Below are 576,716 nucleotides of genomic sequence, written 5' to 3'. Positions count from 1 at the left end.
AGTAGTTCCTGAGAAAATTGCAGTTAAAAGCACATACATATCTATAGCCACACACCGTGCGCGCACCCTAACGTGCGCGAGCGTAATTCTGATTGGTTGTTACATGTCAGTCAACGTTCGAATCGGTCGAAATCAGGAAGTGTCGGCCGCCTTTTTGTTTGTTTTCAGTGCGAGAGTGGAAAAGGAAGGTGGCGAACGTGAAAAGGGGGCAGGGTAGAGAGTTCCTGACCCCCTAGCCTTTGTCAGGGGGTCCCTGAAGGACCCCGAAGGCAGAAAAAACCATTAACATTTTTTTTTTTTTTAAAGTCGTGGGGGTGCGCGCACCGTAAAAAACCATAAAAAAAATAACAAAAATGTTAATACGTAGTTTATTGAAAAATAAATATAATATAAAAAAAATAATAATACATACATAACTTAGCATTTAAAAAACCGTACAAATTCACTGAAAAAACCATAGGTTTCACACACGTTATAGTTAGGAATTAGCATTTAAAAAACCTTGCAAATTCACTTAAGAAACCATAGGTTTCACACATGTTATAGTTAGGTGGATATTTCACTTGTAAAAAACCAATGAAATTCCCCCGTTATAGTTAGTTCAGATAACTATAACTCGCGCGACCGCCACTCTATCACAAGGATGATGTCATCAGTGATGTCAAGAGTGATGTCACTGACCATGTCATGAGTGATGTAATATGTGACGTCATGAGCAGAGGATTGCGGGCGCGCGAGTTATAGTTATCTGAACTAACTATAACGGGGGAATTTCATTGGTTTTTTACGAGTGAAATATCCACCTAACTATAACATGTGTGAAACCTATGGTTTTTTAAGTGAATATATATATACACAAATACATATATACATACACATACATATATACACATATATATACATACACATACATATATATATACACAAATATACATACAAATATATACACACATATATATATATACAGGAATAATAAAAAAAGGAAAGGAATAGCTTCCCGTAAAGGGGAAATTCAAAGAACAGTGGAGAGAATACACAAGGATGGTGGTGTCATAGTCAAACCGTCTGACAAAGGCGGTAATGTTGTTTTGTGGGGACGAGATCTGTATAAGAAAGAAGCCTTTAACCAATTAAATAATATGGAATGCTATAAGAGAATGGAAATGAAAGATTTTATTTTGGTCAAAGAACAATATCATGAAAGGTTAGATGTGTGGAAACAGGAAGAATTAATTAATTGGGATGAATTTAAATTCTTAAAACAACACAATCCTGTTTTACCTGTATTTTATATGCTTCCCAAAGTCCACAAAAATGCCACCACACCACCAGGGAGACCTATTATTTCCTCGTGTGGTAGTTTATTCGAAAATACATCCAAATATGTAGATTATTTTTTAAATCCTATTGTCAAGACCCTAGCCTCATATATTAAGGATTCAACAGATTTTTTGAAATATATATATGATGTGAATTGGGAGGAGAATAATATGCTATTACTGACACTAGATATTACAACCCTTTACACCAGCATAAGACATGAGGATGGTCTTAGAGCTACGGAATTTTATCTAAATCAGAGACCTTTGAGATTTGCGAGGCATAACTGCATGCTTTTGGAAATGATGCAATGGTGTCTTACTAAGAATATGTTTTTATTTGGTGAAGAGCTGTTCCAACAGGAGAGGGGGACTGCAATGGGTACCTGCTTCGCCCTCAGTTATGCTAATTTACATCTAGGCTGGTGGGAGGAGCAGGTACTCAAAGGGCCAAATTTGGAACATTGGCTGGAACATGTTTTGCTATGGGTACGGTTCATAGACGACATCTTCGTGCTGTGGCAGGGCACGGAGATTGAAGTCGAGCAATTTATGAAAGATATAAATGATAACACGTTGAACCTAGCATTCACCGGAAATTACAGCAAAACATGTATAGACTTTCTGGATATTAGGGTAAAAGTGAACAAAGTGAATAACAATTTTCCGGAAGACTACCGCAGGAAATACAATCCTACACGCAGATAGTGCCCATCCAGCCCCACTTATTAGAAGTATTCCTTTTGGTGAGTTTTACCGAGCTCGCCGAGCATGCAGTAATGAGGAAGAATATCTGATCATTGAAGGAGAGATGACTGAAAGATTTGTACAAAGAGGGTACTTATCGAGTGTGATTAAGAAGGCCGCTCTGAAAGCTAGAAAAATAAATAGGAGAAACGCATTATTTGAAGCCTCAAAAACAAGCAGGAGAATGAACAGTAAAGATGGCACAAATAATTGTAGGTTTATAACCACTTTTAATACAAGCCATGTAGAAGTGCGGAAAATCCTGAGTAAACATTGGCATTTGATTAAATGTGACTCCGTACTAGGCCCTATGATGAAGAAACATCCAGATATTACATTTCGCAAGTCCAAGTCATTGAGGGACAGAATAGTCAGCAGTGAATTCACAGAACAAAAGAAACAAGGGCAAATAAGCTGGTTAAGTAAAGTGGGATTCTTTAAATGCTTTAAATGTAAGGCGTGTCAACACGGAGTGAATTGCACGCAATTTAAAACTAGCTTTGATAAAATTATAAAAATCAAAGGGCATTTAACTTGTCGATCAAGCTTTGTAGTGTATCAACTACAGTGCCCCTGTAAGAAGATTTATATAGGGAGCACCACTCTACCAGTTTTCAAACGAGTCCTTCAGCATAGAAGAGCAATAGTGAATAAGGATAGAACGTATCCTATTGCTAGACACTTTGAGAGATACCATCAGAGCAATCCTGAAGGGCTGAAGTACAGTTGTATAGCAGAAATCCCTAAAAAGAAACTAGGAGGAGACAGGGAGAAAGAACTTAGAAAATTAGAAACCTACTATATACTGGAATTTGATTGCAAAGAGCCCTATGGACTTAATGTGGATGAGGATCTGTTTACTTGTCTCTGAGAAAGAAAAATGGAAAATGACAAATGAAGAATGATAAATGAATAATGTATTGACATTTAGTGCAGTTAGAAGTCAGTCATTGCCCATTGAAGAAAGTGCCGTCAAAATAAGATTCGTTTTTTAAAAAATTTAAAGTAAGCCTAATGAGGGACTGTGGAAAAGGAGTGGAACAAGTTTAAAGATTTTTAAAAAAATTTTAAACAAAAAACTCCCCTCTTTTTTTAAAGATAAGTAAGGCGTGAGTGTCAAATATTTTATGAATTTAAAAATTGTTTACAAAAGTACTTGTACTTTGTAAAGATTAATGGATGTTGGTTTACATGAGCACTAGCACTTTGTTACCAAAAGAAATATAAACAGTCACGTGATTAGAACGAAGACTGTTTGAGTACTGTTTGAATTCAGAAATTGTTTACATAAGCACTTGCACTTTGTAACGATTACTGAATGTTGGTTTACAGTAGCACTTGCACTTTATTACCAAAGTAAATATAAACGGTCATGTGATTAAAACGAAGGCTGTTGGTAGTACTGTTTAAATTCAGAAATTGTTTGCATAAGCACTTGCACTTTGTAAGGATTATTGAATGTTAAGTTACAAAAGCACTTGCACTTTGAAACGTTTTACTTGTGTAGTAAATGATTGTTTTTTAGCACTAGCATAAAACAAAACACAATAATGAAGCCACTCCAAAATGGCGCCGCATTTGAATACAAATGAAACAGAGGTGAATGTATATGCCATTTCAAGCAGTCCCTTGTTGCTGTTTAAATGTTTTTTAAACCAATTACAAACGAAAAAGCAATGTCGTGAGCAAGGTAGCGTGAAGCTATCGAAACGCGTTGACAAAGCGTCTCGTTCGAATCAAGGAGACCCATTTGAAAAGAATCCTTTGGTGTGCAGCGTGATTTTTCTGGAGAGAAATAATCAGATATTTTATATATATATATATATATATATACACACACATACATACACACATATATATATATACACACATACATACACACATTATCTACTGGCGGTCGCCAGTAGATAGTTATAGTTAGGACCGTGTTTCCATAGGAAATCCGCAACATTCTATTTGGAATAACTTTGGCGCCGGTCGACGAATCCTCGCGAAATTTTCAAAACTAATGGGGCGCTACGCTCCGCTCCTACCCTGAAACTCTCGGGGGGATTCGTCAAGCAGGGGCTGAGAAAAAAGGGGGGTCCCAAAACGCGTTTTCCCCATGCATTTTCCCATGGGACCTTTAGTCCGAGCTACAGCCCGAACGGCTGAACAGAATTACTTGAAATTTGGCAGAGAGGTAGTCCTCAGGTCAAGGATGTGCCTTTTGTAGGTCTGGTGTAAATCTGTTCAGTAGGTCCTGAGAAAATAGCATTTAAATCAATATATATATCTGTAAGCGCGCTCCGTGCGCTTACCGTAAGCTTACCGTACGCGTACGGTGCCGTGCGCGAGCTCAATTCTGATTGGTGGTTACATGACTGTAAACATTCGAATCGGTCGAAATCAGGAAGTGTCGGCCGCCATTTTCTGTCTCTCGCACTGACAAACAAAGGTGGGGAACGTGAAAAGGGGGCAACAAAGAGAGTTGCAGACCCCCTAGTGTTTGTCAGGGGGTCCAAGAAGGACCCAAAAGTATGAAAAATACATTTAATAATTTTTAAAAAAAATCGCGGAGTGCGCGTACGGGAAGCTTACCGTACGCGCACGGGAAAAAAAAATAAAAAAAAAAATAAAGAAGTAACAAAAACATTTATTAAATAAATTAAAGAATCCACATGGGAGGAAAAAAACAAATGTTACTGTGTAAAAAAAGGGGACGCGCGCACGGCATGGACTGCGCAACGTGGGTGCTCGGTGCGCGAAGCGCACCGTGCGCCCACAGCGCGTGCACCGTGCGCGAAGCGCACCGTGCGCGCAGGGTGTGCGCACAGTGAAAAACCAGAAAAAAAAAAAAAAAAATACATAACTTAGCATTTAAAAAACCGTACAAATTCACTGAAAAAACCATAGGTTTCACACACGTTATCGTTAGGAATTATCATTTACAAAACCTTGCAAATTCACTAAAAAACCATAGGTTTCACACATGTTATAGTTAGCTGTACATTTCACTCGTAAAAATAGAACGTATCCTATTGCTAGACACTTTGAGAGATACCATCAAAGCAATCCTGAAGGGCTGAAGTACAGTTGTATAGCAGAAATCCCTAAAAAGAAACGAGGAGGAGACAGGGAGAAAGAACTTAGAAAATTAGAAACCTACTATATACTGGAATTTGATTGCAAAGAGCCCTATGGACTTAATGTGGATGAGGATCTGTTTACTTGTCTCTGAGAAAGAAAAATGGAAAATGACAAATGAAGAATGATAAATGAATAATGTATTGACATTTAGTGCAGTTAGAAGTCAGTCATTGCCCATTGAAGAAAGTGCCGTCAAAATAAGATTCGTTTTAAAAAAAATTTAAAGTAAGCCTAATGAGGGACTGTGGAAAAGGAGTGGAACAAGTTTAAAGATTTTTAAAAAACATTTTAAACAAAAAACTCCCCTCTTTTTTTAAAGATAAGTAAGGCGTGAGTGTCAAATATTTTATGAATTTAAAAATTGTTTACAAAAGTACTTGTACTTTGTAAAGATTAATGGATGTTGGTTTACATGAGCACTAGCACTTTGTTACCAAAAGAAATATAAACAGTCACGTGATTAGAACGAAGACTGTTTGAGTACTGTTTGAATTCAGAAATTGTTTACATAAGCACTTGCACTTTGTAACGATTACTGAATGTTGGTTTACAGTAGCACTTGCACTTTATTACCAAAGTAAATATAAACGGTCATGTGATTAAAACGAAGGCTGTTGGTAGTACTGTTTAAATTCAGAAATTGTTTGCATAAGCACTTGCACTTTGTAAGGATTATTGAATGTTAAGTTACAAAAGCACTTGCACTTTGAAACGTTTTACTTGTGTAGTAAATGATTGTTTTTTAGCACTAGCATAAAACAAAACACAATAATGAAGCCACTCCAAAATGGCGCCGCATTTGAATACAAATGAAACAAAGGTGAATGTATATGCCATTTCAAGCAGTCCCTTGTTGCTGTTTAAATGTTTTTTAAACAATTACAAACGAAAAAGCAATGTCGTGAGCAAGGTAGCGTGAAGCTATCGAAACGCGTTGACAAAGCGTCTCGTTCGAATCAAGGAGACCCGTTTGAAAAGAATCCTTTGGTGTGCAGCGTGATTTTTCTGGAGAGAAATAATCGGATATTTAATATATATATATATATATACACACACATACATACACACATATATATATATACATACATACATACACACATTATCTACTGGCGGTCGCCAGTAGATAGTTATAGTTAGGACCGTGTTTCCATAGGAAATCCGCAACATTCTATTTGGAATAACTTTGGCGCCGGTCGACAAATCCTCGCGAAATTTTCAAAACTAATGGGGCGCTACGCTCCGCTCCTACCCTGAAACTCTCGGGGGGATTCGTCAAGCGGGGGCTGAGAAAAAAGGGGGGTCCCAAAACGCGTTTTCCCCATGCATTTTCCCATGGGACCTTTAGTCCGAGCTACAGCCCGAACGGCTGAACAGAATTACTTGAAATTTGGCAGAGAGGTAGTCCTCAGGTCAAGGATGTGCCTTTTGTAGGTCTGGTGTAAATCTGTTCAGTAGGTCCTGAGAAAATAGCATTTAAATCAATATATATATCTGTAAGCGCGCTCCGTGCACTTACCGTAAGCTTACCGTACGCGTACGGTGCCGTGCGTGACCTCAATTCTGATTGGTGGTTACATGACTGTAAACATTCGAATCGGTCGAAATCAGGAAGTGTCGGCCGCCATTTTCTGTCTCTCGCACTGACAAACAAAGGTGGGGAACGTGAAAAGGGGGCAACAAAGAGAGTTGCAGACCCCCTAGTGTTTGTCAGGGGGTCCAAGAAGAACCCAAAAGTACGAAAAATACATTTAATAATTTTTTTAAAAAATCGCGGAGTGCGCGTACGGGAAGCTTACCGTACGCGCACGGGGAAAAAAAATAAAAAAATAAAATAAAGAAGTAACAAAAACATTTATTAAATAAATTAAAGAATCCACATGGGAGGAAAAAAACAAATGTTACTGTGTAAAAAAAGGGGACGCGCGCACGGCATGGACTGCGCAACGTGGGTGCTCGGTGCGCGAAGCGCACCGTGCGCCCACAGCGCGTGCACCGTGCGCGAAGCGCACCGTGCGCGCAGGGTGTGCGCACAGTGAAAAACCAGAAAAAAAATAAAAAATAAATACATAACTTAGCATTTAAAAAACCGTACAAATTCACTGAAAAAACCATAGGTTTCACACACGTTATAGTTAGGAATTATCATTTACAAAACCTTGCAAATTCACTTAAAAAACCATAGGTTTCACACATGTTATAGTTAGCTGTACATTTCACTCGTAAAAAACCAATGAAATTCCACGTTATAGTTAGATCAGGTAACTATAACTTGCGCGACCGCAATCCACAATGTGTAATTTCAGATGTCATCATTGATGTCATGAGTGATGTCACTGACCATGTCATGAGTGATGTAATATGTGACGTCATCAGCAGTTTATTGTGGGCGCGCAAGTTATAGTTACCTGATCTAACTATAACGTGGAATTTCATTGGTTTTTTACGACTGAAATGTACAGCTAACTATAACATGTGTGAAACCTATGGTTTTTTAAGTGAATATATATATATACACACATACATATATACACATATATATATTCACTTAAAAAACCATAGGTTTCACACATGTTATAGTTAGGTGGATATTTCACTCGTAAAAAACCAATGAAATTCCCCCGTTATAGTTAGTTCAGATAACTACAACTCGCGCGCCCGCAATCCACTGCTCATGACGTCACATATAACATCACTCATGACATGGTCAGTGGCATCACTCATGACATCACTGATGACATCATCCTTGTGATAGAGTGGCGGTCGCACGAGTTATAGTTATCTGAACTAACTATAACGGGGGAATTTCATTGTTTTTTTACGAGTGAAATATCCACCTAACTATAACATGTGTGAAACCTATGGTTTTTTAAGTGAATTTGCAAGGTTTTTTAAATGCTAATTCCTAACTATAACGTGTGTGAAACCTATGGTTTTTTCAGTGAATTTGTACGGTTTTTTAAATGCTAATTTATTTATGTATTATTATTTTTTTTATATATTTATTTTACAATAAACTACGTATTACATTTTTAAAAAATAATTTGGGGGGTTTTTCACCGTGCGCGCACCCCGCGTTTTTTTAATTAAATTTTTTTTTCTGCCTTCGGGGTCCTTCAGGGACCCCCTGACAAAGGCTAGGGGGTCAGGAACTCTCTACCCTGCCCCCTTTTTACGTTCGCCACCTTCCTTTTTCACTTTCGCACTGAAAACAAACAAAATGGCGGCCGACACTTCCTGATTTCGACCGATTCGAATGTTGACTAACATGTAACCACCAATCAGAATTACGCTTGCGCACGTTAGGGTGCTCGCACGGTGCGCGCTTATAGATATTTATAAGCGTTTAAATGCTATTTTCTCAGGAACTACTGAACAGATTGACACCAGACCTGCAAAAGGCACTTCCCTGACCTGAGGACTACCTCTCTGCCAAATTTCAAGTAATTCTGTTCAGCAGTTCGGGCTGTACCCTTGACTAAAGGTCCTATGGAAAAATGCATGGGGAAAACGCGCTTTTTTCTCGGCCCCCGCTTGACGAATCACCCCGAGACTTTTAGGGTAGGAGCTGAACGGAGTGCCCCATTAGTTTTGAAAATTTCGCGAGGATTCGTCAACCGGCGCCAAAGTTATTCAAAATAGAATTTTCAAATTTCCTATGGAAACTCGGTCCTAACTATAACTATCTACTGGCGACCGCCAGTAGATAATAAACATACATACATATATATATATATATATATATAGAATCCAATCCCACTTTTCACTGAAAAACGAGTCCTACACATGCTCAGTGCTGACAGCTAGATTTATTTCCAGAATTCAAGCGCTCAGGGTGAAAATGTTGATTGAAACGCTAGGCAGACGCGTTTCAGCCTGATGGCTTTCTTCAGTGCCTGTTCCATCAAGCGATGTGATTTCACCTGGGGGCTGGTTTAAAAAAGGTTCACAGTTCACTCTGATTGGAGAAAAATGTTAGCCCAGCCTCTGCAGTCACTGTTGCGCTGCCCCCATTCCTTGCCAGGTTTTCGTGCACTCAACAGAGAGTGAAAAATACAGTGATTTCCAACTCGAGGCCAAGTGCCTTCCCAGTCCTGCTGGCTGCGTTTTGCACAATGTCCCATTGAGGGAAAAAACTAAGGAAAAATCGTGCTGCCAGCACCTTAACGCAGCAAAATGCTGCATCCTCTCTCCCCATATGGTGTACAGACTCAGGTGAGTGTTCTTCCCATACAGGGGGGCGCCGCGCTGTAGTTTCATACAAAAACCAAAGGTGCAAGCCATGCAAGGAGCTCCAGAACGGGAGGGCGTGCGGAAAACTGTGCCTGCTGTACCGGTCAAAACATAGAATCCAATCCCACTTTTCACTGAAAAACGGGTCCGACACCTGCTCAGTGCTGACAGCTAGATTTATATATACATACAGTATCTACTGGCAGTCGCCAGTAGGTAGATATAGTTAGGACCTATTTTCCATAGGAAATCCGCAACATTCTATTTGGAATAACGTTGGCGCCGATTGACAAATCTTCACAAAATTTTCCAAACTTTTGGCCAGCTCCGGTCCACTCCTATCCTGAAAATTTCACGTTGATTCGTCAAGCGGGGGCCGAGAAAAAAGGGGGGTCCCAAAACGCGTTTTCCCCATGCATTTTCCCATAGGAACTTTAGCCGCAGCTACAGCCCGAACTGCTGAACGGAATTACACCAAATTTGGCAAAGAGTTAGTCCTCAGTTCAGACTCGTGCCTTTTCCTTAAAGGGTGTAAATCCGTTCTGTAGTTCCTGAGAAAATTACAGTTAAAAGTACATATATATCTATGGCCTCAGAGGATTCGTGCACCTTCCCGATCACGAACTGAATTTTAATTGGCTGCCAATACTCGGAATCAGGAAGTGTTGGCAGCCATCTTGTGCCTCGGTAGAACCGAGGCACAAGAAACCCCCCAAAAAACGATGCAATACGCGAAAGGGGAGCAGGGTAGAAACACCCTGACCCCCTAGGCCTGCTCAGGGGGTCCCACAAAGACCCCCAAGGCCAACATTTTGGTTTTTTTTTTTAAACAGGAGGATGCGCGCTGGATGCGCGCATCCTGTCGATAGAAAAAAAAATTCAGCGAGGCCTCCCGCGCTGAATATGCTAATGTGCCCCCGGGGGGGCCGAATCATGGGGGCATAATAAAAAAATACGTGTGGGGGGTCCCAATCCCCCCACACAGCCCCGGGGAACGCCACCTCCGGGGCTCTAACATAGTATAGGCAGGGGGGCTCACGCCCCCCCCGCAGCCCCAGGGACCGCCACCCCCGGGGCTTCTTTAAAATGGGTGGGGGGGCTCTCAGGCCCCCCAACCTGTGGACAGCCACCCCCCGGGGCAACTTGAAAATGTGGGAGGGGGGCCACGTGGCCCCCCTCCTGCGGCCTTGTATAGGCCCTGGGGACCGCCACCCCCCAAGGCCGGCTCCTGCAGTGTCCCGGGGTGCCCACCCTGGGACACTGCTGTTTGCAATGGCAGGGCGGGATCAGTGATGTCATTTGAGATGTCATCAGTGATGTCACTGACCATGTCATGAATGATGTAATATGTGACATCGTCAGCAGTGGATTGCGGACGCGCACGATGTAGTTAGTACAACAAACTATATCGGAAGAATTTCAATGGTTTTGTTCGAGTGAAATGTCCAGATAACTATAACACCCCTAAAACCTATTGTTTTTTCAGTGAATTTTAAGGTTTTTTAAATGCTAATTCCTAACTATATCAGGCCCGAAACCTATGGTTTTTTCAGTGAATTTCAAAGGTTTTTTAAATGCTAGTTCCTAACTATATCAGGCCTGAAACCTATGGTTTTTTCAGTGAATATATATATATATATATATATATATATATATATATATATATATATATATATATATTCACTGAAAAAAACAGTGAATATATATATATATATATATATATATATATTCGTCCAAAGTTGCTCTGCATTGAAAGCGCACTCGTGCCACAGCCGACTTCAGGCAAAGTCTTTATTTCCAGAATGGCAAAGTAAGCATTTGACATCATAACAGCCACCTGACGCGTTTCGGAATTGCTCCCTTAATCATAGGTTTTGCTGGCTGACTCGCACTGCTACTGCACACAATTTAAATATTAGCCCTCCAATGAGCTTGCGTGTAGCGTCCCAATGCCTGCTGGGAAAGTGAGTGTGTCCATAGCCTACATGAATTAATACAATAACGACCCTGTATGGGCCGCAAAGTGCTTCTTTACCAGATATTCAAAACAAAGCTGTGACTCCAAATCAGGGCATCCATGAATATCGTGCCCCTTGGCCCCACTGCAATCCTCGGGTGGTGCGCTTTCCACGACCGTAGCCGCCGTGAATAAATTCGTCCAAAGTTGCTCTGCATTGAAAGCGCACTCGTGCCACAGCCGACTTCAGGCAAAGTCTTTATTTCCAGAATGGCAAAGTAAGCATTTGACATCATAACAGCCACCTGACGCGTTTCGGAATTGCTCCCTGTTGGAAACAGCCCCACTCCCACTCCGCAGGGTGGTGGCGGACCTTCCCAACACAATGGGGTAGCTTGGCTCGAGTGGTCAGGAAACAGGCGCCGTGCTAAGCATACAATATACCCATACAATAACCATGCGTGCATCCGTTCCAAAAACGACTCTACACCGTAAAAATTATGAAAATATTCTTTCTTTATCTTTTTCTCTTAGTTGCTGATTGGAAAAATAAATAGGTCAATCACAATATACAAGTTTCAATTAGTGCAGGTCAAATAAATATTGGCTGTTTGATGAAATAAATAGGGGTGATCATAAATAACAGGGCATAAATACAAGTGCAATATATACAGACAATTAAATACTTTGAGGCAATAAATACTGTACCAATAAATATTGTACACCATCAAGTCCTGTGGACCTATAAATATAGTGCAGCAATAAATAGGTCAAAATTCAATAAATACAGTACCCCCAATAAATAATTAAAAGTATACAGCAACCCTCATATAATCAGATGACACTTCAATTCTTATGGGCTGATTTGGCCTAGGCACAGCTTGTAGGGTTGTGGAAGGCTTGAGGGGGGCTACTCCCTGGCTGGGACAAGGCTGAGGCCTAAACTGAGGTAGATCAAAGGGGGGAATACCAGTGCCCTGGCTTTCTCTCTCCACACAACCTCTCTAGGTTAGTCCCAGTTCACCCCAGGCACAGTCAGGTTGGTTTCAGCACCTCCCTAGCCCCTTAGAGTAGTCTCTCAGGTCTCCACAGGGCCTTAGGCGCCCTCTACTCCACTTACTGCCCTTTTTCTGATGTTCCGACGCCGCTGGAGTCGTGTCGACGCCGTGAGGCGGTTCCGGTTCGGTCTCGGCGGCCTCGGCACAATGTCAGTTCTTTGGCGACGCCGGTAGGCGGTTCCGGTCCGATGTCGGTGGCCTCGGTTCGATCTCGACCTCCGATTCGACGGCGTCGGGCAGTCTCTTCACGATGTCGACTTCGGGCGGCTCCGGTCCGATGGCGCTCTCGGCTCCGATGACGTCGGCCGGCCTGGCCTCGATGTCGACTTCCGGCGACTCCGGGGTGCGATCCTCACCCCCGACCTCCGGTGCTCCTCCACACAGGTTCCGGGCGACTCCGGAGTGCGATCCTCACTCCCGACCTCCGGTGCTCCTCTTCCTCGGTCTCCGACGACTCCGGAGGGCGGACTTCACTCCTCCGATGACGCCGCTCGCTCGACCTCGGTTCACTCCCTCCTCGACCTCTGGTATTCCTCACGACCTCCGTCGGCGCCCTCTCACGACCTCAGGCGGCTCCGGGTACGACGTCTGCTACTTCAGTCAGCGCCGCTTCTCCACCTCGGGCTCCAGGTCTCAGGCTACTCGACGCCGGACTCCAGGGAAACCAGTTTCCAGGTCAGGATCTTGCTGCTTTCTTGGTTCTAAGGCCTGTTCCTGCTGTCCAGGTCCTTAGGATAAGTTTCTTCTGTCTTCTTCCCACACAGGGCTATAGGCTGGGATCCATCAGTAGGGACAAGTATCAAGGGTGGGTTTATGGACCCCACTCCAGGCACAAGTTTCCACCCCTGCTGCTTCACTCCTTCCTCCTTCACTGTTGTGCTCCTCTCTCTTCACCAGTCAGGTGCCAACTGCCAGCTCCAACTGCCAACTGCCTCTCTTATCCTCCCAACATTCTAAACCGCCTCCAACGGTCACAGGGTTCTGGAAGCTCCTGGAATGTTCTGGAAGGTGCTGGTAGGTTCCAGTGGATGCTGGTGATGTCACAGGTGGCCACCATTTTGTGCTTCAGGCCCTCAGACAGAAGTTTCAGGGGTAGCTAAAATGGTTCCCTGAATCTGTAGCAACACGAAAAAGTCTGGTGGTTCCCAAAAAGGAAAAATTCAAACAGGGTTTGGAGGCAAAAGTGGGACAAAATAAATAATGATGAGGAGGGACCACCCAAAGGGCTGACAGGTCTAACACGCGTCCCCCCCAGCTGAAAGTGGGGAGAGCTACCCAACCCCTTGGGAGTTCTCATCACTAAGGCGGAAGTACCTTGAGAGACCGTCTGCATTGGCGTGGTCCACTCCAGGCCGATGTTCCACCTGAAAGTCCATCCCCTGTAGGGAAATAGACCACCTCAACAACTTGGGATTCTCCCCCTTCATTTGCATCAGCCAACGAAGGGGTCTGTGGTCGGTCTGAACGAGGAAGTGCGATCCAAACAGGTATGGCCGCAACTTCTTCAGAGCCCATACCACTGCAAAGGCTTCGCGCTCTATTGCACTCCACTTCTGTTCCCTGGGAAGTAGTCTCCGGGATAGGAAGACCACGGGTTGATCCAGACCCTCTTCGTTGAGTTGCGATAACACTGCCCCAATGCCATGTTCTGATGCATCTGTCTGGACAATGAACTTCTTGGAAAAGTCTGGGGCCCTTAAGACCGGGGCCTCGCACATGGCTTTCTTCAATTTCTCAAAGGCTTGCTGACAAGCCTCCGTCCAGACTACCCGTCGAGGTTGTTTCTTGGACGTGAGCTCCGTGAGAGGGGCTACGATGGTACCGTACCCCTTCACGAAGCGGCGATAGTATCCCGTGAGGCCCAAAAATGCTCGGACCTCAGTCTGTGTCTTGGGGGGTTCCCAGGCCATGATGGCCTCGATCTTCGCCTGGAGGGGTTGCACCGTTCCCCTACCCACCAAGTGTCCAAGGTACACTACCGACCCCTGCCCGATCTGGCACTTGCTGGCCTTGATCGTCAATCCAGCTTGTCTCAGGGCCTGGAGAACAGCTTGCAGGTGATGCAAGTGATCCTCCCAGCTGCTACTGAAGACGGCTATGTCATCCAGATAAGCAGCAGAGAAACTCTCCATTCCGGTGAGGATCTGGTTTACCAGGCGCTGAAACGTGGCAGGTGCGTTCTTGAGCCCAAAGGGCATCACACAGAACTGGTAGTGGCCATTGGGCGTGGAGAAGGCTGACCTTTCCCTTGCTCCATCAGTCAAAGAGATCTGCCAGTACCCCGAAGTAAGGTCAAAGGTACTCAGATATTGGGCAGCTCCCAGCCGGTCAATTAATTCATCCGCCCTAGGGATCGGATGTGCATCAGTCTTTGTCACTGAATTCAGTCCCCGGTAGTCCACACAGAACCTCAGTTCTGGTTGGGCACCCGGTGGTGCAGCTTTCGGTACTAACACCACCGGACTAGACCAGGGGCTGCTAGAAGGTTCAATCACTCCTAGCTCCAGCATCTTAGTGACTTCACTATGAATGCTGGCCTTCACCTTGTCTGACATCCGGTAGATCTTGGACTTCACAGGTGGGCTGTCTCCTGTGTCCACGTCATGGACGCACAGGTGAGTCCTACCCGGGACAAGGGAGAACAATGAAGAGTACTGCCCCAGGACCTGGCGACAGTCCTCCTGCTGTTCAGGAGTTAGAGATGGGGAGAGAATCACTCCCTCCACCGACCCATCCTTCTCTTGAGACGCAAACAGATCAGGGAGAGGCTCGCTTTCCACGTCCTCTCCTCCGTCAGTCACCATCATCAAGATGACTTCGGGCCTCTCGTGGTGGGGTTTGAGGCGGTTGGCATGCAGCACCCGCAGGGGCTGACGAGGGGTCTTCAGGTCCACCAAGTAGGTAGCCTTACCCTTCTTCTCCAACACCTCAAAGGGTCCTGACCAGCGATCCTGGAGGGCACTAAGCTCTCCGGGTTCGATCACCCACACCTTCTGGCCAGGCTCCAACTCCACCGGGTGAGCGTTGTGGTCATACCACGCCTTCATTACTGCTTGGCTGGCTTCCAGGTTGTCAGAAGCTTGCTTCCACAACTTAGCCATTTGGCTCCGGAAGGCCAGCATGTAGCTCACCACATCCTGGGGGAGCTTCCTGGAAGTTCTTTCCCATCCGTCTCTCACCAGGTTAAGAGGTCCACGTACAGGGTGCCCATACAGAAGCTCGAAGGGGCTGAAGCCCACTCCCTTCTGTGGCACTTCCCTGTAGGAAAAAAGTAAACAGGGTAGGAGGACGTCCCATTTCCTCCGCAGGCTTTCAGGCAGACTTCTGATCATGCCCTTCAAGGTTTTGTTAAACCTCTCCACCAGACCATTGGTCTGGGGGTGGTAAGGAGTGGTGAACCGGTATGTCACTCCACACTCCTTCCACATTGCCCGCATATACGCTGACATGAAGTTGGTCCCCCTGTCGGACACAACTTCCTTGGGAAAACCCACTCGGGTAAAGATTCCCATCAGGGCCCTAGCCACAACAGGTGCTGTTATGGTCCTCAGAGGTATTGCCTCTGGGTACCGTGTGGCATGATCCACCAGAACTAGGATAAACCTGTGACCAGCTGATGTTGGTGGATCTAACGGACCCACAACGTCGATGCCCACCCTTTCAAAGGGGGTGCTAACGACAGGAAGTGGTTCCAGGGGAGCTTTCAGCTTCACCCCTGTTTTCCCACTGGCTTGGCAAGACACACATGTCCGGCAGTAGGTATCGGACGACACTTTCATCTGAGGCCAATAAAAGTGTGGGACAAGACGGGCGAAGGTCTTGTCTTGCCCCAGGTGTCCTGCCAAGGGGATCTCGTGAGCCAACTCTAAAAGGAAGGCTCGATAACGTTGAGGAACTACCAAGGCTCGTGACGATCCATGTAGGGGTGCCTTGGGTTCACTGTAGAGGAGGCCATCCTCCCAGTAAACACTGTAGTTCCCTTCAACGTTCCCTGCTGCCTGGGCTTCGGCCTGTCGCCTCAGCCCCTCAAGGGTAGGGCACTCCCTCTGGCCCTGGCAGAATTCCTCCCTGGACGGGCCTCCCTCCACGTGCCACTCGGCCGGGATGGGTAAGTCCTCCAGGTTGGTAACGTCCCCCTCCGCAGACTCCTGGCCCACCACCTCCGGTGGCCTATCCGTCCTACGGGGTGGAGACGCCGAGGCAGGCTCCTCCTGTCCTCGGTTCTTCCCTTGACTGGCAGCTGGCTGGGCCTTTGTTCCAGGCTCCAGCCGGAATGAACTCCCTCTTCGGGTAGTCGCGGACCTTGTGCTAACACAGGCCCAGTCAGGTGTACCCAGCATCTCGGTGTGAGTCCGGTATTCCACCTCCTTCCAAGCGTTGTGCTCCATGTCATTGCCCAGCAGACAATCGACTGGCACGGCAGGGCTTACGGCAACTCGAAGTGAACCTGCAACCCCCCCCCATTCAAAGGGAACCTCGGCCACGGGATAGTGACCTGTTCTGCCGTCAGCCATCGCGGCTGGGTGGAGTACATCGGGAATTACCTGCTCTGGAGACACCAGCTGGCTACGCACCATAGTCATACTGGCTCCTGTGTCTCTCAGAGCCTCCCCTCTTTGGCCGTTGATGGTGATCCACTGCCCATACTTTGCGGTATTTGCGGGCACCTGGATCTTAGGAACCATCTCCCGTTCTCCCAGGGACACTAAAGTGACACCCGCCCACTCCCTTCCCTTAGTTAAGGGCATCTCCTCCCCGAGCACTACACTAGCTACTCCGGGGGGCTTTCCTCCAGTGGGAGGGGGTGATCGTTTCTGACACTTCGGATCTCCTTTATAGTGTCCAACGCCACCGCACTCGTAGCAATGGACAACCCTTGGCTGCTGACTCTGGCCAGGATTAGGGTTTCTGGGTGGGTTAGCCTTAGAGGTGAATCCTGTTCCCTTCCCTTGGAAGTTATTTTGGGGGCCTTTGGAGAACTCCTTTTTCTTTTCCCCTCCTTCTTTCTTCTGGGGGGCGCCCTGTCCGGCCTTTTGAGTATCCCCTCCAGTCCCCCTTGTGGACACCCGGGTACTAGCCCAAATGTCCGCCTCCTCAGCAAGCTTCCGGGGGCTGGTCAGCTTGCTATCCACCAGGTGTTGCCGCAGTTCAGGGAAACATTTCTCGAGTAGGTGTTCCTTCAGTACTAGGTCAAACAGCTCCTCGTAGTTCCTTACTTCACTGCCCTGAATCCAACCTTCCAGTGCCTTCTTTGCATAGTCCAGGAAGTCCACCCAATTCTGTGTGCCCAGTTTGTGACTACCCCTGAACTTCTGTCTGTACTTTTCAGGTGTTAGTCCAAACTTTCTGATGAGCGCCAGTTTCATGGTGGGGTAGTGGGTCTGCTCATCCTCTTCGAGGGCCAATAAAGCATCCCTACCAGCTGGAGGCATGTACCTATACAATCCTCCTCCCCAATACTTCACTGGAACCCCATGGGCCCTCAACGAGACCTCATAGGCTGCTAGCCACTTGGCGATGTCGTCACCCGCCCCATAGCTAGCTACTATGTCCTTTGGCAGGTAAGGTTTGGATTCCCTGGTGATTTCTTGGTCTTTGCTGCCACCATTAGGAACAGTTGGTGCCCCAATTCTTAAGATCTGAAGCTCTATCTCTTTCAGTCTTATCTCATGAGCCATCCTCTCTTTCTCCGTCTCATGAGCCAACCTCTGTTCCTCCTTCTCCTTCTCCAGCTTTGCTAAATCCCATGTGAGCTGTCTTTTCTCTCTCCGATCTGCTAACTCCACGCTGGATAAGCCCCCGCTAGAGACAGTGCTGCCCTTCCTAGAAAGTGTCCTGGGCCCTGCTGACAGGTTCCCCACCTCAGGTTGGTACATCTCAGCCCCCTCGGGGTCAGGCTCTCCATCCCTGTCTTCCTCCTCAGCCTTGCTTTCTCGGCGTGCCTCCCCCCAAGCCCTTAAGCTGGTTTGGAGTGCACCCTTCTTTGCTCCTGGGGGACAGTACACCCCCTCCCGCTGGCAAAACTCCCTGAGTTGGGCCACAGTGTACGTTTCTAAATCTTCCAGTACAAACTCCATCTTGCCCACTCAGGTTAGAGGACAGGTTTTGTGCAGTAACAATGTAGGGTGGTACCTTTAGTAATACCTCCTCCCACCACCAGAGTAAATTTGGAAAAAACAAAAACCCACAATTAGGAAGGCCGCTGTGAGAAAACTCCCGGTGTAGGCCTATGGACTACCCACAGTTATTGTTGAGTATATGTAGGCACAGCTCTATCCCACCACTGAACACCAATTTATGTTGGAAACAGCCCCACTCCCACTCCGCAGGGTGGTGGCGGACCTTCCCAACACAATGGGGTAGCTTGGCTCGAGTGGTCAGGAAACAGGCGCCGTGCTAAGCATACAATATACCCATACAATAACCATGCGTGCATCCGTTCCAAAAACGACTCTACACCGTAAAAATTATGAAAATATTCTTTCTTTATCTTTTTCTCTTAGTTGCTGATTGGAAAAATAAATAGGTCAATCACAATATACAAGTTTCAATTAGTGCAGGTCAAATAAATATTGGCTGTTTGATGAAATAAATAGGGGTGATCATAAATAACAGGGCATAAATACAAGTGCAATATATACAGACAATTAAATACTTTGAGGCAATAAATACTGTACCAATAAATATTGTACACCATCAAGTCCTGTGGACCTATAAATATAGTGCAGCAATAAATAGGTCAAAATTCAATAAATACAGTACCCCCAATAAATAATTAAAAGTATACAGCAACCCTCATATAATCAGATGACACTTCAATTCTTATGGGCTGATTTGGCCTAGGCACAGCTTGTAGGGTTGTGGAAGGCTTGAGGGGGGCTACTCCCTGGCTGGGACAAGGCTGAGGCCTAAACTGAGGTAGATCAAAGGGGGGAATACCAGTGCCCTGGCTTTCTCTCTCCACACAACCTCTCTAGGTTAGTCCCAGTTCACCCCAGGCACAGTCAGGTTGGTTTCAGCACCTCCCTAGCCCCTTAGAGTAGTCTCTCAGGTCTCCACAGGGCCTTAGGCGACCTCTACTCCACTTACTGCCCTTTTTCTGATGTTCCGACGCCGCTGGAGTCGTGTCGACGCCGTGAGGCGGTTCCGGTTCGGTCTCGGCGGCCTCGGCACAATGTCAGTTCTTTGGCGACGCCGGTAGGCGGTTCCGGTCCGATGTCGGTGGCCTCGGTTCGATCTCGACCTCCGATTCGACGGCGTCGGGCAGTCTCTTCACGATGTCGACTTCGGGCGGCTCCGGTCCGATGGCGCTCTCGGCTCCGATGACGTCGGCCGGCCTGGCCTCGATGTCGACTTCCGGCGACTCCGGGGTGCGATCCTCACCCCCGACCTCCGGTGCTCCTCCACACAGGTTCCGGGCGACTCCGGAGTGCGATCCTCACTCCCGACCTCCGGTGCTCCTCTTCCTCGGTCTCCGACGACTCCGGAGGGCGGACTTCACTCCTCCGATGACGCCGCTCGCTCGACCTCGGTTCACTCCCTCCTCGACCTCTGGTATTCCTCACGACCTCCGTCGGCGCCCTCTCACGACCTCAGGCGGCTCCGGGTACGACGTCTGCTACTTCAGTCAGCGCCGCTTCTCCACCTCGGGCTCCAGGTCTCAGGCTACTCGACGCCGGACTCCAGGGAAACCAGTTTCCAGGTCAGGATCTTGCTGCTTTCTTGGTTCTAAGGCCTGTTCCTGCTGTCCAGGTCCTTAGGATAAGTTTCTTCTGTCTTCTTCCCACACAGGGCTATAGGCTGGGATCCATCAGTAGGGACAAGTATCAAGGGTGGGTTTATGGACCCCACTCCAGGCACAAGTTTCCACCCCTGCTGCTTCACTCCTTCCTCCTTCACTGTTGTGCTCCTCTCTCTTCACCAGTCAGGTGCCAACTGCCAGCTCCAACTGCCAACTGCCTCTCTTATCCTCCCAACATTCTAAACCGCCTCCAACGGTCACAGGGTTCTGGAAGCTCCTGGAATGTTCTGGAAGGTGCTGGTAGGTTCCAGTGGATGCTGGTGATGTCACAGGTGGCCACCATTTTGTGCTTCAGGCCCTCAGACAGAAGTTTCAGGGGTAGCTAAAATGGTTCCCTGAATCTGTAGCAACACGAAAAAGTCTGGTGGTTCCCAAAAAGGAAAAATTCAAACAGGGTTTGGAGGCAAAAGTGGGACAAAATAAATAATGATGAGGAGGGACCACCCAAAGGGCTGACAGGTCTAACACTCCCTTAATCATAGGTTTTGCTGGCTGACTCGCACTGCTACTGCACACAATTTAAATATTAGCCCTCCAATGAGCTTGCGTGTAGCGTCCCAATGCCTGCTGGGAAAGTGAGTGTGTCCATAGCCTACATGAATTAATACAATAACGACCCTGTATGGGCCGCAAAGTGCTTCTTTACCAAATATTCAAAACAAAGCTGTGACTCCAAATCAGGGCATCCATGAATATCGTGCCCCTTGGCCCCACTGCAATCCTCGGGTGGTGCGCTTTCCACGACCGTAGCCGCCGTGAATAAATTCGTCCAAAGTTGCTCTGCATTGAAAGCGCACTCGTGCCACAGCCGACTTCAGGCAAAGTCTTTATTTCCAGAATGGCAAAGTAAGCATTTGACATCATAACAGCCACCTGACGCGTTTCGGAATTGCTCCCTTAATCATAGGTTTTGCTGGCTGACTCGCACTGCTACTGCACACAATTTAAATATTAGCCCTCCAATGAGCTTGCGTGTAGCGTCCCAATGCCTGCTGGGAAAGTGAGTGTGTCCATAGCCTACATGAATTAATACAATAACGACCCTGTATGGGCCGCAAAGTGCTTCTTTACCAGATATTCAAAACAAAGCTGTGACTCCAAATCAGGGCATCCATGAATATCGTGCCCCTTGGCCCCACTGCAATCCTCGGGTGGTGCGCTTTCCACGACCGTAGCCGCCGTGAATAAATTCGTCCAAAGTTGCTCTGCATTGAAAGCGCACTCGTGCCACAGCCGACTTCAGGCAAAGTCTTTATTTCCAGAATGGCAAAGTAAGCATTTGACATCATAACAGCCACCTGACGCGTTTCGGAATTGCTCCCTTAATCATAGGTTTTGCTGGCTGACTCGCACTGCTACTGCACACAATTTAAATATTAGCCCTCCAATGAGCTTGCGTGTAGCGTCCCAATGCCTGCTGGGAAAGTGAGTGTGTCCATAGCCTACATGAATTAATACAATAACGACCCTGTATGGGCCGCAAAGTGCTTCTTTACCAGATATTCAAAACAAAGCTGTGACTCCAAATCAGGGCATCCATGAATATCGTGCCCCTTGGCCCCACTGCAATCCTCGGGTGGTGCGCTTTCCACGACCGTAGCCGCCGTGAATAAATTCGTCCAAAGTTGCTCTGCATTGAAAGCGCACTCGTGCCACAGCCGACTTCAGGCAAAGTCTTTATTTCCAGAATGGCAAAGTAAGCATTTGACATCATAACAGCCACCTGACGCGTTTCGGAATTGCTCCCTTAATCATAGGTTTTGCTGGCTGACTCGCACTGCTACTGCACACAATTTAAATATTAGCCCTCCAATGAGCTTGCGTGTAGCGTCCCAATGCCTGCTGGGAAAGTGAGTGTGTCCATAGCCTACATGAATTAATACAATAACGACCCTGTATGGGCCGCAAAGTGCTTCTTTACCAGATATTCAAAACAAAGCTGTGACTCCAAATCAGGGCATCCATGAATATCGTGCCCCTTGGCCCCACTGCAATCCTCGGGTGGTGCGCTTTCCACGACCGTAGCCGCCGTGAATAAATTCGTCCAAAGTTGCTCTGCATTGAAAGCGCACTCGTGCCACAGCCGACTTCAGGCAAAGTCTTTATTTCCAGAATGGCAAAGTAAGCATTTGACATCATAACAGCCACCTGACGCGTTTCGGAATTGCTCCCTTAATCATAGGTTTTGCTGGCTGACTCGCACTGCTACTGCACACAATTTAAATATTAGCCCTCCAATGAGCTTGCGTGTAGCGTCCCAATGCCTGCTGGGAAAGTGAGTGTGTCCATAGCCTACATGAATTAATACAATAACGACCCTGTATGGGCCGCAAAGTGCTTCTTTACCAGATATTCAAAACAAAGCTGTGACTCCAAATCAGGGCATCCATGAATATCGTGCCCCTTGGCCCCACTGCAATCCTCGGGTGGTGCGCTTTCCACGACCGTAGCCGCCGTGAATAAATTCGTCCAAAGTTGCTCTGCATTGAAAGCGCACTCGTGCCACAGCCGACTTCAGGCAAAGTCTTTATTTCCAGAATGGCAAAGTAAGCATTTGACATCATAACAGCCACCTGACGCGTTTCGGAATTGCTCCCTTAATCATAGGTTTTGCTGGCTGACTCGCACTGCTACTGTACACAATTTAAATATTAGCCCTCCAATGAGCTTGCGTGTAGCGTCCCAATGCCTGCTGGGAAAGTGAGTGTGTCCATAGCCTACATGAATTAATACAATAACGACCCTGTATGGGCCGCAAAGTGCTTCTTTACCAGATATTCAAAACAAAGCTGTGACTCCAAATCAGGGCATCCATGAATATCGTGCCCCTTGGCCCCACTGCAATCCTCGGGTGGTGCGCTTTCCACGACCGTAGCCGCCGTGAATAAATTCGTCCAAAGTTGCTCTGCATTGAAAGCGCACTCGTGCCACAGCCGACTTCAGGCAAAGTCTTTATTTCCAGAATGGCAAAGTAAGCATTTGACATCATAACAGCCACCTGACGCGTTTCGGAATTGCTCCCTTAATCATAGGTTTTGCTGGCTGACTCGCACTGCTACTGCACACAATTTAAATACAGGGTCGTTATTGTATTAATTCATGTAGGCTATGATTAAGGGAGCAATTCCGAAACCCTCCCACTGCCCTCCATAGTCTGTTGTGCTGCCACGGCCCTTCCTGCCTGCTCAGTGTGGTTAAATTGTTGCCTTTGCACCCACCTACCTGCCTTCAATTTTCAGAGTCCGTGCCCCTGGCCTCTGCCTCTCAACAGTATCCTAATGAACAACTAGATTGCTAACATTGTATATTTATTACAAAAGTGTGAAACGCCTGACGTCATCTTGATGTAATCAAAACTGTAATACCTAGAGCATTTCCTTTAGAAATTACATATATGAGAGGGTCTTATTGGCATCAAAATTATGGTTAGTGCTCTAAAAGACTAAAATAAGGACATATTTTCTGAGTTTTCAAATAGTGACAAAGCACTTTTAAATTATTTGTTATCTTTATGTTTTTCTATCCAGTTGACCACTTGATTAAATGTTGCACTTAGGGGAGAGGATGTGGTGTTACTTCCAGAACTGCAGACTTTGCAACTGGGGAACCAGGTTGGAATTTCTGCTTCAGCTCGACATTCTGTGATTCTGGTCAAATCACTTAATCTCCCTATGTCTACAACCAAAATGAATTTGATCTTGAGTGATGTAACCAATGCTCATGTAAAGCACTCCAATACCTGACAAGTCTGTACTATATAAAACTGCAAATACACAAAAAATAAGTGTTTTGCACACTTCTGTCATTGGGCTACATGTGGGCTACATCTGGGTGATATTTGTGCTGCATTTGGGCTCTTTTGTCTCTGGTGGCCATCTTGGGAGATTTATTTGTTATGAAGTTTCCTAATTTCCTCATTTACTGCAGTCTCCTCAGTAGGAAATACTTTCAGTTTTTACTTTGGTTCCATCAAGAAGGCATTCAGATGTGTCACACATTTGCCATAAATTCTGAATGTTAGCACTCTAGTTGCTCTTTAGATCACTGTAGTAAAGCTACTGCTCACCAGGGAAGTCTGCTGCTGGTATCCAAAGTGCATATTTCAGTCTGCATGTCAGAATTTTTTTATGAAATAGAAGAGGATTTGAGAAGTCAAAATGTGCCCTAATTTTTCTTTCTGCAGCACTAATCATACTTTCTATGGCAAAATGAACCCCCTCATTTTGTTCCTTTTTAAATTAAATGTTTTGAGAGTTACCACTTTATTCCAATGAAGATGGCTTCAGGTGTGCAATACGTTTGTCATAAGTAGGACTGTTAGCGCTCTAGTTGTTCTTTAGAACACTCTGGGACGCTGCAGTAGAACACAAAGGAATCAACTGACAGTCTCTGCCCTTGCTGGATGTACATGTTTTACTGAGAATGTCAGACTTCATTCTCACATGACTGAGAAAGATAATGTGAATTTACAGAAAATATGCTCTCAGTTTAGCTTATAGATCACTTTCCAAACCTCTGTGGGAAAAGCATGAGAAAATTGTTTTCTCTCAAACATGATTCATGATATCACAGCAGAAGGCTTTTTCACATGGTAAAATCACCTTAGAACACACCACAATTCCTAAAATGGGTATGGTACCATCAACAAATGATTTATAATGGAACTAAAGTCTTAAAACCTTCTATTAACTGCAATGCTTTTTAATGAGGTGCTATCATGTATATTGGTCCCAAGATGGCTGCCAACACTTCTTGGATGAAGTGCTGACAGCCAATCAGATCTCAGGATGAGATGTGTGGTTAGGCTCCGCCCACATATATATATGATTTTACTTTTGATTTTCTCAGGAACTACTGAACAGATTGACACGAGACCTGCAATAGGCACATCCCTGACCTGACCTCTCTGCCAAATTTCAAGTAATTCTGTTCAGCCGTTCGGGCTGTACCTTGGACTAAAGGTCCCTATGGAAAATTGCATGGGGAAAACGCGTTTTGGGACCCCCTTTTTAGGTCTCGCCTAGACAGCGCTTGCGCTGTCTCTCCGAGACATGCAGTATACACTTTAGTGTAGAAGCTTCATGGAAGCTCCACCCACTCTCCGCCCATCGATTCCATTGGTTTAGGTCAGTAAATGCTGCCTTCCCATTGGTATAAGGCTGGTTAGTCCCGCCTCGTGACGATTATGTCGTCATTTGTATCCTTCCAAGGCTACCGGCCCCTTTACTCACGGCACTTTTTTCTGGCCTGCAGCCTAATTACAACAGCGTGCACGCAATGACGTGCTCTCTTCCTGGACGGCTTTACGGAATGCAGAGGGCGAGCCTAACTGGAGCAGAGTAGAATTTGCATTTGCAATGCGTCGGTCTCGCGTTTGTGATCTGCATTAACCCTGCCTGGCAGCAAGTCGCCATGTCTGCCAGCGAGTCACCATATTCGGGGCTACTTTCCTCCGTCTTCTAAAGTTGTTTTGCGCTCACCTCCCTGAGAAGCAGCTTCTTGAAAATCGCTCTGCGCGGCCAGACTTGGGTTGCGGGCGGCCCCTCCGCGCCAGCACAGACTCCCCAAGTCCTGCCTGGTGCCCCCTCCCTCACCTGTGCTCCTCATCCAGGGGTAGATGCGTAGGCTGCTGCCTCCCTTCAGCTCCTGCTCCCGGCTCGGGTGCTCCTTGGCGCTGCCGCCCTGCTTCGAGGGGTCACCTGCCGGGCACATCATGGGCAGGTTCTGGTCAAAAGGAGAGCACTGCATGTTGAAGGATGCCTCCTCCAGGTCGTAGCTGGCCGGGTAGAGCCCCGGGGTGCTGTGGGGTTGCAGGCTGTTCCCATTGCTTTAAAGTCCCGAGATGTAAGCGCCCTACGAGGCCGGCGCATAAGCCCCCGGCCGCTGGGGGTTAGAGGCAAAGGCGCAAGAAGTTGCTCGGGGAAGACCCCGGACGGGAAGACAGACCCGGTAGCCTGGTATTTGGAGAACAGGACATTGGCATAATACAGGCATAATACAGTTAACTCATAATCCAGCCGGATGATTTGTGGGCCGGGACGTGTTGGTGTCAGTTTTACGAGGTACCGTGATATATTACGGAATTAAGAGTTCAGATTTACACCAAAAAGGACCCCCTTTTTCCTTCCGGACCATGTAACTCTGGGGCACGTGACCGGCCCGGGTCCAATCAGGGCTCAGCTTCCCACTGCTCCTGTAATGTTTTTTAGTTGCAGGCAAGCGCGTGAGCGTAACATTGACACAGTTGAAATGTCTTTTTTTCACTTTAAGGCAAACACGCATTTCGAAAAACTTCTAACGTTTGAGCTTATGCAGAGTGGGTTTCCAGGCACGTAATCTTGCATCCGGGAACACTAGGAGCCATGTAGGGATCCGGCATAGAATTAGCTTTTTTGTTCGCTGCCAGATGCACGTAGACACACTCACTGGCGACTCTGCAGACTGCAGTGCCGGATTGTTTTAAGCCTGACCCAAAGATGCCCGTCGTTAGCAATGTGGATCCTCCCTGATGCGGGACTGCACAGGCGCAGTGTACTGTGTGCTGCCTCCTCCCCCGCCAGCCCCACCTCCCCCTCCCAGGTGGCTATCAGAGGGATACACTCCGCCAATTAGAACGCGGCTTGTTTTGGCGCCGGCCTTGAAGGTGGTCAGTGCAAGAGCAGGCTGATACTGGTGTTCCCTCACAGCCACACAGACAGTCATGCCCCCCTCCCCCTTTACAGTTAAAGTGATCACAGTGGAGGTGTCTAGGAAGTCAAGGGGACGCAGCTGTTGACCGAAGGTGAGTAGATATCTGGGACAATGGAGACGAGAGCCGTGACGTAGATAGGCATACCTGGATGGCCGATCGGCAGTGCTGTGATGGGGTCCCTTAAAGCTTGCATCCGACTGTGAAGGTGAGAGGACTATGCGAGAGCTACGGCTCCTGATGCTTGATCCCGGCTGGGGGTTAGTAGTCTGAGATGCGCAGCTCCCCACGAGAAGCTGGGGGCCGCAGACGCTGCTCCGGACCGGGGTTGTTTCACTGTATTCCCCTCTGGCGGTGCAACCGTCATGTCGAGACAATCAACAAGTGGCACTGCTCGCTTTTGGTCATGCCCGAGGAAACCTATTGCTGCAGCCTCGAGGAGCTGCTACTGGATACCAACCAGCTGCGGGAGCTGCTGAAGGTGAGGGGGTGAGGAGGGCCTCCGGACCCAGGGTCAGTCACCTGGGGAGGCGTGCGAGTTGTCACCTGTATCCCGTCGTGGGCACACTGCATCAGGAACCCATGGGGGGGAGGGAATCACGGGCTGCACCCGGGAACTCGATGCTGGCAATGGAATGACTGCATACTGCAGCGTGTTCCCCACTTTCCTCCTGCACTGTGGGCTGTGGCACAAATGCAGCCTTTTGTGGACAGCTGTGACATGTTAAGCCAGCTCCAAGCAGGCTTTTATTCTTCCCGATGGACAGAAACTGCTCTAGAGCTCTTCATGAGTGAATCATGAAGAGCAGCACACTCTGGTCGCGGCTGTGCTCAGCAGTGCAGCAGTAGACCGCTGGCGGGGAGTGGTGCAGAGTAAATATTTTGACTTGTTCAATTACGTGGGAAAAGAGCCAAAAGGTATTGACTCGCAGCTTCATGTCGTCTTTTAAATATGTTGATATGCGTTGCTGCTTTTGTTCTAAAACATGAGCACAGTTTGGATTCAAATTTAGTATTAATACGTGTTAACCAGAAATAGATTCCCACGCGCATAATCATAAACTGCTTACTGGGTGAAGAGAATTTGTTAATGACCAAGTGTGCACCAAAAGTACAACTTTTAGTTGCATTTTCCATTGTGGTTAGTTTTAATGTAACCAGGTATGTTTTTTTAGCGTGAAAAAATATTTTTGCAATAAGGTCTTTCAAGCTCTGTTATAGTTTATAAGTCCCTTACTTTCTTTTCAGTGATCTACTTTTATTTTGGAAGAAGTTGAAACCTATTTATTTTTTAAGTAGCACTATTGCCAGTTTTATTCCAACATACAACTGTTTTGGGCAGCTGTCCCTGTTTGATATGTTGGTTTCGGCTGGCACAATTCTGAGCTACACTTCTTGTGGTTTGTGACAAGTTTTGCAAACTGAGTAAAGTACGGAAGGTACTGGAGATTGAAAAACACTCTGAAGTCCCCGGACTGGCTTATGACAGATGTTACGTTCTTCAGAGAAAGTTACAATGCTAGGCCTTCTTCACTAGATTGCTTTTTGGTATTAGATCATCATGGTTTCATATGGACAAATTACATCTGCTGTACGTAATCTATTTAAGGCATTATCACATTTTTGCTTTCAAATCTTGTATTTTCAATGAACTAACCACCCGAAGGCCCTGATTTTATAGCAAAAACAGAGCTTTGGACTATACCATTTCCCGTTGAAAGGCAATACTTCTCTCCATGTGTTCCCATACCTGGCTTGTCACCCAATTTGGTGCTTACTTTCCCTCCATATTAAACACTAGTAGATGTTTCAGCACCCAGGCTAACGTGCTGCGTAGCTAAATGCATATAAGGTTCCAAAGGCGAGACCGATGCATTGCAAATGCTTGTTTTCTCAGCCCCCGCTTGACGAATCCCCCCGAGACTTTCAGGGTAGGAGCGGAGCGGAGCGCCCCACCTATTTTGAAAATTTCGCGAGGATTCGTCAACCGGCGCCAAAGTTATTCCAAATGAATGTTGCGGATTTCCTATGGAAACACGGTCCTAACTATAACTATCTACTGGCGACCGCCAGTAGATAATATACACACACATAGATACATATATATATATATATATATATATACACACACACATACATATATGAATGCGAATCGCCGCCTGCAGCTGCCTCGCTTAGACAGAAATGACGAAGAGCGGACTCAGAAGATGGTGCTAATCAAGGTGTTTTATTTACTCGCCCAGCCAGACCGCCATTACGCGTTTCGACCCCCACTCGGGTCTTGATCACATGACGCATTGCTATGGAAAAAAGCGGCATTTAAAGGTATCGTGCCAGGAAATGACATCATTATATTGCAACATTGGGCATAGAAAGCAACAAGTTACTAGCAGCCTGAAAAAGAGCACTGTGCAAAATATCATGCGTAATAATTTAAGCTTCATTCAATAAATATAAACATAAATTATCTACTGGCGGTCGCCAGTAGATAGTTATAGTTAGGACCGTGTTTCCATAGGAAATCTGAAAATTCTATTTTGAATAACTTTGGCGCCGGTTGACGAATCCTCGCGAAATTTTCAAAACTAATGGGGCGCTCCGCTCAGCTCCTACTCTGAAAGTCTCGGGGTGATTCGTCAAGCGGGGGCTGAGAAAAAAGGGGGGTCCCAAAACGCGTTTTCCCCATGCATTTTCCCGTAGGACCTTTAGTCGAAGGTACAGCCCGAACGGCTGAACAGAATTACTTGAAATTTGGCAAAGAGGTAGTCCTCAGGTCAGGGATGTGCCTTTTGCATATATGGAGTCAATCTGTTCAGTAGTTCCTGAGAAAATTGCAGTTAAAAGTACATAAATATCTATAGGTGCGCACCATGCGCACACGGTGCCGTGCGCGAGCGTTATTCTGATTGGTGGTTTCATGTCAGTCAACATTCGAATCGGTCGAAATCAGGAAGTGTCGGCCGCCATTTTGTGTGTTTTGTGTGTGACAGTGAAAAAGAAAGGTGGAGAACGTGAAAAGGGGGCAGGGTAGAGAGTTCCTGACCCCCTAGCCTTTGTCAGGGGATCCCTGAAGGACCCCGAAGGGTGAAAAAAACATGTTATTTTTTTTCAAAAAATCACGTGGTGCGCGCACCGTGCGCGCACGGTGAAAAACCTTAAGAAAAAAAAATATATATAAAAAATATAATAAAACATACATAACTTAGCATTTAAAAAACCTTACAAATTCACTTAAAAAACCATAGGTTTCACACACGTTATATTTAGGAATTAGCATTTAAAAAACCTTGCAAATTCACTTAAAAAACCATAGGTTTCACACATGTTATAGTTAGCTGGACATTTCACCATTGAAATTCCCCCGTTATAGTTAGTTCAGATAACTATAACTCGCGCGACCGCCACTCTATCACAAGGATGATGTCATCAGTGATGCCACTGACCATGTCATGAGTGATGTAATATGTGACGTCATGAGCAGTGGATTGCGGGCACGTGAGTTATAGTTATCTGAACTAACTATAACGGGGGAATTTCAATGGTTTTTTACGAGTGAAATGTCCAGCTAACTATAACATGTGTGAAACCTATGGTTTTTTTAAGTGAATATAAATATGAATAAATATACATGCCTATACTAATTAAAAAGTGATACTTTCCTTAAAGCACATAAATAAATAATGATATAGGCTGGAAACAGTGCCATGCATGACTATACACCTGCAGGATTTCTAAACAGAATTTCCTCAATTCAGCACATTCATATATGTTGAAGGTCAACTGTTCCAACCACGCGCACAGTAATCGAATGATTGCTTTTTCATTAGCGCTCTCAGTGCTGCTCATGTTTGTGCAGACAATTATGCCCAAATGGGCCGTTTTCAACCTGTGCCCGTCATAAATAATGTCCTGTAATTATACCTGAAAAATTAAGCCTGGGCGTTGAACTCCGCTCCGCTCGCGGAGCTTGCAAAGTTTAGGTAACTTCGCGATTCGGGTAGAGCGAAGTTGCAGATTGCTACGCAATCTACAGCGTAGTGTAGTAGTTTTGCTTCCTCGCGCACTCAATATTCATTCTCGCGCACGCGGTAATGTCTTACCGTGATTCTGCGTTCGCCAACTCGCTTTTTCTGTCCGTTCGCGTGCGCCTCGAGATTTATAATATGGGCGCCCGAGCCCGCGAGAGTGTGCGAACGCGAACACGTCATTCGGGTGCGCAAGCTGACTTCCGGCGGCTGTCTTGGTAAGATCGCGATCCCGAACATGCAAAAACTACAATCTGGCGAAGAATATCTCTCGAGCTTCATAAAACCTTCTCTAAAATGATCATTTTGCTCAGAAAAACTCCTCAGATTGTGATTTTGCTGTAGTCTTTTGTGTAAGGAGTCCTTTAATTTTTTTTACTCTTTTTTTCAAGAGGAAGGAAGTGCCCCTGAGTCTCCAACTTCCTGTTCCTGTCCAGCAGGCTCCTCCCAGTGCTTTGTCCATGTGCTGTTCACTTTCATTTAGATTTGGAGCTGGAAGGATCACTTTTTGTGTCTGCGTGCTACATCATACCATTGGATTGGATTTATTTGAGGACTTTTTGATTTGAGATTTAATTTACTACAAGTAAGTTGGAGAATTGGTGTGTTTGTTTCACCGGGGCTTGTTTGTACCTACATTTTTCTGGGATTTTCATTGTTTTTATAAATTATTGTTGTGGGTGGCCTGTACTTTTAATAGGGGCCTAGTTGTTTTTCTTTGCAATTTCAGCCAGTAGGGTACCCATGGGTCCATGTTTCTGTGGTGTCTGTTGAATTTAAACATCATGTAGGGCATGGATGGCATAGGATTGAAATGCTAAATGTATCTGTGGTGTATTTCACTGTTTGTGTGTGTGTGTGTTTGTGTGTGTGTGAAATACCTTTATTGGATGTGTGTGCTTGATGTGTAACTTCTTTCCAATCCTTTCGTAGCCCTGTTGATTTTCATTTTTGTATTAAAGCTGTGTTGTTTAGCAGGCCTGCTTTGTCCGGTTATATATAGGCCTGCTTCAGTTCATTGTTTTCCATGGCCTGTTGTGAGTGGCCATGTGGCTTGTGGCAATTTTGTGGTGGTAGTTTAGTAGTGTGTGCTTCTTTTTCCATAAAGGCCTGCATTTCTTTTCTTTGTTCCCTTGGCTTATGCTTGTTGTTGTTGTTGTTGTATCCTGGCCATGTGTGTGGCGGCCATTTTGTGAAGGCAGGCATTGTGCTTTTGCCATTGGCTTAAATTGTATGTCTTCCGTTTCTTGTTGTTGTGGGTGGGTAGCGGCCATTTTGTGGAGCCATCCAAGCAGTGTGCTTGCTTTTGCCATTCTGTTCCAAGCTTGTGGCCTAGTCTGCCAGTAGTAGTCCCAGAGGTAGTCATCCTCAAATCATGGGTGCATAAAACAGTTTGTGATGTCTATTGAATTTTTACACAATGGATGGCTTTGGAATGAATTGCAAAAGGTGTTTTTTGGGGTGGAAATGCAGTTTTTGGGTGTGTGTTAAATAAATAGGGCTTTTCAGCCAGTAGGTAACCCTAGGGAATCAGCTCGTGTACTTTTGGTAACTCTGCACAGCACGACAAAGCGGACTAACAGTTTTTGTCATTTTCGTGCTCTCAATATGCGTGTTTGCGCACGCGATAATTACTTTTTGTACAGTTCGCGATGCCGAACATGCAGAATTTGCAATCTGGCAAACAATATCTCGCGAGCAACATAAAACCTTCTCGAAAACGCTGATTTTGTGCATTTTGCTAAAAAAACTTTTATTTTTTTAGGAGAGGAAGTAAGTTCCACAGAGACTACAACTTCCTGTTCCTGTCCTTTGTAATCACTTTTTTGTTATTATTGAGGTGGGTGGCCTGAGCATGTGGGTGGCGTTCATTTTGTGGAGGCAGGCATTGTGCTTTTGCACTAGGCCTGCATTGTCTGTCTTGTATTCTTGACCTTTTCTTGTTTTTGTGAGTGGCCTGGCCATGTGGTGGCAGCCATTTTGAGGGACCAGCCACTGTGCTTTCTCCATAGGCCTCCAAGCTTGTGGCCTAGTCGGACAGTAGGCCCAGGGGTACTACTCATCAATCATCACGGGTGCATGGAAGTTAAACAACTGTTTTTGTGTTGTGCGTTAAATTTCAACATCATGTATTGCTTTGGATTGAATTGTAAAATGTGGGCTTTACTTTTTTTCTGGGGTATATTTCACTTTTTTGGTGTTGTAAATAAATGCCTTTAGTTTTATGTGTATATGTTCGTTGTTGTTGCTCCCTAATGCTGCATCCATCCCATAAGATGCACAAATGTTTATTTAGGACAAACAGGCTACACTACATTTATGTTTTTGTTCTTTGCTATTCTTATTCTTCCTGAGTGTACACAGTACAGTACAAGTACACCAGGATCCCTGGCCTTGTCAGTGTCATAAATGGCTATAGTGTTGTTGTTCACTGACTTAATAACATTTAATAATTGTGACCACCCACCACAAACTAAGAAGTTATATATTATATTATTGATCTTTTGACTGATGTTCTTCTGGCTTTTTTGCTTTTAGGTGCACAAAAGGCGGAGGAGGTGTGTCATCATCATCGACCGTTGTGGTGCCAGACCGACGTCCTGCTGCTGTACACGACGTGACGTGTGAGTGACCTGACCAGCAATCTCTGCAACTGAGTGCTGTTTTGACATCTGAAGAAGATGCCCCCAAAGAAAGCAGGTAGCAGGTCCTCCGGTACCAAGAAAGTTGCCATGGAGAAGAAGTAACAGAAGAAGAAGGAAGTGTCACTTAAGTCTGGTGTGCCTCCCAAAACCTTTTTTGGGACACCAAAAATGACGCCTGCAGCAGCGGTGTCCGTGGGCCAAGCTGTGGGCAGCACCCCCACATCAGTGGGCCCAACCCACCAACCCAGGCCCAAGCAGATGAGTGTGGAAGAGGTAGCCAGCCTAATGGTGGAAAGCAGTGATGCTGAGCCTGAACTAAACTTATCGCTATCTCAAAGTAGTACACAATCAACGCAGGAGGGAACACAGCAGATAAGTGGTCAACAACAGCCGCAACCACCGCCCGCAATAGTAGCTGTAGTTCCTCCCGAAGTAGGGGCAGTTCAGGAAATTGAGCCTCATGCAGAGGAAGAAGAGGAAGCCACTTCTTCAGAAGTTCCATTGTCCCTAAATCCCCAGCAAGGAAAAGGAGGGTTAGTACATCAAGTTCTTCACCAAGCCCCCCTTCTCATGATCTAGATGCCACTTGGAAGCCACAAACTGAGTCTGAGAGGGAGACACGTCACAAGAGCAGGCATGGGAAAAGGAAGGTTCCAGAAAGCCTTACACTTATGGAGGTTGATGTAGAAGAGCAGGATGATGATGATGATGATGAGCCAGTCATCACGAACATCACTTCCGGGCCTGAGGAGATGGAGACCAACATTTTTACACTATCCAAAATGGCTGCGAGGGATGTAGCACGCATACCTCCAACACAGGTAACACCAACACGACCTCCAGCTTCCATATTTACATTAGCAAAGGGCCGGCAGCGTCCTACATCCAGCACAAGCACCACCTCAGCAGAAGTAGGTAGTGGTACTGCACAGAGTCAAATTCAACATACACCCTCCAGTTCATCCGGCATTGGAAGTGGCACCTCCAGCAGGAGACAAAAGTTAAGCTCCCCAGTGTGAGACTTCTTTACGGTTAGCGGAAAGGAGGAGAACATTGCTATATGCTCCGTTTGTCATACCTCTGTTAGTCGTGGTAAGCTTGGTACAAACTATGGTACCGGAGGTCAAATGACCCATCTGAAAAAACACCACGCAATCCAGTGGGAGGAGCACCTTCGTCGCATAAAAACTGAAACCATTGCTGTTGGGGATAAACAAGTAGAAAGTCCGCTCACGGTGGAACAGGAAGAAGAAGAGGGAGACATTCTCTGTGGTAGTGGTACACAGAGTAGCCCTGTCCCCAGCACTGCAGTGGTAACGCCCACATCCTCAGCAACATCTCAGTGGCACAAGAGTAAGAGTCAGCCTGAGACACCAAGGAGTACTGCATTTTAAAAAAGTGCGACGTTGAGCACAGGAAGGAATACCACGCAGCCTACCATTCTTAGCATGTTTACTAGGCCGGAGGATCAGTACGAACGCAACCACCCAATAGCACGTTTGTACAATGCGAAGCTGGCTAAAATGTTAGCACTGGACCTTCTCCCTTTTTCTTTTGTTGAAGGGGTTGGTTCTCTTGAATTTGTGACCACCATCTGCCCAAAATGGAAGGTTCCCAGCCGCTACTATTTCGCAAGAGTTGCTGTTCCAGCACTACATCACGACGTGCTGGAATTGCTTGGAAAAGCCTTAAAACAGAGTGCTGTTCAGAGTATCCACCTGACAACAGACATGTGGACCAGTTGCAAGCCACTGATTACATGTGCATCACTGCACACTGGGTCTCTTTTTCGGGTGTTAAAGATAAGATATCTGAAGGTGTTGTTGACACCGCTGAGATTTTTAAAGACACTCGCAAACATGCAACTGTAGCCATGTTTGCTATGGAGAAATCTCATACTGCTGCAAACATTTTGGATGAGTTTAACAGCAAGGTGTTTGAGTGGCTGCGACCAAGAGGGCCTAACAATGGTTTTGTTGCCACGGACAATGGCAGTAATGTAGTTAGGGCCATGAAAGATGGTGGCCATTTCAGGGTCCCGTGTTTGGCACACTGCATTAACATTGTTGTTCAAGACTTTCTGAAAAATGAAAGCAAAGTCAACAACTTACTGACCACCTGCAGAAGAATATGCACACATTTCAACCATTCTTTTAAAGCCCGGAAGCAGCTGAGGGTCATTCAACGTGAGCATAAAATGCCAGTCAAAGGTACCAACACGTTGGAACTCAACTTATTACATGCTTGAGCGTCTGTTTGAGCAGTACATACCACTCAATGCTTATGTCATGAAAAGGTCAGGAGATCCTACTGTGAAAGGCATGACCGTTGAGATGGCCCAATGGGACCTCATTAAATGCCTGACAGAGATGCTACTTCCTTTTGAGGTCTTCACACGTGAAGTCAAGAGGGAGGACTGTACTATGGGCCAAGCTATCCCATTGTTGTACATGCTAGAGCAAGAGCTGAAGGAGGTGTCAGAAATGTACGCAGGTGTGGATGACAAAGTAGACACATGTTATTTGGCGGACACCTTAGCCACTCGCTTATCTGACAATACAGGGATTCAAAATAACATTGTGTCACATCGGCATTACATTACTGCCTCAATTTTGGATCCACGTTACAAATTATTGCTGAGCAGTAATGAAGTAATTCCTTTTTCAGAAGTGGATGTTGCCAAGTACAAAACTTTGATAGCTGAGGAAGCCACTGACTTTGAAAACGAACGGATCTTAATTAGAGGCCCGCCACCCCAGGGTAGAAAAAGTACTACAGGGCACCCAGAGTCAAGTTCTACTTCAGAGGCCGAGAGCAGTGCGTTTGCCTCCCAGCAGTCAACAACACTGCCAGCAATAACATCAACAACCGCACCAACAGGATCATCAGCCACATTAAAAAAAAACGGCAGGTGATTGGTTTGTACAGAAAGGGTTTTGTACGTCCATTACTGATGCGAAGGCAAAAGAGGCCAAGCAAATCGGAGCACCCCTGAACATTGAGCGGATGGTTCAGGCCTATCTAGATGACACAACAGAGGTCTTTATGGAGCAAAGCCCATTGGTGTATTGGTATGGGAAAAGAAGCCAATGGCCAGTGCTCAGCAAGCTGGCGATAAAGTATGTGGCTTGCCCTGTCGCAAGTGTCTCTTCAGAGCGCATTTTCAGTGCTGCTGGTGCCAATGTTACTGTGAAAAGGACCAGTCTCTCGCCCAAAAGCGTGGAGAGGTTAACCATGATCAAAATGAATCAGCACTTTATACCACCGGAGTACAAAATACGTGAATCACAGCAGGAAGAGGAGAGCGACTTCGATGACATAAGTAGTGGGTTCTTACATGACGCACTTTTGTCCGAACCACCAGAGTTTAAGGACGAGCTCCTCTTCCCTGACAACTAGGCTTTCAAATTGTTCTTCCTACCGTTATTTGTGTGTGTATCTGTTTTTCTGGTTCAAATCTAATCACAACAAATCCATCAACCGTCTCCTCTTTTTATTTCCCTATTGGAGTTGCACGTCAGTGCATAACTGTCCACACTCCACTCAGAGTCCTGCTCCATCTTCCTTATCCTCCCTAAATACATTTCAAGCAAGCCAGACATTGGATGGAGATGGAGAATAGTACAATACATGTTGCCTCTAACAGTCCCTCCATAAGAAGTGAAACGTGACTACAGCTATATTCCGTTTTGTTTCCAAGCTGTACGAAACTCATCACTGACTGTCAGAAGGCTAGGCAGGCATCTGATCTGACAGCCAAAGACAACAGCAAGACCAGTAATGAGTGATTATTTTGATTGATGGCATGCATTGCATTGGATGATTGGTGACTACGAGTGAATGTGCATGAAGTCGAACTATACTAGTTTATCTCTAAAGTAAAAGTGACTCAGGTGACAGTCAATGTTTCCTTGTTGTTTAATAACCACATTGTACTCCTACCACTGCAGGTGCCGGCCAATATCCGTTGCAATTTTGTAATATGGAATATATTATAAACTTAATCAGTCACTACAGACTGAGTTGGTGTTGGAGAACACGTACCACACCGTCATGATGCTGAGCATACTATCTTTGCACACAGTCAGTCAGTTGGATCGGAGATAATTGATGGAATAACTGTGTTTCATGGACTGCCTTAAAAGGTAAACAGTTTCAACAAGAACCACAGCAGACCCAGGCTACATTTCCATGTAGTGGTGAGGACTGGAGTAGAGTGTAGTGGTATGAGTGGCGTATTGATTTAGTCACTTCATTTGGAAAATGCTAGGTTGCTGCAGTGCATATGCCTTTTGTCTGGCTCGGTCAAAATTTAAGGTAAATGGGGGTAGGGTGCCTGGCCTGTGCCATGGTTGGCCTGTTCTGTGGCTGTGCTGGCTCCTGTCCCGTTGTTGTAGCTTAATGCTGTAGAGTAGACACTATGTATCCTATCCAAGCCGCCTCAGTCTGAAAGTGTTCCCTCAAGAGTCATGTCTTCTCTTCTTGCACTCCAATGCAATTTAGTTTATTTTTAATTCAGCTATTTTTCAATACCCCTTTTATTTTTCCATCTACACTTACAGGCCGGCCTTTAACCTGTGCTATAGTGGGAGAAACAACTCACACTTACCTTACCAATCCGCATCAGGCAGGCTGTGGTACCCAAGATTGATGTGCGGAGTGTCCATGGAAGGGAGGACAAAGAGGAATGACGAGAATGATGCAGCTCCACATTTGGACCAGGATAATACAGTAACTTTAGTATCATTCATCATTCGTCTTTAAATTTATTTGATTCCTTTTTTCTCTTCAATCATTACGACTGTGTGTTGTGGTTTGTTTGGTAATTGATCCCTACAACTATTTTTTCATTTCCTTTGCTAGCTTGAAAAATAAAAGTAAGCCCGGTACAGCATGTAATGTGGTTCGGTCTGAGGGCGGCAGACAGGCAAGGCAAATTTCATATTAATAATTTCTGCCCTGTACGGTCTAATTGTGTAGTAGTAGTTAGTAAGTACAACTCATTATCATTAACCATCAAGTTCTCTTCATCAGCATGCATGCATTTCCTTTTTCTCACTTTATAGATTTCTTTGATAATGGATCATGGTCGTCTTACAAGATTGTGTTTTACTTTTGTTGTGTCCATGCATACTGTCTGTTTTTCTTTGTCAAACCTTTCCCAAAAACCCCCTTCCCATCCATTCATCAATCCCTAACCCTCTTCCCCCGGGCTGTGTGATTTATATTGAGGTGTGATGTGACTACATTAAATGTACACCAACAATTGATCACACGCTTGCTGGGGCAGATGTGGTGAAAGCAACACTAATTGAATTTCAACTAAGGCAGGGCAAGGATCTTCTTCTGCTTGCCCACCCATGCTGTACTTTACTTTGTTCTACTACTCCTCCCACAGTCTGTCTCAGTCAAGTGACTTTCTCTTTCTTTTTTCAAATGCTATTACCAGTGTCTACTACTACCACCACAATAATGGCATCTTCTCCATTCATTTGGGAAACCAACCATGCAGCCATCAGTGTGCCGAACTTCATCAGCATCAATCATAGGTAAGATACGTTTGGTGGGAGGTATAATGGACTAGGAGGAGAGACTGGCAGTACTAGTATGACAATTTAAAATAACTCAGTGAGGGGTACTGCATCTATCTGTTTGTGTGTTACAAAATCGGCAGATCTTTTAAATCAAACACTGGCTGCGGGCATGCAGCAGCAAGGAAACAAAGTAACAAACCATGTGACTTAAATTGAATTCGGAAAACAGTAACCCACCACAAAACATTAACATCGTATGTTTAAGTAAATAATATAAAATGTAATTTACCCTAACAAAAATAAACTATCCCACTCTGACCTAACCCACCCCCCTCCCTAACCCCAACCAATGTCCAAAACGAAAGTGAAAGTCCCAAATGTCCGTAAGTGAAACCCCAACGCCCAAAACCCACCCACCAACAAAAGGAATTAAAAAAGGGGCAAATGACAAGGTCCTATAGTCGGCGGGCCTTCAGGTGTTTATCCACCAGGATTTTTACACGCTCCTCTAGGTGCTCCTCCAAGCAGGCCATCCGGCGGAGCAGCTGGCGGCGAAATGCCCTGCAGTTACATGCAGGGTAGGGGGCAGCAGTGGTAGAGATCGAGGCACGGCGGCGGGCGGCTGCCGGACCACGCCGCCGTAAAGCTGGAGGCAGGGCCTGACTGGGGCCCGGGGCATTGGAGGAGGCTGCAGCTGCGGCCGCCTCCTCCTCCTCCTCCTCCGCCTGAGCCACCAGCCGGCGATATTCATCGCAAATGGCCTCCAGTTTACGGCGCCGGGCCCTGGCTGCCAATTCCTTCCTCGTTGGCTTAGGTGTGGAAGGAGTATCTATATCAAGAAAGAAAAAGAAAATGTTGTAACCAATACTCATAGCAAAACAGAAACACTAAATTCATTCAACAGTGTCACAGTATCACTAGCAAGCACAGTACATAACATTTGTGATTTGGTGGTAAGTATCTATACTCCTACTTCCTCGGACTCTAACATTTGTGGGAGTTTCCGACATTATACTCGTACTATGTACTCCGGTACACACCAGTCGTGTTGTTCTTATCTCTAGTTTAGCGCAATTACATAACCTTGTTGTAGCCGGCATCCCAGCTCAGTCAGCTAAGCTTGCACCCAAGAGAAACAGATATGAGTCACATGATGCAGACTCACGTTAGTTTTATTTACTACTACTGTCTGCAGGTGGGGAAGCTCATTTTTTTGTATTACGGCCGGTGGCACTGGCCATACTCTGTCTGTTACATGAGGGCAAATGATCAATTGCACTTTCACCCTGCCCTGGGTACTACAAAAAGGCTGATTATTTATCGGATCCAATGATCATTGCTTATATTATAGATGGTAATACGACATCAGGTCAGTAGCGGTCAGTGGTGGGAGTGCTGCCGGGTGGTGACGTGGGAAGGTGCAGGGTGGGGGTAGTAAACTATGGAATACGGACAATCACAGGTAATTAAACAATACATATAAATAAATAAAACAAATTTTGTTGCACGCACTGAATCGCATTTGGCGGTGCAGTGCGCACAATGAAAATCATTTTATTTATTTTTATGTTTACTTACCTGTATTTGGCCGTAATACATAGTTTACTTGCCACCCACCCTGCCCCTCCCCATGTCACCGCCCGCCAGCACTCCCACCACCGACAGCTACTGCATAGGGTACTTTGCTTTCATTGATTGTGTTTCCAACAGACAGGCCACCCTTTGCAGGCTGGCTGACCCAATCGAAAATACATTAACATAGGTAGGGAGTGGTCCTCGGAGTCGGAGGAAGGTGCTTCGGCTTGATAATATATATATATACACACATATATATATATATTTTCACTGAAAAAACCATAGGTTTCACACACGTTATAGTTAGGAATTAGCATTTAAAAAACCTTGCAAATTCACTGAAAAAACCAGAGGTTTCACACACGTTATAGTTAGCTGGACATTTTACTCGTAAAAAAACAATGAAATTCCCCCGTTATAGTTAGTTCAGCTAACTATAACTCGCGCGCCCGCAATCCACTGCTGATGACGTCACATATTACATCACTCATGACATGGTCAGTGACATCACTGATGACACCTCAAATGACATCACTGATGACATCACTGATGACATCATCTAGTGAGTATGTGTTTTTGAAAAAAAATTCAATATATTTAATATATATAGGGAAAGGCCTGTTTAAGAATGAGGGGGTGTACAAGTGTGTAAATGGATGATTTTCTGTGGTGCATAACATGATTCTTTAAGTTAGTCATTAAATGTATCTTACTGCAGAAGAGTAAACTGTGTAAATGTATGTATGTGTGTGTATGTTGGTGTATAAGTGGCTGCATGGTTTTGAGAACAGCTATATGAGTGTCTATATGAGTTATTGATTGCTTGTGTGAGTATCTGTATGGGTTCATGAGTGTTTGTGTGGGTAGGGTGTGTGTTACTCTGTGCATAGATGTGTGAGTGGGTGATTCTATGGGTGCATGGTTTTAAGAGTGCATCTGTGAGGGACTGTATGGTTGGATGAGTGTATGTATAGGTGTGTTAGGGATTGAATGTATATCTCAGTGGCACATGTGTGACTAACTACATATGTGAAAGGCAGTATATATGCGTGTAAGAGTATACAAGTGGGTAGATGTGAGAGTGTGTGATTGTGAGAGTGACTGTATGGATGAGTGTATGCTTGTATCAGTGAATCTCTAAGAGCGTAAGAATGTGATACTATTTTTATGAGTAAGTGAACTTGAGTGTGTTTCACTGCCTAGGTGAGTAAATGGGAGTGTGATTATTTGCATGATTGAGTAAGTGTGAGAGCACCTCTATGGATGATTGGTAGTGTGTGAGTGTCTATATATGTGTGTGTATAAATTCATACGATACTTTTGTATGAAGTGACTGTAAGTATGAGTGACTGTACAGGTGAGTGTGTGGAGGTGTATGTAGACCTAAGAGTTAATAATTGGGTATGTAGTTATTGGTATTGCAGTATGTATGGTTTTGAGAATGGAACTCTTAAATTTTTAGTCGGTGTATCAAAGGTTATATTAGAGTGTGAGAAGATGTGCTACTCTATCACAAGGATGATGTCATCAGTGATGTCATTTGAGATGTCATCAGTGATGTCATCAGTGATGTCACTGACCATGTCATGAGTGATGTAATATGTGACGTCATCAGCAGTGGATTGCGGGCGCGCAATTTATAGTTAGCTGAACTAACTATAACGGGGGAATTTCATTGGTTTTTTACGAGTAAAATGTCCAGCTAACTATAACGTGTGTGAAACCTCTGGTTTTTTCAGTGAATTTGCAAGGTTTTTTAAATGCTAATTCCTAACTATAACGTGTGTGAAACCTCTGTTTTTTTCAGTGAATTTGCAAGGTTTTTTAAATGCTAATTCCTAACTATAACGTGTGTGAAACCTATGGTTTTTTCAGTGAATTTCAAAGGTTTTTTAAATGCTAATTTTTTAATTTTTTTATTATATTTTTTAAATATTTCTTTTTTAAAAACTTCTCTATGTATACATTTATATATTATCTGTATCCTTTAATTTGGTGTGGCTCATTTTTTTTAAAGTTTTATTTATTTTAAAGTTGAACAGCATAGTTAATATCTTCTATTAAGTTATGTCCACTTTTTTTTTAATATATAAATTCTTGGGGTGCGCGCTCAGAGCGCGCACCTAGTACGTTTGCGTACATTTTTCATGAATTCCGGCGTACGTTATTTACGTACGCATACATACGTTTTACTGCGCGCTCGGAGCGCGCACCTAGTATGCATGCGTATGTACACATGCTTACGTGCGTCGTACGTACTCCACGCGGTACACTTACGTATACGCGTAGAGTACGCGCGCTGACGTTTACGCATACGCGCGTGCTGCGTATGCGCGTTACGTACGCGCATAGTACGTAAGCGCATGCGCGCATACGCGTTCGCGCATGCGTAATTGTACCGTGCGCGCAGGGAGCTTGCTCGGTGCGCACACCTCCGGGTATGTGATGAATAAAACAACACTTCTAATTGGTTTTCATTACTTTCAGTTTCAGATTGTTTCAACACCACACCCAATCCCCTCATGGCAAGTCATGTGATCCAGAAACATCACTTTTCATTGGTTCAAAGTACTTTCATTTCCAGATTCTTCCAAAATCACACCCACCCCCCTCATTGTTAGTTCTGATTCCCTAGGAGAAGGAGCTAATCTGTGTGTTGAGATACAATGGCAGAGCAGCAGCCATCTTCTGAGAATGAGCAGGACACTCGAGAGACAGAGGCAGAGGAAGCAGAGAGACTCCTTTATATGGCAGTTTTTCACTTTTCCAGAGGGACAAAAGAAGGTGAATGCACCAAAGGTCACCTGCAAACTGTGTCAGCGCGTCTTGTCACGTGGGAATCCTAACAAGAAGTATTCTTTTAGTATTCATACTATGACGAGGCACGTTGAGAAAATGCATCCAGTGACTTTTCGTCGAGCTTCTGGAGCAAACCCTCCACCTGCTCAACCGACGACATCTGCAGCAGCTCAGCCGAGCACATCTTCGGCAGCTCAGGCAAGCACTTCTTCTGCAGTGGTGCCTTCACATTCTACCACACCTCTGGATATTCGTCCTTGTTTTTTGAGGATGAGTACTCACTGCATGGATTGTGGTCGTCTTATTACTTTGGGTGAGAGCAGTATTGATCTCATTCAAAGAAAATTTGAGGAGCATCCTTGCGAGAGGCCATAATTTTCTTATTTTTTTTTTCGTTTTTCTCTTCCTCTGTGCCTACATTAACTCAAGGGCTCTTTTTAGAGCCACCTAAAATCAAAACACCACAACTTGTTTTTTACAATCTATTTCTTCTTTTTTTTTTTTTAGAGTGCGCGCACCCAGCGCGCACCCAATGGGTTTTTTTTTTAAAAAAAAACAACATTTTTTTTTCACCTTTAGTAAACCTTCAGGAACTCCCTGAGAAAGAGAGGGGAGTGGTAAAGTAATTAAAAAAGAGATGGTGTACATTTCACAGATGAACGGAAGACAGTCTTCCTATTAAACTTTAAACTCTGCATCAGTATTTATGTATAGGTACCCAAAAAACATAATAGCTCATTTTAGTGCTGCATTTGAATTGGCTGTATTTACAAGGAGAGGAAAAGACACACAGAGAGGCTTATCCTCTCCTTGTAAATATGGAGGAGCACCCTGCGCCACTAGTTCGTCAAGAAAATTGACGTAGTGGTGGCGCAGGTGGCTTGTAAATGTGCCCCAGAGATGTTAAGGAAATTAAGGGTGAAACAGACAAACCAAGAGTGACAGATACAGACACAGAGAGCAAACAACTGACAAGGAGTAAGGCAGTTAAAAAGACTAAGACATATGGATACAGAAAAAGAAACATGGATGAAAAATTAGTGATGGAGGTAGTAAAGGTAGGGGAGTAGTATAGAAGGAGTGAGGAAGTTACAAAAGAGTAGTAAAGCAGGAAGAGAGAGTGAGAAGAGAAATGAGAAAAGTAGAGTAAGGAGAGGTGAAGAAAAGAAAGCATGAAACGAAACCAGTGACACATACAGATATGTTAAACTTACCTGACCATCAAAATAAATAATTTAGATTTAAATGTTTTTATTTAATTGCAAAGATAACTGAATAACATCTTCTAAATTTTCTTTCTAGTTCTGAAAAAAAGTATTAATATTCAACAATACATTGTATTAAACAGTACATGTTTTTTCATATTTAGCAAAGCAATTTTTTGCCCTTTTTTTGCTGTTTTCAGAATGTTTTGATTTTCACTGAAAATAGTGAAATCAATTGTATTCATCATTTAACAGCGGGCAAAAAAAAAAAACAATCTGAAAGATTGTTTCAAAAAGGCCCAAATGTATCCTCACTAAAACATACTTTAATAGAAATGTTAAAAATACCTTTTAAGAAGAATAACAATTTCCAAAAAATAACGTCTGTAAACCTTGTTGCAAAAGAACATTTTCCAAAATAATATCTGTCAAAGAAGTCCACAATTGTTTGTTTTACCTTTCCTTACGGCCAAATGATAAGTTTAAAATCTCTTTTGAGCGAAATATCCAATTTAAATCCTTTTAAATTTTAATAATGCTTTCTTCCAATGATGATGTTAGTATTTAAAATTTGGGTTTCAGAAAAATTAGGTAACAATTGGGTAAATCATAAGGCAAACGTTGCTTGAAAATCAATTGAGAATCATTACACAGTGTCCATCCTTTTTCACATTTAAGATAAACTGTGTAATGACCAGAAGTTATAGAAGGTCCATCATGAAAAATTATTGCAACTGCAACAAAAGTTTTTCAAGATATTGATAATTGTTGTCCTGTAAACTTCTTTATTAAAGTGTCCAATTTTGAACCATCAGCTCTACAACGTTGCATCATTAAAATTACATACTGTCCATATTTCTTTAAAAATAACGTTGACAACATGTCTGATTTACATTGAGAACATTCCATGTTGTGATTAGCATCTTTAACTAATTTACTAAAAGTCACTGTTTTACTCTCTGGTAATGGTAATGGTAAATATATGAACCTTTCAGAATCAACATTACTACTGCTTGTGTTCATACAGTTATCACAACAATGTTCCCATTTATAAGAGACACCAAATACATTTTCTACTTCTACCCCTTCATCTTCCAGTACCATCAGGATATACATCAAGAATTCCTGTGCATCTTGCTGGACATTTTGTGTAAACTGTGTACGTCCAGAACATACATCTAAAAGATTTCTAACATCAGAAGCACTTTCTATTTTAGTTTTATCATTACTCAGCTTCTCATAGAGGAGACTCAGCAAAGAACAGAATCTTTTTTCATGATTTAGTGTTATCTGCTCTTGCAAAAATTCAAGATAAAATACAACATTCAGCACTACATTTGCGTAGCAGTTGACACCGGAGCTATTTTCAAAATGACAACCAACAACCTCTTCAGCATTGTCCTTTTTCTTTTTGCTTGCAGTCACATCACTATCTTTTTGTTTTCTCTTCTGTACACCCTCATTACAGATATCCTCAAATCTCCTTTTCCGACAAACACGTTTTTCAAACACAGGATACTGACCTAAATGAGGAGCATAGCTTCTTCTTAATCTATTATACTCCTTTACACAGTTTGCATCAGCACTTACTTTTGAGTCATCAAAGTCTATCATGAATAAACCAGATAATTTTTTCACGCATGACAAAGCAACATATGCCATACCTTCTTTAAACACACTAGATCCAATGTTTACAAAAGCACTATCAACAGTTAATCCTTGAGACTTGTGAATAGTTACAGCATATGCTAGAGAAAACGGAAACTGCTTCCTACGCACATATAAGTCTTTCACAAGCAAGAAACGAACTGAACAACGACAAATGTCTTTAACCTCTTGTATCTGATCAAATGTTATTTTTAAACATTCAATTCCAACTTTTTTCTGGTAATTAATAAAACCCACAACTCTTCCCATAGCTCCATTCACTAAACCTTTCTCTACATCCAAATTCCGTCTTAAAATTACTCTACAGTTCATACACACAAAGATTCTTTTCCAAACCAGCTGTTTTTGAAATGTTTTTCTCCAGAGAATCCAATTTAGTACCCAATTTGCCTGTCAATATAACAGTTATTCGTTCATGTTCTATTTTATCCACAGCTTCCAGTTTTATGATCTCTTCATTTTCCAATTTCAAAAGTTCTTGATTGAATACAGAGCATTCATGTAGTGTTGGCATTAAGCAGATTACAGTATTTTTTTCTGCAATTTCCTTGTATATTTTCTCTGGAACTATTTGTTCTGTTGGAAACAAATTACTCAGCAATCGACTCTGTAATGCTTTTCTGCTATGTTCTGTGAGTAGTCCAATTCTTATATCTTTCAGAATACTTGCATAGTCCTCATCATTGGCTTGCCTCATATTGTTAATGAGTTCCTTATACTCAAAATATGTCCAAATATTTACATTGCCTATACTTCCTAATGACTTTTTTGTGTCTTCATGTGTAAGTGTATGGAATACCGGTTGTCCTTTAACTGGAGTAAGTTGCAAAAGATCTCCAAAAACTATGACGTGTTTTCCTCCAAATAGGACGTCAAAGTCTGTCTTCAGAATTTGCTGCATTCTTAAATGCACAAAGGCAAGCATTAAGTTTGATACCATGCTTACCTCATCAATAATCAGTACTTTCATTTTCTTCAATACTCTTGAAACTTCCAAGCATGCTTCTCCTGCTAGTTTGTGGTACTGTATTTTGTTCTCATGCTCTACTGGTAACATTAGCAAACGATGTAAGGTAACTCCTTTGATGTTATACGCTGCTAACCCAGTTGGAGCAGTAACAACACAAGACAAAATGGAATCCATTTTCTTCTGTAGGTAGCTTCTAATTACAATAATTAAGAAACTTTTTCCAGTTCCTGCTTGTCCACTTACATACATTCTCATTGGTTCAAAAGATGTGCATGAGCACTCTTTATTTTCATGTAGTAATACGTGATCAATTTTTTCTCTGACTTCTTCATAAATTTGTTTTTGTTCTCCATTCAGTTGCTCCTCCAAATATGTTAAGTCTACTAAATCTTCCTGTGCTTGATTCATAGCTGTTTCCACTTCGTTCATAGCTATTGCTGCTTCATTTTCGATGATCGGTTGTCCTAGAGGATCTTGACTGAATGTCCCAGAACTTTGACTGTCTTGAGAACTGTCTCTAGCTACGTCAGCTGCAATTGTTGCTTCTTGTTCAATTTCTTCATTTAACATTTGAACATAAGTTGTGAAAGTACTGCATTCGACGCTGTCTTTGCTAGCATTGAAGGAATCTTCATAGCTCTGAAATTCTCCAAGTAGTTCGTCCTCTGAACGCCATGGTTTAAACAGCTGCAAAAGTGCCAAGTAGTAAAATTCCTTTTTATCAGGAGTGTCGCAACTCAGCTTCCGATGATTTATCAAACTTCCTTTTGTTTGCTTCACCAAACATCCTTCCTCACCAATGACTTTATATTTTCCATTGTGGATATCTTCTGTGACATTCCGTTTAAAAATAAAGTTTTGCAGCACTTCATAGAGACACATGTTCTTAAGGTGATGACTTCTTTGTGGATAATATGTGTCCAACATGTTTGTTCTTAAAATATCTGTACTTTCTGGTTCGAACTCTGCTAAATATTCAATTTCTCGAATAGATTTCAGTACCCGATTTCGCATTCCTGCAAGGCCTAAACTTGCCCAAATTATTCTTCTGGATTTTGAGTACATACTTGCAGATGATAACCTATCTGAGCATTCATAGGATCCAATTTCTCGATGCGATAACATCTTTAAACTGAAACTGTATAGCTTCTTACTGACAGTCTTTTCGTGAGAAATCTCTTCCCACATTTCCTTCAATTCCATTTTCTCAGATTTAGTGATGTAAGATGTGACATATCGAGCAACAGCAATAGAATTGTCAGCTACATACTGAATATCCATGTTAGCATTCCACATGGATAAAATGACTGGGTTGTAGTCATTTATATATTTTGACTCTTCTTTTCTTCTTAGGTTGTAGGTATTTTTAGGCGATTTTCTTGTAATGGTATGTCGCACAGCTGACATAAAACGGTTTACTCTTCCTTTTGAAAGAACAGGTCGTGGAAATCCAAATCGACATTTTTTGTAGAATTTATCTTCACTCTTGTACTTCCGTCGACAGTATTTTCCACACCGATGACTTTGGAAACGTAAAACTTGCTCTTTTAAATTTTTCTCTTCTGTGCTTTTAGGTATAGCACATGTTGCATATCCTTCGATGAAACTTAAAACTGCATCATCAGAATCTGTTCCAAATTTTGGAGCATCCTTGATCCACAACAGCATATGAATATGAGGAGCACCTCTTGCTTGGTACTGTTTTCCCCAAAAGAAATCCTCAACTTCTCCAAGAGGTGGATTTTTTTTATTGCAGATGAAGGACATCATAGCCTCAAATCTATGATTGAAATATCTGCAAACATTAACCGGATCCAATGAGCACAATTCTCCTGCTGTCTTGTATTGGATGTTTTCAATATTTGAATTTGCCTCTCGAAGAAAATCCAGAAGATCATCCCAAGCGTACTCAGCACAGCTTAGGGTAAGGAACCATGTAGGAGTTCCTAAATTCCGTAACATACATTTCAATTCTCCATGGTGTCGGTACCAATATTCATTCGTCCCACGCTGACAAGCCATCAAATTGATCAATTGAGATTCCAAATGATAATCTCGCTGTTGCACTTTGTTCATAAAATCCTTTGCAGTCACATTACGTAGATGTACTCCAGTTTTCAAAATGTGATTTACTGCAAAAGATAGTGCTGACAAGTCACTTTCAAATAAAAGATGGAACAAATAAGGAATACTTTGACGAAATCTCGGATCTTCTGCATATAGTCTTGTAGTCCGATACTCAGAAGCAGGAATCTGTACTGGACGTTCATCATATCGTCCTCCTTTTCCTGTAGGAAACAGCTGGGGAAAACAACGAGCTTCCAAGCTCTCCTCCCATACACTCACGGGAGTTCCTTGTGCTTTCTTCATCTGAAACAGATCAATAGCGTTTCCCATAACTTCTTTAGAATGTAGAGGATGTATGCTGAAATGTTAATACATTTCTTCTTCTTTTGACTTATCCACTTTTTCAAGTTGCCCAGTTGGTATTCCTGTGTCTTCTAGTATTTCTTCTTCATCTTCATCCATATAAATGGCTTCATACCATTTATTATTTTTTTTCAAATACAAATTTGCTCTTTGTATTTTGCGTACATCCACCAGCTCCTGCCAAATTTTCTTATTCTTCGTAGGTACACCATTAACCAGAATAACTAATGGTTCAGTTTCCAAAGTATCTGCATCAATTGTTTCCATATTTTTTTTCAAATCCAATGGCAAATACACAACTCTTCCTTTTAAACCTCTTTGTAAATCCGAAGGAGGTAATTTACCAGTTTTTGGCTCCATACGCACTATGGTCTGAAACGGATGGACACATTGAATGAGTATAGACTCATACGTATTTAAATCAGAAAGTTCTGGAGGAATATCAACCAATTCTAAATTATTATGTACAGCTCTAGCTGGCATTCTATTTTCTTCTAACTTGTTATAACAGTATTTACAAATACGCTGATCTTCACCCAAATCAAAACAATTTTCCAGAAATATATATGTGGCAAAATCTTTCCACTTATAATTATCTTCATTTTCACTTTTTTTATACAGATCAACATTCCTTGTTTGATTTTTGTAATGGCTTCTCCGGCAACATATACAAGTAATATTTGGTCTTTCATTAGAGATGATAGCAAATTTTGTCATTTCATCATCAAAATTTTTACTAACAGTGAGTTCTACATTCTCTTCCACATTTTCATCAATAACTGTGTCATTTTCTGCACTTTCTTGTTCTGGACCAAAGTAACAAAACTGAATCTCATCAGTAACCTTCACTACATCTGATACAGATCCACGGAACAGAGCATTATTCAACTCATTTAACTTTAGTGCTGGACTTTTAGCAAAATACAATGTTCTCACAAACTTTCTCATTTCAGTATGATGAACAGCCAGCATCCTAAAATGGTGAAAAACACTTTGACACACTTTCCTAGATAGACAAGCCAGAGAATGTCCTTGCAAACCAGTATTCTCTCTCACTCTGCATGGATCTAGTCTTTGAAGCACCTTAATTTTCTGTTTAACACTCTTTTTACTATATTCTCTTAGAAAGTCACGTAATTTATCAATAGATTCCTGACGCACAGTACAAATACTACTACAATTCCAAGTGTACACTGGGGCTTTAGGACGTCTTCCCATAACCTCATCAGCCATCACTTGTTCCTCATTTCTTGGAACCATTTTCTCCTTTTCCATTACACAACCATCCTTAACTTCATAAGCTCTACCATTGGTGTCAACTGCATGCAACAAACTATTACTTTGAAAATAACTCTCTTCATTAAAAAATGGTTCAGTACTTGAACTATGTTTCCATTCTCCTAAGAACACTTTACAAAAGTTTTTTTTTGACTTCTCTTTTCCTTTTGCTTTGTGACTTCATTGCATTCACTAATTTATCTAATCTACGCATCCTGTTCAAAATTAAAATGAATAGTTTTTTTTTATTTCTAATGCCTTGGTAGCAATACTTTCAATAAATTTCTTTTTCTTATAAAATTTTGATTTTTCTTATATTTTTTCACATCCTTCAGCAAATTTAACATCACTCTTCTCTGAAACATTTTTCGACGAATGTTTTTAAAATCTATTTTCCGTGTTAAGTCACTCTTCCTAACTTCTGAGTCTATATTAGCATTTTGTTTTTACAGTCAGTCGACTGTGTTGTAGTTTTGTACTTGTAACACTGTTTTGAATGTATCTTTCGATCATTTTTTTTTTGGAAGATATTTTTTAAAAATTCTTTAGTTTGCTTAACAGAAGACTTTTTCTGTTTTCCAACACGTGCTTCGCCTCCTATTTTTTTTTTTATCAGTCGTCTTCAAATATAGTTGTTGTTTCTTTTCTTTTCTTTTTCTTGACTTTATAGGCATCTTTATATTTTTTCACTGTTGCTCACCAATACCTGCAAAAAACTAAAAAAAAATACCTTTATGTAATTTAAATTCATTACATTTTCTTTTTAAAAACTTTTCAAATCCTATCACATGAGCTGATCCTTTCCTACGAGTCAAACTCTTACAAAATAGAAGAAACATCAATTAAATCTCTGACAACAATTCCTGAGTGCACACAGACTCATGGTCTGATTCTAGGCAGAAAGCGATTTTTCTTTTGGCAATTTGAAAGCACATTTACTACTGGGGTAGACCAAGTGATCATTACTGTAACAGCCTGACACATGTTCCTTCTAGTTTAGACAGGCAGAAAAGAGCACATGTCCTAACAGCTCCTTGAGACCATGACCATGTGTTATAGGGTGACTGATTAGACTAGAGCAAAGGAAGTGAGCCCTGGTGATTTAGAATCTGTTTGCGTTACACACTGCTATCTGAAACACCACACTGAGCTGACTATTACACATGGGAGTGTAGCAGAAGCTGCTGCGTGTGTGCAAAGAGTGTGTTTCTGGAGACAGTGTATTGTCAACTGCAAGAGAGATCTGCATGGAGACTCCCACAACTGCATGAAGAGTACAGACATGTGTGTAAGAGTACATGTGTGATAAGGGTTAATTGGAGTTTTCAACATGTAGGAACCACCTCAGCCATTGCAAGAATTGATGAAAACTCTACCATGCTATTTTTAAATGTATTTGCATTTGCCTCACATTTTTGAGATACTGATTTCTGCTGAGTGCTAACCAACACATTGGAAGAAAACAAGCTGGGCCTTTCCTGAATGTGCAAGTTTTACAGAACAACAGCAACACAAATTAAAACGCTAACAACAATTCCTGTATGCACACAGACTCATGGTCTCATTCTAGGCAGAAAGCAATATTTCCTTTGGCAATTTGAAAGCACATTTACTACTGGGGTAGAGCAAGTGATAATGACTGTAACAGACTGACACATGTTCATTCTAGTTTAGACAGGCAGAAAGGAGCACATGTCCTAACAGCTCCTTGAGACCATGACCATGTGTTAGAGGGTGACTGATTAGACTAGAGCAAACGAAATGAGCCTTGGTGATTTAGAATCTGTTTGCGTTACACACTGCTATCTGAAACAGCACACAGAGCTGACTAATACACATGGGAGTGTAGCAGAAGCTGCTGCATGTGTGCAAAGAGTGTGTTTCTAGAGACTGTGTATTGTCAGCTGCAAGAGAGATCTGCATGGAGACTCCCACAACTGCATGAAGAGTACAGACATGTGTGTAAGAGTACATGTGTGGTAAGGGTTAATTGGAGTTTTCAACATGTAGGAACCACCTCAGCCATTGCAAGAATTGATGCAAAATCTACCATGCTATTTTTAAATGTATTTGCATTTGCCTCACATTTTTGAGATACTGATTTCTGCTGAGTGCTAACCAACACATTGGAAGAAAACAAGCTGGGCCTTTCCTGAATGTGCAAGTTTTACAGAACAACAGCAACACAAATTAAAACGCTAACAACAATTCCTGTATGCACACATACTCATGGTCTCATTCTAGGCAGAAAACAATATTTCCTTTGGCAATTTGAAAGCACATTTACTACTGGGGTAGAGCAAGTGATAATTACTGTAACAGACTGACACATGTTCATTCTAGTTTAGACAGGCAGAAAGGAGCACATGTCCTAACAGCTCCTTGAGACCATGACCATGTGTTAGAGGGTGACTGATTAGACTAGAGCAAAGGAAATGAGCCTTGGTGATGTAGAATCTGTTTGCGTTACACACTGCTATCTGAAACAGCACACAGAGCTGACTAATACACATGGGAGTGTAGCAGAAGCTGCTGCGTGTGTGCAAAGAGTGTGTTTCTGGAGACTGTGTATTGTTAGCTGCAAGAGACATCTGCATGGAGACTCCCACAACTGCATGAAGAGTACAGACATGTGTGTAAGAGTACATGTGTGATAAGGGTTAATTGGAGTTTTCAACATGTAGGAACCACCTCAGCCATTGGAAGAATTGATGAAAAATCTACCATGCTATTTTCAAATGTGTTTGCATTTGCATCACATTTTTGAGATACTGATTTCTGCTGATTGCTAACCAACACATTGGAAGAAAACAAGCTGAGCCTTTCCTGAATGTGCAAGTTTTACAGAACAACAGCAACACAAATTAAAACGCTAACAACAATTCCTGTATGCACACAGACTCATGGTCTCATTCTAGGCAGAAAGCAATATTTCCTTTGGCAATTTGAAAGCACATTTACTACTGGGGTAGAGCAAGTGATAATTACTGTAACAGCCTGACACATGTTCCTTCTAGTTTAGACAGGCAGAAAGGAGCACATGTCCTAACAGCTCCTTGAGACCATGACTATGTGTTAGAGGGTGACTGATTAGACTAGAGCAAAGGAAATGAGCCTTGGTGATTTAGAATCTGTTTGCGTTACACACTGCTATCTGAAACAGCACACAGAGCTGACTAATACACATGTGAGTGTAGCAGAAGCTACTGCGTGTGTGCAAAGAGTGTTTCTGGAGACTGTGTATTGTCAGCTGCAAGAGACATCTGCATGGAGACTCCCACAACTGCATGAAGAGTACAGACATGTGTGTAAGAGTACATGTGTGGTAAGGGTTAATTGGAGTTTTCAACATGTAGGAACCACCTCAGCCATTGCAAGAATTGATGAAAACTCTACCATGCTATTTTCAAATGTGTTTGCATTTGCATCACATTTTTGAGATACTGATTTCTGCTGATTGCTAACCAACACATTGGAAGAAAACAAGCTGAGCCTTTCCTGAATGTGCAAGTTTTACAGAACAACAGCAACACAAATTAAAACGCTAACAACAATTCCTGTATGCACACAGACTCATGGTCTCATTCTAGGCAGAAAGCAATATTTCCTTTGGCAATTTGAAAGCACATTTACTACTGGGGTAGAGCAAGTGATAATTACTGTAACAGACTAACACATGTTCCTTCTAGTTTAGACAAGCACAAAGGAGCACATGTCCTAACAGCTCCTTGAGTCCATGACCATGTGTTAGAGGGTGACTGATTAGACTAGAGTGTTACAAAAAACAAGCTGCCCCTTTCTTGCGAGTGCAAGGGTAATAGAGCAAGACCAACCGGAATGAAATCTCTCTTTACATTTCCTATGTGCTCACTGTCTCATGGTATGATTCTAGGTAGAAAACAGTATTCCTGAGTGATACCAGTACACATTAACTTATAATGAAGACATACTCCATAATATATAACATGTTCAAGCCACTTAAATATCTTCCTTAACATAAAATGTAAAACACAACTTTTTAAGTGGTAGGAAAATGTACCATACTATTTTCAAATGTGTTTGCATTTGCCTCTCACTGATCAGTAAATGATTTCTGCTGAATGCTAACCATCACACTTTAACATAACAAACTACCCCTTTTCTGCGAGTGCAAGGCTAACAGAACAAAAGCAACACCAATTAAATCTCTGACAACAAATCCTGTGTGCAGACAGACTCATGATGTAATTCTAGTCACAAAACAATATTCCTCACTAATACCACTACACCTTACATTGAAGACATACTCCATAATATCTTACTAGTTCAAGACAGTTAAATTTCTCCTAAATCACAAAATGTAAAACACAACTTTAAAACAAGAATGACAATTCTATTATTTATATCAAAATACACCACATACTTCCCCTCTCAAACTCATAACTCACCTTTAAAATTAATTAGTTGAGAAAGGAATGTGGGACTCAAACAGCAGATTATCAGAGCCAGAATCTCAGAGCTGTACACCTCTCTCCTCTCTCCACAACCAGTAAATGGCAATTTTTCCCTCTCCTTTTTCCCACATATACATGTTAATGTAAAATCATAGTCCTTCCCACATTTTTTCAAATGGAATCACACATTTCTATTGGTTGCAACTTTCAACCCCTTTGCAAATCATCCCTTCCCCCAACATGACTTCTGCCTGCTACCATAGCAACAGCTCATGGAACACAGGTGTGAGCAGAGAGGGCAGAAGTTCAGCAGACATTGTTTCAAATCAAAAGAGCAAGAGTGCTTGACTTTTCAAACCTAACAGCAAATCCAAAGTAATGTTCAGTGGGAACACATTTTTCTGTACCAATACAAAACATGCTTTTAAAAATTTAAACATACAGCCTAGTTTTAACTGTAAAATGGTTTGAATCTGCCAATGAGTTCTTTTTATCAAAAAAAAGTATGTATGCCTCCATTTTTCAACTGTGTTTCTTTTCATATTGCCATTCTACTGAAAGACACCTTCTGAGTACATCCAGATCTCCTTGAAAGATGTTCACAGTGTGGATTGTAGGTCATAGCTATGTCTTCTGGAGTGAAAAATTTGCAGAAAAAAGAGGTATGGTGAGAGACCTTGCTTTGCCAAATGTAGACATTAAATGGATTGGTCAGAGAGGGTTAAAGTGGCACCAATTAATGCCTTTGGTGAAAACCTTTCTACATCTCCCACAGCCTAACCTTATTATTGTGCACTGTGGTGGAAATTATCTAGGCACTTTAACTGGGGTAGGTCTGGAAATGCTTATTAAGGACACCTTTGTGCAATTGATGTCGCTTTTTCCTCAATCTGCCTTTGTATAATGTAACATATGCCAAAGGCAAAAGTGGAACTGGTCCAACCAATTTTGTCCACAGAGTGACAAAGCAAGAAAGCACGTCAATAAGTCTGTTTCTGCTTTCCTCAGAGACTATGGTATGGGTTCTATATACCACAACAACTTGCGTTACAACATGCAAGACATTTATAGAGGAGACGGTGTACATTTCAATGATGAAGGGAACAGAGTCTTCCTCTTGAACTTTAGACTCTGCATCGGTACTTACTTGTAGGTACCGAAAAACACTCAATGAACACAAGGGCTCTTTTTAGAGCCACCTAATATCTAAACACTTAAACGTGATTTTTATTTCTATTTTTTTTATTTATTTTTTTCGGGTGCGCACCTCGTGATGTTTTTAAGGTTTTTTCGGGTACGCGTAGAGTGCGAGCACCTCGCGATGTTTTTAAAAAAATTTAATTTTTTTTTTGCCCTTCGTGGTCCTACTGTGCCCCCCTGACAATGACTAGGGGGTCTAGAACTCCCTACCCTGCCCCCTGTTCACGGTCTCCACCTTTCCTTTTTAGTGCGACAGACAAAATGGCGGCCGACTCTTCCTGATTTCGACCTATTCGAATGTTTACTGACATCTAACAACCAATCAGAATTACGCTCGCGCACGGCAAGGTGCGCGCACAGGGCTTGCTCAGTGCGTGCACGGTACGCGCGTATAGATATTGATATGCTTTTAAATGCTATTTTCTCAGGAAATACTGAACAGATTTACACCAGACCTGCAAAAGGCACTTCCTTGACCTTATGGCGACCTCTCTGCCAAATTTCAAGTAATTCTGTTCAGCCGTTCGGGCTGTAGCTGTGTCTAAAGGTCCTATGGAAAAATGCATGGGGAAAACGCGTTTTGGGACCCCCCTTTTTTCTCGGCCCCCGCTTGACAAATCACCCCGAGACTTTCAGGGTAGGAGCTGAACGGAGCGCCCCATTAGTTTTGAAAATTTCACGAGGATTCGTCAACCGGCGCCAAAGTTATTCAAAATAGAATTTTCAGATTTCCTATGGAAACACGGTCCTAACTATAACTATCTACTGGCGACCGCCAGTAGATAATATATATATATATATATATGACGTGCTTGCAAACTACTGCGAGTCAACTGTATTCTGAAAATACTACTTCTATTCCCCTCCGCTTTGCTACTCTGGCGCAGTTTCTTTTACATTTTCTTCAAAGTAAGACTCTCCAGTGACACTCTCCACCTATGCTGTTTATTGATGATAGTACATCCAGGCATGCATCCATTAAAGTAAACATCTATCCTTCTTTTTTATATATCTCTTAACAAACCTTAGTTGGTTTCACCAACAACCACCCATGCGTCCGCTCCTTCCTTGCTTGCCTTGGTTTTGAGTTTGAACCAAACACCGCTGATTCTTGCTATCTAGTACTATCCACCCATACTGTGTCACCCACCCAGGCAGGCATCCTCTTTCACCTTCCACCCATCCTTCAACAACCCATGCATCTGATCTGATTACTATCAGCCACCTATGCATGCTTCCAACATATCCTTCTCTGCCAGTCAGTCATATTATTTATCTCACCCGTCCTTCCACCCTTCTTTCCCTCTTTGTTCAACACATCCATCAAGGTCATCTGATCTGAGTTTGTCTTCTCCATAAAACCTTCACAGCTGATTTGGAGTCAAATAGAAGAGGCCATTGGTTACTCAACTCATGCTGCTAATGCTAAGTAAAGGGTGTCTTCTTCAACCGTTGTATAATGTTCACTGCAACTTAATAAGTCGCACAGTACAGTTAAGTAGTGAACACACTTCCATCTAGTAGTAATGTCAAGAAGTAATGAATATAACTAACCACCACCGGCCACTGCTGCTGGCTCCCCCCCTGTTGCTACTGCAGGTGCTGCCAGTTCTCCCGCCCCCCTCCGGGATGGCCGCATCGCAATCGCCGCTGTCCCCGCCGGCACTGTGGTTGGTAGTGTGCCTAGAAAAGACATTACACATTTTTAGATGCCTGGAAACCTCCCCCTATTTTATTAGTGTTCACTTGGCACATTGAAAAAAAAGTTAATACAACATACATCAGCACTAGAGTAGTACAGCTGGTAGACAGACACTAGTAGTGATATGGTTCCTAGGGTCATCTAGTCCTACTCTACGCTTTTGAAAGTTAGCCTGAGCCATGTGTAACCCTTTTAGATTCATCATTCATGTCGCCTTTGAGGCCACATGACGGTTGCGTATAAGTGAAGAGGTTGAAAAACAAGCCACTTTGTTATTGAGTTTGGTTAGTCCGTATTGCTTAGCCATCACATACATGTTACACTTTTTGCCATGACTGCGAAATGCTTGCATTCAGCAGTATACTATCTAACGGCTAACGCGCAGCATTTTTCTCATATATAATAGGCGGAAGATTCCCTTCTGCAAACCAGAGATTTACAGAGCTTATGATGCATGATATAACCAGTATTTCTACGTTCTACGGTGAGGGGTCTTCCAGAATTCAACAGATCTGTTGTCTTGTTCTTGTCGTCATGTACTTGTAAATGTTTACTGTTTTAATCTTATGCTTTTTGCTGGCTTCTTGACGATGGCTGTAGTAAATTAAATTTCATATAACGACGTACAGAGCTTGTTACTTGTTTCAAATAAACCTTTTGAACTTACACATAAACTCGGTGGTATTTGGTGTGGTGGGGTGGACTTACACAAGTGAGTGAGCAAAATGGTGTTATGTTCTGGGTTGTCTGTCTCAGTCATCATCATTGTGTATCTTCTTCGTGGGGGGTCAGGAGTGGGACCATAATGTGAGACACTATAGCTAGTCGGTCAGGGGATCGTGGGTTCTTCGGACTGAGGTGTGATCAGTAAGGTCCAACCTCCCATCACCAACATCCTATTTTGTTGTGCATAGTTCTATATGTGGCTCTGCAGAATCACTACAACAATAGTAGTATCATGTACTATCCGATCCAAAATACTAGTCAAATATCTGGTAGGGCATTTTGTTTGTGGGAATTGTCAAAGCCTCAACATTGAGAAGACTAGAAGAGGACAACCCAAAGGACAGGACACAGTGGCTAGAGCTATTGGTCAATCAGAGTTTTATTATTCCAAAGAAAACCTTCAATAAAGAGTGGGCAACTGTGCAAGCTTCGCTACAGACAGAATAATAGTAGAAGTAGTAGTAGTACAGAGAGTCATAGCAGAGGCAGTTAGAAGGAACTTAGAGGCAGGGATAAACAGAATTTGGAAACAGATAGTCAAGGTCAAAGAAGCTTTTGTAAAAAATAGAATTAGAAAGTGGAACCATAATTTATAGTTCGGAAAAAAAAATGCAGTAAAAGTTAGGAAATATAACTGTTAATATAACCACTGGAGGACTTACTGGGGCCAGCAGCAGGAACCTCGGTAGAGGAGCGGTCCTGTGGTTCTCCCGCCGACTCCGACCCCGTCTTCTTGCCCCTGGGTGGTGCTGATGATCATATAAAATATAATAAAGAAAGAGACAAACATTAAGGAGTGCTGTGAAACAAATAATAATAAATCATTTGGAAAAATAAGTCAAAAAACATTTTAGGAAACAACAATTGCAATAAAATTGACCTATCTAATCAGATGGATCGACTACTGGCTGCTTGCTGGATTCACGGATCGTCTACTTATTTATGAACACTCCAGTGTTCCATAATCATTCTGATTACAAATACTAATGGAGCCTAGTAAGTACCACCTGACCTACACCACATATTCCAGACGGGCCAATTGTTCACCAAGTCTGCACTTCCATTTTTTTTTAGCCATCAAATGCATAGATGAGATGGAGGACACATGCATAAATTTGTGCATACATACAACAAATTGTGGGTTGGTTGCATGATTCTGATCTACTTCTGCTACTGACTGACCATGCTAAGCCTACCACTCACTAAACAAAGTACAAAAGGTTCTACGGAGGACTGGGGTAAGCAGCACTCAGTGACAGAGGAGGCGTCACGCAGACCGCGTAAAACAATTATTGACTAATCCTAGTATCCAATATCCATCCACCACTATTTCACAGTAGGACAATGGAAGGACTAGAGTCTAGCAAATCGCATTACCTAACTTCAGTTCTCTAAAATAAACTCTTACATAATCAGCACAAGCTAGCGCAAAGTTGCAAACAAGTAAGAGTAGCACCGAGCACCTGGGTCCTACAATCACAGAAGATTTAGATTTTTGGAACGTAGTTTACCAGCAACGCGTAGCATGCAGCAGTAATCTTGTTATTCGTCAAAAATGTAATTTATACACAATAAGTTACTCACCAAGCCCAACAACCTCGACACCTAGCAGGTCCAACAGGTCCTGCTCCCGGTCCAGGATGTCGGACAACCGGTGGGCCAGCTGATTATGGGTGCGCCGGACCCCTGAGCACCGGAACACTGCCCAGCGCACCTTCGCCCACCGACGGTGACGCTCCTGGGTCGTGTACCCAGAGTCGGGCCTGCCGCCTGCTGCCAAGGTCAAGGGGAGGTGGCGCTGAATGAAAAAACACAAGGGCGGCCACCTCCGCCTCCCAAAAAAGGTGCCGGGCCTGCAACCCTGCAGGACGCATTCTGCCGTAAGGCAGGCGGCTCTTGTGCGCAGGTCCCTTGCCCTTTGCACTAGATGTGCCCTTGGCCATGGTTCTGGGGTGGGTGGGAGGCGGAAAAGAAAAGTTAGAAGGGGAAAAAAAGTTAGGGGGAAGAAGTAAGAAAGAAGTAATAAAAGTAAAAAAAACACAGTAAAAGTAGAAATAAAATGCACAATATAAACTTAGGGAAATAGAGAGACAGATGATAACTAAAAAAAGTCAGAAAAAATGTTTTAAATACAAAGGATTCCGGATCAGGACTGAGGGACTAATAGTAGGCCTCGCTCTGGACTACATTATCGTCACTTTTGACTGTTCGTGTAAGTTCCCCTCCTGTGGAGGTGGTACGGGGTCTCTTGGGGGCTCTCCCTCCTCCTCTGGGGGACTAGTTAGTTTAATCATTCATGGGGCGACAGGCACACTGCACTTTGGGGGGGCTGTTTGGGCTCATGCAGGGGTGCAGGGAGGGGGGAGTTCTGTTGGGATGGGTGGGTTGGGGTGGGGTGTTGTTCGTTTTTACCGCAAGGCAAACCCTTTATTGTATTGGTGTTTTTAAGGTGCTCTCGGGGGGACGAATGATGGCTTCTGTATGTGATGGGGGGTAGGGACCTGACTTTATTGTCCTGGAACGTTAATGGACTGGGGGATAGGATCAAGCGAGGTGTGGTCCTGCAGTATTTGAAACGACTTTCGCCAGATGTGGTCTTTCTGCAGGAGACACACCTTATTGGTAATTCCTTTTGTGCCATGAATCGGCGTGGCTATCGCTTGGTGGCCCACTCGGGCTTCACGTCGGGCTCACGGGGGGTGGGCATCATGGTGAAGAACTCGCTCCCGTTGGAAATAGACGAGGTGCGCCAAGATGAGAGGGGACGCTACACTGTCTTAGTGGGGAGAATGGAGGGCAAAGTAGTTGTCTTTGTATCAGTGTACGTCCCACCGGGGTTACAGTCTACCACTTTTGCAGACCTGGGGCGCCTCCTCCTTGACCTTCCGGGGGGGCTTCTGGTGGTTGGGGGGGACTTCAATGCGGTGGTTTCTGGGACCGTGGATCGTCACCCCCCTAGGGACCTCCCCCGGGCGCAGGCGTGGCTGTCCGGCTTCTTAGATACACTGGGATTGGTGGACTGCTGGCGCTTAAAACATCCCACGCAGCTGCAGTACACTTTCCACTCGGGTGCCCATGGTAGCCTCTCACGGCTTGATTATGTCCTTGTCCCTGCGGCCTATGTTGGGAGGGTAGGAGAGGTGCGCCATTTGGCGCGGGGTATTTCAGATCACTCCCCGCTCCTGTTGCACGTTGATGTCTTCCCGAGGGGGGAGGGCAGGGTAGCTCCAATCAATGCCTGGTACCTGCGCGACCCCACCGTTCGCGCTGATTTGATTAAATCCTTGCAGCGGTATTTCGATGAGAATGTGGGGTCCGTCCCATCAGCTATCTCCCTGTGGGAAGCCTTCAAGACGGTTCTTAGAGGGGAGGCCCTCTCCTTTATCTCCCATGCCCGGAGGCGCGAGCAGGAGGAGGTGACCCGGGTGGAGGCCGAAATCGCTGAATTGGAGGGTGATCTAGAGGGTGGGGTGACGGATGCTGCACTACATGTCCTACAACTTAAGCAGGCGGCCTACAGGGCCCTCGTCACGGAGGCGGCCAGGGGCCTCTGTAGAGAGCAACAGGGGCGATTGTATGATGTGGGTGATAAGGCTGGTAAACTGCTTGCATGGTTGGATAAAAAGGAGAGAGCGAGTCGTGTGGTCCCGCTGATTGAGAAGAGGGATGGTGTGCGTGTCACCGAGCCAGAAGACATTGTCTCTTGTTTCGCGGATTACTTCCGCGAGGTGTATTCCCCGGTTTCTCCCTGCTCGGAGGAGGATTCCCATGCCCTGCTTAGGGATATCGCGCTGCCTTCCCTTTCGGTGGAGGACAGGGTGTCGTTAGATGCCGCTCCTACCTCCGACGAAATTGCCCTCGCCATACGCTCGGTCGCATCCGGCAAGGCCATGGGCCCGAACGGCATCCCTATCGAGTTGTATAAGCTGCGACCGGATGTATTGGCACCCCACCTCCGCGCGATGTTCCTGGCGGCCCACTCGCTGGGCTCCCTCCCGCCGGACCAGCGTCTGGCTACAATCGTGGTGATCCACAAGGAAGGGAGACCCCGAGACCGGGTTACATCCTATCGGCCTATCTCGCTCTTGAATGCGGAGCCCAAAATCCTCGCCAAGGTGCTAGCCAACCGGCTGGTCGGCGTGGTGGGCGATCTGGTCCACCAAGACCAGTCCGGCTTTATTCCCCATCGCAACACGGCCCTTAATCTGCGGCGCTTGCACGGGGTGCTCGCGCGTGTCCCGTTTGTGCGGGAGCCGGCCATATTGGCGTCCTTAGACGCCACCATGGCGTTTGACACGCTCGAGTGGCCATACATCTGGGCGATGCTGGCGAAGTTTGGATTTGGCCCGGGGTTCATCAGCTGGGTCAAATTGTTGTATTCGGGCCCATTGGCGCAGGTGGTGGTGAATGGAAGAGTATCGGTCCCATTCGAGCTGGGACGGGGCACGCGACAGGGCTGCCCCTTGTCGCCGCTCCTGTTCGCGCTGGCCTTGGAACCCCTGGCGGAGTGGCTGCGGTGGCACCCTTCCATCCGTGGTCTCCGTTGGACCCCCGAGTATGAGGACCGCGTGTCCCTATACGCTGACGATATCCTTTTGTACCTAGCCTCCCCGCGTAAATCACCGATTGTCCTGGTTGATGTTTTGCGCTCATTCGGCCGCAACTCAGGCCTTGTCATCAACTGGGCTAAATCATGTGTGTATGTGCTTTCCGGGGAGGCTCCCGTCCTCCCGCGGGGCTGCCCGATCCAGATTGCCTCTCAGGGTTTTCGGTACCTGGGTGTTTATATTACTCTGGACCCGGAGGCCCGCTACGAGCGGAATTTGCTTCCCCCCCTCCAGCGCTTGAAGGAGGACGTCGCGCGCTGGCGGCGCCTGCCGCTTTCGCCGCTCGGCCGGGCGGCATTGTTTAAGATGGTGTCGTTGCCACGCTTCCTGTACGCTCTCCAGAACACTATGGATTTAGTCCCGGCGCGCTACTTCCGTGAGGTGGAGAGTCTACAGCGCCGCCTGTTCTGGGACGGGAGGCCGCGTATTGCCCTGGCGAAGTTGACGCTCCCATGGTACGACGGGGGGATTGCCCTCCCGGATATTAAACGGTATTACTGGGCCTCCCAGCTAGCTGCAATTAATCATGGCCTTTACGGGCCCGCCTTAAACCCGGCATTTGAAATGGACAAGATGCTCCTGCCTGGTGGCGACTATAATCGAGCGCTCTACTCTGGCGCGCCCGACCCCCGCCTGACGGGACCTACGCGTGTCATGGTGCGAGTATGGCACGCGGCTAATGCAGCTATGGGGTGGAAGGACCGTTTGACCCGGGCATCACCGTTGTACGCGTCTGAGAGATTGGGCTCCCTGTGGACCTCGAAGGGCTTCGAGAAGTGGGACACGATAGGCATCAGTAAAGTGGGGGATCTCTGGACGAGGGGGGGCTTTAAAACATTCGAGACGCTGCAGACGGAGTTTCAGCTGCAGGGCAGTGAATACTTTCGGTACTTGCAGGTCCGCCACGCACTGGGCTCCGTCTTCCCAGACGTCGCCTCCATCCCGGAGTCTTCCCCCCTGGAGGATAGAGTGCTGGATGGCCACGTTCCGGACAGCACGATCTCCCTTATTTACAAAAAATTGATTAATGACCGCTCGGGCTTGCTGACTGGCCTCCGCGAGGCTTGCGTTGCCGATGGGCTGGAGTTGGACGACGAGGACTGGATTTCCGCGGTGGCCTCTCCGAAGGAGGTGGCCATACCGGCTCGCCTTCGCTTCGTCCAGCTTAAGATACTCCACTGGGTTTACATGACGGGGCCAAGGCTTCTGCGTATGGGCTATGCTGAGGATGGGTTGTGTAAGCGTGGGTGTGGTGCTTTGGCGACTTTTTTGCATATTTTGTGGGAATGCCCGAAGGTGGAGCGATTCTGGCGTGGTGTGCATGAGGTCCTGCGAGTGGTTACGCATGTCGCGCTGCTGCCTGAAGCGAGGAGATGCCTGCTGAATGTGTGGGAACCAACTGACTACTCGGTTCCGCAGACGCGATGGGTGACTCTGGGATATATGATAGCCAAGCGTGACATTGCTCAACTGTGGGGATCCCAGAGGCCCCCGGCGGTGTCGGCCTGGAAAGAACACATGGATTGGTGCATGTTCCGAGAAAAGGTGGTGTATGTGGCGAGGGGTAAGCCTGGGGCATGGGTGAAAGTATGGGGCCCCTGGAACGCCTACCGCGGGGGTATCTGCGCGCCACCACTGCTGCCTGCTGCCTCACCAGCCCCGTCCCCTTAGTTGACTCCTTTCCCTAGCCCCGGGCACAGAGTTCCCCCAGTCCTCGATCTGTTCCCCTTCCCCTCTTTAGACTCCTGTGGATGGCTGGGGTCCCCCATTCGGGGAGCACGTGCTGTTACTTTCGATTGCGGGTTGCCTTGCGGGTGTGGTTTTTCGTGTTGTTTGTATAAAATGAAACCGTATTGTGGGGTCAGAGTGATGTGGCCCACGACGTTGATACCTCCTGATTTTGCTTCTCTGCAACGCCAAGTGTTTTTGAACGTATGTCATATGCTCCTGTCATTCTAGCGGCCGGCCGGAAGGTTGTAGGCCCATACTTGTATATTCTTGAGATTGCAATAAACGGTTTCAAAAAAAAAAAAAATACAAAGGATTACAAAGATTCAGGGAGGATAGAAAAGTAGGCCCAGAACCATAGCATAGAGTGAAAAACAAGATGGCCGCGCCCATTCGCGACCGCGTGGGTAAGTTTGCGCGATATTTCTCGCAAACATGCAATAATCGTCGCGAACAAGTAAAATGCGTTCCCGAACACGACATGCGCATCGCGAACACGCTATCCGCGACCCGGAACAGGAAATAAGGCATCGCGAGCGGGACAATTGAAAAACAAGATGGCCGCGCCCATTGGCGACCGCATGGGTAAGATCGCGAGATATTATCCCCTGAGCAAGCAAACAGCTCCCCGAACACGCTCACCGCGCTCCCGAACAAGAAAAAGGCATCGCGAACGGGCGCCCCAAGCAACTACGCAAGCTTGCGTAGTGCAAGAACATCTTCGCGTAGCTTCACGAAGCGCGACTACGTGAACTACGCCCAGGCTTATGAAAAATACTGCTACAAAAATTATGTGCAAAACTGCAAAATTATATAAAAAAACAGTAAACAGAGAGACCTATTACAGGTACTCCTTTTTCCAATTAGTTATCCGCAAAGAGAGTGTACCAGATATCATCTTAAATAATCGTTTCTTAATTCTTCAAAAATATATATCAAGTTTTTCATATTATTTTCTTCTTAACCCCTTCAGTGCCCATGACGAGCTGGACTCGTCATGGGCTGCGGTGGCGCTGTGCCCATGACGAGTCCAGCTCGTCATGAACTCCGCCCGCTAATGGAAGGCGCGGAACTGGGCGGGGAAAGGGGCGGGCATGCAAGGGGTTAAATATACATGACCAGATTATTTACAAAGCAGCTGTATTTCTTGTCCAAATCGTAATGTGAGCCCACATTAAAATTCTTCTGATAACACTGAATGGGAGACTATAAACAGGTATGGAATTCCTCACTAGCATTTAATCCAGCCGGATTTTTAATGTCGAGCTCGAAGATGTATTGTGTCTCCAGGAGGCGCAATTTCGCCTCACGATTACCGCCACGTTTCATTGGTAACACCGTATCTATCAAATAATAGTGAAGAAAATTCAGGTTACTATCATGTTTCTGCTCGAAATGTCTAGCGACAGGATAAGCCTGATCTTTGCCTGTAATGGCCCTAATGTGCTGGAGTATCCTCTTGTGGGCCGGTAACTTGGTGCTACCAACGTACCTGAGCCCACACGGACACTCCAGCACATATACAACAAACTCAGTTTTGCACGTCAATCTCTTATTAATCAGGATTGGTTTAGATTTGAAAGGACTGAGAAAATGGGTCTTGCTACATCCAAATTTGCATGCCTTAAAACTAGAGCACTTTCTAAATCCCTTAACTTAAGCCATACAAGTTGTTGGAATGGCTACCTCAGGACTGCTGCTCACCAAATTATTACTCATGGAGAATGACTTTCTAAACGTTAATGCTGGTTTCTTTGCAACTAAGCCACCAAGAACCGGATCCCCCTGTACCAGGTTCCAGTTTCGGTTGAAAATCTTCCTGAGTTCCTGATGTTGTCTGCTAAAAGTTAAAATGACTCTAGATTGAATACTAGAAGCAGTGTTTACTTAACGCACACTGCTTGAGTTTAGGGATCAAAGTATCACTTCTAGACAGATTTCTCGTTTTCTTAATGGCACTATCAATCATATTTATTGAGTAGCCCCTTGCCAAAAAACCAAGATTGCTGGCTTCCTGTGCGATCCCACATTCCACATCCGAGCTGCATATTCGCCTGATACGCAGCATCTCACCATATGGGATGTTGCGTATCAGATGATGCGGATGATGACTCGACGCGATGATAATTGTGTTACCTGCAGTAGGGTTTCTATATAATCTCGTTGCTAATGAATTATTGTCCACATACACCTCCACATCCAAAAAACAGACTGCCTTGTCATTTATGGTGGATGTAAAGTGTAGATTCAAGCAATTTACATTAAGCATGTCCACAAATTCATGTGCGCTTTGCTCTGTGCCCCTCCAAATAAAGAACAAGTCATCAATGTATCTTAAATAGATAATAGCATGTTCCTCCATAGTCACCTTGAATCTTCCCATCAGGACCTGCTCCTCCCACAGCCCCATGTGCAAACATGAGTAGCTAGGTGAGAAGCAGGCCCCCCATCGCGACTTCCCTGACTTGATGGTAAATCTGATTAAAAAGGAAGAAATTCTGTTCAAGACATGCAGATACCATTGAGATCAACATTTTGTTATGAGCCGCACAATTCATTGGTCGCAGATTCAAATAGTGCTCTACTGCCGTTAAACCATCACAGTGTCTAATTAAGGTGTAGAGTGATGCTACATCAAGAGTCATTAGTAGCATATCTGGACTCCACACTACATGTTCTATTTTACGTAGAAAATCAGATGTATCTTGTACAAAGGATGTCAATCCCCGGACCCAATCCTGAAGAAAAAAATCTATATATTTGGAAGTGTTTTTCCATTGCGCTGTTTATGGCAGAAATGATGGGTCTACCGGGCGGTGTTACAATACTCTTATGTACCTTTGGTACTAGGTAGAAAGTGGGGATAACTGGATGTTCTTTCTTTAGAAACCGATATTCTGCATCTGTTAGCAGCCCCCCACTTTTCCAAGCAAGTAGTTTAAGATAATGTTCGTTCCATGCCGTTTTTACAGTGTGGATGTTGCTTTTTCTGTATCAAGCAATGTCAGCTGGCGTGGCCATAAGACCACGTTGCCCCCCTTGTCCGCCTGTCTTATAATGATGTTGGTATCAGATTCCAATTTTCTCATAAGTTGCTGATAGCAGAGATTTTGTTTATTTATCCCATGGCGGACTTTATGGTGGCGATATACAATTTTTCAAATCTTGGGTGACAAGCTCGTGATAAACATCCAAATTGTTATGCAGCATGATTGGCTGGAAGACTGATTTAGGTTTGAAGGGCGTTCCATAAGCCCCTCTGCCTCCCAACTGCACTCGTTCACTGTCAAGTATTCCTCCTTCTTGTTCGTTTTGCAGAGACCAAGCATCCTCAAATAAATCCAAATCCCCAGCTGTCAACAGGGAAGGGCTAATAGGGTTCTTATCTGCAGACAAAGCCATTTTCTTTTTGGGTTGCAACATATGGAACTTATTCAGCTTGAGCTTCCTCACAAACCGATAGGTATCCATTCTCACATCCGCGTAACTAAAGTTGCAAGGTGGGCAATATGACAGTCCTAAGCCCAGGACTGTTATTTCCGCTGATGTCAATTGCACATTAGTTAGATTGATTACTGCGTTTGAGTTTGTGCTTGTGTCTGGTTCCTGTTCTGGAATTGGTTCCATCTTCCCCTTGTTGCTTTTTTGCCCATACTTTTGGTTTCTTTTGTAGCATTTGTCGTCTCTGGCTGCGCTTGAAGTTGAGTCTTTGCTTTTGGCTCCAGGAGGCCCGCGAGACCTCAGCATATCTCGTCTGTCTTGGCACAGGCAGTCGACCTCCTGTGCTAGGGATAACTTGGTTAACCCCAGTTTTTGCGCCCTGGTAACATCGCCCTCTGGGTCACTTTCAGCAGCCGAACTCAACTCCGAGGCTGAAGTTGACATCACAGTTGCCTCGTTTGATTTTCTCTGAAACGGTCTATTAGCTCGTGCCTTTACCGCATCATATCTGTGGGCATACATAAATATTTGACCATTTTGATAATCTGCCTGATCCCTTTCGAACTTAAAAGCCTTCCTTCTTTTGATAACTTCCTTATCCTTGCTCAAGCGGGCCTGCATATCATCCCTTAGTTTCTTTGTCTGATCGTTTTTTTCCATTTTGTCAATTTCCACTTCCAATAGATCTATCTGCACTTGTAATTTAGCGCGGTCACTTTCTGCGTATTTGATCAATATAGTCATGAGTTTGCAAGACGATTCAAGATTGGATTCTGCCCATTTTGCGAGCATTGCCGGGTCGGGGTTCTCGTAACTGGGCGCCAAGGTAATCCGCAACCCTCTCGGCACTCTTCCGACCTCCAAGTAGCGGGATAATGACCTGTGTTCCCACCACTTGGACTGTTCTGAGCGTATTAGTTTCTCCAATCTTTTATACATCTCCCTGGTGTTTGGGCTTCCTGGTATGTTAATAAAATTTTCAACATCCGCCGACCCCCCAGCCGGGGAGTCGTGAAACATAGAACTGGCTGCCTCCTCTCGATGCCGCAACGCGTCGGCGGACATAGTGGCTGTAGTTTTTAAACCCGATTGGAAAATACAGCTGTTAGTGGTTTGAAACAGTGTCCAAACCAAACGCCGCACACACTCACCACTGGAAATGCTGCCAGATCCTACCTTAACAGACTGCCTGGCGCTCTCTCCGGTCAGCCGACACGGGATGCACCGACTTCCGTGATGAAGGTAGGTCAGTTCGCAGCTACCAGGGGCTCCTCCAGCTTCCTCCACGCGGGAGTATCCAAATCAGTTCTGGGTAACCAGAGCCGGCTGCTTCCTGCTGCTGTGCCCAAAGAGGGGAGGGGTTCCGCTCGTACCGCTGAAGCCTCTCGGTACTCAGATGAATGCAAATCGCCACCTGCAGCTGAATGCTTAGACAGAAATGACGAAGAGTGGGCCCAGAAGATGGTGCCAATCAAAGTGTTTTATTTACTCGCCCAGCCAGACCGCCATTACGCGTTTCGACCCCCACTCGGGTCTTGATCACATGACGCGTTGCTATGGAAAAAAGCAGCATTTAAAGGTATTGTGCCAGGAAATGACATCATTATATTGCAACATTGGGCATAGAAAGCAACAAGTTACTACTAGCAGCCTGAAAAAGAGCACTGTGCAAAACATCATGCGTAATAATTTAAGCATCATTCAATAAATATATAAAAATAAACATAAATATAAATATGAATAAATATACATGCCTATACTAATTAAAAAGTGATACTTTCCTTAAAGCACAAAAATAAATAATGTTATAGGCTGGAAACAGAGCCATGCATGACTATACACCTGCAGGATTTCTAAACAGAATTTCCTCAATTCAGCACATTCATTTATGTTGAAGGTACTGGTTCATGTGTCAACTGTTCCAACCACGCGCACAGTAATTAAATAATTGCTTTTTCATTAGCGCTGCTCATGTTTGTGCAGACAATTATGCCACATACATATATATACACACATACATATATACACACATACATTTAATTTATATATACACACATACATACACACATACACACATACATATATATATATATATATATATATATATATATATATATATACACACACACATACTTGTATTACCTACTGGCGGTCGCCAATAGGTAGTTATAGTTAGAACCTAGTTTCCATAGGTAACGCATTTTTTTATTTGCTAATAACTTTGGCGTCGTTTGACGAATCTTCGTGAATTTCTCCCCCAAAAAAACGTCTATCCAGGTCAGCTCCTATCCTGAACGTTTGGGGGTGATTCGTCAAGCGGGGGCTGAGGAAAAAGGGGTGTCCCAAACTGAGTTTTCTCCATGTTAAGTTCCATGGGAAATTTTGAGACGGGCTACAGCCCGAACTGCTGAACGGAATTACCCTAAATTTGGCAAAAAGGTAGAGCTTGGTTCAGAAAGCAACTTTTTTTTTTTTTAAATGGGGTAAATCCGTTCAGTAGTTTGAGAAATTAAAAAAAAAATAAGAGTCCAAAAATCAATTTCCCATAGGGAACTTTGGGCAAGGCTACAGCCGAAACTGCTGAAAGGAATTAACCCAAATTTGGCAAAAAGGTAGTGCTTGCTTTAGAAAGCGACCTTTTTTTTTAAATGGTGTAAATTGGTAGTTGCTGAGAAATTCAAAATATAAAAGTTTTGATATCTAGGGCAGCGGTGGAGTCACGAACCCTCCCGACCACGCGCTTCATTCTAATTGGCTGTCAACACTCCAAACCAGGAAGTGTTGGCAGCCATCTTGTGGCTCGGTAGAAGTGAGTCACCAGAAAACAGAGAAACAAAGATATAAAACAAGAGAAGGAGGCAGGGTAGAAACCCCCGGACCACCTAGGCTTGCTCAGGGATTCCCAGAAAGACTCCGAGGGCCAAAAAAAGCATTACAAAAAAAAATAATTATGCCGCAATTCGTGCTGGGGTCGCGAATTCTGCCGAAATTGTGAAAAAACAATGAAGCTCGGATTCCCGGGGGCATTTCTCAAAAAATAAAAGCAGGGGCCCGCGGGGGCCCCTGCAGCCCTGAGGACCACCATGTCCGCGGGGCTTCACTTATGTTGGAAGGGGAGGGGGGGCGCGGCCCTCCTCCTGGAGCTCGTGATGGTTCTGGGGGACCACCACCCACCAGGGCCGGCTCCTGCAGTGTCCCGGGGTGCCCACCCCGGGACACTGCTGTTTGCTATGACAGGGCGGGAGCCGCGCCCTGTCATAGCAAACTTGCTTTGGATTTTGGAAGCGAGAGCTGGGAAACCTGCTCTTGCTTCCAAAATCCAAAGCTGATTGCTTTTCAACATGGGGAGGTGCATGTCAGCAGCACCCCGTGTGGAAAAGCACTGCCGGCTCCCGCAGGACGCGGGGAGCCGGCGGGACCGAAGGGCACTGTGGCTCCCCCCACTGTCTCCAACGGTGAGGCCAGGCCCTAGGGGATGGGTCCTCGGGCCTTAATTGGCCACGGGAGGGGGGCCGACGCGGCCCTCTTCTCGTTTTTGCGCAGCTCTAAGTGAGGCACTCGAGTACTGCTTAAGTCTTTCAAACACCGAGGGGTATATTCTGAAGAACACATCGCCGAGTTAACGGCACTTTATCCAACCAAAATGGTGATAAATTTAACGCACCATTCACAAGCTGGAGCAAACAGCCCACATCACCAGTTTACCAGCGATAGCAGCCTCAAAAAGCATTGTCACGAATGAGCCTGGCAAATATTGCGAATGAGATGTAGAGTAGGCGTACCCGTGCAAAAAGCAGCGAACACATCACTTTGCAAGTTTCTCAACCACCAGCAAGATCGTCGAAGAGTACAAAACAGGCGATAAGGTGCGTTAGTGGTAGGAAGTTTACACTAGCTCTGAGCTGGTGTAAAGTCGGACTACAACTTGCAACATGAAAGGGAGCCCAGCCTAGAACAACACCTGAATGACAACAGATGCAATGGAGCCAACGATCATGCAGCTCGGACACCCAACACTGCCCCGACACCCCCCGCCACCAGCCCCTTGTCCGCCATCCCCCCCTCACCACCACCCAAATGCGAGAGCAACCTTAGGAAATCTGGAACGTAACAAATTGGGTGATGCTGCACAATTAGAATTAAGAACATGCATGTGCGGTTGGACAAATAAGAATCTCAGTCATCTATGGATTCACATATAAAACATTTTATTTAAACAAAACAACAAAATAAAAGTAGGTATAGGCAAGGGCTTTCATCCCTCGACAATTTGTGAATCACAGCCTGCAAGGCAAAAAGAAAGATAAGATTGTGCGTCATGCGTCCATCGAAGGTGAGAGAGAGAGAGAAAGAGTGAGAGGAAGAGAGAGAGAAAGAAAGAGGGAGAGAGAGAGAGAAAGGAAGAGATAGAGGGTGAGAGAGAGAGAGAAAGAGTGTGAGTGACAGAAAGGAAGAGATGGAGAGGGAGAGTGAGTGTTGATACTGTGGAGAAAATCTTCACAGCTCACCTTTCTGCCACCGGCGTGTCTCCAACCACGTGCCGGGACATAGTGCAGCCCTCAAGTTTAGTCATCTGAAATATAGTATAGAATCAGTAATGCAGAGTACATACAACTGCACACGCGTACTTCTCTGTTACGCCCCTGCAAACCCAGGCTGCTGCACCCCATCAACTCTCGCCGCCCAGAGGTGTCTGTCCACCCTGCGCACTCAGGGTGCTGCACCCCATCGACTCCTGCCACCCAGAGGTGTCTGCCGGCCTCTGTGCACCCAGGCTGCTGTACCCCATCCACTCCCACTGCCCAGAGGTGTCTGCCCGCTGCAGTGCACCCAGGCTGCTGCACCCCATCCACTCCCCGTGCCCGGAGGTGACTGCCCGTTCCTGCGCACCCACACTGCTGCACCCCATCCACTCCCACTGCCTAGAGGTATCTGCCCGTTCCTGTGCACCCAGGCTGCTGCACCCCATCCACTCCCACTGCTCGGAGGTGTCTGCCCGCTCTCGTGCACCCAGGCTACTGCACACTATCCACTCCCACCGCCCAGAGGTGACTGCCCGCTGCTGTGGAAACAAGCCTCTCTGCTCACCTTCTGCCACAGGCGTTTGTGTAAGAGGGTCCACCACGTGCCGAAGCAACCTCCACAGCCGTTGCGTACACACGGTCAAGCCGAGCTCATAATTCAGGGTGGGTGTTGATTGCAAATGGTCACGCATCATAAGCGCAGGCCTGCTAGACAAAAAGCAAGATAAGATTGTGCGTCATGAGTCCTTCAAAGGAGAGAGAGAAAGAGTGAGAGAGAAGAAGAGAGAGAGAAAGAAAGAGTGAGAGGAAGACAGAGAGAAACAGTGAGAGAGTGAGAGAAAGAGAGAGAGAGAAACAGTGAGAGAGGAAGAGAGAGAGAAACATTGTGAGAAAGAGGAAGAGAGGAAGAGTGAAAGAGAGAGAAAGAGAGAGGGAGAGAGGAAGAGAGGACGAGAGAGAGAAAGAAAGAGTGTGAGAGAGGGTGAGAGAGAAAGAGAGAGAGAGAGAGAGAAAGAGTGAGAGAGAGGAAGGAAGAGATGGAGAGGGACAGAGAGTGCCCACACTGTGGACAAAACCCTCACAGCTCACCTTTCCGCCACCGGTGTGTCTCCAACCACGTGCCTGGACATAGTGGAGCCCTCAAGCTCACTCATCTGAAACATAGTAGAGAATCAGTAATGGCAGAATACATATGACTGCGCATGCCTAAATGGCTGTTTCGCCATTGTGCATCCAGGCTGCTGCACCCCATCCACTTCCACTGCTCAGAGGTATCTGCCCACCGCTGCCCACCCAGGCTGCTGCACCCCATCCACTCCCTCCGCCCAGGTGTTTGCCCGCCCCTGCGCACCCAGGTCTCACTCCTCACCTTTCCGCGGACAGGGCACCCTTCACATCATGCAGCCCCGCTCCGCAGGCCACCAGGTCTCACATTTGGTGCTGCGTCTTGATTTTACCATGGCAGAGGACATACCAGTGCACCCGCCATCATCGCAGGCTGCACACCAGCTCAGCCCTTGCAGTGCCACTAACTCTGACCAGTGTGGCCACGCCACATGGTGGTAGGCCCCCGCTGGTCGATGGCTAGGGCCTACACTGCGGTCCAGCAGGACACACAAAACCGGACCTGTCCGGACCAACAGGACATCATCGCAGGCTGCACACCCGCTCAGCAGTTACAGTGCCCCTACCTCAGCGCACCGAAAGTCACCGTCCTGTGGTGGTGTGCCTGTGCCGGCCGCAGTGCATCGGTGCACCAAGTCTGAAATGGAAATGGCATGGAGCACGTGCGTCCGGTCCTTTTTTTTTGGCAGGGTTACGTGTCCTGTAACGCATGTGCTTGATGGGTGTGGTGTGGGTGTAAACCAGCCGTCAGGGAGTGGCTGTGGCGTATTGAGAACTAGACCTGTGAGCAGCAGATCACTACAATGAAAATCTGGGCCATGTAGCGTTGTTGTCCCTCCCTGTATGCGTAAGCGGTGTGGGCTGGCCCGGCGTATGCCAGTCCTGCGTGAGGCTGAACAAGGACTCCGGAGCTCTGGCCGTGGTTCCGTCTGTATGAGGAATCAACTGATGCGGGTGTCCCTGTTGTAGTGCTGCCACCACATGGGCCGCAAGCGCCAATGTGTCACCCTGTGACCCAAGTCCTAAAACATGGCCAGCATGAAAGGTAGGGGAAATCACTGACCCTACATTCATCCATACTTCCACACATGAAAGATCGTGCACATGTCATATCTGTGTGGATATGAATGTTTATTGCACAGTCAGTGGAGTGTTGCAGCTGTAGCAATACAGGGCCATGCAAAGCACACATTTCCGTTTTTGGCACATGGAGGGCAGCCAATTACAGCCAAGCTCGTGCTCGGGGGTTAGGCTCCATTAACATATGTACTTGTCCAATCACTCCGGCAATTCCGAAGCACTTTATTATAAATTCACTATACACTTGCAGTTCTCTAATGATCCACTCTCTACCTATGTACTTATACAATGACCGAGACAAAGTTACATAACCAAAGATTTCCCCACTGCCAGAGGTAACATGGTTGCGAGCGCTGTCCACAGCAGAATGTAATGTGGTAGGGCCCAGGGGCAGCATCATGCATACATAATGAACACACAGACACAGTCAGAGAGATAGTGGAACTGGGTATGGGCACGTGCGCTCGGCCCCTTTTTATTACCAAGGTCACATGTCCAGTGACGTCTGTGCTGGATGCGTGTGGGGTGAGTGTAAGCCAGCCCTCAGGGAATGGTTGGTGTTGGCAACAAGCACAATAGTAATCATCGGATCACACACAGAGATTCAATCATAAACGGTCCATGACTTGTGCTGCACTAAGGTAGGGGCACCAGATGTGAAAAAATACACAAAAGATTCTATCTTTAAAGGTTCATGACTTATGGTACACTGAGGTAGGGGCAGCAGATCTGAAATCATACACAAAAGAGTCTATCATAAAGGGTCCATGAGTTGTGGTGCACTGAGGTAGGGGCATCAGAAGCGTTCTGCATGTGCACAGCTAGCGATGATGCTTGGTCCAGGAGGGCTGCACTGGTAGCCATGTCTGTTGCCTACTGGACTGCGTCATCTGCAATCGCAACTCGATCTGAATTGTGAACCCTGCAGTCCGCAATGTAGATGGAAGGCAGAAGTCAGCACAGACATCGAGGAATGCTTTTTGTCACTTCCTCTTGACAAAATCCGAGGACATAGAGTACAATTCTGTCTGCAATTAATAAATCATGTCTCAATGTAAATTGTGAGCTCTGCTGACCACAGTGCAGGTAACAAAAGATGAAATATGTATGGAATACATTGTCGAAATGTGTAGGTTTCGGGGACGTAATAGTTAGTTATCTCCTGGACTCTGCAATTAATGAATCAAGACTGAATTTGAACTGTGAGCTCTGCTGGCCGCAGTGTAGACTGCCATTCAGTGTTCCTCTGGACTTGCAAGATGAATTTGGTCATTGTACTAAATCTATAATTGATATCAAAAAAGTTCCTGAAGCAAGGATACTAAAAGCATATTGTGTAGGTTTCGAAGACGATGTAGTGAGTTGCCTACTGGACTCTGAAATTAATGAATCAAGACTCAATTTTAATTGTGAGCCTTGCTGACCACAGTGTGGGCCAGAGGTAGCGGTCAGCAAGGGCCCACAGCCACGTGGCACTGAGTTGAGCTGCACTGTTAGTGGCACCTGAAGCAACCAGCATGTGCGGAGCCTGTGATGATGCATGGTCCGGGCAGGCCGCACTGGAAGCAATGTCTTTTGTCTAATGAACTGTGCCTTAATAAGGCTACGTGGCGATGACTTGTGGTGCAGTGAGTTAGTAGCACCTGAAGCAACCAGCATGTGCGCACCCTGCGATGATGCGTGGTCCAGGCGGGCCGCACTGGTAGAAATGTTTTTTGTCTAATGAATTCAGCCTCAGTAAGGCCACGTGGCGGTGACTTGTGGTGCACTGAGTTAGTGGCACCTGAAGCAATCAGCGTATGCGCACCCTGCAATGATGCGTGGTCCGGGCAGTCTACACTGGTAGCAATGTCTTTTGTCTAATCAATTCTGCCTTAATAAGGCCTCGTGGTGTTGACTTGTGGTGCACTGAGTTAGTGGTACCTCTGGCCCTCAGCGTGTACACATCCTGCGATGATGCGTGGTCCGGGCGGGCAGCACTGGGAGCAATGTGTCTTGCCTACTGGAGTGCATCATCTGCAATCGCGACTCCATCTGAATTGTGAGCCCTGCTGTCTGCAGTGTTGATCGAAGGCAGTAGTGTGTACAGAAATAACTCTGCGGTGCTGTGCCTCTGTGTTCACAGGGGGCCTGTGTCGAGGAGGCCCGCGGTCATGGCGGCAGCCACATAGCAGGGTGAGGGCTAAACTGGAGTGGTGTAGTAGGCAAAAGAACGATGGATTTAACCCAGATCTCTTGACTGGGGGAGAATGTCTGCATTGTCAGCATTCCGTCCATCATTTGTTTGTTGTAACGCTTTTCGCCCTAAGTGGGATGGGTATTCCCAGACGTGGGACCCGTGCTCACTACGCCACTGGAGTCAAGCTATCCTGGCTGATGACGGCTGATAGCCAGAAACCGGTCCTAGGATGCTTGATTCCGGTCCAGGGAAGACATGGCTTGGCAGTTCGGGCTGGACTGTTCCCATGAGGCACAGGGTCAAGACTGATTTGCATATGGCCATGTCTAAACTGGAGTGGTGTAGTGGGCAAAAGAACGATGGATTTAACCCAGATCTCTTGACTGGGGGAGAATGTCTGCATTGTCAGCATTCCGTCCATCATTTGTTTGTTGTAACGCTTTTCGCCCTAAGTAGGATGGGTATTCCCAGACGTGGGACCCGTGCTCTCTACGCCACTGGAGTCAAGCTATCCTTGCTGATGACGGCTGATAGCCAGAAACCGGTCCTAGGATGCTTGATTCCGGTCCAGGGAAGACATGGCTTGGCAGTTCGGGCTGGACTGTTCCCATGAGGCACAGGATCAAGACTGATTTGCATATGGCCATGTCTAAACTGGAGTGGTGTAGTGGGCAAAAGAACGATGGATTTAACCCAGATCTCTTGACTGGGGGAGAATGTCTGCATTGTCAGCATTCCGTCCATCATTTGTTTGTTGTAACGCTTTTCGCCCTAAGTGGGATGGGTATTCCCAGACGTGGGACCCGTGCTCACTACGCCACTGGAGTCAAGCTATCCTGGCTGATGACGGCTGATAGCCAGAAACCGGTCCTAGGATGCTTGATTCCGGTCCAGGGAAAACATGGCTTGGCAGTTCGGGCTGGACTGTTCCCATGAGGCACAGGGTCAAGACTGATTTGCATATGGCCATGTCTAAACTGGAGTGGTGTAGTGGGCAAAAGAACGATGGATTTAACCCAGATCTCTTGACTGGGGGAGAATGTCTGCATTGTCAGCATTCCGTCCATCATTTGTTTGTTGTAACGCTTTTCGCCCTAAGTGGGATGGGTATTCCCAGACGTGGGACCCGTGCTCACTACGCCACTGGAGTCAAGCTATCCTGGCTGATGACGGCTGATAGCCAGAAACCGGTCCTAGGATGCTTGATTCCGGTCCAGGGAAGACATGGCTTGGCAGTTCGGGCTGGACTGTTCCCATGAGGCACAGGGTCAAGACTGATTTGCATATGGCCATGTCTAAACTGGAGTGGTGTAGTGGGCAAAAGAACGATGGATTTAACCCAGATCTCTTGACTGGGGGAGAATGTCTGCATTGTCAGCATTCCGTCCATCATTTGTTTGTTGTAACGCTTTTCGCCCTAAGTAGGATGGGTATTCCCAGACGTGGGACCCGTGCTCACTACGCCACTGGAGTCAAGCTATCCTTGCTGATGACGGCTGATAGCCAGAAACCGGTCCTAGGATGCTTGATTCCGGTCCAGGGAAGACATGGCTTGGCAGTTCGGGCTGGACTGTTCCCATGAGGCACAGGGTCAAGACTGATTTGCATATGGCCATGTCTAAACTGGAGTGGTGTAGTGGGCAAAAGAACGATGGATTTAACCCAGATCTCTTGACTGGGGGAGAATGTCTGCATTGTCAGCATTCCGTCCATCATTTGTTTGTTGTAATGCTTTTCGCCCTAAGTGGGATGGGTATTCCCAGACGTGGGACCCGTGCTCACTACGCCACTGGAGTCAAGCTATCCTGGCTGATGACGGCTGATAGCCAGAAACCGGTCCTAGGATGCTTGATTCCGGTCCAGGGAAGACATGGCTTGGCAGTTCGGGCTGGACTGTTCCCATGAGGCACAGGGTCAAGACTGATTTGCATATGGCCATGTCTAAACTGGAGTGGTGTAGTGGGCAAAAGAACGATGGATTTAACCCAGATCTCTTGACTGGGGGAGAATGTCTGCATTGTCAGCATTCCGTCCATCATTTGTTTGTTGTAACGCTTTTCGCCCTAAGTAGGATGGGTATTCCCAGACGTGGGACCCGTGCTCTCTACGCCACTGGAGTCAAGCTATCCTTGCTGATGACGGCTGATAGCCAGAAACCGGTCCTAGGATGCTTGATTCCGGTCCAGGGAAGACATGGCTTGGCAGTTCGGGCTGGACTGTTCCCATGAGGCACAGGGTCAAGACTGATTTGCATATGGCCATGTCTAAACTGGAGTGGTGTAGTGGGCAAAAGAACGATGGATTTAACCCAGATCTCTTGACTGGGGGAGAATGTCTGCATTGTCAGCATTCCGTCCATCATTTGTTTGTTGTAACGAGGGCTGCAGCTCTGGCAAACGCGTTGGCCTTCACTAAAGTGAACCACGCCCATAGCCCCAGACTATTTATTCACACTTCTACGCTGGAGTGGCGTACATTGGAGCAGCCCACTGCGCTTCCACTAACCGAGGACGACGACACAGGTACATGACCGAGGTTTTTCCCACTGCCTGAGGTAACATGGTTACGTCCACTGTCCACAACACTACAAGCACCAGCAGTATATGTACACATGGAGAGGTTTGTGCTCTGCATAGTGAGGTCTGTCTAGCACATCACCGCTACACTTGGTATTGTGTGCATTAATATTGGTGGGTGACTTGCGTCCTTCACACGTTTGGTTGCCACATCTCGCAACATTCAGCTATTGTGTGGCTGAGGGGCCATGCCGTTTTTGGAAGGTTCGCTGTCCTGCTGTGCGTTGCCTCGGTGGTAGTAGGGGAGGATGGTCTTGGGGGAGGGGGTACGGAGGGTGGTGGCAGTGGGTTTTTTGGCCTTCTTGGGTGTAGGAGGTGCATGATCAGTAGCTCTATGACATTGTTGGTCTTAAGATGTGATTCTGGGTTGGGCTCCCTTTCACACTGTAGGTAGTCGTCCTACTTTACACCAGTAATTTTACACCAGTAAAAGGCAGATGTTACATTCCTACTGCTAACGCAGCTTACTGTCTGCTTTTGGATCGCACAGCAGATTTGGCTGCTCGTTGAAAATATCGGGAAGTGGCGTTTTCGTGTTATTTTTGCATAGGAACGCCTACTCTGCATATTATTAGCGGTAGTTGTTGCTCTCATTTGTGGCGATTTTTTTTGGCGGAAGCTATTGCTGGAAAACTGGCAATATCTGCTGTTTTCACCAGGTTGAGAATAGAATGATAATTTAAAAATCACTGAAAAAACTATAGGTTTAATGAACATTATAATAGGAAATTATCATTTAAAAACCTTTGAAATTCACTGAAAAAAAACATAGGTTTCAGGGACGTTATAGTTAGAAATTAGCATTTAAAAAACCTTGGAAATTCACTGAAAAAAATCATAGGTTTCAGGGACGTTGTAGTTAGTTGGACATTTCACTCGTACAAAACCAGAGAAATTCGAACGTTATAGTTAGTAGAGCTAACTATAACTCGCGCCCCCGCAATGCACTGCTGATGACGTCACATATTACATCACTCATGACATGGTCAGTGACATCAATGAAGACATCACTGATGACATCTCAAATGACATCACTCATGACATCATCCATGTGATAATCTGATTCACCTCCTCATACCCTAATATAACCTTTGATACACCCAGTCTAAAATACAGACTACCATTTTCGAAACCATAGACAAATCAATAGCAGTTACTATATACCCACTGACTAATTCCTAGCTATACACACATGTTCATTCATTCACCCATACAGTTACTCATACATGCAGTCACTCATCAATACAGCACTAGTATATGTACTCATACACCTATATAAACACTCATACACTGTCACTCATCCATAGAGTTATTGACACACCTTGTAGTCATGTAAATAATCAATAACACTGCCATATACTAACCTATACAGTTATACATTCACCATCTAACCTATTCGTACAGATACTAACATATACTTACTCTCTTATACAATCACTGACACAAGCACACTCATTTATATAGCCACTCTCACATATAGTCATTTATTTACTCCAACACTCACATATACTGCCTTTCACATATGTAGTTACTCACACATATACCAATAAGACATACATTCACTCACCAACACACTTAAATACAGCTATTTCCACATGCACTATTGAACCCATACACCCAGTAAATTATCCACTCACACATGTAGGCAGAAAGTCACACACCGCCCACCCACCCACACACACACACACAAACACTGAGGAACCCATACAGATACCCATGCAACTAATAAGTAACCCATATAGACACTCATGTACCTAATCATCAACCCATGCAGCAGCTTACATAACAACTGAGAGACTGATACAGACATTCACAGTTTAGTCACTAACCCATGCATTAAGTAAGACACATTTAATCACTAACTTATACAGTCAGTCACACACCTATTAAATCCTCCACCCACACACTTATACACCAACTCATTCTTCAATACACCTTGGCATTAACATATATAAAATATATTTAAACTTTACAGAAACACACATTCACTGGATGATGTCATCAGTGATGTCATTTGAGATGTCATCAGTGATGTCACTGACCAAGTCATGAGTGATGTAATATGTGGCGTCATCAGCAGTGCATTGCAGGGGCGCGAGTTATAGTTAGCTCTACTAACTATAACGTTCAAATTTCTGTACGAGTGAAATGTCCAACTTATTATAACGTCCCTGAAACCTATGGTTTTTTCAGTGAATATATATATATATATATATATATATATATATATATATATATATTTATATATTATCTACTGGCGGTCGCCAGTAGATAGTTATAGTTAGGACCGTGTTTCCATAGGAAATCTGAAAATTCTATTTTGAATAACTTTGGCGCCGGTTGACAAATCCTCACGGAATTTTCAAAACTAATGGGGCGCTCCGCTCAGCTCCTACCCTGAAAGTCTCGGGGTGATTCGTCAAGCGGGGGCTGAGAAAAAAGGGGGGTCCCAAAACGCGTTTTCCCCATGCATTTTCCCATAGGACCTTTAGTCGAAGGTACAGCCCGAACGGCTGAACAGAATTACTTGAAATTTGGCAAAGAGGTAGTCCTCAGGTCAGGCATGTGCCTTTTGCATATATGGTGTCAATCTGTTCAGTAGTTCCTGAGAAAATTGCATTTAAAAGCACATAAATATCTATAAGCGCGCACCGTGCGCGCACCATAACGTGCGCAAGCGTAATTCTGATTGGTGGTTACATGTCAGTCAGCATTCGAATCGGTCGAAATCAGGAAGTGTCGGCCGCCATTTGGTGTGTTTTGTGTGTGACAGTGAAAAAGAAAGGTGGAGAACGTGAACAGGGGGCAGGGTAGAGAGTTCCTGACCCCCTAGCCTTTGTCAGGGGGTCTCTGAAGGACCCCGAAGGGTGAAAAAAACATTTTATTTTTTTTTCAAAAAAAAAAAAAATCGCACGGTGTGCGCGCACGGTGAAAAACCTTAAGAAAAAAAATATATAAGAAAACATACATTTTTTTAAAAACTCGCGCGACCGCCACTCTATCACAAGGATGATGTCATCAGTGATGTCATGAGTGATGCCACTGACCATGTCATAAGTGATGTAATATGTGACGTCATCAGCAGTGGATTGCGGGCACGCGAGTTATAGTTATCTGAACTAATTATAACAAAGGAATTTCAATGTTTTTTTTACGAGTGAAATGTCCATCTAACTATAACATGTGTGAAACCTATGTTTTTTTAAGTGAAAAAAAAAAAAATATATATATATATTCACTTAAAAAACCATAGGTTTCACACATGTTATAGTTAGCTGGGCATTTTCCTCATGAAAAACCAATGAAATTCCCCCGTTATAGTTAGTGCAGGCAACTATAACTCACGCGACCGTAATCCGCTGCTGATGACGTCAGATATTACATCACTGTATTTACACATTTATATACCCATGTCTTCTTCCTTTTTTTTTTAGCTATACATATATTTTTTTTTTTTTTTTCAGAAAGACACATATGTCATCAGTGATGTAATATCTGACGTCATCAGCAGCGGATTACGGTCGCGTGAGTTATAGTTGCCTGCACTAACAATAACGGGGGAATTTCATTGGTTTTTCATGAGGAAAATGCCCAGCTAACTATAACATGTGTGAAACCTATGGTTTTTTAAGTGAATTTGCAAGGTTTTTTAAATGCTAATTCCTAACTATAACGTGTGTGAAACCTATGGTTTTTTCAGTGAATTTGTACTTTTTTTAAATGCTAAGTTACTTTATGCCGTTCATGCCGTGCACGCACGGTGCGCTTTGCGCACGGTGCGCGCACGGTGGGCACGCGGTGCGCTTTGCGCACCGCGCGCCCACTTCACGCAGTTCGTTCCGTGCGCGCACGGTGAGCACGCGGTGCGCTTTGCGCACCTCGCGCCCACTTTACGCAGTTAGTGCCGTGCGCGCACGGTGCACTTTGCGCACCGTGCACGCACGGTGGGCACGCAGTGCGCTACGCGCACCGCGCGCCCACGTTACGCTTAATGGGCCATGTACGCACGGTGCGCTTCGCGCACCGTCCGCACAAGGAGGACACATGATGCGCTTTGTTGTTAAGGGTTTTGGCATAAACTGTTACGATATAATAAGCCATGCACGAACGCTACGCTGAGCGCAGCCTGCGCACACGGGGGGGATTGACATTGCGATTTTATTTTAAAGTATTTATGCCGTGCGCGCACGCTGCGCGAGCATCGCGGAATTGTTTTCATTTCTATAGTGCGCGCACGCTTCGCGCACTCGGCGATTTACCGAAAAAAAAATAATAATTTAATTGCCCTTGGGGGACCTCCTGGGACCCCTTGACCCCTGCTAGGGGGTCAGGAACTGTCCAGCGTGCCCCCTTTACATGTTTTTCTCCTTTGTGTTTCACCCCCCTCTCAGTGCGAGAGACAAAATGGCGGCCGACACTTCCTGGTTTCGACCAATTCGAATGTTTACTAAGATGTAACAACCAATCAGAAGTGCGCTCGTGGACGGCCGAGTGCGCGCACCCTGCGCGCACGCTGCGCGCGTATAGAAATATATATTGATTTAAATGCTATTTTCTCAGAAAATACTGAACAGATTTACACCAAACCTGCAAAAGGCACCAAACGGACCTTATGGCTACCTCTCTGCCAAATTTCACGTAATTCTGTTCAGCCGTTCGGGCTGTACCTTGGACTAAAGGTCCCTATGGACAAATGCATGGGGAAAACGCGTTTTGGGACCCCCCTTTTTTCTCGGCCCCCGCTTGACGAATCACCCCGAGACTTTCAGGGTAGGAGCGGAGCGGAGCGCCCCATTAGTTTTGAAAATTTCGCGAAGATTCGTCAATCGGCGCCAAAGTTATTCAAAATAGAATTTTGAGATTTCCTATGGAAACTCGGTCCTAACTATAACTATCTACTGGCGACCGCCAGTAGATAATTAATATATATATATATATATATATATATTTATATATATACACACACATACACACACACACCCCTACATATACACACACATACATATATATATATATACACACACACATATATATACACACACACATACATATATACACATACATGCACACATACATATACACATACATATATAGACGAATACATAAATATACACATTACACACATACATATACATAAATACACACACATATACACATATATATATACACATACATTTATTCACTGAAAAAACCATAGGTTTCAGGGGCGTTATAGTTAGCTGGACATTTCTCTCGTACAAAACCCTAGAAATTCCCCTGTTATAGTTAGTTCAGCTAACTATAACTCGCGCCCCCGCAATGCACTGCTGATGATGTCACATATTACATCACTCATGACATGGTCAGTGACATCACTGATGACATCACTGATGACATCTGAAATGACATCACTGATGACGTCATCCAGCGAGTCTGTGTTTCTGTAAAGTTTTAATATGTTTAATATATATATTGAAAGGCCTGTTGAAGAATGAGTGGGTGTACAAGTGTGTGAATGGATGATTTTCTAGGTGCGCAACTGACTCTATAAGTGAGTCATTAAATGTATCTTACTGCAGACTAGTGACTAAACTGTGTGAATGTCTGTATGTGTCTGTGTGTTGGTGTATAAGTGGCTGCATGGTTTTGTGAATAGCTATATGAGTGTCTATATGGGTTATTGATTGGTTGTCTGAGTATCTGTATGGGTGCCTGAGTGTTTGTGTGCGTAGGCTGTGTGTGACTCTGTGCATAGATGTGTGAGTGGGTGATTCTATGGGTGCATGGTTTTAAGAGTGCATCTGTGATGAACTGTATAGTTGAGTGAGTGTATGTATGGGTGTGTTAGGGATTGAATGTATATCTCAGTGGTACATTTGTGACTAACTACATATGTTAAAGGCAGTATATATGCGTGTAAGAGTATATAAGTGGGTATATGTAAGAGTGTGTGATTTTGAGAGTGGCTGTATGTTATGTTATGTTATGTTAAATTAAATTTATTAAGCGCACGTACGCCCGTAGGCTTCATGGCGCTGTGGAAGACTAGCAAAACATAACATGTGACAGAAAGAAAGAAAATTTAACTAAAGATAAGCTTGCTTAAAGAGCCAAGTCTTAAAAGCCTGTCTAAAGGCTAACAGATCTTCGTGGAGTCTTAGTGGCAGTGGCAAGGAGTTCCACAGGGAGGAAGCTAGGAAGTGGAAAGATCCTCCTCCCTGGCGTTGTTTCCTGATCCGGGGCACGACTAACAAATTCTTTTGGCCAGAACGGAGAGCACGGGAGGGAGTGTAACTGACCAGCAGGCAGCTAATGAATCCAGGGCCCTTACCTTGTAGAGCCCTGAAGATAATGCATCCCGCTTTAAATGCTGCTCTCTGCGCTACAGGCAGCCAGTGGAGACTGGCCAGTCCAGGTCTAATAGACTGCCACTTAGGAATTTTACAGATCAACCTGGCCGCTTGGTTCTGAACCAGTTGGAGTCTCTTGAGCTGCCCCGCCGGTAGGCCCAGATATAAACTATTGGAATAATCCAAACGGGACAGCACAAGAGCAATGATGACCTGAATCAGAGCAGGGTGGATTAAAAGGTGGGCGATCTTCTTAATCTTGCGAAGTTGGAAGAAACTTGCAGATACCACAGTCCCTACCTGGCTTTTGAGCGAAAGATCTTCATTAAAAGTGATACCTAAGCTCTTAACTGTTTGGGATTTAGCTGGAGGATCTCCCATTTCTGGAGGCCAGAAGTGTGGTCCCCAATGCAGTTCACTCTTCCCAGGCAAAATCAGTTCAGTTTTGCCTGGGTTGAGTTTCAGATGATTTAGGCCCATCCATCTCTGAATGTGAACCATGACCTCCCGAAATTCGGTGGCAGCGCCAGGGGAGTCCAGACAGAAGATCAGTTGCAGATCATCTGCATAGTTAAAAATTAAGGCGCTAAACTTTTTTAATGAAAATAACAAGGGTCGTAAGTACAAATTAAACAAAAGTGGGGACAGGGACGAGCCCTGGGGGACTCCACATTCATTTTTGATTTTGGGCGCTGTAAAAGTTCCCAATCTCACTGCCTGGGTACGCTCCGAGATAAATGACTTCAGCCATCTAAGTGCCGAGCCTCTCAGGCCAGCCTGTTCGACACGGTCGACCAAGATGGTGTGGTCGACCGTGTCGAATGCGGCCGATAGGTCGAGAAGTACCAATGCTTGGTGAATGTCCCTATCTGCATTGCTTCTTAGTACATTCTGGACCGCCAGTGTCACCATCTCGGTTGAGTGCCCTGGTCGAAACCCAGCTTGGTTATGCTCCAGATATCCAGTGGTTTCAACGAAGCTAGAAAGGCAGCTAGCAACGTGTGCCTCCAGGATTTTTGATAGGAATGGCAGCAGGGATATCGGGCGGTAATTAGATGGATCGTGAGAATCAAGACTGGGTTTTTTGATCAGGGGAATCAATAGAGCATGCTTAAATCCTGCCGGTACCTTTCCCTGGTTAAGTGAGTCGTTAAGCAGAGAGAGGATCCCGTGAGGGATAGAGTGCCCAATCTCTGTAAAAATGTGGGGTGGGCAGATGTCATCGGGTGATCCAGACTTAACCCGTGCCAGGAGAGTTGAAAAGGTTTTAGCATCTATAGCAGGAAGGGTGTCTAATGTAGTGGGGTTATTAAAAATATCATCTAAAGGAGACGATTTAGGAGAGCTAGCAATGTTGCGTTTTATATTTACAATTTTCTCTCTGAAAAAATCATTCAGAGAGTCACACAACTTCTGGGTAGGGGCTATTGATGGGGCTGTCCTATCATCGTCACAGAGCTCGTTGACTATGTTAAAAATATCTTTAGTTTTATTTGAGGAATTTAAAATTTTTTGAGAAAAATAGTCAGATTTATGTTGGAGCAAGATTTTTTGGAACTCCTTTCTTGCGGTACAGAACACTGTCCTGGCTTGAGGGGAGTAGCTTTGGCTCCATTTCCGTTCCTTCTGTCGAACTCCCAGTTTAAGATCTTTCAGTTCTTGGGAGAACCATTTGTGTGCTTCATTTCCTCTAACATTAGGGACCCGTACTAAGGGGGCTGAGAGGTCAGCTGCGTTAAGTAACCAGTTAGACAGCGCTCTCTCGCTAGTGTCCAGATCATCGTACGGTGGTGGTACGGTTTTGTTTAAAATGTCAATAAATCCCGGAAGGTCCATAGATTTCCATTTGCGGAATTCTTTGCTCTTGCATGGCTTGGGTTTGACATTTCCGCCTACTTCTAGTGTGAAATAGATGATGAAATGATCCGACCAGATACATGGGCTGATGACTGGATTGGATAAAGATAGATTATGCGTCCATATCTGGTCCAAGCTGTGACCTTTCTGGTGAGTGGGTACATGGATGTGCTGATTTAGATTCAGGTCTGTTAGCAAATCTATCAATTCAGCAGCTTGAGTATCTGTGCCTATGCTATCAAACCAGTAATTTAGGTCCCCAATAAGGATGATTTTAGAGTAGCTGACTACATATGAAGCCAGCTGCTCTGCCAGAATGGATGGATATTTGGCCATGTATTGGGGGGGTCGGTAAATCAGGACCAGAATGAGGGACCCACTTTCAGTGTCGAGATTAATCACCAAGTTCTCAGTGTCCGGAAGGATCAAAGAAGGCAGTTGCCTGACCTGAAGGGATTTCAAGATTATAGCTGCTACTCCACCTCCGGCCTTCCCAGGTGTACGGTTGGCCGTCAGAATATAGTATTCTGCAGGAAGAGCCACGAGTACGTCGGGGAGGGAGTGAGGGGTTAGCCAAGTTTCAGCTAATAAGAAGATGTCAGGTTTTACCTCCTTCAGGAAAAGAAAAATGTCTATCTGGTTTTTGACCAGGGACCGAGTATTGAGGTAGTAGCAGCGCAAGCTGTGTTTTACAGAGGGTGCAGTTTGAGGCTCAGGAAAAGGTTGTTTTAAAGGCTGAGCATGAGGCACAGCATTGATGGAAGAGGAAAGCCCTAGGCTTTGAATGCAAGTCAATGTGCGTGGGGCTAGGGAGTGCTTACAGGGACCATCAGGATTGTGAGGGCGTAAAAGCAGGAGTTCCTGAGATGAGTATTTATAAAAATGGCCAGGAGGAGTGGGCTCGGGTCCCGGTCGGCCGCGGACGGGCGCAGACGGGCTTAACTCAGGCGCAACTCCGGCGCGCCTCCGTCGCGCCCGCTGCGCTCGTCCGCTGCGCTGACACATGATGGCCCGTTTAAGTAGGGGCGGTACTCGTGGGGGTGTGGCCAAGATGACCGTGGCCTCGCCTCACCCGAGCAGCCCAATCCAAGATGTCGGCCCCAGCTGCTGCGAGCCGCCGCTGTGTTCAGCGCTGTGCCGTGCCGGTGCACTCAGAAGGAGTGGAAGGTGAGCGTCAGGATTTCCGTGGGGGAAGAGATGAGCAGAGAAGATTAAAAGCGCGCCTCTGCGCTTTATACAGGAGCGCTAGTTAAAACAGCGTCTCTTCCTGGGAAACAAGTCAGGTAGTGCAGCTTCCTTTAGCTACAGGCGCGGACCCCCTGCCACAGGGTCAGCCGCCTGCTAGTGCCAAAGGATTGCAATGAACAGTGCTCCTAAGTAGGGGCGGTACTCGTGGGGGTGTGGCCAAGATGACCGTGGCCTCGCCTCACCCGAGCAGCCCAATCCAAGATGTCGGCCCCAGCTGCTGCGAGCCGCCGCTGTGTTCAGCGCTGTGCCGTGCCGGTGCACTCAGAAGGAGTGGAAGGTGAGCGTCAGGATTTCCGTGGGGGAAGAGATGAGCAGAGAAGATTAAAAGCGCGCCTCTGCGCTTTATACAGGAGCGCTAGTTAAAACAGCGTCTCTTCCTGGGAAACAAGTCAGGTAGTGCAGCTTCCTTTAGCTTCCTTTAGCTACAGGCGCGGACCCCCTGCCACAGGGTCAGCCGCCTGCTAGTGCTAGTGCTAGTATGGATAAGTGTGTGCTTGTATCAATGATTGTATAAGAGCGTAAGAATGTGGTACTATTTTTATGAGTAAGTGAACTTGAGTGTGTATAACTGCATAGGTGATTAATGGGAGTGTAATTAATTATTTGCATGACTGACTAGGTGTGAGAGTACCTCTATGGATGATTGGTGGTGTGTGAGTGTCTATGTAGGTGTATAAATGCATATGATAGTCTTGTACGGAGTGACTGTAAGTATGACTGATTGTACAGGTGAATGAGTGGGGGTGTATGTAGACCTAAGAGTTAATGAGTGGGTATGTAGATACTGGTTTTTGAGTAACTATGGTTTTGAGAATGGAAGTCTGGAATTTTGAGTCGGTGTATCAAAGGTTATATTAGGGTGTGAGAAGATGCGGTAATTTATCACATGGATGATGTCATCAGTGATGTCATTTGAGATGTCATTGACCATGTCATGAGTGATGTAATATGTGACGTCATCAGCAGTGCATTGCGGGGGCGCGAGTTATAGTTAGCTGAACTAACTATAACAGGGGAATTTCTAGGGTTTTGTACGAGGGAAATGTCCAGCTAACTATAACGCCCCTGAAACCTATGTTTTTTTCAGTGAATTTCTAAGGTTTTTTTAAATGCCAATTCCTAATTATAACGCCCCTGAAACCTATGGTTTTTTCACTGAATTTCAAAGGTTTTTTAAATGCCAATTCCTAACTATAACGCCCCTGAAACCTATGGTTTTTTCAGTGAATTTCAAAGGTTTTTTAAATGCTAATTCCTATCTATAACTTATCTCTAAAGATATCATGAAAAGCATTCTTTTTTAAAAGTAGGGTGCACATAAGTTTTGTGGAAAAGCATCTTTGTGATTCGTTAAGAAAAAGCAGTTTCAACGTGGAGTACATATCATAGGATAAAATTTGCTCAGACCAACCACACCTGCTACTTGCATTTGGAAGGCACTGTTGGAACTTAAAACAATCATCAACTTTTAATCTGCACGTGTCGTTAAATATTCAAGAAAAAGTTACAAAAAAAATCGTTAAGTTTTAAAAAATTGATGAACTTTTAACCTGCACGTGTTGTAGAATGTTCTAGAAAGTGTGTTGATAGAATATGTTGCACTTCTGACTTCTATGTGTTGTTGAATATTAAAAAAACGGTTCATAGGGAAAATTAAAAAGAAACCAATAGAGAAGTTTTCAAACCTAAAAGAATAAAGGAACTATTCTAATTTATTGTTTACATGTATTTATGTGTGCAGCAACAAAATTATAGGCACAACAGCACTAGGAAGAGGAAGAAGCAGGGAGTGGGGGGAGGGGGGGACGGGCAGAATGGCACACATGCACAATTAAGTACAACAAACATATAGACTAACAATGTCCAAAATGAAACACACCAACAAGGAGCACAAGTCACACAACCTGCCAACATCACACCACTGAACGAGCATAGAAGTGAAAACCACGCTGCATTCATACAGGATGTGTACAAAGGCCAGTCGTTGGTGTTGTGGGATGTCTGCAACCGTAGTCATCATGGATGAGATGCCCAGCATGTGGCACATGGTCGAGTTCACTGTGTGTTATGTTGCCAAACGTCTGCTCCTCCCTCCCACGACCCCCCCCACTTTTGTACGGTGAGCTGTTGTATCTCGTGCACTCGTACGGCACGCCATTGTAATGCCTATTTGCGCATGTCCTGCTACATTCCAACTACACCATCACAGTGCCGTTTGGAGGTGGTGCATGCCACTTTACAACATCGAAAGCTGCGGCTCTTGTAGCAGGCCACACCAGAACACAGAGACACACTTACCGCACTTCCTGTACACGGACATGTCCGAGACACCCCGTTCCCCTTGCCGGATAGGCACACCCCTGCACTGACCTGTGAACCCCAGACCAGCACACGCCAGTTGTGCATGCAGGAGGATGCGTACGTAGCTACACATCGAGGCTCACTGCCAACGCTGAGGTGACAGCACACTGTGATGTTGCAGGGCTCGTGCCTATCATGCTAAGACAATGACCACAGGGACACACTTACTAAGATATGGGTTTGGGGGGTATTGGTGGTCCTGGAGTTGTTGCGATGAGTCTTCTGGCCCTCATGGGTATCCCTGTATCATGCTCATTGACTCTATGGCACCTGTGGGTGTTCTGGTGTGGCTCTTGGCTGTGTTCCCTTTCATGGTGCAGGTAGTTGTCCGGCTTAACACCAGCAGAAAGCAGGTGTAAAATCCCTGGTGCTAACGTGTCTTATCGCCGGAATTTGTTTCACATTGCAATTGCTGTGAAAGCTGTGATGTGATTTTTTTCGTGTGCAGAACAATATACGAACTGAGCAGTGTATCTCGTCAAGATCCAGCACCTGACGCACTATTCCCAATCAATATAAATACAATGAGATTTCTTAATAGATTTTGTGTGTACACTGTAAGTGCAGCCAATACCTCAGTGCAATACAATACAGGATTTTAGTATTTAGAATAAATCGCAAACGTGCACCTCATGTCTTTTTGCACGGGAACGGCTACTCTCTATTTCATTATCAGCAATTTAACGGAAGTAAAGTTCAGAAAAATCTAACACACTATTCAGAAGTTGGTGCAAACTGAAGATATCACTAGTATTCCAGCGATAAGTGCCCCAAAATTTAACACCATGGTGGACTTCATCAAATAACAGTAATAAGAACAAGAAAGAGTCACACAGCACTTAAGAGAACAACCAAAAACATTATTTAAAAAAAAAATCAAACTTTCTTTTTTATAATAATAAATATATAAACGTTAAACTATTTTCAAACTTTATATTTTTATTAACATAAATATAAACAATAAACTAATAAACAAAATGTAACAACCATAATACAAAAAAACAAAGCGGAACATTCCTGTGGGAACCACGGATGTCGATGACAGACCTGCAAAATCAAAAAGATTGTTTAAAAAAAAAACAACAACATGGTATTCTTAACAAAATACCACAAGAAACAAATCACAGATATATAAAATGTATACAGCTGACAAAATTTTATAAGTTTAACTTACAAAAACTGTAATTGTTGCCGCTTTAAAATATTTACCGAATCTGAGGATTTTTTTTACAGAAGGCACCACGCCCACAACGTTTTCCTTCAGTGGTGTGGACATTTTTTACTTTTCCCAAGGGGCAAACAAAGATCAATGCCACCTTGGTCACGTGCAAGATTTGCAAAAGAGTTCTGTTGCGAGGAGATCCTAACAAGAAATACTCGTACGGCACGGCAAGTATGATGAAACACCGAAGGACCCTTCATCCAAACAAACAATCTTGCACGAGAAGAGTGCAAACGGATGAGAAACACTCCTATTCTGTATCTGTAAAAAAGAAACACAAATAAATGTATATTAATAACTTTCAAATTTATACTATTCATTACTGTACAAACACATTTTATATAAAAACTGACTAAGAAACTATAGCCCTGAACCACAAGTGTGACGATCGTTAAAACACTACATGCATAGTGCATACTACTTTGAAGCAGTTCATGCCCTAAAGCCTACCTCACTAAAAGACTACATGCTAACTGACTAAATGATTACAGTACTATAAGGAGACACACTGGGTGAGTGACAGGGTGTTTGCTAGAAGAGTATAAATACTAACTAGGGAATTCAAGGTGTGAAACACAACTGTGTAGGTGATTAGAGGACTGCATCAATACTGCATATGCATTTAAAGCAGTCCATGTGCTAAAGCCTGGCTCACTGCATGACTACTTGGGTACTGACTGAATGATTAGACTACAACAAAGAGAGTGCCTAGGTGAATTTATTAGTGCTAGGCTTTTCGCACAGGGAATGGATTAGTACTTGGTACTGAATGACTCACTAGAGGAGTGCAAAGGCAGTCACAAGTGCTGGACTGTATGGATACTGACTAAGAAATTGAAAGTGTGAAAGACAAGTATCTAGGTGGTTAGAAGACTGCGTGCATAGGGGTTTGATCAGTCCATGTGCTAAGGCCTGGCTCAGTGTATGAATACTTAGGCACTGACTGAATGATTAGAGTACTGCAAAGATAGTATCTTGGTGAATTTATAAGTGTTTGTGTTTTAGCACAGTGAATGGATTAGTACATGATGCTGAATGGGTCAGTAGAGGACTGCAAAGGGAGTGACAGGGTATTTCCTGAAAGTGTATGGATACTGACTAGGGAATTGAAGGTGGGAAAGACAATTGTGTAGGTGGTTAGAGGACTGCATGTATAGTGGATAACGGTTTGAAGCAGTCCATATCCTAAGGCCTGGGTCACTGAATGAGTACTTGGGTACTGACTGAATGATTAGAGTACTGCAAGGAGAGTGCCTGGGTGAATTTATTAGGGTTTGGCGCAGTGAATGGATTAGTACATTATGCTGAATGGGTCACTAGAGGAGTGCAAATGGAGTGACAGGGTGTTTGCTGGAAGTGAACGGATACTGACTGGGGAATTGAAGGAGTGAAAGACATGTGTATAGGTGCTTAGAGGACTGCATGCATAGTGGATATGGGTTTGAAGAAGTCCATATGCAAAGACCTGGCTCTGTGCATGAATACTTAGGCAGTGACTGAATCATTAGAGTACTGGAAAGAGAGCGTCTGGGTGAATTTATAAGTGTTTGGGTTTTGGCACAGTGAATGGATTAGTACATGCTGTTGAATGGGTCTCTAGAGGACTGCAAAGGAAGTGACAGGATGTTTCCTGGAAGTGTATGGATACTGACTAGGGAATTGAAGGTGTAAAAGACAAGTGTATAGTATGTTAGAACACTACATGCATACTGCATAGACATTTGAAGCAGTCAATTTGGTACTTAGATTCTGACTAAATAATCAGACTACTTCTAAGACAGTGCTTAGGTAAAACTTTTAAATTTTCAGTTCTGCCAGTGAACAGAATAGTACATGGTACTACACCTTAGTGTCAAACCCTGACTCATTTTATCAATGCATAAGCAAAGACTAGCTTCTAATGCTACTAAAACTTGACAACATGAGAGGTTTTAAATTAGTTATCTGTTAGCAAATACACGATGTTACCAAATGCCTCTCTCACAGTGGTTCTCAAATGCACACAGACTCACAGTGTGATTCTAAACAACAACCACTATACCTAGAAGTTTACCAAAAATCATTCACTACTGTGGAAGTGGTAAGCGAACTGCACACAATCTTCATATTTCAGGACTGCACTTTTATGTCAAAGCCTGACTCATATAATCAAAGCATAAGCAAAGACTGGATTCTAATTCTACTAAAACTTCACAACATGACAGGTTTTAAAACAGGTATATGTCAGCAAATACACGATGTTACCAAATGCTTCTCTCACAATCCTTACCCAAATGCACACAGACTCACAGTGTGATTTTAGACAAGCAACACTATCCTAGGAGTTTACCAAAACTTATTCACTACAGTGCAAGTGGTAAGGGAACTGCACACAATCTACATATTTCACAATTGCAATTTACTGTCAATGCCTGACTCATATAATGAAAGCATAAGCCATAACTGTCTTCTAATGCTACTAAAACTTGACAACATAACATTACAACACTTATCTGTCAGCAAATACACAATGTTACCAAACACTTCTCTCACAGTGGTTCCCAAATGCACACAGACTCACAGTGTGATTCTAGACAAACAACACTATCCCTAGGAGTTTACTAAAACTCATTCACTACAGTGGAAGTGGTAAAGGAACTGCATACAATCTACATATTTCACGACTACACTTTAAGGTCAATGCCTGACTAATTTAATCAACGCATAAGCAAAGACTGGCTTCTAATGTTACTAAAACTTCACAACAATACAGGTTTTAAAACAGTTATCTGTCAGCAAATACACGATGTTACCAAATGCTTTTCTCACAATCCTTACCCAAATGCACACAGACTCAGTGTTATTTTAGACAAGCAACACTATCCTAGCACTTTACCAAAACTCATTCACTACTGTGGAAGGGGTAAGGGGACTGCACACAATCTATATATTTAAGTACAGCACATCAGTGTCAAGGCATGACTCATTTAATCAACGTATAAGCAAAGAGTGGATTCTAATGCTACTAAAACTTCACAACATGACAGATTTTAAAACAGTTATCTGTCAACAAATACATGATGTTACCAAATGATTCTCTCACAGTGGTTCCCAAATGCACACAGACTCACAGTGTGATTCTAGATAAGCACCACTATCCCTATGAGTTTACCAAAACTCATTCACTACTCTGGAAGAGTTAATGGTACTGCACACAATCTACATATTTAAGTACACCACATCAGTGTCAAAGCATGACTCATTTAATCAATGCATAAGCAAAGACTGGATTCTAATCCTACTAAAACTTCACAACATGACAGGTTTTAAAACAGGTATATGTCAGCAAATACACGATGTTACCAAATGCTTCTCTCACAATCCTTACCCAAATGCACACAGACTCACAGTGTGATTTTAGACACGCAACACTATCCCTAGTTTACCAAAACTCATTACTATGTCAGTAAATACACGATGTTACCAAATGCTTCTCTCACAATCCTTACCCAAATGCACACAGAACCACAGTGTGATTTTAGACAATCCACACTATCCTAGGACTTTACCAAAAATCATTCACTACTGTGGAAGGGGGAAGGGGACTGCACACAATCTACATATTTAAGTACAGCACATCAGTGTCAAGGCATGACTCATTTAATCAACATATAAGCAAAGACTGGATTCTAATGCTACTAAAACTTCACAACATGACAGATTTTAAAACAGTTATCTGTCAGCAAATACAAGATTTTACCAAATGATTCTCTCACACTGATCCCAAATACACACTAACTCACAGTGTGATTCTAGACAAGCACCACTATCCTTATCAGTTTACCAAAACTCATCCACTACAGTGCAAGTGGTAAGGGAACTGCACACAATCTACATATTTCAGGACTGCACTTTTATGTCAAAGCCTGACTCATTTGATGAAAGCATAAGCCAGAACGGTCTTCTAATGCTACTAAAACTTGACAACATAACATGTTTTAAAACAGTTATCTGTCAGCAAATACACGATGTTACCAAATGCTTCTCTCACAGTGGTTCCCAAATGCACACAGACTCACTGTGTGATTCTAGACAAACAACACTATCCCTTGCACTATATCAAAACACATTTCTTCATCTAGAAGTAGTACTACATTTTAGTATAGAAATATAACAGAACTCATTTCACAAATTCATAAACAATGACTGGTTTCTAATTCTACCAAAATATAAAAACTGCAGTTATCTGTCTACAAACACATGAAAAATACAAATGCCTATCACAGAATGGTTTCTAAATGCACGCACATTGTAGAGAAAAAAAGTACTCCCTACACTTTAGCAGGAAAAATACATTAGTCTGATTAAAATAGTCTACATACATCCCCTCACAATTAAATAAGTCATCTTTCAAGTTCTTTTGTAGATTAAGGAGTATATCAATCACTCACCATATTTTCTTGTACAGAATCTCTGCACTGTGCACCTCTCAGCAAAAGCAAAGAATGAAAACGTTTCCCTTTCATTTTCCACACATATACATGTAAACATCAAATCACAATCCTTCGCACATAAACTCAAAAGCAAACACACATTTCTATTGGTTAAACATTTCAACCCTTTCCAACTGAAATACATTTCAACCCTTCCCCCAATCTGCCTTCTGAATGTTACCATAGAAACAGGTCATGGAACACTGCACTGAGCTCACAGGTCACAAGTTCAGCACACAATGTTCCTACACAAGACAGGAAGTGTGCTTGACTTTTCAACATAGCTTATCATATATAATGTTCCTTACAATCTGTTTTTGTTAACCAATAACAATCATACCTTTAAAAAACAAAAATATACACCCTACCTTTCAGTGTAGAAAGTTGTTATACAACCAATGATTTCTTGTCGTTTTTCAAAAAACGTTGCCGTGGGTCCGCGCACCCACCGCGAGAGAATCCGTGCATCCAACGCGATAGGATGCGCGCACCATGCTCGCTTTTCGCCGCTTTTTTTTTTTTAAAAGGGGGGACCCCCTAAGCACCTCTAGAGGGTCAGAGTATTTCCACTCTGCCCCCTTTATATGTTTTACGCACTTATTCCCCTTGCTTCTTCAGCCTCGCTTCTACCGAGGCAGAAAATAGCCGCCAACAGTTCCAGGTTTCGAATGTAGAGAGACGCTCGACAGCCAATTAGCATTTAGGGCGCGATCGGGAGGGTGCGCGCTCTGTTCGGGGAGGGTTCGCTTACGGTGCGGGTAGGGTCCGCGGATCCTCCCCGGCCATAGATATCACTAACTTTTTTACCCTCATTTTCTCAGGAACTACTGAACAGATTCACATCAAATATGCAAAAGGCACGAGTCCGAACTAAGGACTACCTCTTTGCCAAATTTGGTGTCATTCCGTTCAGCGGTTCGGGCTGTAGCTGCGACAACAGATCCTATGGGAAATTGCATGGGAAAAACGCGTTTTGGGACCCCCCTTTTTTCTCGGCCCCCGCTTGACGAATCACCACGAAACTTTCAGGGTAGGAGCGGAGCGGAGCTGGCCAAAAGTTGAGAATTTCGCGAAGATTCGTCAATCGGCACCAAAGAAATTCCCAATAGAATGTTGCGGATTTCCTATGGAAAATAGGTCCTAACTATAACTATCTACTGGCGACCGCCAGTAGATAATATATATATATATATATATATATATATATATATATATCAACCCAACTGTGCCCTGCAATTGAGCCCGCACTCACCGCCGGTATTGTTGAGACATCAACTTTTATTCAATTCAAAGCGAGCATTTTTGTCAGACACTTTTCCCATACTGCTTACATTCTGCTTGCCTGACGCATTTCAGAGAACTTTCTCCTTTCTCAAAGGCGCAATTGTTGCAGTGTTCAGGCTCCCACAAACACTACTTCTTGCTCAAATCCTTTTAAACCCTTTTACGAGTCTCAGGTGTGCTCAAGTCTCTGGTATGCTTTTGTTTCCTCTCCATGGCATTACGGTATTTGTAGTTCCTAAAAAAATGTAATCCTCGATTTTAGAAACAGGGAAAACACCAACTGAAAGTCCCGCTTTCCTTTAACTTTTGTGCGGGCTCAATTGCAGGGCAAAGTTGAGTTGATTTATACGCGGCAGGTCCAGCCGCGGAGCCTACGCACCGCCCGAAAATAGGGATTGTGTTTGTTGGTAATTGTGCCAGGAAAAAACGACCGCTGGTATTTCAAAAGTTAAAGGAAAGCGGGACTTTCAGTTGGTGTTTTCCCTGTTTCTAAAATCGAGGATTTAATTTTTTCAGGAACTACAAATACCGTAATGCCATGGAGAGGAAACAAAAGCATACCAGAGACTTGAGCACACCTGAGACTCGTAAAAGGGTTTAAAAGGATTTGAGCAGGAGGTAGTGTTTGTGGGAGCCTGAACACTGCAACAATTGCGCCTTTGAGAAAGGAGAAAGTTCTCTGAAACGCGTCAGGCAAGCAGAATGTAAGCAGTATGGGAAAAGTGTCTGACAAAAATGCTCGCTTTGAATTGAATAAAAGTTGATGTCTCAACAATACCGGCGGTGAGTGCGGGCTCAATTGCAGGGCAAAGTTGGGTTGATTTATACGCGGCAGGTCCAGCCGCGGAGCCTACGCACCGCCCGAAAATAGGGATTGTGTTTGTTGGTAATTGTGCCAGGAAAAAACGACTGCTGGTATTTCAAAAGTTAAAGGAAAGCGGGACTTTCAGTTGGTGTTTTCCCTGTTTCTAAAATCGAGGATTTAATTTTTTCAGGAACTACAAATACCGTAATGCCATGGAGAGGAAACAAAAGCATACCAGAGACTTGAGCACACCTGAGACTCGTAAAAGGGTTCAAAAGGATTTGAGCAGGAAGTAGTGTTTGTGGGAGCCTGAACACTGCAACAATTGCGCCTTTGAGAAAGGAGAAAGTTCTCTGAAATGCGTCAGGCAAGCAGAATGTAAGCAGTATGGGAAAAGTGTCTGACAAAAATGCTCGCTTTGAATTGAATAAAAGTTGATGTCTCAACAATACCGGCGGTGAGTGCAGGCTCAATTGCAGGGCAAAGTTGGGTTGATTTATACGCGGCAGGTCCAGCCGCGGAGCCTACGCACCGCCCGAAAATAGGGATTGTGTTTGTTGGTAATTGTGCCAGGAAAAAACGACCGCTGGTATTTCAAAAGTTAAAGGAAAGCGGGACTTTCAGTTGGTGTTTTCCCTGTTTCTAAAATCGAGGATTTAATTTTTTCAGGAACTACAAATACCGTAATGCCATGGAGAGGAAACAAAAGCATACCAGAGACTTGAGCACACCTGAGACTCGTAAAAGGGTTCAAAAGGATTTGAGCAGGAAGTAGTGTTTGTGGGAGCCTGAACACTGCAACAATTGCGCCTTTGAGAAAGGAGAAAGTTCTCTGAAATGCGTCAGGCAAGCAGAATGTAAGCAGTATGGGAAAAGTGTCTGACAAAAATGCTCGCTTTGAATTGAATAAAAGTTGATGTCTCAACAATACCGGCGGTGAGTGCAGGCTCAATTGCAGGGCAAAGTTGGGTTGATTTATACGCGGCAGGTCCAGCCGCGGAGCCTACGCACCGCCCGAAAATAGGGATTGTGTTTGTTGGTAATTGTGCCAGGAAAAAACGACCGCTGGTATTTCAAAAGTTAAAGGAAAGCGGGACTTTCAGTTGGTGTTTTCCCTGTTTCTAAAATCGAGGATTTAATTTTTTCAGGAACTACAAATACCGTAATGCCATGGAGAGGAAACAAAAGCATACCAGAGACTTGAGCACACCTGAGACTCGTAAAAGGGTTTAAAAGGATTTGAGCAGGAAGTAGTGTTTGTGGGAGCCTGAACACTGCAACAATTGCGCCTTTGAGAAAGGAGAAAGTTCTCTGAAACGCGTCAGGCAAGCAGAATGTAAGCAGTATGGGAAAAGTGTCTGACAAAAATGCTCGCTTTGAATTGAATAAAAGTTGATGTCTCAACAATACCGGCGGTGAGTGCGGGCTCAATTGCAGGGCAAAGTTGGGTATATATATATATATATATATATATATATATATCAAAAATCCATCAAGTAATAGACCCACTCTCGGAGGTCAAGGGGTCGGGCTGCGCCTTTCTCGTGTGTAAGGGCAGAATTACAAACAACAAGCTACTCGAGTGTTTGCCACATGTCGCCAATTGGTGATTAATTCGCTGCCTCACTCTAATCAATAGTAGCGATTCTCCACGTAGCCTCATCCGCATATACAATGGCATCAGGAACTGCCTAATAATAGGCGGGGGGGTCAAGAGCTTACCAAGTAGCGAAGAGGAACAGCGGGAGGAATCAATACCGCTGTGTGGTTTCCTCGCGTTTCAATAGAAAGTGTATGCGTGCAGCAGCACGCATTACTTAGAACTACCTGAACACAGTCACAACACAATGTCGGAGGAAAGCGAAAGACGGAAGGAAGCGCAAGTCCTTTTTGCCCGTGCTCCAGGGAAGGGCACTACGACAATATCATTGACAGAGAAACCTAAAGACAATGCCTTGTATGTTATTCTCAGAAGATACGAAAAGTTGAAAAAACAAGAGTCATCAAAATGGTGGGAGGCGATCTCCCTCCAGGACTATGTAGATAAGGACATGGTACCGAGGGGTTTAAGAATCTATGTGACCCCATCACACGAATCCCCCAACCCACGCATGCTCGAAGAATGGGCGGCGAATTCAGCATCTAGTTCCAAGAATATGCTGGGCATACTGATAAAATACGCGTGGGAGGACAGAGATAAAATAATTAAAGAACTGGAGGAGATAGAGGAAGATTTCAAAAAGGGCAATGAACAGGACAGTATCAAAAAGTTCAAGGATGAACTGAAAGGAAGACTAAAGAAATACGAAGAGGACATAAAATTACGGAAACAAAGGAAATTGCATAGAGACTGTGCAGACTACGAGTCTGGTCGCATTCTCACTTACAGTCCTAAATACGATCACCTGTATAACCAAGCAACTATCACAACGAACAGACCTGAAGATATTGTGAATGCAAGTGGAATGACCGTTAATACAGTAACCAGTGACTCTGATACTGACATCTCAGTTAAAACCACCAGTACTTCCTCTGACGTGGAAATAATCACCAAACAAGCAACTTTTTTAGACGAGTTCCGAGTTCTTCGAACTCGCCGCCAACCGGAGCAATCATCGGGAATAACACCACAGAGAGGCCGGGGCCAGAAACGGGGGCGAGAAAGAGGAAGAGGCAGAGCCGCTCCAAGCAAAGAAGACTCAAATACAAACAAAGGAGGAAGCAGAGGGCCCATGGGAACCAGACGAGGTGGCTACAGAAACATGAAGTAATCATGGATGACGAAATGGTAAACAAAACTATCATTAATTTATCATCAAGAACATTGTCGAAAGCAGAGAAAACCACCTTATGTCTAGGTCTCACGTTTTGCCCCACAGAAATGTTCAACTACGCTAATACCAGGGTGGACATCTTCAAATTTGTGCGTAAACTAAAACTACAGAAATGGCACACTTTGATGAGCAACAGACCCCCTGATAATACCAATATTAGTGCAGAACACAATACACAATCTATGGTTACCATGAGAGATGCTAATCTACTACAGACATTGTACACATTGGGTGGGATAGCCACAGAAGATGATGACATTAGGTCTATGGCTAATCAAGCTAATATTCCAACGGATAGAGCGGCTTGTACGCAATTTAAACCGAAATCTATTTTCTGTCCTGTTCTTCCCCACGACTCCATTGACACTTTTCACGAAGTAGTGACTAAAGAGCTTACCCAGTACAAGCATAGAATATCAAGAGCTAACAAAGTACAATTTAATCTGTCTAAAAAACAAAGGGATTTTATTGTGTCTTTAGCCAATGATGAAAATGTCATAATACGCCCTTCAGACAAAGGTGGTAATGTGGTGCTATGGGGGAGGGACTTGTACATAGAGGAAGCAAACAGACAACTGAGTGATGGTGAATTTTATTGTAAAAGCAACACCACAGAATACAACCAGAGCATAACTACAACCTGGGAAAAGTTATCCACATGGCAGGAAACAGGTCTCATCACGTGGCAGTACTGTTTTCTTAAAAAAGATTACCCTAAACTCCCTATACTCTATTTACTTCCCAAAGTCCACAAAAATAGTAACCAACCACCTGGGAGACCCATTGTCTCATCAATAGGGAATGTCAATGAAAACTTGTCCAAATATGTGGATCACTTTCTTAGAGACTATGTGACCCAGCTACCATCGCACATAGAGGACACTAAAGATTTCCTTAATAGGATTGATAAAATCAAGTGGGAAAATAATTTCATCATGATCACATTAGATGTTTGCTCACTATATACTATCATAGATCATGAACAAGGAATTAGAGCTTGTCAACATTTTTTGGAAGACAGAAACATGAGCCTTTTTGACCACACACAGATGCTCTTGGAAATGATAAGGATTTGTCTTGTTAATAACATTTTTATGTTCAACGGTGACCTCTTTAAACAAACACGAGGTACCGCGATGGGTTCGTGCTTCGCGCCGAGTTTCGTGCCGAGTTTCGCGAATCTTTTTCTTGGCAAATTCAAAGCAATACTTTGCTTCAATCTGAACTTGTGTAGGTTAAAGTCTGGATGAGGTACATCGACGACCTTTTTATTGTATGGGGTGGCACAGAAAATGAAGCCATTGATTTCATTGGCAAACTTAATAACAACCTGTACAATATCAAATTGACTTACTACATAAGCAGGACTACAACTGAATTTCTAGATGTACTCATAACCGTGCACAATAATACTCTGATCACCAGCTTTCACCGTAAGGAAACAGCTGGTAACAGCCTCCTCCATGCCCTTAGCGCCCATCCTGAATCGTTGAAAGCAAGCATTCCTTATGGGGAACTTTTGAGAGCACGGAGAAACTGTGGTACTGATGAAATCTTTGACAATGAACAGACTAAGATACTTGCAAGATTCCGGGCACGAGGTTACCCTGAGGGAGTATTGACTCGAGCTTTGAATAAAATCAAGGAAGTTACGAGGCCCATGAGTCTAGATTACACTAGGAAGGATCAGGACGAAGAAGCCTGCTTAAGGGTTATTACAACCTTTACACATGATTCCAAAAAAATCAACAAGGTCTTAGCGGATAATTGGAAAATTCTCCAATCAGATAACATCATAGGAGAAAAAATAAGCGATAGACCTCTTATTACATACAGAAGGGGCAGAAACCTTAGGGACATGTTAGTTATGGGCGACATAACTGTAAACAGCAACAGAAATATTCACAATCTCAAAGGATTCTATCCTTGTGGACACTGCCGGGCCTGTAGGTCTAGTCATATGGTTAAAGAGTTTGAAGTACCTGGGTGCCCTAAAAGAACTATCTCACAGTTCCTTACTTGTAGCTCTAACTATGTGATATATGTTTTGGAATGCCCATGCAGGCTTAGGTATGTTGGGAGCACCATCTGCATGGTAAAAAAACGTGTTCAGGAACATCTTAGAGCGATTACTCATGTAGATCTTCACTATCCCATTGCCAGACATTTCCAAGAAAAACACCAATCTAACAACCTTCTTTTGAGATTTTTTGCAATCGAGCAAATTGTCCTAGGCAGACGGGGTGGAAACAGAGAACTCGAGTTGAGGAAAAAAGAATCCAAATGGATTATGGATCTCGAGACCCGAATGCCGGGAGGACACAACTTGGATGAAGAACTGGCCACACATCTGCATAATGATTAATTCACTTTGTCTTTCCATTTAGCTTTTCTCCTGAGAGTTGTGACTGTGTTGATATACTAATTGAATTCATTTTTTCTAGTATATCTGTTTCATGTTTTTTTTAAAAATTGTAAATACCTTTCTCTTTTCATTTTATCACAGGAGAAAAGGAAGGGACCCTTCATGTTCCAGGACTCTGCACGGGTTCCCCACCCTTTTCTTCAACATGATCCTCTGCACTCACTGTGAGATAAGGATAAAATTAATCCTTTTTATTTTATAAAAAAAATATATATAAAAATCTTTTCCTATTTACAATGGTTTTCACATGCTAACTGTCGGTAGTTTTTTCTGTATGATATATCACTTTTTGAATGAACTTGGAGATAACCAAAGTAATAAGCAATTAATGTTTTCAGGCCATGGACACTTGTCGATTAGATGGACTTATTATATTTTTGAACATTTTTTTCTCATTTCACAGTAGCGTATTATTGATTAATGTGCCTAAGAGTTGCCACTGTTGCATTTTTTGATGGGCTGTATACACTATACTTATGGTGTACCATTACATGAGCTCCTCTTCATTTTATGAAGTTAGTCAACTGATTTGGAATTAGATGAATTTAGGAGTGTCTTATATTATGTCCACTTGGAGAATTGAAATGCCATTTTTTGCTTTAAATTGATTTAAATTGTTTTTGTCACGCGTTTACAATACGTGAGTCTTAAAATTCCCGAAATGAATTTTCTGGTGTCTTTGACAATAATTCGCTATGAAACACACTAAGTGATAACATTTACGAATTGGTGAAATTTAACCTCTTACAAAATGGCCGCTACTTTTACCTTGCATACTTGTGTATTTGTTGGTCCTTCTTCTATGTTCAATGCTTATTTATGCACTTTCTTTGAAACTGTATTGTCGTGTGATCAAGACACATTGTTGGTGTCGAAACGCGTAGCGGTTAAACAAGAATTAAACTTGGTGTAGCAACTTGACCTCCGAGAGTGCGTCTATTACTTGATGGATTTTTGGATTACTCTCTTATGGCTTAGGGCTTTTGCCGGTTGACGCTCCACCTGACTCGGGACTGGTCCCAGGAAAACCCACTTCATTTTACATACATATATATATATATATATATATTCAATGAAAAAACCATAGGTTTCACACATGTTATAGTTAGCTGGAAATTTTACTGATAAAAAACCAATGAAATTCCCCCGTTATAGTTACTGTAGGCAACTATAACTCACGCGACCGTAATCCTCTGCTGATGCTAATACTGTATTTAGACACTTATTTGCCCATGTCTTCTTCCATTAAATTTTAGCTATACATATTTTACAAATTTTTTTTTTTCATAAAGACACATATGTCATCAGCAGAGGATTACGGTCGCGTGAGTTATAGTTGCCTACAGTAACTATAACGGGGGAATTTCATTGGTTTTTTATCAGTAAAATTTCCAGCTAACTATAACATGTGTGAAACCTATGGTTTTTTCATTGAATTAGCAAGGTTTTTTAAATGCTAATTCCTAACTATAACGTGTGTGAAACCTATGTTTTTTTCAGTGAATTTGTACGGTTTTTTAAATGCTAAGTTACTTTACGCCATTCGTGGCGTGCACGCCCACTTAACGCAGTTCGTTCCGTGCGCGCACTTTACGCAGTTAGTGCCGTACACGCAAGGTGGGCACGCAGTGCGCTACGCGCACCGCGTGCCCACGTTACGCACCGTGCGCACATGGAGGACATATTATGCGCTTCCTTGTGATAGGTAATCTGTTAAATTTAATTTGTAAGTGATGACAATAATATGCCATGCACAGAGAGTGTTTTTTTTTTTTATTAAAATTTTTTGCGTAAGCGCACCGTACGCGTACGGTAAGCGTAATCGGCGAAATTTTCAAAAAATAAAAATGTACCGTTTTTGGCCTTGGGGGATCTTTGAGGACTCAACTAACATGGCTATGTGCATGGGCGCTGTCTAAACAGCCCCTTTATATGTTTTTTGCCTTTGTTTACCGCCCCCCCCTCAGAGTGCGAGAGAGAAAATGGCGGCCGCCGCTTCCTGGTTTCGACCGATTCGAATGTTTACTTAGATGTAACAGCCAATCAGAATCGCGCTCGCGCACGCCACCGTACGCGTACGGTAAGCGTACCGTAAGCGCACCGTAAGCTGGCTCAGATATATATATTGATTTAAAGGCTATTTTCTCAGAATCTACTGAACAGATTTACACCAAACCTACAAAAGGCACTTCCTTGACCTGAGGACTACCTCTCTGCCAAATTTCTAGTAATTCTGTTCAGCCGTTCGGGCTGTAGCCCTGTCTAAAGGTCCTATGGAAAAATGCATGGGAAAAACGCGTTTTGGGACCCCCCTTTTATCTCAGCCCCCGCTTGACGAATCACCCCGAGACTTTCAGGGTAGGAGCGGAGCGTAGCGCCCCACCTATTTTGAAAAATTCGCGAGGATTCGTCGACCGGCGCCAAAGTTATTCAAAATAGAATGTTGCGGATTTCCTATGGAAACGTGGTCCTAACTATAACTACCTACTGGCGACCGCCAGTAGGTAATATACATATATACATATACACATATACACATATACATATACATACACATATACATACACACACACACACACATATATAAACAGGGCTCGAAAAATCCGAAAAATGGTACTAGTCCTGCAGGTCTAGTGCCTTGGAAAATCCCCTCGACCTCACTTCAACCTACTTGACCTCTGTCTCCGAAAAGGGAGCAAAAGTGACAAGATAACAAGATTTAAAGGCATCTTTATTGCTCATTCCCTTTGTGAGCAATAAAAATGCCTTTAAATCTTGTTATCTTGTCACTTTTGCTTCGTTTTCACAGACAGAGGACAAAAGTTAGTTTCTCTTCCCAGTGGAGCATACCCATATCACAGCTGTTCCATACTGCCAAGAATGCTCACTTTCAGGCCTTTTATACCCTAGAGTTTGCTTTTCGAGGCTCCCTGGGAGACGTGTCACTCCTTTACCGGGACTTTGGCCTCCTTTACACATTTCCACCTTTACCACAGATTCCATGGATACTGAAGAAAGTCAGGAGGGACTGAGCACAGTTCATCCCGATAACCTTGGACTGTGTTTGGAGAGTCTAGTACAGACTTCTCCAACAAGAAGCTCATCGGGTACTGGTAGCATTCCAGCTACCTATAAGTAGTTCTCCTGTGAGCAGCTAAGCCAACTAAATTAAAATCTTTTGTTTGGTTGAATTATTGTATGTATTAAAATTAAATGCCTGTATTTGAGTGTTGGCATGCTCCTTCCCAATCTCAGCAGACAGGCTGACTTCTTGTCTTGGCACTTCATGGCAGGTAATCAGCGCTTGCAGCAAGAGGTGGACTCAGGTTATGCCACCTCACCTCTGAAAAGCTGGCTACCAGGCTGACATCAGCTCTGGTAGCACTGTAGTCTACCGAGTACTCTGCAGAGCACACCCTTTCTTGCTCAGGTCATAGAAAACTTGATCTGGAACAAGTGGGTCAGAGGTGCCCACGTTAACATAAAGCAGTTAAGAGATGTAGATTCGGGAGGAGCCAAGATGGCGACCGGAGCAGACGCTTGAGCGCCCGGCTCCGTCGGTCCGTGGCCTCGGACTACTATCCTGATGCCCATCCTCGCCGATTCTCGAGGTGCACCGTGTGCGAAGACGCGCTGACCGCGCTGCTGCTTTCCCGGAGTCTTAACCCGCCCGGATGCCCGAGTTCTGGGTGCTTTTGTCCTCGGCACTGAAACCCTGCGCCCTTACGGCCTTTGCCTGCCTCCTGGAAGCTCCGCAGTTACCGGACCAGCTAGCGCTAACCTGAGCCCCGCGGTCCCGATCTCGCCTCGCACCATGGATCGTTGCCTGATGAGCCCGGGGAGAGACGGCCGGACACCTTCTGCACCCTGTGCCTGACGGGCTGGAGCTGTGGGGTGGGCCCCGGTGCGGTGAGTCTCCTGCCCCGCTCTGAGGACCGAGCTGTGGGGGGCTGCTGCCCCCTTTGCCTATTGCCTAGCCGGCGGCGAGGGGGACCGGCGAGAAGATAAGCGACTGTCGGCCTTTCCTGTTGCGGCGTGGACCTGAGGGGAATTGACCCCTTGCCACGACCCCCCCCCCCTGGCCATTGCACCGTATAGCGGCAAAACATGGCGTTGAGTGCCTGCTCGCGGCTGGGGGGTGACACTCCGGTCTCGCCCGCTGCTCACTTCGCCCTCCCTCTTCCGGACACCAGCTCCACAGTGCCGTCCCGGATTGCTGCCGATGTTGGGGCCCGGCTTCCGCTGACATGCGGCTCCGTTCTGGCTGTCCTGCGGGACTTTCAACTACAGATGTGCGCTGGCCTGCAGGCGCTGAGTGAGAGGTTTGACCCCATACTGTCGGCTGCGGGCCGTGGGCGCGCTGTTTGTCATCGACAGGGCGTGGGTCCTTCGGTGCTCTTGTCCGCTTGCGGGGAAGCAGCGGCGGTGTATGACTGTGCTACACTGGTGCCTTCATCTAGCGCTCCCGGCGCCCAGGGTCCACCGCTCTCCACCTCAACCGCGGATATTTTGTCCCCCTGGTCATGGCTGCCTGCTTTATTGTTCCCTGCCTCACCGCGTCCGCGAGGCTATCCTGCTGAGCGATACCTAACGGCCTCGAGGGACCGTCCGCGGTGGCCCACTGCTGCCTTTTTGTGGAACTCCTGTACCTTACTTGCCAGGTTTGGATTTTATGTGGTGCAACGAGGGACCTCAATCGATGGTCGGCGGCCATTTCGTGATCCTACTTCACCATCCTCTCACAAGCGGCCATCTTGTCTTTGTCTGCTCGGGACACGGGGCCTTCACGCAGGAGCTGGTTTAATCCCAAGCCCGCGATCGGGCCAGGGCTAGACTGACTTCTATCGCTATGGTTTATGGACGGGCTGGCCTGGGACTGGGACTGTATGTAGGTTTTGCGCGCACTCGTCGCGACTTGTATCCCTTGCTTAAACTGTGGTGCCATGGTATCTTTGCATGCCGTTTTTTGGCGTAGAGGGCTCTCAGTGTGTGGGGGCCATAACTGGCTGATGGTTCGGGGCGCTCTGGTGTCCAGTGGGCTCCTCCCCACCTTCTTTTTTGTTTTCTTCCCTTCTTTACTCTGTTCCTACTTTCTCTCTTCTCTATATTTCGGGTTCCTTGGGCGACAGGCACTATGCTGGGGGGGGGGTAGGCCGTAGCCTCCGCATTGGTGTAGGGTGGGGGGGTAATACTCTGTTCTCAATTAGTTCTATGGGCCTTTTTTCTTTTATGTCTCTGTGCTCTACTTTCTTCGATTCGGGGTCCGGGTGTGGGGTGGATCGAGTGGGGGCGGCTCTGGAGGGGTGCGTACTTGCTCATGTGACTATCCTGATATATCTCTGCACCGCCTCACTGATTGAGATTTTACTCCCATTGTTGTTCTTACTGATGTTGCTGCTCGCCCGTGTGGTGAAGCTATCTTGCGGACTCGAATCTACTTTGCTCTTATCCTTCATTGACTTTTTTTTTCTCTGAGAAAATTATCAAAAAACTTAAAATTAACCTTCACCTCTCCTTCCCCGGGTTTCAAAGATATCTCCAGTATGTGACTCATAACCGGTTGTTAATCCTGACCGTTGATGCACGGGGGCTGTAATGTGGGTATCAGTGCTTTACTGTATCGTGGCCGGCCTGACGGTTGTAGGCCCGTATTTGTTCTTTTAAGATGCACGAATAAAGGTTTTTAAAAAAAAAAAAAAAAAAAAAAAAAGAGATGTAGATTCACTGTCTACGCCATCAAAACTGGTTTGGAGTGGTTCTCCTTTCAAGTATCCTCTCCAGACGCAGCGTATGAGGGCAGTGATGCCCCTCACAGCAGGGTAGTCTCCACCCTACAGCACTCACAACAGACACACAAAGAGGTCTAAGGTTCCTGCACTTGGTTGTCATACATCACACTGAACAGTGATCAGGGAAAATATAAAAGGCTGGCCTCACGCAAGAGGTCCCTTTTGCCTTTAACAAAAGAGACTGCAGTTTCACCCTTGTTCCCTACCAACTACCAAATGGCAGTGCTTCAGGAAGACTAATCAGCAGTGTCTCTCAACAAAAGACTGAATCACATTTTAAAAGAACCCTTGTCATTTCTTTCCACACTTCAGTGCATAGGTCTTTTCCCCTCTAGCTAGGTCAGCAATACACTTCCATTGTCTGGGAAAATAATCTTACCTCTACTTTGTGCATGAGGCCAAACATGTCCAAAATGGAACCCACAGACCTCCATTAATCTGGTTCAGTTAATACACACCGTGCATGTACCACGGACGCCATCTGGTGCAGAGGCAATGGGTGCAAGTGCCATTGCCGTCTCAGAGACTGCCCTGATCCACTTACCACATTGTTCTCAGTGAATGCAACAGGGCCCTCTTGGACCCTTTCGCACATAGTAAACATACTCAATATCACGGGTGCAGTTGGTAAAGGGTCTTTCATATGGCAGTCTTGCTTGTAATGCCCCTACTTGTAACACCTATAATAAGTAATCACCTTGGACTTGCAAGAACCACCCTTTCATCACTTCTCCATATAATGTTCCGGTCTTGAAACTGAATTTCCTTTCTGCTTGTGTCTTTCCCAAGAACCTTGAGAATTGCTGTGGCCCTTACCTGCTGGTTTGGTTTTGAACAGGTCCGTTGAGAGTTCCCCTTTCCCTTTAGCTTACAGTCATGCTGCTTCAGACCTTTGTTAACCCTGCTAGCTAACCACTTGTCAGTCAACACTGAAAGTATCTCTGTGTCTTTCTCAAATCTGAGGGGTATTATCTAAGAGGGGTAGAGGTGCTCTGTCACCACCAACTAGTTAAGGACATTAAAATTGTTGGCCTCCACCCCTTTCACCTTTTGTTCCAATTATACAACATACCATGAATCAAGGTTTCAAACAGAACACCATGTGCTTTATTACGGTCTTTAAATCCCCGTACAGTACTGAGTTGGCTTCAGCCCAAACCATCTAAACACAGCTTCCTTTGTTTGCTCATAATTCATTTGCTTAGCCACAGACATCCTTTCAATGACTGCTGTCCCGTTTATGGGCAGGCAACTCAAAGACACATCATTCAAACTCTGCATACTAAAGTAATCTCAAAGCTCACAAAGCATGCTAAAATATCTAGTCTCTTGTCCACAGATGCAGAAGCACTTTTGGATTCTTGGCAGGTATCCCAGTAGAATTAGAAGTGAGATCACTTTTCCCAGAGGTCTCTGCTGCCATCAAGACCTTCTATTTCTCTAAAGCCATCCTCCGTCTCCGTTTGCTACCTTTCCATTCCACACTCCTCATGCTCCCATTTTCTCTTCTCATAACCTATTCTTCCTGTTGCTTCCTCTCACATTCCTCCTGTTCTTAGCAAGCTACTCGCATTTTCTCCCTCTCAAACGCCACGGTCTTTTTCACAGTTTTTGGGAAAGCCAAATGCAAATTCAGGGTTTCAGCGAGACTTAGCCTATGCAAAGGAATAACTCCTAGAGTCGGTGACAATGCTATCCTAGAAATCAGTGTCAGTGACTACCTTCTGGAAATATTGGAAAGCAAACTTGGGGATACACACTGGGTGTGCTTGGGGAAAAAACTGTACTAAGGAGCTTTGAGAACCCGAGTTCCTATTATGATACCTGCCCCAAAGTGAATAACTGTTTCTTTCCTCCCCTCCAGTTTCTCTACCTGGTCTTTAATCCAACTCACAAGGACCTTCCTAACCCAGTTCCTAGGACCTCTCTTCTATCCATCCAAACACTGATCCCACAACAGTTGCCAAGGTCTGCCCCCATTAACTTTGTATCAGTAATTTCCGTACTCAGGTTCTAATGTATACAAGTTAAACTTATTACACTATTGAAAAAGTAAGACTGACTTTAGTAGGATCTTTCACAGCTTGCTGCCAATTTTAAGACCCGTTTCAGGGGTCATGGGCTAAGCAGGGACTACTGAGCCTCAACCACTGGGCATGAGTTTGTTTGTCTCTGAACTAACAGAATCTGTCCTACTATGGTTCTGCAAACTGGGCTAAGTACAACTACTTCAGAAATATAATAACTAATTGTGCCACATAATGCTTGACTGTCAAAAAGAAAAGTACATTAATGCACACTAGAAGTAAATGCTACACAATGTAATTTAGGGTTTGTTTCTAGCTTGCTTAGGCTAAGGAGAATATTACCCCGGTATACGCTTGTGATAGCACACAGTGTTTTAACTCAATTAATTGGTTATCACCCAGCGAATCACAGCGAATCACTTTCAATCTGTGAACGGGCTGATGCTTCTTGGGCAGCCAACTTGGCTCCTCAGATGTTTGACTGTTCACCCTCTTCTGGGCTGAATGCGAGTTTGCAATTCCTCTCAGCCTCCTCAGTGGTCATTTCTGGGAGATGAACTTGTGGTCAGGGGTGGCTGTTCAGGGAAATGTGTGATCATCTCAAAAATGATCTGGTGGGGAGCCCAGTGCAGCCTGCTCAGGCTGTTTGTGTTTGAAATGTTTTGACAACGCGCGTGTGGGCTCGGGCACACTGAAATTCCAGGTTGTACGGAAGCTCTGGGTGACGCTTTAGAATAGATGCAGGGGTGTAGTGTCTTCAGGCCATGCTGTGGTATCACAATTTGGGCACAGAGGCTCAGGTCGCTGCAACACTTCACAGATTGGGCTCGACAGACCAGGTCAGGCCAAAACTTCACAGATTGGGCTCTACAGTGAAGGTCATGCAGCAGCATCACAAATCAGACGCAGCAGAATCACAAATCAGACAAAGCAGCTCCAGTCATGCCGTATCACTATTCTTTCCACAAACTGCAATGGAAAGTCTGGAGTCCACAACACCAGGGCACACAGATCAATAACCACAGCCCTCCTGCTCTGCAGATGCACTGCACCAGGGTCACACTGCATCTTGCTCCTCCTCCTTCAGGGTTGGCAGTCTCTCCACCTTTCTTTCTGCGGTGGCCTGGCTACTAGGCACTTCAGGACAGGTAATCAACTCTTGCTGAAAGGGGTAGACTCGGGTAATGTTCCTTCACCTCAGGAAAGCTGGGTGTCAGGCAGGCGCTAGCTCTGGTTGCACAGGAGTTTTAAGAGTACCCTATGGAGCACTCCCTTCCTTGGTCATAGAGTACTTGGAACTGGAACAACAAGTATGTTCCACTTTTATACAGTCAAAGCAGACATGACTTTTGGGTTAGTTGTCCTTTCAAGTGTTCTCTCCAGGCTGCTTCCAAGACACTTTCAGTCGATAGAGTGATGCTCCTCACAGCAGAGTAGCCTCCACTGTGGAGTACCCACAACAGAGGCATAAAGAGAAGTGGGATTTTTGCAACTGGTTGTCATCAGCCACACTTAAATGTGATCATAGAAATACAAAAGGCTGGCCTCACCTAATGGGTCCAATTTGCTTTGAACAAACAAGACTACAATACCACCCTTCACCCCCACCATCTACCAAAGGGCAGTGGTTCCATAAGACTAGTCAGCTGCTCCTCTCCGCAAAGGGCCCAATCAAATTTCTAAACAACTCTTGCCTTCTCTTTCCCCACTTCAGTGTCTAGGTCTGCTTCCTCCATCTTTAGGATTGCCAGTAATTAACTTCCACTGTCTGCAAAGAAAAACTTTACATCCATCTTGTGAACAAGTTCAAGCTTGAGGTATCCAAAATGGATCAAATAGGCCTCCATTACTCTGCTTCACTCATACAATGCAGGCATGTACCATGCATGCTACATACACAAACATGCATAACATACACTTGCGATGTTGGTGCTAGAGTCTGGGTTAGCAAACACAACAAAAAGATGGACTCACCACTCACCCCCAGTCACAGATCTGGGTTTAATCCATTGTTCTTTTGCTCACTATGCCACCCCAGTTTGGACCCAACCATATGCAAATCAGTCTTGACCCTGTTCTTTATGGGAACAGTCCAGCCTGAACTGCCAAGCCAGGTCTTACCTGGACCGGAAACAAGCATCCTGGGACTGGTTTCATGGTATTACCTCTCATAAGCCAGGCTTGCTTGAATCCTGTGGCACAGTGAGCAAGGGAGTTTTGCATTTATCGGGTGTGCCCAGACGTGGGTCCTGTGCTCTCCATTCCTCATGGAGATATCATGACTGACAGCCAAATACTGCTGCCATAAAACAACTGATGGCTGAAGGGAAGGGGCCCAAAGCGTGTCTTGATGACATGAGCTCTGGCAAACAGATGTCTGTTGCCAAAGAAGCAGTCTGAAGCCAAAATTCAAAATGGGGAGGTGGACCCAACTAAATAGTGATTAAATAAGTTTTCAGAGGACAGCAATTATGTTGCAAAATATTTACTCCAGTGCTTACGTAATTGAGCCAATATGAACACCATATTTCCTTGGTAACAGATGAGTTATTGATCCATATTTCTGACAACAGACACATCATGGGCTTGTCGAACATTGTATCAAAAGTACTGGAACATAATGTATATGCCTCTATTTTTACTTTACTTCACTCATTTTAGCACCACATTAAAAAAAATAGATTGGAGAATTTTAAGAGAAAACTGTCTGCACACAGCACTGACTAGAGTGTCTTATGATTTAAGTTCAAATATGGTTTTCATAAGGACACGGGGAGAGAGTTCAGCTCAATAAAGGTGGTGTGGGTAGTAGTGACATTTTAAAAAAATTGCGTTTTGCCTTTTTAATCTTTATATAGCAGACGTGTTTGTTTAAATAAAGTGCACCACCAAAATTAGGAAGCATTCCCAAGCCTATTTTACCCTATTATGATGACACTTACTCAGAGCCGTGGATGGCTGCAAGAAAACCAATCAGCTTGCAATAAATGTTAATAATACAAGTGTAGGGCGGGGGTAGTTCCCTTTTCGACATTGCAGCAGACATACGAAATGGCGGACTCAGAGCGTTTCCGCTACGCCCAGATTAAGCACTCACTGCAGGCTAATATTCCCGCTGGCACGACATTGCCTCAGTCGTCCCCGCTTGAGGACCGGCTGCTTGACGGACACCTACCTGATAAGTCCATATCGCTCACATACAAGAAGCTCATTAACAACGTCCCTGATCCACTCACTGCGTTACGGGAGAAATGGGTGCGAGATGGCCTCGAAATGGATGATGAGGACTGGCAGGTGGCAGTCTCATCACCAAAGGAAGTGGCCATATCCGCCAAACTCAGCCTAGTCCAACTAAAAATCCTCCACAGGGCATACCTCTCAGAGACACATTTGCTGAAGGTGGGCAGGAGCGCTGATGGGCACTGTAGGAGACGGTGTGGGATGGAAGGCGGATTCATGCACATCCTATGGGAATGCCCGCAAATTCAATCTTACTGGGGGAAAGTCTTGAATTGCATGAGTGGGGTTTGGGAGGTTCCACTGCGGCCTGAGGCCAAGAGATGCCTACTGAACGTCTGGGAGCCCACTGACCTGGGTGTGAGAGGGAGATTGTGAGTCACCTTAGGGCAGATGATTGCTAAACGTAACATTGCACAGGCATGGGGTGCCACCGTGCCACCCACACTAAAGAAGTGGAAGGAGGACATGGACTGGTGCATGTTGAGGGAGAAAACTGTCTATGTTGCTCGGGGATGCCCTCAAAAATGGATTGCATTGTGGACTAAATGGAATGATTACCGGGGAGGACTATGCGAGCCACCGACGGTCCCCACACCCGAAGAACACTGTATGATATAGATACCATTGCATGGCTCCCGAGAGAGTCGGGGAAAATTGTGTTATCCTCTGAGCCCTTGTGTACCTTTGTGCCGTATGAAGTAATTATTTGTAAGTATGACAGACTTGTTATCATTTCAATAAACAGAGTTAAAAAAAAATAATAATAAATAAATAAATAATGCAAGTGTAATAAGTATAAGGAAGGCGAATAGGCAACTATTTTGGTATGTTAAGGAGCTACAATTGAAAAAGTCCCTAAATAAGCCTAATTTGGTGTAAACCCGCTTTGTGGAGGCCCTCAGATGGAAACGTTAGTAATGGAATGCAGAAACTGATATAGGTAAATTTTAAAGAATGTGTGGCGTTCTTTCACCTATCGCAATTATTAAGACATTCTATGCTAATATTTACTTGAGAAGAATAAAATTAGGAGGATTTATCAGGGGTGAAAAAGTCTAAAGTGGCCTTAACGGTGCATAGTATTCATGAGACAGTGCTGAATTATGCCTGTGTTCTTATTTATTAGAACAATGGTCCCAGTACACAATTGTATAAAAGAACCACAAAATTACATTGAGTTAAACAAAAATGAAACAAAACATCTTATTCTTGATGTACAGTGTTGTTTAATCACACTGAACAACCAGTAGTTCATTACATTCGCTGACACTTTTAAAGCAGTACTCCAGGGAGGAAGGGTGAGGGTATAGTGAATGAAGCGAGGATAAGGAAGTGAGTGAAACAGTGTACGTAATCGATTACTACAAAACACAAAAAGCGGCTCATACAAGAGCCAAGTAATTCACATTGGGTACAAATCTTGAATAGCCACGGTTGCAGACAGAGTCACAGTGATGAATCGCTGTTGGTCAAACTGGCTAGTGTGGTAGATGTCGACGTTGATGTACTCAGTCATTCCGTAACTCCAGGAAACGACTGAGTACGGAGAATCAGTGGCCTATGCATTGACTTCACAAGTAATTTTTGCCAGGCTCAGCAGATTAACCCTGTGTGGCCCACCCATAATTCAGGAATTGTTGAGTACCCGCAGAAGTGACTGCTCTCGCCTACTACAGTTTGGAGTTCACGCGCCCTCCTGGCCATCAGGCCCAACGAAGGGGCCACTGATGATAACTCTCCCCCACTCCCTCTCCTACACTCCTGTCCTGAGAAAGACACCGACGTAAGGGACACACATACCTACCACTATCAAGGGGTTGAAACGTCGACATCTACCACACTAGCCAGTTTGACCAACAGCGATTCATCACTGTGACTCTGTCTGCAACCACGGCTAGCTAACATTTGTACCCAATGTGATTTACTTGGCTCTTGTATGAGCCGCTTTTTGTGTTTTGTAGTAATTGATTACGTGAATTGTAGTAATTGATTACGTGAATTGTACATTGTTTCACTCACTTCCTTATCCTCACTTCATTCACTAAACCCTCACCCTTCCTCCCTGGGGCACTGCTTTAAAAGTGTCAGCGAAGGTAATGAACTACTAGTTGTTCAGTGTGATTAAACAACACTGTACATCAAGAATAAGATGTTTTGTTTAATTTTTGGTTAAGTCAATGTCATTTTGTGGTTCTTTTATACAATCGTTTACTGGGACCATTGTTCTAATGTACTGCTCTATACCCAGGTCCCAGTGACGTTTTTGGGTTTACCCTTCTAAGTAACTGTGTTCTTATTTAAGCTAATATCGTCTGGTCCACTGACAATCTAGTGAATTTTGAGGAATTAGATGAGTTTAAAGGCTATGTTCCTTTTCTAGCACTACTGCCAACACTGTATTTCTTGGATATTCGACTTCACTTCTACCTATCCAATGAAATTAGTTTGTGAGTCTTACTCACTCTGTCTACTGCATTTATTGATGCTTTCAAGCTGCTGAGTACGCCATCAGCACCACCTTGCGTGCTGTTTAATTGTGTCATTTGTCCCATTGAACACGTTTCTTACCTTTAGGCAGGTTAGCAGAGGAAACATTCTTCATTTTCTGTGGTATTAAATTTTTCGGAACTGGGAATTGCTCCAATGTTCTGGGACTCCGATAGGACTCTGCAAGGTCCTTATGGCCAGAATCTACAGAATCTTCAGAGAAGGAACTTTTGCTGTCAGATCTTCTGCTACTGCTATCCCGAGTTTTACTCTCTCTGTGTTCTGGTGAGGTACTACAACTGTGGCGACTGCTTGTCTTGCTAATACTTGTCCTTTGAGAATCAATGGATTCTCTCTTTTTCATGCACTGCACCGAAGTGTTATCCCCCTGGTCTCCAGCACAGAGGAAGCCATCGTCCTCTGGACTCTCCGAATTCAGGTCACCACTGGACATTGTTGTTCCAAAGCCAAAACTTACTGCATGATTGATGGTGTGTCCAGTTATGAACAAGTGTTCATTTGCATAAACGTTGATCAAAGTTTTCAAGGTGCGCCTCTAGCAAGTCACATCTGCTTTCATCCCGCAGGAACCGAAAACTCTATGTAAAAAAAAAAAAACACAGAACAGTTTGCACCGTGTTTGCATTGAACATGTATTTTGAAACTTAGTGAAGCGAGAAAATGCAGGTGCTCCACATGTTCTTCTCATACAACACTTGTCATGGTCATTAGTACAAAATATATTTTTACCGTTCAAACGTGCAGTCAACCAAGCATTTTATGTATTGCTCGGGTTCTTCAAAGATGCAACTCAATATTGGGCATGAAAAGAAAGCCTTCATTCTCCTCTCAAAAATATGCCCTCCTCGGACCGAACTTGTCGAGCTAAGAGAACTGCAGATGGCAAAAAGTGAAACCTCAATTCTAAAATGTAAATATATGATTTTGTGATTGGGCACACAGTGGCAATTAAAAGTACACAAATGTATTGAGAACTGTCTCACTTCTGCTGACTTGTTTTCTCCTCTGCTTACTCTGATATTTTAGAAATTTTGTTGAAAGATCCTACAAGTTAATGACTATACTACAAGTAGACCGCAGTACCACAGAAAAATTAATATTTAATACATGCATCGGTAACTAAATCTAAATTTTGGAAACTAAGGGGCATATTTACAAGGGCTTTATCTACGCTTTTTTGGCTTACAAAGCCAAAAAAGGGGAGATAAAACCAGCGCCCTTATTTACAAGAGGGTGCTAACATTCATAATTGCATATTAGCACCCTTTTCCCAACGCCTCCCTTTGCATCTCCAATGAGATGCAAAGTGGGCGTTACTGGGCATAACCCGGATGGACTACCTTGCAAATATCGCTGATGTGTACATTGCGATATTTACAAGGCAGCCCACATGATTTTAGCAGACGTTAGATTTTGGCGAAAACTGCAGTTTTTGCCAAAATCTAACGTCTGTTAAAAAAAACTTACTTGGCCATCCCTAACATAGGGGGTGTATTATGCTGATACAACCCTGTGGGTCATATCACCAAGGGTATCGCCGTTTTGCAGGGAACGTCCCTGGAAAACCAGCGATGTTCTCTGCAAAAGGGCGATAACCTCGCTATCTCTGGAATTTTTATCGCCCTGGAGAAACGCATTGTTAATAACGCGCTACCAGGGCGATAAATTCCAGAGATAGCCTGCGATAATATTATTATCGCTAAGCACGGCCAGCGATAATTATCGCTGGCCGTTGTTAATATGCCCCACAATGTGGATTGTGTAATGCAGTGCTTTCTTTTGTGATTTGTGCACACGACTAGTAAAAATATAGCAACAGCTAGTTAAAGAAGTACATGCTTATTTATATAGATTTTGTTTTACTAGCAAAAAGATCAGTTAGAGTTGTGGCTCAGTGAAAAAATAAGACGTGGGAGGAGCAACGATAGGTACTTGAACGTTTAAAACTGAAAATCACCGGGAGCCTAGCCCTACTAATGCAGACGAAAGACAATCTGGTTCATTAAATAATTAGTCTCCAGTAACCAGCTGGGGAAGATGTTATTTCTAACTATCAAACCATAGAACTCGTATTAAATTTGCAAAAATGTTGCACTGGCAATCTCACGCCGTTTTACTAATGTATATAACCCATCCTTTTATCATGTTTTGATAATGTTGTATGTAAACTCATTTTATGAATATTTTTTTTAAACAATGGTTGTTCACACTCTCTTTTAAAAATTGTAAGTCATATTGCAAATGGTTTTAAGTAACTGCAATACAAAATAAAAAATTCATACTAATTCAGATGGCAACTACTGTAAAGAAAAATTCAAATTGAACTGAATTTGTTGCTTAAGCATTGCACATATTGAAAGCAGGCCAGTGACATGGTCGTACCTCAGTGTTCTGACATGCAAAAGACTGAAATGGGAATTTCTTGCAGAGATTAAAGCGTTTGGGTTAGCTCGTTTATGTAGTGTGTACAATTCTTACAATAGGGACATTTAGTTCAATTACTATATCAACTGTTGGTATTAAACATATTTTTAGCTAAATCTTTACCACGCACATACACTCTCTCTAACTCACGCCTCTCGCACTATGGTTTATTGCTAACAACTAAAGTATATTTGGCTCTGTTCGAAGGCAGTTATGTTATATACTATGTGCGTTGCATCAAGTGTACTGCCTGATTTCTACTGCGGTATCAGTTACAGATAAGCAGACCACACACAGAAATTGATACGAAACAATTTCGAGCAAACACAGAGGACCTGAGCACATTTTGATGTACATGGAACGTAGGGGAGAGAGCTGGGTAAAAAGGCGGTTGAGGAGCTGCAAAGACGGCTGTTCCTTTACGCTGTCCCAGACTATGTTGGAGCCTTTATTGGACACTAAATCATCTTTGAAATTTTACAGAGGCTCATGTCTATCCCTACAATTGTGACGACGAGCGGCCGTTACAAGAATCTACGCATAGGTCGAAATGATATGCTCGTGGCAGCATCGAAAATGAACTACTCTACATCGCGACTACGCTGAGGATGATGATACTGTGAACGGAAATCCACCCAATTACTGTTGTGGTGAGAACCGGTGCTAAACGGTCAGAGCGATATTTAAACTACTCTTACCATTCCACGTGCATCAAGGGTTTTCGAGCACCTCCGCTTCCTCGCTTTCAGCCCGCTCTAGACGCAGCGTCACAGTTTGCATGTGCGCCCCGCGTCTCTCCTGTTGTCAGCGCGAATCAAGGCAACAACGTAGCGAGGTCACGCTTACGTGCAGCGCGATTCCGCCATGGTGGATCTCTACAACGTCCCATGGGCGAATACCGGAATTCGCGGCGTTTTTTCAAACTCCACGAACAGCCGGCGGAGCGAAGGTTACCTGCACACACGCCGCTAAATTAGTAGCTTCATCGCGCTTAACTTGTCTGGGACGCTTTCAAAGCTGATCAGCTTGTTGTCACCTGCATTACCTTAGCCAGAGCCTATACTGCGGCCTTGGAGCAGCTGTGATGAGCGGAGATAGTGGGTTTGTTGTGAGTGGAGGCAGCCTTTGGAGAGCAATAGCGAAGTGTGGGGCCGGGATTGCTCAATTTGTGGAATATTATACCCTCATTTGAGAGTGCAGAGTTCCACCCTCTGACATACGATATAATACATTTGTGGGGTTTAGTACCCCTTATGAGGTATTCTTGGTGTTGTTAACTCTATGGGAATTTCAGTGTATGTGAGTTCTGATTTGCCTTTTGTTGAGAGTGTTTATTTGCCATTATCCTCTTATTAATCCTGGTCATCATTAGGGCGATGTGCCATTGCTGGCCTTCTTCAGCGCTGAGGGTGTTGGCCCAACATTCCTTCTGGTGACTTGTAGCCTGCATAATTAGTTTAGGTGCGTTTTGCTTTTACCCCTGGCATTGGCCTATGTTTAGGCGCTAGGTGACATTCCTTATGATTGATAGTAAAAGTTCTCTACATTTGCTACATTGTAAACCAAAAAGTTACATCTTGTAAGCCTTAAACTATGGGCCTAAGTACGACGATAGAGTAAAGAGGTGGACCGCTCAGCTGAAGGTCGTAGCCGCCAGCACGCCAGATTACTACTTTCCAGTGGTCTGGCGGTGCCCTTTAAAAGGCGGGTGTGCCTTTTAAAAAGGCACCGCAATGAGAGCACCTCACAAGATACACACAGCTGGCGGTCACACTAAGTGGGGACTCAGCTTTGGACGCCCTCAACTTCTGTGAGGGGTTGCGCTCGGTGGCCAATTGGATGAACCAGAATTGTCTCCAATTGAACACAAAGAAGACAGAGGTGATGGTGTTTGGGAAGCAACCTGGATGTTGGAATGACAGCTGGTGGCCCCCCGAGTTAGGAATGATCCCCTCTCCTGCTATGGAGTTAAAAAACCTCGGGGTCTGGCTGGACCCTTCACTTAGTTTTATTTGCCATACTAAGAAGGTGGCTGCGTCTTGCTTTGGCATTATTAGGAGCATCAGGCCGGTGCTTAAATTTTTTGATGCCAACACTAGACAGCTCGTGGTCCAGGCATCGGCACTATCCAGGATAGACTATGCCAGTGCTCTGCTTGCAGGCACGAACAAGGCTGAACTTTTGCGGTTACAACGAGTGCAGAATGCCGCCGCAAGAGCGATATTTGGGTTGCCCAAACGTTGCTCAGTGTCTGGAACACTGCAAACACTCCATTGGTTGCCTGTTGCGCGGCGGATCGAGTTTAAGGTGCTTTGCCTGGCCTTTAAAATTTTGAAAGGCCTGGCTCCACCTATTCTCATGAATCTCCTGACTCCATATATCCCCTCTCGCTCTTTGAGATCGATGGGCCAGAATTTAGCTGTTGTTCCCCGTTTTCTGTTGAGCAGGACTGGAGGCCGCTCCTTTTGAGTAGTAGCCGCCAAGCTCTGGAACTCCCTCCCTAATGACATCCGTGCTTTGGAAGACTTAACCAGGTTCAGACGTGTCATCAAAACGCTCCTTTTTAATAACATTAACTGACTTTGCTGCATTTTGTGATGTTGTGTTCACCTTTCTTGGCGCCAGGACGCCCCTTTGCTGGGGCAGCTGTGCGCGGTACAAAAACCATTAACATAACATAACATAACAGCATGGATTCGTAAGTCCATGCAGTGCAGGAACCTATGTGCATGCACACTGGAGGGCACATGTTATGCCCCCCTGTGTGCATCCACATATGTCTGAAGCACAGGGGGGCCCAGTAGGGCCCTATTTGTTTCCTCTCAGCTAGGCTTTTCATGGCGGTGAGGAAACTCGTAATATGCTTGTCGGGACCGTGGTGGTCCAGCCAAGCATATTGCAGCCTCTGACTGCCGCTCCTACACCAGGCGGTTCCTTGGTAGAGACTGCGGTCCGACTGCTGAGTCGTAATCAGGCGGTCAGACCGCCGGTGTGGTGGTGGCTGGATTCACCACTGCAGTGCCACCACAATTCTGGTGGTCCAAGGACGACAAGCCTCATATCTGGCCCTAAATGTTTTGCTCTTCAGGTTCTGTTCCATAGCCAGTTTCCATGGCTTTTCTACACTTTTGTGTAGACATTTTTGGTTCATATATGTTTTTGTACATTATTGTATTGCTTTCCTTTGATTATGTCATAGGTCTTCAGGGAGATGTAGTCTTTTAGTTGATTTTATCACTTTATTGTAAGGAGTTCTTCATATTCTTGACTCTTTTGGAGTTGTTATGCCGCTTTGCGTTATTACTTAATATTTTCTTCTGTTCTGAAGGAAATTTCCCTCAAATGCGTTACCTTTTCTCTATGCATGTTTTCATATTCATTGATATGTCGGGAAAAAATCCTTTATGTAGCTTAAATCAGTAATCACCACATCTGCAACAAAGGGGGGACAAGCACGTTTATTGCATATCACAAATTAAAACAGCTGGGAGAGTGACTGAACTATAAGAGAAGCACAAGTCAGTCTCAAATTACACACGCTGCAAGTCCATTCTTATAATACTATTTTTGTCAAACAACCATAACTCCAATACAGTATTAACAATAGAAAAAGCTTTGTGTTTTTCCGTTCATTCCCACCGAGTCTTCTACTTCATAATCACACGTTTCGTCAGAGCGCAGCTTTCCTGTTTTCGTGACTCTAGTAGTCCCGCTACCTATACAAACCTAAGTTTGGAACATCCTCTGCTGCTCTGAGTTTCCTGCAAAATATCCAAGTCACGAAGGTTCTCAGAAACACACATTGTGCAGGAGGAAAAAACACTTAAAAGTCAGAACGCATTTAAACCTTTTTTCAAAGCAGGCTGTAGATTATTTACCAGATAAATATGAAACCTATACATGCACTTTAACCACACATTTAAACAGCATCATACAAAATGTCCTTCTTTGCACCATAATAATGCTTTGCAGTTTCTGTGTGAGAAATAGCTAAAACAGAATAATCAACAGAATGATTAGGGACTAAAGCTAAATTTAGGGTATTGATTCCTTTAATTCGCCTCTCTAGTCGATTCTACAACTACTTCACTACCCCTGTACATTTCACCTACTTCTGTATTGCGCATCTCTTTATTTCTTATTATAGGAAACTTACCTCCCACTTTAGCTGTAACCCTCTTGCATAATGCTAAAATAATCTGAAATACTAGTCACATCAATAGCAAAAGAAATATTATAGGCAACAACGCCTTAAACAACCCTGACATCCATGACGACACCGAGTCGAACCAACCAGTGAACCACTCATCCCGAGCACCCCCTCTTTCTTCATTTGTATATGCAAGTTATGCAAAGTCGATATGGCCTGAGTCAGGTTTTCTTCATCTGAAGGATTTGCTGGAATAAAAGTGCAGCATACGGAACCAATCTTCTTACACACCCCACATTTGATCGCTGTCATCAAGTCCAATATATATCGATGCTCCATCTCCATAAGTCTGATTGAACGCAGTTCCTCTTTAATGGCATTAAAGCCATCTTCAGTCGCATTTATTGTCTTCTCAACTCCCACCGGGTTATCTGGACCCAGCGAGCAGTTGCTTTCACTTGAAACATGGGTAACAGACTCCCAAAAAATGTTTAGGCGTCATTGAACAGCCTACACTCTTTGGGCACATCCTGCCACACTGAAGTTCCAAAGTATTCAGCCATTCGTTTTCTTCTGTGATGATGCAACAAAGTTGATGCTTTACTCATAGAATGCAAATCTTTTATTCCTTTTGCTGGTATTTCCATAGATGGGGTGTGCAGAGTCACCAAGGAGCAGATTCCACTCTAGTCGGGGGGTAGTTGAGTGTATATTCGAACACCACACTTCCAGACTAAATTCATAAGGCTAGAGGTACTGCCCTGCATATCGGCATTGTATAGTTAAGCCACAATTGACATTCTTTCCCACTTTAACAATCCCATTTCCCTGAAAGCAAAGAGAGAATCTCATTAATTTCATCGCTATTTTAGGATGACGTTTAGGTCTGGTCTATCTATATCTCTGTATGTTTTCATCCCATACTTGCTGACATGATCCTTTTACATCAGCAAATCTCAAATGACTATTTGTTTCTGTGCCATTCCATAAAGATATGGCCCTACTTGTGAAACTAGCTCCAGTAAACCATTTTTTATCAAAAACTGATGCTTCAATACTTAATACTGGCCTGGCTGCACAATTTGGGGGCAGTGGCTTGGCAGAATAATTACTAGAGGTGGATGATGGATTAGCTCTCCCTAGAATACCTCGTTCCAATACTGCTTCCTCCCAATTTACATAACTATATTTATGCCCTGCTCCCTTCCTTCTGGATCTCTCTTTCATTATCTCTGTTTTATCTGTCTTAATTTGTAAAAGATACGGGGTTATATCAAATCTAGTTGTATTAACTTGGGGAGTCACAGGACTAACATGAGTTGGCTGTAACTGTGCTTTTATCCTACCCAAGAAAAGATGCAATAAACAGCTTGTTATAGTAACAGGCACTTCTTTAGGATACACTAAAGGTGGTATATCTATGTCATGGGAAATAAGAGAACATATATAATAACTATAATTCTGGGTATTGTTACCTATATTATGCATGTCTTTATACTACCTATTATCAATTAAAGAATCATGCAAAGGATGTATATCTGTTTAATCAAAAACAGCTCTGCGAAAGAGTAATATTTCTTCCTTTAGTGTGGGGTATTTTGCGTCTACATAACACATAGTACAATTGCAAATTGGCAGAGTAATATTCATTAGCACTGAACTCATTATTATAATATGAAAAATATAATTTAACTGTCTCTTCATTGTGTCATCTACTCTTGGACCATTGCCTCCTCTCCTCTCTGCTGGAGTGAGGCTGAAAATGGAATAAGGTCCGTTAGGTGCACCCAGTTCCGCATCCCCTCCACGTTTACTGCTGTTGGCATGCTCTGTGTTACTTGGTAGGGGCCTGGAAACTTGAGGTCTTTCCATTTCCTCACGAAGTTTCGCACGAAGACCCTGGAAAGGATGCATCATGCTGAAGACAACGACAGGGGTGGTGCAGTACTGTCGGCATGTTGCAGCTGAACCTGTTTAGAATAAAATTGTACAGCATTTGTTAAGGCAGACTTATGCATTCATTTCTTGCCAAACACTTTCTGATGCAGACTTAGTATCAGAACAAATCATTTGATTTTGTTTAAAGGAAAAATCACACTACCTACCTGTTGGGACCTGGTGAGGGGTCAAATGATGATCCTTTGAAGGGGCATTTCTCAGCGTTTCCAGAGCGATGGAAAGGCAGTAAAAACAATTATTTTTCAATGTCTCACAAATCTTTGACATTTTACTTTTTAATAGGCCATTCATACTCTCAACTATTCCGTTACTCTCTTGATGGTAAACTGGTGTTCCACTTCTAGTAGTTTAGTAATTTGCTGAAATACTGTGTTAGCAAAGTGTATGCCATTATCGCTATGTATTGCCGCTAGAACCCTCCACCTCGGTATGACCTCTCTCACCAGGAATTTGGCTGCCTGGTCAGCATAACATCTGGAGCATGGTCCAACTTCAATCCATCGTGAAAAAGGACACACCACCACTAACATGTACCTATATCCGTTGCATGTTTGTATCATAGCTACAAAGTCTATGTGTAACTCTTATGAACTGACCTATTTTTTGATTATTTTTTTAGAGTTTTATATAGCGCGAACTCGACTAGAAGATATCAGGTATCAGAGCGCTTTATATGAGCATCAGTTTCATTGCAGATGGACACATTAATTTTTGTTAGGCACGGGGAGATTACGTGATTTGGCCAGAATCACAGGATGTTGAGCGTCCCTGTCGAGACTCGTACCGGGTTACCCAGCTTCGAGGTCGACCACTCTAGCCATAAGGGTACACCTATTGGTCTTGGAATGGAGGATGAAGGGATTTTGGGTGATATCTTATTAGAGTACTGATAACACACAACATGAAGCTAAGAATACGTCAACTAATGGTCCTAAATTAGGGATAAACCAGCTTTTATTCAATTCATCAATCATTACTCTTTTAGAATTGTGTGTTGGTAAATTAAGTTGTTGATGGGTTCTTATAAGTAGAGACGGGAACATTATAATTTTACCTGAAGTTGCTGATTTATAAAGGAGATCTGGAAATCAAGTCACCCCCCTCGATTTCCAGAGATCTTTCTCATCTTGTGGTGCTGCATTTTGAATGTCTAATAATGCCTCTGTAGAAATAATCTTATAGTGTTTGATTACAACTTCATCACCTGCATCTAAAGTGTGCATTCTGCATGTTTTCATTGCATATAAACTAATTTTCTTCACTGCTGTATCAGCAGCTTAATTTCCCTTAGACACCAAATCTGTTCCTTTTGTATGTGTCTGGCACTTAACCACTGTTATTTGACATGGTATTTGTAATGCAGCAATAAGATCAGCTAAGAGATGGTGTGTTACTGGTGTCCCACAATATCCGAGAATTCCTCGTCGTTACCATCTCTTCAGTCCTGAGTGAACTGTGGAAGCTACATATGCTGAATCAGTGTATATCATTACTGGCTGACCCTGACAAGCCTGTAGGGCTGTTATCGATGCTTTTAACTCAGCCACTTGGGCTTAGTCTTGGGATGACAAGGGTAAGAGGTGCAATGTCTGTAAGGTATAATCAGTGGATGTACCAATAGCCTCAACAACAGCTGCACCTGTATGTCTTGCACCTGTCTCCTGGTCTGTCCATGAGGAACCATCAATTAACAATGTCGGCCATCAGACAAGGTGTCCTCCTGTGCCCGGTGATCGTCCCCCTCCAATGTTACACTACAGTCATGATCATTGGGCTCTAGTGGGTGCACTAAAGAAGTTGCAGGATTGACTGAGTGTACTTGCTCAATGCAGGTAGAAGGATTTGCCAGCATTACTTCATAATCTGTCGCTCTTTGAGTGGTCAGCCTCCTTTTACTTTTCTGCAGCAAATGGAGAGCGCTCAACGTACAGCATTACTGGGCATCCTGTAGTAATAGTACTACTCTTTTCTACAACAAAAGCTTCTGCTGCAAGCACTCCTCACAAGGAAAGTGACAGTTAATTACTGGATCTAGTAGTCCACTAAAATAGGCGACGGGTATGTGACCCATCGGATATTTTTAAGTAAGGACTGATATCATGGCAGCGGAGAACACAAAAAAATCTCTTTGTATAGAATGGATTTGCTAGCACTAGGGCTAAAGCAATTGCTTCTTTCAGTGTCTGAAATGCACCTACATTGTCATCAGTCCACTGTATGTCTGTGTTGTCAGTTTTAGCTTGCTTCATTGCATATAATAGTGGTTATATGATGGTAGCGTAATCAAATACCCACTGACGAACAAAATTACGAAGACCTAGAAATGTTTGCATGTCTTTTACTGTGTTGGGCTGAGGTTGATCACGTATAGTTGGTATTCTAGAACCTGCTATCTTTTTGCCTTCTGCAGACAACACTTGGCCCATATGCAGCACTTCCTGTTGCACAAACTATTTTTTTCCTGTTCACTTTGTATCCCTTAGCAGCAAGCAGCGCTAAGAGATTGACAGTGTCCAAAACATATTCATATTCTGTTTACTACATACTAGTAAATCGTCTACATATTGCATGGCTATACTGTCTTACTGGAAATTTAACAAATCATCTCTCAATATTCTATTAAACACAGATGGAAACTCACAATAGCCTTGTGGAAGTCGAGAGTAGACAAGTTGTTCACCATCAAAACTGAAAATAGTGACTGTCAGGATGTAAAGGTATGCTAAAAAAAGCATTCTTTAGATCCACCACAGAAAACCATTTGCTGTTACTTGGTATATTAGTAAATATCACAAATGGGTCTAGCACTGTGGGGTACTCTGCTAATACTATGGCATTAAGGGGGTGAAAATCCTGTACCATCCTCCAAGTATTACCTGTAGCTTTTTTCACAGGAAAAATTGTGATGTTACATGGTCATGGACAGGAATACAGGACTCCCTGATCCTTCAGTCTTTGTATTGTCCCTTTAATACCTTCTTTTTCTTCTTTGGATACTGTTTTACAATGGGGCAATTGAGCACCTGACTTCAACTTTATCTTAAATGGTTCTGCAGATAGTATCAGTCCTACCTCGTATGGAGCTGATGTCTGGAGACAAAGCGATAGCCTTGCAATCATTTCAATATCATGGGAAGGGGATGGCACATCTGGTAACATGATCTGTGCACGGTAAACATGCATTAGCGAGGGTGCGGTGTGTGTGTAAACTATCTCAGGCTTGGTGGATAGTCTGAAAAGAGTTCTGAGTCTGAAATGTCCCGTTGTCTCAGACCAGGCATAAGAAAAATCAGGACCTTCTAAATCCCTCCATCATTATCTGATGCCACCAGGGTGCCCTACCTACTTGTTATTTCCATGCACTCAAAGTAAAGGGTGTTCACCTGTCCCAATTCATCAACTAACTTGCCACAGGAAAATTAATATAGGTGGCAGTTCTATCCGTCTCCCTAAAAGTATTTCCTCAGTCTTCAGAACCTTAAGTACTGCATCTCCTAGTAATTAATAATACACTGGCTCTGCCCTTCCAACCACATTTTTCTCTGGTATTCTTATCAGATGTATCGCACATTTCACGGGACTTGATATTTCACATGTCATAGACCCATCAGCAGAAAATCTTGCTGCCATGTTTAATTTAGACATAATATCCCTTCCTATAACTTTGCTGGTGAGTTTGGAGAATAAAGGAGAAGCTCCTGCGTATGCACTCATGCCACCTCTATGGGCACATATGTCGTGTATGGAATGTGCTGTACTTCACCAGAGAAGCGCTGCGTATCCATGGTAGCCATTATAAACAATGGGGTATTCCCAAATGGTCCCTGGACCTGGGTATCGGTTATTATAAAGAAACAATGGTCCTGGACCAGTTATTCAAGGAAAAGTTAGTTTAGCAGAATTATCAACTTATTTGAGCTTACATTAATCAGCTCACAAACATCTGTAAATCGTGAAAATAATTAAAACAAACAAATGTGCAGAAAAACCACTAGGTATTATTACAATATTTTATTTAGTCATTTAAAGGAACAATCACTAGAGCGTCAAGAAGGTAGGAGAATGTTCTAGGGAACGTGTAAGAAAGAGTGCTCAAGTGTATATAAAGGAGTTGAGAGCTCAAAGTGTGTAGAAAAGTAAAGGGCATATATTAAGACTGTACAGAACTGATATCCAATAAACAGATGCAACCTGGCCACATGCAAATTATTCATTTGAATTATATTTTGTAAAGTTGGAAGGAGAGTTTGCTTAAGGCTGTAAACGGGGGTAATGGGGAAGGGGAAAATGGTCCAGGTGCGGTGGGGGATAGCGCCGACGTTTCGATCCGGCTTATCGGCAACCGAGGGACTTTAATACCTCAGCCATGCGGATCTTCCTCAGGACAAGGGTACAGGTGAAGTGACCCTCATCAATCTTGCAATGCTCTATTGGAGTCCAAAACCTGGTTACACCAATGCCCGTAAAGTGGCAAGGGCCAACTATGGACAATTCCTGTTATTCAGTAGATATAAACCATGATGGTGGTGCCCAGACCATCCATGGAATGTAATATTCAGGCCCGTATGCGTGGCAAAAGTTGCCTGAATGAATCGGGCAATCCGGGGCACAGCATAATTTATACGACTGGAGACGATCTGATCGACGTCCTTACTCCATCACGGTATCCATGGTGGCAGAGGACGATGGAACATTTCCTATCTCCTTCCCATTATAATCATATCTAGCATTGATTCCTCCTTTAGGTCAAGATTCCTAGCTACCACAGAACAATTGGGATTCAATGGTGCGTCCCATCATGCTGTATGATAAAAGGGGTTTCCACCTTGAACAATCACTTCTTCATGCTCTTGACTCCCAGTGCTCACTACTGATGTAGTCTGCCCCTGGGGTTGGCCTCCTGTCTGTACTACAGGTTCTGGCGTGCCTTGGACAGGTATGTTAGCAAATTGCTGTTGTGACATATAAAACTGTTGTAGTGGAGTTATTTGTTGTTGAGGTTAGGGGACGTACTGGTAAGGACCACTTAGAGGCGTTTGCCCCGACATGTTGACGTTTTGCTGTCCCCTTCCTCTCCCGCTTCATCACTCTTCTTAAAGGGCATTCAGCAATAAAATACCCAATGTAGCAGCACTACACACTTTGTTTTCACAATGACAGAGGGATCACCCTAATAAATAGTACCCACTCTCCCTCCAGTCATTTTTTAACACGCCACTTTAGACTTCACTGCCACTTACACCCATGCACCCAAACAGCTTCTCATCAAAAGATCTCCGTTAAAGAAACCCTTTGGGGGACTTGTAGGGCATTGCACCGCCACCACGACACGGAGCAATGCCCAAATGATGAAGCATGACATCCTTCGGGGTGTGTGACGGCATTATGATGAGAACACACTGTCCCCCACAGATAGAGTAGCACACGAAAAAAAAAATCTTCCTCTTTCATCCTCTACAAGGAACAGTGCTCCCTTTGTGTACTAAGTCCATTCTTAGTCATTGCAAGTGTATTTAATTTATAAATAGTATATGGTCTGGGAGTTGGTCATTACGAACTCCACAGCTCCATAATGGCTTTACTAATACCTTCGAAGTTTGGTAGCAAGCGTCTCAGCACATTAAACCCACACTGATGCCAGTGTGGTATTTAATGTAAAATGCACTCAGAGGGCATCTTAGAGATGCACCCAGAAAAATGACAAGCCCTGGTGTGGTTCCTGGATGGCTGCCCGCCATTTAACACCACCAGTTTCTGGACCCCTGGGTATAGAGCCTCTGTTCTCAGAGTCCAGAAACAAAGCCCATCCTGGGCAGAGGTGTCATGCCTCCTCACCCAGAATGGGCTGGGCCCACGAAGAGGAAGCTTCAAAGGCCTGTCGCCTTTTGAAGCTGTCCCTGCATTTTGCTGCCCCCAGCAGCTGGCTCCCACCGGTTCTGCCCCCCCCCCACTTTAGGCAGGATAATCAGCAGGAAAACCAAACTAGGAAGAGAGGTGTGCCTACCTTTGCCAGCCCTCAGGTGGGGGAGGCGAGGTGAAGCACACATCTCAGTCCCCTACATCTTGAAGATGAGGGGACTCAGACAATTAGTGAGAGGCTCATGCCCCCTCCCATTGGAGGGTGGCATAATAGGGGGTGTACGCACCCCAAGGAAGTGAGCCATTAGTCCCGACCTCCACACCCCTTTTAACGCCACTAATTCTAGTATTTCGGGGCCACCGGGAACCTTGCCTCCTCAGATTTGAGGAAGGAAGAAGAAGGACAGAAGAGCCTTGCTGACCCAGAAAGAAGAAGACACCAACTGCTTTGTCCCCAACCCTACCAGCCTGTCTCATCTTCGACCTGGCTAGAGCGAGTACAGCAGCCAGCAACCTCCACAGCCCAGAGGACCTGCCATGCAACAATCTTACAGACTCTGTTGCCGGAGAGCACCGGATTTGCTCAAGCAATGACTCCCCCACAGAATCCGGATCCATGCGGCTTGGCGATTCTGCACCACTCTGCACTGACGCCCACGGCCCAAGTTCGAGTGGCCCGACACCACGAGGCGGTCTTCGCAGTGATCCTGACCTGGGATCTGTCGATCCCGACCTCCCTCAACCTTCGAGATGATGCCTGCAGCCTCAACTTGAAGAGTCCCCCCGATAGTGACCAGAGCTGGTAAGAAAACCCAACAACAGAAGACACTCCTCCATCTGACTCCCCACGGCCTTGAGTGTCCCAACCGGCGGTGTCTAGGCATCCCCAAAAAAACCACCTTTCCTCTCTAGCTGGTGGTCACCTTCAAGACGCTTCCCTGCCTGTGCCTGCAGCAACTTTACCACCCTAAGGAAGGGACCCATTGGTCCTGACCTGCATACCCCTTTTAACGTCCCTAAATGTAGTATTTAGGGGCGACCCTGAACCTCGCCTCCTGAGATTCAAGGAAGAAATAAGAAGGTCTGAAGACCCATGCTGACCTAGGAAGAAGAACACTCCAACTGCTTCCGCGCCAGCCCTACCGGCCTGTCCTGTCTACAAACTGCCTACAGCAAGAACCCCGGCACAAGATCTGCTCAAGCAAAGACGCACCCACAGAATCTGGCTCCAGGCGGCTCTGCAACTCTGCACCCGACCCCCACAGCCCAAGTACAGGTGGTCCAACACCATTAGGAGGTCTCCCCAGCAATCCTGACTTGGGATATTGTGGTCCCCGACCTCCTTCAAGCTTTGAGACGACAACTTCAGCCTCAAACTGAAGGGTCCCTCCCGACCACGACCTGAGCTGGTAAGAGAACCAGATGCCAGAAGACACCCCTCCACCTGACGCCCCACCACATTGGATGGCACAACCCACGGTGTTCAGGCATCCCTCACAAAGCCAACTTATTGCTCATGCCAGTGGTCGCCTTCAGGACGTCTCCCTGCCAGAGCCTTCAGCAACTTTACCGAACAGAAGCTCCCTATTGAAAACCACAAAGTCTCCACTGTCTCCTTGGTACCCTGCACCCAGACGCCCCTGTGCCACTGGTGGTGCAGCTCCTGTGCTAATTGTTGGCCCCTGCAGTGCTGACCTTAACCTCAGGAGCTTTGCACCCACATTTGAGTGGCCTGCTCGTAAGCAGCCCCTAACTGGAGGCCCCCTTAGCCCCACTGTCTAACATAGGGCCTCTGCACTCTGCACCCGCCCGCCCCAGTACAGCTGGTGGTGCAACTCGAGTGCCTATCTAGACCTTGGGTAACCTTGGTCTTGACCTCCAAAACTCCCACTAAGGCACTTACTTACCTGTGAAACTGATAACCACTTTTCCCATAGGAACCCATGTTATAAGACTTTGGGCCTAAATTGTTCTGCCGGTTCTGGTGGCTCAGTGGACTAATACATCCAATGCAGGGGCCTGTGTTCGACCTCCTGGCCACAGGTTGGAATCCTGGCGGGTCCACTCAGCCTTTCATCAATCTGAGGTCGATAAAATGAGTAACATTGAGTTGGGTAAGAATAAACATCTGTTATTCAGCGCCAAGATACCCAAGGGTGAACGTGCGCTTTACAAATCCACGTTATGTTGAACTGTTGTTTTGTATGGGGAAAACAGTAACTTAAACTCAAACCAAGAGAAGTCTTCCCTACCTTGTATTGTGAGATCCTTAGGTGTGTTATCTAGGCATACCATCCCAGTACTAAATGTAATCTAAAAGTAGTCACAAAGTACCCTAAAACTAATTACTGTGTAAATTCACGTGCTTTTTGAAACCACATCAACCTGTAACTGTTCCAAATCCATTCCTAATTGCATTTCTATGTAAAGGTTTACATTTGAAAGTATATTTTACTTACCTGAACCAAGTTCTGCTTGGTTCTAGAAATAAAATATAAGTATATTTTTTTATATTTACCCAATTGGTCTGGAATTTGTCTCTCAGTGTGTGTGATCAGTCTTTCTTGAGCGAGTGAATACAATAAATGCTTAACACGCTCTCTGGATAAGCCTAACTACTCACCCATTCTACCACAAAGGGAGCGGTTACTACTTACCTAATTTAGCCTCTGCTAAACCTCTGGGGACTCCATAGACTTTGTGCACACTATATCTTTCTTTGGTATAGTATATACAGAGCCAGCTTCCTATATTGGTGGATCAGCGAGGGGATGTAAAGCCTTGCATTTATTGGACTAACTTTGTCAACCTCTGATCACATGACAAGAATCCCAAAAATGGACTTTAGTCCAACTCATTTTTTTTATTGACTATTGTTTCCCCCAAAATTTCTGAACGTCGTGGTGGGCTTTGTGTTAAGTACCTGAAGCCTTTTTTTGTTGAAAAGGCAGGGGGTAAGTATTTAGAACTGCTTGTGTAGATCTTCTAAAAAGGACCACACTTTACAAACATAATGAGCAACACAGGGAATATGGATGAGGAGCTCAACCTCACTCCTTACTCCAACCTACAGGTTAGAGAGTTAAAGCTTCTCTGTAAGGCTAAGCAAATACAAATTTACAACTCAAGAAGTTCCTGGTAGGGTATGCAAGGGGTCACCCCACAGAAGACGGTGAAGACCTTCAGGAGAATGGGGAAAGGAGTGAGGATGATTAATTCCTAGACCAACTGCCTGAACGATTTAGGAAGGAAGGGAACTTTGTGTCCTGCCCTTCACACCCAGAGGTACAGGGTCTGGCTCCTACAGAGGTAGGGACAACTCCATACCAGACAGTGAGGACAACTTCACTGCCATGCTGCTACACATGGTCCTATATTCAGGACCGACGCTTAGAGGACTGCTGCGACCAGGACAGTTTTTCTGATTTGGAAACGAATATTATGCACAATGAGATGGTGTGGTAAATTGACCAAAGAAACCCCTCTGTGGCATAAGGGTTTGTTGGCGCAGCTGCCCGGGTTTCGGGGCTGGGAGATTATTGGGATCAACACTGTGGTGGCGGTTATGCATGGTCAGAACCTAAAGTCATTTCAAGAACTTAAGACAGAATATCCCATTCCCCATTCACAATTCTACAGCTACCTCCAATTCTGTCACGCCTTCTCCCCGTATCTAGCACAGAAAGCAGACATACCTGACTTTAACCCAGTAGAAGCTAAAATCTTTATGGGGGATCTGGGAGACCACAGAGTCACTAAAATATATCGCACAATTATGAATAATAGCCCTACTATACCAACTAAAACTCGGGACGCGTGGCAGCTGGATCTTGGCTCCTTAGATGAGTATGAATAGGTGGAGGCGATGGAGTCCCCTCGCAGCACCACGATTGTGGCACGCTTGAGACTTATTCAATTTAGATACCTTCATCGGGTCTACTTTACTAGATATAGGCTTTGGCACTCAGGACTTATCGTCTCCCCTCATTGCCTGCGTTGTGGGGCTGCTGAGGGCACCTTCATACATACAGTATGGCAGTGTACGACCTTACTGAAGTTTTGGAGTGGGGTAACCACTTGCCTTCCGGAGGTCCTCGGATGGGATATCCCACTTTCGCCTCGCTTGACTTTGCTCCACATTACTGAGGGACTGGGTGTCAATCGATACACGCGTCACTTGTTGTTTCTAGGCCTCACATTAGCTAAATGTGGTATTGTCAGGGCGTGGAAGAATGAGTCTCCGCCTTCTGTCGCAACATGGAAGAAGGGCCTAGACTTCTCTATGGGTCTGTAAATATCTGTTTTCAAGGCAAGGGTATGCCCCCAGAAACATCCTAAAATATGGAAGAGGTGGTCAGATTAAAGAGGGCTTTACTTGGAAGCTATTCCTCCTGTTTCTTCCATGGAGGGACTGCCAATATGACTGTTTTGTGTTGTGACCCATATTTTGATCATCTTTGCCTTCAAACTGGATGCCAGATGTATCTCAGATCTTTTTAGTCCTTCTGTAAGTTTAATATGGCACTATTGTTTGTTTTAAAAAGTTTTATTCAAACATTCATATATCAAAAATGGTGGTATTGCACTGTTGAAAATGTTGATATCAGTTTTGTTAACAATTCCTGTACGTTTCTGGCACCCTGTAGTGCTAGAGGCACTCTTGTGGTCTGACATGACCTTTGACTACCATTATTTCAACTGACTTTGGTGTGTTATTTTATCCTAGCTTGAATGTACGAAGTCCTGCATATGCCTTGCGTCTCTTAAAGGTTTATTTCTTGTAATCTTGCAGTCTTTCAGTGGGAGCTGTCACGGAGTAGAACAGCCTTGCCAAGAACAGAATGTGTGGGATGTGCATTTGAAAGCATGATAGAGTGAAGTGTGGAATGTACTTTTTGGTCTCAAAGTGCAGTGTTATGAGCAGTGGTGCACACAAGTGCTCTGTGTTGTACATTAAGAGATGAAGTATGTGATGCTATAAGCAGTAGTGCACAAATGTGCATTGTGTTGTACATTGGTAGTATTATTAAGTTCTTACTATTGGCTTTGACATGGCCTCATGTCATCCTGAATTCTGACTCTGCCTGGCTTGAGCTTTATCTGCGTGCACAGCCACGCTTGCAAGTTGTTTGGGTTAATCACGTTCAAGGATTGTTTTTGTGAGAGATTGTTTAATGTACCCTGGAAGGCTTTCGTGAGCTTCGTCAAGATAAAGGCTGGAACATGCAAGAATCTAGAGGGAACGTGGGAACTCCTTCCTGCCATGGAATGCTTGTTAGAAGCTGGCCAGTCCTGGTAAGATTCCTATGGCATGGGGAGGAACCCTACAGAATCTTTTAGTGTATGTTTTGAGATTATAAAGCTAAGGGTTGTTGACTTAGAAACCGGGATTTTGGAATCCGAATGGAGATGGATGCGTCTACATTGGTACAGTGGAACCCTGGTTGCTGAGGCTCTTATCCCCGGTTGTTAATCCGCCGGTCAGGAGTGGGCTAAGATGCAGTGTTTGCTCCAGGTAAAGTGTTGAGTTTTGATTATTGCCATTGTGATGTGTGGCCAGTGGCTTTGATCATTTGAGGTGTTTTCTTTGTGATTCAGTGTATATATCTTTCTGATCTCTTGCAGGATGTCCCATATAATATTTTCTTGAGTGTTATCTGATATTATTTGATGCTTGTTTATTCATCAGTAGTGTTCATGCATTTAACTGTTGCATTTACCAAGTGTGTTATATATCTATGTGTATTTGAATTTTGTGCATTTGGCATCCGGGAAAGCCTTTCTGTTAGAGAGCATTGTGTAAAATAAAATCCCAAGCCTTATTCTAAAAAGAGAATCTTTGCATTTCGTAAAATAAAATCCTTTTCTAAAGGTGTTAGTTGTGTTTCATGTCTCCAGCTTTGTCGTGTGTGTTTTGAGATACAGTGTGGGAGATTCTGTATTATCTGATAGGCGAAGCAAGACAAGCCCATGGTAGCGCCAAGTCTGTATCAGCTGTCAAAAAATAAATTATGTTATGAAAAAAAAGAAAAGTGAGGAAGTCTCACTGGGAGGCACTCCTTTGGGAACTGTTCTCTGGTAAGTGCAGAGACAGACTTCTGACCCTTAGTGGGGCAGAAGCAGAGTCCTATGAACTCATGAAGGGCACCCTGATTGAGGGATTTAGACTTACTATTGAGGAGTGCAACATTAAATTCAGGGTGGTTCAGAAATTCTAGAGACAGTCCTGGGAGGAACTTGTAGACTACTCAGTAAAGACACTAAGTGGCTGGTTGACTGGAAGTAAGGTCCAGAATAATTAAGTACTTTATAAGTTGTTTATGAAGGAACACATTTTAAGTAACTGCATCACTGAAAGGTTGCATCAGTATCAGGTAGACCGAGGTTCAATTTCTCCCCAAGAATGGGGAAAGAAGGAGGACCGCTGGATCAATACAAGAATAACCAAGACAACCACTGGGGGTGACCAAAAGAAAGGGGTCCCAAAGCCTCCTCAGGGGAAAGAGAGGGTGAGAAACCCAAAGATAAAATATAAGAGTCTTCTAAAGGCCCCCAAAATTCTGAACGGGGTTGGGCCCAAGAACTCTTCCCAGCCACTAGTGGGTACAAGAGAAAACATTTTGATCCTGCTAAGGCCTGGTGTTTCCACTGTACCAAGAATGGACATTGAACTGGAGATCCTGCCTGTCCCAATAAACAAGCCCCATGTGCCCCACCAGTTTCTACTGGTATAGCAAATCACCAGATAGGATCAATAGTGTGCCCAGAGCAAATCAGGGTCCACACTGAGGCTGTTTCAATTTCTGAGGGGGAGGGAGGGTTAGCCACGTTTGCTGTCTGGCCTCATAATTTAAAGACATCCCTACAGTACCCCTTAGTGAATGGGACTAAGATAGAAGCCCTGAGGGATACTGGTGCCAGTGTTACCATGGTGAGAGATACACTGGTTTCCCCAGAGCAATCCCAAACTGGAAAGACCTATCCAGTTACCAATGCTGACAGTGTCACTACTAACCATGCCGTGGCTATGGTGATATTAGACTTGGGTGGCAGAGTGGGGTTTGCTGGCCTGAAACAGGTAGCGGTCTCTCTAAAACTCACAGCCGAAAGTTTGACGTTAAACAACGCATACATTTACAACACATGCCTTTACAACGCAGTTTTTACATCGCAACATCCTTCACAACGCACACATTTACATCGCATGCAACTACAACGAATGTTTTAAAACTACACTTACAACACATTCCATTACATCGCATCATACCTTTACAACGCATACCATTACAACGCATACCATTACATTGCATTTAAGGTAAGTGTTGGATAGTGTAGGGGTAAAAATTACTATTCTTACTCTAGGGGTGCAACAGTAGGCTAAGTGTTGGATAGTGTAGGGGTAAAAATTACTATTCTAACTCCAGGGGGTGCAACAGTAGGGTAAGTGTTGGATAGTTAGGGGTAAAAATTACTACTCTAACTCCAGGAGGTGCAACAGTAGGGTAAGTGTTGGATAGTGCAGGAGTATTATGTGTTGTAATGGTATGCGTTGGAAAGACATGCGATGTAATGCCTGCTTTGTAGTGACATGCGTTGTAGTGTCATGCTTTGTAGTGACATGCAATGTAATGGCTGCGTTGTAGTGACGTGCGTTGTAATGGCTGCGTTGTAAATGTAGGGCGATGTAATGACTGCGTTGTAAAGGTTGTTTCCCCTCACAGCCGCTAGTCTGCTTGGAAATGATCTGGATCCCTCAGCATGGGCTGAGGTGAAAAGGACTCATGCAGCCATGCTGCAAATCCTTGAAACAGTTTGTGTAAACACCAGAGCACAATGCCTAGCACAGGGTGAAAAAGGAGAGTTGGAGTCTGAAATGATGGGCCAGCCTCCCAAGAGAAAATGCAGGAAGACTGGTGACAGCTTCCACGCTACACAAAGATGAGGACCCCTCTCCTGGGGAGAGGACTTGTCAGCCCCAGAGGGAACTGAGCCCACGGAGCTTGAACCATAGAGCTCTTGGGACCAAGAGGACCCTCAAGGGAACAGCTGTGCCTTGGTCAGCAGGTTTGCCCCATTCTTGAAGGTCTGAGGCAGCAATCTGCTGCACAGGAGCAGGGAGATGTCAGTGGCTCCCACAAGGGCTATTGGAAAGAAGGACTTCTGTACACTTAGGCAAAAGACCCCAAACCTGGTGCCTCTAGGAAAGTGGTAGTGCCTCAGTTGTATAGGGAGTTTCTACTCACTCTAGCCCATGACATCCCCCTGGCTGGACACCTGGGCCAGACCAAAACTTGGAAAAGATTGGTTTCCCACTTCTATTGCCTCCAGATGTCCCAACAATTGAAGGAGTTTGTAAGTTCCAGTATTACCTGTCAGGCCAGTGGCAAGACAGGAGGACACCCAACGCCCCCCTACTCATACTACCAGTGGTTGGGGTATCTTTGAAAGGGTAGAGGTGGAAATAGTGGGTCCACTTGAACCTCCCACAGCCTCAGGAAACAAGATCATGCTAGTAGTAGTGGATCATGCTACTAGGTATCCTGAAGCCATTCCCCTTAGGACCACTACAACCCCTGTGGTAGCCAAGGCCCTCATTGGTGTATTCACCATGGCAGGGATTCCTAAGGAGGTAGTATAAGACTGAGGTACCAACTTCATGTCTGCATACTTAAAACACGTGGAATGAGTGTGGCGTGACCTACAAGTTCACAACAGCTTACCACCCGCAAACCAATGGCCTTCTTGAAAGATTCAACAAGACATTGAAAGGCATGATAATGGGACTCCCTGAAAAACTCAAAAGGAGATAGAACATCCTATCGCCCTACCTGCTTTTTGCCTACTGAGAGGTGCCTCAGAAGGGAGTAAGGTTCTCACCTTTGAATATTTGTTTGGCCACCCTGTAAGGGGACCACTCTCACTTGTGAGGGAAGGATGGGAGAAACCCCAACATGTACCAAAACAAGATGTGGTATGTACTAGGCCTTCGTTCCAGGATGGCAGCGTACATGCAGAAAGCATCAAAGAATCTGAAGATCAACCAGTAGCTCCAGAAGCTCTGGTATGACCAAAAACTGCACTGGTAGAATTTCAACAAGGGCAGCCAGTGGCACCAAGGGCCCTCCAGGACAAATGGAGTGGCCCTTACACGATCCTAGAGAAAAAGAAGGAGGTCACCTACTTGGTAGACCTGGGCACTAGCAGGTCCCCCCAAAAGGGTGATACATGTGAACCGCCTCAAACTCTATTGTGACAGGGCCGATATGTCCTTGCTGATGGTTACTGAGGAGGATCAGAAGACAGAGAGTGAACTTCTCCCTTACTTTCTCTCCTTCAGCTCCCAAGATGGGTCAGTAGATGGAGTTGTCTATTCAGACACCCTCTCTGCCAAACATCAGGCTGATTGCAGACAGGTTCTGCAGCAGTATGCACAGCTCTTTTCCTTATCCCTTGTTCAGACTCCATGGTGTACCCATGATGTGGACAGCTTACCTTTCAAAACCAAAATCTATCACCAATCTGATCAAGTTAAAGAAAGCATCGAACCGGATGCTGGAATTGGGAGTCATTGAGCCTTCTGATAGTCCCTGGGCAAGCCCAGTGGTCCTAGTCCCAAACCCTCATCCACAGGGTGGAAAGAGATAAATTAGGTTTGTGTGGACTACAGAGGCCACAATGCTGTCACCAAGACAGATGCACACCCCATCCCCAGAGCTGATGAACTGATAGATAAGTTAGGGGCTGCCAAATACCTAAGTACCTTTCACTTAACTGCAGGGTACGGGCAGATTGGCTTAGCCCCTGGAGCAAATGAAAAGACAGCATTCTTTAGACTTTGGTCTAAAGAATGCCCCTGCCACCTTCAAAAGGTCCTTGCTGTTGTGTACTCGGCCCACCTTGTAGGTGGGGGCCACATCCAACAACTACAACCCAAAATCCAGAGAATTCTAGATTGGGAAGCTCCAACTACCCAGACCCAAGTCAGGCAATTCCTTGGCTTGACTGGGCACTATAGGAGATTTGTGAAGGGGTATGGATCCATTGTGACACCCCTCACAGAACCTACCTCCAACAAGATGCTCAAGAAAGTGAACTAAACAGTCGGCTGCCAAAAAGGCCTTTGAAACCCTAAAAGAGGCAATGTGCTCACCACCTATTGTCAAGGCTCCATATTACTCCAAGCAGTTCATTTTGCAGATTGATGCCTCTGAGCGAGGGATAGGTGCGGTCCTATCCTAAACAAATGATGATGGACAAGACCAACCTGTTGCTTTCATAAGCAGAAGGCTACTCCCCAGGGAACAGCGTTGGAGTGCCATTGAGAGGGAGGCCTTTACTGTGGTTTGGTCCCTGAAGAAGCTGAGACCATACCTGTTTAGTACTCACTTCCTAGTTCAAACTGACCACAGACCTCTCAGATAGCTCCATAGACCTTGGACTGCCCATGCCAATGCAGATGGCCTTTCCAGATGTTTCCACTTAGACAATGAAGACTCTCTCAGGAAAGGATAGTCTCAACCTCTTTCGTTTGGGGGGGGTGTTTGAAGGAAAGTGCCCCTTTTTCCATGGTTGCCTCCCAGTTTTTGCCTGATGTCTGATGCTACCAGACTTGATTTGCCCTGGGTCCCTGCCAATCAGGTTCCCAGAGCATGTGTTTTTTCCAAAAACTGTACCTTTGTACCCACAATTGGCACATCTATGGCCACAGGTAAGGCCCTTGTAAAAGGGCACTGTGACCAGAGAAGGCCTCTAAGGGTTGCAGCACCGATTGTGCCACCCTTAGAGGCCCTGTACCTTAACACCCACACACTGCCATTGCAGGCTACGTGTTTTGGTGCTGAGAAAAGTGAAGACATGGCTCACATCTCTGTGTGCCATGCCTACAACCCACTGCTTGAGGCCTAGGTAAGTCACCCCTCCAGCAGGGTGCACTAGCACTCAGGTGAGGGTACAGTGGAATGAGCCCTGTTCCCCTACAGTGCCTAAGTCCATTCTTAGACATTGCAAGTGTAGTAAAGCCATAAACAGTATATGGTCTGGGAGTTGGCCATTGCGAACTCCACAGCTCCATAATGGCTTTACTAATACCTGGGAAGTTTGGTAGCAAACTTCTCCGCACATTAAACCCACACTGATGCCAGTGTGGGATTTAATGTAAAATGCACTCAGAGGGCATCTTAGAGATGCCCCCTGAAAAACAACCAACCCTAGTGTGGTTCCTGAATGACAGTCCGCCATTAGCCACCACCAGACAAGTTCTGGACCCCTGGGTTGAGAGCCTTCGCTCTCTGGTCCAGAAACAGAGCCCATCCTGGGCAGAGGTGTCATTCCTCCTCCCCCAGGATGGGCTGGGTCCATGAAGGGGAAGCTTTGAAGGCCGGCTGCTTTTGAAAGATGCCCCTGCCGTCTAGGGCGAGAGAATCAGCAGGAAAACCAAAGTAGAAAGAGAGGTGTTTCCCTGGATAACCCCCTTTAGTAACAACAAGGGCACCCAGAAAAAAGTCAACTAGGGACCCTGGGAATTATGTAATTCTAAGCAACAATCGTCCCTAGACATAGAAAGAGTAGCATTAGTGATAAATAAGGACCCAATCAGTACTTATAATTTGAGAGACTTGTCCAGCCGGACAGAGGTCATGAGTTTTACTAATATAGAAAAATGACAAAACAATTAGAAGATTCATAAAGTGGGACACAAGCCTGTGTCCAGTACATACATTAGGCCAAAGAGGCAAAAAAGGTTCAGGCATGAAACATAGTTTGTTATAGATAGCATAAATAATGGAGAAACAAACATTACAAACAACACCCTTATGTGTCAAAATCACGGTTTTTACAACATATCGGGTATTTGTGAGTGTCGACGGCGTTTCGATCCTACTAAGTAAATGCAAGGATCATCATCAGGACAGAGGACAATAATGCCTGTAAGGTACAACCTGAATAACCTTGAAGAGAAGGGGAAGGAAGAAGGAGAAGGTATTATGAACATTATGGACTCATAAGAGTCAAGACTTAAAATGGTGACCACTAAGACCTACACGTTAAAATTTGTACAATGCGCTAGTAGTGATAGTAAGGCGGAAGGAGGAGCAATCTCGTGGATATAAATGCAAGTGCAGAACATTATTACGTCAAGTCGATGGTGAAACATTAAAGAGTAGAATTTGAAACTCTAATTATTTTAGCAAGTGCCAATCATTATTTATGAGTCAAAACCATAATTTTGTAGAGATAGTGGTTAGGCAGGAGATATGCCGCAGAACTGAAGCCGAAGTGGCAGGCGTGAGATCACTGATCAGCCAAGGCGTGTGCATTAAAGTACATGCTATACGGGTTGCGATAACGGGTGAAGGATGCCTAAAATTGTGCTTGTGATAGCCTAAGAGCTGGAAAATAATTAGAGTTTCAAATTCTACTCTTTAATGTTTCACCATCGACTTGACGTAATAATGTTCTGCACTTGCATTTATATCCATGAGATTGCTCCTCCTTCCGCCTTACTATCACTACTAGCGTATTGTACAAATTTTAACGTGTAGGTCTTAGTTGTCACCATTTTAAGTCTTGACTCTTATGAGTCCATAATGTTCATAATACCTTCTCCTTCTTCCTTCCCCTTCTCTTCAAGGTTATTCAGGTTGTACCTTACAGGCATTATTGTCCTCTGTCCTGATGATGATCCTTGCATTTACTTAGTAGGATCGAAACGCCGTCGACACTCACAAATACCCGATATGTTGTAAAAACCGTGATTTTGACACATAAGGGTGTTGTTTGTAATGTTTGTTTCTCCATTATTTATGCTATCTATAACAAACTATGTTTCATGCCTGAACCTTTTTTGCCTCTTTGGCCTAATGTATGTACTGGACACAGGCTTGTGTCCCACTTTATGAATCTTCTAATTGTTTTGTCATTTTTCTATATTAGTAAAACTCATGACCTCTGTCCGGCTGGACAAGTCTCTCAAATTATAAGTACTGATTGGGTCCTTATTTATCACTAATGCTACTCTTTCTATGTCTAGGGACGATTGTTGCCTGGATAACCCCGGCACTGCTGCTGGTGCAGCTCCTGTGCTGATTGATGGCCCCTGCAGTGCTGATCTTAACCCCAGGAGCTTTGCTCCCACACCTGAGTGGCCTGTTCTTTAGCAGATACTAACCGGAGGCCCCCTTATCCCCATTGTCTAACATTGGGCCCCTGCACTCTGAACCTGGCTGCCCCAGTGCCGCTGGTGGTGCCACTCAAGTGCCTATCTAGACCTTGGGGAACTTAGGTCTTAACCCCCAAAACTCCCATTTGTAAGGCACTTACTTACCTGCGAAACGGATAACCACTTTTTCCCATAGGAACCCATGTTATGAGATTTTGGGCCTAAATTGTTCTAAGCGTTGAACTGTTGTTTTGTATGGGGAAAACAGTAACTTAAACTCAAACCAAGAAAAGTCTTACTTACATTGTATTGTGAGATACTTAGGTGTGGTATCTAGGCATACCATCCCCCTTTATCAATATAATCTAAAAGTAATCAAAAAGTACTATAAAAGTAATTACTGTGTAATTTCAACTGCTTTTTGAAACCATACCAACCTGTAACTGTTCCAAATCCATTCTGAAATGAAAAGAAATGAAAAGTAAATTTATATAGCGCGATTGCTGCCCAGAGGCGTCCAACCGCTAGAGGCCAGAGTGGGTTGCTTGCCAGAGGAAGAAAAAAGAATAGCGGGAAGTTAATGAGGGTCATTGAACAAAAACGTCTTCAGCTGTTTTCGAAAAGAGGAGAGGTTAGAGTTGGACCTAAGATAAAGAGGAAGTGAATTCCATGTCTTGGCGGCATTGTAGGCGAACGTCCTGCTGCCAGCTCTTACCTTTTTTATTCTGGGGACTATGGCCATACATGCCTGGCTAGAGCGGAGGTTTCTGCTGGGTTGGTACTGTTTTACTAGGTCCCGGGCAATCATCGGTCCTGTGTCCCAAAAGGCCTGGTGAGAAATACACATGGCCTTAAAGGTGATTCTTTGTCGCACTGGAAGCCAATGCAGCCTGCTCAGTCCAGGTTTGGCTGACTGTCTGCGCGGCAGCTGGAGCAGTGTGCGAGCCGCACAATTCTGGACTATCTGTAGTTTGTGTAAGGTGTATTCCGGGGCGCCGAGATAAAGGACATTATTAAAGTCTAAACGGGACTGAATCAAGCCTTGAATGGCCCCCTGCTTTGCCTCCACAGGTAGAAGAGGGAGTACTTTCTTCAACATCCTAAGAAGTCCGAAGCAGGTAGCCGAGAGTTTAGTAGCCTGGGTGTTAAATGAGAGGGTTTTATCAAGCCAGACCCCAAGGCTCTTAATATTGTCCTTGGGTATAGGGGGAGCACCTAAACAAGAGGGCCACAAGGAGATGAAAAACGTGGGATTTGTGGGACCCAGGAGCATCAGCTCAGTTTTGTCCCCATTGAGCTTAAGGGAGGAGGAAGTCATCCATCCCTTTACCTCCTCTAAGCATTTTGTTAGCCCACCTGAAGCTGACAGACCAGCCTCCTGCGCCAAGGAGACCACTAGCTGGGTGTCGTCCGCGTAAGAATTTATTTTAACCCCAAACGGACAGACAACCTCAGCCAGTGGTCTCATGTAGATGTTAAAAAGCGCGGGGCTTAAGGAGGAGCCCTGTGGGACTCCACACCTCAACGGTCTGCTCGTGGATTCTCAATGTCATTTCTGTGTAACGTTTACAATTGAAAGTATATTTTACTTACCTGTTCCAAGTCCTGCCTGGTTCTAGAAATAGAATACAAGTATATCTTTTTTATACTTACCCAATTGGTCTGGATTCTGTCTCTGAGTGTGTGTAATTAGTCCTTGAGTGAGCGAATACACTAAATGCTTAACACACCCTCCGGATAAGCCTAACTGCTTGCCCACACTACCACAAAGAGAGCTGTTAGTACTTACCTAATTTAGCCTCTGCTATACTTCTGGGGACTCCTTGGACTCCATGCACACTATACCTTACGTTGCTATAGTATATACAGAACCAGCTTCTTACAAATGGCCTTTAAAATTTCTCCTTCCTGGCATCTGTCTCCCCTCTCTTTGACCCCTTCCTTGCTCTCTGTTTGCAACAGGAATCTGCACAGTCATTTCTTTTCCTTCTTAAGTCTCTGTATTTTTTGTCAGCAGTTTGGCTTGGGCTCTGTCACTTTGGTCTTTACTTTTTCTCTCCTTTTCATCCTTTTTTCTACAAAAATGTATAATATGTGCTTGTAGTTCTGCCTAGGGTTTAACATTTAAGGCCACAACCTGATCTAAATGGTCTTGTGTGTCTACCGGTAGCCTCTGTTTTAAAACATTGTAGAATAATCTACATCTACCTCCCATATCTACAGGTCCTACATCTGTTTCCCACTTTTTATTCATCGTTGTGTAGTCTGCACAGGACTGTCGCAGAGACATAGTTTGTGTCAATGCTCCAATGGCTGGTCGGTCTGGGTACCTGTTACTTAAGTCAGTCCACACCCTAGAGCGCACTACTCCAAAAGCAGACCCATTATGTTTCCCTTAGTAATAGTTACTCCTTGTATCCCTGCACTTCTCATTATACTGTACACTTCATCCCTTACTATGGAGCTCAACAGGCTCTTCACATCTCCAAGAGCTGACGGTATCATAGCTGTTGCATATTCAAATGCTTTTATCCATTTCCCTCCTCCTTTGTGTAATGGAGGCAGGCCCTTTTTCAGATTTTCTTTATCCATGTGTTGCCATGGAACATAGACATCCTGTGCTCACTGTGTCTTATACACCATTGGCATCTGCATTACAGTGGTATTTCTGCCACCATGTCCATCATATGGTGTCTTAGAACGTATATTTCTTCCACACGCACAGACTTTGTTATATATAAACATAATTCCAGTCTGGGTCCCCATAACCTTGGAAAATACATAAATCAGCGATATTTATCAATTCAGGGTCAAAGGATCCTACTTTTGGCCACAATGTAGTCTGTGGCACTATACGCTCTGTCCACCCGCAAGGTTATTAGTGAATTGGACAGCATTATACCAAGTATTTTCTCCCTTCGTTACTATTTCATTGGGTCTCAAGTCACTGTTTCCTTTCCTTTGTTGTCTTTGTATAAAACTCGTCATTCCCTGCATATTTCGAACATAAAGGGATCTTGCTCCAGCCAGAGAAAAACGTTGTCCTAATTCTATCATACCCTCTGCTTGAAACGCATGCCCAGACCTTGCTATACTACTGGGAAACATCTGCTCTCCTATTGTTTGTTCTCGAGAGGCACTTTGTTCCTCTAATCTTCTATTTATTTCAGCATTTCTATTCTCAGCCTCTCGTCACAATTCCAAGTGTTCACAGACAAGAACCCTTCTGATTTCAATCCCCACTCAGTTTATTTCTTCCTCATCTTTCTCATCTTCTCTGTCACTTTCTTAACTTCCACATCATATTCCATATTCCTCACAACTGGCTTTTCATCTGTCTTAAATAATATGGATTTACATATATTTGAACAGTGATCAGCAAAATGGCTTAGTCCGTCAATTGTGTTCTCTATTCCCTTTACACTGATGGTCATGTGACAATAAACCTTATCCTCTTCCTGATACATATTTGATCGTGCCCCAAAGCCAGACGTCACCTGTAGGGTACTAGTATAGTATCCCATTTCCTTCACTTGAGTTTTGGGGTATCCTACTAGCTCATTCCAATATATCTTTTGACTTTTGTTCCAGACATTTTCCATTATTGTCCTATCTTATTTGAACTGAAATGTCTCCTGTTAGAGACACTATCCCCAAATATACTTTTTCATGTTTAAAAGAATATTTATTAATTGTTTGAGCAAGATCAACCTCCCCATGTTTATCAAGTCATCAACCTTTGGTGTAATTTTATTTATGTCAGTCAGGGGTATTATTGTCGGGTCTTTGTAGCCTACAGCTGGATCATCAGTGTCCATTGAGTCTAATGAGGTAGAGGATTCCTTATCTTCCACAAACAATTATTGATACATACACTGATGGCATAAGGGCCCTTTAATTATCTCAGAATATGTCAGGTGGTGCTTTGGATTCCACATGGGAATCCTGACTGAATATCTTCCACATGTCTAATGACGCTAATCATTTTGTTCCTTTAAGAGATTCAATGTTACTAGGCTATCACAGTATTATCAAAAGAGCCATCTGGGGGCCATGGAACCAGGGAAGTCTTTGTACCTTCTGCTCATTCCTGACAATGTATTTTTATCCTATCAGAGTCTCCTGGAAATGTGGAAATCATGTCGCCTAAAGGAGTCCCTTTTGCTCCCTGTGTGCCCGGGGAAGATTTCTTAAAGAATAGCATGACCTCATACTTTTTTTTTTTATCTATTGAAAACCTTTACGATTCCTGTTCATTGGGAAAATATTTTTGGACTACAAAACAGACTACTCCCTTTTGTTTAGCCTTATCTGCAGCTATCCCTAAATAAACAAGTTATAGGAGACTTACAAGAGTTTCACACAACACACCTACTCTCAAATCAGATGGATCTATATTACACTGAATAAATCTACCTGGTATCCTAGTAGACCCAATTCTTACTAATCTTACAGGCTTCTGTGCTAATGGAGTTAACACTAAAAAAACATATGGTGCCTCTAATGATGCTGGAGAAATCATGATCTATTACACATGATATAATAATAACAAAAGCTACATTACATAAATATATATATATATTTTTTTTTAAAACAACTCACATAACATTTATTTCTACAACATGTCAACATTTTCTCTCTCTCTGACATTTTCCTAATTCAAACTGTCAGGATAAACTTACCATATAATTCCATTTCTCTAATAAATCCAAAAGGAAAAAAAAACAATCGCCAAGTTTAACTTAGATTGTTCAAACCTCCCAGAACTAAACACTCTAAAATGTGAGATAATAATAGGCTCTAATATATTTTCAGTAACTGGCTGGACAATACTGATCTATCTAAGAAATTGCTGTATGCAAAATTTACTTTGTTATTATTCTTCCTTTCTTGCTGGAGGGTTAGGACATACGGGCTTTGGACTTATCAGGGTGATCCTTTAACCCAGAAAGGGTTGCTAACCATTGCTAGATGTACCAAGTCGAACACTTGGATGTTTTGTTTGTCATCGTTCCCTAACATCCCAAAGTTATGTATGGTGCAAGGTGGGTTTCAGGGGAACTTTGACCCAGTGGAGTGAATCAGTATTTAATTTGAATCATGAAAAGCGATAAACCGGTCTTGTCATTTACTTTAGCTAGATGAGTCAGGTGGCTGATGCAGGAAGCAGGAATTGATACCTCCAGGCGCTCATTCTACCAGGAGTGTCATGTCTTCCAAAGCTCTTCTTCTTGGAGCTAGATTGGAGGATATCCTAAGCTTACCAGACTGATTTTCCGATTCTACTTTCAAGAAGTTATATTTTAAACCAATATCAGAAAGGGCTACACTGGTGGTGAGTAAGCTTTGAATAAGCATAACCTGAGCATCCAGTCCTGCCATCTAATGAAGAATTTACTATCTATTGTGAAGGAAAGTTTCAATTCTATTAAGGGCATGGAGGTGAAGATTACCCCAGCCAAAATTTGGAGATGTCGATTTCTTCCTACTTTATTATTGGGTGATTTCATTGTGATATTTCAGTCTGGCGTATTATTGGCAATTCCTGTGAATGTTAAATGTACAATTTATACTTGTGTGTGTTATTGCTAGTAATTTGACTTTGTTACAGACGGTGATAGTACGTGATAGGAGATAAATGCCTGTCAATAATTAATTTGAAAAACAATAACTAATAGTGGGAGAGCAGCAATCTAAAAGCAGTTTAGCTGATGACTCATTCAGAACTACTCTTTTTGGCCTCACAGAAGAAATAGGAAGAGTTACTATGAGGAGCTTGTGGGTGGGAGATGTTGATATTGGTGCTTTTGTATCATGTGTTCTGTACTTTTTGCACACATGCCTAATGGTTCATATAGTTAGTAATGTTATTGGTTGCTGTATTTGAAGTTAAGAAAGTATAGAATAATCTTCACCTAGGAGTCCTTAATAGAATTGAAAATTTCCTTCATGATAGCTAGGAATATTTCAGTTGGCAACCAATGGCAGCTCGAGGAAACCATAACACAATCTGTGGAAAGGGCTGACTGGGCCAACACTGCCCACCAAACCACAGAGGACAAGTTGGATAACCTGAGGCTTGAAAGGGAACCAACACAGCTCTAAAAGGACAAAAATCAGGAGAGAGGAACACGATGAGAGAATGATCCTGAAGATTAAGATTTGTTGCATACTTTTCTCAAACAGGAGAAGCTCTCTAACCCTCTTCCACGACTCAAGGGTGAGTCGTGGACCAGACAAGTGTGTGGGGAATAATCGTGGGTTGTAGGAAGGGTGAGAAGCCAAGACAAAAGTAAAGAAGAAAAGTCTATTATAGATATATAGGAATGGGAGCAGTTTCTAGTTATGAAGCACTGAGTTTTGTTTGGGACAAGAGTCATTAATAGTCTCAATAAGGGTCTCACTCTGGGAAGTATAAAGAGATCAGGGAATCTAGAAGATAAGGTGGCATGAGAACCTATTTGGTTCTATTCACCAGAAAAAGAAAAAATTAAGAAAGGACAGAACAAAGCGGAAAAGTAGCTTATAAAACAAAGAAGATAATGAAATGAAGAAAGAAAGGGACAAAAGAAGACAAAAGTAAATGATCATAATGCATGGTTTTTAATCCTTTAATATTTTTGTCTACCATTTTATTTCTCATTAATACCTACCAAAATTTATTTCGAGGGTCAATATCCTGGTGGGGAGAAGATAAAAGGACGAGGATAAAACGACTGAGGAAAAGACCTGGAAGAAAGTAAGAGAAAGAATGTGAGTCTATATAGTAGCATATTTGGCAAGATAAATCTAAGAGTCATCAAGAACAGCCCAGGTGTCCTACAACCATAATGTTGTACTTGTTTATGTGGGCATTTGGTCTGACAAATTATTTAAAAGTGAAGATAGGTCAACAGCCCATTATCACCAAATACCTAGACACGCTTATGTGGCCACTCCTAAAATTAGCTACCTGTTCACTTGCCCTATTTCTGTGGTGGCTGTGTCACTGTTGGTTTCATTTTCGAGCTAGTAATGTATTTTTATATAGTTTTCACATTTTTATTTCGTGGTAAAAAAATAACAGATATGTATATTTCTTATCATAAAAAAACGTGTTAGCATCAGCAATGCACACAACTATTTCTTGGTTTGTCTTTAACAGAGGGTAGAATGGAGATAGCATACAGGGTTTCCAGCTGGCAATACTTAAGTGTCCTTGCCAGTAAAAAATGTTTGCAAAAGCAATTAAATTTTGTATTTTTACCTTTTGCGGTATAGATTTAAAACAGAAAATAAAAGAAGACCACTTTAAACTTATTTTAATTTGTATATAATTTAAATATGGTTATTAACACAAATAGAGGGACAGCTGCCAATATCACAACGGAGTATTAAGAATTTTACACTACCGCATCTTGTCCCTTCCAGAACAGCGAAATGTAAACAAATGGCCAGTATTTTTTTCTGACAAAGGTTACAACCCCGATAGATATGAATTTCTGCTGCAAAGTGCATGTTCAACCCATTTACTGCCCTACTTTTGAGATAAGTTTAATTGGTTTTTAGGCGATCTTAAATTGGAATCGGTTAACGAATATCGATACCTAGGGATGTGGTTTGAAAAGACACTAAACTGGCATACACACCTGGAAGCCCAAAAAGCGAAAGCACTCACATCAATCTCTGGTTTAAAAATGTTTAATCTGGATTACGGGGATATGTCTCATCGTCCATTACTAAAGGCTTTCAGTGCAATGATACCCCCGCAAGTACTATATGGCGCAGAAATCCTTTATTTGAGCGGTAAGGGAGTCTGGGACCTGGAGGAAGGGAAATGCCTGAAAACCCTTTTGTCCCTGCCCCCATCATCAATGGTCCAAGCAATAAGAACTGAATTAGGAACAACGACCTGGGGGGTACAAGTACAAATAGCAGTGATTAGACTTTGGAAACGCTTGGAAAATGAAAAAGGCCAAAAGGTTGCACAGTGGTGTAGAAAAGAGATCCAATTTAGTAACTTAAAATGGGCAAAAACTTGTAGGAAGAAAATGGTGCAGGCCTGTGAGGGTTTAAATGTGTTCATGTGCCAAGAATCCCAACGAATAGACTGTACTAAAAGTGATTTGAAGTTTAACGGGCAAGAAGTCTCTAGAAGAACCGATATGGAATATCTAGCTAAGAAAAAATCAGTAGAGTTCATGATGAACTCTTGGTCAAAGGAAAACTGGTTCCCTTATTTGGATATCTTACCAAATCGTTGGTATAGACAGGAGATGCTAAGGATGCGAATTGGGATTAATCCGTGGCTGATAAACAAAGAAACCAAATCGAAAATGTTAGATCACAAAGGGTGTTGCAAGTGTAGGCTGGGCACAAAAGGGGATCTAGTGCACATCCTGCTGGATTGCTTAACTATATTAAAACAGCGTAAATTATGTCTGCGCCCAATATTTTTAAAATATGATATAAGAACACAGGCACAGGCGGTCAACCTGCTCACGGAAATGCCTTCTATCGAAATTGCAATTGCTCTAGGGAATTATATAAAGGTAGTACAGAGATCCCTAATAACCTTGACCTGAGGACTAGCTCTCTGCCAAATTTCAAGTAATTCTGTTCAGCCGTTCGGGCTGTAGCTGTGTCTAAAGGTCCTATGGAAAAATGCATGGGAAAAACGCGTTTTGGGACCCCCCTTTTATCTCAGCCCCCGCTTGACGAATCCCCCCGAGACTTTCAGGGTAGGAGCGGAGCGTAGCGCCCCACCTATTTTGAAAAATTCGCGAGGATTCGTCGACCGGCGCCAAAGTTATTCAAAATAGAATGTTGCGGATTTCCTATGGAAACAGGGTCCTAACTATAACTACCTACTGGCGACCGCCAGTAGGTAATATATATATATATATATATATATATATATATATATATATATAAAATGTTCCTTTCACATTTTTGTGTGATTATGTTAATACTTTCCTAGGATAAGCCTTTTTTCTTTTTAAAGTGAGGAATGTTATACAGGCATGACATTACTCCATGTGGCTACACTTCCTGTGATGTCATTGTGAATTACATATGCCAATAACTCCCCTACTATTTTTCTTAGGATTTGTGGCCCGCAAAGAATCTTTCTATGGCACAGTGCAAGTTATGAAGAGCACTATTGCTGGACATGTGTGGTGTTTAAATGAGGTTCATTCTTGCCATGAAAAGTATGAAAAACCAAAGTTTGGAGACATTAATTACTACACAAAAAGAAAACTAAATGTTTAAAATAATAAGCAATTTATCGCAGGGCAGCTTGATCGGTTCCCCTTTCTCTCTCCTTTTACGGACGGTCTGGTGAGAGGCAGGTGCCGTCGGCAGAGAAATCAAGGAAGGAGTCGAGTGGAAGGCTCTTTCAAGCTTTTGTTGATTCCCTGTCAGTAGCACACATCCACGATTAGAACATATATTTATATAACAAATGTTAATATATACCAATATATCATATCAAAGTTTAAGAAAAATGTAAAGTTCATTTTAGTTGCCTCATATTCCATCATTGAAAGATGGTTAAAAAAAATACAACAAAAACTAACCCATTTCAGAAAATTTTTATTTTATGTTTATATTTAGCTAAAAGCAAAAAAAATAAAGGAGTTGTACTTTACCATCTAAAACTAAAAAACCTTTTAAAAACAGGGTTCGTTTTTGCGGTAAATGCTGACTTTTAAGATGGCGAGTGTGTTGACCCTCGACCCTTATAGCAGTGCGGTTCCTCTGAGTCCCGTTTGTATTTGTTGCAAAGAAGTTCTGGGCACAACAGATGCTTCAGGGAACCAATCTCTTACCCAGCTGTCGCTTCCCAAAATATCCACCGGCCAATGAGCGGAGCAACAGCGAGCAGACTGACAGAGCCGGCTACGCTGATATTCACAAGCGGGTCACTGAAGATCTGGTTGTTGGGGGGCTCGTTTGTCAATCTCGGGAGCCCGTCTTTGCAGCTATAGATCTCCTCTCCTGCACTCAGAATGGTTATCAAAGTATTTGTGGCTAATGTTGCAGGCTCTACGGCAGTAAGTTTGTTTCCTGTTATTTTTTTGTTCAAGTTAACGTGAGGCGAGAATATTAAGTCATTAATGTTAACGCCTGCAGGAGAAATGAATTACGTTAGTGCTCGTGGTAACCTCATTGGAGTTGTATGATTTCTTGAAAATGCATATTCGATGTGATTTTTTACCTTGTACTGCTTTGCAACAAACTGTCACATTTTTCACTAAGTGCCTGGGAAATTCTGCAAACGAAATTATATTTTGTAAAGTTCTACATTGAAGGCTGGGTATGTAGTGTAAACAGATGGCTTGTGGGAAATCGATCCCACAGAGGCAGTGGTAGTAGTGGTCATGGTGCAAACTTCGCCGACTTTGTGGGGGGAGTATATTAATGTCTGGCAGCTTTATTGTACGCACGTTGTGTATTTCTGGAAAGTTATAGAAAAGGCGTAATATGTGCTCATATAATACGTTTTACAATATGTTTAACGACAGCATGCCTTAAACAACGGTTTGCTTTTCTCTTGGAGCACGCTGCAGTTCTACATTCCAGGGCAGTATTTTATTTCTAGCCGTAGGAAGGCCACGCTCTGAGGCGGTGCAGGCGTGGAGAGGGGCTGTTTCCTTTTATATCCAGTGTTCACAGTGAAGCTCGGATTCCAGTCCTGTCTCAGCAATTACCCCGGCACTTATTTACTGCAAGACACATTGTAAACGTAGATGACAGACTCCTCAAGAAACTTCGAGAACCAGCAAGCAAATTTTACAACGTAGTTTTCTTTCTTAACAAAAAGGGAGTTGAATACATAGTTGATAATGCTAAAACCAAGATATATAAAACTCTAAAATAAATGTCATTGAGCATTTCAGGGAGAGTTAAAATCTCAACATATCCTCTAATTTCTCTTACTTAATTTTATCTTTTATGCATCCAACACATTCGCTAGTGTTCAAAACAGTCTAACTGGAAATTCAGACAGGAACAACATTTTCACGTGAAAATTCCCATATCGCAACCTTAACAAGTGAAGCTGGCGGAGCACGAGCTATGTGGCTTACATACCTTTTAACTGCGTTTATTGATAGAGCTGTCAGTTCATTGTTCTGATAGAGAAGTACAATTCTTCATGTTGAAGATAAAATAATTTTATTGCGTATAATGTGGTATAGGAATAGAGTTTCTGTCTGTGAACCTAGAAGACATGTTTCCAAGTTTCTCACTCGACCATATTGAGTAAAAGGGCACATCATTTTCAGCCTGAGAAATGTCTTGGCAAAAGAGAGTAACGGCAAATCATAAATTAGAATTCTGCATATTCATAAGTTACAACTTTTTCACGTAGGCTATACTACTTTATAAATATTTTGCTTATTGAGTTTGGAGTGCACGGTTTTTCCTTTTGTAAATTTGTCATACTTTGGGTTACTTGTTCCCGCTATGTGCTCCTACACTGACAAGGCCCGAAAAGGATACTAAATGCAAGCTTATCCTAATTGCTTTTTGCTCATGAATCTTTTATGTACATGTTCCTACAACTTTTGCATTACCTGTGCTTTAAATACATTACATAGGTATGTACATTGATGGCTAACGCGGCAATGCCTTAAATGGGCTAAAATAAGTGCAGGTACTCATTAAAATAGAGGTGTGGCAAGTGGGCGGGGCTAAGGGCAAAATATCGTCATACATAATGACTTATGCACCAGTTGCAGCACATATTAAAACACATGACATGCGTTTATGTAAAAAAAAAAAACAATTAACTCATTACAGAAAATGAAAGTCATGATGGCACTTTCACCCGAATGGTCGCTGCGCACCTGATTGACAGTGCAGGATCTGTCTAGAGACCCTGTCCTGTTAATCACAGCGTGGCACAAGCCCTCTCACCCACCTATCCCCCCTGCAGTTTGGGTACATTCAAATGGGTGCTGCTGGACTCTTCACCAGCAACTCTGCAAAAGGCTTCTTCATCCGAGTGATTTACAAGCTCCGACGAAGCAGAGCGGCCTCTACCCTGCACTGGAGGCGAAATCTAACCTGAGAGTGCGTGCCGTGGATCAGGGTACCGGTACTCTCCCTGGCTACAGAGAAAGTGCCGGTACTGACGGCAAAAAAAATCAGAAGTGCCGGTACTCAGTACCGGTGAGTACCGGCCCATTTAAAGCACATGTCAACAATTTTACCTTTTATTTTATCCTAATTAAATGTAATATTCACTTATCATGCAACTACTTTCTATGCAATCTTTAAAAATACTGTATTGATTACTGCACTTTACTACTTTTTTTCTGCACATTATAGGCAGGGTCCATTTGGGTGCATGTTATTTCTCAGATGAGTGCAACAAGTACATTTGTCAGTACCGAAAAAGTTTCTAATGTGTTTGTGCAAATTCGCTTTGCATGTCTTTTAGATTTAGACATTTTTCTATCTCCCTCCAAAGTACTCCGAAAATACGTTTCAAATCATTCTGGATATTACTTACAAGTAGAACACACACCCAGTTAGGGCAATCAAGCCTAATATTATTAGGTAAAGGAATTGACTCGCACTTTGAAAATGACTGGTGATTCATGCAAATCCACTTTAGTCTTTATCCTGCTGTGCAGTTTTCAGTTAGATTTTGTGGATTTGTATCCATGCTAAGTGAAAAACTGTGTTTGTTTTTCAAAACAGATTTTCCTAAGTTCAGAATTGGAAGTATGGCATAGGGTGTGGCAGTGAGCATGGATGGTCTATCATCTGGACCGTCTTTTGTGTCTGAGGTCATCCCAACGTATCTTATTGTGTACAGCTTCTGTAGAAATCCGTTGGTGGGAAGAAAGTAATTTGATCCCAGTTATATATTGGTGTGACGTTATATTAAGATCATAAACAACTTCTTGTTTACGGCTGTGACGTCACAGCCATTGGATGCCGTACTGTGGTCTTCCCTTGCCTCCTTTGGGTCTTCAGGAACCCTAGGGTAGCATTGGAAGTGCAGATTCCGATTTGCCACCCCCCCTGAGCCTCAAGAGATCCGAGGAAAGCAGTGGAATGGTTGATGATGATTCTCAGTCTCCCCTGATCTCCCCAGCTCCCCTGGGCCTCAACAGACCCAAGGGAACTGGTGGACTGCGGGGCGTGATCTGGTCGAACCACCTGCTGTCTCCATTGCTTACTGGGGGCCTTCACAGGGCTACTGCAGGAAGTAGTTTCCAGGCATGCTACTTTGTTGCTCAGTGTCAACACAGCCAAGCATGGCGCCCTCCCATTTCTTTCTGGGAGAGAGCGGAAAGCAACCAAATAAGAAAGGGCGAGAAGAGATTAAAGAGCAGTGCTTAGTTTGTAAAAGAATGAGTGCAGAAACCCAACGTTTTGCTCAGAAGCCTGAAGGCTCAATTGAAGGTTGGGTTGCAGAATCCCAAGGCTGCTTTGTCTTGATTCCTCCTCATGCCACTTTAATCTGGTACCAGCACACCCTCCTCCTTCATTTCACTCTTGCAGGTTCTTTTTCATCCTTGCTTTCTCTCTTTGTCACTGTTTTTCAACCTATCTCTCCCCCTTTTTGTGTTTTTCTCTCTTGTTTTGGGTCAAAGTTAGATGATTCCAAATAAGTCCTGGTCCCCAAAAAAGAATGCTGGTGGGTCTGTCTACAGCCGCTAGCTTAAATTAAGCACTGTGAAAAATGGTCGGTGTGTGTGAAAGATGGTCGGTGTGAGAAGGTGTCAGATATATATATATATCACCTAGTGGTGGTCGCCACTAGGTTGTTATAGTTAGGCCTGATGTTCCATCGGAAAAGCGTTTTTTGTGTTTCAAATAACTTTGGCCCTGTTTGACGAATCTCCACTAAACTTTCCAAAAAGGTGCTACTTTCCAAAAAGGTGCTACATTTTGACTAGTTTGTGCATGGAAAGTTTCTAGTTTCGGGGTGATCCGTCAAATGGAAGCTGAGAAAAAGGGGGGGGTTCCAAAATCACCAAATATTTTCCATAGACTTCTTTAGACAAGGTCATAGCAAAAACTGCAATAGGAATTACACCAGGAAGGAAGCTAGATCTTGGTTTTTGCTTTGAGGTTAATCAGTTCAGTAGTTTTTGAGAAATTAAGGTTAAAAAATAACTATACATTTGGATGGTTGAGCTGCAATTTAAAAATAGAGTGTTCTGATTGGCCCAGGGAGCTTTATTTCCCTTGGGCTATCTTGCTTCTGTGGGAGTCAGACTCACACAGGAGTGAGCGCTCTGATTGGCTGCCAGAAAAATGTTGTTGGGAGCCATTACAGGACTCGCTGACTCAGTTCCCTGTCTTGAACTTTAAAGGAGGACTAATATATGGGGCGAGGGCATTTAGGGTCCTGGAAACCCATCCCATGGGGCAGGGTATATTTGAGGGGAGGGGGCACGCGGCTCCCTCCCTGAGCCATTTTCATCCCCAGGACCAATTATTTATTAAGGGTAGAGGGGCGCGCAGCTCCCCACACAAGCCATTTTTGGTCCTGAGGAGCGCATACCGTAGGGCCCAATTGAAATATTTAGGGAGGGGTTGCATTATTATTAGGTCCCATGGACCCCGTCCCCGGGGCCCAATGTATTTAATAAGGGGAGGGAGTCGCGTAGCCTAATTAGACTCTCGGAGGGTTCAGCGCACCCCCTCCCTTTATTAGTCAGCCAGGGGGATGGGGTCCCAGAGCCTAATAAGACTCAGGGAGAGAGCTGCACGACACTCCCTCTTTTTTATTAAATTTGGCACCTGGGATGGGGTCCCCTGGGCCTAAGTGTAGCCTCCCTCCCCTTTTTAATTGGCTTTGGCCCCAGGGGGTGGGGTCCCTGGGGACTAATAAGGCTCAAGAAGAGAGGCCGTTTAGCCCCCCCTCCCAAACAAAAAATGGCACCAGGGGATGGGGTCCCCGGGCCCTATGAAGGCTTGGTGAAGGGGTGCTGCATGAACCCCTACCCTTTGCCATTTGGTTGGACCCTGGGATGGGGACCCCGGGGCCTAATAAGGCTTGGGGAGGGGGTATGCATGCCCCTTCCCCATTGATTTTGCCACAAGAAGGGGTCCCTGGGGCCCAAGAAGGTTTTGGAAGGGTGGGCCGCGCAGCCCCTCCCCCTTTTATTGTATTTGGCACCAAGGGGATGTTGTCCCTGGGGCCTATTAAGGCTTGGGAGGGACCTGCATGCCCTCCTTCCCTATTTAATTGTATTTGGCCCCTGGCGATAGGGTCCTTGGGGCCTTTCAAGGCTTGGAGAGGGGGCCATGTTGGCCCCCTCCCTTTTTATTGGAGCTGGCCCTGGGGTGTCAAAATCACCATGCATTTTCCATAGACTTCTTAAGAAAAGGGTACAGCAAAAACTGCTGAACGGAATTACACCAAATACGGAAATAAGCTCGATCTTGATCTGCAGATTGTGTTTTTTTTTAATGCAATTCGTTCTGTAGTTTTTGAGAAACAAAGGTTGAAAAATAATTGTATATCTGGAGCTGCATTTTAAAAATAGAGTATTCTGATTGGCCCAGGAAGCTTTATTTCCATCGGGCCATCTCACTCTAGCGAGAGTTAGATTCACGCGGGAGCGAGCGCTCTGATTGGCTGCCAGTAACATAAGGAAAATGTTGCTGCAAGCCTTACAGGACTCAGGGACTCAGTCCCCGGTCCTGAAGTTAGAAAAAAAATAAAAGGCAGGATAGGGATACCCTGACGCACTAGGCCCCATGGGGTGGACCCGGAGGGACACCCTGGATTCCAAAAAAAAGAACAATCTGGAAAAAATGTTGCAATCCCACAGGACTCTCGCCGGATTGAAAAAAATAAAGTAGCAGCTGTAGGAGAGTAGGGTCTGCTTTCTATGTTCACCCCCACTTTTTGCTTTTGCTTTACTGGTTTACGACTTAGATGTGGCTGTGGGCCTGCTAATCAGACCCACAGCCCTGCTGTTCTCTCTCTAAATTAATACTATGTACTTTAGGTGCATAACCCATTTGGATAGGATCACCTTATTGGCCCCTGTACAGTGTACCCTAGGTACCCAGGGCATAGGTGTACCCTAGGCCTACCAGGGGCTGCAGCATGTATTGTGCCACCCCTGGCCTGGCCTTCCATTTTGACACAACTGGCTGATCACTCAGCTGGGGCAAGGTCGTGTAATCACCCCTTGCTTAGGTGTAGTATTCCTATACCTAACTTACATATAGACACATGGGTACCTATCAGTCACTCCTATGGCAGGCCTTGACAATCCTGGAGGCAGAGTGCTTGGTAACATGTGAGATGGTGCTCTAGCATGAGCTGAGCCTGTCTGCAGCTTTCGGAACCATGTCCTTATAGCTGTTCTATGATATAGCCTACCATATACTCTTAAAGTACCTTATAATCTTAGACGGTTATGGTAACTATGGTTTGGCTTTATCAAAACATGTCGTGTAAGGTGTCTAACACTCGGGAATAATACCCCCATGCCATTTCTGGACATGAGAATATTATTCCCCCCTTCTAGAGGGAAAGACATGTTAAAATCATACTTCAACTGTTAGCCTCTGACCAAAGCCTCAGCATCACAAAATGGATGCTGCTGCCACGACACAAGTCTGACCTCCTGCAGCTGGGAGTGATCCCAGCCAGGGAGGCCTGGACAATAGGTTTCCTGCTTGGGGAGGTGCTAGCACCTCCCCAGACAGCCTTTAGTGTATTGGGGCAGGGTGGGCTGAAAGGAATGAGACATGCCTGGGGCACACAAGGTGTTCCTTGCATAGTCCAGTTCAAACCGGCGCTGGGGCACTCCAGCCCCAGCTCTGGCGCGAAACTGGACAAAGGGAAGTGGGTGTAACCACCCCCTCCCAGGTCCCACCCATAAGGCGTGACCTAGCAGGTATCCCAGCCCCCCAGATTAGTATAAGAGTGGGAGTTGGGCCTCAAGACTTTAGATTATCCTGAACCTGCAAAACTGAACAGAAACTCTGGACCTTCGACATTCGACGAAAGAAGAAGACTGAAGAATCTCCCTTGTAGCCAAGGAGTGGCTACCCTGTGCAAACAGGCACCATCAAGTGACTACCCTTTGCTTTGTGAAACGTTCGACGAGGAACCGACTGCAGAGCCCGACCAGAGCCTTGATTTCCAGACTTCTCCGACCCTCATCCACATCTGCAGCAGAGCTGAGATCCGTGGAGGCGACGAGCGACGTGGGACCGGCTACCTGGGAAAAGTGGCTAGTAGCTTACAGCGCAGCTTCTGAGGTACCCTCGAAGTTGTGCACCGGGGATTGAGAAGCCCCAACCCCAAGCACCATCTGCACCGAAGACCAGCCCCCCACACTCCACGAGTCCTGCGTGGGGCCCTTCAGCATTTTCCTGCTTGCCGCGTCTGTCCGGTTGCTTGCCCGCTGGCTAGTGGCCTTTGTGACGACGCTCCCTGAAATCTTCTGCGCTGGTTTGGCTCCTCCAGACTGGCTCCCGCTTCTCTGCAAAGAAGAAGCACCCCAGACCTTCCTGGTCTGCACCAGAAGCAAGTCCTTTGTTCTTCGTGGGTTCCGCTTGCCAAGGCTTGGTGAGTCCTAGTCCAACTTCGACGCCGCCGACAGCAAGAGCCTTCGTGGGACAGCTCGCCTCCTGGTCCTGGTCGTCCTCGACGCTTCCTGGTCCTCCTGGCTGCAGCGACAAGCTTCACCCTCACCTGCAACTCTTCACGACATCGCCTGGTTCCTTCCTGGTTCCACGTGGTCACTGGCTAGTGACCTTGACTCTGTCCCTTCTGCTTGCAGGTTTCTTCTCTTCTTGATCCCAGCCTTGGGATCCACCGGACACTCTCCCCTGACTGCCTGTCAGCATCTTTCTTCAGGCATCCATAGGAGTCGACGACGAAAACGACGCATCTTCACCCCTATGCACCCGCAGCCTGTGGGCTAGGTAACTTGGGTACTCCGGTGCTCATCAGGATAGTGACTATCCTAGTGTCTAGTTTTCAAGCCTCAACTTCCTAGCTACTCCGGAAGTGTCCTAAATCTATCCATTTCTAAACTGTAACATTGCTATTGACTTTTACGCATTACGCGTGAGTGTTTCCACTCTGCACACGAATCCCGTGGGCCTCCCACTTCCTAACTAACGCTAGTGTAGTGTAGCCCCAGCGATTCCCTAGGCCTAGGCCTATTCTATTTCCGTGACAGTGGTTCTTATACCACTTACTTAGTATATGGTTTGCGTGGCCCCTAGGGCCTAACTGTATTACCTGTGTGACTTACTGTATGCATTAATAAGACTGTGTTGTACTTACCTCTAAACTCATAAAGAGTGCTGAGGGTTTGCTTAGAATAAATACACTTTATTTTATATATATATATCTGTTGTGGTGTCCTTTCATTTGGTATTCAAGGGATTATATATGGTATCACAGCTGGCTTCACATGCCATTCAGAGTTTAGCCTAAGACTGCTCTTGTCCATGCTACCACTAGGATAGCTGGTCTATAAGGTTGACTTTACAACCAATCACCATAAGGGTATTTGGACTGATATAAGGTGTACACTATAACTAGTGACATCATACATCAGGCCAACTTCTCACATTGGTGAGCAGCGGTTGGGATCTGAGCTTGCTGTTGTAATACCATTGTAATCTTGAGATACTAAATTGAAAGATCACACAGATATTGTCTAGGTACATATAACATAGATTATTATACTTAAGTCCTACTGGACTTTGTAGTTGTAGGTTGAAGGGAATAACACACCCTGACTACAACTACTAGAAAGGTTTAGTAGATACAACTAGTGTAGGTAGGTGCACACACCACACCCTCACTAGATCATGCCTCTGGGAGGAGATCAAGTAGATGCTCTCTCAGGAGGGGCAGGTCTGCAGAAGACCCCCTCTAGGTATGATACCTTAACATTCCAGGAGATGAGACAATTGTGTACCTCCAGAGGAATAAAACAGGGTGCAAACCCTACCCTCCTTCAGTTAAGACAACTCCTAGAGGAGTATGATGCTCAGAGGGCATCACAGGAAGGTGCCCTAGGCACAGAGGAGGGTCTACCCACCACAGAGGAGTCAGATGGGGCTTCAGATGGGGAGGTAGACAGCCAGAGCCAAGTAAGGAGACTTAGCCAGGCTAACTTAAGTTTACATGGGAGTTTGCATGGGGTCCCCCCATACAGACCCACAAGTAGACATTCACAGAGAAACAGGAGGGACAGACCCCCTTCAAGGGAATCCATCCACTCCCATGTCTCTAACATCTCTAATGCTTCCTCTCACAGGGGAATGACTTCACCTGAGAGAAAGGAGCATGCAGCCAGAATGAGGGAGGCTAATCTGAGGATTCAGAGGGAAGAACTTGCCCTTGCCAAAGAAAAGCTTGTTCTGGCTAGAGAACAAAAGTTAAGTGGGTTAGAACCCACTGGTGGCAGCAACATTCCTAGAGATAGAGACAGGCACTATGATAATAGAAACCTGAGCAAGATTGTCCCTCCCTACAAGTGTGGGGATGACATCCACAAATGGATAACTGCTTTGGAGAGAGCTTGCAAAGTACAGCAGGTACCCCAAAGTCAGTGGGCAGCTATCTTGTGGCTCTCCTTCTCTGAGAAAGGAAGAGACAAGCTCCTCACAGTCAGTGATGAGGATGCAGATAATTACACTGTCCTGAAGAGTGCTCTGATTGATGGGTTTGGCCTAACCACTGAACAATACAGGTTGTTGTTCAGGGATACCCAGAAGACACAGACTCAGGACTGGACTGACTTTGTAGATTGTGCCACTAAGGCTCTGGAAGGCTGGCTATTGGGAAGTAAGGTTAAGGACTATACAGGATTGTATAATTTGATCATGAGAGAACAAATACTTAACAACTGTCAAAACCAGCTATTGCATCAACACCTGATTGATTCTGATCTGACTTCTCCCCAAGAATTGGGAAAGAAGGCAGATAGATGGGTCAGGACTAGAGTTAAGCAGAAAAACCAGAACCAGGGCGGTGATCAGAAAAAGGCAGACCAGAAGGGTAATGAGCAGAAACAAAAAGACCAGAAGTCTTCACCAGGCCCCCAAAAGGCTCAGGGGGAGGGTGGTTCCAAAAAGGATAAGAAGAAGGAAGGCCAAAAGAAACCATGGTGCAACTATTGTAAGTCTACCTCACATTGGTTTAGTGAGTGCACCAAAAAGGATAAGCCCCCAGCCACCATTGCCCCTAAGGCAACTGTACCCCCTAGTTCAGCTGTAAGTGGTGGTTCCCAGCAAAAGGGTGTAGTAGGGTTAACCCTGGGAACTGAGGAGGATTCTGGCCTAGTCAGAGTACCTACTCAGGCTGTCCTGATCTGTGATGGGGACTTAGCTTTGTCCTCTACTGTAGGCCCCAGTAACCTGGGCAAGTACAGACAGACACCTTTTATCAACCAAAGAATGGCTCAGGCCTACAGGGACACTGGGGCTAGTGTCACAATGGTGACACCTGCTTTTGTGGACCCTGGACAGATCATACTAGGTGAGAATTACCTAGTGACCAACGCTAGCAATGCCACTACCTCCCATAGTGTGGCTATTGTTAACTTCTCCTGGGGAGGGGTAACTGGCCTCAAGAAAGTTGTTGTTAGTTCAGACCTCCCTGTAGAGTGTTTACTGGGCAATGATCTTGAAACTTCAGTTTGGTCTGAAGTGGAGTATAGGACCCATGCAGAAATGCTGGGGATAGATGCACATGTCCTTGCTGTGACCAGGTCACAGGCCAAAAAGTGCAACACTGAACAAGTGCTGGATCCTGAAACTATGGACCAGTCACAATCCAAGAGAAAGAGCAGTAGGGTTAAGGCTGTGCCTTCCCCCCTGCCTCAGGTAGTGGATCAGCCCTCCCAGGAGGATGATTCTGAGAGCCCTGAAGGAACTGTCCTAGAAGAACTTGAACCTGATCAGGTTGAGTTTCTTGGGACAGGGGGACCTTCAAGGGCAGATCTGAGGCAGGCTCAATTAGACTGCCCCTCTCTTGAACCCCTCAGACAGCTGGCTGCTGCTGAGGCTGCAGGGAATGCTCAAGGTACCCATAGAGTGTATTGGGATGAAGGGCTACTGTACTCAGAGGCTAGAGACCCCAAGCCTGGTGCATCCAGGAGGTTGGTCATACCACTGAAGTTCAGAGGCTTCCTTCTAACCTTGGCCCATGATATTCCCCTTGCAGGACATTTAGGCCAGAACAAGACTTGGGACAGGCTTGTCCCTCACTTTCACTGGCCCCATATGTCAGAAGATACTAAGGAGTTTTGTCGCTCCTGTGTCACCTGCCAAGCCAGTGGCAAATCAGGTGGCACCACAAAGGCCCCCCTCATACCACTACCTGTGGTGGGGGTCCCCTTTGAAAGAGTGGGCATAGATATTGTAGGACCAATGGACCCACAAACAGCATCTGGGCACAGATTCATACTGGTGATAGTGGACCATGCCACCAGGTACCCAGAAGCAATTCCCCTGAGGACCACAACAGCTCCTGTTGTGGCAAGGGCCCTGCTTGGAGTATTCTCCAGAGTGGGCTTTCCAAAGGAGGTCATTTCTGACAGAGGTGCCAACTTTATGTCAGGATACTTGACTGCAATGTAGAAGGAGTGTGGTGTTAACTATAAGTTCACCACACCCTATCACCCACAGTGCAATGGGCTTGTTGAAAGATTCAACAAGACCCTAAAGGGAATGATAAAAGGATTACCAGACAAGCTTAGGCGAAGATGGGACATCCTTTTACCCTGCCTTCTGTTTGCTTACAGAGAGGTCCCAGAAAAGGGGGTTGGCTACAGCCCTTTTGAGCTTTTGTTTGGGCATCCTGTAAGAGGACCCCTGTGTTTGGTGAAGGAAGGATGGGAGAGACCTCTCAGACAACCCAAACTAGACATAGTGGATTATGTACTTGGTCTCCGCTCCAGGATGGCAGAGTATATGAAGAAGGCTTCTAAAAACCTTGAGGCAAGCCAAGAACTCCAAAAAGCTTGGCATGACCAAAAGGCTGTACTGACTGTTTACCAGCCAGGGCAGAAAGTGTGGGTGTTGGAGCCAGTGGCCCCAGCAGCACTCCAAGACAAATGGTCTGGACCCCACACTATTGTTGAGAAAAAGGGAGAAGTCACCTACTTGGTGGACCTTGGGACTCCCAGAAGCCCCCACAGGGTGCTTCATGTCAACAGATTGAAGGCATATGTTGACAGGGCAGACATGGGGCTACTCATGGCTACAGATGAGGGGCAGGAGGAAGAGAGTGACCCTCTCCCAGACCTGTTGACTCAGAACCCTGATGATGGCTCAGTTGATGGTGTGGTCTTTTCTGACAGCCTCACTGTCCATCAGCAACAGGACTGCAGACAAGTTCTGCAGGCCTACAGACATATGTTCTCTCTGACCCCAAGTCAGACAAACTGGTGCACCCATGAGGTGGACACTGGTGACAGTCTGCCTGTGAAGAGTAAAATCTACAGGCAACCTGACCATGTCAGAGACTGCATAAAAGTTGAGGTACAAAAGATGTTGGAGCTGGGAGTCATTGAACCTTCAGAGAGCCCTTGGGCTAGTCCTGTAGTCCTTGTGCCAAAACCTCACACCCAAGATGGTAAGAGAGAGATGAGGTTTTGCGTGGATTACAGAGGTCTCAATGCTGTCACTAGGACAGATGCCCACCCAATACCTAGGGCAGATGAGCTCATTGACAGACTGGCAGCTGCTAAGTTTTTGAGCACATTTGACCTAACAGCAGGCTACTGGCAAATCAGACTAGCTGAGAGTGCAAAGGCCAAAACTGCTTTCTCGACCCCAGGAGGACATTATCAATTTGTGGTAATGCCCTTTGGTTTGAAGAATGCACCTGCCACTTTCCAAAGGCTGGTGAATCAAGTCCTTACTGGGTTGGATGATTATTGTGCAGCTTATCTTGATGATATTGCTGTCTTTAGCTCCACCTGGGAGGATCACCTGGTCCACCTGAGGAATGTTTTAGAGGCCCTGCAAAAGGCAGGCCTCACTATCAAGGCCACTAAGTGCCAGATAGGGCAGAGCAAGGTTGTATACCTGGGCCACCTAGTTGGTGGGGGTCAGGTTCAACCACTGGAGAGCAAGATCCAGACCATAAAGGACTGGGCTCCTCCAACTACCCAGACTCATGTCAGAGCTTTCTTGGGCCTGTCTGGGTACTACAGAAAGTTTGTTAAGAACTATGGGTCCATAGTGACACCACTTAATGACTTGACCTCCAAGAAGATGCCAAAGAAAGTTCAGTGGACAGCAAGCTGTCAAAAAGCATTTGATGACCTGAAGCAGGCCATGTGCAGTGCACCTATTCTGAAAAGTCCAGACTACTCCAAAGAGTTCATTGTCCAGACAGATGCTTCTGAGTTAGGTGTGGGAGCTGTTCTTTCACAACTGAATGTAGATGGTCAAGACCAGCCCATTGCTTTTATAAGTAGAAGGCTGACCCCTAGAGAGAAACGTTGGTCAGCTATTGAGAGGGAGGCCTTTGCTGTGGTTTGGGCCCTGAAGAAGCTGAGGCCATACTTGTTTGGCACTCACTTCAAGATTCAGACAGACCATAAGCCCCTCTTGTGGCTAAATCAGATGAATGGTGAAAATCCCAAACTTCTTAGGTGGTCCATTTCCCTACGGGGATGGACTTCACAGTGGAACATAGACCTGGGACTGACCATGCCAATGCAGATGGACTCTCCAGATATTTCCACTTAGAACATGAAGACTCAACTGGTCAAGGTTAGTTTAATGTCCCTAAGTTTGGGGGGGGGGTTGTGTAGGAGAGTAGGGTCTGCTTTCTATGTTCACCCCCACTTTTTGCTTTTGCTTTACTGGTTTACGACTTAGATGTGGCTGTGGGCCTGCTAATCAGACCCACGGCGCCCTGCTGTTCTCTCTCTAAATTAATACTATGTACTTTAGGTGCATAACCCATTTGGATAGGATCACCTTATTGGCCCCTGTACAGTGTACCCTAGGTACCCAGGGCATAGGTGTACCCTAGGCCTACCAGGGGCTGCAGCATGTATTGTGCCACCCCTGGCCTGGCCTTCCATTTTGACACAACTGGCTGATCACTCAGCTGGGGCAAGGTCGTGTAATCACCCCTTGCTTAGGTGTAGTATTCCTATACCTAACTTACATATAGACACATGGGTACCTATCAGTCACTCCTATGGCAGGCCTTGACAATCCTGGAGGCAGAGTGCTTGGTAACATGTGAGATGGTGCTCTAGCATGAGCTGAGCCTGTCTGCAGCTTTCGGAACCATGTCCTTATAGCTGTTCTATGATATAGCCTACCATATACTCTTAAAGTACCTTATAATCTTAGACGGTTATGGTAACTATGGTTTGGCTTTATCAAAACATGTCGTGTAAGGTGTCTAACACTCGGGAATAATACCCCCATGCCATTTCTGGACATGAGAATATTATTCCCCCCTTCTAGAGGGAAAGACATGTTAAAATCATACTTCAACTGTTAGCCTCTGACCAAAGCCTCAGCATCACAAAATGGATGCTGCTGCCACGACACAAGTCTGACCTCCTGCAGCTGGGAGTGATCCCAGCCAGGGAGGCCTGGACAATAGGTTTCCTGCTTGGGGAGGTGCTAGCACCTCCCCAGACAGCCTTTAGTGTATTGGGGCAGGGTGGGCTGAAAGGAATGAGACATGCCTGGGGCACACAAGGTGTTCCTTGCATAGTCCAGTTCAAACCGGCGCTGGGGCACTCCAGCCCCAGCTCTGGCGCGAAACTGGACAAAGGGAAGTGGGTGTAACCACCCCCTCCCAGGTCCCACCCATAAGGCGTGACCTAGCAGGTATCCCAGCCCCCCAGATTAGTATAAGAGTGGGAGTTGGGCCTCAAGACTTTAGATTATCCTGAACCTGCAAAACTGAACAGAAACTCTGGACCTTCGACATTCGACGAAAGAAGAAGACTGAAGAATCTCCCTTGTAGCCAAGGAGTGGCTACCCTGTGCAAACAGGCACCATCAAGTGACTACCCTTTGCTTTGTGAAACGTTCGACGAGGAACCGACTGCAGAGCCCGACCAGAGCCTTGATTTCCAGACTTCTCCGACCCTCATCCACATCTGCAGCAGAGCTGAGATCCGTGGAGGCGACGAGCGACGTGGGACCGGCTACCTGGGAAAAGTGGCTAGTAGCTTACAGCGCAGCTTCTGAGGTACCCTCGAAGTTGTGCACCGGGGATTGAGAAGCCCCAACCCCAAGCACCATCTGCACCGAAGACCAGCCCCCCACACTCCACGAGTCCTGCGTGGGGCCCTTCAGCATTTTCCTGCTTGCCGCGTCTGTCCGGTTGCTTGCCCGCTGGCTAGTGGCCTTTGTGACGACGCTCCCTGAAATCTTCTGCGCTGGTTTGGCTCCTCCAGACTGGCTCCCGCTTCTCTGCAAAGAAGAAGCACCCCAGACCTTCCTGGTCTGCACCAGAAGCAAGTCCTTTGTTCTTCGTGGGTTCCGCTTGCCAAGGCTTGGTGAGTCCTAGTCCAACTTCGACGCCGCCGACAGCAAGAGCCTTCGTGGGACAGCTCGCCTCCTGGTCCTGGTCGTCCTCGACGCTTCCTGGTCCTCCTGGCTGCAGCGACAAGCTTCACCCTCACCTGCAACTCTTCACGACATCGCCTGGTTCCTTCCTGGTTCCACGTGGTCACTGGCTAGTGACCTTGACTCTGTCCCTTCTGCTTGCAGGTTTCTTCTCTTCTTGATCCCAGCCTTGGGATCCACCGGACACTCTCCCCTGACTGCCTGTCAGCATCTTTCTTCAGGCATCCATAGGAGTCGACGACGAAAACGACGCATCTTCACCCCTATGCACCCGCAGCCTGTGGGCTAGGTAACTTGGGTACTCCGGTGCTCATCAGGATAGTGACTATCCTAGTGTCTAGTTTTCAAGCCTCAACTTCCTAGCTACTCCGGAAGTGTCCTAAATCTATCCATTTCTAAACTGTAACATTGCTATTGACTTTTACGCATTACGCGTGAGTGTTTCCACTCTGCACACGAATCCCGTGGGCCTCCCACTTCCTAACTAACGCTAGTGTAGTGTAGCCCCAGCGATTCCCTAGGCCTAGGCCTATTCTATTTCCGTGACAGTGGTTCTTATACCACTTACTTAGTATATGGTTTGCGTGGCCCCTAGGGCCTAACTGTATTACTTACCTGTGTGACTTACTGTATGCATTAATAAGACTGTGTTGTACTTACCTCTAAACTCATAAAGAGTGCTGAGGGTTTGCTTAGAATAAATACACTTTATTTTATATATATATCTGTTGTGGTGTCCTTTCATTTGGTATTCAAGGGATTATATATGGTATCACAGCTGGCTTCACATGCCATTCAGAGTTTAGCCTAAGACTGCTCTTGTCCATGCTACCACTAGGATAGCTGGTCTATAAGGTTGACTTTACAACCAATCACCATAAGGGTATTTGGACTGATATAAGTTGTACACTATAACTAGTGACATCATACATCAGGCCAACTTCTCACAGCAGCCAGCCGCCTTTATTATGTTTATGCCCTGGGGAGTCCACCCCGCATTATATTTATGAAGGGTAGGGGGCTGCATGGCCTGCCTCGACAAGTTCCAGAGGCCCGGGGTGTTTACCTCGTGGCCAAAATTTGTTTATATGGGGTCAGGGGCTGTGCGTCCCCCTGCAGAGCCTCCAGAGGCCCCGGGGAGCCCACCTCCGGGGCTGAAATAAAAAAAAACGTGGAGAGGGCCCTCTCACATAGTCATTAATGGCCCTGGGGACCCCCTTCCTGGGGGACAGCTTGCAAACTATGTCCCAGAGACCCCACACCTGGGACATAGCGGTGTCCCTGCCCCATTGGTGCAGGCAGGGAAACCTGTGTTTGCTCTTGCTTGACGAGCATTTTTTTTATTTCACACCAAGCAGGAGCAGACTTTTGATCTATTTCCAGGAAAATAGATCAAAATATTGGTCTGGCCCAGAGGATGGAGCAGTAGGAGAAGCTCCCTGCGTGTTGGGAGCAATGCAGACTGCTGCTGTATGTGGGGAGCTGGGTGGGGCTGTGGGGGCCTCGGGGCACCCCCTACAATCCCCAACGAGAGTATGGTGGGTGCACGGAGTTGGCACCCAACTTTAAAAGTGCAAATCCCTGTTTAATGGGTTCCTGGGGCCGAAATAGCCCATGGGAATGGGGCCGCGTACCTCCCTCCCACGGGCCTCGGACGGAGGATGTGGTTTCCAGACCCTAACAAGGCTTGGGGAGGGGCCCACGATGCCCCAACCCCCATTTATTCAAGTAGGCTGTGCGGCCCCCCTCTCCTTAATAAAATGGAAGATGGGGTCCCCAAGGCCTAAAGATGCAAGGGGAGAGTGGCAGTGCACCCCTTCCCCTTTATCAAATAGATGTACAATCTGGGGGGATGGGATCTCCAGGGCCTAAAGAAGCTTGGTATAGGGGAACATGCAGCCCCCTCCCTTTATTTAAATACGTGGCTTTGGTGGCTGGGGTCTCTGGGGCTCATAATGGCTTGGGAAGGGGGTCCATGCTGAACCTCTCCCCTTTATTTTTAGAAATGGCCCTGGAGGGCGGGGTCCCCAGGATCTAACAATTCTCTGGGAGGGAGGCAGTGCACCCCTCCTCTCCTTTAATTAAAAAACACAAATGACCCTAGGTAATGGGGTCACCAGGACCTTTCAAAGCTCAGGAGCAGCTGGGCAACCCCCCCCTTTTATTTTAATATATATGTACAGCACTGGGGGAAGGAGTCGCAAGGGCCTAAAGAGGCTCAGAGAGAGGAGCTGAGTGGCCCCATCCCTTCTAACGTATATGTACTGTACTAGGGGATAGAGTCTCCAGGGCCTAAAGAGGCTCAGGGAGGGGGGCCGCATGGCCCCCTCACCTTTTAATTAAAAAAAAAAGGCCCTGGGGAATAGGATCTCCAGGGCCAGGCCCTATGGCCAGCCCCACGGCGTCACGACAGACAGCCCTGCGCAATGTGGGGTTGGCTTCCTTTACAGGGGTTGACCACAAAGCTTGCCCGCAGGCCAGGCCTAGAAGCCAACTCCCAGCTATGGGGTTGGCTGCATGTGGGGGGTTGTATTTATGTATGAAAATTAAATATTACTTTATGTTAAAAGAAACCTAGAAATTCACTGAAAAAAAGGTTACAGGAACGTTATAGGTAGGTGTGATAAAACCATCTGGTTAAAAAAAATTGTAGAATTTCCCGAAAATAAACAAAGGTTGAAGTTCGACCGGTCCCTGGGGCCCCGCCGCGCCCTGTCATCATCAAATTTCTCAATTACAGGGATCGCGACGCTCTGTTGCGCCTTGCCAGGGAGAAGCAACCGATCCTGCATGAAAACGTCACCATTTCCTTTTATCTGGACTTTACCCAGACGGTGCAAGATGCTCGCCGCAAGTTTGCAGGAGTAAAGAAGAAGCTGCAACAACGGGACATTACATATTCCATGCAGTACCCCGCCAAGCTCAAGATCACTCATCATGGCAAGCCCCTTTTCTTCGGCAACCCGCAACAGGTGGAGGACTTCCTAAAAGACCAGCCCTCTGCTGCCTCTCAGCGGCGCAGCCCTGAGACACGATCGGGCTCCCGCTCTCCGCTGTCTGCTCCGGACTGATGAGTACTGCTGTTATGGTTTCTCCTCTGTTTCCTTCCCCCTGCGTCTGTCTTTCCATCTTGTTGGGCATTGCCTTTTCCTCCTCGCTCTTGTTTCCCCACTTTTTGCTAGACCTGTCATTGGGCTGTGGACATGGAGTGACCGCACTTATGGGGGGGATTGCTCACGCCCTGGAGGGGGCTGCCTTAACCTTTAGACCTTGTTCTCAGTTGTAGGGGGTTGAGAAGACATTACTATCTGGGGACCCGCATGTGCTGTCGCCCACTGTTTACGATGTTCTGGTCTGGACTTTGATGACTTGTTTCGCCTTGGCACTCCCCCCCCCCCCCTACCCCACGTAGACTCCTCACCCAATGGGGTGATGGTGCGGTGGGTGCAAAGAGGGGGCTGGGGAGGGTGGGTCCGGCACACTAGTGGCTCCTGTAGAGGGTATACCCCAACTCCACAGTTATGTTCGTTGAACGGGATGTGAGGGGGTCTGGATTCCGGCAGGATTGGGCTGCTGCGGTGGGAGGGGGTGGGATGGGAGATGGGGGCTTTTACAGGGGGATGGTGTTTGGGGTAGGTTCCCTCCGACGAGTTGGGGAAGTCGGTTGGGCTGGGTGGGGGGGGGGGATTTGTATTTATGACCACACACTTGAACACTGGCACACACACTGTTCGCTGCTCGGGTTTGAACTCTGGCGCTCTCGGTATGGGGGCCTGCGGGTGGGGGCGTGGCACCTTCCTAGTATAAGGCGGGCTGGCCTGCGGGGCGCGGGGGTCTGGTTGCAGGGTCTACCTAGCTTTATCCAATGGAGTCCCCACGAGTAATGGTACTGGGGGAGCGAAGTGCACAGCATGACCCGCACAGTAGGATCAATGTTTTGAGGTGGAACATACGGGGGCTGGGAGACCCGCGCAAGCGTCGTCAGGTCCTGGGTTATCTAGACCGCCATCAAATACACATAGCACTACTGCAGGAAACCCACACAGACCCCCGTAGGGCACCTACATTTGCGTCACGATGGGCGGCATATGGCCTCTTTTCTTCCTACTCCACATACTCCAGGGGAACGGCCGTTCTCGTCAAAAAACACACCCCGTTTGTGCCTCTGGGGGAAAAACTTGACCCTGAGGGACGTTTCTGCGTGATGTGGGGACGGATGGGTAATGCTACTGTTACAATTGTCTCCTCTTATGGGCCTAATGTAGATGGCCCCGCACATTTCATCTCCCTATGGGAAGTCATATTGGAGATAGGATCCACGCACCTGATCTGGGGAGGGGACTTTAACGTTACACTCGACCCTGCCCTGGATCGCTCTAATGCAGACACTGCGCATCACCCCCGCTCGCAGGCTTATATTCTTGACCTCATGGCGCACCACTCGCTGCTTGACGCGTGCCGACATATACACCCGGCTACGCGGGAGGGCACGCACTGGTCGATGTTGCATTCCACTTGGGCTCGGTTGGATTACCTGCCCCTGTCAAGGTCTCTGGGGACCTCCCTCTTGGGAGCGAGACACTTGCCTCGTACCTACTCTGATCATGCGCCCGTGCTCCTTACTCTGGCCAGGGCTTGACTGGTTGGAGATCCGCTTCCGTGGCGCATGCAGTCCAACATCCTATTGGATGAATTATTTAAGTTTGAGATGGCCCAGGGGATCACGGAGTTCATAGACCGGAATCGGGGGTCGGTGGATAGCGTGGCGACGGTGTGGGAGGCCTTTAAGGCCACCATGCGGGGTGTGTGTATTTCTAAGGGCTCGGGCATGCTACGCTCGCTCCGCGCTATGCTGACCACCTTAGAACGAGCCTTGCAGACCCTAGAAACTGGCCCTAATTTTATGGGGGATCCTGCGGCGCAATTAGACTACCGCACCAAACTCACCGAGTTCAAGCTCGCGGCTTAGAGAGAAGTACGCTTCCGTGGTAAGCATTTCACTGCACGCGCGTATGGCGAGGGAGAGCGCCCTGGCAGGTTTATGGTGGGTGCTGTTCACCCTCAGCGTGGCGCTAATCACATACTAGAGGTCAGGGCCCCAGATGGCACTATGCAGCGTGATACGCCTTCCATACTGTCCACTTTCGTGTCTCATTATTCCGCCTTATATACATCCCAACGTGAAGCGCCCCTGGAGATGACCGAGTACCTGTCCGAGCTTACCCTCAGGTGGCTATCTAATGCCCAACGAGAACTTCTGGCGGCTCCTATAGGGTTAGCCGAAATTAAGGAGGCCATTATGCAGACTGCGTCGGGTAAGTCACCGGGCCTGGACGGCTTCCCTGTTGAATACTATAAAACTTTCATTGACCCGCTTGCGGCAGTTCTGCGAGAGGTGTTTGAGGAGGTTAATGAGACTAGCTCCCTGCCGCCCAGTGTGTCGGAGACTCTCATCGTCTCTCTTCTTAAGCCAGGAAAGCCCCCGGATAGTTGTGATTCATACCGACCTCTTTCCCTCATCAATAGTGACGTGAAGATCTTGACCAAGGTGCTAGCGAACCGGGTCAACCTCCTGATTGCAGGGCTGATATTGCCGGACCAAGCGGGGTTTATTCCGGGCCGCTCTACCTCCCACAACTTGCGGACGCTCTTCTCGGTTTTGAATAACGTGGATCCCTCCCTTGCCTTGGTGGCGGTTTTTTTGGACGCCACCAAGGCATTCGATTCGGTCGAATGGGACTATCTCCATCTGATCCTCAAAAACATGGGTATGCCTGTGGCATTTTCTAGATGGATTCAGATATTGTATCGCTGCCCCAAGCCAAGAATCCTTATTAATGGCCGCGTCTCTGCTCCCTTTCTAGTGACTAGGGGTACTCGACAGGGGTGCCCACTGTCGCCGCTTCTTTTCGCGTTGGCGATAGAACCTCTGGCGTCCCGCTTGCGGCAGAACTACCTCGCGGCATCCCTGAGATGCCAACGGCGGCAAGTCCTACTGTCACTCTATGCGGATGATCTCACACTTTACATTAAGCACCCTCGGGATAATCTGAACCCTATACTTAGAGAGTTTGTTCGCTTTACGCTATACTCGGGAATCCACATTAATTGGGGTAAATCCGCTGTCTTCCCTCTCACGAACGGTATTGATAGAATCCCGCTTGATTATCCACTGGAGTGGTGCGATGAGGGCGTGAAGTACTTGGGAGTATGGGTCTCTAGGGACCGACAGGAGGTGCTGTGCATGAATTACGGAAGGGCGCTCAAAGCCATACGCTCGCATGTGGCCCAGTGGCTGACTCTGCCGCTGACTATGGCCGGTCGAGTTTCCCTTATAAAGATGGTTATACTCCCCAAGCTGCTCTACCTCTTCCTCAATATACCGTTTCACCCGGGAGGCTATTTTTTTCGGGAATTAAGATCGGAGCTTATCCGATTGGTGTGGGGGGGGAAGAGACCACGGCTTAAGTGGTCTGTACTTACACGTCCATATGGGCAAGGTGGATTCGATATACCGGACTTTGTACTCTATCATAACTGCGCTCAGGCGCACTATGCGTACTATTGGTATCGACCCTCGCCCTTCATGCCGCAGACGGCGGTGGAGCACTGGTTGGCGGATCCGGTGCCGCTTGAGGGGGCAGTCCTCGCTGCGGTGCCTTCGTCTCGCGCGGACCGCAACCCTGTACAAGCTACGGCGCATGCTTGGGGTGCTATCGCGGACCGTCTGGGCTTGTCATTTCTCTACTCTCCATTGATGCCTCTGGTGTATCATCCGGCTCTCCCACTTTTAGGAGAAGAAATGTTCCGGAGAATAAAATTGAAGATGGGGATTGTGATTGGGGCGACCTCTTTCATGAAGGTAGATTTCGCGATCTTCCGCTCCTCTATGGGGACGCTGTCCCCACCCCGCTGGAAACTTTCGCCTTCATTCGGCTTTGCAGCGGGCTACAGAAACTGTTGCCGGCATATCCGGATGAACCTCCAGTTCTGGAGCCGTTTCATAATATGCTCGACTCTTCTTCGCCTTCACATATGGTCTCCTCGCTGTATCGGCGGATATATAATCGCGAGGGGGGGTGGTGCTGAGGTCCCGTGCGGGCTGGGAGGCCGAGATTGGCATTGAGTTTACGGACGACCAGTGGGAGTTCTGCTGTTTGCAGACCGAAATGATTTCATCTAGTAGTAGGTTCCGCATTATCCATTACAAATTCCTACATCACCTCTACTGCACTCCAGCCCAGATGCATAGGTTTCATCTTCGCGATAATGATCGCTGCGACAGGTGTCATTCTCCTGGAGCGGATTTCTTGCACCTGGCCTGGACCTGCCCCAGCATAGATGAATACTGGAGCCAGGTATACGAGACCCTGGGGGAAATGCTGGGGTCCCCGTTGCCGCCCTCTCCTCTACAGGCCCTCTTGGGGTATACTCGAGATATACCTAAGCCAGATCGCCGTTTTGTTACTAGTGCGCTGCTGCTCGCTAAGCGCCATATAGCGTGCCGATGGGGGCGGGGTAGGCGTCCCAAGTTTAAGGAATGGCTGCGGGATATGATAACTTGTCAGGAAAATGTCCTGTTGTATTCAGAGCTGCTCCCGCCTACGTCCCGACCCCCCGACATCTGGGGACCACTGACGCAGTACCTTGCAGCGCACAGCGACCAGCGATCGCCTTCCGCTTCCGTGAAGGCCGATTCTCCTACTGCCGGCTCTGGCTAGGAGGGATGCGCGTGGTGCGGGTATTTCTGGGGACTGTTGTCCTACCTATGGGGGTGAGGAGAGGACACTGCCAGCTCAGGGGTGTCTCTGGTGGCTGCCTGCGATTTCACCCCCTCATGACATACCACTACATCGCCACAATGAGCCATGGGGGAATGCTGCTAGTTGGTATGGGGCAGCAGGGCTGGCTGCCCGTGGAGGCACTCCGTATGTTGGAGGCAGTCATTGGGGGGGGCTGTCGAGGAGGGGAGGTCCTATGTCCGATTGCCGGGGAACCAGGGAGGGCCTTGTGGGGATAGTATTGTGAAGCAACATGTGAGTGGCCGGAGTCTAAGATACGATGTAATATGCCATTGTTTTCCTTTTTTGACTCATGTCTGGACAAGTGTGTTGCGCTATTGTAATGTGCTGCATAAAATTTTAAATAAAGAGTTAAAAAAATAAATAAATAACGCTATAGTTAGGTGAATATGTCAGTGAGAACATTAACATTTTGAACTAAATGAAACACAGAAATTCAACAGTTATAGTTAATAGAGCTAACTGTAACTTGCGCCACCTCCATGCACTGCTTATGACCTCACATATTACATAATTCATGACATTTTCTATGACATTACTTATCTCCTTGTGTTTGCATCATTTATGACATCTCTGATGACATCTCAAACTACATCATTGATGACACCACTGCTGACTTCATCCAACCTTTTTAACACATTGCTCTATAAGTGGGTATAGCATTAGAGTTCTGAAAATAAGTACAAAATAGCTCAGAAAAATATGAGGCATCATTAATGCCATCACAGAAATAACTCCCTTAGGTGTAGAAAGCATGGGTTATGTGCCACATTGACGCTATACTATACACTTCAAGGGTAGCATAGTTCACATTAACAATCAACCACAGATATATGGGAAACCCTCAATGCATACCATGTTCAACCTGGATTCAACTCCAGGCCCTGGTCACATCCAGGCTGGACTACTGCAATGTCCTGTATCTAGAAGTCTTACAGTCTCGGTTGGTGAGACTTCAGTGCGTGCAGAACGCGGCAGCCCATCTGCTGCTGAATCTTGCCAAGCGGTCCTCCTGGGCTCTGCTCTTTCAAAACTGCAATGGCTACTTCTCAAGAAAAGGCTGTCTTTTAAAAGCATGTGCTATTGTTACAGGGTCGTCAAAAACAATGGCCCTCAATTTTTGCATCCTTTCTTTACCCTATTCTCCTACAAGGAGTTTTAAGTTCAGCAGGGGCTTTATTGCCATGCATTCTCACTGTAAAAAAAAGCACACATTGTTCTTTTAGTTTTTAAAACAGCCAAGATGTGGAATTCCGTTCAATCACACAGGAAGAAACTGAACTATCGTTATGTAGAAATCTAAAAACCTGGATGTTCCGGTAGACCTGGTTAGGGCCGTCTCTGAACGTCTTTTCCAAAACAAATGCCCTACTACGGTTAGCTTTTATGTGTATCAAACCCCTGACAGTCACCGAACCTACATTGAGAAATTAAGTTGATATGAGTAGGGAAGGGGGGACTGTGAACAGTGTTTACTCTATGGTGAGAGTTTACCCTGTACCACATTGTTTGCAGACAGTGAAACTCTCATGTGAAATACACTCCAGAATATTAAAAAGTGTCTACTAAGAACAGTGGACACTCTATGCAACACTCGGCAAAAAAATACACTATTCACTTAAAATAAGCAATGTCTGAAGATTATACTTCCTGCAGCCTTCATACTGTGGTGAAAACTTTACAAATAACCCATCTTCTGAAGCAAAACAACGACATGTACATAGCTTAATACCTTGTGCAAACAGTCTTCTGTTACGTAGAAATTGTCTTGATGACGATTCTGTCTAATAACTCAATGCTGCTTACAATACTTATTATGTTGTATGTAGAACCTTTGGCCCACAGTCGACTTTTTCTGCAGAGTCAAAAAACGAGTGTGGAACATAATGGAGACTAGTTGTCAACTGTCACCTGCACACAGGGTTAGTCTTCATTGCTATTAGAACTGGGGATCTCTAGTTGGCTGAGGTAGGTTACTTAGTCCAAATAGGGACCCTTGCTTCTAAGTCAGGGAAAAGAAGGACACCTTCTCAGATAGCCCCTGCTCACCCCCTCGGTAGCATGGCACGAGCAGCCAGGCTCATCTCCGAGGCAAATGTGTAAAGTAATTGCGTCCGCACTCTCAGTAAACCAGTGATAACACCACAAATGGACTCCACACGAGTTTCATAAAAAACAATTATATGTTTATAAAAAAGATATACGATGAGAACACACAATAAAAATCCCACATATGCGTATTTGTAATATTTCACCTTGTCGGTTATTAGGCGAGCAAGCCCTTGTAGTTTCTTGCAGTATTAATGAGCAATTCTTGATGATCCAATGCAGTCCTAATGCAATGCTATGCAGTTCGTAATGCAAGAATCAGGCACTTTATCATGTAAAAATAATGCAGTTCGTAATGCAACAATCAGGCAGTTTATAATGCAAAAATAATGCAATTCGTAATGCAACAGTCAGGCAGTTCGTAATGCAAAAATAATGCAATTCATAATGCAACAATCAGGCAGTTCGTAATGCAAAAATAATGCAATTCGTAATGCAACAATCAGGCAGTTTATAATGCAAAAATAATGCAATTCGTAATGCAACAATCAGGCAGTTTATAATGCAAAAATAATGCAATTCGTAATGCAACAGTCAGGCAGTTCGTAATGCAAAAATAATACAATTCGTAATACAACAATGAGGCAGTTCGGAATGCAAAAATAATGCAATTCATAATGCAACAATCAGGCAGTTCGGAATGCAAAAATATTGTACTCCGGCACCGATCGCGGTGCTTGGGACGGTCTCTATGCCACTCTTACTGACTCACGGTCAGCTACTGCCAAAATATGCCCCCAACACTGTTATGATGGAAAACAAAGTGCAGCTCCACTCTCTGGCCCTAGTACTGCCACTCCTCCGCAAGTACGGGCCGCGATACGGACTTGAGCAGAGGCTTGCGCTGCAAAGATGGGAAAGGCCAAGAGCGTTTCTCTCGTAGCCCGCACCCCGCCCAAGGCAGCGACACATGCATGCTTGCTGAGCGTTACCTGGGAGGTGCGATCTCACTCCCCTCCCCTCTCCTCGCGGCTTGGGCCTCCGATGCGACTGCGTTGATCTTGGGCAGTGGAACACGGACCCCCGACGGTAATGGTTCGTGGTCTCTCCTTGGCAAAGGCAGGCTTGGGCCGGAGGCGGTGAATCCTCACAGCTCCTCTGGGGATGCCGGTCCGGGCCGATGGCAATGACAATCACAGCACTTCTGGTCACGCTGTCAATCGAAGTAGAGAACAAGACTGCTCTGGGATACACAGTCCCGGGGCAATTCTCATGAAGGTCTCAGGCTGCAACAGGGCACACACACACAGCGTCGCTGAGACTCACTTGAGCTCCGGGGGCACATGAGCCCAGGGCAATCCTCACGAAGGTCTCAGACTGCGCGAAACACACGCACACAGCGCCGCTGAGACTCACTTGGATTTCGGGTGCACACGACCCCAGGTCAATCCTCACAAAGGTCTCAGGCTGCACGAAGCACACACACACAGCGTCGCTGAGACTCACTTGGATTCTGGTTGCCCACGATCACAGGGCAATCCTCACGAAGGTCTCAGGCTGCACAAAGCACATGCACACATCGACGCTGAGACACACTTGGATTCCGGGTGCACACGAACACGGGGCAGTTCTTACGAAGTTCTCAGGCTGCAAAAAGCACACGCACACAGCATCGCTGAGACACACTTTGAAACTTTTATGTTCCTGAGTTTCCACAACCGGAAGCCAGCTTTCCTAGGTCCCTTGGGGACAAGTTACTTCAGGACACAGCACACAGCAAAGTCCTTTCAAGCAGGGGGAAACAGCACACAGCAAAGTCCCTTAGCCTCTCCTTGGTTAAATCAGCAAACTGCAAGCCAGCCCCAGAACACACAGCAAGGGTAAGTCCTTTCCTTCAGTCTCTTCACCTGTTTCTTCCTTGGCAGAGGTTCCTCTTGACCACAAAGTAGTTTAAATCCTTTTCAGTCTTGATCAGTCCATAGTCCAGGGGTTTCAGCTCTCATCGTTATACCCCTCGATGTCTTTGTAGTCTTTGAGTTCAGGGGGCACTGATCCCTGTCCAAACCTGTTCTGGGTGTCTCACTGCCAGTGACACCTTCTTCCTTTGATAGTGGGGGTCTGGATCCTCAATCACTCAGCAGGGGATGGAGCCATTGTTTAATGGCAGCAGCCCAGGCCTCTACCTCCAGGGGCTACTCTTCCCCCCTACACTCCTGATGCAGGTCAGCCTGTTGCTGTCTCACCTCCTCCCCTGGGTCAAGACATTCCCAGATCCTATTGCTTTCAAATCCAGACAGTCAATCCACAACCAGGCAGAGACACACAGAATTGTTAGAGCACAAAAAAACAGCCACTTCTAAAAGTGTGGTTTGTAAACACACAATGCAAAAACCACCTTCACAAAAAGATGTGTTATTAAATTGTGAGTTCAGGCACACTAAACTTCACCTCTCCATCTTAAGCCTATGGGAAGATAGGCTGGACACATATTACACAGCCTTCCCCATTCTGTCCTATGGGCAAGATGGCCTTGCAACAGTGAAAAACGAAATGGAGAGTATTTCACTGTGAGGACATGGTACACACCTTAGTACATGTCCTACCTTTCACAGACACTGCACCCTGCCTAGGGGGATACCCTGGACCTACCATAGGGGTGTCTGATGTGCATGGAAAGGGAAGGGTAAAGTCTGGCAGTGGATGCACTTGTCAGGACAACATAGCAGTTAGCAAACTGCGCGCAGGCAATGCAGTGGCAAGCCTGAGTTCTCTCTTTAGGGCTACTTGTGTGGGTGGCACAATTTGTGCTGCAGGCCCACTAGTAGCATTTGCATTACCAGCTCTGGCGCACATAATGCACTTTACTAGGGATTTTACTAGTAAGGGAAACATACCAATTATGGACAACCAATTACCATAACACTTTATACAGGGAGCACTTGCACTTTGACACTGATCAGCAGTGGCAAAGTGCCCAAAGCATCTAAGCCAGCAAAGCGCAATCCATCACAGCATCAAATTGAGGAGGTAGAGGCAAAAAGTCAGGGGTAACCACGGCAAGAAATGCCAGGTCTAACAATTGCAAATATTTATAACGTGTGCAATTGCTCTACACAACTTTGATACTCTAGCAGCACATGGATTTTGTAAACACTTACACCTTAAACTGGACCCAGACTGTACAAAATGATGTATAAAAGTAATATTGTAGCTACCCACCACTATGTAAACTATAAAATAAATTGGATGATGTCACCATTGATGTAATCAATAATGTCATTTGAGATGTCATCAGTGATGTAGGAAGCTGGCTTTATGTAGTGGTCATCAAACAAAGAGAGCCTGAGGAGATTTAAAGACCAAAAGGGGACGCCTCCCCATCGAAAAAGTCCCATAACACAGAAAGGCCTCTGGGTTTGATAAAAGATAGCTGAGGAGTGCAGGAGTGCCCCTTTTAGAGGGTGGTTTCCCTCACCCACCCGAGGACGGCATGCCTAATCATAGGATAACCTCCTCGTAATGTGAACCTGGTCACAGAGCAGGTTACAACTCCCTCACTGAGAGGAAAGAGCTCAGGGATGTTTTAAGTATGAGATGAGAGATATACTAAAACCTATAGATGAGCGATGTGTGGTGAAGGTAGTGCAAACATTTTTAAAGGTGAATGTCAGTTAAAACTAACTCCAAAGGATACCAACATCTTTATTTGGGCATCCCAGAGTTAGGATTATGAACGAAACCTATAGCTGGAGTGGATTAAACCTGTCATAGTGTAGTGTTGGTTGACATGTTTCAGCCTCATACCCTCCGTAGAGGTGTAAAGTATTTCTTCAGGACCAAAGATATGAAGTATGCCTCCCAATACTTAACAGAGACATACACAATCATAAGAAGGTATACTAAACCAGTGGTTGGAGTAAATCATCACTCAGATAAGGTCCAACCGGTATGTGTTTTACCTAAAAGAAATAACTTGATTAAATACTCATGCAAAACAACTCTTTTCATATATACAATGCACTCACTCCAAAGATCCATTTGTTGTGAGGAAAACGTGATGTATACTCTATATCTTTTAAAACCTTAGAATTTCATCAACCATATATCTCATGAGCAATTACACTATTGGTCTATTAATTTATTGATGAGCTTACCTGCTATGCCAGGTAGCTACAGACCCCTGCACCTCGGTACAATACTTGAGTGGGTCGTCTACATCCTATGGAGAAAGTACTATTGGAAATAAACCAACTGTAGGTAGATGACAGTTGACTCAAGATGTTTTTAAAAGAGTGTTGTTCATAGTTAAACTTATTCAGTATAAATCATGAATCCTGTAATACTGTTGTCAGAACCTGGACTTCCAAAGAGAGGAGTAAAGACTATCTGTTAAACAATTCATAAATTAGATGTGTCTGTTTAGCAGGCTGCTAATTTAATCTCTCAAGTATGTGGTTTACTAATGTTTCTCAAATCAGAGGTTGCGTTCAGGTGATATGAAGATGCTGTGCCCGAACACCCAAGCCCAGGCTACTCAAAAGTCTGGGTCGGCCTCACAACACCAACATGTAACCAAACTACGGTGTGTTCAGAACAAACACCCACACCATAAGGGAGATCTCATGCCCATGATAAATAGTATTACAGGGCGGGTTCGGCATCCCCAAAGGTGATGTCACAAAGAAGCTTAAAACCAGATACAGCATGCCCATCGTTCGGAGAACAGCGCCCAAGCCCGTCAACAAAAACGCCAAGCACAAACTCAATTTGTTAATTGCAATTTCTTAATTGCAATTGAACACAAGAGATGTCATCAAGTGAAAGGAAAATCTTGTGCCCGTAAATGTTTGTACTGCGGAACGCCTACTGATTGGTAACAATATGGAGACAGTGTATTAAATTAAAGCATACTGTACAATGCACCATATACATTGCCTGGTGGTATGTAGAGACCTCCAAAGTGAAAATACAAAATGAGAAGTGAAAAACCTAATTCGACCACGGCGAGTGGTGGACGTGCGATTGCACCTTGGATAGAAATTTTTAAGCAGAAGAAAGGAGTTTTAAAATCAAGTGGCTGTGCACGTATCCCGAGCCCGCCCCTCTGGGCGTGGTAGGACTTCAAAGGTGCTGAGATTAGTAGTGCAGAGGTCACTGCCCGCGTACTCCAAAACCTGGGAAATGTAGTTCCAGGTTATGAAGTCATATTTTCAAAAGGGAGGAAGGAGTTTAGAAACCAAGTAGCTAAGCGTGTATCCTGGACCTGCCCCTTCTGGACGTGGTAGGACTACAAAGGCACTGGGATTAGTACAGAGGACACTGCTCCCGTACTGAGAAATACCTAGGAAAAGTGGTTCCAGGTAATAAACTCATATTGTTATCCAACATAGGGATTCTACCATGTATTATGTGAATATATATGCACCCATGTGTGTGCTGCTATTTTAAAAATTAAATATTAAAAATAGCAGCACACACATGGATGCATATATATTCACATAATACATGGTAGAGTCCCTATGTTGGATAACAGTATCAAGAGGAGGACGATTCTACCTTTTTCCTCTTCACTCCCTCCTTTGATTTTTTTTTTTTTGTTTGACAACAAATTTTATTTGGTCATTTTTCGATACATTGGGCAGCGGCCCCACAGTGGCACGGTGAATCAGTTGATCAATGTGTGCATCAATAACCATTTCTATGAAAAGAAACACACCCTGCAATACATGCAGGTAAAATGATAATCTAAACAATGTGCAGACAGTGCTCCAATTTCTAGATACAATACATGATTCAGCAAATTCACAATATACAATCCAGCGAAATAATAAAGCAGTCAGGCGATACAAACTTGGGGGACACATGGCAGGGAGCAGAGGAAGCAACTCAGGGGTCCTCCTCAGGGAGGGGGGGGCAGATCGATTCCACGATAAGCTGCCCATCGCGTCCATACCTTGCGATGTTTCCGTGGGCAACCCCTAGCCTCAAATACAGCAATCTCGGCTCCCATACACCTATCCAATTCAGACTTCCATTTACCTATAGTCGGAGGAGATGATGCCTTCCATCCCTGTGCTATGTCCCATTTGGCTATAGTAAGGGCGAGGAACAGTAGATGTTGTTTGTATTTATTCCCCCCAATGTCGTCGGTGGAATGTAACAAAAACCGCCGTGGGTCCTGTGGGAGTACCCACCCCAGCACCTCATTAAGACATGTCCTAACTCTGTTCCAAAAGGGGTGTAAAGCTGTGCAAGTCCACACCGTATGGAAGAAAGATCCGTCCTCTCTGCCACACTGCAGACACTCAGGGGACTGAATGATCCCCACTCGCCACAGTCACACCCTCGTGTAATACACTCTATGTAAGTATTTGAATTGGATGAGCCTGTAACGTGTGGAGACGGCCGCGGACTTTCGATCGCTTCCGCCCAATCGTCGTCAGTTAATTCGGGAATGTCTGCCGTCCAGGCTAGTCGGGTGCTGTCCAGAGTGGTGGGAGTGTGTGTCGTCAGTGTTTGGTATATTTGCATGATTTTGTGCAGTCCAAGGTCCCCCATCAACAGGCAACCCTCTAGGGGTTGGAACTCAGGGAGAGTCTCCATATGTCGAATCTGGGGAGAGAGTGCATGTCGGAGCTGTAAAACTTTTATAAAATTGCGACTTGTGGAGGCCGAAATCCACCTGTAGTTGCTGGAATGATTTTAAGGAAGTGCCCTTCATAACATCACCCAGGGTAGAAATCTCCACCAGGTCCCATCCCTGGAACCCTCTCAATGTGTTAGCAGTTCTGAGGTACGTACCATGCCACAGGGGGGGTCTGTCGAGTAAGTCGCCCTTTCCATCCCATTTGTCTGGTCTTGGCCCTCCATAACTGGATAGCTTGTCTACTAGCAGGTGGTAAATGATCTAGCTTTGTGTAGCTGTATAACAAATGAAGCAGGGGGACTTGTTCCATTGCGTCATGTTCAATAGCATAGGCCGGATCGGTGGGAGTATTATACCATAGCTCATTGATTACGAGGATGTGAGATGCGACATAATATGAGTAAATATCAGCAGCCGCGATCCCCCCACAATACTTAGATTGTGCGCAGGTGCGGAGCGCCACGCGAACAGCTCCCCCGGGGACATTATGGAGGCGATACAGGATCCGAGGCAGAGAAACAATTTTAAAAATGTCTGAGCGCCCATAGAGGGACAGTGGAAGAGCAGACCATATCGTCGTTTCGTTTTTGAGGCTGGTCAACAGTGGGGTGATATTATGTGTCCACGAAATCTTGGGGCACGGGGAAATAAAAAATCCCTAGATATTTGAAACCATCTGAGGCCCCGGAAAATTGCGCGGCCCACGATTCACGGCCCTGGTGTCCACATACAGGGAAAAGGATAGATTTAGCTGGATTGGCGTGGAGGCCGGTGGTGCCGCCAAACACCCTGAGAATCTCTAGTATACGGGGGCCAGAATACGACGGGTCCGTCATAAAAAAGAGAACGTCATCGGCATATAATGCTATGCGATCTGATCGTGAGCGGGACCAATCGAATCCCCTGAGCACCGGGTCACTCCTGACCCAAGCCGCCAGAGGCTCGACCGCCAGGGCGAACAACAATGGAGACAGTGGAATCCTCTGGATCGGAAAGGGGCGGGAGCGGTGTCCATATACGACAGGTGTACATACGACAGGAACCGGGGTCCTAAGTTGATTGCTTCAAGCCGCTGAAAAAGGTAGACCCAGCTCAGCGAATCAAATGCTTGATCGATATCAGCTAGCAATAGGGCAGCAGGACGACCTAAAGCGGGGGCCGCAGCGATAGCGTTATGAACTCTTCTAATGTTATGTCTGTTGGCCCTCTGCGGCATGAAGCCTGACTGGTCGGGGTGGATCAGATCGGTAATACACCCCCGAAGGCGGTCTTCCAAGACTTTTCCTAACAGTTTAGGTTAGAAATTTATTAGGGAGATGGGACGATAGGAAGACGGGTCTTCAGGGGGCCGGCCAGGTTTGAGAAAAAGCACGATCTCTGCGTGACGCCAGTCCCTCGGAAGCCTTGCCATGTCCGATGCGTCCGTAATGATCGCCAACAGATGTGGCCCCAAGAGAGGCATATGGGATCGAAGAAATTCCATGAGGAAACCATTGGGACCCGGGGCGTGGCCCGGCTGGATCACGCTGAGGGCGCCAGTCCATTCCTCCAGTGTAATTGGGGTCTCCAAACGCTCCCGGACAGAGTCGGGGAGCCTACGAGGTGGAATGTCCACGAGGAACTCCGCTATAAGTTCAGCAGAGATCTGCTCCTTCTGGGCATATAGTGATGTAAAGTGCTTTGCAAATTCTTCGGCTACCCCCGCCGGTGATGTGTGTGCAAGGACCTGTCTGAGCCACAAATAGTGGGTGTGACGGCCGGGGCACCGTTCTCCTGGCACAATCTGTGTAGCATTTTACTGGACTAATCCCCCCACTGATATATCCGATGTTGCGATGCCTCCCAGATCTCTTTGGCCTTGCCCAATAGATATTGACGCAATTCTTGTTGTGTGAGGACTAAATTGTGGCGAATGATGGGGCAGGGATTGGTACTGAGTTGGGAAACTAAGGTCGTCTGGCGCATTTCTAGGGCGTCGAGCTGTTTGCGGCATGTACATTTCTCATGTGTGCGATAGCTAATTTCGTAGCCCCGGACGGTTGGCTTGAGCGCCTCCCAGAGGGTAGTGCTCGAGGGAGCTGAGGGGCTGTTGTCTCCTACATAAGTAGTAATCGCTCTATTGAGCATATCGTGATAGGCCGGACTGCGGAGGTGCCACGAGGACATTCTCCAGCGGAATGGAGGCCTGTGGGAGCACGTGTGGAATTGCATTGTGACCGGGGAGTGGTCGGACAGACCACGGGGTCGATGCTGTATCTGAGAGAATTTATGAAGGAAGACCTGGGGGACAAAAAAATAATCCAGGTGGGACTGGGACCCATGGACCATTGATAAGTATGTGTAATCGTGCTCAGTAGGGTGGAATTCCCTTCACATGTCAGCCCAGTCCATTGTCGATGTCAGGGTATACAGTTTAGTCGGACCCGATGGTTGAGGGGTGTCACCGATACGCTGGCGGTCCAGTGGCCCCATTGTATCATTCCAGTCTTCACCCATCAGGGTCAAACCAGTCGGAAGGGAGCCCCAGACCCCCAGTAACTTTTCAATAAAAGTGGCTCTCATTGGGGGGGGGGCATAAATGCTACCAATAGTAATCTGTTCGCCACAGATCATGCCTGTGATGAAGAGAAATCGGCCTCCAGGATCTGCCCTATGTGCAATGTATGTAAACTGTACTTTACGATGAACGAGAATTGCCACCCCCCTGGAGCCTCTTGTGAACCCTGCGTGGTAGATGTGACAAAAACCAAAGCGAGCGAGGCACGGGGCTTTCGTACCCATCAAATGGGTTTCTTGTAAAAGCAGGATGTCTGCCCCATACCTCTTTGCCTGTCGCAGGATGGCCCCACGTTTCACCTTATTCAGTAGCCCCCGAACATTGCAAGACACCACCATGAGGGCCCCAAGGGGGTTGTCGTCACCGGGTGTCATTAGAGTTGAAATAGCGGCTAAATAGAGCTAGAAAATCTGCAGAAAAGACGTTCCACCGTCTGCATAAATAAAAACATAAGAACCTTAAAAAGCAACAACACATCCGCAAGGATATCCCCCCCACCCGACACTACCAGAAACAAGGAGCATCTGTCGCGGTGTAAAAGGCAGCGGACCCCCAACGGGGAGCCCCCAGAAATCACACTAAAAGATCCCACCCCACCCTATAAACCTAAGGAAACAGGAAATATAAGGCGCCCTTGGCTTAACGGCCCGTGGTCAAGAACCCACGCCCACCCAGAGAACGACATTACTGATATACATTCTACCAATGCAGTGTCATTCAGGTCGCCATTTGGAGTGTGGAGCAATCCGGAGCTATCATGGTGGTCGCTCGGGGCTCGGTGACATTCTGTCCGACTCCGGCCCCAGCCACTTCTGGGACTTGTTGCGGCGTGGCCGCTGAGCACGAGAGCTGCGAGAGGAGTCCGAGTCTATGGCAGATGGAGAGTTCACTCGGACCTGAGGGTGCTCATCCGACCATGCGAAGACCGCCTCAGGGGTGTCAAAGAAGTATGACTTGGAGTTGTAGATTACTCACATCTGAGCCGGATACAGCAGCATGTATTGAACATTCAGTTCCCTGTGTCTGTGCTTCGCGGCCATGAAGGATTGGCGTTGTTGCTGGACCAGGCGCGTGTAGTCCGGAAATATCAAGATAGAGAGAGAGTCATGTATAAAACAGTCTTTGTGCGTCCTGTTGAATCGCAGAATAGCATCCCGGTCGGCATAGTTCATGATCTTGGCGATGACAGGCCTTGGGGCCTCACCCGGGGGGCTTCCGCGTCAAGGCCCTGTGCGCCCTCTCGACAACGAAGGCGGAGGATAAGAGGTCGTTAGGCAGGATATCTTTGAGCCACGTGGTGATGAAGTTTGTCATGGATGCCCCTTCACAACCCTCGGCCAGGCCTACGAAGCGCAGATTGTTCCTCCGGGCTCGGCCCTCCGCATCCTCCACCCTGCGTGACAACAGATAGCTTGTTTACTTTCTTTTGAAGGGAGGTCACTGAATCTTCCACCGTAGAGACCCTTGTTTCGGCCTCGGTTATCCGGTCTACTGCTTTACGAAGATCTTGTCGCAGAAAGGAGACTTCGGATCCCACCGCACCGATCTTGGCATCCAACATGTCCCGGGCACTGTTGATTGCTGCCAGAAGGGCCGCATTATCAGGGGCCGAGCCACTCCCATCCTCGCCGACCGCACCTCCCAGATGCCGTGGTGTTCTGGTCTATAGTACCCTGTTTGGGGCCGGCCCCACTCGGCCCGCCCTTACCCATGAGGATGGTCGGTCTTGGCAGTGGAGTAAGGAAGGGGGCGGTGAGCCCACACCTCCTGGGCAGGCAGTCATCCCACCAGGCGGAACTCAGATGGCAGAGTCCAGGAGGGTACAGTCACAGAGGAAGCACAAAGCGTGTATCGAGGATCGGGCCACACCACACAATACACCAAGTCAGGCGCCCAGGGAGGACCCACACGGGGAGGGCACTGGAGAGGGCGGTGGGCCGCGACAACTCGTGGGCCCCTCGCAGCTCCAGCGCACACATCTCAACTTCCTCAGGGTAACGCACTAGTGTCCTTGGGCAGTGCAGACCAATATTGGGGGCCTGTGTGGACCTGCCCCAAGCAGCAAGATGTGTGACCTTAGGGCCACCAGCATACCAGATCAGGACCGCAACAGCAGCGAGCACCGCAAAAAAGTGGAGGACTGTCCCCAGGTGCCACAACACGATGATGCTTCAACCCACTAGCCCCAGGCCGGGCCAATCTCACGCCGGGTGTGGGGGGGGGGGGGGGGGGGGGAGGATGACAGTGGCACTCACCGTCCGGGTCGCGGCCCAACCCTAAGTGTCCAGGCAGCACCTCGCTCAATCCGCCCCACCAGAGCTTGTGCATGTCAGTGGCAGGCGGAAGGGCCCCGCTCAGTGGCCCAAGGGGCGACGAGATCTCCACGACCCCACTGAAGAAGGCCGGGCGGAGAGGCAGCAATCCACACACGCCAGTGCTCCGCTCCCCCACCACGCAACTCATCAGGGGTACAAGGCACCACTCCTCTGGCGTCCGCGTTCCAGGCATCATGTAAAATCAGCCAGGACCAGGGCGATATCCCAAGGGAGGCACCGTCTCTCCCTCGGCAGAGCACCAGCACAGTGGCGGCCGCGATGGATAGGGAGATGGGCCAGCGGCGAACTCCTCACACTGCTGCAGCGTTCCACAGCAAAGCGGGCCGCTAGGGGCACGGGGCTCCTTCACTGCAAAGGTCCGATTTCTGGGTGCCGAACAGTGCCCCATACCGCAGCGCCACACAGCAGTCCCTGGGACGATCACCGCAACGAGATCTGCAAACGGCGAAGGTCTCGGGTGTTCCCTGCATCCACTCCACCAAACTACAAATCGACGATATCTCCGCACACTAGAGGGGTAATCGGCGGAGCTAGAAAAGTCGTCTCAGGGCAGGATCTTGCAGGATAATCAACGGATTACGGCGTGGGTGGACGGAGCTATGCTAAACTGCGTCTGCCATGAAGGCCTGCCAAGCCACGCCCCCTCCTTTGATTTTTTGATTATAAACTCATATTCACTAGTAAGCCTGGAAAATGTCATGGTAATACAATTATCAAAACATGGAAGAAGGCTAAAGGAACTATTTTCCAGGACGGCGTCGTGGGGCTGTGGGGGGTTCTCATGGTCCAGAGTTACAGTACTGTGGAATTCCGCCATGTCGCATGAGATGTAGTGTTATGAGCATTATCAAACAAAAGGCTTGGCTCTGTCGTCAGAAAGCTGTCAAATAATTGCGACCTATTCTCCAAGGGGAGGTAAGGAGTTTAAAAAGACAAAGAGGTTAAGCGTGTATCTCGGACCCACCCATGGCGAACGCGCTAAGATTACAAAGGTGCTGGGATTTGTATTACCGAGTGCTACAAGAGTGTGTTAGAGGTTAAGAGGCCATACTCAATTGAGGCCTCGAAAATTGTACAGAAACCATCGTGGAACATTACTGTAACATGACAGAGAACCATGGGGGACCGTTTATCCGGACAGTCTCCTGGGGCTGGATTGCAGTACTAATGATTTAGACATGTTTAGCATAAGACATGTCGGAACGAATACTATCAAGCAAATCGAGCCTGGCTCTGCCATCAGAAACTGGCAAATGATTATGACATTTCTTCAAAAAGGTACAAAGAAGTGCAGGCAGGCAAACAAGGTTGTTACCAGATAGGTAATGTAAGACCTCGTAAAATCAAAGCAGCAAGACAGACTATTCAGTCATATACCTGTTGGTTTATTAACCAGCTCTCACAGGTCGCTCCGAATCATTCAGATGGACAAATCATCTGCTTCAACCACATCTGTATTATGTGTAATGACTCACTGTATGTGCACTTAAATGTTCCCAAAGTAGCTAAGCTCTTGCTAGCATGGATTGTACCAAACGTTACTGCGCTCTCAATTGTTTAGTCTATGGTAAGGTGTTGTGTATGCACTAAAGAGGACCACGAAATGTCATCAGTCAGGCCCTCTTTATCACTTTTTAGTCTAAACACCCAACGTTGTTCTCTTATAAAAAGTTACTGGGCTACATTGTTAGTGATAGGTGTCATGTTTGGTTTGCCTAAAACAGTCCAAGTCAGATCATCAGGCCTGTGTTTCTTTTCTAAGAAATGTGTAGTCAGTTTAGTGATTTGTTTCATGCAACCTATTGCACTTTTGTGTTCTGTGATGCATGTTTTTATTTTCCTTGTCGTCATGCCGACGTATCTGAAGCCACAAGGGCATGTGCTCAAATAGATCAGACGATCAGAATTACAATTAGTGTGGACTCTCTGTTCCCAGGGTCTATTAGTGCCTATGTCTATATGAGTTGTATGACTGGTTTGAGCACAGTTGCCACACAAACCACAAGGGAAGTGTCCTTTCACAGGAGGCAGGCCCCAAAGGGTGGTCTGAGTGTTCATGGTGGAAGACTGTGGATGTGTATGTATCAATTTGTCCTTGAGGGTTTCGCTTCTCTTAAATGCAAACATAGGGCGTGGTAATGTCATAGACCCTTTATTTAGTATTACCCAGTTTTCATTGATAGATTTCTGTAGGAGACTTGACTTACAGCTAAGGGTGTTGACACATACCAGTCTTTCATCAGGTTCTTTGGGGGGGGGGTGTTTTCTCCCGTTAATTGTTTCTGGCTCTTTTGTCCGACTTCCGAACCAAGAAATGTGAATATTGGCGATCAAGCAGTTGCGACTGTAAATTGGCCTCATGGTCTTTATAGTTCTTGGTCTCTGAGCAGTTTTGCCTTAACTTCAGAAACTGACCGAACTGCAGGTTATCCCTTAGGGATTTGGGATGGAAACTTGAATAGGCAAGGAGTGCATTACGTGCCATTGGTTTCCTGTACAGTTCTCCTGCCCTCTCCTGTATAAATCATGAGGCCCAAGAACGGGAGGCATTCCTTGCTGTATTCGCAGATAAATTCCGGAAACCCATCCCAAGTATTGAGCCATTCATGAAAGTGATCTCTGGTATCTGCCGTTCTGCACCAAATAACAAAGATATCGTCGATGTAGCGCTTCCAAAGCACGATGTTGTGCCAATGAGGGTACGGTGGTGTTAAAATCAATTCTGTTTCAAGTGAATGCATATAGAAGTTGTCTAAGCTTGGAGCAAAGGTGCTGCCCATCGAAGTTCCAGAGAGTTGTAGGTATAATCTTTCCTCAAATTGAAAGAAGTTCTCTTTCATTGCAGTGGTAGCACATTTCATGATAAATGGCACTAGTGTTATCGTGTTATGGTGCTATCGTGTCTAGTTCCTTAGGCCGTAGGAGAGCTTCTATTGTAGATAGCATCAGGTCCTTCAGAATATAGAGCGACTCCACATCAAAGGAGACCAAAAAATCTTTGTCAGTGTTAAATTCTATATCCTTTAAGACACATAGTATGTCTTTTGTGTCCTGTAAATAGGTTGGCATTTCTTTGACCAAGGGTCTCAGAAAGAAATCAACAAATTGGGTAAGGGGTTTAGCAGAGACCTGATTTCTGAGAGGATCGGTCATCCTGGTGGTGGTCTCTGTGGTTTATGAATTTTCGGACGGACATAGAAGTAAGGAATAATGGGATCGGGATTGATTGATTGATCAGGAACTCAGCTTCCTTAGATGTTACCCATCCATTGTCCTTTGCTTCTCTCACGAGGGTTGTGATCATGCTTTGCACCCTCTTAGTTGGATCCATTTTTCATGGGCGATATGCATTCCGTACATCCAGTTGTCTCCGGCACTCATTTCTGTAGCATGTGGTACCCATAATGACGATCGCCCCACCTTTGTCTGCTGGTTTGATCGTTATTGTGTCATCTCTGCTCAGATCTTGAAGAGTCTGTTGTTCCGCTCTGGATAAGGTTCTGGAACGTCGGTTGGTTAGGATTGAAGCTCGAGTTGATATCTTTTAGTATGGACTTCTCGAAAGATATCACTTCATGGGGCAGCAAATGCGTGTGAGAAGGAAAAGTCGATTTTCTACAAAGATTCTTATTAGAAACTTGATCTCTTAGGGTGATTGTTTCTTTCTCTGAATAGAAAAATGTCAGACGGATCTTTCTGAAGAACTGTGAGAGTTCTTGATTTAATTGGAACAAATCTCCTTGATAAGTGGGGACTAATCCGAGTCCCTTGTTGAGTAGCTTCAACTCGGTGGGGGTGAGGGCTTGTTGGCTAAGATTAATATCTGAAAGAGACCGTAGTTATAGATTCCTTACCTTAGAATTACCCCCGGACGTCAGACTGGATCCCGAGAAACATTTTCATAGCAGTACCCCTGCGCGTCGGTAGGTGGCGTCGACTCCACGTTCGTTGTTGGCATCGTGGTTGCCGGAATGATGTTGCGATGTCTACTTATCCCCTGTGCACTCCCGTCATCACGTCAGTTCTTCCTTTTCCGTGCCAGCTAGCGCAGATCGGGAGAGAGCGTAGTCACTTTTTCAACTTTTGTTGACATCTTTTTTGAGTCTTGTGAATCCTGGTGCACGAGAGATGTACAGTCGTCGGCCCGGTTTCAAGCCCTGTGACCTCTGTCACAAGTTGATGTCGGTCACCGATCCCCACCTCGTGTGCCTTTGGTGCCTGGAGCGCGACTACGACCCGAAGTCGTGCTCCAACTGCCGGGCCATGAACCCGAAGTCTTTGTGGGAGCGGTCCAGAAATCTTTTGGAGGGCCGGCAGTTCGCTCCGTGCCGTTCGAGGTCCCGGTCGAGGGAAAGGTTGCTGGACTGTTCGCGTAGCCATCATCATTCATCATCGAAGTCTTCGCACTCATCGGGTAAGAAGAAGGCGAAGAAGCATCATCCCTCTTTGCATTCTCTGTGTCCGTCGGCTGGTGTGACGCGGGACCCGGAGCGTCGCCGCTCTCTGGCTCCGTCCTCAGAGCCCGCTGGGACGACTCCGCGCATTCCTCCCTTTCTGGTAGCTGGAGCGTCCCTTGCCCAACTTCTTGCATTTTACGAAGCCCTCCACTCTATCTTTGGGAAGCTCTACTCTGCCGGCGCACCTTCGTGCCCCACGGACTCGGCTGGGGGCTCTAGGCTTTCGATGCCGGCGGCTCCGGCCTTGGCGCTGCAGGGCCCCCATGGATCCAGGCATGAATCCGGATCCGTGCTGGTCGACCTCACGGTACCTTCCCCAGCTCCGATTTCAGTGGCAACGCTCCCGATGCCGGCTGCGCCCCCAGCTGGCGTCGACCCCAGCCTCATATTCGTCATTGACACGGCGCAGGACCGACGCCAGTACCTGCGCCGGAGGGTAATTTTGTCCCTTTGTTCATCCCTGGCGTTCCCTACTACCTTGAGTGGCAGCCAGTGGATGATGAGGAGGACTAGGAGGGGTCTAATGACCCTGTTGCAGACCAACTTGAAGAGCCGGACTGGAGAGAGGAGTTTGGTGATGCCAGTGGTCTGGATACCTCCCCAGACCTTGGTATGCTTTCTCCCCCTACCGTGGAACCCCTGCTGCCTTTAAATGAGGCCCTTACTGACATCTTTCTGGGCAGTTGGTCAAAGCCCAGCACAGGCCGAGAGCTTGATGGTCCAAGCCTCAACCTCAAAAGGCGCATTCACTTCAGCTCCCGCAGATAGGGAATCCAAGAAGCTGGACCATTTTGGGAAGAAGATGTTTTCTTCTGCCAGCTTAGGACTGCGGTAGGTGAACACTGCATGTCTCTTGAGCCGTTACACACACACTGTGTAGGACACGGTTGCGCAAGTGCTGCCACAGTGCCTAGAGGAGGCCCGGGCCGTGCTCACCTGCGCTGTTGCAGAAGGTTGAGATGCACCAAAGTTCACCATCCGGTGTGGGCTGGATACCGCCGAATTGCTGGGTAGAACGATTTCAACATCAGTAGCCCTGAGGCGGTACGCCTGGCTGAGGTCCACTGGCTTCTCTGGGGATGTCCAATTGACTCCTTTGGACATGCCTTTTGATGACCGTTGTCTGTTTGGCGACAAGGCAGACAATGCGCTTGAACGTTTCAAGGACTCTAGGGATACGGCCAGATCCTTGGGCCTCGCTGCCACTTCTCGTCCCATGCAGTCTGCCTTTCGCCCTTTTTGTGGCTATTGAAGGGGTACCCCACCACGTTCCACCCAGAGCCACAGGCCTGCGCAAGCTACACAGTCTCTGCGCAGCTGGGGATGTAAGACTCAGCGACGAGGGTCTGGGGGCCTCCAAGCCTTCCTAGTCTGACCTTTCAGGGCCACCGGATGCCAGTGGGTGGCAGGATCCTCCATCACCTCCCACACTGGCACAACATCACATCAGACAGGTGTGTTTTGCAAATAGTCCAAAGAGGCTAGTCCCTCCCCTTCGAGACTACTCCTCCCTCCATTCCACCAACATTCCAAGGCATGGCCCTTTTCAGTCCGAAAATTACGGCTCTCTTCGCCAAGGGAGCTATTGAACGCGTCCCTGTGCCAGAAGTAGGTCCTGGTTGCTACTCCCACTACTTCCTGGAACGCAAGAAGGACAGAGGCATGCGTCCTATCTTAGACCTCAGGGACGTCAACTGCTTCCTCCGGAAGAAGTTCAAGATGTTAATCTTGGCTCAGGTCTTGTCTGCCCTCGACCCTGGAGAATGGATGATAGCGTTGGACTTGCAGGACGCTTACTTTCACATCCCCGTCCTGCCTTCCCACCTGCGTTACCTATGGTTCATGGTAGGCCACGAGCATTTTCAGTTTACCGTGCTCCGCTTTGGCCTTACCAGCGACCCTCGGGTGTTCACTAAAGTGATGGCCGTGGTTGCAGCTCATCTGCGCAGATCAGGGGTTCCAGTCTTCCCCTATCTCGACGACTGGCTGTTGAAGGCGGGCTCGCCTCAGGGTGTTGTCTCCCACCTCCAGACTACGGCAGACCTCCTGCATTCGCTGGGGTTCACTATCAACGTGCCAAAGGCGCGCCTGATTCCCTCTCAGAAGCTCCTTTTCATCGGAGCAGTTCTGGACACAGCATAGTTCAGGTCTATCCTGCCGAGCAGCGAGTCTGGGATATTCGGGCTATGACACCGATGTTTCAGCCTCTACCCCGGATTTCGGTGAGAATTACCCTAAGGCTGCTGGGCCTCATGGCCTCCTAAATCCTGCTAGTGGATCATGCCAAATGGCATATGAGGCTCTGCAGTGGGACCTGAAGTTCCAGTGGGCACAGCATCAGGGAAATCTTTCTGATGTCTTTCAGATCTCGGAGGGGACTGCAAGTCAGTTGCACTGGTGGCTCACGAACCAGGATTGCAGATCCCTCTCCCTTCCCCAAACAGAGTTCACAGTAGTGATGGATGTGTCAATGGGCTACATATCAGAGAAGATTATGGGACGTTTGGTGTTAAATAAAATTCAGGAATGGATTAGTGCACAAGATATTTTATCTCCCTTCCAGGCTGGATTCCGGGCATGTATAAGTACTATCGATCAAACCTTTCGTTTTACATTACTCTACTGGAAGACAGTGGTTTTGGAAAAAGGCAGCTTGTACCCTGCCTTTGTAGATTTAAAGTCAGCTTTTGACCTTGTCTCCCGTAATAGATTATGGAGAGTTTTACAAGACTTGAGGATGCCCCATACATTATTATCTCTCATTGCTAGACTCCATCAGGACACATATGCAAAAATTAGATGGGGATGCCAGGGCCAGGTTACCCCCCCCATTTTAGTGGAAAGAGGGGTGAGACAAGGCTTTGTGATGGCCCCAACCTTGTTTTCCATCTTTATTAATGGGGTAGTAAAATTCTTGGAAGATACTCCAACGGACGCTCCGAAATTGGCGGGTGTAAGAATTCCAATTCTTATGTTCGCCGATGATACGTTGTTATTAGCAAAAACACTGAGCGGTTTACAGCGTGCTTTATCTCTCTTTGAGGAATTTTGCCAACTTCGGGGATTAGAAATAAATGTCTGTAAAACAAAATATATGACATTTAACGCCCATAGATCGTTTGGTGGAACATTGCTGCTAAATAAACGTCCGCTGGAGCAGGTAAAAGAATATACATATCTTGGGGTTGTCATACAGAGGGATATGAAATGGGGCAAACAACTGGATATGGCTACATTGAAACATCGACAGCTAGCTGGAACTTTATTAGCTGAGTTTAATGCATCTTTTACAAAACCAGTTAGCCCAGTCCTGACTATTTATAACATGAAAGTCATTAGTGCAGTTCTTTATGGGGCAGAGTTATGGGGCTACAAAAACCTGTCTAAATTGACTGTTGCTGAAAATAGTTTTCTACGAAAAATCACTAACCTCCCGCAAAGTACACCAGTGCTGCCTTTACTTAGCGATCTAGGAAGGAAGGCATTGGCCGACAGTGCTAGACTGCGACCTCTATTATACTGGCGAAGAATTTGGTCAACCCCAGAATTGTCCTCGTATGCTGAGGGTTTTAAAGACCTAATAAGAGTTGACCAATTCAAGAAAATTAAATGGTTGCAGAATCTTAGATCGATGCTAGGAAATATTGGTATGGCTGAACTTTGGGAGAATCCAGAAAAAAAGCAGTTCCCATCGAAAGTGCAATTGAAGGAAAGATATTGGGGATGGGTGGAAGCAAACACTTTCAGGAATAGTGACCCATCGACGCTGACAGGCCAATTCTTTATGGCTAAACCAACTCAAAGGCTAGAAGCCTATTGGGACACTATTACAAAGCCTCTTGATAGAAAGCTCCTGTTCCAATTAAGAGTTGGTACACTACCTGTCTAGTCTTTTTCAGAAAGCTGGGGGACCACAGTTGATACGTCTTGCCCCTTCAGTCATGTATCTATGGAGTGTTTGGCTCATTTACTATTTGTGTGCCCTGCTTATACTATTCCACGGCGCATATGGCTGGCTCCTATTTGCCGTGTTTTGGGTACTCGAAAATGTGAGGTTGCCCTCAGATTGATTCGCACCGAAACTTGGCTACCACTTCTCATAGCTATAGCCAAATATCTAGGTTGGGCATGGATAATAGGATCAAAAGCGATGGCTGCACTTTAACCCATGCATGTTACCCTGCCTACGAATGTAAATTGTTTGCTACTATTTGCACATTGTTATATAGTCTGGAGACGAGCTCATGAATCTTATTTTTGTTGTTTTTCTATCTGCTTTATGGTCTCTTTTAATTGAGGAAAAATTTCCTGTTTTATCAATTTTATAATATTGGTCATTTATCGTGTATTGGATTGTGCTTTTATGACACATTGTCGAATAAAGCTTTTATGACTGACTGACATATCACTAGTGTGACTACACCCCTGTATGACCACTTCCTGTGGTCTGACCCTGACACAGATGTCTCTTTTTACGCCAAAAACAAGATGGTGAACCCCTTCTGTAGCTGTTCACTTCAGATAGCACACCATAGGGGTGTGACTAGCTTGTGAGTGAAACACGCCTCCTGAATATGTAATTTCCCGCTTCCTCTGGTGCCAAATGGGCCCCACGGCAGGAGGTGGCATTCACCAAGTCTGGGGAAGCCAGGGTTGCATATCAAGTGCAGCACAGGCTTTCAAGACTTTGACCTTGATATGCTAAATAACTATTAATCCTTCTGGAGGAGGTGGGAACACCTTCTACAAGCAGGCATTGTTCCTCACCTCAGAGCGTGGGCTCTGCCTTGCAGGGTGTCAGAAACTTGTCTGTGGTGGCAGGCAGGAAGATGCCAGTCAACCAACACATTGGGAGACTAGTAGGGTACCAGGACACTTCTAAGGTGCCCTCTGGGTGAATGTCTTCATAAATGTGATACTGGCTTCAGTATGGATATACTAAGACAAAGTGTTTGATACCAAATACCATTACTTTCAGTGAACCCATCATGCAGGTGGGTAACTCGTAATTACTAGTGCTCAGTACTTGTTCTTAAAATAGCTTCCTGAACACTTGCCATGACTAGTAATGGAAGCAGGCATCACAGGGGTACATCCACTCATGCAGATGTGTCCTCACATGTAATGTAATGCACCCTGCCTTATGGCTCTAAAGTCTTGCTGTAGGGGTGACTTACATATAAAACATGCAGTGTAGTGTGTTGGGGCATTAAGATCAAATTACCTAACCTAAGTCAAAACTCTTCAGATAGGCTACTTTTATTTAATGTTGATGTCCGCCCCCTGGGCCCATAAAAATTCTCCTTTATTGGAAATTATCAGACTAATTGAAATCAACCTAGATTCAGAAGACTTTGCTTAGATGATTTTAATAGGAGATTTTAATGCCAAAGTATCCAATGAGGCACTGAAGGCACACAAACATAAGGAATTAGATGCAGCATGGAACATCCCGGAGGTCTCTTTCCCTCCCAATTAAACGGCCGATAAACGGGCCCAACTGCTCCTAGACTTGGTAGCAGGTGTAAATTGGGTGATTTTAAATGGGAGAGAGGACAGGGACATCCTGGCGTCATTCACCAGAAAGGGTATATTTGGAGCTTTAATTATTGATTATATTATTGCCGTGTTAGACCTGTCAGCCCTTTGGGTGGTCCCTCCTCATCATTATTTATTTTGTCCCACTTTTGCCTCAAACCCTGTTAGAATTTTTCCTTTTTGGGAACCACCAGACTTTTTTAGTATTGATGCAGATTCAGGGAGCCATTTTATCTACCCCTGGAACTTCTGTCTGAGGGCCTGAAACACAAAATGGTGGCCACCCATTGTCACCTGTGACATCACTGGAACCTACCAGCACCTTCCAGAACATTCCAGAACCCTGTGACAGTGTGAGGCAGGTTTAGAATGTTGGGAAGGCATCTCCAGGTTGGCAGTTGGAGTTGGCAGTTGGCACCTGACTGGTGAAGAGAGAGCAGCAGAAACCTGAAGGAGGAAGGAGTGAGGCAGCAGGGGTGGAAACTTGTGCCTGGAGTGGGGTCCATAAACCCACCCTTGATACTAGTCCCTGCTGACTGAGCCCAGCCTGGAGCCCTGTGTGGGAGAAAGCAAGAAAAACCATCTTAAGGACCTGGACAGCAGGAACAGGCCTTAAAAGTAAAGAACAGCAAGTTCCTGACCTGGTTACTGGTAACTTCTTGAAGTCCGACGTCGAGAAGCCTGAAGACCTGGAGCCCGAGGTGGAGAAGCGGCGCTGACTGGAAAGCAGACGTCGTACCCGGAGCCGCCAGAGGTCGAGAGAGGGCGCCGACGGAGGTCGTGGAGACACCAGAGGTCGAGGAGGAAGTCACCTGAGGTCGAGTGTGCGGCGTCGACGGGGGAGTGAAGTCCGCCCTCCGGAGTCGCCGGAGACCGAGGTGAAGCGTGCCGGAGGTCGGGAGTGGAGATCGCACTCCGGAGCCACCGTAGGTCGACATCGAGCCGAGGCCGCCGACATCGAACCGGAGCCGCCCGAAGTCGACATCGAGCCAAGACTGCCCGACGTCATCGAACCGGAGGTCGACATCGAGCCGAGGCCGCCGACATCGAACCGGAACCGCCTCCCGGCGTCGACAAGAACTGTCATTGAGCCGAGGCCACCGACATCGAACCGGAACCGCCTCACGGCGTCGACACGACTCCAGCGGCGTCGGAACTTCATAAAAAGGGCAGTAAGTGGAATAGAGGGCGCCTAAGGCCCTGTGAAGCCCTAAGAGACCATCCTAGAGGCTAGAGAGGTGCTGGAACCAGCTTGATTGTGCCAGGGGTGAGCTGAGACTAATACAGAAGGGTTGTGTAGTGTGGGAGAGCCAGATCTCTAGATTCCCCCTTGATCTACCTCAGTTTAGGCCTCAGCCTTGTCCAAGCCAGGGAGTATACCCCTCAGGCCATCCAAATCTCTACAAGCTGGGATTGGGTCAAATCATCCCATAGTACCTCAGGAATGTGAACTGATTTTCAAGTGTCACTGTTGGCTTTTATTATTTATTGAGAGCACTGTATTTATTGTATTCATCCTATTTATTGCCTCACAGTATTTATTGTTTCACAGTATTTATTGTCGCACAGTATTTATTGTCTCGCAGTATTTATTGCCTCGTAATATTTAATTGCCTTTTATGTAATGCACTTATATTTATGCCTTGATTATTTATGATCTACCTTATTTATTGTATCGTTGAAGTATTATTGATCTGATTTACCCTTCCACAGGAAAAGCCTTGTGTACTGTGATTGTATTATTATTTATTTAATCAGCAACTAAGAGAAAAGAAGATAGAGATATATTTTCAGTATAATTTTTACGGTGTAGTGTCGTTTTTGGAACGGATGCACGCATGGTTATTGTGTGGGTATGACGTATGCTTAGCACGGTGCCTGATCCCTGACCACTCGAGCCAAGCTACCACAGTGTATGTCTGGGAGAACACCACCACCCTTCCGGTGTGGGAGTGTTTTTCTAACATAATTGGTGTTCAGTGGTGGGATAGAGCTGTGCCTACGTATACTCGACAATAACTGTGGGTAGTCCATAGGCCTACACCGGGAGTTTTCTCCAAGCGGACTTCCTAATTGTGAGTTTTTGTTTTTTCCAAATTTACTCTGGTGGTGGGAGGAGGTATTATAAAAGGTACCCCCCTGCATAGCTTCTGCAAATAACTGTCCTCTGACCTGAGTGGGCAAGATGGAGTTTGTACTGGAGAATTTAGAAACGTACACTGTGGCCCAACTCAGGGAGTTTTGTCAGCGGGAGGGGGTGTATTGTCCCCCAGGAGCAAAGAAGGGTGCACTCCAAACCAGCTTAAGGGCTTGGGGGGAGGCACGACGAGAAAGCAAGGCTGAGGAGGAGGACGGGGATAGAGAGCCCGACAGTGAGGGAGCTGGTTTGTACCAACCTGAGGTGGGGAACCTGTTAGCGGGGCCCAGGACACTTTCTAGGAAGGGCAGCAGTGCCTCTAGCGGTGGCTTGTCTGAAGTGGAGTTAACAGACCGGAGGGAGAAAAGACAGCTCACATGGGACTTAGCAAGGCTGGAGAAAGAGAAGGAGGAACAGAGGATGGCTCATGAGCTGAGGTTAAGGGAGATAGATCTCCAGATCCTACGAGCCGGGGCACACCCTATTCCTAATGGTGACAGCGAAGAAAGAGAGTTCACCAGGGAACCCAAACCCTATTTGCCGAAAGACCTAGTGGCTAGCTATGGTGTGGGCGACGATATTGCCAAGTGGCTAGCGGCCTATGAGGTCTCATTAAGGGCCCATGGGGTTCCAGAGAAGTACTGGGGAGGGGGATTGTACAGGTACATGCCTCCAGCTGGTAGGGATGCATTATTGGCCCTAGAGCAGGATGAGCAGACCCACTACCCCATCATGAAAGTGGCGCTCATACGAAAGTTTGGACTAACACCCAAGAAATACAGACAGAAGTTCCGGGGTAGCCACAAACTGGGCACACAGAATTGGGTGGACTTCCTGGATTATGCAAAGAAGGCATTGGAGGGTTGGATTCAGGGCAGTGAAGTAAGGAACTACGAGGGGTTGTTTGATTTAGTATTGAAGGAACACCTGCTCGAAAAATGTTTCCCTGAACTGCGTCAACACCTGGTGGATAGCAAGCTGACCAATCCCCGGAAGCTTGCTGAGGAGGCGGACATTTGGGCTAGTACCCGGGTGTCCACAAGGGGGACTGGAGGGGATACTCAAAAGGCCGGACAGGGCGCCCCCCAGAAGAAAGAGGGAGGGGAAAAGAAAAAGGAGTTCTCCAAAGGCCCCCAAAATAATTTCCAAGGTAAGGGAACAGGATTCACCCCTAGGGCTAATCCACCCAGAAACCCTAATCCTGGCCAGAGTCAGCAGCCAAGGGTTGTCCATTGCTTCGAGTGCGGTGGCGTTGGACACTATAAGGGAGATGCGAAGTGCCCAAAACGACCACCCCCTCCCATTGGAGGAAAGGCCCCCGGAGTAGCTAGTGTAGTGCTCGGGGAGGAGATGCCTTTAATTAAGGGAAGGGAGTGGGCGGGTGTCACTTTAGTGTCCCTGGGAGAACGGGAGATGGTTCCTAAGATCCAGGTGCCCGCAAATACTGTAAAGTATGGGCAGTGGGTCACCATCAACGGCCAAAGGGGGGAGGCTCTGAGAGACACAGGGACCAGTATGACTATGGTGCGTAGCCAACTGGTGTCTCCAGAGCAGGTGATTCCCGATGTACTCCACCCTGCCGCGATGGCTGACGGCAGAATGGGCCACTATGCGGTGGCCGAGGTTCCCTTTGAATGGGAAGGGGTTGCAGGTTCACTTCGAGTTGCCATAAGCCCTGCCGTGCCAGTCGATTGTCTGCTGGGGAATGACATGGAGCACAATGCTTGGAAGGAGGTGGAATACCGGACTCATACTGAGATGCTGGGTACACCTGACTGGGCCTGTGTGAGCACAGGGTCCGCGACTACCCGGAGAGGGAGTTCGTTTCGGCTGGAGCCTGGAACAAAGGCCCAGCCAGCTGCCAGTCAAGGGAAGAACCGAGGACAGGAGGAGCCTGCCTCGGCGTCCGCACCCCGTAGGACGGATAGGCCACCGGAGGTGGTGGACCAGGAGTCCGCGGTGGGGGATGTTACCAAACTGGAGGACCTACCCATCCCGGCCGAGTGGCACGTGGAGGGAGGCCCGACCAGGGAGGAATTCTGCCAGGGCCAGAGGGAGTGCCCTACCCTTGAGGGACTGAGGCGTCAGGCCGAAGCCCAGGCAGCAGGGAACGTTGAAGGGAACTACAGTGTTTACTGGGAGGATGGCCTCCTCTACAGTGAACCCAAGGCACCCCTACATGGATCGTCACGAGCCTTGGTAGTCCCTCAACGTTATCGAGCCTTCCTTCTGGATTTGGCTCACGAGATCCCATTGGCAGGACACCTGGGGCAAGACAAGACCTTCGCCCGTCTTGTCCCACACTTTTATTGGCCTCAAATGAAAGTGTCGTCCGATACCTACTGCCGGACATGTGTGTCTTGCCAAGCCAGTGGGAAAACAGGGGTGAAGCTGAAAGCTCCCCTGGAACCACTTCCTGTCGTTAGCACCCCCTTTGAAAGGGTGGGCATCGACATTGTGGGTCCGTTAGATCCGCCTACGTCAGCTGGTCACAGGTTTATCCTGGTTCTGGTGGATCATGCCACACGGTACCCAGAGGCAATACCTCTGAGGACCATAACAGCACGTGTTGTGGCTAGGGCCCTGATGGGAATCTTTACCCGAGTGGGTTTTCCCAAGGAAGTTGTGTCCGACAGGGGGACCAACTTCATGTCAGCGTACATGCGGGCCATGTGGAAGGAGTGTGGAGTGACCTACCGGTTCACAACTCCTTACCACCCCCAGACCAATGGTCTGGTGGAGAGGTTTAACAAAACCTTGAAAGGCATGATCAGAAGTCTGCCTGAAAGCCTGCGGAGGAAATGGGACGTCCTCCTACCCTGTCTATTGTTTTCCTACAGGGAAGTGCCCCAGAAGGGAGTGGGCTTCAGCCCCTCCGAGCTTTTGTATGGGCACCCTGTACGTGGACCTCTCAACCTGGTGAGAGACGGATGGGAAAGAACTCCCAGGAAGCTTCCCCAGGATGTGGTGAGCTACATGCTGGCCTTCCGGAGCCAAATGGCTAAGTTGTGGAAGCAAGCTTCTGACAACTTGGAAGCCAGCCAAGCAGTAATGAAGGCGTGGTATGACCACAACGCTCACCCGGTGGAATTGGAGCCTGGCCAGAAGGTGTGGGTGATCGAACCGGGAGAGCTTAGCGCCCTCCAGGATCGCTGGTCAGGACCCTTTGAGGTGTTGGAGAAGAAGGGTAAGGCTACCTACTTGGTGGATCTTAAGACCCCTCGTCAGCCCCTACGGGTGCTGCACGCCAACCGCCTCAAACCCCACCACGAGAGGCCCGAAGTCATCTTGATGATGGTGACTGACGGAGCAGAGGACGCGGAAAGCGAGCCTCTCCCCGATGTATTTGCGTCTCAAGAGAAGGATGGGTCGGTGGAGGGAGTGATTCTCTCCCCATCTCTAACTCCTGAACAGCAGGAGGACTGCCGGCAGGTCCTGGGACAGTACTCTTTGTTGTTCTCCCTTGTTCCGGGTAGGACTCACCTGTGCGTCCATGATGTGGACACAGGAGACAGCCCACCTGTGAAGTCCAAGATCTACCGGATGTCAGACAAGGTGAAGGCCAGCATTAACAGTGAAGTCACTAAGATGCTGGAGCTAGGAGTGATCGAACCTTCCAGCAGCCTCTGGTCCAGTCCGGTGGTGTTAGTACCAAAAGCCGCACCACCGGGTGGCCAACCGGAACTGAGGTTCTGTGTGGACTACCGGGGACTGAATTCAGTAACCAAAACTGATGCTCATCCGATCCCAAGGGCGGATGAATTGATTGACCGGCTGGGAGCTGCCCAATATCTAAGTACCTTTGACCTTACTTCTGGGTACTGGCAGATCTCTTTGACTGATGGAGCAAGGGAAAGGTCAGCCTTCTCCACGCCCAATGGCCACTACCAGTTCTGTGTGATGCCCTTTGGGCTCAAGAACGCACCTGCCACGTTTCAGCGTCTGGTGAACCAGATCCTCACTGGAATGGAGAGTTTCTCTGCTGCTTATCTGGATGACATAGCCGTCTTCAGTAACAGCTGGGAGGATCACTTGCGTCACCTGCAAGCTGTTCTCCAGGCCCTGAGACAAGCTGGGTTAACGATCAAGGCCAGCAAGTGCCAGATCGGGCAGGGGTCGGTAGTGTACCTTGGACACTTGGTGGGTAGGGGAGCGGTGCAACCCCTCCAGGCGAAGATCGAGGCCATCATGGCCTGGGAACCCCCCAAGACTCAGACTGAGGTCCGAGCATTTTTGGGCCTCACCGGATACTACCGCCGCTTCGTGAAGGGATACGGTACCATCGTGGCCCCCCTCACGGAGCTTACGTTCAAGAAGCAACCTCGACGGGTAGTCTGGACGGAGGCTTGTCAGCAGGCCTTCGTAAAGCTGAAGCAAGCCATGTGCGAGGCCCTGGTCTTAAGGGCCCCAGACTTTTCCAAGAAGTTCATTGTCCAGACAGATGCATCAGAACATGGCATTGGGGCAGTGTTATCGCAACTCAATGAAGAGGGTCTGGATCAACCCGTGGTCTTCCTATCCCGGAGACTACTTCCCAGGGAACAGAAGTGGAGTGCAATAGAGCGAGAAGCCTTTGCAGTGGTATGGGCTCTGAAGAAGCTGCGGCCATACCTGTTTGGCACGCACTTCCTAGTTCAGACCGACCACAGACCCCTTCGTTGGCTGATGCAGATGAAGGGGGAGAATCCCAAGTTGTTGAGGTGGTCTATCTCCCTACAGGGAATGGACTTTCAGGTGGAACATCGGCCTGGAGTGGACCACGCCAATGCAGACGGTCTCTCAAGGTATTTCCGCCTTAGTGATGAGAACTCCCAAGGGGTTGGGTAGCTCTCCCCACTTTCAGCTGGGGGGGACGCGTGTTAGACCTGTCAGCCCTTTGGGTGGTCCCTCCTCATCATTATTTATTTTGTCCCACTTTTGCCTCAAACCCTGTTAGAATTTTTCCTTTTTGGGAACCACCAGACTTTTTTAGTATTGATGCAGATTCAGGGAGCCATTTTATCTACCCCTGGAACTTCTGTCTGAGGGCCTGAAACACAAAATGGTGGCCACCCATTGTCACCTGTGACATCACTGGAACCTACCAGCACCTTCCAGAACATTCCAGAACCCTGTGACAGTGTGAGGCAGGTTTAGAATGTTGGGAAGGCATCTCCAGGTTGGCAGTTGGAGTTGGCAGTTGGCACCTGACTGGTGAAGAGAGAGCAGCAGAAACCTGAAGGAGGAAGGAGTGAGGCAGCAGGGGTGGAAACTTGTGCCTGGAGTGGGGTCCATATACCCACCCTTGATACTAGTCCCTGCTGACTGAGCCCAGCCTGGAGCCCTGTGTGGGAGAAAGCAAGAAAAACCATCTTAAGGACCTGGACAGCAGGAACAGGCCTTAAAAGTAAAGAACAGCAAGTTCCTGACCTGGTTACTGGTAACTTCTTGAAGTCCGACGTCGAGAAGCCTGAAGACCTGGAGCCCGAGGTGGAGAAGCGGCGCTGACTGGAAAGCAGACGTCGTACCCGGAGCCGCCAGAGGTCGAGAGAGGGCGCCGACGGAGGTCGTGGAGACACCAGAGGTCGAGGTGGAAGTCACCTGAGGTCGAGTGTGCGGCGTCGACGGGGGAGTGAAGTCCGCCCTCCGGAGTCGCCGGAGACCGAGGTGAAGCGTGCCGGAGGTCGGGAGTGGAGATCGCACTCCGGAGTCGCCGGAACCTGAAGAGAATCGTGCCGGAGGTCGGGAGTGGAGGTTGCACTCCGGAGTCGCCGGAACCTGAGGAAAGGAGCACCGGAGGTCGGGAGTGGAGATCGCACTCCGGAGCCACCGGAGGTCGACATCGAGCCGAGGCCGCCGACATCGAACCGGAGCCGCCCGAAGTCGACATCGAGCCAAGACTGCCCGACGTCATCGAACCGGAGGTCGACATCGAGCCGAGGCCGCCGACATCGAACCGGAACCGCCTCCCGGCATCGACAAGAACTGTCATTGAGCCGAGGCCACCGACATCGAACCGGAACCGCCTCACGGCGTCGACACGACTCCAGCGGCGTCGGAACTTCATAAAAAGGGCAGTAAGTGGAATAGAGGGCGCCTAAGGCCCTGTGAAGCCCTAAGAGACCATCCTAGAGGATAGAGAGGTGCTGGAACCAGCTTGATTGTGCCAGGGGTGAGCTGAGACTAATACAGAGGGGTTGTGTAGTGTGGGAGAGCCAGATCTCTAGATTCCCCCTTGATCTACCTCAGTTTAGGCCTCAGCCTTGTCCAAGCCAGGGAGTATACCCCTCAGGCCATCCAAATCTCTACAAGCTGGGATTGGGTCAAATCATCCCATAGTACCTCAGGAATGTGAACTGATTTTCAAGTGTCACTGTTGGCTTTTATTATTTATTGAGAGCACTGTATTTATTGTATTCATCCTATTTATTGCCTCACAGTATTTATTGTTTCACAGTATTTATTGTCGCACAGTATTTATTGTCTCGCAGTATTTATTGCCTCGTAATATTTAATTGCCTTTTATGTAATGCACTTATATTTATGCCTTGATTATTTATGATCTACCTTATTTATTGTATCGTTGAAGTATTATTGATCTGATTTACCCTTCCACAGGAAAAGCCTTGTGTACTGTGATTGTATTATTATTTATTTAATCAGCAACTAAGAGAAAAGAAGATAAAGAGATATATTTTCAGTATAATTTTTACGGTGTAGTGTCGTTTTTGGAACGGATGCACGCATGGTTATTGTGTGGGTATGACGTATGCTTAGCACGGTGCCTGATCCCTGACCACTCGAGCCAAGCTACCACAGTGTATGTCTGGGAGAACACCACCACCCTTCCGGTGTGGGAGTGTTTTTCTAACATGCCGGTTTTAATACCTTCCAAAAATTCCTTTCGCTTCAAGTAAATTTAAACCATGGTAGTTACCATGTTATAGTTCATCTAAGCTTTTAGACACCTTACCAGTTGACCTCGCCTAGGTCATTAAACAACGAAAACGGTAGAGCAACTGTTGCTTTGAAGCAGGGGCGACTTAACTGGAGCTCTTCCATCATAGCTTTGTTTAATAAGTTTCTCTCTTCTGCAGTGGCTCAAAATAAAATGGTGAATGGAGATCCAGTCAAGATCTTCGAAGACACAATGTTGGAAGTGGCAAATAAGATTCAAAGAAGATTATAGGCAATAAAGATAAAAGTAATCTCCTCTAAAGATCCGAAAGAGGAATAACCTTCTTGTGTATTAAACAAACCGATTCCTGTGCAGTTTTTTGATTCATCAGTATTCAGATGGAAATTCGTTCTGAGCTCAATAAAAAAGCAGCTGACTCAAACTGGCTGGATTTCTAACAAGCAATAAAGTTTAAAAAGTGCAGATACCTTTGACAAAGAGTCGCCGAGCAGACAAGTAGACCTCAAGCTCCTTATGCAATTCCAATCTCGCCTTCTGAATGGATCGATTACTTCACAAACTTATATGGAAAAAACACAGCTATAGTACAGCATGAGCTACCTCTAGTACCTACAGTAAAAACTACTTTGGACAATGGACAAATAAATCCTCCAAACAAAAAACAAATAACGTCTCTAATAAAGGCAGATTGTTTTAGATTGGAGTGGGGCAGATTGTTTTGGATTGGAGTGGGGCAGATTGTTTTGTTTTGGGTTGGAGGGGGGCACATTTTTTGGATTGGAGTGGAGCTGAGTGGAGTGGGGCAGATTGTTTTGGAGTGGGGCAGACTGTTTTGGGGTGGATTTGCTTGAGGTGAGGTGGGTTGAATTGGATTGCAGTGGGTTAGATTGGATTGGGCTGGATTGGGGTGGATTGTATTGGTGTGGGTGGTTTGAACTGGAGTGGGGTAGATTATTGTGAATTGGAGTGGGTTCAATTTGGATGGAGTGGATGGATTTGGGGTGAGGTGGATTGGATTGGATTGGAGTGGGGCGGATTGTTTTGGAGCGGATTGTTTGTTGATAGGAGCGTTTGAATACTTGATGAAGTGGTTCAGATTCTTTCTCACGAGAGGTATTATTGTATATTGTTGCGACCTTTCAAGCTACTCAAACTACTAATTGTTGAATCTGTTCTGGCTCACATTTGACCACTCCGTCCAGTTGAACTTGTTGCGAATACAAAATGCTTGACATCTTTTTAAAATTGACATAGGGTTTCATATATTCACCAGTGATATCTACACTTATCTTTCTGTATTGGGAAAGCCGAAGATTTTAGCTCAAATTTCACATGATCCCATTAGATTTAATATTTTTGTTTTTTCAGTTTTCTGGTTTGACTCGAACACCACTTGTGGCAGTAGCAAATTACAATTTAAATAGGATAGAGGACTTGTTTGGCCATATCTCTGGAAACGACAGAGTTCCAACTGAAGTGAAGAAATGTACTAATTTAGCATTGTTTTTTAACCAAATGGGATTAAAGAGTTTGTCTATGCCCTATCTTCAAGATGAACTGAATAGATTGTTGTTTCTAGTAAAGGTACAAGACATTTCATTAAAACTTCTAAAGGGCTTAGACTTTAGAATTGATCTTGTGAACTGATTTAAAAAATTTAACTTTGTCCATAGGTGCCATTTAGTGGACCCACTACTTAGGGTTTACAGGTTTATAAATAAAAAATTGGCTTCAGTGTTGATCTGTGATATTGTGGTCCAATATATTGTTTAAAGATGGAGAATAATCTCTGTAAATCACTCAATATACAGATGACTGCCAATACTAACGGTCTGAGACTAGAGTTTGGACTTAGAAATTTAAATCTTAGGGCCAAGGTTTCAGGATTATTGGTATATATCGATTTATATGGTATTTCTATAGCGTGAACCTGCCAAAAGGCAGCAGAGCGCTGTGCATGGTCAAAGACAAGCAAATAGTCAACGAGTGAAAGGAGAGATGGATGGTTAATGCACTGTCATGTAGTGTTTTTAAAGAGGTGAGTCTCCAACTCTTTCCTAAATTGAAGTAGTGTTGTGGCGGTCCTGATGGATACAGGAATGTTGTTCTAGATCATGAGTGAATAGATGGAAAAGACATGCTGTCTTGTTTTTTTGCTTTTTTACACTAATTAGTCTGCATTCTGATAGTTTCTTGGCTGCTGGTGGGTCAAAAACCACCAGAGATGGCAAGCTTGTCTGCAAGATAAGCAAGGGAGCTGTTTTTGATAGCTTTGTAGAGTATGCCAAGGGTTTTGAAGATGGTGCAGGCTGGCAAGGGGAGCCAATGGAGTTCCATTAGTATGTGGGTGATGTGATCATATTTTTCAGTCACTAGATGATACGTGCGGCAGCGTGTAGAGCACCACTAGGGGGTTCCCATTGTGGAGTGCGGAATGACATGGAGTAGGGCATTACCACTATCCAGATGTAAAGGTACAAATGCTTGAACAGCAGTTCTGAAGTCGCTTTTTGGAAGAAACAATTTGACTTTCTTTGGGAGAGAGAGCTTGCACTAGGCCATCTTTATTTTTTGTAACCTGTTCCTTGAGGGTGAAGTTGGGGCCTAGGGTGAATCCAAGTGACTTGGCATTCAGTGAAAGTTGGTGTTCAAAGCTGTGATGGTTCATGTTATTGAGCCAAGACTGTATCTTGTTTGTTGTTCTAGTCAAATAACAGGAATTCAGTCTTAGTTGGGTTGAGCCTAAAAAAGGCGCTAGACATTCAGGTTTAGAAGAGATGCAGGCAATGTTTGAGGTATTGACTATCTAAAGCAGAGGAGACTGGAGTAGACTTGTATATCATTGCCTTATTGGTGAATCTTGATGCTGTTATTTATGAGTAGAGCACCAGTAATTGCTCCTTGCCATTTGTATAATCCTTTCCTATCACAGAGAGATCACTTCCTAAGGAGCATACAAACTACCATCAGATTTCTGATTGTATTGCCATCTTTCTTTCTCATTGTGTATTGGTCATTATGCATATCTTGTCTGAATAGCATTGTCTTTGCAGGGATTGCACTATTTAGTTACTAACTTGTTCCAGTCCACTGATTATTTCTTATCCTTTGCTTTCCCAACATTCAAGTGTCTGTCGTGTATACTAAACCTCTTCTCCAGAACTACCCAATACTAGTTCAGGTCAGACTGTCCTTGCTGGTTAGTTTTTTCCAGATCTCTTCTGAGTTCCTGACAACCACATCATTGAACACATAGAGGGAGGGTTGCCTAGTATAAGCACTTGGCTTGTCTATGAGTTAAGCTTCCGAGAGTTGGAAGACACCCAATCCAAAACGTCCAAAAGGCTAGCCCAACTTTCTTAACATCTAGCTACAACAATACTTGGGGATCGACTTTAAATATGAACAAACAGATCAGTGTAGCTAGGAGAGTGAAATTGTCATTCAACGGTATGCGCCTTATGGCTGACCCCTGAGGTGCACCACAAGAAAGGCTTTAGTTCTGAACAGAAAGGGGGCAGGAAGATCACGCGTGCCCTATTCTAGTCAGTTAAGGGAATTGCAGATGTTCCCCAGTTATTGCAGATTCTGGAGAAGTATTGGATGATCAACAGTGTCAAATCCGACAGAAAGTTCTAAAAAGCATGTGTGCAGTAATAATGCCACCACAAAAGGTCAATCTAATATCATCCAGGGCTGAAACAAGGACTGACTCCATGCTTTAGGTAGGCCTAAACCTAGATGGGCCCAGGTCAAAATATCAGCCTGGAGTGCTACTGTAGAGATTGGTGTAAGCTTTCAAAATCAGCAGGGTCTTCGGTGGACTTTTTTTTTAAAAAAAATGGGTACCCAAGGTTTGCTTAAATCAGAATGAGACTTGTGGAATCGCCAATGAAAGAGTAAGGTTATGAACCTAGAAGGTACCATTTTCAACTGAGCTTGTATGCACAAGTTTTAGGGAAAGCCGAACCTAATCGTGGCAAGAAGGTTTTCCTGTGCTAGAGAGTAAAATGGTTGAGAACAGTACAAATGTATTGCAAGATAGAAACCGAGGGGGTCATAGGCAGTTACTGTTAATAAGCCCAGATTTTACATGCAAAAAGTTGGAAAGATTCTTTCATAAATATAGGAAAGGAAAAATATAATTGTGTGTGCGGATGAGATTGCTAAATTCCCTTGTAACCTCAAAGATAGTTTTAGATGGGTTGAAAGTCCAGCTGGCCTTGTTGTTTTAGTCAGTGTTAGAATTTCAACTCCAGGACGACTTTCATCTTGGCTCTTCCATTGGGGTGGTCGCTGACTCAATCATAGAGCCGGGCACTACACCCATAAAACAGTATGTAAAGTTTGGCACGTTTGAAAGAGCATTATGCTGTTCGAAATTATATCCCCTGACAAACCATTCCAATGGGGAAATTGATTTAGCAAATGTTTTAGTCATGCACATGAGGAATCCCTCTGTTCATGTTGCAGCCTGATAAAGTAATTGCACTGTTTCCTTAATGGTAGTATGCATGTGTCACACTGATGAAGTGGTTCAATGATCCATTTTGAACAATTTTGGGGGAAAGGCTGTTTATGTTTTTATTGTCATGTGCACACAGATCACCATCTCTAAGAACCATGGAATACTCTGTTGCTCTGTGCACCCGTGCTTCCAAGCACCAGGTGCACAAAGACAGTAAGTCTCTACCTGTCTGTCGGTGATTGGATGCCCGGTCTGCACCATAGTCCTTTGTCCCGGATACCCAATGAATGCGAGAGCATTTAGCCTTACGGATAGCGCTGCCGACATTGGAGCTGGGGAACTGGGTTCGAACCTCAGCGTCGGCTCAGCATCCTGTGATTCTGGGCAAATCGCCTATATCTCCCCGCACCTACCAAATAATGAATGTGTCCTTGTGTAACGTAACTGGTGCTCATGTAAAGCGCTACAATACTGTTGGTCGAGTTTGCGCTATATAAATCAGTCAGTCGGTCAAAAAAGCTTTATTATCGGCTAAAAACCCTAAAAGCTCATATTTACAAAGATTTAAATAAAACATACCAATATCCCACAATGCAATATATTCATGATGAATAGGAATACTCCTAAAATAGTTTTTTTTTTAAATGCAAGTATAAAACCAGGAAATAATCCATACAATTTAAAACATAGCAGATAAAAGAGTAAAATCAATCCCTTCACAAGTTAATATCAGGGAATCCCTATGATATGCTGGGTCTGTGGTAACGCGGATGTAACAGATAATTGTTTTTTAATTTTTGCGCCTCTGGCGCACCCCATGGCCCAGAGGTATCTAGAGATCGCAAAGACAATCAGGGGGGTGGTGTCGTGTTTAAATATTCTAAATGCTTCCCTGTAATCCCTGAGACCCAGTGATTTACAAAGCTGGACGATCCATTTAGCTCTAGCCCTGGTGTAAAGAGGGCAGAAGAGCAGAACGTGCAGATCCGTCTCCTCACAACCATCACATCCTGGGCATGAGCTAGAAACGGGTGAAGCGATTGACCACTTGTTTGTCACTGCCCTCAGTGGAAGTGTCCCATGTCTAAATTGGACATAAAGTTTCTTCGCCAGTGAGGGCTGAATGTCATCCAAGAGTTTCTCAAAGCGGTAAGTATCCTTCACCTCCAGAAATCTGTTGGTCAACTTGCCCAGGGATGGACTAGAACATACAAGATCCATTCGATATTGATTGATTAAGTTGACCAACACCCTTTTAGGCATCAAAGGACATGTCTGCTCCGGAGAGAACCAAATGTCTCCCCTACCCAGTGCATAGCAGAGATGCTTAACATATTTTAGCCAGGGGATTTTCCCTACCCCCCTTATGGTCATTAAATCCCTTAGGTCATCCCGATAGCTTAGCAGCTCTGGGGTATATAAATCTGCAAAAATAAAAAAAAACAAATATGAAGCCATAGGTTTGTGGCAGGGGTGTGATGATGCTGATCTAGGTGCACCAGTCGTGAATAAGTTGTGCCTCGATCCAGGTCGGGGAGCACTAGGCATTTATGCCATTTCTTCAGGGGTTTTGCATCTTTGAGTGATTGTTAGTGGGGAAAGCATGTGTTTCCAAATAAACCCTGGCCCCAGGAAGGAAGAGGCATTCAAAATGCATTTATGTAGTTTATTTAGTGCAAACATTGCTTAAAGTAATTGGAGTGCGTTACGTTAGAAATAGCAAGTTACATGAGAAATTGAGCCGATCACAGTGTTGATAATAATGAGAACTACACCTAAGAGTAATGAGATGAATAAAAGGAAGGAGACAAGGTGCGAAAAAATGTAACTACAATAATAAACATTTGCAACAAATTAATCAGATGCAGCATAAAAAAGAATAAACTCGGAGTCTGGAATAAGGGATATAACGAAGTATTAAGACCGTACTTAATGATCAGAGATCATGGAAAAGTGAGTGGCGCGCGAAACTGACGATTAAAGAAGTAGTGTGAACAGGTGGGACTCGATGATTGGAATGGAGGACAAGTGAGAGGGAGAGGAGGTAGAAAGAAGGGCAGCAGCCGTATTGTGGGTTGAGTTAAGAGTTCAAGGAGGCTGACTTCAGAGTGGAGATGTAGTAAAATAATGAGAAATGCACATAATGTAATGTAATGTAATGTAATGTAAAATAGCATTTATACCGCGCAGCAGTCACTCCAGGGAGCATCAAGGCGCCAGATACTGATTTAGTGATGAAGGAAACAGGTAGGGATAAGATGGAGCTCACCCAACTGTTACACTAGTGCTCTAACGCGGGAGTCCTGTAGCTTGAAAATCCAGGTTTTCAGTCCCTTTCTGAAATCTTTTTCCCTGTCTAGGGCACGGAGGTCGGGGGGAAGAGTGTTCCATGCTTAGCTGTGTTACCTCATTTGCATGGGATTAGTACACATTGAAAAATACATTTGATCCCTGTCATTCTATATTTCTAAAAAGTATGTCAAAACTTGACGCGCAAATTATAGGGTGAACAAAGCCGAAACTGGAGTTTTCTGCCGAGGCAAGTTTCCATAATGGCCGCCCAGCCAGTATTTACTACACCTTCCAGAGTTTCGAATTATATTAATGTTTTTGTATATGTGTGACTGCTAAAATGCAGTTTAAAATATGTTTTAAGCTCTTGTGCATGTCTCACCTATAAATATTTGCGCGGTCTATGTCCCTTCTACCTTGGACATGGCAACATTTTCCAACATTTACTATGACTGACTAGCGCAAAAACAACACTTTTTCGCAGCCAGTCGCCGGTCTAAATATGTATGAAAAATGTCACAAGCGCCTGTGCAATCTGTGTGCTTCGGCCCGCAGTGTCCGATAAATATGTACAGAGAGACTTCTTATCTGAGTGCATGTGGGAAGGACGCATACCTTTCCCATTTAGGGCTGCTGGGATGATCGCTGTTATTTTTCTTGCTTGAGCCTGTTTTAAACACCGCTGTCACGAGAACTAAGGATATGTTGTGGGAGTAGCTTTTTATGTTTGACTTTTCACAGCAGCCTTACGTCAAAGAAAACTGAACACTAGCATGTCAAACCCTTCATTCCGGTCACCTCACACGACTAGTGCTGTTTCTGTGGCAGTGGTTTGCATACTACAATCTGTATGTAGGACTATTTCTTATCAAGAAACCTGGTCCAAGCGGCTGTAGATGGTTGTATGCATGTACAATGGAATTTGGAAAGATTTGTTACCACTGTTATGGGCCACTTCTGTGTAGTGTACTAAAGAAATACGAGCTGGTACATGAATGGAAATGTAGATTCACTAGTAAGTTGCATGCCCAGCATGCAGTGTGCAAAGGTGTGTAAGACCCTAGCAGCAATGTGCAAAGGTGGGCATGAGCCTCTCAGCCAATGACTGACAATGTACATATGTCCTTCCAAAAGAAGTAGTATTGTATATCCTTGAGGTTGGCGTCCAAGATCTCTGAGAGGGGATCTATGTGTTGAGACACATTACACCTTTAACTGACGTATTCTTGACTATCATCAGCCACCTTTGATCTGCATGTCCTACACGATGACAGTGTCACTCTGACAGTGAAGGGCATCAACCCTCCGCTGACACGGATTACCCTGCTTCCACCGCCACAGCCATGGGAATAGCCACATCGTTGTAGACTCAAACACACACAGCGGAAGTCGGCATCACAGCACTGTCACCAGGGTGGGACCATTTAGTTAGTACAATTGACGGACCTTGAATATCCATGTAGCACAGGTAATTGATAGCCATTAACGTGCTTGGTTAGAGGATATCATCCCTGGACCATAATTATACAGGAGAAACTAACTTTTTATGGTTAAGCTTAATGTAGTGTACCTGGGTGTGAAAAGGGTTGTGCATCTGGGTCTCCGTCTGACTCCTTACTACCACCCCCTCTAGGTGACATGCTTGTGCTACTTTCAGATTGCTAGTTATTCATCTGAATAGCACCTTCAATTTTCAATTATTAGTGCTATGTAGTAACACCAGGAGATGGGGGTCTTGCCCTCTGAGGTGAGTGTGAGGCTAAGTCAACCAGTATCTTCCACTATTTGTCTTATTAAGCGCCAAAATCACCTCCGGAGGGGTATCTCCGTACTACGGGAGTGCTAAAGAGTCACAAGGGGATTCAAAAGAGTTCGGCTTTAAGAAACCTGCGGATAGTTAGTGCATTCGCGGAGTTGTAAGGGAGGTTGATTCCAGTAAGAGGGGGCCAGATGATAAAAGGCTTTCACACCTATGCGAGATTTCTTTACAAGGGGTACCAGGAGGAGCGATTTATAGGCAGACCAGAGGGTTCTGGAAGGCTGATATCGTATGAGTCTATCTGCAAGATAGCTGGGGGCGTATAAATGACCACCTAGGTGGTCATTTATAAATTTGGCGGGTGGAGTAGTCTCAGTCTAGCGGATGTAAAGTCCTCCACCAGGTCAAGGGAGAATACTCTGTCCATCAAGAAATAAATTGGGCCCATGGTTCCTACAGAGAACCATCTAGGACACATTCTGCATCTTAAAGCCATCTTTCTATAAGGCGCTAAGGCAAGTCACTAATGCATTCAAATTCCATGTTCCTTTCCAAACACAGCATCACCTTCTTACTCACATCACAACAGACGTGGTAAACACTAAGGGACCTCTATTTCTTTGGGATCTTGTTCGCCACACAGGCTTTTCATTGTATACACATAGCTAAGATAGAGCTCCAGGATTCCCCTTTCGTCGCCTCCCTTCACAAATGAAATGTCATCAGACCACCCTTATAGTCAAACCACTTTTCATGGGCACAGAACAATGGTGACTAGTTGAGTGTCTGCAGTTATCCAAAGATCAGGATACTGGAACTATGTCCTACAGAGTTAAGCACCTCACCTTTAAACGATATTGCAACCAATCATGATTACCCTCTATCCCCCACGTAAGATTGTGGGGGCCCCTTGAGGACAAGCTTGACGACCCTCTACCACAAATGACCAATCACAAAGGTAGTACACAAGTAGACTTCCCAAACATGGTCCACCATTGAGTGGGTCATTGGGATGCTCAAACAGTGAGTCACAATCCTTAATCTGTGGAATTTGTGGGGCGCAAGTTGAGCTACTGAAGCCAAGACACCTGTTGCATGCTTTACAGCATGGTAATCAATGCTGTTACCGATTCCGGGCACTCAGGTCACTTCTTCGGCAAAGCTTGCTCCTTGGTATGAGGTGGGCCTACACACCGTGGGAGACCCATATCGTGATGGTTCTCTATCCCCCTTGAGTCTCTGATTGAGGAGGAGGTTTCCCTCCAGGCCACATTTTGCTTTACAATTCTCTCCTTGGGGCGCTGGGTGGGTGCTGCACCAGAAACGCCCGATGCACCTCACACTTCTCTATCTTCATGTTATGGAGGCGGAACGCCACCTGACACGCTGGCTCGCTGAACCTTTGCTCACACTTGCGGCGCTGCCTCTTACCCCCTTGCGCAGACATTGGGAAATGGATCTGGGCCACCCTTGTACTAGCAAAGAATGGACTGCCATACTGTATATCCGGCTCTCCTTCAACGCAATAACTGCTTTCACCTCATCCAGTTCTATATACTTCATAGAGCTTATCTAACCCCAGACAAGATAAATCGCTATTATCATCATTGTCGTACGGACGCTGTCTGCGCCCTCTGTTCCATGCCCGGCGCTGATCTAATTCATATGCTCTGGACTCGCCTGTCCCTTCACAGTTAATGGCTAGGCGTGACTACACACGTCCTCAGCTTGCCTCTCTAGGAGGTGGACCCGCCTGGTCAAGTTGTGCTCCCTGGCGGCTGTATCTGCAACTCTAGGACGAGCCAGAAAGGTACCCAGCTTCTCCACAGCATTTAATACTGAGTCTAATTTGGTGTCTAATACCAATGAGGACACCGTGTCTGGGACATGCTGTCCTCGCACTGGGGGTATAGAAGAGGTGTCTGGCTGTGAGGTGGCCAAGGTGGGGGGGCCCGCTATCGACCCATCTCCTGAGAGTGATCCACAGGGTTGCTCGCATGGAGTATTGGATGTGGCCTGTGGCCAGAGGGGGACAGGTCCTATGCTCGGCCCCCTACTTTTGTGGTGAGTACAGGTGTGCGGTTTGGGGTGACAGCGCCACGCAGGGGCAAACGCTTTTACAGGTGGCCCGCAAGGAATGTGCCTCGGTCTGTTTTGTTCTCCCAGACTCGTTGGGGCACATGCAGAGGCCGCGGGTCCGAGCCCAGCTGCGCACCAGGCAAGATGCAGGGAGCCAAGGCAGAGGATGGGGGCTCAATAGAGTAAAATTTCCTGCAGTCATATGTTTCCGGCAAATCGAGTTCGGCCAGACAGCACCGCACGGTCCTGCTGCGACCGGTGCCTCGAGCCCGCGTGTCCTGCATGAGAATAGGCCTGAGTCTGATCCAGCCCCCGGGCCCTGACGTATTGTCCCCAGTTCCAGCGCCCCCATATTGTGCCAGAGAGGGCCCGAGGGTCTTGCATGTAAAACACCCCTATGGTAGGCCCAATGTGCCCCATGGGCAGGGTGCAGTGTATGTGAAAGGTAGGACAATTGCTGGTGTGTGTGACATGTCCTGATAGTGAAATACTGCCAATTTCGTTTTTTACTATGGAAAGGTATCTGCTCCATAGGATAGAATGGGAAATACTTTGTAACATCTTACAAGTATAACTTCCCATTGGGACAAGATAGAGAAATAAAGTTTAGGTTCTATGAACTCAGAATTTAATAACACATTGTTTAGTAAAGATGGTTTAAAATTGTGTGTTTGAAAATGCCACTTTTCGAAAGTAGAGAAGAGCGAGGGGTGAACCCAATATACCCTTGAGGGCTTGGGCAGATAAATTGAAAAGGTAGGGATGCCAACAAGGGATTTTATTTGAAACACACTAATTACTTGTTCCTTTCAAAAAACTTAATTGGTATGTGTATTTAAATGAGTTAACACCAAAGTGAGGTCAATCAATTGATCTAATCATCAGCTATAAACAAAACAAACACACGGGGATTCAGATTTGTGAATTAAACACAATTCTTTTTATATATCCATCAAAAGATAAAAAGGAGTACAGGTGAAACAATAATTTGAGCAATATTTCATGAAAAAAGGGGTTACATCAGATCCACATTTCATCAAAAAAACATCTATTCCATCATAGTTTGGACAGAGACCAATCTCATCATTGAGAAAAATAATCAACTGTGCATAACAAATAATTTGAAAATAGATGGTATAGTCGACGTTTCGGTCTTGGGTGGTGTCAATCCATCAGACCATCTTCAGGACAATTATTGCATAACATAGACTCCTATACAAACATAATACAAACAATTACACAAATGTAAACATGATTGTACTGTCAGTATTAAATACACAATAAATTTAAAACAACCCGTGTGTGAGAGGTTATCTTCTAAATGTTATAACAAACCTAGCTTGTCATTGTCTTCAAAATCTTTTTGACAAAACAGCTATCGTTATTTAATATTAAATATTTATCTACATTAACCCCTTCGCTGCTGCGGACATTCCGCTGCAGCGCTGGGGGGGGCAGGGGGGCAGCGCGGCGGGCCTGTGCTCATGACGGAGCCGCTCCGTCATGAGCCACAGTTGAGCTGTGCTCATGACGGAACGGTTCCGTCATGACTCCGCCCATTTGCGTTGTCGCCCCGCACAGGCGGGGAAACAGCGCCGCGCAGGCGGAGCGGCCGCCGACAGGATTGTCATGACGGAACCGTTCCGTCATGAGCACACGGCAACCGTGGCTCATGACGGAACGGTTCCGTCATGAGCAGGGAAGGGGTTAAAAGACAAAATCTACAAATAAACAAGATATGCTTACTTTTGAATCTTTAGAATTTTCACGATACTTGTTTGAAATCGTGAATCTAGACGTTTTAAGTTGGTGCTGTAACAAGAAGATTGGGAGCTCAGCATTTCACCAAAGATGAAACATTTATGGTGATTAAAAAATAGAGTCAAGGTAGTAAAATCAAATCCTACCAGGTAGTCTTCATTTATTGAAAGTACAAGCGTTACAAACAAGGTGTGGATATTAATATTAAGACAGCCACCAGTGAATCGAGATCTCATAAATCTATTTTGTTAGAGAACGGTATCCTAAGCCTCGGCATTTCAAACATAGCTACATCCGAATTAACATTAGGATGCATTAATATGTGGGATTAATCGCATATTGAAACTCAATAAGTCTGACAGTCAAAGATGTCCGCCCCTTGTGCACCGTCTAACCATAGAGATGCCTTTCCGGCATTAGCCAGATTCATTTCCGCTTTCTGATGCTACCTGTCTTTAAAAACACTCCATGGATATCAGACAGTTGAGGCTCCCCGGACTTGGACGGACCCCCGTACGTCTTTCGATCAGTACAGAAGACAAGTAAGTTTGACCCGAGCTCTTTCGCTACCCGTCTCTACTTGCTACTAAGTATAACTGACTAAGAGACTCGTAACTCGGAGAGTCAGTGACACTTAATGGCCAGCTCGCCCTGAATAGCATGTGTTTATTATTCTTTGGTAGGGTGGGTGTTGATTTTATAAGTTAAGACTTCCTTAGGCTGGCTATGTGACTGTGAGAAAAATGTCCAGGCGTGCCTCATAAATGCTATTCCACGAACGTGAGGGATGCGCTAGCTATCGCACGTATATTTGTAATCCCCCGTGATAAATAAAAAGTCGTTACATCAGGGAACGGTGGTTCGTGAATGACATTACTCAACTCGTAATTACAACTATAAGTCTACCCAATGAACGAGTATAGTACGATTGCATTACAGTCATCGTGTGTGCCAGACATTTTCATGACTAAGAGCCAAACAATATTTCACTGACCATCTGGCTTCAATAGTCGGTCAAAGCTAGGAGCGAAGTATAATGCCTGAATGTTGAGGTTCGGTAGTAAAAGCACCTCTAATATAGTTAAATGTCATTGTGTAATATTTTGCCATTTCGCTTTATTACACAGTTGTGATATGACAAGAGGAAATATTCCCTCGCGCTTAGATATTGTGGCAGTCAGAAATCTTGAAGACTACCTGGTAGGATTTGATTTTACTACCTTGACTCTATTTTTTAATCACCATAAATGTTTCATCTTTGGTGAAATGCTGAGATCCCAATCTTCTTGTTACAGCACCAACTTAAAACGTCTAGATTCACGATTTCAAACAAGTATCGTGAAAATTCTAAAGATTCAAAAAGTAAGCATATCTTGTTTATTTGTAGATTTTGTCTTTTAATGTAGATAAATATTTAATATTAAATAACGATAGCTGTTTTGTCAAAAAGATTTTGAAGACCATGACAAGCTAGGTTTGTTATAACATTTAGAAGATAACCTCTCACACACGGGTTGTTTTAAATTTATTGTGTATTTAATACTGACAGTACAATCATGTTTACATTTGTGTAATTGTTTGTATTATGTTTGTATAGGAGTCTACGTTATGCAATAATTGTCCTGAAGATGGTCTGATGGATTGACACCACCCAAGACCGAAACGTCGACTATACCATCTATTTTCAAATTATTTGTTATGCACAGTTGATTATTTTTCTCAATGATGAGATTGGTCTCTGTCCAAACTATGATGGAATAGATGTTTTTTTGATGAAATGTGAATCTGATGTAACCCCTTTTTTCATGAAATATTGCTCAAATTATTGTTTCACCTGTACTCCTTTTTATCTTTTGATGGATATATAAAAAGAATTGTGTTTAATTCACAAATCTGAATCCCCGTGTGTTTGTTTTGTTTATAGCTGATGATTAGATCAATTGATTGACCTCACTTTGGTGTTAACTCATTTAAATACACCTACCAATTAAGTTTTTTGAAAGGAACAAGTAATTAGTGTGTTTCAAATAAAATCCCTTGTTGGCATCCCTACCTTTTCAACTTTTCGAAAGTAGGCATTTTCTTGTTTAACCATTCTGTGTGCCTCTGCCTGTTTGACTGTCTGGTTTTGGAGTGAGAGGGGCTGGGGATGTGCATTCACTGTAGACAGTCACTGGGGGTTTGAGATGTGCTTGGCCCTTCCTGGATGACTCAGAGCTGAGCGGAATAGACCATGGCTGAATTCAGAGTAGTGGGAGGAGATTTCCTTGCATCTGATTAGGGCCTGTCTACCTTGCAAAATGCTGTCTACACCCTCTGTGGTCATACTGCACCTTTGATGACAGAACTGGTTTGGACTGGGCTCAGAGACTCTTGCACAAAAAGAACAAATACATTTTGGTGTATACGTATTACACCTGAAACCCCAGAACTTTAGGCTACTTCTGGAATCAAGAGGAACCTTTGCCAAGGTGAAGACCTGGAGAAACTGGAGGAGTACTGCCCTTTGCTGTGTACTGTCTGGGGTTGACCTGTAGTAGCTGTTTCTGCCAAGGAAAGGACACCTCTTTCAGTAAAGATGGTTTAAAATTGTGTGTTTGAAAATGGCACTTTTAGACAGTAGGCATTTTCTTGTTTAACCATTCTGTGTGCCTCTGCCTGTTTGTATATTGACCGTCTGGTTTTGGAGTGACAGGGGCTGGGGATGTGCATTCACTGTAGACAGCCACTGGGGGTTGAGGTGTGCTTGGCCATTCCTGGATGACTTAGAGCTGAGCGGAATAGACCTTGGCTGAATTCAGAGTAGTGTGAGATTTCCTTGCATCCGAATAGGGCCTGTCTACCTTGCAAAATGTTGTCTCCACCCTCTGTGGTCATACTGCACCTTTGAGGACAGAACTGGTTTGGACTGGGCTCAGAGACCTTTGCTCAAAGAGAACAAAGACATTTGGTGTATAAGTATTACACCTGAAATCCCAGAACTTTAGACTACTTCTGGAATCAAGAGAAACCTTTGCCAAGGAGAAGACCTGGAGAAACTGGAGGAGGAGTACTGCCCCTTTGCTGTGTGCTGTCTGTGGTTGACCTGCAGTTGCTGTTTCTGTCAAGGAAAGGACAAGAACTTTGCTGTGTCCCCCTGCTTGAGGAAGATCTCCAAGGGCTTGAGTAGAGCTTGCCTCGTGTTCTGAAGTCTCATGGACACAAAGACTTCACCCCCAGCTCCCCTGAACTTCCTTGCTGGGAGTTCTGACCTGCCATGAGGTGCATATGACTGTGTTGGGCCTCTGAAGGTTGTTCCTGCTATTGGGAACTGGAAAGGCAACGCAACCACAAGAAAATCTTCTTATGTCTGTTTTTCCGACTCAGCAACGCTGTGCGAGAAGAATCTCCACGCATTGCCGTGGCACTGCCAAAACCGATGCAGCGCCTGTTGCTGCTGCAAGAACCGACACATCGAGGGATCTTGGCTGTAGAAACCAACATTGACGCATCGATTGCCGACACATCTTGGATTTCCACGCATCGTACCTGTTCGGCAAGCTTTACAGACGCATCACCCGCGGACCAGAACTGCCTCGGAATCGACGCATCACTTTCGCCTACAGACCGGATTCGAAGCATCATTTCTCCTGCATGCAGCAGAACTGTCGCATCGCCTCCGCATGGTTTCAGGAACTGATGCATCTCTTTGTTTTTCAACGCTTCCCATCTCTGCGGCTTTTTGGCCTTGTAAATTTTGTCGCAACTACTGCTACTTTTAGAGAAATCACGCATCCATAGTTTTCTATGAACCAAGTTGTTTGAACCCCTTTTTAAAGTTATATTCTTAATACTTATATGTTGGATTATTGTCGTTTTATTCTTGTTGAGTTTAGATAAAGATACTTTATTTTTCTAAACTGGTGTGGTGTTCATTTGTGGTGTTATCACTGTATTACTGTGTGTTTTGAGTACAAATACTTTATACATTGCCTTTGGGATAAGTCTGTCTGCTTGTGACAAGCTACCCAGGGGGTGAGCAGGGGTTATCTAAAGTGTGTATCCCCCTTACCCTACTAGAAGCAAGGGTTCCTATTTTGTCAAAAGTACCTACCTCTGCCAACTAGAAACCCCCATTTCTAACTGGTAGTATCTGCTCTCTTCATTTTCAAGGGACACAAGTAATACATGTTACAGGTATTTTCCGATGTGCCCTTGAGTTGTGTTGGCCCATGAGAACTGGCCTGACACTCTCAAAGAGCTGGTTGGTCAAAATCCAACTCTCGAGTGGCAATGAGAGTTGGTACATGTCGCCAAAAACTATAGTATGTGTGAAAGTGTTGACCAAAAAATGTCCAAGGGTGTGCGTATTGCGCTATCAATGAATGACTTCTAAGCTGTGTAATGGCTTTGTCGTGAGCAAGCATGGAAGGGGGGCAAACGTGAAGCACTGCTGCTTAACAAAACCGACCCACAGCACTGCTACTTTTGTTACTGGGGGCCGATATTGCAGCGTCGCTGCAAAACCGGCCCTCAGTAACAAAACCGCCCCCCACTGTTCCAAATCTGGCCCTGCCCTTCCAGCCTCCCAGGCAAACGCCTTATGCCCACTAAGGCCAGTCCGGCCCTGGTAAGGTTACTCCGTCGCAACCGCAACAGAGTATCCTTACCCCCCAAAGATGATGGGTGGACCATAGGTGTAACTCCATCTCCCCCATGGTTTTACCCCTCTGACACCCTGATGGAGTGAGGGCCGTCAGAGGCTGACCTCTGTCTCGCCACCTAATTTAAATGGGTGGACATAGAGGTCAGTTTTCACTGACTATGGCACGTTACATCACATGCTTTTTTAACGCATGCCATTACAACACAAGTCAGATCAACAACTTGCTCTAGGGGGGGCGCTGGATGTTGGAATAGTATAAATTACTATTCCAACTCCAGTCTGTGCAACAGTAGGGAAGGTGTTGGATTTTAAATTGAACACCTTCTGACTCCTAGAGCACTATGACAGCCGTTTCTGCCAATTCTTTAGTAAACTACAGGCTTGGCAGTCATTTCTAGATTTAGTGGGCGGAGTAGTTTCGGCATGTCAGAAGAGGAGAGGTGTGGCGCAGTGGCCAGAGATGCTGACTCCGGAGCGCAAGGTTCATGGTTCAATCCACGGTGCCGGCGGCAGCTCAGCTCAGCATCATTTGACTCTTGGCAGTAGCTCACTTAATCTCCCTGATGGTTCCCAGCGCCTTGAAACCCTTAGGGAGTGATACGTTTGCGCTTTGCAAATAGGAATTCTTCTTCTTATTATTATTAATAATTCCCCCACTAAGACAATGGAAATTACTCTGTCCGCTAAATATTAAATTGTCCCCTAAATTAAGTGTTAAATCCAGGGTGCAATTGCATCACAGAAATGCATTATTATATAAAAAGTTCCAAAAAATGATAGATAGTACAATTACCTCATGTCCGGAAAAACTGTTATGTAAATCCCATACATGCTTTTTTGTACATACAGATCAGTGTCTTGATGTGTCACCCAAAATCTTAAAATTAATTGAATTCCTATTTATGTGGACCCCTCATCGCAGGAGACACGCCATAGTAATGGACGATGTAACGCTGGAATTGGAGGACATTACTTAATCAGCAACAGGTCCATGTTCTAAAACCCATGTGCTAAGGCAGGAGGATGTCAGTCCTCAAGCGTCACACATTGGAATCCAACAAAGGCATTGTACTGCAATGCCCAGCCATCTTGTCCCAAGTCAACAAGAGCAACATGTTAATTTGCAGCAAAACTCTTCCTTGGAGAGATGAATGCTGGTTGTACAAAAACAGGAGCTGTCTGGTGTGAATTTCATTGGTTGCCATTTAGGTGAAATGACAGTAGTATTCACATGTCAGAACAGCATTAAAGAGATACGTGTGGCATGCATTTCAGGAAATATAGGGAATACAATAGGTAATGTCAAGAATGGAACACAGGGAACCTATGCATCCATTCCAGGGGTAGACAGAACACACATTTAGTCATGGCATTTAGTAGTCTTTGTTACAATTTTCTTCATCAGCTGTACCATCAGGTTCCATAAGGGCTGAGTGAAGTCAAACAATGATCTCGAATGTAATTTCTTAGAAGTGTAAGTTACCTTTAGCCAGTTCACAGTAGCAACATCCACGGAATGGGACATTCAATCCATTCCAACTGGAAGTGCGGCACCCAGCTCTCTGCGCTCAATCCCTAGATACCTGATATGAGTTGCACTGTACTTGCAGGGATGTAAATCGGCATGCTAAATTTACGCTACCCTGCCAGTGTCATGCAATTATGAGTTAAACCCCATGAAATGAGGAATTACCCTGTGGGATCGGATTTACCAGTCGTAACAAGTCATAAAATTCCCAGTTCCATGGGGATTAAGTCATAGTTTGCTGGGGTAAACTACCTTCACCCCGCATCTGTGACCCCGCATGCTGTCACAACGCGGTCGTAACAACGACTGGCAGTTGGTTGTGACCGGCAGGTTCTAAATAAAAATAGTTTGGTTGTGGAGAGCTGAGATTATTTTCAAAGTCAATGTTTTCTCACAGTTGACAGCCTTAGAAGCTTGCTGATCTGTAAAGAGTCAGACACTGAATTGTGCGAGGGACACTGTAATCACAGACGTGTGTGTGTGTTATCAGTCAGTGTTCTTCAGAGGACAGCTTTGTGTGGGCTCTGAATTGCAGGTGCCTTGAATGTAGGTATGCATGCAAGAGAGAGTGAGAGAGAGCGAGCGATAAAGTGATAGAGAGGGGGAAAGATATATATATATATATATATATATATATATATATATATATATATTTAACATAGCGATGATCCATAGGAAGAATATTTTTTGTTTTGATAATAACTTTGAACGGTTTGATAAATCTGCACAAAACTTAAAAAAGTGAATCCCTCTCAGCCCCTTCTTTGAAAGCTTTGCTTTGCACTGATCTGCCAAGCAGGAGGTCAAGAAAAATGTGGGTGGCTGCCAAAACATTAATTCCACATGTTAAATCCCATAGGAAACTGCTCTCCAATACAGAAAAAAAATGGCTGAACAGAATTTGGCAAAATGTTAGGCCTTGTGCTGCGAGGGGTTAGCTGATTGCAGGGGTTGGCACGCCTGTGGCGGTGGATGTAGGCACTGCGGTCAACCCAGCCGTGGACCATGCAGGTAAGAGAGGTGGGGTGGTGGGGCCCGGTTTCGGGGACGGTCGGGGGGTCGACAGACTACCACAAGGGAAAATTAAATATTTATTTAATTATCCCTCGTGGTCATTTGTTGAATCCAGCCCAACCCAGCCCCACCGCTCTTACCTTCATGGGCCGCGGCTGGGTCAACCCCTCGCTGCCCACAGTCTATAATCGAGGCTTATTTTCAGTAAAAAGGCCAGGGTTTCTGGCCCGGGGCCCCATCCAGGCGCAGACAGGCTTGCCTTAGGCGCGCCTTTGGCACGACAGTGGTGCGTCCGCTCCAGCCTGCTCCTAAATAGGTGCCTCTGGTAGCTGGACCGCTAACCGGGGGCAGAATGAGGGCCCGGAAGTGAGGCCAAGTGATAGGTCTTCCCTCGACAACAATCGGCGTAAAGCCACGGCGGACCAGGGAAGCCTGAAGGTGGGGCAAAGTGCTAAGTAAGTGTGCAAATAATGCAGTAAAAAGTATAAAAGTAAAAAATGATTAAATCGTTTAAAAAGCGTACTGGAGATAGCCAGAATAGCCGGGAGTGTGAACAGAGGAGGCCTGTGTAGTATTTACGAAAGTAGCTGTCCCCGCATTATTCAATTCCCAGTGCAGTTCCAGCGCTGGTGCCCCTGCTCATTGCCACCATTCCAGAAGCTGCCCGCTGCCTTGCTGCGCACAGCATGTACGAACGATATTTACTTGCGGCCAATGGCCATCTTTGATTGGTTAGGAAGCTGGGTGCAATGCTTCCCTCTTACACGGTGATACGCACACCCTCGCAAAGCAATTCCAGTGCGTATAATACAGCGTTTCCCCACCGAGCTGTCACGCGGCGATATGCATGCCTTCGTTAGTGCGTACAATACAGCGTTTCCTCATCAAGCTGTTACACGGCGATACGCATATCTTTGTAAGTGCGTTCAATGCAGCATTTCTCTGCCAATTTTGCAGCAGTGATACGCACACCTTGAATGAGATATTTATGAGTTATCAATGCGTTCACGACGGTGCTAAGCACACCAGTGAGTGTTTTTGTTTGTGTTAGACCTGGCACCATTGGCGTGGGTCTCCCCTGCATTTTTTGCCTTTGCCTCCTGTATTTTTGCCGTGTGTTGGACTCTGTTTTGCTGATCTAGATGCTTTGGGCACTTTGCCACTGCTGTTCAGTGCCAAAGTATAAGTGCTCTCTTTGTAAATTGTTGTTATGGATTGGTGTTTCCATGATCAGCTGATTTGATTTACTAGTCAGTCCATAGTACAGTGCACTGTGTGTACCCAATGCCTGTAAATCAAATTCTGCTAGTAGGCTGCTGCACTGATTGTGCCACCCACATAAGCAGCCTATAAATGTAACTCTGGACTGCCTTTGCGGAGCCTGTGTGCAGTCTGGTACTGCCATGTCGACCTTGCCAGTGCACCCACTTGCCAGGCCCTAGCCTTCCCTTTTCTTACATATTAGTCACTCCTAAGGTAGGCCCAAGGTACCCCTGTGGGCAGGGGGCAGTGTATGTGAAAGGTAGTACATGCCCTGGTGTGTGTGGCCTGTCCTTATAGTGAATTACTGCCAATTTCATTTTTCACTATTGCAGGGCTACCTGTTCTTATAAATATAAGTACCTCTGGGAGCAAAGAAGGAAAATAAAGTTTAGTATGCCTGAACGCAGATTGTTAAAATGCATCTTTTAGTGAGGGTGATTTTTACATTCTGTGTTTGATAATATCACTTTTAGAAAGTAAGTATTTTCTTGCTTAGCCATCCAGTGTGCCTCTGCTAGGTTTGTGTATTGCATGTCTGGCTTTTGGATGACTGGGGCTGGGGAGGAGCATTGGCTCCAGATGGTCTGATGAGTCAGGGCTGGTCTAAATAGACCTGGGCGGCATTTAGAGTAGGGGGATAAGATTTCTTTTCACCTGAATGTGCCTGGTCTGCCTTCCACAATTCTGTTTCCACCTCCTGCCAGGAAGCTGCACCAGAGAGGACAGAACCGGTTTTGACCAATCACAGGGCTTCTCTGCCATCAGAGAACAAAGGATTTTGTAGTATAAATATTGGGCAAAAACCAAAGGAAATGATGGACGGAGTGTTGAACATTGCAAGCACTCACCCCCAGTCAACTGATCTGGGTTTAATCCATCACCATTCTTTAGCCCACTCTGCCACCCCAGTTCTGACATGGCCATATGCAAATCAGTCTGACCCTGTGCCTCATGGGAACAGTCCAGCCCAAACTGCCAAGCCATGTCTTCCCTGGACCGGAAACAAGCTTTCTAGGACCGGTTTCTGGCATTTCAGCCGTCTTCAGCCAGGCTTGCTTGAATCCAGTGGCAAAGTGAGCAAGGGACTCACGTCTGAGCATACCCTGCCAACTTATGGCGAACAAAGCAAAAACCAATGGAAATGATGGACGGAGTGTTGAACATTGCAAGCACTCACCCCCAGTCAACTGATCTGGGTTTAATCCATCACCATTCTTTAGCCCACTCTGCCACCCCAGTTCTGACATGGCCATATGCAAATCAGTCTGACCCTGTGCCTCATGGGAACAGTCCAGCCCAAACTGCCAAGCCATGTCTTCCCTGGACCGGAAACAAGCTTCCTAGGACCGGTTTCTGGCATTTCAGCCGTCTTCAGCCAGGCTTGCTTGAATCCAGTGCCAAAGTGAGCAAGGGACTCACGTCTGAGCATACCCTGCCAACTTATGGCAAACAAAGCAAAAACCAAAGGAAAAGATGGACGGAGTGTTGAACATTGCAAGCACTCACCCCCAGTCAACTGATCTGGGTTTAATCCATCACCATTCTTTAGCCCACTCTGCCACCCCAGTTCAGACATGGCCCTATGCAAATCAGTCTGACCCTGTGCCTCATGGGAACAGTCCAGCCCGAACAGCCAAGCCAGGCCTTCCCTGGACCGGAAACAAGCTTCCTAGGACCGGTTTCTGGCATTTCAGCCGTCTTCAGCCAGGCTTGCTTGAATCCAGTGGCAAAGTGAGCAAGGGACTCACGTCTGAGCATACCCTGCCAACTTATGGCGAACAAAGCAAAAACCAAAGGAAAAGATGGACGGAGTGTTGAACATTGCAAGCACTCACCCCCAGTCAACTGATCTGGGTTTAATCCATCACCATTCTTTAGCCCACTCTGCCACCCCAGTTCTGACATGGCCATATGCAAATCAGTCTGACCCTGTGCCTCATGGGAACAGTCCAGCCCAAACTGCCAAGCCATGTCTTCCCTGGACCGGAAACAAGCTTCCTAGGACCGGTTTCTGGCATTTCAGCCGTCTTCAGCCAGGCTTGCTTGAATCCAGTGGCAAAGTGAGCAAGGGACTCACGTCTGAGCATACCCTGCCAACTTATGGCGAACAAAGCAAAAACCAAAGGAAATGATGGACGGAGTGTTGAACATTGCAAGCACTCACCCCCAGTCAACTGATCTGGGTTTAATCCATCACCATTCTTTAGCCCACTCTGCCACCCCAGTTCAGACATGGCCCTATGCAAATCAGTCTGACCCTGTGCCTCATGGGAACAGTCCAGCCCGAACAGCCAAGCCAGGCCTTCCCTGGACCGGAAACAAGCTTCCTAGGACCGGTTTCTGGCATTTCAGCCGTCTTCAGCCAGGCTTGCTTGAATCCAGTGGCAAAGTGAGCAAGGGACTCACGTCTGAGCATACCCTGCCAACTTATGGCGAACAAAGCAAAAACCAAAGGAAAAGATGGACGGAGTGTTGAACATTGCAAGCACTCACCCCCAGTCAACTGATCTGGGTTTAATCCATCACCATTCTTTAGCCCACTCTGCCACCCCAGTTCTGACATGGCCATATGCAAATCAGTCTGACCCTGTGCCTCATGGGAACAGTCCAGCCCAAACTGCCAAGCCATGTCTTCCCTGGACCGGAAACAAGCTTCCTAGGACCGGTTTCTGGCATTTCAGCCGTCTTCAGCCAGGCTTGCTTGAATCCAGTGGCAAAGTGAGCAAGGGACTCACGTCTGAGCATACCCTGCCAACTTATGGCGAACAAAGCAAAAACCAAAGGAAATGATGGACGGAGTGTTGAACATTGCAAGCACTCACCCCCAGTCAACTGATCTGGGTTTAATCCATCACCATTCTTTAGCCCACTCTGCCACCCCAGTTCAGACATGGCCCTATGCAAATCAGTCTGACCCTGTGCCTCATGGGAACAGTCCAGCCCGAACAGCCAAGCCAGGCCTTCCCTGGACCGGAAACAAGCTTCCTAGGACCGGTTTCTGGCATTTCAGCCGTCTTCAGCCAGGCTTGCTTGAATCCAGTGGCAAAGTGAGCAAGGGACTCACGTCTGAGCATACCCTGCCAACTTATGGCGAGCAAAGCAAAAACCAAAGGAAATGATGGACGGAGTGTTGAACATTGCAAGCACTCACCCCCAGTCAACTGATCTGGGTTTAATCCATCACCATTCTTTAGCCCACTCTGCCACCCCAGTTCTGACATGGCCATATGCAAATCAGTCTGACCCTGTGCCTCATGGGAACAGTCCAGCCCAAACTGCCAAGACATGTCTTCCCTGGACCGGAAACAAGCTTCCTAGGACCGGTTTCTGGCATTTCAGCCGTCTTAAGCCAGGCTTGCTTGAATCCAATGGCAAAGTGAGCAAGGGACTCACGTCTGAGCATACCCTGCCAACTTATGGCGAACAAAGCAAAAACCAAAGGAAAAGATGGACGGAGTGTTGAACATTGCAAGCACTCACCCCCAGTCAACTGATCTGGGTTTAATCCATCACCATTCTTTAGCCCACTCTGCCACCCCAGTTCTGACATGGCCATATGCAAATCAGTCTGACCCTGTGCCTCATGGGAACAGTCCAGCCCAAACTGCCAAGCCATGTCTTCCCTGGACCGGAAACAAGCTTCCTAGGACCGGTTTCTGGCATTTCAGCCGTCTTCAGCCAGGCTTGCTTGAATCCAGTGGCAAAGTGAGCAAGCCTGGCTGAAGACGGCTGAAATGCCAGAAACCGGTCCTAGGATGCTTGTTTCCAGTCCAGGGAGAACCTGGCTTGGCAGTTCGGGCTGGACTGTTCCCATGAGGCACAGGGTCAAGACTGATTTGCATATGGCTGGGTTCAAACTGGAACGGCATGGTGAGCAAAAAAACGATCGATTTAGGCCCAGATCTCTGTACTGGGGTGAATGTATGACATTGTTCTGCATTCTGTCCATCAATTGTTGTTTTTGCATTTGTCACCCCGAGTGGAAAGGGTATGCCCAGACGTGGGTCCCTTGCTCTCCATGCCACTGGAAATCAAGCAAGCCTGGCTGAAGACGGCTGAAATGCCAGAAACCGGTCCTAGGATGCTTGTTTCCAGTCCAGGGAGAACCTGACTTGGCAGTTCGGGCTGGACTGTTCCCATGAGGCACAGGGTCAAGACTGATTTGCATATGGCTGGGTTCAAACTGGAACGGCATGGTGAGCAAAAAAACGATGGATTTAGGCCCAGATCTCTGTACTGGGGTGAATGTATGACATTGTTCTGCATTCTGTCCATCAATTGTTGTTTCTGCACGTATAAATATTGGGGCCCACAACTTTAGATCACTTCTGGGATTCAAGAGGAAATTTTGACAAGGAGAGGAGCCAGAGCAGCTGAGGAGGAATACTGCTCCTGTGCTGTTTGCTGTCTGGGGTTGGCCTGCAATGGCTACTTGCTGCCAAGGAAAGGAGAAAAGGACTTTGCTGTTTACTGTGTCCGCTGCTTGAAGAACATCTCCAAAGGCTTGAAACTGAGCTTTCCTCCTGTTCTGAAGTCTCAGGGACACAAAGACTGTACTACCAGCTTCCCTGAACTGCCTTGCTGGGGAACATCCTTTACATCGCGGTTAGTACACCGCGATGCAGTTACATTGCAATCGTTACAACGACTGCGATGTTACCACGCCATGCCGTTACAACGCAAGTCTTTACATCGACTTGCGCTAGATGGCGTGCTAACATTACAAATAGTGTAGTTTACTATCCCAACACCTTCCCTACTGTTAAGTGGACTGGAGTTGGAATAGTAAATTACGCTTTTCTAATGTTAGCACGCCATCTAGTGCAAGTCGATGTAAAGACTTGCGTTGTAAAGGCATGGCGTGGTAACATCGCAGTCGTTGTAACGACCGCGATGTAATGGTACGCGTTGTAAAAACTTGCGTTGTAACATCGTACATCCGCCTTGCTGGGTGTTCAGACCTGCAAAGAGGTGCCTGCTGTTGTTTTTGACTTCTAGTGACTGTTTTCCACTGGGAGCTGGAAAATCAACGTAACACGAGAAGCTTGACACATCCGCCACATCACCGAACACACTGGTGCAGCGCCTGCCGCGGCTCAAGAAATCACTGCACGCCGCATCGAGTGCAACGATCTCCAAAACCCGAGATCACCACACCAATTCCGATGCAAGCCCTGCTGTGCAGCTGCAAGAATCCACATATCGTCCCGGATCGTCGCATCGTATTGAGGTGCCAAGTCTGTTGCATTGTTGGGGTATGCAGTAAGAAACCGATGCATCACTTACCCACGCAGTAAGAAACCGACGCGTCACCTCCTCTCCAGTAAGGAACCGACGCATCACCTCCCCTGCGCTGCAGTAAGGAATTGACTTATCAGCTCCCCTGGAGCAAGGAACCAACACATCACCTTCCCTGAGTGTAAGGGACCGACCCATCACCTTCCCTGCGGCCCGTTTTGTTTGTTTGCGTGACGCATCCAAGGTACTTTGTGTGAAGTGTTGCTTCTGCAATTTGCTTTGAACTGAACTATTTCGACCATCAGAAAGTCATATTTTTATTACTGTATTGTGGATATTCGTCGTTTGGTCTTGTTTTGGTTTAAATAAAGATTACTTTTTTTAGGTCAAGCATTCGAGACCTCTTGTATATACTTTAGTATATACTTATATGTGTATGTACTTTGTGGGGTCTGGAGATCAGCCCTAGGACTTGTCTGCTTTCGCTTAAGGACTTTTTTTCTGTTCAACTGCCTCTATTTAACTTTCTTGATAGAAAACGACCAGCAGAGGTAAGTAAAATACCAGAATCACTTTAGCATTCTCTAGATTCCAGTACATAGAAATTGTCCTCCATGAGCACCCGTAGATAATAATATTTTTTCCAAATCTTGTATTTTCAGTGATGTGACTACCGAAGGCCCTGATTTTATGTTAAAAACAGAGCTTTAGACTACACCATTTCCTGCTGAAAGGCAATATTTCTCTCCATGTGTTCCCATACCTGGCGTGTCACGCAGTTTGGTGCTTACTTTTCCTCCATGTTAAAGAACAGTAGATATTTCAGCACCCAGGCTAATGTGCTGCATAGCTAAATACATATGATGTGGGGCAAAGCAAGGGCGGCAGGCAGGATGGACTGGTGGTCGAACTGTCGCGGTGCAAGGTTGACGTTGAGGGGGGGGTGAAGGCAGGAGTAATGCGACCGAGACTCATCTCGGCCGGTTGGCTGGATCCTCCCTCCCTCGTCTCACGTCGTGCGGACGCTTTCTCTGAATCTCCGAAAACAGGTGAAGGTCTCTCTCAATTTCCCCTACAATCTAAATACATATATGGTCCCAAAGGCGAGACCGATTGCATTGCAAATGCTTGTTCTAAACTGGTGTGGTGTCCATTTGTAGTGTTTTCATTGTATTACTGTATACGTTCACAAATGCTTTACACACTGCCTCTGAGATAAGCCTGTCTGCTTGTGCCAAGCTACCAAGGGGGTGAGCAAGGGTTATTTTAGAAGTGGTTCCCCCTTACCCTGACTAGAAGCAAGGGTCCCTATTTGGGCAAAGGTACCTACCTCTGCCAACTAGAGACCCCCATTTCTAAATGTTTGTTTAGTATCCCAGTTGTAGCACAGATTATTTACTGCTTAAACTGCATAGATAAGATTTGTTACTAAGATATTGAGTTTTTTTGTTTTGTTATTGGTATTTCTGCTTTTCACTATTCATCGGTGCAATGGCTACTAGTAGTGTCCTCAATGTAACTCAACCTCAACCTTTTGTGCCATCCTCTGAAGAAAATGCACTCAAGTGGGAGGAATGGAAGCAATGTTTATTTAATTATATTTCTACCCTTGATGAAGACGATGATTTCACTTCAGAAAATAAGATTTTGTTAAACTCTTTGGGCACTATGGGATTGAGAGTGTAAATGTTTTCATGCATGCATTGGAAGATCTTGAAATGTATTATGCTCCTACTGCTTGCGTGGGAACAGACGGGTATCATTTCTACCACAGAAAACAATTAAAGGAGGAAACTGTGAAAGAATATGTTTCTGCCCAAAAGAATTTAGGGGCAGATTTATGTTGCACTTGCGCCACTTTTGCGCCGCCGTTGCGTCACTTTTGTGACGCAGCAGCGGCGCAAATCCTGCGCCATGGTGCGGGGTATTTACAACATGACGCATCTGGGAGATGCGTCACGTTGTAAAGCCCTGCGCCACATGTAGGCGTTCCAGGGCAGGTGGGGGCGTTCTGACGCAGGAACGCCTCCTAAAAGTGGCTGAGTGAAATCTACAAGATTTCACTCAGTCACTTTTAGGCCCATGCTGCGTCAAAACCCTGCGCCTGCTTGAAGCAGGCGTAAGGATTGACGCAGCATTGTAAAGATAGGGCCCCCCAGATCATTGCTGGAGCTGCGTCGCGCTTGCGACGCAACTCCAGCAATGCGCCACTTTTTGGCACAGATGCGTCACGCATCTGTGCCGTTTTTGCCCCATGGTGCGCCGCATTATAAATGCGGCGCATCCATGGTGGCGCAGCTGTGGCGCATAATAACTGGCGCATCCCTGCTGATATGCAGGGATGCGCCAGTCGTCATAAATCTGCCCCTCAGCATTTAACATGTCGTTCCGGCATGTTGCACATCATTGGCTCCTGTGATGTTGATAGATAGCGACGAGAGACTTCCTAAGCTAAGAAGATTGTTATTACAAACCACCCTCAATAACTTTTTTTTTTTACTATTATATACAAAACTGGTGTAATTTAATTTAGATGAGAGGTCTCCCAGGAGCCAAGCAGAGCTACTGTCACATAAATAGAGCCTGAATACTCCGGTCGGGTAACATTCAGGAGGGGAGAGATCGAACCGGAAGCTATATTCTGCACCACAAGTAAGTGACCGAGATGTCAATAGAATTACTGTTCTAGCCTAGCACGAGCCTTAGCTTAAGCGATCCTTGACTTTAGATTGGGGGATAATCTTTAGCGTGTTTGCCTTTTCTTTTCCCTCTCTTAAGGAGGGCAGCCTACGCATCCCTCCCGCTACCCCATGAGGTATGTTTGGTGATGCTTCAAAAAAGGGAGGAACCAAGAGCTTTTTAATGAGGTCCTGCACAGTGCTCCAAAGAATCGAGAACAAAACCAGGAGTGCAGTTCCTCTAGGAGAGGGGGGGGGGGGTTAAGAGAGGGGGGAGAGCGATTAGTCTCTATAGAATGCCCTCACACACCTAGCAAGGTGTCATGCTTCATCATAGGGCTGTGCTCCTCGTCGGGCCGGCGCTGCAATGCCCGACGGGCTCCCGCGAAGGGGCTCTTTTTCGGAGATCTTTTTAGAGACAGCCGTATTGGTGCGTGGGGGTAGGTGCAACAAGTGTAGTGAGTGATGGTGTAGTGAGTTAAAATAGGTATGGTATTGCCAAACGATGAACCATTTTATTCTGGTGGTATACCAGCCTAAGTAAAAAAGGTGACCCCCGAGGGATTATAATGCTCCCTAGGGAAGTAGAAAGGTCAACAGCGCAATACTCTGCCTAAAATGGGCTTTTGCCATTTTCCAGCACTTACTATTTTTAAACTAATGACCATCTTAAGGAAACGTATTTACATGTGTTACATGATTGAATGGGATAAGTACGATCGGCACAGGCCGATTGACATCTAATTAACATACATGCAGGAAAGCGGAACCCCGATCTTTGTAACAATGTTGGTGATATTGTATGCATAAACCGTAGTGTGGTATAGAAGACTAATCATGGTCTACCAACACCTACAAACTGAATATGTATATGAATACATTACCATAAATACCTTGATTGGCTAAAAATAACGTAGGAGATTTCATATGTTTTAAACAGACATGGAGTAATGACAGTCACGTGTAGATTCTTATTCTTAGTAGAAAGTACGCCGAATCTTGCTTAGTGCAAAGAGCACACACATATAATGCAACCATCATCAGGGGCATAGAACTAACTTGAGACTTCACACATCTATTGGATGAAAACTAGATATGTGACATAATGTCTGGCATTATGTGCAAACTAACTTTTCTTATTAATTTACAGCTGAGAATATATGCATTCTCGCTTGCCAGAGTGAATACAACTGGCGGAATAATGAGATCCAGGGGATAGTATTCCACCTGACGTGAGTAATATAGAAAAAACAAGGGGGGGGGGGATTATCCTTTCTCCCCTCTAATAGGTCCTGACCAAAGCCATTGGCCCGACAAGGGCGCATGTCGGCTGAAACATGCAGACCATTCTTTTAACCTTATTAATAGTGAGGTGAAGAACACATTGCAGGTCCTATTTTCCACATCCACCGTTGTTTTTAACCTTACCCTTATCATTTGTTTGAATAAATTTGAGTCTATGATAAAGAGGTAATTTTAACTCACATTTTTCACAAAGTAGATCTCAACTAGTTCCTCGGAATCACCTCCTGGTGGAGGCCAACAAGTATCCAATGATGATGCTACCAACCAGGATTACGCCAGTGGCAAAAGACATACCAAAGGCGAAAAACGGCTGTTGAGGGTCCCATACATATTTTTTATTTAGATCCCTCGAGGCATCAAAGCTCCACTCCTTTTTGATTTTATGTCGAGTATTGACCTAGCCATTGAAAAGAAGGTGAGGTGTTTTGTGCAGCAACTTGGGAAAAAAACTTGTTACTATCAAACCATCATTATGTTCTATCAAGTGCCCAGAAATGCCGTAGGAAAGGATTGGTTTGGACATTTTAGGTCCTGAACAAGATGGTTGTGAGTCTAAGTATGTCATTGTTATATTTGATAATTTTTCAAAGTTGTCTTACAGTAAGGTGATTTATAAGGCGGGTGTGCAATCTGTAGAGTGTTTTCTGGACAAGGTATTTCTGAGAGAGGGATTGCCCAAGGTGGTTTTGACAGATAATGGAGCTCAATTTTGTTCTGAGGTATTCAAAGCATTGCTGAAAAAGAATAGTATTGTACACAAGACCACTTCTATTTACCACCTTGCTGGCAATGGAGCCGTTTAGCACTTCAACAGGGTGCTCATAAATACTATTAAGTTGGCCATGGAAAGTAAATTTTTCATGGTTTAAGGAAGTGTGCTGCACTGTGTGGGCGTATAGAGTTACACAGTGTAGTTCCACAGGGTTTAGTCCTTTTGAGACTATGAAAGGCAGGTGTCCGTGTATGAAAGACAATGTTGGATGTATTCTCAGCGTCAAGAGAAGTGAATGGACCCCCGTTGTGTCCAAGGCACAGGATAAGTGTAAAACATTTCACGACAAGTGAAATGATTGCAAACGTGTGGAGGTCCGGGTCAGAGATTGGGTGAGGGTTAAAATTCTTGGTGGTCATAAAGAAAGCGAGGAGAGATTTTTCTAACCTTTGCTAGTGGTAAAGGTTTTGTGCAACTCTGTCAAGTTGAGCAACGGTAAGGTGGGGTATTTGAGTCGCATTTCTTTTTACAAAGGTGAGAAAAAGATTCTAGCAGTTGTTTCTGAAGTAAATGTCAGTAATTCTGATTGGTTATTGGGTGAGTGTGGATCTGGGATAATCCGGAATGGAATGGTTGAAAACAGCAGTGGAATGGGGGAGAACAGCAAAGGTAGGATAGAAAGGGAACATTCCATAGAATTGCAATAGTAACCAACAGGAGATGGCGCAACTTCCCTCTACCTCTTCTGAGTGTAGTGATGTTTGGTGGGGGATGTTGAGGCGCAGAATCACGAAACCCATGAATTTTCATGACTAGGGGGCCGATTCACGGAACTAATCTGAGATAAAAACCTAAACTTACTACTTTTGGTATGCACAGAAGGCATTTAGTAGTAGTAAAGTTAGGACTCCTAACCTTACTACTACTAAACTGATACAAAATCCTAACTTTACGACTTTCGGTATTCACAAAAGGCATTTAGTAGTAGTAAAGTTGGGAGTCCTAACTTTACTACCACTAAATGCCTTCTGTGAATACCAAAAGTAGTAAGTTTAGGATTTTATCTCAGATTAGTTCTGTGAATCGGCCCCTATGTATGCAATTGAATCTTTATTTTTTTATAATATATTAACGTAATATTTTGTATGCTATTGAATCTTTATTCTCATAATATGTTAAAGTAATACTATGTGAATTTGGAGGAAAGATGTGTTGTGTTGTATAGTAGTGCCATTACCTATTGTCATATCTTTGTGCCCTTAGTTTGATCTGTCAGGGCTTCCTTGCTTTACTATTGTAGTAATGGAATGGGTTGATGTAATGTGGAATGCAGGTGACAGTCGAGATGTAACCAGCTGGTGACTTTACTAGCGGACGGATTCTGTTGCTGGGGTTTTTATTCTACAATAAATCCTATTTATATCCTTCGTGGTGTTTGGATGCACTACAGTTTAGTTGGCTGCCTGTGGGGGGGGTTGTCTGCCCAGCATCTAACCCGCTGCTGTGCACCGTGGTAGAGGGAAATTGTAGAGGAGAATTCTGCACTGCTCCCTTCTCCCTTGGGTCTGCCATATGATGGAAACACGTTTGGCAGGGACCAAGGAGAAACTGGCTGACTGGGGCCTAGTTTCAGAACTCTTGCTGTATGTGCGCATGTTAGTAACAGCCAGCATACACAGCAAAAGCTATGAAAGGCACTCAAGCCTCAGAATCGTGCTTTTTTTCAAATACAAGATCCCATCCTCATGGGGCAGAATGTTCTAATGCCTATATAGTGTGCTGTGGTGCGCTGCACTGCCCATTAAAGTCCCATTCCCTTGTTATAGACCTCTGCCTTTAGCTTGGGTCTTTAACCCTAGAGTGAATTATTAATGGTGAGTATAGGCTGCTACAGCAGCATGACTCAGAAATTCTACCCGCTCGCTCATTATTAGGGGTGGGCGGAATTTGCGAAATTCACTTTCGCAAATTATCGCGAAAATGTTAAAAATCTCCGCAAACACGCGGAAATATCACGAAGATGCAGAAGTTTTTTTCCCGCCCGTTCGCGGTATTTTCTGCGTGGTCGCGGCTCGCCAACTTACCCATGCGGATGCTCGCGGGCGCAGCCATCTTGTTTTCACTTGTCTCGCGGTGCATGATCGCGAGAAGAAAGACGTGATCGCGCGACGCATGACGTTACTGCGGGCGCGAACTGTTGCGAGGCACCGCGAATGGCTACCAACAATCCAACATCTCGTGGAGAACGCGAGCGGATCGGGAAAACTTGTTGGCGAACGCGGGGATTCAGGTAAGGCGATCGCCGCACGCGAGAATGTATTATTTTACATCGCGAGCAAGCAAAAAATTTCCTGTAAAATGCGGATTGCGGACATTTTTACATTTTCGCACTCTCCGCGGAACGCGAAAATGTCAATTATCGCAATTTCCGCGAGCGGAACGGAATTTTAGCCCAGGCCTACTCATTATGGCGAGTCGATTTTTATCAAGGCCAGCCAGTTTTCAAACCTACTGGTTCATCCTGGCGAAAGAGCTCAGGCTGGCTAAGAACAGGTGTAGTGATTGGTTGATTGTAGTGCAGGCTCAACTGCATTGCAATTAACCAATCAGATGGCAGTTCATACTTGTGTTTTATTGGTCAGTTATATAGTGAGGTTCTCATTGGCTAGATCTACAACCATAGACACCTGCACACTGGTTTTTGCAAGCCTCTGCTTGCGGTACCTCATTACTCTTTCCAGGATTGAGTTAGACTGCACTTGGAATGTGGTCTGTGTTGGGAAGTGTTTCTCCTGTGCGTTTAAAGCTGTGGCAAAGAATTACAACACTTCAGCTGCCTGGGAAGTTTGCGGAGTAATGACTCTACTACTCCAAAGTCTCGGACTGGCAGGACATGCCACTCCTGCAGGCCCTTTATGTGATGCTCTTTACTGAATCTAGGTACAAAGGTGTATTTGTGTAACGTGTGGAAGAATTCTACCTACATCATATTATATTACTTCATGGAGAGGCATTTATTAAAAGTGAGTTTTAAATCTATCTACTCAACCTTGCGTGTTTATGATGTATATCTACTTATTCTGTACTTGTATGATTTTCTCTGAAAATCGAAAAAAAATGTTTAAAGTGCACTTACTGACTCAAGAAGGCATCAAGGGGCCGGCTATAGCCAGGGTCTACGGGACCAGTCTTAAAAGACCGCTGTTCTACCAGACCACAGGAGCATAGAGTTCAAAGCACCTTTCAAACGTTAGGCCTTCACCTCATTTAAGATCGTGTTTAGGTTTTGCCCATGAGCCCTTAATTGTAATAAAAGCCGAGTTGTAGCTTGCTTCCAATATCCGTATGCTCTTGTTTTAATAGCTCTGGTTCCTACTTCCTATCCTTGTCCGGGAACTCAGCTTTAATGATAGAGGGAACCTGAGGTTTGATCAGTGTGTTGCCCTCCGGAGGGACACAGGTAAGAGACCACCTTCTGCTCTGCAGAGGCGGGAGAGAAATAACTTATCAGGGAGAGCAAAGTGTCGGCTCTAAGGGCCCGTGCAAGAGGCGAGCCTCAAAAATATTTGTCATCGAACTCACACGACAAATGTCGTGTTAGAATATAAATTGTCTTCAAAATTCCAAAAAGTGTATTTCTTTAACCAATGGAAGCGTTTCATTTTAGTACATCAGATTATATATCTACACTGAGAAGTATTTATTAATAAGTGAGAGTTTTCAAACATGAACTGAGAAACATTGATGACACTGCTATTAGTTAACTAAGAGTCACATGTACCCTATATGTAGGCGAGATTTGTACTATATCAAACAGGAGATTTTTTTGGTATGGCACACATCCTGAACTCTCATAATTGAAGCTTTATCTCTTCTGCGATAATGAGCAAAAAGGAACCTCAGTAAAATAAAAGTGTTTACCTAAGATCACACAGTGTTCTCAAGCAGGAAAGCTGGGATTGAGCCACAGTGTTGGGCTCATCCTGACAACCAGGTGGCAGCTTGATATCCTCCGTTCTGTCCCAGAGCTCATTTTTTGTGTGAAAAATGGAAATGTTTAGCTGTTCAAGGCGAGGCCGTCTTTCTTGTCCTGAGAATTTCTGGCCCAAGTCACACATATGTGGACATGGCAATTACTTATGGAGCTCTTCTTCCATTTGTTTTCCATATAGCTGTGTGTTCAAAGAGGAGGGGCAAATGGATGTACAGTGGAGTAAGAGGTGCAACACCGTATTTTTTATTTCACAACTGAACCTATTGTAAGAAAAAAAGCAAGAGGCCGGGATTTCTATAATCGCGTAACACGTTTTTTTCAGTGCCGAGGATCACACAATTTGGTCAAGCTGGACATGATCCAGGTTTTCTGGTTTCACACTTTGCATTTCAGCACTAGATGGGTATCGCTTTCTCTCTCCTGCTTCAGATCTTCAAAGTAGCTCATGCATGACACTTCCAGTGTATTTCGTTGTCTGCTGCAGCACCCAGTGAAAGAAGCAGCCGCCTTGCTCTGTGCCCTGCTGCAGCCACCAAAATAAGCTGAAAGTGTCCTTCATGCCTCAGCTGCTTTAAATATCGTTAACAAGCGGGTTGAAGCTTTTGGATCGAGTACTATTTTGTCGAGGGCTACACGGCTAATATAAATATGTTATCAGGTTGTAATCATGCCTTACTTAAGAGCGCCCATTCAGATGGTGGAATTGGGTAGGCCTGGGGCTATTTTTGGTTCATGAATTGTAGCTTCCTCGCAGAGATGAGAAACTGGGCACAGGTTTGTGTAACTTAACCCATGCCTGAGCTGCTGCCCCGAAGATAAGAAACAGAGAGCCTCCATATCAAGAGGTCTGACAGCATGAGAGTACACAGGCAGCAATAATGCTCGCAGCAGAAACATGGGTGGTGACTGGACAGTGGGAGGGTGGGGGGTAGAATGGTAGAAATGGAGCAAGGGGTTAGTTAATCAGCAAGACAGGGCCGCTGGTGAACTAAGAGGCAAGCTAATTGACATGTGTAACATGTGGCATACATTTTCATATGTAAAGCAACATTATAGCTTAGGTCATCCACAAGAGGGGTTTGTACAGCGCACATCCTGAGCTCGCATATTTGAAGGTGTTCTACTATGTGATAATTAATTGTGGCCAGCTCATGGGCCGTGTGCTTTACAGTAAGTATGAGTAGCTAAGTGAATAGACACTGGATCCGGAGGTCTAGTCAGCGTCGCCCTACTGGCTCAAAGCCAGCGGCTGAAAAATAAAATGATGGTTTATTATCGTTTTTTTTTTTTAGTTGCTGGCCGAGCCAGCGTGTGTAAGCAGGGAGGCGCTGGGGTCACAGGGAGGAGTGGTTGTGCACTTCTATGTGCGCCTGTCTGTTTGGCTGGCCGTCTCAGACAGACATGCGCAGTTAGGAATCTGTAACCCAGTTGTATTCTACAGCTGCGTAGAGAAATGTGCCAAACTCCCTGTGCCTGAGCGGTGCGTCTAAGCAGCCCGCTTAGGCCAACCCCGAGAGCAGCGTCTGGATTGGTTGGGGAGTCTGTCCCAGGGACTGTCAAGAGCAGCAGGCTAAAGGAGCACCGAAGCACGAGGCGGCCGCAAGATCAGTTTTTATTTTAATTTTAATTTTTATGCTGCTGCCCTGCCAACACCCCCTCGGGATATTGGCAGCAGCCGCGACTGGGTCTAGTAATATTTGTATGATTTTTCGAGGCATGAGAAGGCTGTACGATTAAATTAACATACATACAAGACAAATAACATAATTGTTCTTCTAACTTTTAACCAAGAAAGGTGGTTTTAAGAAGAAATACTGTCAGATGAATAAAGACAATGATAGCAACCAATCAGAAAAAGCTTTACTCTAAGTTGCAGGTACCGTTTGTAGGAAGCTGGCTCTGCATGTACAACATTGAACCTGACACTTGTATTCTCGAGGAAACACTGTTGAACTATAGCTGCACGCTAGAGAAGAGGAACATAAGATATTTATAAACAACTTCCAGAAACTAAACACGTGAGTTATCATCAAAAACGGAAATAAGACTCGTGAGGGGCGGAGCACCTTATGAAAAAAAAAAAGGACGTCGAACGCACGAACTGTTATAGAGATTTCTCTTTAAAGTATAAAATTAGAGCCACGAGCACGCATCGAATTCATCATAAATTGAGGAACGGTTGAACATAATAGGAGAAAAGCGAGTGAAAAACTTTTAAACGAACAAAGTCCCACGAATTAAGGAGAGAGGAAATAGGATTGACATAAGTGAGAGACAGAATCATTGTGTCTTGACAAAGATGGTACGATTAATTTGAAGCCATCGAAACGCGTCGACGCTGTTGAAGGCACAATCTAAGGACTAACATAGACTGGTTAAATTCTGATTGGATCAATGTATTACTAGCTGTGTTTTTGAGTCCAATATGATGTGCATCTGTAAATGACAAAAAGCTGTGTCTTACGTATGTGTTTGTCTCTATTATGCTGGTCATAATTGTGACTTGTTGTTAATCAATTCCCCCCTGATTGACATGTACTGTATGTTTTTTAATTTGTTTTAAAAAAAACCCAACTTTTTATTGTGTTATTATTGTGATGCTACATGCGGTTTTAATCTTTCTGGAATAATACAGGGAATTTTATTTTTTTTAAATAAAATGTTTTTGTAATATATGCATTGGATATAGTATTCAATATTTTATTGTATTGTTAACTACTGTATATGGACATTGGAATTGTTGGGTCAAGGGAATTTCTTTCATTTCTGTATGTACTATACCAAAGTATGGCTCAAGTAGATAATATTAAAAGCTCTATTTCTGGTAGTGTGGTTGAGCAGTTAGGCTTATCAGAAGGCTTGGTTAAGCATTTGTTGTACACACTCAGGCAAGAAATGAATACACACACTCACAGACGATCTTTACACTTCTGACCTGGGGGCCGCCCCGCAACAATCTTTACGCACCTCGGCCGCCCTGCAAGGAGCCAGCTTAACCGCCACTAGGCTGGGCAAGGTGAGGTTTCCCAGCTTACAATATGCAGCTGACACAGCAATAATGGACCACACCAGGGTGGGCCTCCAGAGGCGCTCATTGCACTCTGCAGGTACAATCAGGAAAAGCGACCTGCAAGTTAACCAGAGCAAAACCAAGATAGTTGTATTTGGTAAATATCCACATAAAAGGCTGGCAACTCGGAGAACATCAAATAGGGACAACATCTTCCTACAACTACCTTGGGGTTTGGCTCTCGGAGAGGGCCAAACCGGATACTCACATAAAACACCTAAGCTTAAGGCAGTCCTTGTATTCCACACACTAAAGCAATTAAGCAAACGCCTGATGAGCCCAACTGTAGAGCCAATGTTGACAGTCCTGAAAGCAAAATTAATACCGGCTACCAATTACGGACATCTGTCCTTCCCGGGCACCCTGGATACATTTATATTAGCAGGACAGGCCAAAGCATACAAATCAGTGCTGCTAGCTCTGAGACAAGTTAGGAAAGCTAGACTAAGACTGGAGGTTGGTCTTGGCGGACCAGACCTGGCACTTACAGGGGGACCTAACTAAGTTCTACATCAGTGTCTGAAGAACCCCAGATAACACACTTAAACATCATTTGGGAACTGTCTTCAAGGAAGAGGATTCCCCCTGGCATTCCAAGCCAGGGCAAGCAATTGGCAATTTGAAGATTGAAGCAGAGAGCCTGCTCTCACCCGAGATCCCGATATCGACCCGGAAAAATGCAGCTAAGAGGCAGGTATTGGTCATCTTGTTTGAAAAGGACCTGGCAGCATTCCACCAAAACTCCATTACCATGGCACTGGATAAGTCATACAACTTGGAGAAGGCCAGCAATTCCTACGCAAACCATTGTCTGCTCAGACCCACAGGAAAATACTCTACATGAGGCTCATTGCATTAAGAATCACTGATTTCAATCCAGCTTGGGCATGCAAGGGGGAAGTAGCATCTTGGAGCTTGTGCTCATACCATAAGGAATCTTGGTTGCAATTGTTGGGTTGCTGTCCCAAATTGGCCTTAGATCGCCACAGTTTGCTTTGCCCCAACTTCAGGGCCAAGGGAGCAAGGACTTGTAAAGAGGCCTCAGACTTCTGCTTTACCAAAACAAAGGTCTGCAACCTCACAAGAGTGGTGAAGTTTGCACATTTAATCAGACTAGCATTCAAAGATTCTCCACAGATTTTATAGTCCCTCGACAGGCCAAAACATAAAACAGCAAAACCGGGATGGCAGAGCTTCTTTACCTGAACTTAACAGTGAGCTGCTGGACTCAGGCCATCGAGAGATTAAAGATACGCAAGTCCAATCAATACGAGGTACTTTTCATTATTCCTAGGCGGCGGTAGCATATCCTTCCATCATGCGCTGAAGAAGTGCACAGTAAGGGCCACCCACCAGTATCACAAGAACAGCAAATCGGACCTCGAATCAATAATCTTACTGGTTAGCTTTGGCCTGTTGCTAACGTATTACAACCGGCCCGAGGAGATAGCACATTGCACTTTAAAACTGCACCTTGCACTTTAGCATATTAAGCGGCTTAGAATCAGGCCCCTAACTCGGGCAGGGGGACAGTATTGCTAATTGAAACCATAATTTAATTTATTTTCAGTCTTTCATATTTTATCAAATTACGGTTAAAAAAAAAAAATAATAATAAATAAACAGGACTTTTAACCCCTTCCATGCTGCGCAGATTCCGCCGCTGTGCTGACGGAATCTTGCGCGGGCGTGGTCATGACGGAACGGTTCCGTCATGAGCACAGCTCAACCGTGGCTCATGACGGAACCGTTCCGTCATGAGCACCGAAGGGGTTAATGAAATGACACATAATATAAAACACCCACACGCTCTTTTTCCTGCCTGCGCAAATTAACAATGAATCAAAGATACATGAACGGTGACACCAGGTTGCCTTGGAACTTGGGGGGATTCTTATTTTACTGTAATGATTTTAATTAATCGAACAGTTCATAAAACTTTACTTACGTACGTACTCAAAGACTGAATCCAAGACCAAATGTTTTGTATAAAAAGTTATTACTTTATTATTTTATTTTAGAACCAAGCAGAACTCAGTTGCAGGTAAGTAACGTGATTACGAGTGGGCGTGCACTAGGTAAAAGAAGTCCAAGGCAATCTTGTATTATGTAAGGTCTTTATGTTAAATTCATATTTTCAGATAATAATGACAACTTCAGCTCAACCAACGCGTTTCGTTCTCCTCGGAGAACTTCATCAGGGCTGAAATTCATATGTATAAGGACAAAAAATCAAAATACAAAACCACTAAACAAAAAACAATTCAAAACAATAAGACAGAAAGCACAGGACTTCGACAGAAATCACTAATGAACATGTAAATATATGTGTTCTGTTGAGGACTCTTTTTCTTTACCCAAGGTAAGGCCATGGTCCTTGTGCACTTTTATTCAAGGATGGATTACTTTATGTCTAAGCACTTTTCCTATAATCTCTTGTTAACTGACTAGGACCCCTATTTTTATTTTTCAGACCCTTGGCTTTGGGCACTGCTTAGCCCATTTGTGTCCAGCACTACATACTGGAGCACTTACTTTGGAAACCTACCTACTTGCTGTCATCGGGGTTTTGCCAAGTCTTAATTTAAGGTGAAATCTCATTTCTGGAATACTTTGACTACCCATGGTTCGTTCTTGAGTGACTAACATGGAACATATACCTTTTCTTGCCTTGTTCTTGCATTCTGTTTTTATACTTTATCGTTCATATTGGAGCGTATATAAGTGAGAGGGGTCTTGTATCGCAACTACAATTACAACTTTTGTGTTAAAATTGCTCCAGGTTTTTAACTGACACTATGATTGTGTGTCCCTATACGTTTTGATGTCATTTTTAAGAGGTGTTTGTGTTTTTCTGGTCCCATCATTTTTCATAATTTTAGAGTTTCAAGCTTAGTGTGTATTTATGTATATTTACATGTTCATTAGTGATTTCTGTCAAAGTCCTGTGCTTTCTGTCTTATGGTGTTGAATCGTCTTTTGTTTTGTGTTTTATTTTTTATATTTCTTTTGGATTTTGATTTGTTGTCCTTTTACATATGAATTTCAGCCCTGATGAAGTTCTCCGAAAGGAACGAAACCCGTTGGTTGAGCTGAAGTTGTCATTATTATCTGAAAATATTAGTTCAAAATAAAGACCTTACATTCTACAAGATTGCCTTGGACTTCTTTTACCTGGTGCACGCCCACTCGTAATCACACTTTCAGAATCTGGGACACAGAGGTACCACGTAACGGTTGGTGCCGGGCTCCAGTTCACAGGACTCCTAATTTGATGAAACAGGCATGAGGTGCAAAACCAACAGTCTGGCGTTGAAGCTTTTGTTCCTTAGATTGCAGGTAAGTAACAGTTTCAACAGTAGTAATACTTTTCACAATGCAGTAGGAATTGTTTTGCAAGGCAGTAGAATGCTTTTCAGTGATAGAAATACCTTTGTGTTGCCAATCAGAAACAGTAGAAGTTAGTAGTTGTAAAAGATAAACAGTTTAAATGCAATAGGAGGAATACAATGCAATCCTATGGAAGGAAAACAAATATATGCATTAACAGGAAAGTACACGTCTTATTCTTTCAGTCTTGGAGGGTTTAGACCAACACTGGGCAAGGTTCAGTTTAAGGTAGGTACTGCACCACCAGCGGCACAGGGGCGGCTGGGTGCATAGGTCGCTGTGCCCAATGTTAACCAAAGGAAACTAGGGGCATCAAACAAGGTGCAGATTGCAGGTAGGTACACGTGGTTTCAGGGCACAGGGCCTGGGAGTTAAGGCAAGTGTTGGAAAACCACACTCCCACTCTGAAAGGGTGGTGGTGGTCTTCCGGACACACTGTGGTAGCTTGGCTCGAGTGGTCAGGAAACAGGCGCAGTGCTAAGCATACAATATACCCATACAATAACCATGCGTGCATCCGTTCCAAAAACGACTCTACACCGTAAAAATTATGAAAATATTCTTCTTTATCTTTTTCTCTTAGTTGCTGATTGGAAAAATAAATAAGACAATCACAATATACAAATTTTAAATAGTGCAGATCAAATAAATACTGTCTGGAGATTCAATAAATAGGGGTGATCATAAATATAAAGGACATAAATAACAGTGCAGGTAATACAGGCAATTAAATATTCTGAGGCAATAAATACTGTCACCAATACATATTGTACACCAACAAGTCCTGTGGACCAATAAATATAGTGAAGCAATAAATAGGTTAACCACAATAAATACAGGGCCCCCCAATAAATAATTAAGAGTATACAGCAACACTCATGTAATCAGATCACTTTTCAATTCCTAAGGGCTGATTTGGCCCAGGCACAGCTTGTAGGGTTGTGGAAGGCTTGAGGGGTTCTACTCCCTGGCTGGGACAAGGCTGAGGCCTAAACTGAGGTAGATCAAGGGGGGAATACCAGTGCCCTGGCTTTCTCTCTCCACACAACCTCTCTAGGTTAGTCCCAATTCACCCCTGGCACAGTCAGGTTGGTTCCAGCACCTCCCTAGCCCCTTAGAGCAGTCTCTCAGGTCTCCACAGGGCCTTAGGCGCCCTCTACTCCACTTACTGCCCTTTTTCTGATGCTCCGACGCCGCTGGAGTCGTGTCGATGCCGTGAGGCGGTTCCGGTTCGGTCTCGGCGGCCTCGGCACAATGTCAGTTCTAGACGACGCCGGTAGGCGGGTCCGGTCCGATGTCGGCGGCCTCGGTTCGATCTCGACCTCCGATTCGACGGCGTCGGGCAGTCTCTACTTCCGGCGACTCCGGGGTGCGATCCTCACCCCCGACCTCCGGTGCTCCTCCTCTCAGGTTCCGGGCGACTCCGGAGTGCGATCCTCACTCCCGACCTCCGGTACACTTCACCTCGGTCTCCGACGACTCCGGAGGGTGGACTTCACTCCTCCGATGACGCCGCTCACTCGACCTCGGTTAACTTCCTCCTCGACCTTTGGTATTCCTCACGACCTCCGTCTGCGCCCTCTCACGACCTCAGGCGGCTCCGGGTACGACGTCTGCTTCTTCAGTCAGCGCCGCTTCTCCACCTCGGGCTCCAGGTCTTAGGCTACTCGACGCCGGACTCCAGGGAAACCAGTTTCCAGGTCAGGATCTTGCTGCTTTCTGCTTCTAAGGCCTGTTCCTGCTGTCCAGGTCCTTAGGATGAGTTTTTCTGGCTTCTTCCCACACAGGGCTACAGGCTGGGATCCATCAGTAGGGACTAGTATCAAGGGTGGGTTTATGGACCCCACTCCAGGCACAAGTTTCCACCCCTGCTGCTTCACTCCTTCCTCCTTCACTGTTGTGCTGCTCACTCTTCACCAGTCAGGTGCCAACTGCCAGCTCCAACTGCCAACTCTCTGTCTTAGCTTCCCAACATTCTAAACCGCCTCCAACTGTCACAGGGTTCTGGAATGTTCTGGAAGGTGCTAGCAGGTTCCAGTGGATGCTGGTGATGTCACAGGTGGCCACCATCTTGTGCTTCAGGCCCTCAGATAGAAGTTTCAGGGGTAGCTAAAATGGCTCCCTGAATCTGCATCAACATGAAAAATGAAAACAACTGAGGGAAAAAGGGCCAAGTCCTACACAACCCCCTTCCAGCCAAAAGCCAGGGTAGACCGATCAATGCCTTGATGGTCTTCCCTGCTTGGGGCGAGAAAAGGTGGACGCAGGCCCGCAACGGCAGGAGCACCCGCAAGTTCTCCTCCGCTCTGGAACCCAATGGTTCCCTAACAAACCTCCCTGGACCAACAAAACCACCCCACGGGGGCTCCCTAGCTAGTTGGGGCCAGGACCGGCCCCTGGGCCATCCAGATGTCTCTGGCCCGGGTGATCTCGCGGAGTGGGGGGCAGTAGCCCCAGGCCTGTAGTGCCCGTTGACCACTCCGGTCCTCCTCCTTGCAGTCCTAAACTGCCTCTGGTCCTTCTTCCTGGGGTTCACACCCTTAGGCTGACCAGCCTTCCGGGGCGAGGCTCTCCTCCCCCTAACTCTCCTTCTGGGGTTCCTCATCCTACCCTGCGAGGCACCCTCAGACCAACACTTCCTCCTCAGTCTAGGGCCTTGACCCCTCAACTGATCCTTCAACCTAGGGTCTAAACCCTTAGGCTGAGTCGGTGCCCGAGGCGAGACCTTCCTCCCTCTGCACCCCCTTCCAGATTTCAGCACCCTCCTAACGGGAAAAGTACCCCTGGAAGTCAATTTCGGGGGGACCCGGTTAACCGAGGCCCCACCCGCCAGGTCAGGCAACCCCTGAGCCTGGCATCCCAGCCCAGGACCTAAACCCTGAAACTGAGCCAACCTCAGGCGCGCTGGTTACAGTCGCCCTGGGTCCTCCTGACACTAGGGGCTCCCCTGCACTGGATGGCACTTCGGGACAGCCTAGGCTCCCAACCTGGGGCTCCCTTGCGGAACTCTCCAGGCCCTGAGACTTCGGTTGGGGCACCTCGGGACACCTCCCCGTCTCACGCCTTCCTACAGATAGGTCGTGAGGCCCTACAACCCTCTCTCCCTGGGACCTAGCTGGGCTATCTGCCACTTCTCTCACCTCGCTGGGTTGGAAGATCCCTGCACTACCCCCTTCAGGTTCACACCCCAATGCCTCCTCAGACACCCTGGTGATGTCTTCCTGGGGTAAATATACTTCTAGCTCCTGTGAAGCTTCTGGTATGCTGCCACCAGTGTCCTCGCTGGACACACTCATCTGGAGGGCACGCAGCTTCATCTCCTTCATCCAAAGCTCGTGCGCCATCCTTTTCTCCTCCATCTCTTTCTCCAGCCTTGCTAAGTCCCATGTGAGCTGTCTTTCCTCCCTCCGGTCTGTTAACTTCCTGACTTGGGCCACAGTGTACGTTTCTAGATTCTCTAGTACAAACTCCATCTTGCCCACTCAGGTTAGAGGACAGGTTTTGTGCAGTAACAATGTAGGGTGGTACCTTTAGTAATACCTCCTCCCACCACCAGAGTAAATTTGGAAAAAACAAAAACCCACAATTAGGAAGGCCGCTTTTGAGAAAACTCCCGGTGTAGGCCTATGGACTACCCACAGTTATTGTTGAGTATATGTAGGCACAGCTCTATCCCACCACTGAACACCAATTTATGTTGGAAAACCACACTCCCACTCTGAAAGGGTGGTGGTGGTCTTCCGGACACACTGTGGTAGCTTGGCTCGAGTGGTCAGGAAACAGGCGCAGTGCTAAGCATACAATATACCCATACAATAACCATGCGTGCATCCGTTCCAAAAACGACTCTACACCGTAAAAATTATGAAAATATTCTTCTTTATCTTTTTCTCTTAGTTGCTGATTGGAAAAATAAATAAGACAATCACAATATACAAATTTTAAATAGTGCAGATCAAATAAATACTGTCTGGAGATTCAATAAATAGGGGTGATCATAAATATAAAGGACATAAATAACAGTGCAGGTAATACAGGCAATTAAATATTCTGAGGCAATAAATACTGTCACCAATAAATATTGTACACCAACAAGTCCTGTGGACCAATAAATATAGTGAAGCAATAAATAGGTTAACCACAATAAATACAGGGCCCCCCAATAAATAATTAAGAGTATACAGCAACACTCATGTAATCAGATCACTTTTCAATTCCTAAGGGCTGATTTGGCCCAGGCACAGCTTGTAGGGTTGTGGAAGGCTTGAGGGGTTCTACTCCCTGGCTGGGACAAGGCTGAGGCCTAAACTGAGGTAGATCAAGGGGGGAATACCAGTGCCCTGGCTTTCTCTCTCCACACAACCTCTCTAGGTTAGTCCCAATTCACCCCTGGCACAGTCAGGTTGGTTCCAGCACCTCCCTAGCCCCTTAGAGCAGTCTCTCAGGTCTCCACAGGGCCTTAGGCGCCCTCTACTCCACTTACTGCCCTTTTTCTGATGCTCCGACGCCGCTGGAGTCGTGTCGATGCCGTGAGGCGGTTCCGGTTCGGTCTCGGCGGCCTCGGCACAATGTCAGTTCTAGACGACGCCGGTAGGCGGGTCCGGTCCGATGTCGGCGGCCTCGGTTCGATCTCGACCTCCGATTCGACGGCGTCGGGCAGTCTCTACTCGACGTCGACTTCGGGCGGCTCCGGTCCGATGGCGCTCTCGGCTTCGATGACGTCGGCCGGCCTGGCCTCGATGTCGACTTCCGGCGACTCCGGGGTGCGATCCTCACCCCCGACCTCCGGTGCTCCTCCTCTCAGGTTCCGGGCGACTCCGGAGTGCGATCCTCACTCCCGACCTCCGGTACACTTCACCTCGGTCTCCGACGACTCCGGAGGGTGGACTTCACTCCTCCGATGACGCCGCTCACTCGACCTCGGTTAACTTCCTCCTCGACCTTTGGTATTCCTCACGACCTCCGTCGGCGCCCTCTCACGACCTCAGGCGGCTCCGGGTACGACGTCTGCTTCTTCAGTCAGCGCCGCTTCTCCACCTCGGGCTCCAGGTCTTAGGCTACTCGACGCCGGACTCCAGGGAAACCAGTTTCCAGGTCAGGATCTTGCTGCTTTCTGCTTCTAAGGCCTGTTCCTGCTGTCCAGGTCCTTAGGATGAGTTTTTCTGGCTTCTTCCCACACAGGGCTACAGGCTGGGATCCATCAGTAGGGACTAGTATCAAGGGTGGGTTTATGGACCCCACTCCAGGCACAAGTTTCCACCCCTGCTGCTTCACTCCTTCCTCCTTCACTGTTGTGCTGCTCACTCTTCACCAGTCAGGTGCCAACTGCCAGCTCCAACTGCCAACTCTCTGTCTTAGCTTCCCAACATTCTAAACCGCCTCCAACTGTCACAGGGTTCTGGAATGTTCTGGAAGGTGCTAGCAGGTTCCAGTGGATGCTGGTGATGTCACAGGTGGCCACCATCTTGTGCTTCAGGCCCTCAGATAGAAGTTTCAGGGGTAGCTAAAATGGCTCCCTGAATCTGCATCAACATGAAAAATGAAAACAACTGAGGGAAAAAGGGCCAAGTCCTACAGCAAGTATATGCAATATAATCTACAATGTGTTCTGTTGGGTAATACAATCACTTCGTATAAACAGGAATTGATCAAACGGAAATGCAGCTTAATCATTTCTTTAAAGCAATCAGTGTTTGGCAATTATATTGACATTAAATGTGAGTCAAACACACCACACAAAACGTATTATCAATATATATATTCCAATTTATATTTTAAAATAATCATGGAATGAATTAGTTTTGTGTGGTGTGTTTGACTCACATTTAATGTCAATATAAAAATATGCAGTGTCAATATAAGCTTAATTTCAATCTGTTCACCCAGGTCGGTCATAGTAAGTGCAGTTTTCTTTGAAAGGTTAATCCGCGTAGTCCCTTCATCCGAAAATAAATGGGTAAATTATCCAAAAACAATTAAAAAATGGGTCAGCCTTAGCTTTCTTGGTAGGTTTTTTTGTACTTAAATGTGTATGAAACAGGCTACTCTGGGAAAGATTTATAGGGGTAGCAAGCAAAGAATGGCATTTATTTTATTGCTGGATACATTCATTCAGGTAATATGGAGGCTATAAAGACAAATTGTAGTAGCAACGAGGTAGCTTTAAAGTTGTTATATTGGGTAATTGATAGGAAAAACTGCAATCAATGCATAGAGCATTGCATTAGATGGGGTCTAAAAGAATGAACTATTGGGCTAGTTAAAAAAAAAAAACATTCATTGAGAAGAGTATTGGTTGCCGAGGTCATTAAGAATGTAAGATTATTAGAGAGCGGTTCTGTTAGACCTGTCAGCCCTTTGGGTGGTCCCTCCTCATCATTATTTATTTTGTCCCACTTTTGCCTCAACCCCTGTTTGAATTTTTCCTTTTTGGGAACCACCAGACTTTTTAGTGTTGCTGCAGATTCAGGGAGCCATTTTAGCTACCCCTGAAACTTCTGTCTGAGGGCCTGGAGCACAAAATGGTGGCCACCTGTGACATCACCAGCATCCACTGGAACCTACCAGCACCTTCCAGAACATTCCAGGAGATTCCAGAACCCTGTGACAGTTGGAGGCGGTTTGGAATGTTGGGGAGTTAAGAGAGAGTGTTGGCAGTTGAAGCTGGCAGTTGGCACCTGACTGGTGAAGAGAGAGGAGCACAACAGTGAAGGAGGAAGGAGTGAAGCAGCAGGGGTGGAAACTTGTGCCTGGAGTGGGGTCCATAAACCCACCCTTGATACTTGTCCCTACTGATGGATCCCAGCCTATAGCCCTGTGTGGGAAGAAGACAGAAGAAACTTATCCTAAGGACCTGGACAGCAGGAACAGGCCTTAGAACCAAGAAAACAGCAAGATTCTGACCTGAGAACTGGTTTCCCTGGAGTCCGGCGTCGAGTAGCCTGAAGACCTGGAGCCCGAGGTGGAGAATCGGCGCTGACTGAAGTAGCAGACGTCGTACCCGGAGCCGCCTGAGGTCGTGAGAGGGCGCCGACGGAGGTCGTGAGGAATACCAGAGGTCGAGGAGGAAGTGAACCGAGGTCGAGCGAGCGGCGTCATCGGAGGAGTGAAGTCCGCCCTCCGGAGTCGTCGGAGACCGAGGTAGAGGAGCACCGGAGGTCGGGAGTGAGGATCGCACTCCGGAGTCGCCCGGAGCCTGTGAGGAGGAGCACCGGAGGTCGGGGGTGAGGATCGCACCCCGGAGTCGCCGGAAGTCGACATCGAGGCCAGGCCGGCCGACGTCATCGGAGCCGAGAGCGCCATCGGACCGGAGCCGCCCGAAGTCGACATCGTGAAGAGACTGCCCGACGCCGTCGAATCGGAGGTCGAGATCGAACCGAGGCCACCGACATCGGACCGGAACCGCCTGCCGGCGTCGTCAAAGAACTGACATTGTGCCGAGGCCACCGAGACCGAACCGGAACCGCCTCACGGCGTCGACACGACTCCAGCGGCGTCGGAACATCAGAAAAAGGGCAGTAAGTGGAGTAGAGGGCGCCTAAGGCCCTGTGGAGACCTGAGAGACTGCTCTAAGGGGCTAGGGAGGTGCTGAAACCCACCTGACTGTGCCTGGGGTGAACTGGGACTAACCTAGAGAGGTTGTGTGGAGAGAGAAAGCCAGGGCACTGGTATACCCCCCTTGGATCTACCTCAGATTAGGCCTCAGCCTTGTCCCAGCCAGGGAGTAGCCCCCCTCAAGCCTTCCACAACCCTACAAGCTGTGCCTGGGCCATATCAGCCCTTAAGAATTGAAGTGTCATCTGATTACATGAGTGTTGCTGTATACTTTTAATTATTTATTGGGGGTACTGTATTTATTGAATTTTTACCTATTTATTGCTGCACTATATTTATAGGTCCACAGGACTTGATGGTGTACAATATTGATTGGTACAGTATTTATTGCCTCAAAGTATTTAATTGTCTGTATATATTGCACTTGTATTTATGCCCTGTTATTTATGATCACCCCTATTTATTTCATCAAACAGCCAATATTTATTTGACCTGCACTAATTGAAACTTGTATATTGTGATTGACCTATTTATTTTTCCAATCAGCAACTAAGAGAAAAAGATAAAGAAAGAATATTTTCATAATTTTTACGGTGTAGAGTCGTTTTTGGAACGGATGCACGCATGGTTCTTGTATGGGTATATTGTATGCTTAGCACTGTGCCTGTTTCCTGACCACTCGAGCCAAGCTACCACAGTGTGTTCGGGGAGTCCACCACCACCCTGCGGAGTGGGAGTGGGCTGTTTCCAACATAAATTGGTGTTCAGTGGTGGGATAGAGCTGTGCCTACATATACTCAACAATAACTGTGGGTAGTCCATAGGCCTACACCGGGAGTTTTCTCACAGCGGCCTTCCTAATTGTGGGTTTTTGTTTTTTCCAAATTTACTCTGGTGGTGGGAGGAGGTATTACTAAAGGTACCCCCCTACATTGCTACTGCACAAAACCTGTCCTCTAACCTGAGTGGGCAAGATGGAGTTTGTACTAGAGAATCTAGAAACGTACACTGTGGCCCAACTCAGGGAGTTTTGCCAGCGGGAGGGGGTGTACTGTCCCCCAGGAGCAAAGAAGGGTGCACTCCAAACCAGCTTAAGGGCTTGGGGGGAGGCACGCCGAGAAAGCAAGGCTGAGGAGGAAGACAGGGATGGAGAGCCTGACCCCGAGGGGGCTGAGATGTACCAACCTGAGGTGGGGAACCTGTCAGCAGGGCCCAGGACACTTTCTAGGAAGGGCAGCACTGTCTCTAGCGGGGGCTTATCCAGCGTGGAGTTAGCAGATCGGAGAGAGAAAAGACAGCTCACATGGGATTTAGCAAAGCTGGAGAAGGAGAAGGAGGAACAGAGGTTGGCTCATGAGACGGAGAAAGAGAGGATGGCTCATGAGATAAGACTGAAAGAGATAGAGCTTCAGATCCTAAGAATTGGGGCACCAACTGTTCCTAATGGTGGCAGCCAAATCCAAGAGTCCACCAGGGAACCCAAACCTTACCTGCCAAAGGACATAGTAGCTAGCTATGGGGTGGGTGATGACATCGCCAAGTGGCTAGCAGCCTATGAGGTCTCGTTGAGGGCCCATGGGGTACCAGTGAAGTATTGGGGAGGAGGATTGTATAGGTACATGCCTCCAGCTGGTAGGGATGCTTTATTGGCCCTCGAAGAGGATGAGCAGACCCACTACCCCACCATGAAACTGGCGCTCATCAGAAAGTTTGGACTAACACCTGAAAAGTACAGACAGAAGTTCAGGGGTAGTCACAAGCTGGGCACACAGAATTGGGTGGACTTCCTGGACTATGCAAAGAAGGCACTGGAAGGTTGGATTCAGGGCAGTGAAGTAAGGAACTACGAGGAGCTGTTTGACCTAGTACTGAAGGAACACCTACTCGAGAAATGTTTCCCTGAACTGCGGCAACACCTGGTGGATAGCAAGCTGACCAGTCCCCGGAAGCTTGCTGAGGAGGCGGACATTTGGGCTAGTACCCGGGTGTCCACAAGGGGGACTGGAGGGGATACTCAAAAGGCCGGACAGGGCGCCCCCCAGAAGAAAGAGGGAGGGGAAAAGAAAAAGGAGTTCTCCAAAGGCCCCCAAAATAACTTCCAAGGGAAGGGAACAGGATTCACCTCTAAGGCTAACCCACCCAGAAACCCTAATCCTGGCCAGAGTCAGCAGCCAAGGGTTGTCCATTGCTACGAGTGCGGTGGCGTTGGACACTATAAAGGAGATCCGAAGTGTCAGAAACGATCACCCCCTCCCACTGGAGGAAAGCCCCCCGGAGTAGCTAGTGTAGTGCTCGGGGAGGAGATGCCCTTAACTAAGGGAAGGGAGTGGGCGGGTGTCACTCTAGTGTCCCTGGGAGAACGGGAGATGGTTCCTAAGATCCAGGTGCCCGCAAATACCGCAAAGTATGGGCAGTGGATCACCATCAACGGCCAAAGAGGGGAGGCTCTGAGAGACACAGGAGCCAGTATGACTATGGTGCGTAGCCAGCTGGTGTCTCCAGAGCAGGTAATTCCCGATGTACTCCACCCAGCCGCGATGGCTGACGGCAGAACAGGTCACTATCCAGTGGCCGAGGTTCCCTTTGAATGGGGGGGGGTTGCAGGTTCACTTCGAGTTGCCGTAAGCCCTGCCGTGCCAGTCGATTGTCTGCTGGGCAATGACATGGAGCACAACGCTTGGAAGGAGGTGGAATACCGGACTCACACCGAGATGCTGGGTACACCTGACTGGGCCTGTGTTAGCACAAGGTCCGAGACTACCCGAAGAGGGAGTTCATTCCGGCTGGAGCCTGGAACAAAGGCCCAGCCAGCTGCCAGTCAAGGGAAGAACCGAGGACAGGAGGAGCCTGCCTCGGCGTCTCCACCCCGTAGGACGGATAGGCCACCGGAGGTGGTGGACCAGGAGTCTGCGGAGGGGGACGTTACCAACCTGGAGGACCTACCCATCCCGGCCGAGTGGCACGTGGAGGGAGGCCCGTCCAGGGAGGAATTCTGCCAGGGCCAGAGGGAGTGCCCTACCCTTGAGGGGCTGAGGCGACAGGCCGAAGCCCAGGCAGCAGGGAACGTTGAAGGGAACTACAGTGTTTACTGGGAGGATGGCCTCCTCTACAGTGAACCCAAGGCACCCCTACATGGATCGTCACGAGCCTTGGTAGTTCCTCAACGTTATCGAGCCTTCCTTTTAGAGTTGGCTCACGAGATACCATTGGCAGGACACCTGGGGCAAGACAAGACCTTCGCCCGTCTTGTCCCACACTTTTATTGGCCTCAGATGAAAGTGTCGTCCGATACCTACTGCCGGACATGTGTGTCTTGCCAAGCCAGTGGGAAAACAGGGGTGAAGCTGAAAGCTCCCCTGGAACCACTCCCTGTCGTTAGCACCCCCTTTGAAAGGGTGGGCATCGACATTGTGGGTCCATTAGATCCACCAACTACAGCTGGTCACAGGTTTATCCTGGTTCTGGTGGATCATGCCACACGGTACCCAGAGGCAATACCTCTGAGGACCATAACAGCACCTGTTGTGGCTAGGGCCCTGATGGGAATCTTTACCCGAGTGGGTTTTCCCAAGGAAGTTGTGTCCGACAGGGGGACCAACTTCATGTCAGCATATATGCGGGCAATGTGGAAGGAGTGTGGAGTGACCTACCGGTTCACGACTCCTTACCACCCCCAGACCAATGGTCTAGTGGAAAGGTTTAACAAAACCTTAAAAGGCATGATCAGAAGTCTGCCTGAAAGCCTGCGGAGGAAATGGGACGTCCTCCTACCCTGTTTACTTTTTTCCTACAGGGAAGTGCCACAGAAGGGAGTGGGCTTCAGCCCCTTCGAGCTTCTATATGGGCACCCTGTACGTGGACCTCTTAACCTGGTGAGAGACGGATGGGAAAGAACTCCCAGAAAGCTCCCCCAGGATGTGGTGAGCTACATGCTGGCCTTCCGGAGCCAAATGGCTAAGTTGTGGAAGCAAGCTTCTGACAACTTGGAAGCCAGCCAAGCAGTAATGAAGGCGTGGTATGACCACAACGCTCACCCGGTGGAGTTGGAGCCTGGCCAGAAGGTGTGGGTGATCGAACCAGGAGAGCTTAGTGCCCTTCAGGATCGCTGGTCAGGACCCTTTGAGGTGTTGGAGAAGAAGGGTAAGGCTACCTACTTGGTGGACCTGAAGACCCCTCGTCAGCCCCTGCGGGTGCTGCATGCCAACCGCCTCAAACCCCACCACGAGAGGCCCGAAGTCATCTTGATGATGGTGACTGACGGAGGAGAGGACGTGGAAAGCGAGCCTCTCCCTGATCTGTTTGCGTCTCAAGAAAAGGATGGGTCGGTGGAGGGAGTGATTCTCTCCCCATCTCTAACTCCTGAACAGCAGGGGGACTGTCGCCAGGTCCTGGGGCAGTACTCTTCGTTGTTCTCCCTTGTCCCGGGTAGGACTCACCTGTGCGTCCATGACGTGGACACAGGAGACAGCCCACCTGTGAAGTCCAAGATCTACCGGATGTCAGACAAGGTGAAGGCCAGCATTCATAGTGAAGTCACTAAGATGCTAGAGCTAGGAGTGATCGAACCTTCTAGCAGCCCCTGGTCCAGTCCGGTGGTGTTAGTACCAAAAGCTGCACCACCGGGTGCCCAACCAGAACTGAGGTTCTGTGTGGACTATCGGGGACTGAATTCAGTGACCAAAACTGATGCTCATCCGATCCCTAGGGCGGATGAATTGATTGACCAGCTGGGAGCTGCCCAATATTTAAGTACCTTTGACCTTACTTCAGGGTACTGGCAGATCTCTTTGACTGATGGAGCAAGGGAAAGGTCAGCCTTCTCCACGCCCAATGGCCACTACCAGTTCTGTGTGATGCCCTTTGGGCTCAAGAACGCACCTGCCACGTTTCAGCGCCTGGTAAACCAGATCCTCACCGGAATGGAGAGTTTCTCTGCTGCTTATCTGGATGACATAGCCGTCTTCAGTAACAGCTGGGAGGATCACTTGCGTCACCTGCAAGCTGTTCTCCAGGCCCTGAGACAAGCTGGATTGACGATCAAGGCCAGCAAGTGCCAGATCGGGCAGGGGTCGGTAGTGTACCTTGGACACTTGGTGGGTAGGGGAGCGGTGCAACCCCTCCAGGCGAAGATCGAGGCCATCATGGCCTGGGAACCCCCCAAGACACAGACTGAGGTCCGAGCATTTTTGGGCCTCACGGGATACTACCGCCGCTTCGTGAAGGGGTACGGTACCATCGTAGCCCCCCTCACGGAGCTCACGTCCAAGAAACAACCTCGACGGGTAGTCTGGACGGAGGCTTGTCAGCAAGCCTTTGAGAAATTGAAGAAAGCCATGTGCGAGGCCCCGGTCTTACGGGCCCCAGACTTTTCCAAGGAGTTCATTGTCCAGACAGATGCATCAGAACATGGCATTGGGGCAGTGTTATCGCAGCTCAACGAAGAGGGTCTGGATCAACCCGTGGTCTTCCTATCCCGGAGACTACTTCCCAGGGAACAGAAGTGGAGTGCAATAGAGCGTGAAGCCTTTGCAGTGGTATGGGCTCTGAAGAAGTTGCGGCCATACCTGTTTGGCTCGCACTTCCTTGTTCAGACCGACCACAGACCCCTTCGTTGGCTGATGCAAATGAAGGGGGAGAATCCCAAGTTGTTGAGGTGGTCTATTTCCCTACAGGGGATGGACTTTCAGGTGGAACATCGGCCTGGAGTGGACCACGCCAACGCAGACGGTCTCTCAAGGTATTTCCGCCTTAGTGATGAGAACTCCCAAGGGGTTGGGTAGCTCTCCCCACTTTCAGCTGGGGGGGACGCGTGTTAGACCTGTCAGCCCTTTGGGTGGTCCCTCCTCATCATTATTTATTTTGTCCCACTTTTGCCTCAACCCCTGTTTGAATTTTTCCTTTTTGGGAACCACCAGACTTTTTAGTGTTGCTGCAGATTCAGGGAGCCATTTTTGCTACCCCTGAAACTTCTGTCTGAGGGCCTGGAGCACAAAATGGTGGCCACCTGTGACATCACCAGCATCCACTGGAACCTACCAGCACCTTCCAGAACATTCCAGGAGATTCCAGAACCCTGTGACAGTTGGAGGCGGTTTGGAATGTTGGGGAGTTAAGAGAGAGTGTTGGCAGTTGAAGCTGGCAGTTGGCACCTGACTGGTGAAGAGAGAGGAGCACAACAGTGAAGGAGGAAGGAGTGAAGCAGCAGGGGTGGAAACTTGTGCCTGGAGTGGGGTCCATAAACCCACCCTTGATACTTGTCCCTACTGATGGATCCCAGCCTATAGCCCTGTGTGGGAAGAAGACAGAAGAAACTTATCCTAAGGACCTGGACAGCAGGAACAGGCCTTAGAACCAAGAAAACAGCAAGATTCTGACCTGAGAACTGGTTTCCCTGGAGTCCGGCGTCGAGTAGCCTGAAGACCTGGAGCCCGAGGTGGAGAAGCGGCGCTGACTGAAGTAGCAGACGTCGTACCCGGAGCCGCCTGAGGTCGTGAGAGGGCGCCGACGGAGGTCGTGAGGAATACCAGAGGTCGAGGAGGAAGTGAACCGAGGTCGAGCGAGCGGCGTCATCGGAGGAGTGAAGTCCGCCCTCCGGAGTCGTCGGAGACCGAGGTAGAGGAGCACCGGAGGTCGGGAGTGAGGATCGCACTCCGGAGTCGCCCGGAGCCTGTGAGGAGGAGCACCGGAGGTCGGGGGTGAGGATCGCACCCCGGAGTCGCCGGAAGTCGACATCGAGGCCAGGCCGGCCGACGTCATCGGAGCCGAGAGCGCCATCGGACCGGAGCCGCCCGAAGTCGACATCGTGAAGAGACTGCCCGACGCCGTCGAATCGGAGGTCGAGATCGAACCGAGGCCACCGACATCGGACCGGAACCGCCTGCCGGCGTCGTCAAAGAACTGACATTGTGCCGAGGCCGCCGAGACCGAACCGGAACCGCCTCACGGCGTCGACACGACTCCAGCGGCGTCGGAACATCAGAAAAAGGGCAGTAAGTGGAGTAGAGGGCGCCTAAGGCCCTGTGGAGACCTGAGAGACTGCTCTAAGGGGCTAGGGAGGTGCTGAAACCCACCTGACTGTGCCTGGGGTGAACTGGGACTAACCTAGAGAGGTTGTGTGGAGAGAGAAAGCCAGGGCACTGGTATACCCCCCTTGGATCTACCTCAGATTAGGCCTCAGCCTTGTCCCAGCCAGGGAGTAGCCCCCCTCAAGCCTTCCACAACCCTACAAGCTGTGCCTGGGCCATATCAGCCCTTAAGAATTGAAGTGTCATCTGATTACATGAGTGTTGCTGTATACTTTTAATTATTTATTGGGGGTACTGTATTTATTGAATTTTTACCTATTTATTGCTGCACTATATTTATAGGTCCACAGGACTTGATGGTGTACAATATTGATTGGTACAGTATTTATTGCCTCAAAGTATTTAATTGTCTGTATATATTGCACTTGTATTTATGCCCTGTTATTTATGATCACCCCTATTTATTTCATCAAACAGCCAATATTTATTTGACCTGCACTAATTGAAACTTGTATATTGTGATTGACCTATTTATTTTTCCAATCAGCAACTAAGAGAAAAAGATAAAGAAAGAATATTTTCATAATTTTTACGGTGTAGAGTCGTTTTTGGAACGGATGCACGCATGGTTCTTGTATGGGTATATTGTATGCTTAGCACTGTGCCTGTTTCCTGACCACTCGAGCCAAGCTACCACAGTGTGTTCGGGGAGTCCACCACCACCCTGCGGAGTGGGAGTGGGCTGTTTCCAACAGGTTCAACATCCCATTCTCTGTGAATACTGGATTTAACTAGATTTCTACTTGACTCAGAGTAATCGTTGTCTATTTACCAGATTAAGAAGAAACAGCAAGAGGTGGTGGGCTTTTTGAAGGCCAACAGAATTGACTATGAAGAGAAAGATATAGCCTGCAATGAAGACAATCGGAAATGGATGCGAAATAATGTACCCGGAGAGAAGAAACCACAGAACGGGATCCCCCTCCCTCCTCAGATCTTCAATGAAGAACAGTATTGTGGGGTAAGAAACATGTTAAAGTCGATTATTGTTATGGCTCTGCTGTGTGATCAATAAGTGCTTCGCTCCAAACCAGTTTACCACTAATCCTTTTCACATTACTATCTGACACTTGTGCCAGCTGATGTAATCGTCTCTATTTCACAAATAAATCACTTTTGCACCCAATACAGAATAATTTGCTACCATGTGGATGAAGAGAGATTATATATCCACATAGTATACCCCAAGGATTTGAATGGAGAGAAAACTGTTTGTAGGCTTTCTTTGTTAGGCGGGAGAGTATGTTTATTTCTTCCTAAAATTTATCTCAATTTCCCATACTGGTAGACCGTCTCAGTCCCACTCGCTTCTGCTTCTGCTTCAGTTTTTACTATGAAAGTTTTCTGTCTTTCCCCATGGTCCTCTTTACTGAATGTGCAATACTGATCCACTGGTTATAAATTAAATTAATTTATATGTTGTTAAACAATACAGAAAATATACGTTTTGACTATGTTCCAGGTCCTAAGGGCCCTGCCCTGATTCAAATCAAACACTATGACATTGATCTAAAAAAAAGTTGCAAATGTGCAACTCTTGGTTTACTGTCTCGAATGGGGGCAGATTATGATTTATTGAAACTTACAAAACAAGTTTTCTAGGTGCCAGTCGCAGCTTTTTCAGGTATAAACCTCAAAGTTTATTGAATTCAATTTTTGCATTTGAAAATATTCATTTGTCTATTTTCGAATGCAAAAAAATCTTGAGCAAGTGCCAATGCACTGGTTAGTCTTTGTCTTTTCTTTCTTATGGGGACCAGTTGCAGCACTGACTTTGGGCAGCAGTTGGAGCTGTAACTGATATCCCTGTGTGTCCCGAGCCCTCTGTCCCCTAGTACTGGATCCTCGTTGGCAGCATTAACTGGTTTCTAACTTTGGTCAGTTTCTTTTGTCAATCAGAAATCTCTTAGTTTATTTTCTGAGTGTTCAAATTTATTTTTGGGTGTGGTTTTTTGTGCTTTTCAAGAATATGACATTCTACCAACAGCTTGAGTTCAAGTCCACAGAGCTACCTTTCCTTCCTTTCATTTTATTACCTTATAGAGCACAGGAAGTTAGAAAAAAGTGCAAGAACAGGGTAGCTTCAAGTGCATGGAAAGATACAGCAGCGTTTTCCAAACTGTGAGTCGCGATCCACTGGTGGAATCGTGAAAGTCCAAACAATACATAAACATGCCTTTACATTCCGTGTTTATCTTGTCACATTTGCTTCACTTCAAATACAGAGGTCATATATCAGGCTATGTCTTTTGACAAATTGCTGCTTATATTTTTAACATGCGGATTGGTGTTTACAAATATTTTTCCTCCACTCTGCAGTCAGGGAAAGAAAAGTAAAGTGAATATGTCATATTCTGGTTGGGATAGAGGGGGTGTGAAAGGTAAGGCTGTAGAATGTCATTATTTGTAACACACAGCAAAATGGAAGTACCTGTAAATGAACTGTACACATTTGACAGTTAGGAAAGCAAAAATGAAGTACATTTATTTTTAATTCTGACGTATGATGGTAACAAAGATTTTAATAGAATCAAAACAAATCAAGACACTTCACTTGATGATGCACAAATGTTAAATATTCTAAAACACTATTTCCACACATTATCAGTTGTGTGCAATATAAATATACTTTTATCAGTAAAAATGTGTGTCTGTGCAAATTTAGTGTCCATTTCAATGGCGAATGTGCTGTCTGTGAATGGCAGTTATATACACACAAGGACAACCCTTTATGCCCACGGGGACCAGGGCTGGTGTTAACTATGTAAATAGAGTCCACAGTGGGTCTCTTTTTCTCACGTAGGCCTCCCTCTTCCACTTGTATGGGGAGACCCCCACCCAATGTATTTGTTTGGATGCTCAGTGAATAATTCTCACATGTGAGGTATATACAACAAAGTAATGACACTAAGTGGGTTTCTGTTGTTGCTATTATATATATATATATTCACTGAAAAAACCATAGGTTTCACACATGTTATAGTTAGCGGAAATTTTACTGATAAAAAACCAGTGAAATTGCCCCGTTATAGTTAGTGCTGGCAACTATAACTCACGCGACCGCAATCCTCTGCTGATGCTAATACTGTATTTAGACACTTATTTGCCCATGTCTTCTTCCATACATTTTTAGCTATACATATATTACAAATATTTTTTTTTCATAAAGACACATATGTCATCAGCAGAAGATTGCGGTCGCGTGAGTTATAGTTGCCAGCACTAACTATAACGGGGCAATTTCACTGGTTTTTTATCAGTAAAATTTCCGCTAACTATAACATGTGTGAAACCTATGGTTTTTTCAGTGAATTTGCAAGGTTTTTTAAATGCTAATTCCTAACTATAACGTGTGTGAAACCTATGGTTTTTTCAGTGAATTTGTACGGTTTTTTAAATGCTAAGTTACTTTACGCCATTCGAGGCGTGCGCGCCCACTTAACGCAGTTCGTTCCGTGCACGGTTTTTATCAACTTTAATAAGCCCTGTACATTTGGTGGCCTTCGGCCACCAAAAGCACAGGGGGTGGGGTCAATGTGGATAGTGTTTTTTTTATTTCGATTTTATAATTTCATGTTGCCAAAATTTAGTTTTTTTTACCTATTAATAAGCCCTGTACATTTGGTGGCCTACGGCCACCAAAAGCACAGGGGGTGGGGTAAGTGTGGATAGTGTTTTTTTTATTTTATTTTTTTTACCGTACGCTTACGGTAAGCGTACGGTAAGCGTACTCGGCGAAATTACAGGAAAAAAAAATAAAACCGTTTTTGCTCTTGGGGGATGTTTGGGGACTCCCTCAACATGACTATGTGGGAGGGAGTTGTCAAAACAGCCCCGTAACATGTTTTTGGCCATCTTGTTTGATAAACAACACTCAGTGCGAGAGACAAAATGGCGGCCGCCGCTTCCTGGTTTCGGCCGATTCGAATGTTTACTAAGATCTAAGAGCCAATCAGAATCGCACTCGCGCACGCCACCGTACGCTTACGGTAAGCGTACGGTAAGCGTACCGTAAGCGGGCTCAGATATATATATTGATTTAAAGGCTATTTTCTCAGAATCTACTGAACAGATTTACACCAAACCTACAAAAGGCACTTCCTTGACCTAGGGACTACCTCTCTGCCAAATGTCTAGTAATTCTGTTCAGCCGTTCGGGCTGTAGCTCGTTCTAAAGGTCCTATGGAAAAATGCATGGGAAAAACGCGTTTTGGGACCCCCCTTTTATCTCAGCCCCCGCTTGACGAATCCCCCCGAGACTTTCAGGGTAGGAGCGGAGCGTAGCGCCCCACCTATTTTGAGAAATTCGCGAGGATTCATCGACCGGCGCCAAAGTTATTCAAAATAGAATGTTGAGGTTTTCCTATGGAAAAGGGGTCCTAACTATAACTACCTACTGGCGACCGCCAGTAGGTAATATATATATATATACATATATATATATATACATACATACAAATGATAGATCAAAATGCAGACGACGCAGTGCTCAAGTGAGCGCATAAATTGATAAAATATATACAAAGGACCCCATAGATACTCTCTGGGTCATTACATTGTTTTCTCAATGCACATGTATGTGCATACCGTATTACACAATGTGGATTACAAATGATCTGGGACCCAGAGTGGCGTAACACAGGCCCCCACAGCCCCCGCCGTGCAAGGGGGGCCCCAGGCTCTAGGGAGCCCCCCCCCGCACATTACTCTGGCCGGAGAGCTCATGATTGAGTCCGGAGGGGGCCCCTCCATGTGCCCTCCAGGGGAGCCCCATCATGTTTTGTTAGGCCAGTGGGGACCCAAGAGATATTTATGTAGACGTTTCAACCCCTTGTAAGTGATGGGGTCTCATCAGGACCAAGTCGTCTGGCTTTGTACCTGCTCTGTACCTGCATTTATCGAGAGACAGAAATCCAGGCCATATATCAGTCTTAGTCAACCACCCCTAAATGTAGCTGGCAGTTTGTAGTAATGGAACCGGACACGTTGAGGTATTTCAAGGTTGGTTTATTGAAGATTAGTAGTTGAGTCCAGAAGTAATAATGAATAGACCCCACCAGGAGCAGCCAGCAGGCAGCTCAGCCCAACTCAACTGTGCCTTTCTTGAGAGACACCCAACATTCCACAGAGCATCATCACACTGTAACATTCTAGAGGCATTGCATGTGATGAATGAGGAGGAGGACAAGTATGGACTGAGGTGTAAGATACTACATATCTCCCTTTCTTCCCCAACCCAACAACGGAAAGAACAGTAGAGAAGTAAAAACACTGGAACAACAGGAACTGGCAAAAAGAGAAAAACTGCAAGGAAGGAACAGAAAGGTAGAAAGAGTGGGAGGAGAAACTGCGTGGAAGGAACAGAAAGGTAGAAAGAGTGGGAGGAAACACTGGTAGAAAGAGTGGGACGAGAAACTGCATGGAAGACACAGAAAAGTAGAAAGAGTGGGAGGAAACACCGAAGGGTACAAACACGTAAATAAGTACTCATCCTCCCTTCTCTATAAAACAACGAGAAAGAAGATGGAAAGAGAAACCCAAGAACTACCCCAGACACACCCACTGGCAGGAGAGGTATGAAAGTAGACAGGCATTGAGTAAATGGAAATAGCAAATAGAGAAGCAGAGGAAAGAACAACAAAAGATCCGTCATACTACCCCGTTAAAACAGCAATGAAACATAATGAATCGAGCAATAGAAAGGGAAAAACCCATATTGACAAAACCTCATAAAGGGTCACAAATTGAAGAATTGAGTGGGATAAACCCCCATATCGACAATCTCATAAAGGTCACACATTGAAAACACATTGAAAAATTGAGAGGGATGAAACTCCAAATTGAAAACTTGGTAAAGGTCACACATTGAGAAAAAACCCATTGAAAAACGAGTAATTGAACTGTTGAGGGTGACCATTTGAAATCGTGCGTACCGTGGTGAGTACAACACAATGTAATCCCAACTAGGGAATACTACTGGAGTATGCAAATTGAGAAGTGCAATCCCGAACAGGGAAAACTGCATGTGCAATCCCGAACAGGGAAAATTGCATTGAAAAATAGAGTAACCAAACACATGCATGTACATTGATATAAGAGGGTAATCGAATAAGGGTGCAAAAATGTACCCCATTGAGCTAAATAGAATTGACTTGACCTATAATCGTGCACTTACATAAACAGTAACACTAGACCATTTGCAATAAAATTTGAAACCATGCAAAAACGATAAATATCATTTGAAATTGAACACATTGAGGGGAATAACCCCATAGCGACAACCTAGTAGAGGTCAAACATAGAAACTATTGAGCAGAATAGAAAAATAGAGAAACAACTTCTCTTTGAAGAACAATTGAAGATACTTGAGGGAGACCTGATTAACTCAAAAGGTGCATGGCTAGAAACAGTACCAATAGAGTGTTGAAGTAGTGCTTAAACGATCCGGCTCGAGAACAGTGTGAACAGTAGCACCATGCAGAAAGACAGGAAGGTTCCCTCACTTGTACTTGCAGTCAGCTGATGGTCCATAGGCGATCTAAAATGTACAACATCCTTCGACCCAGAAGATTTGAGCAACAAAAACTTTATAGAGACGCTACTAGAAGTGGTTTTAGATACGTAGCGCAAAAAAAAGTCATGAAGTGCCAACTATAAGATGACGCCACACTGCATCACGCCATGCCGAGTACTTCCCAGCACGCTCGTGCTCCAAGGCGTCCGCAAACAGCTTTGTAGGTTAAAGGTAGGCAAGAAAGAGGACATTGTCAGGGGTTCAGGTGAAGCTGCGTATGGCACCATGGAATGAAAGGTGTGTGAGCCGCGTTTGAATTTTTGAGCAACAGCGTGACAGGCGGTTGAACTGCCATAAATTCAGAGAAATATGAAGCCCAAAATGTAATTGAAATTGACTCACCCCCTTAAGCCAATGTGTGCACAACTCCCATTTGCACAGGAGAGGTACGGGGAAGGTTCGGGGCCCGTAACAATTTTTTTTTTTTATATTTCTGTTTATTGAAAAAACAACTTTGTCATGGTTACAGAATTTTGCTTCAGATGAGGTCGTTGTACACAGGGCTTTAGAGGTCAACACAACTTTCCCGGCTGTTCCCGGGTTCACCAACTTCCATGCAATGGTAATTACAACATACAGTGGTCTTCGGGTGTAGGGACATCCGGGGGCTCACACAGTCCTCCCCGGTATACATTCCATTTAGTCCATATTTCAATCCATTTTTTGGGGCACCCCCGCGCCACATAGACCGTTTTCTCTTTCAGCATGCACCAGTCCATGTCTTCCTTCCACTTCCTCAGTGTTGGCGGCGCGGCGGCCCCCCATGCCTGTGCTATGTTACGTTTTGCAATCATCTGCCCTAAAGTGACCCACAGCCTCCCCCGCACATCCAGATCTGTGGGCTCCCAAACGTTCAAAAGGCAGCGCCTGGCTTCGAGCCCCAGCGGGACCCCCCAGATCTCACTCATGCAGTTCAAGACTTTACCCCAGTAACATTGAATGAGCGGACATTCCCATAGTATATGCAGAAATCCGCCTTCCACCCCACACCGTCTCCTACAGTACCCATCAGCACTTCTGCCCATCGCGAGTAAGTGTGTCTCGGAAAGGTACGCCCTGTGTAGGATTTTCAGTTGGATTAGGCGGAGTTTGGCAGATATGGCCACCTCCTTCGGCGATGAGACTGCCACCTGCCAGTCCTCGTCGTCCATTTCGAGGCCGTCCCGCGTCCATTTCTCTCGCAACGCGGTGAGGGGGTCAGGGGTGTTGTTAATGAGCTTCTTGTATGTGAGCGAGATAGCCTTGTCAGGTAGGTGCCCATCAAGCAGCCGATCCTCGAGTGGGGAGGCTTCAGGCAATGCCGCACCAAGAGGGATATTGGCCTGTAGTGAGTGCTTAATTTGAGCATATCGGAATTGTTCCGAGTCAGCCACTTTGAAATTGAGGAAATTCAGTAAAAGAACTTTCCAACCCTTACTAAGGAATAGTGCACAAATTGAAATTGAGAAGATCGAGTAGTAAAAAAGCAATTTCTCCCGAAAAAACAAAAAATGCACAAATTGAAATCGAGTAATTGAAATAATGTTTTCAAATTGAAATAAGTTGATATGTGCAGTTCGAGCAGGGAGTACTGCACGCAAGCAAGTGTAATCAGGGCAAACTTAAACAGAGTATAATTAGGGTCCATGTGTGTACCCAGTTGAGCTGGATAGAAATTACACAGATTCTTGTGAAGGAGTAACTTTGTTAAACACAGGCACAAAAGTAAACAGACTTAAAAACCATTCGTAATACAAATCGACTAGAACAATTGAAATCAAGCGAAAACATGCATGTGAATAGAAATCTAGAGATTGAGGAGGAGTAAATGAGAGTGTGTAACTGAGGCCGATATATGCACACCATAGAGTACGATAGTATGATAGAAATAACACAGCTGCAATTGGGTGAATTATACATTTGAGGCAACAGTAACATTATGTAAAGCACAGCAGGCCCAAACATACATGCATATATGAAAAGCGGACTTAATAAGTTGAAAATTGATTTGAAGAGATGACCATGTGAAAGTCACAGTATAAATATGAGAAAGTACAAATCACAGGTGACTTAGACACACCTCACATGACATTGAGAACCTCTCAGGCGTGAAAAGCATGTGCTTGAATTAAGGCCTAGAACGTGAGAAACAGCATGGCTCGTAAGAAGGTCATTGACATAGCGCTAGAAACAGACTAAATTGAAAACACATGAGGAGACCTTGAAAAGTCACAAATGTAACATAGCGCGTGAAAATTGAAAAGTACCTTTGAAATATTGAAGTAACGCTCAAGTAGATACGTGCCTTTACTGGGGAGAATCCATACAGGGGAATGCCTCGCCGAAAACTCATCATGCACATGTATGCCTAATTCCATATCTCACCAATAAGAGGGTTCTCTACGTGAGAAAAATAGACCCACGGTGGACTCTGTGTACATAGTCTGTAAGTGACAGCGCGTGATGCAGCGCGGCTATTATAAAAACCTTTCCTTACGACACTAACCCAGAAAACTCTTACACCATTTGTTCGTCGGTGGGGCCCATGACACCGAAACACACATTCACTCAGTTTTCTGGATCAGTGATAAGTAGACGAGCTGCAAGACATACGGGGTACCTTGTTAATATTTTTACCTAAATAATAACTATATATATTATATACATTTGATTTTGGAATTGTCGGTTCTAAACATCAAGGTACTCCGCTATTTTGGTCAATGGACCAACTAGTAGGAATCAGTTGATGGCGATTAAGTCCAGCTCAATCACAATTTTAAAACCTTTTAACAATTATTGATCATAACTTTAATTCTAATAACCACAGACTCAGTTTGAGTTAGCATGAAATTTCAGCTAGATTCATTGGATAAATTGAATAAGTAAAGTTTTATTAGACAATTATTCTAGACATTATCACATAAGCATTTAAGTAAAGATTGAATAGAAAACGGAAAATACTCATTACCCTTGGCCTTAGGGCGATGACGAGAATGGTTCACCAGAACATGCACCGAAGATCACAGGATAGGTTCCCAATACTGACTGACTATCCCTCTAACCTCCTTGGACATAATTCCTTCCGAGATAGAATCCCGCTACGGTCTCGTTCCTTTTCCCCATCAACGTTCGAAGTCCAAAATTGACAGTCTTTTTCAGCATCAGAAGGCAAATCGTCTCAACAGACAGCGTGTCGTGTTGAATAGATCGATTTAGAATAAGCGCCACACCTCATTGTAAGCACAAGCTCTTTTATACCCTTTACACTAACTTGCTATACCCAAAATTGAAACCTTTTAGGGGCTACATTCATTCTGATTGGTCCATTGGAGGGGTGGTGATGGTCACCTCATCGTCCTCCTTGCTCGAACCGGTTCGCAAACAATCAATGCATACAATAGTTCTTGTGATTCATCAAGTCCAAATGAACTTTAACTTTGTTAATATATTTGCAACATTATTCGACAGTCATGAATTAGTTAATCTTCTGGAGTTCGATTCTCCCATCCATTCCCATGCATTCATGCTGAACTCTTGGCACAACTCATGTTTTAGGTCAGACTGGCCTTGACATCTCTCAGTCCGGGCATAGGCCACACTCTCGTGACTGGAACTTCCACTCTGGTCATGCGCGGGGGCCATCTTTATTCGGCGCACGCCACAATATAATTTTACTACAAACGAAATACATGAAATTTACTTATACTTTCTACACGAATCAAGAACCTATGTTAATTTAATTTCACATTTTGCCAGTTAGTTTGCCACGTGTAGTGTCTAATTAAAGGTGCATTTGTTGATTAATACATGCATTCAAACAGTTAGTATTTTAAAGTTATGAGGTCATTAATTTCGAAGGGGTACAAAGATTCTTGTCCTTTTTCATTTGTTATCACAAACAATTGTATTCTTCACATTCTGTCTCTTAGACTTGTTGTACATTTTCTCTTTAAATTCTTCTAATTCAATCTCTCCCATTTCTCGCTTTCTTTGTTTATTTTTCTCATTTAGTCTTTTTACGTTATTTTCTCCTTCTCTTTTCTAACACATGCACATGCTAATCTCAACATCAATGTCATTATTATTGCTATTGTCACTGGTATTAGTATTTTCCCAACTAATGAACTACCTATTTCTGCAAACCATTTCTTTACTGAGGAAAAACTCTTACCAAGTTTCTCCAAAGCACCATCAACCTCCAGTGGGGTAATTTCTTTATGCAATTTAGTAATATTCTTTATATACCTTTGTATATTCTGACTTTTACCAGGAATGTAAGTGCAACAATGTTGTACCTTCAGCATTCCACAGACTCCTACCTCTTTGCCAAAGAATATTAAGGGCAAGTCGATTTTGCATCACCATAGCTCGCATGGCAACGGCATTTACCATTAAGAACCCTCCAGCAGTATTCGTTGATAAATGATCTACTATTGTTGACAATTTCCGAATCTTATATGCATTAAAAGATATACCCACTGCTGGTATCAATCCTCCAAAAATATCACCTATTATCTCTGAGAAACTTTCCCTTCTTCTACGTGTTAGTGGTTTACCTATCTCGTGAGTTCCTTTAGTTCCCCTATCTACATGAAATATCTTTGGAAAGACCAGGCCTAGATAACCTGTTCTGTACCAATGGTCTGGCAACCTATAATAAGCTGTGTTCCCACAAATAAAATAGATCCCTGGGAATCCTGAATCTTTTCCTCCTTTGAATCCCCATCCCCCTATAATTCTGTATGTATCTCGGCATTCACTAGCACCCACAAAATAGTTGTCATACATCGTGTTCTCTACGAATGCACAATTTCCCTTGTTGTGGCAAATTTAACCCTATTGCTACATTAGTTTCACTCTTATCATAACTTCCTTCCTCAAAACCCCAAGGTGGTGTTTTCATCTTTTCTCCAGTTGCTTTTCTTTGAAACTTAACTCTTCTATCCTCTACCATGTCTAAAAATACTTTTTCTTCTTTCCTTCATCTACAAGTAAGATTGTGTCTAAATGCGTAATCTAATGTTAATTCTTTTGTTTCTAAGAAAAATTCTCCAAGAACTTTACCAGGCTTCACCTTGTTTAGTCCAGGAACTACAGAAACTTTAGCAAAAACAGCATCCATATCAGTATAATAATATTCTAATTTGCCTGTTTTATAAAATAAACTAGCCAACACACTGCAAGTTATTCCATACGTCAAAGGAAGGTGATGATATGTTACACCCTCTGTCACAGACGCAGGTAGCTGCATGCATACGTAACAATCCCTAACATCCATTGTCTCTACATATTCATGTAAAAGCTTTGTAAAAACATTCTTAGAGAAATCATTTATTGACCTGTCTCCATGAGACTCAGTATTATCTATCAGTGTTGCAGTATCCTTTGTGTTATGTGCTTTATCGCTATTTGTTTTATTGATCATCCCAGACGTATTTTCTGCAGTTAATCTAAGTGGAATAACTATTGCTAAAATGAACCAAATAAGCATCAGTAAACCAGTACAGTAAAAACACATTCTACACCGTCTGTGTAAAAACCTACACCTAGATCTTCTATTTTCATTTTCTGGTAAACTATAGTCTATGACATGGGTACTCACAAACTTTCTGTCGGGGGCCAAAATTACAGTGTGGTTTGTGGCCGAGGGCCGCACCAGTAGGGGCGGGGTCAGTGGGGGGCGGGGCTAGAGTAAAAAAAAAAATCAAACCTGTTTCAAAACATTAGACAATGCAACAATGCTATATTTCAGAAGCAGATGTAACTACAAAGAGCACATTTTGACAATATATTCTTATTAGCAGACAATAGCAATCTTAAGAGGCATTGCATAGCTCCATACACACTTTGACCCCAATTCCATCACTCTCTCTCTCTCAGCCAGTAAGTCTCTCCGTCAGTCAGTCTCTCTCTCTCTCTCTCTCTCTCTCTCTCTCTCTCTCTCTCTCTCTCTCTCTCTGTCTCTCTCTCTCTGTGTCTCTCTCTCTGTCTATCTCTATCTCTCTGTCAGTCTCTATCTCTCTGTCAGTCAGTCAGTCTCTCTCTCTCTGTCTCTCTCTCTCTGTCTGTCAGTCTCTCTCTGTCTCTCTCTCTCTGTCTGTCTCTCTCTCTGTCAGTCTCTCTCTCTGTCAGTCTCTCTCTCTCTGTCAGTCTCTCTCTCTCTGTCAGTCTCTCTCTCTGTCAGTCTCTCTCTCTCTGTCAGTTTCTCTCAGTAGTCTCTCTCAGTCAGTCTCTCTCTCTGTCAGTCTCTCTCTCTCTGTCAGTCGCTCTGTCAGTCGCTCTGTCAGTCTCTCTCAGTAGTCTCTCTCAGTCAGTCTCTCTCTCTGTCAGTCTCTCTCTCTCTCTGTCAGTCTCTCTCTCTCTCTCTGTCAGTCTCTCTCTCTGTCAGTCTCTCTCTCTCTGTCAGTTTCTCTCAGTAGTCTCTCTCAGTCAGTCGCTCTCTCTGTCAGTCTCTCTCTCTCTGTCAGTCGCTCTGTCAGTCTCTCTCAGTAGTCTCTCTCAGTCAGTCTCTCTCTCTGTCAGTCTCTCTCTCTCTCTGTCAGTCTCTCTCTGTCAGTTTCTCTCTCTCTGTCAGTTTCTCTCTCTCTCTGTCAGTCTCTCTCCATCTCTGTCAGTCTCTCTCTCTCTCTGTCAGTCTCTCTCTCTGTCAGTCTCTCTCTCTGTCAGTCTCTCTCTCTGTCAGTCTCTCTCTCTGTCAGTTGCTCTCTCTGTCAGTTGCTCTCTCTGTCAATTGCTCTCTCTGTCAGTCTCTCTCTCTCTGTCAGTCGCTCTGTCAGTCTCTCTCAGTAGTCTCTCTCAGTCAGTCTCTCTCTCTGTCAGTCTCTCTCTCTCTCTGTCAGTCTCTCTCTCTCTCTGTCAGTCTCTCTCTCTCTGTCATTCTCTCTCTCTCTCTGTCAGTCTCTCTCTCTCTGTCAGTCTCTCTCTCTGTCAGTCTCTCTCTCTGTCAGTTGCTCTGTCAGTCTCTCTCTCTGTCAGTCTCTCTCTCTGTCAGTTGCTCTCTCTCTGTCAGTTGCTCTCTCTGTCAGTTGCTCTCTCTGTCAGTCGCTCTCCCTGTCAGTCGCTCGCTCCCTGAGTCAGTCAGTCTCTCTCTCTCTGTCAGTCTCTCTCTCTCTGTCAGTCTCTCTCTCTCTGTCAGTCTCTCTCTCTCTGTCAGTCTCTCTCTCTCTGTCAGTCTCTCTCTCTCAGTCAGTCTCTCTCAGTCAGTCAGTCTCTCTCAGTCAGTCAGTCAGTCTCTCTCAGTCAGTCAGTCTCTCTCTCTCAGTCAGTCTCTCTCTCTCAGTCAGTCTCTCCCTCTAAGTCAGACTCTCCCTCAGTCATTCTCTCTCTCTCTCTTTAAATAGCAGTATTTCTCTACTATAAACAGACACGTAACAGAACCTAAAAATAGATTTTTAGATCGAACTACGGCGATATATACACATAACTGACATGGATCGCCTGGTTACAGGGCTTTTAGTGGGATGAAAAACCTGGGGGGTTCTCTCACAGGGCCATGACCGATAAAATTAAGGGTATGGCTCAAAAACATGTAAACAAAAATCTGTGCTTAGCATAGTGTGCCACCCTACTGGTATGTTGCTAATTGTCATTGGATCCAGATATATCAGATACAACCATTAACATTATACCTGCAACAAGTCAGGACTATTGGCATTGCCAATAGTTGTTAGTTGCATAGATAAATAAGCAACAACTATGGCTTTGTTGTATATAATATAAAACATTTAAATGCTTCAGTTCTGAAATGATGAAACTGTGAAAGAACTTAAACAAGCCTATTTGGAATTACATCAAAGGCTTTGTGCTGCTGTTGAGTTGAGCTAAGGGCGAAAATGGAGACCCAAGTGGTTGCGAGTTGCATAAGATAAATAAGCAAAAACTATGGGTTTGTTGTATATAATATTGAAAATGCTTCAGGTCTGAAATGATGAGACTGTAAGAATTTAAACATATGGATTTGAACTGACAAAGGCTTTCTGAGCAGTGGTGCTGCTACCGAGTTGATATATATTTTTTCCACCCTGAAGGCAAAAATGGAGCCCCCGATAGCTACCCGTCTCAGCACTTGGTTTGAAGCACCTGGCCCACTAAAAGCCCTGCCTGTTAACTCCGGGAGAACAAACTCACATAAAAAGTAAATTTAAGCTGATGATTAAATCACAAGTGGTCACAGAATGCGGCAACAGCGCCCACTAAAAGCCCTGCCTGTTAACTCCGGGAGAACAAACTCGCATAAAATGTAAATTTAAGCTGATGATTAAATCACAATTGGTCACAGAATGCGGCAACATCGCCATCTACTGTTGCATTCACTTAAATTAATATGCAAAAACACTCACAATAAATAAGGGCAGATAAAGAAAGGCAGCAACTTGAGTGCCTTCCTTTAAAAGCCTCACCTGCCCTGATGCAAGCCTATGACCTCACAGTGGCAGACGAGGGCGGGGGCCGCAGGTGAGCATGCAAGACACTACTTGTCTGCTCATGCCCCTTTGACCTTTTCTCGGCAAATGCTGCCCCCGAGGAATTACAACAGAAGTAATGGCGCCGAGTCCCTGACTGCTATTGTTTTCCATGGGGGCCGCAAGGGAAGGTCTGGCGGGCCTCAAGTGGCCCGCAGGCCGTACTATGAGTACCGCTGGTCTAAGATATGTACAGAAAAATGTATCTTTCCACACTCGAAAATATGGCATTCGAACCAACTGCCCTTAGCGTACTGTTTGGTCCTTCAAAATAATTTTTCTTTGAATTTGTCAGTTTGTCTTTATTCTGGTTTCTTCAGTTTCTTCAGGATGGGCACAGTTCACTTTCACCCTCCTGCTTACAATTTTCGTTTGGGTTCTCTTGACTGCTATCCATCTCTTCGATGTCAGGCAGTGCTATGTAAGTCCATTCAGGTGATTTGTATTTCAGATTAGGTCTTTTTACTCTTTTCAGTCTTTGCAAATGTCCTTTATTCAAATGTATTTGATTTCTTTGACTCGTTATTTCATTCACTTGTTCTTCCTTGTCTTTGTTTAAATTTATTATTTTATATCTCAGTCTTTTACTCTCGTAGGCCAATTGTCTCCTTTTCTTGGCCTTTTTAGTTCAGTCTCTGTTTCTTCTCGTTCCACTTTGTCTTATTTCTTCTTCACTTTCTTCCGATTCTGTTTCAGGTCTCACTTCACCTTCTTTAACTTTGAACTTTATGATCTCTGATTCTCCGTCTGATTTTAGATTTTCTTCTGTTTCAATTACTTCTGAAGGGATTTCCCCAAAACTTGTACTTGGTTGTTCAACATTACTGTGAATTATTTCTGTCTCTCCTGTTTCAGTATCAATTGTCTGTCTTTAAAAGTCTTCTGTTTGCTTTTCAATGTCCTCAGTTTGTCTTTCACCAGATTCAGATTGTTCTGCTTCAGATGCCAAACTGGTTTCTGATATTTCCAGATGTCGACTTACGGGTCGATCTTCAGGATCTGGAACTTTGATTGTATGGCTGGCATGAATCCAGTTTTTCACACCTGCACACTTTACTGCTGTGGTAGTCACCAAGATCACCTGACGTGGTGTATCCCAGCGAGGAACCAGGCAATTTCTTCTTCTGTGGACTTTTATGCAAACCCAGTCTCCCGGACTCAGATCATGAGCTGGGTTTCTCTCAAGAGTGATCGCATCCGGTCCAACCTGATGAAACACAGAATGCACCACATCAGCCAATCCTTTGCAATAGTCCAGAATAAGATCATCAGTTATAGTCAGCAGTTTGTTGACCGGTATGAATGCTTGTTTCATTACTCGTCCCATTATTATTTAATGAGGACTCAAACCTGTTTTTCTGTCTGGTACGCTCCTTATGCTCATGAGCACAAGTGGTAGGGCATCTGGCCATTTGAGTCCTGTAGCTAGGCACATTTTTCCTAGCTTATTCTTGATTGTGCCATTTACTTGCTCAACCACCCCAGAAGCCTCTGGTCTGTAGGCACAATGCAGCTTTTGTTGAATGTCTAATGTTTCACATATCAGCTGGATAACTTCATTTTGAAAATGACTTCCTCTATCTGTTTCTATCGTTACCGGAAAACCATATCTAGGAATGAATTCTCTCAGTAGGAGTTTTGCTACAGTAATTCCATCATTACTTCTTGTCGGATATGCTTCTAACCAACGAGAAAACAAACAGACAACCACCAGGACATACCTCAGTCTGTTACTTGGGGGCATTTCAATGAAATCTAGTTGCATTCTGGTAAAAGGACCTCCTTCACGTCCTATTGTTCCCAAACTCACTACTGTTTTCCTTCCAGGATTCAGCTGTTGACATATAAGACATCTTTGACAAAGGCTTTCAGCTATAGCCCTAAATTTTGGGTTGTAACAAGTCTGTTTAAAAAGTCTGATCATTGCATCCCAACCTATGTGTGCCTGTCCATGGTACACATGTGCCATGTTAGAGATCATGCTATCAGGCATAACTGGCCTTTTATCCCTGTAAACCAAAACTTCATCTTCCTCTCTTCGTCTACAGCCTGATTTTATCCATATATCTTTTTCCTCATCACTTGAAGCAAGTGCAATTGCCTCACCTCTTCCCACTTTTCAATTGTGTTAGTAAACATCAAAGGACATGAAACATGTTCTTTTTCCCTCCTCCGATTTATTGAGTTCATATTTCTGGCACAATATTGAGCTATCTCATCAGCAAATTTGTTGCCCTTTGTAATGTAGTCATCTCCATTCTTGTGTGCAGCACATTTCACTACCGCAATCTGTTTAGGCAGCTGAATTGCCTCAAGCAACATTTTCACTAACTCACCATTCCTAATTGGAGGTCCCGAAGAGTCATGAATCCCCTCTGGGACCAGATCTGTCCGAAATTATGTACCACTCCGAAGCCATACTGGCTATCCGTGATCACAGTGTTTAGGAAATTTCTTCCCAGTTTGCAAGCTCGAATCAGAGCAATCAGCTCAGCAACTTGGGCTGAACGTATTTCCCTCAAACAAGATGCTTCCATTATGGCTGCCACCGTACATACAGCAAACGCAGCACTTAAAATTTCTTCTTGCGTTCCCAAGCATGATCCATTCACATCACATAATCTGACTCTTCTAGGGGTTCATCTCTGATGTCAGGGCGGGGCTTTGTGCAGAATTCAAGTACATCCAAGCAATTGTGATCAACGTCATCTTTGACCTCTGCATTTACTGCATCAGGCAATAAAGTGGAAGGATTCACACTTATGCATCTCACAATCGTTACATTTTCTGTACCCAAAATCACCTTCTCATATCTGGTTAATCGGCTATGGGTCATGAATTGGGTCTTTGTTCTGATCAAAAGGATTTCAACTGAATGTAGGACATATACTTTTAACGGGTATCCCATCACAATGCCTTCACTCTGTTCCAGACTCACACAATTTGCAGCTACTGCTTTTAGACATCAAGGGTAGGCTTTTGCTACTGGGTCCAAAACAGCTGAAAAATATGCTATTGGCCGTCTCATTCTTCCATGCCTTTGTACTAGTACCGAAAGTGCACATCCGTCTCTTTCACTACAGTACAACGCAAATTCTTTCTCATAATCTGGCATTCCCAATGCTGGGGCTTCACACAACCTGTTCTCAGTTGCTTGAAAGCTTCCATCTCTTTCTCATTCAATGCAATTGGATCTTTTACATCACTTTTTGTTAACCGCTGTAAAGGTTTTGCAATCAATGAAAATTCATTTATCCACTATCGGCAATAACCAACCATTCCGAGAAACATTCTCACCTCTCTCTGTGTCATTGGGGCTCTCATTCCTTTAATAATCCTGATTCTTTCTGTTGTTACTTTTCTCATCCCTTTTTCAATCTTATGACCTAAATACTGTACTTCTTGTTGACAGAACTGCAGCTTTGATGGGGACACCTTATGTCCTCCTTCTGCCAAATGATTCAATTATGCGATTGTGTCAGTAATACATGCCTCTTTTGTCCTTGATGCCACCAATAGGTCAGCAATATTCTGGACCATAACAGATTTCTCAGCCATTTTCAAACTTTCTAGAGATTTCTTCAGAATCTGATTAAAAATGGAAGGACTTTGAGTATACCCTTGAGGAATTCGGCACCACGCTAAAATACGCTCGCCAAACCGGAAGCCAAAAAATGGTTGGCTGTCAGGGTGCAAGGGAATGGAAAAGAATGCATGGCACAAATCAATAACTGTGTACCATTCTGCATCATGAGGAATTTGATACAATATTACAGCAGGGTTTGGTACAATTGGACAACAGGGAACAACAATTTTATTGACTTGTCTCAAATTCTGTACTATCCTATCGGTGCCATTAGGCTTTTTCAATCCCATTATAGGTGAATTACATGGGCTACTCATTATTTTTCTCAGAATCCCTTGTTCAGTCATTTTATCAATCACTGGTGTTATTCCTTCAATAATTTCTGGCGTTAATTTGTACTGTGGGGTATTCGGGTAAATTGCTTCTTCTTTTACAGTAATTTTTACAGGATCAATTCCTTTCATTAGACCTATATCTTCACCTGTGAAATCCCATACATTAGTCTTCACTAATCTTTTCAATTCAGTAGGGATTTTCTCTGCATCAAATACAGGGAATGTATCACATTTTTCTGGTTCAAGTGCTGACATAGTCATTTTATACAGAACATCATCATCTGATGTCTGAAAAGCAATATCATCTGAGGTACAGTAGATGGCGCAGTTCAATTTACAAAGTATATCGCGTCCACGTAAATTTACGGGACTGCAATCGCTCACAACAAAACGGTGCATATCTTTAAAGGGACGAATTTCCACCTCTACTGGTTTTGTAAGAGGGGTTTTAATTTGACTGTTGGAGACACCTACGACTTGGATGAATTCTCCTGAGAGAGGAAGGTTTGAAATCTCAACTGATCTTACAGTAGAACGGGTAGCACCAGTGTCCACAAGGAAAGTAACATTTACACCATTCACCTTTCCATCCACAAATGGACCTGACTGATCTACCTCTAGAGTTGCGCCAAGCACGCACTTTTTCCTCTCCTAGGCACCGTCATAAGCTTTCATCCGATTCATTTCCATCCGGTCGTAGCCAATACTGTGAAACAGCAGCTGTGCGCGGCAATTTCGTTACCGTAGAATCCTGCCTCTGCACTGTATCTTTGAAGATTTACACTCTTTGGGAGAGGTGGCTGCGGCACCTGACTCTGTTGAGTAACTACCTGTTGCTGTGGCGGTTTTTGATAACCCACCTCATTCTGCAACTGTGGATTTAATTCTTTATTCTCGGTATTTAACTTTTGGAGGTAATTTACACTCGTTTTTCCAATACCCTAATTTTCCGCAATTATGACATGGCCATTTCTTTTTAGCTTCTTCTATGTTTATCTGACCTTTTCCTTTACCAATGTTTGATTTCATTTTGGTCTGCCCTGCTTCATTAATCTGGTTAATTATCTGAGCTTCTTGCAGTTCTGCAACCTTCACCTGTGCCCACATTGCCTTTTCTTTGAGCTTACGTTGTCTGGCCTCAATGTCATCACTACAATATTTTGCATACCTTAGTACCTCATCCACTGTACTAGACTGCCAACACTAAAGTTTGAAAAACAACGGGGCCCCTGGACACAGGATGAAACCTACCAAGGAAAAAACTGTTTTGGAAAAAGGGGGGGGGGGGGGGGGAAAGGGGGGGAGACAGGAGGGGAATGTATAAGCTGTATGGTTGTATCTGTTGCAGAAAGGAGCAAGGAGGGTTTTTTAATTACCCAAACTATAAGAACTAAATTGTTCCACAATGAAAAAGATAACAGAAATATGAATTTTTCAATTTTATTTCTTTTTGTTGGTTATTTTTGATTTCTAAATTGATTTCCGAATTTTTTTCTTATATCAAAAAGTATACAAAGACATATAATTGTGCCTATTTACAAAATTAGTGAGAAAAGAACAGACATTTTATACTTCTATCATTATTCTAAAAGACTCACATGTACACAATTTCTCAATATGACAAGAATACAAGATGAGAGAATACAGTATGCTCGATTCAGTTACCAGCGTGGTGATGCTGTGCTTGAATTATTCTCTTGTACTTTCAAAAGCAGACATGATATACACATGAGATTCACAGAGAAATAAACTATCAATGACGTGTGATGGGAAAACACATGGTGGAAAAACCAACGCGTTTCGGCAATGCCTTCATCAGGATTACATCACTGTGATTAATAAAAACAAAAAATTATAAATGGAAAAACTATGTGAATATGTACATGTGTGAACACACAAAAAAATACATTGGCTCCTTAATGCTGTGATACATTCATTAATTACAGCTTAACTTAATACTATAAATTACATAATTACAGGGTATGTGAATTCGAGAATGCATGCTCATGGGAACTATCAATGAGCCAATCCTACGATGGACAGGGTCAGTGTTGGGTGGTGCTGGGGTAACATACTAAGGAATGAAACAAGAAAAATTGAAAATGAAAAAGAAGAAAAGGAGAGAAAGGAAACAAAAATAAAAAGAAAGAAAAAAGAAGAAAAAGAAAAAGGAAAAAGAGATAAGAGCAGAAAAACTTTATATAGAAGCATAACAGAAACGAACTGAAAAGGAAGAAAAATAAAACGGAAAAATGAAGAAAGAAAAATAAATGAAACAGAGAAGAGAAGTAGAAAAAGAAGAAGAGAGAAGAGAGAGAAGGAAGAAAGGATATTTTTATGATGTAAGTTGCTAACATACAACTACGATACCTTTGAATGAAAGTCTATGTAATGAGTAGTCATTAGTAATTGACATAGAACGAATCTGCAGTAGTAAGAAGACCTATGAGAGGCCTCATATTTACCTCAATGTGAAAAATCAGTCTGGGAACTCTGCTGGGTCATTCTGGTTAGCGTATATTAGATAGGATTATGGCAGCTGACACAATCTAATAAATCATAAACATAGTGTTAATAGGTATAATATCCAGATGGGTCTAATGATAGTATGATTTTCAAGGAGTATCATCACTATGCTAATATAGGTCTTACCGGGGTGATTTAACTTTCCTTATCAGTGCGATTCGATATCTGTTATTTTTATTTTATATATATTTTCATGCCATCACGTTTTTATCCCCCTAGGGATAGAGGTATAAGTCAGAGCTTCTATCCTTTTGTTAAATTCTGTAAAGGGAGATGTAGAGACAAATTATTACTGGGCCATAAATGAATAGATACAGTCACCACAAGAAGGACCTAATCTATGACACGATTTATACTAACCTCTAACGTTCACCTATATATATTTTTCGCGGTGTTGGAGGAAAATATTTCTTTCACTCTTTCTTATTTCAGATGGCACTGGTTCGTGTAAACGGTATGTTACATCTCCCTATTTAACAGATAAAAAAGAGAAGGGGGGGGGGGTTATTAAATAAACATTGAAGTTTCTGGCTTCTTATTAACCAAGGGGGCATAACGATTCAAAAGAATTATATCCTGAATCTTTTTTAATATATATATTGCCACAATCTGGTCTTATTATTTTAAATAGAAGTTTGCTTTAAATAACAATAGAAAATCATAACTTACTAAACTCAGAAAAATCAAAACCTGGATTTAAAAAAATATAATTAATGCTATCCCGTCTGCAGCTCTGTGAAGTGAGCTGTCCTAACTTACAGCTGGCTGACTGTGTGGCTTACCGCTAGATGTCCGTGGATGACGTACGCTGGATGTGAGTATCAAGAAGTGAGAGTGGACCAATGTAGTTATATAATAGCCCCCGGAACTCATCTTCACCATTCGCGCCAAAAAAGGGGATGACCTACCTAATGGAAGTCGTGCAGTAATTCAAACACCATGTTTGAATAGGTTGTTGTTGCCAGGAGTCGGCTTGTTAGATGTCAGGTACGCTAAAGACGAGCGTCCGGTAAAAACGATAAACACATTGAGATATTTGTCCGGTAGTAACGATAAACACATTGACAAATTTGTGTCCCGCAGGACTTATTTACAGCAATGGTAAACAGAATCAAATCTGTAATTGTAATGCGGGTTGTGCAGTGCATCGGACGCCATGTTGGAATGGGTGACTAAGTAATGCATCGAGTGCCGTTTCGAAGTAAGCGATACATCAGACGCCATGTTTGAAGCGATAATTTATACTTGGCAGTATATGAGGTAAAATTATACTTGTCGACTATTTGACACTGAATAGGATGAGAAATGTAACAATTAAAAGGTACCATGGAAAATGATAGCAAGCAATTCGAGCTTTGTATGGACAGTGGAACTCGTGTATAGCGGTCAACCTGAGTTTACATCCCTAAAAGTAATACGGATCGTTAGATTTTTCCAGTGCCATGGTAAAAAAGGGATGGCATATGTTGATCTACTATTGACTAGTTAATAAAGGTGATATATATGTCAACTATGCATGTGCACTATAAGCGGTGAACGATATAAGATATGGTAAAAACCATAGGGGCAGACCCATGTGAGCACTGCATGAAAACCAAGTTATACAGAACGTGGGGAAAACTCTTAAAGATGGTTTCAGAATGTCATGCATTACAACCAATTATGGGTATACAGAAAAACTCCAAAGACTCCGGGCTATACCAATTGGCTGACATGAAAGTGATGATGTTTCCATGTATATAACAGGAAAAACACCTGTTCCGGCAAAGGGGATTACAGGTTTTTTAAGTTTTAAAGGAGATTTTATTGAAGTTCATTTACAACATACTATCAACAAAGCATAGTATTAAAACTCATCTCAAGTAGAAAAATAGAACATCATAATTAAGAGAGAGAACTAAAAGACAGGGGAAAGAGATAGAAAGGAGAAAGGTAGAAGGCATCATCAAATAGAGCAAAAACAACTGCAGTACAAATGTAATCATTGCCATACAAAATTGTACACAAGCCTAAAGAAGTGCATCAAACGTACAAAAACTCCTCCAATAAAGATATACACAATAGCTATAAGTTAAGCAATACAAATATGTACATGAAACCATCAGGAATGTTATCATGGAGGTTTGGGAACTTCTTCTGTACACGGGTTATGTAGGGGCAGGAGACGAGCAGACACATCTAAGAAATCTGTAATGGGGAGCCATAATAAATCACGTTTAATGGCAAGTGTAATGGGGTAAACATAGGCTCTATCAAGTCTGTGGTGATAACAAACTCCATACCACCAAGCCTGAAAGGAAACATTCAAGGTATCCTTCCAAGATTTAGTGATTTGCTGAAACGCTACAGCCAGAAGTAAATCAATAATGGATGTATTAGCGGTAGAAGAGGACCATATGTCTGAAAGACTACCTAAAAAGATATGTGAAAATGTAAGAGGGAAAGAGGTGGAAAAAATCCTATTGATCTGAACCCACACATCAGACCAAAATTTATGAATCTTCGGACAACTAAATAACATATGCTTAAGATCCGCCCCTGACGCTGAGCAAGACCAGCAAGAGGAGGAGATGGAAGGATCAATTGTATGCAATTTGACAGGAGTAACCAAAAGTCTGTTGTATATAAAAAATAACGTTTGAGTCGTATTCGCTGCTCTAGAGGATTTCCTTATCTTAGTCCAGACCCTTTGCCACAGTGAGACAGAAAAAGTGTCCTCTACATCAGACTCCCAATCTATTTCTGTTTTAGATTTATCGTGAGTGCTAGCAGTATCTCTTAATTTTGCATATATCTGGGAAGCAGAAGAAGAAGCCAGTAAACAAGGGAGAGAGAGAGGGGAAAAATTAGTGTGAGTGATGGAATCAGAAAGAACATCATAACTGTTTTGCAAAACCTCACGCAAAAGATCATACTTGGATGCATGTGATACATGCAAAGAAAAGCGAGATTGAAGGATAGAGAAGGGAATACAAGTGCCTTCATCAAACAATTGATGAGTCCAATGTATACCAAGGTTATACCAATCCTTCCAAAAAAGCATCCTATTTTGAAGTTTAATAAGAGGATTATACCACAAGGGAGAATGTAAAAAACGCGAACGGTCATCTAAACCACCCAGTAAGAGAGGAGAAAAAGTTTTCCGAGAATTTTTAAGAATAGGGAGAGAAAATTTATTGGGAATATGGGACAACGATACAAATTCTTCAAAGGTAAAAGGATGAAAAAAAGACGATTCAATCTCAACCCACAAAGGCTTTGAAAGGGCATCGGATACCTGCCCAGACAATAAGGGGATAGAATGTTTAAGGAAAAATGAGGAATGATAAGAGGCAAAATCCGGAAAATTAACTCCACCCAACTGCTTAGGGCATTTAAGTTTTGCAAAGGACATTCTAGCCTTTTTATGTTGCCATAGGAATTTAGACAGCGTAGAATAGATATTCTTATAACAAGACTTAGGGATATTAACTGGAAGGTTAGAAAGGTAAAACAAAATAATGGGAACTAACATCATTTTAATCGAGTCCAGTCTTCCCCACCAGGATAAAAACAAGGGATGCCAACGAGTCGTAGAGTCCTGTAACAATATTTGTAGGTTTTGGGATTACAGGTTTTAATTGTTGTATTTTATAGCCTGATCCCACGGAATCTCTTGATTGAGTCCCCTAATAGACGTGCCCAAAATGAAAATCCAGTAGACCTCTCTGACTTTTCTTGTTTTTTCTGTAGTGGTACCTATTTTAGGGAGAATTTTCTCCAAGATGTACCATTGCATATCTTCTGGTGAGTGGTTCGTGTCCAAGTAATGTTTGACCAGTGGAGCTGAGATTTTATGGGTTCTGATGGCAGACCTGTTTTCAGTTAGTCTTGTACTGATTTGTCTGCCGGTTTCCCCCACATAACCTAGTTTGCAAGGGCATATGATTAAGTAAATTACATCAGATGTCTTGCAATTGTTCAGTCTGGTTGAAGTGATGACTTGTCCATTGAAATGCAGCGTGGGAGCCTGTAAAGCTGAATCACAGGATTTACAGGTGGTACATTTGTATGTACCTACTATGGGTTTAGTGCCATCAATGCTTGTTTGTTGCTGGCAAACACGTTTGCCCATGCGTGAATGTACCACATGGTCTTTGAGGTTTCTATTACGCCTGTACGCAAATAGTGGTTTGGGGATCGATTTCGAATGATTAGGTCCCTCAATATTCAAAATTGGCCAACTGGAACAAACTGCTTGTCGAACACGTTCATTCAGCATAGAATGTCTGGTGACGAAGATCAACTGGGGATCTTTTTGTTTCGTAGTTTCAGTTAAATGCTGATGGTCATAGAAACGCGCTCTCTTGTATGCATCCCTCACTATTTTCCTTGGGTAGCCTCTTGCTAGAAATTTGTTCTTCATGTCTAGGGCTTTGCTGTCATAATCTTGAATATTTGTACAGTTGCGACTAACGCGCAGAAACTCACCAAACGGGATGCTTTTTTTCTGTATGGTAGGGTGATAGCTATCATAGTGAAGCAAGGTGTTTCTGGCTGTAGCTTTTACAAACAGGTTTACAATTAGGGCTCCTGCCTCATGTTGAATAAGCACATCTAGGTATTCAACTTTTTCAGTACTCACAGTATGAGTGAAACGGATATGTTGATCACATAAATTAATCCATTCCAAAAATTGAAGTAAATCTTCATGAGGGCCACCCCAGATAAAAAAACACATCATCTATGAACCTTGACCAATGGGTCACAGATTCATAAAAGGGTGCTACCTCATTAAAGATGATTTTTTTCTCAAACAGGGACATGTATATATTGGCCACCGTAGGTGCACACGAAGCCCCCATGCTCACGCCTTGTTTTTGTTTGTAGATGTTATTATTAAATTCAAAAATGTTATCTGTTAACACAACTTTTAGGCACTCCAAGATGAACACTGTGGGACATTTGATGTTAAAGGTGTGTATGAACCACTGAACAGCACATAAGGCCCCGTCAATGGGTATGTTGCTGTACAGCGCTTCGATGTCCATGGTTACCAAATATTGGGTATTTGGGTTGAAAGCCATATTTTCAACAAGATTAATGATATGACGTGAATCTTGGACGTATGCAGTAGTGCGTGATACATGGGGGCTGAGGATGGCATCAACGTATTTTGAAAGGGGTTCAGTTATGGATCCAATAGTGGTCACTATCGGTCTCAAAGGCGGGTCAGTTAGACTTTTGTGGATCTTGGGTATACCATAGATACTAGATAGTTTGGGATTTTCTGTATTAAGGAAATTTAATTCCTTCTCACAAATGTCTCCATTTTTGAGAGCCCGATTGGTCAATTTTCGTATGGTACCCGCTGTCTGGGCAGTAGAATCTTTTTTGACTCGTGAGTATAGATGAATGTCACTTAACATAGTTTCCATTTTTGACACATACGTAGAAGTGTCATAGACGACAATCCCGCCACCCTTGTCACATGCCTTAATGATGTTGTCTGGAGATCTTTTTAGTTGTAATAAGGCTTGATATTCTTCTTTGTTGAGGTTGTAGGGTGTTTTTTGTACATGTTTAGTTATATTTACAATCTTGTTATATACAACTTTCTCAAAAACGGCCACTTCTGGTGGCAATTGTTCAATCGTGGGAGTGAACGTGGATTTAGGTGCAAGACCGGATAGATTGTTATTCTCCTGCAAATAATCATTGTTGGCAAAAAACACCCTCAATCTTATTTTTCGGAAAAAGGCCATCAGATCTCTAAATAATTCAAATTTATTGAGTCCTGAATGTGGTACAAAAGTTAACCCTTTAGTGAGTATCGTGATGACTGAGGGTGAAATGGAAGAGCCACTCAAGTTGAAAATGAGTATGGTTTCTACTCCCTCCAGTACTGAGCGTTCCGGGTGACCAAATATTGGTTGAAATCCATCTGTGGACTGGCCTGGAACCTGGGTTGATATTGTGGTCTCCAATTGCCTCGTCTCGCAAAACGTCTCCCTAAAAAAGGAGTAGAATTGCGTTGTCTGTTGTTGTAGCTACCTCCGCGATATTCTCGGTTGGCCAATTGTCCCTCACCATCTGAGTCAGAGCTCTCCGAGAAGGTGGTTATTTTTCTGTTATATCTAAATTGTCTGTTGGTAAATTGATCGTGCTGGCCACCTCCCGGTGTGGTGTAATATTGGTCTGACAGATATGGATATGTGCTTTCCTTACTGAAAAATCTCACATCTTTTTTTAGCTTTTCAACCTTCTGTTTGGTAAGATATTCTGTATATGAATTGAGATCTTTTTCGATATCCTCTAATTTTTTCTTTGAGTCCTCCACTATGCCTGAAGTCTTAATTTTATTTTCCAGTTCTAGTATTTCAGATGCTAATTGTTGTAAAACTTCCTTGGATGTTTCCACAATAAGCATCATATAGTCACGTGAGCAACGGTTGGATATCATAGCCCACCGTTCTAGAAACTGCTTGATTTGGATGAAAAGCCCCGGTATATTTCTTACTCTGAGGCATTGAGGAATGACCCCAGCTTTGAGGTATTCCAACATGTATTGCCCGTGAAGCTCTATGCGCTTCATCTTTTTTTTGAGTGCTAATAGTGCTATAGCTTCATCGTTTTTATATGTGGAGCTCGTAGCTGGCTGACCAAAGCTTACAGAACTTCCTACCATATTGGCGAACTGTTCATCTGTGAAACCAAAAGTGGGTAAATTAGACATGATGAAACAGGGGAAGGAGAAAGGAAAGAAAAGAAGTAAAACAACAAAGAGAGAAAAAAAGAAAAGGAGAGAGAAAATTGAATGAAAACGTGCCCTTAAACTAGTGATGGCTCTTAATGAATTCCCATTAACAAGTTCGAGAAAACCCCACTTACAATAAAAATAGATACTTAGGGCCTCATGTAGGTAAATAAATTTTACCGGTTCTTAAATACCGAGCCGTACCGAATCGGTAAATTAGAATCGGTAAGTTATATGTAGGTAAAAATTCGGTAACAGTTACCGATTCGGTAACATTCGGTAAATACGAATCGGAATTCACCGATTCGGTAAATACCGAGGTGATAATTACCGAATCGGAAAATACCGAGGTGGTATCTACCGATTCGGAAAATACCGAGGTGGTATCTACCGAATCGGAAAATACCGAATCGGTATGTACGGATTCGGTAAATAACATCACATGACTTGACGAAACAGCTAATCCTGTGCAACGACAGCCCACCCAACCAGGAACTGCCCACACCCAGGCAGGTGTACACAATTAGCCGACGTGGCCACACCCAGGCAGGTGTACATAATTAGCCGACCCTGGAGAGGCTTGGAGTGCAGAGGAGAGGCAGGGAGCAGTTGCATGTGCGAGCGGGAAACGAACAGCATGTCCAGCCAGAGAACACAGAAAGACGGAGGGGAAAGGAGGAGGAAGCTCAAATTCAGCCCCAAGGAACTCCAGGTGCTGGTGGAGGAGGTGGTGAAGCAGCACCAGAAGCTGTTTGGGAGGCAATCCCTGCAAGTGCCTGAGGCCGAAAAGCGCAACATATGGCTGGCCATCCAGGCGCAGGTCAATGCTGTGGGAGTGACCCACAGGGACATTGAGGTCCTCAAAAAGCGCTGGTATGACCTGAGGATTGTGACCAAGAGGAAGATGGGCGACATCCAGAAGGAGGCCAGCCAGACCGGAGGTGGAACCAACAGGGCACCTGCCCTCACCGAACTGGAGGAGCTGGTGGCGGCCACAATCGAGCAAGAGAGCGTCGTGGGTCTTGGGGACGCCGACAGCTCTGCCAGAGCCGCAACACACCAAGGTAAGACGAAAGCACAGCAATGTAGCCTCCCCTACCCCTATCCCACATCCCCCATTGTGAAACGAGAATCACACTGCAGTCCACACGTGTCAGTGCAGACAGGCAATGCATTCCGGGAGATGTAGTCAGGGCAACACTAACCATGACGGAAATGTCACAGGGCAACAAGGCATGTCACGCACTCGAGGCACAAGGAGACAGAGGACAGATTGGAATGTGAAATGATTTATTGTGACGCTTGCAATGCAGCCCTTCGGGGACACTGAGCCAATGTTGTTTTTCTGTCCACAGATGTGACATCATGCAGTACAGGGCATGCTGCAGGGGAGACGGCACACCGGCCACAAAAATCACCTCTAGCCAGCACGAGTTCAGACCAGGGAGCAGGCCCACTGGCAGCCGAACCACCAACACAGCCAGCCTCGCCGCACACAGAGCCAGCATCACCTCACCGAGAGCCAGCATCACCACAACCACAGCCAGCATCGCCACTCATGTTCGAATCACCGGCCACATCTCCGCTTGCAGGTGTGAGAATGAGGAGGCGTCCAGCAGCCAGGCTACGAGCCTTCGACACCTCGTCAGACGACAGCATGGGCCCAGAAGACCGCACCGGGCACCAGGAAGGGAGCCATCCCACTGTGCCCCACACCTCACAGGCAGCACAGACGGGAGCAAGAGGGCGCCGCAGGTCGCGTGTCCAGAGTCCACCAGCACCCACTGACGGCCATGGTGTCTTCTTGGGGCTCGAGGGCCAAATGTTGAAGCAACAGCGCCTGCAATCAAAGGCAGTTATGTCAGTCCAGAGGCACATGCGGGTGATGAAGACAAGCTTAGTCAACATGGACACAAACATTGGCGGCATGGCTGCGGGCATTCGGGACATGTCCCAGTCAATCCAGCAGTTGTGCAGCAAATTAGATGCTGACATCGAAGCACGGCGCCGGGAACGCCAGAGAAGGGACACTACCAGCAGGGCACTCAACCGTCTGGCAACTGCGACTTCCCTACTTTGCCGGCGCTCTGTGACGATGCAGGAGGGCCTAACACAGTGCTGCAGCGACCTGTCTCGGGGGATGGTGCAGGTGACAAGTGCACTAGGGGTGCTATTGACTAGTCAGGCGTCGACAACTGCTGCAGGGGATGCTGCGGAGAGCATCGACACCAGCAGCAGCATCACACCCCCCGTCCCCGAAGCACGCAGGAGCAGCAGGCGGCTTGGGGTTGGCTCTAGTGAGGATGCACAGGCCGTGCAATCCACCACTGCAGCGCGTATGCGCAAACATTGATGTGGCCCTGCTTAGCCACTTCCCATTGGGTGACGTAACCCTGGACATACTCCTTGTATAGATGGTATATTGCCAGATTGGCCTGTTCATGTGTTCATGGCGTGGTGCCACATTAAACTACGTCATGACTTCTCACAACTCGCTGTGTCCCCTCACTTACTCAGAAATAGTTGCATGTGATCTCTGCCCGTCTCTCTCTCCCATCGATTGCAGTTGGCACTCTAGCTGCGCTGCCCTCTGGCTGGCCTGACTCATCCTCGTTGTCCTCAAAATATGTTAGTTCCACATCTGTACCTTTTTTCGTGGCAAGGTTGTGCAGCATTGCACAAGTGGCAATAATCTTGCAGCAGGTGATGGGTTTGTACTGGCGTGCGCCTCCGCTCTTGTGGAGGCAGCGGAACCTGCTCTTCAGTAGTCCAAACGTGCGCTCCACCACATTGCGTGTTGTTTTGTGGGCCACGTTGTATTGTCTCTCACTCTGGGTTGCTGGGTGTAGGTAGGGAGTGAGGATGAATGAACGGCATGCATATGCACTGTCGCCTGGATGAGTAAAAGGGAACCATCAGTTACATGCCTCTATACACTCTGATTTGCAGGTTTCAAGGGGCGTCACTGTTACTTACCCAGCAGGTATCCCTCTCCGAATTCTCCGGCACTCAGTCGTGTGTAGATCCCACTATTCTGGAAGATGTAAGAGTTGTGGGTGCTCCCAGGAAACTTTGCAACAATATCTGTGATGATGTTCCCTGCATCACAGATCACCTGCACATTGATGGAGTGGGTGGACTTCCTGTTCCTGTAGATGTGCTCTGTGTCAGCTGGTGGACAGATTGGGATGTGTGTACCATCAATACAGCCGATGACATGGGGGAACTGTGCCATGTGATAAAAGTCTGTTTTTGTTTTCTGCAGTGCAGCCTGTGTGTTTGGGAAGCTTATGTAGTGGTGCATTCTCTGCATCATGGCATCCAGGAACTTCCTGAAGAAACGGGACAGGCAACTCTGGGATACACCACCCACTGCAGCTATCACCACCTGATAACTGCCGGATGCCAGTAGATGTAGGCTGCAGAGCACCTGCACATGTGGTGGTATGGCGTGCGCCCTTCTTGTTGGCTGGTCCAGGAGTGGGTGCAGGTCCCTTATCAGGTCCATGATGGTTTCGGGGTGTAGCCTGTACCTCTCATGTATCTCTGCATCAGTCAGCTGGAATAGTGTGATGCGCTGTCTGTAGATTTGTTCCTCCCGTCGCCACACCCTCAGTCCTGCTGCCTGTAGACGTAGGCGCCTTGCAATGACGTACATGGCGGCCATGTTGCATTTTGGGATTGCTTATGTGCATTGTTGATGGTTACCACCTGCTTTCAATCCGTGTTAATTACCGACTCTTATTTACCGATTTTCCTGGATTTCTTAATTACCGACTGCTCCTACATGTCATTTTAAATTTTTACCACTTCATATTTACCACTTCATATTTACCGATTCGTTAATTATGCATTCGGTAAATATGAATCGGTATTTTAGAATTCGGTAACTATGAATCGGTATTTACCGCCTCATATTTACCGAAAAGTGGTTTTTGGACTCCTACATCTCACTTGTCTGAATACCGGTCGGTAACGGCATATTTACCGAAAATCGGCCGTTACCGACCGGTATTTGGCTACCTACATGAGGCCCTTAATCTTTTGATTGAGGAATAAACTCAAAAGGATTAAAGAAGAAAACCCCTCACAGACAGGCTGCGAGATACTAAAGTTTGAAAAACAACGGGGCCCCTGGACACAGGATGAAACCTACCAAGGAAAAAACTGTTTTGGAAAAAGGGGTGGGGGGGGAAGGTGGGGGGGAGACGGGAGGGGAATGTATAAGCTGTATGGTTGTATCTGTTGCAGAAAGGAGCAAGGAGGGTTTTTTAATTACCCAAACTATAAGAACTAAATTGTTCCACAATGAAAAAGATAACAGAAATATGAATTTTTCAATTTTATTTCTTTTTGTTGGTTATTTTTGATTTCTAAATTGATTTCCGAATTTTTTTCTTATATCAAAAAGTATACAAAGACATATAATTGTGCCTATTTACAAAATTAGTGAGAAAAGAACAGACATTTTATACTTCTATCATTATTCTAAAAGACTCACATGTACACAATTTCTCAATATGACAAGAATACAAGATGAGAGAATACAGTATGCTCGATTCAGTTACCAGCGTGGTGATGCTGTGCTTGAATTATTCTCTTGTACTTTCAAAAGCAGACATGATATACACATGAGATTCACAGAGAAATAAACTATCAATGACGTGTGATGGGAAAACACATGGTGGAAAAACCAACGCGTTTCGGCAATGCCTTCATCAGGATTACATCACTGTGATTAATAAAAACAAAAAATTATAAATGGAAAAACTATGTGAATATGTACATGTGTGAACACACAAAAAAATACATTGGCTCCTTAATGCTGTGATACATTCATTAATTACAGCTTAACTTAATACTATAAATTACATAATTACAGGGTATGGGAATTCGAGAATGCATGCCAACACAACATATGCTGCTTAATCATTTCACTTATCTCAGGTCTCAGACCATACACAAATCGATATACAAGGTGACTCATGTCTTTTTCACTCAGATTCTCATATCCACTGTACTGTTTAAAAGCTAGAAGCAACCTTTCATAATAAGCGTGCACAGGCTCTTCAAGTTCCTGAGTTTTTTTTTTTTTTATTAAACTTTTTATTAACATTTTCACTTACAACCTTTACTGCATTACCATATCGTGTTTCACAACGTACATTACAGCTTTTGCGAATACAATCGTAATCTACAGGAAAGACCCCTGTCAGGTTCTTCATTATCTTGACACCTGTCTCCTTCAACACTCCCTCATCTCCCTCCCCCGATCTCTCCGCGCGCTCCCCTACTAGTCGGAAGTGTCTGATTGTGAGTCGTCCTGTGGGGGATCGCAGATGTTGCCCCGATATACATTCCACTTCCCCCATAAGTTCCTGAGTTTTTCTATCGATCTTTACTCAATCTGTTTCTTTCGGAGGAATCTTATTTTTCAAAAATGTGATTGCCTGCTCATATTTTTCATTACTTCTGGACCTGGGGCTCCTGTTTTTGCGTCTCTAGGATATTCTTCCTTTGGTCAATCAATTGTGATTTTACATTCTGTCCACAAATTAGCAGGTACAACAATCTCAAACAATCCATCCAAATCTTCCCACAATACCTTTGAAAATTTTACAAACCTTTCCACTTGTCTGTACCATTTTACAGGCTTTTCTCTCAATCTTGGAAATCATTTGTAAATAACAATATATCCTGTCTGGACCATGGGACATGTACATAACCTCCTTCTGGAATTTCTCTCATCGGACATTATTCTACTGTTGGTTCTTTTTCTTTTACTGGGAAAGCTAATGTTGCTTTATCAGCCGTACCTTCTTTTCTCCTTATCCACCTACTTCTCCATCTGTCTACATCTCCCCATTTTCTCAGTAACACAATTAGTTCTTTTATCTGTGTTAACCGTCCTGAAGTGTTCAGATTTTCTATATCTTTCTCATTAAAATCTATTCTGTAAGGTTTCTGTAATCCTCTAACTTTTGCAAAATCTACTCCCAATTCATTTGCTGTTTCTTCCAATTTTTCATGAAAATTCTTAGCTCTCCAAGTAATATTTTTACACATAAACATTAATTCATCATCCTGAAATGTTTTGAATCGATCTGTACCAATAGTCCCTAGAATCAGTTCTTTCATGTCTCTTTTTAATCTAACCCAATCCAAAGGTTGTGTTTGTGTATCTCTCTTCTGCAAATTCTTGACCCACTCATTTAATTCTTCCGCAGTTGGACCCACAAGGGTCGTATTTAAATCTATTCTATTCACACTTTTCTCTGGTGTTTCAGTTGCTGATTCAGCTCCCATAGGAATTTTATTTATTGGACTCTGATTTATTGTCAAATCCATAGGTGGAGTTAATCTAACCGAATCTTTTGTCTCCCTAACTTCAGGATGAATCTTTTCTCGTACTTTTTTCATACTAGAATGTAAGGGAATCGTTATGGAATGTTCCTCTATCTTTTGATTTTCAAATACTGGTATCACTGGACCTATAGTTACTGGCACAGTTACATTTCTACATTCTTTGTCAATTCTTTTATCTTTTCAGCCAATTCTTTTGTTGTTCTTGCTAGTTCAGACGCATTATGAATATCCGGTTCTACAGTCTGTGGTATTTTCTGTCTATTAAATGGACTATTTATTTCAGAAAATCGTTCTGGGTTTTGATTTATCACAGTTTCCATTGGCGGTGCATTTGGTGTCACCGCTGCAGAAGCCTGTTGACATGGAGGGGGTCTTTTATTTAATATGTCCTCCAGCAACTCATCATCTGTATCACTGGCTCCATACCCACACCTTTCTGGTACTGGATGCTTTTTTTTCTCTGTACACTTTTTCCCTACTACTTCTTCAGCTGTTCTAGCAGGAAACATACCATCCGTCATATTAGCGTACCACCATCGTCTCATCCTGGATTCATGACTCAAACCCCATACTCTTCCATGGACATAACTATCATCCCTTATACCTATGTGTCTCTCTCTTTCATACATCTCATCTTCCCATTCACCTAGAGCTTCAAACTGAGTCAGTCTAGGTCTCTGTTCAAGTTTCATCATTTTGTTTCTCAAATTTCGTAGTATAGCTGTGTTAAACTAACCAGTTTCTGGAAACGCCAATACTCCATCATTTTGAGTATATTTTGCCCAATTTTCCAACCAAATACAAGTATGATAACTATATTTCGTTATCATGTAAGATGCTGGTGTTTTCGTGGAGGAAGCACTTCTCCCTCTCTCGTTACAATCTTTTTATCTTTCTTAAAAAGGTTCTTGAATTTCCTAAAACATGAAGGTTTCTCTATCTCTCGTCCATCGTAATAAGCCATATTTCACAATTATTTGCCAAAGCGAATTCACACAACTCTCCTTTAATCTGCTCGACTATTCTGTCCTATCCCAGCGCGAATCACATTAACGCACCAATCAGAAAGCTCTTCGTACTTCCGCGATTGTCCAATCCCAGCGCGACTCACACCAATGTACCAATCAGAAAGCTCTTCGTACTTCCGCAACTGACCAATCCCAGTGCAGTTCTTGTTAACGTCAGCCCTACTCCTGCTTCTGCTGACCCCTCCTTTAAAAAATTATCGGCACTGTTTTATAACTCGTTGATTTGACAAAATCGGTTAATTACGACATAAAACACATTTCCATTGTCCGTTTCTCTAAACAAAAGAGATAGATAAGTGTAGCACTTCCCTCTACTTTACCCTTCTCTCAAGCAAGAGGTAAACCCGTTTCTCTGGGGATAGAACACATGTGGAGACTATACTGCTCCTGAGAATTAAGGCCAAAGTTTCACAAGAAAACCTGTTGCTATTTCACTCAACGCAATTCACACATGAATTTCCCTAACATAACACAGTCCTGTGTTATCACCAAATTGAAATCAGACAATGCACAATTCCATGTGATGTCTCTTGTCACACATATCCACTTCCTACTTCCTGGAAGCTTCAAAATTCCGACTACATATAAAGTAACACAAACTCAACATGGAGTGTTAAACATAGAAATTAATAATCAATAATCAATAATCCCCTATAATGACCTATAGAAACCATAACTCTGCTACCAAGAAAACTGATGCAGCGCTGCTATTATAAAAACCTTTCCTTACGACACTAACCCAGAAAACTCTTACACACATTCACTCAGTTTTCTGGATCAGTGATAAGTAGATGGGCTGCAAGACATACGGGGTACCTTGTTAATATTTTTACCTAAATAATAACTATATACATTATATACATTTGATTTTGGAATTGTTGGTTCTAAACATCAAGGTACTCCGCTATTTCGGTCGATGGGCCAACTAGTAGGAATCAGTTGATGGCGATCAAGTCCAGCTCAATCACAATTTTAAAACCTTTTAACAATTATTGATCATAACTTTAATTCTAATAACAACAGAATCAGTTTGAGTTAGCATGAAATTTTATCTAGATTCATTGGATAAATTGAATAAGTAAAGTTTTATTAGACAAATATTCTAGACATTATTAAATAAGCATTTAAGTAAAGATTGAATAGAAAACGAGAAATACTCATTACCCTTGGCCTTAGGGCGATGACGAGAATGGTTCACCAGAACATAAACCGAAGATCACAGGATAGGTTACCAGTACTGACTGACTGTCCCTCTAACCTCCTCGGACGTAATCCCTCCCAAGATAGAATCCCGCGACGGTCTCGTTCCTTTTCTCCATCAACGTTAAAAGTCCAAAATTGACAAAGTCTTTTTCAGCATCAGAAGGTAAATCCTCTCAACAGACAGCGTGTCGTGTTGACTAGATCGCTGTAGAATAAGCGCGCCCCCCTCATTGTAAGCACAAGCTCTTTTATACCCTTGACCCTAACTTGCTATACCCAAAATTGAAACCTTTTAGGGGCTACATTCATTCTGATTGGTCCAAATGGAGGGAGGGTGATGTCACCTCATCGCCCTCCTTGCTCGAACCGGTTTGCAAACAATCGATGCATACAATAGTTCTCGTGATTCATCAAGTCCAAATGTACTTTAACTTTGTTAATATATTTGCAACATTATTCGACAGTCATGAATTAGTTCATCTTCTGGTGTTTAATTCTCCCATCCGTTCCCATGCATTCATGCTGAACTCTTGGCACAACTCTTGTTTTAGGTCAGACTGGCCTTGACATCTCTCACTCCGGACATAGGCCACACACTCGTGACTGGAACTTCCACTCTGCTCATTCGCGGGGGCCATCTTTATTCGGTGCACGCAATCACGTCTCTCTGGAGCAGCAATTTTCAGGTGAGGCCTAGCAGGCCCGAACGGAACTAATATAAAAACAACATAGCAGAAATTAGACAGAGAAAATAAGCCCTTCTGTTCACCACCCACCATTCTAATGACCCGTGTTAGGTGTTACCTAGCATAAGCGACATTTAAAGCCATTTTACTAACCATCTGCATTCTTTACCACAATATAATTTTACTACAAACGAAATACATGCAATTTGCTTCTACTTTCTACACGAATCACAAACCTATGTTAATTTATTTTCACATTTGTAAATAAATTAGATTTTTGCAATGCCAGTTAGTTTCCCACGTGTAGTGTCTAATTAAAGGTGCATTTGTTGATTAATACATGCATTCAAACAGTTAGTATTTTCTTTTTGTATTTCCCCTGCTCCATCACCTGCTACCACTGATGCCTTAGTTACATCAAAAAATCACCTGCCTTATGTCCATTACAGCTACGTGGGTCGCGAAAGTCTGTCCTTCTAAAAAGTGGGTTTTGGATTTAAAAAGTTTGGGAGGCAGTGAGATATAGGATTTATTCTTTTGGGAGAGGGCAAATGAATTGCAGGCAATGTGGATAGAAACATGGAGAGAATTGCAGTGTTTAAGGTTATGAAGTGAGAAGGCTTAAAAACGAGGCTAGGCAGAGGGAAGAATAAGTGATAGTAACCTCTGCTGAGCATAGCTTGATGTCATGCACACAGGAGGTGTGCGCAGGGCTTGGCCACATGCCCAGATCATCTGCATATAGCAGAAAGTAGTGTGCAGCTGGGGTGCATGCACAGGTTGTGCAGGAGGGGCTCAGGGCCAGAGACTCTGTGCAGCAGGACTTTGTGACAAACACTGTGAGGATGTTACAAATGTTGTTGAGAGCTTTCAAAATAACATATCATACAGTAGTCATAACATATAAACAAAATCTGTTGTTCACATGGACACAATTCAGTCTACATTAATGTAGTACATTGTATTGGCTTTCCTGCACATTCACCGTTCCAGGTGGATATTTTGTTTACAGTATAGTATTTGACACTGTAAATTAGCTGTACACTATCAGAGTGCTGCATTTTGATTGGCTGCTGGCTGGTCGATATTTACACAGGAGATTCAGAACTGTTATTTAGGGCAATCTCCCTTACCACTGCCTTCTTCCTCGAACAGCTGACTGGGACGATCACAAAGTGGGAGAGATGCTGCCGGAGAAGAAAGCTTTAGAATCATTTTCTTTCCTGTGCAGAAATCTTCATATGTTCATTAAAATAGTTATCTTCTTTGCTTTTCCATACTCCTGAGCTAAATGAGTCCCACAAAACAATCCTTCTATGAGTTAGTATTATATATTGAAAGTGTTCCCACTTTGTGAACATCGTGTGGTCCTTGACATTTTTACTGTGTTTTAAAATAGTTAGTTCCTTGTTCTATATAAATCAGGTTACTGTTTTAAAATATGTTTTGATTATCTTTGAATGTAGTCATAAGCTACAGAGAGTAACATATTTACAAACAATACATATATTTTAATCATCTTCTATCATTTCCTTATATGTAACTCACACTAAAAGTGCTTTTGAAGCCAGTGCATATTCATGCAGGGAGATGCATCAACTGTTAACAGGAAGTTGAGGGTGTGAAAATAAAAAGGATAAGCCCAACCAGCAACTCATTCAGAGGGTCTCACCATCCACATAAGCACAAAGTTGTTTCTTTTAAATATGAGATCTGTCTTCAAACATCAATCTGCTCTTTTACAAAAATCTATCCTTGAGCATTTCAATGGAAGATTAAAAAAACTAAAATCTTTTATTTCTATCAGAGGTCCTATTCTAAAATTATGGCTGTATGAATCGACAGAGATTGGATACTCTAAAGAATCATTTATTACAAGGGAATGTAGACTTCCGTAGCGCCCTATCTCATTAACAGTTTTTAGCCCTTTAAAATATATTATGCCATACAAGACTAAAACTCATACATCCCCTCACATTCTTGAAACAGCAGGCTTCATGTCTGCATTAACCTGTCAATGCTTCTCTACTTCAAAGTGCTTGTGCGTTCCCCCTGTAACATGGTACGATTGGCTTACACCAATTTGGCACATTTACTTTATTAGTAAGTCTCTAGTAAATGGTACTACCTGTAGCCACGACCTGTAAATTAAATGCTACTAGTGGGCCTGCAGCACTCATTGTGACCCCAGGGACCCTCTGGGTTGAAGGGGAATTAATTGGGATGTCATAGTTAGAAATTAGCATTTAAAAAACCGTTGAAATTCACTGAAAAAACCATAGGTTTCAGGTACGTTATAGTTAGCTGGACATTTCACTCTTACAAAACCATAGAAATTCCACCGTTATAGTTAGTTCAGATAACTATAACTCGCGCCCCCGCAATGCACTGCTGATGACGTCACATATTACATCATTCATGACATCTCAAATGCGAGTTTGACTACAATAAGGGTGTCGAGATGTCAGGTGCACCCACTGGCCATGGACCCAATCCCCCAGTTGATCCCGATGTTCCCCAAGCTTCCTGGGCCGTCGACCCTGCAGCAGATAGAGGCCTTCAGATAGTTCATGCTGCAAATTGTTTATATGCTTCTGGCTCTCTCTAGCGTGACTTCAGGCCCGTGGGATCACCAACGGGCCCCTCCCTGGTGTTGTCTGCCCCCTCTAAACTCATTATCAGACCCGTTCTGACTCTTGTACAGAATTCCACTCCAGCTCAAGGATCCATTACAGGTTTCTGCCACCCCATCGTAAATGCTGAGGCCTCTGGCACCTATGGATGACTTAGTGCTGACCCCCATGTTATATTCTGAAGAGAGGCCTGCTTGTGTTCCACTGATGTTGCACTATGAGAATATAAAAGCACAACCTGTTGTCATACACCCAGACTCTAATCTTGTGCCTCTACTGCGTCACATCTATTAGCAGAGGCTCCATTCTATTTTTGACTTTAATTCTGACCCTGTGCCAGCACAGGGTACATTCCAGGATGTTGATGATGGAGCAGATATGGCATGCCCCTCCTCCATTACACTGATGATGCCATGTATGTTGATGTACAAAACACCAGTGGGTTTGATACCTCCCCTGAGACAGAGCTTGACTTGCCACTTCGATTACCAATGGAAGAAAGTGCTCGGTTCGCAGTGGTGGTTCAAAGGACGGCTGAAGTACTAGAATTACAGCTGCCCTTCATCAAGACTAGGACTAGAAATGTTTTGACAGAAAACCTAAAGCCCAAGCCATCAGCATCAGAGGAATTACTCGCTTTAAATGATACTTTGGTTGCTTCTTATGAACAGGCAGATGGCGATACTTCATAGACTGGTGCCAGGTGAACTGCATTTTCTCACCATGCGCCCCACTCCAGACAGCCTTATTTTATAGGCTTTGACCACTAAAGTGACCTTCAACTCATGTCCAATCTACTAGACAGAGAATCCAAAAGGATTGACAACTTTGGCAAACCAGTTTTTTTCTGCCAGCTTAGCACCTAGATCTGTAAATGTCGTCTGTGTGTTTGGGCTGATATACACACGACGTTTGAGACATGGTTAGCAAAATCTTGTCCTGAAGTATTTTATAGTCTCTCTGGCTCAGGCGATACATGCAGGTCAGCACACAGGCAAGTATATTATCCACTGCAGTCTTGAAACCATGGATTGCATTGGCATGGCAGTCAGTGCCAATGTTGTCCTCCTTAGACATGCCTGGATGAGGTGTACTGGTTTTTACAGACTTCACGAATTTGGACATGTTCTTTAATGCAACTTGCTTTTTTGAGAAAAAGGCAGACTCCACTTTGGAATTGTTTGGGTGTTAGCTCCTGCTAAACAATTCCGGCACTAAATCAGGAAAGGTAGAGGCTATTGCAAGGTGCTGGGGCATAGGCAGAGGCAGCCTTCCAAGGCAGTAATGCAACAGACAACCAGGCCTTTCAGGTCTTTGGGCTCAGAACCGTTAGACAACTTGCAGGCCAGCAGGGGCATCAGTCCTTTAACTCCTCTTTTCCTGCTACAACATTCACCGACCTTTAACAGAAAAGCAGAGAGGTAGAGGGTAGGCCACCGTGCGTCCCCCCCAAAGTATCAATGTAATCACAAGAATGAGTATGGCAGCGCAAAGACAAGAGAGATAGAAGACAGATTGTTTCTTAAGCTAACTGAAACATTCCAGAGTCCAGATTTTGGACATCACAGGACTTCTGCCAAGCTTATGAGGAAAGTCATACTTTATGGAAGAGGAAACCTCACACACATAATAGTGTTGTGCTTTATCATCGGCATCCTCTCCCCACCCTGGTAGGTCAGTGCCACCAAATGGGCTCAACCTCGTCGAGGACTTTAAGTAAGGAGTGAGTTCTTAGATAAAAACTACTGGTCAAGGTGGGATCCAGACATGCTAAAAATATCTTCCTCTGTATTACACCTTTATTGGTGAGGACCCCAGGTATATCTATAAACAAAGATGAGCGGGTACACAGAGGACTATGACTGAGATCCATCTCCTTTCTGCAAGCATGTATCTGCCCACCAATTATAGCCTAACAGGTCTGGGGAATTATTCAGGGCTTATGGACCCCTTAACTAACCTCAGTGGCTTTATTAGCCACAAAGACACTTTTTCCTATGTGTGTACACCACCAATATCCCAGGTAAATCCTACCTGAAACTGGATCTATGTAATTACATTAACCTATTTGGAAAGGTATAACAAAAGATACATAATGTTACAGTTTAAAAAAAAAAAGCTTTCCGACATTAGCATATGCTTGGTACTTGTATTTGTAATGTGGGAATGCAAGTGCACTGTCACTGCAAACCACTGCAAACTAACACACGTGATGAGTTGTGGAGGTGAAGTTGGGGGGGGGGGGCTTACACCCCTCATAGGCACACATGCAACAATGACATATGGTACCAAAAATATTTTTGAGAACCAATTATTGTATTCAGATAACTAGACTCTTCCTTACCCTAGAATTTAGTGGATACCAGCTTTCTGGTCAAGGAGGAGTTGATGTCCTTTGTAGTCACACACTAATCATAGGGTAAAGAAAGGTTAGTGGTGTAAAGTAGGTCATCATATCTGGAGGGCGGCAACTGTCTCCCTTTCACATCCTATGGGGGCTTGAATCTGCCCATGACTAGCACTATTCTGGGGGAGCCCAAAACACACATTTGTATGAAGGAATGTGTTACATACATAACCCATGCACCGTGTCATATCTTGGGGGGCCATAATTCGTTTTCTGAGACGTACTGTGAGCATTCATTTGTAAGTCTTCCATCTGGTCATCATGTATTGTCTCCTTGCGAATATGTCCTTAAAACTCAATGCACACCTGTAGAAGCCATGGATAACATATGGTCATCACCCTCCTTGACCTCCTTGTTACAGTACCACTGCTATGTGGTACTGCAACAAGCCAGACAGAGTGGGATCCTCTGCCAGGAAGCTTTGCACCTTTCAAAGGTGGCTAGAGCGCCATGGCATCTTTCTGATTGCCAACCACCTGATTGGGTCCCTGGATGCCAAAGCAAACAAGTTGAGCAGAAGGCTGCATAGACATTGATTAAGAGGTTGCTGAGAAGATAATCGTCTGATGCAGCTTCATTTTCTTTTTTTGAGTGACTCATAAGAACTCATGGCAACTCTTAAATGTCTGTAGCACTTCTTTTAAAATAGCCTTATAATTGACCTAATAAATATCCAGGGTTGCTCAGCCACTTTTTAACATTTTGTGATAGATTGTACTGTCTATTTAATCTCACTACTCTCTCACCTCACTTCCCCGGTCCCGCCGTGGCACCTCGCCGATTGTTGCGGAGGGAAGTGGGTGTTTTCCTCTCATCATCTCCACTTCCTGTGGCCTCCACTCTCTGTGTGGTGGGGTTAGCACTCTAGTCTTTTCTGGCCCAGCCTACTTAAGAGCATGCTGAGCCGGATGCGCAACGGATAGATGGCCAGAGGCTGTCAGGAACTACACGCTGTAAGAAGCTCTTGTCGGTTGTTTATTTGGCATTGTTTTGAATGAAAAAAAAACAACTTTTAAACATTTTGTGATAGATTGCACTGTTTATTTTATCTCACTTCTCTCTCACCTCACTTCCCTGGTCCGCCGCAGCACCTCGCCAATTGTTGCAGAGGTTAGTGGGCATTTTCCTATCCTCATCTCCACTTCCTGTAGGCTCCACTCTCTGTGTGGTGGAGTTATCACTCAAAGGCAATCCCGTCTGCGCCCGTCCGCGCCTGGACTGCGCCTTGCGCCAGGACCCCTAGTTGTTTTATAAGGGACACTACTAAGCCTCTCACTTACTCCAAAAGCCAGCTTCTTGAGCTACGGAGGCATGGAGAGTTCCAATGCCACACTATAAACCTGGAAGCTGACACATGCAATCAGTTGCCTGTCTGCCCTATATGTAATTTTCAGTTACCTCCTGCTAAACCCTGCCATGTTGTTGCTGAAGATCTCTCTCTCTCCCCTTTATTTCCCTGGAGAATACCTTGTCGACCTATCTCATTAATGCTAGATCCCTGATTTAAAACAAAGTGGAGTTTTGTGACTTCGTCTCCTTTCAAAGGCCAGACTGGGTTTTAATTACTGAGACCTAGGCCAGGGATTGCTCAGGCCCTGACTTGGTCGATGCAATCCCGCAGGGCTATGTATTATCACTATTTGACAGGGTAAGGAGAATTGGTGGGGGGGTTAGGCATTCGATTTAAGGATTCCTATACCTGCTACATTGAACCGCTAACTACATCTTCTGACCCCTAACAGGCGATATTCTTTTCCTTAAAAATCCTTTCTACAGAAAGCTATGCTGGAATTTTAACCTATCGTCCCCCTGGCCAAGATCATCTTTCACTCAGGAGTTCACTAATCGCATAAAACCCTGCTTGGCGAAACTTAATTTGGCGCTCCTGGGGGATCTTAATTTTCACTTGGATAAGTCCTTATGTAAAGACTCAGACTCTTATATAAACCATGACATGCGGTGGCTTACCACAATTGGTAAAAACCACTACTCATGAGGCGGGACACGTTTTGGATGGCATTTTTTCTAATGACTCCCGCCTCACAGTAATAGAGCCATTTCAACTTTCTTTTTTTTTTTTACTGTTTTTTTAATTTTCTTTTTAAATCTTAGCCAGTACAATAGAAGGTGAGTCATATACATTACAAGTTCAACAGTTTTGCTAATTGTTTTTACATGCAAACTTGCAGAGGTTACGTTACAATGCTTTCTTGACTGGTGTCTCTCCCCCTTACCCCACTGTAGGTTAAGCAGAACCCGCCCCCAGTGTACTCTCTTGGGAAACCAGGATGTCGATAGACAAGTAATGGGCCGAACGTGGAGGGGCATGTATTGTAGGCCTGGGCGGTAAATTCCATTCTGCTTGCAGAATTTGGGTAATTTCACGTTCCGCGGAGAACGCGGAATTACCAAAGATTTCACGGCTTCGCAGAATTTTTTGCTTGTTTGCGCTTTCAAAATTCGTGTTCGCAAGATATTTCCCCCCGAACACCCAAACAGGGTTCGCGAACAGGAAAAAAGCATCGCGAACGGGCAGAACACGCAATTCCACGTGTTCGTGGAACTCTGCTTGCTCGCGGAGATTTTTTACAGTTTCGCTGAGCTTTGCGTAGCGTGACTATGCAAATTCTGCCCACCCCTAATGTATTGTCCGTTTCCTCCTCAGTCATTTCCATATTGTAGTACTTTAACCATGGTTTACAAATCTTTCTAAACTTTTTTGGGCACCCCCCACCCGCATAAACTGTTTTCTCTACCCCCATGTATAGGTTCATACTGGCCCGCCACTCTGCCATGTTAGGCAACTCTTTTTTTTTTTCCCCAATACCTAGCAATGTCACGCTTGGCCACTATAAATCCTAGCTTACTCAATAGGAGTTTGTATTTGGGGATGTCTACATCTGTGAAGATGCCCAGCAGGACGTATTTGGGGCCCATAGGAATTTGCACTTCCAATATGTCATTTAACTCCTTGACTATTAGTAACCAGTACCATTGTATTTGTTGACATTCCCACAGGATATGTATATATGTTCCTTGCTCTGTCTTACAGCGCAGGCATTTGGGTGTCTCAGCCCTACCCATTTTGTGAAGTCTTGCATTGTCATAGTATACCCTATTCAGTATTTTAAACTGTATTAATCGGAGGTGAAGCTTAATTGCCACCTCCCTCGGATGCATCAAGGCTGCTTCCCAATCAATGTCTTCAAGTGTACCTGTAGTTTCCTCCCATTTGCCTCTAAGAGCTAGCAATCTATCGGGGATTTTATTTATTAAGGTTCTATATGTCCAGGAGACTGCCTTCAAGGACATCTCTTCCTGTAGTAGTCTCCACTCCAATGGTGCGTATTCCGGGATGTCCAGCATGTCAGGCTTTTGCGCTCTCCAAGCATGTTGTAGTTGTAGATAATAATATTGTTTTGTCCGTCAATTGATAATCTGTTTGGAGCTCTGTGAACGTAATTAGCTCCCCCTTTTTAATAATGTCTCCTAGCTATGTGATTCCAACCATGTCCCTGCCCTTGAAGCCCTGTAGCTTCGTCAGCTCTGATAGTCTTCTTCCCTCCCACAACGGTGTTGCTTTGGTTAGTTTCTTGTCCCAGGGCATCTGTTTTTCTACTCCTTTCCACACACTCTGTGTAGCTGGTAATAGGCTCTGTGTCCCAGCACCTCCGTATAGGTAATGTAGGTAGGAGGACTTCTGAAACTGGAGTCTCTCGAAGGCGTAAGTGGGGTGATCACCCGGAGCATGGCACCATTCATTAATAGCGATTAAATGTGCCGCTCGACAATAAGCTTGATTGTCTGGTAGGGCAATACCCCCGTTGTACTGGCCGCGTTGCAGTGTTTGCAGTGCCACTGAAGGATGTTCCCCGTCCCACAGAAGTGCTTGTAATTCACTGTTGATCATCTTGAAGACATTGCCTGGGATCGTATGATATGTGTTTTGGAGTATATACAGTAGTTTGAGGAGTGTTACCATTTTGTACATGGCTGCTCTCCCCAATAGGGTCAAGGGGAGTCGCCTCCATCTGGCCACGTCATCCCAGAATTCTGCAAGGACTCGTTCAATGTTGTGTTTGAGGCAGTCAGTCATGTTCGTCGAGACGAATAGTCCCAGGTAATTGAAGCCCTCTACAGTAATGGGTAAGTGTTCTGGTAGTGGGTATATTTCTCCAGGGTCTCCTATAGGATATAGGCTCTATTTCCCCCAATTGATATTATACCCGGCATGTTTACCATATTCCCCGACTAGTTGGCGTATTAAGGGAAGAGACATACCAGGGTTAGTGACATAGAGTAGGGAGATCCGTTCGTCTACCAACTGTCCACTAATGTCTTGAAATCCGCTAAGGCCCAGATATGCCCTGATTTGACAACTGGGGTGGCGTAGTGGGCAAAAGAACGATGGATTTAACCCAGATCTCTTGACTGGGGGAGAATGTCTGCATTGTCAGCATTCCGTCCATCATTTGTTTGTTGTAACGCTGATTTGACAAGCCAGCGGCTCCAGGACTAGGCCGAAGAGCTGGGGAGGGAGGTGGCATCCCTGGCAGGTTCCTCTTTGGATGGGAAAGTCAAATGATTTCACTCTATTTACTCGGACTCGGGCTCTAGTTTGGGTGTATAGGAGTTCTAACCAAGCTATAAATGTTTGCCCAAAGCTTGCAAGGACGCACCTCATGAAAGGCCAGGGACAGCAGCATGTGTGGGGTGGCTCTATATTTTACTGTATCTAGCCAGTTGGCAGAGATTAAAACGTGTAGCACGGCCAGGCAAAAAGCCTGATTGGTCACGATGTATTAGGGATGTAATTACGGGTATAAGCCGTGTTGCTAGGATAGAAGCCAGGATCTTTGTTTCAATATTCAGTAGTGAGATCGGGCAATAAGATCCGCAACAATCTGGGGTCTTGCCTGGCTTTGGTATAACAACCACTGTGGCCTGACGGAGGTCTAGCGGCAGCATCACCTCTTTCTGTGCAGCTTGGAACATCTTTAAGAGATGGGGAGCCAATAGTCCCATATTTTGTTTAACACATTCTGCTGGGAGTCCATTTGGTCCTAGGGTTTTCCCCGACTTTTGTCTATTTATGGCATCCTGCACTTCAGTTAAAGTGATTTCTGCCTCCAGGCCATCTCTTTCATCTTGTTCTAGGACAGGAGTTGCTATATTGCCAAGGTAGGCCATTATCCATGTATGATCTGCTAGGGGTTGCGCTCTGTATAGCCCCGTGTAAAAATGTGCAAAAGCGTCTGCTATAGCCTGTGCGGTGGTATGTTGCCTTCCCTGCTCTCATATTTGGGACACCCATTCGCCTCCCTCTCTCTTCTACCCAACCAGGCTAGGAGTTTCCCCGCCCTGTCTCCTTTTTCATAAAGTCTTTGATGGGTGGCTTGGATTTGAATTTGCACCTCGTGTTTAGTCAGGTCCCATAGTTCTTTCCGTGTAATTGCCAGCTGCCTCAGGTGGGCGGCTTCCGTGTCGGGAGTTACGCGACTCTCAAGTTCCAGGAGTCTCTCCTCTAGGGATTCTATTTGTTGAGTTTCTTTTCCTATGCTTATGCGCTATGGCATCTTGGATTTTACCTCTGAGCACTGCCTTATAGGCTTTCCAGAGGGTAGTGTGTGAGGACCGAGCCCTCGTTCTCCCGGAAATACATCTCGGTTTCTGCTCTTATTATTCCCCTGACAGACTGATCCCGGAGCTCCCACGCATTCAGTCTCCAGTCTGATCTCTCTGTTATCCGTGCCTCTCACCGTCAAACAGAGGGGTGAGTGGTCTGATCTACCTCTCGCCATGTACGCTGCTTTATCTACTGTACATATCTCACCTGACAGAGCCAGGAAATAGTCTAGTCTAGAGTAAACTTTGTGTGCCCCAGAGAAAAAGGAATATGTGTGGTCTAGTGTGTGTTTTTGCCGTCAAAGGTCAACCAACCCCAGCAAATTCACAAAATCCGCTAGCGGGGTATGAATACGCGTTCTTGTGGCAGTGTTTGTTCGGTATATAGTTGGATCAATTACATCATTAAAGTCACCTCCAATAAGGTGGGCACTTCAACTTTCTTGGTCAGATCATTATGCTGTTCCTTTTTCTCTCATGATTTCTCTACCACACAAATCCTTGAACAAGGGGAATAGAAAGCGATTTAAGAGGGATTATAGCTGTATTAATAAGGAAGCTTTCCTTAAAACCCTCAGTAATCTTCACTGGGCCAATCATTCCAATGCCAATCTGGCATCTACAGAGTTCTCTAATTGACTGTTGACAGCTATTGATTCCCTCGTCCCCACCCTTAAAGAATACTATGCAGGCAGAAAAAGCCGACTGCCCCCTGGTTTTCAGAAAGGCTAAGGAAGCTTAGACAATCCTGCCGCCATCAAAAAAGCATCTGGCGCCGACATCTTGACCTGATATAAAAAGACCATCATAAACGGAAATTAGTTCAATAACAAAATTGTTATTAAAAAGGGAAAAAACCATCCATTAACTTTTATCCGGACTTTACTCAACTGGTCCAGAAACAGCGGATGGGATTCCAGGGGGTGAAACGTCGTCTTCGTGAGCTGGGCCTAAAGTACTCTATGCTCTACCCTGCCAAACTCCGAGTGGAACATGAGGATCGGACTGCCTTCTTTGACTCTCCTGTGGCCGTGAGTGACTGGTTGGACTCGCTGCCGGACAGAGGTGGCCGTCCCAGGCCCTCTGCGGGTGCCAACGGTGACGGGTCCCCTTTGGAGTGACTCTTGGTCCTTGATTTTGTCAATTTGCACTGCTCAGCTGGGTTGTACTTCTTTGGTTCAGTGTGTTTTGCTAGTACCTGTATGGGGGCGGGCGGGGACGGGTCCCTCTCCTCCTCCGGGGTCTTTTTGTAGACTGGGGTTAGTTGGGCGACAGGCACACTGCAATTTGGGGGGGTTTTTTGGCCCGCAGGGGTGCAGGGTGGGGGGAGTTGGGTGTTGGGGGGGGTGGGGGGGAAGGAGGGGTTGTTTTGTAGTGTGGTTTTTGTTTGCAGGGCGAGGTATTGATTTTCTGCCACCTTTGGGACTTGTGCTGCTTGCGGGGGGACCTCTGAGCTATTGGAGGGGATGGGGGGGGACGGGTTGAAGCTGATGTCATGGAACGTCAATGGGTTGGGGGACCGTATCAAACGGGGTGTAGTTCTGCAGTATTTGCGTCGTCTGACTCCTGATGTGGTGTTTATCCAGGAGACGCATTTGGTTGGCAATGTCTGCCATGCAATGAACAGGGGGGGATACCGCCTCGTGGCCCACTCTGGTTTCACAACTGGCTCCAGGGGGGTGGGCATTCTCCTGCGATCCTCACTTCCGTTGGAGATCACGAGGGTGGTCTCAGATGACAGAGGGCGTTATGTTTGTCTGACTGGGAGGTGGGAGGGGCATCCCCTTGCCCTGGTCTCAATTTACGTCCCACCGGGCCTCCAGAACTCCACCTTCGCGGACTTGGGTCGAATGCTGCTTGAACTTCCGGATGGCCTTTTGCTTATGGGCGGGGATTTTAACTCGGTGGTTTCGGGGGACCTGGATCGTCACCCACCCAGGGCCCTCCCCGCTGCCCAGGCTTGGCTAGGCGGTCTGTTGGAGACCTTCGGCCTGGTGGATAGTTGGCGATTAATGCATCCGACCCAATGTCAATACACCTTTCACTCTGGGGCACATGGGAGTCTTTCTAGGTTAGACTATTTCCTTATGCCCGCGGCGCAGACGGGTCGAATTCGAGAGGTCAGGCACCTGGCGAGGGGTATCTCCGATCATTCCCCGCTGTGGCTTCTCTTTGACACCGAGTCGCGGTCTGCAGGGCGGATCGCTCCCATTAACCCGTGGTACCTGCGAGACCCCACGACCCGCGAGAGTCTGGTTAAGGCTATGGACCAATACTTTCTTGAAAACGAGGGGTCTGTGTTGTCTGCAATGTCCCTGTGGGAAGCCTTTAAAACCGTAATCCGCGGACACGCCCTCTCCCAGATAGTAGTGGCCAAGAAGCTCAGGAGTGAGGCGGTGGTGAAGCTGGAGACTGACATCTCGGGGCTGGAGTCGGCCTTGGAGGAGGGTGTCACTCCGGACGGGCTCCATGCCCTCAGCCTGAAACAGTTTGAATACAGATCTCTTGTCACCGACGCTGCCAAAACTATGTATAGGGAGCAGCAGGGTCGGTTGTATGATGCCGGGGACAAGGCGGGAAAGCTGATTGCGTGGCTGGACGAGAAGGAGAGAGTGAATCGTGTGGTCCCGGAGTTGCGTGTCTCGGATGGAGTGTGTGTGACTGAGCCTGGTGAGATTGTGGAATGTTTTGCCGACCACCTCCGGACTGTGTACTCCCCGGTGACTGATAGGGATGAGGAAGATTCTCGCCTTCTCCTGAGGGACATTGCTTTGCCTGGCCTTTCTGCCGAGGACCGTGAGCAGCTGGACGCTCCCTTGTCGGTGGATGAAATCGCGACTGCGATTCGGTCCCTTCGCTCGGGCAAGGCCATGGGTCCCAACGGTCTACCTATCGAATTATATAAGTTGCGCCCGGATAAACTAGCTCCCTTCCTCAGTCGTATGTTTCAGGAGTCCCTCGAGGCCGGTTCCCTTCCGGTCGACCAGCGACTGGCCACGATAGTCGTGATCCCCAAGGAAGGTAAGCCACGGGACCGCTGTGCCTCTTACAGGCCTATCTCACTGCTAAATGCAGAGCCTAAAATCCTGGCTAAAGTCCTTGCCAATCGTTTGTTGAGCGTTATCTGCGATCTGATTCATCCTGATCAATGCGGCTTCATCCCACATCGCAACACCGCCCTCAACTTGCGGCGACTCCATGGCGCCCTCGCCAGGGCAGAGTACCTCTCCGAACCGGCCGTGCTGGTTTCTTTAGATGCCACGATGGCCTTTGACACCATCGAGTGGCCATTCCTCTGGGCTGTCATGACCAAATTCGGCTTTGGGGAGGGATTTCTTGGCTGGGTGAAGCTTCTCTACACGGGACCCATGGCTCAGGTGGTGGTTAATGGGCGGGTCTCTCGGCCCTTCGCTCTCGGTAGGGGTACGAGGCAGGGGTGCCCGTTGTCCCCTCTGCTCTTTGCTCTCGCCCTGGAGCCACTCGCCGCTTGGCTCCGCTGGGAGCCCTCGATCAGGGGGATCCGGTGGGCTCCGGGCTTTGAGGATCGGGTCTCGTTATATGCTGACGATATCCTCCTGTATCTTACCTCACCGCGGCAGTCGCTTAACGTTCTCTTCGATGTTCTGACTTCCTATGGAAGAAATTCGGGTCTCACGATTAACTGGTCTAAATCCTGTGTCTATCCTATCTCCGGTGGCCCCCCTCTCCTGCCGCCTCGGCTTCCGATCCAAATATCTCTGTCCGGCTTTAAATACCTGGGGATACACATCTCGCTGGACCCGGTAGCTCGCTATGAGCACAATCTCCTGCTTCCACTTCGGCGTTTGAGGGAAGACACGGCTCGGTGGGGTAGGCTGCCCCTGTCCCCACTGGGTCGGGCCGCATTGTTTAAAATGATGTCCCTTCCCAGGTTCCTCTATGCACTTCAGAACTCCTTCGACATCATTCCAGTGGCCTACTTTCGGGAAGTAGAGAGCCTGCAGAGGAGACTGGTGTGGGACGGACGGGCGCGTATCGCCCTGGCCAAACTCACTCTCCCCTGGTACGACGGGGGCATCGCGCTTCCCGACATTCGCAGGTATTATTGGGCCTCACAGCTATCAGCCATTAACCATGCCACGTATGCGCCTGGCTTGAACCCGGCGTATGAGATGGATAAATTCCTGCTTCCCGGTGGTAACTATAACAGGGCGCTTTACTCCCGCTCGGCTGGACGGACCCTGACGGGCCCCACTAAGATCGCGGTACGGATTTGGAAGGCGGCCAATGTAGCCATGGGCTGGAGTGAGCGACTGACATGCGCTACTCCTTTATTTGCCTCCGACCGACTGGGAAGCCTCTGGACAACGAAGGGGTTTGACCGTTGGGACACGATTGGCATCAGTAGAGTGGGAGACTTATGGATGAAGGGCGCGGTTAAGACCTTCGCGGCGCTCCAGAGCGAATACGAACTCACGGAAAAGGAGTTCTTCCGATACGCCCAGGTTCGGCATGCCCTGCTCTCTGTCTTTGGGGAGGGGACCAAGATCCCGGCCTCTTCGCCCCTCGAGGACCGCATACTTGATGGTCATGTTCCCGACAGTACTATCTCCTTAATCTATAAAAAACTCATTAATAATCGGGCGGACCTATTGGTGCGCCTTCGGGAGACGTGGACGGGGGACGGGGTGGAATTAGACGACGAGGACTGGCAGTCCGCACTATCGTCCCCCAAGGAAGTCGCCATTCTAGCCCGTCTCCGCCTGGTCCAGTTAAAGATTCTCCACCGGGTGTATGTGACGGGCCCCCGTCTGGTCTCGATGGGATTCTCGGAAGATGGGCTCTGCAAGCGGGGGTGTGGGCTCAGTGCCACCTTTCTCCATATCCTTTGGGAGTGCCGGGAGGTGGCGGAATACTGGCGTCCGGTTCATGGGGTCATGGGACAAGTCACCGGGGTGGCGCTGCTGCCGGAGGTGCGTCGCTGTGTCTTGAATGTGTGGGAGCCTAATGATTATAATGCGGCGCAGACTCGGTGGGCGGCCCTGGGCTACATGATTGCTAAGAGGGATATAGCGCAGCTTTGGGGTTCCCAGCGGCCACCCACCGTGTCAGTATGGAAGGAAAACATGGACTGGTGTATGTTCAGGGAGAAGACGGTATATGTGGCCCGCGGTAAACCCGGGGCATGGGGTAGAATTTGGGGGCAATGGAACGTGTATCGTGGGGGTATCTGTACGCCCCCCCTAGTGGACACCGATATTGCCTTGTCCCCCTGACCCTTGATGGTTCCTTGCGACTGATTGTAATAATCGAATATAGATGTTCCTTTCCCGTTACCCCCCCCGATCTTTCAGTACTCCCTCCTGTTGATAGCTCATTGAAGGTTTGGAGTAAAAGTCCCCCGGATGTAGCCTGACACACGCCTTTTGCCCGTATGCCTCGCCTTTTGTTTTTTGTTGTTATTTATGTTAAATGTATGTCTCCTGCTTCTCTCGAGACATCCTGAGCCATTTACGGGGCTGGGCCCCAGGTGTCGCCTACTGCTTTAACTAATGTACGATCCTTTCTGAGTCTAGCGGCCGGCCCTGGTGGTTGTAGGCCCATGCTTGTAACTGCTTTATTGTTTTAATAAAATTCTTGGAAAAAAAAAAAAAAAAAAAAAAAAAGGAAAAAACATTATTTTACTCTCGAATGACAGAATCTTTCAGATCCTCTAGGGAACTATTCAGTGTAATTATCTCTCTCTGTTCTCCTTCTGCCTCTGCTTACACTGACAGCTCGCAGGATCTCTGCGACAAGATGGCTAAATATTTTCATTCGAAGATTTCAGAAATATATTCCTCCCTGGACAATCTCAATTTAGAGCTGTACAATACAGCCTCAACAACTGGTTCTGTTCTCCTTAACTCTCCCTTACTCAACGAGGGGGAAGCTAAACTATCTGTCTTCCCTTTCTTGTCCCATGAGCAACGCATCGTCTCCTTGGGGGAAATTACTTCTGGATCCCCTCTGGAATCCTGCCCCCTGAAGATCATGAAATTAGGAAGGTAGATGATTGTCCCTCACCTTCCTCCACGCTCAATTCAGCTATCTAATCCGGGCAGTACCCTCACCCATGGTAAACAGCGAGGGTCAAACCTTTATTAAAAAAAGCTACACTGGATCCCTCTGAACTAAAAAAACTATTGGCCTATTATTTTGCTACCAGTCCCTGCAAAGATCTTGGAGAAGGTTCTAAACTCTCAGCTTAGGTCCTATTTGGAGCAAAATCATTTGCTTGATGGCTCCCAGCATGGGTTCAGGAGTGGGCATAACCCGTAGACTGTTCGTACCTTCTCAGTAAATAATATACGCCTTCAAGTAGATGCTGGATACACCTCTCTATTAATTCTCCTAGACCTAACCGAAGCCTTTGATACCATTTCACTTATGAGGCTGGTTGGCTGTCTCAAAGAAATTGGGGTCACAGGCTCCGCTTTGGTGCTTCTGTCCTCATTTCTCACTTATCGCTCACAAAAAGTAAAACTGGATCAATTCTACTGTGAAGCCACTTACACCTTCTGCCAAGTCCCACAGTGTTCCTCATTGAGTCCAACCTTATTCAACATCTATGTCGCCCCTTTGGCCAAGGTTATTAGATCTTTTGGTTTTCAGGCTCAGTCTTATGCAAGTGACACACAAATTAGTGTGTCAATCACCAATAGCATTGAGGCGTCCGCTGCAAATTTTAAAAGCTGCATGCGGGCTGTAGCCTCCTGGATGGTAGACAACTAGTCTTGATTTTTGGCAGTCAAGAATCTATATGGTCCCACTCTTGGTGGCCTAAAATGCTCGCCTCATACCCCTGTCCAGCTCCAGCAGCAAAGAATCTTGGGGTCATTGTTGATAGCTCTCTCTCTTTTGACCCTCTGATCAACAGAACGGTTTCCACCTGTTTTGGTATCATCGGAATCCTGAGGAAGATCTTTCCATGTATCTCCCTTCCCTCAGTCAGCTGTTGCCCTGGTTCTGTCCAGATTGGATTATTGTAATGCCCTTTACCTGGACATCAATAAGGGATCCATCCATAAATTGCAGCTTGTACAAAATGCAGCAGCTAGACTTGTGATGGATCTTCCTAAATTCCACGCAGTTTCGGCATCTATCTGTAAGTTGCACTGGCTTCCTTTAGAAAAGAGTATTTTGTTCAAAGCACTTTGCCTTGTCCATAAGGCTCTTCATAATTTCGGGTTCCGAAGGCATTAAAAGGACCTTCCAATGGTATGTCCCTACCAAACAACTGAGGTCTGCTAGCAAAAACTAGTTGGTAGTTCCCAGGTTCAGGATAGTAAGGTGTGAAGGAAGAGCTTTTTTGTTGTTGCTGCCTCTAAGTTTTGGAATTCTCTCCCGCTATCGATCTCTGGGCAACACTCTCACCTTCTGTTCCGTAAGGCCCTAAAAACATGGCTCTTCTTTCTTTAACTGCTTGGCTCCTTTTTGTGCTTCCTATGACCGCCGGCTCTATCCGCAGCGTCTTGACGCCTTTGGGCAAAGTTTGCGCTCTATAAGACTAATATTCATTCATTCATTCAGCAAATTACACGCATTGGGTGCCCATAAGGTTGGGAACAATTCAACTGTATATAATTTCAGATTTGCAAACCTCACCTTGGAAGCACTGAATCCATGAACAGCCTAATTGAAAGAAGATATGAACCGTTCATGAGGCTGCGGTGTTTTTGGCATCAATGGAATCTGGGAAAAGGGGATAACCCTAGCTGATCATAAATAAGCTGACATTCTAACCAAAGGAGTTAGGGTTCAAGGTGAAGTGAGACATTCGAGAGTTGGGGGCATCCCCTTCAAAACTAGGGTGGAATACTGTGACTTTGGGATTGATAGGGTCTATGTTGCTTGGAATACCCTTTGTGTGCTGTGTTGTCTGTTAGAAGTATCGATTCACATGCTGCAAAATGTGCACACAGGACTGTACTTTTGTGGTTTTGGGTGAATAGCTTTTAAAGATTGTATTCATAACCCAGGATGGCTAGGAGCTAATGGGTAATCGTATAGCACTGTACAAACTCAACAAAACATTTTTTGCATTTTATTGGCATAAACAGTATTTGGAAGGGGATGGTTATTACTCGCTTTCCGATTTCCAGATTAGCGTCTGTTTTGGAAACACACCAGTCTTTTACTAAACACAGAAGATAGAAAAATTTAATTTTCATATGGAGAACAAACTTACATTTCCAGAGGTAATACAGTAAGTATGCCCATGCATAGTTGTAAAAATGCTGTAAAGACAAATATCTACTAACTGCAATATACAGTAAAATCGATAAATACTTTGTTAAATGTATCTTTGCTTCTTTCCTGTAGGACTTCGACTCTTTCTTTGATGCCAAGGAAGGAAATGAAATTGACTTTTTCTTTGGTCTTGCGCCTCGTACTAGCTCCAAGGTAGGTGTGGTGGGATTCAGTAGCAGTGAGCTATATCTTTTCCATGGTTAGCTTGCCAAAGGAATGCCTTTGTGTGGCCCAGCTGTCTATCTCTCTTACTTTCACATGTATTTGCTAGCTACAGTATTGATTGGTTCCTGGCAGTATGAACTCATGTATTTATGTATCCTCATCTTGCTGAGGGTGAGCCCATACCAGACCAAAAACTCAATTTTCCTCTCTCAGAGTACTAATTGCGCAAGAACTTAACATATTTTGCCAAGGTTCTGGGCTGTACAGGACTCTAATTAAAATCAATGCAGGGTTGTCTTCATGGGCAAAACTAGGTTGTTAACTCCAGTCAATTGTGGCAGAATTTAACAACATTTCTAGAAATTAGTTGTGTGACACTTGTACTAAACATCTAAGTACACCACTCAATTAGATGTTCTCAACAAAGTAATTTCTCACAGAAATTACATTATTCCAAGCATAAGATACAAAAATGAATTTCTAAAACATATGTTAGGCTCTATAAATGAACACCCACCACATGCTAAGTAAAAACAGCACTTTGGTGTTCCTGTTATTATCTGAACATGTAAATTGGCATAACTTCCATTTTTCACTTATCATCATGCAACCGGCCCTTGCATGATTCAAGGCGCACTTTACAGTTGGCTTATTTAAAGTCAAGGATCGTCCTAAACATGTAAAAATAGGTTGATTTTGACATATGAATACTGTTGTTTTGCCTTCATTATGCCAGATCTGCCAGTCGGCCAATTTTCCATGTTTTAACACGTCCGTGTCATAAGGCCAATCTGCATCCGTCATTGAGCATTTGAGTTTTATTGGACACCTCTTTGGGGCAAGCCCAATATGGCAGTCACTTTTTGCCAATCAGTTACCATGCTTTAGAGGTTAACACACATGCAGTAAGATGTTGGTCACTGGCCACAGGTACCAGATCTCCAGTTAAACAATGGAGGGGGGAATGGGAGGTCACAAATAAAGATGCATTAATCTAGGCTTATTCTTCTTGCAAAAGAAAAGCATCTTCTGCCACAGGGCCCCAAGCCAGCAAAACGGTCAAAGAAGGAGATGATTGTGCCAGGGACTTTGTTAGGACCCACTCTTATACTCCTAGAGGTCCTTCAGAGAAGCAGCATCATCAGTGTTCCCATTTAACACTGAGAAGTTTGCCATCAGGACGCTCAGTGTCAGGAACCTTACCTGTGATCTGTATGATGGCGAAGCATCTTTTACTACCTAGGTAACAGCTGTGATGTTGAGGCACTCTTCACCGTCAGTTCGAAGTCAAGATATGAAAGGCTCAGAGGTGCAGGTTGGATTTCTTTTATTAAAGGAAGGATCGATGCTGTTTTCCAGGGTCCAGAAAAATTACCAGAGTTAAAAGTGGAACTAAACAGTGGGGTGAGGGCTTCCCCAATGATTTCTGGAACCTGTTTAAGTACAGAGGCTGGACATGGGTCCAAAGGGGAACCTGAACGAATTTCTAACAATAATTTGGTAACCTCATGTAAATCCAGCGATGTAAAACAATCTAGTATGGGGATAGGCCTATTATCCTTGAGCAACCCTGTCACTGAAGCCTTATTGGCGACAGTAGGCTGGAGAGTAAAGGAGGAAAATATGATTTCCACCTTTTGCAGAAAAAAGGCGGCCAGAGTCTCACATAGTTCAGGGCTACTGTCTGTCTTGGGGCTAGAGGAGGTTGTAAGTGTAGGGATAGTTTTAAACAGATCTTAAGATGAGGATCTGGCTTTCCTAATTTGTTCCCCACAGTATATCCTTTTGGTTTCAGAGAGCAGTTTTTTATAGTTTGTAAGGCTTACTTTATAGGCCTCTTTATCGAAGTTATTGTACCCTCGCCTCCAAGCTTGCTCTAGCCTCTTACAGTCAAGTTTATGTGCTTTAAGTTTTTCTGAATACCAAGGGGCAGATGGCGATGCCCGCTTGGGAATACCCCGTTTGCCCGGCACTAATTTCCTGCAAGCGGAATCAACCCATTCCTTGTAGGTGGCCGTAGCTTCCTCTACATTAGAGGATGGTGGGTGTGCTGAAGCTTTCAGGAGACTTCCTAGTTCTAGGCTATCAATATTTTTCCAGGCGCTTGTGGTTGTCACGGCCTTAGAGAAAAAGTTATATTGAGGGCGCTTAGCCTCTTTAAATTCAAATAAAATCGCCGTGCGGTCAGTCCAGGTAAGTGGTAATGCTTCCGTATATGCAAGGTTAGGGTTATTAGAGAAAATTCCATCTAATGTATGCCCTGCAGAATGAGTGGGATCTATCACAAGCTGCTTGAGGTCCCCCCCATTAAAAATTTGCTGCAGTCTTATATTATCAGGATCGGTGAGGTCCTCAAGGTGGAAATTAAAATCTCCCATAACCGTAAAGAACTTAGCACACAACCCTTCCTCTAAAACTGTTCCAATGGAATCTGAAAACGCACCCCTAGGGCCTGGGGGGCGGTAGAGGAAGACGGCATTGAATGTGTCATGGTCAGATGTTCGAATACTGATTGACAGTGCCTCGCATGCATAATTAGAAGCCTTAAGAAAAGAGGACTCTAAAGTGTCATGATAGATAAGTGCCAACCTACCACCCCTCTTGATAGGTCTATCAAGCGTGTAGCAGAAGAAACCGGGTGGAGTGGCTTTGACAAGGTCCAGATGCTTCATTAGACCAGGATTCTGTTATAAGGGCTAGTTTAATATTATGTTCCTCAATAAACAGGGCGCATTCCACACTATGCTTGATCAGAGACCTGGCATTGAGAAGAAGACATTTAAGTGGTGCCTGAGCAACTTAACTGGTCCTGTCCCCGGTTGTGTTACCTCGCAGATTGATGACATGTTTCACAATGCGTGGGAGGACTAGGTGACACTTAGGACAGAGCTCAACCTGTGCTTCCATAAATAAGTTGGGAGTAATCCTAGGGCAGCAGGCATTGCCCCCTTCAGAATCCCAACCCATAAGCTGCTCTCTAGAGTAAGTCCAAATGTCTGACATGAAATGGCCAGGGGGACATGCCCTGAGCCCGTTCCGAGCACGCGTCCGCTGCCCGGTCGTGTCTGCGTGAGGATTTATGTATTCTGGCTGGAAAAGCCTAGAGCGCTAACCGCCAAGATGGCTATCGGTGTCCTGCCCCTGATTCCTCTACACGGAGCAGTCGCCGTGCCAGCGTAAACAAATGAAAGGTAAAGTGCCCAGTGTGTCTCAGTTAAAAGAATAACACAGTAATGTCAATGATAACATTTAAAATAACTATTAAAAGGTACAGCAATTAATTTAAAAGTAAAGCGATATAATTAGTCACCTGCCTGATGAGCATTGAACACAGCTCTGTCCCAGGAGGCAGCGCTGCACGGTCGCGTCAGCGTGAGGATTTATGTATTCGGCTGGAAAAGCCTAGAGCGCTAACCTCCAATATGGCTATCGGTGTCCTGCCCCTGATTCCTCTACACGGAGCAGTCACCGTGCCAGCATAAACAAATGAAAGGTAAAGTGCCTAGTGCGTCTCAGTTAAAAGATTAACACAGTAATCTCAATGATAACATTTAAAATATCTATTAAAAGGTACAGCAATTAGTTTAAAAGTAAAGCAATAAAATTAGTCACCTGCCTGGCGAGCATTGAACGCAGCTCTGTCCCAGGAGGCAGCGCAGCACTGTGCAACACTTCAAACAGTAACACAGTGACAACAACATAAAAAGACTCCACACCAGTTTAGAAAAATAGATTATGATTTTATAAATAAAACAAGACCCAAACTACAAAAATGCAATAAGTAGAGGTCTAGATACGCATCTTTAGAGATTAAAAGTGAAAAACTGTGCTTAAAAGCAGTAGGCACCTATGGAGTTATCTGGTTGCACTGGATTCTGGCAAAGTCAAAGGTTCAGGGCGACCACGATAGAGCACAGGCGGGATACATGAGCCACGCAATGCCCGCTGAACAAAATCCTTGATCCTGGTGATGCGTCAGTGTCAATCCCGTAGTCGAGGTTATGCTTTGATTTTTTCCACTCATCGATGGTGCTGTGCTGGTTCCGAAGAGCGTTGCTTCCGAAGCGTATGTGTCGTGTTTCTCTGCGCAGTCGAGGGGATGCGAAGATCATCTTTCTCTAGTGGTGGCGATGTGGTGATTCCAATGTGTCGGTTCTGATGGCGATGCCCTGGTTCTGTTTCCGCAACAGCAGTGATTGTCGCTTCTGCTCACGCAGTAGAGGATGCGTCGGTGCCACCGGAGCAAGCACCTGAATCCACTTCCAATGGACCAGGCACAGGAGCAGGGGGTAAGACTTTGATATCCCGAAGTCTCAAAAGAGGAGGCAGCCAGCTTGCCCATAGAGATGACTCTGGGTTCAAGCAAGAGTGCAGCTCTTCCTCTGCAGCGCAGAGGTCAGCAGTCAGTAGGGCAGCACAGCAGAAAAGCATTTCTTCCAGAGCAACAGTCCAGCAGAATGGCAGCTCTTGTAGAAGCACAGCAGTTGCTCATGTCAGAGTTCTTCGCAGAACCAGTAGTGTCTGATTTGGTGGAGTCAAAGACCCAGTACTTTTACCCAGCTGTGCCCTTGAAGTGGTGGTGACTTCAAAGAGGGGCTTTGAAGTGCACAGAGGTCAACCCTCCCAGCTGTTGGTCCAGGCTCACTACATGGGGGTATGCAGCCCTTTGTTTGGGACAGGACGCTGCCTGTTCAGGTGTATGTGTCAGATCCTCCCTTCTATCCTGCCCAGGATGGCCCATCAGGATGTAGAGTACATGTGCTACTTTTTGATTACACACACTCTGCCCTTTGGGCTGCCAAGGTCCAACCTTAGAGGTGATGTATAGGTAATAAAAGGAGTTTCAGGTTTGGAAAGGGATTTTAAATACAAAGTCAACATGGTAATGTAAACTGCACACACAGGCTCTGTGGTGGCAGGCCTGAGACATGTTTAAAGTGCTACTTGTGTGGGTGGCACAATCGGTGTTGCAGGCCACTAGTAGCATTTAATTTACAGGCCCTGGGCACAGGTAGTGCACTCTACTAGAGACTTATAGAGCAATTAAATATGCCAGTTGTGGATAAGTCAATCAAACTATGTTTTAGGGGAGAAGCACATGCACTTTAGCACTGGTTGCAATGGTAAAGTGCTCAGAGTCCCAAGGCCAACAAAAAGAAATCAGCAAAAAGTTGATGCAAACAGGCAAAACGTTTGTGGAAAGCCACCCTAAGGCTGTCAAGTCTAACACCACATATATTAATCAATGTCAATGGACATCAAAAAACCAAAGAGAAGGGGAAACAGGCGCAAATACAAATACGGAGAAAATAGGAACAGAAACGAGGAGCATGCGTCGGAGCAACAAATAACGGATGAACTGCAAGTGGTGAATCTATCAAGCAGACCCATATCGGAAATTGAAATATCATTATTAAAAAGAGGCATACATTTTTGCCCGACGAGAAGGATGGATCTGGCACAAGTAAGGATAGATGTATACCTCTACATCCGTAAAATGAAATTAGCAAAATTATTTTTGGAAAAACAGCAAAAAACTAAAATGACCACACCAGGGGAACAAATAACTGGCTTGAAAGTCAAAGACTCAAAAGGTTTCCTGACGTTATTGAATTTAGACACAGAAGATGGTGAAGAGATTCCCCTCAACAGAGCCTGTGAACAGGAAGGTACAGGCTTAAGTGGAAAGAAATCGAAGTCTAAATTTTATCCGCAATTGGCGCCTGGTGACAAAATAGATGTGTTTCAGGAAGCCGTCATCGAAGACCTATATACATTGAAAAGCCTGGATTCCAAAGATAACTTGACAAAACAGGAGAGAGACGCACTGACAAACCTTACAACTGACACCCAGATTGAAATTAAAATGGCAGACAAGGGAGGGAACGTAGTTATATTGGAAAAAGGAGCATATGTCTTGGAAGCACATCGCCAATTATGGAACATCACTTATTATGAGAAGTTAAAGAAAAATCCAACCTTGGAAATAAAGGAAATGGTTGATGGTAAACTACAAGAATGGACTGGAAAGGGTCTTATAAATGAAGATGAACGTAAATACCTTACAGTGTCCCACCCAATAACAGCCACAATATATTTTTTACCCAAATTGCATAAAGATCATAAAAGACCACCTGGCAGACCAATTTTGTCCGCAAAATGATCTTTACTAGAACCCATGGCAAATTTTATTGACTATTTCCTAATGCCCTACATGACCCAACTGAGCTCCTTACTGAGGCTACTACAAAATACTCCTTGGCAAGAAACATACCTACTGATAACGATGGATGTCATATCCCTGTACACCAGGAATGACTTTGGAATGGAGGCATGTAATTTTTTCCTACAAGAGAGGAACATGGAATATAGTGAACATAACATCATGCTCCTGGAAATGATAACAATCTGCCTCAATAAAAAAAAAAAATTCTTCAGTGAAGAAGTCTATCGCCCAAAAAACGGTACCGCTATGGGTTTTTCTTTTAGCCCTAGTTACGCCTGTCTGGCTATGGGATACTGGGAGAAAGAAGTAGCGTGGAGTGTGGGAAATGACAGAATGCTGAACAAAATAGTCAGCTGGAAACGATTTATCAATGACCTACTGATTATATGGGATGGCACAGCAGAGCAATTCCAGGAATACTTCGAAATTTTAAACAACAGTACAGCACACTTGAAATGTACTTATGAAATGAGCAATAAACGAGTAGTCTTCCTGGATACTGAAATCTATATTCAAGACAGTCAGATTCATACCACCCTTCACAGGAAAAGTACAGCGACTAATGCTACTTTGGAAGCGTTAAGCTTCCATCAGAAATCTCTTATCTCAAGTATCCCATATGGGGAATTTTTGAGGATCAGGCGAATTTGCAGTGAGGAGACAGAATGGAGGAAACATAGGAGCGATACAGTTGAACGTTTCAAGAGAAGAAAATACAATCTCAAGACAGTCCGAAAATGCTGGGAAAGAACAAACTGCAAATCACGAGAAGAATGCTTAGCCCTGAAACCAAAAGATGAAGGGGCAGAAAAAGAACCAATCCGGCTAATAACAGATTACTCATTGGAAAGTAAACAAATAATGAGAATCTTAAGAAAAAACTGGAAAATTCTACAGCTGGACAGCACCGTGAAACAAATAGTGGGGAAACATCCAACAGTGACGTACAGAAGAGCCAAAAACTTAAAAGATCATTTGATCCAAAGCCATTTTAAAGGGAAGAAAAAGGAAGGCACATGGCTCAACACGAAAGTCTTTGTGAAATGTCACATGTGTAAAGCTTGCCAAATTGCGAAACAGACAAAGGAAATCAAGATGACCAACAACAGAGCATGGCAAATCCGTCAATTGATAACATGTAAAACCCAATATACATTGTGGAATGCCCGTGCCCCCTAAGATATGTGGGGAGCACCATATTTGAACTAAAGAAGCGAATTTTGGAACACGTTAGGGCGACAATACACAAGGACAGAACAAACGCTGTAGCAAAACACATGGAGGACCATCATAAAGGAGACTGGAAACAATTAAGATTTTATGGCATTGATACGATCCCAAAGAAAGAACGGGGTGGAGATCGTGAAAAACAACTACCCCAGAAAGAATTGTGTTACATTTTAAAATTGCGAACATTCCATCCACATGGGCTTAACCAGTCGGAAGAACTTTATATTCATCTGTAATCTTTGATAGCTTCTCATGGTGATTGTGAAAACAGAATATAAAAAAGAAAAAGGAAGAATGATAAAGAAAAGAAAGAAAAGAGAAAAACCAGACACAGGAAAATTAATAATACAGAAAAAAGAAGGAATGGAAGGAAAGAAACAGACGGGGGATGGGAGCACACTGCTACCTCCCAGCACAGTTCGCCACACACACTGTGGCATAGGCGTACTCGCCGTCGCCACTACATTGACCACAGTTCCTTGGGGCAACTTGCTGGTGTGACGAGCAGTGTGCGGCCAATTGAACTTGATATATTACGGCTCCCTTGAGCCACCGGGCTGACGAGTCCTGGATCAGCACCTGCGCGCCATGAGAGGTACTCTACCTGTTTTTAATTTTTGGCAGTCCACGCGGCACCCCTTTACACTTACCTGCTCCCTGCTGACGAGAGGCAACTACCTCGAAACACGTGTCCAGGGATGGCTAATGCAACACATACTTTTTTACACACACTGTGGCATAGGCGTACTCGCCGTCGCCACTACATTGACCACAGTTCCTTGGGGCAACTTGCTGGTGTGACGAGCAGTGTGCGGCCAATTGAACTTGATATATTACGGCTCCCTTGAGCCACCGGGCTGACGAGTCCTGGATCAGCACCTGCGCGCCATGAGAGGTACTCTACCTGTTTTTAATTTTTGGCAGTCCACGCGGCACCCCTTTACACTTACCTGCTCCCTGCTGACGAGAGGCAACTACCTCGAAACACGTGTCCAGGGATGGCTAATGCAACACATACTTTTTTACACACACTGTGGCATAGGCGTACTCGCCGTCGCCACTACATTGACCACAGTTCCTTGGGGCAACTTGCTGGTGTGACGAGCAGTGTGCGGCCAATTGAACTTGATATATTACGGCTCCCTTGAGCCACCGGGCTGACGAGTCCTGGATCAGCACCTGCGCGCCATGAGAGGTACTCTACCTGTTTTTAATTTTTGGCAGTCCACGCGGCACCCCTTTACACTTACCTGCTCCCTGCTGACGAGAGGCAACTACCTCGAAACACGTGTCCAGGGATGGCTAATGCAACACATACTTTTTTACACACACTGTGGCATAGGCGTACTCGCCGTCGCCACTACATTGACCACAGTTCCTTGGGGCAACTTGCTGGTGTGACGAGCAGTGTGCGGCCAATTGAACTTGATATATTACGGCTCCCTTGAGCCACCGGGCTGACGAGTCCTGGATCAGCACCTGCGCGCCATGAGAGGTACTCTACCTGTTTTTAATTTTTGGCAGTCCACGCGGCACCCCTTTACACTTACCTGCTCCCTGCTGACGAGAGGCAACTACCTCGAAACACGTGTCCAGGGATGGCTAATGCAACACATACTTTTTTACACACACTGTGGCATAGGCGTACTCGCCGTCGCCACTACATTGACCACAGTTCCTTGGGGCAACTTGCTGGTGTGACGAGCAGTGTGCGGCCAATTGAACTTGATATATTACGGCTCCCTTGAGCCACCGGGCTGACGAGTCCTGGATCCGCACCTGCGCGCCATGAGAGGTACTCTACCTGTTTTTAATTTTTGGCAGTCCACGCGGCACCCCTTTACACTTACCTGCTCCCTGCTGACGAGAGGCAACTACCTCGAAACACGTGTCCAGGGATGGCTAATGCAACACATACTTTTTTACACACACTGTGGCATAGGCGTACTCGCCGTCGCCACTACGTTGACCACAGTTCCTTGGGGCAACTTGCTGGTGTGACGAGCAGTGTGCGGCCAATTGAACTTAATGGAAGGAAAGAACTATAACAGCTTAAAATAGAAAAGGAGGAATATTAAAAATGAGCTTGAGTTTGAATTTAGCCTCCAGAAGAAAGGTGTTAAAGTAAAGGACAGAAGAAGCAACAAACTGATCATCTCCCACTGAAGGGAAGAAGAATAAATAAATAAAAAGATGACACGCCTCCATTTCTAAAAAGGAAAAGAAATGGGCCTTAATTGCACGAAGAATTATTTTTGTTAACGTCTTTGACTCTGAAAAATAAGTATCACTTTATTTGTTTAATGTCACTTTCACGTTTTATTAAAAAAGGAAAAAACTACATCCTCCAGAAGGCTTAGGGGCACATTGAACTGTGGTAGGAAATGATGTAACAGCTATTTGAATATATGTATGGGCTTGCCCAAAAGCCAGGTTGATCGTGAGCAAGGAATCATGGCATTCCGAAACGTGTAGATCTTGCTTTGCCTAAACAGTCCGCTCTTTTGAAGGAATCAAAATAAAAAGTGCAAAAGAAAGGAATACAAGAGTTTGTCCCGTTTGTATCCCTCTGGCTGGAGAGATTCTGTGTGCATCAATTAAAAGAAATCAAAGTAAAAGTATCAGTAAGACACTTAGCTGTGGACTTATAAACAAAAACTGGGTTGGGAAGACGTAATCACCTGAAACTTATATAAACCCATTACATTTAGCCATGAGTCAGTTTGCGCAGAGAGGTCTGTTTTTTCTCATTAGCAAAGAGGGCAGTCTGCCACACCAAACTTCTCGGAGTTTCAGACGGCTTCTTCCACTTATGCACTGGATAAAGGCAACAATAATGGAGTTCGAGAGACAGAAGGAACAGCCCTGTTAAGATTGATCCCGTTTGCCATAATCCTGTCTAAAAGATTTTAAAAACCTTTCCATTTTGGGTCCCGATGGCTGACCGCAGTAAATGAAGAACCAAATCCCAATGCAGAAAAAAAACTGAGTGGACTTTTGGCACTGGGAAGAAAGAGTTGTCCAAACTATCTTAGATATTGGGCCATATCCCTGCCACTAGAAACATAATCTTCCAGCATCTTCGAAGTGATCGCACACAAGGATCAAAGTGCTGAGTCTGCCAACACCAGGGAACTTGGAGCAATTCCCAGGAACGTAGGGAATACTGGAGGATGGAACAAGAAAAAAAATTCTAGCTGTGTGTAAAACGTGGACCAATTAAGGGCAAAAAAAACCACCAATCCTTGAAGGCTACGGACAGTTGATAAAAAAAGGCAACCACCAAATCCTGGTCCAGAAAATGATAACTAGAGTGAGCAATAGGATGGAAGTAGAGCAACTTTGTGACAGGCAAACATGTCCACCTGAAGCATCCCAAACTGCTGAAAGGTTTACATAAACAATTTCTCCAAGACAAAACTAATGTGGAGCTCGGATATAACCAGCAAAAACTGTCCACTTGGGCATTCTGCGTACAAAACATATAAGAAACTCTTATAGAGGTGCTACTTTGCACAGGCCCTGCAGTTGAGCCTAAGACGCCATACTCTTTATTTGCCCCTGAAGATTTACATAGGTCTTGAACTGGTAACTTAAGTTTGGCTCTTGATGAGGACCAACTACTCCTGCCAAATACTGAAAAGACCATTTCATTGATTGGGTTGACTCAGTTCCAGACCGATTATTCTAAAAGGAACTGCATTTCTACTGTCCTTGATGATGAACTCCAGACTGCCGAAGAGTAGCCTGACTCGTTTGGAGAAGCTTCTCGAATCATTTAGTGAAAGTCCCAAAAGTCTGAGGACCATTTGAGAGGGCTTGACAGACCAGTGCTTCAGATGGAGAAGCATTCTTTGCAAGACTATACACAGATCACTATATCTTCATTGACTTAAAGACACTGATGGAGTGATCTTGAAACTTTTGGAGGCAAAGTTCTCAATCAAGTATTGAATAAAGGCAGATTAATATGAGCCTCTTGAAAAAATCCAGTATCATGAAACTCCCAAACCAAACATGGTACCAGAGCAGAATAGAGCACTGATATGGATAGCTGTTGACCCGGCATGAGTGAAAGTGCATAGACCAACCAGTCATAAAAGTTTGAATCCACGCATCCTCCAACACAGCTAAGACAATATTTTGATGAACAAATGTGGCGGTTACGGAGTCCAAATGAAATTACTTTGAATTAGTAATGATAGTCTGCCAAACAAAAGGTTATAAATTGCTCGTGAGCGGGCAGCATTGGAATGTGGAATGAGTTTAGATTGAAGATTCTCCATCTTAAATGTTATGAGTTTAAACTTGTCAACTCTCTTCAAATCTAGGACGGAACTGCCTCCAGGATCACCTCAACCCCCATTTGCTTAGAGGATCTGGCACAATGACCAGGAGCTAGGATATATTATTCTCATTCTTGAACATAGGTGTCCCACAGCTTGGCTACAGATGGGAGAATTAAATTGAATAACCCTGTTAATCGATAACCAGAGAAATAGGTCTAACTCAAAAACAAAAAACTTCACTCTGACCTCCGACTTGCAATTCCATTCTGCAATGGGCATAACCAGAATATTGTTGCTGTTACAGTGCCACCTATACGAAGACAGACAAAACAGCAAGTCAACATGAAGGAAGTGGTCCCCATTGATGGATAAAAAAAAAGATTTTCTAGGCAGGGCACCGAGTTGTTTTCCCAGTTGTGGGCTCCCTTTATAAATGAGATCTCTGTGATAGAGAGGGGTGAAACAGGAGTCAGCTTTTCACATCCACATTTTTTCTTTACTAAAATGAGGGATTCGAACTAAGCATGTGCTGTACAACCACTCATCGTTTGAAAATGATGTGGTTGTTATTGTTGTTGCAATATTTTTCAAAGCACTAGTGGCCATGGGTGTTGTAGCGCGTAAGGTACTAAAGTTGAAATTGTTCAAGTTGTGCTACGAAAATGCCTAAATACAGTCATGCAAATTGAATTCTAAGTAATTTTGATTTTCTCTCTTAGGTGGCATCAGATGAGAAATCAGAACTCCAAAATGGTGAACTTCCAGTAGAAGTGCAAGACAACAGAGAAGTAATACATGATTATTTGGCGTACTTTTTTTAAATGTCTTCTTCTGGGCTCTGGTTGTGTGTGTTGCTTTGTGGTGGGCTGTGTAAAAGCTTACCCTTGTTCATAGCAACATTATCTCTCAAACTGGAGATAGGAACATGAAGCAAAGTTACATTCTTTGCTAATTGAAGTTCTGAGAATGTCTGTTTAATCAATTACTCCACAGGCTACATCACTTACTGTTCCACCTCTCCTTCACCACCTCTACACTCCCAGACGAGAATACCCTCACGTCTTGTCACATCCACGTCCACAGACTCATTCCAATAGTAAAAGCCATGAATTCATCTCCGTTAATGTTGGACGAAAAACGTCTTCCTTCATGGGAAGCCTGTCCCCCTGCTCATTGTTAGACTGCTATAAAAGTCATGAAATGTCTCTGCTGGTGTTTTTTTGGACTTTTTTTTTTAAACTTTATTTATGATTTTACACCATGACATAGCAAAACACTTTCATACTGTCGACAGAGTCAGTATCTCTGCAGGTTTTTTAATTTCACGTCAGAGAACATGACAATCATGCGAGAGGTCCGATTAGCTACACGGTACGATTAGCCCTTAGCTTTGCCACTAACCGTCGCGCTATTCTACTGCTGACTCTAGCTATCTTAGCGATATTTTAAAGGCTCCCGTTTTGTCATTTTATTTATATTACTTTGTCTGTTTCCCCTGTTTTTAATAGGACACATTTCCGCAAACTTGCACAATAAAATCATTTGCACTACTCACCGCGACTTTCGCGGGTTACACGGCTCGTAGACCGGACTTCCTGGACCTTCTTGGGGGGTAGACTGTGCCGGGATACCACCGCCATATTGGGTTGCGCTCTAGTTGTCAGGAGGGCGTGCTTGATGTGTATTTAAGGCTTCACTTCAGCTGGAGGAATCCCTACACGGTACGATTAGCCCTTAGCTTTGCCACTAACCGTCGCGCTATTCTACTGCTGGCTCTAGCTATCTTAGCGATATTTTAAAGGCTCCCGTTTTGTCATTTTATTTATATTACTTTGTCTGTTTCCCCTGTTTTTAATAGGACATATTTCCGCAAACTTGCACAATAAAATCATTTGCACTACTCACCGCGACTTTCGCGGGTTACACGGCTCGTAGACCGGACTTCCTGGACCTTCTTGGGGGGTAGACTGTGCCGGGATACCGCCGCCATATTAGGTTGCGCTCTAGTTGTCAGGAGGGCGTGCTTGATGTGTATTTAAGGCTTCACTTCAGCTGGAGGAATCCCTACACGGTACGATTAGCCCTTAGCTTTGCCACTAACCGTCGCGCTATTCTACTGCTGGCTCTAGCTATCGTAGCGATATTTTAAAGGCTCCCGTTTTGTCATTTTATTTATATTACTTTGTCTGTTTCCCCTGTTTTTAATAGGACACATTTCCGCAAACTTGCACAATAAAATCATTTGCACTACTCACCGCGACTTTCGCGGGTTACACGGCTCGTAGACCGGACTTCCTGGACCTTCTTGGGGGATAGACTGTGCCGGGATACCGCCGCCATATTGGGTTGCGCTCTAGTTGTCAGGAGGGCGTGCTTCATATCTATTTAAGGTCATGACGGTAGCGCGCAGCATTTACGCGCAGCCGGAGCGCACCGGAGTCGCGCCAGAGTCCAGCCCGTCTGCGCTCGTCCGCGCTGAGGACGGGCTGCAGGGCGGGTCGCGTAGGGTGACATCTGAGCTCCCCCCTAAGGTAACGTACACATACACCACTCAGGAAGTGCTTGCTATGAGACCCAGTTCGCGCTCCTGCCTCCACAGATATACCCCTGTAGCTCTTCGCGAAGGAGTTGTATGTGATACATGCAGGTCTGACATATCCACTATCCCCGCTGTTACCAATAGTGCACAGTCTCCCTGCCAATCTTTTAATGGGGATTCTGCTGAGAGAGGATATTTGATTAATGCACGCTCCATGATTAACAATAACATTTACTTCCATGATTTCGTGACAGCTAGGAACCCACCATGGGTGTTCATTACGGAAACTTGGGCTACAGACACATCGGGACATGATCTCCTTCTAGCCATCCCTGAGAACTATGCTCTACAGAGATTAGACAGAGTTAAACGTAGAGGAGGTGGCCTAGCTATTCTTCACCACTCACGTCTCACATGTAGAACTAAGGCTCTGTCAAAGCCATCGGACCCTTTTGAGGCCATACATTTCTGTATTGCATCTTCGCCATCCTCGTCATTCTCTGGGATTTTGCTGTTTAGGCCCCCTGGGCTGAGATGACAGTTCAGTAGTGACCTGTTCAGCTTATTAGAACCATACGCAGGCAAATCGCGCTTTACCATCTTGGGGGACTTTAACTTTCATCTAGAGGACACCACATCTAAAGACACTATTTCTCTGATTGATCCTCTAGAGGCCTGTGGCTTCAAACAGTTGGTCAGGGAACCTACATATAGAGCAGGTCATACTCTCGACGCAATTTTCTCTAATGACTCCCGGATTAAGTCAGGCTCACCGGAACAGCTAGTCTGGACTGATCACTTAGCAGTCCCTATCGTATTTACCGCAGTTGGCATAGAGCTTCCCATTAAGGAGCTTTCTGCAAGAGAGTATAAGCGAAATTATAAAAACATCTCTAATGAATCCTTGGCCCCGTTTTTTGAAACCCATTCCCGGACTTTAGATCCAGAGAAGGCAGCCTGGGAACTAGACTACTGTATTCGTGAGGCAGTGGATACTCTAGCTCCTGCCACCCCTAGGTATGCTGCAAGGCGTAAACCTTCTGCTCCGTGGTTTGGGGAGCAACTTAGACTGATGAGACAAGGTTGTAGAAGACAGGAAAGACAGTGGAGGAGGACATGGGACACTAAGGATAGAGAGCGCTATAAAAGCTCCCTGAAAATGTCCTCAGTCATTAAAACTAAACCAGACTACTTCTCCAATATTACTACATCCTTGACATCATCGAGGGAACTCTTTAAAATCGTAGATTCCCTCTGTTCTTTACAGACACCTGATCCTATAACAGGCCGAAGGAGCTCTGTGACAACATCGCAAGTTTCTTTCATACGAAAATTGTTGACATCTCCTTGCAATTGGAAACACAGAAGAAACTTTTGGAAACACATATAGCCACGGATTTGTCAATTTTAGAAACTTGGTCATAGGATCCCGACAAGACCCTTGCCAAATTTCCTCCTATCACTCTGGAAAATCTTAACCTCTTGCTGAATCAGACGAAATCTTCCTCTCCTTTGGATCCTTGCCCGCTTAAAATTCTGAAAGAATGTAGGGACACCTTCCTGCCCCACATCTTGGATGTTATGAATAGTGCCCTACAACACGGTGTATTCCCCTCGGTTTGGAAGAGGGCCATTGTGAGGCCGTTATTGAAGAAACCCTCTCTGGATCCAGCAGTGTTAAAAAATTTTAGACCGATCTCTCTGTTACCCGCCCCAGCCAAAATGCTTGAGATGCATTTGAACCATTGTTTGTCTGTATTCCTGGACTCTTCTGGTTTCCTCGATCAAACTCAACATGGGTTCAGAAAACTACATAGCACAGAGTCTGCACTCACTGTTGTGACCAATAACATCAGGATGAATGTAGACAAAGGTCAGACCACGATACTGGTCTTACTGGATCTGACCGCTGCATTCGACACCCTCTCTCCCTCAGTCTTAACATCTCGACTAAGGGAGATGGGGGTGGAGGGGTCCGCCCTTAACCTTCTATCCTCTTTTTTAGACCTTAGAGAGCAGAGGGTCAAAATGGACAAATACCTCTCCCCTGTAAAGTCTCTGCAATGTGGGGTGCCATAAGGGTCGGCTTTAAGCCCGACCCTATTTAACATCTATGTGGCCCCACTTGCTAGACTAGTAAGATCTCAGGGGATGGAGGTAGTGTCATATGCAGACGACACGCAGCTCATGGTGTCCCTATCACGATCCGTCAGCACCTCGGCATCTGGTTTCAGGAGCTGCATGCAGTCGATTGCCGACTGGATGACCCTCAATTCTTTGAGGTTGAATGGCGACAAGACTGAGGTGCTGATTTTTGGAAAGGATAGGGATGCCTGGTCAAATGAATGGTGGCCGCCACTATTGGGGACTTGTCCGACCCCTTCACAGTCGGCAAAGAATCTGGGGGTCATCTCTGACACGGAGCTGGCCATGAACCTACAGATTAATAGAACTATAGCTACCTGCTGGGGAGTTCTAAAAATCCTTCGCAGAATAGCTCACTATTTATCTCCGCAGGCAAGGAAACAAACAGTTGTAGCACTGGTCGGATCCTGTCTAGACTACTGTAATGCACTATACACCCAGATTAACAAGGGATTGTTACTTCGCCTACAAGTAACACAGAATGCAGCAGCAAGATTTGTTCTTGACCTTCCTTGCTCTGCCTCCGCCACATTGGCCAGGAAGAATCTTCATTGGTTGCCTATTGAACATCGTATTTCTTTTAAAATTGTTTGCCTAGTCCACAAGGCCCTCACAGCAGGACCGACTGATGGACTAGGATCTCTGCTTTTTAAATATGTACCTAGCAGATGTCTTAGATCTTCACAACAGAACCTCCTTGTCATCCCCCCCACCAAAAAGACAAGATGGGGAGGTAGAGCATTTGCATCGGTTGCCCCTCGACTGTGGAACGCTCTCCCCTCTGAGCTCAAGGCCCTATCATCTTTGCCCCTCTTTAAGGGAGCCCTCAAGACCTGGTTTTTAGGAAAGCATATCACTAAGCATTGCAGGGCTAATCAATATATTATGTTAGGCGCCTTGATGCCCATGGGGCTGAGTTCTGCACGTTAAAAATTTAATGTTCATTCGTTCATTCATTCATTCATTCATTCAGGTCGGGAAAGGTCCACAAAGTGCACTCCTTCTTGAGGATTGTTACTGTCCTCTCACTAGACCGAGAGAGACTAGCAGGCATTTCAGCAAATGATTTTGCCCATTTAACAGGAGAGGTTCTTGCTGGCATCTCCTAGTGAAGGGCAGCTTAGAATCCTCAGCCAGCTGCGTCCCTTCTTCTGGTTATGGAGAGCAGTAGAGCAAGTTTACTCTGCTGGTATGAAGAAGGATGAGCATTAAGTATGTGTGTTTTACTGCAATTATACCTGAATCGATCTGGAGACCTCTGTATGTGTATGGCAGACAATATGGAGACTGATTGAGACCCTGGCCAGACAGAAATGTGATTTGGAGGAAAGTTTTAAGACATTCCTAGGTCTCTCTGAAGTGAGCCAAGCTCAGGTGACTGGAGGTTGGGCAAGTATCCTCACTTCTTCTCTTTCTTCTCATTGGGGCGTCTGCCCTTTTGTGTAGTGGCTTGTGGGAATGCCTCTTCCTCCTTTGTGCCTTTGTTTTTCATCTGCTGTGACCTACACCCAACTCTACTCCAGCTTTCTGCTGATCATTCAAGCCAAAGGTCAATGCTTGAAATGGCCAGCGGTTGCAGAGATAGTTGGATTTTAAGTCCTGCTTCGTGAGAGCATTTTTGTGCCTGCTCGTGAGCAGCTTTTCAGGAAAGAAAACACAGTTTTCTTGTTTAACTTGCTGTATAAACCATCCTGTAGAAGACAGTGTGTGATTGATTGTGAGGAAACCTATGATAAAGTCAGTAGGCAGTGGATTATCCCTTGTGAAAAACCATATCAAAGACTGTAGGGGGTGGTTTATTTTGAAAACAATTTGTCAGAGCACATAAACTGTGCTTTATTGATTCAGTAGACAGTGGCTTATTGGATAGGACAGCATTTGTCAAAGCCAATGAGTAAACGTCTGTTTCTTGTGTAAAGCCTGTTTTACATTGTTTCTCCTTGCTCTACCATATTTTCATGTGTAGTATTTAGCTGTGTATCAATTAAATAACTTTTTCTTTGCAAATGAAAGCACTGGCTGGAGTGGTACTAGAACTCAGCAAGCTGGGCTGCTCTAATAGTTTACCTGTGAGTGGTCTCCACTACTCCTTCGCACTACTTGATGAGGTCCTAAATTTCCCTGCCAAAGCTCTGTACAGTATACTTAGTCATACTCCCTCAACAGCATATTGTCTCCAAGTTGGCTATCTGTTGCACAAAACCAAAGCCATTTGCAGCAGTAAATGGTTTGTCTCCTATCTTGAGACACACTAACTCAGAATGCAAAATTTCCTAGCTAACGTGCAGGAAAGTTTCAATTCTATTAAGGAGGCGGAAGCGAGGATTAGGCTTATTCTTTCTCCATTTTATTACTCCAGCAGCTTTTTTACACCAACATCATTCATTATTTGAACTACATTTCCCATGCACACAGGGGAAAAAGTGAAAACTAAAAATGTCCAAACAGCATTAGCCAATCCCGTGTCAGGGTGCCTCATATCCTCCCCTGCGGTCGCTCTATCCTCCTCTTTCTTCCTGCGACTCTTTCATGGTAGTCTTTCACTTATTCCTGCTTACCAGAGTCCAAACCTACGGAAGAAGAAACTAAGTAAGCTCATGGAAGTTACCTCCCAAGACACCATTGCACAGTATTTCATCAGGCCACGGTTCTGAACCAATAACGTTATCATTATCACAGTCTGTAACAAAAAATATTTCCATAAAGAGATTACTCACCATCGGAACGTAGATTTCTGGGAGGGTTCGAGTGAAGACCGGGTGGGCTAATCCTCGCCTCCGCCTCCTTAATAGAATTGAAACTTTCCTGCACGTTAGCTAATTTTGCATTCTATGGCAGGAGCGGACGCTTCTGATTAGGCGAGTTTAAAGCTTATCCACTACTAAAGAACCCAGGGATACCACTGGTTTAAAGTAGAATCTTTTGAAGGTGGAGTCTGAGGACCAGTCCGCGGCATTTAAAATATCCTCCAGCCGTGCTCCCAGGGTAAAAGCCTTAGATGCCATTGCACCCCTGACAGAATGTGCCCCAAAATGGGAGATATCGATACCAGCTTCCTGCATAACCCAGCGAACCCATCCTGCAATAGTAGGGGACGACACCGCCCCGTGTGGCTTTGTAAGAGCAATAAACAACTGTTTGACACCCTGAGGACGTACATCTACCATTGCAACCTCATAGGCTTTGAGAGCTCGAACCACACACAGTTTGGGATCATCGGGAAATGCAGGATAGGACACCGAGCGTGAATTGCACTTTGTGCGTCTGGAAATGTAAAAGGTAACTCCTCCCGGAGTAAAAACCCGACCTGAGAGGTCTAGAGCTCTCACATCCGAAAACCTTTGACAAGAAATCAAACACAGCAACATTGCTAGCTTGGCTCACATCTGTTTGCGCGATAGATATTTGTTAGAAGGCCACGAACGAAACAGGAGTAAAACTTTGTTCACATCCCATAAGACTGAGTAATGTGGCTCCGGAGGAATTGACAATCTAATACCTCTTAACAATTTGCAGACTAAAGGATGTTCTCCCACCGGGCGATTGTCCTATGGAACATGGCCCGCCGAGATCGCTGAGCGAAAAGTGTTAACTGACCGATAAGCCAATCCCTCTCTTGCCAGGGAGGCTAAAAAGTTAAGGATGTGGACAACGTCCGCCCCCACCGGATCCACCTGTTGTTGCATACAGCAACCACTCCATCGAGACCAGGCTGAACGGTATCTTATTGGTGCTGTCAGCCCAGGATTTTGCAAGCAACCTGGCAGTGTGCTGTGAAAGGCCTGGGACTTTCCAACGTTGCCTGTAACCCGCCAGGCCATCAGACGTAGACAGCCCGTGGTCAGAAGGTGGTGAGGATTCCCTTGAGGATCTTTGAGGAGATTCGGACTGAGGGGTAGAGGGATTGGAAAATCCCAGGAAAGTTCCATCGGAACCGGAAACCAGGCTTGCGACCTCCATATCGGGGAAATCAGTACTAGGTCCGCCTGTTGTCTCCTCACCTGGGTGGATAATCTCATGATCATCGCAAAGGGGGAAACGCATATCCCCGCTACTTGCTCCAATCCTGAAGAAACGCATCCACCGCCAATGCGTGCGGATCCGGATGCCAACTGTAATACCTCAGCAGTTGTGTGTCCAACCGAGAAGCGAAGAGATCTACCGAGAACGGACCACATCGGGTCTGTATTTCTCTGAAGACACTGGGTTGGAGTTATCATAGGCTGGTGTCCTTCCAGTGGCGAGAGCACCAATCTGCCACCTGATTGGACGATCCCGGAAGGTGCTCCGCCGACAGGGAAATCTGATTGGCCAGACAATACTCCCAGAGATCACGGGCGAGGTTGGATAATGCTTTCGACCGAGTCCCCTTGAGATGGTTGATGTAGCGCACTGCTGCCACATTGTCCATCTTGAGTAGAACACAACTTTGGATCTTGTCCTTCGTCCAACACTTTACTGCAAACGAACCCGCCATCAACTCCAAACAGTTGATGTGGAGGGCTTTTTTCTGACAAGGACCATCTTCCGCCTGTAGAAACCTCGCCGCAACGAGTGCCCCAACCCGAGCCACTGGCATCGGATTCGATTACAAGATCCGGCTTGGAACCAAAAATCGCTCTGCCGTTCCAAGCCTCCATATACTTGACCCACCATTGCAACTCCGTTCTCACCTCCTCTGTGAGAACTACCGCCTGCGAGTAGGTGAGACCTTTGCGTAAGTGGAAGGTTTTGAGACGCTGAAGGGCCCTGTAGTGCATAGGGCCCGGAAATATCGCCTGAATTGATGATGAAAGAAGGCCCACCACTCTGGCCAAGTGTCGTAGCAGAATTGTGGGCCTCGCCAGAGTGCTCCTCAGTTGGTGTCTGATCTTGGACAGCTTCCGGGAGGGCAGGGACAAGGTGGCCGCCACCGAGTCTATCGTGAATCCCAGAAACTGCATCCTCTGGGAAGGGAGAAGATCCGATTTGGCCTCGTTGATGACGAACCCCAGCGACTCCCAAGAGGGACCCTGCCTGGCTTAAGTGAGTAACCAGCCTTCGCGGACATTGATTCATGATGAGTATGTCGTCCAAATAAATTATTAACCTGATGCCCTCCGAACGGAGACGCTCCACCACCGGCTTCATCACCTTGGTGAAACACCACGGAGCGGAAGACAGTCCAAAAGGAAGGGAGGTGAATTCGAAGATCTGTGAGCCCCACTGGAACTCAAGAAACCGTCTGTGAGGCGCAAAAATTGGGATCGTAAGATACGCATCCTTCAGACCCAGACGGACCATCCAGTCCCCTTCCTGTAGCAAATTCCGTAGGAGGTAGATGCCCTCCATCTTGAAATGGCGGTAAGTGAGCCACCCGTTGAATTCTTTGAGATTTATCACTGGGCGATAGCCCCCATCCCGTTTCTCCACTAAGAAAATGTTGCTGAGAAACCCCCGGGGGTGTAGAGTGGAGGGAACAATTGCACCTTTCTTCAGTAGGTCCGATATCTCGCTGTCTATCAACACTCTCTGAGCCGGAGTAAAGGCTATAGGTCTGGGTCGGAGTACTCGATTTGAAACCCTTTTACGGTTTGCAAGCCCCAAGCGTCGGAGGTAAGTAAAGACCATCTGGGAAGAAAAAATTGGAGTCTGCCCCCCAACCTCACACCCTTGGCAGGTTGAACTCTCACCTTTCTGATAGTTGTGACCTCCGTCTCCTCTGCCTCTGCCACCTCAGCGACGAGGAAAACTCCTAGTCGGGTAGAAGTTCCCGAACTTTTCAGGATCTTGATACTGCCCTCTGTGGGATTCGCCTTGTCTGAAGGAGGCTCCTACTGTAGGGTCGGCCGGCCGAGCGCCCCCTGCCACGACCGGCTGCTCCAAAAACACGTGGGGAAAAAATGCGCTTGATTGACGACTGGGCTTTGTCTAAGGAATTAAAAGTATTGACGAACTTGCCAAGTTCCTTGACGAAGGGCTCTCCAAAGAGATTACCCTCCGCAACCGGTCCTGCCTCAGAAGTGGCCTACTCCCCTAACTTGGGGTCGATTTTAATGAGAATGGACCTGCGGCGCTCCGTAGAGATGGCCACATTCGCATTCCCCAAAAATATTATCGCTGTCTGAGCCCATCCGGGGAGTGTGTCCAGGGAAATTAAGGTGCCTGAGGCTTTGGCGTCCTCAGCCATGTCTAAAATTTTTGCCAAAGGCCCAGCCGTGTCCAAGAGCTTATCTTGCCACGAGCGATCAATTCCTTTTTTGGGATCCTTTTGAAATTTTGATAAATAGGTGGTCATCTTAGCGTCTACTTTAGGGGTAACCGCGACCTTACCCTCCAGGGTAGGACGCGGGCACTCCGTTCGCAGGCAGCTCTGCACCTCTTGATCTAGGGGTTTACGTAACCTGCCCGCCATGTAGGCCGCCACCTTGGGGGCCGGAACCCATTGCGACGAACGAGGATGTAAAAGTTTGTTGGGATTGAGCATGTCTGCACTGAGTTCTGAAGGTGTGGACTGATCAGGATGCGAGGGGCGCCATGGGCGATCCGGTTCTCCCTCCCCATCAGAAGACTGAGGGGAGACGACCGGATCCAGTGTAGACCCATCATCAGGAACAGCAGAGGGTCCAGCCGGACTTTCCTCCGGAGTACTAGGTGTTACAGGGGCCTTGGTTTCCAGGAAGGCTTTCTTGGGGTGCGAAAAAGCATCCAAATCCACTCCCGTGACCCCAGAACGCTTCCGTTTGGGCAGTATGATATTAACGGCAGGTTGGGCCGGAGGTAAGGGGGCTGAGGACCCCGAGAGACCTTCCCTCTGTGAGAGGGGTTGACATTGAGCCTGAATCATGTCTATTCTCTTCTCCAATGGTGCAACCACCCAAGATACCGCTTTAAAAATAGATGAGTCCATAACATGGCAAAAATGGTCATCAACAGGTAAGTACATCACTTCCTCCTCCTCTTCATAATACTCATCATTCTGTAGTAGGGGATCTCTGTGTATAGTCATAATCTAGTGAATAGTCCCGCCCATGTGCGGGGACCCCGGAGCAATAAAAAATAATCTCTTAAGGTGTCAAATCATGCAGACCTGCATCCACCCTTAAGAGAGAATTTAATTTAAAGACAGATAATGCAGCCTATACCCACAGGCTACACTGTCCAGTACTTCAACTAGAAAATTCCACCAACATCCACAAACAGCACTGCCTGTCCAGCTTTTCTCTACAAGGAAAAACCCTGCCTCTACCAGCAAAAGCCTCTGGAATGATAGAGAGGAAGGAATGGACAGACAAGCCCCATAGGCTGCCATTATGTGGCTCAGAACAGGATACTGTGCCTTTAAGAAAATTTTCCAGAACTTTCCCAGTATCCCAGAATGCACAGCAGGTCCCTTTTACTTTCAGTTCTTTTTTCCGGCTCCTGCTAGCAGGACCCTGGAGCATTGAGCTCTCCCTTTTCAAGGGTTTATTTGTTCACTTTTCAAGTGATTTAGTGTTAGTAAAGTCCTTTCCTTCTGGTGTTGTCAGCATGCCTGGCTTGTTCGACAAGTGTCCTGATTGTGAAAGGAAGAAGGCTAAGTCAGACCCTCACAGGGTGTGCATTGTCTGCCTTCCCCAGTCCCATGTGCCGGAGGAGTGTGAGATCTGCCACTTTTTTTCAGCCAGGACCCTGAGAGAGAGGATGAAGATCAGGCTCCAGGTCCTGGAGGACAGAAGGCTGAAGGCACAAGGTGGGTCTGGAGGGGCTGATTCTGCCCATGCTGAGGCCTCTGGGGGGCTCCCCAGGGGCAGGAAGACCAGCAAGCGTCCCCACTCCCCGTCGACGTCGAGGGCGTCGACGGCGACGTCGAGGGGGATGACTATGGTCTGTTCGCCATCTCCCCAGGGCTCTGGGGAGAAGCAGCATCGACGTCGAAGGAGCTGAACAGGCCGCCGTCGACGACATCGGCATCTTCTGCGACGACGCCGTCGATGTAGCCGTCAAGCCATCGGCGCCGAGATCGTGGCGCTCACCGTCGAGGGGAGATCGCCGATCGCCGTCATCGAAGAGAAGAAGGTCGCCGTCAAGGGGCTCCTCGACGTCGCGGACCAGCCGACACCCGGCATCAAGGCGGCGGTCGCCGTCGACGTCGAGGAGATCGACGTCGAGGAGACTGACGTCACGAAGATCGACGTCACGAAGATCGACGTCGCGAAGATCGACGTCGCACAGATCGACGTCGCGCAGATCGACGTCGCGCAGATCGACGTCGCGCAGATCGACGTCGAGGAGGTCGCCGTCAAGGAGACCGGCGTCGAGGAGGCGATCGACGTCGAGGAGGCGATCGACGTCGAGACGGCGCAGGGGGAGCCCTGACGCCAGGAGTAAGAGGAGAACGGAGTCGCCAGGATCGGTGTACTCCGTGGTGTATACACCTCCGCGGATCCCTACGCCATCGCCTCCTCCGCCACCACCAACTCCTCCACCGCCACCACCACCACCACCACCACCGCCTGCGTCACCACCTCCACCTCCCCCTCCTATACCACCTCGCACTCCGTTGGGGCCACCTGCGGTTCCTCCACGGTCGGTCTCCCTGCCCAGGTATCCGACTCCACCGCAGGGGACGCCGAGGCCGCGACATCCACGGTCGCTGGGCCCGGCTAGACCGGCGGACAGGCCGAAGCCGAGGAGATCGCGCTCCTACTCCATCAGGAGGAGGAGGTCGCGGAGCCATGGACGGTCGTCGTCGTCAACATCAGGACGACGCCATAGGAGGCGCAGGTCCAGGTCGCACACGCGGTCCTCGGCCAGGGATTTCTCACCGACGCTGTCGGACTCACTGGGGACTAGGGCGTCTCCTGTGGACGATCTAGTCTCCTTCCAGGAGGTGCTGCTGAGGGGTGCAGCACAGTTGGGAATCACAGCGACAGTGCCGACACCCACGACGTCCGTGATATTCGAGACTCTACACAAAAAACATCTGTCTCGCCCCCTGCTGCCTCTAGTGCCGGGACTGGTGGAGTCCGCGTTGGAGTTGTTCCTCACTCCTGCGGTGACGAAATCCGCCCCCTCACGGCTCCTGAAAAAGTATCGGGCCCCTGACTCGGACCCTGCTTTTTTAAGGATGGACCCGAAGCCGGACTCTGTCATCGTGACGGCGGCGAGGAAACAGCATGCGACCGCGCCTTCATCGACGGTTCCGCCCGACAAGGAAAGCCGCTGGCTGGACTAGGCGGGCAGGAAGGTGTGTGGGACCGCGTCTACCACCATGAAGGTGGCGAGTGCAGGGGCGCTGTTGGGACGTTACGACCGGGCTCTGTGGGAATCCCTTCAACAGTACTGTAGGAGAGTAGGGTCTGCTTTCTATGTTCACCCCCACTTTTTGCTTTTGCTTTACTGGTTTTCGACTTAGATGTGGCTGTGGGCCTGCTAATCAGACCCACAGCCCTGCTGTTCTCTCTCTAAATTAATACTATGTACTTTAGGTGCATAACCCATTTGGATAGGATCTTATTATTGCCCCCTGTACAGTGTACCCTAGGTACCCAGGGCATAGGTGTACCCTAGGCCTACCAGGGGCTGCAACATGTATTATGCCACCCCTGGCCTGGCCTTCCATTCTGACACAACTGGCTGATCACTCAGCTGGGGCAAGGTCGTGTAATCACCCCTTGCTTAGGTGTAGTATTCCTATACCTAACTTACATATAGACACATGTGTACCTATCAGTCACTCCTATGGCAGGCCTTAACAATCCTGGAGGCAGAGTGCTTGGTAACATGTGAGATGGTGCTCTAGCATGAGCTGAGCCTGTCTGCAGCTTTCGGAACCTTGTCCTTATAGCTGTTCTATGATATAGCCTACCATATACTCTTAAAGTGCCTTATAATCTTAGACGGTTATGGTAACTATGGTTTGGCTTTATCGAAACATGTCGTGTAAGGTGTCTAACACTGTGGAATAATACCCCCATGCCATTTCTGGACATGAGAATATTATTCCCCCCTTCTAGAGGGAAAGACATGTTAAAATCATACTTCAAACTGTTAGCCTCTGACCAAAGCCTCAGCATCACAAAATGGATGCTGCTGCTACGACACAAGTCTGACCTCCTGCAGCTGGGAGTGATCCCAGCCAGGGAGGCCTGGACAATAGGTTTCCTGCTTGGGGAGGTGCTAGCACCTCCCCAGACAGCCTTTAGTGTATTGGGGCAGGGTGGGCTGAAAGGAATGAGACATGCCTGGGGCACACAAGGTGTTCCTTGCATAGTCCAGTTCAAACCGGCGCTGGGGCACTCCAGCCCCAGCTCTGGCGCGAAACTGGACAAAGGGAAGTGGGTGTTGTAGGAAGGTGGATATCTGACTATGGTTACCCCCAACTTTTTGCCTAGTGTCTAGCTGGTTTTTCGACTTAGTTGGCCTGAGATCCTGCCATTCAGGGTCTCAGGCTGTCTGCTCTCTCTGTAAAATGGACTCCATGTACCCTAGGTACATAACCAATTGGTAAGGATCACCTTATTGGACCCTGTACAGTGTACCCTAGGTACCCAGGGCATAGGTGTACCCTAGGCCTCCCAGGGGCTGCAGCATGTATTATGCCACCCCTGGTCTGGCCTTCCAATCAGACACAACTGGCTGATCACTCAGCTGGGGCAAGGTCGTGTAATCACCCCTTGCTTAGATATAGTATGCCTATATCTACCCTTATATATAGACACATGTGTACCTATCAGTCACTCCTATGGCAGGCCTTAACAATCCTGGAGGCAGAGTGCTTGGTAACATGTGAGATGGTGCTCTAGCATGAGCTGAGCCTGTCTGCAGCTTTCGGAACCATGTCCTTATAGCTGTTCTATGATATAGCCTACCATATACTCTTAAAGTGCCTTATAATCTTAAACGGTTATGGTAACTATGGTTTGGCTTTATCAAAACATGTCGTGTAAGGTGTCTAACACTTTGGAATAATACCACCATACCATTTCTGGTGATGGGGATATTATTCCTCCCTTCTAGAGGGAGAGACATGTTAAAATCCTACTTTGCTGTTTATCTCTAACCAAAGCCTCAGCATCACAGATGGATGCTGCTGCCACAGGCACAAGTCTGACCTCCTGCTGCTGGGAGTGATCCCAGCCAGGGAGGCCTGGACAATAGGTTTCCTGCTTGGGGAGGTGCTAGCACCTCCCCAGACAGCCTTTAGTGTATTGGGGCAGGGTGGGCTGAAAGGAATGAGACATGCCTGGGGCACACAAGGTGTTCCTTGCATAGTCCAGTTCAAACCGGCGCTGGGGCACTCCAGCCCCAGCTCTGGCGCGAAACTGGACAAAGGGAAGTGGGTGTAACCACCCCCTCCCAGGTCCCACCCATAAGGCGTGACCTAGCAGGTATCCCAGCCCCCCAGATTAGTATAAGAGTGGGAGTTGGGCCTCAAGACTTTAGATTATCCTGAACCTGCAAAACTGAACAGAAACTCTGGACCTTCGACATTCGACGAAAGAAGAAGACTGAAGAATCTCCCTTGTAGCCAAGGAGTGGCTACCCTGTGCAAACAGGCACCATCAAGTGACTACCCTTTGCTTTGTGAAACGTTCGACGAGGAACCGACTGCAGAGCCCGACCAGAGCCTTGATTTCCAGACTTCTCCGACCCTCATCCACATCTGCAGCAGAGCTGAGATCCGTGGAGGCGACGAGCGACGTGGGACCGGCTACCTGGGAAAAGTGGCTAGTAACTTACAGCGCAGCTTCTGAGGCACCCTCGAAGTTGTGCACCGGGGATTGAGAAGCCCCAACCCCAAGCACCATCTGCACCGAAGACCAGCCCCCCACACTCCACGAGTCCTGCGTGGGGCCCTTCAGCATTTTCCTGCTTGCCGCGTCTGTCCGGTTGCTTGCCCGCTGGCTAGTGGCCTTTGTGACGACGCTCCCTGAAATCTTCTGCGCTGGTTTGGCTCCTCCAGACTGGCTCCCGCTTCTCTGCAAAGAAGAAGCACCCCAGACCTTCCTGGTCTGCACCAGAAGCAAGTCCCTTGTTCTTCGTGGGTTCCGCTTGCCAAGGCTTGGTGAGTCCTAGCCCAACTTCGACGCCGCCGACAGCAAGAGCCTTCGTGGGACAGCTCGCCTCCTGGTCCTGGTCATCCTCGACGCTTCCTGGTCCTCCTGGCTGCAGCGACAAGCTTCACCTTCACCTGCAACTCTTCACGACATCGCCTGGTTCCTTCCTGGTCCCACGTGGTCACTGGCTAGTGACCTTGACTCTGTCCCCTCTGCTTGCAGGTTTCTTCTCTTCTTGATCCCAGCCTTGGGATCCACCGGACACTCTCTCCTGACTGCCTGTCAGCATCTTTCTTCAGGCATCCATAGGAGTCGACGACGAAAACGACGCATCTTCACCCCTATGCACCCGCAGCCTGTGGGCTAGGTAACTTGGGTACTCCGGTGCTCATCAGGATAGTGACTATCCTAGTGTCTAGTTTTCTAATCTCAACTTCCTAGCTACTCCGGAAGTGTCCTAAATCTATCTATTTCTAAACTGTAACATTGCTATTGACTTTTACGCATTACGCGTGAGTGTTTCCACTCTGCACACGAATCCCGTGGGCCTCCCACTTCCTAACTAACGCTAGTGTAGTGTAGCCCCAGCGATTCCCTAGGCCTAGGCCTATTCTATTTCCGTGACAGTGGTTCTTATACCACTTATTTAGTATATGGTTTGCGTGGCCCCTAGGGCCTAACTGTATTACTTACCTGTGTGACTTACTGTATGCATTAATAAGACTGTGTTGTACTTACCTCTAAACTCATAAAGAGTGCTGAGGGTTTGCTTAGAATAAATACACTTTATTTTATATATATATCTGTTGTGGTGTCCTTTCATTTGGTATTCAAGGGATTATATATGGTATCACAGCTGGCTTCACATGCCATTCAGAGTTTAGCCTAAGACTGCTCTTGTCCATGCTACCACTAGGATAGCTGGTCTATAAGGTTGACTTTACAACCAATCACCATAAGGGTATTTGGACTGATATAAGGTGTACACTATAACTAGTGACATCATACATCAGGCCAACTTCTCACATTGGTGAGCAGCGGTTGGGATCTGAGCTTGCTGTTGTAATACCATTATAATCTTGAGATACTAAATTGAAAGATCACACAGATATTGTCTAGGTACATATAACATAGTTTATAATACTTAAGTCCTACTGGACTTAGTGGTTGTAGGTTGAAGGGAGTAACACACCCTGACTACAACTACTAGAGAGGTTTAGTAGAAACAACTAGTGTAGGTAGGTGCACACACCACACCCTCACTAGATCATGCCTCTGGGAGAAGATCAAGTAGATGCTCTCTCAGGAGGGGCAGGTCTGCAGAAGACCCCCTCTAGGTATGATACCTTAACATTCCAGGAGATGAGACAATTGTGTACCTCCAGAGGAATAAAACAGGGTGCAAACCCTACCCTTAGACAGCTAGTGGAGCTTCTGGAGGCCTATGATGCTGAAAGAGCTGCCAGGGATGGTGCCATAGCTGTAGATGGGGGTCTACCCACCACAGATGAGTCAGATGGGACTTCAGAGGAAGAGGTAGACAGCCAGGGCCAAGTAGGAAGACTTAGCCAGGCTAACTTAAGTTTACATGGGAGTTTGCATGGGGTCCCCCCATACAGACCCACAAGTAGGCATTCACAGAGAAGCAGGAGGGACAGATCCCCTTCAAGGGAATCCATCCACTCCCATGTTTCTAGCATCTCTAATGCTTCCTCTCACAGGGGAATGACTTCACCTGAGAGAAAGGAGCATAAAGCCAGAATGAGGGAAGCTAATCTGAGGATTCAGAGGGAAGAAATTGCCCTTGCCAAAGAGAAGCTTGCTCTGGCTAGAGAGCAAAAATTGTGTGGGTCAGAACCCACTGGTGGCAGCAACATTCCTAGAGATAGGGATAGGTCTTATGACCATAGAAACCTAAGCAAGATAGTCCCCCCATATCAGAATGGGGATGACATCCACAAATGGATGACTGCTTTGGAGAGGGCCTGCAAAGTACAGCAGGTACCCCAAAGTCAGTGGGCAGCTATCTTGTGGCTCTCCTTTTCTGACAAAGGTAGAGACAAGCTCCTCACAGTCAGTGATGAGGATGCAAACAATTACAAAGTCCTGAAGAGTGCTCTGATAGATGGGTTTGGCTTAACCACTGAGCAATATAGGTTGTTGTTCAGAGACACCCAGAAGACACAGACACAGGACTGGTCTGATTTTGTGGATTGTGCCACTAAGGCTTTGGAAGGTTGGTTAACTGGCAGCAAGGTGCAGGACTATACAGGATTGTACAACTTGATTATGAGGGAGCAGATCCTTAGTAATTGTCAGAACCAGCTTCTCCATCAACACCTGGTAGACTCAGATTTGACCTCTCCCCAAGAATTGGGAAAGAGGGCAGATAAATGGGTCAGGACCAGGATTAGGCCTAAAAATCAGGGTGGTGACCAAAAGAAAGATACCACCAAGCCTCAAGAGAAGGGTGGGGATAAAGCAAAAGAGACATCTTCCTCAGGGCCCCAAAACTCCACACAGGGTGGTGGGTCCCAAGCTCCCTCCTCTACCACAGTTAAAAAGCCTTACTGCCATGTGTGTAAAACACCTGGGCATTGGAAAACTGACAGCAGTTGTCCACAGGATAAAAACAAAACTGTTCCTCCAACTACTCCTGTCACACCACCTATTACTGTCAGCAGTAATCCCCCAGGTGGTGGGAGTGCCCCCAAAAATTTGGTTGGGTTTTCTTGGGGAACACAGGGGGATCCTGGCTTAGCCAATTCCCCTACAGCAGCTACTCTTGTCTGTGATGGTGGCATGGGGTTTGCCAACTTCACTGCCTGTCCCAACACTTTGGGTAGGTACAGACAGGAACCCTACATCAATGGTAGAAAAGCTGAGGCCTACAGAGACACTGGAGCTAGCATCACTATGGTGGCCCATAGGCTAGTTCCCTCTGAGCAGCTTTTGCCTGGTTTCTCATACCAGGTAACTAACATTGATGGCAAACAGAACAGTCATCCCATGGCAGAGGTATGTCTCAGCTGGGGAGGTGTCACTGGCCCTAAAAGGGTGGCAGTGTCTCCAACCTTGCCTGTGGACTGCTTGCTGGGGAATGACTTAGAACTCTCAGCTTGGGCTGGAGTTGAACAAGACACCCATTCTAAAATGGTAGGCCTTTCCAAAAAGGGTAGTGGGGTTGTGCCAGTCACAACCCCTGTCCAAGTAGCTTTTCTCCCTGAAAAGGTTGGAAGGGCAGTGGTAGCCACAGCCCAGGCACAGACAGACTTCCCTGTAGAAATTGGCAGAGCTGTGACAGTCACAGCTCAAACACAAACTGAGTGCCTTCCTGAAAAGGTTGGCAAGGCTGTAATGGTCTCAGCCCACACTCAGACTGATATAGGTGTAGTGAAGCCTGAAACTATGGATCACTCCACACAGACAGAGAGTAGTGGGGAGGAAGAAAAGTCTCCCTCTCCCCAGACATTAGGAAAAGGTCAGCCTCCTCAGGGATCTGACCTCACCCCTTGTGAAGGAACTGCCCCAGAGGTAGCCAGGCCTGGCCTGGCAGAGCCTCTGATGTCAGTGGCCCCTTCCAAGGTGGGACCCAGTCTGGTGCAGGTAGCCTGCCTCTCTCTACCCTGCCTCAGTCAGCCCAGGGCTGCAGAGGTCAGGGAGGCCAGTGGACCCCAAGAGGGCCCCTGTCCACAAGAACCCCCCCTTCAAAAGAATGAGGATTGCCTGGTTAGTTGCCCTAGCCAGGTGATGGGTAAAAACATTCCTGAGGGATCCCCTTCACAGGTAGTTAGGGACCTCCCCCAGAGGGATTCTGTTGGGCACAGGCAAACATGGGACCTTAGGGCCCCAAACCTGACCTGTCCCTCCAGTAAGCCCACAAAAGGGACCCAGCCTCCAGCTTTAGGTAGCCAGAGGCTGACCCTGAGAGCACAGTGCAACTCAGTTAGAGAAAGAAATGCATCCATGGTGGAGGATGATTGGAGGAAGCTGAGGCCTCACTTTGGGGACACTCACTTCAGTACTCCATCTCAACACCAGCCTTTTACTTTGCAAAGACACACCAAAGGTAGAGATTCCCTATGGTGGAGACCCTATGATATCTTTAGGATGAGGGATTGCTTAGTGGACCATGAGACAGGGGGTAACCATGCCAGTGCTGGTTCTTCCTTATATGGCCACTCAGGCAATAGAGGCTTACCTTGTCAAGGCCAGCCTTATCTCCTTTCGTTTGGGGGGGGGGTTGTGTAGGAAGGTGGATATCTGACTATGGTTACCCCCAACTTTTTGCCTAGTGTCTAGCTGGTTTTTCGACTTAGTTGGCCTGAGATCCTGCCATTCAGGGTCTCAGGCTGTCTGCTCTCTCTGTAAAATGGACTCCATGTACCCTAGGTACATAACCAATTGGTAAGGATCACCTTATTGGACCCTGTACAGTGTACCCTAGGTACCCAGGGCATAGGTGTACCCTAGGCCTCCCAGGGGCTGCAGCATGTATTATGCCACCCCTGGTCTGGCCTTCCAATCAGACACAACTGGCTGATCACTCAGCTGGGGCAAGGTCGTGTAATCACCCCTTGCTTAGATATAGTATGCCTATATCTACCCTTATATATAGACACATGTGTACCTATCAGTCACTCCTATGGCAGGCCTTAACAATCCTGGAGGCAGAGTGCTTGGTAACATGTGAGATGGTGCTCTAGCATGAGCTGAGCCTGTCTGCAGCTTTCGGAACCATGTCCTTATAGCTGTTCTATGATATAGCCTACCATATACTCTTAAAGTGCCTTATAATCTTAAACGGTTATGGTAACTATGGTTTGGCTTTATCAAAACATGTCGTGTAAGGTGTCTAACACTTTGGAATAATACCCCCATACCATTTCTGGTGATGGGGATATTATTCCTCCCTTCTAGAGGGAGAGACATGTTAAAATCCTACTTTGCTGTTTATCTCTAACCAAAGCCTCAGCATCACAGATGGATGCTGCTGCCACAGGCACAAGTCTGTCCTCCTGCTGCTGGGAGTGATCCCAGCCAGGGAGGCCTGGACAATAGGTTTCCTGCTTGGGGAGGTGCTAGCACCTCCCCAGACAGCCTTTAGTGTATTGGGGCAGGGTGGGCTGAAAGGAATGAGACATGCCTGGGGCACACAAGGTGTTCCTTGCATAGTCCAGTTCAAACCGGCGCTGGGGCACTCCAGCCCCAGCTCTGGCGCGAAACTGGACAAAGGGAAGTGGGTGTAACCACCCCCTCCCAGGTCCCACCCATAAGGCGTGACCTAGCAGGTATCCCAGCCCCCCAGATTAGTATAAGAGTGGGAGTTGGGCCTCAAGACTTTAGATTATCCTGAACCTGCAAAACTGAACAGAAACTCTGGACCTTCGACATTCGACGAAAGAAGAAGACTGAAGAATCTCCCTTGTAGCCAAGGAGTGGCTACCCTGTGCAAACAGGCACCATCAAGTGACTACCCTTTGCTTTGTGAAACGTTCGACGAGGAACCGACTGCAGAGCCCGACCAGAGCCTTGATTTCCAGACTTCTCCGACCCTCATCCACATCTGCAGCAGAGCTGAGATCCGTGGAGGCGACGAGCGACGTGGGACCGGCTACCTGGGAAAAGTGGCTAGTAACTTACAGCGCAGCTTCTGAGGCACCCTCGAAGTTGTGCACCGGGGATTGAGAAGCCCCAACCCCAAGCACCATCTGCACCGAAGACCAGCCCCCCACACTCCACGAGTCCTGCGTGGGGCCCTTCAGCATTTTCCTGCTTGCCGCGTCTGTCCGGTTGCTTGCCCGCTGGCTAGTGGCCTTTGTGACGACGCTCCCTGAAATCTTCTGCGCTGGTTTGGCTCCTCCAGACTGGCTCCCGCTTCTCTGCAAAGAAGAAGCACCCCAGACCTTCCTGGTCTGCACCAGAAGCAAGTCCCTTGTTCTTCGTGGGTTCCGCTTGCCAAGGCTTGGTGAGTCCTAGCCCAACTTCGACGCCGCCGACAGCAAGAGCCTTCGTGGGACAGCTCGCCTCCTGGTCCTGGTCGTCCTCGACGCTTCCTGGTCCTCCTGGCTGCAGCGACAAGCTTCACCTTCACCTGCAACTCTTCACGACATCGCCTGGTTCCTTCCTGGTCCCACGTGGTCACTGGCTAGTGACCTTGACTCTGTCCCCTCTGCTTGCAGGTTTCTTCTCTTCTTGATCCCAGCCTTGGGATCCACCGGACACTCTCTCCTGACTGCCTGTCAGCATCTTTCTTCAGGCATCCATAGGAGTCGACGACGAAAACGACGCATCTTCACCCCTATGCACCCGCAGCCTGTGGGCTAGGTAACTTGGGTACTCCGGTGCTCATCAGGATAGTGACTATCCTAGTGTCTAGTTTTCTAATCTCAACTTCCTAGCTACTCCGGAAGTGTCCTAAATCTATCTATTTCTAAACTGTAACATTGCTATTGACTTTTACGCATTACGCGTGAGTGTTTCCACTCTGCACACGAATCCCGTGGGCCTCCCACTTCCTAACTAACGCTAGTGTAGTGTAGCCCCAGCGATTCCCTAGGCCTAGGCCTATTCTATTTCCGTGACAGTGGTTCTTATACCACTTATTTAGTATATGGTTTGCGTGGCCCCTAGGGCCTAACTGTATTACTTACCTGTGTGACTTACTGTATGCATTAATAAGACTGTGTTGTACTTACCTCTAAACTCATAAAGAGTGCTGAGGGTTTGCTTAGAATAAATACACTTTATTTTATATATATATCTGTTGTGGTGTCCTTTCATTTGGTATTCAAGGGATTATATATGGTATCACAGCTGGCTTCACATGCCATTCAGAGTTTAGCCTAAGACTGCTCTTGTCCATGCTACCACTAGGATAGCTGGTCTATAAGGTTGACTTTACAACCAATCACCATAAGGGTATTTGGACTGATATAAGGTGTACACTATAACTAGTGACATCATACATCAGGCCAACTTCTCACATTGGTGAGCAGCGGTTGGGATCTGAGCTTGCTGTTGTAATACCATTATAATCTTGAGATACTAAATTGAAAGATCACACAGATATTGTCTAGGTACATATAACATAGTTTATAATACTTAAGTCCTACTGGACTTAGTGGTTGTAGGTTGAAGGGAGTAACACACCCTGACTACAACTACTAGAGAGGTTTAGTAGAAACAACTAGTGTAGGTAGGTGCACACACCACACCCTCACTAGATCATGCCTCTGGGAGAAGATCAAGTAGATGCTCTCTCAGGAGGGGCAGGTCTGCAGAAGACCCCCTCTAGGTATGATACCTTAACATTCCAGGAGATGAGACAATTGTGTACCTCCAGAGGAATAAAACAGGGTGCAAACCCTACCCTTAGACAGCTAGTGGAGCTTCTGGAGGCCTATGATGCTGAAAGAGCTGCCAGGGATGGTGCCATAGCTGTAGATGGGGGTCTACCCACCACAGATGAGTCAGATGGGACTTCAGAGGAAGAGGTAGACAGCCAGGGCCAAGTAGGAAGACTTAGCCAGGCTAACTTAAGTTTACATGGGAGTTTGCATGGGGTCCCCCCATACAGACCCACAAGTAGGCATTCACAGAGAAGCAGGAGGGACAGATCCCCTTCAAGGGAATCCATCCACTCCCATGTTTCTAGCATCTCTAATGCTTCCTCTCACAGGGGAATGACTTCACCTGAGAGAAAGGAGCATAAAGCCAGAATGAGGGAAGCTAATCTGAGGATTCAGAGGGAAGAAATTGCCCTTGCCAAAGAGAAGCTTGCTCTGGCTAGAGAGCAAAAATTGTGTGGGTCAGAACCCACTGGTGGCAGCAACATTCCTAGAGATAGGGATAGGTCTTATGACCATAGAAACCTAAGCAAGATAGTCCCCCCATATCAGAATGGGGATGACATCCACAAATGGATGACTGCTTTGGAGAGGGCCTGCAAAGTACAGCAGGTACCCCAAAGTCAGTGGGCAGCTATCTTGTGGCTCTCCTTTTCTGACAAAGGTAGAGACAAGCTCCTCACAGTCAGTGATGAGGATGCAAACAATTACAAAGTCCTGAAGAGTGCTCTGATAGATGGGTTTGGCTTAACCACTGAGCAATATAGGTTGTTGTTCAGAGACACCCAGAAGACACAGACACAGGACTGGTCTGATTTTGTGGATTGTGCCACTAAGGCTTTGGAAGGTTGGTTAACTGGCAGCAAGGTGCAGGACTATACAGGATTGTACAACTTGATTATGAGGGAGCAGATCCTTAGTAATTGTCAGAACCAGCTTCTCCATCAACACCTGGTAGACTCAGATTTGACCTCTCCCCAAGAATTGGGAAAGAGGGCAGATAAATGGGTCAGGACCAGGATTAGGCCTAAAAATCAGGGTGGTGACCAAAAGAAAGATACCACCAAGCCTCAAGAGAAGGGTGGGGATAAAGCAAAAGAGACATCTTCCTCAGGGCCCCAAAACTCCACACAGGGTGGTGGGTCCCAAGCTCCCTCCTCTACCACAGTTAAAAAGCCTTACTGCCATGTGTGTAAAACACCTGGGCATTGGAAAACTGACAGCAGTTGTCCACAGGATAAAAACAAAACTGTTCCTCCAACTACTCCTGTCACACCACCTATTACTGTCAGCAGTAATCCCCCAGGTGGTGGGAGTGCCCCCAAAAATTTGGTTGGGTTTTCTTGGGGAACACAGGGGGATCCTGGCTTAGCCAATTCCCCTACAGCAGCTACTCTTGTCTGTGATGGTGGCATGGGGTTTGCCAACTTCACTGCCTGTCCCAACACTTTGGGTAGGTACAGACAGGAACCCTACATCAATGGTAGAAAAGCTGAGGCCTACAGAGACACTGGAGCTAGCATCACTATGGTGGCCCATAGGCTAGTTCCCTCTGAGCAGCTTTTGCCTGGTTTCTCATACCAGGTAACTAACATTGATGGCAAACAGAACAGTCATCCCATGGCAGAGGTATGTCTCAGCTGGGGAGGTGTCACTGGCCCTAAAAGGGTGGCAGTGTCTCCAACCTTGCCTGTGGACTGCTTGCTGGGGAATGACTTAGAACTCTCAGCTTGGGCTGGAGTTGAACAAGACACCCGTTCTAAAATGGTAGGCCTTTCCAAAAAGGGTAGTGGGGTTGTGCCAGTCACAACCCCTGTCCAAGTAGCTTTCCTCCCTGAAAAGGTTGGAAGGGCAGTGGTAGCCACAGCCCAGGCACAGACAGACTTCCCTGTAGAAATTGGCAGAGCTGTGACAGTCACAGCTCAAACACAAACTGAGTGCCTTCCTGAAAAGGTTGGCAAGGCTGTAATGGTCTCAGCCCACACTCAGACTGATATAGGTGTAGTGAAGCCTGAAACTATGGATCACTCCACACAGACAGAGAGTAGTGGGGAGGAAGAAAAGTCTCCCTCTCCCCAGACATTAGGAAAAGGTCAGCCTCCTCAGGGATCTGACCTCACCCCTTGTGAAGGAACTGCCCCAGAGGTAGCCAGGCCTGGCCTGGCAGAGCCTCTGATGTCAGTGGCCCCTTCCAAGGTGGGACCCAGTCTGGTGCAGGTAGCCTGCCTCTCTCTACCCTGCCTCAGTCAGCCCAGGGCTGCAGAGGTCAGGGAGGCCAGTGGACCCCAAGAGGGCCCCTGTCCACAAGAACCCCCCCTTCAAAAGAATGAGGATTGCCTGGTTAGTTGCCCTAGCCAGGTGATGGGTAAAAACATTCCTGAGGGATCCCCTTCACAGGTAGTTAGGGACCTCCCCCAGAGGGATTCTGTTGGGCACAGGCAAACATGGGACCTTAGGGCCCCAAACCTGACCTGTCCCTCCAGTAAGCCCACAAAAGGGACCCAGCCTCCAGCTTTAGGTAGCCAGAGGCTGACCCTGAGAGCACAGTGCAACTCAGTTAGAGAAAGAAAGGCATCCATGGTGGAGGATGATTGGAGGAAGCTGAGGCCTCACTTTGGGGACACTCACTTCAGTACTCCATCTCAACACCAGCCTTTTACTTTGCAAAGACACACCAAAGGTAGAGATTCCCTATGGTGGAGACCCTATGATATCTTTAGGATGAGGGATTGCTTAGTGGACCATGAGACAGGGGGTAACCATGCCAGTGCTGGTTCTTCCTTATATGGCCACTCAGGCAATAGAGGCTTACCTTGTCAAGGCCAGCCTTATCTCCTTTCGTTTGGGGGGGGGTTGTGTAGGAAGGTGGATATCTGACTATGGTTACCCCCAACTTTTTGCCTAGTGTCTAGCTGGTTTTTCGACTTAGTTGGCCTGAGATCCTGCCATTCAGGGTCTCAGGCTGTCTGCTCTCTCTGTAAAATGGACTCCATGTACCCTAGGTACATAACCAATTGGTAAGGATCACCTTATTGGACCCTGTACAGTGTACCCTAGGTACCCAGGGCATAGGTGTACCCTAGGCCTCCCAGGGGCTGCAGCATGTATTATGCCACCCCTGGTCTGGCCTTCCAATCAGACACAACTGGCTGATCACTCAGCTGGGGCAAGGTCGTGTAATCACCCCTTGCTTAGATATAGTATGCCTATATCTACCCTTATATATAGACACATGTGTACCTATCAGTCACTCCTATGGCAGGCCTTAACAATCCTGGAGGCAGAGTGCTTGGTAACATGTGAGATGGTGCTCTAGCATGAGCTGAGCCTGTCTGCAGCTTTCGGAACCATGTCCTTATAGCTGTTCTATGATATAGCCTACCATATACTCTTAAAGTGCCTTATAATCTTAAACGGTTATGGTAACTATGGTTTGGCTTTATCAAAACATGTCGTGTAAGGTGTCTAACACTTTGGAATAATACCCCCATACCATTTCTGGTGATGGGGATATTATTCCTCCCTTCTAGAGGGAGAGACATGTTAAAATCCTACTTTGCTGTTTATCTCTAACCAAAGCCTCAGCATCACAGATGGATGCTGCTGCCACAGGCACAAGTCTGACCTCCTGCTGCTGGGAGTGATCCCAGCCAGGGAGGCCTGGACAATAGGTTTCCTGCTTGGGGAGGTGCTAGCACCTCCCCAGACAGCCTTTAGTGTATTGGGGCAGGGTGGGCTGAAAGGAATGAGACATGCCTGGGGCACACAAGGTGTTCCTTGCATAGTCCAGTTCAAACCGGCGCTGGGGCACTCCAGCCCCAGCTCTGGCGCGAAACTGGACAAAGGGAAGTGGGTGTAACCACCCCCTCCCAGGTCCCACCCATAAGGCGTGACCTAGCAGGTATCCCAGCCCCCCAGATTAGTATAAGAGTGGGAGTTGGGCCTCAAGACTTTAGATTATCCTGAACCTGCAAAACTGAACAGAAACTCTGGACCTTCGACATTCGACGAAAGAAGAAGACTGAAGAATCTCCCTTGTAGCCAAGGAGTGGCTACCCTGTGCAAACAGGCACCATCAAGTGACTACCCTTTGCTTTGTGAAACATTCGACGAGGAACCGACTGCAGAGCCCGACCAGAGCCTTGATTTCCAGACTTCTCCGACCCTCATCCACATCTGCAGCAGAGCTGAGATCCGTGGAGGCGACGAGCGACGTGGGACCGGCTACCTGGGAAAAGTGGCTAGTAACTTACAGCGCAGCTTCTGAGGCACCCTCGAAGTTGTGCACCGGGGATTGAGAAGCCCCAACCCCAAGCACCATCTGCACCGAAGACCAGCCCCCCACACTCCACGAGTCCTGCGTGGGGCCCTTCAGCATTTTCCTGCTTGCCGCGTCTGTCCGGTTGCTTGCCCGCTGGCTAGTGGCCTTTGTGACGACGCTCCCTGAAATCTTCTGCGCTGGTTTGGCTCCTCCAGACTGGCTCCCGCTTCTCTGCAAAGAAGAAGCACCCCAGACCTTCCTGGTCTGCACCAGAAGCAAGTCCCTTGTTCTTCGTGGGTTCCGCTTGCCAAGGCTTGGTGAGTCCTAGCCCAACTTCGACGCCGCCGACAGCAAGAGCCTTCGTGGGACAGCTCGCCTCCTGGTCCTAGTCGTCCTCGACGCTTCCTGGTCCTCCTGGCTGCAGCGACAAGCTTCACCTTCACCTGCAACTCTTCACGACATCGCCTGGTTCCTTCCTGGTCCCACGTGGTCACTGGCTAGTGACCTTGACTCTGTCCCCTCTGCTTGCAGGTTTCTTCTCTTCTTGATCCCAGCCTTGGGATCCACCGGACACTCTCTCCTGACTGCCTGTCAGCATCTTTCTTCAGGCATCCATAGGAGTCGACGACGAAAACGACGCATCTTCACCCCTATGCACCCGCAGCCTGTGGGCTAGGTAACTTGGGTACTCCGGTGCTCATCAGGATAGTGACTATCCTAGTGTCTAGTTTTCAAGTCTCAACTTCCTAGCTACTCCGGAAGTGTCCTAAATCTATCTATTTCTAAACTGTAACATTGCTATTGACTTTTACGCATTACGCGTGAGTGTTTCCACTCTGCACACGAATCCCGTGGGCCTCCCACTTCCTAACTAACGCTAGTGTAGTGTAGCCCCAGCGATTCCCTAGGCCTAGGCCTATTCTATTTCCGTGACAGTGGTTCTTATACCACTTATTTAGTATATGGTTTGCGTGGCCCCTAGGGCCTAACTGTATTACTTACCTGTGTGACTTACTGTATGCATTAATAAGACTGTGTTGTACTTACCTCTAAACTCATAAAGAGTGCTGAGGGTTTGCTTAGAATAAATACACTTTATTTTATATATATATCTGTTGTGGTGTCCTTTCATTTGGTATTCAAGGGATTATATATGGTATCACAGCTGGCTTCACATGCCATTCAGAGTTTAGCCTAAGACTGCTCTTGTCCATGCTACCACTAGGATAGCTGGTCTATAAGGTTGACTTTACAACCAATCACCATAAGGGTATTTGGACTGATATAAGGTGTACACTATAACTAGTGACATCATACATCAGGCCAACTTCTCACAGGTGTAACCACCCCCTCCCAGGTCCCACCCATAAGGCGTGACCTAGCAGGTATCCCAGCCCCCCAGATTAGTATAAGAGTGGGGGTTGGGCCTCAAGACTTTAGATTATCCTGAACCTGCAAAACTGAACAGAAACTCTGGACCTTCGACATTCGACGAAAGAAGAAGACTGAAGAATCTCCCTTGTAGCCAAGGAGTGGCTACCCTGTGCAAACAGGCACCATCAAGAGACTACCCTTTGCTTTGCCCACGTTCTACGAGGAACCGACTGCAGAGCCTGACCAGAGCCTTGACTTCCAGACTTCTCCGACCCTGATCCACATCTACAGCAGAGCTGAGATCCGTGGAGGCGACGAGCGACGTGGGACCGGCTACCTGGAAAAAGTGGCTAGTAACTTAAAGCTGCGTGGGGCCCTTCAGCATTTTCCTGCTTGCCGTGTCTGTCCGGTTGCTTGCCCGCTGGCTAGTGGCCTTTGTGACGACGCACCCTGAAATCTTCTGCGCTGGTTTGGCTCCTCCAGACTGGCTCCCGCTTCTCTGCAAAGAAGAAGCACCCCAGACCTTCCTGGTCTGCACCAGAAGCAAGTCCTCCGTTCTTCGTGGGTTCCGCTTGCCAAGGCTTGGTGAGTCCTAGTCCAACTTCGACGCCGCCGACAGCAAGAGCCTTCGTGGGACAGCTCGCCTCCTGGTCCTGGTCGTCCTCGACGCTTCCTGGTCCTCCTGGCTGCAGCGACAAGCTTCACCTGCAATCTTCACGACATCGCCTGGTTCCTTCCTGGTTCCACGTGGTCACTGGCTAGTGACCTTGACTCTGTCCCTTCTGCTTGCAGGTTTCTTCTCTTCTTGATCCCAGCCTTGGGATCCACCGGACACTCTTCAGTGACTGCCTGTCAGCATCTTTCTTCAGGCATCCATAGGAGTCGACGACGAAAACGACGCATCTTCACCCCTATGCACCCGCAGCCTGTGGGCTAGGTAACTTGGGTACTCCGGTGCTCATCAGGATAGTGACTATCCTAGTGTCTAGTTTTCAAGTCTCAACTTCCTAGCTACTCCGGAAGTGTCCTAAATCTACCGTTTTCTAAACTGTACTATTGCTATTGACTTTTACGCATTACGCGTGAGTGTTTCCACTCTGCACACGAATCCCGTGGGCCTCCCACTTCCTAACTAACGCTAGTGTAGTGTAGCCCCAGCGATTCCCTAGGCCTAGGCCTATTCTATTTCCGTGACAGTGGTTCTTATACCACTTACTTAGTATATGGTTTGCGTGGCCCCTAGGGCCTAACTGTATTACTTACCTGTGTGACTTAATGTATGCTTAAATAAGACTGTGTTGTACTTACCTCTAATCTCATAAAGAGTGCTGAGGGTTTGACTAGAATAAATACACTTTATTTTATATATATATCTGTTGTGGTGTCCTTTCATTTGGTATTCAAGGGATTATATATGGTATCACAGCTGGCTTCACATGCCATTCAGAGTTTAGCCTAAGACTGCTCTTGTCCATGCTACCACTAGGATAGCTGGTCTATAAGGTTGACTTTACAACCAATCACCATAAGGGTATTTGGACTGATATAAGGTGTACACTAGAACTAGTGACATCATACATCAGGCCAACTTCTCACATTGGTGAGCAGCGGTTGGGATCTGAGCTTGCTGTTGTAATACCATTGTAATCTTGAGATACTAAATTGAAAGATCACACAGATATTGTCTAGGTACATATAACATAGATTATAATACTTAAGTCCTACTGGACTTTGTAGTTGTAGGTTGAAGGGAGTAACACACCCTGACTACAACTACTAGAGAGGTTTAGTAGATACAACTAGTGTAGGTAGGTGCACACACCACACCCTCACTAGATCATGTCTCTGAGAGGAGATCAAGTAGATGCTCCCTCAGGAGGATCAGGTCTGCAAAAGACCCCCTCTAGATATACCTTAACATTCCAGGAGATGAGACACTTGTGTACCTCCAGAGGAATAAAACAGGGTGCAAACCCTACCCTCCTTCAGTTAAGACAACTCCTAGAGGAGTATGACATTATTAGGGCATCTCAGGCAGGTACCCTAGGTACAGAGGAGGGTCTACCCACCACAGAGGAGTCAGAGGAGACTTCAGATGAAGAGGTAGACAGCCAGGGCCAAGTAGGAAGACTTAGCCAGGCTAACCTAAGCTTACATGGGAGTTTGCATGGGGTCCCCCCTTACAGACCCCCAAGTAGGCTTACACAGAGAAGCAGGAGGGACAGATCCCCTTCAAGGGAATCCATCCACTCCCATGTCTCTAACATCTCTAATGCTTCCTCTCACAGGGGAATGACTTCCCCTGAGAGAAAGGAGCATGAAGCCAGAATGAGGGAAGCTAATCTGAGGATTCAGAGGGAAGAACTTGCCCTTGCCAAAGAGAAGCTTGCTCTGGCTAGAGAACAAAAGTTGAGTGGGTCAGAACCCACTGGTGGCAGCAATATCCCTAAGGATAGAGACAGGCACTATGATAATAGAAACCTGAGCAAGATTGTCCCTCCCTACAAGTGTGGGGATGACATCCACAAATGGATAACTGCTTTGGAGAGAGCTTGCAAAGTACAGCAGGTACCCCAAAGTCAGTGGGCAGCTATCTTGTGGCTCTCCTTCTCTGAGAAAGGCAGAGACAAGCTCCTCACAGTTAGTGATGAGGATGCAGATAATTACACTGTCCTGAAGAGTGCTCTGATTGATGGGTTTGGCCTAACCACTGAACAATACAGGTTGTTGTTCAGGGATACCCAGAAGACACAGACTCAGGACTGGACTGACTTTGTAGATTGTGCCACTAAGGCTCTGGAAGGCTGGCTAATGGGAAGTAAGGTTAAGGACTATACAGGATTGTATAATTTGATCATGAGAGAACAAATCCTTAACAACTGTCAAAACCAGTTATTGCATCAACACCTGATTGACTCTGATCTGACTTCTCCCCAAGAATTGGGAAAGAAGGCAGATAGATGGGTCAGGACTAGAGTTAAGCAGAAAAACCAGAACCAGGGCGGTGATCAGAAAAAGGCAGACCAGAAGGGTAATGAGCAGAAACAAAAAGACCAGAAGTCTTCACCAGGCCCCCAAAAGGCTCAGGGGGACGGTGGTCCCAAAAAGGATAAAAAGAAAGATGGCCAAAAGAAACCATGGTGCAACTATTGTAAGTCCAACTCACATTGGTTTAGTGAGTGCACCAAAAAGGATAAGCCCCCAGCCACCATTGCCCCTAAGGCAACTGTACCCCCTAGTTCAGCTGTAAGTGGTGGTTCCCAGCAAAAGGGTGTAGTAGGGTTAACCCTGGGAACTGAGGAGGATTCTGGCCTAGTCAGAGTACCTACTCAGGCTGTTCTGATCTGTGATGGGGACTTAGCTACTGTAGGCCCCAGTAACCTGGGCAAGTACAGACAGACACCTTTTATCAACCAAAGAATGGCTCAGGCCTACAGGGACACTGGAGCTAGTGTCACAATGGTGACACCTGCTTTTGTGGACCCTGGACAGATCATACTAGGTGAGAATTACCTAGTGACCAACGCTAGCAATGCCACTACCTCCCATAGTGTGGCTATTGTTAACTTCTCCTGGGGAGGGGTAACTGGCCTCAAGAAAGTTGTTGTTAGTTCAGACCTTCCTGTAGAGTGTTTACTGGGCAATGATCTTGAAACTTCAGTTTGGTCTGAAGTGGAGTATAGGACCCATGCAGAAATGCTGGGGATAGATGCACATGTCCTTGCTGTGACCAGGTCACAGGCCAAAAAGTGCACCACTGAACAAGTGCTGGATCCTGAAACTATGGACCAGTCGCAACCCAAGAGAAAGAGCAGTAGGGTTAAGGCTGTGCCTTCCCCCCTGCCTCAGGTGGTGGATCAGCCCTCCCAGGAGGATGATTCTGAGAGCCCTGAAGGAACTGTCCTAGAAGAACTTGAACCTGATCAGGTTGAGTTTCTTGGGACAGGGGGACCTTCAAGGGCAGATCTGAGGCAGGCTCAATTAGACTGCCCCTCTCTTGAACCCCTCAGACAGCTGGCTGCTGCTGAGGCTGCAGGGAATGCTCAAGGTACCCATAGAGTGTATTGGGATGAAGGGCTACTGTATTCAGAGGCTAGAGACCCCAAGCCTGGTGCATCCAGGAGGTTGGTCATACCACTGAAGTTCAGAGGCTTCCTTCTAACCTTGGCCCATGATATTCCCCTTGCAGGACATTTAGGCCAGAACAAGACTTGGGACAGGCTTGTCCCTCACTTTCACTGGCCCCATATGTCAGAAGATACTAAGGAGTTTTGTCGCTCCTGTGTCACCTGCCAAGCCAGTGGCAAATCAGGTGGCACCACAAAGGCCCCCCTCATACCACTACCTGTGGTGGGGGTCCCCTTTGAAAGAGTGGGCATAGATATTGTAGGACCAATGGACCCACAAACAGCATCTGGGCACAGATTCATACTGGTGATAGTGGACCATGCCACCAGGTACCCAGAAGCAATTCCCCTGAGGACCACAACAGCTCCTGTTGTGGCAAGGGCCCTGCTTGGAGTATTCTCCAGAGTGGGCTTTCCAAAGGAGGTCATTTCTGACAGAGGTGCCAACTTTATGTCAGGATACTTGACTGCAATGTAGAAGGAGTGTGGTGTTAACTATAAGTTCACCACACCCTATCACCCACAGTGCAATGGGCTTGTTGAAAGATTCAACAAGACCCTAAAGGGAATGATAAAAGGATTACCAGACAAGCTTAGGCGAAGATGGGACATCCTTTTACCCTGCCTTCTGTTTGCTTACAGAGAGGTCCCAGAAAAGGGGGTTGGCTACAGCCCTTTTGAGCTTTTGTTTGGGCATCCTGTAAGAGGACCCCTGTGTTTGGTGAAGGAAGGATGGGAGAGACCTCTCAGACAACCCAAACTAGACATAGTGGATTATGTACTTGGTCTCCGCTCCAGGATGGCAGAGTATATGAAGAAGGCTTCAAAAAACCTTGAGGCAAGCCAAGAACTCCAAAAAGCTTGGCATGACCAAAAGGCTGTACTGACTGTTTACCAGCCAGGACAGAAAGTGTGGGTGTTGGAGCCAGTGGCCCCAGCAGCACTCCAAGACAAATGGTCTGGACCCCACACTATTGTTGAGAAAAAGGGAGAAGTCACCTACTTGGTGGACCTTGGGACTCCCAGAAGCCCCCACAGGGTGCTTCATGTCAACAGATTGAAGGCATATGTTGACAGGGCAGACATGGGGCTACTCATGGCTACAGATGAGGGGCAGGAGGAAGAGAGTGACCCTCTCCCAGACCTGTTGACTCAGAACCCTGATGATGGCTCAGTTGATGGTGTGGTCTTTTCTGACAGCCTCACTGTCCATCAGCAACAGGACTGCAGACAAGTTCTGCAATCCTACAGACATATGTTCTCTCTGACCCCAAGTCAGACAAACTGGTGCACCCATGAGGTGGACACTGGTGACAGTCTGCCTGTGAAGAGTAAAATCTACAGGCAACCTGACCATGTCAGGGACTGCATAAAAGTTGAGGTACAAAAGATGTTGGAGCTGGGAGTCATTGAACCTTCAGAGAGCCCTTGGGCTAGTCCTGTAGTTCTTGTGCCAAAACCTCACACCCAAGATGGTAAGAGAGAGATGAGGTTTTGCGTGGATTACAGAGGTCTCAATGCTGTCACTAGGAAAGATGCCCACCCAATACCTAGGGCAGATGAGCTCATTGACAGACTGGCAGCTGCTAAGTTTTTGAGCACATTTGACCTAACAGCAGGCTACTGGCAAATCAGACTAGCTGAGAGTGCAAAGGCCAAAACTGCTTTCTCGACCCCAGGAGGACATTATCAATTTGTGGTAATGCCCTTTGGTTTGAAGAATGCACCTGCCACTTTCCAAAGGTTGGTGAATCAAGTCCTTACTGGGTTGGATGATTATTGTGCAGCTTATCTTGATGATATTGCTGTCTTTAGCTCCACCTGGGAGGATCACCTGGTCCACCTGAGGAATGTTTTAGAGGCCCTGCAAAAGGCAGGCCTCACTATCAAGGCCACTAAGTGCCAGATAGGGCAGAGCAAGGTTGTATACCTGGGCCACCTAGTTGGTGGGGGTCAGGTTCAACCACTGGAGAGCAAGATCCAGACCATAAAGGACTGGGCTCCTCCAACTACCCAGACTCAGGTCAGAGCTTTCTTGGGCCTGACTGGGTACTACAGAAAGTTTGTTAAGAATTATGGGTCCATAGTGACACCACTTAATGACTTGACCTCCAAGAAGATGCCAAAGAAAGTTCAGTGGACAGTAAGCTGTCAAAAAGCATTTGATGACCTGAAGCAGGCCATGTGCAGTGCACCTATTCTGAAAAGTCCAGACTACTCCAAAGAGTTCATTGTCCAGACAGATGCTTCTGAGTTAGGTGTGGGAGCTGTTCTTTCACAACTGAATGTAGATGGTCAAGACCAGCCCATTGCTTTTATAAGTAGAAGGCTGACCCCTAGAGAGAAACGTTGGTCAGCTATTGAGAGGGAGGCCTTTGCTGTGGTTTGGGCCCTGAAGAAGCTGAGGCCATACTTGTTTGGCACTCACTTCAAGATTCAGACAGACCATAAGCCCCTCTTGTGGCTAAATCAGATGAAGGGTGAAAATCCCAAACTTCTTAGGTGGTCCATTTCCCTACAGGGGATGGACTTCACAGTGGAACATAGACCTGGGACTGACCATGCCAATGCAGATGGACTCTCCAGATATTTCCACTTAGAACATGAAGACTCAACTGGTCAAGGTTAGTTTAATGTCCCTAAGTTTGGGGGGGGGGGGGGGTTGTGTAGGAGAGTAGGGTCTGCTTTCTATGTTCACCCCCACTTTTTTCTTTTGCTTTACTGGTTTTCGACTTAGATGTGGCTGTGGGCCTGCTAATCAGACCCACAGCCCTGCTGTTCTCTCTCTAAATTAATACTATGTACTTTAGGTGCATAACCCATTTGGATAGGATCACCTTATTGGCCCCTGTACAGTGTACCCTAGGTACCCAGGGCATAGGTGTACCCTAGGCCTACCAGGGGCTGCAGCATGTATTATGCCACCCCTGGCCTGGCCTTCCATTCTGACACAACTGGCTGATCACTCAGCTGGGGCAAGGTCGTGTAATCACCCCTTGCTTAGGTGTAGTATTCCTATACCTAACTTACATATAGACACATGTGTACCTATCAGTCACTCCTATGGCAGGCCTTAACAATCCTGGAGGCAGAGTGCTTGGTAACATGTGAGATGGTGCTCTAGCATGAGCTGAGCCTGTCTGCAGCTTTCGGAACCTTGTCCTTATAGCTGTTCTATGATATAGCCTACCATATACTCTTAAAGTGCCTTATAATCTTAGACGGTTATGGTAACTATGGTTTGGCTTTATCGAAACATGTCGTGTAAGGTGTCTAACACTGTGGAATAATACCCCCATGCCATTTCTGGACATGAGAATATTATTCCCCCCTTCTAGTGGGAAAGACATGTTAAAATCATACTTCAAACTGTTAGCCTCTGACCAAAGCCTCAGCATCACAAAATGGATGCTGCTGCCACGACACAAGTCTGACCTCCTGCAGCTGGGAGTGATCCCAGCCAGGGAGGCCTGGACAATAGGTTTCCTGCTTGGGGAGGTGCTAGCACCTCCCCAGACAGCCTTTAGTGTATTGGGGCAGGGTGGGCTGAAAGGAATGAGACATGCCTGGGGCACACAAGGTGTTCCTTGCATAGTCTAGTTCAAACCGGCGCTGGGGCACTCCAGCCCCAGCTCTGGCGCGAAACTGGACAAAGGGAAGTGGGTGTAACCACCCCCTCCCAGGTCCCACCCATAAGGCATGACCTAGCAGGTATCCCAGCCCCCCAGATTAGTATAAGAGTGGGGGTTGGGCCTCAAGACTTTAGATTATCCTGAACCTGCAAAACTGAACAGAAACTCTGGACCTTCGACATTCGACGAAAGAAGAAGACTGAAGAATCTCCCTTGTAGCCAAGGAGTGGCTACCCTGTGCAAACAGGCACCATCAAGAGACTACCCTTTGCTTTGCCCACGTTCTACGAGGAACCGACTGCAGAGCCTGACCAGAGCCTTGACTTCCAGACTTCTCCGACCCTGATCCACATCTACAGCAGAGCTGAGATCCGTGGAGGCGACGAGCGACGTGGGACCGGCTACCTGGAAAAAGTGGCTAGTAACTTAAGGCGCAGCTTCTGAGGTACCCTCGAAGTTGTGCACCGGGGATTGAGAAGCCCCAACCCCAAGCACCATCTGCACCGAAGATCAGCCCCCCACACTCCACGAGTCCTGCGTGGGGCCCTTCAGCATTTTCCTGCTTGCCGCGTCTGTCTGGTTGCTTGCCTGCTGGCTAGTGGCCTTTGTGACTACGCACCCTGAAATCTTCTGCGCTGGTTTGGCTCCTCCAGACTGGCTCCCGCTTCTCTGCAAAGAAGAAGCACCCCAGACCTTCCTGGTCTGCACCAGAAGCAAGTCCTCCGTTCTTCGTGGGTTCCGCTTGCCAAGGCTTGGTGAGTCCTAGTCCAACTTCGACGCCGCCGACAGCAAGAGCCTTCGTGGGACAGCTCGCCTCCTGGTCCTGGTCGTCCTCGACGCTTCCTGGTCCTCCTGGCTGCAGCGACAAGCTTCACCTTCACCTGCAATCTTCACGACATCGCCTGGTTCCTTCCTGGTTCCACGTGGTCACTGGCTAGTGACCTTGACTCTGTCCCTTCTGCTTGCAGGTTTCTTCTCTTCTTGATCCCAGCCTTGAGATCCACCGGACACTCTTCACTGACTGCCTGTCAGCATCTTTCTTCAGGCATCCATAGGAGTCGACGACGAAAACGACGCATCTTCACCCCTATGCACCCGCAGCCTGTGGGCTAGGTAACTTGGGTACTCCGGTGCTCATCAGGATAGTGACTATCCTAGTGTCTAGTTTTCAAGTCTCAACCTCCTAGCTACTCCGGAAGTGTCCTAAATCTACCGTTTTCTAAACTGTACTATTGCTATTGACTTTTACGCATTACGCGTGAGTGTTTCCACTCTGCACACGAATCCCGTGGGCCTCCCACTTCCTAACTAACGCTAGTGTAGTGTAGCCCCAGCGATTCCCTAGGCCTAGGCCTATTCTATTTCCGTGACAGTGGTTCTTATACCACTTACTTAGTATATGGTTTGCGTGGCCCCTAGGGCCTAACTGTATTACTTACCTGTGTGACTTAATGTATGCTTAAATAAGACTGTGCTGTACTTACCTCTAATCTCATAAAGAGTGCTGAGGGTTTGACTAGAATAAATACACTTTATTTTATATATATATCTGTTGTGGTGTCCTTTCATTTGGTATTCAAGGGATTATATATGGTATCACAGCTGGCTTCACATGCCATTCAGAGTTTAGCCTAAGACTGCTCTTGTCCATGCTACCACTAGGATAGCTGGTCTATAAGGTTGACTTTACAACCAATCACCATAAGGGTATTTGGACTGATATAAGGTGTACACTAGAACTAGTGACATCATACATCAGGCCAACTTCTCACAAGTACGCAGACCTGCTGCCGTGGGACAGGAAGGAGGACTTCCTGAAAACGGTGCGAAAGGGTATGCTGGTTTCGAACCAGGTCATCAGTGCGGCAGCGGATGTCTCCTTGTTGGAGGCGCACTCCTACTGTCATGGCGTCCACCAGAGGCGGCACTCTTGGCTGCGCCTGACGCCGCTCAAGCCAGAGGCTCAGCACAGAGTAGCCAATCTGCCCTTCTCGGGGAAACCCTGTTTAGTAAACATTCGGATGATGAGATGGCCCGCATGAAGACGGAGGCGGAGACCCTGACGGCTGTCGGGTTGGATAAGACCGAGAAGAAGAAGCGCCCGTTCCAGAGGCGGTTCGGGTCTACGGGCAGAGGGCATGGGCAGGGTTCGGGACAGCAGCAGCACCAACAGCAGCAGTTCCGGAAACCCTTCCAGAAACGCCAGAAGGGTAGAGGAGGCCAGCAGGCCACTACTACTACCAAGGGCCCGGCCGGGACTCGACCCTGAGCGACTACTTCCCCTGCAATCGTTACCCACTCCAGTGGGGGGAAGCATTCAATTTTTTCCTTCAGAGTGGAGAAACATTACTCAAGACAAGTGGGTGCTGAATATTGTTTGCAATGGATACAGTCTTCAGTTTATCAGCCCGCCTTCAGCGATTCCGCCGGTAAGCTCACAGTTCCAGCTGCGAGAGCTCCAGGCGGAGGCAGACATCTTGTTGAGAAAAAAGGCGGTAGAAGAGGTACCTCTGTCGCAAAGGGGAAGAGGTCTGTATTCTCGGTTCTTCCTAGTTCGCAAGAAGGACAAGAACGAGTTCAGGCCCATTCTGGACTTGCGGCAGGCAAACAAATGGATTCGCAGAGAGAAGTTTCGCATGCTATCGTTGCATCAGATTTACCCTCAGCTGCAACGGGGAGACTGGCTCTGTGCCATAGATCTACAGGATGCGTACTTCCATGTGCCCATTGCACGGAAGCACAGGAATTTCCTGCGATTCCAAGTCGGCGCCAATCACTATCAATACACAGTGCTGCCATTCGGGCTAAAGTCTGCGCCCAGGACCTTCTCGAAGTGCATGGCGGCGGTGGTGGCGGCACACCTGCGGAGGAACAAGGTGTTTGTCTACCCGTACCTGGACGATTGGTTGATCAAGGCCTCATCCTTCTCGGAGGCGCAAGAACACTTCCGGTGGACGTGCGCTCTCTTGAACAAGCTGGAGTTACACGTCAACATGGCCAAATCGGTCCCGACTCCGGTCCAGTGCATATAGTACTTGGGGGCCTCCATCGATACACGGTCAGCAAGCGTGTCTCTTTCGGAGGAGAGACGGTTATCACTCCTTCGGAAGGCTCAGGACCTCAGGACTGCTCCGTCGACGACGGTGAGGAAGGTGTCTTCACTGCTTGGATCGATGGCCTCCTGTATCTTCCTCACGCCTCACGCACGGCTGCACATGAGACCTCTGCAGGAGTGCTTGGAGGATCAGTGGGATCAGAGGACAGGTTCTTGGGACGACAAGATACGGCTGTCTCTGCATGCTCTTCAGTCTCTGAAGTGGTGGTGTTCGGCGGAGAACCTCCTCACGGGGGTTCCCTTCCACAAGGACATTCCCACGAAGAGGGTCGTGACGGATGCGTCTCTCCAAGGCTGGGGAGCACATTCCGGGGAATTGCAGATACAAGGAAAGTGGTCCCCGTTGGAGTCGACATACCACATCAATTTCCTGGAACTCCGAGCTGTCTTCCTGGCATTGAAGGCCTTCCTTCCGTCCTTCCAGACCAACTCGCTGCTGATACAGACGGACAATACAACCACTATGTATTACCTCAACAAGCAAGGGGGGTCGAGATCGCGCACTCTGTCACAGGAGGCGCAGGCGATCTGGCACTGGCTTCTGGCCCGAGGACTGACGATTACGGCCACGCATCTGCCAGGGGTGCAGAATGTTCAGGCGGATGCACTGAGCAGACTGATTCAGGAAAACCACGAATGGGTCATAAACGACGAAGTACTAGGAGAAGTCTTCGCAAGGTGGGGGACTCCAGACGTAGATCTGTTCGCCACCGCCGAAAACAGCAAATGCCGAGACTTCGCATCCAGGTACTACCAGCGGGGGAAGCTGGGGAATGCGCTATGGATCGACTGGTCGAACAGCTTTCTGTACGCTTTTCCACCCATTCCCCTGATTCCGGCAGTGCTCATCAAACTGTCCCAATCAGGGGCGCGGATGATCCTGATTGCTCCGGAATGGCCCAGACAGTGTTGGTTCACGGACCTTCTTCACCGGTCTCTCCTTCCTCATATACGGCTGCCGTGCAGGCCGGACCTTCTCACGAAGTTCGGGGGGCAGATGGTGCACCCCAACCTCTCGTCTTTGAGTTTGGCGGCATGGCTCCTGAGATAGTGCAATATGGCCATTTGAATCTACCAGAAGATTGTATGGACATACTGAAGGAGTCTAAACGACCTTCCACTAGGACGTCCTATGCCTACAAGTGGAAGAGATTCTGTATCTGGTGCAAGTCCAAGAGCTTTGACCCTACGACATGTAAGGAAGAGGTCATCCTTCCATAAATTTTACATTTGGCGCAGTCCGGCCTTAATTTCCATTCCATTAAGGTTCATCTGGCTGCTTTGACTGCTTACAGGAAATGCCCTTCACAGACTTCCTTCTTTCAGATCCCTGTGGTCAAGGATTTTTTGGAAGGCTTGAAGAAAGTGTTTCCTCCTGTCAGACTTCCCTCGCCTTCCTGGGAATTGAATGTGGTGCTGTCCAGACTGATGAAGGAGCCTTTTGAACCCATTCACAAGGCTTCGTTGCAGCACCTGTCCTGGAAGGGTGCGTTCCTAGTGGCCATTACATCGGCCCGCAGGGTGAGTGAACTTCAGGCATTATGTTGTCAAGAACCTTATACTGTATTTCACGCTGCTAAGGTTGTTATGCGTACTCACCCTAAATTTCTTCCTAAGGTTATATCTGATTTTCATGTCAACCAGACCATAACTTTACCTACGTTCTTTCAGAATCCCTCTTCGCCAGCGGAAAGGTCTCTCCATTCCCTGGATGTTCGGAGGGTGTTGAAGTTTTATCTTGATAAGACCAAGGATATTCGTAGGTCAGACCAATTGTTTATTAATTATGGATCAGTCAGGACCGGTCTCGCGACCTCTAAGCAGTCCATCTCTCGGTGGATTGTGTCCTGCATACAATTGTGTTATCAAAAGGCTAATAAGACCTTAGGGGGTAAACCTAAGGCTCATTCCACCAGGGGCAAAGCTGCCACGTCTGCTTTGCTACGTAATGTTCCGATTGCAGAAATCTGCAAGGCGGCCACTTGGAGGTCGGTCCATACCTTTGCTAAGCATTATTGTCTGGACATGGATGCCAGGGCAGATGCTCAGGTTGGGTAGGCCTCGCTGCGGAATTTGTTCGCACAGTAGTGGTTGTGTTATGTATTCTTCTCCACCGCCGTTTTGGTGTGGGGATGGGCTTGCCATTCTATTCACTAGATTATGACTATACACAGAGATCCCCTACTACAGAAGGAGTAGTTTCTTTTCTGTAACTCCAGTTCTGTAGTAGGGGTATCTCTGTGTTAGTCATAAGCGCCCGCCCTCCTCCCCGGTGGAGAGATGATTATTCATGTAAGGAATGCTACAGGTCTGGCGTGCTACGCCTTCAAAAAGAACTGAAAGTAAAAGGGACCTGCTGTGCATTCTGGGATACTGGGAAAGTTCTGGAAAGTTTTCTTAAAGGCACAGTATCCTGTTCTGAGCCACATAATGGCAGCCTATGGGGCTTGTCTGTCCATTCCTTCCTCTCTATCATTCCAGAGGCTTTTGCTGGTAGAGGCATAGTTTTTCCTTGTAGAGAAAAGCTGGACAGGCAGTGCTGTTTGTGGATGTTGGTGGAATTTTCTAGTTGAAGTACTGGACAGTGTAGCCTGTGGGTATAGGCTGCATTATCTGTCTTTAAATTAAATTCTCTCTTAAGGGTGGATGCAGGTCTGCATGATTTGACACCTTAAGAGATTATTTTTTATTGCTCCGGGGTCCCCGCACATGGGAGGGACTATTCACTAGATTATGACTATCACAGAGATACCCCTACTACAGAACTGGAGTTACAGAAAAGAAACTACTCCTACTCCCTCATGAAGTGAATGATAAAAAATCCGAACACAAACAGGGGATGTATCAAAGGGCAGTACCCTGAAACACTCAGCTCACATGTAATGGGAGCACTGTATGAAGCAGGACCAATCCCCCTCTATATTTTGAGGGAAAACCTTGCAGCCTGCCTGGGCCGGTCCTTATAGCAATACAGACACCTTACACGCAACCTTACACGCAACACCTGTGTTCAAATTCTCTTGCAATTAACACTGAGGTCCTACACGCAGCACGTGTGTTCAGGCTCCAGGCAGGGGCTCTTTGAATAAACCAAGCCCAAGCGCTCTGTCACAACCAAACGTATCTTTCCCCGCAGCGCGCGAGTCCGTCTATACCGCCGATGTCCCTGGAGCGGAACTAGACAACTCGCGGCAGCCGGGGAGGGGGGGGGGGTAAAGCTCGCAACGGAGTGAGAGCGCTCAGGCGCGCGGTCCCCTAGCGGCGGGAGGCCGCACCGCGCGAAGAGCCTGAAGGGATCCCGGCACCGCGAAAGGAGCGATGAGACATTCACCATATAGCGAGACAAATGCCTACGAGTCCATTAACCGGCACAATCACAGCTAAAACAATTAAAACATGAGAAAATAACAGAACACTCATCTGAATGCTGCTGGAGCAGCGAAGAAAGAGGTGGATAGAGCGCCCGCAGGGGAGGATATGAGGCACCCTGACACGGGATTGGCTAATGCAGTTTGGACATTTTTAGTTTTCACTTTTTCCCCTGTGTTCATGGGAAATGTAGTTCAAATAATGAATGATGTTGGTGTAAAAAAGCTGCTGGAGTAATAAAATGGAGAAAGAATACGCCTAATCAGAAGCCTCCGCTCCTGCCATAGAATCTAGGATTAACTAACCACAACCTCGCAGTAATACCTATGCCAGCTTGTGGTGACTGAAGTCCCTGTGCTTTTACCGTCTCAACCCTTTCTGTTAGTACTCCTTCCATCAGGCAGTCGGATGGCTCCCTCTCCATGAGTTCAAAATAGTGCTGAAATGGTCCATTAGCAGTAGAAATGTAACTGTCCTAGATATGTTTGTCTTCTTCTAGGATATCCATCCAGATGGTGTAATTACCCCTACTGTTGCTTTTTGAATTTATGTTAACCACTGCAGCCTCATTGTTCTGTGTACCTTCATCATTACTAAAATGTTTATATTACAAGGCTGCTAGTAAATAAATATTATTTATAAAACACTCATCTGACGACATAAAATGTGCCTACCAATTCAATTGTACAATTTTCCTTGTATTCGAATACATTTTGGAATTGACTATGCTATTTGTTCAAGCCCGTTGTGCAAGCGATGATTAAATCTTAGACCTGTGTGTCTCACCGTTCTTAATAGTGCATCTATTGCTTTTGTGAATCTTTCCTTCTGAGCATTTTTATTATTTATACACTTGTTTTTAAATCTGGACAGGTGAAATTATTTGCTTAACATATATGCAGAAGCTGATGTGGCTGTGTGTGTAGCCTGCTGATATTATATCAGGTGTTTACATTGTGGAACCTTAGTCCGCACATATTGTTGTCTTTTTCCAAAATGCCCATTCACTTCTTCTTTAAGGCTAGCTTGACAGTACCATTGTCAAGACAAATTGTTACCAGATCTTTAAGATATACAGAGTGGGCTTTGGGTACACCCAACTAAATATTACTTTCTCACCTCAAGCTTTTGGCTCTTTGGTGTATATTTTTTCCTTCCAGGAAGTGCTTCCATTGGAATGCATGAGGGACTATTTTTCATCTGAAAAGTACACTCAAAATTATGTTTCTCACATTCAAGTATGTATATCCTTTATGCATTCTATTCAGAAAGCAATCCATTGTATTTACATTTTTTGTACTATTTTTAATTAATTCGATATTTATTTCAAAAGTAAGCTAATAGAGCTATAACATTTTTTTTTCAAGTTTAATAAACTTTTTACAGTTTCCCTTTTACCATAGGTAGATATATGAACTCCCCACACATGTGAAAAGTTACTAGCAGTAATGTTATCAACTTAATTTTTAATCAAATATTTAATTATTGTAAATTAAATTTAAAATAATTGTTAAAGATGTATTTAGAAAGTCCCACCTAAAGTAAAATACTTGTATTTATCTATTGTATATTAAAAATTTATGTATAGAATGAATACATTTTTTGTAAATGAAAGATACATTTCTTTAAATTAAACATATTAATAAAATATTTTATCATAAAATAATTATTTTTATTTATATATCATTTATATCAACATTACCTTCATATATATTTTTTAAAAATCTAAATAAATTGATGTATTTTAACATTAATTGCTATGGGGTTCTAGTTTTTAAGTCCTTCCATTATTTTCTATGGGAGGGTATTGCAGTACCAGCGGTTGGGCATTTGTTGCGGACTTACTCCATGTCTGAGCTGATGTACATTTGCAATTATTTTGAGTTCTTTTTGTCTGTAGTAACTTTGCACTTCTAAATTTGACCTCACTCCCTGATTCAAGGGATGGAGACATGTTTGTTTACACTTTGTAGTAAATTTACACTCAAAAATGTTGAATTGCCAATTTAGTAAATTTATACAACGTTTAAGAATACATTTAAATATATCTATTTACTCATGTGATAATTTACCTTTGTAAATAGGCCCCTTATTAGGGAGGAGACAGTCACCTGAGAATGTGAATGTTTGTGTTGTGAATACCAAACTAACCATGACAACAAAATGTCCTCAGAATGTTCAGTTAAAACATTAAAGAATAAATGAGAAAATTAAAGCAATAATTAAGAAAATATAAGGACGTCCTTAGATAAGGGCAACAGATATTAATAAGTATTCAGTATAATACGTATTCGGTGAAGAAACATGTTACATTCAAAATCAAGGAAAACCAACAATAATGTTAAAAATGTTCCATCAAAAATCTGTGCTAAAGGTGTTCCATGAAACGCCAAATAACAATTAAAAAAAATGAAAAATACCACCAATTAAAATTAACAGTAACGGGTATTACTTAGAAGTACATGAAAAACTTAGAAGTACATGAAAAACGGTAATATTAACAAATATCACAATGGGAATTACTAAAAAAGGATTGTTACAATAAAACCTTACAGAACTCAACCAAAAGAAAAACGAACCATAAAAAAACTGGGGAAAGTTATGAAAATGTTACTAAGTGCTCACCAGAGAAATAAACAGTATCTATGCACACGCTGAAGCTTACGTTTTGTTTGTTTGTTTTTGTTTGTTTTAAATTATTTTTAAAGCGCACGTACACCTGGCGGTTTCATGGCGCTACAGTACACTGAGTCCTTGAGAGGCAAAGGAAAGCAGGGGAGGGACTTGACTTATTGGGAAAGGCTTTAGAGAATAAGTAGGTTTTCAGAGCCTTTCTAAAAAGGGAGTATTGGGTGGAACATCTGAGATGGGCTGGGAGGGAGTTCCAGAAGATGGGGGCAAGAGTAGAACATTTTGAGCCTCCCCATTTTTTTCGACGAAATCGGGGGATTAACAGCAGGTGTTGAGAAGAAGAACGTAGTTCCCTGGCAGGGGCATAAGGTTTGATCTCTGAAGAGATAAAGGCAGGAGCAGAGCCTAGCTGAGCTAGGAAGGCGAGGCAGCCCACCTTGAACTGAGAGCGTTCGCGAATGGGGAGCCAGTGCAAGGATTTTAGGAGGGGAGTGACGTGGTGGGATTTAGTGAGGTTATAAACCAAGCGGGCGGCTTGGTTCTGGACCAGCTGTAGTCGTCGGACGTTATAGGCGGGCATGCCGTGGTAGAGGGCATTGGCGTAGTCCAACCGAGAGACGACCATAGCTAGTACAATAAGTTTTAGGGCCGTGAAAGAGAAGAAGCGGGAAACCTTGCGAATAGTTCGGAGAGATAGAAAGGAGGAAGAAACCACCGAACTCACCTGGGAGTGCAGAGTGAGTTGGTCATTGAGTTTAATGCCGAGGGTTTTAACGGAGGAAGGAGGGGATCCAAGAGAAGAGGGCCAAAAGAGGGGGGACCAGGGACTGGAGGAACCACCTGTCAAAACCAGCTCTGTTTTATCTGGGTTTAGTTTTAGGTGGTTGTGATTCATCCAGTCCCGGATGAAGAGCATTGTAGATTGGAAGTTAGATTTAGAGTCAGGGGATTGAGATAGGGAGAATATGAGCTGGAGGTCATCCGCATAGTTATATACGGAGACCTCCATTTGCTGAAGAGCAAAAATGAGGGGAGCTATGTACAGATTGAAAAGTAATGGGGAAAGGGAGGAGCCTTGAGGGACCCCACATAACACTTTCCGTGGATCGGCCGAGAAATCGCCCAGACGTACCGCTTGGGTGCGATCACTTAGGGAGGAGGACAGCCAGACCAAGGCCGAGCCGCCGATCCCTGCCGCCCTGACACAGGAAAGTAAGATGGAATGGCCCACCGTGTCAAAGGCGGCGGACAGGTCGAGTAGGACCAAGGCCTGGGGGAGGTCAGTGTCCAATCCCTCTCTAAGGTTGTCAAGTACTGAAAGCACGACTGACTCGGTGGAGTGGGCTGGACGAAAACCGGCCTGGCGGGGAGCTAACACTCGGTTTTCTTCCACGTAGGTGGTGAGTGCTCTGGTGACATGTCGCTCCAAAACTTTCCCTAGAAAGGGAAGCAGAGAAATGGGGCGATAGTTGGCGGGGACAGAGAGGTCCGCGCCAGGTTTTTTGAGAATAGGGAAGATTATAGCAGTTTTAAGAGTAGGGGTAACAACGCCCTGAGATAGGGAGCAGTTGAGAAAAGTAAGCGGGGGTAGCGGGCAGTTCATGCAGATGTGACAGAGAATATGGGCAGGACACGGGTCAAGTGGAGACCCAGATTTGACCAGAGGGAGGAGGGAGAGAAAGGATTCCTCTGTTAGAAGAGGGAAAGAGTCAAAACAGGCCATTATGGGGGGACAGGGCGGGTTGAGAAAAGAGGGTGAGGGGGGGGGAATATTGGCTTTGATTGTAGCTATTTTTTCCAGGAAAAAAGAGTTCAAAGAGTCACAGAGAGATTGTGATGGGGAAGGTTTGAGAGTGGTTCTGTCGGAGTAAGCAAGTTTATTGATAATAGAGAAAATTTCTCTGGGCTTATTCTCAGCGACTAGAATTTTAGAGGAAAAGTAGTCCTTTTTGTTGGACAGAATAGATTTTTTATATTGCAACAAGAGGGAGGTGTCCTGGGCTTTAAGGATGGGACAGTACTGTCGTCTCCAGCCTCGTTCAGCGTTACGAACTGAGAGCTTTAACGCCTTCAGTTCATCATTGAACCAAAGATTGGAGTCGTTCGTCCGTCTAGAGGAGACTCGCCTGAATGGGGCGATGGAGTCACATGCTGATAGTATCCAGGTGTTAATGGAATTGGCTTGTTCTGAAGTGGACAGACCAGATAGGTCTGGACTGGAGGAAGAGAGCGAGGTGGCTAGAGTAGCCATATCTGCCCGACCCCAGGATCGTACCCAGATGTTTTTAGGGTGCGCGGGCTTGGTAAATGGGCCTAGTTGAGAGGAAAAGGAAATCAGGGAGTGGTCAGACCAGTGGCAGGGAGAAATAGATAGGGACATAATGGGACAGTTCAGAGACCAGATCTGGTCAAGGATGTGACCTTGGGTGTGCGTAGGGGAGTGGACATGTCAAATGAAGTTAAGGGAGCGTAAGGTTTCGGAAAATTCTTTAGAGGGGGAGCATTCGGCTGGGTGGGAGGGCCAAAAGTTGAAGTCGCCTAGCACCAAGATGGAAGAGTTGTTAACCGCTAGGGTGGCCACAAGCTCGTGAAACCCAGCAAGAAAGGTTTGAGAAGGTAGGGGGGGGCGATACATGAGCAAACAAGTGAGAGGTACGTTAAGGGAAAGTGAGCGAACGACTAGGAAATCAGATGTACCAATCGGGGGAAAGATGAGAGGCTGAAAAGGAAGATCCTTCCGAGCAATCAGGGCGACACCCATGCCCGATTTGCCAGGTGGCCGGTCCGCTCGGAGAGCGTAGTATGAAGTGGGGAGAGATGCTAATAGGATAGGGAGAGAGCTATCACTGAACCAGGTCTCCGTCAGAAATAAAAGGTCAGGTTTATGGAAATCAAGTAGGACAGAGAGTTCGTGGCAATGCTTAACTGCAGAGCGCGTATTAAGGTAGCGAATGGAGAGAGAAGTATGTCTGGGCCCGATAGGAGAGTCGGGACAGGAAATGGGGGGGAGAGGGAACGGGTGAGCCGGGGCAGGAGAAACGAAAGAGGCAGTTGGAGCTGTCAGTCCCAGGTTAATGATGTGGGTAGTCACGGAGGCTTCAAGAGGCCAGGGACCGTGAAGACCATGTAATTGGGCCGATGAATATTGTAGTAGCCCAAGATAGCAAGGTGGCCTAGGCCCTGGGCGCGTTCGGACGCAGACGGGTGCAGACGGGCTTGCCTTAGGCGCACCATGGTCGCGCCGCTGCGCTTGTCCGCTGCGCGTTCGATGAAGACACATGATTTGTAGGGGGCGGAAAGATGGAAGGGGGCGTGGCCTCGGTAAAGGGGCGTGGCCTCGGCGCTCACCAAAGTGGCGTGAGGGGGTGAAGATTGCTGGGTAACCTCCCGCCGCAGCGTTAAGTCGGCTGCGCGGGGAACCGGAGTCAGATGGTGAGTGAGTTTTAAGAGCTAAAAAACACAGGATCAAACAAACAATTACAATCAATATTTAAAATGTCGTCAGGTCGCGCTCCCGGCTTCCGCCTCAGGAGGTCTCAATAGCACAGGGCAGGCGCTTGTAATCAGCGTCTATTTGTGTGCGCTGGAAGGGGGCGTGGCCTCGGCGCTCGCCAAAGTGGCGTGAGGGGGTGAAGATTGCTGGGTAACCTCCCGCCGCAGCGTTAAGTCGGCTGCGCGGGGAACCGGAGTCAGATGGTGAGTGAGTTTTAAGAGCTAAAAAGCACAGGATCAAACAAACAATTACAATCAATATTTAAAATGTCGTCAGGTCGCGCTCCCGGCTTCCGCCTCAGGAGGTCTCAATAGCATAGGGCAGGTGTTTGTAATCAGCGTCTATTTGTGTGCGCTGGAAGGGGGCGTGGCCTCGGTAAAGGGGCGTGGCCTCGGTAAAGGGGCGTGGCCTCGGCGCTCGCCAAAGTGGCGTGAGGGGGTGAAGATTGCTGGGTAACCTCCCGCCGCAGCGTTAAGTCGGCAGCGCGGGGAACCGGAGTCAGATGGTGAGTGAGTTTTAAGAGCTAAAAAACACAGGATCAAACAAACAATGACTCACTGTCAGATACAAGATGAGTATTTTTCCAAGTGAAGGAATGTACTTCCACACTTAGGAAAATTAATAAGGAATTCAAAAGTCTCCAGTGTACCAACGCTATCTATAATCTGACTTCCCTAAACCAGGTAGGTCTAGAGCAAGGTCTCAATCAACCAGAAATGTCCAGGTCCAAAAGACCTTAATGTAATAAATCCCTTTTCGCAGCTATGATTCAAAGCTGTCTTAGTGACTTGATGCCCGTTTTTCCTTTACTAGTTTCTTGACCTCTTCCTGCCACTTCTCCAAGAAGAAAAGGCTGCAAAGGTGTCTCACAGTTGTCACCCACTCTACACAAGCTGTTCTAGTTTACTCAGCTTTCCGCCATCCACAGGTAACCGGCAATAGTAGATAAGTTAGGAGCTTCGGGCCGATTCACAGAACTAACTTAAGACAAAATCCTAAACTTACTATTTTGCTATTCACAGAAGGCATTTAGTAGTAGCAAAGTTAGGATTTTGTCTTAAGTTTGACTTAAGACAAACTTAAGACAGACTTAAGACAAAATCCTAACTTAAGTCTGTCTTAAGTCTGTCTTAAGTCAAACTTAAGACAAAATCCTAACGTTGCTACTACTAAATGCCTTCTGTGAATACCAAAAGTAGTAAGTTTAGGATTTTGTCTTAAGTTAGTTCTGTGAATCAGACCCTTCCTGCCAACTCACAGGACACCCTCCAAGCCACAGCTTCTAGGGGTATTGGATCTTTGCAGCCTGTGAGCAAGTCTCTGTCAGCAGAGTCATTCAAGTGCAAGGTTTTGGCAGTTCAGTCTGTATTTTCTTCCTAGTTGTTGCAAGACTTTCTACAGTTTCTTCACCCCTCTTCACACCTTGAACAACTTGAAGTGGTTCTGCTGGGCTTTTAAAAATAAAATCCCAATATATATTTGGATAAAAGAGTACTTGGCCACCTTTACAACACTTCCTGTCTTTACCACTCTACTTTCTCAACAAATTGATGTAAGACCAGTGGGATTAGAGAAGTCTCTGTAGGTAAATGGAAATGGGCAGGCCCTCTATCCTGGAAAATACCGGCCTCCAAAATGAAAGCAATGTACCAAAGCTCCAAATCTTCAGTCCTAAAAAAGACATTCCATTCCATTCTTTCGCATGGAGTTATGTGATGACTGCCACACTGAATAGCAGCCTTTGGCCATTCACGTTTTCTAAGAAGGAAAGGTGTAATTCCAAACAACTTTGCCCCCTCGTCCAGCACCTTTGCCTATCTATAACTTTGATCATGCAGCTGCTTGCAGATCACAGTTTGTTTATTAGCATAAGCTAATTGTACTTTTTTCTCAGTGTAAGAAAAACAAGGATTAAATCATGACTGGAAAATATTAAACCTTTAGTCCTCAAAACATTTTAACTACGCAGAGAAATAAAATGTCTGTTTCTGGCAGAACTACCTTTTCGTTGTAATATTCATTATATTTGCTACCAACAACCGTAAATAATTTACCATATTTAGCATTTTTTAGGAAGGATGATGTTGCAGTTCATTTTTGCTGTCACCCCCACTCTTTGATCTAAGCCACAAAGTCTTTAGCCAGGACTTGAAATATAAAACACTCCATTTCACAGTCGCGTAGCATATTTGCAACTGTGCTCGTCTCAGCATTTTTACAGGCAACTTACTATACACTAGCTATAATGTGTGCACATTGATTAATTCCAACATAATGATCTGAGTTCGGTGAAGGCCAGTCCCACAGTAGAAGAGCTCGTCAGAAGGACTAGGGGCATTGCCGTTTTTCATGGAATATGAGAGGGTTTCGGTTTATAGTACTGTGTGCAATTTTATCATACTACGAGTAACTTGTGGTACTTTTAACCAGCTCAATGGCACTCCTTGTCACTTATCTATATAGGATTCAAACCAATATCCTGCATCTCATACACTGATCTCAGCAGTGGATGCTTACTTACTGAGTCGTCATTACCCTGATACAACAGGTGCTATCCAAATAAAAAGACCCTCTTTTCAACTGACTGCGTGGATTTGTTTTCCTTTCACAGCGTCCTACCCTTCACTCCTTGAGAAAGTCTGTTGCCTCTTTCTGGCCTGGCCGGAGTAAGGGAGGTAAGCCTGAGTGTTGTTGCCCTGTGATGTATGGGGTGTTGCAGTGGTTTTTCTGCTGTCAAACACACACAGGCCTTGAAAGCGCTCCACTGCCTCTCTGGGTGTAAAGTCATCAGTTGCAGGTTTTGGTTTGAACCATGCTGTAGCCTTGCGACTTCTCCTTATATGCAACAATGAGGACGTGACATGTTAGCTGCCATTGTTGCCTTTAGACGTCTTGTGGCCCATGTTTATGTTTGGGTGCCATGTTGTGTTAAGATTGCGTTGGCATTGGTTCTCCTGCACGTTCCCGGCTTAACATTGCTGAGAGCCTTTAGGAGTTTGGAATGCTGAGGACTGTGTCGCCTCTCTCTGTGAGGTCGCTGCCACCTAGGTCCTCCGTGTCCAAGCTTTCATGTGTAGTCATGTTGCTTGTTTCCCCTTGGTAGTCTTTTTTTTTTTTTTTTGGATTTCAAAGACCTTTATTATAGCATTACAAAGTATTACAGCACCACGCCTACAACCTCACGGGCCGGCTGCATTCGAGAACACCCGTCTGTTACTTTCGCATAGATACACAGCCAGTTGGCCGACAACCCGGAGGCCCGGCGGCAAGATTCCGCAACACATCCCCGTTTGACATACAACAGTCCAAATGGTCCATGAAGTTATTTCTGTTTCCCTATTTTGCTCCTTCGCCGCTTAACCCCAGCGAAGTTAAACTTGGGGAACGGACGTCCATAATCCTAACGCTAAACAGAAAGCCCCAATTGCCATGGTACTGCCAGGCATACAGCTATGGTCACGTACAGAACAGGTTAAAAAAACCTGAGAGCCCCCCCGAACAGGATCAATCCCCCGCCCCAGAGGTCATGAATCTAAGCTACAATATAGGGTTATAAGCCGAGGAGACCATCAAGCATACCTGCAGCACCTATTACGCCTCCCATCCCTGTGGGCAATCTGCCATGTCACCCAATGAGTCAGGTATTCCAGGTCAACAACCCCCTATAAATCGCATGCCAGACCCCTCGCTCTGCAACCAGGCCATCCCGCACCTTCTCATCTCCAGCGACGCTATAGCCATAGTACCGCCGTCTGATAGAGCATCTCATCACGGTACCACACTCCCAGCTATACTTACTCATCCACACATCACACCCTCACAGCGCCTCTCCTAAACATTCGTGATATCTGCAGGGCCTGTATCCACTGCTACATGAGTTCCATCTCCATCTGAAGTGGCATGAGCTGCCAAATATTCTCTGAACGGATCCCATATGTCCCTGGCCCTACTACCCAGTGGCTGTGTGTCAGCGTATATCGTGTTCTGTTCTTGACAATATAGTAAGTCATCTATCCACTCCTTACATTTCGGTGCACAGCCCCTCCCCCACCGACAGGCAACCCGTCTCTTCGCCAGTAAGAGTGCAATGTTTCCAAATTTCCGATTCACCTTGGGTATCTGCATAGTATATCCCAGCAGCATCATGAGCGGGTCACATTCAATCGTGTCGCCCAACATAGCTGTTAATGCTGTGTGGACCTGCATCCAGTAATCAGACACCCTCGGACACATCCAAGCCAAGTGTAAAAAACCAGCCCCCTCCGAGTGGCAGCGCTCACATCTGTCATTATCCGATAGTCGGAACCTCATCTTTCTTACGGGCGTGCAGTACAATCTCTGCAAAAACTTATAGTGGATAATCCGTAGCCTGCAGCTGGCCGAGATCTCGGAAGTGAGCCCACAGCAATATGCCCACTGTGCCTCTGTTATATCCCTGCCTAAATCAACACACCACTGCCTGAGCGCTTTACACTCTCCACTCCCACTTTGCTCTCGGATACTACGGTACAGGTGAGAAACCAGATGCCTGCCATCCGCAGAGGTAAGCAGTACTTGTAGTGGGAGCACTATTTCAGGTTCCCTCGGAAACTGCGGCAGAACAGCCCTCAATCCCTGCCGCAGCCGGATATAGTAAAAGATGTCCAGCGGTGTAGGCTGACAACCCCGAAACAATTGTTCTTGCATTTTAAACTGAGCGTTCACAAACAAATCGCCCCAGTAGCGGATTTTCAACCTAGCGCACATCCCCTGGAACCCCCCTTCTTGCAACAAGGATAGACCCGGATGGTAAACCAGTGGCAAAGTCGGTGCATACAGGAAAGTAAGTGTGATCCTTTGTAGGATCCGCTGCCACGCATCGATAGTGCACGTAACCGTAGTAGCCGGCGTCTCTATCACACTTACCGGGCCTTGAATAATGCCCTTCAGTGGCAGAGGTCGAGCTATCCAGTCCTCCACAGCCAGCTGCGGCATGCATGGCGTAGGCGCAAACCAATGGTATGCGAAATGGGCTTGAGCACTCAGATAATAGGCTAGAAAATCGGGGACATCAAACCCCCCTCTACTATATGGCTGGGTAATAATTGACCATGCCAATCTAGGTTGCTTACCCGCCCAGAACAGCTTCAACAGCTCTGAACGCAGCGTCCGAAAGAAAAAAGCACCCGGATAGTACGGGATGTTCTGGAACAAGTATAGAAAACGAGGTAAAACCACCATTTTAATTAGAGATGCCCTACCAGCCATGGTAAACGGTAAAGCAATCCATCGTGTTACATCCTCCGCCAATTTAGTGATGGCAGTGCCATAATTCAATCGTAACGTCTTCTCCCGCACAGCAATCTCGGCCGACACTTTGAAGGGGGGAAGCCTTGCCTCTACCACCCCAATCGTGTCCGCCTCATATGCCCAGTGCTCCGAGTGTGTCTCCGGTTTGACTCCGTAGCACGCGTTGCTCACCTCACGCGTCCTGGAGGCCTACAGCCGGATCCCGCGCCGCGGCCTCGCCTCGCTGCCTCCAGCCAACCTGTCCGCCGGAGCTTCCGGGGCGCCGCTCTCCCGCTGCAGCGCTTCAGTAACGCTTAAACTCGGACAGCAGTCGCCAATGCTTGCACCAAAGCGCCGTACGTAGTTACAGCACCAACTATTGTCTACTTCAGGATATTTAAGCGGATATTAGTCGCCGGACTGCGGGAGCCCTACACGAAGGCTGCCATACGCTAGCGCGCCACCTAGCGTCCCCCTCCCCTTGGTAGTCTTCTAGTTTTTGGGAGCATTGTCCTCCTTATCTCTCCCTTCCAAGCTATCTCATCCTTTGACTGTGTTTGCCCACTATCTCTGAAAAGAAGGTCTCTGCCGCTGCGGGCTGTGTGGTGCCCATCACACACATACTTCTTGACCTACCCATTGAAAATGACCTTGCAGTGTGGTACATGTGTCATTCTTGATGCTTCGGCCAAAGTCCACCAGTTCTCTTCCTCCCAACTTTTCTTAGCCACTATCTGTGCCTTGTTATAGGCTCTTCTTCTTTCCGCTATAAGAGCGCTACACTCACCCTTTACTGCAGCAATTTAGGTGGTCTTAGCCTGTTTGCAGTTTCATAGACCCAGGGCATATCCCTACGTCTGGGGGTTGTGCTGGCTGTTTGTCAAGAGAAGTGGCTCTTAATTGCCTTAAAAAGATGAGAGAAAGTAGACATGATAGTTTAGTCATCACATCCCAAGTTTCTCTGGTTAACGAGGGCAGATGCTACCTCTGCGTATATTTTAGCTAGGGAGTTCTCATCAGAGACTATGTGGCTCCATTTCATCTGTCTATCATCATTTGAGGTGACAATAGGGGGGGCTATTCTGACAGAACTCTAACAAATATAGAATGTCAACTAATCCCAAAACCATTGCATCATGATCACTGTCGTGTCTTGGTAAAATGGCCATTTTTTTTTTTGGTTTAAATTTGTTTATTGGGTTTTACATTTGTTATTGCTTCTTGACTCTGTACATCATTTCAATCCATTAAAACAGTTACAAGTGGGTGCGAAGTACTTGTGATCGTCAATATACATTTTGCTGTTTCACAATGTTATAACTGTTTAGTCCGTGGTAAAAGACTGTTAGGGAGGACTCTTCTCGTTGTTCTGAACTCTTCAGCGTCTCTGTTTCGTGTTCGGGTGGAGCTTGTTGCCCATGGGCGTAGAGGAATTTATCGCTGTTGTGTAGACTTCCCGATGTTGTCATGCCTATTCTTGCCTAACTGCGTTCCCAACAAACTGTTGGCGGAGTTATCTGCCAATGCGAACTTGCGAACTTTCAACAGTTGGGGTAAACTGTGGGGAGAAAAGAGGGGGGGAGCTATAGGACCTAAAATCAAAATGATCGATAGCGTTGATGGTATCATTCCTTTTGTAAGGTGTGGAGGCGTGGTAATATGTGTGCGGAGGGAGGGTTGGGGATGTGAGCCTCATTCACTTGGTGTTCCAGTACAGTCTAGGAAAGGACTCCCTGCATGTCATCTACCCTGGGTTGGTTCTGGAGTGGCGGGTTCTCTTGTGGCGTTGCTGCATCGGAGCTAGCAGGAGGGACCGGCGGGGTCTGAGGTTGGGAGTCTGCAAGTGTCTCCGGTGGGTTTGTTTCATGTGTGAACGTATATAATAATTGTGCCCATTCTAAGGAGATAGGATGCTTACGGGTCCCCTTTATCTCTTCCTCCTTGAGTGTCTCCTCCTCTGCCTTCCCCCATTTTTTCATAGCTCCTATCCAGGCTGCTTCTGGAGTTCCCGTTGGGGACCGCCAGTGCATGGCTATTCCCCTTTTTGCTAGTAGGATGGCCAGAGACATAATGCGGCACTTTACTTTTTCGGTCTTCCGCCTGCGGAAGATCCCGAGAGCACATGCTTCCCATGTGGACATAGTCGTGATGTTAGTCATTGCCCTGAGCGTCTGATGGACCCTGTCCCAGTAGTTTTGAATGGTGGGGCAGTCCCAGAACATGTTTGAAGTCCGCTTCGGGGGTTTGACATCGGGGGCATGCAAAGTGCATGTCTGGGTAGAACTGATGAAGACGGCGTGGCGTGAGATAAGCTCTGTGGAGGATATTGAACTGTATGTTCCGGAACCGCGCATACCTGGAAACCTTTTTGGGGTACTCTAAGGCTGTGTTCCATTCTTTGTCATTGACTACCCTTTCTATGTCCGTTTTCCATTTTTGACATAAGGGCTGCAGGGAGGGGAGAATTAGTTCCCGTACAGCTTTGTAGAGCCACGTGTCCAGATGTCATCCCATTCCCATGTGCAAAATAGTGTGTATCACTGGGTGTGTCGGGGGTTCCCCTTTGTTCGGGTTCCAGTACCGGCGGCCACTGTCTGAGTTGTCTGTGAGTTAAAAATTGCCCGGGCGGGAGATCGTATTGTTCGGTCATCTGGGCATATGTTTTGAGTTGGCCTTCCTCAAACAGGGATTCCACCTCCGTGACTGCCAGGTCAGTCCATACTTGAAGTGCGCCTGTCGTGTAGTATTTCTCTTCTCTGGGGAAACCCACCAGTGGGAGTAGGGGTGAGTATGGGGGTCTGCCCTTAGACATGCGATGGATTCTCATCATACAAGTGCGGGCTATGGACACCTGTAGTGGGCGAGTACGCATGGGCTTGGTGCCCGGTAGTAGCAACCTATGGATTACCGGCAGTGGTGTGTGGCACCTACGTGGTGGTGGTCTCCCCTGTATGGCGCCCTGCCGTCCAGTACGACAGCCACTGTAACTGGACCGCCAGGAAGTATGCCTCAAATGATGGTGCTCCCAATCCTCCCTCTGTCATGGGCAAGTATAATGTTGATAGCGCAACCCTGTGTCGACTTCCTCCCCAGATCAGCTCGGTGAGAAGGGTATCCAGTTCCTTAAAGAAGGAATGTGGCGGTATAACTGGGAGGTTAGTGAAATGATACAGTAGTCGAGGGACCATTATCATTTTCGCCAGTGCCACTCGTCCTATAGGGGCGATGGGCAATGTTTTCCAGAATCCCACTACCGATCGAATCCCTGCCAACGCCTTACGATGATTCCCTTCATATAAGTCCTCGGGGGTATGGTACAACCTCACTCCCAGATATCTGGGCGCCTCAGCGTTCCACGCGAGCGCCTGAGGTCTGATCTGCACTTCGAATGGGGCCAAGTGAGGACTCAGCGGGTAAATCGTTGATTTCTCCCAGTTCACTTTGAGGCCCGAGGCATCCGCGAAGTCTCCGAGTGCCCTCCAGATAGATGCTAGATCTCGAGTGGCATCTCGGACATAAATTAATAGGTCATCTGCGTATAGAGACACGCAGTGTATTGTGTCTGTTAGTGGAATTTCCCACTCCTCGCCCTCCCGTCTCAGGCGCATCGCCAGGGGTTCCAACGCCAGGGCGAACAGTAGAGGAGATAGCGGGCAACCCTGTCTGGTTCCCCTTTCCACTGCGAAACCTGGAGAGATGTATTTGCCTATTCTGACTCGAGAGGTGAGACGTGTGTAAAGGCGCTTTGTGTATGCTTTCAGGACTGGTCCGATGTTAATTTTGCTGAGGAATGTCTTGGTATAATGGCCATAAACTGTACTTTATGCTTGAAGTCTAGATCAACTATTATATAATCAATCCTGCTTTGAGCGTTCGCCCTATTAAATGTAAAGGTAGCTTCTAACTCAGATTGAGTCTGCCCGTTGCAGGGACGTACTTCCTGGGTTAGGGTAAAAGCTAGAACTTGCTGCCCCACCTTTGTACATCTCTTAAGTGGGGGCGCCTGCAGTTTTTATCTAAAAAATAGGTCAAAAGTGCTATTGTGGTAGATTCCTGGTTTTTGTTCTTGAAGCGATTTTTATATATATATATATATATATATATATATATATATATTCACTGAAAAAACCATAGGTTTCAGGGGTGTTATAGTTAGCTGGACTTTTCACTTGTACAAAACCATTGAAATTCCCCCGTTATAGTTAGTTCAGCTAACTATAACTCGCGCGCCCGCAATGCACTGCTGATGACGTCACATATTACATCACTCATGACATGGTCAGTGACATCACTCATGACATCACTGATGACATCTCAAATGACATCACTGATGACATCATCCAGTGAATGTGTGTTATTCTGAAAATTAAATATGTTTCATATATGTATATCTCAAGGTCGATGGAAGAATAAATGGGTATATAAGTGTCTAAATGGATGATTTGTTTTTGAAAAATTGATTGTGTAACTGACTGATTAAGTGTATCATAGTGAATACATGGCTTAGTGAGTAATGTTTAAATATGTAAATATCTGTATCAGTCTCTCACTTTGTGTATAAGTGGCTGCATGGGTTGGTGAGTAGCTACATGGGTGTCTATATAGGTTATTAGTTGGTTTTTTGAGTATCAGTCTGAGTGTCTGCATGGTTCGGTGGGGGTATTACGTAGTGCATAGGTGCATGAATGAGTGACTCACTGTTTGTATGTGTTGAACACAGTATGTGTGCAGGACTGTATGGGTGGATGAGTGTGTGTATGGGTGTGTTAGTGAGTGAATGACTGTCTCAATAGTGTCTTTATGAGTAACTACATATGTTTTAAACTAGTATATGTGACTATTGGTGTATATATGTGAGTATATGTGAGAGTGAGAGATTGAAAGAGTTCCTGTATGAATAAGTATGTGTTTCTATAAGTGATTGTTTAAAAGACTAAGTATGTGTAAGTTTCCGTAGAAGTAAGTGTGGTGGTGTGTGTATAACTGTATATGCAAGTAAATGTATGTTTGATTCTTTATTAGCATGAGTGACTATGTGTGTGAGTAACTATGGATGAGTGGCATTGTGTAACAGGATGTATAGGTGTATGAGTACATATGATGAGTGAGTACATGTATGAGTGACTGTATTGGACTGTTGGTGAATGAGTGGATGTGTATGTGGATCTTAGAATTACTGAAGAGGTTGTTGTAACTGGTATTGGTATGTCCATTGTTTTGAAAATTTTAGTCTCTATTTTTGAATGTGTGTATCAAAGGTTATATTAGGGTGAGAGGAGGTCTGCCACTCTATCACAAGGATGATGTCATCAGTGACGTCATCAGTGATGTCATTTGAGATGTCATCAGTGATGTCATGAGTGATGTCACTGACCATGTCATGAGTGATGTAATATGTGACGTCATCAGCAGTGCATTGCGGGCGCGCGAGTTATAGTTAGCTGAACTAACTATAACGGGGGAATTTCAATGGTTTTGTACAAGTGAAAAGTCCAGCTAACTATAACACCCCTGAAACCTATGGTTTTTTCAGTGAATTTCTGAGGTTTTTTAAATGCTAATTCCTAACTATAACGTGCCTGAAACCTATGGTTTTTTCTGTTAATTTCAAAGGTTTTTTAAATGCTAATTTCTAACTATGCCTACAGAGATAGGACATGTGAAGAAAGAAGAAAAAATGCACAGAAAGAAACAAAAGAAGTGCAGAAAGAAGCAACAGAAGTCCTCAAATACGAAGATAAGTGCAGGAAGAAGGATAACGTGCAGAAAGAACAAAAAGAAGAGCAGAAAGAAGCCTTGTTGCAAAATCATCCTGTACCCTCAACGTTTTCAGACGGATACTGGTGGTAACTGAGTCTGACTAACCAGTCCTAGAGCCAGTGCTATGTTAAAAGACACTTAGAATACAGTGAAAACACCTACATACACTAGGGAACATTATGCGTTGGGGTCCCCCTGTGATTAGCCTTACCTCCTCTATAAGCCCCTAGTATATAATAGGGCATGGGGATTAAAACTACCTCTTAAAACAGGCCACAGGGCGTTTTTGCACACGTTAACTCAGGCCCCGTCCCCTCCTTTCACCATTGTGTAAACACGCCCTGTGTCCGTTTTTAGTTGGGAGATTAAGTTCATTTGAGTCCTGAGGGTCCCTAGGGTCCAACTAGCCCACTAGGTACCTCCAGTAAGTGCCACAGAGCTGCGTTGCAGAGAGGTGTAAAAAGTGGCACGGCCTGGACCACCTCTCTGCAATGCAGCTCAGTGGCGCTTACTGGAAGCACTTGGTGGGCTAGTTAGCCCCCAGGGGCCCTCAGTATTGAAGGGAAATTATATCCCCAATTTAAAACGTGCCATGGTGCGTGTTTGCACACGTCACCTCAGGCCCCGTCCCCTCCCTTCACCACTGTGTAAACGCGCCCTGTGGCTGTTCTAAATTGAGAGATTAAGTCCCCTTGAATCCTAAGGGTCCCTAGGGTCACACTAGACCACTAGGTACCTCCAGTAAGCGCCACAGAGCTGCGTTGCAGAGAGGTGTAAAAAGGGGCTTGGCCTCAGAACACCTGTCTGCAGCGCAGCTCCCTGGCGCATACTGGAGATGCCTGTTGGGGGCGCGTTTGCAGAGTGCTGCATGGAGGGGGCATGGCCTCCGGCACGATGCCAGTCTTTTATTTATTTTATTTTTTTAAGAAGGGGGGCTGTGTGGTTCCCCTTCTTATTCTAATTTATTGGCCCTGATGACCCCATCCCCAGGGCCTGTCTCCTAATTATATTTTTTTGACCCCAATCCCCAGGGCCGGCCACTGTTTTTTATTATTTTTAAAAAATATATATTTATAGACACACCTAGGACATGCTGGACAAACCGTACGTACCTATCACCATGACGATTTGCGTGATATTCATTAAAAGGCGACTATGCATGCAATTAATCCACGTGGAATGTATTTACACCACTAGTGAAGCTCTGACATGTCTGATGCTCTACCGTGCCTAATCCCGGTAGACACCCTTCTCGTTTATTTATACAAACATGGGTAGCTATTGACGGGCACATTTAATACACATGCACACCAAGCCATTCAAAGGGGATTCGACAAAAATTCGACCAAAACTATGCAAGAAACCCCCCTCACAGTTAATAAAACACACATCCACTGCCGGATGTGTAATACTTTTTATTTTACTCTCTGGAAAGGGGACGAACATCACTTGCGAGTCACAGCGCGCTCCTGACAGAGCCCAATGCTGTGTTACACCCACCATTGCCTGCCGAGTGCCACACACCTCTCTGTATTGTATTCCACTAGCTAGTGCATATGCTATGACACTCTCTAGCCCATGTGCACTGTAACACCACGCCGTGAAAATGTCATGCCACACTTGTCTTCGCACGGGTTATATTGCCCCATCTAACGTGCCTTCCTCGATGCCTATGTTATAACGCACAGTGCTATGCCATACATATTACAATTTGGGATCCATATCTTTGTCACAGTGCATATGCAACGTTACACTCCCCAGCACATATTTTATATTACAACTTTAGAGACTAGTTAGGTTACACAACACTGCCCTGTGCATATTACACTCCAAGGCGCATATCGCATAGCACACGCTAGTGCCTGTGCTATCTCGCGCTCTCCAATGAATCTGTCATTGCGCACAATGTATTGCATTTTATATTTCACGCCTGGTTCATCTTATATCACACTTTTTGGTGCATAGTTTATACCATACACTATATCTAGTTTTCATTTTCAATCGTGCTCTCAGGACTATGTTCTATATAACACTGTGTTCACCTACCCTTTTCACGGGCATTACATTTTGCGATAGGGGGTGGAGGGTCAGGGGGTGTTTTTGCCAAGTGAGCCCGGAGTCACAGTCACTAACGTCTTCTTCTTCCTGAATAAAAGTGAGATTATGCTGCATACTTGTTCATATTTTAAGTAGTTTGCACAGACAAAATGTTTTAAAAACAATAAAGTTTCTAATACCCGCCTTCTCTGAACAGTTAGCTTGCTGCCCCATCCCCCTCCTCCCTATCCTCTGTTGTGTGAATCCATGGACTAGCCTCCTCCCTCCTGCCATGCATGGTCTGATGTGCTGCCACTGCCCTCAATTTAGTATGATGTACCAGTCCACTCCTCCTGCCCTCCATTGCCCAATTCTATGCCCCATCATTGACCTCCTGCTTAAACTCTGTGCTTAGCTTGCTGCCCCTATTCTCCTTCCCCCTGCCCTCCGATGTCTTTGTGCATGCCCCTGCTCCATCCTTTTTGCCCACCATGTCCCATGGACCTGCCACTCCTATCTACTCTGAGTGTTCTGTTGAGCTGCCACTCCCCTCCCACCTGCCTAGCATTGTCAGATGACTGTAACCTGTCCCTGCCACCTCCACCCTGCCTGTTCACATGCCATGCCTCTATCCTCTTCCTCCTGTCCTACATGGTCCATTGTACTGCCACACCCTTCTGCCCTCCCTGGTCTGTTGTGCTGCAACTGCTCCTCCTGCCTGCCCCGTGTGGTCTGTTGTGAGGCCCCTTCCCCTGAACTTTCTTGTCTGTGCACAGGTCCTGACCCTCCCTTCTATCCTCCATCGTCCTTTGTGCATGCCCCTGCACCCTCCTTCTTGCCCATCATAGCCATTGTGCTGCCACTAACCCTCCCACTTGCCATGCATGGTCTTCTGTGCTGCCATGGCCCCTCCCACCTTCCCTGTGTGGTCAGTTAGCTGCCCCTGACCCCCTCCCACCTTCCCTCCATGGTCTGTGTGTATGCCATCACAGTCTCACTGTTGCTCTTCATGTTGTGTCTTGCTTCTAGTGCCCATCCTGCCTGACCTCCATGGCCATCTTGCTGCTCCTGCCCTGCCCCCTTGCCCCCAGCCCTCTGTTTACATGTGCAGACCCCTACTCCCTCCCTCCTGGCTTGTCTGTTCCATTGTAATGCCCCTGATCCGTCCCTCCTGCCCTTTATGGTCTGTTATGCTGCAGCCTTCTCTCCTGTCTGTCCATTATGGTCAGCTAGCTACCATTGCCTCTTGCCCCTCTGTTCTCTGTTGTCCATGTGCATGGTCCTGTCCCCTCCCTCTTGCTTTCTATGGATTGTTGTGCTGCACTCCCGTCCTGCATGCCCTGTGTGGTGTATTGTGCTGCTGCAAACCCTGATGCCTGCCCTGCAGGGTCAGTTTGGTGCACCTCTCCATGTCTCTCCTGTCCTCTGTTATCCAAGTCCATGTCCTTATCCCATTTCCTTCCATGATCCAATGTACCATACTTGTGAACATTTTGAACTTGGTAAAAGGGAGATTTTGAAAAAAAACTGGGGTATTGATTTTCCCCTTTGAGTTACATTGAAAAAGAGGATATTGTAGACAGGAGACAGATCAAATAAAGCCCATTTGAGCTTAAAAACATTGGACGTTTCCTGGCTGAATCGGGTCTGTTGGCATGTATGGTTGTACTACCATTGCCTCTTCCTTCTGCCCACAATGGTCTATTACATTGCCACAGCCTTGAAGGAGGGTAGATTTTGTATCACAGGGGGCCCCTGGCCCGTTCTGTCCACACCTGAAGTATGAGACCCTTGTCCTTGCCCTGCCAGCCGCATTTGTAGGCCGTATTAAATTGACCAGCGGGTCCTGTGTTGCTATATAATTATCCTGAGACATCCTTACCACTCAGCCAGCATAAAACCCCTGTGTAGGCCCTTCTGTTCAATATGTAGGCCTCTTTGTTAAATTGACCATAGCTCTGCAATTTTAGTGTATAGCAGTCTGAAGGCAGGTCTGCGAGGCCTTCTGCTCCAAACTAGTAGCCCCCACCCTACCCGAGTGCTCCGTGCTCGGTATCAAAGTTCAACATCCCCCTGAAGCTGTCGACATACAGTAGGCTGCATCCTGGACTGGTACTTGCTTCCTGGGCAGGTTTCCCGCTTTTAAGGAAGTGGCAACCGCAGAGCGTCAAGTTAGGAGAACTGAGGAGATTTTATACATGAATATATTGAATTCCTGTACAATACCCATTATTTTCTGCTTGCTCTATGGAACTTACGATAAGCGATTGGCCTGAGAGACTGACCTTTTCACCCAGTCCATTGTCAGCATTAAGTGGGTAAATGACGAAATGTCTGGTAAAATCTGCAGACGAAGCTTTTGGGTAGCATACGTAGGTAGATGTAGCGTGCAAAGGAGCCCACAAAATGATATAAAAAGGGAGCACCCACAGATATCGACGGACAACCTCGCCGTCTGTATGTAGGTTAACAGGCTGTGCAGGTTTTCCCCAAGAACTGGGAGCTCTTGTCTTCCTTTGCTTAAAATGTCTTGCTCGGCTTTGCTTGAAGTATCTTATTCTATTTTACCTATATGAAATGTCATGTTATGTTTAACCATTGTTCTCTTTACTTTTGCATTTAAAAGATGTTGTATTGTAATTGCAGGAATGCTTGCTCTAAGAGTAAATGTGAGTGTCCCTAGGTAACATTTTCCTTGGTGTAACTTGTTTCTCATGATGCATTTATAGATGTGTTTTCTCTCTCTCTCTGTCAGTCCATTAATTGAGATACAGAGAATATCATGACAGCTGTATGATTATCTGGATTCTGTATTTTGTACTTTAGGTCTCTATTCTGCGGTTTCTTTGAAGTTGCATCTTCTCATTAAACTGCCATTGTATTCTGCCTCCAATTCCATGTCTCATATGTCTGTTTTCTTCATTTTTGGAGCAAGCGTTCCTAGGCACCCCGGCTCAAATTAAGGTGCCCCTTTTGTCCCTGACTCACTCTCCTGCTCAGTTCTGTGGTGGCTCCCGGGGCTCTGGGGACCGCCCCTAGCTTCCTTGACCCGTAATAGATCTTCCCTCCAACAGCCTCTCTTGCAAGTCCTGTATTGTTGGTTTGTTGCCCCTGCCCCCCTTTCCACTGCCCTCCATAGTCTGTTGTGCTTCCACGGCCCTTCCTGCCTGCTCAGTGTGGTTAAATTGTTGCCTTTGCACCCTCCTACCTGCCTTCAATTTTCAGAGTCCGTGCCCCTGGCCTCTGCCTCTCAACAGTATCCTAATGAACAACTAGATTGCTAACATTCTATATTTATTACAAAAGTGTGGAGCGCCTGACATCATCTTGATGTAATCAAAACTGTAATACCTAGAGCATTCCTTTAGAAATTACATATATGAGAGGGTCTTATTGGCATCAAAATTATGGTTAGTGCTCTAAAAGACTAAAATAAGGACATATTTTCTGAGTTTTCAAATAGCGACAAAGCACTTTTAAATTATTTGTTATCTTTATGTTTTTTTATCTAGTTGACAACTTGATTAAATGTTGCACCTAGGGGAGAGGATGTGGTGTTACTTCCAGAACTGCAGACTTTGCAACTGGGGAACCAGGTTGAAGTTTCTGCTTCAGCTCGACATTCTGTGATTCTGGTCAAATCACTTAGTCTCCCCATGTCTACAACCAAAATGAATTTGTTCTTGTGTGATGTAACCAATGCTCATGTAAAGCACTCCAATACCTGACAAGTCTGCACTATATAACACTGCAAAAACACAAAATAATAAGTGTTTTGCACACTTCTGTCATTGGGCTATATTTGGGCTATATCTGGGTGATTTTGGGCTACATTTGGGCTCTTTTGTCTCCGGTGGCCATCTTGGGAGATTTATTTGTTATGAAGTTTCCTAATTTCCTCATGTACTGCAGTCTCCTCAGTCGGAAATGCTTTCAGTTTTTTACTTTGATTCCATCATGAAGGTATTCAGATATGTCACACATTTGCCATGAATTCTGAATGTTAGCACTCTAGTTGCTCATTAGATCACTGTAGTAAAACTACTGCTCACCATGGAAGTCTGCTCCTGGTATTAAAAGTGCATGTTTCAGTCTGCATGTCAGAATTTTTTAATGAAATGGAAGAGGATTTGAGAAGTCACTCAAAATGTGCCCTCATTTTCTTTCTTCAGCATTAATCATAATTTCTATGGCAAAATGAACCCCCTCATTGTGTTCCTTTTTAAATTAAATGTTTTAAGTGTTACCAGTTTATTCCAATCAAGATGGCTTCAGGTGTGCCATACTTTTGTCATAATGAAGACAGTAAGTGCTCTAGTTGTTTTTAAGAACATTCTTGGACATTCTGTCATTGGGCTATACTTGGGCTACATCTGGGTGATATTTGGGCTACATTTGGGCTCTTTTGTCTCTGGTGGCCATCTTGGGAGACTTATTTGTTATGAAGTTTCCTAATTTCCTCATTTACTGCAGTCTCCTCAGTAGGAAATACTTTCAGTTTTTTACTTTGATTCCATCAAGAAGGCATTCAAATGTGTCACACATTTGCCATAAAATCAGAATGTTAGCACTCTTTTTGCTCATTAGATCACTGTAGTAAAGCTACTGCTCACCAGGGAAAACTGCTGCTGGTATTGAAAGTGCATGTTTCAGTCTGCATGCCAGGATTTGAGAAGTCACTCAAAATGTGCCCTAATTTTTCTTTCTGCAGCACTAATCATACTTTTTATGGAAAAATGAACCACCTCATTTTGTTCCTTTTTAAATTAAATGTTTTAAGAGTTACCACTTTAATCCAAGCAAGATGGCTTCAGGTGTGCCATACATTTATCATAAGTAGGACGGTTAGCGCTCTAGTAGTTCTTTGGAACACTCTGGAAAGCTGCAGTAGAACACAAAGGAATCAACTGACAGTCTCTGCCCTTGTTGGATGTACATGTTTTACTGAGAATGTCAGACTTCATTCTCACATGACTGAGAAAGATAATGTGAATTTACAGAAAATAAGCTCTCAGTTTAGCTTATAGATCACCTTCCAAACCTCTGTGGTAAAAGCATGAGAAAATATTTTTCTCTCAATCATGATATCCCAGCAGAAGGCTTTTTCACATGGTGAAATCACCTTAGAACATACCACAATTCCTAAAATGAGTATGGTACCATCAACAAATGATTTATAATGTAACTAAAGTCTTAAAATCTTCTATTAACTGCAATGCTTTTTAATGAGGTGCTATCATGTATATTGGTCCCAAGATGGCTGCCAACACTTCTTGGATGAAGTGCTGACAGCCAATCAGATCTCAGGATGAGATGTGTGGTTAGGCTCCGCCCACATATATATATTGATTTAAATGCTATTTTCTCAGGAACTACTGAACAGATTTACACCAGACCTACAAAAGGCACTTCCTTGACCTGAGGACTACCTCTCTGCCAACTTTCAAGTAACTCTGTTCAGCCGTTCGGGCTGTAGCTGTGTCTAAAGGTCCTATGGAAAAATGCATGGGAAAAACGCGTTTTGGGACCCCCCTTTTTTCTCAGCCCCCGCTTGACGAATCCCCCCGAGACTTTCAGGGTAGGAGCGGAGCGTAGCGCCCCACCTATTTTAAAAATTTCGCGAGGATTCATCGACCGGCGCCAAAGTTATTCCAAATAGAATGTTGCGGATTTCCTATGGAAACAGGGTCCTAACTATAACTATCTACTGGCGACCGCCAGTAGATAATATATATATATATATATATATGCAAACAAAGTTATCCCCCAGGCGAGGCTGCACTTGAAAAGACAGGCGGATCCTGCGCTTTTAAACAGTTTCCTTTATTTCGTTTAGAACCGGACATCACTGTGCTCAATCCAATTTAAAAAACCCTACGCGTTTCGGAGCTCCTGCTCCTTGCTCACGGGCACCATGCAATGTCAAATGGGCAGAAAAACAAGTTTGAAACGAGCCACGCCTTTTAATCCTCATGGTAGGTTACGCCCTCTGGTGTGGCTTTGATGATGACAGCATTCTGGGACTCGTAGTTTTCAAACTTGTACAATTAATATCCTCCGGTGGATTCTGCCGATTTCAAACTCTAATTAGCATAAATCACGCTCTCCAGTGAGCATCAAGCACAGGATTCCGGTTTGCTTTTTCGAACCTGTATTGACCTGCAAGTTCCATCATAGTTAATCCATGTGAAGCAGCCCAGCATTCAATTTGCTGGTAGTGCGAAGCCTCCCGGCCGGGACAGGCCGGATTACTTGTGCAAACAAAGTTATCCCCCAGGCGAGGCTGCACTTGAAAAGACAGGCGGATCCTGCGCTTTTAAACAGTTTCCTTTATTTCGTTTAGAACCGGACATCACTGTGCTCAATCCAATTTAAAAAACCCTACGCGTTTCGGAGCTCCTGCTCCTTGCTCACGGGCACCATGCAATGTCAAATGGGCAGAAAAACAAGTTTGAAACGAGCCACGCCTTTTAATCCTCATGGTAGGTTACGCCCTCTGGTGTGGCTTTGATGATGACAGCATTCTGGGACTCGTAGTTTTCAAACTTGTACAATTAATATCCTCCGGTGGATTCTGCCGATTTCAAACTCTAATTAGCATAAATCACGCTCTCCAGTGAGCATCAAGCACAGGATTCCGGTTTGCTTTTTCGAACCTGTATTGACCTGCAAGTTCCATCATAGTTAATCCATGTGAAGCAGCCCAGCATTCAATTTGCTGGTAGTGCGAAGCCTCCCGGCCGGGACAGGCCGGATTACTTGTGCAAACAAAGTTATCCCCCAGGCGAGGCTGCACTTGAAAAGACAGGCGGATCCTGCGCTTTTAAACAGTTTCCTTTATTTCGTTTAGAACCGGACATCACTGTGCTCAATCCAATTTAAAAAACCCTACGCGTTTCGGAGCTCCTGCTCCTTGCTCACGGGCACCATGCAATGTCAAATGGGCAGAAAAACAAGTTTGAAACGAGCCACGCCTTTTAATCCTCATGGTAGGTTACGCCCTCTGGTGTGGCTTTGATGATGACAGCATTCTGGGACTCGTAGTTTTCAAACTTGTACAATTAATATCCTCCGGTGGATTCTGCCGATTTCAAACTCTAATTAGCATAAATCACGCTCTCCAGTGAGCATCAAGCACAGGATTCCGGTTTGCTTTTTCGAACCTGTATTGACCTGCAAGTTCCATCATAGTTAATCCATGTGAAGCAGCCCAGCATTCAATTTGCTGGTAGTGCGAAGCCTCCCGGCCGGGACAGGCCGGATTACTTGTGCAAACAAAGTTATCCCCCAGGCGAGGCTGCACTTGAAAAGACAGGCGGATCCTGCGCTTTTAAACAGTTTCCTTTATTTCGTTTAGAACCGGACATCACTGTGCTCAATCCAATTTAAAAAACCCTACGCGTTTCGGAGCTCCTGCTCCTTGCTCACGGGCACCATGCAATGTCAAATGGGCAGAAAAACAAGTTTGAAACGAGCCACGCCTTTTAATCCTCATGGTAGGTTACGCCCTCTGGTGTGGCTTTGATGATGACAGCATTCTGGGACTCGTAGTTTTCAAACTTGTACAATTAATATCCTCCGGTGGATTCTGCCGATTTCAAACTCTAATTAGCATAAATCACGCTCTCCAGTGAGCATCAAGCACAGGATTCCGGTTTGCTTTTTCGAACCTGTATTGACCTGCAAGTTCCATCATAGTTAATCCATGTGAAGCAGCCCAGCATTCAATTTGCTGGTAGTGCGAAGCCTCCCGGCCGGGACAGGCCGGATTACTTGTGCAAACAAAGTTATCCCCCAGGCGAGGCTGCACTTGAAAAGACAGGCGGATCCTGCGCTTTTAAACAGTTTCCTTTATTTCGTTTAGAACCGGACATCACTGTGCTCAATCCAATTTAAAAAACCCTACGCGTTTCGGAGCTCCTGCTCCTTGCTCACGGGCACCATGCAATGTCAAATGGGCAGAAAAACAAGTTTGAAACGAGCCACGCCTTTTAATCCTCATGGTAGGTTACGCCCTCTGGTGTGGCTTTGATGATGACAGCATTCTGGGACTCGTAGTTTTCAAACTTGTACAATTAATATCCTCCGGTGGATTCTGCCGATTTCAAACTCTAATTAGCATAAATCACGCTCTCCAGTGAGCATCAAGCACAGGATTCCGGTTTGCTTTTTCGAACCTGTATTGACCTGCAAGTTCCATCATAGTTAATCCATGTGAAGCAGCCCAGCATTCAATTTGCTGGTAGTGCGAAGCCTCCCGGCCGGGACAGGCCGGATTACTTGTGCAAACAAAGTTATCCCCCAGGCGAGGCTGCACTTGAAAAGACAGGCGGATCCTGCGCTTTTAAACAGTTTCCTTTATTTCGTTTAGAACCGGACATCACTGTGCTCAATCCAATTTAAAAAACCCTACGCGTTTCGGAGCTCCTGCTCCTTGCTCACGGGCACCATGCAATGTCAAATGGGCAGAAAAACAAGTTTGAAACGAGCCACGCCTTTTAATCCTCATGGTAGGTTACGCCCTCTGGTGTGGCTTTGATGATGACAGCATTCTGGGACTCGTAGTTTTCAAACTTGTACAATTAATATCCTCCGGTGGATTCTGCCGATTTCAAACTCTAATTAGCATAAATCACGCTCTCCAGTGAGCATCAAGCACAGGATTCCGGTTTGCTTTTTCGAACCTGTATTGACCTGCAAGTTCCATCATAGTTAATCCATGTGAAGCAGCCCAGCATTCAATTTGCTGGTAGTGCGAAGCCTCCCGGCCGGGACAGGCCGGATTACTTGTGCAAACAAAGTTATCCCCCAGGCGAGGCTGCACTTGAAAAGACAGGCGGATCCTGCGCTTTTAAACAGTTTCCTTTATTTCGTTTAGAACCGGACATCACTGTGCTCAATCCAATTTAAAAAACCCTACGCGTTTCGGAGCTCCTGCTCCTTGCTCACGGGCACCATGCAATGTCAAATGGGCAGAAAAACAAGTTTGAAACGAGCCACGCCTTTTAATCCTCATGGTAGGTTACGCCCTCTGGTGTGGCTTTGATGATGACAGCATTCTGGGACTCGTAGTTTTCAAACTTGTACAATTAATATCCTCCGGTGGATTCTGCCGATTTCAAACTCTAATTAGCATAAATCACGCTCTCCAGTGAGCATCAAGCACAGGATTCCGGTTTGCTTTTTCGAACCTGTATTGACCTGCAAGTTCCATCATAGTTAATCCATGTGAAGCAGCCCAGCATTCAATTTGCTGGTAGTGCGAAGCCTCCCGGCCGGGACAGGCCGGATTACTTGTGCAAACAAAGTTATCCCCCAGGCGAGGTTTCAAACTTGTTTTTCTGCCCATTTGACATTGCATGGTGCCCGTGAGCAAGGAGCAGGAGCTCCGAAACGCGTAGGGTTTTTTAAATTGGATTGAGCACAGTGATGTCCGGTTCTAAACGAAATAAAGGAAACTGTTTAAAAGCGCAGGATCCGCCTGTCTTTTCAAGTGCAGCCTCGCCTGGGGGATAACTTTGTTTGCACAAGTAATCCGGCCTGTCCCGGCCGGGAGGCTTCGCACTACCAGCAAATTGAATGCTGGGCTGCTTCACATGGATTAACTATGATGGAACTTGCAGGTCAATACAGGTTCGAAAAAGCAAACCGGAATCCTGTGCTTGATGCTCACTGGAGAGCGTGATTTATGCTAATTAGAGTTTGAAATCGGCAGAATCCACCGGAGGATATTAATTGTACAAGTTTGAAAACTACGAGTCCCAGAATGCTGTCATCATCAAAGCCACACCAGAGGGCGTAACCTACCATGAGGATTAAAAGGCGTGGCTCGTTTCAAACTTGTTTTTCTGCCCATTTGACATTGCATGGTGCCCGTGAGCAAGGAGCAGGAGCTCCGAAACGCGTAGGGTTTTTTAAATTGGATTGAGCACAGTGATGTCCGGTTCTAAACGAAATAAAGGAAACTGTTTAAAAGCGCAGGATCCGCCTGTCTTTTCAAGTGCAGCCTCGCCTGGGGGATAACTTTGTTTGCACAAGTAATCCGGCCTGTCCCGGCCGGGAGGCTTCGCACTACCAGCAAATTGAATGCTGGGCTGCTTCACATGGATTAACTATGATGGAACTTGCAGGTCAATACAGGTTCGAAAAAGCAAACCGGAATCCTGTGCTTGATGCTCACTGGAGAGCGTGATTTATGCTAATTAGAGTTTGAAATCGGCAGAATCCACCGGAGGATATTAATTGTACAAGTTTGAAAACTACGAGTCCCAGAATGCTGTCATCATCAAAGCCACACCAGAGGGCGTAACCTACCATGAGGATTAAAAGGCGTGGCTCGTTTCAAACTTGTTTTTCTGCCCATTTGACATTGCATGGTGCCCGTGAGCAAGGAGCAGGAGCTCCGAAACGCGTAGGGTTTTTTAAATTGGATTGAGCACAGTGATGTCCGGTTCTAAACGAAATAAAGGAAACTGTTTAAAAGCGCAGGATCCGCCTGTCTTTTCAAGTGCAGCCTCGCCTGGGGGATAACTTTGTTTGCACAAGTAATCCGGCCTGTCCCGGCCGGGAGGCTTCGCACTACCAGCAAATTGAATGCTGGGCTGCTTCACATGGATTAACTATGATGGAACTTGCAGGTCAATACAGGTTCGAAAAAGCAAACCGGAATCCTGTGCTTGATGCTCACTGGAGAGCGTGATTTATGCTAATTAGAGTTTGAAATCGGCAGAATCCACCGGAGGATATTAATTGTACAAGTTTGAAAACTACGAGTCCCAGAATGCTGTCATCATCAAAGCCACACCAGAGGGCGTAACCTACCATGAGGATTAAAAGGCGTGGCTCGTTTCAAACTTGTTTTTCTGCCCATTTGACATTGCATGGTGCCCGTGAGCAAGGAGCAGGAGCTCCGAAACGCGTAGGGTTTTTTAAATTGGATTGAGCACAGTGATGTCCGGTTCTAAACGAAATAAAGGAAACTGTTTAAAAGCGCAGGATCCGCCTGTCTTTTCAAGTGCAGCCTCGCCTGGGGGATAACTTTGTTTGCACAAGTAATCCGGCCTGTCCCGGCCGGGAGGCTTCGCACTACCAGCAAATTGAATGCTGGGCTGCTTCACATGGATTAACTATGATGGAACTTGCAGGTCAATACAGGTTCGAAAAAGCAAACCGGAATCCTGTGCTTGATGCTCACTGGAGAGCGTGATTTATGCTAATTAGAGTTTGAAATCGGCAGAATCCACCGGAGGATATTAATTGTACAAGTTTGAAAACTACGAGTCCCAGAATGCTGTCATCATCAAAGCCACACCAGAGGGCGTAACCTACCATGAGGATTAAAAGGCGTGGCTCGTTTCAAACTTGTTTTTCTGCCCATTTGACATTGCATGGTGCCCGTGAGCAAGGAGCAGGAGCTCCGAAACGCGTAGGGTTTTTTAAATTGGATTGAGCACAGTGATGTCCGGTTCTAAACGAAATAAAGGAAACTGTTTAAAAGCGCAGGATCCGCCTGTCTTTTCAAGTGCAGCCTCGCCTGGGGGATAACTTTGTTTGCACAAGTAATCCGGCCTGTCCCGGCCGGGAGGCTTCGCACTACCAGCAAATTGAATGCTGGGCTGCTTCACATGGATTAACTATGATGGAACTTGCAGGTCAATACAGGTTCGAAAAAGCAAACCGGAATCCTGTGCTTGATGCTCACTGGAGAGCGTGATTTATGCTAATTAGAGTTTGAAATCGGCAGAATCCACCGGAGGATATTAATTGTACAAGTTTGAAAACTACGAGTTCCAGAATGCTGTCATCATCAAAGCCACACCAGAGGGCGTAACCTACCATGAGGATTAAAAGGCGTGGCTCGTTTCAAACTTGTTTTTCTGCCCATTTGACATTGCATGGTGCCCGTGAGCAAGGAGCAGGAGCTCCGAAACGCGTAGGGTTTTTTAAATTGGATTGAGCACAGTGATGTCCGGTTCTAAACGAAATAAAGGAAACTGTTTAAAAGCGCAGGATCCGCCTGTCTTTTCAAGTGCAGCCTCGCCTGGGGGATAACTTTGTTTGCACATATATATATATATATATATATATATATATATATATATATATATATATATATATATATATAATGTTTACATAAATTAAATAGTCTTATGGCAAACTCCCCTTTTGGAGATATGAGGTCAATGCCTAGTATATCAGCTGATTCGATATTATTTAGTCTAGTGACTTTGTAGGCCAGGCTTGTCCAAACCCAAAGGAGTCGATCTTTGGACGGTCAACCTGCCGTTAAAGGTCTGGCTTGAATACTAATATCAATGTACCCTACTCTAAAAATTGGTTCAGTAGACCATGTTTCCTGGAACATGCATATATGGCATTCGTCTATTAGGTTAGCCCAGTTGGAACCCAACAGTTTAGACCTTAGCCCTGCAACGTTCCAAGAAATGATTTTTAATCGGACTTTGAGATTTGGGAACACATGTAGTGTAGGGCCCTCAAGTGGTTCTTCTGTACCTAGATTTGGATCGTGTTCTAGATAAACATGGCCTTGTGATGCCGTAATTTGCATATTAAGTGGGTTATTAGCTCTAACGGATCTGGGCCTCTGTGGATGACTTGTTAATTCTTTATCTACTCGTTCCAGTCCTTCACTTGACAGAGGGCTAGAAAGCCACACATTTTATGTCTGAAGTCTTTCTGTTTTGGAAATGTAAAGTTGCAGGGACCCGGTTAGCATGTTGTGATTAATCAAACTGATAAAAACAACTTTAATAGGGTGAGGTTAATTGATATGCCAAGATTCCACGGATTATCATCCGCATATGAAGGAAATCCTGGTAGTAAATTAGATAAGACTCAGACATCTAATTTAAAGTGAGTATACTAGTGGTAAAATTAATTTAAGTAGCTACCAGTCCCATTAAAAATCCTATGTAGAATTCTGACCCCTCGTTAGAGGAATGAGAATATCATATTCCTGTCTGGCCCGGCAGCAGACTCCAGGCTGTCTAGGAGGAGCAAATACTGTGAAGTGTCTGAAGTTGTAGAAAGGTCAAACAGTATTCAAAATTACTTCCCCAGCCACAGCTGATATTCCTAGAGACCTATTCTTTACATTGATGAAAGCTGCCTGTCCCTCTCCATCAATAAAATGGTCGGTATCTAAACTGAATAGTTCAGAGAGGCAGATTTCCCTTAAGGCCATTAGAATTCATTCTAAAAATGAATGCATGAATAAATGAAAAACTTATACCGTACAGCTCTCCGAAATATCACCTCAATGCACTTTCTGGTTATGAGGAGCAGTTACATTGAGGATACTGAAAAAAGAGTTTTGAAGTTTTATCTAAAGTAAAGATGGTTGAATTTGCTGTGAAATGTCCTGGTGAGCGTTTTCTGTAGCCAGTGGGCCTCACCAAAAGGAATTCCATGTATGTTCTCACACAACACTTGCTCCTTTTCAAAGTCTTGCCTTCGTGGTGCAAACCTTTGCATCTTGCTCACTCCTAGTGAATATTCTGGAATCTTGTGTGCTGGGATGTGAACAATGTTCTACTCCATTTAATATTCACCACTAAATGGAATCAGAATTGATAATCCTATTAAAATACACTTCCCATAGACCAGAGAAAAGGGTATGTCTTTCTTACTAAAACTTGTTCGTGTGGAACTCAAAGTAAATATGGATAACAAGTAGTTAATTTCTAGCCACGCATAACCTTCCTGTGGACCCGCCTATCTCTGTATTGACCTGGTGTGCCCCAGAAATAAAGGCAAGATATACCTTCAGGCTTCAACGTCATGCAGCCTTTGGTTGGCTGCCACATCAGTGCCACTGGATTTTCAGGAGAAAAAGCACCTCCCATGGGCACTGCTGCACCATTTTCCTGCTGCCCCAAATCATATCTGTCATTGTTCTTGTCCAACAACCAAACCTAGCATATGTCCTAGATTTGTTTTAGCTGTGATAGCTGGTTTAACAAAGTGACAACTTACAGTAAGCAGCGGTGTGACCTGGATTCTTTTTGTGTCCATTGAAGCTAATTGATCGACCCATGACAGACACTGTAGGAAGATCCATTCTAAACGTTCAGTACTATTTAGCAGGTCTGAAGTACCTGATGAAACATTGGCAAAAAGTCCAGATGACCCTAATTGGTTTACAGGACTTACTTTAATATTCCAAAGTGCTCTATTTGTGGTAGAGTGGTCGAGCAGCTTAGGCTTATCAGAGGGGAGTGTTAAGCATTTGTTGCACACACAGAGTCAATAAATGGGACACACACACAGTCCAAAAGAAATCAGAGACCAATGTAGAAAAATAACACAGATATTTTATATAATTTTAGACACCAAGATCATCGGAATCAGGTAAGTACTTTTGGAGTTAGGAATTTTACAAAGACATAGTAAAATGTCTTTTAGGACTTGCGGTGCTTGGGACCCAAGGTTCAAAGAACCACCAGGTACATCTTCCAAGAAGGGATGAAAGTCTTCACCACCTGGATGAAGAACAGCTGCCTTAAGCTCAACTCAGACAAGACAGACGTCCTCATCCTGGGATCCACTCCCCCTGCGTGGAATGATATCTGGTGGACCTCTGCGCTATAGGAACTTCCCCCCACCTCAACGGACCATGTACAAAACCTCAGCATCATACTAGATTCATCGCTCACTATGGACCGCCAGATCAACTCCGTATCCTCGGCCTGTTTCAATACCCTCCGCCTGCTTTGAAAGACACTCCGATGGATCACCACCTAATCCAGAAAGACCGCCACTCACACGCTCATCATCAGCAGACTCTACTACGGCAACGCACTCTACGCTGGTGGTAGCCAGAAAAACCTCCTCAAGCTCCAGAATGTCCAGAACTCTGCAGCCAAACTGGTCCTCAAACTCCCCCGGCACAGCCACATCACTCAACACCTCCAGAGACTCCACTGGCTCCTGGCAGACAAAAGAATAATCTTCAAACTCCTCACCCACGCTTACAAGGCCTTCCACAACGCCGGACCAGCATACCTGAACAGCTGCCTCTCCTTCCCCGCATCCAAAAGACATCTCCGCTCCGCCCAGCTTGCCCTGGCCACCGTCCCACGGATCCACAAGACCAGAACCGGAGGAAAGTCCTTCTTCCTTGCTGCCGAGACCTGAAACACCCTACCCTTCCACCTCAGACCATCTCCCACGCTTCCCCAGCTCAGGAAGGACCTCAAGCCCTGACCCCAACACTTAGACGGATCTGCGTCTCACCTCACCCCAGCGCCTTGCGACCCTCACAGGTGAGTCGTTGAGCTTTGCCAACCCTTGATTGATTGATAGATAGATTAAAGCTGGCATGAGCTGACCAAACAGTAGCCAGCAAATAAGAATGATAATGAATAAAAAATGTATTTTCGGCACATTGATTTCAAAGTCTGGAATCCTGCAGAACTGGAAAACAAGGCTAATACCTACATTGGACCATTGGAAATCCAAAATGTTGAGAATAAAGGGATTAGAGAGATGTTATGCTTTGAGGACAGGCTCGCATAGTAAGTTTCTGAAGCAATGGAAAAACTTTGTATAAACTGCAGGTCTGTATGAGATTATAGTATCATATTCAATATGAAGAGCAGAATTACCGGTGTGCAGAACTTGAAAATTCATTCTTGTAAGAACTGCATTTAGGATGCAATATGATGAATTGACGTGGAGTTGTAAATGTTTCCAATAAAACAAAATAATACAATTAAAAAACCTCGCCCTCCTTAGCCTAGTATTCCAATTCCCTGTGCTTGATATCTGTAGCCTTTTCCTTTCCACTTAGTTTACTAAACCATTATGTGCTCTGTTAACAGGACATCGGCAGCTCACCGCTTATTGAAGACAGTGTACCACCGCTAAAAGACACTAAGGTAAACTCTACTAGTCCAAGCAGAGAAACTGTAATTACCTTTCTCTTCTATCTTGCATGCTGAATCAATTGTTTGTGTAATAATCAGGTAGATAGGTGGTGATCTAGTAATAATGTAAAAACGATCACGGAGCTTGCACAATTTTTCCGCACTCAACATAAGGCCTACAGGTGGTAGCCTGCTGTTGTTACCATATCTATTTCAGTTGCGAGTTTTGAGATACATATCGCTAAGTCAAACCTGCAGATATTTATTGGGGGGAAAGCCCTGTGTTTACTGGAGGATGCTGAATTTGGCGCAAAAAGCACCAAAGTCTTAATGTTATTCCCCCAAAACTCATAATAGTGTGGTATTTATTACATCTCATAAATTCTGACTCGAAGGCGTTGTATTTCATCAGTTGCAATAATTATCCCATGACCACTTCTAATGAGGGCTTCTATTGAAAAAGCTGTTTTTTTTCTGTTATTGAGTTTTGAGTTATGTGCTGTATCAATGTGATTGCAATATTAAGAGAACATGGGCTCGTCGTATTCTCCTCAGCTCCTTTGTCAGGTGCAGTAAGTTAAAAGAGCTCTAAGTGCCTCGGAAGATTAGTCGGAATTTATTGCAAACAATAAAATCACACACCCCGGAGCTCAAAATTTATTGGGGGCAATAAATTGCATCTCTTCTGACATTTTGAGGAATAGCATACAGGTTTTGCTCCACTTTTGCGTCACTTTTCCCATGTTAAAAGTGACGCAAAAGTGGCGCAAGGGGCTTGTAAATCTGCCCCGAGACTTTTCCCCCCATTAATTTTCACCTGTTGAATTTATCAGGAAATGCGGACTTTACCGCACGCGGTGAGTAGCAGGTGTGATAAACGCCGCACAACTTGAAATTCCGCTCTCTGAGCAAAATGGGTTTTATGAAAGGGTTGAAAATTTTCCGTCACACGTGTGGTCAATCCCTAAAATCGTGCAAATCGAAATACTCAAATACTTTACTTTCTATGGCACTCTTTGCACTTTTTATCGAAGTTTAAAAAACTGTGTGTAGGAATGAAACACACATAACCTTTACTACTAGTTTACTCTCGTTCTGACCGTCGCAGTCCTGTTTCTCCTTTTATTTTGTTTATTCAAAGCCTGCCTGACCCTTGACGAACCCTGCCGAGTGAAAACTCATTTGGTAGTTATTCATCACCCCAATAAACTACTTTCTGGAGAGTGTTGTTAGTGTGTGCCACAAGAGGGCGCCACACAACCTAATATACATATTTCATCTAATTCACTGTGACTCCTCTTCTTGCGGATAGGTGCTGTGATGTTTTTCCTACCAAAAACACATCTTGCTTTTTATTATAGAAAAGGGGCTTTTGTTGTAAAGGAAATAACTATATATTGTTTGCCGCGAGGGCTACTGTGCTCTTTGAAAGTGCATACATACAAGCACATTCGTATCGTTTGCCGAGCGGTCACAACCTTCAGCCAGTCCCAACTTTTTAGCCATGAACCCTGTTCATTCTGCTACTTTCCTGTTCGGTACCTGCCAACTTTAAGAACAATCTGGCCGTTTGTAGGAGGGGGCGTGGCCTTAAAGGGGTGGGCACTCGTGCCGAGAAGTACCTACCAGGCACTTTTGTAACCCACCCCTGCCCCACGTCCCCTCCTTAAAAAAAAAAAGATTGCCGAGTCTGGTACCGATGTTCTGGGGTATTTTCACACCTCTTAATGGACATCAGCTGTTCAAAGCCTGAGAAAACGAGCTGGAAAACCACTATTCTCCGTGTTTTTAGGTCGAGCATTCGAGACCTGTTGTAATTTCTCATGTTGGCTTAAAGCCATCCCCCTGCTTTTGTTTCAGTGTCTTTTAGAAATCCTTGCTTGCTAGTGGTCAGCCCTGCCTCTTTGATCCTCCTTTCTCCCTTCTGTTCCTCCCATGCAACAGGGACTAAGTACTGTCTCATTCCGCTATGGCTCTTTATGTGTTCTGGGGGGGACTATTGCAGAGCCCTCAGCTGATGCCATATAGAGAGGGTGGCATTCAGCCATTCCTGATTGAACAGCACTAAGCGTGCGAGTGTGGCAGTTCTGCTTTTGCCATTCTAAACATGGGCCTACAAGTCTCTCACTACTTGGTGCTTTTGACTGCAAATCCTGGACTTGTGGACAGTCATTACCACCACATGGGGTCGCTTGACACCCATACGTGGGCTCCCAGGAACCAGACTGCACCACGCTGTTGGCTAAAATGCCAGAAGACGGTGGAGCTGTCACGCGTGACTTTGGAACGTTTTGAAGCTATGGGCAGAATTTCTGGGCTTCCCAATTCTTTTAAAAATTAAACTCCTTTTTGTACTCAGAGCCCTCAGGTACATGCATTCTTTTAAATGTAGTCGAAAAATAAGTAGCAGACTACACAGTAAATGCAGAACTCGGTCTATTAATAGCAAGTAACATGTCAGCTAATTACCTGGGAACTATTAGACGTTTGGTTAAATGTTCAAATCTGAGGTTATTTTCTCATGGGCTTTCCCATTGCTTCACATTAAGTGTGATCTAGATGGTATTTCGCTGTTAGTTTAGTATTTTCTGCTTTGTTCGCAGTTAAGATGGTGGCTGATATGGGGGGTCGTGGTCTGCCGAGCTGCAGAATGGCCGCGAGCTAAGCACGGAGGAGGTGCACGGCTGGAGTACAACCGGGGCAGTGGACAGTATCAATTCGGGTTGACCCACGGCCGCCAAAGTGACACTCTGGCTCACATGATACAGTGGTGCATGTAAAGGTACCAACTAACGACTACTGTTGGACGTAGTGGTAAACCAACGAACCGGTGGACACAGGCTGCTAGCGAAGGGGCAGAGCAACGACACAAGACAACATTAAAGACTCAGGGATACCGTTGAAAGCGGTCAGAATTTATCCCAAGTGGGGTGCACGTAGAGGGGTACCATACATATTAAGTGCTAGACACTTATCTAAGCTACATTGTGCGCCAGCACCAGATACGCAGGGATATTTGTATAGCCATGACAAAAATGCAAGAAGGGGGACAAGGAGCTGTTGGAAATAGGTCCAGTACCACTGCTCCTAAAGGTAATGCATAAACACTTTTAATGGTACCAGTTCCCAGAAAGAAAAGAGGAGAGCGTTCAGCAACCTCGTCGGTTGCGAGTAACGTCAGGTGTCTCCTAAATTATGTATGAGTGCGCAAAGAAAGGGAGAGGTACTCCTGTGTGAGTTGTTGTGCCCTCACACACCCTTGCGAGTGTAAAGCATCATCATTGGGCACTGGTCCTCGTGGGGGTGGCGCTACAGTCCCTCACGGGCCCTACTAGAGGGCTCTTTGATGGAGATCTTTTAGGAGTTGCCGCATTTGTGCATGTGGGTGTGTGGGCCAAGTGGCGGTAGTGAGTGAAGATAAAGTAACCCAATAGGTACCCTGGTAGGTTTATTAGGGGGTCCTCTGGGTTAAGCTAAAATGTCATGGGGACGGAGACGCAAATTATGCAGAATGGAGTGGGAGGTGGGTTGGAAGGGAGGGTTTTTGTTCTGTTTAAAGCCAGTATCATGCTATACAGACTCAAATACATCCACTGGGACGTGCATTTCTGAACATCACAAGGCCTGGTCCAGGCTGGACTTTTGGCTAGTGTCTAGGGATGTGGCCACATGGGTAAATGAAGTACAGCATCTTCCAAGATCCTTATCAGATCATGCACCTAGTCTCTTACGGCTGACGCTGCCGAACTCACCCCACCTATGTTTACCTGGCGACTGCCACAGGAGGCCCGCCTGGACGATGTGTTCAGAGAGGAAATCAGAAGTGATATAACTGACTATTTTACCCTGAATGAGGGCTCGGTTACCACTCAAGCTTTGCTATGGGAGGCATTTAAGACAGTAATCAGGGGTAACTGCATAGCCTGTCAGGAGGGGATCTTAAAGTCAATACCAGGCACGATTGAAATGCTAGAGAAACAAATCAGAGAGCTGGAGACAAAGTTCTACGCCACTGGCGACTATAAGATAATGGCCCAATTGAAAGTGTAGTTGTTGGAATTTGAAGAGGAGGCACAGCGGGAGGTAACATTTTTGGGGAAACACGCTCAGGCCTGGAGATACGGGGAGGGAGACAGGCCAAGGAGGATTTTGGCATCAATGTTACGTGCACCTCGCACCAATGCGTATGTAACTGAACTAAACAGCACACAACACTCGGTGATTAGAGGTCAAAACGAAATACTCAATGCCATCTCTCACTTTTACTCTGAATTATACACTTCCCATCAGCCTGCAAGTCCTGAAAACCTGCAGCCTTTCCTAGAATCACTAGAACTTCTCTGGTTGGGACATGGGCACAGGGAGTACTTAGACATCCCATTCACAGTGGAGGATGTAGCCCAGGTTATTAAGAGCTTGCCACTAAACAAAGCTCTGGGGTCGGATGGCTTAACCACTGCGTTTTACAAGACATACGTGGAGGAATTAACGCCACGGTTGACTGCACTGTATGAAGAGGCTCAGACTACGGGCAATTTACCACCCACAATGAGAAAAGAAATAATAATAACCTTGCTGAAACCCGAGAAGTCTGAAAATGAGTTGGATTCCTATAGACCTTTGTTGACTCCTAAATGTAGATGTAAAGATATTGGCGAAACTGGTCGCAAATAGGTTACAACCCCTACTCCCGCTCATTGTACGCCCGGATCAATCGGGCTTTATCCCGGGGAGGTCTACGTCCCACAACCTCAGAACCTTCTTCACTGTTGTACACTACCTTCATCCTGATGTACAAGCAGACGCAGTTTTCCTTGACGCTACTAAAACGTTTGACACGCTTGAGTGGCCGTACTTGTTTCGAGTCTTGGAGTGAATGGGGTTCAGTCCCCTGTTTCTTAGCCTCATACGATTGCTATATACGAAGCCATCTGCTCGGATAAGGATAAATGGAATGTTGTCATAGCCTTTCGCCATTTCGCGGGGATCGAGACAAGGTTGCCCCCTTTCCCCATTACTTTTTGCAGTAGCCATGGAACCCCTTGCAGCCCTTATTAGACAGCACCACATCGCCAGGGGGATTGGTTTCATCACTAGAAGTCTTTTAATATAACTCTATGCTGACGATGTCACAATGTATGTCATTGACCCTATCATTAACCTTGATCCACTACTGCGCGAATTTATCAAATTTGGGGGCCTGTCCGGAATCTCCATTAATTGGACTAAATCAGTCATTTTCCCACTGATGGAAACCACCGCCCCTACTCCTACCGAATTTCCCCTGAAGTGGGCTAACGAACTGAAAAAACATCTGGGGATATGGCTCAGCAGGAAATTACAGGACATATGGGAAATAAATTACGGACGAGCCATAAATTAGCTGGAAGGAAAAGTCACTGAATGGGCCGGACTCCCTCTATCTTTGACGGGACAAATAGCGCTAGTTAAGATGGTAGTACTGCCCAAATTCCTTTGCGTATTCGTCAACATACCACTTCCCCTCACTCAAGCTTTTTCAAAACACTTAGATCTGTACTTGTGTCACTGGTCTGGGCAGGTGGGCAGGCTCAAGTCTCGTGGGAACTTCTTACCCTTCCACTGAAACAGGGTGTCTTGTGAGCACCAGATATACAATTGTCTGCCTTGAGTGCGCAGGCGCAATTCCTGCATTATGGGGTGCATCCGACACGATTTTTACCCCATACAGCGGTGGAGGCGGATGTGGCGGCACCCATCCCTCTACAGGTGGCATTATACCAAACCTGCAAACGACCCCGAGACGACATAGACACAGTCAACACCCTGAGATGGGCGTGGGACGGACTAAAGAAAAGAGCGCATCATTCCATCCTCTATGCCCCATCCATACCTTTGGCACACAATCCACTGTTACCAACGATGGAAGAGGGCACTTGCAGGGCATTAGCACTCAAAATGGGGATCCGCACGTTTGCAGACTTATATCCAGAAGAGACGTTTAGACCCGCACCAGAAGCTGTGGAAGATAAAGCTGTGCCATTCTCTGAACTGTTTTTGTATCATAAGCTTAGGGCTACATGTAGGGCACTACACAACACCTTCCCGAGCTCTCCGCCCACACTGCTTGCTTTAGAGAATGTCATTAAGTCGGAATTCCGCGCAGATTAATCACACGCATTTATAATAACATGCAAAATTCAGCCCTATTGACACAGCCACGGGCACTTCAGGCATGGAAGGAGGAGCTGCAAACGCCGATCACGGAAGAACAATGGGCCTACTGCTGTAGCCAACGCACGGCCCTATCGCCAAACTATAAGCTTTGATTAATACACTTTAAATATTTGCACAGGTTTTATAGAACTCCTGCCATCTTACATCGTATGGGTCTAAAGGAAGATGATGGTTGCTGGAGATGTGGCTCTGCCTCCGCCTTGATCTTACACATGGCGTGGAGCTGTCCACAGCTTGCGTTATTCTGGGCTAATATATTAACAACAACACACAAGATAATAGGCACACAAGATGCCCCAGACCCCATACAAGGGCTGTTGGGGTATGTAAAAGGTACGCCAGTCAAGAGTCGGAAGCTGCATGCTATGCTACTTTTGTTTGCTAAACGTTGTGTGGCAATACATTGGGGGAGGAAAGGGTCTCCAAGCATAAAAGAATTGCTGCGAGAAGTAACATTCGGGCATTCACAATTAACCACCTTTTGGGAACTAATGCCATCAGCGTCCAGACCTAAAGATATCTGGGAACCATTTGTCCTATGGGCTCGGGAACAGCAGGGGGAGAGTGGAGAGGAGCAGGAGATAGTAGAGACTACGCTGACAGGAGCAGCGGGGTCCGCAGGAAATTGAGGCCAGCGAGACCGGGTTTGTTGCACGAGGGGTGACATGGACAAATGCAACATGTCTAATGGCAGCAATAAGACTGGATGTGTGAGCTGAGTTGGACTTCAAATTTCTCTTTTTTTTTTTTATTTGACTATATTGTTTTAAAATGCCTGGTGGTGAGATGGTGACCCATCACCTGCATACACTTTGTGGAGAACGATGCATGTCCGTATCACTAACTGTAATGTTTGTCACACGTGGATGTACGGAAAACTAGATGTATTGATTAGCAACTGGCATGTTGTTTGCAATGTTTATGACACTGTTTGAAAATATCAATAAATACATTTTTTTTAAAAGACGGCGGCTGATATCACCTCAGGTTTGCGTGTCCCCCCCGCCCTGATAATTTCTAATAAACAATGCCCTATCTGATGTCCAGCTTTGCCCTTTACCCTGTATTGACTCCAGTCTCACTCTTGTAATATCGGCATTACTTGAGCTTCAGCTTTGCTGCACACAGCCTGCCTAGTCTCCAAGTTTACATTTACCTCTCAGACTGTATTTCGTCACCAGCTCAAGTCGTGAACATCAGAACATACCTTCCTTTGAATTTTAATTTGTGTTTATTCTACAGTCTGCCTCGATGTGCCATTTCACCAACACTTTTTCAGCTTTAACATTGGATGTCAGGCCATATATGGTCCCCAGAATTTCTCTTACTTTCACACTACTGTTAGTTGTTTACATGCTGTTATCATCTCTGCTCTTACATTTTAAAATACAATACATTTTTATCCAATATTGGAAGACCTCTCTCTAATCAGATCATCAACACAGTATAATGTGCTCAGGTGACAGACGCAGGAGGGCAGCCATGATGCCAGGCTATTGTTTTTTGTGCTTCTGCTGGAGAACACATGGCATCTGTGGCGTGGCTGTGATTGGAAAAAATGTCTGTCCTGATTAAATTTGTAGTTGACCAGTTACAAATTGTTTCTTCTGGTTTCAGTTGCAATATCTGGATTTGTGGACACTAAACTATATGTGGTTAAAGCAAAAATTAAAAGTAATATAAAATAAAACCAATGAGAATTTTACTGGTTAAATAGGAACTGGAATCAAAAAATGACAAGGACCAGGAGGCAACTGGAATCCAATAGGATTTTAGCCATATTAGACCAGTACAAGTCCAAAAAAGCACACATGCCAAAAACTGACTCCAGTACAATCCATATGTGTCCATTGTAGCCGGATTTACACCACTCAGATCACACAGGCCATTCACAGTTCTTGCTTTTTTTAATTCTTCAACAGTAACAAGCAAAGCTTCTCTTTAAGGACTACCGACCATACTTAAGTTTGCTGTGTCAGGCCTTGTGCCAGTGTGGTATTTCTGTGGACGGATGTGCATATTGCAGATTATTTTTGTGCACACTTCAGGATACAAGGTTGAAACTTGGCAGCCCACCAAGCACTTGATAAGCCGTTTCTACATGTAAACATGTTATTGTTATTGGGGAAAAAGTCATCTCTCAATAAACGTCATACAATGATTCCATCTCACTGTTTATGGTCAATTGTGTCCATTGAATGCTGCCCATCCTACCCTTAGTACAAAGCTGAGTTCTCCCAAAGAAAGAACAATTTATTTCAGAAGCAGTTCTTAATCTGTAATAAAATAAGTGCCAGGTCCCTCATCAGGAGGCCACTGCAGCTTTAACTACCCATTGGCCCTCCCAGCACTGCCAACGAGTGTACCAACACAACTACTAATCATAACAGACTATTCCAGGCACCCAAAGCTTCAAGAATGACTTGAGCCCCAGGCATTAATTGTATTTATTAATAAGCAGCTGCTGTTGTGCTCATCTCTAAATTACACAGACAGCATCACCATGTGGCAGTCTGTCATAAGTGCCAGTGTTCACAATTAAGTGCCGGTGCCGAGACCTGGAAACCACCAGCTCAAATTAAGCCCTATCTATAAACCATGTTTGTGTAGGACCCACATTTGTAATCATCATCTTCACTAAGCCATTGCTGAACAGGAGGACCCCACTATATGTGGCATCCCATACCCTGCGTTACCTATTAGAGCTCACAAGTAGAAGGTATAAATTTGTGTTCAGAGTCAAATCAATGGTGGCTACTGGGAGTCTGTGTGCATTGTGGGTAGTGATATCCACACTGTGGCATCTGAACGTATCTGAAAGAGATAAGTTAGTGATCGATTCCTTACCTTATAAAATCCTCAGGCGTCAGACTGGACCTGGAAAGTTTTTCGTCAGCAGTACCCCTGCACGTCGGTAGGGGTCGTCATGCGGCTACGTGTATGTCTCTGGCGTCGTAGCCGCCGAGATGACGTAGTTGGAGCTACTTAGACGCGCCCACGCGTGCTGACGTCAGTTCTTTCTTTTTCTGCGCCAGCAAGCGCAGATCCGAGAGAGAGCTGTACCCCTAGTTAATATTTTAACTTGGTTTCTGAGAACTTGTTTCTCTTGTTTTGTCGAGTACTCGACTCCTGGTGCAGGAGGGATACCCGGGTTTAAGTCCTGTAGGGCCTGCCATTGGAACATGTCGGTAGCGGACCCGCACGACGGTTGTCTCTTCTGCTTGGGGCACACCCATGACCCCGAGGCGTGCCCCGATTGTCGGGCCATGGCGCCGAAAGCTTTGCGGGAGCGTTTCCGAAAGTTGTTGGAGGTCCGACAATCGGTTCCTCGCCGCTCGAGGTCCCGCTCCCGTGGGAGGGCAAGGGACCGGTCGCGAAGCCGACACCATCGCTCGTCGGATTCGGGGACAGGTAAGTCACGGCGCCATAAGAAGTCGAAGAAGCAACGCCGCTCTTCATCTACCCCTCACTGGTCGTGGGACGGGGTGGAGGGGGTGGGCGGTCACTCCCCCGTGGCTCCGATGGAGCCTCCGTTGTTGCCTGCGGCCTACCTGCCCTTCCCGGGCCCGCACCCAACTCCGGATGAATTGCAGGTCTTCCTATCGGCCATGGGCCGTTTGTTCGCCCCATCGGGTCCCCACGGAGCGCCTTTGGGCCCCGTGGGCCCGTTAAGTGGTTCTGCCCCCATACCGCCGCCTTTGGCCCCGGCTAAGCCAGTACGATCTCCTGTGGCGCTGCCGGCTAAGGCCTCGGTGCCGGCGCCAGGCCTACCGACGCACACAACACCAGATTGCGTCGATCCTGGTTTGGTCTACTACCCCCCAATTCCAATTCCAGGTGGGGAGTTTTTCCCATTTCCCCGGGCACCTCGTCCTTATCGGCCTCTTCCACAGTGGGTGGACGCAGGGGAGTACTGGGAGTGATCAGAGGACCCTCTTGCAGCTCAATGGGAGGATGAACTGGACTGGTAGGGTGATATGGAAGGTCCAGGCAATCTGGATTTCTATCCACACCATGGTACCTTGTCTCCTTCCTCCGTGGCTACGGAGGAAGTCTGGACTTTTTCTGTGGTGTTGCGAAGGGCAGCTGAGGCTCTTAACCTCGAGCTCCCTTCTGTGCCTATCAGGACCAATCTCCTGACTGAAGTGCTGCTGCCAGCGTCCTCCTCCGCGGAGCCGCTGCTGCCCTTCAACAACGCCCTTACCGACATCCTTGTAACCACCTGGAACAAACCTAACACATGGGTTCCTGTGGATAAGGGTGTAGCACGCCGCCATCGCCCGGCGCCTGGCGACCCAGCTTTCCCACGCAACACCCGACACCTCAGAGTTTGGTTGTCCAGGACTCTGCCTCTCCGAGCGCATTCCAGTCTGCTCCTCGGACAAGAAATCTAAGAAACTGGAGCAATTTGGGAAAAAGATTTTCACTTCTGCAAGTTCCGGATTGCGGACGGTGATTACTGCGTGCCTGTTGGGCTGCTACTCCCATTCTGTGTGGGACACCGTAGCACAGGTGCTGCCTCAATGCCCTGTGGAAGCTCGGGCCGTGCTCTCCCAGGCCATTACCGAGGGAAGAGATGCTGCCAAATTCACTATCCGTTGTTGATTTGACACGGCCGACTCCCTCGGCAGGGCTCTTTCCACAACAGTGGCGCTCCGCCGTTACGCTTGGTTACGAACTACTGGCTTTTCCGGGGATGTCCAGAACACTCTGTTGGACATGCTCTTTGATGGCACACGCCTCTTTGGTGTCGAGGCGGATAGCACCTTGGAACGCTTTAAGGACTCTCGTACTATGGCCCAGTCCTTGGGTCTCACCACCACGCGCGCACCCTCGGGGACTGCTTTTCGCTCCTTTCGAGGTCCGGGACAAGGCACTTTCCTTTCAGAACCGCCGGCCAACGCAACCGCAACCTCAGCGCAGCCGCAGGGCCCGCCATGCTGGGTCCCGGGGCCAGCGGGCGGGTCAATCCACCACTGCCCCCGCCACCACCGCTTCAAATACGTCCTAGTCCGGTGTTTCAGGACCACCGGACGCCAGTGGGCGGCAAGATTCGCCATCACCTCCCCCACTGGCACACCATCACTTTGGACAGGTGGGTTCTCCAGATAGTCTGAAGGGGCTACTCCCTCCCCTTCGAGTCTACCCCTCCAGCCATGCCACCTCAGTTCCACCGCATGTCGGGGGATCACTTGGCACTTCTCCAGCAGGAAGTTGCGGTCCTCTTGGCCAAAGGGGCTATTCAGCGCGTTCCGACGCCAGAAGTAGGTCGTGGTTGTTATTCCCACGACTTCTTGGTTCCAAAGAAGGACAAGGGCCTGCGTCCTATCTTAGACCTCCGGAACGTCAATCGCTTCCTCCGGAAGGAGAAGTTCAAGATGCTCACACTTGCTCAGGTCTTGTCTGCCCTAGACCCGCAAGACTGGCTGGTAGCGTTGGACTTGCAGGTTGCTTATTTTCATATGCCCATCCTGCCGGCCCACCGGCGTTACCTACGGTTCACGGTAGGCCACGAGCACTTTCAGTTCACCGTGCTCCCTTTCGGCCTTACCAGCGCCCCTCGGGTGTTCACGGAAGTGATGGCGGGGGTCGCAGCTCATCTGTGCAGATCGGGGGTTTCAGTCTTCCCCCAACTCGACGACTGGCTGTTGAAGGCGGGTTCGCCCCAGGCAGTCGTCACCCACCTCCAGACTACGGCCGATCTCCTGCATTTTCTGGGGTTTTCCATCAACGTGCCGAAGTCGCACCTGATTCCCTCTCAGCAGCTCCTCTTCATTGGAGCGGTTCTGGATACGGCGCAGTTTCTGGTTTATCCACCTGAACAGCGAGTCCGGGACATTCAGGCTATGATTCCGATCTTTCGGCCCTGGTCCTGGGTTTCATGACCTCCTGCATCCTGCTGATCAATCATGCCAGGTGGCATATGCGGGCTCTGCAGTGGGACCTGAAGTTCCAGTGGGCGCAGCAACCGGGAAACCTGTCCGACTACTTCCAGATCTCGAAGGGCACTGCACAGGACTTGCAGTGGTGGCTCACGCACCAGCGTTGGGTCAGCGGCAGATCCCTCTCCCTTCCCCAACCGGAGCACACAGTGGTGACGGACGCGTCCCTCCTGGGATGGAGCGGCCACATGGGAGAGACGGAGATTAGAGGCCTCTGGTCTTCGGCGGAGTCCAAGCTCCATATCAACCTTTTGGAGCTCAGGGCGATCCTACTTGCACTGAAAGTATTCCTTCCCTCTGTAAAGGGAGAGTAGTGCAGGTGTTCACAGACAACACCACCGCCATGTGGTACTGCAACAAGCAAGGCAGGGTGGGGTCGTGGACCCTATGTCAGGAGGCTCTGTGTCTCTGGACATGGCTGGAATGTCAAGGCATTTCCTTGGCTGTTCAACACTTGGTAGGTTCTTTGAACACCAGGGCAGACGAACGCAGCCGCAGGTGCATGTTGGATCACTAATGGCGTCTTCAGTCGGAGGTGGCATAAGGTCTCTTTCAGCAGTGGGGAGAACCTTGGTTAGATCTATTCGCCGAAGAGAACGCACAATGTCAGCAGTTCTGCGTGTTGGAGTTTCCAAGGCGGCACTCGCTCGGAAACGCTTTTCGTCGCGTGTGGAGTTGCGGTGTGTTGTACGCCTTTCCACCTATACCACTTCTACCCAGATTGCTGAAGAAAATCAGACGCGACTGGGCCCAAGTCATTCTTGTGGCACCGGACTGGGCTCAAAGAGTTTGGTATCCCGAGCTACTCAGTATGAGTGTGGATCCCCCGATACGACTGCCTCTTCGGGAGGATCTCCTGTCGCAGCAACAGGGGACGGTCCTCCACCCGAACCTGTCCAGCCTCCACCTCCTTGCATGGAGATTGAGAATGTGACAGTTGATTCCATTTGACTTGCCTCCTGAAGTCTGTAATGTGATTCTGGCAGCCAGGCGTCCCTCAACTAAAACTGCATACGCCTACCGGTTGAAGAAGTTTGTGGCATGGTGCACGGCGAAAGCTGTGGATCCCCTTTCTGCCCCTCTTTCTGAGGTCCTTTTGTTCCTTCTCTCTTTGGCCCAGCAGGGCTCTGCCCTGGGCACTATCAAGGGCTACCTTTCTGCTCTTTCGGCCTTTCTTAGGCTGCCTGATCAGCCCTCTCTTTTCAAGTCCCCAGTTGTCAATAGATTTCTCAAAGGCATTACTCACCTTTTCCCTCCTATTCCTTTTGTGATGCCTCAATGGGACTTGAACCTGGTTTCTTTTTCGCCTCCGCACCCTTCAAAAGAAAAGGAGAGGCTCCATCGTCTGGACCCAAAACGTGCGCTTTCGTTCTATCTCAACCGCACACAACAGTTCCGGGTGGATGACCAGCTCTTTGTTGGCTATGTGGGTGCCAAGAAAGGTCAAGCTGTGCACAAGCGGACTATCTCCCGATGGGTTGTCCTGTGCATTAAAGCCTGTTACTCTCTGGCTAAAAAGGATCCTCCGGTAGGACTGCACGGCCATTCTACCAGGGCAACTGTGGCTACTACAGCATTGGGACGCGGTGTCCCACTGCAAAACATCTGCCAAGCAGCCACTTGGGCCTCACTGCATACTTTCCCTAAGCACTACTGCCTTGACAGTCAAGTCCGGAGAGCCGGCTTCTTTGGCTGTTCAGTCCTCCGTGACTTTCTGGTGTAATTTCACTTCGCAGACCCACCACCGGGGTTGGTATTGCTTGGGTATGTATTCTAAGGTAGGAATCTATCACTAACGTGTCTCTTTCAGATGCACAAGTTACTTACTTGTGTAACGATATATCTGTAAGAGACATTAGTTAGTGATAGGTTCCTTACTGCCCACCCCTTCTCCCTGTTCTGCGAACTGTTCTCTAGGGTTCAGGTTATCCCTTTCAGGGCCCTAGATCTCTTGCACCAGTAGTCGGTCTCTGGCATGGCTCTGCGTTCCTGGCGCGGAAAAGTCGTGTACAGAACTGATGTCAGCGCGCGTGGGTGCGTCTAAGTAGCTCCGACGGCGTCATTTCGGGGGCTACTATGCCAGCGACATACGCGGAGCCGCATGATGACGCCTACCGACGCGCAGGGGTCCTGCTGATGAAAAACTTTCCAGATCCAGTCTGATGCCTGGGGATATTCTAAGTTAAGGAATCTATCACTATCTAATGTCTCTTACAGATATAGCGTTACACAAGTAAGTAACTTGTGCATTTGTTCATTTGTACAACTCGCACATAGCAATTATCGCAAGAGAAATATTGGCATGGATTATTCTGTGCATAACATTTTGCCATCCATTTTATTCCATGACCTGATCACAAGCCCAGTTTGTAGTTATGAGGATTTTGACCAAGGAAACACCTTATTTAAATTTGTATTCTTGCTCTTTAAGCTTGCATCAATAATCTAAGATTGCTTGGTGGGCTGTAAGCATGCAGGTCTGTAGTACGAGGCCTGCAGGGCTATGCATGCCTTTAATCTTTCTGAGGTTGATTATTATTATTATTATTAAGGTGTACTGTTGAGATGGATATCAGTGATGTTTACTATTTAAGGACCTATAGACAAAGCAATTTATTAGTGCTCTATTGCTGCATTCTGGTAATAAGAAATGAGTGTCAGACAGTCAGTGTTTTGTTTACAATGGCACTTTGTATGCTGGAAGCTGTAGGACCATACTTAAAGTGAAACTACAGGTCCCAGAACTCATAGCACAGTTTGCTAAAAGGCAGGATGAGTCGTTAAGTGACTCTCATGACCCAGGGCCAGTTACAAATGATGAGATGTCTATATTAGTGTGCTGAGTAACCTCTAGATGCTGCTTCCTACTTGGACATATCTGTGACCTACCTGGAGACATTTCACGAAGGCCTTTAGTCCTCGCTATCCAGTCCATAGTTTGACTTGTAGTAACAGCCTGTGATACTGCACTGTCACAACACTGCTTGTTTTAATGTGGAGTATTCCTTTGTCGTCTACTCTCAACCCCCTGCACGACAGTGCTTGCCCACACCAACATCAGTGCATTGAATTCTTATGTTATTTTTCATTAAACACTTTTCTTTACATAGTTCACATAGCCTTGGGCTTGGGTGAAGTTAAACAATCAGCCCATTATCACAGAATGGTGAGCCGACTGCAGACTCAAACTCGGATCTCCAGCTCACCAGTCAGCAGCTCTTACCGCTGTGTCATAACCTTTGCCTAGTCATGTTGTAGTACCATATGTGGCCAGAAGAGGTCCCAAGGGACACCTAGTGACCCTACGTTACTGCACCCTTACAACACTGCTTGTTTTAACATGAAGTCGGAGCTGCCATTTTCACTCCCAACGCTAGGGCACCATTGCAGGTATACTACATAAAAAACACACAACAGAGTTTTTTATTGTATTAAGGTGGGGTGGGCATATCTATTGCATAGGTAAAAACATTGGCATTTATAATGCCAATAGCTCTAACTTCAACAAATGCGAGATCTATTGCATTTTCAATGCTTCTTGTGTCATATGCTCCTTTCCCTTCCCCTCATTTGGTTTCATATGTAGGCATGTTTTGCACTTTTTATTTGCCTTATTCTGTTTATCTTGTGTACATATATTTTCTCACATCATTATATATTCGCATTTTCTGTTAGGTCCCTTCTTTTATTTTATTTTGTACAAACCTCTCCCTACGTTTCTGGTACTTATGCTATATTTTCATTCATTTATGGTCTCATACTTAAGAACAATTGCAGCATGGATGGTTAGCTGCAGGTCTGTGTGTTGTTTGCTTCAGATCTTTGTTTAATCATCTGATGCACACTCAGGGAGGAGCAGAGTGGTCACTGTGAGGAATGGATGCTCGGGTTGGTCAGAGGTGCTTGAACCAATGCATGCAGTGTGTGCAGGATGGAACCAGCTTTTCTGTTGGGAGACAATGCAGTGTGTGTAAGATGGAACCAGCTCTTCTGTTGGGAGACAATGTGGCGTGTGCAGAGTGGAACCAGCTCTTCTGTTGGGAGACAATGCGGCATGTGCAGGGTGGAACCAGCTCTTCTGTTGGGAGACAATGCGGCGTGTGCAGGGTGTAACCAGCTCTTCTGTTGGGAGACAATGCGGTGTGTGCAGGGTGGAACCAGCTGTTCTGTTGGGAGACAATGCTGCGTGTGCATGGTGGAACCAACTCTTCTGTTGGGAGACAATGCGGCGTGTGCAGGGTGGAACCAGCTGTTCTGTTGGGAGACAATGCGGCGTGTGCAGGGTGGAACCAGCTCTTCTGTTGGGAGGCAACGCGGCATGTGCAGGCTGGAACCAGCTCTTCTGTTGGGAGGCAACGTGGCGTGTGCAGGGTGGAACCAGCTCTTCTGTTGGGAGACAATGCGGTGTGTTAATGTTAATGTTAAAGGTACTTGTAGAGCGCAAACAATCATCCCAGATAGGATATCACGGCGCTACTGTGGCAGTGAAGAAAGTAAAGGGTAAGTACAAGATGGTTAAATTTTAGTCAGGTTTAGGGAAGAGAAATGTTTTCAACTGCTTCCTGAAGAGCAGGTGGCTGTTTGTTAGTCTAAGATTCACAGGCAACTCATTCCAACTGGTTGCCGCCAGGTGGGAGAAGGCTCGCCCGCCCATCTTTGTTGTTTTCACGCGTGTGGTTCTGGCTCTAGCTGTAGTTTGGGAGCGTAGATTCCTAGATGGGACATACATTTTGACTTTGTTTTTTAGAATACCGGAGCCTGTATCATGTAGTGTTCTATGCGTTATGCACAGTAGCTTAAAGATAGCTCTTTGTCTCATCGGCAGCCAGTGTAGTTCTCTCATACAGCTCTTGGCTGAGTCGTATTTTCTTTTGTTACATATTGCCTTGGCTGCAGCGTTTTGTACGACCTGTAGTTTGGAAAAGAGATGGTCAGCCATTCCTACAAACAGGGAGTTTCCATAGTCCAGCCTACTCATAAGTAGGGACTGAACCAAGATCTTTCTACATGCAATGGGAATCCATGGAAAGACTCTTCTGAGCATTTTTAGTAATGCAAAGCCTTTACCACAGATTATTGATACGTGGGTTTTCATGCTTAAGGTGTTATCTAGTGACACCCCTAGATTCTTGGCCATCGATGTAGGGTTAGGGGGGGTGCCTAATGTTGCGGGCCACCAGCTGTTGTCCCATAGCTGTGAATGTCTGCCAAACAGCATTATTTCAGATTTGTCTGCATTTAATTTAAGACAGTGACTATGCATCCAAGTGGCTAATTCCGTAAGGCAATTGAGTAATCTTTCCTTAGGGTCATCCTCCTCGTCCAGTGTGATCATCAATTGGGTGTCGTCTGCATAGGAACACATATCGACACCCCATTTTCGTCCTATTTTGGCCAGTGAGGAGACAAACACATTGAACAGAGTCGGGCTTAATGACGCCCCCTGTGGGACCCCATACTTGATGTTCTGGGGAGTGGATAAAAAGTCCCCCATCTGCACTGATTGTGTCCTGTCTTGCATGAAAGACTGTAGCCACCCTAAGGCTTTTTCCTGGATTCCTTTCGCTGCAAGGATTTCCAGTAACCGATTGTGGGGTACAGTATCGAATGCCGCCGAGAGGTCCAGTAATATTAGGGCGACTGTTTTCCCTTGATCTACCTGGGTTCTGATGTTATCCATCACTGCTAGTAGAGTTGTCTCCGTACTGTTGTTAATCTGGAACCCTGTTTGAGATATATCCAGTAGATCATTGACTTTCAGGAAGTTAGACAACTGTCTGTTGACTAGTTTTTCCAACACCTTAGATAGGTAGGGTAACTGAGATATAGGCCGATAGTTTGCCGGGTTGTTAACATCAGTCCCCGCTTTTTTTAGTAGAGGGGTGACTATGGCGTTTTTCCAAATTTTAGGAAATTCAGCGGAGTTTACAGAAGAGTTCAATGCTTTTGTAACGGCAGGACCTATTGTCGAAGTTAATTGTAAAAATATGTGATGTGGACATGGATCTGAGGAGGAGCCTGATTTTACTTCTAGCATAACTTTGCACACCTCCTCCTCTGAGGCAGTTAGCCTGGGTTAAAGATGGTACATAAGGTTCAGTATGTTTCAGATCGGTATTTGAAAAAGAGGCATAGATTGTGTCTATTTTCTCGCAGAAATATTTGTTTATTTTATTGCAATTTTCTTGCGAGGGAGTGAGATCACTTGAAAGACTCGTAGGGCTGCATAGTTCCCTGACTATTCTGAAAAGTTCTTTTGAAGAATTTCTATTCTCTGTTATTCTATTTGAGAAATAATCCTTCTTCACTTTTCTAATGGCTTTATTATAAAGTGAAAGTTCTTTTTTGTAAGTGGCTCTAGTTTCATGAGTTTTATTGAGTCTCCATTTGTGTTCATAAAGTGTGCATTTCCTTTTCATTAACTTTTGTTCAGATCCATACCATTTCTCTGATCTAGTTGATCTATTTTTGTGTTTAGAGTGTGAGACGGAACAGTGTTCCAATGCACTGCTAATGTTGTTCTGGAGTAGTTGTATTTCATCATTCGTGCTAGTGGATATTGTGTTTGTGTGTGAGAAATGTTGCTGAAATTTTTCTACCGAAAATCTTTTCCAGCTCCTTGTTTTCACTGATGCCTGGGTTGATAATTTGAGGTGTCTAGAGAATAAGTTAATAGAAAACTCAATCAAAAAATGGTCTGTCCAAGTCATTGGATTTATTGCAGTGATGTCGATGGTACCTATATTAGAGAACATCAGATCCAATGTGTGTCCTGCTATGTGTGTAGGCTGATCAATTCTCTGAGTCAGCTGTAGTATTTCCATATCTTCTAGTAGCTGTTTGGTAAGGGCATTATTGCCGTTGTCATGGTGTATGTTGAAGTCCCCTATCAACAGGATATTTTTGTTTTTGAGACAGACTGGCATGATTTGTGCAAGAAGCTGGACACAGAAATCCATCGTGCTGCCTGGGGGGTTGTAAATTATCACTCCGCCAAATAGAATATTAGTGTTTATAGACACCGAGAAGGCCATAGCTTCGTGGCTATTGGCCTGTGTGATCACTTCTTGTTTGCAGGAGAGGGAGTCCTTGAATATCAGGGCTACCCCTCCGCCTCTTTTCTTCTCTCGATTTAAATAAAGTAGTTTATAGTCAATTGGGAGGGCTGTTGCAATATCGGGGGTGCTATGATGATCCAGCCAGGTCTCGGTTATAAAGGCTAAGTCGGGTTTGAGCTCAGTCAAAATGTCCCATATCTCCATAGCATGTTTGGGTAGGGATCTTGCGTTAATATAGATGCACTTGAGGGCAAGATTTGGGGTGCTTATCGGAGTGGGGTCAAGCCAGCTGACACTCTCCCATCTACAGTTAATGCAATAGAAAGGGCCTGTGGTGGTTGATGGTCCCATTCGTGCGCATAGTGCTGGGTTGCTTGCCTTTAAAATATTGAGGCTCCTGAGCTCATCACTAGAGTAATGAGTACGGCGGCTCGTTTTTCCTAGGATGGGGCTACGCATTTGTGCAGGGGATGTGGCCCCTGGTCCCGGCCTGTCGTGGACGGGCGCAGACGGGCTTGCCCGCTGCGCGTTGCGCTGGGCATCTGGCTTTCACTATCTGTGCCCGCAGCTGATTGGAGGATTGTACCGGAAGTGCCGGCCCCTTCCTGTTGCACAGGGAATCCACTCAATCCGAAGATTCGGTGGTGGACTGGGATCGTGTGCTACAGTAGGCGGTAAGAATGCGGCGCAGGTATATTTTTCAATTAATACAAGGTATTGGTGCAATTTTAAAAATATGCAATGGTAAAAACAGTGAGCAATTGTAAAACAGCGTAATTAGGAGCCCTGTGTGCGGGATGGAAACAGCTCTTCTATTAGGAGACAAATAAATATCTTCACACTCCAGCAGTCTTGACTGCTGTAAAAGGGACGCTTTGGCATGAGATCAGTTTAGAGGAACAAAAGTTAAAATTAAGACAAAGAGTTGTGTATTTAGTTTTTTTGTTAAATTTATATATTCGATTGCAGGTAAACATAATCAGTTGTAACCAAACGACATGGCATAGTACAAGCATTTATTTCTCCCCCATAACAGAAGGACCAGTTAGGACAAATTACCAAAGATTTTCCTAATGATTACGTAAACCATATAGCACTGACATTTTATATTGCATATTGCGTCTCCCATTGAGTTGTCTCTCGTGTCCCTTTTCCCAGTCCGGCCCGTGGCCTTGTATTCCCCTCTTACCTCTCTTCTGACCCACTACTGATCACTCTTTGACGACTGTGTATGTACGGGAATCTCAATAATGGCCTCTACTGTGTCTGAGTGCTCTAGTAAGTATGATCGTAAAGGGTCCCACATGTCCAGTGGACGAGACGTGGGTGGCATCAGCTCAGCGTACGTGCTCAGTTGGTCCTGACAGAATATAAGGTTGTCTAACTATTCTTTGAACTTGGGTGCCCTTCCCCATCTGCAGGCGATTCTACGCTTGGCCAGGAGCAAACCTAGGGAAACGTATCTCCTGATTGGGGCCTCTAGATCCTTTGTGCATCCCAGTAGTGGGATAAGTGGCGTGTCGGATATGTGCGATCCTGTCATCTGTTCCAGAGCCTCTAGCACCTCGGTCCAGTATTTGCAGACAGGGGTGCAATCCCAGGCCAGGTGTTAAAGATCAGCTCCTTCCTTACCACATCTATCGCAATTATCGTTGTCCCTTAAGTGAAAGAACAGCAGTTTCAGAGGCGTGTAGTAGAGGCAATGTAGGTACTTGTAGTGAATAATCTGCAGTCTGCTGCTGGCCGATATTTGTCCAGTCTGCCTGCAGCAGAATGCCCATTGGTTATCTCTGAGGGGTAACCCCAGATCCTCCTCTCAGCACGTTCGCGCTGCAGGGGTATCGTGGGGACTGTCTTGTTGAGTGCTGTGGTATAGCATGGAGATAACGTGTGTGGGAACAGATTTCTGGAGTAGGACATGTAAAGGAGCCATAGTGGGTGGTTCGTTTGAGAATTCTTGGGTGAGAGCTTTAATGTCTTGTTGGAGCCGGACATACATTAAGTGCTCCATGGAGGTTGGTCTAGTATCCTCGAAGAGTTCCTCCCGGGTACGGATTTTCACGTTTTTATATAAGTGCCCACATGTCTGCTGCAAATGTCTTAAGCATTTGTTGGCAGCCTCCTTCCTGTGTGACGGGGATGTCTACTCTCCCCTGGAGAGGCAGCAGGGGAGAATACATTATATCAAGTGTGAGCCGTTTGGCTGTGTCGTGCCATGCTTGGTTTGTGCAGTCTGCTGTGGGCGATTTTTGCAGTTTGTGGGTGGTCTGCGAGCTTAAATAGGCAGAGTAGGCGATTGGTGCCATGTATCCATTCTCGACGGCCAGGTGGGGCATGTATGGCGGTGGGTTCATGCAATATGCAGCGTAGTGGGCTTGGGCGCATCAAAAATAGAGCTTCATGTCTGGTATTTCAACCCCCCTGTTGGCAAATTGTTGAGTCATTATTTCCCACTTTAATCTAGGTTGTTTCCCCCTCCAGGTGAGACGAATGAGCTGGGATTTAATAGTTTTAAAAAAGGGCTTACTGGGGGTGTATGGAATGTTGATAAAAAGATACGAAGATTTGGGGAGGATTGCCAGTTTCATCAATGATGCTCTCCCTGCTAGCGATAAGGGCATGGCTATCCATCTGGTGATCTTATCTTTTAGCGTTTCCAGCACCCGCCCATAGTTCGTGCTCATAAGTTCCTCCCAATCTCTGGTCACTACAATTACCAGGTACGTGACCTCTCTGTCACACCAGGTATGGGGATAGTCTGGGTCAAACCTTTTGGCTGAGTCAGTGAGGGGAAAGTTCTGGGATTTGTTCCAATTTATATTGATGCCTGAAAACATACCAAATTGTATAAATTCACATAGTATCGGATTCAGAATTGTTTCCGGGTCTCGAAGGTACAGGGTGAGATCGTCTGCGTATAGTGAAATTAGAATTTGTCGTTTGGGGTATATGATAGCGTGGTCCCGATGGTGTTGGCAAAGTTTGGCTGCCAACGGCTCCATCGCCAGCACAAAAAGGAGGGGTGACAGAGGGCATCCCTGCCTCATTCCTCTAAGCTATGTGGAAACCGGGGGAGCAAGTCCCGTTGATTAGTACTTTAGTCTGCAGTCTGGACTAGAGCAGCTGGATCCTGGTCTGAAAGGGGGTGGGGAATCCCATTTGTCTTAAAACACTGGCTACGTAGTCCCATTCTAAAGAGTCAAAGGCTTTAGTGGCGTCTAGAAAGACCGCCACTGCGTTCGCCTCTGGGTCAATGTCCTGTAAGACGGCAAACAGGGTCCTAAGATTATGCGATGTTGCTTTCCCAGGCACGAATCCCGATTGATCCGCGAATACTAGGGAATTCATGAGAGGACTAATGCGATTCGCTTTGATCTTTGCTAGAGTTTTAGCATCGCAATTATTGAGGGAATGCGGCCTGTATGAATCGCATTGGTCTCCCGCTTTCCCAGGTTTAAGTAGGATATGATAAGTGCCTCGCGCATTGTTGGGGGAAGGACACCAGTTTCCCTCGCTTCTTCGTAAACATGTTTAAGGGTGGGAATGAGGGCGGTACTAAATGCTTCATAAAATTTGTCCATCTGGGCCGGAGGCCTGGCCAGACCGGAGTTGCATGATCGCAGCGCGAATTTCGTCATCTTCGAAGTCCGCCAGCAGAAACTCCCTCTGGGTCTCTACCAACCACCCTAGTACTGTGTCTTCAAAGTAAGAGATAAAGTCAACCGTCTGCATCCTGTGTGATGTGTTCAGTGTGCTATAGAAATTATGAAACAGCCAGTATGTCCGGGGTGTTTCTGTGTAGTTGCCCATTGCCATCGGCTATCTCAAGGACATTGCTCGAGAACCTGAGTGGTCGGGTCAGTTCTGCTAACGCCTTTCCTAGCCTCTCTCCCTCCCCATACTGCCGGGCTCTGTAGTATTTTCCACTGAATTTGCACTCCCTGTCCGCCGTCTCTTAGTACTCTGACGATGCCTCTCTAATTCATGTTTGTGTGTCTGTAGAGGGCTCTGATTACATTTGAGCTTCTAAGTGTTGTATTTCTTTTTCCAATTTCTGAAGCGTGTTGTGTATGTCCTTTAATATCCCCCCTCCTTTAGCAATACATATCCCGCAAATAGTTACTTTGAATGTTCCCCTTACTGCCGGGCTCTGTAGTATTTTCCCCTGAATTTGCACTCCCTGTCCTCCGTCTCTTAGTACTCTGATGATGCCTCTCTAATTCATGTGTGTGTGTGTCTGTGGAGGGCTCTGATTACATTTGAGCTTCTAAGTGTTGTATTTCTTTTTCCAATTTCTGAAGCGTGTTGCGTATGTCCTTTAATTTCCCCCTCCTTTAGCAATACATATCCCACGAATAGTTACTTTGAATGCTTCCCATACTGTAGAGCAGTGTGGCACTGTATTTATGTAACGTGGGAAGAATTCTTCAATCTCTTGTTCCAGTTTGGTCCGGAAGTCAGTGTCTAATAAGGCATGTGTGGGCAGTCTCTAGGACTGATATGGTGATGCCCCACAGGGTGGGGTGAGTGTTAGCAGCACCGGCGAGTGGTCAGAATAGGTGCGTGGTAGGTGCAGTGATTGGGTTAACCACATTTTCAGTCCCCTGGATAGTAACCATCTGTCTATGTGTGACCATGAGAAGTGTACCGTTGAGTAACAAGTGCCCTCTTTTTTAGTCGGGTGCAGGTCTCTCCAGGCGTCTATCAGCCGGTGTTCAATAGTTATGTCTCCTAATTGACGTTGAGCACTCGTGTAGTGATGTGCCTGTGGGTGCGATCGGTCCATCATCGGATCTATAATGATATTGAAATCCCCACCTCATACTACATGGGTGGAGCCAATGTCCAGTATTTTCTCCCAGAGTATATTAAAGAATTCGGGGTCATCCATGTTGGGCCCATAGCAACATACGAATGTTATGGATTGGGATGCCAAGTTCCCCCACATAATAATATAGCGGCCTTGGGGGTCTGTCTGTGATCCCATGGCTACGTACAGTAAGCTATTTTTAATTAGGATTGTTGTTACCTGTACATATGTTGAGTATGTGGAGAAGCAGCGGTGTGCTAGCCATCGAGCCGCAAATGTACTGGGCGTCGAGGGGCCAAGGTGTGTTTCCTGTAGCATAGCGCAGTGTATGCTGTGTCTGTCTAAATATTCAAGGATATGCCTGCGTTTGCGGTGGTTTTCTAGGCCACGCACGTTCCAAGTTATGATGTTGTAGCTAGGGGGTCCGGGACGGTTCATTTCGGTTGTGTGTCTCTGAACTCATGTCAGGTGCAGTAGTCGTGCTTTGTGTCAGGGTTACGTTATGCTGGTCTTCCATGTCTATGAGTATGGTGTTGTCTCGGGTCATAAACTTTCCCCCCCTCCCTCCCTCCTCCCACAACAGCAGCCCAATCCTGCCGTGATGTGTGGTCCCCCCCTCCCTCCCCGTCAAACCGATAAATGGTGCCCGAACGGGGGGCCATACTGAAACATCTTCGAAACATAAACCCAGTGCATGTTAGGGGTGTCCTGCTGGATAACGTCAAGAGGGCGGTACATTTCTCCCTCATGTATACGAGGGCTCTCAGGAAAGATTCTTGTGTCCCGCATGTCCCGTTGGCTCCATTGTACTTCTGGAGGTAGAACCATCCTGTAATTCTGCTAGGCATCGCCTTGCTTGTCTTCGTGTCTATGTCTATGTGGTTCTGTAGCAAACCCGTATATGTCCATCAGATTTGGCCTGAGTCTGTCTCTGTGAGTGACCTGGATTCTAAGTCTTCATTTTTTGCTGCTTTACTTTTAGGAGTTGTTCCATCTTCAGTAGTTGCTCCTTGCGCTCAGTGGATGTATCCTCCAGGTCCGATACCCTCTGTTCTGCTTTCTTAAGGCGTTCGTCATGTTGGTCTAGTTTGTGTGTGATATTGTCTATGCGCGTACACATAGCGTCCATTTTGGTTCCTATGGAGGTTAGACTGGTTTTAATGGTGAGCTGGAGTTCTTTCAAGTCTTCTGTCGAGGTGTGAGTGCATGTGGTTAGTGCATCTGCCATAACATCTACGGATTCTGCTTGCGTTCTGGCGAACTTACGAGCTTCGAATGGTAATTTGGTTTGCTTCCCATCTGCTTTTCCCATGCTGTCAGTTCTATGTTTAATTACAAAAATGAAAACCGAGCAAAGTGGTTCAGTAGTAAAGCTCAAATAAAAGTCCAAATTTCAATTCAATAATGTAGTCTTCTTTTAATTCAAGCTGTTCATATCTTGTCTCTTATTCCAATGTACAGTCTTCACTGTGTGCCTTCAAGCCAAGCCAACACGTGTTTCGTCCTGACAGTTATAAGTCATGGACTTCATCAGGGCTAGAGACAAAAGAAATAACGAAGTAGGAGTCATAATTCTAAGTATTGTACAAAGATTGCATGTGATGGATTAGTACAATGTTAATCCCATACATCTACTAAGAAGCTTGAAAATTGTTAGGTGGCAAAGCAACCTCATCATTATTACATCTTAAACTAAAAACAAATGAAAAGAAACACACTTAGAGAGAAGATAATTGAAATAATATGAAGGTCAATGAAAATTAAGAAGAGAAAAAATAAACCTAAGCGTACAAAAAGAAGGATCCCACACCACGAACGAAGCCAGAAAAAGGAAGTGAAGGAAAATAAATAATATAAAAGTAACTAGTGCTTCCCATAATATATTAAGAGAGAAACACGGAAAAGCAAATACCGGTAAACCTAAACATTAAAAAACAATTCATGATTTGACTGCTCAATATTAGGGCATGTGAGCTCTACACCGAAGAAAGAAGTCAAATTTGTATATAACTAACGAAAAAATACTAGATAAGAGTAAATAGAACCAACCAAAAGGAAAAATTAATCGTGCAACTAAAAAAGTGGAAGCGACTCTTGTGGTAAGATACACTTACCAAGGTCATAAACGATCAAATCTTGTGAAACTAAGGGTATATTTCAAAAAGAACCCAAGTGCAACTTCAATAATCCTAAAGAAGAAAATACAATATAAATTGTGTAATTATTGTCAGTGTCTACAGTCTTATAGTTTCAATAGTATGTGGTCAATATAACTAGATCCTATCTCCAGGCTATTCGTCACTACAAATTTATATATATATATATGTGGTAACCTATACATACTCATAATTCATTAATAGGTATATGTTGACGAAAACTTAAGCAAAAAAAATAAAGGTTGCTATAATTGGGAGAAAGTGACCAACACTTCCTCAAATATTAGAGATTATTGGTAAAAATTATACGTTCCATGAGTAAAAATTATTATATACAAAAAACATACCTAATATAATAATGTGTTATCCTTCCGACGGTTCAGTCAAAACTAGTCACTCTTAGTATCTTTGATTATTCAGGTTAAAATATTAACCGCGTATCCTAAAACAAAGGAAATGGTCATAAGCTAAAATTATGAGAGATAAGGTGTATTAGTAGCAGGGTCGAGAGAAGAGCAGTGAGAAGACCGAGTGAATCAGTAGCAATAAAGCTAAATACACATTTCATCTATATCCAAATAATAACAGAAAACAAAAGAAAATAAGTAATTCCTAAGTGGAGAAAAGTAAATAGGTGCTGCATAACTACAAATATTCCAACCAATGCTAGTAATCTGTATGCTATTAAAGTGGTCTAGCTGAATCTATATCTCAATGGGCACAGTCCCAAATCTAGTTCAGTCAAATGTGAATTTGGAAGCGTCTATCTACAGGACAAAAGAACCCAAGGCTCACGTTATTAGGGGTTAAATAAACTGTAGGGACAAGCTCCACAAGTCTTACTTTTCGTACCCTCATATAATGAACCACTAGTAACGAGAAAAGGGAAGACTGAAATTGCAATACGCTACCTCTAGTTGCTATATAAGTTAGATCTATCCCTTAAACCTCACTAATGGTAAAAACGCGGTGCAACGCTTACCTGTAAGCGACATAACCGGGCCCTCAATCCAGAACTCTCATTTATTTAGAAATCTGTTTATTGAGTTTGCAGTTAGATTCACACACTACATCTCAGTTTATCAGAGAGCATGGTTACATCAATCATATGGTAAAGTCTCAGTAGACAACGCATGCAATCTGGATGCGTTACACTAAATAAGTGGTATGCAGCATTGTCCAAAGTTACAACCTGTGAGGCTATGAGTAAATCTATCACAATGCGCGATGCTGCGACCTCAGTCCTTGTGGAGAGCATCAGATCGCCGTCTCTGTTGCTAAATGCGTGCTATTCCCGGTGCATCCCCAAACAGATATACAAACAGTGCTAAACTTCCCTTTCTGTAACTGGGTAGCTGTCCCTTCTACAGCGTAGTAACTAAAACAACTTCCAACAGCAGCTCGCAATTTCTAGTCCTGAGGCCCCTCCCCTCTGACCCCTCTCCCGTCGGGTTCCATCCCCCCGACCCCCACCACCAGGATTGTTTCATGCACTAATATCCGAGCCGCGGCATGCACTGTCATCGCTGTCAAGGCAGTCATACCCAGCAGCGTCTCGCCTCGACAGGGCAAACAGCACCCCATCGTCTAGTGTAGCTCCTGCAGCGCACCATTGTCCCCCTCTAGGGCCACCCCCTCCGATCGCAGCAGGGTCTGCAGCATCTCCCCCCATTGGGATGCAATTGGCGTCACCCTCAGGCCCAGGGTCTTCTCCCGCCGAAGTGCCGCCTCCTCCGCCTTCGCCCAGACCAGAAAAGAGCCGTGCCATGCCCGCACATGCGGCGCAGCGTCCGCCTTCCAGCGTTTGGTGATAAGTCGCTTTGCCACTATGATCCCCAGACCTATAAAATGAGAGGCAACCTTAGCCGGGGGCGGCCGGTGAAAGAGATGCAGCAAGTAAGTGGGCCACTCAGAGGAAATCTCCCGCCCCGTACACCTGCGGAGCACCCCATGTATCGCCTGCCAGTATGTCTGCAGTTCCGGGCAGCCCCACAGCATGTGAAGCAGGTCGGCATCAACCTCCGCACAACGGGGGCAGCATGCATCCACGCGATGGAAATATCTGTTAATGGCAGCCGGCGTAAGGTAGGCCCTGTGCAGAACGAAAAACTGTATTTGGCGGAATCTCATATTTCGAGGTACCCTCCTCGGCCCCTGCAGCGCCCTCTCCCATTCTTTATCGACCATAGGGCGGGCAAGGTCCCCCTCCCATTTCTCGCGTAATGCCCCTAGGCTCGGCGCCGCATGCGCCCGCAACGCCGCGGTGAACCATTTGATCAGGTGTCCCCCTCGCCCCATGACATGGAGGTATTGCATCACTAAGCGCTGCTCCGGTTCTTCCCGCAAGTTACCCCAGAGACCCACCAGCGTCTCTATCAGTGCCCGATGGCGGAGAAACTGGCCCTGCGCCAGCCCCGTCTCCGCCGCAAGGGTCGCGAACGGCAGAAGGCCCCCCTCGTGGTATAGGTCCTCCAGAGTGTGGATATCAGCCGCATGCCAATCCCTCAATTCTGCAGCCCCAAGCGTGCCTCGCCCGCAAGGGGAGCGCTCCAGAGGGATAGCCGGAGCGTATGGGAGTCTGGCCCTAGTAAGCCGGAGACTTCTACGGTAGCATTTACACGCCACCACTAACAGCAGCAGTTTGGGCCGCAGCGCACCCGCCGTCGGATGAAAGATTCTAAGGAGCTCAGCCAACGCCAGCGGAGGATTCTCTGCCGTCGCAGTGTCCTCTCGGCATCTGTCCGCCAGCCAGCGGGCCACCCATTGCAGCTGCGCTGCCAGATAGTAATGTTCAAAACATGGCTTCCCGAGCCCGCCAAGGCCTACGGGAAGACACAGTTTGGGCAGCGCGACCCTGTGGCGCGACGCTCCCCATATAAAGTCGCGCAGGGAGCGCGTAAAGGGCGTAAAGAAAGACGCCGGTATGTACACCGGCAGGTTGGCAAAGTAGTACAACAGACTGGGCAGCACTACCATTTTTACAAGCGCTATTCGGCTGGTCACCGAGAGGGCAAGTGTGCACCAGAATGCCATCTGGGTCCGGATCGCTGCCACGGTTCGTCCCAGGTTACCCTCCACCAAATCCGCCGGGCGGCGATAAATCTGGACACCCAGATAGCGAAAGGTATCCGGCTGCCATTGTACCCGCACCCCGCCGAGGCGGTAGTCTGGGTCTCGGGCGTCGTCTCTGAAGGCGTACAGGCAGGATTTGGCTGCATTCACTCGGAGTCCTGAGAGCTGTTCAAAGGTGGACAGGATGCGTTTCAGCCTCGCAGGGATAGAAGACACGTCCCTGACAAAGACTAGGAGGTCATCCGCATAAAGGGACACCTGGTGTGTCGCATCCCCCAGCGGGATGCCATCCACAAGATCCCTATGGTGCGTCGCCGCCAACGGCTCCATTGCAAGCGCAAACAGGAGGGGCGACAACGGACATCCCTGCCTAGTTCCACGGCCGACTTTGATGGGGTCCGAGACATACGGGCCAGTGCGCACTCGCACCGTAGGACCTTTGTACAAAAGAGCCGCAAGCTGAAGAAAGCCAAGCCCCAATCCGAATCGCGACAGCGTCGTCACTAGGTATTCCCATTCCTGGCAATCAAAGGCTTTCTCCTGGTCCAAGACCAGGCAGCCTGCCCTGGGCCAGTGTCGGGTACTCTCCTCCATTACACGAAAAAACCGCCGCAGATTAAGAGCGGTGCTGCGTTTGGGCACAAAGCCATTTTGATCGCTGTGCACCAGTGTGGGCACCACCGGCGCCAGTCTCTCCGCTAGTATCTTCGCCAAGATTTTATAGTCCGTATTGAGCAGGGCGAGCGGGCGATAGGACCCCAGTTGAGTGGCGTCTCGTCCTGGTTTAAGCAGGGAAATCAGGTAAACCTCCTTCAGCGATGCTGGTAGTGTGCCGTCTTCTAGGGCAGTCAAGTAAAGACTGTGGAGCTTTGGGATCAGGGACTCTCTGTAAGATTTGTAATATTCCGCCGGAAGCCCGTCCGGCCCCGGCGCCTTCCCCTAAGCCAGGGAGGAGATGGCATCCCCTATCTCTTTTACTGTAGGGGGGCACTCCAGGGTCGCATGATGCTCCTCCGGGACCATGGGCAATTCCACCGCTGCCAAGAACTCGTCTAGATCACATGCACGCCTCCGTCCCGTCGACCGTTACAGAGAGGCATAATGTGCCGTGAACGCCTGGTGAATTTCCCACTGCGTGTGGACCAGCGTAACATCAGGACCACGATGGCACCTATTGGAGCACGAGCCGTCTCCTGCCTAATCAGCCAGGCCAGGAGTCGTCCTGCCCTGTCTGACGTAGCGTGCACCCGGGCCGAGTGAGCTGCATAGTTAAGGCAACGGAGCCGGTCAAGGAGTTCGGCATGGCGTGCCCGGAGTTCTAGTAAGTGACTCGAGTCCGTGCCCCCCCTCTCCACGTATTTCGCACGAAAGGAGGCGGGACTCCAAGTCGGCAAGAGCACACGCCAGCTGCTTTCGAATATTCCAGGTCGCGCCCAGGCAGTGCCCCCTAATATACACTTTATGAGCGTCCCATTCTATCAGCTCACTGTCAGTGGAGCCCTCATTAAGGTCAAAATACTGTTCGATCGCAGTGCCCAAGGAGGCCCGAAACTCCGAATCCTCCAAAGCCGCTGTCTGAAGGCGCCATGTCGGTACCGGAGGTCTATCAGTAAGCCACTGAAGCCCCAATATGAGGGGGTTGTGGTCCGAATGAGTCCGGCCCATGTATTCCGCGCGGGTCACCCACGGAAGTACCGAATGGGTGCCCACCACCCTGTCTAACCGGACATGGAGGCCGTGAACCGCGGAGTAGTATGAATACACGCGGTCGTCTGGGTGGACATTCCGCCACAGGTCAGTGAGAGTCCAATGGGACAACCAGGCGGTAAGGGCTCTGGCGTTCGACCCCACCTGCGTGCCCCGCAGGGGCGGAAGGACCGGTCCATGTGTACGTCAAGCACGGAGTTAAAGTCGCCCCCCAAGAGCCAGGGGAGGCCAGCGAACGGCGCCAGTACCGCCGACAGACTGGCCAGGTAGGATGGCTGCTCTACATTTGGCGCATAAAGGGACCCCAGCAGCACCTGCTGCCCATCAATTCTCCCGTGTACTAAGGTGTACCTCCCACCGGGATACACCAACGCCCGCAGACAGACAAATGGGGTGCCCGCCCTCACCCATATCAGCGTACCTCTAGCGTGCACCGAGCATGTAGTGCCATATACCTGCCCCCTCCAGCGCGTGCGCAGCCTACCCAATTCCCCGGTCGTCATGTGTGTTTCTTGCAGGAGAGCTATTGCCACTGCGTGTCGCTGCATGTATGCATAGACGGAGTATCTACGCGCTGGTGTATGCATGCCCCGAACATTCCACGTGATTACATTTGTAACAGCTATGCGTAAATCCTAAGTGTGGGTCTGTGGCAGGGGTTAGGGGCGCCCCTCCAGGGCGGGGAGCGGCGGGCCGTCGCCTGACTATGTAGCGAGCTGCAACGTAAGCTCATCAACACAACAACGCACAGACATAGAACCGTGTGCAAAAACAAGCCAAACAGGCCAACAGAACTGCCAGGGTGAACCCCTCTACGGGTATTCGTCCAAACCATGAGACAATGCTCACAAAGCGTAACTAAGCCTAATTGTGGCTAAGGGGGCAGGAGAGTGATAATCCCAACGCGCGGGTGCACCTCTACAAAGGTGCCTGTGTATATGCGATGCAAGGGACCCCCGGAGTCAGAGTGCAGTGTAGGCCTGGGGAGTGCAGGACCCCCCCCCCCCACCACATCATGCAAGGGCGGTCATATCTCGTCTCAGGTGCCCACCCCACTGCGGGGGGGGGCAGGAGCCCGGCATCCACCCCATCTCACCTGTACTGCCAGCCCCCAGGGTTCCAGTAACAAGTCCTCTCCTGTCCACAGCTCACCCCTCCGTCGACCACACGGGCAGGAGCCACGGGGTGCCAATCTACGGGCTGCAGAACCCACCTCCGAGGAGTACACCTGGCGAGGACCCCAGATTATCCTTGTACTCCCGAACTACATCACTTGGTCCGATGTTTGCGGGGTGACCAGCGGCAACAGCTGGTCGTCCGAGATCACAGTAGATGGGGAAGATGAACCGCTGGTCAATGTGTCACCCCGCTCCCGGGCAGTCTCTCCTCTCCCACTGTCCGGAGACCCGAGGGTAGCCACCGCTGCCAGTGCATCTTGTCGTTCCATTCTACTCCTCTCCAGGCTGGGAGCCACCCCCAGCCCCCGCCCCTCTGCGCGCCGTTGTCCTTTCCCCTTACGCCGCCGAGATCTCCTGCCGCGCTGTGTGGTCGCCTCCAGACTCTGCGTTCGCCGGCCATCACTGCGCCCTGTGTCTTCCAGCCAGTCCCAGACCTCGGATGGTGTGTCAAAAAAGCGGGTGCCATCGGTGGTAACCACCCGCAAGCGGGAGGGGAACAGGAGAGCATACGATATCTCCAGTTCACACAGGCGGCGCTTCACTGCCAGGTAGTTGCTGCGGCGTTTCTGCGCCAGGGCGGTATAGTCCGGGAAGAAGTGCACCTGCCCGCCACTGACGGTGATGTCGCCAATCCTTCTGGTCTCGCGGAGCACCACATCTCTGTCCCGGTAGTTAAGGAGTTTGAACAGGAAGGGCCGCGGTCAGAACCCCGGGCTGGGCCTCTGCGTGGGGACCCTGTGGGCTCGTTCCACCACGAAGTGCGGGGAAAGTTTCTCAGGCCCTATCAGATTGCGTAGCCACTCTTCCACATATTGTTCCGGCTGTCTCCCCTCCTCGCCTTCCGGCAGGCCCACCACTCGCACATTACTGCGCCGAGAACGTCCTTCCGCATCGTCCACAAGGTCTTCCAGAGCATGGACGCGGTCAATGAGGTCCTGAAGGGCGGCCGTGTGGGTGGACACGACAGGCTGCACTTCCTGAAGAGTTTGTTCCTGTTGCGTCACTTTGTCCGCCAACTTGCGGTGGTCCGCGTGGAGCAGCGTGAAGTCAACCGTGACTTTATCGATGCGGGCCTCCAGCGATGACCTCGTCTGCTCGAGAGAGGAGCCGATCCGCTCCACCGCGGCCAGCACCGAATCCAATTTAGCGGCCAGCAGCTGAGTGCGTGGGGCCGCGCCAGGGTCTCCAGGCGCCGAGACGGGGCTCGGCCCGGCCGCCGGTGCCCGGCTGTCTCTCGGGGCATTGCGTAGCCGGCCCATGACCAGTTGCTGTGCAGTGGGCATCCGCCCGCAGTCTAGCCGACCAGTGGACAGTACCGGCCCAGTCCCAGCAGGTCTCTCCTCCCCAAAATTGCCGCCGCTTCAGGTTCACCACCACACTCGCGGGTCCGCTGTGCCGAAGAAGGGGGGAGGGGGGGAAAAGTGGCCAAGTCCAACTGGGGCTGCCGGGCGACCCCCGATCAAGCGACGCACCTCTCGACTATCGTTGGGCGCAAAATCGCCGCGGCCCCCAGAGACCACTCGCCAGGCTCCTCCGTGGTTCTCCTCAGCCCCACCTCTCCACGCCCGGGCCCACTCACCCAGCGTCCTGGGCTCTGCCGGCGCCACTCCTCGCCGCAAGGCACAGCCGGGGCCTCCACTCCGCAGTCCGCAGATGAGCGTCAGGAAATCGCCAGGCAGCCCCCAGCCCTGACCCAACAGAGGCCGTCTCAGTCCTAGCGCCCGCAGCGGGGGCGACAGCAAAGTGACTGCTGTCCGCAGGTGTCACGTAGCGTCCGGGGGCCGAGCTTCCAGGGGTGTAGGCACTACCGGGTCCGCGCCGCTCCTCACGTCCGTCGCCTCCTCTGTGGTACAGCCAGCCGGGCGCTGCGCCAAGGAGTACGCCTCCTCCTCCACCCCTTCAGGGCGACCAGGTACCGGCGGGTGCAGGACCGCAGGGCTCCTTCTGTCGAAGCGTCAGGCGTATCTTGCCCCGGCCGTGCTCAGCCAAGAGGCCGGGGCCGGCCGCCTCCAGTGTCCGCAGCGTGGGTCGCTGGCCGCTTCGCTGACCAGCCAGATGCCGATGCTGCACGGCATGTGCGCCTGGCATGGACCTCCGCAGCCTCGCGTTGTCCCCCAGAGGTCCGTCCTCCGCGATATCGCCAGGCCGCCACTTCCGGTGTTCCAACTGCCGTGGCCCAGGGAGCACTCGGCAAGCCGCGGTGCACAGTAGAGTGCGCAGCCGGCCACGGAGCTCCAGCGCCTCCTCCAGCCGCCGGTCGCACCCCGTAGGCGGTCGCGGGCCGCCGCTCGCCGACCTCGCGTGCCGATCATCACGCCGATGCTGCGGGGGGTGAATGGGCCACCTCTGCCCCAGCTCCCAACACCCAGAAGGGGTCCCTTTCAGGAGATATTGCAGAATAAGGGCACCGATGCGCCGGAGCTTTACAGGCTTGCGGCCATCTTGGTCGCGCGCCAAGCCACGCCCCCTCAATCCAGACCTCTCATAACTGCGTTTGGCGTCTATGATACGCGCCATCTTGGAATGGGATTATATAGCCACAATGAAAAGTAGAGGACGGACTGCGTAGGTGCGACGCTTACCTATGAGCGACATAACCGGGCCCTCAATCCAGACCTCTCATAACAGCGTTGGCGTCTATGATACACGCCATCTTGGAATGGGATTGTATAGCCACATGGAAAGTAGAGAACGGACTGCGTAGGTGAAGAGTGAAAATATCAGTATGCGCCATATTGAAATGGTATAAAGGCCCATTTTTAAAAGGGAAGAAATGGAGATCTCAAACTAGAACGGACTATTCCCTAATAGTTATATAAGTTCTAATCTCTAAACCATATAAGAGACTGATAATATTATCTTATATTATTTAGGTAAACACAGTTAGAGTCACACAACTTAAACTTAAAGATATGACGAGATGTGTACAATATACGTCATATAAGCATAAGTAGAAAATAATATAATGGCTAAATCATTTGGAGGCAATAAAATTCGAATTAGATGACTATAGACGCCATATTATATGTGTCATTGGCATCATATATGGTTCCAATATTAGCTGATTTCATATTAAGAAAATGAATAGATTAAGTAGACGGATATAGAAAAACGAGGTAGCGTGAATCGAGCAAGGTTGGAATATTGTCTCAAACGAAAAAAACAGAAGAAGGACTAGATAAAATATGAGTAAAAGAGCTTAAAGAATAAATAAAACATACTACAGTGAGAAACACAATCACATAAAATAAGCAATAAAGACAAATTACCATATCTGAAGTCAGTGTCACAATATTACATCGTTCTCATATTCAGAATCCTCGTTGTGAAGCAAACACAATGGGGCATTGTTATCATATCAAAATTCTACAGGAATGATACACAGAGGGTAAAAAAAAAAAAAGGTTTTCAGTTCATAGTTCTATGTTTAGTTATCACACTTCCCTCTCTGGACTCTATTGGGGAGGCTGCGTGTCGGACTCTCGATCGCATGTCCATCATGCCTCCGGTTATTTAGTGCAGTTCCCGCTGCACAGCTTCATGAGTTCTAGCTTCGGCTAGCGTACTACGTCCTCAGTCCTGTTATTTATCGTTGGGGCTTTTGCTGCACTAATATGGTGCACTAGTGTCAATTTTCCAGGACTCTACCAGTGTTTTGACTCTGTACAAAGGGGCGGGGCAGTCCTGCGAGTTTGACTGCAATCACCCAAGAGCAAGTCCGTTATGGCGTGTTTTGTCTCATGTATTGTAGCATGTCTTGGCATCTGAAGACTCAGGAGTTGGCCTGCCCACATTGTTTTTGATGTGTCATGAGTGTTGACAACTCCGCCTATTTAAGGACATATTTCACAATGCAGCCTTTAGCTTTAGTTTCACTTTGGTAAATATTGCTCTATGTGGCTGTATTTCCAGTCGCAGTAAGCCTTTATAATGGGTACAAATATATAGAAGTTATCAAATAAAGAAGTTTTTTTTTTTTAGCAGTGCTGAGTGGATTATGCATTTTGTGGAACCATTAGGTAGCACGTGGCAATGGAAAGAGAAGGACGTTCTTTGTGGCGTTGGGAGTGATGAGCTATGCAGAACTTGAATAGTTCCGTATCACACTTCCTCTTATTTTGTCAGATCAGTTAAATGCTTATCCTTGCCGGATACTTATTTATAGCTCATACATTCAGTTCCCTGAGTCTGAACTCATCTAGACCTTCTGATTTTAAACAGTGCTCAACAACTCAGAACAACCATGGACAGAAAAAATCTATCAATCAATTCTGATTTATTTGACAATTTAGTACCCCAACTCCAACCCATTTGTTTAGCGGATTGCTGCAAATCCACCTTTTCTGTATAATCATTCAAGACTTTTTGCCTTTTTCTGGACTCTATTTTGCCGGATAAAAAACTCTGTGCACTATAACTCCTGCTGATCAGGAGTAGAGTGCCTATGCCAAACGTTATACATGGTTAAATAGGCGTATTCCTAATTGACACATTCATCTTGCCTATAAGTCCCCAGTATATGGTGTAGAAAGTGAACCAAGGGCAGTGTAAAACCTATATTGCAACCTGTCAGAATAAACATTTTGACAGGCAAAGACCTCCCTTTAAATATTAATAAGTCACCCCTCTTTAGGTCTTGTAGCCCACAAGGTAGGGTGCTTGGTATTTCAAAGTGGGACATGTGGAAAATGAATGTCCACATGTGTCAACTATGACAAGTCCCCAAAAGCTATTTTCACTGTGGCAGGTTTGGCAGTCCTTTACGAAAAACCAAAATACAGATTAATATTGCTATTTCAGGTTTGGGGCCAGCTAGAAAAATAATTAAACCACTATATGTAATAGGTATTAAACATACATTCAGTTTTTAGGTCTCGCCTGGCGAACGCAGCGCGAAGCGCTGCTGTCCGCCAGCGAGATCTATTATTGCTGACTTGCCTCGGAAGTGGGACAGGAGATGGGCACGCGCAGGCTCTCGGCGGATTGGAGCCTGTGTACGCGCACGTGAACACGCGCGATGTGCACATCTCCTGTCCCCTTCCGTCCTCACCAGCCTCATGTAATCTTTTTTTTTAAATGCGCACGCGCGCTCCAAGCGTGGAGCGCTATAAATGTACAACATGCAATTTCTTTTTTTTTAAATGCACATGTGCGCTCCAAGCATGGCGTGCTTTAAATGTACAACATGCAATTTAAAAAAAAAACAAAAAATGTAAATGCACACGCGCGCTCCAAGCGCGGCGCGCTTTAAACGTACAGCATGCCCCACTTACCAGCTCTTATGGGGACTCCGGCTGGTCTCATGTCTTCAGCGGCTCACTGCAGCACCACGCGGGGCTCCGTCTTACTCACAGGAGCCCCGCCTGAAATCCTGTTTTGGCCGCACCATGCGGCGTTCACTAAGGCGGGGTGGGCTCCCGCCGGACTTCTGCTTTTCTTTTTTTGCCTTGGCCGCTTTGGCGGCCCCCTCCCTGGGCTGCACGATGCAGCACTCATTAAAGTACGGCGGCTTTTGAAGACCGCATGCGCCGCCGCCACTGGGCACGAGCCGCAGTCGCAGAACACGCGAAAGTTCCAGTTACAGTGCATGCGTGGGCAGCCCTCGCCCTCCCAGGTCTCCTCCCCGGCCCGGATGTGGAGCTGCTTTCTGGCAGAAGAAGCTCGTTTTCGTGAGCCTCGGCATCACGGTTCAGCAGGGAATAAAAGCACAGCTGACTTCTCCCATCTCCAGAAATGCCACTACAGTTCGCTCGAAGATGTCAACATGTCTTAGGTGGCCAGGCTGCCTGGCAGCGCTTGACATCAGAGGTTACAAGTACAGAAAACGAGTTTATGTTCGACTTGTGGGTTTCAGCGCATCCGGAGGCTTCTTGGCTGGACATGGCAGGCACATCCCTCCTCGTGAGCCTGTATGTACACTTCTTTTCCACATAAAGTCATTTCCAGCTGACGAGTCAAGATAGCCTATAGGAAAATTGTCTGTGATAATTGTACAGCCAGGGGCAACGTGGGGTCAGAGCGTCACACGCACATTCTTTGCAGAAGAAAGGCTGCAAAACATTGCTCTGTAAGCGCAGTTATCCTGATTTATGATCCTGCAAGATGGCTGAGTGAGCTGAACACTATCTATGGACAGCTGCTCTGTGGTCCAAAGGTCACCACCCGAATCCTGGTAAGGCCAACTCATCCTTCCGAAGTCGGTAAACAGGGCGCCAGTAAAATTGATGTAAGTAACAGCGCTGTTTCCAATGGCGGATGTGCTATATGGAACACCTTATTGAAGAAAAATATATTTATATCTGTATACACCCACAAGAAAAATAAAATGATAAGAACAATGTTGATATCATTTTATTTTTCATTATTGGCTATGCAAAGCAGGTGCAGGCGGGGCTGCGCTTCCAGCAGAGCAGGGGCGGAGTGGTGGCACCCTTCTAAGTGCACATGAGGATTTGGTCAGTTGTCTTAGGTCGGCCAAACCCTCATGCGCACTTGTCATGTTCTCCACCGGGCTGTGTTGTACAGCCCGATGGAGAACATGCCCAGCCTCATATAGCCTCAAGTTTTAGGTCTCGCATTATTAAAGTTTGAGCTATTGGTGTTGCATTATTTAGCAATGCCAATAGCTCAAACTTTAATAGTGCGAGACCTATTGTATTGCAAATGCTTGTTAATAATTATTAAGGAAAGGTAACTTTTAAAAGGTTACTGTTACCCTGCCTGCAGGCTAATTTGCATTAACTCTCCAGCAGTTGCCCAGCATATACTGAGCCTTTAATGAGGTGTGAAATTCCTTCCAGTACCTACATATGGACTGATGTAATTAGGTATGCTGGGTTAATGAAAGAGTAGATTTATTCATAACATTAGCAGCCACAACGCATGCAGGTGTGTTCCTTGTCCCGTATTCCTTAACAGTCTTTCCCCGAACCTTCTTCCTATTCCAAACCCTAAGTTCCATTATACATTCTAAACACCCAGGTCAGATGTGAAACAACACAACTTTCCCCTTTATAATCTTTTCTCTTCGGTACATATTGAGAAGTTGTTTGGGTTGTGTCATCATGTCCAGTATTACACCGCCCCTTCATTCTTACAATGCAAAGGAGATCCTCCTATGGAATGGGAGTTATGGTTCCCTGTGTTTTTAGCTTATGTTGATGTGCTGGAAGGTGAGGATTGTACTCCTCAAAGGAAACTAGATTTATTGAAACACACTTTAGGGGGTGTGGGTCTTAAAGAGTTTGACATTACCTCCTCTTGAAAATACAGGAGATTTGGATGTGTTTGAGATTTCTGTGAAACAACTTTCAGGAAGGTGTGGAAAAATAAATAAAACTGTCATGGAGAGATTCAAATTTTATTCTAGGGCACAAAGAGATGGTGAAAGTATTGAAGAGTAGGTGTCAGCTCTTAGAGCTTTGGCTGTGTCATGTTCATTTGAAACCATAAGATATGACCAGGTCTTAAGAGACCAAGTCATTTTCAAAACTAAAAGCAAGAAGGTACAAGAGAGACTCTGGGTAGGCACGGACATGGCATTGAGTGCCACAGTGAGCATTGCTAAGAGGAATCAGAGAGATTTGTGCATGGAAAAAGAGGGGGCAATAATACTGGTATTGGACATGGAAAAAACCCAATATATTAGCAATGGGATTAATGTGGTTAAGTCTGAAAAGGATAAAAAAAAATGTACCCTACATAAACAAATATGTTACAGATGTGGTAGTAATTTTCACATGTGAAATTTCAAGGGTTGTCCTGCTATTGAGAAAACATAAAGCCATTGTAGGAAGAAGTGGCATTTTGGAAGGGTATGTAGGAGCAAGCCAGAAATTAATGTCAATTGTGTGGGGGAAGAGTTGTTTGCAGACGAGTTATACCCTCATGCATGACTTGTATGAGATGTCATAGTGAATAATGTTCCAAGGTGTGAGGTGAACATTAATGAGAAATTTGTAGAGGTCATGGTGGATTCATGTGCATGGTGTAGTATTATTAGTAAGGCTCTGTGGGAAGCTAATTGGAAAATTTGAAATTAATTGATCCTGATGTGGGTCCCTGGGGTATACTGCGCACAAGATTGATTTATTGGGTTACTTCTGGGAAAATATCAGTTTGAAAGAAAGAAAAATCAGAGGAAAAGTCTATGTAGCCTCTAACTGGGATCGTTTTTTGGGGTGGCCCCACCAACAATAACTGAACATGAAGTTAGACCCTAATGCTGTGCCACAACTTTATGCAGTAGAAGAAATTAAGGAAGGTGTGGGAGGTGTTGAGCTAAAGTAAGAGTTCCCAGAAATGTTCTTCAAAAGCTGGGAAGGTTTATTGGCCTTAAACACAAACTTGTGTTATTAAAAATGCAGCGTCTGTTAGGCACAAAGTGCATAATGTTCCTCTGACTTTCAGCGTGGAATTGAAAGAAGTGTTAAAAGATTTGTGTGACAAAAAGGTATTTCAACAAATAGTCATCACCATGGGTGTCTCCAGTTATTATTGCATTGAAGCCTTCAAGAGATCTGAGACTATTTGTTGATCTTAGGAGTCTCAATAATGAAAAATAGGTAGACAAACATCCGTTACCAAACTTGCATAAGCTAGTTTCCACGTTGCCAACAAGATAATGTAACAAGGTGTGTTGGGTTGATAAAAGAGAAGATTTATTTATAACATAAGCAGACACAACACATGCAGGCGTGTTGCTCAGCCCGTATTTCTTAACCGACTTTCCCCGAACCTTCCTCCCATTCCAAACCCTAAATTCCATTATACAATTTAACCACCAAGGTCAGATGTTAAACACAACATGGACCACTTTGATTGACATGTCGACATAAATGGTCAGGGATCAATCAAACAATCAAGGATTTATAAAGCGCTACAAATTACCCATAAGGGTCTCAAGGCATGACTCCTCGAACTTAAACTGGACATCCAGAGGTGGCTGCTTACCCTTCTGTTGGCCTAAAAGGCCTGATTTATGCACATTACATTTGAACCCTTGAAAGGGAACAAACAGGACCGGATCACAATTCTTGTGTATCCCTTGAAGGACCCTACTGTGTCTTACCAGACCTCTGCATCATTTTTTGTTTTGGGTCCAGGGGCGGATTCAAATTGGATTTTAGTGCTTAGATGTGGGATGACAGTGGTATTTCCATAGAAAACTCTTCTACACATCCTCTGCTCTCAGAGCCTATATTTAGTGTTGCTGAAGACTTCAGCAATCTTGGAATTGACCTGACGCGTTGCATTTTTGGGCCTTTTTGCAATGAGGCAAACAAAGGCTAATGAAAATCTAGGTAGGCAGGGCTTTGGAATGTTTACCCCATCGATTAGGGAGTGCTGAGGAGTCCCCCCCCAACCACTATCTAGTGTCATCCAAAAATGCTGACCTCCTTTGTGTCTACAGGGATACAACAAGCAGCAAGAGACCTTTTCCCTGAAGTCCCCAGCTGACCAGTGGCAATCGCATCTGGACTTGACTTTGCTGTTGACCTCTGCCCAACACTCTGGGAGTCATTAAATGCCTCCCCCTGAGGTCCTGGGGGCCTTAGAAGTTAAAAAGCTTGTGAAAACGTTCCTTCTAGAGCAACAGAGCTTCAGCTGGAGTGGCTGGAAAAGGACATTACCACAGCGTATGATTGAATTTCAGCTTTGTCCTGCGTGGAGATGTCTGCACCTCTGAAAAAAACAACAACGTCTTATTCTAAGTTGGGACTTAATAGACTTTCAGCAAGAAATCTCAAACGCTCGACAGCATCCACTGGACCAACCTGCTTCTGTTATCTGGCCTTTAGTCCCACGTGGCGGTTAAAGTTTCACTGATATCCTACAGGGAGAAGGTTTTTCTTTAAAAAAGACCCTTTCTGAGAAGGGACTTAAAAAACTTTTTTGAACTTTTTATCTTCAATACGTTCCTTGGGATCAGGTCAGTTGGTGTATCCAACCCACCCTCCATTGTGTTCGGCCTCAAATAGTCCCCACCTATGAAACAAAAACATTAAAAACACATCTCTCTAGATCAGAGTATTGGATTTCTGTCATTTTTGTGTCGTTTTGTTTATTACATTTAACTTTTTTTTTCTAATTTGTTTTTTGCTGCTTGTTATTTTCACTTTTGTACTGTTTTGGTACTACCTGAATACTTCACACATTGCCCTAATTGAAGCCTGTGTTCTCTGTGGCATAGCCACCAGGGAGTTGAGCTCAGGTTAATCTAGTGACTTTTGGTGGTCTACCTGACAAAAAGCGTTATTATACCTTCAGATGGGCAATCACCGTTTCTTACAGGGATGACTTCACTTTAATAGTTACCTGCATTTTAGGATTTTACAGGTGCACACAACCTCAAAGATTCTCCAAACTAAATTTTCAATTGCAATGCAGGAAAACATATCATGTGTTATAGATTTCTAGCTTTCAGAACATGCATGCCATAAAACACAGTCACTACAAAAAAAAACACAATAGCTTATATGGAAATTGAAACCATAGAACTTCTCTCAGGGAATTTAAAATTCTGGAAACTATTGCACAGACAAATATCTTTATTTTGTATTCCTTTTAAAATAAAGGGATTGAGTGTGAGAAAATCAAAATGAGTGTGCAATGTCAGTTCTTCCAGATAATATGTAAGCTATACATTTTATATAAGAACATGAGTTTGATTTCAGAAATAATATTCATCTACTTCTCCAAATGCCTTCCCAAAGCCTATAGCAAGCTTCCCATATTATAAAAAGAGTATCGATACTGTTTATCTTATTGCCTTGAGTAAAATTCAAGACTTGTGGCAATGTGTTTGTGACAACTGATGTTTGTTAATTAGGAGTATCTTGAGGGGCAAAGATTAAGAAGAAAGGAAACCACACATTTATTTTCCTCAAAAGTAAAGCTACTCTGTCACCTTTTGGAGACAATCAGCAAACTAGCCCCATGTGTGAACTCTGCGCACTAAAGGCCTGTCTACCACAAATCACAAGAAACCCTGAAAGCGATGGATAATAGCGCCTGCAGCAGTCTCCTTTGGGAGCTACTGACAAGTCAGAGTCTGGCCCAAAGTAGAAGCAAAATACACCTCATGGAAGCAGTGAGGTGTTAAAAACTGGTCTGGAAAACCTTGAGCAATGTGAAACGTGTTGCCTGTGTCCAGTGAGAGGATGTCTGAGCAGTGTGGTCAGTTAAGTCACACTCTCACTCTGTCTGAGCCTTTTTAGGTCGAAGCCTACTAGACGGCACAAGCACTGAGTTGAGAGGCATCTAGTTAGCTTTCAGTTGGCTGATTGCCCACCCATTGCTTACTTTTGTTTGGCTTTATTGTCACTCTCAATTGCTTGCTTCTCATTCGTAGCTTGTCTTAGCGTTCCTTCCTCTTACTGTGTTTGTCCCTCTCCTGGAGAATGGATGCATTACTTGTGCTCTCCCACTGCTCGCTTATGAAGCTTATTTTTAGGTCTAGGCCTGGCGCAGGGATTGTATGCTTTACTGGCGGTGTGATACACTGGGGACTTTTTTTTCGCCGCCACTCACTCTCTACTACTCTCTACTACTCACTCTCTATTCACTCTCTACTACTCACTCTCTACTCACTCTACTACTCTCTACTATTCACTCTACTACTCTCTACTACTCACTCTCTACTACTCGCTCTCTACTACTCACTCTACTACTCTCTACTACTCAATCTACTACTCTCTACTACTCACTCTTTACTACTCTCTACTACTCTACTCACTCTCTACTACTCACTCTCTGCTACTCTCTACTACTCACTCTACTACTCACTCTACTACTCACTCTACTACTCACTCTACTACTCACTCTACTACTCACTCTACTACTCTACTCTACTACTCACTACTCTACTACTCTCTACTACTCTCTCTACTACTCTCTACTACTCACTCTCTACTACTCACTCTCTACTACTCCCTACTCACTCTACTACTCACTCTCTATTCACTCTCTACTACTCACTCTCTACTACTCTCTACTATTCACTCTACTACTCTACTACTCTACTCACTCTACTACTCTCTACTACTCACTCTCTACTACTCTCTACTACTCACTCTCTACTATTCATTCTACTACTCACTCTACTACTCACTCTCTACTACTCTCTACTCACTCTCTACTACTCACTCGCTACTACTCTCTACTACTCTCTACTCACTCTACTCACTCTCTACTCACTCAGTACTACTCTCTTCTCTCTACTACTCACTCTCTACTACTCACTACTCACTCTCTACTACTCTCTACTCACTCTCTACTCACTCTCTACTACTCACTCTCTACTCTCTACCTCTCTCTCTACTACTCTCTACCTCTGCCTCTCTACCTCTACCTCTCTACCGCTACCTCTCTGCCTCTCTATCTCTACCTCTCTCTGCCTCTCTACGCACACACATATGCACATATATATATATGTATGTATATGCATATATATATATGCATATGCATTTATATGTATGTGTATATATATACATACATACATATATAAACATATATCTTTATATCTATATAAATACAAATATAAATGCATGCATACTTATACATATATGCATACATTTACATGTTATGTACATGAAAGTTTGAAAAACACAAATAAAAGCAAAGCTAAAAAGCCACCTAATTACAAACAGAATTGCTTTAACTTAAACGAGGGCGAGACCTATTGCATTTTCAATGCTTGATTTCTTTTGTTCCAGCACTCTATGAGAGTGCATGTGTTTTCCATTTGTCTCCCTCGTATACTTCTCACCTCCCCGAAGTGCTCGGTGTTCCGTTCTCTCCCATGTGCTTTTCCCTAACGTTATCACCCCTGCATTGCTTTCTCGCCCGTTATACCTGTAGTACATGGAAAGGTAAACACGCTGATCATGTCTCCGGTTAGTTTCCAAATGCAGTTTAGCGGAACTGTTAGACTTTAGAACGATTAAAACGTGGATTTTCCTTCTATTAAAATATGCAACAGCCGTCGACTGAGTGGATAGTTTGATCGGTGACATCTTTGATGTAATCTTTCTACACTCGAGCTGAGCCCCGATCTGGCTATGAAAAAAAGAAATATCTATTTTTTAAATGGAGTATCTGAACAGTGCTTGGTATGAAGCACGCTGGTCTGGCTGTGGTGTAAAAGCCACCCACCCACTAAGGTACCTTGTGCGTATCTGCATTGTGTCCTTGCAAATGTGTGTTCCCCCCCTCCCCCTTCCCCGCATCATACTAGAGGTTCAACATATCAGATCTTTAAACTTTTTCCTTTTAAGATTTGAAGAGCATATATTATGCTTACTAGCCTGGTCTTGTTAAAATAGCATTTCCTGCCTGCCCTAACCATTCAACATCTTGTTATAGCTGGAGTCCACTACTGGCCCCCCCTCCCTAACTTTCAAACCCAAATGATGTTTTTTTTTTCTTGGACACTGAAAGAAGCAACGTGTGTTGACACTCATGACCAGATACTGGTGTGTAAAGGTGCGTGGTGGATGTCAGCATTAGGCCATGCAGTGCTTTACTCCTGTTCTTCAAAAAACACACAGAGGGCCTGACTTAGACTTTGGTGGACGCGATTTACAAAGCTACAGAATAAAATACTCCGTTGCCCTGAGGGAGTACCCGCCAGCCTAAATCAGAAATGTCTGATGGCCCAGCGGACATCTCTTGCATTGGCAGGAACCTCTGTCACAGCTGTTCATTTTTCTTCGCTTTTGCTGCAATTATTTATTGCTTTTACAAGAGTTCCAGTACGCTTTCCAACAATGGTAGAAGCAGCATTATATATTGATTCAAAACAATGATAGCCAGATCACACATAGTGACGTGGAACAAGAAAAGGAGACACAGAAGCCGTCCACAGTGTCCACCATGCATGTCTCATTCCAGATGTAACACGTCTAAACGAGAGCTAAAGAGCATATCCCTACATACCATTATGTCCCACTGGGGTCGTCAATTGGTCAAAATAACGAGATATGGTGCTACCAGTGTCGCCCTGTCCAAACAGGGCAGTGATCACCACTGGAGGATCGTAATAACTAGGTGCAACACAGCAAACTCCCCAATAGAGTATGGGCATGGCTGCCTGGGTATACTCCAACCGTAGTATGAGTAGAACAAAACAAAGTTCCATCCCAAAGACCTAGAGGACTGCAACACAGACGCGCAGGTTGAGGTGTGGCTATGACCAGAGACCAGATGTTGAGAACTGTGTCTAAGTTATCTTGTAGCTTGTAACTAAGGTTCTCACAGGAGGTTGTCTTATACATTTCTTGCAACCATTCATCATGTCTGGGAAGATGCAGGTCTCTCCAGTGTCTCAAGATGCACAGTTTACCAGCGGTCTTTTCGGAGGCTAATAAACGATGCTGATGACCCGTCAGTGTGGGCAAATCTGCAGTGCCATGTAAGAGGACTGGTTTCCCACTCATGTGTAAAGGGATGTCTAGTACGTGGACCAGTGTTATACCTATCTGAGTCCAGAGGCGGTTGATATCTGGGTAATCCTATAAAACATGTGCCATGTCACTGCGTTCTTGGTTGCACCCCCAACAGGTGAGCTGTAAGCTTCTGAGGTGTCCAGAACCAATCCTTGAACAATTTGAAAAGGCAGAATTGCATTCTGGATTCCCATACCCCTTTGTCGAGATTGTCTACCACTTCCTCCCAATAAGCCGCTGTGTATGTAATTCATAGAGTACGTTGCCATTTCTCACGCAACATGGAAATGAGAAGTTTGGAAGGTAAGTATTGGACTATCTGTCTGTAGAACCCAAACAACACTCACTTATAAAGACCCCAGTGCTTCCGATATTGATGAACGGGAGAGTCAGGAATGTCTGATGGCTGTCTCTCCTTTCCCCCTGTCATTCATTCACGAGTCAATTGGTGTTCCTATATAGTACTGCTGTGTTCGCTTTGAAGATAGCTCGGTACAGTATACATTTTCCTTGGCGGTAAGCCATCTGTGGAGTGACGACCATCCGCCTGTACAGCCCTGGCTTTGTGATCATGTGATACTACAGTTCAGGTGTATAATTTAACATATTTCTTTTCTCCAGAGAACTCTCAATGTACAGAGTGTCCAGCTCCTGGTACACCAGGTGCTCCAGCTACTTATAACTGTGGCTGAGGGCTGTGTGTACTGCTTTTGTGTCTTCAGTCGAGCATTATACATGTTGTCTTTTAATAGTATCTCAACAGGCTTTGGTGGCAGCAGCTGGTTTTAGGTTTTGCCTAAGACAGCTAATGCGCTGTCTCTTGTGAGACCTTGTGTTACCTTACAGTGGGCTTAGAAGCCACCCATTGCATTAGTTACGTTTGGTTGGCTTCATTGTCACACTCAATTGCTTTTCATTCATCAGGTTTGGTAGGCTTTCTTCCTCTTAGTGTGTTCACCCCTCCCCTGGAGCATGGCCACATTACTTGCCTCCTTCCACTGCTCATTTTTCAGAGGCTTCTATTTTGTTTTTGTTTTATGCACACTGCAAAGGTGTTTGTGTTTTTCAGCTGTCTCCTTCGTGTATTTCTTCCTCCTCTATGTTCCTTCCCTAGTCCCTCCTGCCCACCCTTCCTCTGCTGTCCATGTGTTTGCCCCCAGCCCCCTCATCCCACTCTTTTTTTTATTTTTTGTATTTTAATTTTGCCCGGAAAGGTAAAAAGAATAGCTAACATACATAATTATCTTCGAACTTACATCAATACATAGTTACATAGCTTCATTGCATAGCTTCATTGATCCTCTGAGTTAATTTTTTTTTTTTAAAAGAGAGTAAGTAGTGAAATAGCCTGTGGGAGCATATGGTTGGTTAGGCAGCTCAGTATACTCCAGATGACTCTCATTTAACTTACGAAGTTCTAGACCTGATTAGCTAAGCCACTGCGTGTCCATGTTGAAGGGAGCCTGCCACACCACATTTCATAGGTACTACTTGGGCACAGAGCATAACGGGAGAGAGCTAGATTCCCAACGCAGACAATGTACCAAGACTCTCAATCACATACTTATCTAGCTCATAGCTACCCCTATATCCCAACCTATTATTAAGCCATGTTGTCAGAGGTGGCTAGATCTTACAGACCTTATTCCTTGACCGTCGGCCTTTACAATTATTCTAAGGTCTTTCTTGCGCATAAATGCTCAGTAGGTGATTAACCCAAGCTTGATATGTAGGGGGATCTGTGTTTTTCCATGCCATAGCTTTCAATAGATGGGCCACGAAAACTGAGATAAATATAAAATTCCTTTGTGTTGCCTCAAGGTCAACCTGACCATCATGTCCCAGTAGGCTCAAAAGTGAACTAATAGAGATTGCCTTGTTAATTGTTTGTTGCCAGAAGGACTCAATGCCAGTTCTTAGAGGCTGCAGTTGTTGCATAAAAAGAACATGTGTAGACTTTCAGCGGGCCCTTCTCGGCACCTCAGGCAGTTATCATTTTCCCTCTTCCCCCAGTCAAATAGCTTCGCAGGTATGTAGTATAGATTAAAGATTGTTTTGTAGTGCTGTGCTTTCATGTTGGCAGATAGGAAGATCTTCATCCCCATTGCAATTGACATGTCTAGGTCTACATCCCCAGCCCCTACCTTCACTGCCCATTTCGCTTCCATCTTTTCAAAGTCATCTGGGATGGTTTCAATTACAATTTTATAGATACCCCTGATCTTTACAGCTGGTAGAAAATGGGTTTCTTAAAAACCTGTTAGGGCTTCCTAATAGCAGTTCTAATTTTATCTGTCATGCAGAATCTGGAGGACTTGATAAGGATACAGCCAGTCCTCTTATGGCACAAGATATGGACATAGGATTATACGAGTTTTAACAGAGCCATTCTGCAGGACTGCTGCGGGGCTGATCATGCAATGAAGATAGCATGGTTGAAATACATAAAAAATTTCATGCATGATATTTGTCATTCTGAATACTATGCAAAGCGCGAATCCTTATTGCAAATATCTAGAGAATCACTATTAAGAGTATGTTTGAACAATTGGGAGGAAAAAGATTAACATTGGAACTTATGATGCCCACCGTTCAACATAATCAATTGATATTGACTTGTTACACGATGCAACCGTATTTAATCGGTGCTTTAAATGCCCAGCATAGATTTGTCCTGACACGATTCAGACTGGATATTTTCCATCGCTTGACCAGTTTCCCTAACAGAAATAATTGGTCTCGTCGACTAATATGTTGTCCTTGTGACCAGATCTCCAAACAATCTACTATCCATATACTGTTTTTTTGTAAATTTTATATTGACCTAAGGACTACTTTTATCAAGCCTTTAATGAAATCTTTAAATTTTAGACAATGTAGACCGGCTTATCTGTTCTTACAACTGCTCCCGGATTTGTTTACATGCATAGTAGTGGCAAAGTTTTTGACGTCCATTATTGCCAGAAGGAAGTTTTTAACTGATGCATTTTAAATTTTGATATTCATTTTATTGAATCTGTTTTTAATTGACTTGAATAATTTTTTCTTTTTAAATCTGTATTGAATTGCAAACTTTGATGGTTCTTTCTATGAATCGAATAAACTTAAATTGATTGACTGATACCCCTGATCCGACAATCCCCTCGCCCAGTTATTTTTAAAATTGGGATTTTATCTAGATTAAAAGACCCAGTGGATAATCGTATGAAACATACCTTAATCTGTATATACTTAAATTGTATTCTATTGTGTAACCCATAGCATTGTACTGAGTCTGTAAATGTAGAGACCTCTGCAGCATTATACAGGTCTGCTATCCTGCCAATCCATGCTTGTTCCCAGTTCCTACCAATTACATCGTAGAGCTCAGCCAGGAAAAGCGATGAATGCCACAAAGGCGTGTACCTATTTTAACTTGAAATTTTAAGCAATCTACCCAGCCTTTGTCCAGGTCTTCCAAGCTGCCCTTATACACTTGAAACGTGTCTTTTTGTAGTAGCTAGGTTCAAGTTGTCTAAGGAGAACCCCAGGTGCTTCACTCCAATAACCAGCTGGTAGATGGAGGAGAGTCCTAAGCCACTAGTAAGCAAGATGCCCATCTGTTGTAATGCAGCGGCCCAGTAGTAGAAGAGCAAATTTGGGATGGCCCAACCACCTCTTTCATGTGGTACATCATAGATTTGAGCACCCTACGGGTTTTCTGATACTACCATATGAAATTTATTAACATAGCATTCAGCTTTTAAATAGTTACATCTGCTACCTCTATGGTGATAGAGCAAAATAAATACAGCAGTTTAGGAAAAAGTATAATTTTAAGTATGTTGGACCTCCCTATAATTGATAGATGTAGCTTATCTAAGCATTTTAATTCAGTGCTTATACTGGCTAGTAGCGGAACTATATTAGTGGGCCAAATAGCATCCAGAGAAGTACTTATCTTGACCGCCAGATAAGTAGCAAATTCAATTTTCGAGGATCTTGAAAATTAATGCTTCTAGAGAAGATTATCTGCGTCTTCCCTTTATTCAGGAGGTACCCAGATTCACTCCCAAATTCCCCTGCCAGGCTTTCAACCTCTATAATTGACTTCTCCGTGTCTGCTGTGATAATAGTAATATCGTCCGCCTAAGCCAAGATCTTGGTATCATACCGGTTAGTGGTTACCAGTTTTATTCCTTGATTTTTTAAGATCAGATTGATAAGTGGGTCTATATACATAGCAAAGAGGATTAGTGAGCAGGGACAGCCCTGCATCGTCCCTCTTGCCACCTCTATTTTCCCCGATGCATTACCCATCATTTGTAGCCGGGCAAAAGGTTTATAATACATTGCTCGTATAGCCGTGATAAGGCGGGGGCGGAACCCTCTCTCTGCCAACACCCCACAAATATTGCCACGAGACCCGGTCAAAGGCTTTCTCTGCATCTAGAAGGATCACAGCCATCTCACCCCCATAACTTCAGCTATATCCAACAGAGATAACTTGCCTGATTTGGTGTGTGGGTCCCCTGCCCGGTATAAAGCCATGCTGCCATAGTGAGGCTAAAGTGGCCATAACCCTCCCTCGCTGGTTGGCCAATACCTTTGAATATAATTTAGCATCGGAGTTTATCAGAGAAATAGGGCGATAAGAGGCAAGTAATTCAGGTGGCTTCCCCTTTTAGAAAAAAAAAATTAGATCCGTGCCCTGCCACGAGAGAGGAGGAATCCCATTATGGTGCACATTAAAAGATAGATCATACATTATCTCATAGTGGAGTAGTTTATATAGCTCGAGGGGAATTTTGTCTGATGGGAAGGAGCCTAGGGCGTCTGTAATTTCTTTCAGTGCGAGCTCTTCCTCCATCTCCTGGTATACTACTTCGTCAATGCCTTTTAGTTTCTCCCTTCTCTCGCCCTCAACCACTGTGTTAGAGCTGAAAGGATCAGCCTAATACAGAGCTTTATAACATCTCCCAAAGACCCCAATAATTTCAGCAGGCTTGGTCTCATATTGCTTTTTTAAATTGTATTAATATGATTTCTGGTGGCTTTCTGTCTTGTGCGAAGGGCCAACAGCTTTCCCACGGACTACCCATATTCATACACCTCTTTTTTATGTGCTTGTAAGGTTTGGACCACTTTCTCCATAAAAAAGCTGTTAATCTCAGCTTTTATTATAGCTATTTTGAGTGCAAACTCACTTTGTTCATCCTCCCAACCTTCCACCCACTCTCTACTGTCCATCTGGTTGGCTGTACCCCTCCTGCACACTCTCCCTTGTTTTTTTTTTAAACGTGTTTTTATTGCAGCATTTTAAACAAAACATCCAGCGGGGAAACCGGCATCTGCGTACAATCTCAGATCACACCCCTCGTTGTAACAATGCACACAGCCGTTTAGCCCACATCCCGGAGGCCGGGCGGCGTATTTAGACAGTAATCCGAACTATCACAACGATCACCTCATAGCGATGCCCGTTCCGTGTCCCATGAGAGCCTCTGCTTTCGTTCCTATCAGCTTCTCTCCCCAAATCCAACTCGTCATAACACTACCTCCCCACCCCATTAACTCCCCCCCCCTGCCCACCCCACCCCCCAACTGCTGCTGATGTGGGCCCCACCAGTGTTTCCTACCACTAATGCGTACCAATCATCGGGGTTTGCATCTAGTCTGCCCCGCCTCAGGGAACTCCGCTCTCCTATCGCTCGCGCTCCGCACGCTCCAGCCGGAGATCCTGCAGGACTTGTACGATCATCTCCCAAGCCCTCACCCACTCCAGCCCCTTCTCGTTATCCGCCTTAGTCGCCTGCCGCCTTCTAATCTCACTCTCGCATCTAGACCATTTCAACAACTCGGATATCCATCGCCCGACTGACGGGCCCTCCCGGGATTTCCAGTGCCATGTAATTTCTCTCTGGGCCAACATGAGACCTAAGTCAATGAATTTGCTCGTCACTTTCGTCTTTGCGGTGTGAGGGAACCAAAGCAGTAAACACGACGCCATGTCAAACTCCACCTCCCGGTCAGTTATTGCATTCAAGATCTCCCCCACCTCAGCCCAGTACGCCCCAAGCTTCGGGCAACCCCACAGCATGTGGTCGAGTTCGGCTCCCAGTGCCATGCATCTCGGGCAAGCGGCATCCCGCACCTTAAAGAATCGCCTAATCTTTCCTGGGGTCAAATATGCCCTATGGAGGATGAAGAAATGCACCTGCTGAAAGCGGGCATTCCCACTACCCTTCCAGGTCCTCCGCTGGATGTGGCTCCAGACCGTGTCCGGAATGGGTTTGCCTATGCTTTCCTCCCACCGCTCTTTCAATGCCGCGAGCGGCTCTAGCCCCTCCTGCAGCAGTCTAGCATGGAGGCAGGTCACTGCCTTAATCGTTCCCGCCGCCATCACCACGTACTGGCAGGTCAGGGTTGCGGTGGGTTCCGCCAACCCTTCCCTCCAATGTTTTTGTAGCGCTGCACTCACCGCCGCATGCAGGAGATAACTCCCATCCGAGAGGCCAAACTGCTCCTGCAAAACCCCGAAGGGGGCCAGCGCCCCGTCGACGTAAAGGTCCCCCACCATCTGCAGCCCCAGCTCTTCCCACTCCGCCAGCGGGGACCAGTCGCCTCCATGCGGCAATGCCGTCAGCATTCCCAACGGGATCTCCGGTGCATAAGGTCGCGCCGCTTTCGCCCTCTTCATGCTCCTTTGCCAGCATAACCGAAGGGTTCTCTCTTCAATGGATAAGTCTCTCGGGTCTAGTTTCTGCTGCATGACTATGTAGGATAGAACGTGCCTCTGTATGCCAGTCCCCCGTCCCTGTTCCGGGCCTCTGAACACTTTAGCAACGTTCTGTGTCAGCACTTGTAGCTGTGCCGCCAGATAGTATAATTCGAAATCAGGGACCGCCAGTCCCCCCTCGAATTTAGGCCGCATCAGAGCATTCAAAGCTACCCTCCTCCGTCTGGTCCCCCACAGGAAGCCAATAACCTGTGTCTTCAATTCTTTGAAAGTCCTCTGCGGAATCCATATTGGCAGAGTGCGGAAATAATAGAGCAGTCGGGGCAGAGCCACCATCTTCAGCAACGCAACCCGGCCCAGCACCGATAGCGGGAGGGCGGCCCAGAAGGCCATGCACCCCTTCAGAGCCCTTATACAACGCCCTATATTACCGTCCAACAGGTTCGCGATGTCGTGATATATCCGGACCCCCAGGTAAGTGAAGCACGTAGCCTCCCACACCACATCCCGAGTGGGAGGGGAATATGGCACATCCGCCCGCAGCGGGAAAACACAGGTTTTGGTCCAATTGACCCTGAGGCTCGAGAGCCTGCCGAAGTGTGACAGCATCCCCATAGCCCCTTCCAGCGCGTCACCGGTGTCCTCCAGGTACAACAGGAGGTCATCAGCGTACAGCGAAATATGATGCGTCTCCACCCCACAACTAACCCCGCCGTACACCTCCCCTGTCCGTGCTTGTGCCGCCAATGGTTCCATCGCCAAGGCGAACAACAGGGGAGAGAGCGAGCAACCTTGTCTTGTCCCCCTGCGCACCGGATAAGCTGAGGATATGACTGCTCCCAGCCGTACCCTGGCCGTAGCAGAGGAGTAAAGGACCCTCGTCCAACGGCCAAACCCCTCCCCCAGGCCGAACTTCTCGAGCACCGCATCGAGGTACCCCCATTCGAGGCTATCGAAGGCCTTCTCGATATCCACTGAGAGCACCGCTGGTCTCTGCTCAGGGCCCCAAACACTGTCTATGATACGGACCAGGCGGCGAATGTACAAGGCCGTGCTCCTGGTGGGGATAAATCCGGCTTGGTCCTCATGAACCAACTTGGTCATGTGTGGCAGTAATCTCGTGGCCAATATGCGACTCAGTATTTTATAATCGACCGTCAGCATAGACAAAGGTCTATACGACGTCACATCAGAGGCGTCCCTGCCGGGCTTCAACAGCGGCACCACCAGTGCCTCTCTCAACGACCGGGGAAGACGCCCCAGCTCCATGGCCTCAGCGTAGACCAGCAAGAGCCTGGGCGCCAAGGCATCCACAAACTGCGCATAGAATTCGATCGGCAGGCCATCCACCCCCGGCGTTTTGTTTCTGGCCATCTGCTTAATGGCCACCCGGATCTCTTGCAGCGTGACGGGCCCGCCCAGTACCGTCGCAGTTTCGGCATCCACCCGCGGGAGACAAATAGTCGCCACTGCACACTCTCCTTTGTCCGTGTGTTTTCCCTGCCCCTCTTGTCCACTCTCCATTGTCTGTGTGCATTCCCCAACCCCTCCCACTGAACCTCCACTGTCCATTTGCTTGCCTCAGCCCCTCCCACCCACTATCCGTTGAACATAAATTCTCCCATCCTCTCTGACATGTTTTGTTCTCCCACATGTTCATCTCTCCCACCCCACCACCTTGCTTGATGCCTCGGAGAAGCACAAGACTACAAAAAAAACTATATGATGCCACATCAGAGCACTTTTTATTTTTTGAGTAGTTTTAGCCACACTACACAAAACTGCTCCAAAACATAGTCAAATTTAGTGGCTCTCGTAGTTGAGACCTATCAGCTTTGCCAATGCTTGATGTAGTGTGTAAACCTAGATAAATTACTGAAAACAGTGAAGGTAATTGGGCCAGGAGAAGTTTTGTTGAATTTTTTCAAATATCTATCTATCTATCTATCTATCTATCTATCTATCTATCTATCTATCTATCTATCTATCTATCTATCTATCTATCTATCTATCTATCTATCTATCTATCTATCTATCTATCTATCTATTCTATCTATTCTATCTATTCTATCTAATCTATCTAATCTATCTAATCTATCTAATCTATCTAATCTATCTATTCTATCTATTCTATCTAATCTATCTAATCTATCTAATCTATCTAATCTATCTAATCTATTTTATCTATTTTATCTATTTTATCTATTTTATCTATTTTATCTATTTTATCTATTTTATCTATTTTATCTATCTTATCTATCTTATCTATCTTATCTATCTATCCTGCCTAATGGTTGATACAGATGCCCCGTCCTCGAAGTGGCTTTTCCTCCTAACATGGCTAGTGCTCTTGAAAAAGTTACCTTAAATGGCGTCTTTTTCAGCTTTACACTTTGAAGTCACCTTCAAGTAGAATTAAACAAGTTGCAGTGTCATCTGCCATTATTTACTTTGATGTGCCTGTACTCCAGATGCGTACATGCCAGGAATGTGTGCATTTGTGCTTAAAGATCACAAACTGAACGTTTGTTACAGTGTTCTCGAGAAATTCTATCCTGTGTAAAAGAATACTAGGATTTGAAGTGTGTACCTTTGAATACATTAGTTTCTGTATTCGATAGATTTCAGTTCATATTTTATAGTCCTTGTAATGTTGGGCCTTATTATGCAAATGACAGACATGGAAACACAGGCAAGGTGGTGCGGTAACTGGCCACGAGCACGTGCACCCGGGCCCTTCTATTGACGGGGCCACGTCACTCGTGGCACCCGCGATGGATGGGTGTGGGGGTGCAGTGTGTCCAGCCCTCGAGGGAGTGGCTGGGATGACAGCTTCCTGCGGGACACTAGAACATGCCTCGCATGACACTACATTCCTCCCCAACTTTATTGAGGAAAAAACAAAATGTTAGGACACCCTGTGGGGATGAAACAAACAGTTAACTAAATACCACAGGGTCCATCAGTCTCTCGAGTCAGGTGGCAGGACGACATCAGACATGGGCTGGTGACTTGGCTTGCAGCAGGACCTTCTCGGCGGACACCCGTAGTTTAACCTGAGGGGCTCAGGACACTGCCGCTGGCTTGGAGACGTCCGCTGCATGCCGTCAGTTCGCTGACAATGACATGTCTTGCTGTCTTGCACGGCTTCCACTTTGCTGACGTCGGTGATGGTCTGTGGTGAGTTCTAACAGTTCTTTTTAGTGGGCTGCGTCGTGACCATGGATGGAGTCTCAAGTGAGAATTCACAGAGGTGTTGCTAGACCGACTGTCCCTGTTGAAACGCTTGGCTGTGACCGGTACCCTGTCGGTGGGGCAATGTCTCTCCTCCCTCTCCCGCCTGGGGAGGCCCATTGTCGGGGTTGCTGCGGGGCTGTAGGAGGGCTGCGCTGGGGGACGCTTGTGTGCCATCTGGGGGCAGCTGCAGGACCGCTGAGGAGCCGTTACTTAGTCGCACACACAACCCTCACGGGTGGATGAGTGTTGGTCAAGACTTGCACTCGCTGCCGCGCTTCCGGTGTAGGCCAGGTTCACAGGTGGCTTCTAATTTCTTTTAGTCGGCTGGTGTGTTAACGGTGTCAGATTCCAGTCCATCGGTACCCGGGGAGTGGTGTTTGACGCATGTGCTGATGGCTGGCGTGATGACGGTTGCCAGCCATGTGGCGAGTCGAAATGACAGGTGGTGGTGACTTGCTGGGAGAGTTCGGGATGTCAGGATGGACTTAGAAGCTTATGTTCGGTTCACCCATGAGGCTGTACCCTGGGACGTCGGTCCGCCTTGGTGGCTGTCTGGTGTGTCAGGGTGCGCTTCTTGGCTTGCTGCGAGTCCTCGGTCTTCTCCCTTTGTTGGTCTGTTCAGCCCACCTGTGTTTATCCGGTTTTCAGGGTGACAAGGCTGTCACTCTTATTTCTTCGAGGGTGTTGCGCTGTCATGGCGCCGGCTTCTGCCTCCGCTCCGGCGCGCTCCTTGCTTGCTGGGCGACGTGACGTCTGGTCGCTGGTGATTGGAGCGCATGTGGCTGTGGCGGCTTGCCACGTGGGGCGTGCAACTCCTCTCTTGCCTGTCTTGGGTCGCGGCCGACTCTGTCTTGAGGCAGTGTGAGGTAGGACACTGAGTGTGGTCTTCAGCCCAATGCGGGGCTTCGCTGGTGCAGTAGAGACGTAGTTGCTCTCTCCTGGCACTTGGTGTGCCTGTGGTGTAGCTTGCGGTTGTGCCTGTTCTCTGGCGGCGGCGTTGGGTAGCCGCTTGTGGTGCACGCCTTGCACCAGCCTCTGCTCGCACTGTCGGTGGGAACAGCTCCTTTGAGACGTTGCTGTTCTGGCTGATCGTCCACTCTTGCTAGTGGGGCTTGTGTCTTTGCTGGAGGTACAGTCAAGCAGCCACCGGTGGTGTACGCTTGGCACCAGTTTCCCTTGCAGCTAAAGGTGTGACAGCTACCTGGAGACTTTGCTGTCTTTGAAGGTGTCCTTGCTGTTCTCACTTGCAGGTTGCAGAGGGCCACTCTCTGAGCGTTCCTCTCTGAGGGCACGTCTTGCTGTGCCTGGTGCAGTCTGTCTCAGCAACTGGGTGTGAGCAGGCAGTCTTCTTTGGGGTGGCCGTGCACACTCTGGGATCTGTTTGCTGCTATCGCTGGTTGGTTAGCTGGACGCTGTACTGTGCCCTGGTACTGCTTACGTCGGTCGCGGTGAGCAGTTAGGGTGTTGGACCGCTGCTTTTATGCGCCGGTGTGGATCCCCCTTGCTAGGATCACTTAGCAAACTCTTGTTGCTGGTCTAGCCACTTCCAGCAGGGTAGTGGGGTGACAGGGCCTCCCCTCCGGTCTATGGCGCTGTCTGGGCTGACGGTTGTGGGGCACAGCTGACTATCCGCTCTGGCCCTGCAAAATATCTGTCCTTCAGCGCGTTGCGCCTGGGGAGCCACCAGGTGGCGCTGTGGTCGTTCTGGTGGCCTGCCCTGGTTGCTGCAGATTTTGGGCTTCCTGCGAGCTTTTGGTGATGTGCAGCCCGTTGGGGTGGCGCGTAATGCCCTCTGTCTCAGTGTGCTTCTCTTGGGGCTTGCCGTCTGGCTGGGTTTTGCTGTCCTTTGCTCTTTGACGCTTCCCTGTGCTTGGGGCAGTCCTGGTCCCTTGGTATCCCCTTGCAAGGTGTGAGCTTGGAGTTGCTCTTCTTTGGACTGTTGGGGGCGTCCTTCGGCTGATCTCTGCAGTGGCACTGGGGGTAGTGCTTAGGCTGAGGGGTTGCCAGTGGACGCTCTGTCGCCTGCTCAACAGTGCTCTTCTGCCGGCTTCTCTTTTCAATTAATTCAAATAATCTTTATTTCGGTCAAAAAGGCCTTAAAAGATACATATAAAAACAATCATTAAAAACATAATTTAAAAAAATACACTGTCACTTGCTTTAGAAAAAATGCACAACAATAAAATTTAAAAAGATAAAAACAATATATACTTTTTTTTTTTTTTAAAATATCTATAGAATACGAGACAGATTGAATGCGGCAAAAGGTAAAAGAAAATGCATTTGGGTCTCTATCTATTGATATATGACCTACGCCTTTGCCACATGGCATTTAAGTAACGGGAAACAGAAAATACCACTGATTGGGAGGTGTCACTTTTTAAAACCCTATATGCTTGTTCATACTGCCTGAGCCCCAGGATTCTGCATAATTGAATAAGCCATCTCTGTCTAATGTTCTTATAGGATGGGCAAAAAAAGAAAACATGGGGCACAGATTCCACATTTACACCACAGGCTGGGCATTCTAGCAATTTGTCGCCAGACCATTTGGATGTAAAAGACCTAAGAGATAGCGTGCCATGCCTAAATTGTACATAGTTTCCTTGCTTGGGTGGGAACAATTTCATCCAAGAAGGGCTCAAATTTATAAACATCTTTGTACATAAGAAACTCTAAGGTTCGGGATCCCGGTACTGAGCTAGAAATAACTTCTTCGTACCGATGGATAAAATAAAGATTCTTCAGGTCAGCTCGGGACAGATTCATACATGTTATCTCTGGATTACTCCAGAGGCCCGAAAGACCCAACCAATTACTCTCTTCCCTTATGTAGACCAACCATTGGATTTTATGTGATTGATGATATCTCATAAATTCCATTAGTTCCTTTCTAAAATATCTCAATTCTGGGGTAGTCCATAATCTGCGCCAGTATAATAGTGGTCGAAGACCAATTACCTCATTTATAGCATTGATATCTAAATCCATTCTAAGTGGAATAAGAGAAGTGCTGGCTGGTAGGGACAGTAAAGATCTCAGAAAGCGGTTTTCCACCATAAGAATATCTTCAGTTCTACAGTGGTCCCATAACTCTGCACCATACAAGATGGCCCCTCGGGCTTGCGCTTTGTAGATTTCCAAAACAGGGGCCACAGGTTTGGAGGTAGATTCCCGATGTAATTTTTGCACCCCCCCCCCCCTGTTAACTGTGCCAGTCTAAGTTTGGCCTTGAGTATCTGTGGGCCCCACTCCATGTTGTCATTAAGGGTGATCCCAAGGAAATCAAATTCAGCGACCCTGTCTAAAACTATGCCATTCAAAGATGGGCTGAAACGAATAGTCTTCGGTGGATTACAGATCATATATTTTGTTTTTAAGATGTTAATTTCCAGCCCTCTTATTTTACAGAAACTGGCAAAGCTATCCAGGGCACACTGAATTCCCATCGGGGATTTGGACAAAAGGAGGGTATCGTCTGCAAACATTAGGGACGCTACTTGCTCGCCGCATAACTTGGGCGCATCGATGTTTTTAGTAGCCCTAAGGTGAGCAATTAGGGCATTAACAAAAAGACAGAATAGTGTGGGCGCCAAGACACATCCCTGTCTTACACCCCTATTGACCACAAACCTGGGAGTTAGTACACCATTTTTTCCGCTTCTGACCTGTACATAATTGGCAGTATGGAGTCTCCTCAAGATATTTAAAAGATAGGATGGTATCCCCATATCTGCCAAAATATCCCACATGATGTCCCAGGGTACCAAGTCAAACGCGGTTTTAAGGTCGACAAAGATAAGGTAGAGGCTGCCACCCTCCACCTTAACAGTCTTACAATACAGGATTTGCTATCTAAGGAGTTGGTCAACAGTTGATGTTTTTTCTCGAAACCCAGCTTGATAAGGGCTGAGTATCTCCGATTCCTCCATTCAAGTCTGAATACGATCTAATATTATTCGGGCATACAGTTTTTGACTCACATCGATCAGACTGATCGGGCGGTAGTTTGCTGGGATTAATGGGCATCCCTTTTTAAATATAGGGACGATTTCTGCTCCCAACCAACCTTCTGGTATGGGCGAGCCCTGCAGTATGGCATTGAACAGAATACAGAGATACGCAGACCATATCTCTATCTGGTCCTTGTAAAGGTCTCCCGGGATTTTATCTATGCCAGGGGCTTTCCCTGTCGGGAGTCTTCTTATTGCTCCTTCCACCTCCAGCAATGTAATTCTTATGTCCATTTCTACATTATAGATGGTTGCTATCGGGATATCTACTAATCTAGACTTTGAGTGAATACCGCTAGTCTGAACTACTAACAAATCTTTAAGTTCTCCATTTTCCTTAGAGTACAGCGCCCCAAAGTGCTCTATCCATCTTTCTGGTGCTATATTCGGCTCTGTGGCAGTAAATCCCTTACTGCTGCCAGTTCTTACAATTGCCCAAAATTCCCGGAGATTTCTACTCCCCACCGCATTTTTTATGTTCTCCCATCTGTTACTTTCCCATTCTTGCTTTGCCGCGGCAGTTACCAGCTTATATTCCTGTCTCCTTAATTTAACTAAAGATCTTGACGGAGATTTAATTGCCTCAATTAATAAGGACTTTGCTGCTTTGCAGTTATTATCAAACCATGAATGAATCATTTGGTTTGACCTACGTCCAGACATTGCTGGATTAAGTTGATCACCCAGAGCACCAACCAGTTTCTGATGTATTATAGTTATTTCAGAACCCCCCCTCTTGTCCAGTTTCATTAAAATCATTAATTTCCAAAAAAGACTTAGTAATAATTGAGTACAAAGCACTCATTTTATCCAGCGATTGTTTTACCACGGGCCATTTCAGTCTTCTCCTATTATTTGTAAGATTCAATTCGCTAGTCTGTCTTAGTATGCCCCCCACTTTTAGTACCAGGGCGTTATGATCGCTGTCACATCGAGATAGAACTTCAAAATCAATTACCATAGGCCATGATTTGGTCTCTACCATGATGTAACCTATTAGTGATGATTGACCAGGACGGTTGAACGTGGCCCTTCCCATGGTGTCAGAGTGGGTCCGACCATTGCAGGCTCTCAGAGAATGGGCCATTGTTATCGAATTCAACTGAACTACTAACGATGTCCAAGCTTTAACTGGAGGAATTTGAAGCTCGGGTATAGCCCATTGTTCATCTTCTTCTAAGTTAATGTGATTGCCCATAATGGACAAAGGTTCATATTGACAATTAAAATCACCAGCAATGATCAGTTGGGAATTTCTAGATACTGTAGGAATAAAAGTATCCAAAAATGTCAGAGTCTGGGATTCTTTACCAAGACTAACCGGACATGAATAAACATTAATAAGGGTCAACCTAAAATTAGTCGGAAACTTAAGCGTAATACATTGTATGTCTGCAGTTGGGGTGGCTAGTTGTGTAACCACACACCCCAAATGTGTCGCAACCCATATGGAAAGGCCCCCAAAGGGCCTTCTCCTTTTCCCCATCAATGCTAAATGGTTAAAAGCGGCAAAGCTCGACCTTACTGTTTCTTCCCTCGCCCAAGTCTCCTGAAATATACATACATCAAATTTGTCTATAAAAGATCCCCAATCGGGGCAATCAGTTTTTTTGGGCAAACCCGCCACATTCCAAGACAAGATCTTAATTTTATCTAAATTAGTTGATTCACCCCTTGGCAGATGTATGAGAGTTGGGTCCGTGTCTGTCCCATTAATCTTTTGTAAAATATTGATTTTAAATAACCCCTCCTGGGTGGGACTACCCTGATGTTGTTTTTCTACATGCTCCTCCATATGGGCTACCGTTTGACTCTGATGCTGTGTTAACTCCGGGAGCTCGTCCAAATTTCCCATTCCTGATTTGGAATCATTATGGAGTACAATGCATCCCAGTCAATCGATCTCCTCGAGGGGGGTAAACCTATTTGTTACCGGTATATTATATAGTGGGAGAGCACTTGGTGTCATCCTGTAAAAGTCCCCACTTCGGCTACCACAATCCCAATAGGAGTAATCTTCAGAAATATTCCGGGGAAGAGGATAAAAATAATCTAATGGAAAGGTTTTGATGGTAGTCTGGGGGTCCATAGGGTGCATCGTATAACTTAGCAATCTGTGGACAACTTCTGGATATTTGAAGTTGATTATCACACAGTCTCCTTGTGTAGTTTGTTTAGTTTGGCCCACCCATGCCACCCGACGCACCATTAGAATCTCATTGGTCCTAGTATATGGAAATTGTTTATACCTAACCAGCCATGACAGTGTCTTATTTCTAAGATCTAATTGTGACTCGTACTGGTTGTGTTTAAGTTCGGGTACTCCAGCAAGAATGACCAAATATGGGACTGCCGCTGGGGGTAAGTTAATTATTGGAAGTAAGAATTTCTGTTTTTCTTTCTGACGGGTGACCACATCTCTATTTTCCTCCATTTCTTTATTACTCCTCACCTCCATGTCAATTGGTTTTACTCCTTTACCTAAGGTTTGACTTAGGTCAGCATTTCTCGGTCTCATTTGTAGGTCAGTGGTGTTATCTGTCATGTTACTTATAGCAACTACCTCTTTAGGTATTGGTGGGGCCAATGTCGTATGGGGTCTTGGACTTTTGTGTACTTGTTGGATTTCTTTAGGAATCTGATGGACCTCAGCCCTAATTTGCTGCCTTTGTGGCGAATTACTATTAGCACTCAGTTGCTTCGGCAACTGGATTTTACTCACACTAGTCATTAAGTTTTGGACATGATCATATAGCGGAGCAATTTCTTCCTTTATAATAATCCTACATTGTATAAGGAGGTCTGCTAATAGTGCTTGGGCCCAAGGGGGATATGTTTGGTGTCCCATCGTTCTATTATTACTATCGAGATCACTCTCTAAGCCTGTATCAATTAAAGATTTTTTCATACTACCCTTCCCTCCTTTTTTCCCCTTAGACTTAACCTGTCTTTTTTTATTTTTACTGCTTATCTTAGATATTTTAGGATTGACTTCTTCAACTGAATCTATTTGTAGTTCGATGTTTTGTAAAGGGAAACAGGTTACAGAAGGTTCAGTACAATTAACTACAATAGGTGAAATGGGTGTTACCAAAGTTGAACAGTCCGGTGTAATTGATAAGCGTCTTTCTGTAAGTTCGATCTCCGAATTCACTGCCCCAATAGCTTTTTGCAACATAAAATCAATTGCTGTGGGCATCATAACTGAAGTAGTGTCAAGGGTGGTATGAGAGGCTTTATCAGTACATGCACGCTTCCTTTTTATACGAGCAGGGATGCCACTAATAGACATTATAGCAGTTACCTTTCTTTCCAGAGGTCAAAATACTAAAGGGAATGGCCCAGCCCAGCCACCTCCGGTCAGTGACGGGCAAGGACGGGCCCGCTCTTGGCCCGGGCTTTGCCCGGGCGCCGCCAGCGTGCGTCCCGCACCGCGGAGAGTCTGTGGCAGTTTTGTTAATGCTGGACTCCTCCCCCTGCAGCTGTTATCAATCGAGTATCAGCGCTGTGTACCCTGGGACATGCAGTCCCACCAGGGGCTATGCAACTGTGCTCTGCAGCCAAAAGATGAAACACAGCCTTTTCAAAGAGAGGTCGCTGACTCCAGCACTCCGTCAGCACCGTGAAGACAAGGAAGAGGGGACTCAGACCCCCGTTTTCGCTGAGAAACACCTCCCTCTGCTCTTTTCCTTTATGTTCCTTCCCTCAGTGTTGCACCTTGTGCCCTGTGTGCCTGTCTCATCTGTTGTGCTCAGGATTAGGGAGCATGTCCGAGGACCTTATGCATGGAATAATTCTGTGCCTAATCGTTCAGGTGCAGTACCACCTCGGATTGCTAGGTGGCACTGCAGCCACTGCAATGCTCCACTCGTTAGGCTTCTAGCTTTACTCTCCCCATTCTTCAGGGCACATTCCTTCTTGCCCGTTATTTGGCGCTGTGGATAGTGTTAGTGTGGGACAAACGCTCCACATGCACTGTTGGTCGCTGAGGCGCGTGCTTGCCGTGGCAGCGTGGCTCCATTGCACAGGTCAGTCAGCAGAGCTGCTTGCTGCCCCGTGTGTCTCTGTTTATTACAGCCACGATAGGGCGTGGGCATGCGGCCGCTGGGTGGCGCTGCGCGCAGGTGCCCCTCTTCCTTGGCTGCGGCGGGCTCTCTTGTACTCGCGGGCTCCTACGACGTCAACACCTCTTCCCTCCGTGGCATCTCCGCGCTGAGCAGCTGTCGGTATGCAGGAGCCGTCCGGTGCTTCAGGCTGTGCGGTAAGAGGGATTGGGGGCTGAAACGACTTCCTCTCGGTCACAGGGCCGTTGAACCATAGAGGTGGCCGCCTGGGTGCAGCTGCGAGCACACGTCCGACACAGCAGGGGTTTTAGGCGCATCGGTGGGCTCTCCACACTCGGCAGGTGCTGGGAGCAGTACCGTCACGTCGTGTCTGTTCTCCCTGTGCTTGCGGTGCAGGAATGGCAGTTGGGACCGTCTGCGGACGCCTCCGGGCATGGACGGGGGAACTCAGGGGCTCGGCCGCTTCTATCGCGGCGCTGGCAGTGGCAATCCTTTCCCCGTTGGTCTGCTTATTGGACCACTGACCTTCAGCTGTTGTGTTTGGCTGGCATTAGGGCTGCCGTGGCGGTTCTGTGTGAACGTTATCCAGGCCTCCTCTGTAGCGCCGATTCAGGTGCTGGGTGGCGATTCTGGCACTGGGCGGCCTTTTCTCCTTCTCAGCGTGGCCGTGGCAATGGATGTGTGTGAGCCACCATGCCGGCACCGCTAGTTGCTTGCGGGTCTGCCGGGGTGTGGCTGGGTGCTACAAGCGCTCAACCCACTCTGCAGTCACAGGTGGTTGTTGATGGTCCATCGGGGGGGGGGTGCCGCTCGCCGGGCTCACTCCTCCCCCACGAGGAACGGTGACAACAGAGCAGCAGGCATAAAGGGTTGGCATCCCACCCTCGTCGCCAGTGTAATGTTGGGCCTCAGGCCCACATTATGCAAATGACAGACATGGACACACAGGCGAGGTGGTGTGGTAACTGGCCACGAGCACGTGCACCTGGGCCCTTTTATTGACGGGACCACGTCACTCGTGGCATCTAAGCTTCACACCACGACCACCATCCAACCACCAAAAACTTGGGCAAAACTAGAGATGTAATCATAAATTGGAGCCTAATTGGAGGCAGTTTTATTCCCCTTAAAATTAGCCTTAATTGGAGAGAGTTTTACTGACCATTTACCAGAATATTGTCTGCCCTGTAGTTACGAAACATAATGTTCAAGGTTCATAATGAACTACAAGTATCATTGTTTTTGGTCTTTGAGAGTCTTCCAGCAATGCATTGATGCGAAAATGCAGGTCCCTTCTTCCTTCATAAAGTTGATAAAATCCAATATGATACGCACTCCAATAAGACCCGCCTTCTGACTCTTGATCGTTTTGCTGGACCATTCACACTTCATGTAGCACAGACTGCACTGCTTGAGATATTTTGCAAACTCTGGGGCATACTTATGAGCCACTTTCGCCGCCGGAGCGTCACTTGTTTTGATGGTGTGGCGGTGCAAATAACAAATTCATATTTATGAGGTCACGCAAAGCCACTTTGCGTGGCATTGAATGGCCTCATAGATATGAAGTAAGGCAAGGCACTCAAATTGCTGCATTGCCTTACTCTGCGTCAGGAAGGCGTTCAATGGGTGTTGTGGTGGGTGTTCGCACACAACACCCATGGTTTTTTACACTTCCCCAGATTTACAAAAACCATATAAACCTGGGGATGTGCCAAAACCTTACGCCTCCACAGGGGAGGCGCAAGGAGAAATGATAACTCTAGTTCTCCAAAATCTTTCCTCTTTCCATGTGTACTGCAAGCTGCAGCACACATGGAAAGAGGAAAACGCTTCCCAGGATTGTTTTTGTGCAGAAAGGTGCCAAATCCTTCACATAAATAATCCTACCGACAACATAGGCACCCTTGCACCATGGTGCAAGGGTGCCTGCATTGGTGTTAGGCTGCTGAAACGGAGCTGGAGCTGTGGGAAAAGACAGGACTGCACTGTATTAGATAAATAAGGTACAGTCATTCCAGCCCTTTTACTCTGATGTAGGGCAGTGCAGCAAGGTGACTGGCTGGGCTGCTCTATGCCAAATCCCTAAAAATGTAGCACTCTGTGTGTTGCACGGTTTCATTATCTGGTTGCAATTTGTGCTGCCGTGACTCTCTCGAAGATGCTGTCCCTCCTTGATTGATGAAAGATCTTGTCTAATTGATAATAGGATCTTGGAGACATCTGGGCTTAGGATGGGAGACCGGCAGTCGTATGTACCATGACTATGTTGCCACCCAGTACCCCAGACCAAATTCAAAGAATCCTTACATTTACTCTTTCCCCGCCCTTTAGTAACATGAACAGCACTTAAGACTTATTCTAAGGGAGCTTCTTGGGTTTGCAAGGATCAACAACAATCAATAGAATTAAAAAAATAAGAAGTGTAAATTGAGTCAGAACAGAGCATGGAGACTGAATGAACCACTGACCGCTATGAGAGCCAGGAGAGAAGGCCTCACACATTGTCACAGACCTCATGCTCTTCTTCCAGTATCCACAGTCCAGGAGGGACATCATTCCCAGTGCTGACAGTCCAGCTCTGGAACTCTGATCAAGTAACTTTCCTGTCCGTGAGAGACCATCTGTAATGTTGAATGCAATCGATTGCTGTGTATTAACCCAGAATGGCCTTAGCCAGGATTGAGGATTTGGCAATTGCTAATTACATGCAACACACCTCTCTAGAGGTCAACGAGAACATAACACAACCAAATATGCCTTTTTATTGGCATACCATAGGCACAACAACCAACAGGTAAGGGGGATGAAAAACTGTGAAACAGCTGTCAGTTTCGAACCATCAGTAGCTGTACCTCTGTATTTATTATGCACAACAAACACCAGAGCAATCTAGTTTCACGTCTGAGGGGGCCGGAGAAGAAGGAAGGAGAGTTGGGGACTGGCAGGGTCCAGGGAGGTAGAATGTAAGAGATGACTTAGCATGATTTCTAGGCGCTAGGCGCTGCTCGTGGGAGCTAGACAGAAACAGAGGATATAACAAACTGACTAAGAAATAGACTCAAGTTAAAAACTGCACAAAATGAAGCACCAACGAAAGGTCATGGTAACAGGGTTTGTAGCAAAGTTCCTTGGAAAAGTATGTGTGTTTTTCTGAGAACCACTTTTGTCTTTTAAGAAATAACCTGATTAGTACAGACTAGACCACAGTGGGCAATGCTACATGAATCTATGGAAAATATACGAAAACATAAACAACCTGCTAGCCCACCACCGCGGCAAATACCCAACACGAAACAGCAACTTTCCTACATTCTGACTCACTGAACGTACTTATTTCAGGAGCCTGAAGCGGAAACATGCATTGCATGATAACTTATCAAACAAAAAGTGTGTCTTATCCCCCACGCGCGCTCCCTCCTGCCGCCTCTGCACTTGCTTTGTCATCACAACTTCTGCTTCCACAAACCGCAGCTTCATGCGATGTGGTTTGTAAAAGAAACCACCGTGAAGAAACCATCAGGGCAAAGCTGCAGCTATCATCAAACAGCATTGCGCGGTCTGAAGACCGAGCATCACACATGTCCCTGGTATGTCCCTTGTTTCAGACTCTTCATGGAGGGTTTGACTTGACGTGGCTCTTTGGGTATTTTTGATATCCGTTTGTTATGTTATATTTCATTTTATTTATGTTATGATAGGTTATAGTTTTATTACCGTACTCCTATAGCACACTTTTCGGGGTGCATTTAGATGCTAAATCAGCAAAACGTATTGATTATTGGTAAACGGAAGGAAATTAACTTGGGTTTTCTTGATGTGCAGATGGTTTTGGAGTGTGAGCGCCGAATGAATGCGATCTCATAAAGTGCACACATGTCAGGCAAATAGACGAGTTCTAGGCAACTTTTCACTGGTTCCGGGACACTTTGCACTGGTTTTGAATTGACATTTCCATTGGCCAGCTGGTACGAAATATTTTTTTTTGCCAAATAATGTTCACACTCATCATAGAAGCAATGTTACTGCTACATTACGTGGGACCAATGCAACATTTCCAGTAACACTTGCAATTGAGCTGAGCTGGTGCCATGTTGAACTGCCAACACAGAAAACAATAGGGATGCTTACCGGTAAACCTCATTAGCAAGCAGTCAGAGGTGGGGGAAACAATAAAGTGTGACTAAATAGGTAGGGGAAGGAGGGCTTGGACGCTTTGGCTGCAGTGAGGAAAACTAGGTCTCGGACTAATGAATATTACTGGTAAATAACATTCCCTTCTCATGGCGATTAATGTTCCTGCTGGAGTTTTGTCTATTAGCAGTTTTGACTGGTCTAAGGTAGCGCAGAGGGTTAATATACCTGCTGCAAATACCGTGTACTATGCAGGGTTATTGCTTTGGTTACAGAGATCCTTTAGTTACTGTGCAGTTCATAAGTCACCATTGTAATCTGGGTTATAAAGTTATTTTTTTGTCCCAGTCTATCATTATTCTAATTTTGCTCAAACGGGTTTGTATGGATAGAAATAAATTCTTATTAGTAAAGTCAACTCTAACCACTGTGTTATGTTCTGAATCCTAAATTCGTGTTTCCCCAGATCAAGCACTCTTAAAAAATGCCTATCTGTATAGATGACATGTGAACCCATGTAGTCCCCTATGTCTTATGTAACATTTTCTATACACCGATTTACTGATGTATGAAAATGAAATACATGTGAGAGTGATGGAGTCACTGAAGAGTCCTAATGAAGATTGTCCTATCCTGGTGCACTGTAAGGTCAACATTTACTATGCTTTTAAAACTAATACAGTTGAATATACAATGAAAAATGTATTGTAGAATGCACCATTTTGCCATTTCACCCAAATTTTCTTGGGGGAGAACGCCCAATAGCCGCCTGTAGTGGTCAGGCTCGCTCGCTATGCACTGTTTGGGGGCTGGTCTGACAAAATTTATCAGGGCTGCTTCGGTTCCCAGCCCGGCCCTGCGTCTAATAGTGTGTGTTTACCAATTTATAAACACTTCGCATTAACAAGCAAAATTTGCATTCGTGCGCGTTTTAAAAATCCGTATTACTTGGGCTTGTAATGCATCCCACTTTACAACTTTGAAGCATATGAAGTAATCGCTCCCAAACAATACTTTTCCACTCAAAAAGAAATTAAGTTTATGCGTTACCAGCACAGTCAGATTGCACACAACAATGTGAGGTACAAGAGGAAGACATAGAAAAAATACCACTGACAAAGAGAAGCTACTCCCTGTTAGTGAACGTGTGCTTCCAGGGATTTGATGAGCTGTTAATGGCAAGGAGTGATCAGATGTCGAAAGGCTGCGTGGGCTTTATGAAAGTGAAAAAGTGGTTTGGAAGAGAGAGGCTGTCTTTAATATCCGAAAATCTGTTGTCCCCATTAAAGAAATGGTATTTTCTAAGAGGAGCAGGGTAGTAACCCTAATAAAAAATAAATAGTAAATCAATTTTAAAACATGCTCCATTAATAATATAGATAAACCCTTCGCTGAGGAAATAGGTACATAGAATGAAAACCCACCCTACTTTTTCACATTACAGTAACGCACTTTCAAAAACTTAAAACCAACATGAAACAAGCATTTGCAATGCAATAGGTCTCGCATTACTGAACGTTTAAGCTATTGGCGTTGCAAATAATAATGCAACGCCAATAGCTCAAAATTTTAGTAATGCGAGAATTATTGCATTGCAAATGCTTGTTCGCAGTGCTTTGAGGCTTAGATGAGAAAGACATACAGTGCGATACTGACTGGTATAGTGTTACATTTGATTTACGGCTAAGAACAGATCATCTACTTACAATGGCATTAGAGTGAAGATGACATTGTGTGCACTTGTGATGACAACTCAAATTCTGCTGCTTTTATCGTTTGCATAGCCCCCTTGGCTTTCTGACGACAGCCTGGTGCTATGCCTTTCTAGCTCCCTGAAGCAGCTGGGTGTCACATGCAACACTGTAATTTATACCCAAGAAGAATAACAATTGTCCCATTATGAACAATTATATTTATAGGCATGGTACTTTCATTCAGTTGCTACCTGTAAGAGAACATGCCATTTTGAAATCCAAAATTATCTCCGGGTGCAGTTCTATACCACCCATCGTAGAAGCAATCTTGGTGCAGTTTAAGCCCAATCATTTCACATTGCAAGCTTTTCTTCAGTCGTCATCAAACATGAAGCTACTCTATAATTATTCAGACTGGAATGCTTAATTACGTATTTTGCCGCATAATGACCAAAGCAGAGCAAAAATGAGGATATTTAAAAATAACATTCGGTATACACATGAACTGGTAACTTTCATTCCGTTGTCATACTTTCCGAATCACAAAAAATTGTCAGCGCTTAGGTGGGAGCCCTCTTGACGTTAGGTGCTGTTAGGGAACATTGCCACTGACTCCAGGATGCTGCTCCTATTCTGTCCCTTGTCTCAGGCTAGTGATTTTGGCGGTGAGCCCGCCCTCAAATGGGGCACTGAGAGGCCCAGGTTTGATTACTTAAGAATAATGACAAAGCTATTTGATAGACATACAGCGTTTATTAAAACTAACCTATAAAACAAGCCTCCAGACACAATCGCACGTTTCTCACCGTTTGCCAACCTAATTCCTGCAGCACGCACCTGAAGGGATTCCACACCCCCTCAATTGTATTAGACCTGCCTGTCTACCAGTAGTGCCGTCAGGGGGGCAAGGGAAGGCACGTAGCATTGTTATCTGCAGCCAGCGTTGGCGGATGTCTCAGCAAAGGAATGCGTGTAATACTACCTGTGCACGCGCTCACGTGAAGGGCGCTTTACTCAGTACAGCCATGTTTGCATCAATTTCCATCCGAGCAGTTAGCAGGCGAACACGGCGAACTCTGTAGCTCCGATTATGAGTTGTACAGTGCTACGAGGTGTAAAATGCACAACCCACCCCTCCAGTACCATGCAATTACAAGGCAAACTCCTTTGCAAACATGTGAGGAAATTAAAATACAATGTATAGTACCACACAGAATTACCTGTTCTGCAGGTTTTTACACACACATATATGTACCTTCTTCAGCTTGGAAGGTGGTAAGCGTGTGCAAGCGACCTGATATGAGGCAGGGCGGGTGGAAAGAGTGCTGTCAGCGCCTGCAGAATAGAGCTGCGGCCTCGGTGATAGCCGCATTCTGGAGCACTGTTTACTCGGGCGCGTGCAGGGGTGGGAGGGTGGCAGGACCCTCGAAGATTGGCACACACCCAGGTGACGTAATGGACTATGGCGCCCAGGCGGCACCCTGTGCTGACCTCTTGTATTAGTGTGGCATGCTGTGACTGGCACTGCCCGCGCCACTGTTCCATTCTATGCCATTGTAATCTCTGGCGTTTCTGCACCACTCCCGCCTGCCACAGTTCTTTATGGCTCTTTACTTAACAAGAGCCCACGTGAAGTGATGGGGCCGTCTCTGGGAGAGATCCAGGAATGGTCACTGATTCAGGTGGAAGCTGTGGGTCTCCGAACATCAGGAGTTCAGTACCGCCACCGTGGCCCTACGGCACTTCCAACCACAAACGTAGCCAGTGTTCTGAGGGATTCATTCAATTAATCGCAAGGACTGACATTACAACAACCTATGTCTGTGCAATGGCCATGCTCCAGTACCCCAAATTCCTGATCTGCTCTGCTTATTTTGTCATCACCGCTTCCTTTCCGTAGCGACATTTCATGGCCTAGTTTCCTGTTGGCAGCTGTACGTGACCACAAACAGCAATTATCTGCCATAGGAAGCATGCACGGCGTAGGAAATGACCCCCGGGGCTCGGGTTGCAGCGCTGCCTCGCACTGCAGATTCCTGCTGGGTTTCAGAGCTGGCCAAGGGCCCCTTGCTTCCCTCCCTTCCACGGGTGTCACTGGGGTCACCACAAGTGTGCAAGCGTCAAGGTAAGGGAAAACCAGTGGTGCGCGCGCACCACAGAGGAGCGGGGGCGAGGGAGCGCGGCAGCGAGGCGAACACGCGCTGCTGTGCGTAAGAGACACGAATGGGAATGGGCAGAGCAAAGGCGGAACATGCGCCCGCCTTTGCCCAAATGCGTGCTGGCTTTTTAAAAAAAAAAAAAGCACACAAAAGCCAATTGCAGCCGGCGAAAGCAAAAGCACACCCACGAGCATGTGCTCAACTTTCTAAACCCCCTACATGAGGTCTCGCGCTGCACACTGCAACGCTAGGCGCAAGACCTAAAAAGGAAAAGAAAGCCACGCTACTTTTCAGATATAACCTAAAAAAAAACACTATTAAATTGCAGTAAACGGGAAAATAATTCTCAAACCAATGTGCCAACATGCTCCGGTTCCAATGTAAACACACCACAAAGTTTGCTTCCGAACAACCGCGCTCGCAAACAAAAACACTATTACATTGCAGCAAACAGTACAGCCATTTTCAAACCATGTGCCAACACGCTCCGTTGCCGGTATATAAATACCAACAAGGCTTGGCACGCACCTCTGCTGCAGGAAACTATCATGCGAACCAAGCAGCGGTAAGATGAGTGTGATGTGATGGCTCGACATGAAACTGGATAGTTATGCCCAGACTGACGGGAGGAGGGGCCATTGTGCACTGCCAAGCATGGTTGCGGCCGACCAAAAGAAACCATTATTGAAATCGCCATGGGGCGGGAACAGACACAGAAAGGAGGGACTAACATGGAGAAACACCAATAACAAGCCAGCATTTCTGAATGTCATAGATAACAAACAATGGCAATCGATGCGTGTGCCAAAAGCTCACCAAAGACATACAACAGGTCTTGCAGACAGCGCAAGTGCTGTCGAGGTTCTACCTAAATAAGGTGGGATACCTGCTATTCTGAACTTTCTGTGTCCAGCTCTGCAAGGAGGGCTGAGCTCTCTTAACTGCGCCTGCAATTCTAGGACATATACAGAAACCCTCTGTTGACATTATAGAATATGTCTACCACTCAGGAAATTGAGTTGACTGCAGATTTTGGACTATTGGTTTCTATCGAGCAGGACTTCAAGATGCATTTGGTAGTGTTTGGGATCTTCCAAACTTTCAAGTTTGGCTTAACATCTGAGTGGTCTACTGTGTCTGAATGTAAGATAGCCCTGTGAGCTTTCAATGCAAGTTCACCTTTTGACTTATGACCTTTTGCACTAGCAGAGAGGAAATAACCAAACCAGAGTCAAGAAGTGTGGCTGTCTTCCTTGAAGGGATATGGCGCATGCTTCAATAACTAGGAAAATACTTGCTGTTGCTGAGGCCTGAAGATCAAAGAGGCATACCTCCTAGCCTGTTGGGGATGTTCCTCAATTAGCCCAAAACTAGGGGCCTAGATGCCCGACGTGCCATGTGATAATATGCGTTTCCAAAGAGTTGCTAAGCTTGAAGCCCAGTCTGATCCGAGACCCCTGTCATTCTCAGCAGCGGTCTACGTATCCTCCTTAAGTGTCTCTGAGAAAGGGCTGCACCCAGTATTGAACCAGCTGATTCGAGAAGCTAGTGGGGCAGTCTTGTTGCCTTGCAGGACCTAGCGGAAGTGGCCCTAACTGCATCAACCTCTGCAGTGGCAGCACCACCTGGCGTGTTGTGGCAGGCACCCTTTGCGCAGCTGCCTTCCCACCACAAGAGTTTAAGTTCCATAAGCCATTCCCCTAGTAGCTGCGATTTATTGTGCATTATCATTGTGCTGACTGTACATTGCTTTCTGTTCCACATTACCCTTAAAGAGAAAACTTTGACTGTTCGACCGTCTGCCTCATGAAAAGCAAAGCCTGAAAAGGAGGTGCTTGACAATCCACTGATCTTACAGTGTGTCTAGTTCACGTGCTCTATGAGACAACAGGCAATACTTGTCACAGGTATTTTCCAATTGCCTTAGAGTCTCCCCATTCTCTATGCCCTGCAGAGCTGCATTGCTTCCAATTTTTCAAGTATTTGCCTATTTTATTCTCAGCAATGCTAAAGTGCATGGCTACTTCGGCTGGCTTTCCCATGGCTAAGCAAAATGTGCAGACCCTATTTCACACAAGATGAGATAAATAGCAAGGCCTTTAGTTGCTTTCTGAAACTCAATTAATCTTCTGTATTGTGTGTCATGAAAGGTAAAAAGTGCCGTAGTCTAGGCTTCTGGGCTTGTAGTTCTTAGAGATTGCCAATTGACATGAGGAACTAGATCGCAAAGTCCTGTTAGGAGTGTAAAGTCTAGCAGGTGTTGCTACAGCCGAGAGCCCTTATTGTATAAACCTCAATGGTACATACAGAGGGCCATAAACTGTATCCTCTGTTTGGCAGGGAGGTTAAGTGCGGTAAGTATTGAAATACAACATTTCCCCTGCCCAAGATCCCTGCTCAGTCACTGATAAACATACTCCAATTATGTGTAGCGCCATAATCTCTCATATAATCAATGCATTAATGAATTATGATTTTAAAATGCATACTGCTACTCATCGTATATGTTGGCATAATCTTGATTACTGTCAGGACCAAGAGCTTGTGTGTCCCTGTAGCTGTGGAGTCTCTATTGGGAGCTTTCAGCGGATCTAGCAGTGTATGTGTCCCTGCAGCTGTGGAGTCTCTATTGGGAGCTTTCAGCGAATCTAGCAGTGTATGTGTCCCTGCAGCTGTGGAGTCTCTATTGGGAGCTTTCAGCGGATCTAGCAGTGTATGTGTCCCTGCAGCTGCCGTGTCTCCGTTGAGAGCTTTCAACGGATCTAGCAGTGTATGTGTCCCTGCAGCTGTAGTGTCTCCGTTGAGAGCTTTCAGCGGATCTAGCAGTGTATGTGTCCCTGCAGCTGCGGTGTCTCCATTGTGAGCTTTCAGCGGATCTAGCAGTGTATGTGTCCCTGCAGCTGTGGAGTCTCTATTGAGAGCTTTCAGTGGATCTAGCAGTGTATGTGTCCCTGCAGCTGTGGAGTCTCTATTGAGAGCTTTCAGTGGATCTAGCAGTGTATGTGTCCCGGCAGCTGTGGTGTCTCTATTGAGAGCTTTCAGTGGATCTAGCAGTGTATGTGTCCCTGCAGCTGTGGAGTCTCTATTGAGAGCTTTCAATGGATCTAGCAGTGTGTGTCCCTGCAGCTGTGGTGTCTCCATTGAGAGCTTTCAGTGGATCTAGCAGTGTGTGTCCCTGCAGCTGTGGAGTCTCTATTGGGAGCTTTCAGCGGATCTAGCAGTGTATGTGTCCCTGCAGCTGTGGAGTCTCTATTGGGAGCTTTCAGCGGATCTAGCAGTGTATGTGTCCCTGCAGCTGCGGTGTCTCCGTTGAGAGCTTTCAGCGGATCTAGCAGTGTATGTGTCCCTGCAGCTGTGGAGTCTCTATTGGGAGCTTTCAGCGGATCTAGCAGTGTATGTGTCCCTGCAGCTGCCGTGTCTCCGTTGAGAGCTTTCAACGGATCTAGCAGTGTATGTGTCCCTGCAGCTGTAGTGTCTCCGTTGAGAGCTTTCAGCGGATCTAGCAGTGTATGTGTCCCTGCAGCTGCGGTGTCTCCATTGTGAGCTTTCAGCGGATCTAGCAGTGTATGTGTCCCTGCAGCTGTGGAGTCTCTATTGAGCGCTTTCAGTGGATCTAGCAGTGTATGTGTCCCGGCAGCTGTGGTGTCTCTATTGAGAGCTTTCAGTGGATCTAGCAGTGTATGTGTCCCTGCAGCTGTGGAGTCTCTATTGAGAGCTTTCAATGGATCTAGCAGTGTGTGTCCCTGCAGCTGTGGTGTCTCCATTGAGAGCTTTCAGTGGATCTAGCAGTGTGTGTCCCTGCAGCTGTGGTGTCTCTATTGAGAGCTTTCAGTGGATCTAGCAGTGTGTGTCCCTGCAGCTGCGGTGTCTCCATTGAGAGCTTTCAGTGGATCCAGCAGTGTATGTGTCCCTGCAGCTGTGGTGTCTCCATTGAGAGCTTTCAGTGGATCTGGCAGTACGTGTCCCTGCAGCTGTGGCGTCTCTATTGAGAGATTTCAGCGGATCTAGCAGTGTGTGTCCCTGCAGCTGTGGTGTAGCTTTCAGTGGATCTAGCAGTGTATGTGTCCCTGCAGCTGTGGTGTCTCCATTGAGAGCTTTCAGTGGATCTAGCAGTGTATGTGTCCCTGCAGCTGTGGTGTCTTCATTGAGAGCTTTCAGTGGATCTAGCAGTGTATGTGTCCCTGCAGCGGTGGTGTCTCTACTGAGAACTTTCAGTGGATCTAGCAGTGTATATGTCCCTGCAGCTGTGGTGTCTCCATTGAGAGCTTTCAGTGGATCTAGCAGTGTGTGTCCCTGCAGCAGTGGTGTCTCTATTGAGAGCTTTCAGTGGATCTAGCAGTGTATGTGTCCCTGCAGCTGTGGTGTCTCCATTGAGAGCTTTCAGTGGATCTAGCAGTGTGTGTCCCTGCAGCTGTGGTGTAGCTTTCAGTGGATCTAGCAGTGTATGTGTCCCTGCAGCTGTGGTGTCTCAATTGAGAGCGTTCAGGGGATCTAGCAGTGTATGTGTCCCTGCTGCTGTGGTATAGCTTTCAGTGGATCTAGCAGTGTGTGTCCCTGCAGCTGTGGTGTAGCTTTCAGTGGATCTAGCAGTGTGTGTCCCTGCAGCTGTGGTGTAGCTTTCAGTGGATCTAGCAGTGTATGTGTCCCTGCAGCGGTGGTGTCTCTATTGAGAGATTTCAGTGGATCTAGCAGTGTATGTGTCCCTGCTGCTGTGGTGTAGCTTTCAGTGGATCTAGCAGTGTATGTGTACCTGCAGCTGTGGCGTCTCTATTCAGAGATTTCAGTGGATCTAGCAGTGTATGTGTCCCTGCAGCTGTGGCGTCTCTATTGAGAGATTTCAGTGGATCTAGCAGTGTATGTGTCCCTGCAGCGGTGGTGTCTCTATTGAGAGATTTCAGTGGATCTAGCAGTGTGTGTCTCTGCAGCTGTGGTGTAGCTTTCAGTGGATCTAGCAGTGTATATGTCCCTGCAGCTGTGGAGTCTCCATTGAGAGCTTTCAGTGGATCTAGCAGTGTATGTGTCCCTGCAGCTGTGGAGTCTCCATTGAGAGCTTTCAGTGGATCTAGCAGTGTGTGTCCCTGCAGCTGTGGTGTCTCCATTGAGAGCTTTCAGTGGATCTAGCAGTGTGTGTCCCTGCAGCTGTGGTCTCTCTATTGAGAGCTTTCAGTGGATCTAGCAGTGTATGTGTCCCTGCAGCGGTGGGGTCTCTATTGAGAGATTTCAATGGATCTAGCAGTGTATGTGTCCCTGCAGCTGTGGTGTCTCCATTGAGAGATTTCAGTGGATCTAGCAGTGTATGTGTCCCTGCAGCGGTGGCGTCTCTATTGAGAGCTTTCAGTGGATCTAGCAGTGTGTGTCCCTGCAGCTGTGGTGTAGCTTTCAGTGGATCTAGCAGTGTATGTGTCCCTGCAGCGGTGGGGTCTCTATTGAGAGATTTCAATGGATCTAGCAGTGTATGTGTCCCTGCAGCTGTGGTGTCTCCATTGAGAGATTTCAGTGGATCTAGCAGTGTATGTGTCCCTGCAGCGGTGGCGTCTCTATTGAGAGCTTTCAGTGGATCTAGCAGTGTGTGTCCCTGCAGCTGTGGTGTAGCTTTCAGTGGATCTAGCAGTGTATGTGTCCCTGCAGCGGGGGTGTCTCTATTGAGAGCTTTCAGTGGATCTAGCAGTGTGTGTCCCTGCAGCTGTGGTGTCTCCATTGAGAGCTTTCAGTGGATCTAGCAGTGTATGTGTCCCTGCAGCTGTGGTGTCTCCATTGAGAGCTTTCAGTGGATCTAGCAGTGTATGTGTCCCTGCAGCTGTGGTGTCTCCAGTGAGAGCTTTCAGTGGATCTAGCAGTGTATGTGTCCCTGCAGCTGTGGTGTCTCCATTGAGAGCTTTCAGTGGATCTAGCAGTGTGTGTCCCTGCAGCTGCGGTGTCTCCATTGAGAGCTTTCAGTGGATCTAGCAGTGTATGTGTCCCTGCAGCTGTGGAGTCTCTATTGAGAGCTTTCAGTGGATCTAGCAGTGTGTGTCCCTGCAGCTGTGGTGTAGCTTTCAGTGGATCTAGCAGTGTATGTGTCCCTGCAGCGGGGGTGTCTCCGTTGAGAGCTTTCAGTGGATCTAGCAGTGTATGTGTCCCTGCAGCTGTGGAGTCTCTATTGAGAGCTTTCAGTGGATCTAGCAGTGTATGTGTTCCTGCAGCTGCCGTGTCTCCGTTGAGAGCTTTCAACGGATCTAGCAGTGTATGTGTCCCTGCAGCTGTAGTGTCTCCATTGAGAGCTTTCCGTGGATCTAGCAGTGTATGTGTATGTGTCCCTGCAGCTGTGGTGTCTCCAGTGAGAGCTTTCAGCGGATCTAGCAGTGTATGTGTTCCTGCAGCTGTGGCGTCTCTATTGAGAGCTTTCAGCGGATCTAGCAGTGTATGTGTCCCTGCAGCTGTGGTGTCTCCAGTGAGAGCTTTCAGTGGATCTAGCAGTGTATGTGTCCCTGCAGCTGTGGTGTCTCCAGTGAGAGCTTTCAGTGGATCTAGCAGTGTATGTGTCCCTGCAGCTGTGGTGTCTCCATTGAGAGCTTTCAGTGGATCTAGCAGTGTATGTGTCCCTGCAGCTGTGGTGTCTCCAGTGAGAGCTTTCAGTGGATCTAGCAGTGTATGTGTCCCTGCAGCTGTGGTGTCTCCATTGAGAGCTTTCAGTGGATCTAGCAGTGTGTGTCCCTGCAGCTGCGGTGTCTCCATTGAGAGCTTTCAGTGGATCTAGCAGTGTATGTGTCCCTGCAGCTGTGGAGTCTCTATTGAGAGCTTTCAGTGGATCTAGCAGTGTGTGTCCCTGCAGCTGTGGTGTAGCTTTCAGTGGATCTAGCAGTGTATGTGTCCCTGCAGCGGGGGTGTCTCCGTTGAGAGCTTTCAGTGGATCTAGCAGTGTATGTGTCCCTGCAGCTGTGGAGTCTCTATTGAGAGCTTTCAGTGGATCTAGCAGTGTATGTGTTCCTGCAGCTGCCGTGTCTCCGTTGAGAGCTTTCAACGGATCTAGCAGTGTATGTGTCCCTGCAGCTGTAGTGTTTTCATTGAGAGCTTTCCGTGGATCTAGCAGTGTATGTGTATGTGTCCCTGCAGCTGTGGTGTCTCCAGTGAGAGCTTTCAGCGGATCTAGCAGTGTATGTGTTCCTGCAGCTGTGGCGTCTCTATTGAGAGCTTTCAGCGGATCTAGCAGTGTATGTGTCCTTGCAGCTGTGGTGTCTCCATTGAGAGCTTTCAGTGGATCTAGCAGTGTATGTGTATGTGTCCCTGCAGCTGTGGTGTCTCCAGTGAGAGCTTTCAGCGGATCTAGCAGTGTATGTGTCCTTGCAGCTGCGGTGTCTCTATTGAGAGCTTTCAGCGGATCTAGCAGTGTATGTGTCCTTGCAGCTGTGGTGTCTCCATTGAGAGCTTTCAGTGGATCTAGCAGCCCCCGCATTAGTTCAGGATACACAGGTCAGTTAGGCAAAAGACACAGGTAAACTTTGACAAATAGAAAGTGAAACACTGTCATAAACGTTAAAAATGTACCAAGATGGCTGTCGAAACGAGAATGTCCACGGAATACCTCGTAGTTAACAGGGCCTGCATAAGCATAACCCGTGGGTCCCATTGTTACTCTCTAGCAACATTGCGGCTTGTAGGCGTTAGTTTCATTGCTGTCCAGTCTGTTTCCAGAATTCGGATTCCTGTTTTTCTCCCCTGTATTATATGCGGGATTTGGCTCCTCGCATCATGCTGAAGTCCCGTTGAATTCCCCTTTTCAGTTTTGTGATGTGCTCTAGATCTGGAACTGCTCCTGGACGTGTTTGGCATGCTGGGCTTTGCCTTTGTGTGTCAGGTATGAAAACAGCAGATTGCTAGTTTGCGCCCTGGTTTTTGCATTTACTCATGTATTTATCTATTTCGACATGTCTCCAGTGCTGAAATCTAACCTTCAGTGGGCTCTACCTCCCATATTTCCCCTCATTTTTACACTAGTTTGCGATGGTCTGCGAAATATACCAGCGTTATTTGTTTTCTCGCTTGCTGACAATTACACTGGGTCCTACTCATCCTCATCAAAGTCCTACGTCCCTTTCCAACCTGCTGATGGTTAGCAACATGCTTTCATCATAAGCTTATACTGCTTTGGGATTGGAGGAAGTGTTTCTTTTTTCCTTCTAGATTAGGAGCAATTAAGCAGGGTCTTTTTCTGGATACGTGTATTTCTAAGGGCAGAAGGATGCCTGTCTCCATGTTTGGGTACCCTCATATGATAAGGCGAGGAGGAGCAGGACTCAGTTGAATGAAGACAACTTAATTCAGTTCGGTAAAATACATTTTTGTCATACGTTTAATCAACCCTGTACCTTGAATTCAACAATATTTGTTTGATATAACTTCATATCCGGTGGTTTAGTCATTCATTAATATGGAGTGGCCTTCTTTGACATATTGGTCCTTGAAGAAAATGGGGGTGGCCAGGGCAGGACTTTCTCATTCTTAAAGCTCCACCAGAGCGAACTCTGACATTCTGGCAGGCTGATGAAGGGCGTATCAAAATCAGTTTTGGAATTAAAAATGGAAAAGCACCAATGAGCTTGTCACGATTCATAAAAATAACCAGTATGATGAAAAAAGCACTTAATTAATCTTTTCTTGAAACAAAGCAAAGCTCCCTATTAATTAGCTGTAAAAGAAGAGTTTGTGGGAAAAACATTTTTCACTCTCTTTACTACTTTCTTGTAGTAAATGTTCATTTTTAGAAGGTAGCTGATGCCACAAAATGTACAGATTCAAGACTAGAAATGTTAGTTTCAGTGTTAAACAAGCCCCATAACAAGCTTGGGAAGCTTCTTGGGCACTACTTTACCCACTTCGTTCAAGTCCATAACTCTACAGCAGACAGGGTTCTGCTGGACAGGCTTTGAGCTTCTTATTCTTACAGGTAAGGAAGAGGCCCTATCTCCTGGTCCTCAAGAAAAGCATTTCATTTCTAGAGATTCAAGGTAATACATGAGCACTCAATCCTTCACTAGGCAGGTGGAATTCCTTCACCATACAGTCTTCTGAATTTGACTTCTGTCTCGAGCATCTCTCTCCTAAGAGAGTGGTACAGCAGTTTTTATATGGTGAACCTAGCTGGTTATGGGTGAATCAATGTACAGTTCCACGTGCATTCCCCTCTATTGCAGCACAGCTGGCCCACAATGCATTCACATCCAGTTTTCAAAATACAGGACTGAGCTTGGTGTAAGGTACCCTTTCCCTCTCTCTAAGGTTCTCCCAAATACCTTCTCCAACTTGGTTTTATGTCAGAATATTGTTTGGAAAAATGCCCTTAAATAATATTATAGCCAGAATATGGGCTAACATAATACACTGAAGGTTAAATATTTATATGTAATTGTAGGAAATTACTTTTTGGTGGGGAGGAGTGAAACCCTACTCATGCAGGAACCACCATTTCTGCTAGGGTGAAACACTCGGAAATCCTAAATTAACCTGTGCCTAACCGTCTGATAGTTTGGCACAAAAGCAGTCCGGCTTAACTTAGAGGCAATGTGTAAAGTATTTATGCAGCACTTCAAACAGTAATTAAATGAAAACAACAAAAGTGAAAATAGCGTCAACAATCACAAAGCTTCAACTGTACTTATCTGCCAAACCGGGACAAAGTCACAAGTTCAAGCGAACCGTGATGGAGCACAGGCTAGGACTAAAGTAGGCCTGCTTAGCAAAGTACCTTAAATCTGGGTTGTGGAGCCTTGTATGGTCCTGCGCAAATGATGCGTCGTGCAGCAGTGATTCCGATGGGCTGCGGGGTGGTGATGCGAGGATCTGCGTCAAGTTGCATCGCACATTGACTATTTCGATGGGCAGCAATGTGAGGTCCAGCATGTGGATGCGTCACGCAGTGGCGGTTCAAATGAGCTGTAGGGTTACGATGTGAGGTCCTGCTTCGAGATGCATCATGTAACTGCAGTTCCGAAGAGCACAGGGGCTGCGATGGGAGCTCCTTCTTCGAGATGCTGTACGCAGCATCGGTTCTGCGGGACGATGCATCACACTGTGGAGAAGTGTGGCTCAATGGTTAGAGCGGCAGACCCTGATGCAGAGGTCTGGCCCGGACCAGGGTTCAATTCCTGCCTCGGCGGGTCTTGGGCTCAATTTCCCCGGACCCGATAATTCTCGCCTCGGTGCCTATTCTAATCATGGGTCCCACTCTGCAACTCTGGGCAATAGCTTGCTTAATCTCCACAACGGCCCCAAAAGCGCTAGGATGCCTCGCTTCACCTTGGGGGTGCCCAGCAGTGGGCACTTCACAGGGAAAGGCCAGGAAGGGTTCCACAGCGGTATGTGTACAGCGCCTGAGAGACCCTTTTGGGGGTGTGCGGTGCGCTATATAAATGCACTATATTTAAATTTACATTTACACTGTGTTGATTCTGCAGGGACCACAGCTGGGCTGGCAGAACCCCTTTAGACCCACTTCCAAAGAGCCCAGGACAGGGGTGGCACCACTTGGCGGTGGGGGGCAAGACTTGCAGCATGCAGAGTCCGCGATCCTGAGTTTTCTGTCTCTGAGGCTGTGGTCAGTAGGCCAGCCAACTAGCTTTGAACTGATGGTCTTGGGTTCATGAGGCAGGTTCAGTACTTCTCATTTAGGCAGCAGGACAGAAAATTAGCAGTTATTCTTGCAGAGCAGCACAGCAGTCCTTCTGAGTCTTTCACAGGTCCAGAGGTGTACTGACGAGTTAGGTCTGAGGGTCCAATATTTATACCTGGTGCCCACTTCGAAGTAGGAGAAGTTTCTAGAGGCTTCCACCACCAGAGGTGCTTGGAATTTCTTGCCTCCCTGCCCTGACCCCAGCTTGTCTAGGGGTCTTAAAAAAGACTAGTGCCAAACACTGAGTGGTGTTAAACTCTTTGTGAATGTGTTTAGGCAGAGACTTTATGATGTGCTAGGGTAGTAGGTGACAGCTCCGCCCCAATCAAGTTAGGATTAGGATGATCCAGGAAGAATTACCCTTCCGTAAGGCACTAAAAACTTTTCTCTTTTGTTAACCCCCCCAGGACTATCACTCTGCTTTCACTCAGAAGCGCCGGGACACCCCGTTGGGGTAGCTGCGCGCTATATAAAATACACAAAATAAATAAATGGCTCATCCTGCCAACACCCATTCCTCCTTTGTCTCCCGGTCTGGGTGCAATACACAATGAACACTTGTCAGTTACACCTAGTCATGTGACCCAGGATTCAGGCTGCAGGCACCAAATGGTTAGGACAAGAAAATGCCAACTTCCTAAAAGTGCCATTTTCAGAATTGTGATTTAAAATCTGACTTTACCATTAAAGATTTTAAATTGCAATTCTTCAGATACCTAACTCGAAATTCCTATCTGCTCCCAATTGAAAGTTACCACTTATTAAATGTAATAAGGGAACCCAATGATATCCGATGGAAAAGGTAGGCCTCACAGTAGTAAAAAACAAATGTAGGGGATTTTCACTACCAGGACATGTAAAACTTAAAAGTACATATCCAACTTTTTACAGACAGAGCACACAACTTAAAATTTTATTGATGATGCTTCTGAATTTCTATAAAGTATACAGTCTATACTTTTCTTTTGTTAATACACATATTTGAACCTACAGATAGTGGGACTACGTGTTCCTTGTGTGATTAATTTACTGTTCAAATTCACACTTCCTTATTGACTTCCATTGAGACATTGTTGCAGGATATTGTATTTACCCAGGTCTCAACTAGGGTTACGGGTTTCTCCTGTTGTTTGTCAAATAATGGGACCATAGAACATCAGCATGTAGGGATTGAGTCACCATACCACCTCAGAATCTATGAGCCAGAGTCTGACTAGCTATAGTGCCTCACTTGCCCTCCTAAACTTTGCAGAGCAACAAGTGAGTTGGCACCCCGAAACACACCACTCTTGACCCTCTCAGAGATCGCGCTAACCGGACACTCCCTTTCGCTCACTCACTCGTACTTGTCCACAATAAGATAAACAAGAGACACGAAGGAAGTTTATAATATTTATTTAAACTATTATGCTCTAATATGCAGTATTGCAAAAACAACAGTTGATGGACAGAATGCAGAACAATGTCATACATTCACCCCAGTACAGAGATCTGGGCCTAAATCCATCGTTTTTTTGCTCACCATGCCATTCCAGTTTGAACCCAGCCATATGCAAATCAGTCTTGACCCTGTGTCTCATGGGAACAGTCCAGCCCGAACTGCTAAGCCAGGTCCTCCCTGGACTGGAAACAAGCATCCTAGGACCGGTTTCGGGGTTTCACCCCTCTTCAGCCAGGATAGCTTGATTCCAGTGGCATGGAGAGCACGGGACTCCCGTATAACCGTGCAGGCTTTTGGAGTGACTGCCGATGTAAGACAGATGCAAAGAAACTTGGAGACAAAACATCAAAAGCTTTGAAGGTTCCAGAGGGAAAAAGGTCAACCAAAAGAAAGGCAAAGGAAACTGCTCCGCGAAGGAAGAGTACAGCAAATACCAGTGCCACCGAGGAGGAAAATGTGTGCCCACAGAAGAATGTGTATACCTTCTGGCTTATGAAGTCGGAGCCAGAGAGCCGCCTGGAGAATGGGGTGGATATGAAGCCGGTGATATTATCCCTACCTGTGGCGCTTTCCAGGGGGCTGGCGAGTCCTGAATTGCAGTCCTTCCCCTCCCGCTGTCGCTGTGGGATTACCGGCGACCGCTGTGTGGAGGCTTCGCTGGACTACGGTGACCAGGCTCCCTTGCAACAACTTCCGGAGGCGGACACCCTGCATTTCGCGCCCGTAGGCGCTTTATAAATAACTCTGCCCCCCGCATCGCGGGACTGCGCGCGGGCGTAGCCGGGCTAAGCCCGGGCAAAGGGCGGGCCCTCTTAGGCCCTCAGAGGCCCGAGGAGACTGGACTGGGCCAGAGACGCTGCCCGTTACGTTGTGTAAGCATCGGACATCGTAAGCATATTAGCGGTATTATTCATCATTATATGGACAGCTATTTGACATTGTGACATGTCGATGTGGGCAGGCTTGACATAATAGTCATTGGTGTTCCCAATTCATTGATATAAAAGGAATTTACTGCCTAATATAAGTATTAGTATAGCAATTGGTTATATATACCTAAACGTTCGTTATAATTTATTTGCGTTTAATTATCCCGATCATATTGACAAGATGTCACGTGGAACTAGAAGCAGCAAAACTGTGACAGGTAGTTCCAAACTTACTGGAACCTTAGATGACTTCATAGTACGCACCAACACATTAATAGATCAGGGTATTGTTCTTATGGAAAGGAGGGTTTCCCAAGATCTTGCCTTAGCTAAAAGGTCTTCCATGGGTCATATTGCCACAGTTCGAACTCCAACACGAACCCCCGAGAACACCCCAACCAATCCTAATATACTACATGTTAATGCAGAAGTCCACGGTATTTCCAGTGTAAATACTGATATTGAAGACTGTAGCATTACAGATTCACAGGGGTTGACAATCATAGAAAACACCCTGGTAGCCCCCCAACCAGACGATCAGACAAATGACAATAATATCCCAAGAAAGGGGATAAAGGAGGGAGCAATCCCTAAAAAAAGCACAACTAAGCGATCCTATAAAAAATATCCCGCCACTAAAACTACCAAGGCTGCAAAGAACAAAAGAAATAATAGATCCAATGCAAGCACGATAAGGGAAATACAGGGTCAAGATATAGGGGAAGGAGGGGTTGTCCTTAAGACATTACCTATGAATATTGTAGATGACAGTTTTTTGGATAAATCCCTGGCTGATATTCTTTCTGTCAATTTATCAGCGGATAGTACAGGTTTAAACATAGGGAACGAAGACTCCCTTACATTTACCCTGACAAAAATATTTAAGGAATTGCTTATTCCTATAGAAGAAAAATTAGATGGGATCGAAAAACAACTTATTGAACTGAGGAAAGAGGTAAAAGATGACCATGCCAGTAAGAAAATCAAGATAACGCAGATACCAGCCCCTATTAGCAATGTTCAGATATCACAAAAACAGGTCAATGATGTAGTAGAAGAAATGAATCCAGTCCCTAAGGGCCCTAACATCAATTCTATCATTACTGATGTAGGGGAGAAAAATGCAAAGTCCATTACGTCACGTGGAATAACAGCTGAAAAAACGGCTCCTTGTAGCACATCTATACACACTGATAACAGCACTCATATAGAAAAGCGCAGGAATGTTAATCTACCCCCTGAAGCATGCGATTATGTAGTTATTTTAACTGGGGTTCCGGAACTAGAACCGTTAGTCCTAGAACCATACGAGGCGCTTAAAAACAAAGCCACACATTGGTTGAATATTAACCATCCATTACCACCAACAGTAAGAAGCAATATCCTAATGGTAGAGAGGGTCCCTTGGGTAGGAAACATTAGGAAAAAAATACAAGGGGACTGTGTGATTGTATCATTTGAAGACCCTCGATCAGTAGGACACATCTGCTTGGGAGTCCCAAAAAATAACGGTTCATTGATTGTAGCAAGACCCCTGGTTTATTTTTATCCGCCAATGAAACACGAAGATAATGCATGGAGTTGGTTAAGGGATACAAAACAAAATAGAGGTGAAAACGGGTATGAGTTACTTGGAAATCGAAATCCCAAGGGGAGAGAAAGGGAGGGGGAGGATGGCTGGACCACAATTCAACGAAGGGCCAGGAGACCCCAACACGTCAACTCTCATTATTATGGAGAATGGACGGGTCCACAGTTTGTACAACCCTTAATCCCCTGTTTCAACAGGTTTAGCGGACTAGAGACTGTTGACTGACTCCCAGTAAATGGGGAAGGACATAAATCTCAACCCTGTCAATTAGTCCCTCCCGCTACATTACCTGTGTCCCCGATAAATTTCCTTGGGACATCTGACTTTCGAAATCACTCACCCCAATTATTATCAACTGGTATACAGAGGGGATATACCACATCTAAAAAAAAAACCATGGTAATCCAAGAACAAACACCCAAAGTGGAACCAATAAATCATCATGAGGCAAACGATTATGATAGTAATAACTTAGGAAAATCGAGGACACCAAGAAATTCCTTACTAGGTATTAATCGTAGCTCAAACCAAGGTCCCTCTATGGCCAAGATTGTGTCATGGAATGTTGCAGGAGTGGGTTCAAAAATAAGTGACCCTGAGTGGAACCTTTACATGAACACCTTTGAAATTTGTGCCCTACAAGAAACTTGGGCTACGACATCCATGTACAGGGTTGGATATAGAACCTACCAGCTGGAGGCAGTCCCATCAGCAAGAGGCCGTCCATCAGGAGGGCTAATAATTTGGGTTAGTGTGTCGATCAATTTAGTCATACAGCAATTAAGAATTGATTCTCTAGACATACTTGGCTTGAAAATGGCTACCGATGATAATCGGACGTTCTATCTCTTTAATGTATATAATAGACCATGTCCATCACATAAGGAGTCACCATGTATTGGTAAATTAGAATCAATACTGGATACATTGGACACAGAAGCAAGTATGATCATATGCGGGGATATGAACTGCAACTTTGAACCCATTGTTGGAATGAACAATTTATATGAGGATGAAGACAATGCTAATGGAATACCATCCTTAAACAGTAATGGGTCAGTTATAGGAACCACTTTAGCTTTTCAAATTACAAGGGTACTGGTAAGCCATGGATTGAGGGCATGCAATGGGCGTTTTCCCTCTGACAGCCCCAAGGCACCGACCTTCACGAGACGTCATTGCCAAAGTATAATTGACTATGTTATCGTTTCCATGGACCTATGGCCACATATAAAAGATTTGATGGTCAAAGATAGATTTGATAGTGACCATCATTCCTTGGAAGTTAGTTTTTTAAAGAGCTTAATAATGGAACCAGAAGCCGAAGAGGTAGGACACCAACCGGTCCCAGATAACGTTATATTAAGTAACAATCGTAGGTCAGTTAAATGGGCTTACATCTTGGGACAAGAAGACTTAGTGGCAAACATTTATAATTGTTTCACTAAAGTATTCGATACCTACAATTCCTCTGATAGTGAATCTGGACAATTTCTTAAATTGCATAAGGAGTTCTTTAAAGAACTATTAGAATTTATGACCAAAAGACCAAAAAAAGGATCGGGTGCTGTAAAATTGCAGCCTATAGGCAAACCCTGGTTTAATAAGGAATGCAGAAAAGCAAAAACAGCCCTGATAGAGTCGGTAAAAACCAAAAATTCCTTGGCAATTAAAGAAAATAGAAAACTATATAATAAGGTGTTGACCAATGCAAAGTGTACATGGGACGAGGAACTGTGGTCATGTATGCTGATGGCAGCTAAAATGAAGGACCAAAAGCTATTTTGGGAAACAGTGGCTAAGGGTAATCAAAGGGAGAAGGGCTCAAGAGAGGTCTTCCTTGATGAAGCAACCTGGATAGATCATTTTACGAATCTGTATGCCGACCAGGGGGCTGTAGGTATAGTACAGGAAGATCATCCTCTGTTATTTGATGAGGCTGATTTGTTACATATAGTTTTTGACCTAGAGGAAACAGAATTAGCTATTAATTCTGTCAAATCTGGGAAAGCCCCGGGGCTGGATAAAGTACCAGGTGACCTGTTCAAGCATGAACTTGACGTCTGGGTTCCTTATCTTAATTATTTGTGTAATACTGTTGCTGCTGGGGAACCAATTCCGGACACATGGAACGGGGCGGAAATTATTACTTTTTTTAAAAAGGGAGATAGAAGCAATCCTGCTAACTATCGCCCAATAAGTCTTTTAGATATTACTCAAAAAATCTATGCTAGGCATATTTTAAACCGTATAAATTCCTGGTTGGAAGAAGAGCAAATTTTAACAAAATATCAAGCAGGTTTCAGAGCAAAAACGGGAACCACTGACCAAGTTCTAAGGCTCTGTTGCTTGTATTGGAAATATGTTACTCTTCGTAAAGGCCATTTATATGTGGCATTCGTAGATTTACGAGCTGCATTTGACCTCATACCGAGAGAACTTCTGTGGGCATCACTGAAATCTCAGGGGCTCCCGTTAGGCCTACTAAAATTGGTTATTGGATTACACAAGGACAACTTTGCAAAGGTTAGGTGGGGTCCTACTGGGGAACTTACAAAAGCTATCCCTATAAAAAGAGGAGTACGCCAGGGGTGTGTACTGGCGCCAACCCTATTCTCCCTGTTTGTGAACGACATACCATCATACATGGAGTGTAGTGATAACGATGCACCAAGATTAGGGGGCGAACGGGTCTCTTCACTTTTATTTGCAGATGACACCATCCTCATTTCCCAAACACCACGGGGCCTTCAAAATTTATTAAATAGATTTCAGTCATATTGCTCCTCGAAGGGCCTAGAAATCAATACTAAAAAAACGAAATATATGGCACTGAGTCCTCACAGGAATTTTAAGAAAAATCTAATGTTAAATGGCCAGAAGCTTGATTATGTGCAGAATTTTATATATTTGGGTGTCTCTATGGACTCTTCTTTAGCATGGAGGCCACAATTAGAAAAGAATAAGATTATTTTTAAACAAAATTGTCTACCAATCCTCAAAAGACATAAAGAATGCGTGAATAAGGCTGTGACCCCTGCCCTAGAGATATTTAGGTACAAAGTACAATCAGCGGTACTATACGGGGCGGAATTATGGGGTCCTGCATGTAGAAATACATTTGAATGTCTCGAGAACAAGTTCCTTAGGGGGTTGTTAAAAATATCTACAAATACCCCACTAACACCACTTTTATTGGATCTAAACCTGAAACGAACAGATCAACATGCAATATTAAGACCGTTATTGCTGTGGGTTAGACTGTGGACGACCACAGAACTAGTAAATTACAAGGAAGGCTTGAAAGAAGTTATGGATCTTGATAGTTGTAACAAAGTTTATTGGCTCAAGCATGTAAAAAAATGGTTAGGCATGATTGGACTAGCCCATTTCTGGAATAACCCTGAGGCTATGAACCCGTGTTCCAAGAAAATTGTTAAACTATCTTATTGGTCACATGTGAGCCATGAGTCAGTATACACTAGAATCCATGGACCATTAACAGAAAGCTTTTTATTGTTTAAGGATGTAGCATCTTTTGAACCCTTTCTAGATGAGATCCACCCACCTTTATCAAAAACTCTGTATCTCAAATTTAGATATGGCATTCTTAGAACAAAGGTCCTTGAAAAAAGCTGGGCGAAAACAGGAAGTGATCTTTGCACTTCTTGTACTTATGGTATAAAGGAAGATGATTTACACATACTTCTATTTTGCTCAAGCTATGCAATTCCAAGGAAAAAGTGGATAGTACCACTCTGCCATAGAATAGGTTCTAGATCCTATAAGGAGGCTGGTAGAATTTTAAAAACCGACACAAGTCAGGTGATAGTCCTTGGAGTCAGTAGATTTCTTCTGGCTGCTAACTTTATTAGAATAAAGTTGGGTCTACTTTTTTAAGGAAAAAGGGCGAGGAGAATGAGACAATATATCACTACAAAGTTCTAAAATGAGATTATGGTATTAGAACATGTAATTGTTGTTTTATTACCCAACCTGGAGGATGTTGTTGATGCTTTTTTTCATGAATTTAAAAAATATATATAAAATGTACTAGCGGTTTGTGATTTAATACTTTTTTAGATTATTTTTAAAAAAACTATATTTATTATTAATCATATTTTTTAATATTTAAAATTTCCACCCAGGTGAAATGTGATTGATAATGTATTATGGAATAATGAAATTGACACTCGGTAGCATCGGATATTATGAATAGGTGGCTTACTGTATCCCATTGCCATTTTGTCTTGAGTTGGTAATTGTCAAATGTAAGAAATGTTTTTTTTGTTCTTTTATGATGCAAATGCGTCGAAATAAAGATTAAATGAATGAATGAATGACTAAAATCAAAAAGTTAAAGTAATTTGATCTAAATGTGTATTCTTCAAATAGATTTATCTTATTTTGTACATGTAATGCATTGTTTTATAGATAAAATGTCCCAGGTAAATATATTCAGTAGTTAAAATAACCGAGTATTTGGGTTGATGCTTTACATCCTCAAACCCCTGATCCTTCCGTTAGGGTTTTTTCTTGTTAGGTCAAGCGTAAGCATACAACCTCTTGTATACTTTAGTTTACTTCTCTTGTGGGCTTAAAGCCATCCCCCTAATTTTGATACGTTTGTTTCTGTGTCCTTTATAAATCCTTGCTTACTAGTGGTCAGTCCTGCCTCTTTAGCCCTCCTTTTCTCTTTAGTTTCTCCGACAGGGCAGGGACTAACTACTTTATCATTACGCTTTGTCATGTTAAGGTGTTCTTTAGGGGACTTCTTTCACCTTGGTTTCCTGCTTGTTTGGTGAAGCTTCCTTTTTCATTTGCAGAGTATTCTTGCTCTGAGCTTAGCTTCACTGCAACACTGTTTCTGTAACCTGGGCTGTAAATCATGCTGTTGTCTCCTTCACATTTACAACACCCTTTCCCCACTTGTGTTTAATTTTTATTCCTCCCTCAGGCCGACTGCTGTGCTCAGTTCTGCTCTCCGTGCCGCCGGCCCCGCCCCCGAACCTTCCTGGCCTATGTCACTTCCTTGCAGTCTACCTGCTATGCTGAAGATACCCTTACCCTCTCATCTGCCAAGTACAGGGCTGCGGGAGACCACCATACCAGCCCCTGGTTTGTGTGAGCAGCGGTGACATACACCAGCACACTCGCTTTGTAGCACTATCATAGCTGCCAAATTCAGGTATCCTGGTTAATTCAGCTTCAGCGCCGTAGCTAGCATGAAGCCTTGCAGCCCCTCCCACTCCTTCTCCTGCCTGGTGCTCTCTTCCCTCACCCCTCCCACCATGTTACTTGTGCCATTAAGCAGCCACTTCAGGAGCCCCCGGATCCACACACCGTAAAAGAGGAATGCAAAGCATTCCCAAGAACATCAGCTGACGTCAGGGCATCATTTCTCCACTCAGCGTTCCGAAGAGTCTGGAAAGTTTCCAGACTCGAGCAGAGGTAATTCAAAGTGATAACGGCTGCGGTGAATAACACAGAAACACCCTCCTTGTCAATAGGAAGATAATCTCTCTTTAAACAGGGAAAAGGGGTATGATGCAGGCCCATGGCAACTGCGCTTTTAACCTGCGTTTACTGTAACTTGTCCGTGCTTTACTTCCTCCCGGACTTGGACGCTGTACTAGTGAGAAACGTATTGTACTGTAACTTGCCCTAAACTCTGTGCACGAGACAAGATGGGGCGCTTCGGTCAGGCACTACTGGACAAAATGAAAACAGGGCTTGACTAAAAGGCACAGAGCAGTCCCCATTGCTGCACCAGGCAAGCTTGCTCATGCTGCTTAAATCAATCAATCAAGTGTCTTGTAAAGCGTGACTACTCACCTGTAAGGGTCTAAAGGCGCTGGGGAGAGTGCGGGGGACTACTGATTCGTCGAAGGTGCTGTGGTTCAGTCGAGCCAGGTCTTGAGGTCCTTCATGAATTGAGGGAGTGACGGTGATTGCCTGGGGTGGAGAGGTAGGGAGTTCTAGGTCTTTGCTGCGAGGTAGGAGAAGGATCTTCTTCCGGCCATGGTCCTGCGGATATGTGGGACAATGGCCAGGGCCAGTTGAGCAGAGCGGAGGTCTCTGGTGTGTGTGTGGAATGCGAGGTGGTGGTTAAGGTACGCAGGTCCTGCATCGTGTAGGGCTTTATGGGCATGTGTGAGGAGGTTGAAGGTGATTCTTTTGTTGACTGGGAGCCAGTGGAGGTCTCTCAGGTGGCCAGTGATGTGGCTGCAGTGGGGGATGCTGAGGATGAGTCTGGCGGAGGTGTCCTTAATGTTCTGCTGTTTCTTGAGGAGTTTCTGGGTGATGCCAGCGTAGAGTGCATTACCGTAGTTGATTCTGCTGATGATGAGTGCGCGGGTGACCGTCTTTCTGGACCTGGTGGGGAGCCACTTGAAGATCTTTCGGAGCAATTGTGGCGTGTGGAAGCAGGATGATGATACGGTGTTGATCTGGCGGTTCATGGTGAGTGAGGAGTCCAGGATGATGCCAAGATTTTGTGCGATTGTGGAGGGGGGGTCCCAAGGTTGCGGGCCACCAGGAGTTATCCCAGGAGGAGGGGTTAGAGCCCAGGATGAGGATTTCGGTCTTCTCTGAGTTGAGCTTGAGGCAGCTGTTCTTCATCCAGGTGGTGCCAGCCTTCATCTCATTGTGGAAGTTGTTCTTGCGACCCTGTGTTCGTTGGTGAGGGAGAGAATAAGCTGCGTGTCGTTGGCGTAGGAGACTAGGTTGAGTCATTGGTTCCTGATGATGGCTGCGAGCGGGGCCGTGTAGATGTTGAAGAGAGTGGAGCTCAGGGAGGAGCCCTGAGGTACTCCACAGTTGATCTCTGTGGGTTTAAAGTGGAATGGTGGTAGTCTGACTCTCTGCATTTGTCCGGTGAGGAAGGAGCGAATCCATTCCAGGGCTTTGTCGTTGATGCCTGCGTTGCAGAGTCTTGTGCATAGGGTGCGGTGGGAGACAGAATCGAAGGCAGACATGAGGATGAGGGCTGCAGTTTCGCCTCGGTCAGGGAGGGTACGTGCATCATCTGTGGCAGTGGTGTAGCTAGAAGAAAAAACACAAAGTCCCTAGTCACAAATAGGAATAAAGAGTTTGGGCAGCATGAACCTGTATGTATGGGCTTGCCTCAATATGGATCATGTGCTAAAAGAAACCCCCTCAATACAGCAAAACAATCTATCAATTATCATTAAACACATCAGTATGCAATCAATGTATCAACAAGGTACATAAAGGAAAAAACTGTATATAGATATTGAGCTTATTTAATAAAAACATTTAAAAAATCCAGTTAAAACATCTTCTCATCTGAGAAGTTTCAGTAATAATAAACTTCATATATTTTAGCATTTTAAAATAAATAACAAGAAACCTTAAAACGGTTGACGCGGTGTTTCGGTGAGAAGTAACTTCTACACCTTCTTCAGGACAAAGTTTTCCAAAAAATCGTCAATTCTGAGTTCGTAGATAAACAAGGCTTTTTGTAAATTTAAGTCACTTGTTTTCAATGGACGGATGAAGCTTATCTATAGGTATTCCCAAAAGGAATCGATAACATTTAATTTAGTACATAGTTCTGCAAGTTTGTTCGTTTGAGCCACCGAGACTATAGATTAAAAATCAAGGTTTCTTGAGAATAACCAATTGATAACTGAAACATATATTTATGCAACAGCTTGCACCGTGGGATTCAGCTTTACTTTTGCGGTATCCGCATTTTCAACATTGGTGATACACTTATTGGCTTGCTTCAAAAAGATACTGGGGCAATTTAGGATAAAATCAGATAAAAGATGGTCAGCCTCCCTGCTCTAACGAACTTCTTCCGGGTCAGGTCAGTAGTGTAGCTAGACCTTTTGCCGCCAGTGGCAGTTGGGGCGGTTGCCGCCCTGCGACTGACGAAGGTAAGAACGGGCGGCCGCTGACCCCAAATCTCGAGCCCCCCCCCCCCCCCCGCTTGATGCACCACTGGTCTGTGGCAGCGAGGAGGACTGTCTTGATGTTGTGGTTGCTTCGGAAGCTGGATTGGTAGGGGTCCAGGAAGTCGTTCGCTTTGATGAACTCGGAAAGTTGGGCATTGATGGACTTCTGGATGACTCTGGCTTGGAAGGGGAGCAGAGAGATGGGTCTCTTCTTCTAAATAACTGTAAAGTTGCCCATGTATTTATTTTCACATAGGTCTTGCTGCATGTTCTTGCTGGGCTCCTCGGGTCACCCAGAAATGTAAAAGAATACGCAAGGATGTGAACATAATATTAAGGAAAAATTGTACAGCATATTCACCCTACATACCTTTATTTACTGTAGCAGTGCACAGTTTGTCAGCAGCAACAAAATATAGGTTCCTTGTATTTTTTTTTTCTCCAAACATAGTTGTATTCAAATGTAGACATAAGATAAGACAGAGGCGTCGGGACAGTCTATCACGGATCAGATCACAGCTTTCTAGCACAGCATTACCTGCTCCTCTATCTCAAAAGTTGTGTGCAAAACCACCAGGCACAAAATGCTAACTTTCCCAAGATGTCAGGACCTTCGTCTCTTTTTTTTATACAGCAACCTTTGTAACTTTTGGTCCAAAAACCAATGAGCTATAAACATTTTCTTAAAATGTATACATCATGCAATAAAGGGATGACAAAGTTGCAAATGCAGCAAATCCAAAATTGCATTGACGACGCTGAGGAATCTCATGATTCTAGTGAATCTGATTATACTGCAGAGTAGCGGGCTTCAAGAAACACAAACTCAGAGGTAAAGTAAATGTCTTAGCACACCCGTTTGCAAAACTCCTTGTAAGTTTGAAAAACAAGGAGAATCTTGCATATGTTTCAACTCGCAATTTCCTGCTAAATTACCAAATTAGGAAATTAAGTAAAGAAAGCCACACACGTTGTTATTTCATCATTCGAGGGTGCCCTTCGGAGACAATTTGGCTCCAACAATTGTAAAATATATTTGCAAATAGTTCCTTTGCTATAAATTGTGTTCGGGGACTTGAAGCCACAAATGGGGCATCAAAGATTAAGGATGCTTGCTCCTCTGATTGGGAGGACTGTGTGTGAAAACATTATTTGGAATGCCTCTGCTTAACTTAAAACAATAGCACATAAGCCACTTTCTATAACTTGGTCAATTGCGCTATGCAAATCTAATTGAACTGTTGGGCTTGACTTGAATTTTAAAATGGAAACAAGTGGCTGAAGATTTCCGTGAGGTATCTGTTTAACAAATGAAAATGTTGAGGCTGTGATAATAATCTTCCCAAACTGGAGTAATTCCATCTTGTCATCTTTCTACAGGGTTTTCATTTATGACTGAATCCTCTCCATGTCCATCAATAGAACCTGCCTTTCATGCATTGTCCAAATTTCTAGGCTGCTACAAAAATCTCAAGCTACACTGTTTGACTGGCGAAATGATGAACAATTAACCGAGTGGCACCTGTCAAATCTCCAGATTAGCACTGTTAAACTAACTCACTGCTTAAAGAAGCAAAAACTCTCAGTATCTGGAGAGCAGGCCACAAGATGACTTAAAGACGCCGTTATGAAAAGTAAATAAAGACATCTTCACTGTAGGTATCTGCTCCCTTCGAAGGCGAGTGTGCCTTCATGCAGCATAGAAAATACAACTTCATCTATTGAGATGGCCAACACTATCCAGTTGTGTTTTTTAGGTCAAGCCTAGGCAGCGCTTCCGCTGTCTGGAAGATCTGTTGTATGAACTTTGTGGGCTCTGGAGCAGCCCCTGCATTGTCTGGAAGATCTGGTCTGCTTTCACTTTCTGCTTAGGAACTTTTTTTCACTGTGTTATTAGTAGCTACGTGTGTGCCTTTTTTTGCTCTCTGCTTCACATTACTTTTCACTGCCTCGCTCTCTGATTTACACCCCTCTCTCCCCACCTCACTCTTTCCTTTCTCTGCCTCAACTCCTTCGCTCTCTGTCTCACATTCACAGATGTTGGCTATGCTGTACGGCTTGTGGATTACAATATATGTACACCTAGCGTGTACGTTATTTTTTTATAAAACTGGGCCACTGAAGGAAAATTGCCCTGAACAGGGATATTTCAGTGTTTTTACTGCAAGTTCGTAAGACAAACGTTCTTATGTTATATTCTTGTTCGCCACGTAAGATTTGTATTAATATGCTTACAAATTAGATTATACATGCATCAAAGCACTTCCTTTAGTGAGAATCTGTTTAGTGTTGGACATTATTTTGTGAGATATTCCGCATTTTTACCATGGCCACCACCAGCGGTCATTCCAGTGGCGGCGGCTCCGCTAAGGTGGAAAACTGTTACCCCACTGCTCAGAAGAAAAGATTAAATGATAATAACGTATAGGGTGAGTGCTTGCAATGTTCAACACTCCGTCCATCATTTCCTTTGGTTTTCGCTTTGTTCGCCATAAGTTGGCAGGGTATGCTCAGACGTGAGTCCCTTGCTCACTTTGCCACTGGATTCAAGCAAGCCTGGCTGAAGACAACTGAAATGCCAGAAACCGGTCCTAGGAAGCTTGTTTCAGGTCCACGGAAGACATGGCTTGGCAGTTCGGGCTGGACTGTTCCCATGAGGCACAGGGTCAGACTGATTTGCATATGGCCATGTCTGAACTGGGGTGGCAGAGTGGGCTAAAGATCGGTGATGGATTAAACCCAGATCAGTTGACTGGGGGTGAGTGCTTGCAATGTTCAACACTCCGTCCATCATTTCCTTTGGTTTTCACGTTCCTTCAGCAAGCCTGTGCAGAACCAGCCTCAGCGCGGCTGTGGACGCGGCTTCCGCAGGGGCGGGTCTGGGAATCAGCATGGGGGTCTGTCCACCTCCTCCCCTGCTGCTTCTACCTCCAAACCTTCCTAATCCGAGCTTAATGGAGCACCCCACGCCGGTGGGTGGCAGGATCTGCCACCATCTCCCCCACTGGCGCGATATCATATTGGACAAGTGGGTGTTGCATATCATCTGCAGGGGTTACTCCCTTCCCTTTCAGTCCTACCCTCCAGCCATGCCACCTTGGTGCCACCGCATGTCGGGGGATCAGTTGGTACTTCTCCAGCAGGAAGTCACGGCCCTCTTGGCCAAGGGGGCCATCGAGTGCGTTCCTGGGCCGGAAGTAGGGAGTGGTTGTTATTCCCACTACTTTCAGGTCCCCAAGAAGGACAAGGGGGGCCTGCGCCCCATCTTGGACCTCCGGAACGTCAATCGCTTCCTCTGGAAGGAGAAATTCAAAATGCTGACTCTGTCTCAGGTCCTGGCTGGCCTCGACCCTGGAGACTGGATGGTAGCGTTGGACTTGCAGGACCCATATTTTCACAGACCCGTCCTGCCGGCCCACAGGCGTTACCTGCGGTTCATGGTAGGCCAAGAGCATTTTCAGTTTGTTGTGCTCATCTTCGGCCTTACCAGCGCTCCTCGGGTGTTCACGAAGGTGATGGCGGTGGTCGCAGCTCACCTGCGCAGGTCGGGGGTGTTAGTCTTCCCCTACCTTGACGACTGGTTGTTGAAGGCGGGCTTGCCCCAGGCAGTTGTCAACCACCTTCAGACTACGGCCGACCTTTTGCATTTGCTGGGGTTCTCCATCAACGTGCAGAAGTCACACCTGAGTCCCTCTCAGAAGCTCCCCTTCATCAGAGCAGTTCTGGATTCGACGCTGTTCCGGGTTTATCCTCCTGAGCAGCGAGTCCGGGATATTCAGGCTATGATTCCGATCTTTCAGCCTCTGTCCCGGGTTTCAGTCAGGATGACCCTCCGGCTTCTAGGCCTGATGGCCTCCTGCATCCTAATGGTGACACATGCCAGATGGCATATGCGGTCTCTGCAGTAGGACCTGAAGTTCCAGTGGGCGCAGCATCAGGGCAACCTGGCAACCTGTCCATCATGTCCAGATCTCGGAGGGCGCTGCACGACAATTGCAGTGGTGGCTCATGAATTGCGATTGGGTCAATGGCAGATCGGTCAGGAAGACCCTGAAGCTGCTTGGCCTCATGGCCTCCTGCATCCTGCTGATCAATCATGCCAGGTGGCATATGCGGGCTCTGCAGTGGGACCTGGAGCTCCAGTGGGCGCAGCATCAGGGAAACTTGTCCGACTACGTCCAGATCTCGAAGGGCACTGCACAGGACTTGCAGTGGTGGCTCACTGACCAGTGTTGGGTCAGCGGCAGATCCCTCTCCCTTCCCTAACCGGAGCACACAGTGGTGACAGATGCATCCCTCCTAGGCTGGGGAGGCCACTGGGGAGAGGCAGAGATCAGAGGACTCTGGTCTCCGGCGGAGTCCAGGCTCCATATCAACCTTTTGGAGCTTCGGGCGATCCGTCTTGCACTGAAGTAATTCCTGCCCTCTGTCCGGGGAAGCGTGGTGCAGGTGTTCACGGACAACACCACCACCATGTGGTATTGCAACAAACAGGGCGGGGTGGGGTCCTGGACCCTATGTCAGGAGGCTATGAGCCTCTGGACATGGCTGGAACATCAAGGCATCACCTTGGTGGTTAAACACCTGGCAGGTTCTCTGAACACCAGGGCGGACAAACTCAGCTGCCGGTGCTTGATGGATCACGAATGGCGTCTGAATTCGGACGTGGTGCAAAGTCTCTTTCAGCAGTGGAGAGAGCCTTGGTTAGATTTCTTCGCCACCGAAGAGAACGCGCAATGTCCTCAGTTCTGCGCGTTGGAATTTCCAAGGCGGCACTCGCTAGGCGACGCTTTTCGTCGCGAGTGGAGTTGCGGTCTATTGTACGCCTTTCCGCCCATACCACTTCTGCCCAGAGTGCTGAAGAAGATTTGGCGCAACCAGGCCCAAGTCATCCTTGTGGCTCCGGATTGGGCACGAAGGTACTGGTATCCCACGCTACTCAGCATGGCGATCGATCCCCCGATCCGTCTGCCACTTCGGGAGGATCTTCAGTCGTAGCACATGGGGACGGTCCTCCACCCGAACCTGTCCAGCCTCCACCTCCATGCGTGGAGATTCAGCGACAACAGTTGACAGCTTTCGATGTTCCTCCCGAAGTCTGTGATGTCATTCTGGCAGCCAGGCGTCCCTCCACTAAAATGGTATACGCCTGCCGGTGGAACAAATTTGTGGCATGGTGCACAGCAAAGTCTGTGGATCCCCTTTTTGCCCCTCTGAGGTCCTTCTGTTCCTGCTATCCTTGGCCCAGCAGGGCTCCCTCTGGGCACTCTCAAAGGTCATCTTTCGGCCTTTTATGCCAAGGCTTTCTGATCAGCCTTCTCTCTTTAAGTCCCCGGATGTTAACCATTTCCTGAAAGGCATTACACACACGTTTCCTCCCGTGCCATTTATAATGCCTCAGTGGGACTTTAAAAATTTATTTTTAAAAACCTCTATTGTGCATCAAAAAAAGAAGTATACATCTCAGCATGCTGCCTACAACCGCAATCAGGCCAGCATTGCGACATTTCAAATGTGCAGATATCATTTAAAAAAAAAAAGGGAGAAGGGGATACACAGCAAGCTGCCTACAACCCTTCCGGGCCGGCCGCGTTTGTCGGAATTTTAAACTGTATAGGCAGTGGCAGTCTTGTAAGCATTTAGCAATAAACATTAACGGTCAACAGGATCATAAACAGTGGATAGTTCCACCAATGCACTGTGTTCTGAAAGGGTGTAGCTAAGGTGACGAGGCGTTCCAAGCAGTATGTTCTGGGGCACTGTCACGTGTTGTCCCTTGTCCTTCAGTGTGCGGTGTGTGCAGGCTCAGGTGAGATGCTCTATTAAAGGGCATTGATCGTTCATCGTGTGGCCTCCGCGTCAGTATCAATGGAGTGCTCCAATAAATAGGTTTGCAAGGGGCCCCATATATCTGTTGGACGTGATGAGGGGGTTGAAGATCTGCATATGTATGTAGTTGCTCTTGGCAATAAATAAGATCCTGGATCCAATCCTTAAATTTCGGCGCTCTAACTCTACCCTATTTACAGGCGATATTCCTTTTAGCGAGAAGCAGTGCCAGGGAGGTGTATTTGCGCATTTTGGCAGCAAGAGGGGCAGTGTATCCTAACAGGGCAGTTAGGGGATTTTAGGAATATGTAGGCCTGTCATAAGGTCCAATGCGGCGAGTACCTCTGCCCAATAGCTCTGTATAGTCGGGCAGTCCCAGGCTAAATGTTTAAATTCAGCCCCTTACCTGCCGCATCAGACACAGCGATCGTTATCTCGAATCTTCAAACGAAACATCCGCGCTGGTGTATAATATAAGCGGTGGACATATTTGTAATGTATGATTCTAAACCTACTGCTGGCGGAGATTTCTCCAGTCTGCTTACAGCAGTACGTCCATTATTCCTCAGTGAGGGGGTGTCCCAGTTCCTCCTCCCATCTGGTGCAGGCCATAGGGGGATCATTGGTTTGTACAGTGCGGTACAGTAGCGAAAGCACATGAGCGGGGGCATCTTGTTGCAGTAATATATGCAGTGGGAGCATGACCTGAGGTTCAAGAGGGAACGTAGGTGTGATGGTTTTCACATCCTGACGGAGTCTAATGTAATAGAAGCGTTCTAATGGGGTGGGATTTACATCTTTAAAGAATTCTTCGCTGGTACTACATTTCCCCCCTGTGTAGAGGTGTCCCCAGGTGTGAATGGAGAGTTTACGGAAGAGCTGGCGGCAGCTTGCCCTCCTGCGTAACCGGGATATCCTGTCGTCCAGAGAGGGGCAGGAGCGGGGAATACATTAATGTGCAGTGAGTTGCCTTGGCAAGGTCGTGCCATGCACTAACAGCGCACTGAACGGTAGTAGTCGCAAGGTGTCGTCGGACCCCGGGTACACTAAGATAGGCAGTACTTGGTATGGGGGTCATATAGCCATCTTCTATCGCCAAATGGGGCATAAAAGGGGGGGGTTTCATCCAGTATGCGGCATAGTGTGCCTGTGCACAACTAAAGTACAATTCAACATCTGGTACAGAGAAACCACATGCGCAGAAGGGGCGCGTGAGTACATCCCATTTTAACCTGGCTTGCTTTCCCCCCCATATAAGTCGTATCAGTTGAGTCCTGATCGCCGAGAAAAAGTGACGGCTGGGGGCATAGGGGATATTTACAAATAAATATAGAAGTTTGGGTAAGATAAGCATTTTGATTCTTGCTGCTCTACCAGCCATTAACAAGGGCATCACAATCCAGCCAGTAATTTTATCAGTGATAGAGTCTAACGCGCGCCCATAGTTGTCTCTCATCAGTTCCTCGCAATTGCGAGAGATAATTATCCCCAAATAGGTGAGGGTTTTGTCACACCATTTGAGGGGAAAATCTGGTTGGAATTTAGTGGTGGAGTCAGTAAGGGGATATATGTGGGACTTGCTCCAGTTAATGTTGACTCCTGATAAATAGAATAAATAAGCGCAATATGGGATTCAGGCTTATTTCCGGATGACGCAGGTATAGTGTGATGTTGTCCGCATATAATGAAATAAGTATCTGCCTTTCTGGATAAATTATAGCGTGATCTCAGTAATGTTGCCGTATTTTTGCAGCGAGGGGTTCAATGGCCAGCGCAAATAAAAGAGGGTAAAGAGGGCATCCTTGTCTGGTCCCCTGACCAGTGAGAAGGAGGAAGACCGCATCCCATTAATCATTACGGTGGCTCGAAGTCCTGTATATAGTAAATTAATCCAGGCTAGGAATGGGGAAGGAAATCCCATGCGCACCAGTACAAATGAAAGGTAGTCCCACTCCAAGGAGTCAAATGCCTTGGTGGCATCGAGGAATATGGCAGCCGCGTCTTCCCCAGGGTCTATGTCATGGAGCAGTGCGAACAGAGTTCGTAGGTTATGGGCCGTGCTCCTAGTCGGGACAAAACCCGATTGATCCGGAAGGACCAACACCGGCATAAGAGGACTAATACGGTTGGCGATTAGTTTGGCGAGGATTTTTAGCATCTACATTAATAAGAGATAGGGGCCTATACCAGTCTAGTTGCGTGGGCGGTTTACCTGGTTTAGGCAGAGATATTATAAGTGCCTCGCGCATTGTTCGGGGTAAAATACCGGTTTCTTGGGCCTCCTCGAAAACATGCCTCAATATCGGGATGATGGGGTGACAGTATATTTTATAGAACTCAGCCGGTAGGCCGTCTGGACCCGGGGCTTTGCCAGATTGCAATTGAATAATAGCAGAGATTATCTCCTCATCCTCGTGGTGCGCTAAGAGGAATTCTCTCTGGCCATTACACAACCAGGCTTCGGCAGTGTCCTCAAAAAATGAATCGAAGTCTACCGGGGCCTGACGGTGTGTAGAGTATAATGTTTTATAAAACCGTTTAAACACAACGAGTGTATCTGAAGAGTTCCTGTGTGTTAGACCGTCCTTGTCAGTAATTTCTAAAACAATGTTGGTGAAGAGTGGAGGCCGAATGGAGGATGCCAATGCCCGTCCCGGTCGCTCACCCTCACCGTAACGACGAGCCTTGTGATATTTTCCCGAATTTGCATTCACGCTCAGCAGTGTCTTGGTAATCCGTAAGCAATGTACGCAAATGTGCTTGTAATGTCGGAGAAGGTGCATTGTGGATAGCCAGCTCAGTACTTTTTATATCTAATTCTAACTTGTGGAACTTTTAATACCCCCCCACTTTTCGCTAGACAGATGCCTCGAATGGTCACTTTAAAAGCCTCCCAAAGAGTAGAGTAATGGGGGACAGAGCCATTATTATGGGTGAAGAAATCTGATATCTCTTGTTCGAGTTCATCTTTAAATGCAGGGTCAAATAGCGACTGTGGGTTGAGGCGCTATGAAAGATACGGAGGCTCCTCCTGTGGTGGGGTGGGAGTCAACAAATACAGGAGAGTGGTGTGAGTATGTGTGGGGGAGGTAAGATATATGTGACGTCCAAATTGCCAGTCCCCGATCGACAAGCCAGTAATCTATACGCGACCAGGAAGCGTGGGCCGAGGAATAGCAGGAACCCTGGCGAGTCAGTGGGTAATGAGTTCTCCAAGGATCCGTGAGGTCGTGTTTCTCAACTGTGTTCTTAAGGGCTAGTTGCACGGCTGTGTAATGGTATGGTTGCGGGTGCGACCTATCCAGATTTGGGTTGATTGTAACGTTAAAGTCCCCTCCCCATATTAGGAGTGTGGTGCCCACATCCTGTATCTTCCCCCATAATACCCAAAAGAACTCTGGGTCATCCGTGTTCGGACCATAACAATATACCATTGTAACGGATTATGCGGATAGCCTCCCCCACAGGATGTTGTATCGACCTTGCGGGTCTGCATAGGAGCCAATGGGGGTGTATGGAAGTGTATGCTTAACCAGGACGGAAGTGCCCCGGGCGTATCAAGAGTTACAAGAGAAACCTCTATGGCTTGCCCAGCGCATGGCAAATGTGGGGGATGAGGTAGGAGATAAGTGTGTTTCTTGCAGCATGGCACAGTGAACATTCTGGCGGTCAAGATATGCAAGGATGTGACAGCATTTACGGGGATTACTTAAGCCTTGCACATTCCATGTTAAAAGGTTATACTGAAGTGTTCCGGGATGTGACTCCATCACTTATGTACAGAAATGAATTGTAGTAGAACATAGTATGTATGACTGTATGGGACCTCATCACCATATGTAACCATAGCAGTGCAAAACCAAAAGATAACGTTAAAACCAGTCATCGATCCCTCCCTCCTCCCACAACAGCAACCCCAACATGCTGTGCCATATACCTCCCTCCTCCCAACCAGTCCCGCAAACCCTGGTCCCAACTGGGGACGGGTAGATACTTTTTCAAACATGTTACTAAGTTCCAGTTGTAGGGTTCACCTAGTGGGCGGCAGCCAGAGGCAACCAGGTGCTCCTCGCGGTAGCGAGGGTGTTCGAGTATATTATCATGGGTCCATCTTGACATGTCGATTGGTGTATGCCACCGGTTAGCTCGTGTCTGAACAGTGAGGAGGAATAAACTATTTGAGGCGGCGCGAGCACACAAGGCTAGTCCCAGGCCATAAGAATTGTTATTGAACTAAGGATTTCTAATTCTCCTCGTGCGCCCCATGCGTCTTGCAGCCTATTCGTGGGGGGGCATGTGAGCGTCGCCTACCTCGGAGTGTGGAATCTCCTCTCTCAGCTGGAATGATGATATACTATTCAATGGGCTTTTCCTGCAAAGCTAGACGGCTAGTTGCGCTTGTTGGTGAGGCCTTTATAGTTGGATCAGGGTCATAAGGGCTCCGTCACCGGCCCCCGTGAGTTCGAGGGCGCAGCATGTTCGGTGAGCAGAGGTGGTGTCCTTAGTGGTGGCGCCAGCGATTACGTAGGATAGTGTTACTCAGTGTCTGATGCGCCTCGATTTTCCTCCTCCTGACGCCCCGGGACGGACGGCCTTCAGGTTGTTTGGATAGCGTCTTGATGAAGTATTGGGTGTGTTGTGGGTTAGTGAAAAAATGTTGTCGTCCGTGGGACGTTACCTTCAAGCGGGCTGGGAATAGCATAGCATATGGAATGTTAAGCTGTTGGAGTTTCTTTTTGACTGGAAGAAATGTACGTCTCTGTTCTTGCACAGCCATGGTAAAATCTCGGTAGAGAGAAATTTCCATTCCTTCATGTTGTAGGCGTCCTTTCTCTCTGGATAGCTGGAGCGCCGTGTCTCTGTCGCGATAATTCAACAATTTGACAATGATGGGGCGTGGCGGAGTCCCAGGGGGAGGACGGCTCGCCAGCGAACTATGTGCTCTCTCCACCACGAGGACCGATGAAAATTCCTCTCTGCCAAATATTGCTATCAGCAACCGTTCCACGTAAGCCTCCAGTTTCCCAGTGGCTGTTGTTTCCGGCACGCCAAGAATACGGAGATTGTTCCTCTGCGAACGCAATTCCAACTCCTCATTTTTAGCGGCTATCACTTTCAACACTTTGTCCATCTCGGTGGTGCGGCTGGTACTAGCGGCGCATGTGTCCTCCAGGTCTGATATTGGTCTCTCTGCTTCATTTAAGCGGTCATCTTGCTTGTCCACCCTATGTGTTAGGCCATCCATTCTGGCAGTCATGAAGTCCATTTTGGATTCTATGGATGTCAGACTTGATTGCATTACAAGCAGCAGCTCCTTCAGGTCCGCAGTCGATGGGGCAGGGTCGCCATCCGGCTCTGACTGCGCTCTGGGAGTTTTCCGGGTGTCAAATGTAAGCTTTGATTGCTTACCGTCTGGCTTCCCCATGGCGGCTTGGCGATGGGTCTTGCAATTCAGTGGGTTTCTTGGGGGCCCAAGTTTAACCCTGAATGAAGGCGGGCCCTGAGCTTCAGTTAGAAATAGGGGTGTATCACGCGCAAATTCTTCAGGAGCGCAGGTGCTCTTCAATAGCTTGTCCGCCCTTGTATACAGGTGAAGTTATGGGGCCTCTCCGGCACCGGGCAATGGATTGTCCGCTACGTGAGCCCAGCCGGTAGCGCCTCGTGCAATGGAGGCACAGACCCTAGCAGGATGCGGCACGGTAATCAATGCGAGTGTTGTAGACCAGTCCAAGCAGTTCCCTCGCACTCAACCCGCGGGACCAAAGCACAGGAGATAGCGGGGGCCCGTGGGGTGTGCAGCCGTCCACAGATGTGTCTAATCCCACCACCTTCTGTCAGGCTCGGTGATAGCACGATCAAGAGCACCAGATTAGCAGCGGCACAACCGAAGGCAGAATGACCATCCCCCTGGGGTCCTGGAGTCCGTATCACGCGGTTCCCCAGTCGTCGGCGAGTCCCCCAGTAACCTCAGCGTCCGGCGCTGCAGCGGGAAAAAAGGGAGCAAAAGTTTCTCCAGGAGTGATCCGTCGATCCTCCCAATCACCACAGTCCATAGGCCCTAGGCAATCCCGCCTTCAGCGAGACCCGGGTGCTCCACTCCTGAAAGCCGCTTAGCCGGCTCTCAAGGACAGGCTGCGCCGCGGAGGAGCTCCAGGCAGCCGGGTCGGCTATCGCTCACAAGGGCCGCGGGGAAGGCCCAGCGCTCCAGTGACAACTCCGCAGCGCCGGATGTCCCATATAGAGGCACTTACCCTCGGCCAAGGAAGGGCGCCGTCCCCGCTCCGCCACCGACGACAGCTCTCAGTCCCGTTGCTGGTCCCGCCCTGCCTCCAGGCGCTCCTCACCGCAGCCGCTCGCGGGACCACGGAAAGTCAGCCCTGGGGCGTCCGCGGGTCCGGCCAGAGTCAGCAACAACAAGGGGGGAAGCCTCTTTTCAGCCCCCGCGCCCCGACCCTCTCAGCGACGACACCACAGCAGGTCTCCAGCTCAGGCAGATCCCATCAGCGCTCCCATCATCGGCTCAGAGTGCTGTCTCTGCCACCATCACAGGAAACGCGGTCGCGTAGGCCAGACATCAGGCATCAGGATTACCAGGTACGAAATTCGTTTTTGTGGGCACTATCCGCCGCCCTGCAGCGCCAGTGGAATCAGGGCTGCTTCTAGAAAGTTATTTTGCCAGGATGTCAAGGATATTGAAAGGATTGCCACCCGAACAGCAAGAGCCACACGCAAGTGCGGCCATTTGCTTGGCGCCCTTAGCGCCCCCCCCCCTCCCAATGCCCCAGTGGGACTTAAATCTTGACTTGACATTTCTGATGTATGCTCCTTTTGAGCCCCTTCATAACTGTCCTTTACGTCTTCTCACTCTCAAGACGGCATTCCTAGTAGCTATCACCTCTGCCAGGAGAGTGAGTGAGCTCCAGACTCTTTCTTCCAAACCTCCTTTCCTTTCTGTTCATCCAGACAAGGTGGTTTTAAGGTCCCATCCTTCTTTCTTGCCAAAGGTTGTCACGCCCTTCCACATCGGGCAGACCATCACTTTACCCACCTTATTTCCGCCTCCTTCAAGGGAGGAGGAGAGGCTCCACTGTCTGGACCCAAAACACGCACTAGCGTTCTATCTGAAGCGTACACAGCAATTCCGGGTGGATTACCAGCTCTTTGTTGGCTACGTGGGCGCCAAAATAGGTCGGGCCGCGCACTAACGAACGGTGGGCCGTTTTGTGCATCAAAGCATGTTACTCCTTGGCTAAGAAGGAGCCTCCTGTGGGGCTGCGTGCCCATTCTACCAGGGCAACTGCAGCCACTACTGCCTTGGGACACGGCGTTCCCTTGCAGGACATTTGTCAGGCAGCTACGTGGGCCTCGCTGCACACGTTTACCAAGCATTACTGCCTTGACAGTCAAGTCCGGAGAGACAGCTTCTTTGGCCGTTCTTTTCTCCTTGACTTTCTGGTGTAATCTTTTCGCAGACCCACCACCGGGGTTGGTATTGCTGGGGTATCTATTCTAAGGTAAGGAATCTATCATTAACGTGTCTCTTTCAGATGCACAAGTTACCACTTGTGTAACAATATATCTGTAAGAGACATTAGTTAGTGATAGATTCCTTACCGCCCCACCCATCCTCCCCATTCTGCGGACTGATTTCTAGGGTTAAGGTCATCCATTTCAGGGCCCTAGTTCCTTGGCACCAGTGGTCAGTTTTTTTCATGGCTCTGCATTCCTGGCGCGGAAAGTCGTGTACAAAACTGACGTCAGCGCGCATGGGTGGTGCCTAAATAGTCTTGTGACGTCATCTCGGCGCTTACTATGCCAGCGACGGACACGGAGCCGCACGACGCCACCTACTGACGCGTAGGGGTACTGCTAGCAAAACTTTTGGATCCAGTCTGACGCCTGGGGATTATTCTAAGGTAAGGAATTTATCACTAACTAATGTCTCTTACAAATATATCGTTACACAAGTAGTAACTTGTGCTTCCACGCTCTTTTTGGTCCCAAAACCCGATGATTTGTTCCACCCAATTCTGAATCTAAAGACTCTGAACAAATTGGTGTTGCTGGATGATTTTCGGATGACCACCTTGCAGTCCGTCGTTGCCTTTATCCAGGAGGGCGACTTTCTGGCTTCTCTGGACTTGGAAGACGCCTATTTTCACGTCCCTGTCCATCCTGGAAGCCAGCAGTTCTTGAGGTTTGCAGTAAACGGAGTCCATTACCAGTGTCAGGTGTTGCCTTTCGCTCTCTCTACTGCTCCCCGGACCTTTACCAAGGTATTGGCTCCTGTTGTGGGGATTTTGCAGCTTCAGGGTTTCTCTGTGTTTCCCTATATTGATGATTGTTTGATCTCTGCTTCCTCCCTTCCTAATGCTCTTCTGGCAGTGGAGGCGACCATGGCCATGTTCCAGGGTCTGGTGTTCAAGCTGAATCTGGCGACGTCTCATCTGGTTTCTGTTCGGAGACTGCAGTTTATCGGGGACTCTTCGACACCTTGTTGGGGGCTGTGTCTCTCCCTCCTGTTTATATCTCTTCCATACAGCTTCTTCTGTGGGTCCTTCTGAGTCGCCTTTCTGCTTCTGCTTGGGTTTGGTTGCGGGTCCAGGGGTTGATGGCTGCAACCATGGCTGTGGTTCCCTGGACTTGCCTGCACCTCAAGCCTTTGGTGAATCATCTGTTGTCTCAGTGGGACCCCTCCTGTGCGGTTTACGACACACTGCTTACTCTCTCCCCTGTTCTGGTTCAGGACTTGGTCTGGTGGCTTTGCAATCCCAATCTCAAGTAGGGGCTGCGTTTTCAGTTTCCTCCTCCCCTGTTGTTGACGACAGACGCCAGTCTTTGGGGTTGGGGGGCAACATTGGGGTCCTTGGAGGCCAAGGGACAGTGGTCTCAGGAGGACAGCGCCCGTTCCTCGAATTGGTGGGAGTTGGCGGATGTTTGGCAAGCGATAACTGTTCTTTTAGGTTCCCCTCCAGGAGGCGAATCTGTTGGTTTGTACCGACAGTCAGGTGGCTCGCTGTTACTTGGCCAGGGGTGGACCCGGTGCGCTTCTCTGAATCTGCTAGCTTCCATGGTTTGTGCCTGGGCGGAGTCTCACCTATTGGCATTGAGGGCTGTTGACATTCAGGGTCACCTGAACTTTCATGCGGGCAGCTTGAGCCACAATCTTCCATCCTCAGTTCAGTTCCATCTGTCTGTTCTCGGACCTTTGTCTTCAATTTGGGACGCCCTGGATCGACCTGTTTGCTTCCCTGTACAAGTCTCTTCTCCCTCGGTTCTGTTCCGAGCTGATTTGTCCTCAAGCATGGGCAGTGGACGTCCTCTCAATTCCTTGGTCCCTGGGCCATCTGCATGCTTTCCCGCCAATTCCCCTCCTCCTAAGGGTGCTGCAGAAGATTCGGGTGGAGAAGGTGTCGGTGCTCTTGATTGCTCCTTTTTGGCCTCGCCGCCTTTGATTCCCGCGGTTGATGTGGCTGGCTGGGGGCGTGTTTGTCCGGCTTCCCGTAATCCCGTCTCCTCTTCAGTTCCCACTTCTATCTTTGCCTCGTTTTCGTCAGTTAAATCTGACAGCCTGGCTCTTGAATGTTTGACTTTGGAGTCTTTGGGTTGTTCTTGCTTGGTGGCCTGTGGTGATATCCAGCATTCCCATAGGCCTTCTACCCTTAAGAGCTATAGTAAGCATTGGGGTCTCTTTGTCAACTGGAGCTCTTCTCATGGCGTGGATCCTGTGGTTGGTGATTCGGCCTCTATTCTTGAGTTTCTTTGGGATGGGTTTTTGAAAGAGCTTTCCCCTTCTAGTTTATCGGCTCAGTGGGCAGCGGTTTGGGCATGTAGGGGCCCAGGTGCCACCTTGGAGTGTATTGCTCCTTTGATGAGTTGGCTCCTGTTGGGTTTTTCGGCTTTGTCGTCTGGTCACTCCTGTGATTGTGCCCTCTTGGGACCGACTGTTCTTAGGTCTCTGCAGTTGCCCCCTTTTGAACCTATGCTGGTGGCAGATTTGTTGTGGTTGACTGCTAAAATTCCTTTTCTGTTGGTCATCACCTCTGCTAGGTGGTTGGGTGAGTTGGGTGCTTTGTTTGTTTCTTTTCCTTATTTGCAGTTCTTGCAGGACAGGGTGGTTTTGAGGCATGACCCGGCCTCTATCCGTAAAGTTTCCTCTCAGTTCTATTTGCAGCAGCAGGTGCCTATTCCTGATTTTGCTGGGGAGGCGGATGCGCTTGTTCCTTCTACCTTGGATGTTTGCAGAGCCCTTCAGGTTTACCTCCAGCGTACCCAGGGTTTTCGTGTGTCTCCTGCCCTGTGTGTCTCCTGTGATGGGGTGGCCAAGGAGAAGATGGTGTCTACTCTCACCATCAGTCGGTGGATGCGTTTGGCGGTTTGCCAGTCCTATAAGTCTGGGTTTGCCTCCTCTGACTCAGGTTCAGTGGTGTTCGACGTCTTCTGTGTCCGCTTCCTGAGCTGAGGCGCTGGGGTTTCTGTCCAGGAGATTTGTAGGGCGGCTACCTGGCAGTCCCATCATACTTTTGTCTGGCATTATCGCCTTGATGTCTTGCATGCCTCTGTGGACAATTTCACTGTCAGCGTTATGAACGTTGCTGTGTCTTAATCATTTGTTTGATTAAATATTTTGTACTTTTGCATGGATCCTTGGTGTCATGCGTTTTTCCTTTGTTTTTCTGCTTGTGAGGTCCTCACTTGTGTAAGGACTGGGACGAGGAGGACTTATGAGAGGGTAATGTTTTGTTACTTACCGGTAATCTTCATTACCCCGATTATGGTCCTCCTCATCCCAGTCCTGTTCCCTCCCTCCCGCCCTCCTGCTGTGTTTGTGTCTGGACTTGTTGATAACAGGCATGGCGGTGGGTGGGTGGGGTTTATATAATAAAGATAAAAGAAACACTAGCGTTGTAGACTAGCCTGTCGGGAGGCAGGATTGCTTCACTCGTGTAAGGACTGGGGCGAGGATGACCTTAATCGGGGTAATGAAGATTACCGGTAAGTAACAAAACATTACACAAGGGTAGGAAAAGGGAGGAAATGTGCTCCAGCAGGGCTTTATTTAAGCCACTGTGCCACACTGTTAGGGACTTATGCAAATGAGTTCTTCGATGTAGCTGTCTGCAGTGTTTTCCCCTGCGGATTAACACGAATGAGAAATTAGGTTGAAAATGATCCAGAGTAAGGCCAGCCTTTAGGTTGTGTTACCCTCGACAGTTTTAGAGGGAGGTCTGGACGAGTCTGTATGAAACCAGTGCACTGGGAAGCCCTGCGGTGGGAGTGGGTGCACCGAGCTACTCCATTCTGCGGTTCTAAAAATCACCAGTGTCATTGGAAAAAATTAGTAATTTTACGGGCAGGCCGAATAGAGATGAATTTTCTGTTTCAAACTCTCCAACACTGCCCGGTGGAAAAATATTGCTACCTGCCCTGTTGGTAATTTATGTGATCAGAAGCTAATGGCTCCAAGTGCCTTTAGTTTTTTATTTCTCTGACATTCTAGAAAAGTGAATGCCTTCAGCAAACCAGCACAAAAAAGTGGGAGTCTTTTTGTATAAAGATCGCTCACTGGAAAAACCAACTGTCAGCTCTGTATAACTTTAAGAGAAATTTGGCACCTAAGTTAATCCCTTACCATTTTCACAGATAAAGGTCCCAGTCACTAGTATTGAGGTGACCGGAATGTCACATGCTGGCCAAAATCTCCACATACAATTCCTGAAAATTATGAGTTAAACCCCACGGAATGTGCAACATCTATGTGGACCCGGAATTACAGGGTGGAATTCTGCATGGAACTCTCCATACCGTGGGGTTTATTACAGACACTTACCATGTGCTTTGCACAGGTGGTAAATGTCTGCAGGAATACTGTGCAGGACAGGCGGAGGAAGCTGAATGTGAGAGAGGAAAAGGAAAAGTGTTACCTGGCAGGAGAGAGCATCCTGGCACCTCAGCAACCTTACTCCGAGCTCTCTGGATAACGGCAGGCTTTATTTATGCTTTCCTGAACCACAGTAGGCTTCACATATCTCCCCCTAAGATACTTGAGGTTACCCAATTAGTTCAGCAAATCCCCAGTATGCTCCACATACGCTCTCTGAGCCTGGCAGATTTCCTGCGGCTTCCCCTATGTTTCATCAGGCTTGGCAGATTGAACAGATCACAAGCAGGCTTCCCACAGATTCCTCTGAGCCCCAATAAGCTTCCCATCAGTTCTCCCTAATGTTCATCAGGCTTTCCATAGTTTTCCCTGAACTCTAAGGATTTTCTTCAAAGTTTCTGGCAACCTCAGCAGGCTTCTCATAAGTAATCATGAGACCTCATAAGGCTTCCCATAGATACCCTTGAGTCCAGGCAGGCCTCCCTTGGTTAACCTTATCCCCAACAGGCTTCTTAAAACACTCTTCTGAGCACCAGCAGGCTTGCCATAGTTTTCCCTAAGTCAGAGGTGGCCTGAGTCCCATCAGACTTCCTAAAAGGTCCTCCTGAACCACCAGCTGGGTTCTCAATGGGAAGTATCTATTTTACTATTCACTCCACATCACTTTTCTAACACTAAAAGTCACTTACTTGTCCCACCAAATTTCATCCATCATCTCTCACAGCTTGTCATTAGTCTCCCAGAGTATCACACATTTTAGGTCTAGCCCAGAGACCGCTTCAGGTAGTAGAGCTGCTAGGCTTTAAATTAATGCCTCAAGTGAAGGCAGATCCAAAAGTGCATCATAGTGATTCAAGGCATAGGTGGTATCCGATCACGAAAAGAGGGAAGAATTTTAGACCAATCCCTCCACCTTCACCAGAAGTTATATGAAACAGAACCCTACACCACTCCAGATCACAGAATACCTATGGACCATTAGGTTGAGTGAACCATCCCACGAGCAGAGAGAACCTAGACTGTCCCAGTGGAAAGGAAGAAGTTAAAAAGGCAGTAAGCCCTTAAGATCTCAAAAGCACCAGTCTCATGGGTTCATGCTCTCTTTTTACAATGTTTACTGATCGAAAACCCTCGACCTGATGACAAAGCTCATCAGTTCATTTACCTCAATAGCTGGAGTGGCGGGAGCCAAAATTTCCATCATATTGAAAGCAGGAAACTACAGGGAGGAATGTGGTTGCATAGGCCAGTCTTAGTCCTCAATTTGGTAGTGAAAATCTTTAGAGTTTTGGTTAAATAGCCATAGCTGATGGACCTGGGCCAATCAGGATTCCTGGAGGGTATGTAAATTCGCAACAACACCAAAAAGGTAGCCCACCTAATGCATGCAGCTCCTCGACTCAAGAGAATGACTGTGGTCCTAACCAAAGACGCTGAAAAAGCATGCAATAGGGTGGAGGGAAGGCTCCTTAGTAGGCTTGGGCGATGAACTTCGCTCCGTTCGTGGAGTTTTCTGCACTCCGCAGAGCTCGCGGTGTGCAGAAAACTCCGCTTCATGATGTGCAACAGGGTTTTTTCCCCGCTCGCGATCGCGAATGGTAAGTTTGCCAGCGCGAGCTGCCGCTCCGGTGGAATTTCTACCCGAGCAACAGGAACACCAGCACAAACTCAGTTCGCACTGCACTCCGCTGCTCGCGGAACTTTGCAGAGTTTTTTTGTAACTTTGCGGAGTTCCGCGTAGCAAAACTCCACGAACTACACCCAGGGTTACTCCTTAGGGAAGTACTTCCTTGCAGTGCTTTTTGGATAACATTCACCAAAATGATCTGGACAAAGTACAAGCACCAACTGTGAATGTCTGGTTGGTCGGTCAGGACTCTGAAGCAATATAGACAAGCAGGGGGATGGAGCAGGGGTATGCGCTGCCTCCTATGCTCCTCACCCTCTGTATAGAGTCATGAGGTCAAAAGGTCCATGACAGAGGTGGGGTAAGCTCTGAGTCGATCAAGCTAACACTCTTTGCTGATGATGTCCTAGTGTTGGTGATGGACTCGAGTATTTCCTTTCCGGCACTGACGCCTGATGGTGGGGCTAGACATCTTTCATGCAATCTCAGTTTATAAAGTCAACATGGCAAAACCAGAGGTACTTAACCTCAGGGCATCCAGCACCTTACACAGTCTGAAAAGGTCAAATTAATCAGGGGATAGTTATTATTTTCCGCAGTAAAAATGTATCTTCGGCAAACTACCCTTCTTGCTACAGTCAATGAAAGGTGAGTTGCAGTGCTGGTATATAATATAATATAATATACACTTGTTATGGTTGAGTAGGGTAGCATTGATTAAGATGACTATCTTGCTGAGGGCTCTGGCACAGTTCAATGCTTTCCCCATATCAGTCTCACTGATGCTCCTAGAACACCTGCAGAAAGCAAGTTTCAAATCCATAGGAGGGGGAACGAAGGTAGGGAGTAGACAGACCCTGATGGCTGCTGAATGGGGAGTCTTGGGGCTCCTTGATCTAACCACATACTACAGAGCTTCTCGGTTATGCTAAATGTGGTAGAAGTCGAGAGAGGAAACTAAAAACGATATTAGACTATGTGCTGATTAGACACTCCTTATAGAAGCTGCCATGGATTAGGGCAAAATAATACAGACAGTGAGAGGAGCCACAGAGAAATGCAGGGTGGCATGGAATACAGACACAGGTGTCTAACTTCATTCCGGACATCGCTTGTCAATCTTGAATGGGAGAGTCCAGGATTTCTTTCAGTATGCAGTTTGCACACATCTACTGAACCATGCCAGAGTTCTAAGATGCCAGAGTAGGAATACAAAAACGGTTTTAGGATGGAAACTTGTGCATGCACATGTTTGAGCACACTCATGTAGCCACCTTGAAATGGTTTTTACTGAACTATAACAAAACTCATTGCAAGATGGCAGCTGGGGTGTGCTGTTGCTTGCTTATGCATGTCTGCTATCTTGTAATAATGTTTTGCTACACTTTGACAGAAACTTTTCAAGATGCCTACACATGCGTCCACACACATGCATTAAGTATGCCAAAGAAAGTTTTCAATTCACACCAAAATACATTATATTTTTATATTGTGTGATCCAATTTGTATTTGACACTAACAGTATTAACTAGTGTTAGAAGCTATCAATTTAGGAGGCTTATGCCAAACACTGAGAAGTGAAACGTGTGAGGAACAGTTTTGAGGAGAGATCTACTCGCCCCTTGTTGACAGTGTTCCATAAACATAATGTATCCTTTTTTACTATATCGCCCTGTGCATTTTTTTCTTCTAATTTCCATAGGATGAAGAAGAAGACCCCGTAACGGAGGTAAAAGGAAAACTATTCATGCCATTCCATTCCCTAACATTTATTATCTACTTAATTTTACTACTTTTACCTTCATCTCTTGACTGTATCGAATTTCCTAGCATAATTGCATGTCTGTCAGTTGCAATGTGTTTCTCATCATCAATTTGGAATTTGAATCCTTTCCACACTAACTCCATGTAGCACACTAATGTTAATTATTGTGCCGTTATATTTTCTTATAATATTCCTCTGTAGTTTTAGCACCTACATAATGAGGAAGATTAGCACTAATAGCAAAAAAGGTTTGCAAATCAGCGATTCACAGTGCAGACCTGTACATTACTTGTAGGGCAGTTGTACTACACAGTGCTGTACAGCCAACCAGTCCTAGTGCCGTCCTGCACTTCAATCAATCCGTAGATTTGTATAGCGCTTTTTGTCACCCGTGATGGTATCCAGGCGCTGACAGGGTCCAGTTGATTAGCCGAAAAGCCAGGTCTTAAGGGACTTTCGGAACTTGGAAAGTAATGGGGAGGTCTGTAGATGAAAAGGTAGTTAGTTCCATGTCTTCGCTGCTAGGTAGGAGATGGAGCGACCTCTGCATCGGCTACATCAGATGCGGGGTGAGGGTTAGAGAAAGGGACGCGTAGCGGAGGTGTCTGGTGGACTGATGGAAGTTTAGGTGGTGGTTTAAGTAGGCGGGTCCGTAGTTGTGTAGGGCATTGTATGCACGGGTCAGGAGCTTGACTGGCATCTTTTCTGTACAGGGAGCCAGTGGAGTTCCCCGAGGTACGGGTGATACAGGTTCACCTAGAGAGATCCAGGATTAGTCTGGCTGCGGCGTTCTGTATGGCCGTAGTCGTCGGAGGACATGAGCTGCGATCACTGCATAGAGAGCATTGCTGTAGTTCAGTCAGCTGGAGATGAAGGCCTGGGTGATAGCCATTCGAATATCTTATGAAGCATGCGCAGAATGAAGAAGCTGGAGGAGGAGATGGAGTTGACCTGAGTCGTCATGGTTAGCTTATTGTCCAGAGTGAGGCCTAGGTTCTATCCAATCGGGAGAGTTGTATCAGCCACACTGCAGGTGCATTAGATGACATTTTATCACAAAAAATATCGAAAGAAGGGTCCGTCCACTTCTTGCTATCAACCTGTCAATTTGAAATTCTGAAGGATCTATGATGGAACTTATACCACCTTCTTGTATCAAGTGCTGTGCTACCTGATATTTATGAATAAAGTGATTGTTTTGAGCTGCTGTACTGGTGCTTTTCCTATTTTTAATGCCATATGAGCGATCCCCATTTCCTAAGTCTGATGCTCTATAGTCCTACATGTGGCTTACCTGATCAAGGTGCCTCTGTCACCAAAACACGAGTAGAGTGTATGAATAATGCACAACAATTCAAGCCACATTTTTTGTGGTCAGCAATTTTGTGACACTAAAATTTATTTTGAGATATAATGCTCACCCATGATCTTGGATTATTGTTACCCGGATTTGTGACAAAAAAGTCAGATCTACTCATTAGAGGCATAACATTGTGATGTTGTATTGTTGTGTGCATGTGTGACTGCATGGAGATGTGATTGTTGTCTGATACATATGAGACAGTAATTCTATATTTTGTATATTATGTATTGATTTTTAAATAGATGTTGTCAAACCAATAATAAAGTGATTGATCTTTTTTATAGTGTATAGTTTCTCAGGGGTGTTGTATTCACAATAGGTTCTTAGTATGGTCAGTAGGGGTAGGAGTAGGTGCGAGTTCTGAGGGCCACCAGGATACGTCCCATAGGTAGCTTTTGTTCCCAAAAATCAATATCTCTGTCTTGACTGAGTCTGTCATGCAATTGTGGAAGTTGGTCTTGGTGGTGTCTTTGGCGAGGGAGAGGATGAGCTGTGTGTTGTCGGTGTATGATATGATGTTGAGTCCGTGGATTTTGGCGTTGCTGGCCAGAAGGGTCATACAAAGGGTTTAAGAGGGTGGGGCTGAGCGAGAATCCTTGGGGTACTCCACAGATTATTTCCTTGGGTTCGGAGGTGAAGGGAGGAAGGTGGACTTTTTGTGTTCTCCTAGTGAGGAAAAAGGCAGTCCATCTGAGAGCAGTTCCTTGGATGTCTATGTTGTGCAGCCTTGTAATGAGTGTGTGGTGGGAGACCGTATCGAAGGCTGACAAAAGGTTTAGGAGGATCAGAGCTGCAGTCTCTCCTCAGTTGAGTAGGGCTTGAATTTCGCTGGTAGCAGTGATGAGGGCTGTTTCGGTGCTGTGGTTGCTGCGGAATCCAGATTGGGAGGAGTCAAGTAGAAGGTTCCATTCCAGAAGTGAGGAGAGATATTGGTTGATGGCTTTTTCTAATACTTTGGCCGGGAGCAGGGAGTTTAGTCGGTAGTTGTTGAGTTCGCTGGGGTCTGCAGATGGTTTCTTTAGTAGTGCACTAACTTCTGCATGTTTCGAGTCCTCGGGGAAGGTGGCTGTGGCAATTTAGGTGTTGAACAAGGTGGTGCGTATGTGGCTGATTCTGGCTTCACCTAGGTTGAAGATGTGGTGAGGGCATGGGTCAGTTGGGGACCCTGAGTGAAATACTTCATGATGGAGGCGGTGTCCTGTGTGGCGAGCGGGATCCATATGGTTAGTTGGCTGTCTGGGGTGGTAGCAGGGTCATTGTGTTGCTTGAAGTCGGTGGCCTTGGGCTGGGTTTTGAAGTTTCTGTAGATGTTGGCAATCTTGTCACAGAAGAAGTTTGCAAGGTTGGCGCAGAGTTCCTGTGAGGGGATAATATTGTTTGTTGCAGCTTAGGAAATGGAGAATTCTTTGACGATGTTGAAGAGTTCTTTGCTGTTATTGGAGATGGTTCAATGTGTGAGGCTACGGCCTTTTTTTCTCCGATTCTCTCAACTGTTTGTGGTAGAGGTTGAGCGCTGTTTGGATGTGGTCTTGTCGAATGTGTCCTTGCTGGTGTGCCATGACTTTTCCATTTGTTTCCAGTGGTTCTGAGGTCTTCAGCTTGCCAACTAGCCTGCTTGGTGGAGCTTCTGTGAGTGCTGTTGCCGATGGAAGCGACGCTGTCATGCAGTTGGTGATCCAATTGTTAAAGTTTCTGACGTACTGGTCGAGGTTGTTGGAGGAGCTGGGTAGGGTGGTGTTGAGCCCATTGATCCATGTGTCCTTTGAAATTTTGCTCCAACTTTGGTGAGGGTTGTTGGGCAGACTGGAGGAAGAGGTCTGTGAGCTGGTGATCTTGAAGTGGATGATGGAGTGGTTGGTCCAGGTGAGTTCTGTGGTGTGGCTGTACCTGATGCGCTCGCTGGCGGTGAATATCGACCTGTGGTGTACGTGGTGTTGTGGACGATTTGAGTGAGTTCGATGTTGTTCATTCTGTAGCGAAGGTTGGTAGTATTGATATCATTGTGTTAGTCAAGATAGAAGTTGAGGTTGCTGCGGAAAATGTAGTTGTTGGAGTCCATGGCAATGGGAACGATGAAGTCGCCGATAAAGTTGCTTAAGGCTGGACATGGTCATGGAGAACAGTAGGCGAGGCTGCTCTGATGGTGGTTTTGTTGTCTGTTTGCAGTCAGAAGTTGATGTGGCTGAGGTCTCAGTGAAGAAGAGAGTGTTGGGTGTAATGGTGGAGATGAGGTCCCAAATCTCGGTGGGATATTTGCATAGTGAGTGTGTGTTTAGAAGGGCGCATGTGAATTAATGTTTTTGTTCAGGGGTTGTGTTCGGGGTGGGGCTGGTCAGTGGGCTGGTGTGTGTGCTGTGGCAATGGGTGCAGGTGAATGGCCCTACCTTGGGTCGGCGCGGTGGCAGTGTTGTGGCGTCGAGGGAGTAGAGCTCGGCTATGGTATACCTGCGGGTGGCGGGAGGGCCATGGGTCTTGGCGCTGGCCGCTGCCTAGGCACAGACCGGTGCAGATGGGCTTGCCCTTGGTGCACCCTTGGCGTGGTGCGGAGGACTGCGGTCTGCAAAAAGTAGGTCCAGGGTGGGCAGCATTTCTGTTGGTGGGAAGAATGGTGAGCGGGAAAACCCAGGCGGGAAAACCCCAGCAGCGGCAGCGCCACTGAATCAGGCTGGAAAAAGCAGGGACTGGAGGCCACAGGCTAGTGGCAGGCTGGGTGTCCATGTGTCTACACTTCCATATCTTCATTTTAACTATACAGTGATAAATATTGAAGTAGAATCAATACCCAATGCTTAATAACGGTATCAAACCCATATTTTGGCAGAGTTGCTCAGTTTTATTTTGACATCTGAGTGTCTGGGCCTGGCGCAACATTACCAACCTTATATGCCCCTCCCTAAACTTAGAAACTAATCTGTAGTTACATTTGCATCTTTTTGTGAGTCAGTTGTAATGTGCAAACATATGATGCAAGCTGCTTAAAAGGAAATTACAAATGTTAACTTGCAGAGAAAACATTTCTGACTCACAGTTGGAACAAAACCTGCAACATTGGTTTAAGAACAGCCATGTAGCAGTACAGACTTGGTCTGTGTGTCAAATGTAAAAGTGAAGCTTTTTGAATTTTAAATGACAAATTTACTCTTTTGTAAGTCACTTGTAAAAGTGCATTTAAACGTTATGTGCAACTGCTTAGAGTTAGACTCTCAAATGTATTTTATTGATTCATTCATCCTTTAAACAGAAATGTTGTGGAGAAACTAGTATATGAGTAGTTAATACAAACCAGTGAGAATTTGTATTGAAAGTAAAGAACACTGTGATTGAGTATAGGTAGTGAAGCCAGAAATATATGTGTTTGTAAAATATAAAGGTAGGAAAGAGACTAAAGCATAATGATAGAAATGCACCTTGTTAGAAATGGGATTTTTGGTAGGCTAGGGCATGTGCCAAAGCCGGGCAGAAACCACCCTCGAGTCCAAATAAGGGAGTTACACTCCTAAAATAACCCCTGCTCACCCCCTTGGTAGCTTGGCACGAGCAGTCAGGCTTATCTTAGAGGCAGTGTGTAAAGCATTTGCACCTAACCATCAGTAATACAGTGTAAGCACTAAAAATGGGCACTACACCAGTTTTGAAAAATATCCAATATTTTAATATACTTAAGACAAGACCAAAAATGATAAAAGATCTACAATACAGTACTTACAAATCTTCAGTTATCAAAATATGCTTGAAAAACAGTTCCTTGATGTCGATAGCTCCGTCTGGGGCGATCACAGCGTCGTGAACAAACAAATCCAAACAGTTTGGGCTGACCGCGGTGTCGCGGGCCAGCTACGGTGCGGGATGAGAGCGGTGCGTCGTGTAACTTTACGAGCAGTGCCCTTGCACCACGGTGCAAGCAGCGGTGTAGATTTTGGCGTGGAGCTTCGTCGTCTGGGATACCAAGGCGTCGTCGTGTAGCGAGGCGGTGCGGTGCCCACAGGTCGTGGTGCGAGCAGCGGCTCGATGGCGGCGTCAGCAGGCGTCGTCGGTGAGACCAGGGTTGCGTTGCGGCGGTGCCCTCTGTGGTGCCTTCAGGACACGGAGTCGGCAGCGGCGTCTTAGACGTCGTTGGATGGCTTTTCTTCTGTTGCAGCACAAAACACACAGTCCCCAGTGCTGAGGGCAGAAACCTTTGCTGTTCCTGAGACTTCTTGAACAAGGGGCAAGCTCTACCTCAAGCCCTTGGAGAAACTCACAAAGTAGATTGCAGAGAGTTCAGTCCAGTCCTTCCACTGCCCAAGACAGAAGCAGCCACTGCAGGCCAACGCAGCAAAGCACACAGCAAGGTGGTAGTTCCTCCTCACAGCTTCTCCGGCTCTTCTTCTTGGCAGTCTTCTTGGTCCAAAAGCGTTCTAAAGTTCAGGGGTCTGGGCCCCAGTATTTATATCCCAAAATCCTTTGATCTTTTAGGCAGAGAGTGTCTGTGCCCAGCCAGAACCAGTTCTGCCTTTTCTGGTGTGACTTCCTGGCAGGAGGTGGAGACAACATGGTCAGAGGCAGACCAGGCCCATTGAGGTGCAAGGAAATCTCCTCCCCCTTCCCCAATTGCAGCCCAGGTCTATTCAGCCCTTTCCTGACCCACCTAGACTATCTGGAGCCACTAAATACTCTTATTAGCCCACTAAAAAGTAACCCGATCCCGAAAGATTGGTGGTAGCGTACCTGGAGCTAAAAATGGAGTGTATGCATTCAAATTAGAAATCTTAAACTTCCGCCGAACCTGTTTCCACACCTTATATGGTGCTCTCACGATTTTAAATCTGGTCTTTTTGTAATAACTAGGTCTGAGAACCGAAACCAAACAGCGCTTAACTTGGTTCCCCAACCCCAGTTCATATATGGATGGGCTACTCTCCATTGATATATCAGCTTTATCACCAACTAGTAAAATGGCACTATGCTGTAAAATAGCGGCCAAGTAATAAAGCAGAAAGCTGGGAATAGCCAGACCCCCTCAATGTCTTGGGAGAATCATCCATTTAGTCGCTCTTCTAGACCTGCGATAACCCAAAAGGAACCTAGAACATATCCTTTCTAGCCTTACAAAACAGGAAGAAGAAAACTCAAGAGGAATAGTCCTAAAAAGATACAGAAGTTTGGGTAAGATCGACATCTTAATAACATTACTTTGCCCAAAAAGAGAGAGGTGTAAGTGATCCAGCCTCTCCAATTTCTTATTAGCGATTTCAATTATTGGACTGATATTTAATTTGGGTATTCTATCAACCGCAGTTGTAATTGTAATACCAAAATAGGTAGCCTCTGAGTCGACTGGAAAGTCTGAGGGGCAGATCATGCCTGAACAGAGAATTTGAGTCTTATCCACATTTAGCTTGTAACCCGAAAGAGCGCCAAACCGATCTTCTAAATCTTTCACCACTGGAAAGGCAGAGACAACATCGCTCGTAAGTACTACAATATCGTCTGCGTATGCCAATGCCCTGTACTCGACCTCCCCAATCCTGACCGCTTTAATATGGGGACTTAGCTCAAGTTTTCTTAGGAAGGGGTCAATATACAGAGCAAAAAGCAGAGGTGAGCAAGGACACCCCTGCCTTGTGCCTCTGCTGATAGTAAATGGCCTGGAATCCTGCCCTGAAATCCAGATCACCGCCTCTGGAGATAGATACAATGCCTTAACTGCTTGTACAAAGCGGGGCAAGATGGCGGCCGCGATACTGGCCGAGTGAGCTGGCTCTTGGTGCTCTCTTGAACAACATCCCCCCCCTCTATGTATGTGGTTCGAGGCGGTGTGACTGTGGAAGAAAAGGAGTTGCCGTGCTCTTGGGCATGATTTGGTACTCGTGGTTGTGGCATGTGGAGCTGCCGGCACCTTCTCGCTTGGCTTGTGTAAGTCCTCTCTTCTAGGCAGCGGTCTCCACGATTCGATCCTGCCCGATAACCCCGATGGCTACAAAGACGGCGAGAAAGGGGTCTGAGACCAGGGGGCCGCCGCGGGCTCTGGAAGTCCTGGAAAGACTGCACCTAACTCTAGTGAAGGTGAAGCTGAGACATGCCGGTCGGCTGCAGGGGCAGCTGCTAGCCGGCCAGGAACGGGAGGAACCACAGACCGTGCTGCGGGCCGAGCAGGCGGAGGAGGTATTTCTGCTCACGCCTGTGAGAAGTTGGCCTGATGTATGATGTCACTAGTTCTAGTGTACACCTTATATCAGTCCAAACAACCCTTATGGTGATTGGTTGTAAAGTCAACCTTATAGACCAGCTATCCTAGTGGTAGCATGGACAAGAGCAGTCTTAGGCTAAACTCTGAATGGCATGTGAAGCCAGCTGTGATACCATATATAATCCCTTGAATACCAAATGAAAGGACACTACAACAGATATATATATAAAATAAAGTGTATTTATTCTAGTCAAACCCTCAGCACTCTTTATGAGATTCGAGGTAAGTACAACACAGTCTTATTCAAGCATACATTAAGTCACACAGGTATGTAATACAGTTAGGCCCTAGGGGCCACGCAAACCATATACTAAAGAAGTGGTATAAGGACCACTGTCATGGAAATAAATAGGCCTAGGCCTAGGGAATCGCTGGGGCTACACTACACTACCAACAGTTAGGAAGTGGGAGGCCCACGGGATTCAGGTGCAGAGTGGAAACACTCACGCGTAATGCGTAAAAGTCAATAGAATCACTAGCAGTTAGAAATAAGCAGTTTTAGGACACTTCTGGAGTAGCTAGAAAGTCGAGACTCGGAAACTAGACCCTAGGATAGTCACTACCCTTGTGAGCACCGACGTACCCAAGTTACCTAGCCCACAGGCTGCGGGTGCATAGGTGTGAACTTGCCTCGGGTTTCGTCGTGGACTTCTATGGATGCCTGAAGGAAAGTTGCTGACAGGCAGTCAGTGAAGAGTGTCCGGTGGATCCCAAGGCTGGTATCAAGAAGAGAGGATACCTGCAAGCAGAAGGGACAGAGTCTGGGTCACTAGCCAGTGACCACGTGGAACCAGGAAGGAACCAGGCGATGTCGTGAAGATTGCAGGTGAAGAGGTGAAGCTTGTCGCAGCAGCTACGGGTACCAGGAGACGTCGAGGATGACCAGGACCAGGAGGCTAGCTGTCCCACGAAGGCTCTTGCTGCCGGCGGCGTCTAAGTTGAACTAGGACTCACCAAGCCTTGGCAAGCGGAACCCACGAAGAATGGAGGACTTGCTTCTGGTGCAGACCAGGAAGGTCTGGGGTGCTTCTCTTTTGCAGAGAAGCGGGAGCCAGTCTGGAGGAGCCAAACCAGCAGTGAAGATTCAAAGGTGTGTCGTTGCAAAGGCCGCTAGCCAACGGGCAAGCAACCGGACAGACGCGGCAAGCAGGAAAATGCAGAAGGGCCCCACGCAGGACTCGTGGAGTGTGGGGGGCTGATCTTCGGTGCAGATGGTGCTTGGGGTTGGGGCTTCTCAATCCCCGGTGCACAACTTCGAGGGTACCTCAGAAGCTGCGCTGGAAGATACTCGCCACTTTTCCCAGGTAGCCAGTCCCACGTCTCTCGTCGCCTCCACGGATCTCAGCTCGGCTGTGGATGTGGATCAGGGTCGGAGAAGTCTGGAAGTCAAGGCTCTGGTCGGGCTCTGCAGTCGGTCCCTCATAGAACTTCAGCAAAGCAAAGGATAAGTCTCTTGATGGTGCCTGTTTGCACAGGGTAGCCACTCCTTGGCCACAAGGGAGATTCTTCAGTCTTCTTCTTTCGTCGAATGTCGAAGGTCCAGAGTTTCTGTTCAAGTTGCAGGTTCAGGATAATCTCCTGGGGCCCAGCTACCACTCTTATACTAATCTGGGGGGGCTGGGTTGCCTGCTAGGTCACGCCTTATGGGTGGGACCTGGGAGGGGGGTGGTTACGCCCCCTTTCCTTTGTCCAGTATCGCGCCAGGACTGGGGCTGGAGTGCCCCAGCACCGGTTTGAACTGGACTATGCATGGGACACCTTGTGTGTCCCAGGCATGTCTCATTCCTTTCAGCCCTCCCTGCCCCAATACACTAAAGTCTGTCTGGGGAGGTGCTAGCACCTCCCCAAGCAGGAAACCTATTGTCCAAGCCTCCCTTGCCGGGATCACTCCCAGCAGCAGGAGGTCAGACTTGTGTCTGTGGCAGCAGCATCCATTTTGTAATGCTGAGGATTGGGTTAGAGTTGCACAGCAAAGTAGGATTTTAACATGTCTCTCCCTCTAGAAGGGAGGAATAATATCCTCATCACCAGAAATGGTATGGGGGTATTATTCCAAAGTGTTAGACACCTTACACAACATGTTTTGATAAAGCCAAACCATAGTTACCATAACCGTTTAAGATTATAAGGCACTTTAAGAGTATATGGTAGGCTATATCATAGAACAGCTATAAGGACATGGTTCCGAAAGCTGCAGACAGGCTCAGCTCATGCTAGAGCACCATCTCACATGTTACCAAGCACTCTGCCTCCAGGATTGTTAAGGCCTGCCATAGGAGTGGCTGATAGGTACACATGTGTCTATATTAAGGGTAGATATAGGTATACTATATCTAAGCAAGGGGTGATTACAAGACCTTGCCCCAGCTGTGTGATCAGCCAGTTGTGTCTGATTGGAAGGCCAGACCAGGGGGGGCATAATACATGCTGCAGCCCCTGGCAGGCCTAGGGTACACCTATGCCCTGGGTACCTAGGGTACACTGTACAGGGTCCAATAAGGTGATCCTTACCAATTGTGTATGTACCTAGGGTACATGGAGTCCATTTTAAAGAGAGAGCAGGCAGCCTGAGACCCTGAATGGCAGGATCTCAGGCCAACTAAGTCGAAAAACCAGCTAGACACTAGGCAAAAAGTTGGGGGTAACCATAGTCAGATATCCACCTTCCTACAACGCCCGTCAGACGGTTTCTTCGATGTTCAAGGCACAAAGTCAGAAAAATAAAAATGTTGAAGATGCGTTATCTGGAGCTAAATCTTCAGCGAAACGTGTAGTGACCCCTGTATCACCGGCAGAATCTGAAACTCTCGTTCTTCCAGATAAAGAGAGTCAGGGTACTGTGATTTCCTATGGGACAGATTTGAGTGATTTCATTGCAAGCAGCATTGGAGGGGCGGCGGAGCAGGGCGTGTTAAGTGGAGGAAATGAATATGCTGGATTTGAAGCAAGTCAGGATGAGTCGGTTGTGACTTTGGGGCCAGGAATTATTGGAAGTGGATAAATGGTCAGAGTGCAAGAACAATGCCTTATGGAGAATGTAGTCTCTCGGAGTGGGGGCCAGGGGAATGCGCTGAGTGTATCGAGTTCAGATTCAATGGCAACAAAACCCCTCTCTGACCTCCAAGATGAAGAAACTTGCTCTGAGCCCTGTGAAGGAGGGGGACTCGGGGGATACATTTTATTCTATGTTGGATCCCTCTAACTCTTCAGGGGACGAAAGCCCTGGGAGGGATTGGGCGGAGGCTGAGAGTGATGCATGCGGTCTCCGCTTGGGTGAGGGAGAGTTTGGAGAGAACTCTCCTCATATCTCTGCAACTGTCCAAAAAAGGGAACTTGGCACCCCTGCTTTAGACAAGGTCTCTTGCTTAGCAGGCTCAATGGTCTGGGACTACTCTTTCTCTCCTAAACTGGTTGGAAATGACGCAACCGATGAAGTGACAGCTTTAGGAGCCCCAAGTTTAAATCAAGCTACGCCCAGTGAAATTACCCTCTCTACCATCTACCAGAGTATTTTGGCTCACAGGGAGTAGACTCGTTTGGAGAGTTCACGTACTCAGGGGGCTTACCGTAAATTGCAGAACTCAATACGCAGGGTGGCTAAGACCTGTTCTGATTTTGCCGCTAGAATTGGAGAAGTGGAAGCAAGAATCTCCACACTTGAGGATGAACTTGTAGCGCAAAAGTCCCTTGCTCACTCCTTGGAAGCCCAGAAGACGGATACATTATGGAAACTGACTGACCTTGAGAATCGGTCAAGAAGAAATAATCTGCGGATATTGGGCATCCCAGAAGGCAAGTAAGGCACAGATACTCGCCAGTTCGTCATGGAACTTTTTACAGAAGCAGTCCCCCGATCCGAAGCAATTGAACTGGAAAACTGAACTCCAGAGGGCCCATCGGTTTCCTTTCAATCAACGCAAGAAGATCGGTCAAGCTGTTGAAAAGCCTTGTGCTGTTTTGATCTGTCTTAATAATTGTCTGGCCCGAGAGGCATTATATGCTCTGTATGATGGCGGAGTGTGAATTAATGAGTAGAATCCAGGGCGGTACAAGCATAGAGGAATGTCATCAGCGTGTTGCCAACATAAAATTTAAAATCCATTGCCATTTTGGCACCGAGGTGGCAGCCAAATATATGCAGCATAGGGCTGAGTCATATGAGCTGGGGGGGGGAAACACAGGCAGGATATTGGCCAAGCGACTGCAACAGCTTGAAGTAGCCAATCGCATCTGCAAAATTAAGGATCATGTAGGGCAAGTCCAGGACTCCCCGGCAGGAATTTTGAATGTCTTTATGCTGAGGGACCGGCCTTAACAGGGATAGATCCTTTGCAAGATTTTTTCAATGGTATGGAAACAACGAAGGTCACTCAGGATCAAATTGAGACACTTGAAGCCCAGTTCACATGGGAAGAAATAGACTTTGCAATAACCTCTTCAGCCATGGTAAGGCTGTCGGTCCGGACGGTATTCCCCTTGAATTCTATAGGACATTTCGACAAGTACTTAAGCATGATATTATGCTCGTATTTGAACAAGCTCGAAAAAATCACATTCCTGATTCTTGGCAGAAGACAACTATTATTGTTTTTAGGAAAACTCAATCCAGCATCATATAGGCCTATAACTTTGATCAATTGCAATAGTAAAATCTATTCGAAGCTTTTGGCAATTAGACTTGGAAAGGTAATTACCCCTCTGGTTTCTCTACACCAACATGGGTTTATCCCAGGAAGGGACACATCGGATCATGTCCGCCATGTAATAGCCCTTCTCGACTGGGCACAGGCCACGGGGTCACCGCTGGGGATTCTCCTCTTGGACTCTGAGAAAGTGTTCGATAGGGTTTCCTGGCAGTTCCTGTGGTCTGTCCTATGTTGGAGAGGGCAATGATTCTTTAGGGCTGTTTACATTCTTGAATTATGGGGCACAGATGGCAGGTTTAAGCAGGGTCCATGGAGGGAACACAGTAGACAAACAGACTGGAATCAAATTGAACCACACGTTGGTTTGGCTGAAACAAGAAAATTCTGATTAGCCTGGCATAGATACAGTTATAGTGGGTCAGTGGGGTATAACGATTGTCAGGGGCAGTTTTATTGACTGGTGTCAGTAATTTGCACAGTGCCCTGTTTTTAGCAGATAGCCAGCCACTTGCTTGCGATAGAATGAGGTAGAGAGTGTTTGGGGAAATTGAAAAGTGCTTGTGTTTCTACATTTAGGACTTTATCGAGGAGCGCATAGGAGTGTTGGGGGAGGCCTGCTAGCAAATTGTTATAGTTATCCTTAACAAAGACATTTAGCAATGTTTTTGGATGCATTGTAAGGCATGAAAGCACATTTCATGTGTGTATTTGAAACATGGTACAAGAGTCCCTTCTCATGATAGGGCTGAAGAGAACACCAATAATTCTGGCTGATGGGTCGTAGGTCAGGGTGTCAGGAGGGAAATTGTGTAAAGTAGACACATGTGTAGTAGAGGAAGGAAAGTATAAGACCTCTGTCTCTTGTTTTTATTATTAAGGATCATAGTGTCATCCAATGGCCAATCGCCATGAAACAGTCCGATGTGCTTGCCTAGAGGAGGGGTGAAAAGTGAGGAAAGGGAATAGGCTTAAAGGTTGTAGGAAAATCCATAAGGAAGAATGATGTGACCAGGGGAGGTATATTGTATGGAAAATAAAACGAAGGGCTGACCCGAGGGGCGCACAGGCTTGTGCACCTACTTTGTTAGCCCCCAGGGAACTTTAGTACTACAGAACAGGGCTGCAGTGGAACTCCCACTCCTGTAATGCTGTTAGCGCTGGCGCACATGTAGTGGCTCAGACATGAACAGTACACCCGCTACATAATACGGCCCTAGGTCCCCAAGTAATGGAGCCAGAGCCCGTAATGCGAGCCATAGAAGCATTTTCAGTTCATTGGGATAATGCTTTTGGCTAATAAGAAGATCCAGTTCTATAAAAGGTCATTTATTTCTTTGTCTATTTATTTACTTATGTATTTATGTACAGTATTATATAATACAGTTCTGACGCAGGGGGTGATAGAGATTTAGCACAATAGGTTCGACATGCCAGTCCCCAAATCTACTCTTCCTGTTCTGAGATTTAGCGCCAGAAGGTGTGTACCGCTGCATACTGTCAAACTGTATGTACATAACCGCAGTCTCACACGTACATCTGGAACACCGCTTTGGTAACCTGAGGTTAACATTGTGGAATGCGGTCAATGTCATTCAGGTCCAATACATTTGTTTTAAAAATATCTGTATTAGTTTTCACGTAACGAGAAATTATCAAATCAATGCTACCAAACACAGGTGCATAAATGGACACAACAACCAGATAGATCCTAATTAAGCAGTTGAATTTAATTAATTTTATCCCTGCAGTCATTGTGAAATCTAGTAGTTTTCAATTAATTTCTAAGATAAGCAAGCCACAATGTCCTAAATATTACCAACATCTCAGCTATGTGCCCTATTGTAGACTATATTATTGCTCTCACCAGCTCTTGCCACCAAGGCACACCATGCATTAACATCACACAACAAGCCGCCCCTGGTGTAATCTACCTGTAATCACCATTAAACTAGCTTCTTATTTTACCTGATAGATGCATAAGCAACTGGTATATGTCCTCCAGCAGACCACTGACGTCACAACTGCACAGTCACAGCTCACTCAACGTAACAACACTACCCAATTCCACACAGAGCAGTACATAGTACAGAGAACATTTTGTCACAATATGACCTAGACCGCTGTCTCTAATTGGATCCCTGGGATTGCGTGCTGTAGCACCCACAGGCATCATAGAATGCTATAAGGCAAGGCAATACTAATGGTCGACAATGTACTACAAAACCCAGCAGCATAGCAAGTATCTAATTGCCCTTCTCCAACCCCCTCAGTAACTTGACCGGTGTATTGTAGATGTTATCTGATGCCACTTGTCCCAGGGGCTTAACTGTGGTGGCTTAAGTTTGTTACCATGTTCTTAGATTAGTTCCACTGAGATTAGCTGGAGCAGTTCTCCAGCAAACTGACAGGCCAAACCTCCAGCCGGTGGTTGGACTCGACAAAGGTAGGTAACCCTTGCCTCGTGCAGAGATTGACTATGTCTATGGCAGCTGTATGTTAAGTCAGTCATATGGGTCTTAACATGAATTGTGCCTTAAGAGCGTCTTAAAAATCTGCCAGATGTACATAAGAACTTCCGACTTATTAAAGGGTGAGCAAAGGCCCTCTGTGACTTCAACAAATTAAACACTGAGAAAGTACAATCTGTTCTAAAGACCTGCACTGAGAACCAGGAGTTGGCAAGCAAACCCCAAAAGACTGTGACCACTGATGAAGAAATATATGTCCAAAGAATTCATGGCCAAATAGATTATTTTATCAGCCTTTCTGCAAAGTTCTGCTGGTGGTTCTACCTGCGTCTGCTACGCCAGATTCTGACCAGTCTCATTCCTCGAGGGCCAGAGTCAAGCTAGATCTCCAGGATATCCACAAGCAATAAATTGACATGCTATAAATCTACCTGGAATCATTTACATAGGCAGTGATTATTCTGAAGCTGTGTCATGGTTGTGGCTCTGGAGGACCAGCGCTATACATACTTCCATTTATAGAATGTCACCTATGGTACCTTGAAGAAGAAATCATTTGGTCAATCTCTTAAAGGGGCAATCTGAGACCAGTCATCCTTCTTCATGGTAGAGATGTTAACGAATAAATGTGTTGTACTAAATAGCCATCACACTAATATCTCATTCACATCTACTTTGATTCTAACCACACCTAACTCCTTCCACGTTTACCCTATTAACAGTTTAATTGTAACCATATATGTGATTAGGATTCCTCCAGTGCCATCCATAGGTTGAGTTTATCCCTGGCATAGTGCTGCCTTTGCTAATCACTTTTTACATTTATTTATGAAGGAGGAGGCAGAAGAGGAGGATGAAGAGCAGGTAATAGTGGTGCATCCTCAAACATTTATTTTGAAGACTGGAATATTTTAATATCTTAATTTTAGAAACTGGTGTATACCTCTCTCTATTTCAAGACTTGTTTATGATCAATACAACTCCTTAAAATGGGGACTCTACTGTTGGATATTTACATCTAATGAGTTGTGCTGATATTTTGGTTCATTTAGATTCGACATCCCAAGTCGGTTGTGCGCTCTGTATGTTTCTTTTGTACTGTAAATGGTTGTGACATTGTAGAGGAATTACTAATTTTCTGAATGTGATGCATCTTCAGTGCCATGTTTGCCATGACTTCTTAAGACATGCATCTCATTACAGGATTATGGTGGATGTTTGAAATTCTATTAGAAATTATTTTGGCTCTAATTTTGAGTTTGCCACTACATCCTGCATCAATGTTACTTCAAGCAGGAGGTGCGTTATTACCCTTGTATTTAGAGACCAAATGAAACCAAATGCTCTGAGAGCTACGTTCAAGTTATTTTATGGTACTGGATGACCGCATGCATGTTGAAAGCAGTGATGAGGCCTGCCTCATACTCCGGCTCATCCTCTTTGACTTGCTTGATACTTTTCACCATGAGGGACTACTTACTGTCCTGTTCTTGAAGATGGACTTCAAGGTGTATTCCTTTACTCTTCTTTCTCATTCTGCAACTATCGATCACAATACGTGAAGCTGTAATCTTTCTGATCTCTTACTATTTCCCTTTTTGGGAAGCTTTGGGTTCTTTCCTCTGACTGCTGACTCTCCCTGATCAACTTTTACTTGGAATCTGTAGAAGAAGCTGTAACAGGAGACAACGTAGCCATCCATCAATATGGAGATGCCACTCAGGTGCAACCTAAACATGTCTAATCTATCTGGCTTGGCAACCGTGGAAACCTATGTCAAAACAGTTGGTGAATTGAATGAGCTCCATTTCATTCAAACTAAATCACAACAGACCAGAATGTCTCCTTCTGCACTCCAAAGACTTGCCTCCAGTCGACCAAACTGGTTTAACACCTTATTCCCAGTGGGCATCTTCCCACTCAAATTGCATAAGGATAATATCTAGGATTTAACATTGACATAATGACATAAAGACATGAGTCGCAGCACCAGATATCCAATCAGGCTTCAAGCTAAGGAAGGAAATCATTAATTGAGTTAGTTGATTGCTTACTTACGTTTAACTCAGTACATAATATCTTCTGAACAATATGAAGGTAATCCACATAAGCTGTCCCTGGAACATGAAGAATAAGCTTTACTATGTAGAAGGTTATCTTAGCACCAGAAGCAAATCACTACTCCAACGTAAACCTGGAAGCACACCTTCTCCTGTCTCTGATTAAGACTTTGCAGTCTTCTACTTGAAATATTACAGTTAGCAGACAACTAACATAATGTTCCATCTAAAGATCTGAAGTCTCACTTTTGATCAGTTGTTCATGTTAAGGTTTAATCAGATAACCTGAGAAAATCCTGTTTGGAATAGCTAACATGTCACTCTTCCGCCTGGAATGGACTACTAGCTTTGGTTGCAAATTTATGGTTAAATCAATTAGCAGTAACTTCATCCTGAAGAATCTCCCCTGTCTGCTTGTTAAAGCCAGAATCACTTTCAGTATCTTTGGCTTAACAGTTCAAGGTTGTCTAACCTCCTACCTGAAAGATACTCATACCTTCGCAGGATGTTCACGAGACACCAGAAGTAAACCACATCTGTAACTAAAACCCTGAAACAAATTCACGAGACACCAGAAGTAAATCACATTTGTAACTAAAACCCTGAAACAAACATACATGAAGAACTACGACAAGCATTCAACCTTGTACCATTTCCTATTGGCCTATCTGTCCTCTATTTGTCTCAACAAGTAAGAATGGCGTGTTTGAACAGTCCTGATGCCCTGTTTTTATCTCCTTGCTGTCCGAGAGAGATTCTTCTAGTTTGTACTGCTCGGTGGAAATAAATGACCGTCCATCACATTCTGAGCTCAGAGTTACAAAGTTCTAGAGAGTGGATGTTTGTTGCAATAGAGTAAAAATTATGCGACGCCCCCTGCCTGTAAGTTTGAACACGAACCATCTCAAGAGTTAACAAGGATACATTTTCATTATTTTGTGATTGAAAGTGATATTTTCTATGCCAAGTAAAACTGTACATAAATATTTGATTCCATTGAATATGTTTCTTTTTTTTTAATAAAAAAACGATGCCAGAACTCTTCTTTGGAACAGAGAGAGCATGATGTCTGCAGAAAAGGCTACACAGAGGGCTTGTGTTTCAACGCAACAGCTGTGTAGCCTCTTTGTTGTAAAAAGCGAACTGATTATCATTCTATTTCCTTTCTATGTTTCTGTTGTGAGTCTGTCTAAATCCTTTCTCTGTTTTCTTTCTTTGTTTTGTGTCTGCAATCCTGTAGGAAGGAGAGGAGGAAGCTTTATAAAATGGCTCCTTACTACGTCCGTATTTCCTGAAAGGTAATGTTTGACACACCTATGGATTTTTTTGCACGATAGAATGAAACGAAATGTAGCATTTGTTTTGAACAATAAAAATGTTGAGCAGGCTGGTTGAAGCCTTACAGGGCCTAAAAACATGAGTAACAAAACTGCCATATCTGTTTCATGTACTCTTTTTTCAAAAGGCTCTGTTGTCATGGACAGGCATACTCTTGTCACGGATGGAATCATGGGTGCCCTGTATGATAAAACTCGGAAACAAGCACTGATTGGCCCCACTGCCCACACCGTGCATGTCTGGTTTGTAGCACAGCGAGCGCTTGGTTGGGAGGGAGTGACAACACAACAGACGCCACTCTGGGACACCCCTAGGTTTGGTAAGCTACGCACCAGCAAAGGTTTCTCCCGTTGGGATCAAATAGGCATCTCTGTGGTAGGAGACCTGTGGAAAAAGGGGGGAGTAGTCACTTTTGCACAGCTGCAAGCAACATACCAGATGGCAGGGACGGAGCACTACAGATACCTTCAAATAAAACACGCACTAACAAAGGCCATACCCCCTGGAACTGACCTCCCCGAGTCCTCGCCACTAGAGGATCGATTATTGACGGACCACCTCACTAAAAAGGCAATTTCTTTAACATATCGCAAACTGATCAACAACCAAAATGATCCCACTCACAATCTCAGAGAGAAGTGGCAAGCCGAGGTAGGTGAGATGGATGATCAAGACTGGCAGGAGGCCCTGGCATCCCCGCGGGAGGTGGCAATCCCATCCAGACTGAAGCTTGTGCAACTTAAAATATTGCACAGAACATATCATACCAGGACCACACTTTACAAAATAGGGAGGGCTGATTCACCGCTTTGTCTTAGAGGGTGCGGAGTGGCGGGCTACTTTTATCATACACTATGGGACTGTCCCAACATTACTTCGTACTGGAGGGCGGTCATGGATACGATCACTCGAGTGAGTGGCTTTGAGGTCTCCCCGGAACCGAGGAGATGTCTACTTAATGTGTGGGAGCCAACAGACCTTAACCACGCGGAGCAGAGCTGGGCGACCATGGGTATTGTACTAGCAAAACGGAACATTGCTCAACATTGGGGGCACAGACGGTCCCCTCCCATCATCAGTAGTGTCGTAACCTAGACAGCGCAATGGTAGAGGAGAAAACAGTGTTCGTTCATAGGGGGTGTCCACGAAAATGGACGAGGGTATGGGGCAAATGGAACACTTATCGAGGGAACTTGTGCGCCACTCCTCCAGAGGAATCAGATCTGGAAGTGAGCGAATGACAAATGCAATGGATGTACTACTGGGGACGATTTTACGTACTTTACTGTTCATGGGGCGGGGAATTACAGAGGAACGAATATGTACATATGTAATGTTCTGTGTGGCAATGGTGTGGATAACATTAGATCTGATGAGACATAAGACCCAATTGTTTGTAATCGGCTGTGATTTAATGCAAATGCTAATAAAAGTCCCCCCCCCCCAAAAAAGGCTCTGTTGTCCTGAATCCGTGTTCCTCCGAAAACCCTTAAAACATAGGGCAAGCGTCGGGTGCCTGTCTGCTATTTTCCTCCCTGTTACTCTCATAATGAATGCCATCAACTTCAATGACGTTTCGTTTTTATTCAATTTTTGGTTCACTTTGTCTCCCCGCCCAGCTGTCAGCAAAAGAAAAAAACATTTACAAAGCTTAAGAAACGTAAAGGTAACATTAAATAATTTAGAAACAATTAGATTGATTTATCAATGAAGAGGTACTAAAACTAATACAACGGAAAGTGATTGTAAGATATATTGTTTAAAAATGTTTAGCCTTAGGTCTTGGAACACATTTATCTCTCCACTGGGTACAATGGCTCAAGGACAAAAAGCGCAATGTAAAAATAGCAACATGGTACAATTACTCAGTGAAGAAGACAATCTCTTAATCTAAAACAGAACAAAGAACTGGGTCTATTTGATACTGACCATCCAGAGGCTATCACTCACTACCTATAAAGAGAACTAAGAAATAAAACACATGGTAGTAGAAACATGGGAAAGAATAGCATTGGCTTACAGTAGTATAAAGACTCTTATTCTTTCTATTGTCACCCTAAATATGGGATTCAGCTGTGATATTAGGTGCGGTGGTAGAGCAGCGGAGGAGCGTAAACTGCAAACACATGATGGGAGGCGAGTATCTGAGATAGTATTGGTAAAGAGGCAAACATTCAAGGGTTCCTTCGTGATTGTGGCCTGCATCTGTAGTCTGTGGCACACTGATACAGGGGTCAAGCTAATAGTGGAGTTTTTCTACCTCGTATGCAGTCACATTACAAATCACTGATGTTAAGATCCCCAAAAAGACAGCTCTGTTCTGCACTGTAAGAATCCTTTCAACATCGTTTATTTAGCAGGCTCGTCCCAGCCAAGGCACTGCAAGTGAAAAGGGCCTCAGAGTTTCGCAACGTGATGACAAGGTTGGGATTCATTTGCCAAAACAAACTTCACCCACTTCGAGAACTTTCACAAACTTTGTCAAGTTTCCCATAAAAATCGAGGAGGTTCTGCAGCTTTGATTTCAGGTTGCTGATGATAGATGTTGAGACATTCAAAGAATGGGCAAATGGAAAATGTGTTCCAAGCATAGATTCACAAGACAGGATACTGTTAAGGAAAAGCTGTGTTCTCACATTCACAGCAGAGTCTGAGCGCACACCTTACTGCATCATCTCATGCCTAATCGCAGCTACAGAATGGAGGTTGGAGCTCGGCTTCGAGCCACGCCCAGTGCTTCCCTTAAACGCCACACAACAGTCCCACACCCAGTCACCTATTTCACCTATGCACACAGAGGGGCCTCCGACGAACGCCATCACAATCGGGGCACTTCGCAGCCTTGTCAGGGGCATGAATCTACAATCTGAATTTGAGGATATTTACAGGGGATTTCCCGCGTAAGCAGGGAGGGGTTTAGCTTTGGGTGGAGGGGCAGGCTGGTTGAAGTTTGCCTCCCCATTCAAATAATGCTTTCTCGGCTTGCTAGTTAGAGCTGGGTCCTGAGTCAGGCCTGCTGTGTCTGTGTTTATTTATTTTTCTTGTTATCCTGATTTTAGTAAGAGGTTTTAACTTGTTCGTTTTGTGGATCAAGAACATAAATGCATATAGTGACTGGTTTACCAAAAAAGTAGCACATCTGCACTAATAGAAGTACTTAAATGGATGCAAATTTACCACTTATTGGAGTTCACAAACGTTAGCAGTAGTAGGCTTGGAAAGCTGCCCAGTCTCGGGTCTCGGGTCTCCAGGCATACTGCTGGCAATCAAACATGCAAAAGATTATGGGACGAATGCTTGCAATAATCTTCTGGCAATCGCTTGTGATGGCATTCCGAACCATAATATTCAGCTCACTGTCCCCCAGAAGACAGAGGCCCAGATTTAGGAGTTGATGGATGGAGTAAAGGCAGACAGGGAGGCAGAGGACTTTACGTCTGCCTCCCTGCCTTTAGTCTGCCTGCTAATTTAGAAATGTCTCCCGGCCCTGCGAGCATCTCTGTACATTAGCAGGAACTGCCATCATGGCAGTTCCTGTCAGTGTAGGAGAAGTTGACAGCTGGCTTTGTTTTTGAAAAACAAAAACCACAAATGATGCCCACACCATAGGAGTTTTCTCCCATAGTGTGGGGGTAATTTTTCTTCTTCTTTTTTTTTTTTTACAGTTGTTGCTTAGTAACCATAATTTCATTTTAAGTGTGATGAAGAAAATATCTGAGGTTTTATTAAAGCATACTGTAATGTTTTGTGAGTAGAATAATAACATACACTACCATTAGCAAAGTTATTACAGTAAATATATACATATATATGTGATCAAGGCCCCACGTGGGCTGAAACGCGTCATGGCGGTGGTGGTGTCGGGAACTAAATAAATAATATTGCACCATCCAACGGGTTCGCTTCGTCTGTTTTCTAGTGCATGACTGTACCTGAAGGACGACTTAACCTCATATATATTTATATATGTATGTATTTATCTAGTATTTCCCTAGCACAAACCCAGCCAAAAGACAGAGGAGCACTGTACATGGTCAAAGGCAAGATGAAAGCCAATGATTAACAGGAGCAGAAGCAGAGTTGTGGACGGTTAATGCTTTGTGATGTAGTGTTCTTTAAATACGGAGTGTTTAACTCTTTCCTAAATTAGAGCAGTGTTGGGGCAGTCTAAATTAATATGGGGATGTTATTCCAGATCCTGAATTCCTAAATTGAAACGGCCTGTTGTCTTGTTTTTTCTTTTGTACACTTGGTCTGCAATCTGGTGGTGTCTTAGCTGAGGCCCTGGGAGTCTGCCTCCTCCGTAACAGTGATTGGGAGGGTGGTAGATGTTTTGGACCTCCTCCCGCACACAACAGAGGTGAATGCAAATGTTTTAGCAGAGGTGCTTAACCCAAGCCAAACAAGCCAAGAACCTCTTCTTCCTCTCAATCAGGCCTCTGTTGATGTGCTGGTGGACACTTAGGCTAAATCAGGTTCTTGCCCCGGTTAATAGGCAAGTGGCAAGGTGGCATAGACCTGCTCCCATGGATCCAGATTTTCTCCAGAGAGCTTAGTGGTACAGTCATTCACGAGTCACTGTTACCCTAATGCATTTCCAACAACTCCCAAAATGAATCAAAAGGCATGGAGACTTGCGCCAAATATATATTTTACTCCACCAGCCTTGCATTCAGGTCCATGAATATTGAATATTGTACTGCCAGTACCTTCCCTCCTGGGAAGGTACTGGCAGAACGGCAGCTATCTTGCCAGCTGTCCCAGATGACAAACGGTCAACCCTGCAGTGCCTCATCATGGTTGGCCAGGATGCAGCAAAGTACTCCATTTGCTCATGCCTGTACACAACTGACTGTGTTAGAGGAAAAGTTGGACCAATGTGGTGCTTCTGCACCACGCCTGGATTCACTCTACGGGCTTATCTTCTGAGGTTCACAATCTCTAACGGACATGCCCTTTGGCAGCTGTAAGCTGTTCAGAGAAACGGTGGACTCAGCCTGAGGAAAATTTAAGGAGAGCAAAGCTAATTCTCGCTCTGCAGGCCTAGCTGTGCCTTCCCCCAGGTGACTGCTCCCTTTCAAAACTTTGGCAGGGTAGCCTTTGTGTCTCAGCACCAAAAAACCGCCTAACCCTTTAATGATTGAGGTTGGAGATCAAGCCAACAGGGGCAACATACTACTAAAGCCCCAGTTGCCCCTCCTGTGGCTGCCGCAAACCCTCTTTAATCTACCCATTGTAGCACATGATCACTTAGTGGGAGGTAGCACGGCCTTCTGTCTCCCTGGTGGAGAAGCATCACATCCGATCAATTGGTGGTCCAGATTGCGGAACACAGTTACTCCCTACCCTTCCTGTCACATCCTACGGCTATGCCACCCACATCGCAACACCTCCCAGTCGACCACTTGTACAAACTCAAATGAGAGGATCAGGCATCAGAGATTGGGGCTGGTTGTTACTCCCGTTATTTCTTGGTGCTGAAAAAGGATGGAGGTCTCTGTCCTATCTTTGATCTGCGCCTGTTGTAGGGATTCTGCTTTGAACCAGAACTATGCCTGGGATCACAGAACATCATTATGTAGGGACTGAGTGACCATATCACATCAGTACCCATGAACCCCAATCCAGAATAGCTCATACTGCCTCACCTGCTGTCCTAACCTTCCCAGAGTAACAGGTAATTTGGCACCCCAGAACCACAATATAGTCACCTCAGGGAACAGCGGTAACATGTCATCACCTTTCTTTCCCTCACTCATATCCACAATAAACCGAAACACAACACTGAAACAGTTTACAATATCTATTGAAACTATTGTGCTCTATTATGAAGCAACTGTGCTGCAACTAGAAAACATACAAAACTTAGTAATGTATTAGCATCACCAATAAACCCTACACAATGAAAAGCCCTGTCATGGTTATTGGTGTATCTGCCTACGCCTAGCCTCACAATAATATAACAAAGATCTCTGGGATGGTGATTGGCCCCATACCTGGCATTTGCCGTTCTCTGGTCTGCATCTCAGATTGCACAAAGCTGGCGCTCTGGTTGTGGGACCTCGTCTCTGCTAGAAATCCTCCTCTTTATTTTTAAAAAGGCAAGTCTCGATTTAGATGATAAGAAATGCTCTACTCTTAAACAGTAGCTGGGTCTCTTCTATTGTGCCTAGGTGTTAGTCTCCGAACACAGAGAATAACAGGACACAATGTTGTTTGAGCTTGTACTAAATGTTCAGACTGAATCTCAGTAGAAAAGCAGAATAAAAAACATGTGCAGCCTATTTCTGAAATAATAGTGTGGTGCAAAAACAAAGATGTTATTTCGTAATGTTTGCACAGCAAAAGCAGCCTACAACGTGTGCAGCCTGCACGGTTTGGCTAGCATAAGGGAAAACTACATTGGGTCCTATAGTGGACAAATGACACACCTTTTGAACTTCTTTCTCTTGAAGGACAAGTTCAAAATGTTCACACTGGCACAAGTAGTTCTAGCTGTTCTGGACAAGGAGGCTGGATGGAGGCATTGGATTTGCAGAAGACTTCTTTCCACATTCCCGCTCTGCAGTCCCTCGAACGCTAGCTACAATTCCAAGTAGACCAAGAGCACTTTCAGCAGTCCGTGCTCCCGTTTGGCTTAACCAGTGCACCTTGAGTGTTGACAGAAGTGATGGTGGTGGTCTAAGCCCATTTCAAATGTTGGGAATACCAGTCTTATCATACCTCGAAGACTGGCTACTGAAGGCGAGCTTGCCTCAACCAGTCGTATGTCACCTGCAGACGATGGCCGACTGGCAGACATCAGTGAGCATTTCCATCGTGTCAAAGTCACACTTGACTCCTTCACAACAGCACTCCTTTATTGGAACCAACCTGGGACAGTGCTTGTCCGAGCCGTTCCTCCTTCTCCTCAATAAGTTCAACTATTTCAACATGGAGTTGGGACTCCTGTATGCCTCTCCGACCCACAGTTCTGAAAAAGACTGGGCCCAAGTAGTCCTAGCTGCTACGAAATGGGCGTGGAGAGTTTGGAACTTCTGGCAATCATCATTTATCCTCTGATCAGGCTACTCCTTCAGGAGGACTACCTGTTGCAGCATGAGGGTTGGATCCTGCACCCAAGGCTGCACAACTTACATCTCTATGCGTGGTGACTGAGTGGCGACAATTGACGGTTTTTGTTATAATGCCAAATATGGTTGGGGTCACCTAAGCAGCCAGTGGTATATCCACCACAATTGTACATGGAGGACAGTGGGAGAAGTTTGTTGTTGCCTTGTATTCCCCCACAACATCCAACTCTTGAATGCAAAGTTGTCTGATATCTTGTTGTTTTGACTGCTTTAGCCCCACAAGGCCTTGCTGTGGCAACAGTCAATTAATTAATCAATCAATAAAGCAGTCGATTGGTAGAGTGCAGCTTTTCAACCATTGGGGTATCCAGGTGCTCACACGGACCAAGTGATAGGCCGAAGGACTAGGTCTTCAGAACCTTATGGAACTCTGGAAGAGATGGGGATATAGGGTTAGTTTGTTCCAGGCCTTCGCTGCCAGGTAGGCGAAAGAACGTCCTCCACTTCTCCCTCAGAAGCAGAGGGTGGTGGCTAGCAAGAGGAATGCAGTGGTTCATGTAGGCGGGTTCGCAGTTATGTAGGGCATTGAATGCGTAGGTCAGGGATATTTTCTAAATAGCAAGCCAGTGGAGTTCCCTGTAGTCTTTGGAGGGGTTGGCCTGGGGTCCCTGTGTAGAGAGCGTTGTTGGAGATGAGGGTATGGGTGTTGGTGTGTCTGGAGCTTTGGGGTAGACATTTGAAGATCTTGCGGGGATGAAAAAGCAGGCAGAGGAGACAGGATCTGGACTGTCATGGTTAACTTGTTATCCAGGATGATGCATGGGTTTCTGGCGTTGTCAGTCGGGGTTGGTGTGGGAACAAGCTCCATGGGCCAACAGGAGGCGTCCCACAGGGAGCCTTTGTCACCGTAGATCAGTACCTTTGTCTTGTCTGTATTTCGCTTCAGGCAGTTGTCCTTCATCCACTTGACGATGTCCATCATGCAGTTGTGGAAGTTGGTGTTGGTGGTGTCTTCGGAGACCGGAACATTTAAGGGTTATCTTTCATCTCTGCCAGATAATGTATTTCTGGGTCATTGTGTGACTCAACATTTTCTACTTTACTTGTGCAAGTGTAGACGTTCTTATATAGTGTACTTTTATGTAATGATATGTAATCAAATCTTGTTTTTTTCCCTTTGCAGCATGCCGCAAGCACAAGCTCGAGCAACACCAGTGGAACTAAAGCACCTTTTTCAAGTCACAACAATGGACACTTGATGTTTTTGAGAAACAAGAGGCACTTGAGAGGACTGGATCTGCCCTATTGAGATTTCGAATCTTTGTTTTGGCCTTACTGCATTGTGTGTGTCCTCCTACTTCTAACTCAGCACAGACAAGCCTGGTAATTCAGGCCAGTGCTCTCTGATCTGCATACAGCCTCTCATTCGGGCAGTCTCCTGGGCACCCACGCTCTGTATATTTTTGCATATGGCATTTACTTGTAATGCTTGATGCACCTATCAAAAATGTGTGACTGCTTCAATAAAGGCAGTGTTTAATCACACACCTTGGCTTTGTCAATTAAGTGGAGTCATTGACAACACCCCCAAAATATGAAGGTTTTTAAAATGCACGGCCTAGCCTTGCGACTGAATGCACATTGTTGGAATTAGAAAATGTGGAAGACCCCAGGTGTTCCTGCCACCTACCTTTTTAGCTGGCAATTTATCCTGGCCACGTGTGACATTTTGAAAGTCCTAACCTTTTAGCCTGAAGCATGGTGCATTCTGGGACTTGTAATTTTGCTTTTAACATTTAGTATAGGGTTAAAAATCCCATCATGCCAAGTTGTGTTGAGTAAAAAGCCAGGACTTGACTGAAGGTGTCCTGAAACACGGTCACGCTTTGCAGGAGAAAACTGGGGGGATATTGTGCTTAAAGAATCCGGGGACAGTAAAGAAAATATCTGTGTCTTCCTTCTGTTTTCATCTAGCAGAGGCTCTGTTCTATTATTTTCCAAATTGCATTTTATTTAATTTCCACATTATGTTTTTTTATGGAAATTGCATGCAACGTATACTATCTGCTAGTACAAAATTAAGAAATCCCTTTTCATAACGCCTTTAAGTTACTTGTTTCACACAGATCAAACTCCGAGCAGCACTGAATAGGAAATATACATTTAATTTGAAATGGTTAGAGGGAAATATTTTGGAATCTTAAAATGCTTACCTAGAAGAGAATTTTCGAAAAATCAGGGCTATGTGGCTGCTTCAGATGGCTTTTTTTTAAAACCAGTGCAATAAAAAAAAACATTTCAGTAGAATTGCGATTTAAAAAACACATTATAAGTATCATGTTCTGTTGGCATTAACAAAGTACCTTATTTATCATATATCGCCATAGGTCTAAAGGGTATCAAGTGTCAAAAATTGGCTACACATGTCCAATAAAAGATCATTTAAAAATGTACACCGAGAAGGGTGATTGCTTCCAAAAGACAAGTACAAATATACTGGATACTTTCTTCCGTAAATAGTCACCAGTTTACCCTGTGCCATTATGTCGAGTTTCAGCCAATCCCATATTTCCAGCCATACTACATTTCCCAGTATCTTAGTGCTGTTGTCTCAAAAGCAGGACTGGCTGAATGCCACCATCAGTGGTACAAGTCCAGTTGTCAGCTATGAGCATTGTGTCTCTCTGTACCAGAAACCCTGCAAACATAATATAGTTGTACTGGAATCTGTGGCAAAATGGCTTATTTCAGCCAATCCCAAATTACTCGTCATGAAACATTAGCTGTCTGCTTAGAATATTGCAGTAAGTGGTTTATTTAAAATATTGAAATCATTGGCCCCAGTATGCTGAGCTAGTGAGTACAGTTCTCCCAATATGCTCCAAATGTATCCTTTTGTCTCTTTGAAACCTCTGTGAAGTGGAAGAGTGGCTTGTGTCAGTGAAGGTAAAGAAACTTTTCTAATTCGGTGTCAGACTCTTGTTTCATGTCTTTTTTTCTGCAGCTGTCATTCCTCAGGTTTTCCTTTTAAAGGCAGCTTCTATCACGCATCTCATTGGCTTCTAAGCGACCGTGCTGGGATGCAAGGGGTCGAGGACTGGAGGTGGCCAGAAAACAAAAGTAGTGATCCTACAAAACCTTTCTTTCAAAGAAAAAAAACCCAAAACTTTATTTTACATTTTTTATAGTACCATACACTGAAAACAACAGTTCCTCAGGAGAACATCACTATAATACTTTCTGTTACATGTCACAGACATCGAAGAGAAACACAAGAAGTAGAAAAAATAAAATGCTCGGACATCACTGGTCATCTTGAAAGGATACAGAGGTTTGATGTGGAGTCTCCCCATCTGCAAATGTCGTGTAGTAGTGTTTATAGTGTTATAGCGATGGAAGTAGGCCGCTTATAGCGATTGAGTGGTACCTGAGAGGGGCTGGTGTTAGGAGGTAGTCTCTCAATGGTTGGCAGTACCTTTAGTCCTAGAGGTGGGCTGCTCGAGAGATGCATAGAGCTCACTACTGGTGTTGCAATGATTTAGGCTTTTAATCCACGCCTCTGTGGTGGGTGGGTGTTTGCTTCCACAGTGTATAGCTATCTCCCTCTTGGCAAAGGGCAATGCAGTGGCCACGAAGCGGCACAATGATTTGCGTATGTCTTGTACATAGCCCAGAAGAGCTAACAGAGGGTCGGACTGGATAGAGATGCATGTCATAAGGGCAAGCTTGTTAAATATTTCCCCCCAGTATGGCGCAGTTTTACCACATGACCATGTTATATGACCATAATCCGCCGTTGGTTCTCAGCATTTTGGACAGTCAGACGATCGAGTAGGGTCTATGTGTGATAATTTAGTCGGTGTGGTGTACACTCATCGTAGGAATTTGTAGTGCATCATATTATGACAGTGGTTAAAGGAAACAAGTTGTGTCTGCATGCAGCAAGCGTGCCATATTTTACCAGGCAAGGGGTACCCCAGGTCTGCCTCCCAAGCTGCCCTAGGATTAGAGTCACAGGATGGTAAAAGGTCTAAGTAGTTGTGGTATGGTTTTGAGATTAGCCAGTCTTCATCTAGAACAGTGATCACAATGTCAGCGGTGTGAATTCATCCGGTGCCAGGGGGTAGGATGGAACCTTGGCCTTGAGTGCCCTCTGGAGCCATTGCAGCGCAAAGTGGTCCACATAGGGAGTTTCCTGAAAACGAACATCTTCTGTACGGGAAAATACATGACCACTGGGGAAGAGAGCCCCAAAGGCATCTAATGCGTATTTTGTTAATGTGCGTTGAAGCAGTTCTCTTATGTGATAGGTAACCAGGGGTTGGCAGCCAGGGAGATCGTGGGAGAGTACAGGAGCTGTCTGCCTAGCATCCAAATCAGTATCCTCAGGCGCAGCTAGTTGTAGGCAACGTTTGTATGTCGTGTGGGTCCTGCGGAAGACCTGCCAGTAACAGCGTCTCTAAGGGTGTCGGGCTGCAAGATCTGTCTTGGGTCTGGCATATGGTATGCATGCGGCGCGTCTTCATGGTACCAATGTCGGGCGAAGCTGCACTGCACCACAAGATACTATAGGTGCACATGGGAAACTCCTAATCCACCTCTTTTATACTGGAGCATTCAGATGTCCCATTCAAATTAGGCACTTTAATAATGTACAGAGCGTCACAAAAAACACATTGGTTAATGGCATAGGAATATTATGAAAAAGGTATACAAATTGGGGCAGCATCACCATTTTAATTATAGCAATGTAGCCCGCTATTTATAGAGGGAGGCGGATCCAGAGCTTAATCCGGTCGGTTCTTTTTCCACTGCCGGCCCATAGTTGAGGCATATAACCTGTTCTTTATTCTTATGGATATGAATCCCCAGGCATTGGATGGAGGTGTTACACCATGTCAAGGGGAATTTGCAGCACACCTGTGTGGTCACCATAGTCAGGAGAAACACCTTGGATTTGCTCCAATTTATATCTAGACAAGATAAGGCTCCGTACCGGATTATCTCGCAGAGTATAGGTGCCAAGTTGTCAGCTGGATGCAGCGCATAGATGATTATGTCATCTGCATAAAGCATAACCAGGAGCGGGCCAGGTTTGAACTGCAACTCCCTATGAAGGTGCTTTGCACTAGGCTTCCATTGCTATTATAAATAGTAATAGCGAGTGAGGGCATCCCGGTCTTTTCCCCCGCGTTACTGCGAATGGGGCCATCAACATACCAGTGATCTTAATGCGAGCCGTCGGTTGTGAATAGAGAAGTGCAATGAGGGATGGAAAGCCGTGGGGCAATTCCAACTTATGGAGCTTGGGATGCAAAAAAGGTCACTCCAGTGTTTCAAATGCCTTTTCCACATGTAATAAGGCGGCCACTGGTGGGAGTGTTGGAGAGATCCTATTTAGCACTGCAAGAACCGTGTGCAGATTCAGAGCCGTTAACCAGTGTGGGCAAAGCCAGACTGGGCTGGGGATATTATTAGTTCCATTAGTAAGGCGAGTTGCCAAAACTTTTGCTAGTATTTTGTTGTCAAAACTCAATGAGAGTGGCCGGTGGGTACCGCAGTTCAGTGGGTCCTTGCCCGGTTTCAAGATCAGCGTGGGGAAGCACAACATTTTCCAATGCCTCAGAGTACATTGCAAGAAGGTTTGGTGCCAAAATATGCTTTATAAAATGCACCTGTGTAGCCGTCAACCGTCCATTAAATTATATTGCCTGAATGATCTCTTCAACAATAAAAACCGCCGTGGGCTCACCCGCAGACCCTGTCTCTGCATGGTCTCCAGGTCACGTGGTGGTTGCCAAGCACCGCTGTTCCCACCGCTGTCACAGCTTCAAGGAGCTATTTGGCCCTACTGCTCCAGCTCCAGGAGGTATGTGAGGGATTCCCACACTACAGGACCTATATATTGATTCTATGGCCCCATCCGAACTGGAATCAGAGCTGACATCGTCGGAGCTTCAATGACGAGCGGCCATCTTAGTCGCTGGCTTGACACACCCCTCAGAATCGCCTACAAAACCTTTCTTGAATCCAAGTGACCGATGGGAAATCAGTTTTACCCGTTAATTTACAGAATCAGAATCTGAAGACATTTGTGGGTGTAGATGGCACTTACAACCAGGCCACTAAAAGTATTAAGCAATAGAGGGCCAAATAATGCGGCAGGGTTAACTGACTTCTGCAATAAAGATAGATTATATGGCATCTTCAGTGGCAAAATTGTATCATTATTTTGTTATTTTACCCCTGCTAGGACAAAAGTTACATATTATTAGTAGTCGATTATCACCTTAAAGCATCAATTAGCAATTAAAAGCCCAACTAAGCTTTTCAAAGGGTGTGTAACTGTGCAATGCCATGTGGGGCACTTTTGTGTTGTAACTTTTCATCTGTTTGAGCTAGAAACATTTTGTCTTGCAATTTGCAAATAATGCTGCCGATGGTGAATTATGTTGCAGCAACAAATGATGGATGGAATGCTGAAGAAATCAAACATTCACATCCAGTCAAGTGATCTGGGTTGAATCTATTGTTCTTTTGCTCACTATGCCACCCCAGTTTGGACCCACTCATATGCAAATCAGTCTTGACCCTGCCCCTCAGTAGAACAGTCGAGCCCCAACTGACAAACCCGGTCCTTCCTGGACCGGAAATAAGCATCCTTGGGCCAGTTGGTGCATTATGTGGCATGTGGGGTAAATCCATAATCGCACAGAAAATGAGACAGCATTAGAATTTCATAATTTGACTGGCCATGCTTAAAACAGACATATTCACCAGTGAATGGATCTAGAAAACTTAAAAATGGCAGCGTTAGGCCATAGGGAAAATCTGAAACATCTATTGCACACAGTGTGAACACCCACAAATTTACGTGACATCACCAATATTTGGGAATGCAGTTCTCTACCAAACTTGTCACATAAACGTACACATTAAAAAGATAGGTGTAAGTGGGGCACTTAGGGTGGTATGAGGCATGGAATACCACAAATATTGTGTGAGTGCAAGTAAAAGAGTGAAAATAAAGGGGGCAAAGTGCAAAAGGACATTTCCTCTAAATGTATATATGTGAATTGTTTCAACAACAACACAGAGGAAAATAGAAAGTGGTAGTTTTGAGACGGCAAGTTATAAGAGCATGACTGTAACTGTCTAAATATCATTACGATCCATTGATCACAGTTCCTAAGATCAAGAAAGCCAATAGTGGCTGGCCTACCTAGGCCTAAACTCTGGAATGCTCTCCCACTAGCTCTAAGGAAGAATAAGGTGTAACTCAGCTTCAGGAAAAAGTTAAAAACCTATATTTTTAACTATGTTTTCTTCTATTTAGCAACAGCAATCTGCTACTGGTATGTTCATAAGCGCAGAGAAGCCCATCGGTTAGCCATGCGCTATAGATGTGGCAAGAATAGAATAGTCATTAGGTCGAGCTTAAACAGCTCTTGCACTGTAGGCGATCTGTTGTATCTACTTTGTTGCGTCTGACTCCTCCTTTGCTTAGGATTGACTTATCTATGTGTCATTTAAAAATGCGAGTGTGGTAATGGCTGATGGGTGTTGAATGTCCCACCTTTTCATAGAAATGAACTCCCATGGAGTATTGCCTTGGGGACGAGCACTCCGCTTGAGTGCTTTTATTGTTTGTTTGTTTTTGTTTGAATGCCCTTTGGCTATAAAACGTCTTCACTCAATTTATTTATTTATAAAGTTTTAATATAGCGCGAACGTGACCCAAGCAGGTATCAGAGTGCTTTACAGATGTACAGAGGTACAAATAGAGTTGCAGGTAAAACAACAACAACAATGATAAGCAAGGTAAAAGAGCAGTAAAATATGCAAGCGGAAATAGAGTAGCATATAAATGCAACAAACATATAGCGGGGTTGAGCACAAACCAGCGGAGTGGGCATGGTCAATGGAGGTAGGTGCCATCAAACAAGTGCATTCATCCAAAGGGCTTTCACTTTTTTATTTGAAATACGCCGAAGAGGGAATCAGTCTGTGTGGAGGCAAGGAGTTCCAAATTCTCGGGGCAATACCCGATGCCCGGTTATAAGTTTTCTTTTTCCGGAATTTTTGAGGTTTCAGAAGCAGAGTGCTGGAACTTCTAGAAGATTGTCTCTTGCCAGAGAGCTCCAGTTTTTGGGCTAGGTACAAAGGGGTGTTAAAGTGAAGGGCCTTGTGCGTCACGCACGCAATCTTGACATGAATCCTAGGCTCCAAAGGTAGCCAGTTTAAGCATTTCAGGGCCAGCGTGATGTGGCTATTTCTTCTGGAACCTGGCTGTGATGAGCCTTGCCGCAGAATTCAGGGAAGCCCTGAGCAGAATAGATGTGTTTCATCTTGTTATGTTTTTCTGGCTTTGTGCGTTTTTTGTTTCTTTGAAAATGTTTATTGTATAGGTTTGTTTTTATGTAATAAATGTTGCTAATTGTCCATTTGTGTGTGTGTGTGCCCTTGTTCCTTTAACACCGTATACTTGTGCTCATTGGAAAAGGAGGGGCATTGGTGCCCATCGGCCATTGCGCAGCAGTGAGCGCGAGCCTGTTTTCTCATTAGTCTTCCAGACTGGACATCAGGGGGCAGATTTATGAGCCCCTTGCGCCACTTTTGCGTCACTTTTCCCATGTTAAAAGTGACGCAAAAGTGGCGCAAGGGGCTCATAAATCTGCCCCCAGATTTCCATCCGGATGCCCTTCGGACACTCTAGGATTCTCTTTCGCTCATACAGCAACTGCTGCAACCCAGCCGTGGTTAATTAATTCCCTCTCCTGTGTGTCATTGCCGCCCCTCATCCTCGCGGAGCAGCGTGCGCGAGATTTCAGCTCCTATCATGAGCACGAGCTCGCAGGCCCTGCGAACGGCGCCTTCAATCCCACACACAATCAGTCTGTCATCCAGCTGAAACCGCCCCTCCTGTCTGTGGCCTATATCTGTGCAGGCTGATCTAATCTCATGATTAAATCCTATTGGTAAACATCTGCAGGACAACATGTGAAACACTGAAAAAGGGACAAAAGTACGAGGCGGAGAGGAGGAAATCAACCGCATTGTCAGCCTCATAATAAATTGCTAGCATGTGATTTTTCAACCCATTGCGAGTTTATTTCTAGCACTCTGCAGGATTGAGGACATTCTTATGTTTCACACAGAGCACATGGCTGTCGATTCACCAAAAAGCCATGGGTTGCGGAAGTGACATCACATGAACTAGACCCCAAATGAGGGCGCAGGACGTGACATCACAACACCTGTGACCCGGTGACAACATGGAAAGTGCAAAAACATCAATTGATGGACAGAATGCAGAACAATGTCATACATTCACCCCAGTACAGAGATCTGTGCCTAAATCCATCGTTTTTTTGCTCACCATGCCATTCCAGTTTGAACCTAGCCATATGCAAATCAGTCTTGACCCTGTGCCTCATGGGAACAGTCCAGCCGGAACTGCAAAGCCAGGTCCTCCCTGGACTGGAAACAAGCATCCTAGGACCGGTTTCGGGGTTTCACCCCTCTTCAGCCAGGATAGCTTGATTCCAGTGGCATGGAGAGCACGGGACCCACATAGAAAGTGTCATCATGTGACTTTTGGATCCTCGTGACCCGTGGCACAGAGTAGAATCTAAAGCCGGGCATTTCCCACAGCATGCTCATTCTGGCTTGTTTGAGGCAGTCACCCATTCATACACAACTACACATCAGTGCATGTTGGGACTTGTAGTCTTGAAGTAGTTAAATGAATCTAATTGAACAATCACATCTGAAAACAATGTTCTGTAAATGGAAAGTCTAATACTATTATAGTTGTGTCTTCATTCTGCGCAGTCATAAACCTGCAGGTGAAGAAGTGCGATTGTTGCCCCAGGCTGACTAAGTGGAGGAGGTAACACCCAACTGTAAACAATAATGTACACTGCAGTATTTATGTTTGCATGTATTTTTTATATAGCGTTTCTGTATCATACCCATAGCTGGCTAGCACAGGCGCACTACTCGCTGCAAAGAGTGGTTTGAGAGTGCGTACAAATATAAGGCAGGATATATATATTTTTTTAACTTTTAGATAGCGCAAACTCAACCCAAACGTATTGCAGAGCTTTAAATAAGCACTAGTTATATTACACAAGGTCACATATTTTTGTGTGTTTGTTTTGCAAGTCTGCTGCCTGGTGGAGCTTGAGCCTGCTGGTGACTTGAGAAAATATTTATTTCACTATTGCTTGATGCACTAGTTCTGACGCCACACAAACTGTCATAAATTAGGCAATGAAATATCACTCATTGTCAGGGCTCATATAGTGGTACAACCAAGAAGGCCACTAACCTGTCGTGAATGGCAGCAGGGACGATGTTCAGTAGAATGTTCCCTTCTTTCCAGAAGCGCAACCCTGGTTGTCTTGTTAAGGTTTAACAGTCCCCTCCTTCCGTAAGTCCCCCACTTACTAGGGTTTCTTCTGTGAAATGTTTCAGAGACTGACCCTGCAGCGCCTCTGGAGAAAACAAGATTATTCACGATGTCGGTCTCCGCAGACCGCTGCGAAACTGGGATAATTCCTGTCCGCGCTCTGAGAGTGCTCGTAACACGCACTCGTTAATCTCACAAAGAGGGAGCGGAAGATCACAGTACTGTCTGTCTCTTTCCCCACTACAGGAAGAGCTTAGGTCAAGGAGTGAGTCTGACCGTGCGCAATAGTCTCGAGTCCTAAGTACCTGATAGCGGAAGACAGTTCGTAAATCAGAAATGAAAACAGAACTTAAGGTTTAGGAGGGTGCCGCTTCGGCGCTGAACACTACCTGAGTCAGCGCGAGGGAGATCGTATGATGATAGCGCCCGACCTCCGGCGGGGACAACACCGTCCGCCTGGCGCTCCTTTGGAATTCGCAATGATAACTCCGGGAAGTGCTTGGAAGGCTTGGATGCAGAAAGGTTGCGAAACGCCCAACCTCCGGCGGGGAAGCACCAACCGCCTAGCGCTCGTCTTTCTCCGTGGTACATGGAAGTTTGTCAAGCCCCGTCTCCTGGAAGGGGCGGGGCTTATATAGGCAACCAATCAGGAAGCGACCTTGTTACCACTACGTGGGAGACGGGTAGAGGGCATTCTGGGTGTTGTGGTTATTTACACGGGCTGCTTCTGTGGCCACTGTGGCTTCTCCCTCGCGAGGTACCGTGTACACGGGAAGAAACATACCTTGAGCGAGAGTCCGCGATCAGGGTCATGACAGTACCCCTCCTGGAGGACCGTCGTTTCGGCGGACGACCAGGTTTCCCCGGATACTTGGTATGGAATCGCTCAATTAACCTAGGACAATGCAAGTTGTGTATAGGTTCCCATGTTCGGTCTTCCACTCCATATCCTTTCCAGTCAACTAGATATTGGACCCTCCCCCTCACTAGTCCGGAGTCTAGGAGTTCACGGAACTCATATTCTTCCTGTCCGTCTACTTCTACTGGCATTGGGAGTGCGGGTAATCTCATATCTTTGGGGCAAGGTTTTAGTAAGGAAACATGGAACACGGGGTGTATGTTCCAAGTAGGGGGTAAAGTCAACCTCATAGCAACAGGGTTTATGATTTGTTCAATGTGGTAAGGGCCGATGTATTTTGGTGCAAATTTGCCCACCCCCTTCAAGTGTAGATTTTTTGTTGCCAGCCACACCCTGTCCCCTATCTGATATACGGGTTCTAGGGTTCTCGTTTTGTCGGCTTGGTATTTGTGCACGATCTGTGCCATTTTCAGCTACTTTCTGGCTTCCGTGAGCACCATTCTGAGATGTGTGTGGTGTTCCTGTATGGTGGGGTGTTTTGACTCTGCAGGCCAGTCAAAAGGAAGCGTGTTAGGATGGAATCCATACAAGCAAAAGAAGGGAGAACACCCCAGTGTAGAGTGGTTAGCGTTATTATAGGCGACTTCTGCCATCCAAAGCAATGGGAACCAGTTCATGGTGTTCTGGAGCGAAAAACAGCGTAGGTATTGTTCGAGGGTTTGGTTTAGGCGTTCTGTTTTTCCATCGGTTTGGGGATGATAACTGGTTGACAGCCTGGTTTCCACTCCCATGGTCTTGCATAATGCCTTCCAAAACCGAGAGGTGAACTGAGTACCTCGGTCGGTGATGAGGACTCTGGGTAGTCCATGGGCCTTGACTACATGTTGGAGGAAGGCAACTGCGAGTTCTGCTGAGGTGGGCAGTCGTTTAAGGGGGATGAAATGACCCATCTTGGTGAGGTGATCGACTACCACCAAGATGGTGGTGAAACCTTCGCATGGAGGCTAGATTCTCCTCAAGGTAGTTCTTCAGGTACCTGGTTTCGGGCTCTGTGAGTGCATAAACTCGGCTACAAGGGATGTCTGCTCCGGGTTGGAAATCGATGCGGCAATCATATGACCGATGGGGGGTAAGCGTGTGGCTTTTTCCTTATCGAAGACGGGTTGATACTCCTGATATTCATGGGGTAGCGTAGTAGTACAGCAATAGCTTTCTTCTTCACAGCCTTCGGCCAGAAGACCCGCCGACGGACCACACTCATCAACCGAAGGCCTTGTCGTCTTGAGGCAGTGCGCCTTGCAGTACTCTGAGGTGAGGGATACGGAACGATCTGCCCATCGGATAATGGGATCATGAAGGGTGAGCCATGGCATTCCAAGTATCAGTCGGAAGTGTGGAGCATCTATTAGGTCAAACTGTAACATCTCATAGTGGTTCTTTCCTACCAGCATTTTAAGAAGCACGGTATGATATCGCACGGGTCCTGAGGTGAGGGGCTTCCCATCCGCGGCTTTCACCACCTCCGGTGTGTCTTTCTGTACATATGGAACACCGATGGCCTTGGCGTATTGTTGGTCAATAAAATTCCCTGTGGCGCCTGAATCTAGGAGGGCCGAAACCGCAACAGAGGTTGTGTCGTTAGTCCATAAAAAAAACACATACATTCAAGTGCGCTACAGAAGGTTGGATGGTATTGGCGAGAGATAACGAGACCTTTTCTGTTTCCGTGCCCAAGGCAGCGATCCCCCCCTGTCTTGGGCTATCTAGTTTCCCGTCGGCTGGAGGAGAGCCGTGGTTTGTTTCTGGGACGTGTTTGGCCTTTCTGGTGCATTGACCCTTGCTCTGCACTCTCGGATGAAGTGTCCACTCTTCCCACAATATAAACAGAGCTTCTGTTGTCTTCGTTTTTATTTTTCTTCGAACGTGAGTGGTCCTCAAAGTCCCCCGATTTGCATGGGTTCTGCCCCTTCGGCCTGCCTTGCAGGAAGGTCGGAAGTAGCTTTTGGGCGCATGGGAAGGAAACGCACTTCGCTTCTTCCTCTCCTTTTCGCTCTAAGAGGCGATGATCCAACTGAACGGTTAGGTCTATCAGTTCCTCACAGGTACGCTGTAGCTGTACCACCTGGGATAGTACGTCATTTAGTTCCCCCTCAGACCTTGGAAGAACAGAGTTGTCCGTTTTTTTTGGGGCCAGCCGGTTTCCACCACTAGACGGTTAAAGGACGTAATGTACATCAACAAGTCCTGTGACCCTTGTCGAAGTGTTAGGAGTTCTCGGTCCAATTACATCATATGGGATTTGCGGTCAAACAATTTCCTCATTTCTGTGCAAAAGTCCTGGAAATTATGTAGAACTAGGTCGTTGCGTTCCATCAGCGGGATAGTCCAGCTAGCGGCGTTCCCCCCATATAGGACATCATAAAGGAGGTCTTAGCCGCATCGTCCTTAAACACTGAGGGCTTACAGAGAAAACGAAGCCTGCTTTGGTTCAAGAAGGTCTCGAACTTCTTCGGATCCCCGTAGAAACGTTCAGGAGGAGCTAGGAGAATACCATGGGTCTGAAGCACGTGAATCGTGGGAACGGTTCCGTCTTGGGGAGAGGCGGCAGCTGGCATGGCAAAAAACCCAGGACCCTGTGCACCCCCCCCTGAAACTGAAGGGATGGTTGAGAGCGGAGGGGGTAGCGTCCAATCCTTAATGTAGGGCCCTTTTCCTTTATCCTGTCGGGTAATGCATGCGACCTCCCTACGCAAGGTCCCCAATTCTTTCTTAAATTCCTGGCTCTCCAAACGGGAGGTATGTACTTCTTGCTGCAGAGCTGTAAGGCTCTCAAGCAGTGAAGACAAGATCAGATTGGAATCCATCGCCCGGGCTGTCTAACTACTTAGGCTTGACAATCTGTCAGGGCTCATATAGTGGTACAACCAAGAAGGCCACTAACCTGTCTTGAATGGCAGCAGGGACGATGTTCAGTAGAATGTTCCCTTCTTCCCAGAAGCGCACCTGTCACAGAGGGAAGAAAACCACCACTCTGTAGGAAGGCACTCCGGGGACTAAAGAAATAAGAAGGGGGAAAACGAGGAGGGCTCTACAGCGTCTCTTCTAGCAGATGGCGAAGGGAAGGTTAAGAGGGCTCACCTCGTCCTATCGCTCTCCGCAGGTGACCCTGTATACAAGAGAAAGTAACACAAAATCACTTGGGAACGGGATACCCTGGTTGTCTTGTTAAGGTTTAACAGTCCGCTCCTTCCGTCAGTCCCCCACTTACTAGGGTTTCTTCCGTGAAATGTTTCAGGGACTGAGCCTGCAGCGCCTCTGGAGAAAACAAGATTATTCACGATGTCGGTCTCCGCAGACCGCTGCGAAACGGGGATAATTCCTGTCCGTGCTCTGAGAGTGCTCGTAACACGCACTCGTTGTTAATCTCACAATGAGGGAGCGGAAGATCACAGTACTGTCTGTCTCTTTCCCCACTACAGGAAGGGCTTAGGTCAAGGAGTGAGTCTGACCGTGCGCGATAGTCTTGAGTCCTAAGTACCTGATAGCGGAAGACAGTTCGTAAATCAGAAATGAAAACCGAACTTAAGGTTTAAGAGGGTGCCGCTTCGGCGCTGAACACTACCTGAGTCCGCCCGAGGAGCTCGTATGATGATAGCGCCCGACCTCCGGCGGGGACAACACCGTCCGCCTGGTGCTCCTTTGGAATTCGCAATGATACCTTCGGGAAAAGCTTGGAAGGCTTGGATGCAGAAAGGTTGCGAAACGCCCGACCTCCGGCGGGGAAGCACCATCCGCCTGGCGCTCGTCTTTCTCCGTGGTACATGGAAGTTTGTCAAGCCCCGTCTCCCGGAAGGGGCGGGGCTTATATAGGCAACCAATCAGGAAGCGACCTTGTTACCACTACGTGGGAGACGGGTAGAGGGCATTCTGGGTGTTGTGGTTACTTACACGGGCTGCTTCCATGGCCACTGTGGCTTCTCCCTCGTGAGGTACCGTGTACACGGGGAGAAACATACCTTGAGCGAGAGTCCGCGATCAGGGTCATGACACTCATACAAATAATGGAAATGCCACATACGTTCCTTGAAAGCCTGGCAACATTCTATCATGTGTTGATTACAACAAATCACCCGATGTTCACTCCAAAAAATGATTAGCAATTGCCCCCTTCATTACAAAAAGTTATTCACGTTAAAATACAGGAGGCACAGGGTCGCCTGGGGTATTACGTAAGAGCAATCAAAGCATTCGAGCAACTGCTTCTTAACCACCGTCCCAGCTCCAGGGCACACCTGCATGAGTATCAGAAGTTTGATGCGGACCTGGGGCTGAGTGAACCATCCCAGCTCCAGGGCACACCTGCATGAGTATCAGAAGTTTGATGCGGACCTGGGGCTGGGTGAACCGTCCCAGCTCCAGGGCACACCTGCATGAGTATCAGAAGTTTGCTGCGGACCTGGGGCTGGCCCTGGGGCTGAGTGAACCGTCCCAGCTCCAGGGCACACCTGCATGAGTATCAGAAGTTTGATGTGGACCTGGGGCTGGATGAAAAGACACTGCAGGGTCAGGCCGGGATGCACGCCATATCACCTCCATGCTTGGTGCCCCGCTGCTAATGGCAATTGCACTGCGGGCCAAGACAGAGCCCAGAGGGATCTCAATGTAGTGATTGGACACTGGACTGCAACTACTCTACTGCCTAGGGGTCCCACCCAGCCAAGCCCATACATGCAAATGTGCATGCTGCTACTAATGTACGCCACTGCGTAAATACTGTGCCACATCACATGTGCATGCTGCTTCTAGTGCATGGATTTGTGCAATCACAGTACCACCTCAATTATTTTAAGCCTGGAAGGATACGACGCTGTCACAATGGATTATATTTTAATTTTAACATATGTCTTGATAAATCTAAACCCGTGTCCTGATCAACAGAGCTACGGGTCGCAAGCAGAGTGCTAGGGGTCACAACAGGCTGCTTAGGGGTCGCAGTTGCGACCCAATTGACGGCCATGCCAAGTGGCTTCATCCAGTTGGCATGGAAGAGGGGTCGGACCGGGAGAGAAAATTGGCCTGTGCACCAAAACAAAAGTGAACCCCCATCCCCCACAGCCCATTACTGAATTAGAAAACTAAAAAAGTTGCAATGTTTGCAAACTGGGGCGGTTTTAAATTTGTAAAGACATGATGTGTAAACGTTTACAGACCACAAAACAGGCCTACAAGGTACAACAAAACCGTCCCACACACTGACCTGTCAGACCAGCCTGTCTGCACTGCCTGCTTGCCCTACGGGCCAGTGGCATAACACAAAATTATAGGGCCAGGAAAAATGTAGTGAGGGTCCCCTAAGTCTCCGATACCTCACAGATATTCAAAGGCTTTGGGCTGAAATGGATCCCCCCGAAGCATTGGGGGCCTACTAAAGTTTGTAAGCCACTCTGCACTTCAGGGGCTGCATTCTGACACTGAAGGGCTGTTGGGTAATTATCTAGAGTGGATTTCATTTTGCTGATTTTGAAGAGCCCTACCTCTAACTCAATAAAACCTACAGCTTCTTTGATTCAATGTGCTAATTCGTAGCTGTTTAAAAAATAATGCCCCTGCCCTGTTGCTTACTGAGGGAAAAGAGAGATTTCATTATGTTAGTTATTTAATACAAGCTCTGTTTATTCAGTTTATGGGCCAAATAAAGCACCCAGGCCACAGTGAGGCCATATTTGTTCCTAAGGGTGAGTACGATTATGGAATACACGTAAAGATTGGAGCATCTTAAGGTTCTGGAAGTTTCCTGCCTCGTATTTCTCCCTCCCCCTAACTCTCTAATTACCATTAGCAGTATCCTTGGGAATTCTTCGGCATTTGTAACAAGGTGCTTTCTGTGAGTTTCTCCCACATAGAGGCTTAAGTGAAACTAATTTTTAGTTCGAGCCTGGGCATTGCATGCGCTGCTCTGCGAGGCATGCTGTATTCGAGAATAGACTTGAAGCCCCGCCCACTCACCACCAATATTGGTCATTGGCTTGTGTCATTGTCCTTCATAAATGCTGGCTTCTGATTCGTTAATAGGCTTGTTAGTCCCTCCTTAGTACCGCCTTGTCTTCATTTGTAACCTCCCATGAGGACTGGCCCTTTTACTTCTGTTGTTACACAGTATGTCTTTATTTCGTCTGCAAGCACTATTTTCTTGAATGAGTTTCTTCTACTTCTGGCACAATCTGCTTTCCTGCAGCATTCAGTGCGCTATGCACGCTTTCACTTTCCAGCAGCCCAGGACAATGGCGCCCGCTTCTTTGAAATTAAATAGGTCTCACATTTACAAGAGTTTTAACTATTGGCATTGTAAATGACAATGCTTATTATTTATGTGTTAATTATAAATAAAAAGACATTGGGCCTCATGTAGGTAAATAAAATTTACCGATTCGTAAATACCGAACCGTACCGAATCGGTATTTAAGAATCGGTAAGTTATATGTAGGTAACAAGTCGGTAACATTTACCGAATCGGTAACATTCGGTATTTTCCGAATCGAAATTTACCGAATCGGTAAATACCGCGGTGGTATTTACCGAATCGGTAAAACCGAGGTGGTATTTACCGAATCGGTAAATACCGAATCGGAAAATACCGAATCGGAAAAACGAAATCACATGACTGTTTGAAACAGCCAATCCTGTGCAACCAAACCCCACCCAAGTAGGAAGTGGCCACACCCAGGCAGGTGCACTCAATCAACAGACTCAGGAGAGGCTGGGAGTGCAGAGGAGAGGCAGGGAGCCAGTGCCTGATTGTTGAGACCAAACTTCACTATGTCCAGCCAGAGGACAGGAGGGGAAAGGAGGCGCAAGGTGAAATTCAGCTCCAAGGAACTCCAGGTGCTAGTGGAGGAGGTGGTGAAGCAGCACCAGAAGCTTTTTGGGAGGCAATCCCTGCAAGTGGCAGAGTGTGAGAAGCACACCATTTGGCTGGCAATCCAGGCGCAGGTAAATGCTGTGGGAGTGACCCACAGGGACATTGACGTACTAAAAAAACGCTGGTACGACCTGCGCATCGTGACTAAGAGGAAGATGGGGGACATCCAGAAGGAGGCCAGCCGGACAGGAGGTGGAACTAACAGGGCACCTGCCCTCACCGAACTGGAGGAGCTGGTGCAGTCGACAATCGAGCACGAGAGTGTCGTGGGCCTTGGGGATGCCGACAGCTCTGCCAGAGCCGCCACCCAACAAGGTAAGAGGAATGCACAGCAATGTAGCCCCCCCCCCTACCCCTATCCCACATCCCCCATTGTGAAATGAGTATCCCACTCAAGTCCATGTGTTACTGCAGACAGGCAATGCATTATGGGAGATGTAGTCAGGGATCCCCCACCATGAACAGAATAGCACAGAACAATGATGCATGGTACAGACATTAGCCTAAAGCAGACAGAGGACAATGTGAGAGTGTTACATCAATTTATTGTCATGCTTGCAATGCATGCCTTCAGGTACACTGAGCTGATGTTGCATTTCTGTCCACAGACGTAACATCGCCCAGGACTGCAGATGGCACAGGAGAGGGGGCACACCGTCAATCCAGTTCAGCTACGGGCAGCACAAGTACTGGCCAGAGAGCGTTGCCACTGCCACCATCCCCAGTACCTGAGCCTGCATCCCCAGTAACAGAGCCAGCATCCCCAGTACCTGAGCCAGCATCACCACTCATGCTGGAGTCACCGGCCACATCACCGCCTGCAATAGTGAGGTCGAGGAGGCGTGCTGCTGCCAGGCTGCGCGTGTTACACACATCATCTGATGACAGCAGGGGCCCGGAGCCAAATACTATGCCCCAGGATGGGAGACATACCACTGTGCCCTCCACCTCACAGGGGGAAGACACGGGTGCAGGACGGCGCCGCAGGTCGCGTGAGCAAAGTCCACCACCAATCGATCTCAGCCATGGGGTCTTTGGGGGCCTTGAGGCCAACATGTTAAAACAACAGCGCCTGCAAACAAAGGCAGTCATTTCAGTACAGCGGCATGTGCGGGGACTCAGAACCACATTCAAACACATGGACAGGAACATCTGCGCAATGGCGGCGGGGATTTCTGACATGGCAGCGGGCCTGCGGGACGTGTCACAGTCCATGCAGCTGTTGTGCAGCAAGTTGGACGCAGATAGAGCTGCAAGGCGCCGGGAACGGCAGAGGGGAGACAGGCACACCAGGGCACTCAACCGCCTGGCAACTGCAACATCACTACTGTGCCGGCGCTCAGTGAACATGCAGGAGGGCCTGACACACTGCAGCAGCGACGTCACTAGGGGGATGGTGCAGGTCACCAGTGCCCTGGAGGTCCTATTGACCAGTCAGGCGGCCACAAGTGGTGCAGGGGATGCTGCTGAAAGCATGGACACCAGCAGCAGGAGCAGCATCACACCCCCCGTCCCAGAAACACGCAGGAGCAGCAGGCGGCATGGGCCTGGCACCAGTGAGGAGGCTGAATCCGTGCCATCCCACAATGTAGCGCGTGGCCGCAAACTTTGAAGCTGCACCGCCTACCAATAGAC

At 46.1% G+C, this 576,716-nt stretch overlaps 1 protein-coding gene across 5 annotated transcripts; it reads left to right on the top strand.

The window, feature by feature from the left end:
• Positions 1-156,237: 156,237 nt before the first annotated feature.
• SH3BGR (SH3 domain binding glutamate rich protein) lies at positions 156,238-559,853 on the top strand. Of its 5 annotated transcripts, XM_085621242.1 has the most exons (9): positions 156,238-156,367; positions 268,918-269,103; positions 324,633-324,713; positions 337,190-337,258; positions 415,433-415,489; positions 531,650-531,676; positions 547,253-547,282; positions 549,719-549,776; positions 558,073-559,853. In XM_085621242.1, the coding sequence occupies exons 1-8, from the start codon at positions 156,323-156,325 to the stop codon at positions 549,740-549,742; spliced, it is 519 nt and encodes a 172-aa protein (XP_085477368.1). In that variant the 5' UTR covers positions 156,238-156,322; the 3' UTR covers positions 549,743-549,776; positions 558,073-559,853. The 5 variants fall into 5 exon arrangements, with proteins under 5 accessions (XP_085477368.1, XP_085477372.1, XP_085477369.1 ...); XM_085621246.1 differs by lacking the exon at positions 268,918-269,103; XM_085621243.1 differs by lacking the exon at positions 531,650-531,676.
• The last annotated feature ends 16,863 nt before the right edge of the window (positions 559,854-576,716 follow it).

Source organism: Triturus cristatus, chromosome 8 (genome assembly GCF_964204655.1).
Source record: "Triturus cristatus chromosome 8, aTriCri1.1, whole genome shotgun sequence".
NCBI lineage: Eukaryota > Metazoa > Chordata > Amphibia > Caudata > Salamandridae > Triturus > Triturus cristatus.
Note: the sequence above shows the minus strand (reverse complement) of the source record. Positions and strands in the feature narration are given on the sequence as shown.

Bases quoted from the DNA above. Each gene is read 5' to 3' on its own strand.
- SH3BGR (XM_085621242.1), top strand. From the start codon at position 156,323: ATGGTTATCAAAGTATTTGTGGCTAATGTTGCAGGCTCTACGGCA. The intron at 324,714-337,189 runs GTAGGTGTGGTG...TTTCTCTCTTAG, and splicing joins CGCCTCGTACTAGCTCCAAG to GTGGCATCAGATGAGAAATC. The intron at 547,283-549,718 runs GTAATAGTGGTG...GCAATCCTGTAG, and splicing joins AAGAGGAGGATGAAGAGCAG to GAAGGAGAGGAGGAAGCTTT.